Below are 544,264 nucleotides of genomic sequence, written 5' to 3'. Positions count from 1 at the left end.
ATTATATGTTTATAATCTAACAGTAGGGCCTACCCACACTCACAGTAATAAAGTTTATTTGTATATATTTTTATATTACATCTAACAGTACCAACACTCACAGTAAGACATTTGCGATTCAAATTGCGATCAAAAGTGGTTAATACCTTAACAGTATTGTACAGCATTGCAATACTATTTATGTTTATTCTCCAAGGAGGCCCATAAATCTAAATCTATACCTGTATGGTTAAACCAAATAATTTGGAATGTTCCATTCATCACAAATCAATACATTTGTAAAAACGTATATTAAATGTATCAAAATAGTATTTTTTAAAGAAAATCGGCCTGTCTTCAACATTATGATGCTGTACTCAAACTGTTCAACCGGTTTTCAGCTATTAAAAACAATTATCGTAGGAGGAGATAGAAAAATGCGAAGCCTCCTCGCATTTTTGTGGCGGGTATTTTTCAAGATGGACATCCATTAGACAGTGTATACCACGATCGGAAAACACCCCTATTTGGGGGCAAATCTTTGAACCTAAATTCGTTTTAATCGTCAATAACTAATTATCTAACTTAATTTAATTAGTAAACAGGGTTACATCAGGTGGTTAAAATCAGTACCGAAAGTACGAACCAACTTTACATACCATCGAGTAAAAATTCTAAAAGTAAGGCGCGATTTACCGAATTTTGCCCTTACGTAAATTTATATATAGATACGTTTAATTTCTTAGTTTTAACTTTAATTTTGTTTTTGTAAAATAATATTAATAATATAACCAGAGGCTGAAATACGTAAGACTTCTTACAGAACAAACCCAAACAATTATGTACAATTAAACATTAGTAAAATATAATATAAATATAAAATGGTTTAGCTAAAAAAAGTATCATTTAGAATCAACAAGTTAACCATAACATTTTGGTTCGTGAAAAGTTATTTAGCATTGCGCAGTTTTCTATAAATTTAGGTACCAATTCCGGAAGACCGCAAAAAAAACCCCCTTAAGGCCCATTTACACTAGGGCGATAACGATCGACGATAAATAGATAAACACACAGTTTTCGTTCTAGAACTATAGGATAATCATTTATGCTGTATTTGATAAAAAAAATATTTAAAAAAAATCTAATCAAATGACGTCATGATCAATAAAAACAATAAAATCGTATTATCACGATATAATTGCTCTTACTAATCATGACGTCATTTAATTGGACGTGTGGAAATATTATTTTCATCAAAGGCAGCATAGATGATAATCCTATAGTTCTAGGATTAAAACTTTAAATTCTTTTGTTTTAGGTCTTTTTATCGCCGATCGTTATCGCCCTAGTGTAAATGGGCCTTTAACAACACCTAAAATTATTCTACATGCGTGTATTGTTTTATTCTTATTTATAAGGAGCATAACCAATTAAATGCTTCTGAATGTCAACAAAATTTAAATGTACAAGGTCATCTACTGTAATAGGAGACCTACCAGATAGTGTTTAGCAATCCTGTCTTTGCCTGGTTTTGTGTGTTGTTTTTTTTTGTCCTTGTTTTGTAAATTGTATTTTTATGGAGACAAAATAAATGAAATGAAATGAAAGTGTATTATCTTGACGTTAGTAAGCGGTAGGCTATATAAGAAACGTTTTGTTTTATAGGAAATCGTTTAACAATTACTATTGATTAGATTACTATCGTTTGTATTATTAACACATCGGTTGTGATGCTCACTATGCTGGTCGGTCGGTTGGTAAACACTAACTCAAATTTGAGCACGTGACTGCAGCCATGTATATGGCCTTGTTTATTTGATGTTTCAACATTTAGTAATTGTATACTTTCACATTTTTCCCTCCTGAATTTACAACTGCTAATCTTCTTGGTCTTTTTGAGATTACAGTGATTGAACTTGGAAGATCAATAGCATCCTTAGTTTCATCAATTCGTCTTAAGAAACCACCATCTTTGTCAAATAGTTGTAGTTTATTTCTACTGGATACTATTATATTGTCATCGTCGTCTATTACAATTCCACAGGGATCTTCAACTTGTCCATCGCCCTCGCCTTTATCAGCAATTGTTTTCAGGTACTTCCCGTGTAGGCCTACTACATCAAACATTTGAACTCTATGATTACCGAAGTCGGTAACCACGATACGATCTCTCCCTAATAAAGCAACATCCTTTGGATTGTACATTTGACCTTCTTTGCTACCATGTTCACCTATCGTACCAATCAGGCTCCCGTCATCGATATTGAATTTGAAGACACAGTGAGCTGATTGATCTACAACATACATGAATCGTGTGTCATTACTTACTATCAAGCCAGATGGCGAGTCCAATTCGTTATCATCAAATTTAAATGTAGTTATTTTGTTCAATGTATCATCACACTTTACAATACTGTTTTTTTCAATGTAAATAATGTAACCATTACTTTGATGCAACCTTTTTACTATTTTCTTACATTTTGTATTGATAACACACTCTCCTGAGTTATCGAATTTGAAAAATGCACAGTTGGTTGATACTAACATGCTACCTTCCGTATCTAACAATACGACGTCTGTGACACGCTGGCCTCTTGGTATTTTGTTGAATACAGTAATAGTCGTGTCATTCACAATTCCCATTGGTACTGCTGTGATATTTACTGGAGATCCTTTGATGTAGTATTTGTCAGGAGTCATAACCTCCATCCTCCACTTGCCTTCCTCATTACATTTGTCTGTTATTCTAAATTTCCCATGTTTCTTGTCTTCCACCACAGCAAGAGGTTTTTCTTCCCCTGATGATTGACATATCAGTCTAGCATCTAAAGACATCGGTGATAAAAATGTATCGCTCTTCTGTCTTGCTACATTCACTGTAAATGGTTGTCCCTTTGTTACTGAAAATGAACTATCCTTATTATCAATAATAAAGTCCCAGTCAACAATTTTTAATCTTAAAATTGGATATGGTATTACAACTTCGATGATTGTTGGCTTATGGTGTTCTTTATCAAATAAAAAGGTCTCTGCTGAATATCGTTTGATTTCTTCCTCCACTTTTTGCAACTTAATATTCCCCGTCTTCTTTGGGTTTTTGATACTGTCACTGATCACATCCTTCAAAGCAGTCTGCTGTGATTGAAGATGTCTTTCTTGCTTCGCAAATGTTGCATTTTTTTCTTTGCGTATTTTGTCAAGGACATGTATATCTTCAGAAAGAATTTTACTAATGCTGTCAATTTGAGATTGCTTGTGTTTCTCTATTTCTGTTTCACATGTTGTTACACGGTTTTGAAATTTCTGTTTACCTATATTAACACAATCAATGTTCTCTTCTATTTGTTTTTTGATGATCTCCGCTTTATTGATAACTTCATCGTTTCCTTCCATGCTTTGTGTATCTAGTGTTTTTTCTTTTCTTTCCTTAAAAATAATTAATCAATTATATTATGTTTCGAAATATTGCTTGAGGAAAAAACAATTTATTAAATAACGAAATCTTTTTTTGGTAAGAAGAAATATTGGGTTATTAATTTTCAAGATCGTGAGGATGATGAAAAGCAGAAAGCTAAATTACAAAATAAAAAGTGTGTTTAATCGTCTCTACTATGATGTCTTAATAGCTATATAATATTCTTTCCGTAGTATAGTACCTTATTAAAACTATGTGCTATTGTGTGTAATGCCTTATCAGTTAGTCTTTGGTTTGTTTTTACCTTTCCATTTAATGTTGACGGTTCCCCATTATCAACAACACTGAAGCCTATAATAGATAATAATAATAATAAGATTTATTCCATATTCGAGGCTCAAAATGAAAATTTACATGATAGCGTTATGCAGACTAATAAGAAATAGGCCTGTATATTTTGATGTTGGATTTGTTTTACAAAAAGTATTACCTTCTTGTCCACTGCGTTCGTTTTCAGGCATGGATACAGGTTCTGTAGATGTAATTGGTAGCGACGACTCACCTGTTAACATTTAATTATAATGATAATGATATTATTTTAGTTTTATCTATTTTATTTTATTTCAACTACATCTAACAGCGAAAAATCGCAAATTATAGGAAGACTTAAAATATTTGGATATAAATATATACCTAAAAACACAGAAAATACAATATGAAACATTATACAAAACTTGGCAAAATTAAAAAGCTTTAAAAACTTTATATCTAAAAATTGACAAACTTTTAACAAAATATAGATAGTCTTATATCAGGGAAGAGTTAAACTCTTCCCTGCTTATATAAATAAATATATAAATAAATAAATTGAGTTGTAAAGCTTGGATAATCTTTGAATAAAACCATTGTTAGTTACGCTAATTCGACAACGGGCAAGAGAAAAAATATCAGTGTTGCAAGTGTTAGGACGATTCATTTTAAGAGAGAAAAATCACAACAAATTACAATTACAAAGAGAGTTAACTATGCTTTAAGAGAAAAAACCATTTTGAAAAAAAATCCGATTATAAAGCGGAGGAAGATTGATAAGAAGACCTGAATTTTTGTGGTTAATCAAATAAATAAATATGGATTGAACATGTTGTATACGGTGTGATTAAGAGATCGAAATAATAATAATAATAATAGTCTGTTCTTATATAGCGCATATCGTTATTATAACGCCCACATACAGTGGTCACATTAATTAGAATACATAATATTACTCTTATTATTACTAAATTATCATTGTTTACTCGTTTTGTTTGTTAGGCGAGTAGGCTTGTTGCATTTGTAAAATTATTGCTGGCGTATGTATAACTCTGTTACTTTTTTTACTAATAAATGCAGTGTAGGCCTAGTATGATTAAAAAACATGCAGTACATACCTAGAAGTATCTTCTTTGCCTTCCCGTCGAGGAGGTTTGCAAATCTTTGCTTAGAAGCCTCGGTCAAGCAATCTTCCCTTTCCAGCTTGAACACAAAATCCCAAATATCATCAAATATTTCGCCTTTTAGTTCATCGTCGTAGCTTGCATGCATTTGTTTTACGGGCTTACTATTTGTCTTTACAGCCTCAAAAAGGTTTTTGCGAAATGTTGATATTTGTTTGTCCTTGTATTTGGACTTGTAGTTGGCATCGGTGTTTGGATACTTCTCTTTGAAATTTTTTACTAATTGTACAACCGAAGCCTGATCTGTTACCGTACCAATATCTAACAGAATCTCGACATCTGTATGATCACGAAAAATGTAATGCTGATCTTTGAGGTCATTAAAGAGATCGAGACCTGTCATTTCATTTACAGGCTTACTTAACAGATATCCTGAACAGTGGTCATTTAATAGAAGTCTTAAAAATTTTTGTTTACCACTATATGCATTACTTATGTCTTCAAGTAATTTTCTGAATTCTTCGTGACTTGCTGTTTTCTGTAACGGTAAACAAAATATGTCAATTGAACAGATATCCTGATGTATCAGTAATGAATGAATAATCAGCGTGCAATTATCTGCCATGTAAATATGCAGTAGGCCTGTACTTGCATTAATAATAATGATAATTAATAATACTGTCGGATAGGACTGTCGCCAAGAGTCACGGTAGTCCTACGACATCAAATGGCACATCTTTGTTTTATAATTGCCCCCCCCCCCCACACTAGATGCAACAAATTCATTTGCATTTCCATGGCTTCACCGCCGTCAAAGAAATTATCTCTTCAAACAGATTACAATGGATAGTTTATAGACTGTACACCATAGTTATTAGTACCAGATACTACGAAGTAAAAACTTTCGAAATCGTATACTTACGGTAGATAATTTACTCCCCTGTTTTGCCGACATTTTGAAGGTCAAGGCGCAGCCTTATTTACAATTTATGTCGATCGGATAATGATATGCATAAGGCCTATCCTCCATAGCCTAATGTATTCGATACCAAAACGATTGTATGGATGAATGAGCAAATGTTTGTATTACGACATTGAGTAATCCAATGGTGGAAACATTGGAATTAGAAGCCTATATCAAATTAATTGCAACATTTGTAATTTAGTCTCATCTCCTCTATTAATTAGTTAGTTATTATTAGTTATATTTCAGAAATAAGTTCTTGAATGATTAAAATGAAGATACTATTTGTCTATTTTGAGTGGTTGGCGTCGTCGATTACTGTTGCACTGAACCATAAGGTTATTGATATTATAATAGGTTTTGTTGCTGGCGTGTGTTGCTAGCGTCCATCTTTGATATGTATTAGGTTCATTGTGTTTATTACTTTTTACTACTTTCATTATACATGCAGTGTATTCCATCATAATCATTTTGTCTGCTAGGTTTTACTATAAATGACATTGGCATAATTTACTTTTACAGTTACTCTCGATAACGTCAACAAATAAGAAAATGATATTCATCTTTTCTTAATTTAAATTACTATTTTACATAATCTGCGTTCTATATTTCCATCTGCCCCTTTTCTACCTCTAACTGCCTCAGTTATATTTAACATCAAGAATCTGTAGTAGATGTTCATCTAATCCAAACGTGGATGGTGGTTTTATAATATCTTAATTTTTATTTTAAATTTGTAATCATTAAGATATTGATTGTTCTATATCACTTAGCCAGACAGATTTATGTGATTTTAGCAACCAATGTGGTGTAAGGCCATGGCTATTTCGATCCAAGAAAAGATTTGCAACTACAGTACAACAACTCAACAACTATTTTATTCTATGATTTATTACACAAAAGACTACCGTATACGACATAAAAGCTTGAACTATAAATAAACTATTGTGGTTACTGTGTAAATTGTGAATATAAATTAATTAAAATATACTACACTACATTTTGCATCCACATAGTCTATATATAAGCATTTTATATATAGACATTTGTAGGCATTAGAAAGTTTAGAAAAATAATCACTTGCACCTTTTACACGTAATTTCGGAAACAAATGTTGTATTCTATTTCTTGGCTTGCGCGATTATCCTGGTATCCCTTCATCTTTTGAAAATGGACAAAAACAGCAATAATCATACCAAGACATCGTACGGTAATTTAATGTAGGCCTACTATCCGCAAAATTATGATGGTACATGTAGGCCTGTTATTTACTAATTTACTAGGTATAATTTACTATTATAAGGCCTAGTTAACTTTTTAGTTTTTAGTTACGAGAAATGTTAAGCAAATGTTATTTACTAAGAACTAGGTCAATAACGCCAAGCACTGAAATTATAGTAACGATTGCAGCAATGCATTCGATAAATACTTTATATTTTTTACCAAATTTGTATGACAATACAGCAAAAATGACAACTAGTAATATGAAAATTATAAGAAAAGTTATATATCCCGCTTTAATTGAAGTAACATAAAATATTATTTCCAATATAAAACACGGTATCAATAGAATCCCACAAACGCACCAACATTGTTGAAATCGATTTTCTCTTTCTGAAATAAATAAATAAATAGAAAACACTTTCAAAGTATTGGGAATAAAAAATGCTAGCTTTAGTTAATTATTATTAATAAATTAAGTCTTACTGGAAAAAGATTCAGTAGGAAGAGGCTTATGTAAATATTTATAGTTTACAACTGCCATTCATGATTGTGTGGAGTATAATTACGGAGTGATGGAGCTGCTAATTTATTTTATGTAAATGATTATAGGCCTAATAGTTCTTACCAACAATTTTAGACTCGGAGCATAAAACCTGATGATTGAAAATATATTTTTATCTCCTTCATGAAACAGTCTGTTGTGTGTAATTCAACGTTTAACTTCGGTCATTTTTATCTACATTGTTATGTAGGTGTATATATCAATTTACATTATATTTACGTTAAGATTTTGTCTTAAATTAATAATTACCTTCGATAAAATTCTGAATCCTCTTCAGTATTAAGCTAATTAAAACAATATAATAAAACACATAACCATAATAGCCAAATAATAATTATGTTGGACTATTCTAAACCTTCAGTATTCTATTTTCAAATCCTCTTAGTATATTTTCAAAAAACTATTGAATTCCGCAAATGTGAAGTCACTCTTTTTGGTCAAACTTAAAAAGGGAACGCAGATCCAGTTTTAAGAACGCAGATCCGTTTTTAAGGAGTTAGTGAGTGGTGATACCTCTGGATAGTTGTTCTGTAAACTTCGCCATTGTTTTGGATTATTTTGTTCCATAAATTTCAGGCAACCTCGTTGGGTTTCGCTTTGTGAAGGGAGATCTTACGTAATAGTTAAACAGTTAAATGTTTACTATTCGTGTGATACAATAATTGTTTACCGGAATAATTAGCTAATATTATGTTATTATACCTAGAGGTCATTTACCATGTGTCTCCATCATGCACAACTGAAAAGAAAAAAGAAATGTTTTCATTTTCACTACGGTGTTTGTTTTCCGAGATCAAACAATTGTTATTGGTTTTTGAAACTCATATTTTCAAAAACATATGCCTACTATTTTTCAAGGTATTACATTCAGTAGGGCAATTATCATATTTTATTTTAAAAACAATACTGTCAATTTTGTATTACGGTAACAAAGACAATTTTGTTTTAATTTTCTATTATTTATAAATTTTACTATTGTGCCAGTAGGCCATACGGTATGCATGGTATAGTTGCTGCCTGTCCTGCTCAATTTATCATTTCGAATTACTGTTTTTATATTTTGTAGATTTGAATATTAACCTAAATTGATTTAATGAATAACAATTGTTATTTCATTTTAGTTAATAAAAAATTGAACATTACAGAAGTCCATTTTGTCAGTTGTATTATCATCACACTATCTCATTTTGTTACTTTTGGCTAGTGAATGCAATATTGGTATTTTCCATCAACTGTAATATGTAACAATTTTTTTCTCATTTCACTGTACATGTTAATTTTAGTAGCAGGACTGATATGTACCTTCTTCCGTGGAATCAGTCTCGGATGTGGAAGGTTCTTCAATCATCTGTACAATTTCTTCTTCTTCTTCTTCTTCTTCTTCTTCTTCTTCTTCTTTTTCTTCGTCTTCTGTGTCAAAATATTCACATAAAAAGTTATCTTTATTCTGTACATTCTTTCTTGCAAACATGGCACACGAGAACCGGAATTAGCTACACTTTATTTGGAGTTGTTTAGACTTCAGTTTTCAGTTTTATTTCACACAACATAGTATAAGTACATTTTTACTGATAAATATTGAAAAATTCTACATTTGGTTGTGTGTGGAGATTTAAAAAAGTCATAATGGCTTTATGTCTGAATCTCCAGATAAAACAAACAATAACTTTGATGATGACTGAAGTAAACAAGAAAAACAATACATGATATGCACTCGTCACTAGAATAAGTTATTTATAATATGGGATGAGAGTTTTCTTCTTTGAACATTATGAAGGGTTATAGTTATCCTATCAAATTTAAATCATGGAAATTTATATCTTCATCGTCATGATAAATTTTCAAAATTGGTGGAAATTATTTTGATAATAAATAACATTACCTTGTCCTCTGGCCAACTCGGGTGTGGATTCCACAGAACCTTCTTGTTCAACTAAACGAGAAGATTCATCTTTGAAAATTAAGATTAGATATGTTATATCTATAAAACATATATTAAATATTGTTATTCAGTGACAGAAAAGCAAGAATGTTTCTTGTTTTCTGCCACATCATAAGGTTTTGAAGTCTGAACAATTTTCTCATAATACGGAAAAACAAGGCATTTTATTACGATTAATTATGAATGTGATATTTAATATGACCTTCTTCTATCGGATCAGTCTGGGATGTGGAAGGTTCTTCAATCATCCGTTTATTTTCTTCTTCTCCTGTGTGATGATATTCACCTGAAAAAGTCAACCTAAAATTTATTCTGTACATTCTTTCTTTCAAACATGGTACACGAGAATCGGAATATTAGCTACACTTTATTGGCAGTCTCGTTAAAGGCCAGGTGCGGGCAAAACATTTCTATTGATCATACATTCCAATAATTATCGATCTATAGTTTCCCCTATGTTTCATAATTTTTGGAATTTTATTTGTTTTTTGAAAATTAGCACTTTCATATCAGTGTGGGGATAGTTCAAATTACACAGTAAAATCTATTCTTTTGTACACAAATTTTGAAAATAGAGAGGCATTTTAAAAAGCTATGAAAAATAAACGGTGTGGTAAAAAATATTATCAGATGACTAAATATAGGCAATATAACTTGAATTTTACATTTCTGGTATTTTTATTCAACTTCAGAATTTTATTTTCATGCTATAGCAAAAATTATCCACCGTATATCCACCATCTTTTTTCACCTTCTAGGGAGTCACCAGACATGTTATTACATTATGTTAACTACCTAACTACTGAAAAAAAGTCTTCCTGGTTTTTGTATTTGACCATATTAGGGGAAATTCATGGTTTTTCATCTTGATTTCTGTTACACATATTTGATTTATGTACAATTAACCAGATATTATATTTAAAATTCATGCCTGTACCTGAGCTTTAAGATTTTGTGAAATCAGGCTAATGGATACTACAAAAACAAAACGTATGTTGTAAGGTCATCGCTACTTCGATCCAACAACTCCACAATTATTTATGATTTATTAAAAGTAGACTACTGTATGATACAAGTAAAAAAGGGAATTATTTTGCTTACTGTGTAAATTGTGAATATAAATTAATTAATTTGGGATGAGAATTCTCTTCTTTGAACATTATGGTTAGAGTTACAGTTTTCCAAAACAAAATGAAAATCAACTGTAAGTAATGGAAGTTGATATCTTCATCGTCATGATATATTGTTAAAATTGGTTGAAATTATTTTGATAATAAATAATAATACCTTGTCCTCTGGCCAACTCGGGTGTGTAGGGTGTGTATACCTCAGAAGCTTCTTCTTCAACTATAATACCAGAAGAACAAAAAAGTCAAGAATGTTTCTTATTTTCTATTACATCTTCAGGTTTTAAAGTCTGAACCATATTCAGAAAAAAAAGACATTTTATTACGAATATTATGAATGTGATATTTAATAGGACAGAGAATTAGGTAAACAATTTTTAAATCTAAATTGAAAACGGTCTATTTGACAATTATGTTCATTTTCTAATAGGCCTATGCAAAGCATCATGTTTACTACTCTTTCTTGCATTGCTATTTTAACAGTTTGTATTGGTCATTTTTATACCTATTGTTATTGTAATAATTCAAACGATTTCAAATAGAAGGAATGATTATTACTGCTTATTCACCTTGTGCATTTCCATTCGCTGCATCTAGAAGTATCTTCTTTGCCCTCCCGTCGAGTAGGTTTGCAAATCTTTCCTTAGAAATCTCGGTCAAGCAATCTTCCTTTTCCAGCTTGAACACAAAATCCCAAATATCATCAAACACTTCTCCTTTTAATTCGTCGTTGTAGCTAGCATGCATTTTTTTTACAGGATTACCATTTGACTTTACAGCATTGAAAAGGTTTTTGCGAAATGTTGATATTTTTTTGCATTTGGACTTGTAGTTGGCATCGGTATTTGGATACTTCTCTTTGAAATCTTTTATTAATTCAACAACCGAGGCCTGCTTTGTTACCGTACCAATATCTAACAGAATCTCGACATCTGTAGGATCAGGAAAAATGTAATGCTGATCTTTGAGGTCATTAAACAGATCGAGCCCTGTCATGCCATCTACAGGCTTACTTAACATACCTCCTGAACAGTGGTCATTTAATAAAAGTCTTAACCAAAAATATCTTTTTTTACCACTATATGCATTACTTATGTCTTCAAGTAATTTTCTGAATGTATCGGGACTTGCTGTTGTCTGTAACGGTAAACAAAATATGAAATTGAAAAAAATATCCTGATGTATCAGTAATGAATGAATAATCAGCGTGCAATTATCATCTATGTAAATATACAGTAGGCCTGTACTTGCAGTATAATACTGTCGGATATGACTGTCGCCCAGAGGCACGGTAGTCCTATCAAATGGCAAATCTTTGTTTTGTAATTACCCCTCACTAGAAGCAACTAATTCAAATTCATTTGCATTCACCGCCGTCAAAGAAATTATCTCTTCAAACAGATTACAATGGATAGTTTATAGACTTTACACCATAGTTATTAGTACCAGATACTACTAAGTAAAAACCTTCGAAATCGTATACTTACGGTAGATAATTTACTCCCCTGTTTTGCCGACATTTTGAAGGTCAATGCGCAGCCTGATTTACAATTTATGTCGATCGGATAATGATATGTATAAGGCCTAATGTATTCGATACAAAACGATTGTATGGATGAATGAGCATGTTTGTATTACGACATTGAGTAATCCAATGGTGGAAACATTGGAATTAGAAGCCTATATCAAATTAATTGCAACATTTGTAATTTAGTCTCATCTTCTCTATTAATTAGTTAGTTATTATTAGTTATATTTCAGTCCTTGAATGATTAAAATGAAGATATTATTTGTCTATGGTTGAGTGGTGGGCGTCATCGATTACTGTTGCACTGAACCGGCCATAAGGTTATTGATATTATAATAGGTTTTGTTGCTGGGTGTTGGTAGCGTCAATCTTTTATATGTTTAGGCGCTAATTTCATTGTAATAATTCCAATTCTTCAGGGCCCTGTCCTGTATTATTCTGTATCTTGAAACTATATAATAGCCTAGTTAATCAAATCAAACGTTCTTTTTAACAAGGCCAACAGCCATAAGTCCTGTGCTAAAACGCATAGTGATACCGGACCGACAGACAGACCGACTGACCGACATAATGAACTATAGAGTCGCGTCCACTCGACTAAAAAATTGAATCCTCTTTCCTTTTCTCTTTTATGCTCTAAATGCTCTATTACTTACCACACGCGTGTCGTATGTACCTTCCATACCCAGACTGTACTACAATAGTTCGTTAGCATTGTAGTTAATTTGACAGTAAGATTTAACACTAAATAAAAGATGCATTATTTCTATTATATTGGCCTATATGAAAACTTCATAAATTCTATATTTACTTGTTTTTAATTCATTTTTTTGTCAAAATTATCAGTAGTATTTACGTTTAAGGTTAATATGTTTCATGGTTTTCACAAGCGCCTTTGAGCTTTAGTGGATGTGTGCGCTGTATAAATCTTATTATTATTATTATTTAGATAATTTACTCCCTTGTTTTGCCAACAAAATTAATGTTTAAAGGATCTAAATTGTACATTTATGCCGGTAGGGGCAAGAGTGCCAAGCTTTACAATTATTCTTTCTTATTAGTTTTTGTGAAAGAATAATTGTAAAGCTTGGCACTCTTGCCCCTACCGGCATAAATGTACAATTTAGATCCTTTAAACATTAATTTTGCCAGAGACATTCACATATTAACAATTATTTACACTTGAAGCTTTTGTCTTTGTTTTAAATGTCCTGCTTTATAAGCAACCATTCCTGCTTTGTACACCATAGCTTTTGGAGGCGTGCCTTTATAACTATGCCTTTTGTTTGTTAACATCTTTGATTGGTTGATTTGTTTTATTATGTAATTTTGTGACTTATATATATATGTATATATATATATATATGTATATATATATTCATTACCTTTCACTACTTTTAAGTTTCAGTATTTTACATCAATAAGCTATTTCTAGTTTCTTTAAGTTCCTTTTTTTAAAGTACAATATTATTTATTAGTTTGTGAAAAGTATAACCTTAATCAACCCACGTTGAACACATATTTCAATATAATCTCATTAAAAACCACCATAAGAATCAAAAGAGCTGGTTAGGGTAAGAAGTTTTATTGTTATGATTAGCCTTATTTTATTACCCTTTGTAGAAGTTATATGTCCACTGCTACTGGCAACTGAGTTGATTCTTGAAAGCATGTATTTTGTAGTATAATAAATAAATACACAAGCGAGCTGATTTATTATTACTATTACAAGCATTTAATTATTAACAAAACAGTGAGGCAAAAAACTACAAAACGCACTAAACTAAATGAATTTTACCATTATTTACTTTAAGCAAAATAAACATATCACAAAAAGATAATCAGCAAGCATAGCAATCACTATTGCAAGAGATTTTTTGAACAAATAAGCCAATCCAACCATTATTGTTGATAGTTTATAGAATGTCCAGTGACTTGCATTAATATTGTGTTTATGTTGTGTTTATGTTGCTGTAGACCCTCTATTTCTATAAATTGCTATCTATCTGTATAGTACCTTATTTAGTTCGAAACATTTGAGTTACGACAAACATTAAGAATGTTATTTAACCACTTCAAATAAAAGCAGTTGTTTCATTAGACATCGACGGTAACTGTGTTGTTATAATATCTTCATTACTGTTATCTCCTATCTTTTCAATCGCCCAGAAATAAAGTATGACAAAAAATGGAATTGAAGTCCCGATTATTGCAATTGCAGTAATACATTTTTCAAACTTTTCTCCAAAACAGATTGACAAGAAAATAGAGATTGCAAGTAATATTATAGAAATTATAAAAACAACTAAAAATCCCGTTATTGAAGAAGTACAAAAAATGATTACGAATTCCGAGCCAATACATAGGAGCAATAGTGTCCATATAATAATAAACACACACAGCTTTTTATTTTCTGAAATAAAAATAAATAAATTTATTTATATAAAAATATATTTTATGATGATGAATATATATATATATATATAAGTTTATATTAGTCATGCTCATAACGCAATGTCATTTTTGATTGTTATTCAGTCTAAAGATCGAATATAAATATTGTCAGTTGATAATTACTTTTTGTAAAATTCTGTATCCTCTTCAGTCTGCTTGTTTCAGTGTTCCTAATCGAAATAAACAATATAAACCATTGTCATTAACCATGTAATCAGGCAACAATTGTTTAAGCTCAATGCTAACCTCAATTACTCTTTGGATCCACCAAATGACTATGGACCGTACATCAGGAAGGCGAAATTCTATGTTGATTCAATTGCGCAAATGTTATAAAGTAGTTCCTATAGTATAACACTTGGTTACGATGTATAGATCCATTTTGAAAATTAGAGGGTGGGAAATGGTAAAATTATTATATGGCTCAACTGGATATGAAAATACTATGTAGTAATTTCACTTTCGGACAACTTAGGTTTTACAAACCATAGCGCGTATTGTAGGTCTCCCCCTAAATAATGATTTATTTAATTAATATAATAATTTGTATAACCTCCTGTAAATAAGTGCAACATAAGTAACATATAACGGTTTAGTTGTGTGGGATTACCCTAATAATTGTTTACTATAGCATAATGCTATGTTAGTTATACCTATCGTGTATTACCATAGGTGTAGTACTTGTGGCAACAGCTGCGTTATCAGGCTCATCTGAAATGACAAATGAAATTTATTTTAATGGTGAGGGTGTAATTATATACACTGTCTTAAAGAAAGTAATTTTGAAAAAATCAGACGATTGTGTAATACTGAAGAAATCACTAGATATTCTGAGGCTGAATTAATTATTTCGAATAATTTAATTGAACTAATTGGGGCCTAAATAAATCACAATAAAATTACAGTAGGCCTAATAGGAATGACGTTTTTAATATTATCAAGATCATAGTTTTCAAATGATCTCCTTGTTTTCCACATTATCGATAAGATTGAAGCAATGGTCAACTATTCCATGTATTATTGTTGGTAATTGTTTCAGGTAGCGTTTATATAAATAAATTCGCTTGAACTTGTTAAAGAAAGATTGTCTGATAAATATTAAGGACCCGATAAGAGCAGGTTGGATTATTGACTGAAAACTATAGTAGTATTCGAATGTTACCTTCTTCTCCGCCACGTACGTTCTGAGACGGAGAAGAGAATTAATTTTTTTAAATAAAATTAATTTATTTAAGTAAATAAAGAAATTACAGCAATATGAAAGTTTGAAGAAATTATTTTAAAAGGCAATTATTGTGTAAAACATTTGAAGGTAATTCAAGGTAATTTGACACTTTTTATTTTTACCTTCTACGCCTCTGTCTCTAGTAGTATTTGGAGATTCCGTAGACGTAGGCCTACCTGGCTGCGATGTACCCGACTGCGATGTACCTGACTGCGATGTAGCTGGCTCCGATGTACCTGAATCAATAAGTTTAACTATTGTATACACTTGCATCAAATGCATGTTTTTAGTCGCGTGGACGCGACTCTATAGTTTACTATGTCGGTCGGTCGGTCGGTCTGTCTGTCGGTCCGGTATCACTATGCATTCTAGCACGCGACTTAATGGCTGTTGGCCTTGTTTTTTAAAAAGATTCCTATAATAATGCAATCCCACGATATTATGGTTATTCTATTGAATTAATCATATGAATTATAATTATCACAAAATAACAAGGAAATGATTTTTCTAATTTCAGTATTGGGTAATATAGCTACCGGTTCTTTTCAGTATCCAATTCTACTTGTTGTTCATTCTGGTTATGCCAACTCTCTATATCAATTTCAATTCCATACCTAAATGCCATAAGTTTTTATTACTCTATTTTTGTATTATTGTTCTCTTACTTGTCATTAAATAATATTTACCGAGAAGTATTTTTGAAGCATTTTCTGACAGACATTTTGCAAACTTTGTTATTGTGTCTGGGTTCTCCTCCTCCAGTTCACAACCTTGCTCAAGTTTAAAAATGAAATCAAAAATATTGTCAAATTTTATATTTTGGAGCTTCTTGTAGGCAGGAGACATAAGTTGTACATCCCTCTGGTTTGCTTTTGCAGCTTTTAGAAGTCTTTTCCGAAATGGTGTGATTGGTAGGCCCTTCGTAACGTTTTCCTTCTTGTTTGGATGTTTTTTTATATAATCGTCTATTAAGGATACGGCGTCAGTCACTTCTGTTTCGTTAGCAACGACAACAGAATTTCTACATCTGTAGGTTCCTTAGAAATATAACCTTTGGCTTCGAGTTCACGAAACCAATTCAGTGCTCCGTTGCGTTTTTCAGCTAACGTCGCTCCATCACAGCGCTTATTCAGTAGAAGTCTTAGCTCGTTCAATTTGTATCCTTCGTATATACGGCTTACATCAAAAAGCAAGTCATCAAAGTTGTTCTGGAATAGTGAATTAAAGATATACTTTAGCAATTACACCGAGATCGTTTTTAGGAATTATTTTCTTATCATGAATAATTAATTAGGAAATAAGTTTAGTGATCTTCCCATCTGAGTACCGCGCAATATTGACAATGGTATTGGCCTAGTATAGAAAACATTGCTATCAAAACAAAAATCAACTCAATTCAATAGTTTTTAATTATGTTTTTCTTTATTTTGTCTATTTAAATCTTATTTTCTTTTGAAGAAATTATCGACATATCTGTAGTATGCAATGTTGTTATGATCTTTTCACCAGGAGAAGTTAAATAACAGGAAAGAGGTCGACAGCAAAAAAATGAAGAATGGAACCAACGCGCCCAAGATACGTGCCCCACCCAAATTTCAAATGAATAATTTATGTGAGGGCCTAATCCGAATTTCCTCAGTTTCCAGTTAAGCTTGAGGACAAATATGAATACCTTTACCTTTACCTTTACCTTTATATTTTTGTTTTGTAGATTAATCTATACACCAAATATAATTAGTAGGCCCAAATAGTAAATAATAACAAAACTGTATACTTACGGAAGCCGACATTTTGTGCAGTTTGTCTTTATCTACCGATCAATGATATTTGCATACTAGATCGCTACCAAAGTAAGTAATTGTTACGGGTGAATTGATAACGGTTTTGTATGACGACATTTCCACAATTATCCATTATTATTATTCCATTATTATTGTGTAGCACATTGAGGATTATACATTATGCGCTTTATAAGTCCAAATTATTTATTATTATATTATCTAGACTAGGCTATATTATTTTTTTTTTAAACCTAAATCTAAAATATTTTCTAGAAAGAGGATACCGTCCGTTGAATGGCGCTTCATTTTTAGGCCTATATATATTTCAGGAAGTAGTTGATCATTGGTTAACCGTTTACTGTTATTGATATGCATATTATGCATATAATAGAAAGACACGCATTACCCAAGTTTGAACAATTGTGAATACAACAGTACGATAGTGTTGTTGCTTCAGGGGTTTTACATTGTGGATATCGCGTGATCCGTTCTTGATAAAGTCGTATTGCTATTATCATAAATAGGCCTACCATTTCGTGAAGGAGAGGGACTACGCTTATTTGTCTGTTACACTTTCATCTAAGATTTTGTTTTTTTTTAGAAACGTAGTGCAACAGCTTATGTACTTGATGTTGAGCATTCCCTCTTCAATTGTCTGATTATAATAAGAATAATAATCTTAAATAATAATAATAATAATAATAATAATAACGTACTTAATTTTATGAACGAATAATATTGTATTTTATAATATATAGTTATTTTTCAATACTGTTTATAATTGTGCCTCTTTTACTTTATGGCTGGTGTTTTTTATGCACATTAATAGGGCTATATTTGACTAGTATATTATTACCATAAAAACAAGTATGGCGTCTTTGAGGAATTTACTTCACATTTGTTAAAGTTTTTGTTTTTGCCCTTATTATTGACAGTTATCAATGCATGCACAGTACTGCATTGTAAAATCGTAAAATCGTGTCCAAGCCTATTTTGTTGTTCATACTATCATAAAAGCCAATATAACTTTTTGAAATTTAATTAGAAAAGTACTTTTTCTGTTTCCCCATTTTGTATAGACTGATAAGAGATCCTGAAGACAAAATAAGGACAAAGTAAGATTTATTAGACGCCATCTTATTTATTATCTTGTAATCCAATGTGTCTAATTATTAGACTGACTCGTTTCATAACTAGGATACATAAATATGATACCAGGTCCATTCCATTTTATAACCGATATGAATAGAATTTCCTTAATGGTCCAATATTACTTAATCTTTTAATATTTTCAAAACTGTATACAAAAATCATCTTTTATCAAGCTATCAGATGTTTCTATACCATCCCTTTTTTAAAGTGCAATATAAATATTTCTTGCTGAAAGGTATAATTTTAATCCACCCACGCTGGACTAGTAGTTTCGGGGCAGGTTTTAGGTTTTTATCATTATTTTTTATTTTATTACCCTTTGTAGAAGTAATAGACCCACTTCTACTTACAACAGAGTTGATTCGAGAAAGCATTTAGGCCTATTGTAGTCAAAGTTAAAGTACACTGCAAGCTGATATTATTTATTACAAGCCTATAAAAAATAAAAACTACAAAACGCACTAAACTATAAATACATTTTTTATAACATAATTACTTTAAGCATAATGAAATATCACAAAAAGAAATCATGAACAAACAGCAATTACTATTACCAAGAGATATTAAGAACAAATAATGCAATCCAACCATTGTTGTTGATAGTTAGAGTGTGCACAAAGGTGAATGTTATACTTGTGTGCCAGTATCCAGTGACTTACATTACATAAGATCGGTAATTGATTGTTTCTGTAGACCTTCTATCCCTACAAATTACTATCTATTCTTGTATTATATCTTATTTAGTTACATTTGAGTTACGACAAATGTTATGGCTGTTACTTAACCACAGTTGTTTCATTAGACATCGACGGTAAATGTGTTGTTATACCTTCGTTACTATTATTACGTGCTATCTCATTCGCCAAGAAATATAACGCAAAGCAAGTTGGTATTATGGTTACAACTGTTGCAATAAAACCGATACATTTTGCATAATCTCCACCAAGAATGAACGACAAGATAATAAAAACTAAAAATAGTAGTATAGAAATGGTTAAAACAACTATAGGTCCCGCTATTGAAGAAGTACGATAAATGATCACAAATTCTACGACAAATGTAATTATCAACAGGATCCCTGAACCACACCAACATAGTTGAAACCACTGTTTATGATCTGAAATAAAAAGAAAGATTTTTGTCCGAGGTATTTCAAAATGAAGTTGTTGTGAATGTTCATAACGCGTAGTATATTTTTTTCAAACTTTGGTCTTCAATTTTGTGATCATCTATCCATAAAATAATTTATATTGTTATCTATTTTATGGAATATAAACTGAAATTGTGAATACATTTAAAAATGATTCTTAAATTGGAAACGTATTACTTCAGAATAGAATTCCAGAATAATAGATATATGTAGTAATTTTTATCTATATATAAATTTACGTAAGGGCAAAATTCGGTAAATCGCGCCTTACTTCTAGAATTTTCACTCGATGGTATGTAAAGTTGGTTCGTACTTTCGGTACTGATTTTAACCGCCTGATGTAACCCTGTTTACTAATTAAATTGAGTTAGATAATTAGTTATTGACGATTAAAACGAATTTAGGTTCAACGATTTGCCCCAAATAGGGGTGTTTTCCGATCGTGGTATACACTGTCTAATGGATGTCCATCTTGAAAAATACCCGCCAAAAAAATGCGAGGAGGCTTCGCATTTTTCTATCTCCTCCTACGATAATTGTTTTTAATAGCTGAAAACCGGTTGAACGGCTAGAGTACACCATCATAATGTTGAAGACAGGCCGATTTTCTTTAAAAAATACTATTTTGATAGATTTAATATACGATTATACAAATGTATTGATTTGCGATGAATGGAACATCCCAATCTCTCAGTCTGCCAGAGTTTGGTTTAACACAAGTACTGTAGGTAAATTTATGAGCCCTTGGTTTAACACATACGGTAGGTAAATATATGGGCCCTTTGAGAATAAACTTGCAATACTTTGACAATACTGTAAATACCTATTAACTATTTTTCATTTGAATCGAACATTTCTTACTGTGAATGTTCCTACTGTTAGATGTAATATAAAAATATAAACTTTATTACTGAGACTGTGGATAGGCTCTACTGTTAGATATACAAATAAACTTTATACTGACAGTTCCTTCTCAACGTTTGTATTAATTAATAATTACCAAAAATATAAACGTCGTAGTGGTGTATCGTGACATGTACTTTAATATTTCAATCGATTATGACAGTGACAGTTTTAACAAAGTATTAAATCGCAAATGTTTTAGGCCTACTGTATTTAGAGGTATATTATTTATAGGCCTATAAAACATGAACAAAATATTTCGTTACTCAGTGGATAAAGAATATATTTAAAAATTGTTCCTCTTTGTACCTATCCGCTTTCCCATCCCTCAACCCTAATGTTACATAGCGAGGAGGCTTCGCATTTTCCTATCTCCTCCTACGATAATTGTTTTTAATAGCTGAAAACCGGTTGAACAGCTAGAGTACACCATCATAATGTTGAAGACCGGCCGATTTTCTTTAAAAAATACTATTTTGATAGATTGCTAGAGTACACCATCATAATGTTGAAGACAGGCCGATTTTCTTTAAAAAATACTATTTTGATAGATTTAATATACGATTATACAAATGTATTGATTTGCGATGAATGGAACATCCCAATCTCTCAGTCTGCCAGAGTTTGGTTTAACACAAGTACTGTAGGTAAATTTATGAGCCCTTGGTTTAACACATACGGTAGGTAAATATATGGGCCCTTTGAGAATAAACTTGCAATAGGTTCGGAAAATGTTAAAAACCAATTTCTATTATTTGAATCGGTAAACAGTTTCCATTTATTATACATTGATAATGAAACATGAAATATTCCTATTTATGTCCCTCGAGGTTCATTACAATTTATATTTAGTAGTCCCACGGACTTCATCTTAGCCACTCCCCCGAGTGCTAAGGCCAAATTTATGATACCCTACTTTCTATGTAAGTTTAGTTACAGTTAGTTCTTGACGATAATACAACGAATTTAGGTATTACACCCTTCGGCCGCGAAAACGTTTCTGTACAAATATGATACCGATTGGCTTTATTTCATTCAACAGCGACCATAATCTCGCCAATTACAGGATAGATAAACTATTTTATTATTGATGTGCTTATAAATTAAGACTCGTGTAAACAGCTTGATTACATCATTTTACAGACAAACGAAACTTTTTTAAACCTACTGTTTCAATAACTGAGTATAATACTGTATACGTTTTCATAAGTAAGTGCATATACATTTTCGTGTTTTCATTGACGAGATTGTAATAGTAACTTCAGTAACTATTACAGTACTTATTTATTATACGACACAAGACAATTGTATCTGACAGGTACGTACATTATTCTAAAAAATAAGTCTAGATAGATCCCTTAGGCGTCATAAATCACAGGCCAACAAATCAGTACTCATGACAGAAATTCGACCCAGTTTGGTTCACACAAATGTTTACAGGAATTTCAACACCACAACCGATGATTTGCCCTAAATATTTAGGTAGACTACAGTTTAATTTTTCACTGAATAGGAGCTTGAATTTCCGATTTCCATTTCGCAGAATGTCTAGGTCTATTTATTTAGTTTGGTTCTTATAATATATAAATACAATCAACTTTATTACTGCGGTTCCATCACCACCACCACGTGCCGCCCAATTCCCGTACATACATTTCCATTTCTCCCTAATTTCTTTAATCCACATAAATTAATTGTCCTTTATGGAATCCAGTATTGGTTTTGTTGTCTCTATTTCTGAATACCCCAATTAGGGGGACACTTCCGTTTTTGTTTAGTGTCCCAAAAAAGTCCCCGTCCGTGGATTCTACTGTATTCGAGAACCATCTGTGAGCACCCCTAGATGGTACGCGAGCGAAGCGAGCGTGCCATCTAGTTCATATAATTCATATAATTAATGCACTGATGAAGGGCTCTGCTAACTTTTCTGGCTGTTTTACTTTTCGCTTTTTTAGTCGCGTGCAACGCGACTATACAGCTCACTATGTCGGTCGGTTGGTCGGTAAACACTAACTTGAGCACGCGACTTCAGCCATGTATATGGCCTTGTTTTTTGTATCTCCATTGAGATCCAGCCACTGATACCCACAGCATTGTCATTATTTTCTATAATTTGCCTTTGGATTTGTAATATAATGTTTCACATTTACATATATTTTATATTGTGTATTGTTAGTTGAAAATTACCTTCGATCAATTTTTTAATCCCGTTCAGTTGTCTTATTTCAAATGGAGGTTTCCTATTCATAAAATAAAAACCATTAGCATTAAACACGTACTCTGGCAATTTGTTTAAAAACTAATGTTTAACCTTCAAACTCTTCTTTTGATCCCCAGATGGCCATGGAAAAAGACTACAACAGGCAGGCAACATTCTGTCATAAAATTAGTTACATGTTAGTATAACTAAAAATACGGTGCAGATCAATTTTTGGGCAAACTCTTGGGGTTAACAAAAATATATAGGGACGTCTTTCTTTGCCTTCGCCAGTGTTAATGTGTAGTAGACATAATTAGAACACCATGGGAATTATACAAGATCTGATAGTTTTGTGTGGGATTACCTTATTAACTTGTTTAGTATACTTTTTTATCGCAATTTATTATATAAAAACATTGAAGTTAAACATAAAATATCGCATATAGCAAATACGAAACATTGCACTCAAAAGGTAATCAAAGATTAACGAAGTACACATTAACATATACACATTATGTAGCTTTATGCTATGTTATTATACCTATCCGTATCGTTTATTACCATAGGTGTAGTACTTGTTGCAGCACCTGGGTTATCAGTCTCATCTGAAATGACGAATAAATAATTAATTTTCAATGGTGAGTGTTTATGAGGTATCATCATCTACACTGTGTCTATGAATAGTTTTAGCAAGATTGGTTGATTTTGAGAAAAAAACCATTATATAGATATTTGTGATATAGTTAAGCTTCTTATTTTATAGAAATTGAAAAAGCTGAATTAAATTAATTTATTTAAATAAAAAAAGAAATTACAGAAATAGGAAAGTTTGAAGAAATTATTTTAAAAGGCAATTATTGTGTAAAATATGGTAAACATTGACACTTTTTATTTTTACCTTCTTGACTGGCGCCTCTGTCTCTAGTAGTGTTTGGAGATTCCTTAGATGTACCTGAAACAATTGTAGAAGCCAAAAATTGTATATTAATAAATGAATTTTTATACCAATAAATAATAAATATTAAAGTTGTACGTGTATTGATGTGTATTTCTACCTTCTTGACTTGCGCCTCCGTCTCTAGTAGTGTTTGGAGATTCCGTAGATGTACCTGACTGCGATGTACCTGACTGCGATGTACCTGACTGCGATGTACCTGGCTGCGATGTACCTGACTGCGATGCACCTGGCTGCGATGTACCTGACTGCGATGTACCTGACTGCGATGTACCTGGCTGCGATGTACCTGGCTGCGATGTACCTGGCTGCAATGCACCTGGCTGCGATGTACCTGACTGCGATGTACCTGACTGCGATGTACCTGGCTGCGATGTACCTGAAACAATAAGTTTAAATATTGTATACACTTGCATAAAATGTGTTTTTTGAAAAAGATTCCAATAATAATGCAATCCCACCATATTATGGTTAATTAATCCTATCAATAATCATCTGCACAAAATAACAATGAATGATTTTTCTAATTTCAGTATTGGGTAATCACAATGGTTACCGGGTCTTTTCAGTATCCAATTCTACTTGCCACAAGTTATTACTGTATTGTTAAAAATCATGATTACACTGTATGTTGGTAAATATAAATAAACTGAAACTATTCTCTAACTTGTCATTAAATAATGTTTACACGTCACATACCGAGAAGTATTTTTGACGCATTTTCAGACAAACATTTTGCAAATTCTTTCAGTGAGTCTGGTGTGTTAATCAGTTTACAATCCTTCTCAAGTCTGAAAATGAAATCCCATTTACTATCAAACGGAACATGTCCTAGCTTGTAAATGACAGCCATAGATTGTACCCCATTTGTATTTTTCTTTATAACTTTTAGAAGTTTTTTGCGAAATGGTGTTATTTGATTATTCTTTGTATACTCGTAGCCTGTCTCCATGTTTGGATACTTCGTTTTAAAAGCTTTGATTAATTTTGAAGCATCAGCCGTTTCGGTTTCCTCCGCAGTGTCTAGCAAAATCTCTACATCTGTAGGATCATTTGAAATATAACCTTTGGTTTCGAGTTCACGAAACAAATCGAATGCTCCTCCGTGTTTATCAGCCAACGTCGATCCATCACAATGGTCATTCAGCAGAAATCTTAGCTCCTTCAATTTGCTTCCTTCGTATTTACGGCTTACATTATAAAGCAAGTCATTAAAGTCTTTCTGAAATAGTGAATTAAAAGAAATATACCTTGGTAATTACGGTACACTAGCGTCGTTTGTATTTATTTCTTATCATTAGGATGTTGAATAATAAAAACAATAAATTAGTGATCTTCCTATCTAGAAATACCAAACACAAATTAACAACTAAATTAATTAGTTTTTCGATATTGCTCTTTATTTTATCGATTTAAAGTCGTATTTTGTTTTGAAAAACATGGATTGCAGTTGTTTTTTAATGATCTTTCAAAGAGAAAATGTGTATATATACCAAAATATAGAAATAATATAGGACAGCATTATATCAGGTATTCTGGAACAAAGCTATTAAATTATATCACAGATGATTTAAGGTTTCTTAACAAAAAAACACATTTGTTTCTTAATATATTTATTTATTTCTACAAGAGAATTATATATTCGAAGAGAAAGTTTGTTTAAAAAATGTTTTATGTACTGTATAGTAATTGTTAGAAAAATAGCCCTTAAATTATTATTTATTAACTATTTTTTAATGTTAAGGGGTTGAACTTTTCAGCCCTTTCCTTGATATGCTTTATTTACAATCTTATATTTTATATGTGTAAATAAGAGGAAGAAAAAAAAACATGATTAATGCTGTACCATCATCAGGATGAATTCAATTATAGGAGTAAATTTTTTTTAGAACACCATAAACCATAGACCAAAGAAACCGTTCTTTTACCCTCATCATACAGCGCATCGAACGTACGTGCCCCACCCAGATTAATATATAGTATTAATATAATCATTATTAGCAAAGTGATAACTTTATGTGCAAATCATGTTAGTGTAGATTGATCTATACACCAACTAATGCATTAGTAGGCCCGAATGGTAAATACAAAACTGTATACTTACGGAAGCCGACATTTTGTGCAGTTTGTCTTTATCTACCGATCAAGATCGCTGCCAAAGTATCAGTAATTGTTACGGGTGAATTGATAACGGTTTTGTATGACGACATTTCCACAATTATTCCATTATTATTATTTTTGTATTTTAATCTACATATCTTGTTATTTTTAAAAATTATTGTAAGCACATTGAGGATTATACATTATGCGCTGTATGAGTCAAAATTTATTATTATTATTATTATATTTTCTACACTAGACTATATTATATTCTTTTTAAAGCTAAATCTACAATATTTTCTGAAAGAGGATACCATCCGTTGAATGGCGCTTCATTTTTAGGCCTATATATTTCAGGAAGTAGTTGATCATTGGTTAACCGTTTAATATTATTGATATGCATATTATGCATATAATAGAAAGCACGCATGACCCCAGTTTGAATAAATACAACATTACGATATTGTTGTTGCTTCAGGGGTTTTACATTGTGGATATCGCGTCCGTTCTTGATAAAGTCGTATTGCTATTATCATAAATAGGCCTACAATTTCGTGAAGGAGAGGGACTACGCTTATTTGTCTGTTACACTTTTTAATACATTTCATCTAAGATTTTAGAAAGAGGATACTAGGGTTTGTAAAATAATGTGTCTTTGGTGAAGTCGGGTGGGGGTGGAGGGGGGAGTTTGTGTTTGAGGGTTCAGGGGTATATCCTAGATCTTTAAATAGGGGATGGGGGCTCGGACTCGGCAATTTTAGGCAAATGACACATAGATGGTTGGAAATGGTACTTAACTTTCACATACATTTCATGATAAAATGACTCTTGTCTAGTTGGCCCGAAAATGACACCCTACACGAAAAATAAATACAAACATTTCCCGTTGGGGCCATGCAGCAACTCCGTCATAGAAATGGCGCTCAAATTCGAGACCGAAGGGAGTCGGTGACGGTCCAGCAGGATTTCTGATACGGCGGACTAATAATATTAAGGAGGCAGACAGTCTGGCTCTGTTTCGCTCCCTTTGCGCATCATCAGTGTACGGAGGCGTGTCTATTTTTGTTTTTGTATCTAATTTTGACTTTCAAAAATGGTAGCGCAAAGCAATCGCTACTGGATCCGACCGCCGGGATATTTTGATATGATAGAGGTTCAGGGTCGCGAATAATTCCACTAGAAATACGCCTTTTTCACGATGAATGACACAATATGAACAAAGCGTAGCCAAATAATGACCATATTATTTTCAGATGCCAAGTTACTAAAACATTCATAACACATTAACGGAGAACTTTTGCATTAAAATGTTCTAGATTAGCCTATCGTGTAAAGGCTGTTTTTGACACGCATGTTTGTATTGCGAAACGAGCTAAGACTAATGTTGAAAAGAATATCAAAGAAATTTGTGTCATTTTTAGCTTACTTATTTTGGGAGATCAGTTGCTCTCCCTGACCAGCCTCCCCTCTTCCCGACCCGTTTCCGCGCCGCTGTAGGTGATGCTGCATTTGTGTGAGTTTACAATACATGTTCATGATAAACAAGTTTGTAGGAAAGGAAAACTGTAATGCATATTTGGCGTGTCACACTTTAGATCAAACAGCGTACTCTATAGTTTAGACCTAAATTCGTGTGTGTGTGGTTATTTGTTTTCTCCTCTCTTTCGTCGATTGAAAAAAGAAAAGAGCGAATGGCTGAGTTACTTTTGGACTCAAATATTAGAGTTTGGGTTGTTTTGCCCATCGTTTTTATAACATTTTTTGTTGGAATAATACGACATTATGTAAGCATACTACTTCAAAGTCAGAAGAAAGTTGAATTACAGCAAGTGAGCGACGGGTAGGATAATCTAAATTATGTTTTCTAGCTTAGGTCTAGCCTAGTAGGCCTAGCTAGCAATACCATTCATTTCGATCGCCAGCGAGACTGGCTGAGCAGCTATCAGCCGCTCAACAAACTAGTCGAGGCCTAGCCTAGGTTCACTTTTTAGATTGGGGACTGAGAAGAAGCTGACTATTAAATGTAGACATCTAGGCTTTTAATAACCATTTCCTAAAACAATTAAAGTATTATTAATAATGCTGCCCCAATTTTCTAAAATTTTTGAAAAATTATTTAACAACCGTCTTTTGAAATTTATTGACAAATTTAATATTCTATACTCAGGGGCGGATTGCTATAAGCAGTCTATAACCGGTCTTAGCGCTTAGCCGGCTATAATTCGTGACGTAGCAAGTAGTCTTATTTTATAGACCATTGCTATACCGCGGTCTAACCTGTAAACGGTCTCTAAAATTAAAGCCTACTCGAAGGATTCTTAAAACAGTCTTAAACCTTTCTTTTTGTTGCTTTTACGTATTATTTATCGTCAAAGACAACCAATAGAACGAGTTTTAAGTGTTAAATCAAATAATAACGGTGATTTTATTCTTATATAGCCCTAGAATAGATTTTCTTGCGTAGAAATGTACGTACTGTTATGATTGTGAATTTAACAAGCGTGACGAACATTACCTTATTTGGTATTCTACGCGCAAAGTACGCCCTCAATTTGTTACTTTACGCGGTCTTATCTAAGACTGTTTTATAGCAATGGTCTAACAGGGGTGGCTTTAGTAAAACCGTCTATCAGATAAAGCCGTCTTTAATCGGGGAGTTAAGACCATTAGTTAAGACTGTTTTATAGCAATCCGCCCCAGGACAATTTGGTTTTAGGAAAAATATGTCCACTAGCCATGCATTGCTTCACTTTTCCGAGTATATACTTAAAGAGATGGATAGGTCTAACTATACAATCGGAATTTTTATTGACTTAAAAAAGGCGTTTGATACCATCGACCACAATATCCTTATAAAAAAACTTGAAGCTTATGGTATTTGTGGAATTGCCAATAAATGGATCCAAAATTATCTTTCTAACAGAAAACAATTTGTGACAATACGTGGTGATACCACCTCAGAATTAGCAGACATTTTATGTGGCATCCCACAGGGATCTATTTTGGGGCCCACTTTATTCCTTTTATATATTAATGACATTTGTAATGCTTCTTCCCTATTGAAATACACGCTTTATGCTGATGATACAAATATACTTTTTTCTGGTAAGAACCTGCAATGTATCTGTAATATTATTAATGATGAGCTAAAAAAAATTGATACTTGGTTTAAGGTAAATAAATTGACGTTGAATCATAGTAAGACAAAGTATATTGTTTTTAGTCGCAAAAACAATTATGAACCAACCAATTTAGTTATTAGTGGTGTTGCAATTGAACGGGTAAATAAAATAAAGTTTTTAGGAGTTACAGTATTATTGATGGAAAACTAAATTGGAAGTATCATATTGAATATATTCATTCCAAAATTTCTAAAAGTATTGGAATTATTTATAAAGTAAAACATTTACTAAATACATCAGCTTTATTTAAATTATATAATTCATTAGTTTTGCCTTATTTTACATATTGTTGTGAAGTCTGGGGTAATACCTTTAAAACTAATTTAAATTGTTTATACATATTACAAAAAAAGGCACTCAGACTTGTTATGAAAGTCCCATACACCAGTCCAAGTAAACCAATTTTTAATTTTTTTAAAACTCTTGATCTTTATAATTTAATAAAACTATATACCGTTTCTCTAATGCATAAAGCTTTTCATAACTTACTCCCAGTGATTGTTCAAAATAATTTCATTTATGCTCAGCTGTCCACGATAAATACACGCGACAAAAACACCATTTCTACCCACAATTTAAAAGAACCACTCAAAAATCATTAAGTTTAGTTAGTAAAGGGGTTGAACTTTGGCGTGATATACCTGAGACTCTTAAGTTACTTAAGAATCCTATAACTTTTAAAATAAAATACAAAAATAAATTACTTTTGCAATACTCTGATTAGAACAGGTTTTTCTTTTTACAATTACATCTTACTCTCTGAGAAATCTTTTTCTCTTTTTAAGATAAAGAAAAAAACAAGAAACTTTCTTAAAAGTTACATTTTGTTTGCCTATGCCGTTGTGCCTTTTTTTCATATTACTATTTATAAACTGTTTTGTAACAGGGGGTTTCTACTTATAAGCTGTGCTTCAGAGATTCCCCCTTTCCATTCTTTCATTTTTGTAATGAATATTTATGTATGTTAATGGTTTTATTTTGTTGTGAATGGAAATAAAGAAACAAACAAGCCTAGCTAGGTCTAATTAGTTAATTTAGGCCTAGGCTAGAGGGATCGGCTAGTACCGTAGAGGTAGCCTCCTAGCTAGGCTAGGCCTAGGGCCTAGAAAAATTTTAAAATAAAAATAAGTATGGCCTATTTTCTTTTTGATATATACGGTACTGGTAATAATATTATTAAAATAGTATATTTCTTTTTTATTGTTATTTAACAGACAAGCTCTTATAAGAAGTCGATGTCTTCGAGAAAATGGACGATTTATTCCAAAACATGTAATATTTTTGTATTAAATTATTTCCTTTTACATTTTAAAATGTTGTTACTGATTTAGGGTGAAATATAACAAAAACCATGTGATTTTAAGATTAAATTGTTTCTTTGCAAATCATTGTTGAAGAAAATGTGCCTCATTTGATTTGGAAAACTTTGAAATTGAAAATTATCATTTCCACTTTTCTCATATTACTGTAGTCTAGTATAGTAAGATAACATATGAATATATTATAAATTATATAAAAATAAATAAAATAATTGTTTTTGTCTGTTTTAGTCATTCACAATCAGGAAGTATTATTTCAATGATTCTGAAAAAGGATTCTTTAAGGTTGAAAAGAGAGAAGGTGCAGCGATGAAAAACCCAATGACAGGTAAGCTGAAAGCTGCACAAATATCACAGGGACTTTTCCTGTGTCTGTGTATATTTGGCTACATTGTGGGGGCACTACCCTGTCAAGTTCTGCCTCTGGCTATGAAACAAATGCGTTAATCCCTTTTTTTTGCTTGATTGAAACTTTTTCAAATGATGGCATTCCTTTGTCTAATTTACCTTTTCTTGTTTTTGTATTGTATTACTGTTATTTAATTGTTTATTAATATTCTTGTATTATTTGTTCTTCCATTATTGAAGAAATGTTACTAAATTGAATTAAAGGACCACAAGACCTGAACATCATATACAAATATCATTTCAACCTCTAAATGTTATTGTCCAATAACTAACTTGGTTCATTGATCCATCTGATTTTAATTTTTTTTCTATACCAGCTTACATCCTTATTTCAAAAATAAATAAATTTTAAAAAAATATTAATAAATATATTGAATGTAAAGTAAATATAAAATTTTACAAATATATATATTTTTGTTTTAATATTGCATCCTTTTTGTTTCAGATCCTAGTATGATGACTGACATGATGAAAGGTAACCTTACCAACATTCTGCCGATGATTGTTATTGGAGGCTGGATCAACTGGGCATTCTCTGGCTTTGTCATCAGTACGAAAACCTTATAATTTTCAGTATAAAAATGTTTTATAATTTATCAGTGATAGAATATTGTTTAAAGGTTTGTATGGTTACGAAACACTTGGTGAAGTAAAGTTTATTGCGGTGATGACCTTCATAAATCATGTTCCTCGAGTACCGTTTTGATCGTACAATTAATCGGGAAACCACCTAACGACATTACAAACTACATTAAAGTTGAACACTGATAAGTTCCATTGTTATTTCCTTTAAATAAATATAGAACAACCAATTATTTTGTTCTTTTTTTTGATTGACATGAGCAACAATTGTTCTTTATTTTCTTCTTCTAATACAAACAACATTAAAGTCGGACACTCGTCAATAAACTTAAAAGTTCCATTTTGCCTTTAACTAAAAATGGAACAATCTAGTATGTGCCATGAGCAACAATCGTTATTCGTTTCCTTTGTCTGTTTATTACAGCAAAAGTACCGTTTCCGCTTACTCTACGATTTAAACCAATGTTGCAACGAGGTGTTGAACTTGCGTCTCTAGATGCATCTTGGGTCAGCTCGGCTAGCTGGTATTTTCTCAATGTCTTCGGCCTAAGATCAGTGTATTCATTAGTACTTGGAGAAAATAATGGTAAGTTAAAACTACAATTATTTAAACAATTAAAAAGCATTTTGTAATTCACATAAAACCCAATTTTTAAATACTTGCCTATAGTGAAATACATCAGTGGTTATTATCGCCCACAGTGATTAATTAAATCTTTCTTGCAGCTGCCGATCAAGCCCGTATGATGCAACAACAAATGCAGTCACCGATGGGAATGGGTCCAGGCCCTGACATGGGCAAGGCATTCAAGGTAAGGAGAAACACATTAAAGGCCAATTCAGACAGCATCAAACGACGTCATAATTCATACGTGGTCTAGGTTAATAATTTATCTACAGTATTTGATTAGGGGTTAGGCCTCAATAAGGAAGCGCCTGTTTTTGTGGCATTCAGATTTTGGGGCATCTATCTAAGCCTTGGCTAGGCCTAGTGGTAGTAAAGTAGTGTCCACATTAAGGCTAGGCCTGACGCGATCTGTTGCTATTTATTTCGTAATCGTTTTTTTGTTTTCGCGAATAATAACGGCGACTCCCCGGGGGTACAAGGTTAGGCCAAGACCTGACACGATTTGTTGTTATTTATTTTCTTAATTCTTGTTGTTTTCGCTAAAATAACGGCCACCCCCGGGGTATACCCCCGTGGAAGTTTGCCGACTGGCACTCCAAAATGCTGGTGACATCCCTGTTCTAGTATTGCAGAATTGCAGCAAACGTAAAATGTATTTAGGATATTTATCTATACATTTTCTAGGCTGAATGGGAGGCGCTTGAAATTGCTAATCACAAATGGGCGCTTGAAAACGTAGAGGATGAGTTGCTGCAAAGTTACCCTCTACAAGAAGGATATGTTAAAGACAAGTATATTTGAAGATGATGACTCAGCTATCAAACGTCATCAATGTAAGAGCTCAACATCTAGTGTGCTTGCTAGATTATCAGAGCATGTTTTGTCCTTTCTTTCTAGGTTGCTGATATTGATTATGATTGATTATTATTGATATGATTAAGTATCAACGACAACTTTTCAAATAATTTGAAGAATGTTTCATTGAAGATTTTTTCCCCCAAAAACAGTATTTACCAATATTTATCATAAGTTTATAGTTTTATACCAAACATCAGAAGAGACTGCTGCATATTATTTTTGAGAAATGTTCGTCAGTATTATAACTGGTTGCTTGCAGTACAGTTATATTTCTTTATTCTGTCGACCCAGGCCTGAGTGAACTTAGGCCTGAGTAGACCTAAGCCTGAGTGGACCTAGGTCTGAGTGAAACCAGGCCCGAGTGAAACTACACAGTTTTTTACAAGCAATTTGGAAAATATTGAAAACAAGTGAAATGATGCGTAAATTATCATGACATGTTTTTCATGAGTTCAACAGTGAATACTAGCGATTGCCGCCAACAAGAAATTTAAAACATCACTTGCTTATTTGACACATTTATTATGAATTGTATGCTTTTTTTTATCATCAAGATGATGTGACAATATCCAACACCAAAGCGACACTTAAATAATGGTAGTTTCAACAGAAACATATTTACTTTATGAGCATATTATACATGTTTCTTATGTGTGTTTTTTCCCCTCGATAGATAAATATTTCGGCTAGCGATCGATCTGATATAATGTATGTTCTATTAAAATGTTCTACAGCTAACTAATCAAGATGTCTATTGAGTTTTGAAAAAAAAATGAGTCCTTATATTTAATGGAGTACTTATTTTGATAGAGTAATGTTTTACTTCGTGTAAGTATGATGTATGATCAGGAAAGAGAGAGAATCTTCCCTGATATGATGATAGCAGTTTGACGCAGACTGCCCTCATGCGGATGGGGTGTGTTATGTTGATATATTGATTACGTGACTGCGATAAGGAATTAATATTTTAAATGATAACTTGATCGGAAAGATGTTGTCTGTGGCTTAATTATCTGGTTGATTTTTAATTCCTTTTTTTTTCGTCAGAAAGTGTTTTCGTAGTAACGTGTTCATTGTTTCCGTAATTCGCCTCTTCATTTCGAAATAAACAGGGTTTAATATACGCAGTTGCATCTCCTAAATACTGGTGCATGCAAGCGCATTGTAATGCAACCCATCGTGCGATTCAATAAGATAACGTATAAGACGCCTTTTGTACACATACAGTGTATTCATTAAAAATAATAAAAGCACACGTATGTACATTGTCTAACATAACTCTGTATAATCTACTCTGTGTTATTTGCCACAAAGAATGCATAACATTATTTTAGCTTTATGATAATACATTGTAATCGCCATTTTAATTCGTTCTATAATCTTAGTATAAACTCAGGTATAAGCATACTGTATCTTATTAGGTATATTAACAGCATACTGGATGCATGCTTCGAGTGCATTAATTGTTTGATTTCTGGTCATTCAGAAATCATTCGCAAAAGTCTGTCAAACAATTTTTAAAAATCATTTTCTGGTATGCTCGTCTCGTATTATATTTATATAGCGTCCGCTCGTTATCACGCCACTCGACTGGTGCGCAGTTATCGCGAGTCAAAAAGTCACTGCGTACCCCAAAAAACACTTAAGCATGCGCAGAATGTTAGACGCAATAGCAGTTTATTCGCGCGTGGCGCGTCTTCAACACGATTGCTCATTGGTCAAAATCAATTTCAATAACCGTATACAAGAGAAACGCAAGTAATATAAATTCATTTGGTCTAAGACAGACAAAGAGTTGCACCCGACACAATTGCAAGAACGTTTTTAATGATTGTGAGATAAAGGTTTATTAATGAATACATTTATTAGGTCATGATTAGTAGATGCCAGACAGTATAAATTACATGACACAGGGACATTTGTAGTTGTCTTGTATATTATAAGAAGACATTCAGATGTTGGTCAAATGCTTCATTATCACAGTGGATGTTAGTCATGGGTGCATCGTAACATTATTTTCACGTGCCACATACATGACCACATGATGTGTTAAAATCACTCTGCCGCCACACACGTTCCGTTTGTCCGTCCTTTTGTACCCTTTTAGTTTCCATCAATCTAGAAATTACCTTTCTGTCATACCATCTGTAGTGGGGGAGTCTGTGCCATAATTGTTTCTAAATACAATATATTATTATATTAAAAAATACGCCAGCCTGCACCATGCGTCGTCACCAGAGCGTGTCCCGGATGTATTACGCAACAGATATTCAAGCTTTGAGTTTAGCGATTTTCCTAACTTTCGCAGATTTATTTCATCTTTACTCTAATAATTAGAACGACAATCCTAATAACTTTAAAGTGACAATTATCGGAAATAAAAGCGGATGGCAACACTAGAAAATTATCGACAGTTGTATGTCTTGTTTATTATAAATTGTGACATACAGAGAGAGATGTTGCTTCGTCTAGGCTGTGTTGATTAATTGCAACTTGCTCATTTCGCAGGTGGATTTTACCTTCCTAATGCCCTGATGTGTTTAAGCTGCCCTGTATCCTGAAGGTGTAATACGAGAATATTTCTATTGATGTCTCGTCTCTGATAACCCCTCCCCTCCCCGACCCCAAGTATGATACGCGCGATAGAATGTACAAATTAACGTGTATATCAATACAAAAAACAACTATCGATACATTAGTAATTTATGAAAGTGATCTCATTATCGTGACACCACTAGTACGCAGCGCAATATAGTACGCGCAACGCAAGTAAATTGACCAATCATAAGTGACAATTCGAATTGTCCATCGCTTATGATTGGTTATTAAGTGATACATTCAACAACTTGTTTCAGAAGGTCCCAATTTCAACTACTCTAAAAGCGCGTAGTGCAACGTGAAAAAATAATACTGTAATATATATATATATCCAATCTGCAGACAGTACTGTTTCGATCTTATTAGATCTTGTCGTCAGTGCATGACACTTGCTTTCTCATCAAATTATTTACAATCCATTCATTTTATCAAGTTCTCTAATTTGCCATGCGTGTCACTCACCTGTGAAAATATACACAGTAATTTGTAAAATTGTATGTCATGTTGTGAATGATAAACCCGTAAAGTATCTTGTACATTGTTTTTTGATTCTCCGTGAATGGAATGATTGAAATGTACGTATCAATAGCCTGTCAAACACGTACTTTAAATAATCGCGAAGGTGATGATCATTATTACTATTCTTATTATATTTGGCTCTCAAACACTCGCTAAAATAATTGTGGCCAACGGCAAGTATGAGCATTGATATTTAAATGATTTTCTCCTGCACTACGACGCTTTAAATGACAGTGACACATCGAGACAAATTAACTTATACGCATGCGTTCAGCTATTCCTGCTACGCATGCGTAAACTGTTCGTTTTCCTGACGAATATCAGTCTTACTTTGATATGATAGATTTCGGTTCAAACCTATCCTACAAAGCTCAGTGTTCTAGTTTGAATTTTAATTTATATTCGCCCCTGGCAACGCATAGCGAATATGTACGCATGCGCACTTCTGTATTTTGTAGTACACTTAATTGTTTCGGATCGACTCGGTGTCGCGTTTTGATCGCTGGTGACCCTTCCATTAAAACTGGAGAAAAAGATAGTAACTCTGGCGTCGAATGTTAAATTGATTGCATAATTCGTCTTTTAAAATCGAATTTACATGTACTAATGTTTTATTCATGAACTATAGTACTACAAACAATACAAAATGTATTATTAAATCATTTTAGAAGTACTGTATGTATGTTATACTACTGTACTTTAAATTAATGTTACTACTTGTGTTTATTTTAGTTGAAATAAAACATTTGTAAAGGCATTCAGCACTAAATATACTCCAACCATCTAATCAATTTAAATTTTCGAAAGTAAAAAAAAAATTAAAATAGTATATAAGCGAAAGCAGTTGAACAATTATCAAAATTGAAAATATACGTTAATTGAAAATAGAGATTAACAAACGTCCATTAGTGTAGTACGTTATGTCGTAAAATGTACATAATCATACTTCTAATCTTGCTTGCTTTTGATACAGTTATCTATTTTCAATATTAGTAATAAAATACAAAACGGTTTTTAAGTTAAAATCTTATGATGCTTGGTAGGGTAATGTTTGATTTCATCTACCCACATCTCTCTTCAATACACTCCCTATCAAACTCCCATGGTTCATTGTTCTGTCTCCCTCAAACTTCCTTGATGCAGTTTCTGTTTCCATCAAACTCCCTTAATGCATTTTTCTGTCTTCCCTTCAAACCCCCTTTTTTCATCGCCAAGAGTTAAGGTGTGAAATTAGTGATAAACGTATGTGTGTACAGTTTTTTTTATATATATACAGCAGACAAGTAAACGTAAGTCTTCCCTGGTCTACTGTATACCGAGTTAATGGTTTCGTAGTGTTAACCATATTATTTTGTGTAATGCCCATATCAAGTATCTTTTTTAGTCGTCGATTTATTTTTTTATCATCATCTTGGTTATGGATTGTAATGGGACTTAAGAAATTATTTATTTTACGCCTCCTAAACTCGCCTTTACTACATTACAGTGCTTGAATGTCTTACTTCTTGCTTTCGCACAATATGAAAAACCTTAGAAAAAAATAGCAACATAAATTGTGCAGTTTTATAGTGACGGTATTTTAAACTCGACATGCGGAAGAATATTGTCAATATTTAAACACAATCAAGATTTGTACAACTTTAATTTCCTAAGTATGCTGCTACATCTTCATCAAATTAAGAATTGATTTAACAGCTTAGTTGGTGGCATTGTTCTTTATCAGGCTAACGAACCAGACAATGTGCAAACTTGCAATAAATCTTCCTTTAGGCGCAAGTACAACGTATGTTATGTCCATATACAGATAGTGATGGTCTAGTTGTACGCTGTCTAAGGGCGTTTTAGCACGAACTTGAACACCTGTATAAAGCCAATGGCAAAGGGTATACGACGCAAGAAAAGAAACCATTATGAAATATTGAATTCTATGTCAGATGTACGCCCCCCTTTGAGATACACAACTATGACATATTATCGTCACAATTTTTACGCCCGCGTCGTAGAGCATTCGTACCAGTTTCATCAACGTTTGAGCGCGCGCCCCCCGCGCGCGCAGGTCTAATTTTGTGTTTTCAGGATGACATGTTTTACTCATTGTTTTATATAGGAAGAAAATACATTTTTTCAATTCTTATTCTTTTCTACTAGCTCACGCAAAATGGTTTAACGCCCAATTATGCGCACACAAACAATAATGCACCAAAATTAGTGAATCACAACAATAATGTGTCAGGTAAATTGAAAATGCTCACCATATCACTCGTCTTATGTTCTCTGAAAATATAATTTTGATAATTTATCGTAGAAGTTATATATGTATTAAATTTCGTGGCAACGCGAAAGAAAGCTTTATCGGATACTGCAGTTTATGAATTTAATGCATTTTGTAAAATGAATTAGTTGTATCACGATATAAATAAGTTGATATCACTTTTCTTTAAAATGGTAACATAATATTAATACGAGCGTCATTTCATAACAAGTATCTTTCGTTTCTCATTTTTATAGCGCCATTGCCAGTGGCAACAAAACTCTGCGAACAAAAATGTCTGCGTTTGTTGAACGCGCGCATAAACTTGGTATTTTTTAAAACAGTTGGCTGATTGATTGAAAAATAAATAAAAGAGCGGACTAAAGATACTATAAAAATAAAGTTCATGAAAACATGAATAAGACAAAAGTATTAACAGGTAACATTGACCTATAAAATCATTAAACAAACCATCGACATCAGACAAATATTATTTTAGAATCGGAATTGATAGAAATGAAGAAGAATAACTTGCATACATTTATCATCATGAGTTTTTCAATTCCCAAATTAACAGCAGTAAAAATGATGTGCGAAGTCTGCGCTACTAGCAGTATTGTTTTACAATGTATCGGACGACGGTGTAATTTGGTCCTACAATCAAACTGCAGCTGGGCGTCGTAAAGTAATGACAAAAAAATGTTCCTCATAAAACGAACGAGAATAGCATTATACAGATTGTTTTCTATATTCGTTACATGCCAGTCGGAAGAGACGCAAAATTTGAGTCTCGCGTTCAAATATCGATGAAACAAATGTTTCGCCACTGTGAGACGTGGAGGTTATTAAAAGTGTGGGTGGCTTTGTGGGTGGACTTGGCAAGTGGGGTGATATGTGACGTGTCATGACATTGAATATTATTGCCAATGCCAGTTTTAAGCTTCCCAATACAGTACGTATGTACGTAAGCGCACTCCAAGAAATTTGACCAATCACGACGCGATGGATCATCTGTCATCGTGCCGTGATTGGTCAATTTGCGTTTAGGGCCTACGTCCGTCTCCTGGGAACCAAGCAATGTTTTAGGGATGACGTAATGCATTTACATTAGCTTTTGTCAACTGTTCTTGATAAACCTAAAAAAAAATAACTATCACCCGAGAAAACTAGTATACCTACTGATGCAATCCAAATTGATTACATTTTCATAAGAGTAGTAGTATGATTAACTTTAATGAATAGAATATTTATATTTCAAAAGAAAAACTTTTCAATCAATTTAATTAAAATATAATTAACATAAGTCTACTGTAACGTAAATTAAAATATTCATGTTTTATTCATATTTTTCAAACAAATTGTGGCGATATCCATTTCTGAATCAATTACCTCAGTAATTACCTTCTATAGCGACCAGAATACTCTTGGGAATCCAGTTAATCCCATAGACATTATCCAGCTAGACTCTAAACGCCACGTCACAATCATAGCTAGTTCTTATAATAATAATACTATGGAAAAACCATAAATTATATAATAATATGTTATCCATCATAAAGATATTTTACTGAAAAATATCTTTATTGAAATGCTACTTTATGAAGAGCATAAACGCCCGCGTGCAATAATGAACGTTTTTTTAGCGTCGTGAGCGCGTCATAGCTCAATGAGCTGTATTTCTCTAAACGTAGAAGTGGAAGAGTGCAAATCACATTAATATAAGTCAACTATGTTATATCCGGAGTTACGTAAACAAGTGAGTAAACAATGTTGTTTTTCAACGATTATTTTCCTTGTGACGTCATCTGTCACTGACGTTTGACCTTTTAACCTCATCGATAATTTAAAAGATGACCATGTTTATTTTAAAACATTTCATCATAATAACACATTACACAATTATTATTAGAATATTTAACATATCAAATTACCTTTATAAGCATTTTAGGTAGGCCTACTGAGTGTATGACGTAATAACATTTAGGACGTCATCTTGCCTGTATGACGTAATCATTTTTAAAACTCTTACCATATTGATTATAGTTTTGTTTTAGTTTCGCAGCAGTCAACGATGTTAAAAACGGAAAGTGAATTTTTGAATGGACGCAAAGAAAGTATTATGATAATGGTTTGGCCAATTATTATTTTCAAGTGGATGTTATTAAGAAACAAGTAAGTAAGTTTAAATAATTATTTTAGCTTGGACGCAATGACGTACACGTAACGCAACTAATTTGACCAATCACAATAATCGACTGATTATATAATACCATTGATTAATTCTATGACGGCGTATGACTTGAATTGATAAAGGAAGATGAGTCCATATGATCAGCTAATTAGCAACTTAAACCCCTTTTACACCGCCAGCAAAAATGCGGAGTTGATCCGGAATTGTGTAACATGAGTCGTACCCGAAGTATTACGATTATCTGTCTGTTTTCCTTTTCACGACGCGCCACAATACTACGGACGTACCACCTATCGAGTAGTTTGGCGCAAAAACATGTGCCTACATCATGTAGGACATTGAGGTGTAATAGACGTAACCGCACCGTTATGTAACTGTGTGATTGGTCAACGTACTTGCGTTGCGCATACCTCGTCGCGGGAACCTAGATTCTTTAATAATAATTATTCAGTTGCGTATGACGTCAACCAGTTCCTGCCGCCCGCCCGTCCGTCTCATCGCATTCCACCTACGTGTTGTAGTTGCCGTACTCGTTCATTTTATAAAATCAATCATTATTGTTTACTAACCGCTTTATATCACAATTCTCTGAGAATTATTAATACATAATAATGAAATTGAGAATTTAATTTCGGCGTGTTTTTTTTATTATTATTAATTATTACTGGAATGTTGTTTGCACATAAAATAACATAGTTACAAATGACGTCAACTCTTATCAGATGTTTTCCTTCATTTCTTACCAAACTTGAGTAATCTGGATTATTTTGCTCAAAATTATAACCCGAAACAGAAAAAGGGATGGTCTTATTCTGCTATCAAACTTGGTTCCCACTAAAACGCCGCAACGCAAGTAATTGACCAATCACAAGCGAGGGATTATCACAACTGTCGCTTGTCATTGGTTAATTCGCTTGCGTTGCGCGTACGCCCCGCCTCGCGTTGCATATCCTAGCCTAATTAATGCATTGAAACGCTTCCTTACAAAGATTGTTTGTCAATGTTTTTATTTAAAAATAAACAATGCAAAAATCAATTATTTGGCAGTTATGACTTTATTAAAATAAATTTTCGGAAATTTAATACATGGAAAATTTAAATGTTACCATAGCCACGAGTAATAAAACTATATGAATTATTACTAAATTATACAGTATTATGTAATAAAAATTGATCAAGAAATATTAATTGATTCTATTTTAATTAATTTACGGTCAATGAACTCTACTACTTTTGTAATGTATTATAGTTGCCAGCGTGTTATGTCATAGTTTTCATTTTAGTTATTAAATTTAAAATAATGGGGTGTAGATATTTTTCGTAATTTCCTTGTAGATAACAGGAAGTGACGCCGACCACAAGGTTTGTACGTTAAAGAAGAATGCATTGTTTTGTTTCATAAATGTCAGTATTAACATTTTCATTTTGTTGAAATATTTCTCTGAATATAGGGCTAAAATCTAGAACGGTCTATATTTAGTTTTTGGTTTATTATAAACACCAACGCATAAAGCGTGGTTCCCACTAGCGACACAACGCAAGGACGTAACGCAACGCAAGTGAATTGACCAATCACAAGCGATGGCTTATTCGCTTGTGATTGCTAACTGTCTATAATTTCGCTTGTCATTGGTTAAAACGCTTGCGTTGCGTTTACGTCCTTGCGTTACGTTCTAGTGGGAACCAAGCTTAAGAAGCGATTGTATCTATTCAGGTTGTGCATATTATCATTCATGATTGTCTTATTTTCGAACTCAACATCTGTATAGGGAAGATAATTACCGGATTGCGTTCGTTGGAGCGTGTAATACGTAAAATAGTGTTGAATAAGCCTCCAATGATGGAACCGAGAATGAGGGGTTTAATTTCCGAAGAGGAAAAAAAAGTGTCGCGAAACGACACGTTACTGTTCCAAAAGAGCACGCGGAAATTCACTCTTTTCATCTGCTTTACTATTTTTGTGTCGATTAAGTAATTATGCATTTGTTTGACTGTAAATAAAGCTTCGTTCACACTGGAAAAAAAAGTCTTGCCGCAATGTAACGTAACGACACAACGTAATATCAATTTCACATTCTATATCAAAACTGAGCAGAAAATATACCTTTACGTTTTACGTCCTTACGCTGCGTCCTAGTGGGAACCAAACGTAAAGATTCATCGGCCAACTCCGTACGCTCGCGTGTAGATAAGGGAAGTATCGTTAAGACAATAAATATACAAAATTAAAAATATTATTCAAACAATATCGGCGTTTTGCCACGTAAGGTCATCAAAGTCAATAGTGTTCGCTTATTTGAAGGTGAGGTTTCAACATTTTGAAAATGCGAGTAAACAAATGCCAATGTTAAGATTTTCTATTTAGGATTACCCCTAGCGTCTTTAACTGTCAATATTATTTACAACAAGGTTTCTTTTGTGTGGGCCACACTGTAAATACATTAACTAAAAGTAGGTATTATATAGGCCTAAAGGTCAGTAAAAATAGAACATGTAATCTCCAACACTCCTACAGCAAAATGTTTGCCACACGTGATCATCAATGACGTAACGTGATAAGAAAGCGTAACTTTTAATCACGTGGCTATTTTATTTAATAAAGATTGTTTAATAAAGATTGTTAAGAAAAGCGTTCGTAATTTTACGGTCATTGCTGAAACTTCCGGGATATCCACCAATCCACGCTCTAGATTAGCAGGATACCTGATCACGTGACATATTACAATAATGGGATTTAAACGTCGAGTGAAATACATACAAATTCAGTCGTAGATACAATAGCGCTAACACCGGACTTTTATTATTATTCTCGTCCTCCTCCTCCTGTAAATAGTAAAAAGAAGTCGTTTGTGTATAATATTTACTTACTTATTTACTTCTCTTAAAATGGAGGTTAGACATCTAACGTATGTTGTAATTGTTATTTTAGGGATATCAACTTTAAGTACAGGTAAGTTAAATATCAGTTTTTAATTGTGTAAAGTAAAATATCATCACAACAATGAAAGCAATAATGAACGTAGACGGGGATACTGCTCCATATATTTCTTACTCAATTCTTTGATGTCACTATTACAATGCGAAACACGTTATTATAAACGACTTATTTTCAGATCAATAATGATGATAATCATCTGGAAAATGTGTGAAATTAGGAGGGTTGTAAAGTGTAATAACACGTCAAATGAATCGTTTCATTAGCTGAAATTATGACGAGTTTTATTATTACTTATGAAAAAAATATTACATCGGGGACCTTGAATAATAACTAATATCTCGTGTGTTATTAAATAAGTCACCTTGTTATTCAACTATCGTCTGATGAAAATGACAACACGCGAGGTTACCAGTCTATCAATATCTCCATGCTAGCGTACTAGATTATCAATGTTACCACGCGAGCGTACTAGATTATCAATGTTACCACGCGAGCGTACCAGTCTATCAATATCCCCACGCTAGCGTACTAGATTATCAATGTTACCACGCAAGCGTACTAGATTAACAATGTTACCACGCGAGCGTACCAATCTCTCAATATCCCGTTGTGAGCGTACTAGATTATCAATGTTACCACGCGAGCGTACTAGATTATCAATGTTACCACGCGAGCTGCTAGGTTATCAATGTCAATGTCAATACCAGCTATACGCACTCGCGCGTCAACGATTGTGTGCGATTTTCGTTTCATTATCGTCTGCCAATTATATTTAAACCTTCAGCTTGACCCTTTTTTCAGCATGGTAACTTTTCTTCTTTGGAGTATTTAAAAGAACTTAGGACTTCCTATTGTAGTTCTATCACGGGAATTAATTCGCTACTGTTTGCCATATACCTTTCGAAATTTAGGGTAACGGTTTTTTTTTAAATGTTCCGTACTAAAGGTATTTTAACAAATTATATAGGATTATTATTGTTTGAATGCGTGAAGTTATTCACTTGGAAATGATGTAATTGCAGTATGATGTGTTAGCTGTCTCATTTCGTTCGTGATGTGTGAAAATGGTTATTTTTACTTTAATCGAAGTAGAGTATTTCATGAACTTCATTAGATTTAAGTCTTTAGGATCTTAATCGTACGATATTATACAAATATTAACTAAAACAATGTATTTAAAACAAATATATTTAGGCCAAAGTATAGACAGTTTTTTTTAACTGGATTAAATATTGTATCCGCTTGTACAGTAAATTTTCTTTTCGATTTTGTACGGTAAGTTGTCGAACTACAATAGTAATAATAAGTGCCTTTAGGCGTCAAATAAATCAATATAAACGAGATAGTTATTATTAATAATAAGATCGTTCAGGAGGACCGTTGTTTAAACAGTTTGCCATTTATTATCAATGGCAATGTTATCCCTACAGCTTTTAAGTGTCATTATAAATTAGAAAAGACTTTAAATAAGATTATGTTTAATATAAAAAAATTTATTTTTTTTAATTAAGAGTAGGAATGATATTAATAATATGTTCCAACACTCTTTAGGAGTCTTTGTGATATGTGGTATGAAACATTAATACATTAAATAAAGATTTGAATACAACTTTTCCACGTCGATGCAATTATAACGATATTTTTACGCGCGCGTTTTTAATGATGGTAATGTGTATGCGTATTAGAATAATGCAAATACTGTATGTTATGTATATTTGTATTAATGTTTATGTCATTAAGATAGGATCATCTTTGAGATGTTGGTGGCAAGCCAGCGGGGATGTTTCGATTAAATCAAATATTAAACATTCTTACCAGAAACGTTTGCAAGTGCGTACCAAAAAAAGAGAAGAAAATGATCATTCGGTTATGTTACACTTCAGTCAGTGATCTGTCGCTTGTGATTGGCTAAATGACTTGCGTTGCGCGCCGTGTGCGTCCTTGCGTCGCGTCCTAAAGTCGGAAGCAGTCATGGTCTATGGAATGCGTTATTTACCCATGGCCTTTAATGTCGTTTGTTGTTAAGAACATTACTAATGCTGTTATTTACACCCTGCGGCTATAGCGTTTATATTAACATGGATTGAAGAAGAATCAAAAAGCATAATGCAACATTTAAAATAAGATCATAAATGCATTAAAATATGTATTAGAGATTATGTAGCTTGAAGCTAAACTAATTTCCGACCATGCTATTTGATGCGCTCATCATTAAAATCATGTAATCAATAGTTAGACATTTCTCTAAGGAAAACCGGAAGGTATAGTAAAATAAATAAAATGAAACATATAACCTCATACAAACAATACTTGTATTATTGAAGCATTTTGTTTCTATGATCAGCCAGATAAAAACAGAAGAACTAGAAGTACTACCAACCGTACGAACAAGCAGAAGTGGATGATCCACCGCGTCCTGATAGCAGTACGCGCGCGCTCTACTTTCGTTGCGTCGAAATGTGAACTAAGCTTTATTCTATAATTTACAGAGTGTCATTATAATAGGTTTATATACAGTTCTCTTATTAGGAACATGATCTCATAACCGTGTCTATTTTATTGTATTGTTTCATCGAGGGACCTGTAGCATGTTATTACAAATGTCTCTATTCATATTATAATGTGGTCTCAAGTGAAACAGTATTCCTATAACACCTAACACCTTGGTCTTACTGTGTTATATATTCAATCATTTCATTTTTAAATAGTTCAATAATTGTTAACTAGTGGTTATAGAAAAAGTAATCTTATAAATCGAATTTTGCATTCTGATTATTAAACTAAATTTATCTATTTAACATTTTCGAAATGTTTTGATTATCCCTGCAGTCATTTGCCTCGTGGTATTATTACTTGTTTATAACTATTAACATAACTAATGTTGATTAATCCGCAATGTTGTCAAAGTGACAGCAGCATGAAGAACACTTTCGCGTTTTTGTTTGAGCGCGCGCATCAATATTGTGTTGGTTTTTTTTTTCAACCATGTACAAATTGAGAAAGTAGTAATTACAAGCTATAATGTATCTGTGTGTCAGGTAGTAATAACGATGTGTTCTTCTAAAGTTACATGTCCGTTTTACGCTGTCCATTCAGGTACTGTTATATGTGTTAATGGTATCTCTCGGCAATTTTTATATAAAGAATGATAAAAGTAAATTAGATATGGTCAAAGTCGTTTCTTTAAAAACCTGGTGCGTCATGTATGGTTGTTAAAACTAACGATGTCACTCTAAGTATCTATTATCATATCATATTACTACTTCTACGCGTTTTTATTAATAATAGAATTATAGCTACATTGTTATATTTACAGCGAAACACAATAGATTATATTGTTGCCGTCACTTTGATGTTTGATCAGTTCTTCATTAATGAATAATTATGCTACGCAATGATTGTTAGTCGTCGTTTGATGTGTATTATATTGAAAGAAGAACAACAGAGCAAATACAATAACTTCAAATAACAAGGCAGTTGTTGCTAATCTCAAATTTCTCAATGTTTACTGTACCATAGTTTAGTAATAGTACCTTAGAGTTTTTTTTTTCACTAATAACTTACTGATATGATAGGGCTGAAAGTGGGTGGGATGAAAGGTGGGTTGATTTGGGTGAGGTGCGATAACGGTTTCAGTGGCGCACACACCATCATATTGATCAAAATGTATACACACACTGATGGTTAAGGAACTTAAATTTAAATTCTGCAATTGCATGACCCTTTTCTTTTTTTTCTCTCTCTCTTTCGTGGGTTTAGCCCATTTTTATTCATTATTCCATTTATGGAGTCAACAGTTTATACACATATATGGACCAAAATTGTGGAAAGAATTCACTTGTAATGGTGGTAATAAACCGGTTATCTTAAAGAAACAAAATAAATGTATAAAAAAACAGGTCAAAAAATCTTTTTATCACTATATTATGCTGATTAACAACACCTTTGTTTATTTAAGTTCTATATACTTGTTCTTATGTAAAAGGGTCCTACAAAAAAACGAAGCTACAGCTTTTTATGCAGGATCCCTGTTTTCAGTTGTACTGTAATTATGATGTACTGTAATTGATGACTAAATAAATGTGGAATAAATGAAAAAATAAATGAAAATGACAAAAGATATACAAAGATCACATATTTTAAAAATGTGTTTATAAACATGTATGTACAATTATATGGTTAAAAGAGATATCTTTTTAAAAACCCTTTTCTTATTCTATTGAGCATGCGCTGTTAACTTGTTATTATTGGTATTACTTCCACTGTAGGTTGCGTATTGTTTTCACGTAGTAATAGTTGCCATGTATAGCGTTTTACAAAGAATAAGCGCAATGTACATCGAATGCAATTATTCGTAATGTTTGATACCAGCATCAAATGGGATCAATTTCACCAATTTTATCATCAAGCGTTGTTTACGTTCGTGTCAAATGAGTGTAAATGAGTTTTTCTGCGTACTTTCCCTTGTGAATATACTAATAACTTGTGATATATTACACATAATTGGATAATTAAACTAGGTAAACACAAAGTGTGATGTTGTGAGATGACACTTTACTTGTAATGTTTACTTAATACTTAATTTATTTGAGCATGGTCTTATTACGATGATGGCTTTGTGAGTTGTATCTTACCAAGGCACACATACAGCTGTTTTCCTCATCACAATGATGGTAATTGTAGGTTAATAATAAGATATATAGGATAGGCCTACACTTAATAATGGTATAATTACTTTCCCAGTTATCTCATCAAAGGTTTTCATTCGTAATGTTTTATCTCTCATGGCCACGTATCCGAAATTATATTTTTGTTTGTACTATTGTTTCGAAAGTCCGTGACATCACAAAACGAAACATTCATTTACGCGCCCGTTCTGATAAAAACCATTTAGGTTACGCGCACGTTTCATAACTGATGAAAACCATTTAGGCCTACGAGCCCGTTGTGCTGAAAACCATTTAGGCCTACGCGCACGTTCCATAACTGATGAAAACCATTTAGGCCTACGCGCACGTTTCATAACTGATGAAAACCATTTAGGCCTACGCGCACGTTCCATAACTGATGAAAACCATTTAGGCCTACGCGCACGTTTCATAACTGATGAAAACCATTTAGGCCTACGCGCACGTTCCATAACTGATGAAAACCATTTAGTCCTACACGCACGTTTTTGTATGCATGTCATGATGTCAATGACAGTTAACTTGTGTTATGTTGTTTACTTAAACAGAATTGATTGACGCATTATGTTTTAAATCAACATTTCTAATGTCACAATGGCTTTAAATTTTTCTTAAAGAACAATAATAGATGAAAGAGTACTCGGAAATAAAACATTGAAAAAGAATAAAGTAATTAACAGTTGACAAGACGATATTTTTATTTTTCATACAATAATATTTTTTTCTCATTTTCGTTTTTTTTTCTAATCTTTTTTCGGTCATTTACAATTTGATATATAAACATTTAAATCAAAATTTGTAAAATTTTATTTTTCGTACATATATTTTTTTTAGGCATTTTGTTTTTTTTTCTAATATTTTTTCTGTCATTTACAGTTTGATTAACGAATTTTAATCAGTAAAATTACATTATGTAAATTCAAAATGTTCATATTTCTTGGGATATTATTACCAAAGAACACTCTTCCCTGGTATTAATTATCTTTAAAATGTTTAATATTGTAGTATAAAAATAACAATGGATATTGTTCTCTTAAGCGTGGTTCCCACTAGCGACGCAACACAAGGACGTAACGCAACGCAAGTGAATTGACCAAATAAGCCATCGCTTGTGATTGCTAACTGTCTATAACTTGGCTTGTCATTGGTTAAAACGCTTGCGTTGCGTTTACGTCCTTGCGTTACGTTCTAGTGGAAACCAAGCTTCACTGTAGTCCACGTCAATCACATGAAAATAAAGCCATTATTGCTGAATTCAATTCAAGTTGTTCCTTTTCTATCTAACCGATCTACATTCGGTAATTTAAGACTAGCAACTTATTCATTTATTCATACATTTTTTCTTTTGTTTTAGGAAAATATTTTCATATTTAGTAATTGTATAAATCATTTATGGTATATTCATTAATTGTATTACCGTAATTTAAAGTATTAATATCGGGTAATTTATATTTGAAATGTCATATCAATTTTTATTTACAACTACGTTAGGAAAAGTGTATTACAAGATGACCTAAATATTTTCATTTCATTTCAAGAACATTTAGTATTTTCATTTATTTTTTTTCTTTATGTGGGAGCATCCGACTTTTATTTCAAACAAACATCATATATAAACAGTAATATACGTTTATACAATTGCATTTTTGTTATCATCTGTTTGAATTACTAATGATTTTTGTATTTATTTCTATACCTATTATCATTATTCACCATAATTATTTTCTATTTTTTATACATGTCATCATCAATGCATTTCATTTCTTTTATAATCTTATATATTAGTTATACTTATATTCTTTGTACATACATTATCAATTATCAATTTTTTTTTCTTTTTTACTTCTTACTTTTGCTTGAAAATAAATACTTATTAGTTTCACATTTTTACACTAATGATTTTTGTATAAAACAAGAATAAGTGTAAAATGCATTATTTTGTTTAGTAGACTCGCCTTTTCAATCATTCTTCTTAATAATGGTGTTAAAATGGTTTCGCACACATGTTAACGTTAATGCATTTTCTTTCTTTTATAATCTTATATACCTTTCTTTATACCTGCGTTATCAATTAACACATTTTTTTTTTCTCTTTGAACAATTTTTTTCATTTTCATTTATGGCAAATAACAATACATTATGATCTTGTACTAGAAGAAACAAAGTTTCTTGTCACATGCAAGATCCTAGAGAAAAAAATACTGATTGGTTCACCCAGGACGCAACGCAAGCAAGTTAATTACACGCGAGAATTCTGATAATCCATCGCTTGTGATTGGTCAAATAACTTGCGTTCGCGCTTCGTTTATGTATTTATTTTGTCTAAATCATTACGCAATCAAGTTCATTATGTAAATACTACTGCGGTTTTTATACTTTTTATTTCATTATTTCAAAACACAACAAAAGCAACAGCAAAAATGCAAGATTGTGTTGGTGTCTTGTGTCCAATAATCAGTATTAACCTTGATCGGTCGATATTTTATGTTAATACTAATTTCGTTTTTTAAGCACAACATTGTTTAAATTATTTACGTGTATACACAATTTAATATGACAGAAAACTGGACTGGATATTTTTGCTATGATTCATGACGTCATAATCCTGGCAACGCACTGCCTGTTTATATAAGACAATCGGATAAGACGAGGAGGATTATTAATCATTAATGACCAAACTTAATATACGATACGACGATAAAATATGACCATTGTTTTTGTCGTATTTTGTTATATATGGTATTGTATTAAACATGATTTTTTATCTCTTTTCTTGTAGTTGCCTACGCAGGTTGTGCTAATATTTGCATAGAACATAGACTTTCTGGAAGCCAATGTGCAAAGTTATGTGGTAAACCGTTGGGAAAAAGTAAGTATATTTTCCTGAAATTGTTATCCTGTCTTCCAGCAAAACATAGTAGGTTTTAGAGTTGTCAAAATACCTGAAATGTTTTTGTCAAATGACACCAGGAAAAGGCCCACAGAATATACGCAAGAGAAGGAATATTATGAATTAAACTTTTATGATATATTCAATTTCTACTATTACTATTTTTATATTTGTTTGTCCTGGATAGTATGACCTCAAACATAGGCATTTAAATACATTTTGAAGATGTATTAAATCCAATTGACTATTAAATACTATTATTAAAAATATGTAGTTTCAAGTTAAAATTGTATCGGTCATAAAAACAATTAAATGTAAAAAGGTATGTTAAACCGGCTTCCTTTAATATAGATTAGGCTCACGAAAAACGTAATTTTGCACGTGCGTACTACTATGACACGTCCGTTTGAATGATGTTTAATATCCTATGGATTTTGCACGCGCGCGTCGAATTCTTGTTTTATATTTTATTCTTTTACATCATCGGTAACATTAATGCTTATACTGATGGTAATTAGTTCGTAATAACCACATACTATCTAGGTGATCCACTGTTTACACTAGACTATATTTTATTATTACAAGCGAGGTATACTTTAATGTGATGTTGCATTTAATACAGGAATTATAAGTTGAAATAAAACATTTCACCCATTTATTTCTTCCCAATCTAAACTACAATAATGCATAGATTATAATACATTTTCTTCTTCTTTATTAAGGATGAAGTAATTAGTGCTTTGTTTTCATTAAGCGATTTTTAATGAATAATAATTATGCATTTGTCCGTAATTACATTCAAGATAGCGCAACCCGCACAAGCGTTGAAACGTAACGCAATTAGCACGCGGCGCTTATTTGATCGCGCAGTGTTGGTTGAAATAAAAGCAATGCATCATAAGAAACATTAAATTATATAAAGACGAGAGTAGTGAAAGTGTTATTACCGTATAAACTCGTATTAAGATATGGATAAGATGAATTAATGTAGCACTTTCATTTTTTTTCACCTCTTGTATTAGATAATAAAACCATGATGATGGCTCTTATAAACGATTAGTTGTTTGACATGCATAAGACCTGAATAAATGATTGCCCCATCGTCGGAGCTTAAGTGCCAGTTTAGTAGTACGGCCTTCGGCTATCCTATATTCTAAAGAGTCTGATTCACCATTCGCGCACTATATCTCAAATTACATTCCATTTTCAAACAGTTATACGTGGCGTACTTTCAATCGATTGACGGGCGCGTATGACGCAACGAATGACGAAACCGTGTTATCAATTAATGTTGTTATGACCGTTTTAGATACGCGGTGCCATTTTTATGTAACTGATGTGGGAATTTGAAAAACAAGTGGTATTCTCGGAAAACACGATGTATGGATTAAAATTAACACACACACAATTAATTCTTTCTAGTTTATATTTATGAGTTCGTCAAATTTCGTCTATGAATAAAATTTAAATTACTCTTTTAATTCTGTTTAAAGATGTATTGTCCCCCAAAAACATGAAAATAAAGATTAATTAAATCATGCTTTGAATATAGATTATTTTGTATAGTTTAATAAAGTCAATCACTTCTGTAGAAAAAAAAAAGTTTTTACTTAACATAATAAATGGTTAAATTCTACTAATTGAAACTTGAAAAAACTAAAAATCTATTGGCTGGCAGCCAATTTGACAGTTTTTTCAGGTAAATAAATGTTGTTTAGATTAAATTTTTGGTCAATTTAGATAACTATTATGTGACATTAAAATGACATATTGAACCAACAAAATTATAACAATTATTTTTAAGGAGGAAAATACATCTTTAAGTATAAGTACAACCAATTTAATACTATTTAAAAAAAATATTCATTTCACATACAATTTCTGTATGTATATTGTGTATGTAACAAATCTTTTTTATGTACATAAATCATTTTCTAAAAGCTCAAAGAATCTTAATTTAGACTTGGTAATTACTTGTGTAGGTTCCACAGCAGCGCTACCCGATACAATGCCCCCAGCCTATTCTTATGAACCATGATTCCCTTATAAGCGACAGTTTTGGCAGCGAAAGTTGTCATTGTGACTTGTTTACTAATGGAATGTTTTCGGGGTTCTTGTGTGTTTTTATCAATTCCGGATAGATTTGTTATAGTGTTATAGGAGGTGTGGTGTTCATATACGAACTAAAATATGGTTTGTAATGAAAACTTGGTTGAAATATTATTTACTATGTTTGTTTATACTTTCTGAACAATTCCCAACTAATTATAGAAAGCCACAAGCTAAAAACTCTCTGCATTAAAAAACAGAATAAAATATTCTGTTAACTTTCAAACCATCCATCACACAGAACCAGTGTGATCCTTAAGGGCACAAACATTTCATGAAATCGAGCTTATAGTAGGTCTACGTAATCATTAGAAATTCTGAGTCTTTCAACTTAACTTTACAATGATCTGTCTATATCTGAAAGCATATTAATCTATAAATAAATTGTTGAAATACATCTTATTGAGTTATGGACAATGATTGACGTTCTGTATGACGTCAGTAGAAAATTACTTACTGCCACGTGGATTATATTCTGTTATTGAAAGAAAAATAACAAGAAACATATTTAAGGTATAAACTGTACTAATCAAATAGAGGGAAACAATTGCAAGGCATATAGGCCTATATTATTACATTCTGAATTGTACGTCCTTAAATAATAATTGTACCTTGTCATTAGTGATTGAATGTGCGCATTTGTGATGCTGTATCATAATTCGGCTCCAACATTTTCATTTAAATTACACCTAGGCCTGGTCGTTTGTGTTTCGGATAACATGCCAGTGAATATATCGCAATAGCAACTAAACTAATTGATTCACTTGATCGCTGTATCATGTCTTTTCAAGCTGTCAAAGTTGAAGTATTGTTTTCCAAATGTTATGTCAGTTAAAATATAGATAGAATCGTTTTCGATTATAAAGGGTTATTACTACCATATAAGATAATCTTCTAATGATGGTAGATAAGATAAAGTAATTATCTCAATCCCTCTATGATTATATGATTGAATAGTACTGTACTACTAAGATCGCTAAACTAGGTACATAATTCTCTCTTGATGTAAATGACAGCACTGTTCGAATCACGCAATCTCTTATTTCATTTTAAATGCGGAGTAGGTTTATAACTTACTTGGTTGCCTATGGCTACCGTATCTAGGAACATTACATGACCACCGCCGAATCAACATTACATAATCGTCATATTCGGCGTCATCCTCCTTTTTCTTTCCTTCTCATTCACATCAGTAATATCATCTCATCATTCATCATCATCATTATTGAGGAACACGGCAACTCAAGAGATGATTTTGGACAATGTTCTTCATTTCCTCGGATAAACAGATCTGAAATATATTCCTATACAAGACCACAATGATATAATGCATCACTGCATACATTTAAAAAACAAGCAATCTTATGAAAAATATGCAATTCGTCAATGCAGTTCTGCGCTAGTGCATGTGGCATTTTTACCCTACCTTACCTGAGCTCCATCATCCCCAGCTCTCGCCAACATGCCTTTCTCTTTTGGGATGCCGATCTATTCTGATATGATGTCGTCCCTTTACCTGCGTTTTTGTCTTCTTTTTCCGATTCTCTGCTCCCATTCTCTCAATCTTTTGGTCTATAATAGTATGCATGTTTTTCCAATACACGAGATAAAACAGACAGCCATACTTTTAATATTAGAAACACGTGCGGCGTCTAATTGATTATCTTTTGTGATTAAATTAACAGCCTTTTTTAACCTCAACCTTTTGAACATTAACAATGTACAGGAAAGAATGTTATCTTTTTATTTTGACAGGATCCGAAATTAGTGGATTGATGGAAAACCAAGAAAAAATTGATGAGACAGCCTCGTCCTCAATTCAATCGGCGTTAGTTCAACATTTTAATAAACTTCGACCAGAGCTTCAAAGAATTGTACTTGAGGTATAATATTATGTGATGAAAACAAACAATATGTAATTGACTGTAATCCGAAATTCAAGTAGCAAATCCACTGGAAAATGAAATCAAAGGCACATAATCCGCCATTACATATGGGCATGAAAAGTATGATTTATATGATATATTTTATGATTTTAATATTCTCATTTCAGCTAATTGTGGATTTAGAGATAAAAGAGCAAATTGAAGGTTAACTCGTGAAGATGTTTGATGACTTGTACGTGCCGACCAAGTGCCTAGGCCTACTCACCAGCTGAGAATCAAACTGGTCTTTTCACTGCAGTCTGGGTTTTTAGTGAGCAGACAGTAAAACAGGAAACGGTTAATTCTGAATTAAGGCGATTGGAATGTTACTTTTTTCTTTAAATGCTTTAAAACCAACACAAAGCCTATGCACTACTGTCAAGAAAGATTAATTGTGAATGATGAATGTCAATATGGAGGACAATAAGCAAGTTAAATTATTAATATATGGACCTTAATAAAACATTAGTTGCCTCTTTTCTGAAAGCTATAAATAAAATAGGCATTTGATGTAAAGAAAGATCCAGGCAAAACAACAACATGATTTATACTATTAGTTTTAGTATATAAAAATCTTGCTTCTAAATTTTATAAAAAGCTATAAACCCGCTTCTTTAATCCAAATTAGTTTCATCTTTACCAGATACCTCCTATTGCCTCAATGTTTGTGTATCACATTTGTGTGCCATAAGTTTTAGAGAAATATGAGATTTTAAGAGATAGTTTGCCACTATACACTTTTTTAAAAATATAGATTTCTTGCATTTTAAATAAACCGTGGTATTACCACGTCACTGAAAATGTGTATTTGTTTGTTTATCATAATCGTTTTATTAAACATACCTCTCATCAAATTCGACCATTCGTTTTGACGACGCGACACTATTATTATTCTATGCATGCTCAGAAACATTTTAGCATGCCCGTAAATGAATAAAGTTCGCTTTTGACATCTTGAAAAAGTTTGTTGAATGGAGCGAAATGTAAACATTTATAGATATAGACTGGGGACATATAGTACGTTGACTTGATCGACCATAACACCTCAAATGACTTTTTTTTCTGAGTAACATTCTGATACGTCTAATAATGCGAATGTGCAAGCCTACAAAACCCGTTTAATTGTAGCGTATCGTTTTCATTCTCTGTTGTCGGGTAGGCGTAGGTGCTACCCGCGAAGGCCTTTTAAAATCGATAAAAACTGAACATGCCAAGGAACAAGATACAAAGCACCGTGTGTAGTAATACACTTATCATCATCAAAGGAATGTACATACAAGATTCTGTTTAGTTTAATCAAGCTTATATTGAATAAGTTTAATATACGTACGAAAACAGACTACAGGAAATCAGTGACATTTTGTGTTTTACTGTTTTTAATTGTAACTAAACGAACATCAATTACCTTTTCATACTGTTTTTCCAGGACAATATTAACATTGCCTGTTTATACAATACTCTAAAACTTAACTTTGTTTTATTTCCATTTACGTCAATAAGTTTAATATACGTACGAACACAGACTACAGGAAATCAGTGACATCATTTTGTGTTTTACTGTTTTTAATTGTAACTAAACGAACATCAATTACCTTTTCATACTGTTTTTCCAGGACAATATTAACATTGCCTGTTTATACAATACTCTAAAACTTAACTTTGTTTTATTCCTATTTACGTCAATGATCTTTTTTTAGTGCAAAATAAGAGTGAGTAAAGGCCCATTCACACTAGGACGATAACGATCGACGATGACAATAATTTGCATTTTTCATACATAAAATAAAAGAAATATAAAACCTTTTCATTCTAGAACTATAGAATAACCATCTATGCTGCCTTTAATGAAAATAATATTTCCACACGTCCAATCAAATGACGTCATGATTAGTAAGAGCAATAATATCGTTACAATACAACGATTTTATTGTTTTATTGATCATGACGTCATTTGATTGAATTTTCAAAAATATTATTTTTATCAAATACAGCATACATGATTATCCTATAGTCCTAGAACGAAACCCTTTCTAATTTCTTTTGTTTTATATTAAAAAAATGCATGCTTATATATTTATCGTCGATCGTTATCGTCCTAGTGTGAATGGGCCTTAAGGTCGAAATTCAGACGTAACTAAACCAATATTACATTCTTCGCAATGCATTTTGGTCTTGCGTATAGAATATAGATTTATGTAAAAATTGAATAATAATTACGTAACCTAATTACGTAACCTGCCTCCGTATTAACGCAAAACCTGAAATGATAACAGTTTCTACTAGGGTGATAACGTTCGACGATAACTAGATAAATATGTTTTTTTGTTTGTTTGCTAATTAAACAGAAGAAATTTGACAAGTTTTCATATTAGGAGAACTACTATTATGATAACCATTTCTGCTGCCTTTGATGAAAATAATATATTTAAAAGTCCAATCAAATGACGTCATGATTAGTAAAGAACAATAATCATTTAAATGTAAATTTTTTTTTCATTTGATTGAATTAAATTGGTTGACATAAATGGCTATCCTATAATAGTCTAGGATAAAAAACTTTCCTAATTTCTTTTGATTTATATAAGAAAAATGTACGTTCATTTATTTATCGTCGACAGTTACCATCCTAGTTTAAATGAGCCTTTACACTGTGATATCATTTATCATTAACTCGTCTCATATCCTGAATAGAAACATACTGTTTAATAACTTAATAAATATGAATATAAATAATGAAACCTGTAATACTTTATTACAAAACCATCAGCGTGATATTCTGTTAAAAAAAATGACGGTCGTAAATTATTAATAACTAGGCCTATAATGTATAGAATTACTAAGTAATTATGTAATGACGTGTTATCAGCCAGTAACACAAAGATCAATCGAGTGTATTCTTAATAATTATTAATACCAGGCTTTTGAGCTGTGTGAGTACGGACGTTTGGGTGTTTATAATTATTATTAAGTACCAACGTATAAATGTAGCGACATTATTTGTGTTTGTTAAAGCTGATTATGCTTACTTTAGAACATGATAAACCATTACGAGGTGGTGACGTCGGGAGAATTGACTAACTCATCAAATGATTGTTTCAGTAGATACACCAAATGACGCTGCAGATAATCGCCTACATTGAAAGATAATTATGACGATACACCCCTAATTATAAGTCCCCAATCGAATTATAATCAAATGAAGACGCTACAATTACTAATAAACGCCATTACCACCATTAATAGGAAACAATAGTGCAATTATACTCAAGTTCAATAAATTAAAGATGATTTTACTGACGCAAATGATGTTGGTAGTAATAAATGCAGTTTACCTGATAATTTCATTCTGCCTTACTGAACAGACTATCCAGTTTCCACCTATGCCTACCTTTATAACATGCAGTATGTGTTTGTTTGCCATCCTAACACTGTTCATTCATTCATTTATGTATTAAAGTATCTAGGCGATAGAGCTGACTTTGAATGTACTTGCTGTTCATCTATCTATTCATCCACCAATCGGTTTTATATTATCCATTCGTTTACTATTTTCTATATTCATTTGTTTATCTATCCATCTATCAGATGAGGATAGGCCTACTGATCCGCAAAAGGAAAGACAGCATAATTGGACCTTCATTTTCATAAAAGAATTAATTATTCAGTTTTTAAATTGAAATATAGTAATTAAACTATAAATAACTTTCCAAAAAAATAAATAGATAAATAAAAAAAGAAAAAAAAATATGCAAATTAGAAAACATTTTTTAGTTGTTTTTTGTCAATCTTAAATCAATAGGCGGCGCTATTTTTCGATTGTTTATCGATTATCGAAAGAATACAACCAATCAATAACAACGCATCTGAGCTGCGCTGCACGTCTCTCTCGCCCTAGGGTCCTACACACATTGTGGAAGTAAGTATTGTTATGTTATTATCTAGACCCATAATATTATTAAAAACTATGTGTATTTTGCAATAAAATAGGCTAAATGTTATTAGTTTAAGCCTAGGCCTACTAACTAGAGGCTAGGCCTAGCTAGCTGGTTAGTAGGCCTAGCTAGGCCTAGGCCTATAGGCTAGAGTAGCCTAACTAGCTAGGAGGCTAGCAGTAGTCTCTCTGCTAGGAATGACTGACTGAAGGAATGTGGACCGGGAAGTCGACCTGTTGGTGTGTCTAGTCTCTGTAGTTCTAGGCCTAGGTTTACTATTATGCTAATATAATAGCCTAATCTACTTTATATAATATATATATATATATATACATAAATAAAATAACAGCAGAAAACTTGGTTACTTCATTGTTTTAATCACTACAAATTTGTTTCGTACGACCAGCATGTAGCTGGCCGCACTCTTCAGGTGAAATATAAAACATAAGTGACACAGTTGTCTCATAGTGCCTAATAGAAGTGAGTCATCAGGAAGTCGTATACAATAGCCTATTGTTTTAGAAAAAAAAAATATGCAAATTAGAAAAACAAATATTGTATACGACTTCCTGATGACTCACTTCTATTAAGCACTATGAGACAAACAGACAACTGTGTCACTTATGTTTTATATTTCACCTGAAGAGTGCGGCCAGCTACATGCTGGTCGTACGAAACAAATTTGTAGTGATTAAAACAATGAAGTAACCAAGTTTTCTGCTGTTATTTTATTTATTTATGCTCTACCTTGGTATTGAGCACTCTATCCAAACGGTCTGAAAATTTCAACCTGAATATATATATACATATATAATATTCTCTATTATTAGGGCTAGGCCTACATATTTTGCCTTTTTATAATAGCCTAATGGCCCTAATTAATTAATCTACTTTATATAATATATATATATATATAATATTCTCTATTATTATTAGGCCTAGGCCCTAAATATTTTGCCTTTTTGTTGGTAGTTAGTAAGTACCCTGTACTACAGTAGTAGGTCTAGTACCGGTATTTTTATAAATAAATTTACTAGAAATATTAATATGTTGCTAGTATGTTGAATTAATTGTTGATATTCTTGCATGATGAAGCTGACTCTTAAATGTCATTCTATTTCGAAATATGAATGTATAATTCATAGAGGTTAAATGTAAAAATTATGTATGAATCAATGGATAGGGAAGCATCCAATACCATTAAAGCAACTCCACAACATGTTACTGTTGGTCCACTATTCTCTGCATATAATGATTCTGTCAGGATCTTTATTTATTTATTTATTTCCTTAGCACTTTTTGTCCGTCAATTATCTTGATATCAGTTTCATCTAGCTAAGTCAATTTTTCATAGTATATTCCTTATGGCCAGATTATGTTTTCACGGTGTGCAATCAAAAATTAATTAAAGATTCTGAGGAAATCAATCAATATATCTTTTAAAAATCAATTATCTTTATTTAAATCAATGCATATACAGTAACCTATAATTCGCCATAGTGACGAATTAAATCTAGTTTTATTTATATCATTACTGTAAATAATCACTGCAAATAATCATTGTATATATTTTATTTTTAATTTTTTTTTATAAAATTCACTATTCTACACATTATTTAGTATTACTAAAACATTATGATTTGAATAAAGTTCACAAACTAAAGTAGGGTTTGATTTGAGAGGCCTTTTAAATTACCTGTAGTGCCGTTTTTAAACTACAGTATACCTAATTAGCAGATGAAGATGCAGATGATAAAATAGGCCTTGCTCATGACAATGTTTGCTCATTTTGTAGAAAAAACGAACCCCTTTGTAAAAATCCTGGCTACAGGCTTGGTGATTTAAACAAAATGGAGGGTGAACGAAAGAAACCGGATTCTTCAACAAAAAGAAGTGATCAAAAGGTCTGTTTGAAATAGTAATACTTTTTCTTAAATTGTTATAGTTCATATTATACAGACAATATGTAATCATATACATGCAGTAAATTTATTTTATTAATTAATTCATTCATTTTCTTTATTTTGGATTTTACATCCATATACAAATCCTACAAAAATAAAAAGAGAAACAATTTCACCAGGAATTAACAATATAACTTTAAGCAACTTCCACAAAACCGACCTAAAATATCCTAAAATACCAATTTGCACCAACGCTGATGTAGGTTTGATTTTGGAAGTACGTTAACTATGTTTAATGTACCATACATTACTAATCAGTAAAATTGTATTTAAAACATTATGGACATAAAATTCCAAAGGAAGTAGGCCAGAGATTGACTAGTAAACTCGAATTCTAGAACAAAACTTTTTTCAAAATATTATAACCTCTTTTGTTGTTTATAAATTGGATACATTTCAATACAATTGCAATTTCCCCTTTTTTATTCACTGTAGCAGGAAGTAAAAGAAAATGAAAATAGTGTTCCTAAAGGGTAAGCATACAGTACTCTACAGTTGGTTCAATTTTAGATTATAGATATTTTATGTTATTGTTAAATAATAATAATAATAATAATGGTAGTCTTACACAAAATAGAAATAAATAACCTGAAAATAAAATTGTAACCAATAAATTAATAATTATAAAAAAAAAATGAAAACTTTTTTATTTATTTATTTTTTATATTTGTTCAGCACTGGTATTGTCAATGATGAGATGTTTCTCCTCCATAAATGCCCTTTTGGAAGGTAGGTTTTTTCTGTAATAATTATATAAACTTTAATTTTGTTTTCTAATCTTTTTTTTATATAAAATTCTCTGGTTGTTTTAATGCTGTTACTGCTTTTCAAAGAATCAATTAATTTAATCTACAGTACTGTACAGTACTGTAATATACAGTAACATACAAAGAATATACCAGTTAAACTATCCATGCTAAAATAGAAGAAAAACATATTTTTTTTTTCAGTTTAAATGTGATTTTTCATCATTCTTCACTAATCCTTTGTAAATCAATCTATAGTTTCTTTTCATCAATTTTAAAGATTTAAAATTTATAAATAAAGCTTTAAAAATAAGATGATTAAGGTTTGCATGGTCTGAGTATTAAGTAACTGCTAATATTAAAGAGATTAAGTTGTTTGGTGCAATAATTGTTGTTTTTTTAATTAAACTTTGAGAACAATTTTTGATGTTTGGTGAATCTGTGAAAGCATGTTGATAAAACGATGATTTATTGCTAGTATTGCGTAGTCTACTCTATTTATTTATGCATTTGTTGTTTTAACTATAAACAATTATTTGAATACACATACATTAATCTATAAATAATTTTGATTAAACATTTAAGATGCTGACGTTAGTTTTGTGCTTCCTGATACTTTTTTAATGTATTCATTATTTTTCTTTGCAATTTAATCACAACTTTTTTAAATCCTAAAAAAAAAACTATGTAGTTAATCGTTTAGCAGCGTTACACAGGGTTACCTTAAATACTGAGAAGATTTTAAAACGATGAAAGTGTTCCTCTATTTAAATACCACCAGCCCAAAAATTACATTTTTAACATTAGAAACACGAATAATATTAGTGACACTTTCATGTGAACCAATTTAATACTGCCAGCAACCTCTATTCAGAGGAAACATAGAAACTCGATGAAAATGACATAGTCTCAAAGGTATCTTGTACTGTTTTTTTAGTGAGCATGGAAAATTAGAGTGTCCTGAACGTCTTAATGCAATTCAGAAGAAATTGACTGAATATGGCTTACTTGATCGCTGTGTACCACTACAGGTAGGACTTAATCAAACCAGGGAAGAGTAAAAATAATCAAGTGTTTCACTCTTCCCTGCCCAAACCCAATACATGTACTGTAGGAAATCAGACTAACTCAAATCAGGCAAGAGTAAAAATAATCAAGTGTTTCACTCTTCCCTGCCCAAACCCAATACATGTACTGTAGGAAATCAGACTAACTCAAACCAGGGAAGAGTAAAAATAATCAAGTGTTTCACTCTTCCCTGCCCAAACCCAATACATGTACTGTAGGAAATCAGACTAACTCAAACCAGGGAAGAGTAAAAATAATCAAGTATTTCACTCTTCCCTGCCCAAACCCAATACATGTACTGTAGGAAATCAGACTAACTCAAACCAGGGAAGAGTAAAAATAATCAAGTGTTTCACTCTTCCCTGCCCAAACCCAATACATGTACTGTAGGAAATCAGACTAACTCAAACCAGGGAAGAGTAAAAATAATCAAGTGTTTCACTCTTCCCTGCCCAAACCCAATACATGTACTGTAGGAAATTGGACTAACTCAAACCAGGCAAGAGTAAAAATAATCAAGTGTTTCACTCTTCCCTGCCCAAACCCAATACATGTACTTTAGGAAATCAGACTAACTCAAACTAGGGAAGAGTAAAAATAATCAAGTGTTTCACTCTTCCCTGCCCAAACCCAATACATGTACTGTAGGAAATCAGACTAACTCAAACCAGGCAAGAGTAAAAATAATCAAGTGTTTCACTCTTCCCTGCCCAAACCCAATACATGTACTGTAGGAAATCAGACTAACTCAAACCAGGGAAGAGTAAAAATAATCAAGTATTTCACTCTTCCCTGCCCAAACCCAATACATGTACTGTAGGAAATCAGACTAACTCAAACCAGGCAAGAGTAAAAATAATCAAGTGTTTCACTCTTCCCTGCCCAAACCCAATACATGTACTGTAGGAAATTGGACTAACTCAAACCAGGGAAGAGTAAAAATAATCAAGTTTTTCACTCTTCCCTGCCCAAACCCAATACATGTACTTTAGGAAATCAGACTAACTCAAACCAGGCAAGAGTAAAAATAATCAAGTGTTTCACTCTTCCCTGCCCAAACCCAATACATGTACTTTAGGAAATCAGACTAACTCAAACCAGGCAAGAGTAAAAATAATCAAGTGTTTCACTCTTCCCTACCCAAACCCAATACATGTACTGTAGGAAATCAGACTAACTCATACCAGGCAAGAGTAAAAATAATCAAGTATTTCACTCTTCCCTGCCCAAACCCAATACATGTACTGTAGGAAATCAGACTAACTCATACCAGGCAAGAGTAAAAATAATCAAGTGTTTCACTCTTCCCTGTCCAAACCCAATACATGTACTGTAGGAAATCAGACTAACTCATACCAGGCAAGAGTAAAAATAATCAAGTGTTTCACTCTTCCCTGTCCAAACCCAATACATGTACTGTAGGAAATCAGACTAACTCAAACCAGGGAAGAGTTAAAATAATCAAGTGTTTCACTCTTCCCTGCCCAAACCCAATACATGTACTGTAGGAAATCAGACTAACTCAAACCAGGCAAGAGTAAAAATAATCAAGTATTTCACTCTTCCCTGCCCAAACCCAATACATGTACTGTAGGAAATCGGACTAACTCAAACCAGGCAAGAGTAAAAATAATCAAGTGTTTCACTCTTCCCTGCAGCCCAAAAACCCAGAACTTCTTCATATTTCATTTTTTGGCAAATAATGTTTGTTCTGTGTTTGTTTGAGAGGCCATCTGCTTTATCTTTCTGCTTCAGATGACCACAAACATTGGACTAGATTCTTTTTAAATATTAATGTTAAATGTAATTATATTGAAGAGAAATTAACGTTTCCATAAATGACTTAATTTAATATTATTTATCAAAATCCAGATGAATTAGAAATGTTTTTAAGAGAAACTGATTAATTTATGATCATTCATAATATTGAGGTTTTCTCAATAATTAAAAACAAAACCATCAGTATGTAAATATGTGCCTGTCATTACAGTATGTCATATAAATGTCTTATTGTCTGCTAAATGATACAGGAGCTACACAACAGCATTTGTGTACTGAGTATGTGCAGAAGTTTGTTATCAACACATTTTAGTTACTTTGGATCTTTTTAAATATTTGATTCCAATTTGTCAACATTTTGATTGTCTTCTATATGTACTGCCAGTGCTAGTTTTTACTTATAAAAATAAAACATTTTTTTTAAATGTTATGTTTTCTTCTGAAATTTGTCGTTTGGAATACAAGCCTACTAACTAGTAAATATAATCTTAACAATATTCTACAACTATCACTTATTGCTTTTCCCCTGGGCTAACTTTTAGTAGCGAATATTAATTTTCTAAGTTTATAGGAAAATTGTTTCATCGCTCAATTCAAGTTTAATTATTTTCTGCCAGTTTTATTGCTAAGTAATAACTTATCTGTCAGTGAAATTGTGTTTATGTTGATTATTTTTGGAATCCAATAACTTGTATTGTTCAATAAATTTTGTTTTCGTAGCATAAATATAGTATTATTACAGTTTTATATATAAAATAACCAATTTTGTTTTCATACCAGTTTCAGAAAACAGAATAAAGATAACTTGATATTTCTTTGTCTTTTAATTTTCTATGTGTTTTAATTTTTATAGGCAAGACTGGCTACCAATGAAGAGTTACTCATATGCCATAGGTAATTTGATTCCTCTGGTAAAACCCTTTTAAAGTTGTTTTTATGTAGCAGAGATACAAATATTTGTCACTTACCTCCATTTATCAAATACAGAATACAAAATACAGATTTACTTAAGTTGAAAATAAAAGCTAGGGCAGCCGCAGATCGAAAGATTCCACATTATTGGGGTGTAGGTGTAAAAATGGATATAAATGACCATGTTATTAATACTAAAGTACATATCTAAATTGTTTGTAAATTTGATATAGATTTTAAAAATATATGCTCCATCTATATTTGCCACTGAGTGGTTCCATATTTGGAAGGACGTTTGATTTTGTTAGAACTTAAAATTTAACACTACAATATTGATTATTTGTAGTCAAGATTATATATACAAAATACGATCCACTGCTACGATGTCTCAAGAACAATTAAAAGAATACGTAGATGGCTTTGATGATCTGGAATGTGTTTACATTGGCAAGGTATGAGATTATTATGTTAGTCATTATTGTATTACATCTTATTATTTGTATAAATATTATGCTGTACAATTAATACTTAGTTCAGTTGTCTTTGAACCAAAGACAACATCATACAAAATAACTATTTGATTTTGTTTATTGTTTGAAATTTAAATAAATAGTTTTTTTAATTTATAGAATACGTATGAATGTGCTTGTTTGTCAGCAGGATCAGTTATTGATCTAACAACAAAAGTAGTAAAAGGCGAGGTACGTACAAAAGAGTGGAGGTAAGGTCACCGAGTAATCTGCTTACTTAAAAATAATTAGCTAATCTTCTTCAAACATTGTAAAATGTAAATGTATTATGAACTGTTCTCTCGACACCAATCGCTACAGACCCATAGCAGCTCCACCATGATTGGTACACCGTAAAATGATCCCTATTAGTCGTGAGGAAATTTCCAGAATGATCGAAATCTAAATGGTACTGTTGGTCTAATACACACTAACTTTTCTGTGATTCTGTGCAAGGAAAGTTGATGATGTATGATGTTACAAAAAAAAAACCGGTTGGTAATTGAATTGTGGTTGTTTACACCTGTGATTACATTACAATATGAATTACAATGCGATTATTGAGTGCGTCTTTTCAGAAATCTATTACATAAATTTCAGACGAAATGCCAAATTACATTGAAATCTTGTAGACATGTAATCTAGTTGACTTCTTCAAGTTAATATTCATCAATCAGCTTACTGGATGTTGAAACGCTAACATATTCATGAAAAGTGCATTCATTTGCTATAATGGATTATGTATTAAGTTTCATTTGGAATTATGAAATTTATTAAAGGTAGAGATGATCACCATTATCAGTTATAAATGAAATGTGAAATATGATAGGTGATCAAGTGATAATTAACTTAATAATGATAACATGTCCGTGGTTATATTTGGAACATTGTGCCACTTGATTAATTAATGCCTTCCTTTTGGTCATAAGATCAAACTTGTAAAAACAAATTCGTCTCCCTTGTGAAAAGAAGCAACTATTAGACAGTTTTGTAGCACTTCATGTCATTATTAATAGTCCTTATGTTTATTTGAGGTCAAGGTTCACTCTTGCTTCTAGTGGTTTAGTTGATCTATTATACAGACTCTCGTGTCATAATTTGTGGTGTTATTTTACATTGTTTTTTTCACTCTATGTCACACCCCACTCATTCAATTTATTGAATTATTTCCTTTCCACACTATTTATATTTTTTATTTGTGCTAACTCTCACTTAATATATTTTTTTCTTTAGTTGCGAAATGGTATTGCCCTTGTCAGGTATGTACAAACTTTCATTTTTCCTCTGATATGATTCTTGTTTTTGTAATAAAATAAATTAATAACTGAAATATTTCGACACACAAAACTTTGCTTTTTTTAGGCCTCCTGGTCACCATGCACAAGAAAGTGTACCAAATGGCTACTGTATTTTCAACAATATTGCACTTGCTGCACGACAAGTTAAACACAAGTTTAATTTGGAGAGGTACGGTGGCTTAAAATTATTCTAAAGATATTTTTACTTTTTCTGATAAGCATCAGTACTTATTCTATTAGAAGTTTTGATGGTCCGACCTTTCTAAAACTTCTGCAATTTAAAATTAAACTGATTCAAACACTCACTCCATTCTCACTCCTGAGGACGATCAAAGTATATTGATCGAAACGTCGAGAAACTCAACAGTTCTTTTCAGAACTAATACATGTGGTGTACCGCAAACTTTATATTAACATCAAACACTCTACTTTCACAATATGAATCTATACAATGAGACCGTTTTATATTTTATGTATTGTTCAAGCTTGTTTCATGGGTTGTAGTTCATGATGCACTATTGTTGATGCAACTCCTGGGTTTGTTCCATGGGTTGTAGTTCATGGTGCACTATTGTTGATGCAACTCCTGGGTTGTTTGTTGAAATAACATAAATTAAAATTGTTTGTATTTTTCTTGTTGTTTTCTTCATATCTAGAATTTTAATAGTTGATTTTGATGTTCATCATGGACAAGGTCTCCAACAAATGTTTGAAGATGATCCAAGGTAATCTTTATTGAGTTTAAATCGTACATTATGCCACAGTAAGTTTAAAAAAGTTAAAAAAACCTCATACTAGCCATACTAGTTTTTCTATATGAGGTGATGTATTTTCTCAACTATAAATATTTATTTAAATTCAAGTACACAGATTGTATTATCAATTTTTATTTTAAGGGGAAAAATCAGTAATAAATAAACCTTCAAAGAATCAGTTTTTTTTAACTCACAAAATAATATATACAATAAGGATTAGATTTTTCCATAATTAATTATTAGAGAAGTAAAGAGCAACACTATTTGTTATATTTTGATCTTTATCTGTTGTTTTTTATTATTTTTTTAGTGTTTTATATTTTTCTATTCATCAATATGGACATGAGACATCCTGGCCTAACTTAATAGAAAGCAGTTGCAAGTACATAGGTGTAGGAGCAGGACAGGGCTACAATATTAACATCCCCTGGAATGAGGTTAGTAAGTAGTTGCAAGTACATAGGTGTAGGAGCAGGACAGGGCTACAATATTAACATCCCTTGGAATGAGGTTAGTAAGTAGTTGCAAGTACATAGGTGTAGGAGCAGGACAGTGCTACAATATTAACATCCCTTGGAATGAGGTTAGTAAGTAGTTGCAAGTACATAGGTGTAGGAGCAGGACAGGGCTACAATATTAACATCCCTTGGAATGAGGTTAGTAAGTAGTTGCAAGTACATAGGTGTAGGAGCAGGACAGTGCTACAATATTAACATCCCTTGGAATGAGGTTAGTAAGTAGTTGCAAGTACATAGGTGTAGGAGCAGGACAGGGCTACAATATTAACATCCCTTGGAATGAGGTTAGTAAGTAGTTGCAAGTACATAGGTGTAGGAGCAGGACAGTGCTACAATATTAACATCCCCTTGAATGAGGTTAGTATAGTTGCAAGTACATAGGTGTAGGAGCAGGAGAGGGCTACAATATTAACATCCCTTGGAATGAGGTTAGTAAGTAGTTGCAAGTACATAGGTGCAGGAGCAGGAGAGGGCTACAATATTAACATCCCCTGGATTGAGGTTAGTAAGTAGTTCCAAGTACATGGGTGTAGGAGCAGGACAGGGCTACAATATTAACATCCATTGGAATGAGGTTAGTAAACCAACATAATTTGGAAACAGAAGAAGAAGACAATGATTCAGAAGAAATCTGAATAAACATACCTAGGGAGTCCCTTAAGCTCTGTCTACACTATCAATTTAGTTTGACAAAAAAGTGTGATGTGCCCAAATATGGTAGTGATATGCCCAAATATGGTAGTGATATGACATCATCATGTCCATATATGGGCACATCACTATTTTTTATTACACGTTTGATAGTGTAAACAAGGCTTTACTCACTGATATGTTTCTAAACTTGCTTGCTGTGTTTTCTCTTTCTTGCATTATATTATTATTGGTTGTATATTTATTATGTTACTCTGTATTTTGCTCTATTTGTTTGTGCAAAAATGTTATTATTATTACAATCTTTTTATCATAAACAGTATAATAATTGTCTTTGATAGATTGGGTTGGGGGATGCAGAATATCTAGCCGCCTTTCAACAAGTTCTTCTTCCAGTAGCTTATGAGGTGATTATGTTTTAGCAAATTCTTCTTCCAATAGCTTATGAGGTGATGATGTCTTAAACAAATATTAAATAAATAGCAATAGGTTGGATCTAAAGTTAAGTTAAATCAGTTCTTTGATTGCTGTAGTTTTTAAATGACTGTACTGCTGTTCTTAATGACAGTTTTTGGTAATAGTTTTATTGACTTAAGGAATGTCTTGTAATGTATTTAATTTTGCTTGATCTTTTTAGTACAATCCGCAACTGGTTTTAGTAGCGTGTGGAGTGGATGCATCAATTGGCGATCCAGAGGTATGACATTCTAATTTGCCGATTTAAAATTTGTAAAAATTACAGAGCTGTCTAGCTTCTAAAGTTTAAGAAACAATATTGAGAAAAGGTATCTTTAAAATAAAGTAATTATTTTAAGTAATAATAATATTTGGGCACTATTTGGGCACCAATGAATAATAAAGAGTGAGTAAAGCCTGAAGCCGAAACAGATTCTGCACTTACTCCATTTAATATTAGTAGATAGAGATCTGTTTAAATTATATGGACTATTAAGTATTATATTACATGCTTTTTTTTGGTGTAGGGTTTCATGCGAGTTAGCCCAGCATGTTATGCTCATCTGATGAGCATGATAATGGGCCTAGCAGATGGCAAAGTCTGCTGTGCTTTAGAGGTGAGTAACCCTTCAACATTTAGGTCAACCATAAGTTCATCATAAAAGCACTTTTAAGTTTTAAGTTATAGTTGTCCATAAAGACAGAACCTGGGTTCAAATCCACCTTATGTACTCATCTATATATAAATTTACGTAAGGGCAAAATTCGGTAAATCGCGCCTTACTTCTAGAATTTTTACTCGATGGTATATAAAGTTGGTTCGTACTTTCGGTACTGGTTTTAACCACCTGATGTAACCCTGTTTACTAATTAAATTAAGTTAGATAATTAGTTATTGACAATTAAAACGAATTTAGGTTCAACGATTTGCCCCAAATAGGGGTGTTTTCCGATCGTGGTATACACTGTCTAATGGATGTCCATCTTGAAAAATACCCGCCACAAAAATGCGAGGAGGCTTCGCATTTTCCTATCTCCTCCTACGATAATTGTTTTTAATAGCTGAAAACGGTTGAACAGCTAGAGTACACCATCATAATGTTGAAGACAGGCCGATTTTCTTAAAAAAATACTATTTTGATAGATTTAATATATGATTATACAAATGTATTGATTTGCGCTGAATGGAACATCCCAATCTCTCAGTCTGCCAGAGTTTGGTTTAACACAAGTAGGTAAATTTATGAGCCCTTGGTTTAACACATATGTTAGGTAAATATATGGGCCCTTTGAGAATAAAATTGCAATACTTTGACAATACTGTAAATACCTATTAACTATTTTTAGTCCTCATTTGAATCGAACATATCTTACTGTGAATGTTCGTACTGTTAGATGTAATATAAAAATATATACAGATAAACTTTATTACTGAGATTGTGGTTAGGATCTACTGTTAGATATATAAACACATTATTATATACAAATACACTTTATACTGACAGTTCCTTCTCAACGTTTGTATTAATTAATAATTACCAATAAAATAAATGTCGTAGTGGTGTATCGTGACATGTACTTTAATATTTCAATCGATTATGACAGTGACAGTTTTAACAAAGTATTAAATCGCAAATGTTTTACTGTATTTAGAGGTATATTATTTATAGGCCTATAAAACACGAAAAAAATATTTCGTTACTGAGTGGATAAAGAATATATTTAAAAATTGTTCCTCTTTGTACCTATCTGCTTTCCCATCCCTCAACCCTAATGTTACATACAAAACACAAATTGGTTTCTTTAAATGAGTCCAAATCAAAAATTTGGACTCATTTTGATAAGTTTCTCCTTCGGAAGTAATTCCCAGGGTGCTAATTTTAGTTGACTAAATAAATCATCGTGTCTATTTATTCGTTTCTGTAAACGACAATGTATTATAGTCCTGCGGTACGTACATTTGAAATCGCCAGTTTTGCTACGCTGAAATTACTGTGTATTCGAGAACCATCTGTGGGCACGACCTAGATGGTACGCGAGCGAAGCGAGCGTACCATCTAGTAGTTTTAATTGTGCTATATGATTGTGACAAATTTTGTCACAGTACGCAAGAAACCGCTAAGTACCGTTTATTTCCCCTCACCCATAATTTGTTGACACCCATCCCTAGACTAGCTAAATCCCTGTGTAGTTGCTGTGATGATGTTTCTTATCATTAGGGTGGATACTGCTTAGAGAGTTTATCAGAAAGCATTTCAATGGTTGTACGCACTTTACTTGGAGATGTTTGTCCACAGTTACAGCCACAAAAACAAGTTAATAAAAAGTAAGGTCATTTTCTTTTTGTCTTACGTGGGTTCATCCCACTTTTATTCCATTAATACATAATATAATTTTACAGTACAGTTCTTTTTGAGTTCATCTTTTTCATTATTATCTTTTAACACTTAACTTTTTTTGTTTATTTACAGTTAAACATATTATGTTTAGAGTACTGTATTTACATTCTTTCTTTTTTTTAATCCATAATTTATTTTCCAACTAAATACATAATTTATTTTTCAACTAAATACATACTTTTATGTTCAACATACATTTCTACTAATGTTATTCCATTTACATATATTTTATAGCATAAACATAATTACAAATTAAGTAAGGTCATTTTCTATATAATAGTTAGATAACTTATTTTGTTCTGCTTTTATATCAAGCACTTGCATTAAGTCCAACAAGCATTTTATACTGTTTTTTAAGTTAACATACTGCAGACATGGTGTTAGCTGAATTAAACACACAATTATTTTATAGTTTTTTATAGTCATTTGAATGAATGAAATTATATAATGAATACATTCAAAGATTACAAGGATTGAGAAATATTTTTGTTTTCTTTTATAACAGGTCATTTGATAGCATTTTAGAGACAATTGCCAATATCAAACCATTCTGGAAATGTTTCCAACATCAAGGTAAAAAACAAAACATTTACACAAATATAATGTTGAGATAACAAATATTTAAAGTTGTCTAAACTAGATGGTACGCTCGCTTCGCTCGCGTACTATCTACGTCGTGATGGTTGTGAGGTGGTTTCCCGACAGATCGTAAAATCAAAACGGTACTGGGTATGACCAACTAGCGTTCTTGTCACCAACTAGTCATCCATTCATAGAAGTACTGATGTAGTAGCCTATCTGTACGGTGACCATAGAATGTGACCCGAGACATGACTAACTACGACTTTTAGATGATAGAAAGTTGAGAAAATTTGTTACGAGTCGTTGTACGATATGAGGATGTTTATGAAAATATGTTAAAGATGTAAAACATATTAGGCATATAAACAGTAATGTTTGTTAGTATAAATAATTTTATGTTAATTTAGATATAAGGAAGAAAAGCAAAGAGATTATGGAGCGGCTGTACCTGAATATACAACACAAGTATTGTAAGGTTAAAATACTAGAAATGTAGGCAATCTTGTCAAAGATCAAGCGCCTTCAGCCTGCCACGTTTCAATATTCAATATTCATACCCAGTACCGTTTTGATTTTACGATCTTTCGGGAAACCACCTCACAACAAATATTGAAAGTTGTCTAAATGTACAGGTAAGGTTGTTAACACTGTACTTGTTTATGGATTTGTTTTCTAGATACATCTAAGGTGGATGTTAATATTGCAGTGTATACAGATAAAGATGTGAGTGTAAGTAGCGGCTTCAATGAAGACCCTATAAAGACGCTCGCCAACATGATGGCAGAAATTCAGCTTACAGTACCAAAATACAGGTAAGATTTTCGTTAATGTTTGCCCTTGTGTGATCTGTCTGATTATTGTATTTTGATAAAATGTTTTTGTTTTTTCATTCATCAGTGGAGAATTACTTCCCTTTATTGCCATTTGTTGTTAAAGCCTGTTTCCACCAGGTGATTTTATTTGCATAAATTGGAAATCTTTTCATCTACCTTTTGCAATATAAAAACCAATCAGAGCTGAGGAATGTTTGATTTGCCTAGTGGGAAACGGACATTAACAGACATGTCTGTGATGAGACTTAAGTTCCATCAGTTAAATGTTTTTGATAATTTCATGTATATTTATCTAGGTCATCTTATTACATCCTTGACTGAACAATTCTACTTTGATTTATTCCGTTAAGTTCTGTCTTACACTATCAAACATGTGAAAAAATGTGATGTGCTCATATATGGACATGATGATGTCATATCACTACCATATTTGGGCATACCACTATCATATTTGGGCATATCACTACCATATTTGAGCTTGGTGTTCAGTCTATTTTTTGTTAATCTTTCAGGACATGCTTAGTATATGATGATAGAATGAGGTTACATCACACAGTGTTGTAAGTATTTATATATTGTTGTTAATAGTATAATACCGTCTAACTATTACCTATTGAATCAAATATGTATGGATACTTTCAATTATGTTAAAGCTGCAGTAATCAGTGCAGGTACCAGGTACCTATTTGTACACCTGGTGAAGATAGGTAAACTTATAGTAAAGTGTCTTTCCTCAGTATAAAAAAGATGGGACAATCATCTCAAATTCCTAATTCCACAATCAAAAGTATTTCTACTTCTTTCATTTCTTAATTTCTTTTCTTTTTCCAGTAACCATCCAGAACGACCTGAAAGAGTGTCGTGGATATTTGAGAAACATGAAGCACTTGGACTTGTAGAAAGATGCCGCCGTTTGCCAGTATAATACTTTCTATATGTTTTTTTTTTATTTCATCAACACCTACCCTCCCCAAGGATTCTAGAGTTATAGATACACACATTCTTACATGTAGTTCTCAAATTACAGACTTCAGAGAATGCTATGTCTACGTTTAAATGTAATAATACCTAAGTAGGTGATATCACTATGTTTTAATTTTTTATTTTTTTTTTTAAATAATTTAGGCTAGATATGCAGTACACCAAGAAATTGAATTGTGCCACAAGTAAGATATTTAAAATTTAAATTTTCCTGGTAATTAACTTATAATCGAGAATGAACTTTATATACAAATGCAGTAGTAAACTGTCTTAAAGAAATGTTAAGTTTCACAAATAAAGTGTTTTTAAAAATAACATTTGAAATTATTACTTGGAACTGAAGAAACTGATATTGAAGAAGTTGGGAAAGTTTTTGTTGGCATATTCTATTATTAACTTTTGGATGATAATGCATTTCATTAATTTAAATTATTGTCACTTCAGTATTTTAATTTATGTGCATTGAGAGCTTGCTTATATGCGCTATATAAGAATTAACTATTATTATTTTCAGTATTGATTACATAGAAACTATGGAACAGACAAAATCAATGTCTTTTCGAGAATTAGCAAAACAACAAGAAAATTATGAATCAATATATCTTCACCCAGTAAGACTTTTTTTTTATTTATCCCACATTCATTCAAAGATATGTTCATTCCATATTTTGTAATATTCAGATTTTTTTTTCTTTTTTCGATCATTTTGTTAATCAAATGTTATCCATTCAGTTACTAAATTCATGTTATAAATTATGTATTTTTGTTGGCAATTTCTTTGAAGATTTTCACTTCAATAACTAATCTGTAATTTGATATTAATCTTTTTTTCTTGTTATTCTATCAATTATTCATTATCTCAGTTTTTAATTTCGTTGATTAACTGAGAAGTGATTTATTCGTCGTTTTTCTATTCATTGACCGCAAACTCTTTTGCTTTAATTAATTAAATTTACACAATGATACACAACAGTCTGGAGACATATCATCTTCCCAAACCAGACTGGGCCACTCCAGACACCATTGTTCAGTTGTCTCAATTAGCATCATTATCTTTTGAGAGTCCAGTTTTAGAGGATGTAATTTATTATTATATTTTCTGTATTTAAAGTTAATTTGATAATTATTAGTTAATAATTAATAATAGTCTAATTTGTATGTCTTAGGATACCTATGCTTGTGCACGTTTGGCACTTGGTGGCGTCCTAACAATTGTGGATGATGTCCTCACAGGCAAGGTAATAAAATATTTTTAATTTGGCACAAACAAACTATATACTTGAAAGTCATTTTTAAAACCGGATGTGATTATGATCCATCATTTTTATTTGTCGCAGTTGTGTTTGTTTATATATTGTGTTGTTTTTTTACACAACATATTTATTTACAGTATTTATTTACTTGCTTTTTCTCTTTCTCTATTTAACAGTCTGTTAATGGCACCGCAATAGTAAGGTAAGCCACTGTGTTTCCTTAAGGCTAATTTACGCAGGCAAGCGGTAACGGTAAGCGGAATACCACATGCTTGTCCCATGTACAATCTGTATCTATCCTGAGCTGGTTTCCGCTCAACCACCCATCCGCTCCACGTTTTGTGTAAATGGTCATGAAAAATAACATAGATTCTATATTTTTGTTTTCCACTTAACGTCTCCGCTCGTTTTGCTTGTCATAAATATTAATTCATCTGTGTGTACAAAATCTCTTTTCTTAATCTATGGACATTGATCGCTTGCTGTATTTCTCCTTGCTGTAGACCGCCTGGACACCATGCTGAGGAGAAGTTTGCATGTGGTTTTTGCATATTTAACACAGTTGCCGTTGCTGCAAAATACGCCAAACAAATGTATGGTGTCAAAAGGTATGAAAACAATTTATTAATTAATTTAATCTTAATTAATTTAATTTTACATGTCGCTATATTTTGTCCAATACATACTCAGTTAAAATAACAAAAAAAAAGAGGTTTTTGAGACTTTGGATGTGGACTTGTTACATGAAAGAAAGGTGCCAAAACATTTTTTAAAAAACCTATAAAAAGCAAAAAAAAAAAAAAACTAGACCAGCTGGTGAGTATATTAGATTTGTCGTTTGCAACTTAGTTGCATTTTAATGTGTTGAAAGAAAGAAAGAAAGATAAAAACAAAGAAAGAAGGAAAGATAAAACAAAGAAAGAAAGAAGGAAAGATAAAACAAAGAAAGAAGGAAAGATAAAAACAAAGAAAGAAAGATACAAAGAAGGAAGGATAAACAGAAAGAAGGAAAGATAAAAACAAAAAAAGAAAGAAGGAAAGAAAAAACAAAGAAAGAAAGAAGGAAAGATAAAAACAAAGAAAGAAAGAAAAAAGGAAAGATAAAAACAAAGAAAGAAAGAAGGAAAGATAAAACAGAGAAAGAAGGAAAGATAAAACAAAGAAAGAAAGATACAAAGAAGGAAGGATAAAAAGAAAGAAGGAAAGATAAAAACAAAGAAAGAAAGAAGGAAAGATAAAAACAAAGAAAGAAAGAAGGAAAAATAAAACAAAGAAAGAAAGATACAAAGAAGGAAGGATAAAAAGAAAGAAAGAAAGATAAAAACAAAAAAAGAAAGAAGGAAAGATAAAAACAAAGAAAGAAGGAAAGATAAAAACAAAGAAAGAAAGAAGGAAAGATAAAACAAAAAAAGAAAGATACGAAAAAAGAAAGAAGGAAAGATAGAAAGAAGGAAAGATAAAAACAAAAAAAGAAAGAAGGAAAGATAAAACAAAAAAAGAAAGATACGAAGAAAGAAAGAAGGCAAGATAGAAAGAAGGAAAGATAAAAACAAAGAAAGAAAAATACAAAGAAAGAAAGAAGGAAAGATAGAAAGAAGGAAAGATAAAAACAATAACAGAAAAAAGGAAAGATAAAAACAAAGAAAAAAGATACAAAGAAAAAATGAATCAAAGAAAGATACAAACAAACGGCTGAAAAAAGAACCTAGTCTGCTGAAGGTGACCGGCTAAAAACAGTACATTAATATGTCTGTGACAGGCTATTGCTCTTTACATTTTGCAGTTTCTTCCTCAATCTTCTCATTTCACTTATTTACCTCACGTATTCATTTTTTTTTTCATCCTTTCATTGTATTTTATATATTTTAAAGGGTGTTAATTGTTGATTGGGACATTCACCATGGTAACGGTACTCAAAACATGTTTGACAAGGACCCGAGTGTGTTGTATATTTCTCTGCATCGTTATGATGAAGGAGCGTTCTTTCCAGCTTCCAGTAGAGCTGAGCCTGATAAAGTTGGACTAGATAAAGGAGCTGGGTTTAACATTAACATTGCTTGGAATTGGGTAAGACTTTAATATTCGGAAAGCTTTCAATTTGCATTGTGTTTCTTCGCTCCCCACCTCGACAAAGTCCAGGTGACGAGCTGCGGCATCATTTAACCTGACCTAGATAGGCCATAGGTCATCACAAATTGAAAAGCCCCCAATTATTGCGGGTTGGTGCTTATTGAATTCCAGGATATAATTTAAACGTAGTTACATTTTTTGTATCAATATTTTTTAGGCTAAAATGGGAGATGCTGAGTATTTAGCAGCCTTTCAGAAAATCATCATGCCTGTAGCCTATGAGGTAAGCTGTTCATGCCTAGAAAAATACATGTGAACCCCATCCAGTGCTTCGTATACTACCAGAACAAAGTGTAGCACACATTTTGAAATTTCAAAGGTCAACTTGTGTGTATAACGTGTAATAACACAAAAAAATGATTCTGGAAAAGCGTTGCTCATTTTTTATACATATTAATGATATCAAACAACTCGGTAACTAACGAATAACTGTTGGATTCGGTCCCCTGATCACTTGCTTACAGGACAAGTATTATACTATAAGACCACTGTTTATCTGTGTGTATTTCCTCCTTTTCTAGTATGCTCCTGACTTGGTCTTTGTATCTGCAGGCTTTGATGCTGCCTTGGGAGATCCATTGGTAAGTGTGAAAATAAAGTTCTGGGGATTGTTTAATATAAACTGTTCAGTTTGTGACAATGTCCTCAATCAATGTTGTACATTTTGCCCTTTTATAAACAAGCCAGAATGTTTCTAAAGCTCTGTCTACACTATCAAACTTATGAGACAACAAAATATGATGTGCCCAAATATGGTAGTGATATCACAATGTCCACATATGGTCACTTCACATTTTTTGTCACATAAAGTTTAAAAGTGTAGACAGAGCTTCAAATATGTACTAATATTTCTCATTTTTTTCAATATATTTTCCGCTTAGGGTGGATATCTTGTGAACCCTGAATGTTATGGCCAAATGACTCACATGCTAAGCAGCTTAGCCAATGGACATGTTATCGTTGTATTAGAGGTACAATATGTTTGCTATCAATTGTATTACTGAAAATTGAAGGTTTTGGAAAATCTAATATTTTAAAAAAATGAGGGGTAGTGAAGCTTTCAAGGGGACGGCTCTGATACTGTATGATTGCCATAAAACGAGCTTTGTTACTTACACAGGGTAAAGGACATTAAACTAAAAAAGTTTTAGTTGAAATACATTTTTATTTATTTCTTAGGGTGGTTACAACTTATCATCAATTTCCAAATCAATGGCACAATGTACCCAAACATTGTTAGGTGATCCTACCCCTGTACTCACTTCTGCCAAGCCAGCCAACATGCAAGCTGTTGCGTCCATACACAGCACTATTCAGTGCCATAAGCCTTATTGGAAATGTCTTCAGTTTATAAGTAAGTCTTCTCTTACTCTTGTTTAAACAGCACTTTTGTTGCTGTAGATTGTTAACTTGCTGGATTCCTAAATGATCAATGAACAACTATGAAAATAGAGGTTTTAATAAGGAAAGTTTGTTCAAGTAAATTTGTAGAAACATTCTTTATCTTTTAATCGAATTGTTCTTTAATTTTAAACAATGCATTTTTTTTCAGGACCACTGCCAGTAGTCACAAAAGACAGGTAAATATTCATGTTTTGTTATTGGATTGGTTACTGCAGTAACTTAGATTTATAGCAGTAATGTAACGTACTGTAATTGTACTGCAGTATTGAATAAGAAATTCCACTTGTGAATTTGGTTGTGTCATGAGGTATTTCCTGCATAATATTAATCAAAATGGTACTGGGTTTGGTCTACTAGCGTTCCTGCTCCCAACTCGTCATCCATTCATAGAAGCCTTGGTGAAGTAAGCCTACCTGGTGGTGACTATAGAATGGTTCCGAGATAATGACTATACTTCGGATTTCGTACTGTAATTGTACTACAATATTGAATTAGAAACTCCAATCCTCCATGAATTTGGTTGTGTATATACATTTTTTTTTCCCAGCCAATCAGAGAGTGGAGGCAATGGTGATGCTACCGCCAAGCCATCCACCAGAGCATCTGCAGCCAGCAGTACCTCTGTGGATGACCTCATCCAGTCTACATCTGAGATGTCAATCTCATCCAACAGCGCGTGTCCTGATGAAAGTTTCCACTCTTGTTCTTCGGATATACAGTCTCCTGAAGCGGTCAAAGGTCGAGGTTCTGGCAATGTCTTTCACAAGACGCAACCGAATGACAATGTAAAGGTATCGGAAGATGCCATTGGAGCTGTAGGTGGTGTTGCTCAGCAGCCTGGAACCATTGGAGCCATGACGGACATTCTTGGAGAAAATGTGAGTTTTAACAAAATTAGATTTCAAAAGCCAGAATGTACAAATTAGTTTGCTGTAGATCTGTTAGTAGAACATTTAATCCTTTAGTAGAGGATCTCTAAATGTTTATGTATTTCATATTGCAGATGCAGATGTACGCAGTAGTGCCACTAACATGGTGTCCACATCTAGAAGGTGTTACTGCTTTGCCCGAAGGCGGGCTTCACGCTGATGAACCATGTTTTGAATGTGGAGATAGCAAAGAAAATTGGGTGTGTCTGCACTGTTACATGGTATGAAGACTTTTGCATAATATTTTAATATGAAGATGTGTGTACCCTTAACACACTGTTATGCTATACTATCTATACGATAAGAGACAGCTCTTGTACTGTTGTTCAGGCCTGCTTTCTATTGTATTAACTATTGCTCAGTCTAATCCTGATTCTTTCGAAAGCCCTTCTATAATTCCAGGCAACAATCTTGTATTGTCTTTTCTTAGGTTCTTTGTGGACGATATGTTGAGTCTCACATGGTAAAACATGGTGTTGTGAGTGGCCACTGCTTAGTTCTAAGTTATGCAGATCTTTCAGTCTGGTGTTATGAATGCGATTCTTATGTACATAATGGGGTAAGTTACACTCTATTCTCCCAAAAACAGTGGCTGAGCGGTTAAGAAAGTGGAACCATAATTACGTAGGCATAACATCGTCAAGGTTCGAGGCTCACTCGCTTCATGGTTCTGGTGGTAGAACAAGGCTTTTCGGATATGGACTATAAACCATAGGTCCAGTGTACACATCTGGCTTGTGTGCACTTTAAAGACCCTATTACATCTTTCGAAACGAGTAGGGGGTTAGCCACTGATCATAATTGGGCCCTCTGAAAGACCAGTCGTTGACTGAAGAGGTCATCCAGTATAAAAATAAATAAATTCAATAACTATGTAGAGTAATTAGAATCATTTTAACAATTATTTCTTATTTTTTACATTTTTAGATTATAATCCCAATGAAGCGAGCTGCACACATAAGTAAGTTTGGAACTGACATACCAGGTGGTAGCTAACTTGAGTACCAGATGGTAGCGAACTCGAGTACCAGGTGGTACCTAACTTGAGTACCAGATGGTATCTAACTTGCATACCAGGTGGTAGCGAACACGAGTACCAGGTGGTACCTAACTTGAGTACCAGATGGTATCTAACTTGCATACCAGGTGGTAGCGAACACGAGTACCAGGCGGTACCTAACTTGAGTACCAGATGGTAACTAACTTGCGTACCAGGTGGTAGCGAACTCGAGTACCAGGTGGTACCTAACTCGAGTACCAGATGGTAGCTAACTTGAGTACCAGGTGGTAGCTAACTTGCGTACCAGGTGGTAGCGAACTCGAGTACCAGGTGGTACCTAACTTGAGTACCAGATGGTATCTAACTTGCATACCAGGTGGTAGCTAACTTGCGTACCAGGTGGTAGCTAACTTGCGTACTAGTTGGTAGCTATTGCGTACCAGGTGGTAGCTAACTTGCGTACCAGGTGGTAGCTAACTTGCGTACTAGGTGGTAGCTAACTTGTGTACCAGATGGTAGCGAACTCGAGTACCAGGTGGTACCTAACTTGAGTACCAGATGGTATCTAACGTGCATACCAGGTGGTAGCTAACTTGCGTACCAGATGGTAGCTAACTTGCGTACCAGGTGGTAGCTAACTTGCGTACTAGGTGGTAGCTAACTTGTGTACCAGATGGTAGCGAACTCGAGTACCAGGTGGTACCTAACTTGAGTACCAGATGGTATCTAACGTGCATACCAGGTGGTAGCTAACTTGCGTACCAGATGGTAGCTAACTTGCGTACCAGATGTAGCTAACTTGCGTACCAGGTGATAGCTAACTTGAGTACCAGGTGGTATCTAATTAAAGATACCAGATGGTAACTAACTTGCGTACCAGGTGGTAGCTAACTTGCGTACCAGGTGGTAGCTAACTTGCGTACCAGATGGTAGCGAACTCGAGTACCAGGTGGTACCTAACTTGAGTACCAGATGGTATCTAACGTGCATACCAGGTGGTAGCTAACTTGCGTACCAGATGGTAGCTAACTTGCGTACCAGATGTAGCTAACTTGCGTACCAGGTGGTAGCTAACTTGAGTACCAGGTGGTATCTAATTAAAGATACCAGATGGTAACTAACTTGCGTACCATGTGGTAGCTAACTTAAGTACCAGGTGGTAGCAAATTTAAGTACCAGATGGTAGCGAACTTAAGTACAAAGTGGTAACTAACTTGTATACCAGGTGGTATCTAACTTGCGTACCAGGTGGTAACTAACTTGCATACCAAGTGGTACCTAACTAGTTTTTAAGTCATTAGAACTTGCATAATGTAACCAAGATTGCACAAAGAGTTTTTAGGTGAATTCTATATCTATCAATGATTGGTATGCGAAAGTAAAGGTTTTATCAATGACATCTCATTTCAAAATGTCAAATAACAGTACTTCATATATTTTGCATCAATGTGTTTTAATATTTTATTATTTATCTAATTCAGTAGTATTTAATGGTAAACCCTGAAATAGGAGACGCCAAATAATTAAAAAAAAACAGAGAAACCTTATTTATTCTATATATGGTAGATATTATATAATAAAAGAATAATTTAAGAACAAAATAAGATGGTTTTAATCTGAAATAAAATGGAGGTGATAACATTCACAGTGCCTAACAAAACTAGAATACGATTTGTATGGTGTTCAAACCGGCACGAAAGGAATATGTTTTATTGTTATACATACATTTTAATTTAATATACTACAGAATATCTTTTAATTTAATTGAAATATTGAATTTAGTTTAGTTGACAATAAATAGGTGTTTTATAAACTGAATTCTAAACGATAAAGACTAAGCCTTTCGAAGTTTCTTTTGAGTAAACATATATTTATTTTCAAATATTGAATGTTAATATTGACATATTTATCTCTACTTGAAAAATAAATGTCGTTTTTGTATTATAATTCGAAATTGTCTATACAGTATTTGTGTTGGCTGATTTTTTTTTTAAATCGAGTATGGCGCGTCACGGTGTAACAAAGACTTTTTGGTTCACAAATGTGTTCGTTTATGTAGAAAAAAAACATTTCTGTTTGTGAAATACGTTCTTCATATTGGAAATGTTTGTTTGTAAAAACAAAGGTGTGGTTAGCAGCTGGCCTGGTTATTTCCGGTTATCCACCACCCAGGGCCGCGCCTGTGTGTTTTGTGGTGGTAACGCGTACGTATAATATTTTGCGTGTCTCGCGCGTAACGTACGCACGACGTACGATGCGCATTCAATTGCAAGGAAACCACCAGCAGAGAGTCGATCAGAGCGAGCTGAAAACTGTTTTATTTATTTCAGTGGTATAACGTAAGTACACTATTTATTGACAATATGAATTGACAAGATCTTTATATTTATTAATTATGTTCAATTGCACCTACTAGGTAACCACTTTTTTTGGTGTAGCCCATGCCATATAAGCCTATCTTCTTCCGACATCTAGAAAGCTTCTCGCACACCCTGCTGCCGCCGGCGCGCGCGGGTTGGGGGTGAAGTCACAGTGGGTGCGCTTTGTTGGTGGTGGGGGTGTCCCCTAAAAAGTGCATAACATGTAATACGTACACAATCAAACGACGACTCATTTTTCGTTTTATGTATTCTGGTTTGATAGTTTTCTTTATATATAAACTGAGTCAAGTTAGCTTAGGCTCGGCCGGGGGCTCGACTAATAACGACATTATTTAAATTACTGTACGTGTATACAGAACAATACCAATATAGGTACTCAAATTAAAATATAAATAATAATAATTTTAGGATTTTTTGATGATGAATACAAAACCGATTGTTTTACTTTTGCTGATCTCATCGTTAATATTGATGTTATCTCGAAGAGGTAATGCATCAGGGTATATATATATATATAATAATGTTATGATTATTAATCAGAATATTCATTTTAAATACCTTTACAATAAATTAAATAGGCCTAGGCCTATGTGTTTATTATGTAGGCCTAACTAATAATACTACTACTAATAATATTCACTATCTAGCCTATATTGTTGTTTAAAATAAAATATTACAATAATGAAGTAAAACAAAAATATAGACCTAGGCCTAGGCCTACTAGTAGTAGTACTAAAGTTACTTATTAATATTCACACAAAAACATATTAATTCCGTACGTTTTGTGTTTTTAGCCAATGGCATTGTATGTTATTCCTGTGACAGCTTTAGTTACACAGGTTGTGGTAGTAGCAATTTTGATCCTACTGGTAAACCACTGATGACGTGTGAAGATGGCCGAGTATGCTCTGTAAGTATCTGGTTTTGCCCATACAAAATAAAAAAATGCTCTCCCACAAAAAACTAAAAGAAAAGAGAACTAAGAAAATGTTTATCAACGTTCATTTATTGTATATTTATTATAATTACTGTTAATATTAATAATGATAATAAACTACGAAAAAATGGTGAGTTTGAGGCAAGCCATTATTCTATATTTCGAACTTTAACATTAATTTATCTTCAGGAAAATTATTAATCAATAATGCTTTTTACTGTTTTAATGGATTTTTTCGAGAGCTTTTCCAACTTTCGTATAGCAGCAGCTGATATAAACTACTTTACTTAGAAAATTGTATGTAAAACATTCGGCCTTTATCCGAAATGTATAACATTTTTTTTGTATTATCGATGCACCACCTCTGGTTCAACGTTAATGTTCAAAACTTTTCTTTGTCTATAGAAAGCTCGTTTTGGAGGAATGACAGGACGTGGGTGTGGCTATGCTCTTGATACTCCTAATGGCTGTTCAGAGTACGAAGAAATTTTTGCTTGTACGTGTGAAACAGACTTATGTAATGGCGCTTCTGATGCTCATTTCGGTAACCTGAAATTTCCTCTTTTAGTTTGTTTGCTTCTTGCAGTTATTCGTAAATGTATTTTATAAAAATAAATTTGTTCTCAGTTTTAGAAAGCAATTTGTTGTTTGTTTTTTCTTTAGTTTTATTCCAAAATCGGAGATCCCCAAAATCATTGACACAAGATAGAAATATAAACTTTAGCACCAATTAACAAGTACTGTATTATCAACAACCAGAATCGACAAGAAATATTTCTTACAAAAAACGCTGCTCGCTTATTGAAAAATATTTTTTATTTCAAATGTTTTTGAATGTGTCATTTTATTGTCACATAATAGATAGTTATTTTACCTGAAAAAATGTAATTTAAAGCAACAAATACTTAAATTGTCTGTCAGACAATGGTTTTTGGGTTTCTTTTCATTTTTTATGTGAATAAATATTACTTTTTTGTTACAGAAGTGAATACTCAATTTCTGTCACTTTAGTTAATTTTATTGCTAAGGTCAAATCTGGGGGTCACTTCATCACCCTAGATATTTCAATTGTGAAGTATCCTATTACAAACACAAACTTTAATGGACTGTTTCGATAATAATTCAATGAATATCTGACACTGACTGAATATAGGGATTTGTAATTTTAGCATGACATGTCCTAATAGACTCTTTCCCAGCCGTTTTTTGGGTCTACTGTAGCAGCTGGAATCAATAAATCATAGTGGAGTTTCCATTTTCACAAAACTGTCTGTCCTTAGAACTATAACTGCTGCTTGCTTTAGCTTCTGATTGAGTAGTCCTAATGGGACGTAGCGGGCTAGAGCAGCAGCGTGAAAAAAATTTAGTATATAGAAAAATGTTACCATCTAAACACAAGAACTTTTTTACGATTCTTGCGTGTCATACGTGTGGTGGCGCTAGACTGGAGTTTAATTTTGATTGATGTGTGTGCGTAGGTTACGGTATTTTATTTGGTAAAAACCACATAAATTCATTTTTTTTTTCGTTGCAAAGTCTCTGTGCTGAATAATAACAATTAATTTACAGTGTTGATTACCGAAAAATTATTTATAACATAAATAAACTAAGGGTAATGTAGATGTTTTCCTAGGCCAGTCTTATTGAATATTCTCTTCACATCAGTAAAATCGACCACGGCCACGACCGCCAGAATTGACAGTTGATTGCGCTTCAGAGTTGATGTTGTGGGCCTAGCTCAACGAACTTTGTAAAACAAAGTGTTTGTGTTTAAATTTGCGTTCAACCACAACAATATCGTCCGTATGGCTTCCAAAAACAATCTTAATTTGGGCAAAAGCCAAGTATTAAGTTACAAGATCCACAATTGGTCAAGTTATTCTTCACATTATGTACCAGAGTAAGTTGTTTATTTTTGTTAATACATATTATAAGTGACTAGAACCAGTCTACACCACATCTAAATTATACTACAAGTTAAGCGGGCTAACCCTTAAACATTAGTAAACATAGGGCCTGATAAGTAGTAGTAAGGAATACAGTGTAGACTCTAAAGGATTGTCCGGTCAATTTCGTTAGCCAATGTAAATGATTTGTAACGGTACACCTTTTAAGAACCAGAATAGATCAGTTGTCTCTGCACTGTGTCCATAGTCATAGTAATATGACACATAACCTCAAAACTGAAATACTATATAAAATGATTACATTTAAAACATTAAAGAAAACAATGTTCAATTTAATTATAGAAATATACAGACGAATTGTCCAAAGGTACTCTCATCAAGATGGTCATCAGACAGCAATTGTCCTACTCAGGTAACAAGTTATCTTCTTTTTAAAGACTCATATTAAAATGCATATCGAGTATACATGCAAACTGCTGTCCTAAGGCCTTTATAAGGTACAGTAGCCTTTCGATTCAACCAAAGTACGTCATGTTAATTGTCGGTAGTGCGCATACAGGGATGTGGTTGCTTGTGCCCCAACTCAAAAATCTGTCTGACAAACCATGTAATTACAATGATTGAAATAACATTTTTTAAATTCCTTTTTTTTAACAGTTCCTGACACTCCGACTGGAGCCATGCTCAATTGTAGACAGCATTACATTTGGCAAATATGAAAGAACTCATGTATGCAATCTTCGCATGTTTAAGATATATGGAGGACTCTGTGAAGACAATATGGTTGAGCTGTTAAGCAGGTTAGAATATTTATATATATAAATATACTTGTGTTTGGTAGATGATGGGAAACAGTTACAACCTAAATTTATTTTATTTTATTTATCTGTTCATCATGATATTAATTGTTGTTATTTCCACGAAAAAGAAGTTTTGTGTGGAGTGGGAACAAATTATATGACTGAACCTAACAATAATGACATGAGAGGTCACCACGATGAGAGCACTGTAAGTGTATATATGAGACACAGTTGATCACATTGGCTCTCTGATGAATGTAACAGTCATCAGCCTGTGAGCACTGTAAGTGTATGTATGAGACACAGTTGATCACATTGGCTCTCTGATGAATGTAACAGTCATCAGCCTGTGAGCACTGTAAGTGTATGTATGAGACACAGTTGATCACATTGGCTCTCTGATGAATGTAACAATCATTAGCCTGTGAGCACTGTAAGTGTATGTATGAGACACAGTTGATCACATTGGCTCTCTGATGAATGTAACAATCATCAGCCTGTGAGCACTGTAAGTGTATGTATGAGACACAGTTGATCACATTGGCTCTCTGATGAATGTAACAATCATCAGCCTGTGAGCACTGTAAGTGTATGTATGAGACACAGTTGATCACATTGGCTCTCTGATGAATGTGACAATCATCAGCCTGTGAGCACTGTAAGTGTATGTATGAGACACAGTTGATCACATTGGCTCTCTGATGAATGTAACAATCATTAGCCTGTGAGCACTGTAAGTGTATGTATGAGACACAGTTGATCACATTGGCTCTCTGATGAATGTAACAGTCATCAGCCTGTGAGCACTGTAAGTGTATGTATGAGACACAGTTGATCACATTGACTCTCTGATGAATGTAACAATCATTAGCCTGTGAGCACTGTAAGTGTATGTATGAGACACAGTTGATCACATTGGCTTTCTGATGAATGTAACAATCATCAGCCTGTGAGCACTGTAAGTGTATGTTATATAGATGAGACAAAATTGATCACATTGGCTCTCTGAAGAATGTAACATAATACGATTAGACGGGACACCAATCACTTAGTTAATTTTTCTGTTTTATCTAATTTATTGTTTGTGGTTATTTTTAGTGGTTTGAAGAACGACAGTCAGGCAGAAGTGTTCCAAATTACCCATAAAGTAGGAAAATCTCCATTACCGTGTAGATACATCAAAATAGGTGAGTACATCCATTATGTCGGGTTTAGTTATTAATTAATAATAATTTCTGGGGAAATTCAGCCTCTTGGTAGCAACAGCACAGCTTACCTGAAGATGATCCTCTACTCTTTGAAAATAGTGTACCTATAGTTCTTTATTATGCCCATGTACACTGGGCCAACGACTTTATATCCCATTTGAAGGATGAAAGTAAAGATACAAATAAACCCATGCCCCTCTCATGTTAGTCTGATGCCTTACTATTACTACTTTCTACTAAGTTAGATTTATATAATGATTGTTTTCTTTTGTCTTTTATTTAGTTCCATTGATGTCGTGGGGTACTAGTTTCAACTTTAGTATTTGGTACGTGGAAATCCATGGATATGATGACCCTGATGTAGTAAACCCTTGCCTTGTAAAATACAATGAGGTAAGTCTCTTAAAGTTCTGCTATAGTTCCACTTGTGTGTTGCAGTTACCATCACTTTGTGAGTGAGTGGCCAATCGGTTAAGACAGTGGAAACATAATCCAAAGCCTTATGGCAAGGGTTTGAGGCTCGGTCGCTCCATGGTTCTGGTGGTAGAACAAGTCTTCTTGGATAAGGCCTATAAATCGTAGGCCCAGTGTACACAAAATGCTCATGAACCTAGTAATGTAATGTAACTCGACATTTATATAGCGCTATTTCATGAAGATCAGAGCGCTGTGGACTTAAATGTTACACCTTTTCAACAACATTCTTCTCCCCTAAGGGTCACATCGTGTCATCGGCAGCCAACTACGGCGCCATTACGTCTGTCCACAACCGTGTCTGAACTAGTACACCGGGGTAATCTTTTGAGACGAGTCGCTCACACAGCCACTGTCGTAGACTAGACAAAATAGTGCCATAGTTGGCAGCACCGACAGGGCGTGAACTTTAGGGGAGAAGCATGTAATTGGAAAATGTAACATCTAAGTCCACAGCGCATTGAGGCGACAAATATTTGTGGATAATATGTGGACTATTAATGCATTAACTTTGTACGTACGCCAACACATCCTAATTATTCCAATAAAAATCTATATATTTCTGAACAATAATTTGTATGACTTGTAGATTCTTGTTTAGATAATAATCATATTAATCATCAATGGCCGTATATTATTTTTCTTTTAATAGTATCGTGAAAAAGAAGCGATTCGTTTATGTTTGAAGCACTTTCGACAACACAATTATAGCGAAGCGTTTGAAACGTTACAAAAGAAAACCAAGATTTGTTTAGAGCATCCAATGCTAACAGAACTACATACTAGATTGGTAAGTGTATGGGGTAGTGTAGCCTAGCAGGGGTTAAAGGTTAAATAGGACCACCATGGATGGATTTGGAGCCTCCAATGCTAACATAAACTAAAGTACTACTAGATTGGTAAGTGTATGGGGTAATGTAGCCTAGCAGAGGGTAAAGGTTAAATCATGATTTTGAACTCCACTCCCTAAGCCTCAAATGAGACTTCATTTATAAGCATGTCAAAGTAAAATAGTTTATCCATCTTTTAATTGGCGAGTTGCTCGTTGTTGGATGCGTATGACAATTAAAAAAAATAAATTAAAAAATATAATATACTTTACTTAAGTAATAATATACTGAAACTAGTTCAAAATTTTTTGAAGTGAATAAACTAATTGCTATCAATATGTTTTTTAGGTTCTACAGGGTGACTTTGACGTGTGTGAGACTATAATGGAAGAAGCATCAAAATCAAATCTATTTAAATACTATATTAGTAAACAAGAATATTTGCCTGAGTGGAACCCGATATCTATGTTATCAAGCGTTGAGGACGATAAGAGGCCTGGCATGAGAGGTGGCCATCAAATGTGTATTGATGTTGTTACTGGTATGTACTTTTATGGTATTAAGCTCTGTCCACACTATCAGACTCGATGTGACAACAAAATGTGATGTGCCCATAAATGGACATGATGATGTAATATCACTACCATATTTAAGCATATCACTACCTTCAGCATATCACACTTTTTTTGTCAAACTAGTTTGATATTGTAGACAGAGCTTTACATTGAATTAGTTTGAACGTTGAGATCATCCTTGAAAACTCTTTATTTTTTATATATGTATAATTTTATTTTAATCTATTTATGGAAGAAATGCAAACAACATCTTGTGTGAGTGAGTTTCAATCCTTAACTGCTCTTGATGTAAAAAAAGTCTTGAAATTGCCTTGTGATCAGTTGTCCAAAATGAGGGGTTGACATCAAACTAATATTTACATTTTGTATGCATTTGTTGCTTTCAGCCTTCATGGATATATAAAGTTGAACTTGTGAATTGATTGAGAGTTGAGTTTGTCATGAAACTACTGCGTGACCTGAATATATTCTTGGTTTTCTTTTTAGAAACAATTTATTTATATGGAGGCTGGGATGGGTCACAGGATTTGGCTGACTTCTGGGCTTACAAAGTGGCTGATGGAAAGTGGCAATGTTTATCAAGAAACACAACAGAACAGGTAGAATCATTCAATCAGTAATAATCAATCATCATTATATCATCAATAATCAGTATATCGTTAATAATCAATCAATCAATATTTCAGTCATTTCGCTTTATTTTGGATCTCATATCCATGGAATAAACAGTGCACAATCAATGTTACAATCTGACAACATTTAGATTGACTTAACTAACAATAAATAAATGCTCATAACATTATTTGAACTATTATAATCAATCACGATTAGTAATTGATAATCATAAATAATAGGCAAAATTGTTGGAATATCTGCTCAGGTTTGCATCAATTTGCGCATACAGCATTAGTGGCATTTGTTTTCACAATGTGCCACTCGTCTATGTGAATATTGAGTGAAAACATTTGTCAAGGGCTGTTCAGGACCAGAACAGGTGAGAAATATACTTTACACAAATCAACTTAGACATGAGAAAAACAGAAAATATATTTATATTATAACTTGTGTTTTTATTTCAGGGTGGCCCAAGTGCACGTTCTTGCCATAAAATGTGTCTGGATCCAGATCGACGACAAATCTTTATTCTTGGCAGATATCTTGAATCTAACGTCAGAAACATATCACCACTTAAGGTTAGTGTTTATACATTGTGTTTGATTATAGCACAGGAAATAGTGCCTCAAAGCATTGTCTAAAGTAGCACTTAGTGTTTATACATTGTGTTTGATGTAGCACAGGAAATAGTGCCTGAAAGCATTGTCTAAAGTAGCACTTAGTGTTTATACATTGTGTTTGATGTAGCACAGGAAATAGTGCCTCAAAGCATTGTCTAAAGTAGCACTTAGTGTTTATACATTGTGTTTGATGTAGCACAGGAAATAGTGCCTGAAAGCATTGTCTAAAGTAGCACTTAGTGTTTATACATTGTGTTTGATGTAGCACAGGAAATAGTGCCTGAAAGCATTGTCTAAAGTAGCACTTAGTGTTTATACATTGTGTTTGATGTAGCACAGGAAATAGTGCCTCAAAACATTGTCTAAAGTAGCACTTAGTGTTTATACATTGTGTTTGATTATAGCACTGGAAATAGTGCCTCAAAACATTGTCTAAAGTAGCACTTAGTGTTTATACATTGTGTTTGATGTAGCACAGGAAATAGTGCCTCAAAACATTGTCTAAAGTAGCACTTAGTGTTTATACATTGTGTTTGATGTAGCACAGGAAATAGTGCCTGAAAGCATTGTCTAAAGTAGCACTTAGTGTTTATACATTGTGTTTGATGTAGCACAGGAAATAGTGCCTCAAAACATTGTCTAAAGTAGCACTTAGTGTTTATACATTGTGTTTGATGTAGCACAGGAAATAGTGCCTCAAAACATTGTCTAAAGTAGCACTTAGTGTTTATACATTGTGTTTGATGTAGCACTGGAAATAGTGCCTCAAAGCATTGTCTAAAGTAGCACTTAGTGTTTATACATTGTGTTTGATGTAGCACAGGAAATAGTGCCTGAAAGCATTGTCTAAAGTAGCACTTAGTGTTTATACATTGTGTTTGATTATAGCACAGGAAATAGTGCCTGAAAGCATTGTCTAAAGTAGCACTTAGTGTTTATACATTGTGTTTGATGTAGCACAGGAAATAGTGCCTCAAAGCATTGTCTAAAGTAGCACTTAGTGTTTATACATTGTGTTTGATGTAGCACAGGAAATAGTGCCTCAAAACATTGTCTAAAGTAGCACTTAGATAGCAAACAAAATGGCAAATTGTGTTTGATTATAGCACAGGAAATAGTGCCTGAAAGCATTGTCTAAAGTAGCACTTAGTGTTTATACATTGTGTTTGATGTAGCACTGGAAATAGTGCCTCAAAGCATTGTCTAAAGTAGCACTTAGTGTTTATACATTGTGTTTGATGTAGCACTGGAAATAGTGCCTCAAAACATTGTCTAAAGTAGCACTTAGTGTTTATACATTGTGTTTGATGTAGCACTGGAAATAGTGCCTCAAAACATTGTCTAAAGTAGCACTTAGTGTTTATACATTGTGTTTGATGTAGCACAGGAAATAGTGCCTCAAAGCATTGTCTAAAGTAGCACTTAGTGTTTATACATTGTGTTTGATGTAGCACAGGAAATAGTGCCTGAAAGCATTGTCTAAAGTAGCACTTAGTGTTTTTACATTGTGTTTGATGTAGCACTGGAAATAGTGCCTCAAAGCATTGTCTAAAGTAGCACTTAGTGTTTTTACATTTTGTTTGATGTAGCACAGGAAATAGTGCCTGAAAGCATTGTCTAAAGTAGCACTTGGATAGGAAACAAAATGGCAAGTTGCGTTTGTTGTATATTTTGTGCAATTTTGTCAAATATAGTCAGCGATTTTATGTTTACCCTGAATTTGATTTCTTTTTTTTTTTCTTTTTTCTCAGAGTGACTTTTATCTGTATGATATTGAATCAAATACGTGGACGTTGATTTGTGATGACACAGGGTCAGAGGGCGGTCCTAAGCTGATCTTTGATCACCAGATGTGCTTGGATATTGAAAAGTCAACAATATACGTGTTTGGTGGCCGTATACTTACAAGGTATGTGGAGGACATTAATACATTCAATTCTATTTATTTGCATACCTAGAAAATTGTGTTGCTGTGAGATTAACAGCACAATAAACAAGGCCATATAGATGGCTGCAGTCGCGTGCTTAGTGTTTACCAACCGACCGACCGACCAACCTACCAACTGACCAAAATTACTGAACATGTTTAAAAATGTTGAAATGTTTAAAAACAGTTATATTTTTTAAATTTACACGTGCGTAGCCTGTCACTTTTGACGTGCTCGTATAACGTAATTTCGAGTTGAAAAGTAAGTCAAGAAAACAGAAATCAGGCAAAAAGAGTGCGCAATAACATTTAACGCGCAGTGCGCGCGCAAAAATCTGTGCACTCATGGCAATTTTTTAAACGCTTAAAATTTCCTGAAACGTACTCTTATTTCATCGAAAATAAATTTTGAAAATTTCAAGCGCGCGAACGCATGCGTTACATGCGCTACGCCCGTAATTGTATTGCCATATGATGATTTATGCCCTGAAATTTATGAGTACCAAATTTTATTTAATTGTGATTCATGGTTGTGAAGATATGATTACAAACGTGATTTCGTTAAATCGTGCGTAGACCGCGTAATTTTTTATTGCGCACCGTGAAAATATAACCACATCGATTCCTGGCCATAATGAATATACTGTGAAAAATTGACTTAGCTAGATTAAACTGACATCAAGATAAGGTCAGAAAGCGATAAAACGCATAGTGATACCGGACCGACAGACAGACCGACCGACCGACATAGTGAACTATAGAGTCGCTTCCACGCGACTAAAAACAAAACTATTACGAAATATATTGGTATGAGATGTGATTAACCAGAACCTCAATAAAATAGTACATGGGTTGGGTTTAGCATTGTTTTTAATTGATAGTAATAGGTGACATACAGAGCACCTGTATGTTGCAGGGGCGGTCACAGGACTATTTTAAGAGGGTTCCCCAAAGACTCCAACACTGAGTATTTGAGCAAGCAAGTTGTTAAATGACACCTCTAGATGGCCGCAAATGGTACTCTCGCACGTAAAATTCATGATAAATTGCAACTCTAGTTCGCTGGAAATGTCACTCACTCTATAGTGCGCTAGCAAACAGAGGATTGTAGCCTATATTATTCCACCGGTAATAAAACATACGCGACTAACAATATAGGATAACATTTTGTTTCGTTCAATGCAAACGCCACGGGGAAGTCCCAACTAAGGTACTTTTGGTACGGTAATACATTCTAATAACTGTACTCATTTAATGTAAATTAATTATCAATTAATAATTTTAAAAATATATTGAGCAAAACGTTGAATTGTATTATTTTGAATTAAATGCTAAATAAAGTCAGATGTTAAAACCACATTTTCCAAAATTCAATTTTATTTATCCACTATAAACTTTGCAACGGTATTGTTTAAACCACACTCTAAAATAAAACAATGAATTACTACGGAAATTTGGTCTAATATTTACGGACGTACAGAAGTGAAGATAAATAGGGTACTAGTAACTACATGCATCCGAAATACAAAACTATACGGACAATTATGATTTGGCCTAAAAATTAGCCTTAGATTATGGAAAACCACTGGTAAAACGCAATCATTATGGACAAATCGATTATTAGCCTTTGCAATATGCCTAATATTTAAAAGGAATGAATATAGGCTATATTATTTTCGTTTGTCGGTGAATTTTATTTAACGCAAAGTTCATGTGTGAATGCTTGATCCATTAGAGGTAATCTGTTTTGTTGTTGTATTATAACACAAGTTCATTTTGGATTTTCAGTAAATTACTAATGGTTTATTCAAAGTCAAACTGTAACTAATCCCTCACTATTCAATCAAAATGTTATTATACTACTATATTGTTGAAAAATGGATTGCGTGATACGAAAATGGATTGAAAGTAAAACATAACAATGATACGTTCTTGTCTGGTTATTGGGTATTCATGCAGTGATGAAGCGGACGATTATTTTTGTAGCGTTCCATTTAAAATACATTTTGTTACAAAGAAATACTATTAGTTGGCGCCAGCATGACTTCTTTTACCAATTTTAACAATTAAAGATGTATTTTCCCTTTGACTAATTCCAAAAAAAAGTGGGTCATTTTGAAGTATCATAATAGTTATTAACTTTCAGCAAAAATTAGTCAGAAAAAAAATTATTTAACTGAAATACAAAATTCAAAAAATAACTTAACTTCCAGTCAAGGGTTTTTGATCAAAACATATCTCATGCAACGTGCTTGTTTGGCTACTCTGTATGCATAATCATAGAACTTCCTCGCGATCTATGTGACCTTCTCAAGCGTGACGTGTTGTAAACAATCCTAATTAGCATTATACATAATGTATACTCATGGTTTGAAATCTTTGCTAGCGACGATTTTCCAGAGGAAATGTAATAAGATTAATTTACCTGTTAATTACGTAAACTTGTTGTTTTTGGCTCGAATTTTCGACTTAAAGTGAATAACTTTAATATTACTTTGATATGGCCAATTTAAATTTAGAATATTTTGACCTGCATTTTTTCTCGAACACAGTGTGTGTTGGCCTCCTTTCGTACCTCTCATCTAGAAAGAGATACATCTCCCTACTCTCATGACGCGCGCACCACAAGCAACTAGTCAATCAGAAATTCATTCTGCGCATGATCAGAAACTTATCTACACTTATTTGTGCGTGGTATATAGTAGGCCAATTGGTGACTGCCATGCATTCTGCCAATTTACAAATATTCTCTTCCAGACTGGACTTCTATAACGTATAAATATGTATATGATGAAATGGGACTCAATTTTAATTTAGTGGCAGAAACAACGTTTAGTATGAAATTATTGGGGTTGCCCGTGCCACTAGGGCAACACCCCTGGGTTCGCCCCTTTTTGGGTTGGGTTTAGCATTGTTTTTAATTGATAGTAATAGGTGACATACTGTAAAAGTACACCTGTCAAAGTGATCATGTCAAAATAATTCTGCTTCAATTTCTGCATTAACTGCTATTATGTTGGTATATTTAAACTCACTGTTTAGTCTATTACAATGTACAAGTTTATCAGGTATGATTACAAACGTGATTTCGTTAAATCGTGCGTAGACCGCGTAATTTTTTATTGCGCACCGTGAAAATATAACCACATCGATTCCTGGCCATAATGAATATACTGTGAAAAATTGACTTAGCTAGATTAAACTGACATCAAGATAAGGTCAGAAAGCGATAAAACGCATAGTGATACCGGACCGACAGACAGACCGACCGACCGACATAGTGAACTACAGAGTCGCTTCCACGCGACTAAAAACAAAACTATTACGAAATATATTGGTATGAGATGTGATTAACCAGAACCTCAATAAAATAGTACATGGGTTGGGTTTAGCATTGTTTTTAATTGATAGTAATAGGTGACATACAGAGCACCTGTATGTTGCAGGGGCGGTCACAGGACTATTTTAAGAGGGTTCCCCAAAGACTCCAACACTGAGTATTTGAGCAAGCAAGTTGTTAAATGACACCTCTAGATGGCCGCAAATGGTACTCTCGCACGTAAAATTCATGATAAATTGCAACTCTAGTTCGCTGGAAATGTCACTCACTCTATAGTGCGCTAGCAAACAGAGGATTGTAGCCTATATTATTCCACCGGTAATAAAACATACGCGACTAACAATATAGGATAACATTTTGTTTCGTTCAATGCAAACGCCACGGGGAAGTCCCAACTAAGGTACTTTTGGTACGGTAATACATTCTAATAACTGTACTCATTTAATGTAAATTAATTATCAATTAATAATTTTAAAAATATATTGAGCAAAACGTTGAATTGTATTATTTTGAATTAAATGCTAAATAAAGTCAGATGTTAAAACCACATTTTCCAAAATTCAATTTTATTTATCCACTATAAACTTTGCAACGGTATTGTTTAAACCACACTCTAAAATAAAACAATGAATTACTACGGAAATTTGGTCTAATATTTACGGACGTACAGAAGTGAAGATAAATAGGGTACTAGTAACTACATGCATCCGAAATACAAAACTATACGGACAATTATGATTTGGCCTAAAAATTAGCCTTAGATTATGGAAAACCACTGGTAAAACGCAATCATTATGGACAAATCGATTATTAGCCTTTGCAATATGCCTAATATTTAAAAGGAATGAATATAGGCTATATTATTTTCGGTTGTCGGTGAATTTTATTTAACGCAAAGTTCATGTGTGAATGCTTGATCCATTAGAGGTAATCTGTTTTGTTGTTGTATTATAACACAAGTTCATTTTGGATTTTCAGTAAATTACTAATGGTTTATTCAAAGTCAAACTGTAACTAATCCCTCACTATTCAATCAAAATGTTATTATACTACTATATTGTTGAAAAATGGATTGCGTGATACGAAAATGGATTGAAAGTAAAACATAACAATGATACGTTCTTGTCTGGTTATTGGGTATTCATGCAGTGATGAAGCGGACGATTATTTTTGTAGCGTTCCATTTAAAATACATTTTGTTACAAAGAAATACTATTAGTTGGCGCCAGCATGACTTCTTTTACCAATTTTAACAATTAAAGATGTATTTTCCCTTTGACTAATTCCAAAAAAAAGTGGGTCATTTTGAAGTATCATAATAGTTATTAACTTTCAGCAAAAATTAGTCAGAAAAAAAATTATTTAACTGAAATACAAAATTCAAAAAATAACTTAACTTCCAGTCAAGGGTTTTTGATCAAAACATATCTCATGCAACGTGCTTGTTTGGCTACTCTGTATGCATAATCATAGAACTTCCTCGCGATCTATGTGACCTTCTCAAGCGTGACGTGTTGTAAACAATCCTAATTAGCATTATACATAATGTATACTCATGGTTTGAAATCTTTGCTAGCGACGATTTTCCAGAGGAAATGTAATAAGATTAATTTACCTGTTAATTACGTAAACTTGTTGTTTTTGGCTCGAATTTTCGACTTAAAGTGAATAACTTTAATATTACTTTGATATGGCCAATTTAAATTTAGAATATTTTGACCTGCATTTTTTCTCGAACACAGTGTGTGTTGGCCTCCTTTCGTACCTCTCATCTAGAAAGAGATACATCTCCCTACTCTCATGACACGCGCACCACAAGCAACTAGTCAATCAGAAATTCATTCTGCGCATGATCAGAAACTTATCTACACTTATTTGTGCGTGGTATATAGTAGGCCAATTGGTGACTGCCATGCATTCTGCCAATTTACAAATATTCTCTTCCAGACTGGACTTCTATAACGTATAAATATGTATATGATGAAATGGGACTCAATTTTAATTTAGTGGCAGAAACAACGTTTAGTATGAAATTATTGGGGTTGCCCGTGCCACTAGGGCAACACCCCTGGGTTCGCCCCTTTTTGGGTTGGGTTTAGCATTGTTTTTAATTGATAGTAATAGGTGACATACTGTAAAAGTACACCTGTCAAAGTGATCATGTCAAAATAATTCTGCTTCAATTTCTGCATTAACTACTGTTATGTTGGTATATTTAAACTCACTGTTTAGTCTATTACAATGTACAAGTTTATCAGGTAGTGTATGATTTAACCCATGAATAGTTTTCTAAATAATTTCTAAAAGGGCAAACAGAAATGGGGTAGAATAATTTTGACTACAGCTTTCAACATACTATTGTTAAAGTCAATTTATTTTTTCAAATTATTTTATGAAGACTAACTTGTTTGTAATCATTCCTTGTGTTTATTAGTACGGCGAGTACAGAGGAACGGCAAAGTGAAGCCTCTTTTAGTGGTCTTTTTTCATATCATATACCAACGAACACTTGGAAGAAACTCAAAGAGGACTCCACTGGAACAACCCCACCTAATGAAATGAAATCAAGAATTGGACATTCCATGCTCTTTCATTCAGTAAGTGTAAACTTACAGACACAATAGCAACATATTGTATCATTACGTGCCTATAGAGTACACGACAAGTTGCTCAGTATGATTAGCAGACATGTCATGTCGATGATGTCATAATCACCTACCACAATTAGTACACATGTTTATGATGTCATAATCACCTACCACGATTAGTACACATGTCTATGATGTCATAATCGCCTACCATGATTAGTACACATGTATATGATGTCATAATCACCTACCATGATTAGTACACATGTCTATGATGTCATAATCATTTACGTGACATTTGTTAATTATTTCAGAAAAATCACAAGCTGTATATTGTTGCTGGACAACGATCAAAAGATTATCTCAGTGACTTTTTCACGTATGATGTTGTGACCAACGAAATTGACATCATTTCAGATGGCAGTAAAAAAGACGGCACACAAAGTAAGAATTGAATAAAAAATAAATAAAACCTAATAATAAAAAATTATTATAATTCCTCTATCATACCGCATATCGTATGCATCAACCACTATATGCCTTATATTTGAGGTCAGATTTGAACCAATGACATGGCCAACCTACTGTACCACTAAAAGACTATACTTACTTACATTGGTTTAATCACCTTTTTTTGTTTATGTTGTTTTTATTTATTATTTATTTAACCTTACCACTTAGCCCACCCTTGCTATATGAAATAAAGTGTTTATGTGGTTTATTTATTATTTATTTAACCTTACCACTTAGCCCACCCTTGCTATATGAAATAAAGTAAATTTTATTAAACTATATAAACCTTACATATTTTTTTTACAGTGCCTGCTGCTGGGTTTACTCAACGAGCCACTATTGATCCTGAGCTAAACGAACTACATGTCCTTTCTGTGAGTATCTATAGAGAGAGAGAGAGAGAATACTAATAAAATTGGTTTACACACAGTTTGACTTTAAAGGGAATTATTTTTACTGTAGCCCCCTCTAGTGATAAAAAAAAATAGAATTGGGAGGCCTGTTTTTACTTTTCCTCCTGAATATTTTGAAATAGAAAAAATGTCCCGAATGTTTATTAATTATCCCCACTAGGCCCTAGTTTGTTGCCACGTCTAACAATAACATGGTGTATACATTGTTTATTATGGCCCAAGATTGTTTTAAAAAGAGTTATCTATTCATTCTTTTCAATATTTATAGCAAGTGCATGTTTTGCTATAGTGCACTTTGCTGACCTTAAGTTGTGACCTCTGCTAACTAAGTTATATTTTTCTAGGGATTAAGCAAGGACAAAGATAAACGTGAAGAAGATGTTAAGAATTCTTTCTGGGTTTATTATATAGATCAGAATAGATGGTATGTCTGTCACGATATAATATCATTTGTTGTTACCTAACGCTTGGTTCCCACTGGGCACAACACAAGAATGTATTGTAAGCGCGTCAAAAGTAATTTGACAAATCATGAAAAGATGCTTGCTTGTGATTGGTCAACTGTGTGTGTTACTTTGGGTTAGGTTGAATCCACTTAGGAACCAAGCTTAATTTTTATTTATTAATTTCCTCTCAACAATGCAGCACAAGCTGATTTGCACGAGTTATATATATATAAAAAAACTATCAAAACAGAAAAATAAATAAAGGCATGCGAAATTTTAATTTTAACATTGCAAAATCATAATTGCAAATTCAACAGTTTAATTTGCCTCCGGGAGATTAATCACTTCATAGCCTGCTTATAATAGTGTACCTGTAAACCCTAAACAATGCTAGCATCCTGGTTAGCAGAGCACCTGTGTAATAATACCCAAATCTATTGTAGCACTTCAAGGCTAACCAACATAAAGGAGGAATTATACCTATTTTTTCTTGAAAACAAAGTGAAGCTTTTAGGTGTCTGTTGTTTTATTTAGAAGCAGTCAGGCGGCTCAAGCGTGACCTGAAAACCCAATGTTATGTATAAATAATCCTATTAAAGATAAATATGTCGCTGACAATACTTGTTTTTAGAATAAGTAGAATTCTTTGATTTGAAATTCAAATGGAAACTTTGAATGATTGATTTTTCCATAGAATTTCATTTTGTTACCTAAACATTTTTTTCATTATTATTATAATTTTAAGATAATTATTATCCTTAAAATGCATTGCGTATTAAATTATTACTATTGAGTTAATATGCGTCTTTACTACTGCAAACCTGCAGACTAGCATTGTCTTCTTTATTCAGCAAGATCGGGTGAGGCTATGCAATTGGTCTGACACAAGGAAAATGTTCTTAAATACAGATTTTTAACTTTAAAAAGCAAATTATTATTACAAAATTGACAGACTGTCCATTGATAGGTTAACTTTCAAAAGGATATTGTTATTTAGTATCGATTGGAAACCTAACTTTAATAATCATGATGATGATATTGTTGCTAAGGGTAATAGAATGTTGGGTATGCTTGGCATCACTGTAAAAATGTTAATAGTGTTACTAAACTTTATACCTGTCAACCGATTTTTTCAAAAAATTTTCGATCTCTCAATCAAATCGTATCGAGCATGTTCAATCCAAATTTGTTTATTTCATTTAACGCAACAATTCTGGTCCTCTAATCAATCTTCATCCGCATCATAATCAGAGAAGTTTTTTCGATTTGGTTTTTCTCTTCAAAATGTTTTAATGTTTTTAATTGTAATTTGTTGTGATTTTTCTCTCTTAAAATTAATTGTTCTAGCTCTTGCAACACTAACCTTTTTTCCGTTCCGTCGAATCAACGTTAAAAATTATCCAAGCTTTACAATTCAATTTCTATTAATGACAAGACTATCGATATTTTTTTGAACAGTTCGTCAATTTTTTAATCTAAATTCTCAAAGCTATATTTAACTTTGCCATTTTTGTATGTTTCATATTGTATTTTTCTGTGTGTTTATGTAAATATTTAATATAAATATCTTTAATAGGCATCTTATAATTGCTGAATTTTTGCTGTTGGGTGTATTTTAAATAAACTAAAATTCTAAAAAATATTTCAGAAATTAAATTACTATTTTGATTTTTTTTAATCCCCACAGGTCTTGTGTATACAAAAACGATAGTACAAGTCCAGGAAAATCCAACAAACCTACAATAGAGCCTTGTCCTCGCTACGCCCACCAACTTGTCTATGACTACGTGCATAAACGCCACTACCTATTCGGGGGTAATCCAGGCAAACCAAACTCATTATCACCAAAGATACGCTTGGATGATTTTTGGTCATTACAGGTAAGCCAGTAACAGGAAATAAGACTTTAGTTTAACAATCAACCTTTGTCGGCATCAAAACACTTCAAATCAAAACAATTTGTGAAAAATAGCAATTTTTCCAATGATCTTTTTGTTTACTTGTTTTTTATTTTGATCTAAATTATCAACTCAAAAATCATATATAGTATTTTTTTTATATTAGTATATCATATGTAAAAGAATAAATGAAGAAGAGAATAAAGTAAATACTTTTGAATACATTAAAACAAAATTACAATTATGCGCTGTTAGTAGATACTATAAGTATCACCTTTGACCTTTGCCCTTATGTCAAAATCTCAATTTGTCTTTTTTTAGTTGTGTCGTCCTTCTAATGACAGTATTCTGCGACGTTGTCGATATCTAATACGCAAGCATAAATTTCACGAACTGGCAAGTGACAACCAAGTTGATGCTCTGCGATATTTACAAACGGAACTTGCGGAAACCGTAAATCATAAAGATGAAGAAGAAACGCAAGAAGTAAGTCGAACTACAGTAATTTTGATCTGGTGACCTTTTCGTCGCCAGGTTTAAAGCAAAGTAGAAAATGCTGACTGTTCGTAATTAAATTAGGTTGGGTTCAATATTTACACAGTAATTATTTCAGGTGTTTATATAAAGCAATTGTATGATGAATACTTTACTTTTCAGTTTCAACAATTGGCGGCTTCTTTGTTCCGTAACAATGAAGATATAGCAGATCATTTATTGACGGTGGAGAAGGTTAATGGACATCCACACTTCACCAGTAGAACACAGGTGAGAAAATAAAGAGATTAACGCAAACAGATTAAGTACTAAAGTAGTTGCTTTGGTCTACACTATCAAACTTGATGTGACAACAAAATGTGATGTGCCCATATATGGACGTGATGGTGTGATATCGCCTCATTGCCATGAGGCCCCGACAGCCTTGCTACATCCCACGCCCCATTATGAGACCCTGAAATCCTTGCTACATCCCCCGCCCCGTTAGTGAGGCCCTGACAGCCTTGCTACATCCCCCGCCCCATTATGAGGCCCTGAAATCCTTGCTACATCCCCCGCCCCATTAGTGAGGCCCTGACAGCCTTGCTACATCCCCCGCCCCATTATGAGACCCTGACAGCCTTGCTACATCCCCTGCCCATTATGAAGACCTACAAGTACTTTAGCCCTGATTGTGATTCTATTACCACTACTTCTATTTGACCTGGATTTAAATTCGCATGAAGAGAAATCAAAATATAGATATAGGTTTTATGTATTGTGTCCCTGTCAAGTTGTTATTGACACAACAAAAGTAATGGTTTACCTGTTGTCAATTATAAAACCCCTAAGTAGGCCTACATAAGGTATGTAAGGTTCCATTTATCAGTGTGTAGTTTGTGTGGGAGTTGAACACTATCCAACTGGTTTAAGTCTTTGTTTACACATCCTTTTAAAACTGGGGTTGCCATAAGAAAACAACTAGAATAGAATAGCATTCCTTAGTTTCTTTCATTGTACATTCCACATTTCAGGTTTGAACACAATTAAAATACAGTTTTATATTTATATAACTAGAAACTTTGAAGGTTAAATTTAAATTTATTTTGGTTTCAACTCCACTCCCTAAGCCTCAAATGAGACTTAGTTTATAAGCACGATAAATTGTTAAATAGTTTATCCATCCTGTAATTGACGAGTTACTTGCTGTTAGATGTGTATAGAAAAAATTATATAATATATTTTTAACCTCTTTTTTGGGACCACCATATTATAGGGATGTTTTATTTGTATTTAGTGCACAGTGTACAGTCCTTTTCCTTTTACTTCTTTAGTTTTCTCGAAAAATGTTTTCATCTGGTTTAATATTTGCTATCTGTGTACAATTCTTTACAATAAACCAGTAGAGATACGTAGGTGTGCGACGTTTCAACTTGTCAATAAATCTTCATCTAAAACGTCGCACACGTACGTATCTACACTGGTTTGTCGTAAAGAATTGTATACAGATAGATTCTTTAGGTTCCAAATAAATAATCATAATTTTCAACTCCATTGTAAATATTTAATTTCTTCTTTAACACTTAATTGTTTACAATATACTTTATATAACACCTAAATAAATTCCTGTCATTTGATTGGACAATCAATAACTATTGAATGATCATTCAATAGTACCTTTTCTAGCATACAAAAAAAAATTATTATCTATTATTAACTATAAACCGTATTTCAAGTGTAAACACATTGCTTGTGTGTACTTTAAAGAACCTAGTACATTTTTAAGACGAGTAGGGGGTTACCCTGTGTACTAGAATACACACAGCCACTGTGTTGTGGACAGATGAGAACGCCATAAGCCGATTTTCCACTAGGGGAATTTGTTTTTGAAGAGAAAAAAATCGCCTACTCTCTTTCCACTACATGAGCGAATAGCTGCGACTTTCATGTTCCTCGCGTGCTTGCCGAGTTTTTCGATTCGCATGAGTGCTCATGAAAGCGTCATAGCTCATTTCCTGAGCTCTGATTGGTTGCGCAATATTTCACTTCGCAGACAGAAACTCGAATACACATGTGTATAGCATGACGCTTTCGATTTTCTGTCTGCGAAGTGAAATATTGCGCAACCAATCAGAGCTCAGGAAATGAGCTATGACACTTACATGAGCACTCATGCGAATCGAAAAACTCGCCATGCACGCAAGGAACATGAAAGTCGCAGCTATTCCCTCATGTAGTGGAAAGAGAGTAAGCAATTTTTTTCTCTTCGCAACGTTGGATTCGCGCGAACAAATTCGCCTAGTGAAAAATCAGCTTTGTAGTGGCTGCACGGACATGACGTGACCCTACGGGAGAAGCATGTAGTTGAAAAGTGTAAAATCTAGTCCACATCCGTTGTTATTATTATTTCCTTGTTTTTTTAGTTGTTTGATGACTTGGTGAGTTTCTTTCCTGAAGATATGTCGCAGCCAGTTGGTAATTTAGTGGATCTTATACCAGTATGAGACGTACGCTACAGTCATCCAATCTAGGATTAAAGATATCGTGAATGAAATGAGTACCGCGCCGCAGAAACACATACTTTTACCCAACAGAATGTTCTTAATAAAAGAATTAGGAGAAACTGTGTTATTAGTCAACTGAACAACATATTTTAGACTTCTAACTAGTAGTATTAGTTTATAACACTATGGAGAATGGTAATTATTGCGATATAAATGTACTGTTTTAATTATTCACTTTTACTGTAGATGGCAACAAACATAAATGTTATGTTACATGCTATGCCATACTTTTTAATTGACTACAACAAATAACCCCATTTTTTAAAGTACTTATTGTAATTATGTTGTTTGTTTTTAAAAAATAATGTATGATTGAGAGAAATCTTGGTACTCTTTTCACACTAAACTGGTGCTTTATACTTGACCACTTGTAATCAATCAGTTAAAGAATTTAGCTTATTTTATTAAATATTGATATAATTCTAATTAAACCATAATTACAAAAAGCTTTATGTATATTATTTGACTAATTGCAGTGTTTTAAGTGTATTCCCATTTCATTTTTTAATATTCTTTTTTAACAAAAATCCCTGTACAGGGACTTTTTCAAAGAATGGCCCAAATACCAATCTTTGAAAATTGTTATGCAATAATATTGCTAAATATGAGGATATATTGTACATCATCTAATAACATAGTGACCAGTGAGTCAACAAATACGGTCGAAATTTGGCCTTTTTTTTTTAAAAACACCGAAATATAAATATAACTAGAGGGTACTCCGAGAGTACAACCCTCCGCCTACGGTAAAATTCCCCTACATAAAATGTCCCCGGAAAATATATATATATTTTTTAATTTTTTTTAAAATTATTTCTAAGTGTAAATAGGCTAACTGCACACTACAAAGTTGTGGATGAGAGTTTGGTGTAATGGTTATGTATCTAGCCTCTCACAGTTGAGATCGCTGGTTCAAGCCCTGCTGAGGTTTTTCTTTTTAATTATTTTTTTATTTCTTTTTTTTTTTGTGGACCTTGATCTTTGACCCTTACCCTTCAAAATTTAACCACAATTATATGATGAGTCATTGATATGTGGCTAAGTTTGGTGAGAATCGGATAAAAACTGTGGTTTCTAGGCAGTAATATAGTTTTTTGTTAGTTGTGACCTTGACCTATGACCTTTTCCCCTCAAATTCGTACTCGTCCGAGCTTTTGGGGCATAGATCATTGTGGCCAAATTTGGCGATAATCGGATAAAAACTGTGGCCTCCAGGCTGTTCACAGACACACACACACACACCCACCCACACACAAACATACAGGTGAAAACATAACCTCCTTGGCGGAGGTAATAAATAATATAAATAAAATACCTGATATTGGACGTGCGCTACCTGATATTGGACGTGCACTACCTGATATTGGACGTGAGCTACCTGATATTGGACGTGCGCTACCTGATATTGGACGTGCACTACCTGATATTGGACGTGAGCTACCTGATATTGGACGTGCGCTACCTGATATTGGACGTGAGCTACTGATATTGGACGTGAGCTACCTGATATTGGACGTGCGCTACCTGATATTGGACGTGCGCTACCTGATATTGGACGTGAGCTACCTGATATTGGACGTGAGCTACCTGATATTGGACGTGCGCTACCTGATATTGGACGTGCGCTACCTGATATTGGACGTGAGCTACCTGATATTGGACGTGCGCTACCTGATATTGGACGTGAGCTACCTGATATTGGACGTGAGCTACCTGATATTGGACGTGCGCTACCTGATATTATTGGACGTGCGCTACCTGATATTGGACGTGCGCTATCTGATATTGGACGTGAGCTACCTGATATTGGACGTGCGCTACCTGATATTGGACGTGCGCTACCTGATATTGGACGTGCGCTACCTGATATTGGACGTGCGCTACCTGATATTGGACTTGAGCTACCTGATATTGGACGTGAGCTACCTGATATTGGACGTGAGCTACCTGATATTGGACGTGCGCTACCTGATATTGGACGTGCGCTACCTGATATTGGACGTGCGCTACCTGATATTGGACGTGCGCTACCTGATATTGGACGTGAGCTACCTGATATTGGACGTGAGCTACCTGATATTGGACGGACGTGAGCTACCTGATATTGGACGTGAGCTACCTGATATTGGACGTGCGCTACCTGATATTGGACGTGAGCTACTGATATTGGACGTGAGCTACCTGATATTGGACGTGAGCTACCTGATATTGGACGTGAACTACCTGATATTGGACGTGGGCTACCTGATATTGGACGTGAGCTACCTGATATTGGACGTGCGCTACCTGATATTGGACGTGAGCTACCTGATATTGGACCAACCCAGTACATTTAAATTTGTATATAAATTGAGTCAATTACATTGTGGTATAAAGTATCTTAGAATTGGCGGCGATCCATCGAAATCCCAGGTGGCTCAGGTGGTTAAGACCACTGCACTTGGATCTAAACCTTTGACCGTTTAGAAGAGGTTCGAATCCAACCAGGTACCAATATAATTGTATAAATTTATATATGAATTGAGTCAATTACAATGTATAAAGTATCTTAGAATTTGCGGCGATCCATCGAAATCCCAAGTGGCTCAGGTGGTTAAGACCACTGCACTTGGATCTAAACCTTTGCCGGTTTAGAAAGGGTTCGAATCCAACCAGATACATTTTTATTATATTGAATTGAGTCAATTACAATGTATAAAGTATCTTAGAATTTGCGGCGATCCATCAAAATCCCAAGTGGCTCAGGTGGTTAAGACCACTGCACTTGGATCTAAACCTTTGCCCGTTTAGAAGGGGTTCGAATCCAACCCGGTACATTTAAATGTATTTATAAATTGAGTCAACTACAATGTATAAAGTATCTTAGAATTTTCGGCGATCCATCGAAATCCCAAGCGGCTCAGGTGGTTAAGAACACTGCACTTGGATCTAAGCCTTTGCCCGTTTAGAAGGGGTTCGAATCCAACCAGGTACATTTAAATTTATATATAAATTGAGTCAATTACAATGTATAAAATATCTTAGAATTTGCGGCGATCCATCAAAATCCCAAGTGGCTCAGGTGGTTAAGACCACTGCACTTGGATCTAAACCTTTGCCCGTTTAGAAGGGGTTCGAATCCAACCCGGTACATTTAAATTTATATATAAATTGAGTCAATTACAATGTATAAAGTATCTTAGAATTTTCGGCGATCCATCGAAATCCCAAGTGGCTCAGGTGGTTAAGAACACTGCACTTGGATCTAAGCCTTTGCCCGTTTAGAAGGGGTTCGAATCCAACCAGGTACATTTAAATTTATATATAAATTGAGTCAATTACAATGTATAAAGTATCTTAGAATTTGCGGCGATCCATCAAAATCCCAAGTGGCTCAGGTGGTTAAGACCACTGCACTTGGATCTAAACCTTTGCCCGTTTAGAAGGGGTTCGAATCCAACCCGGTATATTTAAATTTATATTTAAATTGAGTCAATTACAATGTATAAAGTATCTTAGAATTTGCGGCGATCCATCGAAATCCCAAGTGGCTCAGGTGGTTAAGACCACTGCACTAGGATCTAAACCTTTTCCAGTTTACAAGGGGTTCGAATCCAACCAGGTACATTTAAATTTATATATAAATTGAGTCAATTACCATGTATAAAGTATCTTAGAATTTTGCGGCGATCCATCGAAATCCCAAGTGGCTCAGGTGGTTAAGGCCGCTGCACTTGGATCTAACCCATTGCCGGTTTAGAAAGGGTTCGAATCCAACCAGGTACATTTTTATTATATTGAATTGAGTCAATTACAATGTATAAAGTATCTTAGAATTTGCGGCGATCCATCGAAATCCAAAGTGGCTCAGGTGGTTAAGACCACTGCACTTGGATCTAAACTTTTGCCCGTTTAGAAGGGGTCCGAATCCAACCTGGTACATTTAAATTTATATTTAAATTGAGTCAATTACAATGTATAAAGTATCTTAAAATTTGCGGCGATCCATCGAAATCCCAAGTGGCTCAGGCGGTTAAGACCACTGCACTTGGATCTAAACCTTTGCCCGTTTAGAAGGGGTTCGAATCCAACCAGGTACATTAAAATTTATATATAAATTGAGTCAATTACAATGTAGGCCTATAAAGTATCTTAGAATTTGCGGCGATCCATCGAAATCCAAAGTGGCTCAGGTGGTTAAGACCACTGCACTTGGATCTAAACCTTTGCCCGTTTAGAAGGGGTTCGAATCCAACCCGGTATATTTAAATTTATATTTAAATTGAGTCAATTACAATGTATAAAGTATCTTAGAATTTGCGGCGATCCATCGAAATCCCAAGTGGCTCAGGTGGTTAAGACCACTGCACTAGGATCTAAACCTTTTCCAGTTTACAAGGGGTTCGAATCCAACCAGGTACATTTAAATTTATATATAAATTGAGTCAATTACCATGTATAAAGCATCTTAGAATTTTGCGGCGATCCATCGAAATCCCAAGTGGCTCAGGTGGTTAAGGCCGCTGCACTTGGATCTAAACCATTGCCGGTTTAGAAAGGGTTCGAATCCAACCAGGTACATTTTTATTATATTGAATTGAGTCAATTACAATGTATAAAGTATCTTAGAATTTGCGGCGATCCATCGAAATCCAAAGTGGCTCAGGTGGTTAAGACCACTGCACTTGGATCTAAACTTTTGCCCGTTTAGAAGGGGTCCGAATCCAACCTGGTACATTTAAATTTATATTTAAATTGAGTCAATTACAATGTATAAAGTATCTTAAAATTTGCGGCGATCCATCGAAATCCCAAGTGGCTCAGGCGGTTAAGACCACTGCACTTGGATCTAAACCTTTGCCCGTTTAGAAGGGGTTCGAATCCAACAAGGTACATTTAAAATTATATATAAATTGAGTCAATTACAATGTATAAAGTATCTTAGAATTTGCGGCGATCCATCGAAATCCAAAGTGGCTCAGGTGGTTAAGACCACTGCACTTGGATCTAAACCTTTGCCAGTTTAGAAGGGGTTCGAATCCAACCCGGTACATTTAAATTTATATATAAATTGAGTCAATTACAATGTATAAAGTATCTTAGAATTTGCGGCGATCCATCGAAATTCAAAGTGGCTCAGGTGGTTAAGACCACTGCACTTGGATGATCTAAAACGTTGCCGGTTTAGAAAGGGTTCGAATCCAAACCAGGTACATTTTTATTATATTGAATTGAATTCAATTAAAAATATAAAAATACTGGGGGTTGAACCAGCAACCCTTTAGTCGTTAGACTAAGGCACTATCCGTTGTGCCACGCAAGTTAACATATAAACTTTAAAAAAAAAAAATTAAGAACCTTTGTATTAATTAAAATGTACAAAATATAAAGTATTTTAGAATCTAGTTGGGCATCACATCCTCAAGTAGCTCGTTGGTGAGTACTAGTGTGATTGGATCTGAACATGTGTGCTTTGGCGAGAGTTCAAATACCACCGAGTTCATTTTTTTTATATAAATTGAATTAAATTTGCAAACAATAAAAGTAGATAGTGTGGCATCACTGGGACTCGAACCAGTGACCCTCCAATCACTATACTGTAGCACTAACCGCTGCGCTACACACGTGAACATATTAACTTTAAAAAAAAAAAAATAAGAACCCTTCGTCTTTCGATTGATGCTTATATAAGTTTATGGCGTACAAATTACCTTACACTTTCAGTAAGTTCCTAGGTAGCTCAGAGGGACAGACGTATGGCTGACGTGGTCGGTGGTTCGAGAGCTGTGCTGGGCGAGACGGACTTGGAGACGGACTTGGAGAGGGACCTGGAGATGCACTTGGAGATGGTTGGAATTGATTCGGACAGGCAATCGATACGGACAGGCAATCGAAAACGGACAGGCAATCGAAAACGGACAGGGAAACGGATAAGGACAGGCAATCGGATACGGACAGGCATCGAAAACGGACAGGGAAACGGATAAGGACAGGCAATCGGATACGGACAGGCATCGGAGACACATCGAAACGGACAGGGAAACGGACAGGGAAACGGACAGGGAAACGGACAGGGAAACGGACAGGGAAACGGACAGGGAAACGGACAGGGAAACGGATAGTGGTGGAAGAGAGTGGAAGAGAGTGGAAGAGAGTGGAGGAGAAATGGGAGAAGATGAGGAGAATATAATTTTATTAATTAAAAATTTTTTTTTTCTTTTTTTTTTTTTTGCCCATTGCGGGAATCGATCCCGCGATCTCTAGATCCATAGGCGGTAGTTTAGCGCGTTAAGCCAAAAATCAACCTGAAAGAACAAAAAAAATTTTCGAAGTCTTAAACCTTCGGTCAAAAATCAGAAATTTTTAAAAAAGTCGGTCCAAACCGCAAGTTTTCCGTGTTTTACCATTTTATGTCGGTCCAAACCGCCAATATTCCATGTTTTACAAAAAAGAGATGGTAAAACATGGAAAATTTACGGTTTGGACCGACATGTAAATGGTAAAACACGGAAATTTGGCGGTCTGGACTGACATGTTTTTAAAATGAGAAAATGGTAAAACACGGATTATTCACGGTTTGGAACGACATATAAATGGTAAAACACAGAAAATGGGCGGTTTAGCCTGACATATTTTCAAAAGTTTTGATTAATCAGGCAAAGACAACGATTTAGACTAACATTTCGACATTAATTTGTATTTAATTTTCAATTTAAATCAAAAAGTATTAAATATATGTATGTCAATTTGTCAATTTATTATTATTATTAAATGTCAATTTCAAATGGAAGGGGGAAAGAGAAATGTTATATGTTAAATGTTAAATTAGTTAGTATAATAGCTTACGTTAACATTTAAATATATTTGAAAATGTGTACTTAAAATATATCTTCTTTAACAAGTCCTAAAAATAAAGTACAAATTAGAAATAAATTTACATGCAATCATAGGAAAAGATAAGCCACAATATGACCAAACAAATAGTCAGTTTTTGTAATTACTAGTGCTTAATTGTAACCTGCACCCTATATAATAGGGGCACATTGTCGCGACAAAACAGATAATAACTTAGTTGCCTGACCTATTTGTAAATTAAGCTGAATAAGGTATAAAGTCACGTATACGTGAACGAATTATTAATATTATTAATTTACAAAACAATAATGATATTAATAATAATATTTAAGTTGCTCTTGCAACTAAAGTAAGCACCTGTACTAATAAAGTTCCGTATAGGCCCTACCCTATAAACCTGTAGGCTACTAATAAAGTTCCTGTAGGCCTATAAATGCGTGTACGAATTATTAATAAGGCCCTATTTACATTCTAAGACACAGCTAGAGCCACAATGCCACAAAACAATAATGATATTAATAATAGTTAAGTTGCTCTTACAACTAAAGTAAGCGATACGTCCGTACTTGTAAAGTTGCGTGTACCCTATAAACCTGTATAAATTCGTGTACGAATTATTATTAGAGTCATATTTACATTCTCAGACACAGCTAGCCACAATGTCACAAAACAATAATGATAATATCGTAATTAGTTGCTTGTACTAACGAAGCCCCTCTAATAAAGTTGCCTGAACTCAATTAGGATCCTATACTAATAAAGTTGCTTGTACCCAATGAAGGTACCTGTACCAAAGCTCCTGTACTAATAAAGTTGCTTGTACCCAACGAAGGTACCTGTACCAAAGCTCCTGTACTAATAAAGTTGCCTAAACTCAGTTAGGATCCTGTACTAATAAAGCTGCTTGTTTCCAATTAAGGTACCTGTACCAAAGCTCTGTACTAATAAAGTTGCTTGTACTCAACGAAGCTACCTGTACCAAAGCTCCTGTACTAATAAAATTGCTTGTACCCAACGAAGGTACCTGTATCAAAGCTCCTGTACTAATAAAGTTGCTTGTATTCAATTAAGATCCTGTACTAATAAAGTTGCTTATACTCAACGAAGCTACCTGTACCAAAGCTCCTGTACTAATAAAGTTGCTTGTACCCAACGAAGGTACCTGTACCAAAGATCCTGTACTAATAAAGTTGCTTGTACCCAACGAAGGTACCTGTACACTAAGCCCTTGTACTAATAAAGTTGCTTGTACCCATCAAAGGTACCTGTACCAAAGCTCCTATACTAATAACGTTGCTTGTACCCAATGAAGGTACCTGTACCAAAGCTCCTGTACTAATAAAGTTGCCTTTACTCAATTAAGATCCTGTACTAACAAAGTTGCCTTTACTCAATTAAGATCCTGTACTAAAAAAGTTGCTTGTACCCAATGAAGGTACCTGTACCAAAGCTCCTGTAGTAATAAAGTTGCCTGAACTCAGTTAGGATCCTGTACTAATAAAGTTGCTTGTTCCCAATTAAGGTACCTGTACCAAAGCTCTGTACTAATAAAGTTGCTTGTACCCAATGAAGGTACCTGTACCAAAACTCCTGTACTAATAAAGTTGCCTGAACTCAATTAGGATCCTGTACTAATAAAGTTGCTTGTACCCAATTAAGGTACCTGTACCAAAACTCCTCTACTAATAAAGTTGCCTGAACTCAATTAGGATCCTGTACTAATAAAGTTGCTTGTACCCAATTAAGGTACCTGTACCAAAACTCCTCTACTAATAAAGTTGCCTGAACTCAATTAGGATCCTGTACTAATAAAGTTGCTTGTACCCAATTAAGGTACCTGTACCAAAACTCCTGTACTAATAAAGTTGCCTGAACTCAATTAAGATCCTGTACTAATGAAGTTGCTTGTACCCAATTAAGGTACCTGTACCAAAACTCCTCTACTAATAAAGTTGCCTGAACTCAATTAGGATACTGTACTAATAAAGTTGCTTGTACCCAATTAAGGTACCTGTACCAAAGCTCTGTACTAATAAAGTTGCTTGTACCCAATGAAGGTACCTGTACCAAAACTCCTCTACTAATAAAGTTAAAGCTACTATCCGTACCAATTAAGCTCCTATATCAAATAATAATAAGCTATACTAATGAAGTTGTATTACAACGTTTACCAATTAATTAAGCTACCTATATATAACGCCAGTATTAATAAAGTTACCCGTATCATATAAAGGTGGTATCACTTAGTGTACGAAATAATAAAAGGGCCCTATTTACACGTAATTCACAATGCTAGCCTCAATGTGACCAAACAATAATGATAATAATAATAGTTTTTCTTAGGTGACCCGTACAACTTAAGCTGCCGATACGTGCTGCCTATTTACCTGTACCGAATAAGTTAACTGTACCAATTAAAAACCATTTAACATTATGAAAATACGAAACTTAAAAATTTGATTGATTTACAAGGCTATTGGTTTTGATTAAATAAACAATTATCGGTTTAATTGAAATACACACATTAAATCTACTCAAAAAACTTAAATAAAAACAGATTGCTAAAGAAGATGTTACTCTAATTAAACAAATATTGAATCTGCAAATAAATCCGTAGTAAGACCAATTTGTTTTACTTGTATCATCTAAAAGAAAAATGACTTGAATACTATACAGAGATCAAGATGAACCTATACCTATTTGTTACCCCAATATTAAACATGTGTTTTGTAGTAATACTAAGCTATATCACCACGTGCTTTATATTGGGAGGAGTTAAGGCTAGTTTGACTCGATGCTAGGCCTAGCCAACTACCGGGCTTTCATTAATAACATCTAAATCTATATTGTTTAAAACTATTGCTTACCTTTAAAAAATCATTGTTTCACGTCCTGAGATTTTACGCTAGCAAACTTCTTTAAATTTCTGATGTCGACGACGTGCAGAGCCAATATTATTCCATGTTTGTTGTTATTGTGTGCAGTGATGCATTGATATTTAAATGAGCTATTCCTATACGTGACGCGGTAATCTTGAATATGCATGTGCTGATACAGAAATACAATACCATTACAATCATCATTTAATATTACCGGTCTAATATTAATGTGATATCGCTTCAATTCCAGCATTGTGCCCCTTGTCGGTCGGTCGGCCGGTCGATTAGGTGACATTACAATTACCTCTTTAAATAATGAAGTATATAGAAAATAAACACACAAATGTAAAACAAACAAAAGATCTTATTTTATCATCGCTACAACATTAATTTTCTTCTAAACATTCGGTAAAAACAGTAAATTATCTCTGCAAAACATTATTTTATTTTCGATGTTATTTGTAACTTATAAATAACAAAATATGTATTGGGTTTTTTTTCATTTTGTATCGGGAGACAAATAAAAGAAATGATGCTTCTTGCATTTCATTTCAAGATGCAAGAAGTACAACATCATATTTAATTTAAGTTATACTTAATTCTAACACTATATTCTTTGAAACATTTTTAAAAGATTTTTTTTTTACAAACTTGAAATTTTCCAAATAGTTTTGATTTAGTATTATGAAAGGCACAATTTGTCAAATAAGGTATTGATTCAGTATTATGGAAGGAAAAATACGTCAAACAAAGTATTGATTCAGTATTATGGAATGCACAATTCGTCCAAAAAAAAGTATTGATTCAGTATTATGGAAGGCAACATTCGTCAAACAAAGTATTGATTCAGTATTATGGAAGGAAAAATTCGTCAAACAAAGTTCAGTAACGATTGATGCTTATGTTTATTGGGTACAAATTAACTTATACTTCCAGTAAGTTGTTATGTGGCTCGGAGAGTCAGACGTACGTAGGTTTGCTGTAGTTAGTGGTTGGTGGTTTGAGAGCTGTGCTGGTACCTGACGAGACGGACTTGGACTTGTTGGTGGTTGAAGCACGCGGAATATAATCGGACAGGCTTCGGAAAAGTACATAGATTTAAATCGCCATGTAAATGGTAACCCACAGAAAAAATAAGAATAAAATTTGGACATATTTAATATTTATCAAACATTTTTTTTAAAATATAACTGGTTAGTAGACTTGTATAAATAAATTATACATTCAGAATTTAATTTTACTGGAATTGATTATATTACACAGAAGGCACGAGAGCGATAATATTTATTTTCACTTTTGAAATAAACATAATAATAAAGCATCGTAACCAGTGATATTTAACTTACTAAATACGAATGTCTTAATATGATAATATTTAATTGTGATCAACTACTGAAGAATGACAAAATTATAGTTGAAGATCACATCATTTAGACATAAATTTAACACTTAAACTCCAACAAAATAATCTGTAAATTTGATTAGAATGACTCAGTGTGAAGACAAAACATGCTTCTGAACTTTTAATTTATGATTATAATATATCTTGATGTTAATTAATTTATATGTGAATATTGGTCGAATATATACAGTAATATTTTGCAATTTTAAGCCACCGTGTTGACCAAAAATATATTATTTGATTGAGTATAATATGGTAAAGCTTAAAGAAAAAAATGACAAAGATACTTATTGAGTTTTCGGTTCCTGCCCTGTTCCAGGCGGCTGAACTGTTGACGAAATTCGTTCAGCACCAAATGTTTTCATTGTACGCATTGATGCATTGATTAAAATTATTTTAATGATGAAACAAAATATAAAAACTTGTCTGCACAATTTAATTCTTATAGCATTTAAAACACATCAATGGAGAATACTGCTCAAGATTTTCTAGAAGATGTTTAGAATTATGTTAGCAAGCGTTTATGAACGAGTTATTAGAATGTATTATTATTTTCTTTTATATTGTAGTTTAATCTTCTATGGCAACAGACCATTTATCTTATCATCTGCTCGTAATAATAATAATAATATCCAGGATTTATATAGCGCCTAATGTTGTGAAACGTCTGAGCGCTGAACATTCTTACCCCAGTCATTTTTGGATCTGCCACAACCAATTAACGATATTTTTTAAAGTCTTAAGCAACATGTTTTTCCTTCTTGTTTTGGTAAGATAGGATACTTTTTGAAGTTGAATACTGTATCGGCGAGCTTCAAAGTGCTCTGCTTTTCTTCCTTTTTGTCGTTATTTTGGGATATTTTATGGATCATTTTTGTGCGTATACTAAACGGGATCTTATATTTTAATTTACTGCTTTTTAGTTTCTGGAATTACTTGTAGAATAGAGATATTATAGTGAACTATAATTTACTATAATATCTCTATGCTTGTAGTAATAAATTTAATATCTCTATTTTACAGGTACATACAATGAAACAAACCGACCTTACAATAATTATGTAGGTCATTTTTATTTTTATTTTATTTTATTTTATTCAATCGAAACCAACAGCGATAATTACCGCCACTAACAGGTTGTCTGAATGATCAATCAATTTTCAAATCTATAAGCAAGTTCACTTTTTAAAATAGGTTCTTTATTTATAATATGAAATCATTTGGGTTCTAAACAAATGGACAACTTTTACCAGTCATTCACACTGGATATTTTTATTAAATAAGTTACAAATATTAAATAACGATAATAATATTGTGATTTTACAACGTTGATTTTATATATTAATTTTTGAGCAAACACTGCAGTCAACATTGTAAACAATTTAATCTCAATTATAAATATATGGAAAAAATATATATATATATATATATATATAAATCCAAAGGCAAATTACTGAAAAAAATGACAATGCTGTGGGTATCAGTGGCTGGATCTCAATGGAGATACAAAAATAAAAAGCGAAAAGCTAAATCAAAACGATAAAGTAAACAGCCAGAAAAGTTAGCAGAGCTTTCGGGCAACACTAGCCCTTCATCATATATATATATATATAATAAATAATTTTAGAATCAATTTTAAATGTATTAATAAATAAAAACAGCAATAGGCATAAAGTATTCATAATGATATTGGATTATATTTATTCATAATAATATCAATCAACAAGTATAAATATATTTATGGTTTTAGTTTTCCTGATTAATAGATATTATAATAGTTATCAATATTACAGAGCTGTTAATATGAAGAAGATATAAAGTGAAATGATAGTAAAATATTAGCTGGTAACACACAAGTTTAAAATGAACAGACATGTAATGGTATATCTCCTACTTTACCTGGACTTACTTACATAGGACTTACATACATGACCTACTTACATACCTGGACTTACTTATATGACCTACTTACATACCTGGACATACTTATATGACCAACTTACATACCTGGACTTACTTACATAGGACTTGCATACCTAAACTTACTTACATAGGACTTACATAGGACTTACATACATGATCTACTTAAACTTGCATACATAGGACTTATTTCCATATCTGACCTACTTACATACCTTACCCACTAGCTAAAAAAGGGGTATATAATATGGAGAGAGGGATGTAAAATAAAAGAGCGATACCATTACATGAAAGTCAACAACAACAAGATGTACAAACGAATTAGTGAATTAGAAAAAATGAAGAAAAATGGTTAAGAAAGTTAGTGTAGTTGTATTGATGAATTATGGACATTTTAAAGTGTTTACTTCGATTCAAATAAGATACATTTTTATTTCATCATAATTGCAAAATTAGAACACAATATATTTGTCATCGTCTGCCTCGTTGACCGTCAATGCTGTCTCGTATTTTGTCCGGTTCTCTTGTCGTGTGTTGTGCGATTCTTGTCGTGCGGTTTTTGTCACGTGTTGTCCGGTTCATGTTGCGCGTTGTTCGGTTCTTGTCGCGCGTTCCCAATCTACAAAATATTTTAAAATACAGCAATTATATGCCTAATTTCTACATTTCCTTTGTGGTCACAAAAACATTAAAAGCAAAATTGTTATTATAAAAATAGACTCTACATTATTGGACATTTACGTGATGTATTTGATACAGTTTTTATACAACGATGGGATACACTACGTTCATTACTCAATCTAGAAAAAATTTTAAATTTTATTTAGTAAGAGGCTTCCGTCACTGTTGAGGTTAGAAATAGGCATATAAACAAATATATAGTATTGGCATACTCTAGATAGTTATACGTATTCTGATCTGTAATCTGTACAAAATAATATTAGAATGCAGAGATTTGTAATTGTTGGTCTTGGGCACACTTACCAATCGAAACAAAACAAAGATTATTACAGTCATTTTATATTGTCTTAGTTTGATACCATATTTTGCAGGATATTAAATGTTTAATACGACATACCTACCTATGATATAATGTATTTACGTGAAAACGTTAAATTCTATTTGTACAAAAAATATCTCCAATCTCTGAAAAAATAAAAAAATACATTTGATTCTTTTAAACGGTTACCGATTATTAAAATAAGGTAACAAATACTCCTAAATGTAAATTTATAATAACGTTTTTATAAGGTATTATTGAAAGATAAAAATAGAAAAACTCCAAAAGTCTGAAAACATAAAAATACATTATTATTATTATCAAATGGATTTAGGTTTACGTCACATGGAAAAAATGTTTATGGTACGAATAAAATGGGTGCTTCTTTTAAATGGTTACCAATTATTAAAATAAATAGGCCTACAACTAAGGTAACCAGTACTAAGTTATTTATTGACAAATATAAAAAGAAAATCTCCAAAACAATATAGAAAAACTCCAATCTCGGAAAAGATAAAAATACATTTGATTAAACTGAAAACAAATATTCTTAGTTGCAAATTATGATAACTGGTTAGTGTTGGAAATTATGAAATATAATTAATCTTATTTGCACCATCATCAAATAGATTTAGGGCTACGTAAATGGAAATAATATATAGCTGGTACAATACAAAATGGGTCCAGTTATGTTTCTTTTAAACGGTTACCGATTATCAAAATAAATAGGCCTACAAGTAAGGTAACCGATACTAAGTTATTTATTTAAGAATATAAAAAGAAAAATAGAAAAACTCCAATCTCTGAAAAGATAAAAATACATTTGATTAACCTGAAAAAGAATAAATATTGTTAGTTGCACATTTATTGGAACTGGTTGGGATTGGAAATTACGACATATAATTCATTTCTACGTAAATGGAAATAATATTTTAATATGTTACAATCAAAATGGGTCCAGTTATGTTTCTTTTAAACGTTACCGTTTATTAAAACAAATAGGCCTACAAGTAAGGTAACCAATAATAGATGACAATTTATAATTGCGTGTTTATAAGTTATTCATTGAAAGAAAAAAAAATAAATAAAAAAAAAAAAAATAGAAAAACTCCAATATCTGAAAAGATAAAAATAATTGTTGTGTTGGAAATTATGGAATAGAATTAATTTTATTTGCACCATCATCAAATAGATTTAGGCCTACGTAGAATATCTACGTAAATGGAAATAATATTTGTTATGGTACAATCAAAATGGGTTCAGTTACGTTTCTTTAAACGGTTTTCGATTATTAAAATAAATAGGTCTACAAGTAAGGTAAAACCAATACTAAATGAGAATTGTAAATTTATAATAGCGTTTTTATAAGTTATTTATTGAAAGAGAAAAAAAAAGAAAATCTTTGAAAGCAATACTTCAATCTCTGAAAAGATAAAAATACATTTGATTAACCTGAAAAAGAATAAATATTGTTAATTGCACATTATGATATTAACTGGGTTGGGTTGGAAATTATGGAATAAAATTGATTTTATTTTTACCATCATCAAATGGATTTAGGCCTACGTAAACGGAAATAATATTTATGGTACAATCAAAATGAGTGTTTCTTTTAAACGGATACCAGTTATTAAATAAATAGGTCTACAAGTAAGGTAACCAATACAAAGTTATTTATTTAAAGGTATAAAAAAACTGAAAAACTCCAATCTCTGAAAAGATAAAAATACATTTGATTAACCTGAAAAACAATATTGTTAGTTGCAAATTATGATAACTGGTTTGTGTTGGAAATTACGAACGAGAATTTTATTTTATTTGCATCATCAAATAGATTTAGGCCTACGTAGAATTTCGTCATTTAATAAAAATTATATTTGTATGGTCCAGATATGTTTATTTTAAACGGTACCAGCTATTAAAACAGGGTCATACACATGGCTGCAGTCGCGTGCTTAAGTTAGTGTTTACCGACCGACCGACATAGTGAGCTGTAGAGTCGCGTTGCACGCGACTAATAAATAGACCTGCAAGTAAGGTAACGAAATACTAAATTTATAAATGCGTTTTTATAATAGTTATTTATCGAAAGGTATTAAAAGAAAATCACGTAAAATCGAAAAAAAACATAAATACCTTATCTCGACATTATCGTGTTTTAGTCTCTGTATCGTTTATGCTGTACAGTATTACGATGGCGTAGACACAAATAAGAATAATATAATCATTCAATGTAGCAGGTTAATATTTTTTTAATTTACGCTAAAAAATGATCATCTATTTATATTGATGGCTTCCGTACCCCTCTGAGTTATAGTTAATAATTAATATTATGTAAAAATGTGAATAAAAAGAATGAACGCGCGCGGTGCACCTCTTCTGCTGAACCTGAAAAACAAACCAACATTACTGTATTAGATGACGTGATGATTGATGAAAGTTAGGCCGGCTATTACTTTGTAGGTTATGGTAACGTTAACTAAATGATTGGAAACTCTAAAAGGGTACGGAAGCCATTCAAGTCACGCTGCGTTTATATTTTCTGGTTTTTTTTAAGTTACAAAGTCTAAATTTACTAAAGAAAAAAAAATATCTTCAATCTCTGAAAAGACAAAAATACATTGATTACCCTTAAAAAGAATATTTATTGTTAGTGTACCGTACATGTGTAACTGTGGCTTAGGAATTAATTAATCATCAAAATAATGGATTTAAATAAAAAAGTAGGCCTAATAAAGTAGAAAAAGTAATTCTCCCTATTTTGGTACGATTACCGGAAATTGATAATTATTCACCTCTTGGATTAAATGGTGGCCAAAATGGCGTCTACATTTTCCATTATTTTATTTGTTATACGACTTTATAATAAGATAGCAAATAACTGGAATTGTATTGGGTTAGGCCGGACATGTTAACGATAACCGCCGACGAAGACGGGAGACCAAACAGAGTGAATTCAAAAACAAACAATAGGCCTACTACTAGTAGTGTATTAGTAATAGAGGTGATTAGAGACTCCAATATATTCTTAATTCGTTGCAGGGAGTGAATATAAACTATTAAAATTTAAAAAGTGGACTATTTAGATTATTATAATTTATCTAAATGTACAAAATGATGTCCTGTTACTTACTGCACTGCAAAACCCGTTCCGCTACATCGGTGAATGACGTACATGTGCACGTCACATTTAATTGTTAACGATTTCATTGGATCCTTCGCTAATATATGCAACTATTTTAAATGTGCGGCATATTTGTTTGCTATGTTTGAGTGTGTTTTATAATAAACGACAGTGTCTTTAACGAACGGCCATTTTGTAGGCCTATGTTATCCATTACTACCCATAACGTATTTGTGATGTTACGTAGCGGTAGACGATACCGGTCCATCACTTCTCGTACTAATAGATTTCGCAACAGCTTCTATCCAGCTGCCATTATGGGCACTGAATACTAGTTGGGAAACCGTACGAGAGTGATGTGATGTTTGGTTGTTTTGTTATTTATATCTGTTTTTTTGTGTCTCAGAGCAAACACAATTTCTATGCATACATTCTGTTTTACTGTATATGCAAATGACAATAAAAGGAAATGATGATTTCCACTAATGAATGAATGAATTACATTTAACTTATGTGTCCAATAATTTTTCCAAGAGCGAGGGGAGGTGAAGAGGTCCCTAATATGACAATCCCATGGCAATGTCTTAATTATCATGCTGGTTCTCGTTAGTATTTTTATTTATCAATTTATTTGTTTGACAAAACAAATAGTACTTTTATTGTGAAAAGGAATGTCAATAATACTCATTCCAAGTTTTACCAAATGATATTTTAAATGAATTTACAAAGTAGAGCCTGTTCAGCGTATATTAAGTATAGATAATGAGTTCATAACAAAGGCATCGGCTGTATTCATAGCAGGGGTCTCGTAGTTTGAGCTTTGTGCCTTAAAAGTCATTGTATAGGCCTAGCTCACTACTAGGCTTTCATAAATATAAAATAATAAATATATGATCACTGTTGTAAACAACAATGTCTTACCTTACCCAGTATAAATATATATTTCAATCAATCAATCAATTATTAAGTTCACAAGTATGTTGTAGAAGACGTACTTGTTCAATAATATTCCATTCCATCCATATTTTGTTGTCATTGTCACGTGCGCATCAATGAGTACCCGACGCGGGATTCTTGAATATCCACGTGCGGTATGAAATACGCCATAGGCCTATTTATTATGTTGTTACGTTAAACACTACTCTTCTTCTTAAAGTATTGAATACATTTAAATGTGTAAATAGGCGTGAGAGTGCGGATGGACGACAACCATTATTTGGCCGGTCGTGATGTATTAAATAATAAACTATATTAAATTGTGGATGCGTCACCTCACTAACAACCATCCACGCATCCAAGTCAAATGTTTTTACTGAAAACCCTGGACACTTTTGGGACTAAAAAAGTGTATCTCGTTCTCGTTCTCTAATTGCCCTGAATAGGAGTATTTCCCAAAAATATGGGTGTCTCCAAAATAGGGGTGTCTTCCGAATAGGGGTATATTGTATTCTGAATGTTTACGCAACTCTGATTATTTATTTCAATCCGGGGAGGGGAGGAACAAACTAATATCACGTGATGAATCAAAACCATCGTCATTATCATTGTCAATTGCATTCACTATCAACCGTTTTCTTTTTCTACTAAATGGTGTTTTTCAGATCAAGTATGACGTGTTTATACTATTCATTAAAAAACAAACAAGCAAACAAACATTTCATGAAATTATTCTAAGATCTAAGAATTTCGGCTGTTTGTTCTTGGCGACACGATACGATCATAACGCAAAATGAAAATACATAATTAAATATGGGTTGACATCCAGTGAGCTGTGAATGAGCTGCATTGGTGCTGCGTTCGTTACCTAATTTGTTATATATAATATAGTATTAATAGTAGTTGAATAAAAAGACAAAATCGCAGGAGACACGCTGTCTTATGTTTTTTTGGCCTTTTATATCGATACAATGTGCCACTGACATTGAATAATAGTAAAAAATAGCGATACTTAGCAAAACAGCCATTAGGCATACGGTGTGTACGGAATGCTTTTTTGTTCGATATACAGTATTTATTATTCTCACCATACAAACCTTCAAACAATATAAGAAATATTTTATATTATTAAACTGAACAAAGAAGGATTAACGGACAAAAAAGAAGTCATTAAGTTTGAAACCCAGCCCACGGTGCGTGACACGTTCTTGTGTATATAAACAGTAGGTAGCGTATTAGTTGCCAGTTAGAAGGAAGTTAGTTACATATTACTACAACTCAAGAATAAGGTAAGTTATGCAGCCTAGGTACACACCCATCTCATGCCTCAATGTGGTGGTATATCCCACTATGGGGGTGATTGCTGCCAGCTTCTGTATGCCTACAATATGCCAAACTATTTCTAAATTACTCTGAATCGTCGAAAAGATAATATAGATTATCGCATTTAGATTGCTGGTGTCCAAATAAAATGTGTATAATTTGTCATTGTTTGTTATATATTGTTTGTAATGACCATCTTAAATAAATGTTTATTGAAACTTTAAAATATTTATACCTGGACTTATTTTGACAGAAAGCCCTGAACTCAATTACCATGTATCGAGCACTGATATTTGCAACCCTCATGTCAATAGCGTTTGCAAGTCTATTTGGTGAGTATTTACTTATTAATTATTACGGTCTTTTTTAATTGCTGGACGACGTAACATCGAAGCTGTATCGAATAATGTACGCCGGGGGCTAGGTTCAACCGCTCCCCCTCCCCCACTTTCCCCTCCCAAACACCATATATTTACAGTATTTATTATTTAAAGATCCATCACCCAACTTAAATCATCCAGTAGATTTGTATTCCCCACGTGGGGTTGATTAAATACTGTGGTTATTTACTTGCCAAAATAACATGTCAAGTGCGGTATTGAATGCCTATCTTGCGTTATTTGCACGATGCTTCAAACAATTAGTTATCGTCCTGAACTTGTGGGCGTTAATATGTACTGTATATACTTACAGAACATGTTAAGGACAATTGATATATGGGTGAATTTACAAAAGCTTATTTAATATTAAAATATCTAAAAATGTTTCAATATGAGATGAAATTTTAAATAGCACGCCCTCTGTCGCTCTGTATTTTGACATGTTCCGCTCATTTTCTAGTAATTGTTTGTTCTTTTTGCTTTTTTTTTATTATAGAGGACGTAAGAGAGCTAAAAGAACTACTGGAATTCGAAGGTATTTTATAAGTATTTTTCTGTTTTCATCTGCAGTTAATTCTAGGTTATTATTAATTAAAAATTGTATCGCACAAGGTGTTCAAATGTAGGCCTACTAGGTTATTGTTGCATATATTTTTCTTTTCTTTTCGCGTGTTTTCATCTTTTTTCTTTCGATTCCAGTGGCGGATTTGAACGCCTCTTTGTGATGAAGTACTCTATGAAATTGCGATCGATCCTATCTTGTCACTGTTTCTAAATAAACAAAACTAGTGTAAAAAATGTATTTACAGTACTTTTGGTTAAATGATTTTATTAAATGTCATAGAAAATTGCTAATACTTGTTCTTAGATACGTACATATATTATTTCTTGTGTAAATGTATGCCTATTGCATAAGGTTTATCGCAAATAGCTTGATTTCGCGAGGGACGTCATGGCTGAGGAAGGGTGGGAGCAAACGTCGCTACGAGTGCCAAATCAACATCAGCCACGTACGCTAGTATTTGCGATAAACCTTATTGAAAATAAATGAACGCATTCTAATCTATGGTACGTCGTTTTGTGATCAATTGTTTTTTTTTTAGAGGAAGAAAGACAGATAGAAGAAACCCAGGGCAAAAAAGAAACACTGTCTAAGAAGGCCAGCCTAAACTATAGTATGTATCGCAATTAACTTTATTTTAATAAGTTGTTAACAATATCTGTGTGTGCGCTCGTTGAGTTTGCCACTCTTTGTGTTCAGTGTATCATGTCCCACATAACTGGCTCAGCCTAAAACTTTATTTCATCATTTTCTTTGTTTCTTTTTTGTAACGACTACAGAGAACAAAATGTTATCATTATTATATTATATTAATCCTTATTGCTACTAAGTTATTTTTTCCCCCAAAAAGTCGATTGTATGACTTTTTACGACAGTTGCAATGGCAACGGCGACTGTGAGGTCTTCAGCCTTTTGAGAAATATCTGGCTATGTCAATGTACTAATGGTTACACGGGACCAACTTGTAATACACAGACTGCGAGTAAGTACAGCTTTATCTACATGATCAACATGAATCAGGAAATTTCACTAACCCATCAATCAAATCTTAACCACCTTATTTATTATTACTTTTACTTCACTCTAAAACTATTTAAAAATCCTGGATTCGCCCCTGTTTTTCGCATTACATTTTGATTTTAAATGTTGTTACATATCTCTCTTTATTGTCATAATGTAAAATAATAATAATACTAATTACACTGTTGAGTCATGAACGTATAAAGTTAATTATATATATTAATAATTATTTAGTTATTTGTTATTTTTGTGTGTAAATCACTAAAATAATTTAAAAAAAACGTTTCAGAGTTGAAAATAAATGAATAACACGTGGCTCATTCTTCCTAAAGCACTGTTGGCCGCCCATAGATACCAATAACTAGCCAACATATAGCTCACTGTTGGCAGCCCATAGATATCAATAACTAGCCAACATATAGCTCATTGATAGCCACATCGCTGTGTCATTAATTAATGTTTTTTGTGTGTTTTCTTTTGTAGAAAAGAATCAGGGGGTAGTATTTGAGGAAGCCAAGAAAGGCAATGGTATGTATTTTCGAGTGGATCGCAATTTCTATTTTTTTTTAAAATCTAAATCCTCATAATCATTTTATATTATTATAATTATTTTTATTATTATTTCTACTATTAGGTTAAAATATTTATTTTGTTTTCAAAAAGGTTGCATTAATAATGAGGCTAGTGTGGCTATCATGTTTATTTGGGTTTATCGCCTGAAACCAATAATGCAATCCAACGAGCACAAACGTATAACATAACGTGTGACTCATACACTAAACCGCGCCAAATAAAAAACAAAACAAAAAATCATTACAATCGCAGTCATCGTGAAAATCGGCTGATAATGTATTTGAGCAGCTTAAAGCGTGGTTCCCACTAGCGACGCAACGCAAGGACGTAACGCAACGCAAGTGAATTGACCAATCACAAGCGATGGCTTATTCGCTTGTGATTGCTAACTGTCTATAACTTCGCTTGTCATTGGTTAAGCGTGGTTCCCACTAGCGCGGCAACACAAGGACGTAACGCAACGCAAGTGAATTGACCAATCACAAGCGATGACGTATTCGCTAATGATTACTTCGTCTCTTCTTATTCATTATTTCTACTTCAATCTAAACTATTTTAAAATCCTGGATTCGCTTCTGTTACATTTTAAATGTTGTTACATATCTCTTTATTGTTAACATTTAAAATAGTAAATAACACTAATTACATTGTTGAGTTATGAACATATAAATTTAATTATAAATATTAATAATTATTTAGTTATTTGTTATTTTTTGTGTAAATCGCTAAAATAATTTTTAAAAAGTTTCACAGTTGAAAATAAATTAATAACACGTGGCTTGTTCTTCCTAAAGCACTGTTGCCCATAAATATCAATAACTAACCAACATTATAGCTCATTAATATGACCACATCACTGTGTAATTAATTTTGTGTGTGTTTCCTTTTGTAGAAAAGAGGGTAGTATTTAATGAAGCCAAGAAAGGCAATGGTATGTATTTTCGAGTGGATCGCAATTTCTATTTTTTTTAAAATCTAAATCCTCATAATCATTTGATATTATTATAATTATATTTATTATTATTTCTACTATTAGGTTAAAATATTTATTTTGTTTTCAAAAAGGTTGCATTAATAATGAGGCTAGTGTGGCTATCATGGCACACTTGTGTTTATTTGGGTTTATCGCCTGAAACCAATAATGCAACCCAACGAGCACAAACGTATAACATAACGTGTGGCTCGTACACTCAACCGCGCCACATAAAAAAAAATCATTACAATCGCAGTCATCGTGAAAATCGGCTGATAATGTATTTGAACAGCTTTAGTAGGCAGGCTAATGATTACTTTGACTCTTCTTATTTATTATTTCTACTTCAATCTAAACGGTTACATTTTAAATGTTGTTACATATCTCTTTATTGTTAAAATTTTAAATAGTAAATAACACTAATTACATTGTTGAGTTATGAACGTATAAATTTAATTATAAATATTAATAATTATTTAGTTATTTGTTATTTTTGTGTAAATCACTAAAATAATTTTTAAAAAGTTTCACAGTTGAAAATAAATTAATAACACGTGGCTTGTTCTTCCTAAAGCACTGTTGCCCATAAATATCAATAACTAACCAACATTATAGCTCATTAATATGACCACATCACTGTGTAATTAATTTTTTGTGTGTTTCCTTTTGTAGAAAAGAGGGTAGTATTTAATGAAGCCAAGAAAAGCTATGGTATGTATTTTCGAGTGGATCGCAATTTCTATTTTTTTTAAATCTAAATCCTCATAATCATTTGATATTATTATAATTATTTTTATTATTATTGCTATATTTATTTTGTTTTCAAAAAGGTTGCATTAATAATGAGGCTAGTGTGGCTATCATGGCACACTTGTGTTTATTTGGGTTCATCCCCTGAAACCAATAATGCAACCCAACGAGCACAAACGTATAACATAACGTGTGGCTCGTACACTCACCCGCCCCATAAAAAAACAAAACAAAAAATCATGACAATCGCAGTCATCGTGCTGATCGGCTGATAATGTATTTCAACAGCTTTAGTAGGCAGGCTAATGATTACTTTGTCTCTTTATAGGAGGGTTGGTACAGAAGTTAAGGGAACTTTTGGAAGAAGAAAACTACTAAAAGAAATTATAATCTAAAAAGGTAATTATTATATTGCCAAACAAGGTTTAAGGCCCATTCACACTAGGGCGATAACGATCGACGATACATATATAAACATACATTTTCATAAAACCAAAGAAATTAGAACAGTTTTCGTTCTAGAACTAGGCCTATAGGATAATCATTTATGCTGTATTTGATAAATACAATTTTTCTTAATCTAATCAAATGATGATCAACAAAAACAATAAATTCGTTCGTGTATTGTCACGATATTATTGCTCTTACTAATAATGACGTCATTTGATTGGACGTGTGGAAATATTATTTTCATCAAAGGCAGCATAGATGATAATCCTATATAATAGCAAAGAACTTATAACACAAGAATCTCCTGTTCGTCCGATGCGCGTAACAATTTCGAAAGGCATTGTGGGATAGAATAGAGCTATGGGTGGCGCCATTGTGAGCCATGGAGTAGGGCGCCCGCATCAAATTAGAAAGTCAAAATCATAGAGGGGATCTGCTAATGCTCTAGGGGGGGGGGGGGGATAGAGTAATTGACTGAGGAGTAGGGCGCCCGCATCAAATTAGAAAGTCAAAATCATAGAGGGGTTCTGCTAATACTCTAGGGGGTAGAGTAATTGACTGAGGAGTAGGGCGCCCGCATCAAATTAGAAAGTCAAAATCATAGAGGGGTTCTGCTAATGCTCTAGGGGGGATAGAGTAATTGACTGAGGAGTAGGGCGCCCGCATCAAATTAGAAAGTCAAAATCATAGAGGGGTTCTGCTAATACTCTAGGGGGTAGAGTAATTGACTTCCTAGTTTGGAGGGGGCGCTGCTCCATGCTGTGAAATGGCGTCGCCCAGTTTGACCTTTTAACCCTGTACTTCCGATACTGTGTTTTGAATGCAAATTGAAGAACAGGAGATTCTTGTGTTATAAGTTCTATATAATAGTTCTAGGATGAAACATTAGATTACGGTTATATGAAATACACACACATCCCTCTAAAGCTTTGTCTACACTATCAAACTTTATGTGACAAACACATGTGATGTGCCCATATATGGAGACGATGACATATGGAGATGTGATCATTATTACTACCATAGGCATATCACTACCATATCTGGGCATGTCATTACCATATTTTGGTACATCACTACCATATTTGGGCATATTATTACCATATTTGGGCATATCACTACCATATTTGGGCCCATCACACTTTTTTTTGTCAACTAGTTTGATAGTGTAGACAGAGTCTAAGACCTGCTTGTTTTCCTTCATAATTTTCTTTTTTATTTTTTTTTACAGCATATGGCCATAGCGTTGCCTCATCATTACCATTACAAGTAGCGTAGTCAATATAATACAAAATAGCCCTAATATAAAGGGAGTTATAAAATACGAGCTCTATAATGCTAATGAATGTTCTTTATCATACAGTATAAATATTATCATGCCATAATAATTATAATTGAGAAATACATATGTTTACAAACGGCAAACAACATAGCATAGTCAACTGTCGCAGCTAGCACACAATGCGTACAAACTGTTATGTAATAAGCTCTAATTTATAGTAACTGCTTAAATAAAGAATAAATAAATCATTATTTTCATTGGTGGATGTTAAGTTGTAATCATTAAAATATTGGTAATCAAAATGTGTCCTTGTTTGTGTTTTTTTAGTTTTTTATGTAATTATATAATACTAAACACGTCTATAGCTCCTAATACTAAACACGTTTATAGCGCCTTTGCAAACATTGCACACACGAGAAGCCATGGTAAACAATCATATCCTAACTAATATCTAAACAGCAACCAAATTAACGCAGAGGAATCAGTTTTGCAGCTGGCCAGATCAAGATATAATACATATATAAATAATAAGTTTATCGTTTTAATACAATCCTGAATATGTGTGCTTCAGAAAATGATTTTTTTGTTGTTTTGGTCGTTAGGAGTACGATAACGATCAACGATAAGTGGATAAACGTGCATTTAAAAAAAAAGAAAATTAGAAAGGTGTTTTATTCTAAAAAACTATAGGATATCCATATTTATGCTGCCATTGATAAATATAAAATGTCATACGTCCAATCAAATGACGTTATGATTAGTATGAGCAATGGTATCGTCGTATCGTCAATAATCATGAAATCATTTGAATGGAAGTGTGAAATATTATTTTCATCAAAAATCATATTAATACAGAAGGGCCTTATTACACGAAATGCCCTCGCCAAATCATGTATGAATGGGACCTTATTACATGAAATGTCCTCGCTAAATCATGTATGAATAGGACCTTATTACATGAAATGCTCTCGCCAAATCATGTATGAATGGGACCTTATTACATGAAATGTCCTCGCTAAATCATGTATGAATGGGACCTTATTACATGAAATGTCCTCGCTAAATCATGTATGAATAGGACCTTATTACATGAAATGCCCTCGCTAAATCATGTATGAATGGGAGCTTTTTACATGATATGCTCTTGCTAAATCATGTATGAATAGGACCTTATTACACGAAATGTCCTCGCTAAATCATGTATGAATAGGACCTTATTACATGAAATGCCCTCGCTAAATCATGTATGAATGGGACCTTATTACATGAAATGCTCTCGCCAAATCATGTATGAATGGGACCTTATTACATGAAATGCCTTCCCTAAATCATGTATGAATGGGACCTTATTACATGAAATGCCCTCGCCAAATCATGTATGAATGGGACCTTATTACATGAAATGCCCTCGCTAAATCATGTATGAATGGGACCTTATTACATGAAATGCCCTCGCTAAATCATATATGAATAGGACCTTATTACATGAAATGCCCTCGCTAAATCATATATGAATAGGACCTATATTACATGAAATGTCCTCGCTAAATCATGTATGAATGGGACCTTATTACATGAAATGCCCTCGCTAAATCATGTATGAATGGGACCTTATTACATGAAATGTCCTCGCTTAATCATATATGAATGGGACCTTATTACATGAAATGCTCTCGCCAAATCATGTATGAATGGGACCTTATTACATGAAATGCTCTCGCCAAATCATGTATGAATGGGACCTTATTACATGAAATGCCCTCGCTAAATCATGTATGAATGGGACCTTATTACATGAAATGCCCTCGCTAAATCATGTATGAATGGGACCTTATTACATGAAATGCCCTCGCTAAATCATGTATGAATGGGACCTTATTACATGAAATGCCCTCGCTAAATCATGTATGAATGGGACCTTATTACATGAAATGCCCTCGCTAAATCATATATGAATAGGACCTTATTACATGAAATGCCCTCGCTAAATCATGTATGAATGGGACCTTATTACATGAAATGCCCTCGCTAAATCATATATGAATAGGACCTTATTACATGAAATGTCCTCGCTAAATCATATATGAATGGGACCTTATTACATGAAATGCTCTCGCCAAATCATGTATGAATGGGACCTTATTACATGAAATGCTCTCGCCAAATCATGTATGAATGGGACCTTATTACATGAAATGCCCTCGCTAAATCATGTATGAATGGGACCTTATTACATGAAATGCCCTCGCTAAATCATGTATGAATGGGACCTTATTACATGAAATGTCCTCGCTAAATCATGTATGAATAGGACCTTATTACATGAAATGCCCTCGTTAAATCATGTATGAATGGGACCTTATTACATGAAATGCCCTCGCTAAATCATGTATGAATGGGACCTTATTACATGAAATGCCCTCGCTAAATCATGTATGAATGGGACCTTATTACATGAAATGCCCTCGCTAAATCATGTATGAATGGGACCTTATTACATGAAATGCCCTCGCTAAATCATGTATGAATAGGACCTTATTACATGAAATGCCCTCGCTAAATCATGTATGAATAGGACCTTATTACATGAAATGCCCTCGCTAAATCATGTATGAATGGGACCTTATTACATGAAATGTCCTCGCTAAATCATGTATGAATAGGACCTTATTACATGAAATGCCCTCGCTAAATCATGTATGAATGGGACCTTATTACATGAAATGCTCTCGCCAAATCGTGTATGAATAGGACCTTATTACATGAAATGCTCTCGCCAAATCATGTATGAATGGGACCTTATTACACGAAATGTCCTCGCTAAATCATGTATGAATGGGACCTTATTACATGAAATGTCCTCGCTAAATCATGTATGAATAGGACCTTATTACATGAAATGTCCTCGCTAAATCATGTATGAATGGGACCTTATTACATGAAATGCCCTCGCTAAATCATGTATGAATAGGACCTTATTACATGAAATGCCCTCGCTAAATCATGTATGAATGGGACCTTATTACATGAAATGCCCTCGCTAAATCATGTATGAATTAGGACCTTATTACATGAAATGTCCTCGCTAAATCATGTATGAATAGGACCTTATTACATGAAATGCCCTCGCTAAATCATGTATGAATGGGACCTTATTACATGAAATGCTCTCGCCAAATCATGTATGAATAGGACCTTATTACATGAAATGTCCTCGCTAAATCATGTATGAATGGGACCTTATTACATGAAATGCTCTCGCCAAATCATGTATGAATGGGACCTTATTACATGAAATGCTCTCGCCAAATCATGTATGAATGGGACCTTATTACATGAAATGCCCTCGCTAAATCATGTATGAATGGGACCTTATTACATGAAATGCCCTCGCTAAATCATGTATGATTGGGACCTTATTACATGAAATGTCCTCGCTAAATCATGTATGAATGGGACCTTATTACATGAAATGCCCTCGCTAAATCATGTATGAATGGGACCTTATTACATGAAATGCCCTCGCTAAATCATGTATGAATGGGACCTTATTACATGAAATGCCCTCGCTAAATCATGTATGAATGGGACCTTATTACATGAAATGCCCTCGCTAAATCATGTATGAATGGGACCTTATTACATGAAATGCCCTCGCTAAATCATGTATGAATAGGACCTTATTACATGAAATGCCCTCGCTAAATCATGTATGAATAGGACCTTATTACATGAAATGCCCTCGCTAAATCATGTATGAATGGGACCTTATTACATGAAATGTCCTCGCTAAATCATGTATGAATAGGACCTTATTACATGAAATGCCCTCGCTAAATCATGTATGAATGGGACCTTATTACATGAAATGCTCTCGCCAAATCGTGTATGAATAGGACCTTATTACATGAAATGCTCTCGCCAAATCATGTATGAATGGGACCTTATTACACGAAATGTCCTCGCTAAATCATGTATGAATGGGACCTTATTACATGAAATGTCCTCGCTAAATCATGTATGAATAGGACCTTATTACATGAAATGTCCTCGCTAAATCATGTATGAATGGGACCTTATTACATGAAATGCCCTCGCTAAATCATGTATGAATAGGACCTTATTACATGAAATGCCCTCGCTAAATCATGTATGAATGGGACCTTATTACATGAAATGCTCTCGCCAAATCATGTATGAATAGGACCTTATTACATGAAATGTCCTCGCTAAATCATGTATGAATGGGACCTTATTACATGAAATGCCCTCGCTAAATCATGTATGAATTAGGACCTTATTACATGAAATGTCCTCGCTAAATCATGTATGAATAGGACCTTATTACATGAAATGCCCTCGCTAAATCATGTATGAATGGGACCTTATTACATGAAATGCTCTCGCCAAATCATGTATGAATAGGACCTTATTACATGAAATGCCCTCGCTAAATCATGTATGAATAGGACCTTATTACATGAAATGCCCTCGCTAAATCATATATGAATAGGACCTTATTACATGAAATGTCCTCGCTAAATCATGTATGAATGGGACCTTTTTACATGAAATGCCCTCGCTAAATCATGTATGAATGGGACCTTATTACATGAAATGCTCTCACCAAATCATGTATGAATAGGACCTTATTACATGAAATGTCCTCGCAAAATCATGTATGAATGGGACCTTATTACATGAAATGTCCTCGCTAAATCATGTATGAATAGGACCTTATTACATGAAATGTCCTCGCTAAATCATGTATGAATAGGACCTTATTACATGAAATGCCCTCGCTAAATCATGTATGAATGGGAGCTTTTTACATAATATGCTCTTGCCAAATCATGTATGAATGGGACCTTATTACACGAAATGCCCTCGCTAAATCATGTATGAATAGGACCTTATTACATGAAATGTCCTCGCTAAATCATGTATGAATGGGACCTTATTACATGAAATGTCCTCGCTAAATCATGTATGAATAGGACCTATATTACATGAAATGCCTTCCCTAAATCATGTATGAATGGGAGCTTTTTACATGATATGCTCTTGCCAAATCATGTATGAATGGGACCTTATTACACGAAATGCCCTCGCTAAATCATGTATGAATAGGACCTTATTACATGAAATGTCCTCGCTAAATCATGTATGAATAGGACCTTATTACATGAAATGCCCTCGCTAAATCATGTATGAATGGGACCTTATTACATGAAATGCCCTCGCTAAATCATGTATGAATGGGACCTTATTACATGAAATGTCCTCGCTAAATCATATATGAATAGGACCTTATTACATGAAATGTCCTCGCCAAATCATGTATGAATGGGACCTTATTACACGAAATGCCCTCGATAAATCATGTATGAATGGGACCTTATTACATGAAATGTCCTCGCTAAATCATGTATGAATAGGACCTTATTACATGAAATGTCCTCGCTAAATCATGTATGAATGGGACCTTATTACACGAAATGCCCTCGATAAATCATGTATGAATGGGACCTTATTACATGAAATGTCCTCGCTAAATCATGTATGAATAGGACCTTATTACATGAAATGCCCTCGCTAAATCATGTATGAATGGGACCTTATTACATGAAATGTCCTCGTCAAATCATATATGAATGGGACCTTATTACATGAAATGCCCTCGCTAAATCATGTATGAATGGGACCTTATTACACGAAATGTCCTCGCTAAATCATGTATGAATAGGACCTTATTACATGAAATGTCCTCGCTAAATCATGTATGAATAGGACCTTATTACATGAAATGTCCTCGCTAAATCATGTATAAATGGGACCTTATTACATGAAATGCCCTCGCTAAATCATGTATGAATAGGACCTTATTACATGAAATGCCCTCGCTAAATCATGTATGAATGGGACCTTATTACATGAAATGTCCTCGTCAAATCATATATGAATGGGACCTTATTACATGAAATGCCCTCGCTAAATCATGTATGAATGGGACCTTATTACATGAAATGTCCTCGTCAAATCATATATGAATAGGACCTTATTACATGAAATGTCCTCGCTAAATCATGTATGAATTAGGACCTTATTACATGAAATGTCCTCGCTAAATCATGTATGAATGGGACCTTATTACATGAAATGCTCAAACTTGTTGTTCGACATTCCCCTTTTATACTTGAATTCAATTTCAAAAGACAAAATCTCAACGAGGTCGCACAAAATGAAAATAAGATAAAAACAATCGACCTTCTTTTGTGCCTTTAATAAGTAAATACTCTGATGCTACTAATCTACTATATAACGAATAGTACTTCACTGGTAAACAATACAAATACGGGAATAACATTAGCATTAAAATGGGTGAGCTTAAGACTTTAAGTAAGTGTTACAATTTGAGCTTCTTTAAGACCGGATTTAAGACGCTCAGTAGGCCTACGGCCAGTACTGGACATCATTTGACTGAAGAAGCTACATACAATACATGCTCTTTACCATCATCTAATACAGGTAAGATTTTGTACTCAAATACTTTAAAATATCAGCATTATTTATCTTGAGAGAAACTATGTTGTACTTTCTGAACTATTTTAAAATCATTCATTTTATTATTTAGGATAACTTAAAGACGGTATCTTCAAGTTATTCTAAATAATATACAAAATTATTTAATATTTTATTATTATTATTCGCGGTACTACGTAGCATTTATTTGTATCAACAGAATATATATACAGTATTTCTTTTACAAAAATATTTCTATAAGTTTAATCTAAATCATAATGAACGGAAAACGTATTTTATACAAAACGGGTATGCAATGAGCCGAACGCATTGATAGAAACTGACATTAAAAGAATATTTAGAGGCCTCCTCCTGTTGGAAACATTGGCCTAGACATTAAACATGGGGGGGGGGGGGCATTAAATGTACCTATAAGTTGGATACACTACATTGTTATATGTCATAACAATGCAAACAATTAAAATCAATATATTTGTTTTATAAATATTTCATAATTGCAGATTTCGTTTTCAACGCATCCTTCTCGACATGATTCGTTTAATCGTCATCTTTACTTTTGTTTCTGCTGCATTTGCCGGATTATTTAGTAAGTTAAAACTAAAAATAAAAACGAACCGTCACTTCTTGTGCTCACACTCCGCTTCACGAACCCGTTTTGTTTTAAATTATGTTCCGTGCGAAATGCAACAAGATAAGTGTTAATGCAGCTTAAAGCATTCTTAAAGTTTGATTCCCACTTGGATGGAATACAAGAAAGTGGCCAAATCACAAGCGACAGAATTATGATCCGTCGCGTTGTGATTCGTCACATCATTTGCAGTTCGCTTACCACTTGATTTAAGAGGGCTACACGAGTCGTGTAAAATTAACTAACTTTCTAAAACTTTATTCAAATTTAAATGGACTCAAACATTATGGTAAAAATAGATTAACCGATATACTCAATCTAACAATTCGGAAATTAGAAAACAAACAGATGTCTGATTTGTTGCTTGTATGCTAGTTATCACAGCAATTTTGATCCACAGGTTTGGAAGCGCGTGATTATAAAGGACGTTGTGAATACGAAACGAACTCATGTAGTGGGAATGGGGAGTGTACAGAAAAAAACAATTATTGGTTTTGCTCCTGTAACGATGGCTACACTGGAAACAACTGCAACGGTAAGACTATTTTTTTTTTTAAACATTCTTTTGTTTTGTAATGATTATTTATGTTTATGTTTTTGTGAATGGAAATAAATAAAGAAAGAAATAATTATAATTAAGATCAAAACTTGTTTGAGCGCAAATGTAGGCCTATGCAAGATTGTTCTTTTTAATCAATAAAAAACATAAAACAATCATTTTAATCATACATTTACGTCTCTAAAAGAATATTTGTTTAAATTTTTTTTATTTACGCTAGAATTGGAAAAACGTGATTATAAAGGACGTTGTGAATACGAGACGAACTCATGCAGTGGGAATGGGGAGTGTACAGAAAAAAACAATTATTGGTTTTGCTCCTGTAACGATGGCTACACTGGAAACAACTGCAACGGTAAGACTATTTTTTTTTAAAAGATTCTTTTGTTTTGTAATTATTATTTATGTTTATGTTTTTGTGAATGGAAATAAATAAAGAAAGAAATAATTATAATTAAGATCAAAACTTGTTTGAGCGCAAATGTAGGCCTATGCAAGATTGTTCTTTTTAATCAATAAAAAACATAAAACAATCATTTTAATCATACATTTACGTCTCTAAAAGAATATTTGTTTAAATTTTTTTAATTTACGCTAGAATTGGAAAAACGTGATTATAAAGGACGTTGTGAATACGAGACGAACTCATGCAGTGGGAATGGGGAGTGTACAGAAAAAAACAATTATTGGTTTTGCTCCTGTAACGATGGCTACACTGGAAACAACTGCAACGGTAAGACTATTTTTTTTTTAAAGATTCTTTTGTTTTGTAATTATTATTTATGTTTATGTTTTTGTGAATGGAAATAAATAAAGAAAGAAATAATTTTAATTAAGATCAAAACTTGTTTGAGCGCAAATGTAGGCCTATGCAAGATTGTTCTTTTTAATTAATAAAAAACATAAAAACAATCATTTTAATCATACATTTACGTCTTTAAAAAATATGTTTACGCTAGAATTGGAAAAACGTGATTATAAAGGACGTTGTGAATACGAGACGAACTCATGCAGTGGGAATGGTGAATGTACAGAAAAAAACAATTATTGGTTTTGCTCCTGTAAAGATGGCTACACTGGAAACAAATGCGATGATAGTAAGTAGTAGTGTGCTTTATCAGAACAACGTCTTTCAACCGTAACTTTAAGTTGTTGTCTCTGTTATATTGTTTTGTTTATTTTCTAGCATCATCGCAGACGCGCGAATTGGATTTGTTGCGACGACTTTTAAGCAAACTCAAATAAACGATAGGTCAAAGGTGAAAGGTCATGTGTCAAAGTAAGTAGGCTCCAATCAAAACAAACTGTAATAATAACAAAAATAAATATAAAATTAGAAAAAATTGACAATAGTAGCCTAATTATGTATATATTATACTGTATATATTTAATTTACAGAACTGGTAAAGGCACTTGTTTTTTTAGACAGATATTAGAAACGACGGCCGTGAATACAAGAGCAGCCCTTTATGCTGCTATATGAAGTAACATGTGTGACGCAACAACAGATATTTTGTTTATTTTTCTAGTAGTTTTTAGATATAAAAATGTGATAAGGAATGTAATAGTTTGAACACACGATCAATCTCCATGCGTGGACAATCTAATTACGTCATCACAATCGGTACATTAACTGTAACGTAACATTTCAATAAATAACTTTCTTTGGCTCAATTGGTTTCGTTTTTTACTGTTCCATTTTATGTCATTTGACTTGTGTTGAACGAAATAAATCAAATCAAAGTTCTGTGAAAGCGACTTTGGGACGTCATTATATTTTGTTAACGTATGTGCAAAAGACAAAAAGTTTCTTCGATGCATACTGTCTGCTATGTTTGCTTTTTTCATTCTCATCGGATTTCGTTTCTAAATATATCAAAAGCTTTAATTCCACTCAATTGGACATAACGCACCGACGTAGGCGCAACGTAAGTGAGTTGACCAATCACAAGCGACAGTTCGGATGATTCATCGCTTGTGATTGGTCAAATAACTCTCAGTAGGTTACGTCTTGCGTTGCGTCCAATTAAGTGTGAATCAAGCTTAGATTATAATATTTTTATATTCAATTTTGTATGAAAATGATGACTCCTAAGGTTCATACGTGTTATTAACTTTTCCGCTAGTTTCATCGAGCCCCTTTTCAACTTTTGTTTGTTTCTTCATTTTTCTATGATAAAACATTCCAAATATAATTCCAGCAATTAGAGCCACGCCTAATATGCTACCAAGAGTGGCCCATAATGCTGTGTGACTGTTTTCCTCTTCTGGAATAGATGCAATATACTCCATGTTTGCTGATACGATGTTTGAAACATCCCCCATGTTACCGCGCTCATCCGCAGCGCGTATAGCAAAAAAGTAGGTCACGTTTTCTCCTTTAGTTGGCACTTTTATTGTGATCTTTTCTGTGAATCCAGCTGAACTTATGTCCGACAAATTTCCCTGTAGTAAGTCGTTGTTCGTCACCAAGAGAGCATTTTCAAAATCTTCAAACAGTTTTGTGTAATTACCGGCCGCCATTAATTCATATTTTGAAGCTGTAAAAAACACATTTGTTGTTTAGTTTTTATTACTGCAGTAATTTGATCGATCGAAAAATGGACAGAGTCTATTGACATTACCAGCCAATGAAGATAATGGGCGTGGCTATCGATTGATATTAATACTTGTTTATTTGCTGGCTTGCATAAACATGACTAAACATACCTGTGCCCTTATCAAAATCGTCACCCACAGCCGTCCATTGTAAAATGACACTTTGTTCAGCGTATGACGTCTGCAGTACGCGGAGGTCAAGTATTCTAGAAGGTGATAGTTTATCCTGATTCTGTTTACTATAACCTTCGACCTCAATGACGCCCCCTGATGCTGTTCGAACAAACATTCCTGTAGGCTCAAAGGCGGGTAATTCCTTATTTATAGTATCTGCAATGGAATTTAAAATCATATTATATACTGGTTCATACAACTCAAGACCATTGCTTAAACATTATTCATATAATTTCATTAAAAAGTTTACTTAATGCACAAAATGCTTGTCATACCAACTTTCTGGCGTACCATAGTATTTAATATTTTACGTATAAAATTATGCAAATAATTACGTTAAATTGTTAACGTTGCTTTTAAAAAAAATATGCGTATAAATGATAATACCTGGTCGTTTTGGTAATGATCCGGTTGCTTTAGCTCTACTAACTACTGCCGTATTAGCCGAGTTCTCAACCTTTATTGCAATACTATAACGACCGTTGTCAGTGAAACTAAAGAAATAGCCGGAGTAGACGCCGTCGTCTATCGTTATGTCTGGCTCAGCACCTTTATCCAAAAGTAATATTTCTTCAATGGCGTCCGGGCCTTCAATGACTGCTACCACCTGCACGTTGAGAACGGGTAGGTAGCCCTTGGTGACGATAGCGTAGATGATGACGACGGGGACGTTGTTAAGGTCGACTGTTGGGTCACTGACTAGCGCTAATACTTCTATTGGATCTTCGTTAGTAGACTGTTTGGACTCCACGTTCACGGTGACAACTTGAGACGGCGATGACTTCAAGGCGTTGGCGATCGTAATTTTCCAATATCCAGTCTATAACAAATAGAAGAGACATTATGGCTAAGAAATGTTTGTTTTCAAGGATCTAAAGATATAAAAATGCCTACATAAGTGATTGATATAAATCTATGAGTCGACCATGTCCTATGTCAAATGCAGTGCGTGTTCACTAGAATCACTAGTAACATACCGGTGCTGTACCGCCAATCTTGATCGTCATCAACTTGGTCTGTGTATCTATATTGTATAGAGACTCGTCGACCAAACTTCCGTCAGGTTTTTCTAACACCACTTCAATTAAAGCTCCAATCCAAGAAAAGCTAAAAACAGTGTCCAGTCCCACTCCAGCGTCGATGAACACCAACACTGTGACGTTGCCATTGCGTGGTACAGTTTGTGACCCACTGTATAACTGAAACATGAAATAAGATAATATTTATTGGTCCATCTTAAAATATGTTGGAAATTCATTTTCCAAACGGCGTACATACAATGAAAGAGTTAAGAATAAACATTGCCATTATCATCATCGTTTTTGTCATGATCTACTTACCGTTATAGGAAGTGACTGAGAGCTGAGGTCAGGTCGCGTTGTGATAGTAGCCGAAAACGCATTGTTAAGCGTCGATATGTCCGCATCTCCCGCAAAAAAGAACGCAAGGCCACCTGACGCGTCGCTTAAGTCTCTTAACTCGTTGTCAGCAGCGTCAGTGAACGCAATAGTGTCTACGATGACGCCAGCAGTATCGATGTCATCTAATACGTCAGGAATACCAGGGTAATTGGTATTATCACCGTCACTGATAACTAGAAGGTAGCCGCCTGCTGGCTTGTCCCCACCACGTGACAGAACCTATAAAAAAACACAATTCAAAAACGTAAACATTACATAATGTGTAGGCTGCATACATAATGCCTAACGTGAATTGGAGTGATTTACCTTCCACGCAGAACGAGGAGTGATGACGTTAAATTATGCTCGCGCTACGTCGTAGTGCAACTTCTTAGAAATAGGCTAAATTATGTATAATTAGGATGTCAGTTAAGTTCCGTCTCTTAACGCCTGATAGGCACCACTGCTAACTTTTGGACAATCCTCCTCCATCGGTCTCTGTCCTTTCTGCTTTTTACGATTGATAGCAGGTCTTTGTATGGTCCAATTGCTCTCTTGATCCTGTTGCTGACTTTCTCATTCGTGACATGGTCTTTTTATGAGATGTTCAAGATCGATAGCATCTCATTTCTAGGGCTTTTATCCGTCTCTGTAGATCAGTTGTGAGTGCCCAGGACTCACATGCGTACAAGAATATGGAGATGGCCAGAGTGCGCATGAGCCTAATCTTTGACGCGAGGGTGATGTTGTAGGATGTCTAGTCACCGGGGCTCAATAGCATAATACTATCACATTTCTACTTACATCAATTCCCATCAACACTCCAGATCCAATACTAGTTCCACCAGAGGCTACTTTTGGTAATGCTGCTACCAAGGTGTCACGTGATGATGTCTCGTTAGTAATAAGCACCAGCTCTGACAAAACGTTGCCTTTGACGTCAAAGTGAACGATTCCTACGTAACTACCCTCATCAACGGTATAACGTAGATAGTGCGTTGATGCCTGCAGGAGTATCTCTATGTTATCGCCCTACAGATTAAACAAAGTCATACAAAGTAGGAAAAGAGGAAGTAGTAATTCTTTGATCATGGCCATTAATCGCCACGTTCTTAATGTGTCAAGAATGCACATACAATGGAATTGACTTATAATTTATTTTTTTGTTTTGTTCTATGAGCTCTTAGATTAAGATTTTTTTTCTCTCTTTTGCTATGGATATATTATGTCACCATGATATTCCAAAATAAAAAGATGAATGAATGATATACACGCACAACAGGTGATTTGACCAATAGCAAGCACAGATCACCGACTGCTGTCGCTTGTGATTGGTCATATTAGTTGCGTTGCTGATTACAATCATTGATTGCCTTACCCCCATACTGCCAGAGGTATCTAGGACCAACACTATTCTTCTATCACCAGGCTGGACAATACGGAAGTTTGGCGTAGTATCTGTATCGCCCGCAATCGGTGGGTTGTTGTTGTTTTTAAAGTCATCGGTTTCTAGCATTACATCCCAACAGCTTTTACTCTGACACATAATGTTGTGTTTGTGAGGAGCTTCAACGTCGTGGAGTGTCAATGGATCTGATCGATCGCTGTTACAAAAAGTTTTCACCTAGAAGGAGGAAAAAAGAAGCTTTAAGTGTTCCACTAGGGAAGCAAGCGATGACGTAAGTGCAATGTAATGCTTGGTTTCCACTAGGACGCAACGCAATGACGTAGCGGCAACGTACGTAAAGCTTGGTTCTCACTAGGACGCAACGCAATGACGTAGCGGCAACGTACGTAAAGCTTGGTTTCCACTAGGACGCAACGAAATGACGTAGCGGCAACGTACGTAAAGCTTGGTTCTCACTAGGACGCAACGCAATGACGTAAGCGCAATGTAAGTGATTGACCAATCACAAGCGATAAAGTCGCTTGTCATTGGTCAACTCGCTTGTGTCTCTAGTGGAAAACCACGATTTGGAATGAAATTACGTACGTTTAGTTTTATCATAATGGTCCAACAACTTATATATATATATATATGGGAGGCAACTTAAAGGCAGAACAGTAGCATAGTTAGGCTTACGTCTATCTACTTACCGAGTCAAGGAATTGGCCATACATTATAGACGCCGTTGCCACTTGACCCTCCAAGATTGGAAAGAAAACACATTCAGGTTGGTACACTCCAGTAGCTGGGTCAAGATAACATTGTTTCAATGTGAAGATGTTCACATATTCTCCTTTGATAGCTAGTGAACATCGAGTTGCTTCTACAACATGATCTGACGTTGCGTAGAACGCCGCAGAACCCGCATCGCTTGTGGTGTACTCGTCAAAGAGACCCCATCTAAGATGACCCCATTCATGAACCAGTAACTTATCTGGAAAAATGTATTTTTGACACACAATGAAGTTTTAAAAATGAATTTTATATTTGTTTTTCTTCATTTTTTTGTTGCTGCCGTCCGTGTCCTTTAAACTATTTTGCCCGCCTGCACCTCCTTTCAGTTTAGTTACAGTGTTTCTATTATGTAACGTATGTGGAGGTTGAAATCTATTTTGGACTCACTCACCTACAGGTCCCCAAATAAACTCGCTTTGTTGTTTATCCAGTAAATAATTTGGCGTGAGATGGATGTACTCTCCTGCTTCGCCACATCCACCAAGCTGGTGCGTGTACGGGTTGTCATCCCAACGAGGGTTCGGACTGTCTATGATAACGTTCGCCCTATCAAAGCTTTCTGACGTCACTGGTTCATATTCTGGTTTTGGTGTCCATGATTTGGGAACCAAGATGGTAATGGTCTTCCAGTAAGTCCTGTTATAAGTTGCCTCAAACAGTTTGCTGGACCCGCCGGTGAATGCACTCTAAATAACCAAGATTTAACAAACATAAACTTCAGCTTTTCCGGGTTATTTATATGTTTTAGTTATCTTTACTTACTTTGACATGACCCAATTAAATTAAACTAACAGTAGGCCTATCTCGCTTGAAATAATATCTAAGCTAATAGTTGTAAGTAAATTCATCAGGACTTTCCCAGAAAACATGGAAAATCCATTTTCAAATTAACTGCTTTTATCGGAAATTCTAAATAAAAACAGAGTTATTTGACTTACTTTGATTTCGTCAATGAGTTCATCATTTTCCGGAATATCTTTATTTATAGCCACGAGTAAGTTCCGATATTTACCGTTCTTTAGCGTTATCTGATTGCGTTGCCACGAGCACCAACCAGTGCAGATCAACGATAGTAATACGACGACCACGAATAACGCTTTCATTTTAGAAATACGTAGAATAAAATCTCAACAAATATTTATGAGATCTTTTTTAGAAAGTTAATGCTAAAGTCAGATATCAATCAAACCAGTAACAACTTTAGAATTAACAAAAGCAGAATTTCTTAAGATCTCAAGTAAATGATTACACAATGACAAACACCACCGAACTAAATCAGTCACAAGAAACATGTGTATATATAAAACAGAATCACTTAGATACAAGAATGTTGATGGTACGTCATTATAATTGTAATTTAACATGGACTTTGCGCCAACAGGCTGATAATGCCAGATGTGTAGGCGGCGATAGAATTGATTGGTCCAAACACACCCAAACAGATATAGGCCTAGTAAAAAATATCAGATATAAGTGCTAAATATTCTATCTTTAAGATAGTAGTCATGTTTGACACGGGTTTTAGGATCTAAATGTACAATAAGAACAACAAATATTGAGTACAGTATTTGTAATAAATCGCTTAAGCTCGGTTCCCACTAGGACGAAACGCAAGGATGTTAGAGCAACGCAAGACATTTGGCCAATCAGGGCGCGTGGGATAGGTCAAAGTCTTAGTGGGAACCAAGCTTAATTTTCGACACTTTCGTTAGTAAACTTCAGTATTCTCTTGGGCAATATCAGTTTCAAAAACTTCAAAAATATGATTTGTCAATATTGAATCACGTAATAACTTTCGGTTGCCAGGCCTAATGTGTTTTTATCTTTTGTTAGGCTTACAAACTTTATTGTCGCCAGTCTACAAATGCTATATTGACATGACATGGAGCCGTTATTTACTTACATAGAAATCATCATGATTACATTTCGCAACAATGTTAATCATAATCTATAATTATAATAGTTCCCACTCTCTGTGACGCACAGAAAGTAATTTGACCAATCACAAGCGACGGATCTCAACTGCTCATTGTGTTTAGTAGTATGTCAAACATCAAATTTTTATTTTTTTATGAATATTGGACAATAAAAGTTTTTGAATTTTTTTGAATTTTGTAAAAATTTTGATTTGCGGATTTTTAAATGCATGAATATTGTTAATTGTTCCATTTACGGACATGTTCTTATTCTTCTTATTGTACTACGTGACACAACGCAAGCGAGTTGATCAATCACAAGCGAGAGTTTGTATGATTTATCGCGTCGTGATTTGTCAAATTATTTACGGCGCGCTTACGTCACTTAAATAATTGTCGTAGTCAGTCATTGCATAAAAGTAAAGCATAAGTTTTCGTAAACGGAGAACTGTTTAGTAAGATTCACCGACTCTACTATCGCATACGGTATGACTATATATAGACCTATCATTATCCCCACTCAGGTCAGAGCCTATCTTGAACAAACAAGTCTAACAAATGATTGATAAATGCCAACAAGATTACACCTCCAAGTTATGTCAATCGAAACTCAGTTGAACCAATAAAAGAAATGGACAAATAAATAAATAAATAAATAAAACCAAGCCCAAGATGGATTGATAAAAGAGTCCAAAGACCCAGTCTATTTCCTCTTATCTTCATTGAAAGTTAAGATGCTAATACTTCCTTATGCATGTCACCATACATTTTAATACATAAATTATTTTTTGATTTCGGACATTTTAAAGTGACTGTATTCAAAACACAACAGTTCTTTCGGCATCTTTTCTGTCAGTGATGTGTTGCAGTTCCTTTAATGCTTCATACACCAGTTTTATATTAGCTTTAATTTTCGCAGAGTCTTTGGTGAGTTGGTCACATGTTCTGAAGAGAAAAATTACCTTGTGCAGATATTGCACTACAACGTGTTTGTATCTATCTACTACGAGAATAGGATGCGAGAAACTTTTTTACATTTTTTCTTTCAAACTGTAGGTTAGTTTCGATATAAGAAGGCCTCGTTTGAAATATCTAACACACCGTTTTAATATATGTAGTGGTTATTATTATTATTATATCGAGTTGCCTTCTGCGGTGTATATCGAGGGGACTTCTTTTTCTGGGAGCTTATATGGTACAGTATATCCAGGGGCTTATATGGTATATTCAGGAAACTTCTATAATAATTATATCAAGGGACCTTCTATAACATATCCAGGGACCTTCTATAACATATCCAGGGACCTTCTATAACATATCCAGGGACCTTCTATAATATATCCAGGAACCTTCTATAACATATCCAGGAACCTTCTATAACATATCCAGGGACCTTCTATAACATATCCAGGGACCTTCTATAACATATCCAGGAACCTTCTAGAATATACCCAGGGTTATGGTAGGCCTACTGATGGTGATTACTCAATATTGGCTTACTTGTTAAGTTGGTTAACTTTTTCCTCAATAAATGTCAATGCTTCTTGATGAGTGAACTCCACAAAGAATCCAAACCCAACATTAACAAAGATCTTTGAAGCATCAGGTCTGTAGTTAACAATATACACATTACACAGTGTATACTATGATAGCATTATTTAGTACCATAGGCAAATTCCGTGATACAGCATCACATAAGATAAACATGTGGTGCTGTATCATGGAACTGTAGATACAGAGGTTAGGAGAAATAGTATGGCGTACAATGCACATTCCATTTCATAACATTCTATATTATTAGGTCTATAGAGTGGCTGGTGCGTTGAGTGTAAGGGTACAGTTTTAGCCCAATATTGAACATGAAAATTGTACAAAAATAATAATTGACACAGAAAAAAAACTTACACTTTAGCTTGAACATAAAAATTGCATCCTAAATCCACCTGGGTTTTTAAGTCAGAATCAGACACATTGTCCTGAAAAAAAACAGAATAAGGACTGAATTGTTGTTAAAATACCTCCTTTTAGTACCGATATAAAATGTACAACTTGCAGCTTCTTTTTGGTTTGAATTTACCTTGATTTTTTCAATGACCGTCTTCAGTTGTAGATACTGGGCTACTTGAGTAAACAGGCCTTCCCTATTTTCCAATACTTTTCTGTGAATTGTTGAAAAACGATTTAATAATTACATAGAACATAATTCTTGAATAAGTTAAGAATCTATATTTATTTATTTCAAAAACCGCTCGAGGTAGAAGCATAATGATATTTCACACATTTAAAATACAAATGTTAAAAATGCAATAAAGTCTACATGTTTTCAACATCGTCGTAAACCTAAAAAAAACTATCTATCGCCTCTCCCAAATTCCAAAATGTCAACCAATCCATTATTACAGTTACTTACTGTAGATCTTTCCTCAACACTTCATTCACAAAGTGTTCGTACTCAAAAACTTTCTGTGACACTGCTGGCATTGCTGACGACGCATCGCCCTCATCTGCCATCATTGATTATTCCTACATTTTAAAAGTGAATTCTATAAAATCTTATGCTTATGTTATGTCCGAATATGCAAAGTCTTACTGTAGCATACCTTTGTGTAGGCTGCTGAAACACACACATTACGACAGTGTCTGCCAAATTTAGGCCTGCTGTAGTATCAAAACCGTAAATAGCCAGGCACACATGCATCATCGTGCCAGGTCTATATTCCTATTATTGACTTTTGAGGGCCTAGCCTCTAGAAACTGAATGTTATTTCGGCTCGCTGCAGTAGAGCCTAGTTTAACGAGAAGGAGTATCAAACAATAATACGCGGATATTGTGGCAAAGAAGTTGTTCATAATTGACTGTACTTAAATTATGGTATTATTGACAAATTACAATAAATTAATCTTACCGATTGTTTACTTCGTCGTCACACGAGGGTGAAAGGGAAATTCCCCTTTCATCTTTGTAACTTGGGGGCGCACTTTCAAATAATATGGGACGCCAGTTTCGACATAAAATAAATACAGCTATGAATACTATTTTCTCTTTAAAAATAATTTAAAAACTACAGATTGGATTTTGTTTAAGTAAAACGGATTGAGAGTGCATTCAGGAGAGGCAGCATTCGTTTCTGAGTATTGTGGGATCAACTTTATACGTATTGGGTATCTAAATTACTTATTTAATGTGAATTTTGTGATAAAGAGATTTGAAAAAAGTATCTAATCTCATATGATAGTGATGCACACTAAAAAGAAACGATATGAATTGAATGACATGAGTGTGCAAATAACTTCAGTTTTATTTTAATTACAAACTAAATACACATATGATAATACACATATGATATAATACACATGGACAAAAGCTTATGAATGTGAACTTTGTGGAAAGAAATTGAATATCGATAAAACAGGTGGCCATTTGACAGAACACAGAGGAGGAACAAAATATCATAGAATACAATCTTAAAATGAACAAAGTATAATTTAAATATTAATAACAACAATTAATTATGAATGAAACCATTTTATAGACCAAAAAATATGTATATTATACAAATTTCTTTCATTAAAAATAATTTATTTTAGATGATATATATTTCAGATAAGAATGATAAAATATTTTTCCGATCGGAATAATATTATTAAATATATATTTGTCCGTGTCACTTTCTGTTCACTCCACTTTGTAGGATCATTTTGTTATTCCATTAGACGTATTCTGTTCTTCATTTTTCTAATCCTCATGCAAATAGGCCTCCTGTGAAAATAGCAAGTAAATGTTACAAACAAAGCTTATTATATTAGAGAGGTACAATAAGGTTTATCGCAAATAGCTTGCACAATGCATGATGGGAAGGATTTGGGAGCAAACGTCACAACGCGTACGTACGTGATTTGTTGTTTGCACGTACGCGTCGTGACGTTTGCTCCCAAACCCTTCCCATCATGCATTGTGCAAGCTATTTGCGATAAACCTTATGAAGGTACATGCACACACAATACTGTATATCTGCTCCCTTGCATATTTGGTTATAGTATCAATACTGACCTGTTACTTCAATAGTTGTGCCTGTAATATAACTACTCTGGTTTGATGCTAAGAAGAGGCAGGCCTCCGCAACCTCTTCGGGTTCTCCCGCTCGACCAGCTGGTATCAACTTTTTCATCTGTTAAAACAAAGTACAAGTGTTATACGTATATACTGTATACGGTGTAGCAGAAAGACATACTGACTGAATCTGAAAAATGAAACCAGTGCTGGGTTTGGCCTAATAGCGTTCCTACTCATAAACCAAATTCATAGAAGCACTCATGAAAAAAGCCTATTTAGTTAGTGGTGACAATAGAATGGCCTCAAGACCTTGCTTTAATAGTTAATTGAATATTGTGAGCTGTGTACTAGGTGGTCCATGCACCTTAAATTCAACTGTTAAACGTAATACATTTGTGGAGTTTTTTTTACACAGTTTATAGCCTAAATATATGAATACATAGAGATGATGCTGACCATTGATATCACTTTTTCTGGTACGGTTTCCGTCATTGGTGTACGTATAAACCCAGGTAGAACTGTATTACAACGAATTCCATGCCTGCAGAGATGAAAATATAAAAATAATACCGAAATAATAATAATAATAAAAATACTAGTATTATAGTATAACTAGTAATATAAGTATTATTTTAAAGAAAAAATTAGAAATTTATTTTATTAGTGAAGGGATAAAGTATTACATTGCAAGTTCCTTGGCCGCTGTTTTTGTAAGTCCTTCAACTCCGGCCTTTGATGCGGCGTAATTACACTGTCCTATATTGCCAACCTTCCCTGCGATACTGCCAAGGTTTATTATTGATCCGTTCTGAATGCCGTCATCTAACATTGCGTAGCTGATTGCTTGGGTTACAAGATACGTGCCCTGAAAAAAAGCAAGTATAATAAATTATATACTATGATACAGTAGTTACGAGTTTCCTACTATAGGTATTATAGTACTTTAGGCTACATGTGACATAGAGCCCGTTCGGACGGAACAAATTTACAGTGTAATGGTCGCGTGTGGTGTACATTTTGAGATAAACTTGCTGTTTCAAAAATCCACCTTATGAGGTGGATTTACACCTTAAACCACAAGCGGATTAACTGCAAGATAAAGAGAAATTCCACCCTAATAATGTAAAGAGATGGGGTTTTTTGTTGTTGTTAGTTTACACGTGTAAATTGTTCATCGTCCGAACGATCACTGATTACACATGTAAAGTGTAACTGATTTTACGTGCGAACACAGCCATAGAACCATAGGCCTCTACTTCTATCTACAGGCGCCATAGAACAATTGAGACATTTAAAACAAAATAAACTTGTAGTTTCCATATCATAAATATACAACCACCCTGTTTTCTTTTATTTCAAACCTTAACTATCTCATTGATGTTTTCACTTTATGAAATTATAGTTGGCCCATCATACCTTTAGGTTTACCCTTATGACATCATCAAAGCTAGACTCCTCCATAGCCACCATAAAGCCATCCTTGGTGATTCCAGCTGAGTTAACTGCAATACAAGGTGCACGGCTGTATAATTCTCTAGCCTCTTTCACCATTTGTTTTACAGAATTTGCATCACCAACATCTACTTTGTAACTGTGATGCTTGATGTCTTTTCCTGAATCTGTTGCCAGGTTATTGGCTACACTTGAAGCGTTATCAATACTGATGTCTGCCACTACAACGCTTGCCCCATTTCTGGCAAATAGTTCACAAATTGATTTGCCTATTCCTCTACCACCACCTGCAAAGCAAATGAGAATAAATTTAGCAATTGCAATTGTTTATTGTAGCAACCAGTGGTCCATACAGAACACGTCACTGGAAGTTGATTTTATCACGACCAAAAAAAAAATAAAATGCGAAATACTAATAAATAGGCCCTATAGGCTATTAAGTATTATTAGTATTGAATTTGTAATTTAATTTATTACAATCTTAATAAATAATTAATTGTTGTACAATTTAGTTAGACCAAAGTGTATGCTAAGCGAGAGCTAACGATCTACTATCTAACCTACAATACTGGTGGTAGCTAGCTAGGGAGGGGCCTACCCTGGTGTTAGCCTGCCTAGTAGCATACTAACTAGGCCTAGGGCCTAGGCATAGAGCTAGGAAACCTCGCGTGACCACCACCAGGCCTGCTGCTGGCCTGGAGCATTTTTATTTTAGCCTAGCCTTACCTTCCTTTTTATATTATTATAATAATGTGCAAATGTTTTTCATGATCCTTCATTGTTAACTAACTAACTAATGCATTGTTGCTTACCAGTAACAAGGGCCAATCTACCGGCAAGTTGTTGACTAACGGCCATTTTTGTGTAGTGCGCAAAAACAGTGTGAACAACACAGCAGCAGCGTCAACACGTGGGAAAAAAACGTCGCATCACAATAACAGCGCCAAACCAGAGAGGGCGCTAAACTAAAACATTTGAAAACGCCCTCTCTTATCTGGGGGAATCTTTATTAAATGTTATGCTGTTTTTTGTTGTTATTATACTGTTTTTAGAGTGTTTTTAAATGTAACCACTTTTTTAATTGTTTCTAAAACATGCTTTCCGTGAAAATTGTGTCAACATTAGCAACATTTTTAGGACTCAGTTTAAACAATGATTGAAAACAATATAACTATTTTATTAAACTTTTGCTATACATGGCGAACACATTCAAGGTAAACAGAACAAATACATTGCTTAATATCTTTTTTTGGAAATTGAAAAATACTAAAGTGATTTTTTTTTTCATTCATTTTTAGCACACACGTACATACAGTATTAAAATTGTTTGTCCAATACTCCATTTATAAGTTCTTTTTTTTAATGTGTCTAAAACATGCAGGTGACATCAAGTAAGTTTTACAGGATACATTAAGCTTTGGAAACTACTTCAACAAATGAACCAACTCATAGTTCTTGAACAAAAAATAGAAAATACTGTATTATTTTTATAGATAAACCAACTGACCAACTGCCAGTAAGAAACTGAAACTGAAAATATTTTTTAAAATAAATTCTTTCAAACTTTTTTTAAACTTCCAAAAGGACAACACCACATAAACAAACATTTTAGGGATTGCATCACTGTGTAATGTTTAATCTTTATCACACATATAGAACGAGACTCATGAGAGATGGGCGTCTCATTATTCAAGATATATCATTCACCCAGAGCAGAGGAGGTGGGCCGTCGTCATCTTCTAACTCCAGATCAATTAGCGGAGGTGGCCCATCATCATCATGCAAGCAAAAATCTTTAGGTACGTTTTCTCTTTCTGTAACCAAACATTCCCAATCTGGCATATCATCGTTTTCAATTGGTACTGTTGTTTCCTCTTTTATCAGTTCAATGAATTGTTTTCTTGAACATGCCTCCTCAACCTCTCTTCCACCAAATAAAGGTGTATTCGTTGATAACTGGTTATTTTGTTCATCTATGTAAAGGTGATCATTCTTATCGGACAATCTTCTCATGTCAGAGTTTGGCCAAACAGCACCACAAACAAAGGAACTTGGAGGGAATAACGAGCATTCTATGCTGTTACTGGTGTTAGTTTCAGAGGTGCTACAAGATGTCTCAACACTTAGTTGGAGATCACCAACAGCGGTTGAGATCTCTTCGATCTGTTGTTGGGAAGAAGAAGAATCGGTATATTGGATGTCAGACAACTGTAAGCTAGAATCATAACTGCAAGCATTACAGGATTGGTCTAAATCACAAATTACATCAACTGCACTTCCATTGACATTGTTTTCTGAATCAAATCCAAGCAAATTTTCTGTACATTTTGGAAAAAGCGGTGTGGAAGTAAAGTAGGTAAGAAGTTTTAAATCTTCCTTCACACAACTTTCAGATGGTTCTTTGTTGTTGCCAAGGTAAATACTACCAGAATCATCAGTTGAACAAAGATTAATTTTGCTGGAACTTTCATCAGATTTATCATCGGTAATCCAATTTTGAATTGAAGTATCGCTGCAAATTCTGACATCAGAAGATCGGTCATCTAACTGAGGAATTTGAATTAATGGAACCAAAAGAGGGTCAACAGAAACTAAAAGAGGGTCAACAGAAACCTGATGATGGTCAACAGAACTTCCATCCATGTCACCTATGATGCTTTTTAGATTAGTGACTGGCACAGCTTCAGTAGATACATTTTCAAAAGTTATCAAGTCCCTTGTCTCAACATGATTGTCTGCAGCAGGTGCGATGATGTCTGCATTATTTGCAAAAGACATTAAATCTCTTGTCTGCGCATGAAGTGTCGTAGTCATATACTCCTTGATCTGTTGTTCAGCTTCAACATGTTCAGTGGTTATCGGAGCATCATGTACTTTCTGGTGGTTAAGTTTTACAGATTTACTATCATAAGCTTCTTCATTATCACCATAAATTTTCGTCACCGGCCTTCCAACTTGCTTGCCTACTGCATCAAAACCATCAGTCCTGCAACAAGCCAAACTATCGGACTCCTCTTTGACTTTCTTCCAGCCCTGAACATCGACATCCTATTAAAGAATGAAGAAGAAGTTATTTGCCTTGTGTAAATATTTGTTGTTCTGTTAGAAATAATGGCAGACAAGTCATTAAAAGCAATATTTATTAAAATAGTGCAACTTTCAATTTGCAAAGAACTACCGTACATTATTATTGTGTTGTTGCCTAGTCTCCATGAAGCATGTCCTGATGTCCGAGCATTTGCAAAATAAATAATAACGTATTTCCTTGTAGGTTGTCGCAAATTGTATTAGCTCCCTATTATTGTTAGAGTTAATAGAACAAGTAAAATACGATGTCTGTTAGTGTTGTTAGTCAATGATGTGAAAACAAACCATTCATTATTAGATTCCTCATGAACCAACCTCCAGCTTAAAACCTTGAACTTTTGATGCAGACTTTGGTGACATTTGGCTGTTTTCATCTACTGTCACCATTTCCTTGTGTTGTCCATTTATCTGACCTTCTGAAGCAACAACATCTCTAGCAACTTTCTGATCTGATACATTAATGGGACCAACAAAAAGAACATCAGATTGCTTTTCTTTCTCGTTATCAAGTTCATTTGAAGTGTTGGAAGAGCTTGGTTCTGAATTAAGGTGGTGGTGCTTTTCAGAATCACTATCTTTTATATTATTCTTTGTAGTATTATTTTGCAATGTTTTTCCAGTATCAATATCAATCGAAGTTTCAGTAACAGTAGTAGATTCAGAACTGTTCTCAATTATTCCTAAATCCTTCAAAAAGTTTGACAAACTCTTATGTGAATTTTTGATATCATCTTCTTCATTTTCTGACATTTTACTTTCTGATTGTGTCAAATCCCCATTGGTTTGTGACATTTCTGCATTCAACTGACCAACTTCAAGTATTCCATCACTTTTCTCCACCTTTTCTAGTTTCGCTACTGATTTCTCTGGTTGCGGCACAAGTATTCCATCACTTTTCTCCACTTTTTCTAGTTTTGCTACTGATTCCTCTGGTTGCGGCACAAGTATTCCATCACTTTTCTCCACTTTTTCTAGTTTTGCTACTGATTCCTCTGGTTGCGGAACAAGTATTCCATCACTTTTCTCCACTTTTTCTAGTTTCACTACTGATTCCTCTGGTTGCAGAACAAGTTTTCCATCACTTTTCTCCATCTCTTCTCGTTTCTCTACTGATTCCTCTGGTTGCGGAATGTCATAAAAAGATTGTTCAAGTTTGATAAGTTCCATTTCATCTCGTCTTTCAAGATCTGGTAGCTGACATCCAACATAAGCATCGTTCTTAATGCAATAAGTCAACATTGCCAACCACTTTGGATCCTAGTAACAAAACATAATTACATTCAAATTGTTTAAAAATAGAAACATTCTGTAAATTATCAATTGTGTTGTTTACAAAGTCTAAATTATTTATTCCTAAATCAATTTCTATAGTTAAGAAAAGCTTGAAAATGACAGGACCTTCGCCAAGACGTGTGGATTCCCTACTATAACCAAAAGAGCTTGGGCACGGGTCACAGAGACATTGAAACGCTTTGGGTTGCTAAGAAAACCAAGCTTGTGTCGAAGGTCAAATCCAATATAATCTTCACCAGATCGAACCTAATAAAAAAAAAACAAATGCTTATAACAATACAGTATTTCTAAAATCCAATATTCATAAAATGATTCAAATCAATTAATTCTTATTATTTGGATATTACTTTATTAATACAAAATGTCAACTTACAGTTGAAATGATAATGACAGGTTTCTCTTGTCCTTGGAACTCCTCCACAGAGCCTACTTTGATGTCATCAATTCCTACACTTGTTAGTAAAAGTCTTATTTTTTCAACCTGAAGGAAAGGAAGAGTTGCCAATACAGTATACAGATATAGAGGAGCAAATCCTCAATTATTTTAAGAAAAACACTTTACTGTACATTCCAAAAATCCCAGGAATCTGTATAGAAGTCACTAGTAGTGACAAATTCGACAAAATTATCTCCAATTAATAAGCCACTCTTCCAATGCCTCTTTGTCAGACTTAAGGACCACCAATTTCTAAGTAAAAAAATAACTTGTTCTCACCTGTTTCCTGTATGGTGTAATGATGCCACAGTCCTGTGCTTCAACCATCTGCTCAGAGTGATGTAATAAGGCTTGTACATACTTGAGGGTTTGAACTGCTTCTGCAGCATTGAACCACGATGGGCTGTTGCCCTCTTGAAGTTCTTCACCCTACAGAAATTGAAGGCAATATAGAAAAAAGTTATGCAGACAAACGGTTTGGCATTGTTTTCTTAAACTCACAAGAGACATTTTTAAATGCTGTACAGCTGTTCTCTTCAATAGCTCTCTAAAAGACTCTCTTGTTACGGCAAGCTCCTTAAGAATACAGTCAACTCTCACAATACCAGACACTTTGAAAACTGGAAACTGTTCCAAAATTAGACTTTTCTAAGTCCAAAAGGTCCCAAATACATTTTACCATTAAAAACACATCCAAATACCAGATTTTCCATAAAACCAGACATATTTGGCCAGCCCAAAGGTGTCCGGTATTGGGGGATTTGACTGTATTGTTTTCTCTATTAGCTCTGTCTATACTATCAAACTAGTTTGAAGAAAAAACTTTAACTATCAAGCTTTAAGTGACAAAATAGTGTGATGTGCCCAAATATGGTAGTGATATGTTCAAATATAGTAGTGATATGTTCAAATATAGTAGTGATATGAGAACATCAATTTTTTTTTGTCACTTAAAGTTTGATAGTGTAGACAGAGCTTAAGGGAAGATTTGTCAAATTTACCTGAATTCCATGAAAGATTATTGGAAAGTTGTGCTTGCTTGGCAGTTGGTCCCACGACTTGAATCTATTGCGGATCGACTCATCAGCTTTCACAACAAGCTCGTTATGATAGAACAGATGTGACGGTATGTGCAGTACACACTCATGTGATCGGTAATTGTCAACAAGCTTTGTAACCTGAGATATAAAATAATATTAAGGAAATCTTATATTGTGCCGGTTTCCATTCATCTACACATAATCAAACATCGTATACTCTATCTCTAACAATTTTTTCAATCTTCTATCGACTAAAGCCGAAGTATAGTCATTATCTCAGAACCGTTCTATGGTTACCACCAGGTAGGCTTACTTAATTAAAGCTTCTATGAATGGATGTACTAGTTGGGAGCAGGAACGCTAGTAGACCAAACCCAGTACCGTTTTGATTACGATCAATCGGGAAATTACCTCACGACATTGAGAGAACAATGCAATGAATGAAATCATGTAGTAAAGTCAACGCCAAGTTGATGGTAAAGGTCTTAACCTTAAGGAGTTCAATGAATACAGATTTAACATGATTGGGAAGTTGGTTCCAAAGGAATGGAGCTGCAAAAGTAAATGATCGATTACCCCATAATAATAATATAACAACTTTATTTAAAAACGGATGCAACACTTGAATCACCATATTGGTGTTTTTCACAAGGCCGTTACTTACTACAAAACTATTTATACTATTACACAAGTTATCAATTACAGTACAAAAAAAAAAAAAAAAAAAAAAAAAAAAAAAGATTTCATGAAAAAATATAGAGTTTCAAGTATATTTTATCTTTGGTCATTTATCATTTTTTTAAATATATGTATATTAGGAGCTGTAATTGCATTTGAGTTTATAGTTTGTAATTATTCATTAATGTCTAAACTTTTCAATCAACACTTTTTGCAATTTATTTGTCATCACGTTTTCAATCAGCTAATGATTGCAATCTCAACGTATGCAACTTTTACAGATATAAAAAAATCTTATTTTACCAAAAGTGGATCGTAGCTACCATGGTCACGAAATTTCTTCTCGTCACGCAAGTATACTGGTCGTTTCATTAAGCGTTCCAATAATGATTGGTTCAATCCTAGCTTAAGTGACTGCCTACTTTGCAGCACAGGTCCAAGCTGCATAGGATCTCCAGCAAGAATGATCTATTACACAAAACCAAGTGATTTTTTACTAATATTTACCAATTTTTAAGAAGAATTTCTATTGTTGTTCACTTATGATAATTCAGTATTTCAATGATATTAAACAATAAATAAATATATCTATAAAATACAAATGATATAAAAGATTCTAAACTTTCTGTGTTTATGTTTCTGCTTTTGTGGTAAAACTAGAGTTTTTCTATAAATCGTTATAAACACTAAAAAATTAATTTATAAAAACAAATTTTTTAAGAATTCAACAGAAATTGTGAAAAAATCTAAATACTTGTGAGTCATCTCCTGTTGCCAAGGCAACTGGTATTAGACATTCAGGCTCCATAGCTTGTCCCGCTTCATCAACGTAAATATGAGTAAAATGGCCTGGACGTAATTTAAGTTGGAAGAACATGCCGGCAGACGAGCACGTGCAGACAATGATTCGGTGGTGAGCAACGACTTCAAGTTGCTGGCCATCAGTACAGTAAGATCTGATGTCATCATCGATATTCTGGAGTTTTAAGAAATATAAAACACATCCTCACCAACGACTTAATTTTTGTATTTATTTATTTAACCAAACTCTTGTTTACAAGACCAGCCAATTCTGGCATAGTAGTGATCAAAAATATAACATAGCAATCAAAATAGACACAGATAAAAACATCAAACAAAATAACAAGTTTTAACAGTCTTACAACCAAATAAATGACGACCAAACAAGCAAAGAGCTAATTTTTTTTTTTTATGCAGCCCACTGTGTGTTACATTGACTTCTGAAACATTGTGAAATTCATCATGACAAATTCAAGCAAGTTTCCAAATAAAAGTGCTAAACAAGTTTTCCAAAAACCACAAGGTCCACTACTCAACTTCAACTGTATAATACACACTCCAAGAGATAAGGTGTCATACAATGGCAGATTTTGAAATAAGTTGGGGTGGGTTGTAATTGTGCCGAGTGATCCCCCCATATTGTTACAGGTAGCAAAGTTACACAGAGTAGAAAGGGAAGGTTTGTAATAATAAATGAAAGCCTCCGTTGAACAACGTTGATTAAATTGAAGAAGGTAAGCTACTTACATCTTCCAGTCTTCTAAATGAGTTCAACCTTACTAAGTCATTCTGCTTAACTCTGCCACTCCCTGCAAGTCGACTTGTCTGTTATAAAGAAAGGTGCTTCATTCAATAAAGCTCTGTCTACACTATCAAACTTTATGTTATGTAAATATATGGACATAATGACATATCACCATACGAGGTACACTTACCACAATGTCATGAAAAAGATTATAGATGTACGTTTACTTTTAAAACACTTTATAGGTTGTAATAGTGTTTGTATGATTTAATATAAAAAGTATGACCCATGACCTATGAGTATGTACTCACCAGAAGGTCTGCAGCGCTATTGGACGGTGTACACGCTAGGATTCGACTACTGCGCACATGTTTATGTACTTGTAAGATAGACTCCACAACTGTTACAGTTTTACCAGTTCCTACAATAAAGCATTTTATAGTATACAAATATTACTGCCTAGGTTAAAGGTCAAGGGTCAAAATATAACCCAAGCTGTATGCAAACTATACACATCCCTTGGTTCAGTGAAAACTAATACTAGATATACAGCTATATATGGCTCTTTTGTTGATTGATGAACTACTGTAAATATGAACTCTGACCTGGTGGTCCAAATAAAATGTAAGGTGTGGGTCGGGCTTGTCCTTGCAGAATTCTGAAGACTGCAATCTTCTGTCTTGAATTTAGTTTCTTGTCAAAATATTCACCAACGATCTAAACATAAACAAATAATATATACATTACTTTACATTGACACATTGCATTGATGTCTCAGAGCAACAAGTCCAGGAATTTTACAACATAAGGACAACAATGATGAAGAAAACAATTCAAATAAATTGTTTTAAGCTCTGTCTACACTATCAAACTTTATGTGACAACAAATATACCCATATATGGACATGATGATGTCATATCACTACTATATTTGGACATATCATTACCATATTCAGGCACAACTTTATGTGACAACAATATATGGACATGATGATGTCACTACTAAATTTGGACATATCATTACCATTCAGGCTCAACTTTATGTGACAACAATATATGGACATGATGATGTCATATCACTACTATATTTGGACATATCATTACCATATTCAGGCACAACTTTATGTGACAACAATATATGGACATGATGATGTCACTACTATATTTGGACATATCATTACCATTCAGGCACAACTTTATGTGACAACAATATATGGACATGATGATGTCATATCACTACTATATTTGGACATATCATTACCATATTCAGGCACAACTTTATGTGACAACAATATATGGACATGATGATGTCATATCACTACTATATTTGGACATATCATTACCATATTCAGGCACAACTTTATGTGACAACAATATATGGACATGATGATGTCATATCACTACTATATTTGGACATATCACTATCATATTTGGGCACATCACACTTTTTTTGTCAAACTAGTTTGATAGTGAATACAGAGCTTTAGAAAACCCAATTACTTTTTCTCCCTTCTGTTTGCTCCTAGGTGGTGAACTTGTAGAAAACTTTGGAATAACAAATTGGCAACCAGCAGATGACGAGTGTCTGGGCAGGTAACTCTGATTAGACGTTACTCCTCTCCTCCTAGGCCTAGCTGCTGGAGATGCAACACGTGTCGCAACCACTGGTTGTCTGAAAGTTGCTTTAACCGGCTGTCTTGACTCTGGGAATGTTATGCTAACTTGTGGAGGTTTCACTTCAATGTTCTTCCAAGATGGAAAAAGAACTGAAATATTAAGAGATATAATGTTAGGAGAAGATAAATAATATAGCATTTTGTGGTCAATCATGTCCTAACAAATAAATGGTGTTTTCTGAAGGATTTCTTTGTGACATATTTTTTATTTTAGTTGTAATTTAGGATTTTGTTTATTTATTTACTTTATTTTTCTCCAAGATCCAGTACCAGTTCTACACATTGTTATTTTATAACTCATATTGAGATATAAGTCGTTTTTTTATTTAAGTATTTTTTAAACTTACTTCTATTACCAATATTTTCAGCCATGTCCGCTGCTTGGTGACATCTTTGAAGCACTGTTCTGTAAAAATTAATAAAATAAACAATATTGTTTGTTTGTTTTATTACATTTTCCACACACATCAAATAATACAGTTGTACATTCTAATAAAACATAAATTAATTTGAAATTAGATTAAAAGAAACACAAGTGTGGATGGAGGTCAAGAACTTTAAGGCATTTCAAACATTATACATACATTATAATTATAATTATGTGATAAAAAAGATTAACCAAACGAATATAATTTGCACTAGAATCAATCAATATGTCTATTTGTCTATTTTACCACTATAAAAAAGGGTGAGTAACGCATATGAACCAAGAATTCAAACAAGCAGGGTAAGTGCCATGACCATCAAACCACATTTGTAATTCAACTTACTTGCTAAATGTAAAGGTCACATGGTATTCTTCAGCTGTATACTCTTCATGAAAAGACGGATGGAATTTCAATAGTACCTCCTCTCCATGAACCTAAACACACAAACAGAGGTCATGTATTAACTTATTTTACCATCCTGAAAAACATGATACTTGTTGGTAGAAAGAAATAAAGGTATATGAACTGATAGTAAGTTATATGAGTCAATTCGAACACCCATCATCCTGTACGTGGTAAGGTTGAGTTGGCTTGGAAAATAAATGTTAAATAAAGGGCCCCTTAAAATCAGCTTCCGCTGACTGGGTCACCCTCGTGAAATATGGTTGAATAAATAAATAAATGTATTAATTCTTAGTCCTCAACAACTGAAAACCGAGGAAATTTGGATTAGGCCCTCCACGGATCTACGGCAGCCAGCAGTAAATATATAAACATATGGGATAGATCTGTACCTTATTGGTTTCTTTATTTCTTTTATTTACCCATAAATATAAATTATAAACATTGTAACATACAAAAAAAAAATTATATCAAGGTCAGGTGGTACCTGATGAACAAATCCCTCGTACGTGATAGTGTGCGGTAGTGCATCAAGCGGCGTCAGAATGATTTTGTCTCCAACAAGAACAGATGGTCGTCCTTCTGCCAGACCGTTCACATCCAAAGATAAATATTCTCCATGTTTTCTTAAGCTTTCCTAAAAAAACAATATAACTGTAGTACAGTGTTGCTGTGTTTATAGATATACATATTGAGAGTCACCTTTCCAAATACAAAACTTTCTGAAACTTTTCTACGTCTGAAATGGTATTTGGAAAACCACATTTTTAGGCCAGCAGATAAAAAATGAGACAAAGAATACATATAAAGCCTCATATCATAAAGGGAGCTACTCTGCTTAGTTACTGCATGGAAATATCCATGGTTACTGTAAACAACTGTGGAACAACTATTGCTGACGACGGTTTGCAGCAGATTTAAACTACTAACCCTTTCCAGATCATATTTTCTAATGTCTATTTCCATCTGAATTTCTTCTAAATGAAGCAAAGCTGAGAATCTTGTAAAATAATTCTTGATGCACAAAGACTAAAAATAGTAAATAAAATAACATATTGAGGATTGATTATTCATGTCCATTTATCAGCAAACATCCAATAAAATCCATAACAAGTTTTTTATTTACAGGACTAGAACCAATCCCTAAGGAGACAAAGGTATTGGTTCTGTTCTACACCACAAGAATAATCTTGATACTGTAGTTTTTTTTAACAAATATTAAAACTCTGAATCATCTGGTCATATTCATCAATCACAAATAAGTGAGATATCTAACTCAAGTACCAAGTGTTTCACCTAAGTCATTGATAATTTAAAAATAAGTGATACAGTATTCATTTAACTAGGAGAATTTATATTACTAGATGGCACGCTCGCTTCGCTCGCGTACCATCTAGGGGTGCTCACAGATGGTTCTCGAATACAGTAGAATCCACGGACGGGGACTTTTTTGGGACACTAAACAAAAACGGAAGTGTCCCTCTAATTGGGGTATTCAGAAATAGAGACAACAAAACCAATACTGGATTCCATAAAGGACAATTAATTTATGTGGATTAAAGAAATTAGGGAGAAATGGAAATGTATGTACGGGAATTGGGCGGCGGCACGTGGTGGTGGTGATGGAACCGCAGTAATAAAGTTGATTGTATTTATATATTATAAGAACCAAACTAAATAAATAGACCTAGACATTCTGCGAAATGGAAATCGGAAATTCAAGCTCCTATTCAGTGAAAAATTAAACTGTAGTCTACCTAAATATTTAGGGCAAATCATTGGTTGTGGTGTTGAACTTCCTGTAAACATTTGTGTGAACCAAACTGGGTCGAATTTCTGTCATGAGTACTGATTTGTTGGCCTGTGATTTATGACGCCTAAGGGATCTATCTAGACTTATTTTTTAGAATAATGTACGTACCTGTCAGATACAATTGTCTTGTGTCGTATAATAAATAAGTACTGTAATAGTTACTGAAGTTACTATTACAATCTCGTCAATGAAAACACGAAAATGTATATGCACTTACTTATGAAAACGTATACAGTATTATACTCAGTTATTGAAACAGTAGGTTTAAAAAAGTTTCGTTTGTCTGTAAAATGATGTAATCAAGCTGTTTACATGAGTCTTAATTTATAAGCACATCAATAATAAAATAGTTTATCTATCCTGTAATTGGCGAGATTATGGTCGCTGTTGAATGAAATAAAGCCAATCGGTATCATATTTGTACAGAAACGTTTTCGCGGCCGAAGGGTGTAACCTAAATTCGTTGTATTATCGTCAAGAACTAACTGTAACTAAACTTACATAGAAAGTAGGGTATCATAAATTTGGCCTTAGCACTCGGGGGAGTGGCTAAGATGAAGTCCGTGGGACTACTAAATATAAATTGTAATGAACCTCGAGGGACATAAATAGGAATATTTCATGTTTCATTATCAATGTATAATAAATGGAAACTGTTTACCGATTCAAATAATAGAAATTGGTTTTTAACATTTTCCGAACCTATTGCAAGTTTATTCTCAAAGGGCCCATATATTTACCTACCGTATGTGTTAAACCAAGGGCTCATAAATTTACCTACAGTACTTGTGTTAAACCAAACTGGATGTTCCATTCATCGCAAATCAATACATTTGTATAATCGTATATTAAATCTATCAAAATAGTATTTTTTAAAGAAAATCAGCCTGTCTTCAACATTATGATGGTGTACTCTAGCAATCTATCAAAATAGTATTTTTTAAAGAAAATCGGCCTGTCTTCAACATTATGATGGTGTACTCTAGCTGTTCAACCGGTTTTCAGCTATTAAAAACAATTATCGTAGGAGGAGATAGGAAAATGCGAAGCCTCCTCGCTATGTAACATTAGGGTTGAGGGATGGGAAAGCGGATAGGTACAAAGAGGAACAATTTTTAAATATATTCTTTATCCACTGAGTAACGAAATATTTTGTTCATGTTTTATAGGCCTATAAATAATATACCTCTAAATACAGTAGGCCTAAAACATTTGCGATTTAATACTTTGTTAAAACTGTCACTGTCATAATCGATTGAAATATTAAAGTACATGTCACGATACACCACTACGACGTTTATATTTTTGGTAATTATTAATTAATACAAACGTTGAGAAGAAACTGTCGGTATAAAGTTTATTTGTATATCTAACAGTAGAGCCTATCCACAGTCTCAGTAATAAAGTTTATTTGTATATATTTTTATATTACATCTAACAGTACGAACATTCACAGTAAGAAATGTTCGATTCAAATGAAAAATAGTTAATAGGTATTTACAGTATTGTCAAAGTATTGCAAGTTTATTCTCAAAGGGCCCATATATTTACCTACCGTATGTGTTAAACCAAGGGCTCATAAATTTACCTACAGTACTTGTGTTAAACCAAACTCTGGCAGACTGAGAGATTGGGATGTTCCATTCATCGCAAATCAATACATTTGTATAATCGTATATTAAATCTATCAAAATAGTATTTTTTAAAGAAAATCGGCCTGTCTTCAACATTATGATGGTGTACTCTAGCTGTTCAACCGGTTTTCAGCTATTAAAAACAATTATCGTAGGAGGAGATAGAAAAATGCGAAGCCTCCTCGCATTTTTTTGGCGGGTATTTTTCAAGATGGACATCCATTAGACAGTGTATACCACGATCGGAAAACACCCCTATTTGGGGAAAATCTTTGAACCTAAATTCGTTTTAATCGTCAATAACTAATTATCTAACTCAATTTAATTAGTAAACAGGGTTACATCAGGCGGTTAAAATCAGTACCGAAAGTACGAACCAACTTTACATACCATCGAGTGAAAATTCTAGAAGTAAGGCGCGATTTACCGAATTTTGCCCTTACGTAAATTTATATATAGATAAGTTAAAGTTTGAATGGTGAATAAGTTGAGCTGAAGTGTTTAAACACAAACTATCAATCATGTATACAGAAAATAATGAAATCATTACCTGTTGAAGCTGTGGGATCAGAGATTCAACTTCTCTCTTCTCCAGCACACACTGGACGAGCTCTGCTGGAACAGGATGTCTCTTCAGTTTAACAGGTGTGTTCCAGTTAAAATTTCTATAAAAAAAAGGAGTTTGATAATATATCAAACATATACATAAACCTCTGTCTACACTATCAAACTAGTTTGACAAAAAAGTGTGATGTGCCCAAATATGGCAGGGAATAATTTCGCCAGTGTAGCATAGCAAAAAGCTATACAAAACAACCTTATTGCTATACATTTCTAAAATTGCTTAGCAAAAAATACAATAGAAAACTATGTTTCTTGACTCAAAAATCAGTTTAATTAGCAATAATGCTAAACAAAATTTTAAAATGAAATTTTTCTCTGTATGGTAGTGATATGACATCATAATCGTGTCCATATATGGTCACATCACATTTTTTTGACACATAAAGTTTGATAGTGTGGACAGAGCTTAAGAAAACAAGTAGTAACGCAGAATAATTGCAATAACTTAAACCATGGAGAAATAAGTCCTAACTTATTTCTCCATGCTTAAACACTTAAGCTTGGTTCCCACGTAACACAAAAGCGTAGGTGTAAAACAAGCGAGTTGGCCAATCACAAGTGGCAGTTTGGGTGATTCATACATCACATGTCTTGCGTTGCATCGAAGTGGGAATCAAGCTTTAGTTTACACTGAACTAAAGAAAAATACACAAAGAAAACCAACCTGGTGGGCTGAACTCCATAGATGGCTGAAGTTGTCTGCGAATTAAAATATCTGTCTTTAAACTTCTGTAATGAATTTCCTTTGCTTCTGTTACCACCATGTGATCTTATCAGTTTCATATTCTCATCTTCTACTTCCATGTAAATGTAACGGCCAATTTGAAAACTACCGAAGTCAAAGGTCACCAGTTCACGAAACCTACCTAAATTTCTATGACAACAGTAATAATAGTTTAATGTTAGGAATCTTTTATTAAATTGTTTTCAAATGATGCCTCTAAAGTGAGAAGAAAACAATAAAATCACAAAAAAAAGAAACAAAACAATTTTTGTTCTAAGTAAAAGAATTATACAGTTAATGATCGTTAATGACATCCTAGACACTAAAATCTATTATTGTGTTTCGGGCCAATGCTTTGAAATACTAAATTTATTTATATAGTGATTAATTTTTTGATGTTGTACTGCTGTTTCTTTTTATTATTATTGTAATTATTTTTTTTATTTATTCGATATTTGATTTATTGTCTCATTTACTTTATCTGTTTACTTGGTTAATTATATTATTTTAGTTTGAAAAAGGTTCTTAAATTGTATCATGTTGTGACAATGAGGCACAACAAGGACATTCATGTATACTCATTTAATAGCGTAACAGTCGTCGTGAACAAGATGCAGAACAGCATGGTCTATATGACCTTTGGCCTCAAATGGGCCGCCATACGTGCCTTATCATAATGGTCACGTAACATACATGACAAGAATAATTTATTCTTCCAGTATAGATCCTCAATATGACTCTAGTTGCTTTGTTGTCTATTATGAAAACTTTTTCTGTATTCATGTCATATTGCAATAAAAATAGCAGCTGACGTAAAAAAAAAAGTGTTAGGTCTTTTTACAATATTGATTATTTATAATATAATTTGAGAAACAGATGTTGTTTGACTTGTGCTGTATTTCATAATTACTTTACTGCCATTGGACGTACAATAACAATTCATTAGAAAGTCCTAAGTAAAACACTTATACAGTTATGATTGTTATTTTAAGTGTATGGCTTTTACAATATTGATTATTTATGATATAAGTTGACAAACAGACGTTGTTTTTCATAATAATTTAATATTGACTTGAAAACGAATTGATTGATTTACCATAATACAATAGTTAGTGCATGAAAAAAGTACATCCCTACAAAACTTTTTCTTTTTTTATTCAGTTCACAACCAACAGCGATGAAACCGCCACTAACAGGTTTAATTTAGTTAGACTCTTAGATGATTTGAACACTTACTGTGGTTTTATGGTTATAGTGCCCTGTATTGCCCGTCCTGGTAGAATCCATATTTGTTTTGATGGTGTTTGTTCCTCCTTAATTTCTTCTTTTTTTCCCTCTTTCTTGTCTTCCTTCTTTTCTCCTTCTGTTTTGTCTTTTCCATTATTTCTTATTTCAGGAAAGTCAATAGTGACCTCTGAATGCAGGTTGCAAATGGTGAAACCTTTCAAAACTTGTAATCCAATCCCAACATTTCTAAAACAAAAAAAATTGCTTTCTTAAACACCAAAATATATGATAGAGTTGTGATGTCATCTCCATGGAACAAGAGTTATTTTGTGATTTCCATGAATCCTGCAAATCTTAAACATTGGGTTGAAGAGTTTGACAAACTAAACATCATAAATATTTTAATAGTTAAAACTGCTAAAAATAAGCACTTACCGAATCCAGAAGTAAATTTGTTTAGTTTTGCCATTTGCAATTAAAGCAAAGTCCAACTTGTCAGTGATGATTATGCCACATTTATCTTTGATTAAATCTGTCTTGATTGACTGCAATGGACCAGTTATAAGATCTTCAGGTCTAGGAATAAGCACAACAAAATGATTGTAATATATATATATATATAGTTCTCTTATTTACAGGTATCAAAAACATAATAGGGTCAACTCTCCCAATACCGGACAATCTTGGGCTAGCCGAATATGTCTGGATTTCCGGAAAGTCTGGTATTCCGAATGTTTCTTAATGGTAAAAATGAATTTGGGACATTTTGAGAAAAGTCTCGTTTTGGAAGAGTTTACGGTTTTCAGAGAGTCTGGGAGAGTTGACTGTATACAAAAAGGGTGATAAATGGGCGTTACTGTTTGTTTACCTTGGTAACTGTTTTTCTCGTTTTAATTCAACACTGACTGCTCTCCAATTACCTCGTTTCTGCTTTGCTTCAATGCACAGCGCTATCACGTTGTCACCTTTCTCTGGTACATACCCACACTGACAAGCCGAAAACGCAAAATAAGTTCTATAATCGATAAACCCATAACCAACATATATGTGCGAGATGGTACCATATATCTTCTGTTCTCGTAGCGGACGCACATCTTTTACCAAAGTGTTGCCAGTCTCCAGATCTTTATGCGTAGATGCTTGAATCCAGTCTCCAGGATGAGGTCGATAACCCTGAACAATTGAGTCGTGAGTGCATTGAAGTACGTCGTTGATAACAGTTTCTATTCTCGTGGCTTTTGTTATAATACCAACCATATCCTCTGGAAAGTCTGCATAACCCCAATCTCTTTCTTCTAATGTTACTCGCTTTGCCCGCCATCCAGACGTTTTTTTATCACGGTAAATGATAGCGTAGACAGAGTCTCCCACACTCGGTCTGTATTCACCAGCAACTGTATCAAACGAGAAATAGACATCGCCATTTATGAGTCCATACCCACTTAGCAGTTTGGTGACCTTGCCATCAATGTTTTTTACTTCAACATCTGCTTCAAATTCACTACTGCTGTCAGTGTACGAGCACTGCGACGATGGATAAGAAGGCAGGTCCGAGTCGCTACGGCTGTCAGTGTCCTCTCTATCGGGTAAAGGCGAATCGGACGATAAAGCATTTTGAACCGTGTTGTAAATTGCAGTAAACATGGTTAGGTTTTCGTAGGCTTACAAAAATGATGATCTTTTCAACATATCAAAATGCCTGTAAAATAAATACAAATAATTTCAATGAAAACAGAAGTAGTAGTAGTACTGTATATTAATAGGCCTATACCACAAATCCCATGATCATATAATTTATTTTTAAAGTTTATACCTCAAACTAAAATATGTAGTCTACTATTGTAATAGTAGTAAGTAGGCTACATATTTTAGCTTAATTTAATTTAAGGTATAACTATAAACTTTAAAAATTATTATATGATCATGAGATACTAATTAATATAATAAACAATAACAATTTGAGTCATCCACTTAGGCCTAATACAGTACTCACTCTAAGTAGTACCTCATCCCACGCAGCAATCTAATCTACACACTACACTAACCTAGGGCACGCACCCGGCCCGACAATCCTACCCGCCCTCCCTTTAGGGCCTTACTACACTCACTTGTAAACTTACTTCACTACACTAGCTAGCGGATAGCCTACTACTACTAGCCTAATAAGGCCTAGGCCTAGCTAAACTTTAAATTAAAATTCCTAAATGACTCCCACATAACCAGCTTAAATGCTAATATAGTACTAGTATTTTACATTACATTAATTATGACTTTCTATTTAATATTTGCATTCTTTTAAATGCAAAATAACGAAAAAGCTGAAATTTTACTTTGGCTTGGCGCGAGCAACATAAACACGTTGTTTTTAACTTATTTTGTTTACCTTTGACCTCTTAGTGATGATGTCATGATTTAAATGGCAACAGGAAGTAAACAAACGCACGTGGTCTTGAAAGAGACAAGGACTTTGTGTGTGTGTGTGATGGTGTGATGCACGCTTCCCTTGTATTTGTAATCACTTTTTGATACGATGGACAAATGTAATAATTTAAAATCTGGCGACATTGCAAGAAGTAATATTAATATCGTTGAAGATTTATTCAAATCAAAAAAAGTTGTGAAAATCTGTGCTCCAATGGTGAGATATTCCAAGTAAGTTAGCAAATTATCCGCACCGCAGAACAAATCAATCAAGGCTGACTCTATACTAACTAAAACCAAGAAGAGTTACTTACAATAATAATTTGTTTGTTTTCTTTCCTTTTCAGGTTAGCTTTTAGGACTTTAATAAGACGGTAAGGCATCATCTTTATTATCATGCAGCATCTTATTAAGTAAATTTCAGTGCAAACTGACCTTTGACCTTTGGCCAATTGTTTATTTGTAGGTATGAATGTGACGTGGCATTTACTCCGATGATTGTCTCAAACTCATTTGTGAAATCTGTTAAAGCAAGGGACAGTGAGTTTACAACAAATTCAAGTATGTATCGGCATTGTTTATTTAATCATTCCATCGTCTTTTATAGTTAAAAATCGGTACACAACTGAAGGACTAGTAGATATGTTTGTTTTCATGCCACAAAAAAAATGTATTCAATGAGTAAAATAAAGGGAAGAATAGAACAGAAAAAATAAATAAATAAATATAAAACATTATTAGGATCTATTATTAATATTGAATTTTCTGGAAGATGATCATCCGTTGGTTGTCCAGTTTGCTGCCAGCAATTCAAAGGACTTAGCAGATGCAACCGAAATAATCTCACCGTAAGTCACACTCACAATTCCTCAAATCTTCAATTTGCACTCTCAACATTAATTTGTTGATTGTTCAGCGCTTAGAGTCGCCTGCATTTTGCGCTATATTAAATTGAACATTATTATTATTATTTATTAAAACTACCATATTTATCTCAATAATTATTAAACAAGTGATTACTTTTTTGTGCAACTTGGTGTGAAGTAATGATATTTAACAAACTTTTTTTTTCTTCAGATATGCAAATGGAGTCGATTTGAACTGTGGGTGCCCTCAGAGGTCAGAAATTGAATTGCATACAAAAACAAAATTATCACAACATTATGTTCATTCAGTTGAGAGAAATCATTAATGATAACATTATATGTTGTTTATTCAGATGGGCCATGGCGGAGGGGTATGGTGCCCACCTTATCAAGAAACCAGAGTTAATCAGGGATATGGTTCGACAGACACAGAGTCGTATTAACCAAAAAGATTTTTCAATTTCAATCAAAATTAGACTACATAAAAACATAAGGCAAGTTGCGTTTAGTTTTAAAATAATGAATTCTACTGCAATTACTGCTAATTGATAAATAGTGTAAAAATATTAGCAACTTTTGCATCACATCATTTTCATTACAGAGAAACTGTAGACCTTTGTCAGAAAGCAGAGCATGCTGGTATATCATGGGTCACAGTTCATGGACGTACCGTCCAACAGAGAACGGAGCCTGTAGACTATGATGCAATCAAGACAATCAATGATAGTTTATCAATACCAGTGGTTGCTAATGGTGACATTAAGTTCCTTGAAGACGTTGAGAAGGTTCATGCAAATACAGGGGTTAAAGGTCAGTATAACTGTTTCCATAGTGAAATAAACACATTATTGCTATAACACCACTACTAGTAGAACTTTTCACATGCTTGCTAAAATTGTTCAGACTGGCGAACACAAGCAAGATGCGCAATGTCTAGCGACGATTAGCGTTTAATGCAGAAGAAAAAAAGAAATTAAGTTGATAATTATAAAATGTTTTATATTAAGGTGTCATGGCGGCAAGAGGAATGCTGCAAAATCCTGCAATGTATGCTGGGTATGAAAATACACCCTTACAGTGTGTTCAAGATTGGGTGAGTTCACAAAACAAAATATGTTACACCTAGACCATGTTTATGTTTTAATAATTCATCATTAATAAAACAGGCCTACCTATAGTGGCCCATTCCTGTCAAGACAGACAAAAAACTGAGAGACTGGAATATTAAACATGCTTTAATTTCATGTAGGTTGATCTTGCCATCGGACTTGGAACACCGTTCCCCTGTTTCCACTATCACCTTATTGCGATGATGGAACGTGTAGCATCAAAACCAGAAAAGAAGGTCTTTAATACGCTTAATTCAACATCAGCTGTCTTGGACTTCCTAAAGGAGTACTATAATGTCAAGTATAATGGTCAACAACAGGCCAAAATAACTGAATCATTGGCAGACCATTTATGTGGCCTTAATCTTGACCAACCAGATATACAAAGTTGATGGTCAGCATAAGTTCAAAATAACAACTAAATAAAAGTTCTGAAATTATTGTTATTGTAATAATTTATTACAAAAATTTAAAATAATAGACTGTACAGTGATTATAAACTTTTGTTTTCTTTTTTTATAAAAAAAAATTGAAGTTTGAAGTTGGGTTGTTTAAAATTTTAAAAACAAATAATTTCCGAAATGAAATTGGTGCTTTATTCCTAAAAAGTTTCTTCTCATGCTTATTCAAGAACAAAATCATTTAAAAGGAATGTTTGGAGGAAAAAGTTCATGTTTTCTACTTTATAGAGGTATTCACATAGCGCCCTCTACTTTCTGGATACTGCTAAGGTATTCACATAGCGCCCTCTACTTTCTGGATACTGTTAAGGTATTCACATAGCGCCCTCTACTTTATCGATACTATTAAGGTATTCACATAGCGCCTGCTCGTAGTGGTGGTGATACTAAGATCACACCATCGCCCCTCACAAACAACATGGAAATATTCCGTTTGGTTGACTAAAAGAAAATGAAAAAAAACAAGTTATATTATATATTACTGTAATTATTTTTAGCTTTTTCAATATTTATTGTGTACTGTCAGTGTCCAGGCAGTATGATATTATACCTTGTAAATCTCTTCGTAAGTTTCTTCATCAATTTCTACTGTTGTAACCGTCTCCTCAGCTTCCCCAAGAATCATGTTCAAATGTTGATCATATGCCTGTGGGAAAAACATTAAACATAACATTTATTACATTCAAACTCTTAGTCTATAGTTGTGTTTATATAACAGTTTTATTATGGTTTCACATAAATGGCATTCTGAGTGGGAGAGGTAATAAAGAGGAGGAGTGTACAGTGCCAGTAGTAGAGCCTTTTTTAATTTGTTGATGTTGTTTGTTAAACCTACATGTAAACGCCCTCTCAGTTCACGGTCATTCCTCATTTTGACATAGATTCTTTCGTCAAGACTGAGTCGAACCAGATCCAATGGCTCTTCTACCGCATTTGTTGGAGCTTGCTGCAACATAAAAATTTATCAAATATAAACAATTTATTTTATAGAATATAAACAATAAAATTTAATATTGTTTATTTTTTTTTTTAATAGATTAGTTAGGAGGAAAATATGCTAGGTATTTAACTATTAGGCCTGGTAGGTAGGCCAGGATAGAACTAAGAAAACAAACTTCAATTCATCGAATCAAATATGGAAACATCGATTTTACATTGTCGTAAATCCGATGGGTCGAAACGACTTCTATTATGAAATCCTTGGCTTCACGACTCAACAAACGCTTTCTGCAGCTGTGTGTTATTGCTGGTCGATAGGGCCTAACTATTTATCTGCTTAATCAGTGGCAATTGGTAATCTTATGCTAGGCTAGAATACATTACAATCTTGTTTATTACCATAACCTACTGTTTAAATATTTATAAATACATATAAATTAGTAAGTAATGTGTATAAAGCAAGTGAAAAAAATTACCGTTTCAATTTCATCGGCCATGTTTCGTAGATTTAGATCACGTGCTTCCTATTATGTCAGAACCTTTGACATAACCTTTGACATAGGTGTTTACATAACAGCAATTAAACAAAACACGCTGCACACGCGTCTATTTCGATCCTGGTATGCGTGTTTTAAAGACGGTTTTTACAGAATTTTGTTGCTTGATCGTAGAATAAATATAATAAACTGTCAGCAGACATTACTGTTATAAGTATTTTTGTTTAAATATAGTTTTAAAATTGGAAGAAATATAAAAAAACACGTTTCAAAGAAAGGGGTTGTGCTGCAATCTTCAGAAGCCGGCGAAGGTGAAGTGTTGGTAGCAGGGGATAGCCAACTTCTGTCGGGTAGACCCATGGATACAGATACCAGGCGTAATCCTAAGAACTTAAGGAGAAGTAGGAGGTGTAATGCGCCTGATGGAAACAGACAGGGAGAAATGACATCAACTGTTACAGAAACAAAATCGGTTGAAAATAAAAGCGGAAAACAAACAACAGAGAAGAGAAAGAGAATCGCATCCATAGAGGAGAAGAATGTTGTACCAAAAAAGAAACAAAAATCCAACGTAAACAAATCAGAAAATACAGGCACAAGAAAGAGGACGAAAGAAGAAGACAAAAATGAACCAGCAGAAAAACAAAACAAAGATCATAAAAAGATAAAGGAAAAAACAATAAAAGAAAAAACGATCAAAGAAAAAACAATTAAAGAAAAAACAATCAAAGGAAAAGTATTGCTGAAAAGCGAATTGCAACCCGGCATGAGTAACAAATATAAAGAAGAAAAAAATGAACCAGCAGAAAAACAAGAGAAAAATCATAAAAAGATGAAAGAAAAACTTACAATCAAAGAAAAAAGAATCAAGGGAAAAAATATCAAAGAAAAATCAATAAAAGAAAAACCAGTCAAAGAAAAAATAATCACAGAAAGAAAGTTACTGAAAAGTGACTTGCAACGCAGCATGATGAACGAAAAAATAGAAAAGAAGAAAGAAAACGAAAGCAGTGATGATGACGACGAAAGTGATGAAGATGATTGGGAAGAAGTGGAGGGTAAAGTATTGACAATGTTGATATTACTACAGTTACTGCAGTAAACAACAAGTTGTTATTTTTATTTATTTATATATTTTATTTTCTTTTTTTTTCAGAACTAGAAGGTGTAATAGAAAGTCCTGTAGAGATGGCCACAGAAGACAAGAAGAACAAAGTGATTGAGATTACAATGGATTCACCAATAAACACCAAGAAAAAGAAGTAGGATTCTACTTTAGTACTGCTGTTGTTATTCCTCTCATGCTTTCTGATACTGGCAACCACACAAGAACACAAAAACATTAACAAAGGCTATTGTTTTAACAACAATAGGTTCTTTGCTCCCTTGGTGTATTGTATGTACAGCAAGGATATGGTTAATAGGAACAGTAATAGTGAACATTTGTCATATTCGATTTAGACTTTCACCGTTGAGTACAGTTTTTCCGTTGAGTACTTCTTTAACGGAGTATTTTGAGCGTTGAGATTGTTCTTAACGAAAAAGGTTTCGTTGTCAATGTTTTCTATTCGAATGACTTTCTGTTGAGCACAAATTTACAATTCGAATACAAAAAGTACTCAACGAATCTTTACGTTGACAACGAAAGTTCCCAATCGAATACGACAATTGTTATGTGTTATTACATATTATACAATATACCATAAGCAACTGAACTACTATAAAAATATAATATGTTGTTTTTCTTTTATTCTTCCTCTAGAAGAGAAGAGCTCTGGGAGGACTATTTTAGAAGAGAAATCAATCGACACAATAAGGAGCAGCAAATAGCTGTTCACAAGGTTTCTGTTTTTATGTGTTGACAGAGTAGCAATACTACAACTGCAGTAGATTACCAATACAACTGCAGTAGGCTCTATGGAGCTATACAATCTAATTTTATAGCTCCATGGTTACACATTTATATACCTCCAAATTGACATCAACAATTTTCCCTTGATGCAATTCATTTCGTTTTTCTTTATTTCGGACTTAACAAAAATAAAATGAGATTAAATTAACAAAAGTTACTAAACAATCAAGCCATCAATAGATTGACTTAACTAAAAAACCAAAAGCTCATTCCATTTTTCTGACATTGGTTATATAGGCCGAGAAAAAAAGATGTGATAAATTAATCAATATTTAATTGTTACTTTGTAGGCACATCTGCTTTGTCTTCTAGCCTTAGGACGATATCGCATGAGGGTGTGTGTCACTGCCACTCTGCAGGCTCTCAGTATGTCTGTTATTCCTAATAAATTCACTGACACTCAGAACATTAATGTTGCCTTTTTGGTCAGGTTTGTTCGTTGGTAAGTATGTGCTACAAACATTAATTAATGTGTCCTCTTTAGCAAGTAAGTAAAGGAAAGTCTGCTAGGGTTTAGTTTAAGTTGTACACCGTAATGATAATATTTTGGCGTTTCATACCTGAGCTCACTATTATAGTATTCAAACAAATTCTCACTCCTGAGGACGATCAAAGCATATTGATCGAAAAAATCAACCGTTCTTTTCAGAACTAAAATACTGTACGTCGTGTACCGCAAACCTTATATTAACAAACAAAAATCAAAACTCTGACAATTTTAATTCTACAAAGCAATAACTACAGACTTTGGGAAAGTATAGCTAGGGTGGTGGGCAAGTCTAGCTAGGGTGGTGGGCAAGTCTAGCTAGGGTGGTGGGCAAGTCTAGCTAGGGTGGTGGGCAAGTCTAGCTAGGGTGGTGGGCAAGTCTAGCTCTAGGGTGGTGGGAAAGTCTAGCTAGGGTGGTGGGTAACACACTTTACTGTACTTCATTGTTTTTTTTACAGGTTCCAGTCACAATTTAAAATAAGTTCTACGATAGAAGAAGAAAGTAAACAAAACTTTGATGAAGTACTTTGTAGTCGTTTTGAAGACTTAGAAGTTGCAAGTGAAACAGAATTTGTCTATGTATGCTAACAGTTTTCTTTTTAAATTGCTCAATATAATATTTCCTTTTCTATAAGACTGTTGCTTTTGATAATTCTTTTACTCCATTTTTTGTTAGATTTTTGCAAGTTTTTTACATCATCTGCATCTGAATGTACGAACAATTTTCTCTCTTCAGCCAATCTCGTTAAAAACAGAAAATATAATCAAGGTAATTTAGTCAAAATGCATTTCTACTACTACAATTTTGGTTCCCTCCTTGTGTCATTTCTTCCAGTTATTTTTTATTATTCCATTGTTTAATTTGACATTCAATAATTTCATTTCAGAAGCCAAATCAAAAATCCCCCAAAGATGGAGAATTATCGAAGCCATCTGATAAAAAACAAATCAAAGATAAATCCACAAGCAAAGTCATTAAAACAAAAAATTTGAAAACTAAAAACAAGTCAAGAAGACAATATGCTTCTAAAGTAGAACGGTCAAAAGATGGTTCTGATTGTGACATGATCAGTGACCCAGAATCGGATGAAGACTGGATGGAAGATAAAAGCACTTCAAAATGTCCAAAATCAAGTGCCACAAAAAGGTCAAAGATTACAGCGTCTGAATCAAAGGAGGGTAAAGAAAAAAAGAAAGTCATATCAGGTAGGTACAAAGTATTGAATCATGATTGTGTTTATATTCCCAAAGAAACACAGAAAAAAGAAACTTTTTCTTTTTTATTTTTTTTTGATAGTTGGAACTGATGTTTGGGTTGAAGTTTACCTGGAGTCTCTTCAGAAGTGGGTTTCAATAGATTGCCTAAGAGGAGTCATCAACCATCCTGAGAAATGTGAAAGCTATGCAACACAGCCTGTTATCTACATCATGTCTTTCTCTACAGGTGAACATTTTTTGTTTTTAACATCTACATTCTGCCATTTTTAATAGATTTTATTTTTAGTACCAGTGTGCCAAACTAAATAAATTAATTAATCCAAAGCATGGATTCTAATTACGGTGGTGGTGGTGGTCCAAATCTTTAATCTTTTCTTTTAAAATATTTCTATTTAAGATGGAAGTATCAAAGATTTGACCAAAAAGTATGCATCAAAGTGGATGACACAGACCAGGAAACTAAGAATTGATAACATCAAACCAAAATGGTGGCTAGCTACACTGAAACCATTCAAGACAGAAAACGGTGATAAGAACGAAACAGAAGACCAGCTGTTAAATGGTAAATTATAATGCAACAAATTATGAGTGTGTAAAGTATCTGTTCAATCCATGAGGCGGTTTAATATGACTCGTAACTGTAACTGTATGTATTTATTTTTTCAGCAAACCTGTTGAACAAACCAATGCCTACATCTGTTAGTGAATTCAAGAACCACCCGCTGTAAGTATCATTAAAACTTGGTATGATAAATTATAGGTCCATGATTAAACTATACAAATGTATTGAAATTTAAATGCAACTAGCGGTTTACTTGTCCAATGGACGGCCACTATCTAATTCATACAGGTCGTAGAGAATAATGCCAAGAATCGGTAAACATGTAATTTGACCATCGCAACAAATAAAAGCCGAATGGCTAAAAAAGTACCCAAGCTTTAACAGCTTGAGTAACGGTCGTGCGGTTTAAGCGGAGATAGAGGACAAAGCTCTGAGTTATTGCAATTAAATGTTAAATTATCATCGTATGGTTTTCATTTGCAGGTATGCCCTCAAGAGACATCTGTTGAAATTTGAAGCGATTTATCCAAAAACGGCGGAAATACTTGGTTATTGTCGTGGTGAAGCTATATATTCACGTGACTGTGTCCATGAGGTACGTGCAGTTTTTCCATTGTTCTTTCAAAAACAAATATTACTGTACTTTCATTTCATATATAAGAAAAAAATAAATCAATATTAATTGTGGTACATCACATTAAAATGCAAGAGAATCTCCAAGAGTACAACCTTAATTTTTTAATTATTTCTAGCTTCACGCAAAAGAGACATGGATAAAAGAAGCACGGGCCGTACGTATTGGAGAGGAACCTTATAAGTTTGTAAAAGCTAGACCGAAACCGGTAAGCTATAAGAGAATTCTTTGTGAAAACTTATAAAGTTTTTTGGTTCGATATATAAGTATTAATTGATTTTTTTTAATAGCATCACAAAAAGACAGGCGAGACACCACCACCAGTAGCAGTCTATGGTCATTGGCAGACTGAGAAGTTTATGGCGCCCCCAGCGGTTGACGGCAAGGTACCTCGCAATGAGCATGGTAATGTGGAGCTTTACAAACCCGAAATGCTTCCCCCAGGAACCGTCCATCTTCAAAGTAAGAATTAATGTTTTGATTAATAACATAACATCAAAGTTTTATTGCACCCTCTGATTTGTACATTGTGTTTTTTAATAATATTGATTTTTATTTTCTTATGGTTATTAGTTCCAGGCCTGAACAAAGTAGCACGGAAGTTGGACATAGATTGTGCACAAGCAATGGTGGGTTGGGATTTCCACTGCGGATACAGCCATCCGGTGTAAGTAGAGAAATTGGACATGCAATCATACACAATAGCAAATAACATGTATGCTTCATGAAAAAACGTTCATAATATGGTACTAATTCTGAAAATTATGGGGGACAAAATGAAAACGATGATTTGTTATTGAATCACCATCGTACCACAATGGGAAGGTTTTTGATTTGCGATGCTCTAGGTGAATTAGTGTCATGTTAATTAATTGTGCACATGCATGGACGTTGGGACATCCTTCCTCACTAGACTCTAGGTACAGACAACGACACAACTTGCATAGGTCGTAGGTCATTGCAAATTGAAAAGTCCCCATTATGAAAATTGTTGATAGGAAAGTTACCTATGTATAAATTGGTATAGGAGTCTAAAAGGATACACTGTGTATCATAAGAATGTATAATTGAGATATTATTATTAGACTGGTGTATAGTAAAAAATAAATAAATGTGTTTATAGTTTTGATGGAGTTGTCGTCTGTGAGGAATTCCAGGAAATCTTGTTAGATGCGTGGCAAAAAGAACAGTTAGAGACAGAAAGAAAGAACGATGAGGTAAACACAATTAAAATGAAATCACATCTGGACATACTTAACCAATCAATGATAATACTGGATGTTATTCTTATAAGCGCTTAATGCTTAAAGAATTACCAGGAAAGAATCACCTTGGTCATAGAACAAACACATGTGGACAGCCCCCCCATAATTATGCAGCTAGTAATCAGCGCAATTGTGTTTGACCCTACCAGGTCACACATGGGTAGAGAGAGTTCCTAAGGACACAAGCAATTCCATAGGCAATTTCACGCTGCTTCACACATTCTTCCTTTATTACTAATTTTATATTATGATTTTATTTAGAAACGTGAATTAAGAGCTCTAAAGAATTGGCGCCAACTCACCAAAGGGTTACTAATTCGAGAGAGGTTAAACAGACGATTTCAAAGTAGTTACGAAGATATACCGCCCAATCAGGATGAGAGTGTCAGTGATGTCACCATGGCATTTCCTCTAAACAGGGATATGAAACATTCCAAAGACAGTACACATTTATTTCCATTTGAAAAGTTGTAATTGTGGCTGACATACCTTTGAGAGAATTTTATCAAACCCATATTGGTATTATTAGTTTATACATATCAGTATTAAATTTCTACATTTTTCCTGAAGTAAATTTGAGTGTTTTGTACATTTTTTACCACAGTCACTTATCAAGGAACCCCACTTCCTGTTTAAAACCATCCCGGTTATAAAAAAATTAAATTCTTTCCCACCAGGCTTCTCCAAGAAAAGGGTTTCCATGGTTCACCATATTAAATTTGTTGAATATCAAACCATAATTTATCATCTCAAATTCAAGATTTAAACATCAACTTAAAAATTACAAAAAAGCTTTCAGTTTTGTACTTTTTTTTATTCAATCAGGGAACACGGAGATTCAATAACATTACTGTCGCTCCTAATTGCTTATTTCAGTTTCAACAAAATGATTATAGTCTAAAAGAAAGAAGTGTTTCTCAGGTCAACTGAGTCTAACTACAGATCATTTTAAGAAAACAAAATAAAACCCAAAATTAAATTATTAACAGGAGAGGGTATCCATTTGAAACCTAATAAATACAATTTTCTACATAATTTGTTAATCGTTTTCCCTTGTAAAGCAATATTGTACTTGATGTAGTTAGCGTGCCATTATAATAATTTATGCCCTTTAAATTAAAGCCTTGCGCAGATTAAATATAAACAAATGACGTCGATGCAGATCCAGACGATTTGGTCATTCATTACAGTAAGATATCTATTAACACAGCATCTTGACAAGTGAGTGAAACGAAGGATCAAGTGAAAATGCTGATGTAAGCTAAATGTTGTTTAATAAAAAATAATCAAGTGTCATGTTATTCAAATTAAAAACCATTCTTCCTCATCTCCACCAGGAAGCTCGTTAAAAGTGTCACTAACATCATCATTGTCAAATTTTGATGCGTTAAAACTATCACAAAAAACGCTTTCATCACTTTCCTCGCTAAAATCTTGCGGAATATACAAATTATCCGGCCCAACATCCAACGTATATCTAGGTTGTTTTAATTTAACTTTTCTAAACGCCATATAATGTAAATGCGTATCTTTCACGTATGTGCAACGCTTGAACCCAAGCGCCTCGATGCCCTCCTTCCAACTTGTTACCATTTTCGCATGTTTATTTTGATGTGAAGAGTCCGGGGTGACGATCAATAACAGACCGTTCAGCTGCAGCAACTCGTGCGCTTTTTGACAGCATATCCAGCGTTGATACGGAGAAGGAAAGTACGATAACAAAAGCGAAAACACAACAACGTGAAAACTTTCTTTCGGTAGTCGCTCGACTGGGTTTTTTAATGTCCTCATGTAAGTTTCCACGGTATCTGGCGCAACTTGTAGCGGTTCTTGGATTTGTAGATTAAGAAAATCGCATCTGTATACGGTCTAGAAAGCAAGTCATAAGAAAGTGTGTGAATCAAATCATTATGCTACCCCATGGTTTAAGTTATTCGCTAATTTACAAAAGTGTCATGCAAAATTGTGTCGTATTGTGAATTGAATTATGAAATAATTGACGCTATGGTTTGCATTAATCATTTAATACATGTAAATTTAGTTAATGTGAATATGAATATTACGTTTCCTACGCTGGTGAGGTTTTTATATTCAATCATTGTAATCTAATTTATTACAAGATATTTTGGTAAAGGTCAGAAATACAGTATGTTTACTTTTCCTTTGAGGTTTCTATAATATTCAATTATTAAATTTAAATCAAATCTATTTCCATTGAGTCAGAAGAGCTTAATTTTCTGATTTTATTTAGATAATGTTTTTTTAACCGAAGTCTGAAATGTGTTTGATAGCCGAAATTGTTAATTATTCTTTTCATATTGCGTTGTGAGACTCCAGTAAAGAGTGCTTTATAAATGTTCGATATTATTAATTATTATCCCTCTTTACATCCCATCTGAAGCACAATGCACGATGATAATTATTTTGATCCCAAGCTTTTCCAATCCAACGCACTCAGTGATTTCATTTGGAATATTAATTTTTATAGTTGTAACTAAATTACTGAAATTTTTTTTTCGCATGCAATTATTTTACCTCAACTGCAGGTGATAGATCAATCCCAACTGATAAAAATTCTTTGTATTCTAAAAAAGGATTAAAACAGCTGCCCACGTCCAGTAACCTCAACTGACCGGTAACTGGTAATGATCTGGAAAACAAATATTAATTGATTGAATTTTGTTGTGGTACACTTGTCAGCTGGACTGTCTGTCCATTGCCAAAATTAAAAAAGAAAAGTATTGGTTAACGTTTTTCTTTTTGTTTGATCAATAAATATCTCTAATGCTAATTTTAATTAGTTGAAGATAACTAACGAATGACTCATGTCCATACTGCTGGTAACCATCTTTTGCTAAATATAACTTTTTTTTTTTCATCTGTATTTTCAAATTTAGTAATTAAATTTTGTTTGGTATGAAATTGTCATTTATTCAGAGAGTTTTATTAAATTACAAGGTAAAAACCAATGGGGAATACAATAGCTACTGGGTCCTGATATGTTACTTGCAAGAAATAAATTACAGTTGTAACCATTGCTAGCCAGAAGCACAGGTAATACTCAAAGGAGAGACTGTCGCCAGAATTATGCGCTCTGTAACTGTTTGCTAAATATATTTATGGATCATTTTAAAGCAAAATTAGAATAGTTTGACATGATTTGAGGGAAAGAAAGTGAGGGACTGAAATGAAAGCTTGCGGCACAATCTTGATAATTACTACATTATAGACACAATGTCTGAAAACACAGCCTTTTCAAATGATGTTTTTAATTTGAGCTTGCCAATATGCTAATAAGATACAGTAAGTTAGATCGAGCTCAAACGCTAACAAAGCCCTAACAATGATGTGACACTTTGGGTTTAGCTATGTGTTAACAAATACATTTCCCCCTTATTTGTTTCAGAGGAAAGCGTAAGGGGGACCCTCTGAATAACAAGGTTTGGCACTAGTCGTAAAATATTTATTTCCCCTTATTGTTTCACAGGAAAGTGTATAGAACCCTCTGAATAATAAGAGTTGCCACTTCTAGTCGTAAAACATAAATTTTCCCTTCACAGGAAAATGTACCATTCAAAGAGGGGTCCACAGAATAGGAGTGTCCCAAGGAATTGGTAAAAAAATTACTGAAATGGGAATGATTTATCATTGAAGTATTAAATTGTACGATTGTCTTTTGAAACATTTCGACCTTGGTGCAGACACTGATTGTAATAATTTCCGTAAGCATTTCATTAAATGCGTGAATAACGAACAAATCCACAAAACGACAGATAAAATCAGGACACGGTCAAGGCTGAACACTAAGGATAAATTAATTTGCTTAGATAAATTATTATTTCCCAAATTCCTAAAAACTAATAACTAAAATATAAACACAAAACACACAGGTTTTCTAATGCATAGGATAGAGTAGGAGAAATAAATAAAAATAATAAATATTATAAGGTCTTCCAATTCCTGTAAAGAAACCTCCGGGACCTGAAGTACCGGTTTAGACACCCTGCACCCCTATGCTTCTGTTGCTACATACATCCCTGGACAATCTTTTTTTTTTGGCGAAAAGTTTAACCATGTCAGACAGACTGCACACAAAGAAACTAACCAGAAATAATCCTCTATCAAATATCTTTATATTAAACTAAATTCAATTGTGGAGATCAATTATTCAAATGAGCGTGATAAAAATAAAAATTATTCCTTTGCTAAAAGACCTTTAAATAATAATTGAGATATTATTGCGAGTAAAAATAGATGACATTGAAAAACTTGACATCTCTGTGAACAACAAACTTTGAACGAAGACTAAAATGTTTGACGGCAGACAAGTCGAGGGAGCCCTGCGAGATTTAAAAGGTCATGAGAGGTTTATGACGTGTGAAATTATGACAAACAGGATTAGGTCATAGTTGATCCAAAAATTAAGAATAAAAGATTTATAAAATAAAACCACAGTGGAACACTAAATGATTCATTTTTAATGAGCTTAATGTTAAGGTTAGTCATTCTGGAACTTTCTTATTAGTTCTCAAAGCGTGGGCAGTCATTCCATATGTACATTCTCAGTAGCTCGTGGGCAATGATTTCATGTACAATACTTTTTAAGTAGCATGGGCAACCCACTCCAATTTCTTGCCAACATATTCTCTTTCCATCCAGATTTTACAGGAAAGGAACTCAAGAAACAACAAGATAATAAGTTGTATGTAGTAAAGGAAGCAGATTGTAACATTTTGTAGGATACTAATGTCGTGCTAAGATTCTAAAAGTTGTTGTTGTTGTTTATTGATTGATTCCACAAATAATACAAATATTATAAATCATTAAGTATAAATACTTGTTTTGAAAATTATCAGGAAAGAAAATATTATTTTAAATCTAAAAAATTCAATATAATAGAATGAAAGAAAATTTGTTTCCATAGAATAAAAGTAGAGCTTAGACATTGAAAAGTAGACTATATCAACAGAACTAATTAAGAATAAAGGTAGAATTTATGAAGTGCAAAAAACATAGACATTTTAATTAGGTTATCGTTAAAATTAACAACTAGACATTGCAGCTCAAGTTTGAGACGAAAAACAGACTTAAAAGATTTAGAACTTTTTAAGTTTAAAAAAAATAGGGGATTTTTTTCGACATAGGAACCTGTTTAACATGTGTTAAAAGGATGTGTTGACAATTAGGTACGAAGTGCAAAAATAAGACACCTTAAATTAGTTGAGCTACTGTATTCATTAATTTTAAATGTGAGAGGACACGACTTCTTTATTTTTAATACATGTTTTAATAAGACAGGAGGAGTGAATCTAATTGATAAATTGGTAAAGGAAGCAACCACGATCAGCTCAGGAAGAGTCAAAGTCAGCAGCCTCATATCGCAATATACTGTATTATGCAGTTTGGTTTAAGAATTCTATTTAGGGGTTACAAGGGTCAGACTGCATATACACAGGATCCCCCTCCCCCACCCTGCATGCTGAAACTTAAAGGCTTGCCAATAAGTTCTAGTGTAACTTTTTTACATGCATTAATGTTCTTCAGAATGTTTCATTCTAATGTTTGCTATTCAACTCGCAGCGGACAGTAATTTCAGATGAATAAAATATGCGTAAATTTGTTTGTACGTGCAAAAACTTCAACAATTTTCTGTTCCAATCTATCAACATTTTCCAAAACAAAGAAAATGACGGCAGACAAACAACACAATCAGAAACGTTGACAAAGTAAAACACATGTTTCCCCTTGTTGATTACTTTAGTATCTATAGACTGGCCTACAGTTTTATGTTATGACTAAATCTTTCCATTCTTCTGACCTGGATGGATTTGTTTGGCCGATGCAATGATGTTATCAAGCAAGCCACAGAAATTAATAAGGTAGTCTGCAAAAAAATCAAGGCCAATTTGAGTTAAGCTTGGTAGGTTGTTATGATGTGTTGTTGTTGTTGCTAACGTTTTCCGTCTTCCGACATTACGCTTTCCACAATTTGTTTCCATTTTTTTCTGTTTATGGCAGGATGGTTTGTTATTTTGTTAGTGTCTACTAGTCCTTGTATGTCTTTCTTTATTTGATTCATCCAGTTATTTCTTGGTCTTCCTACGGGTCGTTTTACTTTCCTGTTAGTTTCCTTAATTGTTTGTTTGATTGGGGTATCATCCGGTAATCTAATTATGTGTCCATACCATTTTAGTCTCCTTCGTTTAATTCTTTTACTCCATTCTTCTTGTTTTGTTATCTCGTATATTTTCGTGTTACACACTCTATCTGTTAATTTAATATCTATCATCTTTCGCAACATTTTCCTGTGATATATATCTATACTCTCTTGTAATTTTTTGTTTAGTACCCAGAGTTCACTGTTATATAAGAAAATACTTGCTATGTATGCGTCAAACAAATGGGATTTCACGTCTATAGACATCGTTTTGTGTTCTAGCGATGACTTCAGCTTGTTATATGCCATAGCTGCTAGTGATTTTCTTCTTTTAATGTCTTTTTCTGTGTCCAAGATACTACCGAGGTATTTGCATTCTTCCCATTTACTATCGGTGTTTCTTCCTATTAGGTATTCTTCTGTTTTACTTTCGTTTATCTTTAGATTGAATTCTGCTAATTTCTCTGTTACATTTTTCTTTATTTTAGTTATGTGTTCTTTTGAGTCGCTAATAAATGAAATGTCATCTGCATACTGCATCTGGATATTAAGCTGTTGTAGGGGTAGTGGTGTTGTGTTTGCTGATTCGAGTGCCTTTGCTAGGTATAGTGTGAACAGTATCGGAGACATACAGTCACCGTTATGATGTAATAACTTTCTATTTGGCGTACTGTATACATTGATGGTCTAGCTCTGTCCCTCATAACTTTGGTGTTAAATATGGACATCTACTGCACTTAGTCTTCTGATGGTTTTTATTGAGTATGAGAAGGAATAGTGACTGCCTTAATTAATAATTGCAATAGATTAATTACATGATTAAGATGTTATGTACGACTATTTGTTAGTTAAGTACAGTAAAAGAATTGGAGTCAGTGACAGGTTTCTACTGGTACCTGACAATGCGAGTTATAAAAAAATAACTATGTGTCAATTAGGGTACAGAGCTCCAGACAGTGATAGCAGCAACAAAAATAGACCACGTACCAGAAATTATATATGACCTAACGTGTCACTTGTAGGAATCATATTTGTGTTTAACTGACGTTTAAAACTAACATGAATCTGGGATATGATGAGGGAAAAAAACTGACAGAATATGGACATTATTAGTGATTGCATCAAATAACATGATTGTTGCACATGCACAACACGGCAACTGAACAGAGCATGCTCACAAACCAAAATGTTTGGTACAGCTTCCTCAGCTACATTCATTTCCTTATTTAGTTAGGCTTGAGAAACTCAAGAGTTCTTTTCAGACCTAATATACGTGGTGTACCGCAAACTTTATATCAACATTTGATTTCGCCATGAAAACCTTCAAACAATGAAGCATGATGTGTAATTTTTTTTCTATGAAGCAAATAAAAACCAGACAAAACCGTTTATCAGGGGCGTTAATAATAATTGTCATTTTTTCTTCCGTAATTCATATTGTTCTTATTAATATCATAACTTATCTGATTTACTTATAGACATTGCGTCTATTATTCAAGTTACTCGTATTGTCTGGAAAAAGAGATAAACCACCTTTTAATAAGAAACAAGAATTAGTGATATCTACAGTAAAATGTAATTTTACATTGGCGTCAAAGAAATTAAATATTGCGTAAAGTTTAGCTTATTCTTAGAATGTATTCAACTTGATAAGTGTGTATATTTAAGATTAGCACTCTTTGTCTAAATAGTATTTTTCATTTATAAAATTTAAGAAAGGTATGGTAACTTAGGAGGTGGACAGCCGAGTGGTTAGGACACTTGACTGTCATACTTGACCCGGGTTAAATTCCCGACAACTCCCAGTCCACTCAGCTGTAAATGAGTACCTAGTTGAAAATACTAGAGAGAAAAAAGGCGGCATGGAAAGGAACTGGCCATCCTACCACATAAAGCCGAGGCTTAGTACAATCAGCTCCTACGTTCAGAGAACATGGGACTCGCCTTTACCTTTTATGAAATTGATTATCAATTACTAATACTATATCACTAGTTTTCGAGAAATTCAGTATAAAAAGTTTATTTATTGCCGAAATGTTTTGACAAAGGGCCAAATAAATCCATATTATGTAAGTGGCTGGTTTTGGCTGACAGTTTGAATAAATAATGCTAGCAAAGTACAATAATAAAAAATCTCAAATAAATGCAAATTTGTTATGTTAACGATCAATGTTTGACCATTTTCAGACAATTCCATGATCTTATTTTAGACAGAAAGTTGTATTAATCATGTTTAACATGGTGATTACGTAAAAAGGAATGTTAAATTTCCTTTTAATCATAAAGGGTCAAGTATTCGAAAGTGAATCTGTTGCGAGACGTTCATTAATGAGTTGATTGAACTTCAAACAGAAGGAAACGCATGAAGAAAACAACTTGAAACTTTTCAAAGCCGATTCGAACATCAGGAAATCAGTTAACAACCTTTATGCGAAATCATAGAATACGAAATGAGCTGCTATATGGCGTGAGATTAAATGAATCTGATTGGTTGAACACTTGCAGACAACAGGGAAAGCTTAACTCTGCATTCGATCAACAATTTTTTATAAGGATTTTGGTAATTTGTTATCTTTTAATTACTTCAATATTGTAGATATTGTTTAAGAAAATTATTGAAGAATTTTTTTTTATAAGTTAAACCCAATATTTATTTCACATTATTACGTTTTACAAAAAAAGAACAGTTCTCACTGATTTTTTGTCAACAGGTTATTTTAATGTATGACCCTGGCGTCCTATGACCTAGTTCCTATAGCACATAAAGAAAACTCATAGATCCCAGTAATATATATATTGACTTAAATAATAAATTATTTATGTTTATAAAGGTTCCTCGATGACACAGAATTGAAGGCATGTGACAAAATAAATTAAAGTTGAACTATCAAAATATTAGCACCATTCAGCTACCCAAAAACAGGATATTTTCCAATGGTAGATCGCTATTAGTAACACATATAATTAATAATATTATTCAAAAATAGAAAAAGTAGTTCATAATTTAATTTTTGATGTTTAGTGTCACCAACTAGCCATCCATTAATAGAAGGATGAGTCTATGTACGGCGACTATAGAATGGACATGATTTACTATGACTTTTACCCGATAGAAGATTGAAATATTTTGTTATGAAAATGTATATATAGTCACTAGATACTTACATGGTATTATACTTATTTGATTGCTCCACTTGACTTAAACTTTTCTGTTCCGTGATTCCATTAGTAAAGTCATGATGTTGACGTCTTCGGTCTTTGGCAAGCGCTTTGTCCATTCCACCATACTTAAAGTAGTCCATACATGTACGATAACACCATTTGATTCGGTCATCTTGGTGCTTGGTGGACCAATGATCGACGGCCAAATGCTGCATGGCATATGCGTATTCACCGAGGCCTGCTTCATCGTGGCAATGCTCAGCCCAAATCTTCTTAAAGTCGCCATCAGCTTTGGGAGAAAAAAAACCAAAATATAACTGTTAATGCACTAAAATGCTTTAATAGAATCAATTTTTTTATTTGTATTTTTTAATTGTTAATATTTAATAATAAATATACTGTAAACAGTTGATGAAACTATAGTACAGTAAATTGATGATGATGATGATGATATTAATGATGACATAATAGTAATCAACTTAAACATTCAGGCATTTAGTATTAAAACAGTAAAATAATAAAAATTACACAAGTTAAATGAAGGAAGAAAAGACTAATCATTTTATCTGATGTCATACAAAATATGATTTCATATTTTACAATTTACATAAATAAATAAATTAAGAACTTAAAAATTAAATTAATAGCTTAAGTCGACCTGAGATGGAAAGAATGCAAATTTTAGAATAAAAAAAAGCGACAATCCTTGAAAATTACTATTTTGATTGAATAAAAGTTTGTTAGTTTAGAAAAAAACAAATAAAAATCATGTTAAGCCATTTGAAACCCGACAATAGACAAACAGACAGACTTACAAGGCACTGGTTGTAACCACCATTCTACGTAACTATCAAGATAGGTTTGTAAGAGACGCACAGAATATTCCATACCGTTCCAGTCCATGTCCTGTTTTTAAACAGCTGATCATAGACTAAATCCATTTTATAGTGTAGTCATTGAAAATAGCAGAAAGCGTTGTGCTCCTCAAGCCTCGCTGGGCGGTCCTTCCTGTTTTGCAGCACTGTCAAGTTTTTCCTGCACGTCGTGCTGTGCAGCTTTTTATTCAATGACCTGGGGAAACCCTGGGGAAACATACATTCAGCTTGTTGTGCTTAGCTCTCCAGCGGGCATGCGTCAATTGTGAAAAAAACTTCCAATTCTTGTCATTATACTGTAGCCCTATTGCATCCAGATTTCTAGGATTTATACTTAACACAGTCATAAAGAAATTTAGCTTTAATCAACAAACAATATTAATTATTTTTATTTGACTAGGAACTTGATAGTTTACTGCAGCAACAAACATTGGCCCAGGTAAAACTACTTGATGCATGTTTATAAATCAATGATTTACTGCAGCAAACACTCATTTGGTAATTTTGATAAAATATCAGCTGATCAAAAATGAAAGTGCCATTTACAATGTGTTATGAGTCAACAACATATAAACTATTTTAGAAACCGTTAGTTACCTGATCATATTGGTAAATTGTTTAAGGATGCTTTCAAAGAGACCCCTGGGGGGCAAAAAACAATTTACCGTAGTTTTAAATTGGTTTCATACTACAATTTTATTAACTGTGCCTTTATCGGATGCTTTGTATTTTTGTGTGTATTATTAGTATTTTTACCAGTTTTTGTTTTTTTAAGATGTACTGTATCTCTATCAATCATTCTTACCAGGGTCCAATAAGTATTTAAAGTGCACGCAAGTACCTGTATGTAACATGTTGAAAATGTTTTGTAATAACAAAATGATAAAAATTTATTTTAGGAAAAGTTTAAAAACATCCCTGGTTCGAAAAAAAGTTATAATAATTTCCTTTTTTAATAAATTCTTTAGAAATGTGGCGACGTTTTGGCAGACTAATGTAAAAACTGTTATTAGAAAGTAGCTAGATAAAATGCAAGCAATGAGGCATTAAGGGTGATGCTTAATTTACAGGTTTTACACTAGCTTTAATACATGTGTTGCATATTTCTACTGATTATCTTGTTTATGTCTGAGCAGGATTTCATGAGTTCATGGTTTATGGTACAAAGGGCATGATGATGATGACGGTAAAATGATAGAGGACTAGAGGATTTGGGGGGGGGGGGGGACACTTGTGGGTGATAATGGTTTATTCTAATTGTACCAGTGTATTATAAATCTGCTCATACATACAATCATATGATATTGAATATCTATTTACAGCAGCTGGCCTCTGAAGTGAGTTTATCTCTCAATTTATCTCGCACAATAATTCATCCCACTCATTCAGTTAATTAATTGACTGTTTTTCTATGAATGCGGAAAAAAGTCTTAAACAATTTTGGAAAATGTATCAAAACATAGTTTTTCAGTAAACAACTTATTTTTGTTGAATACATTGACCACTTCTATCACCAGTCTACAGTCTTCCATCAAACCCCAAGTAACACATACAACCATAATTCTATAGAGCCTTATGATCAATACAAAATTATTGTGTTTTTAGGATAAATCAAAGCATTATTACTCTGGTTTGTACCTCTAACTTCTAATTTTTTGATCTATAATTGTCAATTACAAGCTACAAACCACAAGCTTCCTGTTTTTGCGTAAAAGCTTTTCAAGAACATAAACCGTCTCGTAATTTAAACAATCGATATATTTATATAATATAGTTAAAAGTAAAAGCATTGAAATAATTTATGTACAATATATTTATATATTGTACTTAAGGAAATGCTTAAAGATGTATTGTCCCCCTGAAAAAATAATTCTTCAAAAAAATGTTGCTGAATAAGCCATTTTAATGTCACATATTAATCATCTACTTTGACCAAAAATTGGATTTTTAAAAAAGTATTTACCTGAAAAAATGTAATTTAAAGCAAAAAATGGTCAAATTGGCTGCCAGCCAATGGATTTTTGGTTGAATTTAACCATTTATTTTGTCATTTTATAAGTGAAACATTACTTTTTTTTTCATTTTTCGTTCTATGAAAGTGATTAACTTTATTAAAACTACAAAATAACATATTCAAAGTCTGATTAAATTAATCTTAATTTTTCTTGTTTTTGGGGGACAATACATCTTTAAGTACAATATATTTATATATTGTACTTGCTTAAGTACAATGTTGGAAAAGAAACATAAACTTTCCTGATGTAAATATAACCAAAAAAGAATAAATTACTAATAAGTTTTGACTCGGTTTACATGGTGGTATTCTCCAAAGTATTGTTGGCTCACAAACAAGAACATATTATTTCTAACTTAAACCTTAAGATATTTACAGCAAGTTTTTAGAAATTAGGCCAATGTGCAATTCTCTAAAATTTCTTAACACTTAATGTAAATTTCAATCAAGGTCAAGCCAATTAAATTATGATTGTATGATAGACAGAAAACAACATTAATTGAATCAAATTAACATTATTTCTAAGCCTTGGCCTTGTGGTTTGTCCAGGGTCATTACGCTGGTGAATCCCAAGGTCATTGCAAGCCCTGGAGATCCTGTTTTCCCCAACTGCAGTGGTCACATGACTACATTACATGTCAAAACTGATATGTATATAAAATACAAATGCTGCAACAAATACATATAGAGTGAAGGCTCCATGCATCATCCTCTATTTGTGAAAACATCTTTTTAATCTTATCTAAGGGTATGTTCAGATCTATGGAGTTATGCTTTCGTATCGCAAGCAGTGTCATATTATAATTAACGTCGTAACAGAAAAGTGTTCAGATTTGCCTAACTAACGCTTTCGTTTCAAACTGAAGTGTCACCGATTTGGGCGAACATATGGTATGCAGGAATGATTTTGATTGGTTAGAGGTCAAAATCGTTGATGCATGACTTTCGTATCGTAAGCGGCGTTCACTAATCTTGTACCTTGAGCTGTCATAACGAACAAAAGAGTAGTGTCGTATGAGGTGGCTTACACTAATCTTTTCCTGGTTCAGACCTATGGAGTTGTACGCCGCGTACAATACGAAAGCATAACTCCGTAGGTCTGAACAGGCCCTAAGCCTATATAGACATTTAATATTCTCATTCTGTTTTTGTCCTGAGAATGATGTGCAGTATAATATTTATGTCAAAGGTGTTGGTAGATTTATATGTACTCTTAATATAGTACGTTCACATCTTTTTGTCCAATTCTATGTACTAGTGACAGTGCAGTATATTCCTGTTATTGTAACCATATTTGTGTATGTGTATATGTATTTATATATACTGTATTAACAAATCAGGTAAAGAACATTAATTATAAACTGCCCGGTGATATACTGAAATTTAATTAATTAATTTGAAACGATAAAGATGAGGAAATCTGTGAGAATGAGAAAAAGTCGCCCCAACCGAGACTCGAACTCGGACCGCCTGCTTGATATGCAGATGTCCTAACCATTAGACCACTGGGGCTTTCATGGTATTGTTCGAACTCGATTGGATAGCGACTCTTTAACATTCTCGGCGTGGTACAGCGGAACAGCACTAGTCTTCAGTTGTATATTTGTATATATTTTTTCATTTACCGATGTCAGTACTTATTTCATTTATATTATATCATGAAAATATAGAAATATAATTTTAAATAATTTTGATAAAGAAGATGTTAGTTATGTTATTATTTATACTGTAATTTTTTATCCTCAATTATATAATTATATACTCTAGGTTTATTTTATTTTTTTATTTGAGTAATGTGTTTTGTTTGTGCGAGACAAGTTTTAACTTCTAGAAGGGATCCATGATAATAATGACTACCAATTACTGCTTTATCTATGTTCACTTTAATATCTTTTTCCTATTTTGTATACGTTCATTCATTATTATCTGAATAAATGTTATCTGAATTATCTGAATTAATGCAGACATTAATGTCATTTTTATTCTGTTATTGATAGACCAACAAATAAAAGTTGAAATCATACAATGTCATTTTGAAGGAAATGATATTTTACACAAGAAAGAAATTGTACCTTGATATTGAAAAGTCTAAATAGAGATTACTGCAGAAGGGAAGTAAATCATCGTCTAAAATAATCCACCCTCCTCAGATTATCGAACCATCTGCAGCAGCAGCAGCCCCTGGCAAGCGTTTAGTCATATCCCTACCACCCATCCCCCTACTTCAAAGTGCATTCACCTCACAGTGATGTCAAATAACAGGTCTACATACATTTAAAGCCATTTGATTTCATGGTCATAATTTACAAATTTATTTTTAAAAACTTGACAAACTCGAAAGCCTAAAAAACAACCCTGGCAATAATAACAACTACTGTATTTATCAAGTTGCAGAGACAATAATTCTGGCAAAATGTCAAATTTAAATTACAAACTGGGTCCAGAAATTATGTAGCTAGCTCAACACAAGTTTTTTTATTGAGAATAAACTCCTAAATCCCTGTACTTAGGCATCTAAAGTTTGCATCGAGGGACCGTAAAAAAGGAAAATATTTCACATTTAAAATTGAACATGAACTTTGAGTATTATAGGTCAATATCATTGGCACAATATTTGAGAATTTCACCAACACTTTACTTAGACATATCATTGAGATGTACAGAAATATATAGGGGAGACACATCAGATACAGTACATAGGGGAGATGCATCAGATATACATAGGGAGAAGGACAGCAATAAAGGATAGTAAGCTCTAGTCTACACTATCAAACTAGTTTGACAAAAAAAGTGTGATGTGCCCAAATATGGTAGTGAAAGTTTGATAGTGTAGACAGAGCTTAAAGGATAGTTAGACAACCAAAGTTGATGAAGCAGATGATGAATGTGAGAGAAATCATGAAAGGGAAGTTGGAATTATACAAACAATGCAAACAATAAGTCAATTACAGATTGAATTCAAATCTAATAATACTAATAGTACAAGTACAATTCCAAATTTTAAAAAACCTTAAAATCGGGCCAACTACTGTACTAATACAGTACTATAAATAGGCTATACTAATTAATAAAATGATATCTTTTAGTGTAAGTAGTACTGAATTGAATTGGGAATACAGTAGGTAGTGGGTTCCTAAGTTGGTGACTGACCTGGAGTGTAGCCTACAGTAGGTCACCAGTCTGGGGCGATAAAATCACTTGAAATTGGAAATAAATGCAAGCCTTTCAAGTGTCCCATGGGATGAGGTTGTCATAGACACTTCTGTGAAATGTCTTTATCATGAGACAAGATGTCATATCAAAAGGATTCGTACAGAGTAAATTAATTTACCAGAACTTTAGCTTCCTAAGCCTAGTATTATGATGTAATACACATGACGAGTAAAAGCTAAAGACCAGCAGGGGGATAACTGCACTAGTACACCTCCAAGTTACTTGTTCACAGACCAGCAGGGGGATAAGTGCACTAGTACACCTCCAAGTTACTTGTTCACAGACCAGCAAGGGGGATAAGTGCACTAGTACACCTCCAAGTTACTTGTTCACAGGCCAGCAGGGGGATAAGTGCACTAATACACCTCCAAGTTACTTGTTCACAGACCAGCAGGGGGATAAGTGCACTAGTACACCTCCAAGTTACTTGTTCACAGACCAAAAGGGGGATAAGTGCACTAATACACCTCCAAGTTACTTGTTCACAGACCAGCAGTGGGATAAGTGCACTAGTACACCTCCAAGTTACTTGTTCACAGACCAAAAGGGGGATAAGTGCACTAGTAGTACACCTCTAAGTTACTTTTTCACAGACCAACAGGGGGATAAGTGCACTAGTACACCTCCAAGTTACTTGTTCACAGACCAAAAGGGGGATAAGTGCACTAGTACACCTCCAATTTATTTGTTCACACCAGCAGGGGGAGAAGTGCACTAGTACACCTCCAAGTTACTTGTTCACAGACCAGCAGGGGGATACTGTAAGTGCACTAGTACACCTTCAAGTTACTTGTTCACAGACCAGCAGGGGGATAAGTGCACTAGTACACCTCCAAGTTACTTGTTCACAGACCAGCAGGGGGATAAGTGCACTAGTACACCTCCAAGTTACTTGTTCACAGACCAGCAGGGGGATAAGTGCACTAGTAGTACACCTCCAAGTTACTTGTTCACAGACCAGAAGGGGTATAAGTGCACTAGTACACCTCCAATTTATTTGTTCACACCAGCAGGGAGGATAAGTGCACTAGTACACCTCCAAGTTACTTGTTCACAGACCAGCAGGGGGATACTGTAAGTGCACTAGTACACCTTCAAGTTACTTGTTCACAGACCAGCAGGGGGATAAGTGCACTAGTACACCTCCAAGTTACTTGTTCACAGACCAGCAGGGGGATAAGTGCACTAGTACACCTCCAAGTTACTTGTTCACAGACCAAAAGGGGGATAAGTGCACTAGTAGTACACCTCCAAGTTACTTGTTCACAGACCAGCAGGGGATAAGTGCACTAGTACACCTCCAAGTTACTTGTTCACAGACCAGCAGGGGGATAAGTGCACTAGTACACTCCAAGTTACTTGTTCACAGACCAGCAGGGGGATAAGTGCACTAGTACACCTCCAAGTTACTTGTTCACAGACCAGCAGGGGGATAAGTGCACTAGTAGTACACCTCCAAGTTACTTGTTCACAGACCAGAAGGGGTATAAGTGCACTAGTACACCTCCAAGTTACTTGTTCACAGACCAGCAGGGGGATAAGTGCACTAGTAGTACACCTCCAAGTTACTTGTTCACAGACCAGCAGGGGGATAAGTGCACTAGTACACCTCCAAGTTACTTGTTCACAGACCAGCAGGGGGATAACTGCACTAGTACACCTCCAAGTTACTTGTTCACAGACCAGCAGGGGGATAAGTGCACTAGTACACCTCCAAGTTACTTGTTCACAGACCAGCAAGGGGGATAAGTGCACTAGTACACCTCCAAGTTACTTGTTCACAGGCCAGCAGGGGGATAAGTGCACTAATACACCTCCAAGTTACTTGTTCACAGACCAGCAGGGGGATAAGTGCACTAGTACACCTCCAAGTTACTTGTTCACAGACCAAAAGGGGGATAAGTGCACTAATACACCTCCAAGTTACTTGTTCACAGACCAGCAGTGGGATAAGTGCACTAGTACACCTCCAAGTTACTTGTTCACAGACCAAAAGGGGGATAAGTGCACTAGTAGTACACCTCTAAGTTACTTTTTCACAGACCAACAGGGGGATAAGTGCACTAGTACACCTCCAAGTTACTTGTTCACAGACCAAAAGGGGGATAAGTGCACTAGTACACCTCCAATTTATTTGTTCACACCAGCAGGGGGAGAAGTGCACTAGTACACCTCCAAGTTACTTGTTCACAGACCAGCAGGGGGATACTGTAAGTGCACTAGTACACCTTCAAGTTACTTGTTCACAGACCAGCAGGGGGATAAGTGCACTAGTACACCTCCAAGTTACTTGTTCACAGACCAGCAGGGGGATAAGTGCACTAGTACACCTCCAAGTTACTTGTTCACAGACCAGCAGGGGGATAAGTGCACTAGTAGTACACCTCCAAGTTACTTGTTCACAGACCAGAAGGGGTATAAGTGCACTAGTACACCTCCAATTTATTTGTTCACACCAGCAGGGAGGATAAGTGCACTAGTACACCTCCAAGTTACTTGTTCACAGACCAGCAGGGGGATACTGTAAGTGCACTAGTACACCTTCAAGTTACTTGTTCACAGACCAGCAGGGGGATAAGTGCACTAGTACACCTCCAAGTTACTTGTTCACAGACCAGCAGGGGGATAAGTGCACTAGTACACCTCCAAGTTACTTGTTCACAGACCAGCAGGGGGATAAGTGCACTAGTAGTACACCTCCAAGTTACTTGTTCACAGACCAGCAGGGGATAAGTGCACTAGTACACCTCCAAGTTACTTGTTCACAGACCAGCAGGGGGATAAGTGCACTAGTACACTCCAAGTTACTTGTTCACAGACCAGCAGGGGGATAAGTGCACTAGTACACCTCCAAGTTACTTGTTCACAGACCAGCATGGGGATAAGTGCACTAGTAGTACACCTCCAAGTTACTTGTTCACAGACCAGAAGGGGTATAAGTGCACTAGTACACCTCCAAGTTACTTGTTCACAGACCAGCAGGGGGATAAGTGCACTAGTAGTACACCTCCAAGTTACTTGTTCACAGACCAGCAGGGGGATAAGTGCACTAGTACACCTCCAAGTTACTTGTTCACAGACCAGCAGGGGGATAAGTGCACTAGTACACCTCCAAGTTACTTGTTCACAGACCAGCAGGGGGATAAGTGCACTAGTACACCTCCAAGTTACTTGTTCACAGACCAAAAGGGGGATAAGTGCACTAGTACACCTCCAAGTTACTTGTTCACAGACCAGCAGGGGGATAAGTGCACTAGTACACCTCCAAGTTACTTGTTCACAGACCAGCAGGGGGATAAGTGCACTAGTACACCTCCAAGTTACTTGTTTATGTAGACTAAGCATAACAATAACATACTACCTTAATGAAGGTTATAACTAATTGTTATCAAACATAATAAAATAAATGAAACATGTGGAACACAAAATTTTAAAAAGAAATTTGAAAACTCTGCTTCATAAATGACCAAACCAAATAAAAAAATATACTTGTTAAGCGTCACACCCTCATAAATTTTCAGGGGAGGGGGGGGGGGCGTTTTTTTTTTTTTTTTACTTTTTATGGAGGTATATTTTTGCGCGATGGACGTTTTGGCCCACTATATTTAAAATGCGAAACAGAACAAAATTGACTATGTATGAAATATTATTGCCGATGACAAAATTGAGTTTTGTATTGTTTATATCCAGACGAGCGAAATTGTAGGCCCTAGGCTAACTAATCCGTCCAAGCTGATACCCCCGCCTCACTCATCGGCCATGGTCCGCCGTCTCTCGCTCGACTCATCTATCCAGGAAATTCCCTATTGCGAGAAGCATGATGTTGGTCTCAATAATACTAAATAGTGGGCTGATTTATAGTTTGAAAACAGCTTACGGAATTTCTTAAGTGAATTTTTTGTTCAACGTAAAGTATTCATTCTTCTTTGATGAATCCCTTGCCAATTGCTGTGTAAATCAGTTATTTAAAGTTGTGATGTGAAAAGTGTGTATAATTATTCCACAGGTAAACCAGGCATAAGAAAACCCATCGCCCAACAGGACCTCGTGGTGTGCCGATCTCGAGCGCGAGATCATCGTAAACAAAATTGGTAGAGTCCATTATGTATGGGGTGTTTCCTATTTACGAACCTATAAAAAACGCGCTTCGACCACTGTGTAGGCAAAATATTTATTTCATTAAATCCCTAAATTGATAATCGCGTATTCTGTAATCACGTGACTGATGATGTAATCCTCAGCGACGTACTAAATGCACGTGATTTAATGTGTTGGGGAAAAAGCTTGCTGTTTACCACATTACATGATTCATGGTGCTATTCGCGTTTCCTTGACGTAAATCAATTGTTTTCACCAAATTGCCGTTGTCGACATAGAGCGATCGGCGGCTAGCGTGGCTAAGCTAAAAAGTACGTATTTTCAAAAATTACACTAGTCTAGCAAACATTTGCTAGTTTTGAAATTTTCAACTAGCAATTATGAAGAATCTACTGTACTAGCAAAATGCTAGTTTGCTAGCGTGAATTTCGAGCCCTGCTCTGGAGCTGGGCCGGGCCGCTGAACTTTCCGTTGTATATGGGTAAACAAAAAATAAAAATAAAAAGAGAGGTGGCTGGATAATCAGGAGCGGGCGGTGACGCTTAAAAACTTGTATGTTTTTTTATTTGGCCTGAATATAGTAAGATAATTTTACTAACCTTCCCTGAATTTCTTGCGCAACTTTGCATGAACTCCTTTGACAACTTGACTGGTTTTTTCTTGACATCCTTCCTGGGAGCAGGCACAAGCCATGCTGATGAGTTATTTTATGCTGTGCAGGTCCTGAATCTTATTTGTAAATTAAAATTCCTTGTACCTGAAAGAAAGAACAAATGCATTTATTTATTTATTCAACAATATTTAAAGAGGGTAGGGTGACCCAGCCAGCGTAAGCTGATTTTGAGGGGCCCTCAACAATACAAAATTCAATAAAGTATTATTACAACAATAGTTAAAATTCAATAAAATTTACATTTACAAAGTTTATTGCCTGGTGGGTGGGATGGATATTGAGTGCGACTACATCAATATGCATTGATTTATTATTATAAATAAATATATGTAATTTATTTTACATATTATTCAGTATGCCACATAACAACCAATTTGAGTTAAATTCTCCTGAAGTAACTGTTTAACGGAGGGGGTTGTATGATGACTATGGAAATGTTGAAAAATATTCTTATAATTAAATTATAAATACAATATACTAATATTAATAATAATATTAATTTATTATTAATTAGTTATTATTAACTTTATAAACAAATTCGAAATATGTATGTAATGTTAGTAATGTATATATAAATAATATAGCCTAACTAGGCCTATTGTTATTAACAAATATTAATAAAGCATAACATTTTAAAAATGCCTGGGCATAGTATTTTAGATAGGGGCATGTCCTGTTTGAATGACTGGCCTACTTGGAAGGTTTGTTGTTGATACAGTAGAACAGTAAGAACAAGTCTAGATAGCCTGATTCTCTAGCTAGTAGGCCCCTACTAGACTACTCTCTGCTAGTAGGCTACCTCTAGAGGGCTGCAGTGCTGCTACTACTACCCTCTAGTAGGCTAGTTAGTTTTATTTAGTAGGGCCTAGCTAGCTAGCTAGGCCTCCTACACTAGTTTAGTAATGGCCTCTAGCTAGGAAGCAGTGCACAGACTACATTGGTACCAATAACTTAAAAATATGCACACCTCTTGCATGCAATAATTTGCTAATTTATTGACGAAAAGGCGATAAATAAACGGTTAAAAACAAATTAAATCATTTCGATTGTTTTGACTATATCTGTTATACTGCCCTCTCTTTTTTTGTCTGTTGTGTTCTTTAAATGTTGCTAACGACTAATACGTTGAAAATGTATTAAAACGCGTTTAAATTTGTCATCTGGTGGTTTGTTGACAGCCTCATCCTAGAGGGCGGAATTTAATGTCTCTTTTTTACACCACCCGTTCGGATAGGCTAGATAGACCTACTACTACTAGGGCCTAGGCCTAGGCCTCTATTTATTAATTAATATAAGTTAATTTGTTGTCAAACACGTTTGTTTGGTTTGTATTATTTTATACATATGTAGCTGTGGGCGACGCTGCTTTGATCCTAGTAGTAGCTAGCTAGTAAGTAGTTATTATACTGTAGTAGGCCTCTAGCTAGGCTATTTTTTTAGGCCCTAGCCTAGCCTAGCTAGGCGCGCCTATTAAAAAATAAATGCCAGGGCCAAGCCCAGCAGCATGGTCTTGGTAGTAAGTAGGGTAGACTGGGATGAGGCCTAGGTTAGGAGAGATTATTACTAGCCTCTCTAGACAGGCTAGCTTAAAAAGACCTAACTTTATTAATATTAAATTCATAATAAATAAGTAGAATTATATTATAATAATTATACAATTTTATTTATTCGCAGCAGCAAGCTGGCAGTTTCTGATGTGGTGGCCGATTTATCATATAATACACTAGTAAAACTGAAATCTTAATCAAAATATAATAATAAATAAGACAAACATCTTATTAGTTTAGAAACCATTTTAGCCACCATGCCACTGGAGGAGGATGAGATTGAAAAGGAGGTTGATGCCGGTGAAATATTGACAACAATAACAAAATATGAATCTGAAAACAGTGTAGAGTTAGAAGGAAATTCAAAAAGACATTCAGTTTCAGTTCCAGGATTAAAGGAACATTCAAATGATCAGCAGCCATATGAATGTGAACACTGTGGGATGAAATTTAAACACAATGGAACTTTAAAAGTACATCTTTGGATTCATAGAGTAAAAAAGGCTGAACAATTTGAGTGTGAACACTGTAGGAAAACATTCAGTAAAAAGTCTTATTTAAAAAGACATTTAATGATACATGGTGGAGAGACACCATATAAATGTGAACATTGTGAAAAAATATTTAACAAAATATCAGTATTAAAAAGGCATTTGACAGTACACACAGGTAAACTGCCTTACAAATGTGAATTGTGTGGAAAGGGGTTTAACCAAAAATGTTCATTGAAAGTTCATATGAGAGTACACACGGGAGAAACACCCTTTGAATGTAAACACTGTGGAAAGAAATTTAAACATGGCCATTATTTAAAAATACATGTTAGGCTGCATACAGGGGAGACTCCTTATGAGTGTAACAAATGTGGTATGAGATTTATTCGAAAAGATTATTATAAAAGACACATTGATAATGCAGGATTTGAGTGCGAACATTGTGGTAAAATATTGGCAAGAAAAGACCATTTTAAAAGGCATTTGCAAACACACACGGGGGAGAGGTTATGTATATGTGATCGGTGTGGTAAGCAGTTTCGCCGTAATGAACATTTAAAAAAACATATGGAAATACACTTAAGGCCGTACAAATGTGAAAATTGTGGAAGAAATTTTAGGGATAGTAAAAGTTTAAAAAACCATTTAAAAGTGCATTTGAAGTCCAAAGTTCAGGAAATGAAAAGACCATATAAACGAAGGTGGAAACGCCTTGGAAAGATGGTAATTCCTAATAGTATTGAAAATAAACAAGTCACATATCGTAGAGTAGAAATACCACTGTATGCACAGCCGGGAAGGGAAATATACACCTAATTGTTAGTGCTACATAAAGGCCATTATAGCGTTATAGAATTTTTGTGGTGTTTTTTTTTTTAACTAATAAACTAATATCCAATTGTAAATCTTGTACCTTTTATGTTTTGAGTAGCAATAAAAATACGATATATAAAATTTAGACGGCTGTGGCGTTCCATAAGAAGAGAGAACAAAAAATTTGCTTTTTAAATGTCATAGTTCAGCAATGAACCAATACGATTGGCCCACGCGAAGCATGCGGCTAAGCTAGGTGTCGTCAACTCTCAAGCAATTATCGTAGACAAAGAGTGGAGACCGGTGCGGGTGTACGTGGTGGATGTTAAGAGCTAGGCGGCCTGTCATCCCGACGATTGTTAAGTTCTCAAAAGTCGAAAACGTATGTATTTTTAATGTCTATCTTGTGATACGTGACACTCAAATATTTCACTAATGATTTATTATTAGTCATGATGCCTAGTAAGTTTTAGCCAGGCGTCTAGGGCCTCCTCTAGCTAGTAGGAGAGCCTACGCTTAGTCTTACTTTCTTAGGCCTACTAGATGTCACTAGCCTAGTCGTCTACTACTACTATCCTACTAAGTACTAGTAGTGGTACTAGTAGGGCTGGTATTCGTAGGGCCTAGCCTAGTCTACTAGCCTGGTTAGGCTAGTACTACACAACAAAAAGTGGCCTAGGCCCTAGCTAACTAACTAAGCTAGAGGAGAGGCCCCTAAAGGCTAGGCCGGCCTAAAATTGCAAGACGACCAACCACAACAAGTCAGAGCCGCATATTACATGGTAATTCTATTACATAGACTAGGAATGATTCGTCCACGGTGTTACCTGGGATGTTTTGGCCCAAAATTGAACTACGTTTCACTTAATAAATAGGCTTGTTCAACCATGGAGGTATACCTCCATGGTTCAACCAAATAATAATAATATTGTTAATTATACTAATAATAGGCATTTTGTTTGCAGTATTTTTATTTTAAATCAACCAAGTTTTTAAATATGTTTTTTTAACTTATTATCTTGTCATCTAAAGCCTATACATACTATACTTCTTATTATTATTATTATTATTATTTATTGCCAAAAAAACCAGTTACAAACAAACAAAACACAGAAACTAAGGGAGTAGGCAGGAACCTAAAAGTGAACCTAATCACTATAACAAAAGTTCAGGTTCCGTACTCCCAAAGTAACAACAATGATATAAAATAAACTATATAAAAATATTTAAAAAACAAATAGACGAATCAACAGTGTCAATATAAAATAAACGGATAAAATACAAAATAGTCGATTCAACAAAGTCAATATAAAACATGTGATTTAAGTGAATTTAAAAATATTTGAAAACTGTCTAAAACTAAAGAATTTTTAATCATTTCCGGTAATTCTTCCCACAACCTAGGGAATATATTAATAGCGGAATGATGAAGACAATTGGTTCGAGCATAGTGATGAATGAACTTAAGTGTATCAAGGTGACGGCCATTAACAACTAAAGATTGACGAACACTACTACAATCAACCGTTCCAATAAGTGATTTACAAACAAAGGATAACAGAAGATAATTTCTTCGATTAGATAGTGTAGGCCAATTTAGCTTAGTGAGACGTTCCTCGTATTCAGTAAATATAAACATTTTTTCCCACCAGCATGAACGTCTCGTGGACAAGTCTGACGATTTTAATATTTGTAAGTTTACTTCATCAAAGCAGTTTTGCAGGAAAAAGAAAAGATACCATTAAGAAATGTCAAACTTGCAGAAACATTGTAAATGGTTTTCAAGAGGTTAGTTTCCCTTCTCTTCAAGCTCTTATTTCTAAAAAATGAATAAGACATTGTTTTGAAGTTGAAGTTATTAATTTTAATTTTGTGTTATAATTTGTTTACAGGGCATTACTCGCACTTCAAGGTACAATTTTGGAGGAGGTGATGTGGATTGGGAGGAGAAAAAACTTGGTACCTACCAAACTAGGTAGGAATAAAGTCACTGATGGTATTAAGTGAAGATCAGTGCACTTGATTTGAAAACTTACTATCACTGATCAGTAAATGTCTTGTCTATGCCAAGAAAGTGTCCTTAATATCTGTTGATATTTTCCTAATATGTCTGACTTTTATTGTTGGTTTTTTCTTATTTTTTTCAGTGAAACTAGATTTATAGAAATTACAGATAATATATGTGAATCATCAAAACATGAGGTAAAATCTTTTTGTAAAAGTTTTTAGCCAAAATGACCAGTATCCAATACAGCAGCTAAAATGACCAGCAAACACCACAGCAGCTAAAATGGCCAGTAAACACCAAAACAGCTAAAATGGCCAGTAACCAATATGGTGGTTAAAATAACCAGTAACCAACACAATGGCTACAAAAATAAACAGAATTTAATGGCTTGTATTAACTTTCTACTTTTACAGTGTCATACATTACTAGAAGAAAATGAAGAAATTTTAGAAGAGTGGTGGAAAGAACATCAACAAGATTTTCCAGATCTTTTACAGTGGTTTTGTATAGACTTATTAAAATGTATGTGATTTAAAACATTTTCTACATAATTAAAAAATGATAAAATTGGATCTTACCCCCTCTAGTGGGCCACACTGGTCAAAACAGAACAGTGTCCTTTGTAGGAATATCCACTGTATCAACACTTGTAGAATAACTTTAAAATCATCACACATTAACATTTTGTGCTTTTTTTAGATTGTTGCATTAATGGAACATTTGGTCCTGAATGTCAAGGTAAGTGCTTTGCCCGTATTGTATGCCTAAGAAATTCAGACCTGGACAGATGATTTGTTTCATTTCATCTGGTTGTGCAATAGGTATTATATAAAATTTCTTTTTGAACAACCAAAAACTAATATAAGCGAACTTACAGTACGTTTCGAAACCTATCAGGTTTCATTCTCAACTGGCATTTCATCGTCTAGCGTTGGACCTATTGGTGGCGCTATACCAACTCATCGTCGTCATGGGACTAACAACGCTAGACGATGAAACGCCAGTTGAGAATGAAACCTGATAGGTTTCGAAACGTACTGTAAGTTCGCTTATATTAGTTTTTGGTTGTTCAAAAAGAAATTTTATTTAATGGACAGATGATGTTAATCAGAGTTTATTTTCTATTTGATTTAGAATGTCCTGGAGGTATAGAAAGACCATGTCAAGACAAGGGGGAATGTAAGGTGTGTAACGTACTACTAAACATGTTTTAGTCTTAAATTGGTAGATGTTTTGATGTCATGGAGCTATAGCTTGGTGGTCCAGGGTTCATTACTATTTCTACTCCACCCCTTAAGCCTACAATTTATCTATACTGTAATTAGCAAGTTATTTACAAATCTTTAGCTTTTTTGTAAGAGCATGATTTTGTTTTCTATTTAAGCAGTACTATATAATGTAATCTTTATAAATACCGTAAAACCTCAACAATTTTTAGGACACTTGGGTGAGGCTTAAACGGAAAATAGGATTTTCTGCCATTTACGCCATTGCATTGCAGCTAATTTGAGGTGAATTCTATTTTGTAGGGTAGTGGTACAAGAGCAGGCAGTGGAAAATGTGACTGCAAAGCTGGCTACACTGGCTTGGTATGTGACGAGTGTAAAGATGGACATTATGAAGAGTTTAAAAATGAAACAGATACTCTGTGTACAGGTATGAAGATTGCTGACTCATTAAACTCCAAAATTGTCTAGTTCTTAGGCTCTGTCTACACTATGTGAGAGAAAATTGTGATGTGCCTATATATGGACACAATGATGTCATATCTCTACCATATTTGGGCACATCACATTTTTTTGTCAAACTAGTTTGATAGTGCAGACGCCAGACAGAGCAAACTGCAATACTTTTATCAGTCGAAATAAATGGTTATTAGTATTATAGCTTATAGTATATCTATAGGTTAAAACACTAGTGAATTACTATGGCAGTCCTATACAGTACTCTTACTAACTAGTGCCTATTCAATAATTGCCCATTTTGATATGTATTTTCACGCTGCTGCTCTAGCCCGCTACGTCGCACGAGATGACTAATTTATTAGATGAAATCAAGCAGCAGTTATAGTACTGTACTACACTTTGACATTTTTGCTAAAATGGAAACTAGACTATAATTTATGTGTACCAGCTGCATTTCTGGTATTTATGAGTCCCATGACAATACTGTATTTCGCTGTCAGATAATCATTGAATTATTATCAAAACAGTCCATGAAAGTTTTTGTTTGTAATATGATACTTCACACTTGAAGTATCTAAGTGATGAAGTGACCCCCAGACTTGACCTTAGCAATAAAATAAACTAAATTGAGTCTGTTTCATATCAAAGTTATTCACTTCTGTAACAAAATTCACATTATAAAAAGAGAAAAGAAACGTTTAATTATTATAACTCAAAAACCACATTGTCTGACAGACAATTGAAGTATTTTTTGCTTTTAATTACATTTTTTCAGGTAAAATAACTATTATGTGACAATAAAATGACACATTCAAAAACAAATTTGAAATAAAAAATATTTTTCAGAGGGACAATATATCTTTAAAACTGTTACGTCAATAAAGCGAGCAGCGTTTTTTGTAAGAAATATTTCTTGTTTATTTGTAGAATGCCATAAGTCGTGCCGTTTAAAGTGTAAAGGACCGGAACCAAAAGAGTGTGAAGAATGCAAAGATGGATGGTTATGGAATGATGAGCTTGGTTGCCAAGGTAACTAAAGTCAATATTGTTGGTCATAACTATTAGATAGATTGTATGTATGTATGAAATGCAAAAAGTGCATTTTCAAAAGGATATTCTCATAAAGTATAAAGTGACTGTAATATAATTGACTTGATTTCAGATGTTAATGAATGTGAAGCAGAAGAGCCTCCCTGCAAAGCCACTGAATATTGTGAAAATAACGAAGGATCTTATGATTGTGAATCGTGTCATTCTTCTTGTGATCAATGTCTGGGTAAAGGAAATGATAAATGCGTGAAATGTGGCGATGGTTACATCATGAATGAAGGAATTTGTGAAGGTAAGCAACCAAGCCTCATTTAGGTAATATAAACAAATGGTTTATTGCAGCGAGTCCCTTATAAACTTCCACGTTTAAATAATGTGCGTTCATAAGGTAGAAAATGTAGTTACTGCAGTAACTGGAGAAGAACAATTTTGACATGATCTTAAATGAAGTGTCGTATTTTGTTATCCAAAAACTACAAAACAATTGGCAATCTTGGAAGCAATAAATATTGCGAAGAAAGGCAATTTAGGCTTAAGCTTTGTCTCCACTATCAAAAAGCGTGATGTGTCCAAATATAGTAGTGATATGACACCATTGGGCCCATAATAATAATACGAATTTGTAATGCGCCAATTCCAGCAGTAAGTATGAGAGAGCTCAATTTGAAAGAAATTTAAAGGCGATAGTAGAAGAACATGATCTAATAGAGGCGGGTAGGTCATTCCATAAGCGAGAGGCAGCAGAAGTAAAATATGGGCACATCACATTTTTTTGTCACATAAAGTTTGATAGTGTAGACAGAGCTTAAGGCCTATACTACAAAGTTAGACTTAGTGCTGCTAAGACTAAAAGTTTCAAAACCGATTGACTTGAAAGACATATATAACGGTATATTTTATGTTTTTATAGATATAAATGAATGTGAAGGTGATGACCATGGATGCACAGGCGAACACAAAATGTGCAAGAATGTTCCTGGACGATATCGGTGTGATTGTGAGGATGGCTTTGAATTGATGGGAGGAGAGTGCATTGATAAAAAATTAAGTAAGTATTCTAAGTTATTAAGTAAGTATTTAAACTTATTAAGTAAGTATTCAAACTTATTAAGTAAGTATTCTAACTTATTAAGTAAGTATTCTAACTTATTAAGTAAGTATTCTAACTTATTAAGTAAGTATTTAAACTTATTAAGTAAGTATTCAAACTTATTAAGTAAGTATTCAAACTTATTAAGTACGTATTCTAACTTATTAAGTACGTATTCTAACTTATTAAGTAAGTATTCAAACTTATTAAGTAAGTATTCAAACTTATTAAGTAAGTATTCAAACTTATTAAGTAAGTATTCAAACTTATTAAGTAAGTATTCAAACTTATTAAGTAAGTATTCAAACTTATTAAGTAAGTATTCAAACTTATTAAGTAAGTATTCAAACTTATTAAGTAAGTATTCAAACTTATTAAGTAAGTATTCAAACTTATTAAGTAAGTATTCAAACTTATTAAGTAAGTATTCAAACTTATTAAGTACGTATTCTAACTTATTAAGTATTCTACAATCATTCTTAAGCATTTATTGCGGAGGTGATCATAGTAGTTTTGATTGGTTAGGTCAGAGGTCATAATATTTTGTGGTTTTGTAGTCCTATTTCTCTAGAGTAATATATATCAAATAGGTAACCCTTCTTCTCAAACTTATTTGCTAGGCTTTTATTGATTTTATTTTCTATTTCATTTGATTTATTAGGCCCTTTTTCTTCTTGTCTTCCAGTTTCACAGTTATCACAGAAGAGAACTGAGCTTTCAACCACCGGGGAGATCCTTACCTATGTTTTGTATTTCTTTATACTAATTGGGTCCATAATAGCCAGTCGTAACAGTCCCTTGCTAGCTATGGTATTTGGTCTAGGCCTTGGATTTTGGTATCTGTCGAAAATATTTGATAAGCCTTTGAAATTAGATGGTTGAATTCTAATCTTGCAAACTTGTAATTTCTATCATGAATTTTCTGAAGTTTTTAAATTTCTTCTGAAGTAATAGTACTTAGAAATGTCCATTTGTAGTACATGATTTTATTTATTTGTATTGAATGTGTACATGTACTTAAGTTAAAGTAAGAGAGTGTGGGTTGTTTTTTTAATGAGTTAGTTAAGAAACCAAGATTGAATGTGCTTCTTGGTATCGTCCATTTTTAACACAATTTGCAATAATAGTTTTATTCAATAGTGGATGATACTGATTTGGTCTGGACTTATGCAATACTTACCAAGTTTATACTTGAAATAGTTTGACCTTTGAACCTCCATTTTAAGTGTGCTTAATGCGGTATTAGAATATGTTATTAACATTTTAATAATTTGGTGATTGTTCACCCTTTGAGATATCCTTCCAGGTACAATTATGTTGTTAAGAAAAGGACCTTAATTTATTCAATATACTGAGCTGGCACCTGTATATTCAATTATTTAAACTAAATAAAACCACCTGTATTCAAATCAATGTGTTTTTACCATAGGCTGAATAAGTAATGTTTGGACATTAAGAACCACCTGTATTGAAATTAATTTGTAATTTATTAAAACAATTTTATATGTGTAATGAAAGTGCTGTGTTGTAAGGTTAGATGTGGTATACTATTTATGAAATAAATACTGTATAAGAATTTTTTACATTTGAATTATCTTTTACTTTTATCATTGTAAGGTCCAATTTGGTACTTTTATATGTTCCTATTAAGTCTAGGGACCAATTTGTGTCATTTGTGTTCATATTTGTGTTCATAAGTACTAGTTATTCCAGGTGGCTCACTTTGGAGCTTGGCCTTGAAGATCAGTGACAGTTGTAAAGTGAATACAGTAGATGAGAATAAAAGAATCACAATAACAATGTGCATAACGTTCTTGTGATTTGGCCAGGACTATCATTGTGGTAGAACAAAGAAAAAAATCAGAGATACATTTTTTCTGAAAACCAGAAAAGTAACAGATGCCTGTTTTCATTTTTTTAAGATGAAGAGGACGATGAAGAAATAGTTGATGACACAAACGAAGAAAAAGAAGAAGAAAAAGAAACCAGTAACAATAATGAAACCAACAAACAAAAAGAAACAAATCAAAAAGACGAAGTATTACCAGATAATTTTGAAGGCGATATAGTAAAAGAGGAATTAGATAAATCAGTTATAGACAATTCAAAAACAGAACTTTAATTAATAATAATAAATATTTAATAATAATATTATGATTGATTTTATTTAAAAAATTTAATCTAATTATTTTCTTTCTCTTTCCATTCTCATATTGTTTTCCATGCCTTTTTATATGCTTACAAAAATCTACTTATGATATTGTTTGAACAATGGTATTTTTGGGGGGTGGGTTTTAGGTGAGGGGATTGTAGTAATGATAAGTTTACAACTAAAAACATTTTTTGGTACTTAAAACATGTTAGAAAGTAGTAGACACTAATTCAGATCCAATTGTGATTATTGGCCGAGACTTACGTCAAGGCAGTTCACCCACAGAAGTTATTTTCGATCTAATCCTAGGCCGACGTGATTCGATACTTGTGTTCGCGTATATGTACGAGGCAAATCATTCTCTTCCCTGGTTCTTAGTTCCGTGCTGTGGTAGTACTATAGTAGGATGGCCTAGCTAGGACTTGCAGGTAGGTGATAACGACGTTTAGTTTCATATTTACTTCGTTTGTGTCATGCCTTTCATCATATAGTAGGGCGGCCAATGTGAGCTTTTTCATCATGGGGGGCATTTTCTGTTAATAGCAGGCAACCATGTGGAATATATCCCTTATGGGATGACAAAAAAGATAGGGGTGGATGCCGCTCTCAAATTTCAGGTCAAAGGTCATTTTCAAGGTTATAAGGTCAAATATGGTAAAATAGAGGTTTAAGCTGTTTTCAACAACATATAAGCTAATTAAAAGAAATGTAACCATTGTTGGATCATTATTGACATATTGCTGCAGATGGTGAAGTTCATCAATTTTTCAACTTACAAGTTTAAAGGTCATTTTCAAGGTCATAAGGTCAAATAGAGCACAGACACTGTTAATTATCGGTATTAATAATTGAAATAAATATAATTTTCATGATAGCCTTGGGCTGATGGTTATAGTGTGGTATCAAAAAGATCAGAATTGTACTGGGAAGATTTTAAAATTTTTGAGTCACTCTTGGAAGGTGTTCAAGGAATGGAGAGGCTGAGTCCTAGAGTATCAAAATAACCGAAATTGGAGGCCTACTGGAATGTCTTAAATTTCATTTAAAAACGGTCACAGAGGGTTTGTGGGTTGGGAGTAATGGGCGGCATGGGCACATGCCAATATTCGAAGTTTTTCTGGGATGGAAGGAGGTAACGCTCTGTGGTGGGTATTTCTTCAAGCACTGATATATAATGCCTACTGGCCATCTGGGTAACGGCAAACGATTGAATCACAACCACATATGCATGCTTTCTGTAACAACTTCATCTGGCTCTTTAGTTTACATACACATGTAACAAGTTCCAAACTGACAACTGGGTTAGGGGCTTCCAAACGACCCGATTCATTTAGGCCACAACCTGATCTCTGCTAATAGTTGGCTCGTATGTTTAGGTTCTATGATGTCTGTATTCACCATAGGTGAGTTTTTTTAATTTTAAGTGTTTCCCGAAGTAGAAATACAGGTACTTAAATATTTATTAAGTGAAGTGAAATACTTAATATTTAAGGGAAATATATCACTAGTGTGAATGGTATATGGTCACTGAGTCTAGATGGAGGTAGCACCAAAGAGTAGTCTGTAGTCTATACAGTTATCTGCTGAAGAGTACCATATATTTGGCAATATTAAACTTTAGTGTACACTGTACGTGGAAAGTCTTAATCTTAATCAATTCCATTTACAAGGAGTGGATGCGTTACAAATGATTTCCAGTATGACCTCTTCCCATAATCAGCAAATAATGATGTGCTGCAATGGCATGGAAGCTGGTTAGATTATTCTTAATAGGTTTTCAACCACTTTATTGTTCACTATATATACCAGACATCGTCCATACTTTTGAAGGCTACTGTTACAAAGTGCATATCATTAATTAACATCAACTTTCATGTATAATTGCAAGCTCTTTGTTATTGACATAAAGAATGTCTAAAAACTGTGTGATATTTGTTCTCCTCCAAACCGATGAGTGTGGCCCAAAACACATACGGAAGTACAGATTAGTACATTGGGACTATCCTTTCAATCGTGTCACTGCTTTTATCCACCCCTTTCCAATGTAATGATCAAATACAACAAAATGACGAAATATCTAGGTAACTTGCATAAATACTTGCATAGTCACCAAATGTTTACAGCCATGTTTACTGCATCCTATAGTGCATGACCATCATGTTTTTACTGTAAGTTTTCTTCTGGAACATCTGTGGGTATTTCAACGCCATCCATCAAGATATGTGAAGTCATATTTGGTTAAAGATATTAAAATTGGGTTATGATCATACTCCAATGGTTCATCAGCAGATTTTCTGTCAGTTATATACTTTATCAAAACAGTTGCCTTATAGAAATCCGCAAAGGTTTAGAGCGATGCTTTCTCAGTGGCTCATGTAGTTCTAAGTTCTACTGTTTTTCTTTCTTTCAATAAGTTGTTACTTTAAATATAAGATCTTCCTTATCATCTGTCAGTTCGAAAGAATATTGTGTATTATGTGTGATTCGTGATCAGTCTGACCATGTCATGCAGAACCTATCAATGAAGTACAGCGTTTCTTGTTATACCAATGATTCTATTTTGAATTGATCAATCATCCACTCAGTGTTTAGAATATTGGTTCTGATAGTAAATTTGTTTACCCTTTTGACCTAATTTCTACAACGAATCCAATCGGTTTTTAAATGTGTTGGTGGTTTCAGAAATGACGACTTTGGTTGGCAAACTATTAAAATATATAATTACTAATTTGTGAAAAAGTGGATCTCCTATCAGTCCTTTGTGAAATTTAGGTTTAAAAAGTCTAAGCTGATGTCCTTGTGTATCTCTGCTTGAATGCATCTTATTTGAAGGAAGTCTTCCTTGGCTACACCCTCGAAATCTTTTGAAAATTTTCAATCAAGTCACCATGAATTCGTCCGTCATACAGGGTTGTTCGGCCAAGCCAACTTTAAACGATCTTCATATGAATAAGAATGGGTAGCTGGAATTTGATTTGTCGCATGACGCTGTCCTCTTCAAGTGCATTTACTTTTTGGGAGAAATGGATTTCATACCTGGACACAGTACGTAACGTAAGGTTTGTAAATAACGTTAAAACCGTCTTTATCCATGTGTATAAAGGACTTCTTAATTACTTAAGGAGTTTTATATTTGTTATCACCGTCAGCCATGATAGCATAGATGCGAAGGCCTCAAGAAGAAGTCCCCAATTAACACTCCTTCCAACCTTGATAAAGTCCAATAGTCAGGGTTTTTTAAAACAAAGACTCGATACCCAGGTTTCTCTTTCGAGATTTCTTGAAACAACAAACTTCAATAAAAACTTGTATCATTGAAATAATGAAAAATATGTTTAAATAATTACATTATAGGGGGTCTCTGACCCAAACCAAAACATCTCGACATTAGGTCATATTAGGTCTCTGTTTTCGAAATTTTTCTAAAAACAAATTTCTAAATATTATTACATTATTATAGGTAATATTATTAATTTTTCTAAAAACAAATTTCTAAATATTACTGTATTACATTATTATAGGTAATATTAATATTATAGTAAAAGACCAATCTTTTGGCACATATGGCGTTTCATACATATAACACTTGACCTATTTTTTCCGACAAAAATCAAAACGATGACTGGTGGACAACATAAAAAAGACAAATTTACAACAGACTGGGAAAAGCCTATTAAAAAACTGTGTGTACTTTACAGAAATATGTGAAAATAACATTTTGAGAAAATGACACTTTTATATCTAATTTCCTATGTTTTTATGTGTAAAATTAAATGTTTATCTCATAATTACTATAATATGAAGCATCAGTTGATCTTCAGATATACCTTTTTTGGATAGATCTGATGATGTAGATGATTTTCCGTGAATAAAAAAAAATCCTATATTTTGACCTTGTTTGACCTCTTGACCACATAAACTGACCTTAAAACCCAAAACTGAAGATGGCATCCACCCCTATCGTTTTTGTCACCCCACAAAGGATACATTCAACATGGTTGCCTGCTATTAACAAAAAATGCCCCCCAAACTTTTTATAGAGGACTTTTGTGTATTTGGCCTCTCTACTAATACTAACAACGTAAATTCAGACAATTCTCAATGAATGTATTACTTACCACTTTTATTTTATTTCGCCGTGTCGTCGATATGTCCGTTTGAAGGGCCGCGCCTCGGTGGTGGTGTCGCCTGACGCCTGGTCACGTGTGTGTGGTAGATGGTTGATGTTGCTTCTGATTGGCCAGTAGTTCATAATAAATTTAAATCACATGATGATTACGCATGCGCATACGCGTTGCCATGACTGTAAACGTCAGTTCCACAGAATAATAATCACAGATCTACTTACTAAAATACAAATATAACTTTACTTATCACATTCCTGGTTTGACGATACAGTATAAACAAATAAATTTAATAACAGTTGTGTATTCTGGACGAAGATTTAAGCTTATTAATGTTATTTTATTGTTTTCAAGCTGAATAAAATACTTTCTATTTTGTACAAGTTTGTTTATCGAAATTTATGTAAAGTTGTGTATTTTTTTACCTTTCTACATTATATAGATCAATATATTATCAATTGAAACACGTAGCAAATTAAAATGAATCTCAATTGGCCGCAAGTGAGTTGACCAATCACAAGTGAAACTTGAGTAATCGCTTCGTGATTGGCCAAATTACTTGCAGCCAATTGGGAATCAAGCTTAGACACTCACTCATTTTCTAACGAAATCCCGATCCAACATAAAATGCGTTTACAATAGGTTTCTTATAATCGTTTTATTTTAATTAGTAAATGTCTAGGCCTATTATATGTATTGATGCGGACTAGTTCTGTAGAAGCCTAACCGATGACTGTAAGGCGAAACCACCATATACGTATGGAGTACCACGTGATTTGAATGTTGCCTTTGCCCCTGAATAGTGACCTCTACTTGTTTGACCTGTTCCTACGATGTATGAATTAGGTGCTGGACTTGGCTTTACTGAAATGGCGAAAATAACAGTTAGTAAACGTTTATCAGACAGCAGCTTTTGAAAAACCAACTAAATCTAGTTAAGTACGAACTTACGTTTCATTTTCTGTGGTCGTTTTGTCATGCTATAACTAGGGCCATCATTCGTGTCCACGCGAGGATTGTAAACGTTTGGTCCCGGATTGTCATTCTCTGTTGGCGAAAAAGAATTTGTTAATTTTCTAATTGGCAGAAACAGTGTGTTGCGCGCACATTGTTAAAAATACGCGTAGGCCTACAGATGAGAGTCTATACTGAGTTAAGTCAATACTGAGTTAAGTTTGGCTTACTTATTACTGGTTTTGTACATCGTTTGGCCATTGAGAAACTTGGTGCTGTTTTACCGTCTGGTCGATGTAACACTGTTATATCGTAGTGGTTCGGTCCAGGAACTTCGTCTGCAGAAGAAAATGAAAAATAAAAAGAAAGATAGAAAAAAATAGCACAATAGTTGGTGCATAAAAAAGTAGGCTAGCTTTCTTACTTGTTTTTGATTTTGCGGGTCCCTTCATTGTGTATGCTGGTTTATCGTTATCGGTGAACTTCTTAGATCTGTGATATGCACCTGGACCAGGAGTCGTATTATTCTTAGCTTAAATTTAAGAAAACAAATGTTAAAATATGGCAGGTGCAAACAAAAACAACGTTTGACTTTTAAAAACAGTACAATTAGCTCATTTCACTTTTGTACTACGTCATAGAGATGACGTGTACTGAGAGATGACGTATCTTACCCATATTTGGATATTCTAGGATGTCCGGAAAGCACGGTTTGCAATGTCTGCCACAAGAAAATGCTGCCGCTTTAGGAAGAGTTCTGCTACTGGGTTTGTAGTGGGCAGGACTCGGTTCCGATTTTTCTATAAAAATAATTTTTAAAAATTGAAAAAGTTTGACGTTACGTCACAAGAAGCGCGCGCGTGATAGGTCACCGTACTTACCGTTATTTTCAAATGGTTTGTACGTCATGGTGTAAGCTGGCGCGTACGAATACGTCATAAGATCACGCATCACGTAAGCGTTTGGACTAGGTCCAATGTTTTTTGGGTCTTCATCTAAAAAAAAGAACAAATAAGTTAATGAATGTATTATTTAACATCAAATTTTTAAACAGCATAATATTAAAAAAACAATGCAACATTACCACTCTTTCGCAATGGCTGCCTGCTGTGTATCGACATAGCAACTCCTTTGCCTATGGTTGTCCCTATGTTGTATTTATTTGCAGATGGGCTGTCTGACACTGAAAAGGTAAATGGGATATAAACGTATATTTACTTTTAAATAAATTAAAAACTATAGTTATCAAACTACATTGTTATTAATAATTACAATAACTGTTATTACCTTTTTGCCATTCCGATGGTAGCCTCTTTGATAAACTGTACGCCGGCCCTATTACACTTGTATCTTGAATGGTGTAACCAGCTGGGCCCGGGCCAAGCGTCTCCGCATTAATTCGACGACCACTTCCAAAAGATTTCTTTGGGCCACGAGTGGGGGATTTTGGGCGATAAGCATTTGGCCCGGGTGTTTTGACACCTGTATATAAAATTTAATTGTTTATTTATCAAGTAATAACTAACAATATGGTTTCATTTCAATAAGCGCTTGACGGTCTTGACCATCTTATTGACCGTCCTGATATCGCCTTGACCGTTTTAACGCCCGCGCACAGTACACACAAAGCAAAAGCCGTTGCCAAAACCAGATCCTTGCGGGCACCGGGGTTCTGAAGTACACGATCGAATATTTCTATTCGACAGCGCATACTTATATTGATTGCCGCACCATAAATTCTTGAATATCACATACCGTAGGTGTCTACTGGTTGTACCAACTGGCTCGGATGGCCTGCGTTCACGCCCTCCGCGTGTCGGTACGACATACCAACTCTTGGTGCGTGTTTGCCTGTATCGTTGTACTGTACTGCGTACCCAGCAGGTCCCAGACTGCACGTTAAATGATGATCAGCTATCATATAAAATACAATTAATTCATTTTCTTTATTATTATTATAAACGGCTACGTTTAGTCAGTTCTTGGACGTAACGTCAGGCGCTCGCGCAACTCAAGTAAGTTGACCAATCATGAGCGACAGTTCGGATGATCCATTGCGTTGTTATTAGTCCAAAATGCGATGAGCTACGTCCTTGTGTTGCCGCCAACATTAGATCACAGTCAAAATAATTATATAGATTGCATATTTTGTATACTTACGTTTTAAACCATGTGGACATGTTTTACCCTTAGACTTAAGAGTCACGTGTCTGTCTCTCCATGTCATATCTCCTGTCGTTTTGTAGTCTGCTGGACCCGGATGTTGAGGCACTATAAAATAAAATGCAATACGGTACTATTTAAAGTGCAATACGGACTATTCAAACTTCTATCTTATCAATTGTAAGTGCGATAGGAATCAATTTGTTTAGTATCAATATAATAACTGTCTGTTTGTCTTACATTTTGCAGGTTTTGGTCGGCCAACAATAGAGTATTGTGGTTTCAGAGGTGACGTCAGATATACTTTTGGTTGGTAATCAGCAGGGCCTGGTAACGGAATTGCTTTGATTGAGAAAAAAAGTTTACATTATTATGGAATTTCCTATTGACGCGCGCGTAACATTATCTTTAAATTATGTTAAAGGCCTACAAACAATAACCAACAAAAATGTTTACCTTGTTGAGTGAGAGGAACCTCCCCATTTGGAACAATGTATTCGCCCATTGCACTTCGTCTGATATCTGTAATTTTCAGATGAATAATGATGTATTATTAGCAAAATTCTGTGAAATATGGTACGGTATGATTGGAGCTAATACATTTCTATAGGACGTCATGTCATTATAATTAAACATTATGGAACGCCAACGTCTAAAATATAATTTTAATTAAACAAACTAATTGTTAAAATTTCTGTAATTTCTAAAGCTAGGTTCACACTGAAAACAATCGAGGAATGGGTTTAGTGTTAAGAATAGAAGCGTTCACACTAACCAACACCGGATTCCGTACGGATTTGATCCGGTGTTCTGCTCAGTGTAAACGTAGCTTAACGGACACTGCTAAAGATAAACATTTGATTTCAAAAACCAATCTTACACATCTCGGCGGCGTTGAGGTGGTCATCTTGAATTTGAATTTCTAAAGACAGGAAGTATGAACAGCTGCTGTTGATATAGATGTTTTAATATCAACAAGTAGGCGCCTATACTTTGAAATGTCGCTTTAAAATATTATTGATTTCACGCGAATACTGTATTTAATATAGGCCTACGCTTTTATTATGGCAAAGTAAATATTGTATTGTAAAAGATAGAAATAGAATGACAATAAATCATGAATTAATATAATATTTTAATAACCAACATCCGGCCTAACATCATATCAATAGACATAGGAATAGGCCTATATTAAGTAGCCTAGGGCCTACAAAATACTCTTCTTTATTCATAGTCTAGATGCAAGATAAAATCGTGTATTTAACATTTTCAGAAAAAAAATATCGAGAGGTAGCCTACTGTAGGTATAGGTTGTCAAAAGCAGAAGAAGTTTAAGAAGATTAAATAACTCACCGCGTTTTCTTGTCATACTGGTGTTTGATGTTTCAATACTGGGCAATATAGTAGGCCTACTGTCTCCTGCTCCGGTTCCATCCTTTTCCCTCTCCTGCAATGACTCTGTTAGTTCGCTTATAGTTTCCATTACGAAAAACGTTAACAAGCTAGTAAAGTTTAGCTTTCTTGTTGAGTTGTTGAGTACGTGCAGTTTGTATTGGTGGTTACCTGGGGCGGCGGCGGTGATATCTTTCCGTTAGAGCGTGCGCGTACTGGTTACTATGCGATACATGTAGCGCACTTACGCGGGTCTCACACGTCCTATTGCCACAACACCCCTATTAAAACTACTGATCTATTGTCAGCTTTTGAACGCCTATTTGTTTTCTCAACACATTTCAGAGTGCGTAGAAAATCATGTCAGTCTCGGTACGAGCACATCTCGAAAGGTATTATTGTAAGCGCTACAAGTCTGATTAAAATCTCAGATCCATGGTAACAACCAAACAGATGACTTACGTCAGCTATATAACAATTATAATTATATTAAAAGAAAGGAAATTGCGCAAAGTGTACAAAACTGGCATGTTACTTAATACAAAATCTCAAATGTCTTAAACGCATTATATGAAGTGTATCATGTTTCTTATTGGTTAAAATATAAATCTTATTTAATCGAATGTGCCGACGAAATAATAGAGAAAATGATATACTGTCAAAAAGACAACAGCTCGTAAAAGCAATATCGTAGGCGCAACGCAACGACATATGCGCAACGCAACGACGTATGCGCAAAACGCAAAGATGTACGTAAGCGCAACGCAAATGAATAAATGATAGGGAAATAACCACGTGTTCTCTTATGTGTACAGTATTGTTTATTGAATACAATTGTTCTTGTTAAATAAAACAAAACAAAATCTATCTAAAAAGTTTCTACAAATCAATTTGTTAACTCTAAATATGAAAAAACGAACTATATATAGGCCTTTGATTTTACTATTTCTTATAGCATATAATAAAATACAACATAAAGTACCAATTGCGAAACTAAATATTCTTATTTCTTTTTAAAACAAACTTATCTAGACCATTTGGCTACCGACGCCTCATATTAAAAACAAGTATATTCTACACTTAATTACACCCATTAGAACAAAATTTGTTGTGGACACGGCGGCAGTGTGAGTAGACCCGATTATATACCCTACATTCACTGGGATAAATAACACACAGGTGTACACATGCTGATAATATAATGATAACGTATAGTATGAACTGGAGGAACTGCTCATAAAATATTTAGTTTTAGAATATATACAGCATCCCAAAGAAATTTTATAATTATATAAATGATTGAGAAACATGTTTTAGGAATGTCTGTCTATTTTAATATAGTGTAATGTTTCCAAACATGGTAGTGATATGCTCAAATATGGTAGTGATATGACATCATCATGTCCATATATGGGCATATCACATTTGTTTGTCACATAAAGTTTGATAGTGTGGACAGAGCTTTAGTATCACCACTATTGTTAAAGCAATACAACTTAGTTACTTTTCATCATTGCATCGTGTAAAACCTGACTTGCCCTGAACAAAATATTTATATATACTTTAATATATTTTGCACATTATTAATATCTTGATAATGATGACATGTACTTTTTAAGTCATGATATTATATACTGTACATGAATTTAAACATGTGAAAGAATAAATATTTAAACATAATATACTCTTATATATTTTAACCTGTTGGAGCTGGTTGTTAATGAATAACTTTCTCAAAAAAGAGTGCAGGAGGCAGAAGTAGTAATATATTTTTGTTTGAATATATGTTTGATGGTGACGGTCTCCACATCTCACAAAACAGTAGTTAATTGGCATTTTGCCAGATAAAAACATAGTGCATACCTACTTTTTGGATTTCCATTTAGGCAATCCACCATATGTAATATCGGAGGTTATACTGCACTCTATCGGAGATTATACCGCACTCTATCGGAGATTATACCGCACTTTATCGGAGATTATACCGCACTCCCTTGGAGATTATACCGCACTCTATTTCTATAGCATATTTTAGTAGTTGAAGTTGTGTTACGATCACGGATTTTTTAGATTATTTGCATTAATTGTTCAAATTCAAGAGTTTTGAGTTGCTAGTCATGTTATAGAAAAAACCTTTGAAGTAGAGTTAAACGTCGTTTCTCTGCAACATCCATTTGATTTTCTAAATCCTAAAGAAAAAACAACAATACTATGATTGTAAATAAATACATATAACTTGTAATTTTTATTCTATAATAAAAACATCAGTCAGTAGTTCTAGCCACAGAAAGTAACAATGTTGTTCGGGCAGTACACTAAGGAGAACGGAGCGGTGTAAATGTGACAAAAAAAATGTGATGTGCCCAAATATGAACATGATGATGTCATATCACTACCATATTTCGACATATCACTACCATATTTAGACATTAGACATTTGGGCACATCACACTTTTTTGTCAAACTAGTTTGATAGTGTAGACAGAGCTTTAGGATATTTTATAGATCATTTTTGTATGTAAAGCGCTTAGAAACATTGTATTAGGCGCTATATAAGACTACCATTATTACTATTACTTACCCCTCGATCTGTCGTTTCAACTCTTTCAACTTTCCAGGCAAGATTTTCAATTTCAGCTTCTAACTGCGCTTGTTGGTACTCAAACAAGTCCTTCATTGGTCCAGAATCCAAGTAATACGCATACGGATATGTGTACTGTAACGTGTACCGACACTATCGTAACAAAATCATTATCATTTTAGTATAATTTAACTCCTTTAGTTTTGCTAATTTGAATACAATGCAGGTGTGTTTGTGGATGACGCATTGATCACTTTCTACTCCATAGGAGAATAATTTAAAGTAATTTTGCTTAATTTATCCAGCTAGTGCTTATTCATTTATTCATTCAGTGTTTATTTTGATGTAAGTAAGGAAGGTGATCAATGCGAGTACAGTAGGCCTACTTACAGTGGTAAGTGTAATTTATTTGTAAATGTGGGGGAATAACCTGTGACTTGCAGCCTAACTGAGCTGAATTGCGCACAGGTGTGGACGACACATACAACAACTTTCTTCTCTCCTAAGGGTCCCTTCATTGCAAGTGCTGCCACCAAACGGTACCCGTTTGTCTGTCCCCAACGACAGGGGATGAATGGACCAGTATACCAGGGTAACCACCTACTCTTTGGAAAGATGAACTGAGCTTTTCTTAAAGTAAACACGAGCCAGACTTACTTTTGTAAGCAGGGCTGCCGAGTCCAACAGATAATGCCAATCAATCCAGGTGCCTGTGTTACTCATCACTTTACCGTGAATCTTCTCATTAATTCCATCCAACATTTGTTCCTCTAATTTTAAACTCTTTGAGTGATTCTCCCACTTTAAAGATACAAACATAATTAATTAGTGTTTTATCAAAATTAATACATTCTTCAGTTAATTTATTAGATATAAATACATAGGGGCAGCTTTATTTTCAACCAGCTAACGGAGACAACAATTCATTAGCTCTGTCTACACTATCAAATTAGTTTGACAAAATAAGTGTGATGTGCCCAAATATGAACTCACAAAAGTCGATCATTTAAATTTTTAAAAGAATAAGGGTATCTTATACCATTATTATTTATACAGATATTATTCATGGAACGTTTAATCTGTACATACACCCTGTCCTCTTAAGCGTGGTTCCCACTATTGGTGGCCAATCACAAGCGTTGACTTATTCGCTTGTGATTGCTAACTGTCTATAACTTCGCTTGTCATTGGTTAAAACGCTTGCGTTGCGTTTACGTCCTTGCGTTACGTTCTAGTGGGAACCACGCTTTAAAATGTTGACAATGTACACTTACTCTCTCAAAGTAAAATAGATATTTTTTAAGTGCTTCTCTTGCCTTTACATTAGCACATTCATTTGATATATTAGGATTTTCTTTGTAGCGACTGCACTCGTAATATTCACTGCCGTGGTTCTTCCAGTCTGCAAACAAAATGAAGATTATAAAAATGTACAGTTTATTGCTGTGCACTTATTTCTGACTGTAGTGATTGATTGATTGATTGATTGCAATATATATTTATACTGGGTAACCTCTTCAGTCAACGACTGGTCTTCCAGAGGGCCCAGTTGGTGATCAGTGGCTGTGATGTACTAATACCCCTACTCGTCTCGAAAGATGTACTAGGTTCTTTAAAGTGCACACGAGCTAGATGTGTACACTGGACCTACGGTTTATAGTCCTTATCCAAGAAGACTCGTTCTACCACCAGAACCATGGAGTGAATGAGCCTCGAACCCCTGCCGATGTTATGGCTACGTAATTACAGCTCGGCCACTCACTCACTCAAAAGTAATGTTGTACAAATGTAACAAAAAAATTTCATGAGATTGTATTAACAACCATTATAATAAACAACTTTGTATTGCTTACCTCCCAAACACATCCAACAAAAGTCATGTTTACATTTTGAGCATTGCTGGAAAAATAATATTTACTGTGTTAAAGTAATCCAGTTAGTTTATGACATTTTTTGTGGCCCTTATACCCTTAATACTCTAAACTTGGGTCTTTTCCTATCTTCAATGCTTCACTTACCATATGATTGCATCCCCCATTTTTCTCAATGCAAATATTACACTTAGGACACTGAAAAATAAACATTGGAATATCAACTTAAAGAACATGCATATAGATGCAGACGGCTCATGGCTGTTGGTATCAACACGTATAGGGTTAGTGGCAAGGTAACAGGATAAATTATGATGGACTATTATTGATTCTATGGGTGAGAATCCTGTATGTCTAGATCTATAGATTTTGTATTATTTAAGTAGAATAATAGACAGATTTGATCTGATATCTATCTAGTAACTAGAAGATTTGACATACATCTTTAGTGTGAGCACTAATGTAATTTGCAGTTTCTGAATCATCAGCACATTTAGTTAGCCATCGTTTGATAGTGTCACAGTCTGCGGGTGCGTGGTAATTCCCTGTACATTGAAAACTAGCAAAAGCAATATAACAAAGATATATGTTAAATAAGACAAAATATTGATAACATATTTAGAATATGGTATAGGATTTTGTTATGCTACAATTATAGTATAACTGGAACATCAAGGTATTGTCAACTTTACTTTATTTTCTTTTTGGGTTTATTCACCATGCAAAGTGATAAATCAATATATTGTTTATCAACTATTGTTTTCGTAAGTAAACACTCTGGTGGATTGTAATTAGGTACCAAGAAAAAACTAAAGGATCCTTACCACCAGCTTGTCTGACACTTAGTACAAACGACTTTCTTCGGTTGAGGAGAGTTAGACTTTACAGTGACCTCACAGTCAACACCAGGACACTGTCGTAGATTGTAATGAGTCTGTCACAAATACAAGATGTTTAGTTAGATCTCTACCTTTGTTGTTTAAAAAGGTCGGTTTTTAGTACTACCAAGATTTGCTAATACAATAATCATTATGTATAACCATGGTGTAACCCTTGCCTGCTTGCTGCTAGGCATACTAACCTTTATGTAATCTCGCATACAGAATATCATATATTTATCTTTAAATTTTGGTTTGTTTAGGTGCGGTAAAACAAAGTCTTCTGTTGCAATAATAGAACAATCACTAGCCATACATTGAATATCTAAAAGAAAGACAAAATCGATTATCATCACATATGTCAAAAGAGTGGTTTAACTACAAAGTTTCATTCCTACACTGATATAATATTTCTAGTTATAATGTAAAAGGGCCAGAGGTTTTTATATAAGACAAAATATATGTTCTGTTCCGTTTCTAGAAAAAGGAAGTAACTATACCTGTAGCTACTCCATCTTGCACTTGGAACTCCAGATGCATTGTCCAGCAGGCCTTGCAGAAGAAGTGACCACACGTGAGTGTCTGAAGGCTCCCACTAGGAACACGCTGGACACATACTGGACAAGTATAGTTGCTAGGCACCGCAATGTCCTATAATAACAAATATACCATTATGTTATTCACAATCTTTGTTTTTGTTAGCCAGGGTATTTTTAGTCACTTTTTGTACTCCATACAGAAACTGAATGACAAACCTTTGGAACACTTTGATCAGCTCTTGGTATCACCTTGCAATCTTTTAGTAAATTCAAAATATCTTGTTGGTTCCTGTAAATAAAAAATGCAATATTAATTCAATATTCAAAGCAGCCACATTGGAATTTTAACATTCAATATCCGCAATACATTTTGCCTACCTATTTTCTATTTCCGAAAACATCCAGTTATGGGCCATCAACAAAACTCGGGCAACAGGGGGCGCGACCTACAAAGAAAAATGGTAGTAACGATTGTTACTAATTATTGATAACATTAATTTAGAGAATTTTCAAGTCAGTGGATGTGTGTGTGTGTTGAAATGTGGCTGGATATATGGAATGAGTGTGTGTGCCAGTCAGTGAAGTGTGTTGCAGAGAAAGAAACATGATTCGATATACTTTAAGAATCTTAGCAGCTCTGTCCTTTTCTCCATCAAGTACATCCTTTGCTTGTTCCAATGTGTAGCATTCATATTCAAAATATTCAGGATCTTTTTCTTTATCTGCAGCTGGTTCAAGTTCGTCATCATTATTTTCCCCGTAATAGTCGTCATCATCATCGTCTTCTTCATCGTCATATTCATCATCATATTCTGGTTCGTCCATTTCACAGAGTTCTTTTGGAAGCTGGTTTCTATAAACAATATAAAAATACTGCATTAGCAGTAATTAAAATGAATAATTTTTATTTTTATATAGTTTAATACAGTATTAATAAGTAACAAAGAACAGTACATCAAGAAAAACAGGGGATAAGCAGGTAATCTGTGTTATGACACTATGGTGAATATATTAATATGTGTTTTACATGTATCATCGAAATGTACTCTAGGCCTAGGCTAGGTGACAGGCTGCCACACACAATGTCAACGTGACAAATCGAGTTTCTACCGTGTAGACAAGTCGATCAACATGCATTCACACTAAATCACAGCATGCCTAGCCAACATTTTAAATTTAGAACAAATTCATAGATTAAAACTACATATTTTATAAACTTTTTTCCTTATTGTATTCCTAAACTATAAAACTATTCAACTAGTATTCTATTTAAATAAAATATACCTGTGTTTAATTACGTTTTTGACGGAAACCCACCCTGTTTTTGTTTACCAGCAGGTTTGTTGTGTTCTATATATAGAAATTGTAGGAAGTGACATCATCGCTAATAAGGTCAAATGTAGTGATTTGCTTCCTGTTAGGTCATCCAGGGTCGTCGCCCTTCTTTCATTCGTATCGCAAAATGGAGGCTATTTTACAGATGAACGAAGATGGTTGGTTTATTCAATTAAATTGGAATTTATGTTTTAGTGAATATTAGTTAATGACTTAACATATAATATAGAAAACTGACCAATAGTTGTGGATAATTTTAAGATATATTCACTGAGTTATAGCTATATGAATAAGCTAGGCCGTTCGTAGTTAGTCAGTCAATTCTGCATCATCACGGGGCCCAGTGGCTCCCGCTCCTGCCACGTCATTGCGTAAATGAGACTCATAGCCTAGCGTGTTATCAATCTTTATTTTTGTCATTTTTAAAGTATGCTATACACAGCTATATCCTTTGCACTAACTGTTGCAGTTTTGTTTTATTCTCTATCATACAATATAGGCTAAACCTAATATTAATAATAATTATATATTTATTTAATAAAATTAAAAATGTTCACAAAAAAAGGTTTATTTTTTCTATTTGCTGTTCCCCATCAGGCATGTGGATTTTATTTAAATATTAATAGTAAAATGAAATGATGTACATTAGGATCAATATTATTATCAATGCACAGTGTAGGCTAAATGATATTTAATTTAATAAGTATCTTATATAATTTTTTTTTTAATAGAAACGTTTCGTAACTTTCTCCAAGACGATTTCGATGTAAAGGCGCATACAAACCATGTGATGCAGACTATGGCGATATCGGATCAGTTGTCCAAGCTGACCGAAGGGATAACACTGCTGGACAAGGAGCTCCATTCACAGGTAACTACTAATATATATATATACGCCGTGGCTAAAGATACGGTACCGTATTCTAACTTCTGTTTACTAAAGGTACGGTAAAATTGCATTACGTCATAACCAGCCAATGGGGTGCTGGTACGTGTGTGACGTCATCGTATAAGGACTTTGGATTTTTTTTTCATATCGCGAAAACAGTATCAACCGCATTTTCTTTATGCTTCATTTATCGCTATTATCGCCGTCGTGTGTGACAAAAACTAAATGCAGCCTACGTCTGTTATTATTATTGAAAAGCCAAAACATGTTGATTTTAATTCTAGAATACAGAAAACCGTTTCAAAAGAGGCCTAGGCCTACTTACTACGTACTATAACCTCATTATATGAGTTTGTTTGTGTGTAAGGAAAGCGATGCCAGGCTGGGGCCAGCTGCATGTGTGCGCTGATGATTGACTCAGCCCTGGGGCTACTGTCTAAAAATCATAGTATTTGAGGGCCCCTTTATTGTCCGCATTTGCTTGTTGTTTATGGTCACCATTGTAAACAAAGTTTAATAAAAAATATAGGCCTAAAGGCCATTTGGAATAAAAATAAAACCCTCATCAGCGCACACACATCCATGCAGCCTGGCGCCGCCGACAGGAATTCTCTACATACAACAGACGCGATATGAAAAAAAAATCCTTATATGATGACGTCACACACGTACCAGAACCCCATTGGCTGATTATGACGTAATGCAATTTTACCGTACCTTTAGTAAACAGAAGTTAGAATACGGTACCGTATCTTTAGCCACAGCGATATATATATATGCTAGGTGCTAAGAACCCTCTTTTCCCACTGTATGTTTTCTTGTGTTAATCGGTAAATATATATATACTATACATAAATTTTTTAAAGGTTGTTGTAAAGATTTTATGTTGTAATAAACCGTTCTGTCTCATGGCTTTTTTTTGTATCAAATACCAAAAAATTTTGATAATTAAATTCATATAAGATATTATTCAGTATGCAAGTTTATTTGATATTTTAAATTCTTTTCAGGTTGCCGCACACCACAGTGATTTACTTTCCCAAGCGACTGGAATTGAAACTTTAGATGGCGTGCTTCAAATGATGCATACAAGGATACAGGCTCTGCAGTCTGCTGTTGATAGGTAGAACAAGAACTTTACTTTCTAATATATTGCATCTTTAAGCTCTGTCTACACTATCAAACATAATGTGATGTGCCCAAATATGGTAGTGCTATGATGTCATCGTGTCCATATTCGATAGTTTGATAGTGTAGACAGAGCTTAAGAGGATTGCTAGACATGTTCACACATTTTTTTATTATATAACCTTATACACTATGCCCAACTTCCCAACATAGACTTAAGTTACTTTAATTGCTTAACTCTAGTAATATGCCTAATTTAAGTTGTGATGTGTAAAGCTTTGCCTGTGTCTTAATTTTACATTTTTCCCCTAAAAAGTGTACCTTCTCTGTTCATTAACAGGACATAGGTGATTGACCATAGCAATTGTTCATTGTAGATGTAGTTGTTAGTATGTTAGTAAATTCAAACAATGTATTTATGTTACAGGATAAAGAGTAAACTTGTAGAGCCTTATAGCAAAGTGGTTGCACGTACAGCTCAGCTTAGACGACTACAGGTCAGTTAAACCTATTATTTCTATTATGAATTTCCATGTAGATCATGCAGTAATAATCTGTATTTGACATTTATTGACACATTTACAATAGGCAACCAAAAGAAGCGGTGCTTACCAGTTGTTTTTTTATATACTTTATTTGAAATTTTCATTTGCAGGAAACTTGTGACTTATTGCGTCGTATCATCCGCATCTTGTATCTAAGCAAGCGTCTCCATGGGCAACTACAAGGAGGAGCAAGAGAGATAACCAAGGCAGCTCAAAGTCTCAATGAATTGGGTACATATTGTGTTGGTGACAGTGAATATGATAGTGTTGGTGACAGTGAATATGATAGTGTTGGTGACAGTAAATATGATAGTGTTGGTGACAGTAAATATGATAGTGTTAGTGACATTGTTGGTGACAGTAAATATGATAGTGTTAGTGACATTGTTGGTGACAGTGAATATGATAGTGTTAGTGACAGTGAATATGATTGTGTCGGTGACAATGAATATGATAGTGTTGGTGACAGTGAATATGATAGTGTTAGTGACAGTAAATATGATAGTGTTAGTGACATTGTTGGTGACAGTGAATATGATAGTGTTGGTGACAGTGAATATGATAGTGTTAGTGATGGTGAATATGATAGTGTTGGTGACAGTAAATATGATAGTGTTAGTGACATTGTTGGTGACAGTGAATATGATAGTGTTAGTGACATTGTTGGTGACAGTGAATATGATAGTGTTGGTGACAGTGAATATGATAGTGTTGGTGACAGTGAATATGATAGTGTTAGTGACAGTAAATATGATAGTGTTGGTGACATTTTGATGACAGTGACATTGGTGACTACAGGTGGTGATAAAGCTATGGTATAACAAAATTGTAACCAACTTTCTTTAACCAATTAGATTACCTGTACCATGGTATCGACCTTTCTGGCATCGAGGTCATTGAAGAAGAGACATTGTTTATAAAGAAGGCAAAGAAGAACGTAGAAGGTCAAGCTCAACGGATGTTGGAGCAAGGTATGGAGACCCAGAACCAAACACAAGTGGGGACAGCGCTCCAAGTGTTCCACAATTTAGGATGCCTAAAAGAAACTGTAAACAAAATGATGGCAGGTTGCAAAGAGACATTACAGAAGAACATACAAGATGCTTTGAACGTCAAACCAACACAATCACAAACAAAGTGTACGATCAAACTTATTTTTTTAATGCTTTTTATTTGAAATATTTAATCATAAAATATAGATTTTGTGATTGAAATCTTAATAAACTTTTGATTGATAAAAATAAGAATTTAACAGTTTCGAAGATCTGGTTGGCAAGTCTGATTTTTTGTTATCAATAATTGGTTTTATCTTATGTTTTGTCTTTTAAACTTTGTAACTGTTTGTCTGCATACTGGGCCCTCTGCGAGAACAGTCTTTGACTGAAGAGGTCTCCCAGTATAAGAAGAGATAAAAATAACACTGCCTTGAAAGAACTCGTTTAATTTCAGCTGGTCCAGGACGGGCATCAATGCCGTTGCCTGGCAACACAGCAGCATTCAGAGCAACGTTATGGACCAATCTTGAGAAGCTTATGAATCAGATTTATTCAGCTTGTGGACAGGTTAGGTTGTTGTCTTCTATTTACTTTCATGTTTCTGGTTTATCTTGAGTTCTGTCTACACTATCAAACTTTATGTGACAACAAAATGTGTTGTGTCCATATATGGAGACGATGATGTCATAACACTACCATATTTGGGCAATTAAATATACATATATCAGTCTTCCTCCAACATTGCAGGTTATTTATTTATTTATTTGTTGTTTGAAATATTTAATGACAAAATGTCCAATTATTTTTTAGGTACAACATTTGCAAAAAGTCTTAAGCAAGAAGAGAGACCCTGTCACTCACATATGTTTCATAGAGGAACTACAGAAGGTAACATACTGTTCATTTATATAAAAAAATAAATTCATATTAAAAACTTTATTCTATAATTCATAAAACTTTTGAATTAAAATATGTTATTTATATTGACATTAATGTCACCTTTTATGACTCAAATCATTAATGTGTGTTTCTTTTTTTTTAAGGAAAGTGAGGCGAGTATTTTGCAATCTTTTTGGGAGTCTGCTACTGGGATACTACAGAGAGAATTTGCATTTGCTGCAGAAAGTAGGTTCACAGTAGTATTGTCTAAAAATAATAGCTTAAACAATTATTTTTTGAATGAAAAATCATAAAACCACCAGCTTTTGAAGAGTAATACCCTTAACTGCTATCAGTTGAGTTGCAGCTGGTTGTCTAATATCAAACATGTGACAAAGAAAATGTGATGTGCCCATATGGATATGATGTGCCCATATGGATATGATGATGTCATATCACTGCCATATTTGGGCACATCACATTACACAGTGAAATGAACTAACAGTAAGCTATATCAGATATGTGAATATTACTTAATATTTTATTATTTAATCTTTATATTTTTAGATTCAACTTTCATCCGGCAAGCCTTTGAAGGGGAATACCCTAAGCTACTACGTTTATACAATGATTTATGGAAACGCCTACAGCAATATAGTTCAAACATCGTTACGACACAATCATCTGACGTGATTGGTGACCACAAAGACAAAGGAATGTTTGAGCAGATAAAAGGCAGTGATTATAGGTAATAATACTTCCTTAATTGTTCCCAAATGTTGTCCAATAGGACTATACTAGGTGATAAAGCTATTCACAGAACTCCAATTAACATGCATGCTTTTTAAGTGTGAACAAAATTGGTTTTAATATTTTTCTTTTTTTGCCTTTAATTTTTTTAGTCCAGAAAAAGCTTTTAAGTCGTCTATCAAAACCTTTGAGAACGCATACTTGTCGAGGTCACTGTCTCGACTGTTTGACCCAATTAATTTAGTATTCCCAACCGGCGGAACAACACCGCCCTCACAGGATGAAGTAAATGGAATTTCTAAAACAATATCAAGGTAATTCCACTTATTTTTGTTTTTGTTGATTGATTCAATAAGTTATATAGCCACTTTGGGAATAATTGATTTGTTTATTTTTGTTAGTGAGTTGTCGGTGGCAAGTATAGATCATGGCTTAAGCATAGTGGTTGCAAAGAACGTGGCCAAGACAATTCAGTTATTTGCAGCTAAAAGTGAGCAATTGGTACGTATAAAACAACATGGGTCAATTAAGGGTCATGGGTTACATGATCAGTTATCTTTATTTGCAAGTTCAAAACTTGAAATAATTATTGTTTTTTCCTTATTGTAGCTTTCAACTGATGGTGAAGCCAGTCAGGTTATAGCGCCCCCATCTGTCGGTCAACAGCGTAATATTGCAGTCGTTAACAGTCTTTACAGTTTTCATCAGCTCATCTGCCGATTGGTCGATGGTCTTGTCAATTGTCCAGAGCAAGCCGTAGCAGCCATCCAATCAGCATTGCTTGTAATTTCAATTTAAATTTTTTTTTTTTAAAGACGAGGCATATATAAAATAACATGCACAGATTGCAACACTATGGCTGAGGAGTGACTTGAATCCTCACCATTATTACAGTATGGATGTAGTTTGCGGTACTCTGTCTTAACCATTTGTTTACATGTGTTTTTTTTGCATATTTCAGGATATAGTATCTTTAATGGGGAATGCTATCAAACCACTTTTGGATTCTGTGCTTGATTCGATTGAGGCCATCATACTCACAATGCACAGTGAAGACTTCAAATCGTAAGTTGAATCCCTCCTGTTACCTTCAATGAATTTGTTAAAAATGTTTTAATTGTGTATCATTCCATCATCTTATTTCTATGAATTCGTTATTTGTATTTCAGTTCAGTGGCTGTAAGCAATACACGTGAATCTCCAGAGAACCCATGCTCACTGTACATGAAGGAGTTACAGGGCTTCGTAGCCAGGGTCCAGGCGGAGTACTTAGCGCCATTCCAGTGTACAGATTTTGTCATTCAAACGTAAGTAACAAAGAGTGTATTCTCTCTGTTTATTGAGGAAGCTTTCGCATCATAAACAAAGGTGACAGTAATAACAGAGCATGATGGTCATTTCGATAGTCTGCAGGCCCTGTGTCCCCTATTGTCACTATTCTTACCATATGGGAGCATTTGATTTGGTGACAACCTAAAATCTAGTTACAGTACATCATGTTTATTTATGCATAGAGAGACACTGTGCTTTCTCACTTGATACATTTGGCAGATTCTGGGTCAAGGTCAACAATATGCAGAGGTCATTACAAATACAGTAGAAAGGTCCCTTTCATCAAACTCCAGCCGAATATAATTTGTCATTTTCTGAAATAGTTTTTTTTAAATGTTGTTGTTTCTTTCAGTGTTCATCCAATAGCTTGTCATGCTGTTGAACTGTTTGTTCGTCACGCTTCACTGATTCGACCTTTAGGTGATGGGGGTAAAATGCGACTTGCTGGTGATTTCGCTCAGATGGAGCTGGCTGTCACGCCGCTTTGTAAGAGAGTGTCTGATTTAGGAAAGCCATACAAGTTACTACGTTCTTTCAGACCTTTATTGTTCCAGACACCAGAACACATCGCAAGTAGTCCGGCGTTAGGAGACATAATTCCGCACTCTACGGCACTTCACTTCCTCTTTGCGAGGGCACCCTTGGAAATGAAATCACCGCATGAGGTTAGTACATGAGGTTGTATAGAGCTTTTGTTTAACAATTTGAGGAATCTTGGACAGAAAATGTAAAACAATTGATATTAACATTGTACAGATTAAAGAGTTCATTAAAATGCTTTTATCTTTCTTTCTTTTGTCTTTGTTATTTTATAGCTTGCTGGTTGGTCAGTGTCACGGTATTCACAATGGCTTGATGAGCATACGTCTGAGAATGAGCGTCTTGCTCTTCTAAGGTAATTACTTATAAATGTAAACATGACATGGACGTCCACGTTATGTTCACATAAATAACTTGGATTCATTAAATTTGAAGAGTAACTCTCAAAAAGTGTGGCACATATTTTATTTTAAAAAATCACGCCATTAACTTAATAATAATTCATTCTTATATAGCGCATATGAGCAAGCTCTCAATGTGCTGTACATAAGACCTTTACGGGGAGTAGTTTACTGTCTGCTCAATCCACCTAGGCTGTGTTGAGTTCGAAATAAATTACTTGTTATCTCATAATGTTTCAAATTCTAATTTCATTCAATTGTTTATTAAACATTAAACTTTTAGAGGAACGTTGGAAGCGTATGTACAAGCAGTGAGATCAAGACAAGCCAAGGAATTTGCACCAATCTATCCCATAATGCTTGATATCCTTCAGAAAGGCTCACAGCACATTTAATCATTTGAGAGTGGACTTGGCAAAGAGAAGCCTTTTACCCCGATTATTGAGCTACAGTATTGAGCGCAACAGCTATGAGCGCTCACTGGCTAAACCACTTTAAAATATGTTGAAAAAGGCTGAAAACACCTATGTCTCCAGCGTTGGAGGGGACCCAGTGGCTGTTCACCAATCTGTGTTACGCTGTTAGACTCGTGCCCTGGAGACTCTATCCACCAAACTGTACCCTGGAAATCGAGTGAGAAAGGAAATCACAATTAATTAACCCAGAAACAGGTTTTGATGTTTTGAATCTTTCTATTATATTGCGGATGAAATACAATTTCCTTGGACACTACTTTTAGTAGTAATAGAACTTTATTTGGCTTTTACTACTTCTGGAGAGATATAAAATATGATGTAAAGTTTAATTAATTTTACATTATTTCAGTACATTTTAAAAGTTATTTATTAATAGATCATTTATAGAAACTATAATTTTTGAATAATAAAATCATTTGAAGTATTTTTGCGATTATTTGCTTCTTGTGGCAGGGTTGTGTTTTTAAACATTTTTTTATTTCATTTCTTGAATTTCGATATCATCATCACAGCCTTAGCTGAATTACAAAGATATTTACATATTCTCAATATTAAAATTTGTATAAAAGTATAAAATCAATGGTAATTATATATAAAAAAGGATCAGGGGAAAATTTCATTTTTAAATTTTGTTTAGTCTAGAAACATAGTTTTGTATTGTATTTTTTGCTACACAAATTTAAAAATCTGTAGCAAAGGTTGTTTTGTATAGCTTTTTGCTATGCTACACTGGCGAAATTATTCCCTGAGGATGCAATAGCCCCTCGGTTATTGGTATTAATTTGGTCTACCGCCCTCTATAATATTAATAAAACAGGGATTTAATATGTTTTTTTTATTTATTACTGTAGTAATTTAATTGCATTGCAAATGAATGAAAACCAACAAAATAATAATCAATAATTTATCTTTGTATTAAGTGTTTATTATTTTTAAAATACAAATAGTTGTACATTAGTAAAGTAACATTTCAAAAAACACTACTATTATGAAATACATTTTTTCACTTCTATTTACGAATTAAATTAAAATTGCCATATCGCCACTTCATTAAATTTTTACCCTCAAATAAATATAAACAATTATTACTACTAAACTATATACAGTGAAATAGGGCAATATTAAATTAACAGAGTATTTACACAAACAAAATATTAAATTGAAACGCTTCAAAAGCATTTAACTTTAAAATATTAATAACATAAAAATTAGACAGGACTTGAAGGACGTTTAGTATGAGAGCACTGCACTTTAACTCTAATGTTCTTGTTAAAATATTATCGAAATAACTTACATTACATGAAATACAGCTACATAGAGTAGTGAATCAGTCAGCATGTCAATTTAGTAGTCATAAAAAAAAATGATAAAACATTTGTTGGCAAGAATTTTATCTAAAATCAGCTTGACGTTTGTAAAAGAGCAAATAGGCCCCTTCTCTTGTGGGCAGTGAACTACATTCATAGGTAATGTTCACCTGCGACACAAGTTCATCATCAAATTTATACCATTTACCATCGTCAAGTTGACACAGCGATAAATAATGGCCATACTGCGAATTACCTCCTCCTTCGTGGACACAAACTCCGTACAAATCGTACAGGTAGTCTGTATTACTGCGGCCATTTACGTTTTTCTTATCGTATGATAAACATGATAGATCAAGATTTTGTTCTAGGATATTAACCGGGGAACGAATTTTGCGAACTATATTTTCATCGTGATCAAAACAGAACCGGTTAAGTTGAAGAATTAAGCATTTTGGTGGAAACCGCAAAATGGTTTGATATTGTCCGTCGGTAAATGAATGATTACTCAGCAACGAACTATTTGAAGCGCTTCTTACTTCGTCGCTTCTGTTCAAATTGGTTACGCTATCGTGCAAGCTTTTATCCTCGCTACCGAGTTGATCTAGCGATCCCATAGCTAGTATGCAATCTTGGAGGTGGACGAGTCCGGATATCGTACGGGGATCAACGAGCGGAACCGGCAAAATGTGAAACGCTTGCGTACTAAACGACACTTGATTGGTTATATAGCTTTGTCGAACTTCAGCTAACTGCCCCGCAAACAGTTCGGTGATGACGGTTGCATGATTACGACAATACTTTACCCAGGATACATCTGATAACACAGCGACTGACTGGAAACAAGAAAGCGAGTGCATAGTATCATATTTTTTCAGTTTTGAAGTTTCCTCATTTTTGATTGCTGTTAATTTATTGGTTTCATTGCTTTCGTAGCTGCAAAGCAACTTGTTAACCACTTTATTTCTCCACTTAAAGTTGTTAGCAACGGCTGGTTTCAGCAGTCTACTTCTAGTCTGCGGCCCGTTAGGTTTATTTCCGTTCAAAACAAGTAACTCGTTAGTTTTGTTAAGCAACCAGAGAAGTATCTCTGCGGCATCCTGTTGCTGTTGAGGTCCGTGGCGTGGATTTGACACTAAATGCGGCACTAACATCGAAACGGCATTACAAAACGGCACGTTATCGACTATCTTCTTATCGGACGAACCAGGAGGAACAGAACATTGTTCTAATATTTCTGCGAATTTTTTCAAAAAATGAGTTTCGACATTTAGTGCATGTGAAATAAATTTTACTTCTTTTATGAGTGATTTGACAAGAAGTGGAGTATGGGCTAAACACTGAACAACAGAATTTACATAACAGGTGTTGTTTCCACGGTTTGGTAGTCCAGGTGGTAGATTCACATAAGGATTTATCCCCACCAATGTTTTCAACTTTGACCTTACACTTAAACTTTGATCTGAACAGGGGGTTGACGTTCTAGCGATGTTTTTAGGTGTAAAATTTGCAGGGCTTTCAATACGATTACGAATCGGTGAAATAAAGTTATCAATCGACGTCGGAGACGGTGGCTCTCGACGTAGAGTTGGACGAGCATGCACTCTTGAATTCATGTGTACGGGAGAGTCTTCAGATAATTCTTCTTCGTAATCAAAAGAAAAGTCTAAAAATTTTCGATAACGAAAACGGTTGTGAAAGTTGGATAAAAAATTGTTAATATTGTAAACAAGATCAAAATACTGGAGGATGGCAGAAACAAAAGTGATGGTGGCGAGTATGATGAGGAGGTATGGCAAATGGTGCACAGCGTAAATGATACTTGATAGAAGAAACAATACCATTGCTTCAAATGCCCATATATGGCAATGTTGCCTTTTATCACTGCAAAAAAAAAAGGAAAAATTTAGTGTATAGATTGATTGAACGACTGGTTGTTAAATTACTCTAGTTTTGAATATTGATTGAAATAATCAAGGATTGAATTATTCAAAGATTGAAACATTGATGAATGGTTAATTGATTATTTCAGCTGAAGCTGTAATAAATTCATTTTTAAGAAATTCTGAAAGTCTATAAATAAGCAGGGCTTATGATTCATAAGACATTACTTACTAATATACTAATAGTACAGTACATTAAATACGTTTAACATAAAACAAAATACTATTATCATATATACTGTAATACTTTTGTAAATCTATAAAAAGCTAAATTATTTTATACTCACTTGACAGATTGTAATAAAGCCTTTACAATGTAATCCACCAGAAGAAAAACAGCAAACTCGATTAAACCAAAACCAATCGACGCTAGAAGCATTGATACAAACGCCGCCATCATCATATCAAACAACTTCCTTCGTTGCTGGGCTCTGAATTTTAATAAATATAATAAATAAATAATTATTAATAATTAATATTTATAATAAATTACAATATTTTATTAGTTTGAAAAGTCGCATTTAATACAATAATTATTTGAATAATATAAAGATAAGACGTACTTATAGCTTTTAACAAGTTCAAACAAGATAAATAACGCCATATTTCAGAAACGAAAAAAGGTCCAAATGACTTTTATTACAAACATATGCACGTCTTCCACGGTATGGTATGCCGAAGACTGACCTATCTCTAAGCTAACTTTCAAGTCGGCCGTGGCCTAGCCCTTTATCCTAAACATTTCGATAGGCTTAGAATTTATTAATAAATACATTTTTTTATATATAACTTTAATTATCAAGCTTTAAAAATAACTAAAAATAAACTTTTATAGAGAAGAGGAAAACAATATTTACCTATTAGAGAAAAACAACACAAACCGCGTCAGCAGCAAAGACCGCTTTTTTTAACGTCGCGTTTCAATTAAAAACAAATGTGAATTAGCGCCCTCTATACTTAGAAATAAAGTATTTCCACAAACTACTACAAAAAACAGTATGTGAAAATGAACAGTGCAGTTTTTCGATATTTGATCGGGTTTTAATAAATATTATTATTATACACAAAACAACATACTATTTTTACAATCACAAGAATATACTTTATTTTCAATACTCAACTTAAGGAAAACACACTGCCTGCTTATTTACCAAATATATACAACTGTTATTTAAGGCCTGTTTTTGCTGCATTGTGCAGAATAAACAGTTTATTTTAAAAATATAGTTTTTAGACTGACCATTATTGTTGGTAAATTTGTGGCCAAAAAATCCGACAGTCAAACCTTCAAGTTACTACAGCTGTCAATCAAATAACTGTTATTTTGCATTGAACAGAAATAACTGGTTAAATCATGTTCTAAACTCAAATTGTTTGAGTGTTTCAACCATTACTTTTTCGCAACAGAAACCGGACCCAAGTCACTTATCAAAATGAATTGCCTTAAAGCCGGATACAGCTGCTACATCATGTGTAAGATAACAGATTTATCTCGTAACTATCGTCAACCTAAAACAAATCAAGCTTTGCATCAGTATTGTACAATACTGAGTGTAGTACTTAGATTGAAAGGTTGTATTAACATCTTAGCTATGATAAAAGTGATTTTACTTACTTCATATCTGCCGAGTGATGCGGACGTTTGTTGAGCTTTTACGGTTTCGGTTAGCGCCCACATCCTGTGAAGACCGCCCGATACCTCATCTACTTCTACATTCTATTCAATATACAACAGTATTTAAAACTTTTACTTAACAAGAAGAGGATAATATGAATATTCAACAACCTATTTTCTTTAAAATTTTAAAAACTACTTTATTTTTTTACCTCAATCTTTTTCTTAACCGTAGAGTTTAAGTTGAGATGTTGTTGGAGCCATTTCGAGATCGCTTCTTCTTCGTTTGTCTGAAATTACAAAAAAATAATATATTCATGAAATTGATTAAATAAAGCACCAAATGAATGTGTAGCCCTATGAAGCAACTCGTATTCAGATGACATCTCTATTAAAGCTTGGTTCCTACTATGACGCAATACAAGGATGTAAACCCAACGCGAGATGACCTATGACCAGCGACAGTTCAAATAAATCATAGCTTGTGATTGGCCATATTACTTGTGTCCTAGTGGAAACCAAGGCACTTTCCAGGACAATATTTGAACACTACAGCCAAGACTTATTTATAAGAAATTGCCATTTGAGGACACTTGTACCCGAATATAATAGGGGTTACTATAATTGCTATGAATTACTAATAATAGGTAGTACACCAGTGTAAATATACAGTATTAGTTACATTTTCTGTTGGTGTTTCTATAGACACTTGCTCAATTCCAAATTGATTCCATGCGGATGATGGTTGCTGTAGGATTAGTCGTACACTTACTACATCTTGTGGTACAAACAACATCTGAAAACCAAGAGCAATTATTATTAATAAATTCTCTAATTCTAGTATATTTTGTGCTATAAACAACATCTAAAGAAAAAGGGTGAATTTGCAGATGTTAATAAAGTGCACTCAACATGATTATAATTATCTGAATGAAGTGAGGATGCATTCTGGGATTGCTACAAACCTGTGATGATGGTATTTTGAAATAATCCTGGCTTCCAGATTCATAATGAGGTGATGTCATTAATTGGTAACGATGAAGGCACATCTTCCATTTACCTGAAAAGAAGACGCAGATTTACAACTAATCATTCCCCACTTTTTATCAGCTGCCCATCCCATAAAAAACAAACTGTTTTTATCAACCTTAAAACAAAAAAAATGTGATGTGCCCATATATGGACACGATGACATCTTATCACTACCATATTTGGGCAAATTACTTTGCATATAATTAACTTACCACCAGTACTTGATGAATTCTGTTCACTTTTAACTTTGATTGTCAGAAAGGCTGTGTATGCATTCTTGAATGAAATACTTTCAATCTTTTGGGAAAAAAAGCATATACAGTAACAGTAAGGTTTATATTGCAGAGTAATTTTAACTTGCTTTCTGGAAATAAAACTATATATAATTTAAGTTCAATTTACCACTAGAGCATGTTAATAACATTATGTTTAATAATGTAATAATAATAATAACAACATGTTAGAAGATTATTATAAATAGTAATAGGCCTAGTATTCAGTTTCGGAAAACCTAAACTAGCTCTAGGCCTAACTAGGCCTAACTAATCAATCAGTAAGTATTTTGACAGTTTTTCACATTTAAAATGTATAAAACGTACAATTAAATATCACAACAACATTAAATATAATGTTAGAACGTACTGATAACATTTTATATAATAAGGCCCTACCGCGGGAGATACCGGGCCCTGCCGGGCGGCGATATTTCTTTTCGTACATAAGTTGGGGACCCCTCGTGAAACGTCACAAAATAAACATGAATATTCATTAATCATATCCATAAGGTGTGACGTAAGAATTCAGCTAACTACAATTCGCTAATGCAAACGATTTCTGTCGAGCCGTCTGTGTAGTCGAGTGGATAAGACTATGGACTTTACATGTCGATGTATGGGGTTCGACTCCCATGAGCTACTTCTTTTACTTTATAGTGAGAGAGAGATTATTTAAAGGGTTAGGTTTAGTTATATTTAGGAAGTAGTTCGGCTATCTTTCACATGGGGTCCCCAACTTATGTACGAAAAAAAAAATCGCTGCCGGGCGTAGATTACTATGACGACCGTTGCAGCAGGGACGAAACGACCATGACACAGACCTAGCCTCGTTCCTGCCCGATCCCATACCAACGTATACGTACCTGTTGGATGCCCTTTTCAGAATTATTTGGAAAAGACAAATCAACAATTGATAGCCCACTGCATAAACTTGATTTTGTATCTGATATTTTCACTTCAACGGGCTTCTTAACTGTGCATTTTATAGAACTATTCGAAGACATTTTACTAGAAGTTACAGACTAGGCCTAGGCTCTAGCCGGCCCTAGCGGCGATCAGACGATCAACAATGGAATGACAACGCGCAGCGCCCTCAATTACACAAAGACTGGTATCCATATAAGGAAAACTGTTATCCATATAAGGAAGACTAATCTTTAAAGTTTTTAAAATAATAATAAGCTTTTGAAACAGTGGCACCACACTTCTTAAGTGAATGTGCGTCTAGAATAATTAAAATAAAAGTAAAAACACGATATCACCTGAAGTAAATTTAATTCCAAATGACAACACAGCGCCCTCAATTTAATACACAATTGTTGTTCAATTCATAATACACTGTATAACAATTTAGGGAAGATCGTTATCCATATTAGGAAGACTGGTATCCATATAAGGAAGACTGGTTTCAATATTAGGAAGACAAGTATCCATATAAGGAAGATTGGTATCCATATAAGGAAGACTGGTTTCAATATTAGGAAGACAAGTATCCATATAAGGAAGATTGGTATCCATAAAAGGAAGACTGATAATAAACATACACACATGACAATATTTAAAACTATGTTGGTTCATATCTTCTACAAGTATATTTTAAACATGTGCTTATTATAGAAAATAGTGCACAGCAAAACAAACACACGTCACACCAGCTTTCTGTCGTTTTTGATCAGCTCGTTACCCACAATACCTGATAACACAGTTATCGGTTTTAGGTTTAAATTCTATAACTACTTCAGCTGCAATGTCGCATCTTCTACATGATGCGGTTTAAAGTTTTATTACGTCATTGTTGTTATCATTATTATTATTATTACAACATTTTGATTTTACTGGTTTAACGATATTTTAAGATGTGGCTATCTAGGATGGACAAGCAGGCTTCCGAGAAGGTTTATTCGCGGTAGCTAGCAATGTAATCATGTTTATCGTTTCAAAGTTGGAGAATTTAGTGTTGTGAATTCCGTCTGATTGATTGATTAAGTTCTGACTGAATTTCCTATGCCGAGAACAGTGTTTGCTGATCCAATACCAGATTTAGCAACTGAAAAATAAGACAAAGATATAAGACATATAATTTAGTATAGATCATCGTAACGTAACGTGTGCATATTTACGTTATTAAATTATGTACATCACAATAAAACACAAAGAGTTCTGTATTTATGAATGTTATACTTACAGCTTGTTGGCTTAGGCCGTTCTATATTCCAGTAAGCGAAGCCTTCTTTAGCTTTTGTGTTATAAGAAGTTCGTAGTTTGCTAGATTTATTTGGTTTGCTTCTTTCTTTGTCATATCCTCCGGGCACGGTACCATTCAGTTTGCTTACGAGAATATCGGAAAATGTGTGGTCCTCTAGACGGGACATCGAGCCGTCGGGGTTGTACTGAAATGTAGCAACCCACTGATCTCTTGGTACACTAACAGGAGCTGAACCTGGACAAATCACAATTTCAAAGTAGAGTATATGTAATAATTAGATTAGATCCAAACTAGATAAATAGATACACAGTTATTGTTATAAAGGATGAGAGGGAAATATAGATGGTATGTGTATATTTATATAGCGTGTTCCACAATTAATTACTAACAAAACAAATTTACCTAGACAAAAAAAAAATTCGAAAATGGAAACTCACAAAACATGAAAACATACCTGCATGATTGATCACTTTCCCAGAAGGCATTGCGACCTGGACAGTGGTACACTGAAAGAAAGAAATTAAGTTAAATAATTTTATAAGCAAACGGATATTAAAGAAGGATTATTCTTGACTCACAGTAGGCCTACAAAACTAAAACATTGGAAAATTCAAAACAATGAAATGCAACGAATAAAACGTATCAATCAATAAAAAAAGAATCAAGGTAGCAGATAATTCACTACATTGTGTTACGTTTGTTGAATTCTAGCGTACTGAAAAACTGAAATACTTTGAAATAGCATTTTATAGGTGATTTATTTATTTATTTATTTAGTTTTCTTTCAGTAGGGTAGCCCTCTCAGTAATAAAATAAAACTGCTCTTCTGAGGGGCCCTACGGCACATTTAAACAAAATTTGAAAACAACTTAAACTAAACTTAAACTAAAACTTAAACTAAAACTAAACTTCAATGCATGTTCTCATTATTATTATAACTTTTATACCATATTTAAATATATTTCACTGGAACCATCCTAGACCACCGGCAACAACAAATGATGTAACTTAATGACAAAACATATTTTGGCCTTACCTTTAATTTCATATTCGTCCAGTGGTCAGTATGGCCTTGGGGTAATCGAACGGGGTCATTCTTTGAAAAGAATGTCATACTGACAACAAACATTAATATCATTAGTTTTTAATGAATGACAGAATTTAATGCAATCTTCAATTGAAACTGACTATTTTAAAATTCTTTAAAATGATAATAATGCTAGCTTTGAGACGACAATTGTGCAATGATGTACTCAGTGTTTTCGGGAATGGATCACAACAATCATTATGTAATACACCAATTAATAAAGTACTATACATTTTGAGATCTAAAATTGTATTGTACATCACCTTACGTGGTTAAAGCTACATAATTAGGTACATTACATAACAATACATTAAAAAAAAGGCATTACAATGTATAAATACTATGCTTCATTTTAATTAAATGTTTACTTACGATGATTTCCGTGCGGTGTGTGCCCTGGTATGATTCGCCATTATTCCCCAACGACACCAGCCCAAACAATTAAAACGGGCTAGTGCAGTAGGCCTACGCTTCGCTAACTGAACTCAAGAACTGCTATAAACAACAGAGTTAAGTTAAGCTTCTTTGCTGTCATGGCAACCTATCACAGGGGACCTTTTGAAGGAGAAGGGTGAAGGGTGCAGTGTAGGCAACGAATAAAAGCCTGATTAAGAACTTATTGAATTTATGTTTACACAGCACTGTTTAGACAAGTATTGTGTTTTATTTACGGTGATGACGTCAGGAAACACCGTAACATAACTTTGGCCAAAGTTCTATGATACCGAATAAAAACTCATTATGTTTTACTTTTATACATTTTCATTTTATAATACTTCAGTCCAATTATTTTTATTTATTTTTTTATTGTTTAGTATAAGTACACTGGCAAATTAAATAACAGACACAACAAATTCATAATACAAAATAATATTTCAAAAGGTCACTTATCTAATGTAATATTAAATTAATAGGTGAAGAAACGAATAAATATATGTTGATAATATTAATATTTCGGTTTATATGTGCGTCCACGAATGTGTGCAATTTAGTAGAATATAACACAAAAGGATGTCTAATCTGTTGAAATAAAAAAAATATATACAAAGAAGATGTATTTTGTTTTGTATGTACGTTTTGTCTGTGTACGTCTGACACCTTGCAGTCAACAATGGTAATATGCGCGCATTTCTATTCTTTTGTCTCAAGAATTAACAAGTTGTTCCAGTCTTTACCTACGTTTGTCAACATTAATTGTCACTTAAGAAATCACGGTACATAATCTTTCTTACTTAAACGTTAAATAACTTAATTATCCATTGTTAATTATATCGTTAGTTATCCTAATTGGCGCACTTACAATGGTAGTAAAAACATTAATTTAAAAAAAAACAAAATGGGTCATGTTCGACGTTTGACTGTAACACGAGCTGTTTGTATGTTTGCATTTCTTGTGTTTAGTTCGCATTCTTTCATCAAAGCACTTTCCTGTTTTTCATTGGAAGAAATTATGCATTTTATTTGCTTTTCATCCATCACCAAGTGACGTATGTAAGGCAATCGCTGAGTTATGACCAATACTGGTGGTGAACTAAAGGGATACACGAATTATTAGAGTAAAGCCGAAGTTTGATAGCAACGGCAATTTGTATCATGTGTTGTCAATTAGTCAATTTTGTTATGGAATGTTACGGAATATAGTCAATTTAATTTTGCACACGTGATGCGCTAACTATAATTGACGGATGAATTAGTTCAATACTTTTACCAAAGTTTGATCAATCTGTGGGATGTGCAGATTAGTTCGCAAGGCATGACAAGGAATACGACGTCGAACTTCAAAATTCATTGTTTCGATAATTGCAGATTCTATCATTTTTAAGATCTTTCTATTTAAAAATGTAAATTTTCTGTAGGGTTTTTCTATTGATGATGTATATAAGAGTATGCGGAAATCATGAAATCATATCATTCATCTCAAGCTAAAGTGAATAGGCAGATGATGGTAAATGAATTCAACCTTTCTGCCACCGATAAATTAAGCAGCGAACACAGACGAGAGAGCATGCTAAAATCACTTCGATTGATGAGAGGGGATGCAGGGGTAAGTAACGCTCAACGGACTTCGTTCCATTCGTCCCCTGAATCACGAAAGAGAATGAGTCTTCGTAAAGGAAGTCTTGCTTTTTCCAACGGATTTTCTGACATAAAAGAAGAAACAGCGACTGAAAAGAACAGTTTAGAATCACCGCAGCAGGGATTACGAGATGTCAGAGTTTATAATACTAACAATAACGTGACGTCCAGTACAATAGCACGAACGAAAACGATGTTGCCGATAAGTGATGATGCATTATTAATCTCCGAAACAAATGAGCTTGTCACTAAAGATAGACGCACAAAAGGATCAGTTTTAATTAAAATCGACGAATTTCTAGGAGTTGAATCAAAATCGTCAAATGGAGAAGTCCACCGACAGCAGCCAGTGGTCACAGCGGCACGAAGAGGATCTTTAATGCATAAACTAAGAGATAGTTTACAATCTCAGACTACTGATGATAAACCTAAATCTAGGAATGGACGGCGAGGTTCAACGTTATCTCGTTTACAGGATGTAGTGTTTGATGTACGGGGAGGGGTAACAGGGCCGAGGAGGGGGTCAACTAAGACTAACGGTACAGGTTTCTTAGCAACTGGACTGGGCGTTGCGCAGAGCTCATTCAAGTTGCATTTTCAACTCAAAAAACTACGTCAACGAAATAGAGTAAGTGTGACTTTATTAATATTTATATTTTGCGGTGTTTTAAACAGTTAAATGTTGGTATTTTATGGTCACTAAAACTGAGGCAACAAGTTCAATTTAAAATGTAAATGTTCTTTCCATCACTCATACCTAAGATAACTCAAAATTTGGTTGCTCAAAATAATGTATAAATCATCTATTCACTCTTTCCTGGCCGAATATGATACTACTTTATAAGTATATTTTTCTAAAAAAGAAGAATTCTTCGTTACCGAATTGCAATACTCAATTTAATGCACTTTCATTAACATAGTTCTTTATTTAAATATTGATTTTCAGAAAGTTATTGTTCACTAAACAAACATTTTTCATTTTATAAATATTTGTGGTCAGTGCTTAGACTCACATCATTAGATTCCCAAAATCATCTTATGTTCAAACATGCCTCTATATGTTTTAAACTTTACCAAACACAAACCTCTTTCAATCGCGATGATAGACTGTAAACTATGGCCCTACACTCGGTTTCTGTTGTTTCATGCGTGCTTTCCAATGGGTTTGCACGCACTAAGATTACTTTCAAAAGAAATACAAATATATTTAGTAATGTTATGGTGTTTGATTTCATATCGAATTTCAAGTAATGACCGTACTTAAAAAGTGAGATCGTTCTTAACTACATTTACTTAGCCAAGTGGTTTGCTGTGGATTTTTCAGAGGCTCATTGCGTATCTAGGAGAAGGATGTTTGGTCCTCGTGTGTAGTCCCACTGGGCTCTATACAACCATATAATAATATATAACAAATAATTATACATTTTCAATGCTTTTAAAACTATTCCACTTGTTTCATTTATCTAATTCTTATTCCATTCTTGATTCTTAATTTCATGTTTGAAATAAAAACTTTAAAACTTCTTTGCATAACCACCATCACCTTGTGTAACATTTTGACTGTAGTGTTTGTTCTCCAACTTTTCACCTCACGTAATCTTAGAATTAAATTTGACAACAATAACATTGATTTCGTCTCTAATTAACCAATAAACAAGGCATTGATCGTTCTCCTAAGTCAATATAGCTTTATTCATTGTAATCAATCTTCCTCGGTAACCATGAACAAAGGGGGTAAACAAAGGGCGTTGACTTGATCCCCATTTTACAAAGTAAATAGTAGCCTTGTCGGTGCCACCTTTCAGTCTTGATATTTAAAATAGATAATGGGATGAGCGTTGATGACACATTACATTTTGCTATTAAAAAAATATCTTTTTTGAAAAAGATTGTGTTTTGCCTATTAATTGATTGTTACAAATCTATACAGTAGGCCTACAGTATATCGATTTTTTCCTCTGGAAAAGAATTATTTTGTAATAGATTATTGAATATGAACTCGAATTCTGATAATTTTAATTGTTTTTGAGTGTCCTAGCAACAACAGAAGGTAACGCGCTTGTTCTTGTTAAAAAATAAATTGATTTACTAGAACCATGAACGAATGCTTACCTTTGATATTCATTTCTGTGGTTCATTGCCAGGTTTTTTCCATTGGGAATGATAGTATTACCCTCAGTCTGTGTCTCTATGGAGCTCAGGTATAATTCAATAAAAGTATATACTGTTAACCATCCGTCTGATAAACGTGTTGTCCAATGAGACGATTTCATGCACCTTTTATAGCTTTGTGGTAATTTTTTAAATAAATAGTAAAATTAAACAATCACCACAACGAAACCATATGGTTTAGCAGTTTTCCTTTTTGAAATACCATGATTTTCACTTAATGCTTTCTTTACATTATTCGTTTTCTTACTATTTTATCATAATATTTCCGCCCATTTAATGAAGATGGGTTGTTGTACATGTTAAATTCAACAATAGTAACAAATAGTAGTAATACTAACACTTTTACTTTACGATATTTAAAAGATAAATAGTACAATGATTACGAAACCATATGGTTTAACAGTTAACATGATGTTTACTTACTGTTTCTATTTTTCGTTTGCCTATTTATTTTATCATAATAATATTTCCATTTATCATTTCCACACATTAATGAAGAGTTGATACTAAATTCAACAATATTTGCAATATACTTATGAAGAGAAAGAGAGAGTATCAGTAATTTACATAGAACGTAATATTTCAAACATGGCGGATGTTTGCCATACATCATTCCATTCATTTCGTTAATGTTGTTCTTTTGACAGGAGAAACGATTGCGCAAGTTTCGTTCGTCTGCCAAGATTATAATATTTTTGTATCGACTCTGCAAAACTCATTATCTCAGGTAAATGTGTCATTTAGTGTGTTAAAACAGCTGGTTTATTATTGGACTATTAAACGAAGACAATGATATGTTTTATCGTTCAATTTTAAGAACATAATTGGAACATTTGTGGCATGTTCTTGAATCCAGAATTTTGAATAAATTGATAAATTACAAATTACCACACAGCATATTTACACATTAAATCATGAACGAGCAAATTCTAAAATATAATATTTTAAAACTGTTGTTGTTAATGTTACAGTGCTAATGATAGAGGAACCGCAACACGAGGACTTGTTGTAGATGACGAACAGAAAGAACTTCTATTTGACGTAACTTATTTTAAAGCAAACAGAAAAGTAAGTGTTTTATCTGTTAGTTCTAAATATACATTGAAGACATTCTTATAAGTGTAATATAATGACATATTATATTTGTTTCTCAAATTAGGCTGGTATTTCAAGTGACGCAAAGAGGATTTTGACTACAAGTGCGCATGAGCGAACTGACAAAGAAAAATACCACGTATGAAACTCTTGTTCTTATTCTATATGACATATCCCATGATACATTGCAGTTATATAACCTTTTTTCACGCTTCGTCGCATTTTCAGTTTCTTTCGCAATCAACCAACAATTGTCTGTCTGTTCATATCTCATCTCATATACATTAATCTTTTATTTCAGTGTTTGATATCACTAAGAAATTACAAGACATTTTCTGAGTATCCGTTAGCCATGCAACAAGCCATCGTTCAATGCGCATGGTACGAAACATATTCGGCAAAACGGGTCATCTTACGCCAGGGTCATCAGCCGCATAATTTCTACTTTATTCTGTCTGGATCAGGTAAGCCCAAATCATTATCCAATTAGAAACCAGGATTTCAAAATAAATGTGACGTATATAGGCTACATCTGAAAGTTTGAAATCTACCAAAAATTGATGATAACTGTCTGTTTTTACTTTAGTACTTGTAAACGTTTTAGAACAAGGAAGTTTGTACGCAAAGACCGTAGTTTATTTACATAAAGGAGAGACATTTGGGGTACGTATCATTTATCTGTCTGAATAGTTTTACAATGACATAAAAGCGCGCCTCAAGTTATTTGACCAATCACGACCCGATTGATCATGTGAACTCGTTTGTGATTCGTCAACTCACTTTTTCCGTTGGGCCTACGTCATTGCATTGCGTCAAAGTGTGAACAAGCTTTATTGGAGAGCAAACGCACTTGTTTAAAAATAACAGAATAACGAATTAGATATCTGAAATTTACGAAAACAATATAAAAAGTATGAAATTAGTAAGTAAAAATTAATACATGCTGTTTACTATTTTGTTTCCGTTTAATAGGAACTTGCGATTGTAAATAAAGCACAGAGGCAGTCAACGATCATCGCCCGTGAAGGAATTGAACTTCTTTGCATAGATGCTGATGTGAGTATCAATCAATAACAACCGATAAAACCCGATAAAAACCGATAACATACTTAAATTAATAAAGGAAAATTATTTAAAGTATTCTGTCAATTAATAATGACCCACTTTTTTGTATCATTTTTATTTAAAAAAACAGAATTACGTTCAGATTTTCATGGCTGGTGGAATCTCATCTTTGTTCGATTCAGAAAACGATTTTGTAAAGTAAGTTAAACTAAATATTTCGATTATTGCTTATTATTGATTATCGATTATTGCTGAACTAAACTAGGCAAGTGAAATACGAATGATTATATTAATTCTGTGTATCATAAACGTGATGATAATTATTCATTTTCAGAAACTTGAAATTTCTAGATGGATGGCCATTACACTTATTAGTCGGAAACAGAAAGAAATGTGTATTTTCTTACTTTATGTGAGTATCAACTATTGACCCAGGCCTAAGAAATTGTTATGAGTAGAGAGAATTAATATGGGACGCTATTAAGCATTTCTGCGTATCAATGGTTGCTTTTATCATGACGCTTAATTTATTTTCAGGAGGGGTGACGTATTGATAAAGAACAGCAAAACCACTGACTGGATTCTTATTGTAAAATCGGTAAGCAATTCATTCATCTCTCAGTCTCACACTCTCACACTAATGCAACCGAGATATTTTCTATTGTATTAATTTTAATTTATATGTGCGGTAATGCTTATATTTTATATAGGGAAGCTGTTCAGTAATGAAACGTTTGAAAGAGGTAAAACAAACACAGAGTTATACGCGGCGGGTTTCAATCTCAGGTCAGTATGATCACACATTTTATTCATCATAATCAATATTTATTTCTTCTTAATTTTTTGGTAATTATATACCAGTCGGGATTAACATAATATTAACCATAATGTTGATAATTCAATAAGGTTATTTGATCTTTACTAGATGGTAAGGGGTTCCCCGATCATATGAGGAGGCGGAAACGTCTGTCATTATTCCCTGGTATGGAGAAAGTTGCAGGCAGGAGCTTCGAGAATTTTGAGCAACGAAAAAGACGTGAAGAGTTTGAAAACTTCTTGAACGATCTAAACACAAACGAACTTTATGCAAATAACAGAAAACGAGTGTTAGGAGGAGTAAATAAAAACGACAGTAAGAGGGTTTCATTTCAACAAGGAGAAGCAGAGAAGGAGGAAGGAACTGATAGAAGACGAAGTAGTGGAATACATAATGCTGCGACAAAAACATATAAAAACAGACGGTCGTCAACACTTCCATTAAGTGTTAAGAAAGTAGGCTAGATCATTGATATTAAACACACTGTAAAATAGTAACTGTAAACTAACTCAGACAAACTAATGCAGATTTAACGGTAGCAATATCAAGCACATGGTTGTCTATAATTGTTGATTTAATGTAATTAATGATTAATTATGGTAAGCTATTATAATTCTAGCCTCATTTGGAAAGACGACGCGCAAACCAACAATCCATAGAAGAAGGCGAGGCAGCAGACGACGAAGAGGATAACACGTCAGAAGCAGACGATGAGGAGGCTGCGGATGACAATGACCCGCTGAAACGGTTCTACCAGATTACAGGTAAGCCGAGGAAAACATTTTAAACAAAACACAAATACGGGAGCTTTAAACTACAGAAAATGATATAAAACAAATCAAATTCATTTTTTACCAGGTGACGCGAAAGTTACAACGAACAGTAGCCAGCCAAGTGGGAAACGAAAGACAATGGTGGACGAAGTTATCGACACCAATCTTGACCAGGTGGGTACAAAGACAGTATTTACTTTTAGGTATTTGATACAAACAAATTACCCATCATCCTTTTCATCTCGTTACGTAGTATTAATGCTTACTATTTCAATCTATTACAAATGTTTTAACTTCGTTTACAGGAAAATGCAGAAGATGGAGTAAAACATATATGGGTTACAGTTCAAACCCTTACGAAAGGATCGGTCTTTGTAAGTATTTAAAACAATTGTAATTACACGTGTAATTACAACTGTATGTTGTGAAACCTCTAAGCGCTGTACAACATAAACTAATACGATAAAATGAATTCCAACCAAGCCAATAATTGTAATTGTTCGATGTTCTTCTAACAATGTGTATAATTATTTGTATTGGTAGGGTCTAGCTGAGCTAGCCTTCGGACTCCAGCCGAGTTTTGCAGTTGTAAGTAATGGTGCAGAGTGCATTTTACTTTCTAAGAAGTTGTACTTGGAGCACGTGGACTCGCATATGATGACGAAACTAAGGACAGAGGTGTGTAACAAATAATCTTATTTGAAAATTAAAGAACAGTCTTTATTAATCTGTGCATAAAGCTTGGTTTCCAATAGGACGCAACGCAGGGACGTACTAGCGCAACGTAAATAACCAATCACAAGCGATGGATTATCCGAATTTCGCTTGTCATTGGTCAATTCGGTTGCGTCCTAGTAGAAACCAATCTTCATTCTTACTTCTGCTGCCTTTTTCCATTCCATACGTCTGTCAGCCATTATGCTATTTATCCTTAGGAATATCCATATCCAACGGATGAAGAAATGCAGGCCCAGTTAGAAGTGGAGATGAAATGGGAGGAGTTTAGAATCGGAACATTAAAGAAAACAGTTAACATAAAGAATGCAGAAAAATCATCTAAAAGATCCTTAGTTGACGTGGGTGTTTAGTCGGATCTATCGACACGACAGTGGATTATATACGACAATGGATTATCTATATACACGTCAACGGATTATCTATATAAACGGCAATGGATTATCTATATGAACGACAATAGATTATCTATTGATAGAACACAAAATTCATTGTTAGACAAGATGTGCAATAGTAAATAGCCCGGATGCGATGTGATCAAAAATGTTTTAAACAATAGAAATACAGATTATAATTATTTTGTGCTACAACTACAATCAATGCTTTATATTGCTTGAAATAAATCAGAGGTTTACGAGTAGATGTGGTAAAGTTTGTTTATTTACAAAATATCAAGACAGTTCAACCAGGGAAGAGTTAAATTACTGTAAATTTAACTCTTCCCTAGTTCTTGGATAAGGACTATAAACCGTAGGTCCAGTGTACACATCTAGCTCGTGTGAACTTTAGAGAACCTAGTACATCTTTCGAGACGAGTAGGGGGTTACCCCGGTGTACTAGTACATCACAGCCACTGATCACCAACTTGGCCCTCTGGGAGACCAGTCTTTGACTGAAGAGGTTACCAAGTATAAATATATTTTTCAATTCAATTCAAAAGCGTTATGAAATACATAAACGTATATAATGTACAATACAAGTTCATTATTCAAATTCCCAAACAAGTCGGATTTGAAATATCTTAAAGGGAAACACTTTCTTGCAGCTGAACATGTTGATCCTGGAGGAGAGGGTTGGGGGTATTGGGGGTCATGGGTTTGTTTCTTTATTTCCATTCACAATAAAAAACATAAATATTCATTACAAAAATGAAAGAATGGGTAACTGGTTCATGGTCTGATCTGCGTCCGAAGACTGATATTCCTCCTGAAGTTGCTAACAACATCTTGCATAGTTAGGTCACGTTTTTTCCTCCAGTTTAACTTTTCTTTGAGATCTCGTCGGGAAGTTTCGTCATTTGGGTACGGCCGCATCTGAAAAATTAACAAATTCTCTGTGGGATTCTGTGGCGGCTACATTACAATACAATGACCAAATTTGGAATTGGACGCGGTCAAAAGAAGAACAAATCATGAACATACGTGTTCCGAGATGTCCTTCATGGTTTCTTCATTGCAATGTTGAGTAAAGAATTTCTTTGAAATCAAAACGCATTCTGCACCATTGCTGACTAGGCTTAGCTTTGACTGCTCTCCGAATACCAGATCCAGAACTCCCTAGAATGTAAAGAAACAGAAATTTTTTTTAGGCGTTCCCTTTTGATCGTTTCAAAGTATTCTAAATTTCTTTTCCATTGTCATTCATACGAATTCTTATACTAATTTCTCCGTCTTCTTAAACTATATATACTTACAAAAACATTTCCCTTTTCCAGTGTATCTATCTTCAGGTAATTAATCTGTCTATCTTTACTAACACTACGTTTAGCAGTCAGTCCTTCAAGTTCAGCTTCTATGTTTAGTTTCTGTTCGCCATCAGATGCCACTTTATGTGTTAAGAACGGACCCTAAGGTGAAATAGTTTAACTCATTTTAAGCATTGTCATTGGTTTCAAATGATATCACATGTATTCTTGAATACAATCCTACTTTTGTAAAGTGTATCGTTTTTTCTATTATTACGTGTATCATAGTGTATGCATATTAATGTTAATCTATTCTTACTTTTGTAAAGTTGATTGCTTTTTCTATTCTACCATTTTCTATGTCATCTGTGTTTTCCAGTTTCCTCCTATCTTTGTGCATTTTCTTCCTTTCGCATTCTTTCTTTGATTCTTCTCTGTCCTCCTCTTCTTCCGTTGTCATGTCTCTTTCATTATCATATTTAACATGCGTATCATCTCTGACTTTAACTTGTATCATGTTCGTTGGTCGTTCTGCTGGTCGAATCCACTTTCCTTTCAATTGTTCTGCTCTGTTTTTGAAGAACGCTCGACTTCTTTGCTTTATTACGTTCTCATGGTATCCAAATGGATGTTCATGTAATCTTAATTTTTGCTTAGCTAAAGGGGAGAAGAATGTTGTTGAAAAAGTGCTCTGATCTTCATGACAGCGCTATATAAATGTTGCATTACATTACAATATGTATTAAAAGTTGACTGTGTGTAATAGCTAGCCAATTAAAAGCACAGTATATTTAAATGTCAAACATTATTAATGAATTTGTTTGTTTTCAAACTTGTCTACTTACTCAGAATTTCTGATTGAACTGGTTCAACAACTTCTCTTATTTTATACTGCAAGATTTTCATAACAGCACAGCTACCCTGCATGCCAACAAATAAAGCTAACAAGAGTTACAAAACTGCTAAATAATTTTAATTTTTAAAAATGTGTGCAGTTATGTTTCACCTCTATTTATACATTTAATTTCAATATTACGATTGATTGAATAAAGTTCACAATAAACATTATATAGTAGTAAGCCTGTATACTGAATACTAAAATTTCCAAGTAACGCAATATTTCTCGATTAAGAATAAAGTATATACTTAATCTACAGACTTACCGATTTAATGAGATATACCCAGTCTGACGTCCTACTATCTTCCACGATAATTGCCTTTGGTCTAATTAGTAAACAAATAACATTTCATTACCTTAAACATGATGAAATAACTCATACATTTGCTTAATCATGTTGGATTGAACAATTGTTGATTGATGAAAATATTAACAACATGGAGATAATGTGTATAAACAAGCCTTACTTGTAAAATTCAAATGTGCATTTGTCTGGATTTGACATCAATAGATGAATAGGCCAGGAATCAAATATACGTATAGACCTTTAGAAAAAGAAGATAGTATTAGTAAAATCAAGGTAATGTTAGTAATGTGGACATAATAGACAATCTTGTAAGAACATTGCATTGAACATTGAAAAAATCGAGTTGGTTCGTAAGGACTTTAGAAAAAACTTTAAAAAAAAAACATTAGTAAAACCAAGATAATATTGGTAGTGATGGACATGATGGACAATCTTGAAATAATAATTACCTCAAAAAAATATCGAGTTGGTTCGTAAGGTTCACAATCGAGACCCTTTTCTTTGGCTGTTGAGTTTTGATTTCACAGTTCGAGTGTTCACTGTCGACAGAATTACGACATATAAAAACATGACATTTAAATTTTCAAGTAATTTAAATATTCATTAGGTAATATAAATATTCATTAAGTAATTAACATTTTCAGAAATTAACTTCTTACCTACGATCTTCACTGTTACTTAAATGTTTTATACCAGTCGCTAAGAAAATATCTATATAATCCTAGAAATAAAATAGAAATAGACTTAAGGAATAATATGATGGGTGAATTTAAAAGAAATTTATTGAAGAAAATAAACTTACGTCAACTGAAAGACACATCAGTTCGATTCGTTCCTTTGATATTACAGTTATTTTATGATGACGTCTATCAGTTATTGCTTTCTCCTACAGAAAAATAATTAAATGATAAAATTCATAAATTTTAAACTAAGTAGTTTATCGTAGTTGACGGGTTTGATTTGATATAGAAACGTTGTTTTATATCAATTAAATCCCGCAATGTACATTAAAGAACACGGGAAGAAAATTGGCAACTTACACCGAATGTTCCTCCTGGATTAATAGGTATAACTTCACGACCAATATCTGACGGATCTCCCTCTAAAATGACAGCTAATAAAATAATACGTTGGTATTTTTAAAGTAAATATAATAGCTAAAAAAATCATAATATGCATTGATGTTTCTTATAAGTCGAAAACGTTGATTAAAATCACTGAGGTGTCGTCGAATAAGATAGAAATTACTTGGTCGATGGGTGATTAGGTGGTTATTAAGCGAGAAAGGACTGTAATCTTAATCGACCCACAACCGGAAATGAACCAATTGATGGTGCAGCTGAAACAGTTAACCATTCTTTTATTTAATAAAGATGCTATTCCCATAATGTCACCATGAAAACAAATATTAGTTGTATTCTACCTGAACCGGAAAGTATGACATAAAACGTCCACGGACGGCGACCATAGCGTATCAAAACACGGTGCTGTTCATAGGATTCAAACCAAGCATTTCTGATTAAATCTTTCTGCATTTCAATAGGAAATCTTCCTAAATGTTTCAACCTCTGCAATTCAACTTGAACCTACATTTAAATATTATTATATAAATGTAAAAGTGTACATGCACAGCTGTTCCGAACTAGTTGTAGAAAGGAATTAGTGCAATACGGTATACTAGTTTAGTTCATTTTGTGTGTGCGTCTGTTATGGGATAATAAACTTAATTTCGAATCGATATCAGACTGTTAAAATTGAATAAAGATAGAAAACAACACCTACATGGTATATATCCACATCCGTGCGTTGTTCGGTCGGGAGATTTAAAACGCGTTTCGTTTCCATAGAAACGCGCCTCTGCAAAATAATAAACAATTTTATTTTAATGCATCTCTTAGAAAATACAAAACAAAACACTCTGTCACATTGAGTATAAAAAAATACTACGTTTATGTTTTACCTTTTTACTGGCTTTAAATTTCGTGATATCGAAGACTAAGTCGTTCTGTATTTTATAGCTATCAGCCGCCTGTGCAGCATCTAGTGCCGTGTAGAGATTCAACAACTTTCGATCACTCTCACTACAAGAAGATTACGAAGATTTTTAAATTTCACAACCGGTTAATATATCATTTATAAATGTTATTAGTATTATTCAAAGAAACGCAGTATGCATTTTACTTACCTAAATATATATGTTTTAGCCATCCGAAGTAATAGGATGATTAAAGTAACTCTAGAAAAGAACTTTCTCTTTTGACTTTTCTGAAATGATGATTTTAAATGCTTTTAAACGAATTCAGTGATCGACAACAAAGTTGAAAACGAACCATTTATTTCATAGAGAGTATTCAATGTTTATTTATCATTAAGTAAGGTCGTAACGCAAAGATGAAGCGCAATGCAAGCGAGTTGACCAATGACAAGCGACAGTGCGGATAATTCATCGTGTCGTGATTGGTCAAATTACTTTCGTTGCGCTTCTTAAATTCAAGCTTAAACGCAAGGACGTCAATTTGACCAATCACGACACAATACTAATCATCAGAATTGTCACTTGTGATTGGTCAACTCATTTGCGTTGCGCGTACGTCCTTGTGCGCCGACAAGACTTAATAATAACGAACTCACTTCTGCTGTACTGTGTTTGTTTTTGTCTGTGTTGTCCGTCTTCTTGTCAACCTGCATCATCATGTCCTTATACGTAGTTCTCATTTTGTTATCAGGGATGGCGAGACGTCTTCTTCTCTCGTTTTTGTAGGCTTCAGTAGCTTCAAAATCACTCATAGAACCACCGTACTTCAAGTTAAACTGCTCCGCCTCATGTCGTCTCCGTTTATGACGTCTTCGTTGTCTGCCCATCATTTCAAGCACGGATCCTAAATGTTGTTTTCTGCGCTGCGCGTTCATAAATTCACGTTGAGATGATCTTGACGTTAGCCCGCCAAAAGATAGCTGGTCATCATTAACAACGTGCGACTTTTCTTGACGCTGTTTCCAAAGAATCTCATAAGAAATTTTACCAGGAATTCCCTTATTGAGATGGTATGTTCTAGTAGACCTGTGCACTGGTATATGCTTATTCATATTGCAAAACATGTCTTTATCATATCGCACGATATTCATAATAAAAAGATGCGTTCTATCTTGTTTGTCTTAGATCTTCTATCTGATTGGCTGTCTCCTTGGAACATTACGTCTGTTTCTCTTAATTAACCAATCAAAATCGTACTTATACCAGCTTTCTGACATCCGAGTTTACCTTGTACAATTTATTCACCTGTTGTATATTATCGGAAAATTCAATGTTTGCTTTTCCACAGATTACACATCACATATCAATAATCTTATAAAGTAGTGCGGTACTTAAATATATACGTTGATTGACGGGGCTTGACGAAGATGTGCACCTGTCGCGAGATCATATTTTTCTGAAAATTAGACGGGTAAAAGTTGTATTACTCCAGTTCAAACTTAACTGAAGTAAGATTTGTGTTTAAATACGATTGGGAGTTTTGAAAGAAGTTTAAGCTTTTAATATATCGTAATAAATCAATATAAAGTAACATTTTTTATTTGGCTCATTAAAGATATTGTATTGAATATACACTTTAGGCCTATAAAGTTATAGATTAAAGTTAATCAGTTCTTCTGTCGCATTCAATACACCTTTTACAACTCACTAGTGTATTAACCACTGCAGTTGAAAACACACTAGTGAGTGTTTGTAGAAAGTGTATTGAATTCAAAGCAGAAGTTCAAACTTGAATAATTACCAATCTAGGCCTAGAACTATAGACCCAACATATTTAATGTTGATGTAGGCCTATCTATATCACGAGTAATCAAAAAGTCGCTAACCTACCTTATAATGTAGTTAGTTTTTTATCATCTAGAATCAGAATTTTTTTTAAAGCAGATTAGTAATATGGGCCTATTGTACCAATCTGCTACCATGGACTTTTACGACGTTTGGGTGGTAGATTCTCTTACAACTACAGCCCTGGTTTGGTAGTAAACAAACTATAACTAAAGTTACCTGGCATTGATTACGATACTAAAATGGCTAAATTCTCTCATTTCCTCAAATTCATTTCTTTTGTTGTCGTCATGGCTACGGTTCAACTAATACTTACAAAAGACAAGCTAAAACATTGTTATTTGCTATGGAAACCGTAAAAATACTATAAAGAGTGTTTTATTATGTCTATTAAGCCCTTTTAAATAACCTCAGCACTTGGTAGTAATTGTGAATCTTTCAAATGAGAGAACGATAATGGCTTTTCGATACATGAGTGTAAGGTATGCTTATACTTAATACTTGAATGATTTATCTATTGAATCTGACTTGAATCTGATGAGAAACCTATTAAAGCAAAAACTGGAATAAGTGACCATCACCTCATCCAACTGGCGGGAAAATGACCATGAATATTTTGTGTATAATGTTTCAGTATGGGTCAGTTCATAAATGGACAAGAGATTTTGCCAATTGATTTTTATTTTAATACTAGTTTCTTTATTTATATAATCTAACCTTAAATTGATCATTGTGTATGACTCGATATACAGTATATCGCTTTGTAAACTAGTATTTATATTTGGTAGTAGGGTGTTGATTTCGATCGTAATGCGTATTATTCCACGAGACGTACACAGACTGTGCTAAATGATTCCACATACAAAAAGCATATTTAACTATAACTACTTTTATTTCTTGTAACTCAGTATTTTTACTATTAATACAATGCAACATGCAAATTAGGGGCTTGAGAGGAGGATAAAATGTTCCCTCCAAAGTTTCCCACCAAAATTATACCATTATGATTGGCTTATAAATTTAGCAGACCTAGTCTAAAACATCCTTTATCTAACCACAGGAAATCAGAAACATGACACTAGCCCAAACCAAAGTGAAGATTTTCATCTCATTATCATTCCGACTGGCGACTGAGTAAGCATCTATATTTTATCTCTCTTAATTTTAAATTTTTTTTGGCTTTTAATAAGTATGTTAATTGTGTTACCTAAACAATGATATTAAGCCTCACTAATTACTACCATGCATATAGGTAGAGTACCTATACAAATAATATAAATTAGAAGTAATTAATTTCTTAATAAACTTGCATGTGACGAATTTAGCATTCGTATTGCAATGAATAAAAAATAAACTTATGTCAAATAACTTACCTTAAAATCGTGAAATTACATTCTAACAAATAATAGCGATAATCTGGCGACCTGCATACGTAACTATTAACGATGTGCTGAACTGTTTTACCGTATCCACAATCACTTTATCCTCCTACTTCCGTCACCTTGGTTACGGAGGACGCTAAGGAGCAGCAGTAGTATACACGTGACTTTCCATTATCTTCGGCAATTTAAACAAAACGTTCTCGCGTTACAAATTGACATCATCCTCAACAGATTATAAAACGCGATTATCAGTCTACTTCATTATGAACATGTATTTAAAATTCATGAATATGTATAAGATGATCATACATATTCATGAACGGATTTTTCTAGTAGCCGCTATCTAAACAAAATACATCACTTGAGTCATAAAGTTGTATGTATTTTATCCTTTAATACGAATCATTTTATGTGTTCATATTTGTGACTAAAATAAAAATTAAAAACTCCATTTAAAAACCTCAAAATACTGCACTATAAATATTGAATCACACAACAAATGAAAGAAACCATGGATTAAAAGAATTTAAAAAGAAATAATGAAACATTATCCGGCAACAAATAAAAAAAACATTCTACTTGTCAAACATGAATAAAAAAAGACAAAAATAAACACAAAACGCTAGACACTCAAAACAGACTGCATAAAACACTTCAATTAACTATATATATTCCAAACGACCAACAAATAAAAGAAAAATAAATACATATGATAAAAGAATTAACCTCCTTCCCTTCTAAAAATAGAGTAATATATGTAATCTATAAAAAGAAATCTTACAATTCAATATGATATATAAACTATTGTAAAATACCAAATATACAGTTTTTGTCTTTACGACTAATACAAGTTTAAAAATCTTTGGCAAAAATTTAAAAGGTTCAATATTATTGTATTAAAATTTAATAACTAAAACATGAGAGAATACAAGATTTATGTAAACTATTTAAAAAATGTATATAAATTCAGTACATTCAACTAGAGAATTCACTTAAAATTCACAAGTTGGGAGGGCTGATACAGATAGATACAGATTGACGTCCAATCAGAAACTATTAGGGGAATCGGGTACTGTTATGCACGTGGAAGACTTAACACAGTACTGTATGTAAGTAATGTATGATTTGATGACAAGTGTTAGTTCATTACAGTAGTTGTTAGTCACCCTCTGTAGTGTAACTTTGGGTTCCACTAGCAACGTAACGCAAGGACGCGTACACCCAATGCAAGTGAGTTGACCAATCACAAGCAACAGTTTGTATGAATCATCGTGTCATGATTGGTCAAATTATTTGTGGTGCGCTTACATCCATGCATGGGAACCAATGAGAGACTTACTAAACTTAACACAAATTGATGACAATTCCATGTAATTTGATTGCTTCGTCAATTTAGATCTTTTTGATATCTATATATCTAGATGATATTTTCTCCGTCAGACACTCTGAAATGTAAACAAAAATAATTTACTTAATACTAGAATTGCGTACAAATGTATACATTTCATTTAGGAAAACAACCTATTCCTATGTCAGATGCAAGAGCTTGGGATATTGTACAACTATACTCACACTAGAGGCATGGCGCTTTCTACAACTATACTCACACTAGAGGCATGGCGCTTTCTACAACTATACTCACACTAGAGGCATGGCGCTTTCTACAACTATACTCACACTAGAGGCATGGCGCTTTCTACAACTATACTCACACTAGAGGCACGGCGCTTTCTACAACTATACTCACACTAGAGGCATGGCGCTTTCTACAACTATACTCACACTAGAGGCATGGCGCTCTCTACAACTATACTCACACTAGAGGCATGGCGCTTTCTACAACTATACTCACACTAGAGGCACGGCGCTTTCTACAACTATACTCACACTAGAGGCATGGCGCTTTCTACAACTATACTCACACTAGAGGCATGGCGCTCTCTACAACCATACTCACACTAGAGGCATGGCGCTTTCTACAACTATACTCACACTAGAGGCATGGCGCTTTCTACAACTATACTCACACTAGAGGCATGGCGCTCTCTACAACCATACTCACACTAGAGGCATGGCGCTTTCTACAACTATACTCACACTAGAGGCATGGCGCTTTCTACAACTATACTCACACTAGAGGCATGGCGCTTTCTACAACTATACTCACACTAGAGGCATGGCGCTTTCTACAACTATACTCACACTAGAGGCATGGCGCTTTCTACAACTATACTCACACTAGAGGCATGGCGCTTTCTACAACTATACTCACACTAGAGGCATGGCGCTTTCTACAACTATACTCACACTAGAGGCATGGCGCTTTCTACAACTATACTCACACTAGAGGCATGGCGCTTTCTACAACTATACTCACACTAGAGGCATGGCGCTCTCTACAACCATACTCACACTAGAGGCAGGGCGCTTTCTACAACTATACTCACACTAGAGGCATGGCGCTTTCTACAACTATACTCACACTAGAGGCATGGCGCTTTCTACAACTATACTCACACTAGAGGCATGGCGCTTTCTACAACTATACTCACACTAGAGGCATGGCGCTTTCTACAACTATACTCACACTAGAGGCATGGCGCTTTCTACAACTATACTCACACTAGAGGCATGGCGCTTTCTACAACTATACTCACACTAGAGGCATGGCGCTTTCTACAACTATACTCACACTAGAGGCATGGCGCTTTCTACAACTATACTCACACTAGAGGCATGGCGCTCTCTACAACCATACTCACACTAGAGGCAGGGCGCTTTCTACAACTATACTCACACTAGAGGCATGGCGCTTTCTACAACTATACTCACACTAGAGGCATGGCGCTTTCTACAACTATACTCACACTAGAGGCATGGCGCTTTCTACAACTATACTCACACTAGAGGCATGGCGCTTTCTACAACTATACTCACACTAGAGGCATGGCGCTTTCTACAACTATACTCACACTAGAGGCATGGCGCTTTCTACAACTATACTCACACTAGAGGCATGGCGCTTTCTACAACTATACTCACACTAGAGGCATGGCGCTTTCTACAACTATACTCACACTAGAGGCATGGCGCTTTCTACAACTATACTCACACTAGAGGCAGGGCGCTCTCTACAACTATACTCACACTAGAGGCATGGTGCTTTCTACAACTATACTCACACTAGAGGCATGGCGCTTTCTACAACTATACTCACACTAGAGGCATGGTGCTTTCTACAACTATACTCACACTAGAGGCATGGCGCTTTCTACAACTATACTCACACTAGAGGCAGGGCGCTTTCTGCAACTATACTCACACTAGAGGCAGGGCGCTTTCTACAACTATACTCACACTAGAGGCATGGCGCTTTCTACAACTATACTCACACTAGAGGCAGGGCGCTTTCTACAACTATACTCACACTAGAGGCATGGCGCTTTCTACAACTATACTCACACTAGAGGCATGGCACTTTCTACAACTATACTCACACAAGAGGCTTGGCGCTTTCTACAACCATACTCACATTAGAGGCATGGCGCTTTCTACAACTATACTCACATTAGAGGCATGGCGCTTTCTACAACCATACTCACATTAGAGGCATGGCGCTTTCTAAAACTATACTCACACTAGAGGCATGGCGCTTCCTCTTCCAGCAGTCAGGGTGATGTTTCTTGTGTTCGTCTGCCAGTGTCTTCGCTTCTTCTGCGTATACCTTTCTTTGCTCATCGTTCAGTTTCTTCCATTCATCACCTAGTACGACACTGATGGCCCTGTAACAAACATCAACGTTATTGTTCTATCTCAATTGACTGTTCACCACCAATCATATATTTCATTATTATAAACGCCTCATTACCTGTTATCTCTACCTGGGTACATCTGCGTATACTCCAGTCTAAACTTCTTAGCAAATAACATAAACGCATTCATTGGCCTTTTAAAACCACGGTTCGGATCTAATTTGCGTATTTTTTTAATCGGCGACGGTGGTGCACTCCTAGGCTGGTTTGATTCCATATCACGTCGGTGACGAGCTAGGCTGCTCAGTGCCAATACTGTTGAAGTGTCTAGAGGCGTCAGGTCAAAACTGAATAAAAAAAACATCAAATTACATAACTAGGCATTTAACAGGTTTAAGCCCACCACAAAATAACTTAGCAGGTAAAAGCCCACTACAGTACAAAGTGATAAATTACCTCTTGAAATTTTCAAAAACATTTGATTCTTTAAAGCTGATAGCGTCAGGATGAGAGGGCGGTATACAAATGTCACCGGTTTCTAGCTCACTGCATGGTATGCCATATTTTTCAACCGTTAGCAGAGGGTTGTAGGAAGACCAACCTATATTATAAAGAAGCAATTGTGATTTTATAACAGACAAATTATCAAAGAATATACAGTGGTACATATAATATGCTCATAATATAGTCCAAAGGCAAATTACTGAAAAAATGACAGTGCTGTGGGTATCAGTGGCTGGATCTCAATGGAGATACAAACAAAAAAAGCGGAAAGCTAAAACAAAACGATAAGTAAAACAGTCAGAAAAGTTCGCAGAGCTTTCGGGCAAAACACTAGTCCTTCATCAGTGCAAGTGCAATGCTCATAATATAGTTACTTGTTGGGCTATGGAAATTGTGTATTTTTTGTTACCTTTGTCTTTAACAAAAAATGGATGATCGATAGGACACCGTGCCTGCAACATTTTCTGTTCAGGTTCGAATGGATTAAATGTCAGCCTTATCTTCTCAGCTGGTTTGATGTCCTCTATACGTTCTAACATTAGACCGTTAGGTGCATAATGTCTTGATGCTGATTGGTTAGCTGATGAAGGATCTGTAATTTGATAGACTGCTTTTGAAGCTAACATCTCTATTCTACCAATCTCTTCAGCTGATTGCCATTCTGATGTCTGGTTTGAAATAAATTGTATAAGGGTGCCTAAAGAAATTTACAATATAAACATAAATAGTTGAATTTATAATCATGGATTTTGTTTGTAAACCTTTAACAAAGCTAAGCTCAATATCATACATTTGAACTATAAATTAATTATGTAAGTATTATGTAAATATTATGTAAGTAATATGTAAGTATTACCTTTCATAAAGCACTGCCATACTGCTGCAGGCCATGTGTGTGACCAGCTGCCATGACAAGATTCTACATCTTCAGGGGAGGTGGGGAACGGGGATGAAGATGACACCCTGTTATCACTTTCTGGTTCCACTTTGCTCAATGACGTCAGTACGCTTGAATGAAACTCAGAATCAGAGAACGTTGAAGGCGCTTCAGGAGATTTTGGTGGCTTAGCATATGTATGCATTAAATTACTAAATGCTACTGCTGGGTTTCTGAAAGAAGTTTTTTTTTATTAATAATTTTCGAAAAGATGTTTTATTGTTTTTAATAACAATATGCGTAAGAATGTTACCTTTTTTGGCTACTTGTTTGTAGAAGCGGACTTTGTGGTCCTGTTGCAATGTTAGCTAACTGTGTCAACCAATCAGACGAATCTACCATTGTTTGTGGAGGTGTGATAGGTCCACTAAAGCTTTGTTTTTGACCATCATCTTGCGGGTCTATTGTTAGTAATCGATTCCGAGATTCTGTAAAGTAATATTGACCATATAAAAGGTTAATGATGCGTTCACAGTATGCATGTCACACAGTATGCATATATGATGTCACACAGTATGCATACTGCTGCATGATATCACACAGTATGCATAAGATGTCACACAGTATGCATAAGATGTCACAAAGTATGCATATGATGTCACACAGTTCAGTATGCATACTGTATATCAAACAGTATTATATGATGTCAATATTTACCCTGGAATATAAATTTACTAGCATTTGTTTGATTCAAAGGTACATTAAATTGTTGACAGTCACTGACCTTTGACCTCTAGTACTGGTTTCAGAGGTGTGTTGCAGTTTCCCACATGATTTCGTAGACCATTAGTACTATGATATAATGGAAAATAACATTAAAATCATAAATTATTATTGTAAATAAAGAGTAATTTTTAATTTAAAAAATAACAAACATTCGAAAAAGAAAATAGCGTGATATACCTTTTGAATGACCGACAACAGTTGGCACAGATGTGTGATTTCTGCAACTGACTATTGTTGTTGTCACTAATTTTGTTGTCACTTTCATCATGACAACTTTCCATTGTATTTGCCTCTAAATAAACTGTAAAAAAACAGGCAGTACAATAACAATTAAATCATCGTATTCATACATTATGGAGGTAACTACCATGTTAGGCTTGTAGTATTTACATACATATTTCAAACAGTGATGTTGCTTATTCAATTTTAGGTCGAAACGACTCGATAGTGAAGTAACTACCGGCGAAAAGAAGAACCGAACGTCTATCTCACGCGGACGGCGGCCTTCTCTTGTTTGGGAGCTATCCTAAATTACTAATTCGATAATACTTACAGCAATAAAACCATCAGTCTATTTAATCTAATATTTAAATTTTGAACTGTGAGTTTAGTAATATATAAATATTCAATTTAAAGCTACATTTTGCAACTTTTCTCATGTTGTTTACTCGGTGTGTGGAGCGCTAGGGACGCCATACTTGTTTTGATTGTCGACTTTCTGGTACGACAGATTTGATTGGCTATTCGATTAACGCATGCGTAGAAGCCGTTTGACGTGCTGCCACCAACGTTTAGAAATGTCTGTAACTTTTTGATGATGACCAAAATTGTCTGCTTTTTAATTTAGAAAACTGTATTTAATTTATCTATTGGCTAAACAATGAGCCAGCTATAGAAGTATTAGTAAGTTGTAAGTAAAAGGTTACTAGTCCTATGTATTATTAATGTAATACGTTGTAGGGCTAGGCTAGGCCCTTTTGGCTATCATATCAAGCCTCAAAACGGCCCAGCAGAGTAGGGCCTACTAGCCTAGAGGCTAGGCCTAGGCCCTACTACTAGGCCTAGCCTCTCAGGGAAAAATTTCATTTTTAAATTCTGTTTAGCAATATTGCTAATCAAACTGATTTTTGAGTCGAGAAACATAGTTTTGTATAGTATTTTTTGCTACATAATTTTAAAAATGTGTAGAAAAAAGGTTGTTTTGTATAGATAGGCCCTACTATTTCTAGCCTATATATAGCTTTTTGCTATGCTACACTGGCGAAATTATTCCCTGAGCCTAGGCCTACTCATCAGGTAAGGCTAGCTTGGACCTGGTTGGACCAAGTAGGCTAGGCATAGCTAGGTATATTATTATAATTTTATGCTAAACTTATGCTCAGGCCTATTAAAAGTACATACATATGCAATTACATCAACTTTTCACTTCTTTTCTCCACCAGCAGTCTAAACTAAAGCTAGGACATATAGCTACATGCTAGAGTAGTATCTGGATGATGGAGTCCCTTTCAACATTAAGATCAGTGAATGAGACAACTCCTGTGTGTAGTCCAAAGTATGCAGGAATACATGGTAAAGAAAGTATTAAACAATATCAACAAACATATTCATTTGGTTCTTTAATTTACCATGTAACATATATCATTTTTGGTTTGTTTCAGAAATGAAAATGGAGCTAAGTCTCTTATTAGAGTCATTGAAATTTCATATGAACTGCCCAGATTCTCAAAAAACTGCTTTGTCAGGTCTTGCTACAATTCTTCTACATTCAGGTATATATTCAGATATAGATAGGCCTACATGTATTTCAAATTTACGTTTTTATTGTATTTATTTTATTTTATGTCTTTAGGCACTGTGGCCAAGGATTACCAATAGTGAATTAATCACTGTCCTATCAGATAGGTGGTAATCCCCCTGATACAGAGGCTATTGTGTGAACCAGTTCACCGGGGTAACCCCCTACTCTTTTTCGAATAATGAACTGGGTTCTTTAAAGTACACACAGGTTATAACTGTGTACACTGGACCTACGGTTTATAGTCCTTATCCGAGAAGACTTGTTCCACCACCAGAACTAGGAGCGAGTCGGCCTCGAACCCTTGCCGATGTTGTTGTTGGCTCTTTAGGTACGATAAACGGCGCCCCTGCCTTAACCGCTCGGCCATATGACGTTGTTTTGATATAATAAAACACACTTAATTTTATTCCAGATGAAGCTAAGGAAATATTTAGAAAGTGTGGTGGCTTACTTTTTGTAAGGACTTTGCTAACATCAGTTGACAGTGAACAAGTAAAGGTAGCGGCTATTTACACTCTTGTATGTGCTATAGAACATTCCAGTGAGTATGCATGTTACCATAACAACAATCATTCAACTGTATCATTTGTAACATTTTAACTTTGAAAAGTTCATCTTTTCCTGATTTATATTTATTATGTTATTATGTCACTTTAAAAAGTCATGGAGGAAAATATAGTTTTATGTAAAGACTTTAAAGCTCTGTCCACACTATCAAACCAGTTTGACAAAAAAAGTGATGTGCCCAAATATGGTAGTGTTATGACATCATCGTTTCCATATATGGGCACATCATATTTTTTGTCACATAAAGTTTGATAGTGTAGACAGAGCTTATAAATACTCTTATGACAGAATTTTTAGTAGGTGGTTAATACATGAGTACTGTATTATACTCAGTCATATTCATTCATTCATCCAATCGTCATGCAGTACACACCAATCGTCATGCAGTACACACCAATCGTCATGCAGTACACACCAATCGTCATGCAGTACACACCAATCGTCATGCAGTACACACCAATCGTCATGCAGTACACACCAATCGTCATGCAGTACACACCAATCGTCATGCAGTACACACCAATCGTCATGCAGTACACACCAATCGTCATGCAGTACACACCAAACATCATGCCATTGGAGGAGGCGTTCCATAGTATCCAGTGTAAAATTTTATAACTTTTATAAAAGAATTCAATTCAAGCAAACATTTATTTCTTTCAAAATGAGAATAACAATAACAAACATTTCTTTCACTTTAGAAATAAATTATGAGACTAAAACATTTAAAAGAAAGAAGTGTCTATAAAAAAATGCTAATAAATTTCCTTAGGTTATAAAAGTGGCAAAGTCCCAAAAAGTACAATCAAATGGTAAAACCAAGAGAAACTTGTTTGGAAAAGCCATAAGTAAAGTTACTAATATTTCTAACATTCGGTTACACAACAAAAACAAACAAGACATACACAGACAGAACACACGACGAAAACAAAAAGGGTCAAAACATCAAACTATATAAGTAGAGGTATATGTTTATTTTATTTTTACTTTATTCAATCGCAACCAACAGCGATATTTACCGCCACTAACATTATCTGCATTTATATTTGGCTATTTTTGCAGTGTTGTCCAAGAAGCAGCTTTGCGACATGTCAATGTTTCGCTTTCTTTATTCACAACTCGTAAGCGAGGAATCGAGGAAACAACTTAAGATATTTTCTTCTTTTGTTATACTGTGTTTGGTTACCAACAATAGTAAGTAAAATCTGTACAGCTTCTAGCAACATAATTATAAGTGAAAATACTTAATTGAATATAATTGTGTTTGTTTTGTTGCTACTTAGTAGGAAAAATCATGTAATAATAAAAATTGTCTTGTGTATAGCACCTAACCAAAATTTTCTCTAAAGAGCTACGACCACAAGGCTCAAACTAGGTAGAAATTTTGTCATATGCTATGCGAAGGATACAGATATAAGTGGTATAAACAGAGCACAACTTTGCTCACCACTTCTGCAGTTTCCTGTAGTGCAGTTTTAATAAATATCATGGTTGTTTCAATAACCTACAACTAGTACTATTTCAGCCTTTAAATTATCATTAGATGTCCATGTTTTGTATTCCTTTAATTTTATGTTGATTTAGGTGAAGGACAGATGCTTGTCAGAACATCTCATTGTTTGGATGTACTCGTCAATATGTTCAGGTTAGTCTTCATTGAGAGACAGTTAGTGGCTGCCCCTGGTAAATAAGACTGATCTGTCTTCAGGCTTAGCTATCAGGGCAAGTTGGTATCATGGCACAGTTCACTAACACTGTGATAACCAAAGTACCCAAGTAAATAACTAACCCAATGACAGAAAATCATTTAATTAAGTTCCAACTTTTTTTCAGGAGCAATGACTTTAAAAACTCACTTCTACAACCGGAAGATAGTCATTTATTAGATGAGATTAAAGAGGAGGAAAGCAGTTTAAAACTGTGGAAGGGAATAGCAAGTTGTCTCTGTGGATGTGTCAATAACCCACAAAGTGGTAAACATACAACTAATACAATTCACAGTACATACCACCTAATTTCTAGCATACTTTTTATAAAAATTTCAGCTCTTCCAATAATGGAATCTCAGATTTCTTCTGAATGTTATCTTTTGCTTTACTCATTGTTTTTTTTTTGTTATCAATAGTTGACAACCAGATGATCTGTGCGTCTGCATTTCCTGCTGCTCTCTCCATCATTGAGAAGACATGTGACCAAGATATCATAAGACTAATTTTATCTTTCATCAGTTTAACAGTTGCTAACAATGGTAATTTTTTTGGGTATTTTTTATCTAAAACTCTGTCTACACTATCAAACTTTATGTGACACAAAATGTGATGTGACCATATATGGAAATGATGATATCATACAACTACTGTACCATATTTGAGCCCATCACAGTTTTTTTGTCAACCTAGTTTTGATAGTGTAGAAAAAAACTTCAAAACTTAAAAATATACTCCAGAATAAAGAATGTGTTTAAATTGTTTACGAGTCCTGATTACATTTGGTCTTTATGTCACTTGTTTACACATGTTTCTCAAAATAAATACAACTAGCAATTAATTAGAGGTGACAAAAGTGGTCTTAAATTGATGGTAAATGTTATATATTTATAGAAAACAACCAAGAGAGAATTGGATTGATTGGAGGTTTGAACGTATTGCTACAGGTGTTCCACAACCAAGTGAAGCTCTTGGAGGTGCATCCTAGCAGAGACGCTATGCAAATGATGAAACATATAGCAAGTACTATTGTATCCTGTATTGAAGACAATGGTAATTCATCATTCTCTATCTAGTTATTGAGTTAATGTTATTTATAAGCGGTTATCAGAGTTAATTAGTTAAGTAGAGGAACATGTTATTATAATAATAGAAAATAATCAGTAAAAGCTCTGTTTACAATATCAAACTTTGTGTGGCAAGAAAATGATGTGCCCATATATGGACATGATGATGTCATATCACTACCATATTTGAGCATATCACTACCATATTTGAGCACATCAAAGACAGATTTAGTCACATTTATAACTACCTCTAAAAATTAGTCATTTTCATTTATGCACTTAAATTGCACAATATGTTCTAGTTTTTTTAATATATTTAAAATGTATTTTGCATATTCCAGAGGATAACAAACTGTTGATAGCTGATTTGCATATCACCCACCTGCTTTTACACGCACTGTCGTTAGATTCAGTTGACACCAGCACAAAGTCACAACTTGTTAATGCACTTGTACTCTGCACAGAATCATGTGGTGAGATTTATTTATTATTGAACCAAATCAAAACTAATTTACTGCAGTAAAATGTTGTTTACTCATTATTTACTTCTATCTATAATAATAACTTTATTTGAAAACGAAAAACTTGCTTACTTAATATAGTGTTTTTAACAAGGCCATTTCAATGAACAAACTTTAAGTGATAAGATGTGCCCATATGTGGACACGATATCACTTTTCATCACTTCAAATTAGTTTGATAGTGTAGAGAGACCTTTAAGTGGCACTAGTATAAAACCCTTTCTTGCACTAAGAAACCTCCATTACATTATACAAAAACCCAAATGGTATCCTTTCTTTTTTGTGTAGAGAAAAGCCAAAAAGAATTTATCGAGCATAATGGTGTACCTTCATTAGTTCAGCTTATGGCAAACATCCAAGAGGAGGAGTTTTCTAAGTCTGCTACTTATCTCTTACACATGTGCCTAGGTAAGTGAGCCAACCAAAGTCTAGTCTGAGATTTTACTAGCCCATCTGTACCATATGTAAAGCTCTGTCTTCACTATCAAAATAGTTTGACAAAATAAGTGTGATTGGCCCAAATATCATCATTCATATAATGGGCACATCACGTTTTTTGTTCACATAATAATAATAATATAAAGTTTGATATTGTAGACAGAGAAAGCTGGGGCCAGGCTTGTGGTTAGCTGTTTTCTGGGCTCCTTTTATATTTTGTTGTTGTACAATAAACTTTAGTATAACATAATAATAATAGTTATGTTTTTTTATGTTATAAAGATTCACAAAAATCTAATTCCACTTGGATGACGCCAGAAACGTTCAATGATAAACAGGCCGTCGAAAAAACAACAAAACAGCCGTACGAAAACGTGATGAGTCCGGTAAACTATTTTGGTTTTGTATTTTGATTCGCAAAAAAATATAATTGCATGTAAAATTTCAGATGACGTACTTTTGATATTGATATAGGCAAATCATTTATTTTGCCATTTTTAGTAAGTCTGTAAGTTGTGTTTGTTGGTTTAATAGTTATATCCTATGCTATCCTTTAAAGTATTTCACCACTCAGCCTAATCTAACACAGTGTTTACACATCCTCCAGTTCATCCCTATTTGGAGTCATACCGCTGACATCATATAACAGTTTACTGCTTTTATGTGCATTTCAGGTTTTTACACCAAGTTTACACAACATGGTACAGACAATGATGGGGATGTTAAAGGATACGATGAACACTTCAAAATGTCACGGGCATGACGATGATTCATTTGTGGAGGCTTGTGACGTGGCTACACAAACTCCTACCAACAAGAAGAACCTTAGGTATGTGAATAAAGAGAATGCAAAGACAAAACAAGAAATCTGTGATTCTACATTAGCATTACAGCACGCAATTTCAAGCCATGTGTACGCAAGCACGAAAATCAGTACAACAGAGCAAAATGATTTCTTTAAAAAACCAGAATTGCCAGAAAAAAAGAAGCCAGTTAACACATCAAATAAAAAGAAACTGTACAATATCAACAACAGCTTGTGTCAAAGTAACAGTGAAATTACCTCTACACATGCATCATATGTTGACAGAAGTCTATCACAAGTTGACAAAAGTGTATCACAAGTTGGCAGAAGTGTATCACAAGTTGACAAAAGTGTATTACAAGTGGACAGAAGTGTTTCACAAGTTGACAGAAGTTTATCACAAGTTGGCAGAAGTGTATCACAAGTTGACAGAAGTGTATCACAAGTTGACAGAAGTGTATCACAAGTTGGCAGAAGTGTTTCACAAGTTGACAGAAGTGTATCACAAGTTGACAGAAGTGTATCACAAGTCGACAGAAGTGTATCACAAGTTGGCAGAAGTGTTTCACAAGTTGACAGAAGTGTATCACAAGTTGGCAGAAGTGTATCACAAGTTGACAGAAGTGTATCACAAGTTGACAGAAGTGTATCACAAGTTGGCAGAAGTGTATCACAAGTTGGCAGAAGTGTATCACAAGTTGACAGAAGTGTATCACAAGTTGACAGAAGTTTATCACAAGTTGACAGAAGTGTATCACAAGTTGACAGAAGTGTATCACAAGTTGACAGAAGTGTATCACAAGTTGACAGAAGTGTATTACATGTTGGCAGAAGTGTATCGCAAGTTGGCAGAAGATTTTCTGGTAATGACTTTTACACTGATTCTGATGTGGAGAGTGTCATCTCAGAGTTGTCACACATCCCTTCTGTAATAAAAAGCTACCAGAAGAAGCATAAACAAAAGTATGTTACAGATACATCAAGTTCTATTAAGAATTCTTCTGAAATTTATAAAACCAAGAAAAAATCTGCAAAAAGGTCGTATAAAGTGAAGTTGGTAAAAGATAGTGGAAAGCGTTTGGTGGGAAAGAAGTTGGTGCATACATCTTGTAAGGTACAACAATCAAGAAGATTTGCTATTTATCATGATAGACCTGCCAAAGGTTTGTGTACCCTTTGTTTATTGAACTTATAAAATGTTTTGTTTGAAGGTTTGCATGGCGAAATCAAATGTTGATATAAAGTTTGCTGTACACCACATGTATTAGTTCTGAAAAGAACTGTTGAGTTTCTCGACGTTTCGATCAATATACTTTGATCGTCCTCAGGAGTGAGAACAGTTCTTTTCAGAACTAATACACGTGGTGTACCGCAAACTTTATATCAACATTATACAATGTTAAATTACACTTTAAATTTCTATAATTTCTTTTACATTTAAATTCATTAGCTTTATGCTCACATGAATCACAGTGCTCTTTATTTATTAAGCTCTGTCTACACTATCAAACTAGTTTGACAGAAAAGTGTGATGTGCCTAAATATGATAGTGATATGCCCAAATATGGTAGTGATGACATCACCATGTCCATATATGGGCACAATACATTTTTTTGTCACATATTTGATAGTGTAGACAGAGCTTAAGAATTTGTTGATATTTCTTTTGAATTATGTTTAGATGAAATTGTTGAAAGCAGCACAGTAATAGCAAGGATGTATCAAGACTGCCCTGGTATGTACAGTCACCTATACTTGTATTATAAGCTAAAGCTAGAGCAATTTTCAGAGTAACATCCAACCCAAAATACTAAAATTTGAACTTGGTCAATACCAGATTTTTATCAAGGTCCAAAATCTTTTATTACTGTTAAAAACACATTTCAAACGCCAGATTTTGCAGAAAACTAGGTAGCCCACTAGCCCAAAGGTGTCCGGTATTGGGAAAGCTGACTGTATATTTACTGCAGTATATTTACTGCAGTATATTTACTGCAGTATAAAAAAAAACACATAAAGAACTGTATTGTTGAGTAACCTTAGAAACATAATTGGTAAATGTTTTATTAATTATTGTTTAGGCTGCGTACCACCAGTTAATCTGCCATTGCTAAACAGCATTAACTACAGGAAGATTTTACAAAAGTGTGATCGCACATGTGACAAACACAAGAGCAATAGTGGTATGTTAGAAGATCATAGACAACATATTGGCAAAGAAATCGCATGTAAGACTGTGTGTGGTGAAGAAGAGATGGAATGCATACCTAAAAAACACAAAGAAAGTCAATTAATTCAAGTCAAAAGCATGAAAGACAAGAAGACAGTCCTTGGCGAAATACATAACACACTACACAAGAAGACTAGTACCATAGAGCCACATCACACAGCTAGAAAAGAACATCAATGGATGATGTCAGGCCTTGGTGAAAAACAACACACACTACACAAGAAGACTAGTACCATAGAGCCACATCACACAGCTAGAAAAGAAGATCTATGGATGACGTCAGGCCTTGGTGAAAAACAACATACACTACACAAGAAGACTAGTACCATAGAGCCACATCACACAGCTAGAAAAGAAGATCTATGGATGACGTCAGGCCTTGGTGAAAAACAACACACACTACACAAGGAGACTAGTACCATAGAACCACATGACACAACTAGAAAAGAACATCAACGGATGATGTCAGGCCTTGGTGAAAAACAACACACACTACACAAGACTAGTACCATAGAGCCACATCACACAGCTAGAAAAGAAGATCAATGGATGATGTCAGGCCTTGGTGAAAAACAACACACACTACACAAGGAGACTAGTACCATAGAGCCACATCACACAGCTAGAAAAGAAGATCTATGGATGACGTCAGGCCTTGGTGAAAAACAACATACACTACACAAGAAGACTAGTACCATAGAGCCACATCACACAGCTAGAAAAGAAGATCAATGGATGACGTCAGACCTTGGGGAAAAACAACACACACTACACAAGAAGACAGGTACTGTAAAACCATATCACACAATTGGACAACAATTTAAAAGTACATCTTCTATTGTCCACACTGGGGATGAAAATAGTACACCAGAGAGTACTGGGGACCTGGAAGAAAAAACAGCAAGCAACCTGAAAAAACAACCAAAAAAGGTTTGTGTGATTCAATTTATTGTTAGTAAGTCTACAGAGTAGGCCAAGTAAAAAAAAAGTTTTTACATCCCAGATTTGAATGATAGTTTAAAAATCCAGTTGAAATTTACACATCTTGAAATTGAAACACCTTGATCTTTCAATTTTTTGCAAATAGTAAAACAAAATGTTGTACGGTTTTAAAATTTGATGAGTGAAGGGAGATGATCCAACAGTTATTTGTAATTTGACAACTAGCTACAGATTTATTATATCTTTCAGATATTTTGTTATACGTTTCCTTCATCAAGTAAGAGAAGAAAAAGGAAAGAATACACAGAAGAGGAAGTGAAGAACTTGCTGGATGGCGTAAGGAAAAAAGGACCAAACTGGAACAACATTCTTTACAGTTACACCTTCCAACCAGGAAGAACAAATGTAGACCTGAAAGATAAATATAAGAATATGAAAAAGAAATTCAGATTATTGTAGCTACCTCATAAACATTGAGTCTTGAAATGGAAGTCTACATTAAGAAATAAGAGAAGAAGTAACAAAATAGATTTTTTTCTCAAATTTTTGTTATTTAGTTTTAGTAATTATATAGCATGAGTTTTTTTACATTTCTGCTTCTTCGTAAACATTGAGCCTTGAAATGGAAGTCTACCTTAAGAAATAAGAGAAGAAGTAACAAATTAGATTTTTTTTCCACATTTTAGTTAGTTTTAGTAATTATATAGCATGAGTTTTTTTTAATTTCTGCTTCTTCGTAAACATTGAGCCTTGAAATGGAAGTCTACCTTAAGAAATTAGAGTAAAGACGAAGTACCAAAATAGATTTTTTTTCCAAATTTTAGTTAGTTTTAGTAATTATATAGCATGAATTTTTTTTATGATTTCTGCTTCTTCGTAAACATTGAGCCTTGAAATGGAAGTCTACCTTAAGAAATAAGAGTAAAGACGAAGTACCAAAATATATTTTTTCCCAAATTTTAGTTAGTTTTAGTAATTATAAAGCATGAATTTTTTTTATGATTTCTGCTTCTTCGTAAACATTGAGCCTTGAAATGGAAGTCTACCTTAAGAAATAAGAGTAAAGACGAAGTACCAAAATATATTTTTTCCCAAATTTTAGTTAGTTTTAGTAATTATAAAGCATGAGTTTTTTTTTATTTCTGCTTCTTCGTAAACATTGAGCCTTGAAATGGAAGTCTACCTTAAGAAATAAGAGTAAAGACGAAGTACCAAAATATATTTTTCTCCCAAATTTTAGTTAGTTTTAGTAATTACTGTATATAGCATGAGTTTTTTTAAATTTCTGCAAGACCTTTATACTAAAAGCATGGATTTGCATAAATTACCAACAAATACAGATTTTGATTTTGTTGTAATCCAAAAAATAAACACATTAACTAAATGGTTTTAAATGTACTGATGATGTCACGCTTGAATGATTCCTATTTGTCTATTGTTATGATCCTTTCTCTGTGAAATATTTGTTATTGAGTTTTAGTAATTATATAGCATGAGTTTTTTTGTAATTTCTGCTTCTTCGTAAACATTGAGCCTTAAAATGGAAGTCTACCTTAAGAAATAAGAGTAAAGACGAAGTACCAAAATATATTTTTTCCCAAATTTTAGTTAGTTTTAATAATTACTGTATATAGCATGAGTTTTTTTGAATTTCTGCAAGAACTTTATACTAAAAGCCCCTTTGTGCATAGATTTGCATAAATAACCAAAAAATACAGATTTTGGTTTGGTTTATTCCCAAAAATAAACACATTAACTAAATGGTTTTAAATGTACTGATGATGTCACGCTTGAATGATTCCTATTTGTCTATAACATTGGTTATGAACCTTTTTCTGTGAAACATTAAAATTTTTAAATAAGACCTTTTACTTTAAAAAAAAAATGTTTACTTAAAAAAAAAAGACATTTTCTTGTATATCTCCTCCTTATACTTTAATTACTTTGTCAATCGTTTTAAAAGTTATTTGAAATCATTTCAACCATATTGTTCACATTATTATTTCTTTGGTTGCTTTAGGCCGTTTCTATCCTCTTGTAACCTAAGGTAATACAGTACTAATTAAAAACTTGTTGAAATCTAATATGTATACATGTCTCAACCCTATGCCATCATAGGTATGTCCTAGTAGATTCAAAAATCAAAATATGTATATACAAAATTTTTTAATATTAACAAAAATAGTACATAGAAAAATTATATAGAAAAATTAAATTATTTATAAATATAAAGAAAGTTCTATCGGCAAAACATAAAAATGTAGTATTTATTATTAAAGTTTAACCTGAAACTAAAATGGATGGATGATCTATTGTTTATTTGATTATTATAAAACATTAAGATCGTACAAGCCTAAAGCCATGACCAGTATTCACGATCTTTGGTGGCAGCCATTTCATCTTGATTTTACGACAACATTCTAAACACCAACAACGAGAATCGCATTCCATAGAACTTACAACTTGCAATATTTTAATCAACGAATGCGTTATCCGTGGAAAATTTTGATTCCAATAAACCTCAATATCATCCTCGGTCGGTTTATGAAAGCTAAAATCAACCCAGTTTTTAGAAATACAATAAACAGCTTTAGTTTTGCTACCTTGTTCTCCCCACGTGACATCCGCATCCTTGGTCGTGTTAAACGCCACCCATTCCATCGTGAAGTCACCAATGTTCGCTACGATCCCAGTTTCAGGATCAGATTTACCAAACGAACATGTTTGAATCGCGATATAATCTTCAGAATTTCTTGTAACTTGTTTCAACCACCCAGCATGATGTTTCGTGTCTAAGACGATGATCAAACGTGATCCGGATTCTGCGTCAGCCTCGCGCCACCATGTTAACAACGTTTCAAATTTCAAAATACCATCATCTAAAAATAAAACAATTTTTAAAGTTGTTAAACACTGCACGCCAGTTTTGGCAAAAGGATGAAATTTGGCAGATTGAGGAATTTATGAAGGTTCTGATAACGTATTTTACAGAAACCAGATAAATTAGAGAGGTAAAACACATACCTGCTAGAGCCCAGTCACCATTTGTATGCACATGTCCACTGTAGTAAATGAGATAGGTATCAAACCGTGGCCCGTCATTAGTCCTTCGTGCCAAAAAACCCTTCATTTTCGTCTGTAAAGAATCTATGGCAATGCCACCACTGGAGAAGTCGCAACTGAAAACATCAATCATGTGGTGGACGAGAAACCGCTGAATGCTGTTCAAGATGTTCACGGACCGACGACTCTGTTCTTCTATGGCATTGCTTGGTAACAAGACGGGCATTCGATCAGCTCTGAAGAAAAACATGTAATTTTTATATCAACCAAAAGCAAATTGGAAATGGTGCGGAGGAACCATAAACACCAATCTCCAGTACTTTGAAGCTCCCACATAGCAGCCTGCCGGAACAGAATTCAGAGGAACTCAAGTGAAAGTGGCGTCTGACTATCCTATCCTAACTATGGCAAAGAACATAAATAAATTAAAGTTATTATAAAATTAATTTTAAATGTACATTAGAAAGATAAAGTGTACCTGCAAAAACCAGATGGTCCAATGACTGCGTAGCTAGTGCAGGTGCCACCGAGCAATCCACCTAACTCTTGTAATATACCGTGAAACATTGCCTCCAGCGGTAAAACAGTCAGGATACTAGCCATGAAATGCGTGTTTGTCGCTTGCCACGATGCAGCACCTAGCAGCAAAGTACTTAAAAACACGCTTAAAATGATGTACTTTGAGACGAGCGCAAAGTACCTCAATCCTTTGGACGCCATCACAGTTGATAAATTGGTGTTCGTTTCTTGATTCGTTTTCAACACACTATTGCACTCGCTTAGTTTATTACAAAAAGTCCAAAACGTAAGAACAAATATTACATGTAAACACATCCATATTACACCAGACAGACAGAACAGAGGTATAGACAGATACCACTCCTCATTGGATACAATAACGTACCCAGCTGATTGGAAAAAGTATATTTCAAAGGCTATAACGCACAAAATTAAAAACCTGTGTTGATAACGCGGAAGGCTAGAAAAACACTGCCACCTCTCGAGCGCAGATAACCCATTGTAGTACAAATCGAAGAAAGGGTCGCATAAAAGTCTACCAGTGAAGCACAGCAACGCCCAATGACTTAACTTGGCCGGTATTGCTTTAAAGAAAAACAAAGTACTTATTGCGTAGAAGAGTATAACGCACGGTATAGCGAATGATACTTTAAACCGCAGCATGATTATCATTAACATGTTTGCGATGACCAATAGCCACATGCTTGTCATGTAATCTGAACTAAGAACACAAGCCACACCAAATCCAAGAAATTCAAACTTCTCAGCTTGCGTTAGTACTCGAGATTTATAAACCGCACTTCCACACGCTCGTTGCATAAACGACCAAATTATTTTCACACCAAGGCTCGTTATTAATAATATATTTGTCACCATCGTCGGTTTGTCCTCGTCGAAGCTACTGTCGTTGAAAAAAGCGATCATTCCTAGAAGACATCCGAACCACAAATGACTAAAACTTGCGCTTATGTCCTGTAGGTTGAAATAATAATAGAATATACTACTGAAAGCAAAGATGAGAACACCAAATATGATGATAACAAAGATGAGGAGGCTGTTTGTGTGGTACCAGCTGGAATAGAGACCTGAACACACCGCTACAAGAAGCACAAATATGTCCACAACTCCAAGGAGATTTACGTTACATTTAAATTTGGTTTTCATTCTGTTAATGCCCTCAACCGGAATTACAAGGAGATGACTTGTGAAATAACGAAGTGAATGCATCGGAACTTAGTAGAATACCAGCATGCACTTGCTAGTGGTGTACAACATTTAACATAATAATTAACGCTTTCCTTTACAACGTCATTGTAATTCCCATAAAATGTGCTCTGAAAAAAAAAGTATATTATTATTAGATTAGATTTTGAAAATCCAATGGCAAATTATATACTGTATGTTACTAGTGTAATAGTCATGGATTTTTCCAATACTTCACTGGCCAGTTCCTTGGGGTTTTCCCCAATGAATAATATTGGGAAAATCCACTATAAAACCAAAATAAAAAATAAATTTAAACTGTATACAACATGTTTAAATGCAATATTACCAGGGAGTCATGAATATTCGTTATTTATTGATTGCTAGGCCTAGCATCATAGCACCATGTTTATGATGCCTCTACAGCAGCGGCTAAGCATGTGGCACAGGCGAGCGTTTTACAGTCTAAATATGTTTTTATAGGGAGCCGGCCTAGCCCTAGTAGTAGTACTTACACCAAAAGGCCAGCATTTGCTAAATTATAACGCCAATTACCATTTTAACGTAATCAGAATGTCTTTTATAAACATATACGTCAATGTGGTATACTTACAACAATAAGAACATTTAAATAAACTAGAGTTTTAATGACAAAATTGTAATTGTTTGTGTCGGATTTTTGTTTTGTTTTGGATTTTTGCCAATAATCGATATGGTGCGCCAAAAGAGAAATAATATGAGGTCAAAGTGCGCATGCCCACTAAACTATGACATCATCATTTATAAAAGATGATCAAGTGCGACACGACTACAGTTATTGCATAAAAATGTTTCGTGTTATTTCTTGACGAAAACTAACAAAAGAATCAAGAATTTTGTGAGAGCAGTTGCAAACTAAAATGACTTCTTATCCACACCATCTGGAATCCGATGATTCGTTCGATTTCTTGTTCAAAATCGTATTAATCGGCGACGCTGGTGTAGGCAAAACTTGTGTTGTTCAGCGGTTCAAGTCCGGGGCATTCCTCGAGAAACAGCATGCAACAATCGGGGTAGATTTTACTATGAAAACATTAAATATTGACGGAGCTAGAGTAAAGGTTTGTACCGTTTGTATATTAATATGGCACCTTTTGAACTAAAATATGTTAATTATACAATCTAAAACAGACTTAGGTAGTAGAGTAATAGTTTATAGTTATTTCAATTTTAAGAAGAATTTTAACTACTAAACTACGGCTCCCCTAAAATAAAGCTAGCTAGGCCCTAGTAGTAGTAGGGCTGATCTAGGATAATATTGTTCTAGCCCCCTCTATTTTGACAAATGGGGAAAATATTTTGTTGGTGCATTTTTTTACATTGGTTAACATTTTTTAAAGGATAATCATATATCCAATCATATAGTCATCCATCCATCCATAAAAGATATCGCCGTTGCTAAACATACGGTACCGTATCCATGCTTTTAAAAACTAAAGATACGGTAATTTTAGAGGGCGCTTCCGTTTGCTAAAAGTACGGTAAAATTGCATTCCTAAAACTCGTACCTAAATGTAAACTCGTTCCTAAATATAAAACTCCTTCCTAAATATTAAACTCCTTCCTAAATATTAAAAACCTAACCCTCTAAATAATTTCTCTTAAATTAAAAACTAAAAAAAAAAAATTAAAAAAGTATATAATTTTTTTTAGAAAATTTACAAAACAGATTAAACATTTAGATACACTGTAAATTCATTATTAGTATTACTACACGTATAGAAAGCAAATGTTGATAATTTTCATTTTCTCTTCAGCTTCAAGTTTGGGACACCGCAGGACAGGAAAGGTTTCGAACAATAACACAGAGTTACTATAGAAGTGCAAATGGTGTAGTATTAGCGTATGACATCACTAAAAAAGAATCATTTAATAACATACCACGTTGGATAGAAGATGTACAGAAGTATGCTGGCAACAACGTACTTCAGGTTCTTATAGGTAAGCAAGTGGTGTGTCTACAAAAACATGTGCCCATATGGATAAGATCATGTCATCACTACCATTTAAAAATATCACTACCATATTTGGGCACATCACAATTTGTTATGTCAAACTAGTTTGATAATGTAGACAGAGCTTTAAGCATAGATCAACTATGTAATGGACGTAATTGGATGATGTCTGTGTGTGTAGTTTAACGCCATTGCCTCTAGCATATCTTGTTGGGCTAATTCGTTTAATAGACAGACGAATGAGTATGGCTTTTTGGTATGACACAAAAGGGAAGATGAAAGTAATGTATATGTGTTGTCCACATGCAATTCAGTATTTAACCTTTTTTCCTGTTTAATAGTCTGTTATTTATAGTGTCATGTGACATTTACAGTCGGATGCATGTCGTACAGTGAAAGTGCCATTTTGATCTAATTAATTCAACATGTATAATTATATTCTTATCATTCCATATCCAAAGTACATTCACTTAAGAACCAGACTTAAGCTATTTGATCTTATCATTAAATTTGTGCATGTTTCATTGGTTTTTGAAAGACACTTGAATTAGTTGAACTTTACCAATGATTGTTGTGTATCTAATTGCCAACTGGCCTTCAAAGGCATTGTAATTTACCTATTATTCAGATCTAGTTAATTGTATTTAAGATGTTTCTTTTAAGAAATTAATTAACTGTAACTGCACTTTTAAGCTCTGTCTACACTATCAAACTAGTTTGACAAAAAATGTGTGATGTGCAAAATATGGTAGTGATATGACATCATCATATGGGAACATCATATGTTTTTGTCACATAAAGTTTGATAGTGTGGACAGAGCTCAATACTAGGATCTACAATTAGATAGATAGATCAGCTTTTTATTCTTAAGCTCTGTTTACACTATTAAGCTAGTTTGACAAAAAGTGTGATGTGCCTAAACATAGTAGTGATATTACTAAATATGTTAGTGAGTATTTTTCTGCCCCATCCCTATTTATTTATTTCCATCTTTTTAATAGTTTTATATTTTATTTTTTTACAGGGAATAAAAAAGATTTAGAAGCGTCAAGGGAAGTCAAATTGACAGACGCTGAGGCGTTGGCTAACCATCACGGTATGCTGATGTGCACGGAGACATCCGCAAAAGATTCTACGAACGTGGACGACACATTCTACCAATTAGCAACCATTTTGAAGAAGAGGCACGGAGGTGGGCCAGCGCTTGAAGCTGGCGGAGGCGACACCATAAACATGGATACGAAACGATTAGACGGTTGGGGATGCTGTGGTGTTTAAGTTAGCACTGTTCTCTACTGTATTTAGCCCTAATGTTAATCTCAAACAATATAGCTTACTGTAGTCACACATGTGCTAATTCATTCCTGCAAAATTCCCTAATTGTAATTCATAAATATACTCTTTATAATAGATGACAAAATTTCTTTTTTTTAATAAGCTAATTTGATTATGGAGTTAAACTTGGACCGTTTCGGTCTCTATCAGAGATCTTCATGAATGTTGTCATCTATAAAATTTAGAAGCTATTTTGTTAAAATTCATACAAAGATGTACTCTTTATACTAGTCACTATTGATTTGTAATACTTTTTGCAGTGCTCATATGTGAACGAATTCAGTAAGGATGGTTCACACCAAGTCTGAAAATAGCGGAGAATAGAGGAGCCATTCCAGTTGAGTGTGAACCCAGTACGTAAGTGGTAGGTTTGGTAGAGTATTTTTAACCGAGTGTTTGTGAGCTTCCAGTAAGTGTATGAAAACAAGATGTAAATATAATGCAATTGTTTCTACTATAGTAATTGTTATATTCATATTTCTGAATATCTTCTCATTAATGTAACATATGATGCACTTAAATGAAGTAAACAGAAGGGAACATTATTCAAATTTCAAGTCAAGGTGAAAGAAACATATTTTTAGGATCATTAATGATATTTTTTATTAAAATAGAAATAAGAAGAAAAAAAGTATAATTTCTACAAACGAATGGTTCACAATTTTGAAAATGTGAGTTTTGTGAATTTATAGTTGGTTACTGCAGTATTTTATAGTTGCTACAGTATCTTCATTTCTGTTAAACTTGATAGTCTGTTTCACCTACGGATTACTGCAGTAACTGCAGTAGCATGATTGCTAGGTGTGTGTCGAGGCTGATCTTATCAATTTAGTCTTTCCAAAGCTTCTTCGCATTGCAATATCAGCGTTTATATTAATTATTATATTTGCACTTTGATTATTGAAAATATACAAATCATTTAATTATATGTTCTTTTGCATGTTAACCATACCATCAGTGGCGTAACGGCTATGAACGCTCACTGGCTAAACCAGGGACCTCAGGTCTCTATGTTACGCCACTGCATACCATAGTTCCATTTTTTACAGTATTAAGGCCCATTTACACTAGGGCGATAACGATCGACGATAAAAAGATAAATATGCATTTTTCGTACCTAAAACAAAAGAATTTTAAAAAGTTTTCATCCTAGAACTAGAGGATTATCATCTATGCTGCCTTTGATGAAAATAATATTTCCACACGTCCAATCAAATGACGTCATGATTAGTAAGAGCAATAATATTGTTACAATACAACGATTTTATTGCTTTCATTGATCATGACGTCATTTGATTGGTTTTTCAAAAATAATATTTTTATTAAATACAGCATATATGATTATCCTATAGTTCTAGAATGAAAAATGTTCTAATTTCTTTTGTTTTAGCAAACAAAAATCTATGATTGTTTATCTATTTATCGTCGATCGTTATCGCCCTAGTGTAAATGGGCCTTTACAAAGACAGAATGTTTGTTTATGTATTTTCTTTGTACTTAATACAATAGTAGTACTGTATATTTTAGATGCATTCCATTTTTTGCTCAATTTATTTGTTTGTACTTATTAAGCATTCATTAATTCCTAGATAGTTAGTGACCAAATAAATCTTTATTCAAATTTATTTATTCAAATCCTGAAAGAAAAATCTGTTAATATTCCATTCCAAAAAAAAATCAAAATTCTCCCAAAACCATACTTTTTGTAACCAAATTCTTTCTTTTTTTTTTTTTAAATTTAAATGGTGCAAAAAGGGAAAATATATTTTCGTAATTAAAAGGTGAAATAATACTGTAATTTGATACAATTTTAACTGATTTTGTTAACATTATTATTATATATTTATTAGGCATTTATTCAAGTGGTGAGTGTCTGTTTATTATTTTCACATGCATTGTTTTACTAACACTTTTTTATGCTAAATTTATATGGTGAAGGGAAAAAAGGGGTAGTTTAAAAAACAAATAATATTCTTGCCGATAACATAAAGCTTAAATAATTAGTTACTAAATTTGCAACACGACACTATATTTGCACTACAAGTTTCTTTATGTGTTACAAGTTCAATTAAATTCAGAAATTGATTTATAATTTATTTTATTTAAAATGTTTAGCGTTTCAAGTTTTAACAGTGTGTGTTGTTTTATTTATCATGTTTTGAATTTTGTTCAACTGAGCAGTCATTGTGTTTACAATTAGAGAATCTTCATTGTTAAGAGGGGTGGATGTGAATTTTCAGATGTTTTTAATCAGTTTTGATAGCTCCTGCAAATTGAAATTGGGCGTGGGGGAGTGGAGTTGGGTGTTCTTGTTAACATTGTTGCACTTTGTATAGTTGGAAGTTAAGAGGGTGTTAATTGTAAAGCACTTCAATAGATTAAAATGTTGTTGTTTCTACTTCCATAATATCAAATAAGATGCAATTACTGCAGCATATTGATTAATTTCTGCAGTAAAAGTTATTTATACCTCTGTAGCACGTTTATTGTTATCACATATTGCAAGTTGTTTTCGTGTTAATTCTAATAAAGATTGTAATATTTTTATTTAATAATGTTATTTAAGTATTTTATTATTTAAATAAATCTGATTAATTTAATAATGTGTGTGGCCCCTATTTTGATTCATGCATTGAGATGTTGAAGTTGTTTACTTGTATGTATGATCTAAAAGCTTTGTACTTGTATAAATAATGTTCGTCAAAAACATGAATAAGGCCTTGAGATAAGGGGCGGATCCAGCATTGTGTATAAGAGGGGAACATGAATGCACCCTCTCTAAAGGGGCTTTCACACCTGTTCCGGCGCCGGAAAATCCAATCGAACGTCAATGTTTCGTTTTCACGCGGCTACGCGCATATCGATTGGTGCATAGCGAAACATTGATGTTCGATTCGCCGGACCGGAACCGTGCCGGAACAGGTGTGAAAGACACTTAATTGTTGCACTGACAACAAATCAAATTCAACCGTATTATTACCAATTTTTATTTATTGTAAATGTTAAATAATTTTAAACAAGTTACATTTAAAAGTAGGCAACAAATTTATAAGAATGATATTACACAGTGTAGTACTGATATCATACTATGTCATAAATTACTAATGAGTTTGAAAATGCACTCGGTTAAATATAATTTACCATATGGCAAGAAATAACGAAATTAAAAAAAAACCAATTTTAACATTAATTAAAAATTGGTAATTGTTCGTCCATCCACCATGGTCTATGTGCTATATAGCAACTAAATAATTTCCATTTTTACATATGAAATAATGTTTGAAAAATGCATTTGCAGAGGATATTATCGGAACCCCTCCCGTATAAATTCACATGACCTCCGACTCATCAAGGCAAGTCATGAAATGTTTTAAAAATGCATTTGCAGTGGATAATATCCGAACCTCTCCCTTATAAATTCACATGACCTCCGACTCATCAAGGCAGGTCATCTATTTCCAGTAGGTCTGTCTGTCCCTGGCTACCTGTTGCCATTTATGGAATACCTTATATGGAATGGATGGTGTTACAACATATTAGTAATTCAACACTTAAAAAGAGGTGAAATAGAATGCACTGCATTAACAGGTAAGATAGTTATTATAGTTAATTAAACCAGATTAAAAGGGGGTTTGCCCGATGCCAACAAGTGTTTATACATTTATATTTCAATGGAGTACAATATTAATATAGTATTGCCTCACTTACTTATCCACTAGTATTGCATTTAAATATGTAAAAAGTGTTTGAATATATTTAAAATACTTATATAAATATAATCTCTGTTGATAAAAACTGTCAATTTACTCTTTCAATTTTAATAGAAAAAGTGTACAGCAACAATTACATTCATATTACTGGAATCATTTCGTTAAAAATAAATCATTTAACCCGATTATTTGTTGACAGTTTTTAGATGTTTCTTAGCATTTTACTTTGAATAAAATTAAGTTAGATAAGTGAAAAAAGACACCAAAAATATATCACCACTTCCCAATTAGAAGGTTGTTTAAAATCTATTAAAATTATTATTAAAAGATTCCAGTTTTTATTTTTACTAACATGATTTGAAAAATTGAAGACACAGACTGCAAAAAAGAAAGTTCCTAAAAGCGGTTACATAAAAGTTTCAATATTGCAAATATTGAATAAATACATCATATTTTTGCACGGTTACAAACATTGCACCAGGGGCAAATGTTCTCAGAAAGAGAGCAATTTTAGAGTTTGATGTTGGTTTTACCTAAAGAGCAACTTTCCCTCTCAATATCTCCATATATATAATATATATATGTTACTACCTAGTAGCATATTTCAAACTACGCACACATGCCCCGTTAGCTGCCATATTTATGCGAACTTTGACCTAATTCATTTAAAATTCTCTCGTTTAAAAATCTCTTCTATAGCTTCTTTTACACAATGAACTTCGATGGACGGTGTAGCTAATTTGGGAACAAAATGAAAGTCTCTATGACCATGGTCTACTGGGTCCTTTTCCAGTACCTCCAGGCTGGTTTTCTTGGAATAGATTCCGGTACAAACGAGTACCGATTCCATGATTTCGGCACAATTATGCTCCATGCTTTCAACTTCGCTCGAATCAAGGATGTCGCTTGTGCTGCCCCCTATTGCTACAGACTTTGCTTGGCTCATTTGTTGTAACAACTTTGAGCCTATATATTCATTATACAAGTTCGCTCCATAGATATCGGTAGCTGGATTATCTCTATAAGAAAAAATGAGGAATAAGTTGTGGCGTAGTAATAAGCAGTTATGGGTTGTCAAAGGCCTCTGTGAAAAAGTGGTCAGGTTGAAACCATACCAATCGTACTGGTGGCTACATCCCTGAATAAGGCGCATGTGTACAATGAAATAACTACAATAGATCGAATCTAGGGGCTAACTGGGTTAAGTACTTAAATAAGACAATTATAACACTCACCCTATTGCATATAAAGTCCTAATAGGTGTCTTCAACCCCATTTTGCGTACTTGTTGTATAAGTACCGTCTCAGCATAGTGATAGGTTATTTCGCTAGGTTTTCCAGTCAGTACAGTGTATTGTAATTTGTGCCCAGTTATTTTCTAAAATGTAAACAAATAAATTCAATTCAATAAAACTTTATTATCTCAAATCCGGGGAAATTCATTTGGTTGTGGTATATAAAGATTCATAAAAACGTTTAAAAAGCAAACACAGCCACAACAATCATAATCAATTTCTAAAAAATGTTAAAATACACAGAGAGAAACAGATAGCACACAAATAACAAAAAAATAAAGGTCGATTCTTTATGCAAAGTGTCATTAGCTTATTTGTTGATAGACACGATGCATATGTGCTGGTTGCGTATCTACCATTTAAAGTGTAGAGGCATACTACCATATATGGAGTATGTTTTATGTCGTATTGTTGAGGGCCCCTTAAAATCAGCTTCCGCTGGCTGGGTCACCCTCGTGAAATATGGTTGAATAAATAAATAAATAATTATGATATTTTGAGACTACTGAGTGGTTTGTACTCTAGCTTTCAGTTTCGTCAGACAAAATGATAATAATGGGTTTGTTTTTTTCTTCATTTAATTCATAGAAGTCACTCATATTCTAACCAGCCTGTTGGTTGGAATGAAATAACCAAAAGTAAACATACCTGATATAATGCTTCTAGACATAGTAAAAATGACCCGTGTCCAATCCTAAAATTCAAGTTTGAAAACGTTATTTTAAAAATCATCTTTATACGTTATTAGTAGGGGTTTGGCTGAGATGAAACATAATGTAACCCAGGCTACAAAAGTAGGCCAGTCAAAGAAGATGAAGGGTAACCCAGGCCACAAAAGTGTGCCAGTCTAAGAAGATGAAGGGTAACCCAGGCTACAAAAGTAGGCCAGTCAAAGAAGATGAAGGGTAACCCAGGCTACAAAAGTAGGCCAGTCAAAGAAGATGAAGGGTAACCCAGGCCACAAAAGTGTGCCAGTCAAAGAAGATGAAGGGTAACCCAGGCCACAAAAGTGTGCCAGTCTAAGAAGATGAAGGGTAACCCAGGCCACAAAAGTAGGCCAGTCAAAGAAGATGAAGGGTAACCCAGGCCACAAAAGTGTGCCAGTCCAAGGAAATTGCAACATTTACACATTCCTACTTCCTTACAAACAAAGAAAGTACTGACCAACATACTTTAAGTATGAGCTAATTATTTTAAGGATAAACTATTAGCTGATCAAACTCCAAATAAGGAAATAGGGCCACCATCATCTACCATTAGATAATGGTCCAGGAATGTATTTCGGAACAACAGGGTGGGGCCAAGACATATAAAAAAGACTGCAGAGTTGGGAAAAATCACAACTCAACTCTAAATCTATTGAGAGCAGTCAGGTCCTCCCTGATACTTTTTGTACGTTCTGAAAGAAGTTGTATTTACACTTATTCCTTGCTCAACAAATTCAGGTAAGATAACCAACATAAACTTATTATTTTGTAGCGTAAGTAACATAGCTAAGTCCTTTAGTTGTACTTGTTAACTACATATAGGATACTACTTTTATGTTTATCATTGCTCGTTGTCCAGCAATGAATTTATTATCTTAGATACAACTTGATATATTGTAAATATGTACTATATGTTTGACCACCTTATATCGTATTGATTGTATGTTTATATGTAAGTTAGAGTGTAGTAATAAGACCCTGTCATTATATACTCACTAGGCTATGATTTATTAGCTAATCCTAAATTATCCTTGAATGAAGCCTGTATAGAGAATTCTGTAGTTATAGGAATTAAATACAAAAAGGCTACCGTAGTACACAACTCAACTCTAAATCTATTGAGAGCAGTCAGGTCCTCCCTGATACTTTTTGTACGTTCTGAAAGAAGTTGTATTTACACTTATTCCTTGCTCAACAAATTCAGGTTGAGGGAAGATTGCCCAAGTTGGATTCTGTGTGTAAAGTCCACAGCCAGACGAGGGAATCGGTGGAGTGTATAAGCATCAAACTTCGAACGGGTTTATCACACCAAAAAGGGGACAAGCTCGACCACTGCCAGTTGTCAACAAACTTAAGTTTGACTTGTTATCTAAATCTTTAAGCATACTTAATTATAAGTCGCATATTGTATAAATTGTATTACGATTTAGAATAATAACACATCTACTATAAGCCAACTATTGTGTACTCTTTTATTTATTATCTATGTGTGTCTAGTGCCGCTGCCCCAATCAACTCGAACCCCGCTCACCTCAACCCTAAGTCGATAATCTTTTGTGTTGTGTGTAGAGCGGTTACATAAAAACTGGCGCCCAATGTGGGGCTTGAAAAGGCACTAGTTAGATAATAAATTTATAATTATATACTATATTGCATATTTTTATCATTGTATTATATTTCATGCTTTTCAATTTTACTTTATAATATTTTTGTACCCTTATATATCTAATCATTGTTTTATAATTTGTAATATTTGATCGTAATTTCACTTATTTTAATTTACAATTGTAACTTCTTATTTTGTATACCATGGATATATATGACTGGTGTATTAAACACAAGGTCGATCCTAGTCATGCTATTGCATTAAGGGGTGTATTGAAGGCCAATTATAGTCACGATAGAATACCTAATGCATTCAAAGAAATAGATCGATCCCAGGTTGTTGAAGTTATAGATGAAACAGATATCACTTTTCAATTACTACTTTCGTTTTCCAAACCTGTAGTAGATCTAAATATCCCCACAACCATTGACCACACAGATAACGAAACCTGGACTATTATAAAATGGGATGGGAAGACCCCAGAACAGGACACCCATATCCTACCCACAGATTTCCAGGGACAACTACAAAAATTTCTCTTAGAACATGGGAAAACCCTGAACGATCTTAGGCTAGACTCCATCCCCTCCGACACCAAAGAAGTAGTAGTAAAACACCTAATAGGCAACAACGTGCCCCGTACGGCCGGTGTTCGTCGGTTACGACAGTTTTCGGGACGGGTGCCAATCCCTTCAAATGAGGTAGACTTTGAGACTTGGTCTCAACTAGTCCAACAACTTTTAAGGGATGATAGCTTATCACAGGCTGAACAAAAGAGCATCTTAAGTCAAAGTCTCTTTCCTCCAGCACTTAATATCCTAAATAAAGTGACTGATAAATCAACTGCTAGGGAATGCCATGATGTACTTAATGAGGTCTATGGTTTGGCAGTGGATGCAGATGACCTCTATACTCTATTTAGGGAGACATATCAGTCGGAAGGGGAACTGCCCTCTAAATTTTTAATGCGCCTAGATGAAAATCTAACTAGGGCAACAAAGGCAGGGGCAGTTGGGGTAGCAAAGGCTGACCATATGAGACTAGCTCAATTTGTCCGTGGGCTAGTATATGACGAGATGCTATCATCTACATTAAACCTGAAACAACGCAAATCAAATCCCCCTACTTATTTAACACTGATTAAAGAAGTTAGAAGTGAGGAAATTAATAGTAGGGCTAGGGCAGAAAAGCGAACACCTAAGGCAGTTAGTGCCAAGGCTGCGTTATGTAGCTATGAAGCCCTTAGCCATGAGGTAGAAGTTCTTAGAACTGAGCTACATCACCTCAAATCAACACCAAGCCCACCAGAGTCCACCCCTAACCCAAAAACGCGTTCTTCACCTGCGCCAAACACTAGGCCTAAAATATGTTATAATTGTGGCGAGGATGGGCACCACATGAGGGGTTGTCCCAACCCAACTAATGCCACATTAGTACAGCAGAAATTGGTCAAACGGTTTAATCAGGCGGGAAACGGCAGAGGGCATCCGGGAAGAAGGGACAACGGTCTGCCCCATCAGTAAAAAGGTCCCAACAAAAGAGAAAGGGAAACACTGGAACAAAAACATCCAATAATTTACTCCATAGTGCAATATCACAAACTAATAATCTTATAGGCGACCCTAGTGTCGTAACAATAATTGTTGACGGTCATATATGTAATGCAATGTTAGATACAGGCTCGCAAGTTACATGTATCAGTGAAGACTTTTATAAAGATAAATTAAGGGATAAGCCTATATACCCATTAACCGATTTAATAGTAACTGGTGCCGGCGGTCAGAACGTACCTTATCTAGGTTATATAGAGGTCAATTTAACGTTTCCTAAAGTCCAGACGGGCTATACTAAACAATTCCCAACATTAGCTTTAGTGTGCCCCAAATTAGGGAAGGGACTGTCTATGTTAATGGGCACCAACACCAGTATAGTTCGGGATCTGGCCACTGGCTGGACAAATACTAAGAAAAAGGGAAGGAAAGTAGGCCCCATACACTCTGCTTGGGCTGAAGTGTATAAAGAGGATAAGGCTAAGAAAGATAAACTAGGCCCCGTTAAAATATGTTCTCCTATGACAATACCTAGAGGAAAAATAGTAGAGGTAGAATGTGTTATAAAGAACACAGTACACCCTAACTTAGATGTGTTAATTGAAGCATCCCCGGATACCCCACTTCCTGGAGGGCTTTTAATCACACCCTTAATAGTCAAGTTAGAACATATGGGCCCAGTTAAACTTAGAGTTCCTTTGTCAAATTCTAGTAAAGAAATTAGGCTAAATAGAAACTTTAAGATTGCCACTGCTTTCATCCCCCAGTCTATAACGCATCACAGTCCGGAAGTTCACTGTAACTCAAGTACGGCCTCAAACAATTTTAATTTTGATAGCTCGCCAATTTCACATATAGATAAGGCGAAATTTATTAATTTACTTAATAATCATCCGAATGTTTTTTCAAAGAATGATTTAGATATAGGGAGAACTTCGGCTGTAAAACATAAAATACACCTAACTAATGACACCCCATTCCGTCAACCTTGTAGGAGGATACCCCCATCTGATTTCAATGATGCTAGGGACCACATTCAAGATTTATTAAGGAAGAATATCATTAGAGAGTCCGAAAGCCAGTATAGTTCTCCTATAGTATTAGTCAGGAAAAAGAAGACTAACGAAATTCGATTATGTATAGATTACAGACTTCTAAATTCTAGGACGGTTAGGGACCAATACAACGTCCCCAACATTGAAGATGCCCTTACAACCTTACGTGGTGCCAAATGGTTCTCATGTCTTGACCTCAAATCAGGCTATTACCAAATTGAAATGGCTGAGGAGGATAAAGCAAAAACTGCATTTTGGTGCCCATTGGGATTCTATGAATTTAACCGAATGCCCCAAGGGATCACTAATGCCCCCGCCACCTTCCAGCGACTAATGGAGAAGTGCATGGGGGAGTTAACATTTTCCGACGTTCTAGTTTATTTAGATGACTTACTAGTTTTTTCAACCACACTAGACGAACACCTAGCTAAGTTAGACAAAGTATTATCTAGGCTTGAAGAGTATGGCTTGAAACTAAATCCAGACAAGTGCAATTTTGCCCAAACTTCCATTAAGTGCTTGGGCCATGTCATTTCAGAGGATGGGGTAAGCACTGACCCAGATAAGGTAGAGGCTGTCAAATCTTGGCCCCGCCCCTCAAATGTAAAAGAATTGAAATCATTTCTAGGTTTTGCTGGTTATTATCGACGATTTATACAGCATTATAGCCATATTGCCAAACCATTAAACCAACTTATGACTAAGTATGACCCAATACGTAAACGAGGTAAAACGTTCAAAAAACCTAAATCCAATACTCCCTCAGACAGGCGCCCTAGTCCTAATACCCCATTTGGTACTAACTGGTCCGAATCATGTCAGGTGGCATTTGATTTACTAATAGATAAATTGTCTTCAGCCCCTATATTAGGATTCGCAGACTACAATTCACCATTTATTCTACATACCGACGCTAGTACAAGCGGGTTAGGTGCAGCCCTATATCAAGAGATAAATGGGATAAAGAGGGTAATTGCCTATGCTAGTCGTGGGTTATCCAAAAGTGAAGCCAATTATCCTGCTCATAAATTAGAATTTCTTGCCCTAAAATGGGCTGTGACTGAGAAATTTACTGACTATCTTTATGGTCAACGATTTGTAATTTACACCGATAATAACCCCTTAACGTACGTGTTGACGACAGCTAAGCTTGACGCTACAGGTCAAAGGTGGCTTGCCGCCCTGGTCAATTACAACTTTGATATTAAATACAAAGCAGGTAGAAACAATCAAGATGCAGACGGTCTTAGTCGTCGCCCACATGACCCCCCTTCCAATGACTTTGAATACGAACAATATCAAGAGAAAGCTGACGAAGTGTTAGGTAGAGTAAAATTTTCATCCTGTTCGTTCACAGCAGTCTGTAATGCTAAAATAGTTAATAAGTCTACTATACCTAATGATACAACACCCTTAGTTGAGTCAGTTAGTGATTCTCCTGATGCAATCCCCGCCATCTATGATAACCCTATTAGGCCTATAGATGGGCAGTCAACCTTGCCTAATGTTACTGCAGCGGAGTGGGTAGAGCATCAACAACAAGACCCTAATATAAAACCTATTTTTAAATTTGTATATAACAAACGGAAACCTACACAAGATGAACTCACAAAATTACCCGAGGAAACTAGGCTACTCCTGAGACAGTTTGATAAATTATTGGTAAAAGATAATATTCTATACCGCCAATTTGTAAATAATATCGGAGCTATGCAATTGCAATTAGTACTTCCAACCGCTTATAGAGATAAAGCATTTACTGGCTTACATGATGACATTGGTCACCCTGGGATGGAACGGACCTTGGATCTTGCCCGATCCAGATTTTATTGGCCTCGTATGTCCTCCCAAATTGAAGATAAATGTAGGTGTTGTGAACGATGTGTCCGAAGAAAGGCCCGTGCTACCAAAGCAGCCCCCCTAGTTAGTGTCAGAACCACCATGCCTATGGAATTAATGTGTATTGACTTTCTGTCTATAGAACCTGATTCTAAGGATACTAGAAATGTATTAGTTGTGACTGACCATTTCACTAGATATGCTATTGCTATCCCAACTAAGGACCAAAAAGCCCCCACAGTAGCAAAAGCTCTGTGGAATAATGTCTTTCAACATTATGGCTTTCCAAAACAATTACATTCAGATCAAGGCAGAGATTTCGAATCAAAAGTTATCCAAGATTTATGTAAATATTTAGGAGTAAGAAAATCTCGTACAACCCCATACCATCCCCAGGGTAATGGTCAGGTAGAACGGTTTAACCAAACCCTGCTTAAAATGCTAGGCACTCTAGAAAACCAAAAGAAAGAACATTGGCGAGACCATGTTGCACCCTTAGTGCATGCATACAATTGTACTAAGAATGATGCTACGGGAATGTCCCCATATTATTTAATGTTTGGTAGAGAAGCCCGCCTCCCAATTGACATCCAACTAGGTATTGACCCAAATCAAAATGGTTCACTTTCTCCAAGGGGATATGCCGACAAATTACGACATCGCCTAGAAACAGCACACAAATTAGCCCAGGAAATGGCAACCAAGAAAGCTAATGCCAATAAAGCCCGATATGATAGTAAAGTGCGTGAATGCACTATTTGCAAGGGTGATAGGGTACTAGTAAAAAATGTGCGCTTAAGGGGTAAACATAAACTTGCTGATAGGTGGGAAGAAACTATTTATGTGGTTTTGGAACAAATAGGGGACAACCCTGTGTACAAGATAGAACCTGAAGATAGTGATGGTCCTACTAGAACATTGCATAGAAATATGCTACTCCCATGTAGGTTTGCTACAGCAAAGGAAACTCCCCCTAAAAGTGGTACTAAAGAAAAACAAAGACAGAGAAAGCCTGTCACTCGACAAGGGCACAAAACGCCTAAGTCAACTGTCCCACAGCCAGAACTATCTGGACATGAAACAAGTGATAGTGATTTAGATTATTACATTCCAAATTCAGTTCGCACACTTCAACAACCAACAGATCCATCTATACCTCCTAATCTGGGTAATGACCAAAACGTGGCTCAAACTATTATTGACACCCCAATTGTTAACGAAATAGAACCTCAGATCAATGAGGAAGATGTAATAGTTAACCATGATATTAATGATATCGAAGATGCTGTTATTCATAATTTAGACAACAATGATAATGTTAATATTGATAATGCTAATAATGGGCCTGATATTCAACCTGATGTCCACGAACCACAGGCTAATACAGATGATACCTTACGTCCTAAACGGCTAAGAACACAGCCAGAAAGGTTAGGTTATTTTGCTCCCGGCCAACAAGTTACATCAACTTCTAATATGGTGGTCCAAGTCATTGGGATGCAAAACCAAATGTTTGCTGATATGATGCAATCTCAATTATCACTTTTAAGAGGCTCTAAGCCGAATTAATTTTATAATGTTATTTTTACTATATGTTTATATATACACGCCAATTTTGATTCCTTTTCAATGTAATATTTTTTTTCACTGTATATTTTATGTATTAAGACAGGTGAATTACGATCAAAAACTAAATGGTGACGTAGTTAAGCACTATTTTTAATGTAAATGTTGGTTACCATTGAGTTTGTTGAGCGTCGTCCGGGGACGGACGAATATTTTGGCAGGGTGAGTGTAACCCAGGCTACAAAAGTAGGCCAGTCAAAGAAGATGAAGGGTAACCCAGGCCACAAAAGTGTGCCAGTCTAAGAAGATGAAGGGTAACCCAGGCTACAAAAGTAGGCCAGTCAAAGAAGATGAAGGGTAACCCAGGCTACAAAAGTAGGCCAGTCAAAGAAGATGAAGGGTAACCCAGGCCACAAAAGTGTGCCAGTCTAAGAAGATGAAGGGTAACCCAGGCTACAAAAGTAGGCCAGTCAAAGAAGATGAAGGGTAACCCAGGCCACAAAAGTGTGCCAGTCAAAGAAGATGAAGGGTAACCCAGGCCACAAAAGTGTGCCAGTCCAAGGAAATTGCAACATTTACACATTCCTACTTCCTTACAAACAAAGAAAGTACTGACCAACATACTTTAAGTATGAGCTAATTATTTTAAGGATAAACTATTAGCTGATCAAACTCCAAATAAGGAAATAGGGCCACCATCATCTACCATTAGATAATGGTCCAGGAATGTATTTCGGAACAACAGGGTGGGGCCAAGACATATAAAAAAGACTGCAGAGTTGGGAAAAATCACAACTCAACTCTAAATCTATTGAGAGCAGTCAGGTCCTCCCTGATACTTTTTGTACGTTCTGAAAGAAGTTGTATTTACACTTATTCCTTGCTCAACAAATTCAGGTAAGATAACCAACATAAACTTATTATTTTGTAGCGTAAGTAACATAGCTAAGTCCTTTAGTTGTACTTGTTAACTACATATAGGATACTACTTTTATGTTTATCATTGCTCGTTGTCCAGCAATGAATTTATTATCTTAGATACAACTTGATATATTGTAAATATGTACTATATGTTTGACCACCTTATATCGTATTGATTGTATGTTTATATGTAAGTTAGAGTGTAGTAATAAGACCCTGTCATTATATACTCACTAGGCTATGATTTATTAGCTAATCCTAAATTATCCTTGAATGAAGCCTGTATAGAGAATTCTGTAGTTATAGGAATTAAATACAAAAAGGCTACCGTAGTACACAACTCAACTCTAAATCTATTGAGAGCAGTCAGGTCCTCCCTGATACTTTTTGTACGTTCTGAAAGAAGTTGTATTTACACTTATTCCTTGCTCAACAAATTCAGGTTGAGGGAAGATTGCCCAAGTTGGATTCTGTGTGTAAAGTCCACAGCCAGACGAGGGAATCGGTGGAGTGTATAAGCATCAAACTTCGAACGGGTTTATCACACCAAAAAGGGGACAAGCTCGACCACTGCCAGTTGTCAACAAACTTAAGTTTGACTTGTTATCTAAATCTTTAAGCATACTTAATTATAAGTCGCATATTGTATAAATTGTATTACGATTTAGAATAATAACACATCTACTATAAGCCAACTATTGTGTACTCTTTTATTTATTATCTATGTGTGTCTAGTGCCGCTGCCCCAATCAACTCGAACCCCGCTCACCTCAACCCTAAGTCGATAATCTTTTGTGTTGTGTGTAGAGCGGTTACATAAAAACTGGCGCCCAATGTGGGGCTTGAAAAGGCACTAGTTAGATAATAAATTTATAATTATATACTATATTGCATATTTTTATCATTGTATTATATTTCATGCTTTTCAATTTTACTTTATAATATTTTTGTACCCTTATATATCTAATCATTGTTTTATAATTTGTAATATTTGATCGTAATTTCACTTATTTTAATTTACAATTGTAACTTCTTATTTTGTATACCATGGATATATATGACTGGTGTATTAAACACAAGGTCGATCCTAGTCATGCTATTGCATTAAGGGGTGTATTGAAGGCCAATTATAGTCACGATAGAATACCTAATGCATTCAAAGAAATAGATCGATCCCAGGTTGTTGAAGTTATAGATGAAACAGATATCACTTTTCAATTACTACTTTCGTTTTCCAAACCTGTAGTAGATCTAAATATCCCCACAACCATTGACCACACAGATAACGAAACCTGGACTATTATAAAATGGGATGGGAAGACCCCAGAACAGGACACCCATATCCTACCCACAGATTTCCAGGGACAACTACAAAAATTTCTCTTAGAACATGGGAAAACCCTGAACGATCTTAGGCTAGACTCCATCCCCTCCGACACCAAAGAAGTAGTAGTAAAACACCTAATAGGCAACAACGTGCCCCGTACGGCCGGTGTTCGTCGGTTACGACAGTTTTCGGGACGGGTGCCAATCCCTTCAAATGAGGTAGACTTTGAGACTTGGTCTCAACTAGTCCAACAACTTTTAAGGGATGATAGCTTATCACAGGCTGAACAAAAGAGCATCTTAAGTCAAAGTCTCTTTCCTCCAGCACTTAATATCCTAAATAAAGTGACTGATAAATCAACTGCTAGGGAATGCCATGATGTACTTAATGAGGTCTATGGTTTGGCAGTGGATGCAGATGACCTCTATACTCTATTTAGGGAGACATATCAGTCGGAAGGGGAACTGCCCTCTAAATTTTTAATGCGCCTAGATGAAAATCTAACTAGGGCAACAAAGGCAGGGGCAGTTGGGGTAGCAAAGGCTGACCATATGAGACTAGCTCAATTTGTCCGTGGGCTAGTATATGACGAGATGCTATCATCTACATTAAACCTGAAACAACGCAAATCAAATCCCCCTACTTATTTAACACTGATTAAAGAAGTTAGAAGTGAGGAAATTAATAGTAGGGCTAGGGCAGAAAAGCGAACACCTAAGGCAGTTAGTGCCAAGGCTGCGTTATGTAGCTATGAAGCCCTTAGCCATGAGGTAGAAGTTCTTAGAACTGAGCTACATCACCTCAAATCAACACCAAGCCCACCAGAGTCCACCCCTAACCCAAAAACGCGTTCTTCACCTGCGCCAAACACTAGGCCTAAAATATGTTATAATTGTGGCGAGGATGGGCACCACATGAGGGGTTGTCCCAACCCAACTAATGCCACATTAGTACAGCAGAAATTGGTCAAACGGTTTAATCAGGCGGGAAACGGCAGAGGGCATCCGGGAAGAAGGGACAACGGTCTGCCCCATCAGTAAAAAGGTCCCAACAAAAGAGAAAGGGAAACACTGGAACAAAAACATCCAATAATTTACTCCATAGTGCAATATCACAAACTAATAATCTTATAGGCGACCCTAGTGTCGTAACAATAATTGTTGACGGTCATATATGTAATGCAATGTTAGATACAGGCTCGCAAGTTACATGTATCAGTGAAGACTTTTATAAAGATAAATTAAGGGATAAGCCTATATACCCATTAACCGATTTAATAGTAACTGGTGCCGGCGGTCAGAACGTACCTTATCTAGGTTATATAGAGGTCAATTTAACGTTTCCTAAAGTCCAGACGGGCTATACTAAACAATTCCCAACATTAGCTTTAGTGTGCCCCAAATTAGGGAAGGGACTGTCTATGTTAATGGGCACCAACACCAGTATAGTTCGGGATCTGGCCACTGGCTGGACAAATACTAAGAAAAAGGGAAGGAAAGTAGGCCCCATACACTCTGCTTGGGCTGAAGTGTATAAAGAGGATAAGGCTAAGAAAGATAAACTAGGCCCCGTTAAAATATGTTCTCCTATGACAATACCTAGAGGAAAAATAGTAGAGGTAGAATGTGTTATAAAGAACACAGTACACCCTAACTTAGATGTGTTAATTGAAGCATCCCCGGATACCCCACTTCCTGGAGGGCTTTTAATCACACCCTTAATAGTCAAGTTAGAACATATGGGCCCAGTTAAACTTAGAGTTCCTTTGTCAAATTCTAGTAAAGAAATTAGGCTAAATAGAAACTTTAAGATTGCCACTGCTTTCATCCCCCAGTCTATAACGCATCACAGTCCGGAAGTTCACTGTAACTCAAGTACGGCCTCAAACAATTTTAATTTTGATAGCTCGCCAATTTCACATATAGATAAGGCGAAATTTATTAATTTACTTAATAATCATCCGAATGTTTTTTCAAAGAATGATTTAGATATAGGGAGAACTTCGGCTGTAAAACATAAAATACACCTAACTAATGACACCCCATTCCGTCAACCTTGTAGGAGGATACCCCCATCTGATTTCAATGATGCTAGGGACCACATTCAAGATTTATTAAGGAAGAATATCATTAGAGAGTCCGAAAGCCAGTATAGTTCTCCTATAGTATTAGTCAGGAAAAAGAAGACTAACGAAATTCGATTATGTATAGATTACAGACTTCTAAATTCTAGGACGGTTAGGGACCAATACAACGTCCCCAACATTGAAGATGCCCTTACAACCTTACGTGGTGCCAAATGGTTCTCATGTCTTGACCTCAAATCAGGCTATTACCAAATTGAAATGGCTGAGGAGGATAAAGCAAAAACTGCATTTTGGTGCCCATTGGGATTCTATGAATTTAACCGAATGCCCCAAGGGATCACTAATGCCCCCGCCACCTTCCAGCGACTAATGGAGAAGTGCATGGGGGAGTTAACATTTTCCGACGTTCTAGTTTATTTAGATGACTTACTAGTTTTTTCAACCACACTAGACGAACACCTAGCTAAGTTAGACAAAGTATTATCTAGGCTTGAAGAGTATGGCTTGAAACTAAATCCAGACAAGTGCAATTTTGCCCAAACTTCCATTAAGTGCTTGGGCCATGTCATTTCAGAGGATGGGGTAAGCACTGACCCAGATAAGGTAGAGGCTGTCAAATCTTGGCCCCGCCCCTCAAATGTAAAAGAATTGAAATCATTTCTAGGTTTTGCTGGTTATTATCGACGATTTATACAGCATTATAGCCATATTGCCAAACCATTAAACCAACTTATGACTAAGTATGACCCAATACGTAAACGAGGTAAAACGTTCAAAAAACCTAAATCCAATACTCCCTCAGACAGGCGCCCTAGTCCTAATACCCCATTTGGTACTAACTGGTCCGAATCATGTCAGGTGGCATTTGATTTACTAATAGATAAATTGTCTTCAGCCCCTATATTAGGATTCGCAGACTACAATTCACCATTTATTCTACATACCGACGCTAGTACAAGCGGGTTAGGTGCAGCCCTATATCAAGAGATAAATGGGATAAAGAGGGTAATTGCCTATGCTAGTCGTGGGTTATCCAAAAGTGAAGCCAATTATCCTGCTCATAAATTAGAATTTCTTGCCCTAAAATGGGCTGTGACTGAGAAATTTACTGACTATCTTTATGGTCAACGATTTGTAATTTACACCGATAATAACCCCTTAACGTACGTGTTGACGACAGCTAAGCTTGACGCTACAGGTCAAAGGTGGCTTGCCGCCCTGGTCAATTACAACTTTGATATTAAATACAAAGCAGGTAGAAACAATCAAGATGCAGACGGTCTTAGTCGTCGCCCACATGACCCCCCTTCCAATGACTTTGAATACGAACAATATCAAGAGAAAGCTGACGAAGTGTTAGGTAGAGTAAAATTTTCATCCTGTTCGTTCACAGCAGTCTGTAATGCTAAAATAGTTAATAAGTCTACTATACCTAATGATACAACACCCTTAGTTGAGTCAGTTAGTGATTCTCCTGATGCAATCCCCGCCATCTATGATAACCCTATTAGGCCTATAGATGGGCAGTCAACCTTGCCTAATGTTACTGCAGCGGAGTGGGTAGAGCATCAACAACAAGACCCTAATATAAAACCTATTTTTAAATTTGTATATAACAAACGGAAACCTACACAAGATGAACTCACAAAATTACCCGAGGAAACTAGGCTACTCCTGAGACAGTTTGATAAATTATTGGTAAAAGATAATATTCTATACCGCCAATTTGTAAATAATATCGGAGCTATGCAATTGCAATTAGTACTTCCAACCGCTTATAGAGATAAAGCATTTACTGGCTTACATGATGACATTGGTCACCCTGGGATGGAACGGACCTTGGATCTTGCCCGATCCAGATTTTATTGGCCTCGTATGTCCTCCCAAATTGAAGATAAATGTAGGTGTTGTGAACGATGTGTCCGAAGAAAGGCCCGTGCTACCAAAGCAGCCCCCCTAGTTAGTGTCAGAACCACCATGCCTATGGAATTAATGTGTATTGACTTTCTGTCTATAGAACCTGATTCTAAGGATACTAGAAATGTATTAGTTGTGACTGACCATTTCACTAGATATGCTATTGCTATCCCAACTAAGGACCAAAAAGCCCCCACAGTAGCAAAAGCTCTGTGGAATAATGTCTTTCAACATTATGGCTTTCCAAAACAATTACATTCAGATCAAGGCAGAGATTTCGAATCAAAAGTTATCCAAGATTTATGTAAATATTTAGGAGTAAGAAAATCTCGTACAACCCCATACCATCCCCAGGGTAATGGTCAGGTAGAACGGTTTAACCAAACCCTGCTTAAAATGCTAGGCACTCTAGAAAACCAAAAGAAAGAACATTGGCGAGACCATGTTGCACCCTTAGTGCATGCATACAATTGTACTAAGAATGATGCTACGGGAATGTCCCCATATTATTTAATGTTTGGTAGAGAAGCCCGCCTCCCAATTGACATCCAACTAGGTATTGACCCAAATCAAAATGGTTCACTTTCTCCAAGGGGATATGCCGACAAATTACGACATCGCCTAGAAACAGCACACAAATTAGCCCAGGAAATGGCAACCAAGAAAGCTAATGCCAATAAAGCCCGATATGATAGTAAAGTGCGTGAATGCACTATTTGCAAGGGTGATAGGGTACTAGTAAAAAATGTGCGCTTAAGGGGTAAACATAAACTTGCTGATAGGTGGGAAGAAACTATTTATGTGGTTTTGGAACAAATAGGGGACAACCCTGTGTACAAGATAGAACCTGAAGATAGTGATGGTCCTACTAGAACATTGCATAGAAATATGCTACTCCCATGTAGGTTTGCTACAGCAAAGGAAACTCCCCCTAAAAGTGGTACTAAAGAAAAACAAAGACAGAGAAAGCCTGTCACTCGACAAGGGCACAAAACGCCTAAGTCAACTGTCCCACAGCCAGAACTATCTGGACATGAAACAAGTGATAGTGATTTAGATTATTACATTCCAAATTCAGTTCGCACACTTCAACAACCAACAGATCCATCTATACCTCCTAATCTGGGTAATGACCAAAACGTGGCTCAAACTATTATTGACACCCCAATTGTTAACGAAATAGAACCTCAGATCAATGAGGAAGATGTAATAGTTAACCATGATATTAATGATATCGAAGATGCTGTTATTCATAATTTAGACAACAATGATAATGTTAATATTGATAATGCTAATAATGGGCCTGATATTCAACCTGATGTCCACGAACCACAGGCTAATACAGATGATACCTTACGTCCTAAACGGCTAAGAACACAGCCAGAAAGGTTAGGTTATTTTGCTCCCGGCCAACAAGTTACATCAACTTCTAATATGGTGGTCCAAGTCATTGGGATGCAAAACCAAATGTTTGCTGATATGATGCAATCTCAATTATCACTTTTAAGAGGCTCTAAGCCGAATTAATTTTATAATGTTATTTTTACTATATGTTTATATATACACGCCAATTTTGATTCCTTTTCAATGTAATATTTTTTTTCACTGTATATTTTATGTATTAAGACAGGTGAATTACGATCAAAAACTAAATGGTGACGTAGTTAAGCACTATTTTTAATGTAAATGTTGGTTACCATTGAGTTTGTTGAGCGTCGTCCGGGGACGGACGAATATTTTGGCAGGGTGAGTGTAACCCAGGCTACAAAAGTAGGCCAGTCAAAGAAGATGAAGGGTAACCCAGGCCACAAAAGTGTGCCAGTCTAAGAAGATGAAGGGTAACCCAGGCTACAAAAGTAGGCCAGTCAAAGAAGATGAAGGGTAACCCAGGCTACAAAAGTAGGCCAGTCAAAGAAGATGAAGGGTAACCCAGGCCACAAAAGTGTGCCAGTCTAAGAAGATGAAGGGTAACCCAGGCTACAAAAGTAGGCCAGTCAAAGAAGATGAAGGGTAACCCAGGCTACAAAAGTAGGCCAGTCAAAGAAGATGAAGGGTAACCCAGGCTACAAAAGTAGGCCAGTCAAAGAAGATGAAGGGTAACCCAGGCCACAAAAGTGTGCCAGTCTAAGAAGATGAAGGGTAACCCAGGCTACAAAAGTAGGCCAGTCAAAGAAGATGAAGGGTAACCCAGGCTACAAAAGTAGGCCAGTCAAAGAAGATGAAGGGTAACCCAGGCCACAAAAGTGTGCCAGTCTAAGAAGATGAAGGGTAACCCAGGCTACAAAAGTAGGCCAGTCAAAGAAGATGAAGGGTAACCCAGGCTACAAAAGTAGGCCAGTCAAAGAAGATGAAGGGTAACCCAGGCTACAAAAGTAGGCCAGTCAAAGAAGATGAAGGGTAACCCAGGCCACAAAAGTGTGCCAGTCTAAGAAGATGAAGGGTAACCCAGGCTACAAAAGTAGGCCAGTCAAAGAAGATGAAGGGTAACCCAGGCTACAAAAGTAGGCCAGTCAAAGAAGATGAAGGGTAACCCAGGCCACAAAAGTGTGCCAGTCTAAGAAGATGAAGGGTAACCCAGGCTACAAAAGTAGGCCAGTCAAAGAAGATGAAGGGTAACCCAGGCTACAAAAGTAGGCCAGTCAAAGAAGATGAAGGGTAACCCAGGCCACAAAAGTGTGCCAGTCAAAGAAGATGAAGGGTAACCCAGGCCACAAAAGTGTGCCAGTCTAAGAAGATGAAGGGTAACCCAGGCTACAAAAGTAGGCCAGTCAAAGAAGATGAAGGGTAACCCAGGCTACAAAAGTAGGCCAGTCAAAGAAGATGAAGGGTAACCCAGGCCACAAAAGTGTGCCAGTCTAAGAAGATGAAGGGTAACCCAGGCTACAAAAGTAGGCCAGTCAAAGAAGATGAAGGGTAACCCAGGCTACAAAAGTAGGCCAGTCAAAGAAGATGAAGGGTAACCCAGGCCACAAAAGTGTGCCAGTCAAAGAAGATGAAGGGTAACCCAGGCCACAAAAGTGTGCCAGTCTAAGAAGATGAAGGGTAACCCAGGCCACAAAAGTAGGCCAGTCAAAGAAGATGAAGGGTAACCCAGGCCACAAAAGTGTGCCAGTCCAAGGAAATTGCAACATTTACACATTCCTACTTCCTTACAAACAAAGAAAGTACTGACCAACATACTTTAAGTATGAGCTAATTATTTTAAGGATAAACTATTAGCTGATCAAACTCCAAATAAGGAAATAGGGCCACCATCATCTACCATTAGATAATGGTCCAGGAATGTATTTCGGAACAACAGGGTGGGGCCAAGACATATAAAAAAGACTGCAGAGTTGGGAAAAATCACAACTCAACTCTAAATCTATTGAGAGCAGTCAGGTCCTCCCTGATACTTTTTGTACGTTCTGAAAGAAGTTGTATTTACACTTATTCCTTGCTCAACAAATTCAGGTAAGATAACCAACATAAACTTATTATTTTGTAGCGTAAGTAACATAGCTAAGTCCTTTAGTTGTACTTGTTAACTACATATAGGATACTACTTTTATGTTTATCATTGCTCGTTGTCCAGCAATGAATTTATTATCTTAGATACAACTTGATATATTGTAAATATGTACTATATGTTTGACCACCTTATATCGTATTGATTGTATGTTTATATGTAAGTTAGAGTGTAGTAATAAGACCCTGTCATTATATACTCACTAGGCTATGATTTATTAGCTAATCCTAAATTATCCTTGAATGAAGCCTGTATAGAGAATTCTGTAGTTATAGGAATTAAATACAAAAAGGCTACCGTAGTACACAACTCAACTCTAAATCTATTGAGAGCAGTCAGGTCCTCCCTGATACTTTTTGTACGTTCTGAAAGAAGTTGTATTTACACTTATTCCTTGCTCAACAAATTCAGGTTGAGGGAAGATTGCCCAAGTTGGATTCTGTGTGTAAAGTCCACAGCCAGACGAGGGAATCGGTGGAGTGTATAAGCATCAAACTTCGAACGGGTTTATCACACCAAAAAGGGGACAAGCTCGACCACTGCCAGTTGTCAACAAACTTAAGTTTGACTTGTTATCTAAATCTTTAAGCATACTTAATTATAAGTCGCATATTGTATAAATTGTATTACGATTTAGAATAATAACACATCTACTATAAGCCAACTATTGTGTACTCTTTTATTTATTATCTATGTGTGTCTAGTGCCGCTGCCCCAATCAACTCGAACCCCGCTCACCTCAACCCTAAGTCGATAATCTTTTGTGTTGTGTGTAGAGCGGTTACATAAAAACTGGCGCCCAATGTGGGGCTTGAAAAGGCACTAGTTAGATAATAAATTTATAATTATATACTATATTGCATATTTTTATCATTGTATTATATTTCATGCTTTTCAATTTTACTTTATAATATTTTTGTACCCTTATATATCTAATCATTGTTTTATAATTTGTAATATTTGATCGTAATTTCACTTATTTTAATTTACAATTGTAACTTCTTATTTTGTATACCATGGATATATATGACTGGTGTATTAAACACAAGGTCGATCCTAGTCATGCTATTGCATTAAGGGGTGTATTGAAGGCCAATTATAGTCACGATAGAATACCTAATGCATTCAAAGAAATAGATCGATCCCAGGTTGTTGAAGTTATAGATGAAACAGATATCACTTTTCAATTACTACTTTCGTTTTCCAAACCTGTAGTAGATCTAAATATCCCCACAACCATTGACCACACAGATAACGAAACCTGGACTATTATAAAATGGGATGGGAAGACCCCAGAACAGGACACCCATATCCTACCCACAGATTTCCAGGGACAACTACAAAAATTTCTCTTAGAACATGGGAAAACCCTGAACGATCTTAGGCTAGACTCCATCCCCTCCGACACCAAAGAAGTAGTAGTAAAACACCTAATAGGCAACAACGTGCCCCGTACGGCCGGTGTTCGTCGGTTACGACAGTTTTCGGGACGGGTGCCAATCCCTTCAAATGAGGTAGACTTTGAGACTTGGTCTCAACTAGTCCAACAACTTTTAAGGGATGATAGCTTATCACAGGCTGAACAAAAGAGCATCTTAAGTCAAAGTCTCTTTCCTCCAGCACTTAATATCCTAAATAAAGTGACTGATAAATCAACTGCTAGGGAATGCCATGATGTACTTAATGAGGTCTATGGTTTGGCAGTGGATGCAGATGACCTCTATACTCTATTTAGGGAGACATATCAGTCGGAAGGGGAACTGCCCTCTAAATTTTTAATGCGCCTAGATGAAAATCTAACTAGGGCAACAAAGGCAGGGGCAGTTGGGGTAGCAAAGGCTGACCATATGAGACTAGCTCAATTTGTCCGTGGGCTAGTATATGACGAGATGCTATCATCTACATTAAACCTGAAACAACGCAAATCAAATCCCCCTACTTATTTAACACTGATTAAAGAAGTTAGAAGTGAGGAAATTAATAGTAGGGCTAGGGCAGAAAAGCGAACACCTAAGGCAGTTAGTGCCAAGGCTGCGTTATGTAGCTATGAAGCCCTTAGCCATGAGGTAGAAGTTCTTAGAACTGAGCTACATCACCTCAAATCAACACCAAGCCCACCAGAGTCCACCCCTAACCCAAAAACGCGTTCTTCACCTGCGCCAAACACTAGGCCTAAAATATGTTATAATTGTGGCGAGGATGGGCACCACATGAGGGGTTGTCCCAACCCAACTAATGCCACATTAGTACAGCAGAAATTGGTCAAACGGTTTAATCAGGCGGGAAACGGCAGAGGGCATCCGGGAAGAAGGGACAACGGTCTGCCCCATCAGTAAAAAGGTCCCAACAAAAGAGAAAGGGAAACACTGGAACAAAAACATCCAATAATTTACTCCATAGTGCAATATCACAAACTAATAATCTTATAGGCGACCCTAGTGTCGTAACAATAATTGTTGACGGTCATATATGTAATGCAATGTTAGATACAGGCTCGCAAGTTACATGTATCAGTGAAGACTTTTATAAAGATAAATTAAGGGATAAGCCTATATACCCATTAACCGATTTAATAGTAACTGGTGCCGGCGGTCAGAACGTACCTTATCTAGGTTATATAGAGGTCAATTTAACGTTTCCTAAAGTCCAGACGGGCTATACTAAACAATTCCCAACATTAGCTTTAGTGTGCCCCAAATTAGGGAAGGGACTGTCTATGTTAATGGGCACCAACACCAGTATAGTTCGGGATCTGGCCACTGGCTGGACAAATACTAAGAAAAAGGGAAGGAAAGTAGGCCCCATACACTCTGCTTGGGCTGAAGTGTATAAAGAGGATAAGGCTAAGAAAGATAAACTAGGCCCCGTTAAAATATGTTCTCCTATGACAATACCTAGAGGAAAAATAGTAGAGGTAGAATGTGTTATAAAGAACACAGTACACCCTAACTTAGATGTGTTAATTGAAGCATCCCCGGATACCCCACTTCCTGGAGGGCTTTTAATCACACCCTTAATAGTCAAGTTAGAACATATGGGCCCAGTTAAACTTAGAGTTCCTTTGTCAAATTCTAGTAAAGAAATTAGGCTAAATAGAAACTTTAAGATTGCCACTGCTTTCATCCCCCAGTCTATAACGCATCACAGTCCGGAAGTTCACTGTAACTCAAGTACGGCCTCAAACAATTTTAATTTTGATAGCTCGCCAATTTCACATATAGATAAGGCGAAATTTATTAATTTACTTAATAATCATCCGAATGTTTTTTCAAAGAATGATTTAGATATAGGGAGAACTTCGGCTGTAAAACATAAAATACACCTAACTAATGACACCCCATTCCGTCAACCTTGTAGGAGGATACCCCCATCTGATTTCAATGATGCTAGGGACCACATTCAAGATTTATTAAGGAAGAATATCATTAGAGAGTCCGAAAGCCAGTATAGTTCTCCTATAGTATTAGTCAGGAAAAAGAAGACTAACGAAATTCGATTATGTATAGATTACAGACTTCTAAATTCTAGGACGGTTAGGGACCAATACAACGTCCCCAACATTGAAGATGCCCTTACAACCTTACGTGGTGCCAAATGGTTCTCATGTCTTGACCTCAAATCAGGCTATTACCAAATTGAAATGGCTGAGGAGGATAAAGCAAAAACTGCATTTTGGTGCCCATTGGGATTCTATGAATTTAACCGAATGCCCCAAGGGATCACTAATGCCCCCGCCACCTTCCAGCGACTAATGGAGAAGTGCATGGGGGAGTTAACATTTTCCGACGTTCTAGTTTATTTAGATGACTTACTAGTTTTTTCAACCACACTAGACGAACACCTAGCTAAGTTAGACAAAGTATTATCTAGGCTTGAAGAGTATGGCTTGAAACTAAATCCAGACAAGTGCAATTTTGCCCAAACTTCCATTAAGTGCTTGGGCCATGTCATTTCAGAGGATGGGGTAAGCACTGACCCAGATAAGGTAGAGGCTGTCAAATCTTGGCCCCGCCCCTCAAATGTAAAAGAATTGAAATCATTTCTAGGTTTTGCTGGTTATTATCGACGATTTATACAGCATTATAGCCATATTGCCAAACCATTAAACCAACTTATGACTAAGTATGACCCAATACGTAAACGAGGTAAAACGTTCAAAAAACCTAAATCCAATACTCCCTCAGACAGGCGCCCTAGTCCTAATACCCCATTTGGTACTAACTGGTCCGAATCATGTCAGGTGGCATTTGATTTACTAATAGATAAATTGTCTTCAGCCCCTATATTAGGATTCGCAGACTACAATTCACCATTTATTCTACATACCGACGCTAGTACAAGCGGGTTAGGTGCAGCCCTATATCAAGAGATAAATGGGATAAAGAGGGTAATTGCCTATGCTAGTCGTGGGTTATCCAAAAGTGAAGCCAATTATCCTGCTCATAAATTAGAATTTCTTGCCCTAAAATGGGCTGTGACTGAGAAATTTACTGACTATCTTTATGGTCAACGATTTGTAATTTACACCGATAATAACCCCTTAACGTACGTGTTGACGACAGCTAAGCTTGACGCTACAGGTCAAAGGTGGCTTGCCGCCCTGGTCAATTACAACTTTGATATTAAATACAAAGCAGGTAGAAACAATCAAGATGCAGACGGTCTTAGTCGTCGCCCACATGACCCCCCTTCCAATGACTTTGAATACGAACAATATCAAGAGAAAGCTGACGAAGTGTTAGGTAGAGTAAAATTTTCATCCTGTTCGTTCACAGCAGTCTGTAATGCTAAAATAGTTAATAAGTCTACTATACCTAATGATACAACACCCTTAGTTGAGTCAGTTAGTGATTCTCCTGATGCAATCCCCGCCATCTATGATAACCCTATTAGGCCTATAGATGGGCAGTCAACCTTGCCTAATGTTACTGCAGCGGAGTGGGTAGAGCATCAACAACAAGACCCTAATATAAAACCTATTTTTAAATTTGTATATAACAAACGGAAACCTACACAAGATGAACTCACAAAATTACCCGAGGAAACTAGGCTACTCCTGAGACAGTTTGATAAATTATTGGTAAAAGATAATATTCTATACCGCCAATTTGTAAATAATATCGGAGCTATGCAATTGCAATTAGTACTTCCAACCGCTTATAGAGATAAAGCATTTACTGGCTTACATGATGACATTGGTCACCCTGGGATGGAACGGACCTTGGATCTTGCCCGATCCAGATTTTATTGGCCTCGTATGTCCTCCCAAATTGAAGATAAATGTAGGTGTTGTGAACGATGTGTCCGAAGAAAGGCCCGTGCTACCAAAGCAGCCCCCCTAGTTAGTGTCAGAACCACCATGCCTATGGAATTAATGTGTATTGACTTTCTGTCTATAGAACCTGATTCTAAGGATACTAGAAATGTATTAGTTGTGACTGACCATTTCACTAGATATGCTATTGCTATCCCAACTAAGGACCAAAAAGCCCCCACAGTAGCAAAAGCTCTGTGGAATAATGTCTTTCAACATTATGGCTTTCCAAAACAATTACATTCAGATCAAGGCAGAGATTTCGAATCAAAAGTTATCCAAGATTTATGTAAATATTTAGGAGTAAGAAAATCTCGTACAACCCCATACCATCCCCAGGGTAATGGTCAGGTAGAACGGTTTAACCAAACCCTGCTTAAAATGCTAGGCACTCTAGAAAACCAAAAGAAAGAACATTGGCGAGACCATGTTGCACCCTTAGTGCATGCATACAATTGTACTAAGAATGATGCTACGGGAATGTCCCCATATTATTTAATGTTTGGTAGAGAAGCCCGCCTCCCAATTGACATCCAACTAGGTATTGACCCAAATCAAAATGGTTCACTTTCTCCAAGGGGATATGCCGACAAATTACGACATCGCCTAGAAACAGCACACAAATTAGCCCAGGAAATGGCAACCAAGAAAGCTAATGCCAATAAAGCCCGATATGATAGTAAAGTGCGTGAATGCACTATTTGCAAGGGTGATAGGGTACTAGTAAAAAATGTGCGCTTAAGGGGTAAACATAAACTTGCTGATAGGTGGGAAGAAACTATTTATGTGGTTTTGGAACAAATAGGGGACAACCCTGTGTACAAGATAGAACCTGAAGATAGTGATGGTCCTACTAGAACATTGCATAGAAATATGCTACTCCCATGTAGGTTTGCTACAGCAAAGGAAACTCCCCCTAAAAGTGGTACTAAAGAAAAACAAAGACAGAGAAAGCCTGTCACTCGACAAGGGCACAAAACGCCTAAGTCAACTGTCCCACAGCCAGAACTATCTGGACATGAAACAAGTGATAGTGATTTAGATTATTACATTCCAAATTCAGTTCGCACACTTCAACAACCAACAGATCCATCTATACCTCCTAATCTGGGTAATGACCAAAACGTGGCTCAAACTATTATTGACACCCCAATTGTTAACGAAATAGAACCTCAGATCAATGAGGAAGATGTAATAGTTAACCATGATATTAATGATATCGAAGATGCTGTTATTCATAATTTAGACAACAATGATAATGTTAATATTGATAATGCTAATAATGGGCCTGATATTCAACCTGATGTCCACGAACCACAGGCTAATACAGATGATACCTTACGTCCTAAACGGCTAAGAACACAGCCAGAAAGGTTAGGTTATTTTGCTCCCGGCCAACAAGTTACATCAACTTCTAATATGGTGGTCCAAGTCATTGGGATGCAAAACCAAATGTTTGCTGATATGATGCAATCTCAATTATCACTTTTAAGAGGCTCTAAGCCGAATTAATTTTATAATGTTATTTTTACTATATGTTTATATATACACGCCAATTTTGATTCCTTTTCAATGTAATATTTTTTTTCACTGTATATTTTATGTATTAAGACAGGTGAATTACGATCAAAAACTAAATGGTGACGTAGTTAAGCACTATTTTTAATGTAAATGTTGGTTACCATTGAGTTTGTTGAGCGTCGTCCGGGGACGGACGAATATTTTGGCAGGGTGAGTGTAACCCAGGCTACAAAAGTAGGCCAGTCAAAGAAGATGAAGGGTAACCCAGGCCACAAAAGTGTGCCAGTCTAAGAAGATGAAGGGTAACCCAGGCTACAAAAGTAGGCCAGTCAAAGAAGATGAAGGGTAACCCAGGCTACAAAAGTAGGCCAGTCAAAGAAGATGAAGGGTAACCCAGGCCACAAAAGTGTGCCAGTCTAAGAAGATGAAGGGTAACCCAGGCTACAAAAGTAGGCCAGTCAAAGAAGATGAAGGGTAACCCAGGCCACAAAAGTGTGCCAGTCTAAGAAGATGAAGGGTAACCCAGGCCACAAAAGTGTGCCAGTCCAAGGAAATTGCAACATTTACACATTCCTACTTCCTTACAAACAAAGAAAGTACTGACCAACATACTTTAAGTATGAGCTAATTATTTTAAGGATAAACTATTAGCTGATCAAACTCCAAATAAGGAAATAGGGCCACCATCATCTACCATTAGATAATGGTCCAGGAATGTATTTCGGAACAACAGGGTGGGGCCAAGACATATAAAAAAGACTGCAGAGTTGGGAAAAATCACAACTCAACTCTAAATCTATTGAGAGCAGTCAGGTCCTCCCTGATACTTTTTGTACGTTCTGAAAGAAGTTGTATTTACACTTATTCCTTGCTCAACAAATTCAGGTAAGATAACCAACATAAACTTATTATTTTGTAGCGTAAGTAACATAGCTAAGTCCTTTAGTTGTACTTGTTAACTACATATAGGATACTACTTTTATGTTTATCATTGCTCGTTGTCCAGCAATGAATTTATTATCTTAGATACAACTTGATATATTGTAAATATGTACTATATGTTTGACCACCTTATATCGTATTGATTGTATGTTTATATGTAAGTTAGAGTGTAGTAATAAGACCCTGTCATTATATACTCACTAGGCTATGATTTATTAGCTAATCCTAAATTATCCTTGAATGAAGCCTGTATAGAGAATTCTGTAGTTATAGGAATTAAATACAAAAAGGCTACCGTAGTACACAACTCAACTCTAAATCTATTGAGAGCAGTCAGGTCCTCCCTGATACTTTTTGTACGTTCTGAAAGAAGTTGTATTTACACTTATTCCTTGCTCAACAAATTCAGGTTGAGGGAAGATTGCCCAAGTTGGATTCTGTGTGTAAAGTCCACAGCCAGACGAGGGAATCGGTGGAGTGTATAAGCATCAAACTTCGAACGGGTTTATCACACCAAAAAGGGGACAAGCTCGACCACTGCCAGTTGTCAACAAACTTAAGTTTGACTTGTTATCTAAATCTTTAAGCATACTTAATTATAAGTCGCATATTGTATAAATTGTATTACGATTTAGAATAATAACACATCTACTATAAGCCAACTATTGTGTACTCTTTTATTTATTATCTATGTGTGTCTAGTGCCGCTGCCCCAATCAACTCGAACCCCGCTCACCTCAACCCTAAGTCGATAATCTTTTGTGTTGTGTGTAGAGCGGTTACATAAAAACTGGCGCCCAATGTGGGGCTTGAAAAGGCACTAGTTAGATAATAAATTTATAATTATATACTATATTGCATATTTTTATCATTGTATTATATTTCATGCTTTTCAATTTTACTTTATAATATTTTTGTACCCTTATATATCTAATCATTGTTTTATAATTTGTAATATTTGATCGTAATTTCACTTATTTTAATTTACAATTGTAACTTCTTATTTTGTATACCATGGATATATATGACTGGTGTATTAAACACAAGGTCGATCCTAGTCATGCTATTGCATTAAGGGGTGTATTGAAGGCCAATTATAGTCACGATAGAATACCTAATGCATTCAAAGAAATAGATCGATCCCAGGTTGTTGAAGTTATAGATGAAACAGATATCACTTTTCAATTACTACTTTCGTTTTCCAAACCTGTAGTAGATCTAAATATCCCCACAACCATTGACCACACAGATAACGAAACCTGGACTATTATAAAATGGGATGGGAAGACCCCAGAACAGGACACCCATATCCTACCCACAGATTTCCAGGGACAACTACAAAAATTTCTCTTAGAACATGGGAAAACCCTGAACGATCTTAGGCTAGACTCCATCCCCTCCGACACCAAAGAAGTAGTAGTAAAACACCTAATAGGCAACAACGTGCCCCGTACGGCCGGTGTTCGTCGGTTACGACAGTTTTCGGGACGGGTGCCAATCCCTTCAAATGAGGTAGACTTTGAGACTTGGTCTCAACTAGTCCAACAACTTTTAAGGGATGATAGCTTATCACAGGCTGAACAAAAGAGCATCTTAAGTCAAAGTCTCTTTCCTCCAGCACTTAATATCCTAAATAAAGTGACTGATAAATCAACTGCTAGGGAATGCCATGATGTACTTAATGAGGTCTATGGTTTGGCAGTGGATGCAGATGACCTCTATACTCTATTTAGGGAGACATATCAGTCGGAAGGGGAACTGCCCTCTAAATTTTTAATGCGCCTAGATGAAAATCTAACTAGGGCAACAAAGGCAGGGGCAGTTGGGGTAGCAAAGGCTGACCATATGAGACTAGCTCAATTTGTCCGTGGGCTAGTATATGACGAGATGCTATCATCTACATTAAACCTGAAACAACGCAAATCAAATCCCCCTACTTATTTAACACTGATTAAAGAAGTTAGAAGTGAGGAAATTAATAGTAGGGCTAGGGCAGAAAAGCGAACACCTAAGGCAGTTAGTGCCAAGGCTGCGTTATGTAGCTATGAAGCCCTTAGCCATGAGGTAGAAGTTCTTAGAACTGAGCTACATCACCTCAAATCAACACCAAGCCCACCAGAGTCCACCCCTAACCCAAAAACGCGTTCTTCACCTGCGCCAAACACTAGGCCTAAAATATGTTATAATTGTGGCGAGGATGGGCACCACATGAGGGGTTGTCCCAACCCAACTAATGCCACATTAGTACAGCAGAAATTGGTCAAACGGTTTAATCAGGCGGGAAACGGCAGAGGGCATCCGGGAAGAAGGGACAACGGTCTGCCCCATCAGTAAAAAGGTCCCAACAAAAGAGAAAGGGAAACACTGGAACAAAAACATCCAATAATTTACTCCATAGTGCAATATCACAAACTAATAATCTTATAGGCGACCCTAGTGTCGTAACAATAATTGTTGACGGTCATATATGTAATGCAATGTTAGATACAGGCTCGCAAGTTACATGTATCAGTGAAGACTTTTATAAAGATAAATTAAGGGATAAGCCTATATACCCATTAACCGATTTAATAGTAACTGGTGCCGGCGGTCAGAACGTACCTTATCTAGGTTATATAGAGGTCAATTTAACGTTTCCTAAAGTCCAGACGGGCTATACTAAACAATTCCCAACATTAGCTTTAGTGTGCCCCAAATTAGGGAAGGGACTGTCTATGTTAATGGGCACCAACACCAGTATAGTTCGGGATCTGGCCACTGGCTGGACAAATACTAAGAAAAAGGGAAGGAAAGTAGGCCCCATACACTCTGCTTGGGCTGAAGTGTATAAAGAGGATAAGGCTAAGAAAGATAAACTAGGCCCCGTTAAAATATGTTCTCCTATGACAATACCTAGAGGAAAAATAGTAGAGGTAGAATGTGTTATAAAGAACACAGTACACCCTAACTTAGATGTGTTAATTGAAGCATCCCCGGATACCCCACTTCCTGGAGGGCTTTTAATCACACCCTTAATAGTCAAGTTAGAACATATGGGCCCAGTTAAACTTAGAGTTCCTTTGTCAAATTCTAGTAAAGAAATTAGGCTAAATAGAAACTTTAAGATTGCCACTGCTTTCATCCCCCAGTCTATAACGCATCACAGTCCGGAAGTTCACTGTAACTCAAGTACGGCCTCAAACAATTTTAATTTTGATAGCTCGCCAATTTCACATATAGATAAGGCGAAATTTATTAATTTACTTAATAATCATCCGAATGTTTTTTCAAAGAATGATTTAGATATAGGGAGAACTTCGGCTGTAAAACATAAAATACACCTAACTAATGACACCCCATTCCGTCAACCTTGTAGGAGGATACCCCCATCTGATTTCAATGATGCTAGGGACCACATTCAAGATTTATTAAGGAAGAATATCATTAGAGAGTCCGAAAGCCAGTATAGTTCTCCTATAGTATTAGTCAGGAAAAAGAAGACTAACGAAATTCGATTATGTATAGATTACAGACTTCTAAATTCTAGGACGGTTAGGGACCAATACAACGTCCCCAACATTGAAGATGCCCTTACAACCTTACGTGGTGCCAAATGGTTCTCATGTCTTGACCTCAAATCAGGCTATTACCAAATTGAAATGGCTGAGGAGGATAAAGCAAAAACTGCATTTTGGTGCCCATTGGGATTCTATGAATTTAACCGAATGCCCCAAGGGATCACTAATGCCCCCGCCACCTTCCAGCGACTAATGGAGAAGTGCATGGGGGAGTTAACATTTTCCGACGTTCTAGTTTATTTAGATGACTTACTAGTTTTTTCAACCACACTAGACGAACACCTAGCTAAGTTAGACAAAGTATTATCTAGGCTTGAAGAGTATGGCTTGAAACTAAATCCAGACAAGTGCAATTTTGCCCAAACTTCCATTAAGTGCTTGGGCCATGTCATTTCAGAGGATGGGGTAAGCACTGACCCAGATAAGGTAGAGGCTGTCAAATCTTGGCCCCGCCCCTCAAATGTAAAAGAATTGAAATCATTTCTAGGTTTTGCTGGTTATTATCGACGATTTATACAGCATTATAGCCATATTGCCAAACCATTAAACCAACTTATGACTAAGTATGACCCAATACGTAAACGAGGTAAAACGTTCAAAAAACCTAAATCCAATACTCCCTCAGACAGGCGCCCTAGTCCTAATACCCCATTTGGTACTAACTGGTCCGAATCATGTCAGGTGGCATTTGATTTACTAATAGATAAATTGTCTTCAGCCCCTATATTAGGATTCGCAGACTACAATTCACCATTTATTCTACATACCGACGCTAGTACAAGCGGGTTAGGTGCAGCCCTATATCAAGAGATAAATGGGATAAAGAGGGTAATTGCCTATGCTAGTCGTGGGTTATCCAAAAGTGAAGCCAATTATCCTGCTCATAAATTAGAATTTCTTGCCCTAAAATGGGCTGTGACTGAGAAATTTACTGACTATCTTTATGGTCAACGATTTGTAATTTACACCGATAATAACCCCTTAACGTACGTGTTGACGACAGCTAAGCTTGACGCTACAGGTCAAAGGTGGCTTGCCGCCCTGGTCAATTACAACTTTGATATTAAATACAAAGCAGGTAGAAACAATCAAGATGCAGACGGTCTTAGTCGTCGCCCACATGACCCCCCTTCCAATGACTTTGAATACGAACAATATCAAGAGAAAGCTGACGAAGTGTTAGGTAGAGTAAAATTTTCATCCTGTTCGTTCACAGCAGTCTGTAATGCTAAAATAGTTAATAAGTCTACTATACCTAATGATACAACACCCTTAGTTGAGTCAGTTAGTGATTCTCCTGATGCAATCCCCGCCATCTATGATAACCCTATTAGGCCTATAGATGGGCAGTCAACCTTGCCTAATGTTACTGCAGCGGAGTGGGTAGAGCATCAACAACAAGACCCTAATATAAAACCTATTTTTAAATTTGTATATAACAAACGGAAACCTACACAAGATGAACTCACAAAATTACCCGAGGAAACTAGGCTACTCCTGAGACAGTTTGATAAATTATTGGTAAAAGATAATATTCTATACCGCCAATTTGTAAATAATATCGGAGCTATGCAATTGCAATTAGTACTTCCAACCGCTTATAGAGATAAAGCATTTACTGGCTTACATGATGACATTGGTCACCCTGGGATGGAACGGACCTTGGATCTTGCCCGATCCAGATTTTATTGGCCTCGTATGTCCTCCCAAATTGAAGATAAATGTAGGTGTTGTGAACGATGTGTCCGAAGAAAGGCCCGTGCTACCAAAGCAGCCCCCCTAGTTAGTGTCAGAACCACCATGCCTATGGAATTAATGTGTATTGACTTTCTGTCTATAGAACCTGATTCTAAGGATACTAGAAATGTATTAGTTGTGACTGACCATTTCACTAGATATGCTATTGCTATCCCAACTAAGGACCAAAAAGCCCCCACAGTAGCAAAAGCTCTGTGGAATAATGTCTTTCAACATTATGGCTTTCCAAAACAATTACATTCAGATCAAGGCAGAGATTTCGAATCAAAAGTTATCCAAGATTTATGTAAATATTTAGGAGTAAGAAAATCTCGTACAACCCCATACCATCCCCAGGGTAATGGTCAGGTAGAACGGTTTAACCAAACCCTGCTTAAAATGCTAGGCACTCTAGAAAACCAAAAGAAAGAACATTGGCGAGACCATGTTGCACCCTTAGTGCATGCATACAATTGTACTAAGAATGATGCTACGGGAATGTCCCCATATTATTTAATGTTTGGTAGAGAAGCCCGCCTCCCAATTGACATCCAACTAGGTATTGACCCAAATCAAAATGGTTCACTTTCTCCAAGGGGATATGCCGACAAATTACGACATCGCCTAGAAACAGCACACAAATTAGCCCAGGAAATGGCAACCAAGAAAGCTAATGCCAATAAAGCCCGATATGATAGTAAAGTGCGTGAATGCACTATTTGCAAGGGTGATAGGGTACTAGTAAAAAATGTGCGCTTAAGGGGTAAACATAAACTTGCTGATAGGTGGGAAGAAACTATTTATGTGGTTTTGGAACAAATAGGGGACAACCCTGTGTACAAGATAGAACCTGAAGATAGTGATGGTCCTACTAGAACATTGCATAGAAATATGCTACTCCCATGTAGGTTTGCTACAGCAAAGGAAACTCCCCCTAAAAGTGGTACTAAAGAAAAACAAAGACAGAGAAAGCCTGTCACTCGACAAGGGCACAAAACGCCTAAGTCAACTGTCCCACAGCCAGAACTATCTGGACATGAAACAAGTGATAGTGATTTAGATTATTACATTCCAAATTCAGTTCGCACACTTCAACAACCAACAGATCCATCTATACCTCCTAATCTGGGTAATGACCAAAACGTGGCTCAAACTATTATTGACACCCCAATTGTTAACGAAATAGAACCTCAGATCAATGAGGAAGATGTAATAGTTAACCATGATATTAATGATATCGAAGATGCTGTTATTCATAATTTAGACAACAATGATAATGTTAATATTGATAATGCTAATAATGGGCCTGATATTCAACCTGATGTCCACGAACCACAGGCTAATACAGATGATACCTTACGTCCTAAACGGCTAAGAACACAGCCAGAAAGGTTAGGTTATTTTGCTCCCGGCCAACAAGTTACATCAACTTCTAATATGGTGGTCCAAGTCATTGGGATGCAAAACCAAATGTTTGCTGATATGATGCAATCTCAATTATCACTTTTAAGAGGCTCTAAGCCGAATTAATTTTATAATGTTATTTTTACTATATGTTTATATATACACGCCAATTTTGATTCCTTTTCAATGTAATATTTTTTTTCACTGTATATTTTATGTATTAAGACAGGTGAATTACGATCAAAAACTAAATGGTGACGTAGTTAAGCACTATTTTTAATGTAAATGTTGGTTACCATTGAGTTTGTTGAGCGTCGTCCGGGGACGGACGAATATTTTGGCAGGGTGAGTGTAACCCAGGCTACAAAAGTAGGCCAGTCAAAGAAGATGAAGGGTAACCCAGGCCACAAAAGTGTGCCAGTCTAAGAAGATGAAGGGTAACCCAGGCTACAAAAGTAGGCCAGTCAAAGAAGATGAAGGGTAACCCAGGCTACAAAAGTAGGCCAGTCAAAGAAGATGAAGGGTAACCCAGGCCACAAAAGTGTGCCAGTCTAAGAAGATGAAGGGTAACCCAGGCTACAAAAGTAGGCCAGTCAAAGAAGATGAAGGGTAACCCAGGCTACAAAAGTAGGCCAGTCAAAGAAGATGAAGGGTAACCCAGGCTACAAAAGTAGGCCAGTCAAAGAAGATGAAGGGTAACCCAGGCCACAAAAGTGTGCCAGTCTAAGAAGATGAAGGGTAACCCAGGCTACAAAAGTAGGCCAGTCAAAGAAGATGAAGGGTAACCCAGGCTACAAAAGTAGGCCAGTCAAAGAAGATGAAGGGTAACCCAGGCCACAAAAGTGTGCCAGTCTAAGAAGATGAAGGGTAACCCAGGCTACAAAAGTAGGCCAGTCAAAGAAGATGAAGGGTAACCCAGGCTACAAAAGTAGGCCAGTCAAAGAAGATGAAGGGTAACCCAGGCTACAAAAGTAGGCCAGTCAAAGAAGATGAAGGGTAACCCAGGCCACAAAAGTGTGCCAGTCTAAGAAGATGAAGGGTAACCCAGGCTACAAAAGTAGGCCAGTCAAAGAAGATGAAGGGTAACCCAGGCTACAAAAGTAGGCCAGTCAAAGAAGATGAAGGGTAACCCAGGCCACAAAAGTGTGCCAGTCTAAGAAGATGAAGGGTAACCCAGGCCACAAAAGTGTGCCAGTCTAAGAAGATGAAGGGTAACCCAGGCCACAAAAGTGTGCCAGTCCAAGGAAATTGCAACATTTACACATTCCTACTTCCTTACAAACAAAGAAAGTACTGACCAACATACTTTAAGTATGAGCTAATTATTTTAAGGATAAACTATTAGCTGATCAAACTCCAAATAAGGAAATAGGGCCACCATCATCTACCATTAGATAATGGTCCAGGAATGTATTTCGGAACAACAGGGTGGGGCCAAGACATATAAAAAAGACTGCAGAGTTGGGAAAAATCACAACTCAACTCTAAATCTATTGAGAGCAGTCAGGTCCTCCCTGATACTTTTTGTACGTTCTGAAAGAAGTTGTATTTACACTTATTCCTTGCTCAACAAATTCAGGTAAGATAACCAACATAAACTTATTATTTTGTAGCGTAAGTAACATAGCTAAGTCCTTTAGTTGTACTTGTTAACTACATATAGGATACTACTTTTATGTTTATCATTGCTCGTTGTCCAGCAATGAATTTATTATCTTAGATACAACTTGATATATTGTAAATATGTACTATATGTTTGACCACCTTATATCGTATTGATTGTATGTTTATATGTAAGTTAGAGTGTAGTAATAAGACCCTGTCATTATATACTCACTAGGCTATGATTTATTAGCTAATCCTAAATTATCCTTGAATGAAGCCTGTATAGAGAATTCTGTAGTTATAGGAATTAAATACAAAAAGGCTACCGTAGTACACAACTCAACTCTAAATCTATTGAGAGCAGTCAGGTCCTCCCTGATACTTTTTGTACGTTCTGAAAGAAGTTGTATTTACACTTATTCCTTGCTCAACAAATTCAGGTTGAGGGAAGATTGCCCAAGTTGGATTCTGTGTGTAAAGTCCACAGCCAGACGAGGGAATCGGTGGAGTGTATAAGCATCAAACTTCGAACGGGTTTATCACACCAAAAAGGGGACAAGCTCGACCACTGCCAGTTGTCAACAAACTTAAGTTTGACTTGTTATCTAAATCTTTAAGCATACTTAATTATAAGTCGCATATTGTATAAATTGTATTACGATTTAGAATAATAACACATCTACTATAAGCCAACTATTGTGTACTCTTTTATTTATTATCTATGTGTGTCTAGTGCCGCTGCCCCAATCAACTCGAACCCCGCTCACCTCAACCCTAAGTCGATAATCTTTTGTGTTGTGTGTAGAGCGGTTACAATAAGTAAAAATCTGTCTACACTATCAAACTTTATGTGACAACAAAGTGTGATGTGCCCATATATGGTAGTGATATGCTTATAATATGGTAGTGATATGACATCATCATGTCCATGTATGGGCAAATCACATTCTTTTGTCACATAAAGTTTGATAGTGGACAGAGCTTTAGATACTAAAAATTACCTTGGTAAATGTGCTTCTGCCATCCACAACAAGTCCACATTGCATGCAATAACTGGTAGATGTCTCTTAGGCACTTGGTAAGGCTTGCTGTTGAGGTCACCATTCGTTAACACTGTGTCAATCACAAGCTGTAGGCTACGCTCCCACTTCACTGGTTCTCCAAATAATACAACAGCATCGATTTGAGGGTGATCAATTTGTTTTTCTTTTATATGCTATAAAATCACATTTGAACAAATTTTAATTTTAAAATTTAATAATTTTACTACGTTCAATGCCCGCAGTCAACATAGATTAAGTAAAAATGAGCTTAAAGCTCTATCCACACTATCAAACTAGTTTGACAAAAAAGTGTGATTTGCCCAATTATGGTATTGATATGCCTAAATATGGTAATGATATGCTCAAATATGGTAATGATATGCTCAAATATGGTAGTGATATGACATCATCATGTCCATATATGGGCACATCACATTTTTTGTCACATAAACTTTGATAGTGTAGACAGAGCGTTAATGGATATAGAGGCTTGGTTTGTGCCACTGTTATTTCAAATAAGGTTATTATTATTATTCAAATGAGTTGTTACCTTCTGCAGCATTCTCCGCCTGGAATGGTCAACGCAATCAAGATGTGGGTACAAGTCACGTAGTTCATCAACTGTTGTAATCTTATGGAAACCAAGTCTAAAGAAAAGTAAGAATATGCTTAATGCACTATCTATGTTATTACTGCTGTATATTATAAAAATAATGAATGTTTATGAGTGCAATGGTACAAATAATGGCACGAGGTGAATGATGAAAGGTTATATCAACGAGGCAAAGCCGAGTTGATATAACCTTTCATCATTCACCAAGTGCCATTATTTGTACCATTACACGAATACAAAACATTCATTATTTGTTTTATATAACATCTAGACGTTTTTTTTTCGTACACAAAAATGTTTCAAAAAGTACTATTTAGCGATCGTTGAATAGTGCGTACTATTGCACGCCATGTGACCCACATTCGTCCAATCAAATGACAGGAATTTATATAGGTGTTATATAAAAATATCTATGGTTTAAATAGTTATTGCACGCTAAGTTAATTCAAGCAGTCTAACTCATTGCCATATTCTTCATCTGTACCTTTCTCTCACTGTTCCTTAAGTACTAACTTAATGTTAACTTTGTTCAATTGGTATAAACCTTACACCTTGGCTATATCTCTCACTGGTCCTTAAGTACTAACTTAATATTAACTTTGTTCAATTGGTATAAACCTTACACCTTTGCTATATCTCTCACTGGTCCTTAAGTACTAACTTAATGTTAACTTTGTTCAATTGGTATAGACCTTACCCCTTTGCTATATCTCTCACTGGTCCTTGACCAGAAACAAGTATATGCTTATCATGTAAATGACGACACATCTTTAAAGGACTATGGGACATGACAACTTGATCTGAAGATATCTGAAATGTAAACCACAACAAGTATTTAAGTAAAATGAATTAATATATGATCATAACAATACTGTAGTACATATGGGGTACAGAAAGTAAATCAATGCATGGAGGTATGTTGTTATGCTGGGTGCAGGGAGGCGTGAACACCCATAGAATTCAACCAATCTGAAACTATTGTTTATTTTTTCCCAACCTACCCTCAACTTTTTAAAACTTTTCTAGCCAAATCCACTGGTTGTATCTCATAATAAATTAATTTAAAAACGCCGCATAATTGCTTTTGATCATCAAATCAAATACATATTTCTTTATCTTTAAATTCTCTAAACCTGGATTACCTGTGAGTCATATATTAAGCACCCATTCAGACATGCAAATCCCACAGTGTAAATAACAGTACACTATTTATTTTCGTTTCCTCATCTCTCTTTAATATTAATTTATTCACTATCTCAATTGACATTCTAAATCAGTTTCTCTTTGTTAATGTTCTATAGTCCTTTTCAAGTGGACACTACAATCTGTTGTATGTCATGGGTACATGATAATGTTTACAACCAAATCTACAATCTTGTTCTAGATTATTTATTTATTTTCACTATTTTATTGGGTTTTTTTAGGAAAAAGGGGATATAAATATCAGTAAAGGAAAAATTTTTATTCTTATTTATTCCCACCGCCCCACACTAATAACAAGAGGCACATATCTTTGATAATAATACCTTAAACTGAAGCATATCTGACAGCTGTTCGGCTTTGGTCTGCCTCAGACAATTCCCTGCATTCGTCACAAATACGACGGGTACGCGTAGTTTGCCGTGACGATCTCGCAGCTTTTTGAAAGCGCTGGTCGCTTCTGGTAGAACTTGTTGACCGCGGCATAGCACCCCGTCAATGTCAAACAGAAGCCCAAATGAAGGCTCATGCTGGAATCAGAAAAAAAATAAATAAAAAATATTATTAAATCAAATAACTATTAATTATTATATTATAAAAGATATTTTGTATAAATGTATTTACTATTTAATTTAAGATTTAAGTTATATTTATATTATTATATTATGTTAATTTAGCAATTAATTACAGTATATACTACACAGAACATTACTGTATAGATAGCGAATTATAATATCAAAAGAATTCATTTATTTCCTCTTTGCTTATGCTCTTTTAAATGGTGTTTAATATTCCTTTCAAAAAATTTCAAGTATAAAAATTATATAAATATTATTTATTTTTAATAATATCTGAAGATATGATAAAAACCACTTTAAACATAAATAAATCAACATTGATTTGATGTACAACCATAAACGTAACAAAATGCGGACAAAATACCATACATGATAATGATTGATAGTTTAAGCATGGAGGTATAACGGTTTAAGCACCGGTGCTAAGCAGCCTAACACCAATCACACAGTACGAAAACGTGAGTCGACCGAGTGTACTACCGGGTTGACATCGCTAAGTAAGCGGCTAACAGGTTAGCGAATGTTACTTTACGAAATAAGCACAGATACTAACCCGCCTTTCGAAATTCCCATTGAAACATGTTCTGCTATGGTTACTTCCAACTACTGTGCAATTTACCGGTCGTAACAACTTGTTTAGGCCTTTCACAAGGAGGTTTTCTAGAGCGGTTGCCATCACCAACACCTCAGCATTGCTTCGCACATCGATCTTGCTCAGCTGTAAGTCTTTTTTCATGAAAATTTATGACGTCAAGGTAGGTGTGACCAATAGGAACGCGCGTGACAAAACATGTGATTAACAGCAGTTCTCATCAATGGGTACGTTTATCCATCACGGAACTTGTATGATTGTAAACAAAGCATGATAGGTAATTTTTGGTAGTTAGTTAATAAACGATAACCAGGATTATACTAAAATTCATGGAATGATTAAGCATATATATATATATATTTATATAAAAGTTTCAATAAGGTCAGGAAATATTGTGAGCAATGTAAACAACTTGGTAACACATGACAAACAAATCTCATGACCAAACTACACTTTTGTTTTCACTAATAGTTGTAACAATGACAAGCGTTATTTTAAGTATGTATGTATTAACAATAAACGTACCCTCATTCGTAATGACAATGTTGATTCTAAATATATACATATTTTCCAAATGTATTTACAAAATAGTAAATACTATGCTAGGTGAAATTCAGGGCTAGCTAGCTAAGGTAAACAATAAAAATAAACACTAATTTTGTTATCAAAAATCATTTAATAATAAATCAATATACAGTATATTACTACTATATATCATTCGATGGATACAAAATATATAGAAAACAGGCATTGTAAGCAACACTAATGGGACATTGCTATTATCTATTACAGTCCTATAATAACTCCTTGCCTTATTCAATGGTCAAATACAGTATCTATTTCACGATATGTAATTACCATTATATTGTATATTAAAAGGAATCTATCTGCATGATGGCCTTTACTGGTAGATCAAGAGATTTAGAGGTTAATCCGGATACGCAATAAAAGTAATCTACTAATTTTATAGACATTGAGGGCAGTGTTGTAGTATTCTATGATATTCACTTGTACTGTACAATTTATTCCTGTTTTCCTATGATGATACAACTTGTTGACTGCTATCTGTCAGTCACTACATTGATTGTTATCTTTCCAACGCCTTCTAGCTAACAAACAGGTGCAGTATGTGGAATGTATATACATACAGTGGATCCAATTATTATATTCGATAATTCAGTACAGTACTGTAATGCTGTTTAATCAGTACACAGTATGTCTTCAAATGGATCCATCCTTTGTATCAATCTTCTATTATTGTTTTAATACAGTGTTATCTGGTACTTATAGAATGTCTTTCTCAAACTCTGTTACTATTGTTCGTGACATATCGTCCTCTTCATGTCAGACCCATTAACGCCTTTGCTTCGTCACTCTGTGCCATCAATGTTTCACTTGTGTATCGTTCAAACAACTCTTGTTTTCTTCGCCTTAACAAGGCTTCTTCAACCTGTATTGGAAGATAGGAATCACACACATGAAATATGAGACTGGGATAAAAGATAGGATAGGAATCACACACACTTTCTCTACAGTAATGTTGATGGCCGATTTCTATTACTTACATCTTTCTGTGATGGGACCGGCACATGAGCAACGTATCTAGGCTGCTCTTCATCTGTGGCCGCCTGTTCCGATTCCATTTTCTCATCATCTGACTTTAAATAAGATATAGAATAGAAAGTAATATTAAGATTAAACTAAAACAGATTGTACAGCGATAATAATGATTTTGACATTGAAATTGAATAGATTATGATGTCACTGATACCCACGTTCTCTTCAGGAGCAACTGCATAAATATCATCCTCTTCATTTGCAATGTTGCCTAGGAGACCTGCCTCTTTCTTGGAAGTCCATTCAGAGACGGCTGCCTCAATTACTAAAGCAAAATTCAAACAATTAAAATGGTATTAGAATTCATATTTTGACGACAGTTTCCAAATATGGTGGTGATATGCCCAAATATGGTAGTGATATGCCAAACTGTGGTAGTGATATGTCATCATCATGTCCATATATCATCACACATTTTTTGCCACATAACTACTTAACTACTTAAGATGTTTACTTACTTGCTTTTTCGTGCTCCAACTCTAGTGGTACCAAAACACCATCATCTTCATCTCGGTAACCATAGTAATCAGCATTGATGTATTTCATGATTTCTGATCTCGTTTTTCTTGGTGCTACTGGCGCTATTTCAGAAAGTAAATTCAATTTGTTTATTTTTATTTAAAATTTTTATTCTAATAATCAAGTTTTGTGTGTTTTTGAATTCTTAGTTTTCTTAAATAAATATAGCTTTCTTGTATTTCTGTGGTTTCTATATATTAATTCTGTACTAGTGGATAGCTAGTTACCTGCTTGTTCAAACAGCTCCCTCACACCTGGCAAATCTCTGGCTGCTCCAAAATATTTATAGCCTCTGTTTCCAGGCACCTCTTTCCCCTCATGATCCAGCATTTTTGGTCCTACTTTCTAAAAAATGAAAATAAAACAAGTAAAAGAATGTTTTAAAATTATTCATTAAAAAAAGTATTTCTATAGAACGAGTTAAAATCAATATTAATACCTTATAATCTGGTCCTCCAAGCTCCACAATTCTGACCTCCCAATGACCTTTCTCACGCAGTAACTTGTTAATTTCATCATTCATGTCTCGAATCTTAAATTCTCCAAGACCAGCTGAAAAATTTATTAAACAAAAAATTGGTTTTTGTTAGTTTAAAACAAATCAAAATAAGCATTTCCACAAATTGACTGCCTGCCATTTGGACGCATGTGTCGTGATTTACCATTTTGTATTTGTGCCACTTTTCTTGAAACTTCTCCGATTATTTGCCTCCTCCATTTCTCCGCCATGTGAAGATCATCGCATTCTGTTGCAAGGTACGGTCGTCGCTCTTTCACTGCAACTTCTCCTAGATTTGCAGCACGCCACCTAGCCAGGGTGGTCCTAAAACATAAGCAAATAAAAATAAAATGTTCAATCTAAAATCATATTTGTTGTATTTTATTAACGTAGTCGTATACTTTTCTTGTTTTTTTCAATTCAAATTATTTAATTTTTTTTTTAAACATTTAATGATTTATACTTACATAGCCTTTTCGGAATTTCTAGCCTGAAAAGTAAAAACATATTAATTTAATTAGTATAGGCCTACAAATAATACTTTGATCTCCATTTTACCTATGTGATTGCACCCGCAGAGAACCCTCTCGAGTCCACCTTTATCAATTCAAATCACTCGTTGTCTAGCCTACACACGGAAGGCCTAGACAAAACCATTCAATTTATTGGGTTTAAATTACATTTTTCATTTTCATAAAATTGGGAAAGCTTATTAAAGTAAAAAGTATTATGCTTACCATCTTTGTTTAATAAACAGTCAACTAATTTTCAAAGAAAATGTATTTAGAAGCGGACGACGTTAAACGAACGTCGAGTAACTGGTCTCCATTTTGTTTTATGTACTCATCAAATTAATCTGCAACGACAATTTTCATTGGCTAATTTTTGAAGAGGTTAGCGATAGAACCAATAGGAAACGTCGTCAATAGACAGGGAATAAACGAGACTTAACACATGTTGTTACTTTTGTTGTTTACTTTAGACACGAAATACATTGATTTGCAAATATTTTTACGAGTTCAAAATCATGGTTGGTATATGTTTACACTTGCTTCTTATGCCGAAAATATTTTGAGTAATAAACGTTCTAAAATTACCTAGGGGGCCTAGGCTAGGCCTATTCCTAGCTAGCCCTAACTAGCTAGGCCCGGGATATATACAGTACAGTATAAATATAATCTAAGCCTGGGCCTAGGCCTAGTAGTGTAGTAGTAGCAGTGGTAGACGGTCATACTAAATCTACGCCCGGTAGTGCCCGGCGGGCCACGGTATCGCCTGATAGGGTTTTTGGATATAAAATGATGTACTTGTTAATTAGCATGCTTTATTGTTAAGTCGAAAAATGTTTATTTAATACTAATAATAGAATAATAGTAATACTTTTTAAAACATTATTTATTTAAATTGATAGATTTTTGATAACAAATTTTTATTTATGTGTCACTTTTTCTAGACCTGAATTATTATCTTTCAGTTGCGACGACAGGCCAGGCTAAGAAGAGAGTATTTATATCGTAAAAATCAAGAAGAACAGAGCCGTGTCATCAGTGAAAGAAAACGCAAGATCAAGGAAGCACTTGATGGTACCATTTACTTAATTATCAAAATGATAATTTGTAATTGTTTTAAATATTTTAATCTGAAAGTTATTAACATTCATTCTTTTTTTTTTTCAGAAAATAAACAAATTCCTACAGAATTACAAAAAGATGCTCTCAGTTTGAAAAAAGCCTTGGATTTTGATGATGAAGGAGCCTCTGGTACGGAAAATCTACTTTTTTGTCAAATTTGCAAAAGACTGACAGTTTAAAATATAACCGACAGTTTAAAACAGTTCTAAATTTGATACCATTTTGTTTTATTATAGATCTGAATCATATAGATGATGAGTACCGCTGGGCAGGGGTAGAGGACCCCAAAATAATGTTGACAACATCCAGGGACCCAAGCTCAAAGCTTAAGCAGTTTGTAAAGGTATGTATCTCATACTTAATGCCATTCTGTATTCCAGAAGTAGTAGATTTTAGATTTTCCAGACTAGTCTTTCAACATACATGTTAGTTATACATACATTGTATAAGTTATTTTATTATTTCCTAATGTTCTGTTATAATTTATTATAAACTATTTTCATTTACAGGAGTTGAAGTTAATATTTCCAAATTCTCAGAGGTTGAACAGAGGAAACTATGAGATTGGTCAACTTGTGAATGCGTGTCGGGCTAATGAGGTCACTGACCTTATGATCGTTCATGAACACCGAGGTGTACCAGGTAAGACATCTCATGTATATTCATTATTTTCCATAAGCCCTTACACACCGCTTACACGATACACAAACACTGATGCAGTGTATATGAGCCTTCAGTACCAGACTTTATATTATCATCTCAAACTTTAAAAAAAAAAATAATAATATATTTAATTTCAGATGGTCTCCAAATATGTCACTTACCGTACGGCCCAACCGCATTTTTCAATTTGTCCAACGTGGTTATGAGGCACGACATACCAAATGTAGGCACTATGTCAGAGGCCTATCCTCATCTTATATTCAATAACTTTAAATCCAAGCTAGGTGAAAGGGTAAGTTTAAATGATTTTGGCACATCTAGTTTACTATTATAAGCCTTTAAAATTCTGACTTCTTTGCAAGAATTGTTATGTAATAGTAATGATTTTTCAAAAGTAATCTTGTTTGTCAGTAACTAAATTGTTTAAATAATTAAATTGTTAAATGTTTTACATATGTAACTGATAGTTTTTAATTTATTTAGGTTCAGAATATTCTAAAGTATTTGTTTCCGGTTCCTAAAGAAGAAAGTAAAAGAGTGATGACATTTGCCAATGATTCTGACTACATATCGTACAGGTAAGCTAAGTTATACATATCGTACAGGTAAGCTAAGTTATACATATCGTACAGGTAAGCTAAGTTATACATATCGTACAGGTAAGCTAAGTTATACATATCGTACAGGTAAGCTAAGTTATACATATCGTACAGGTAAGAAAAGCTATACATATCGTACAGGTAAGCTAAGTTATACATATCGTACAGGTAAGCTAAGTTATACATATCGTACAGGTAAGCTAAGTTATACATATCGTACAGGTAAGCTAAGTTATACATATCGTACAGGTAAGCTAAGTTATACATATCGTACAGGTAAGCTAAGTTATACATATCGTACAGGTAAGCTAAGTTATACATATCGTACAGGTAAGCTAAGTTATACATATCGTACAGGTAAGCTAAGTTATACATATCGTACAGGTAAGCTAAGTTATACATATCGTACAGGTAAGAAAAGCTATACATATCGTACAGGTAAGCTAAGTTATACATATCGTACAGGTAAGCTAAGTTATACATATCGTACAGGTAAGCTAAGTTATACATATCGTACAGGTAAGCTAAGTTATACATATCGTACAGGTAAGCTAAGTTATACATATCGTACAGGTAAGCTAAGTTATACATATCGTACAGGTAAGCTAAGTTATACATATCGTACAGGTAAGAAAAGTTATACATATCGTACAGGTAAGCTAAGTTATACATATCGTACAGGTAAGCTAAGTTATACATATCGTACAGGTAAGAAAAGTTATACATATCGTACAGGTAAGCTAAGTTATACATATCGTACAGGTAAGCTAAGTTATACATATCGTACAGGTAAGAAAAGTTATACATATCGTATAGGTAAGCTAAGTTATACATATCGTACAGGTAAGCTAAGTTATACATATCGTACAGGTAAGAAAAGTTATACATATCGTACAGGTAAGAAAAGTTATTCTGTAATTTATAATGTAGCGATACTCTAAAAGCAGTATTATTATCTTATTGTATTTAAGTTCATATTTACTTAGTAGCTTGTATATCCTCAATGATCATATCTTAGTTTGATTTTACACATTCCAATCTCTGAATTAATTAAGACTGTACCTCCTTTATCTAGGTTTCCATAACAACTGGTCCATTTTGTGGGTTTTGTGGTGGGGAATAAGAAAGTTTTATAGCCTGTGTTATCTAGGAATACTGTGAAATTGGATAGATGAGTCAGATCTGTGTAGTTAGTATTGAGTTTTAAAAGTAAGCAGTTGTGTTATAATTAATAAAAGCATTTTCTATTGGAATTCTGTGTTTCATCGATTTTGTAGCTGAAATTGAGAACCTGGGTTTAAGTTATTATTGTTATTATTTAGTGAAGAGCTACAATAATACTAGACATTACTCTTTATCTGTTAAGTTTATATGTATTATTGTATATCATATTGATTGTTCTTGCAGACACCATGTGTATAAGAAAATTGACCACAAAAACATTGATTTGCACGAAGTGGGACCGAGGTTTGAAATGAAATGTAAGCTTAATCTTATATAACTCTATTCTGTACCTACCAAACAAACCATGACATATTGTTAACTTTTCTTGCATGATGAGAACAATCTGTTGGGTTCTGCCATAGTTGCTACAGGTTCTGCCATAGCTGCTACTGGTTCTGCCATAGCTGCTACGGGTTCTGCCATAGCTGCTACTGGTTCTGCCATAGCTGTTACGGGTTCTGCCATAGCTGCTACGGGTTCTGCCATAGCTGCTACAGGTTCTGCCATAGCTGCTACGGGTTCTGCCATAGTTGCTACAGGCTCTGCTATAGCTGCTACAGGTTCTGCCATAGCTGGTAAGGGTTCGGCTGTAGTTGTTTGGGTCTGTTATGTTTGCCATAATTATGGCAGAACTATGGTAAGACCTTATTAGGTACTGTTTTAGTTTAGTATTAAGTATTCAATCCAACTACAATATCCACTATTTACGTTTTGTATCTATGTTCTCATCAAACTTTCTTTGATCTTGCAGTATATGAAATTCGCTCTGGAACCCTAGAACAAGGAAAGGCAGCAGAAATTGAATGGGTTGCCCGTCCTCACATGAATACAGCTAAGAAGCGAAAGCATTTGAGCGAGGGATGAAAGAGCCTTAAACTTACATATTATGAGGAAAGAAAGAAGTATTCCAGCAGATCGTAATCTTTGCAAGCATTACCAATGGTTTTAAATAATGGAATCTAGATGACTAATTTAATTATTGGTCAGAGAAATAGCTATCTTGTGACACCGATAGAGGTCAAACCCCATGACAGGCTCCCTGTACAACACCAGAATTCAACCCAAAATGTGTGAAAATTAATAAATAAACATATTTTTTAACTAATACTGTAATTTGATCTTTATTTTCTGTAGGTTTTCAATATTTAGTTTTATTTATCAAAAGTAGTTAAAGCTTAGCCTCCAATACAAGCATAATACAAGTATGGTTGAACACATTTTAATCTTTTATAAAATATTGTTCATAAAGTAAACTAAAAATTAAATATAGAATATATATACTGTATAATATTTTACAAGCAGCCTGTTATTAATAGCACACAAGTAATAATGGGTTATATAGCTATAACTAACCCTCATTAAAAAGACCACTTGTATGCAAATAGTCTAGTAAGATACTAATTGATTTTTAATTGGAGGTATTCTAGAATAGCAATTATGTACTGCATCTTCATACATAGGGTTCATGCCAGAGTTATCTATAGACTCCTGAATGCGGTCATGCGTGTATACAATTGATTTGTGGTAATTTGATGATGTACATAATTAATTTGTTCAGAGTTATTCCCTCGTTAAAATTCTTTAATAAATAATGTTTAATAATGGATGACATAATTATAATATAATGCATGTTTTTGACGTCGTTGCAGATGTCTGCTGTCTGTTAACCGACGTTTGCGGTGGCTGCGTACTTGGCTGCGGCAGAGTGTCGCCATTTGGCGCGCTTGAACGTCGCCGTTGACGCATCTCGTGAATTTTTAATAATGATGATTGATCAACAAGTTTTTCCATTTCTTGTACCTCCGTGTTGATGTCTTGAAGTTCTTGTTCCATTCTTGCTATCCTTTCATCTTTGGCCTGGTCGTCTTTGGTAAACCTCTTTAACCTCAACTGCAAATCTTTGTTTTTTCTTTCCAGTTCCTCCTTTTCTTCAAGAGTTTCTGTGAGTTTTTCTCGAAGGAATGCTTCGGTATTTTGTTGTTGAGATAGTTCTCGCGCTAGATAATCAGCTTGGAATGCGAGACCGTCGTGCTGCTTGGCTTTCTCGCGTGCTTCTGTACCGCTCATGGATTCTTCGCTCTTCTTTCTGCTTTCACTCAATTTATTAACTTTTTGTTGAAGCTCTGTTTTTTTATCATGAGACGTATCTAGTTCATTTTGTAGAGTATCACATTTTAATCTGTATTCATTTAATTTTACTTTTAATTCATCAACATCCATTTCATCAATATTCTCTTTTTCGTTTGTATTTTGTACCTGAGATTCATCTGTCTCAATGTTTTCACTTTTGTTCATTTTTTCATCCTCTTCTTTCTCAGATTTCCCCTCATTTTCCACATTGTGTTCATCAACTTTATCATTATCAACACTTTTCATTTCCTCAACATTTTCTAACTTTTGATCTTTGGCTTCATTTTTTTCAATATTTTCTTTGTTTTCAGCATTTTCTTCATTTTTCTCATCAGCTGTATTTGTATTGTCTTCATCAATTTTTTGTACATCTTCTTTCATCTCTGAGTTGTCTACCTTCTCTTCTTCTACACCATTGTTCTTGACATCTTCCTCCTTTGACTTATTAGCATCCACATTGTTGTTATCATTGGCAGCAGGTGCTGTATCGGTCATTCTTTCTGGAATAAAACAAAAAATCAAATATTAAATTTCTTTTACTTTTGATGTAATGCCCATAGAGTGCAAATACATTAAATGACATTACAAAATGTTGTGTCATTCATAAGAGAGTACTAAAATGGGCTAACAATACATTTGTGCTTATAAGTCACTTACCAATATGTATACTGCAATAAAATAATTTGTGATACGCAAGTACAGTACTGTCAAAATGCTAGTCCAGAGTAGAATGTGAAAATTGACACTAACCTTTGCCATGCAGCCTAGTAATATCCCTATCAAGTTTAGTTGCTATGGAAACGAGAGTAACGGTAACCATAACAAAAATGTTTGTTGATAAACCACCCAGTATTGGATGTCAGTATTGGAGAAACTTGGAGAGTTTGGTAATTATTGACACAGTTTAGAGTCAATAAGAACTTGTGTTCTATGAGGCAGATCGTGTACAGATTTGGTAGTTATATCTTGGACACATTTTTGTGAAAGTACTCCCTTGATTTTACTGTATATTTTAATAGTGTTTGTTTAGATATAAAGTGTCCAAATTTATCAGTTAAACCCAACAAAGGTCAAAGGTTTTGCCTCTTTATGTTCAATATATCAGATAAATCACAGTACTGTACATGGTAATTGTCTGGACAATCTGGTTAGTCCCAAGAGTAATAGGTTACACGTGTAATTGTGTTTAAAGTCTGAACATAACCTTTATCACTGTTGCAATTTGTTTGATGATAAACAAACATATACAGGTATAATCCATTAATTACCCTTTATTTGTTACCAACGAATTAGGAAGGATCCGGGTGTCAAATGATTTTATCCTCATGGACACTTTTTTAAAGTATTTTCTACACATAGGAGGGTCCTGAGGTGTGCGTAATCGATTGATTATTTTACACTTTTTCAATATAATAATTACTATATTATATAATCCTTATATTGTATGACAAGTTGCCGGCCACGTGTTTATAACGTTGTGTTGCCATGGATACAAGATATATGGTATAGCAGCAGCACCCGGTCTCACTTTGTTTGCTGGTTTGTGTAAAGACGTACTACAGAATACATAATTTTAGTCTCTAAATAACAGGCCTATATTAAAATACAATAGTGAAAATGTTCAAATAAAGCAAATATATCTAGGAATCAATATCCAACTAACCTGTTTTAAATTATTACGCACGTGACGTGATAATCGTTAATTTACGTCAGCTTGCTGAAATGTGATTGCACCCATACAATCATCTTACTTAACTGTATATGAAATCAAGTAAGGACCCAACTCGGCACTAAATACAAAATGCTGACCACTATAAACTCTCTATAACTGTGTCTACCGATTGACTGATCGTGCATAGCCTCGCTCAAACAATAGAACGCTGTTTTCTATTATGAGTTTTAAGAGGTGTTGTGTACGCTTGTTGCTAGGTAACTGTACTTTGCATAATTCCCAGGAAAGTGGTTGAGGCCTGGATGGTATTGAATTCGCCTTCGTACTTGTAATATTATCTGATTATTTATTGATTTATTGTATTATTATACCCTTTTTTTTTCTTTTCAGAAACCAAGTTTTATTAATCAAAACTCAACACTTATTAACCGTATTATATTTGTTTACTTGTCTTAGTTGAATTTTTTGAGTGAAAATATTAATCAAATTTATATTTATTTGAAAATAGCTTTTTTATAATACTTTTTTAATATTTTTTCCGTTCAAAGAGAGTGCCTTAAAATTGTAAGTAATAAAAAAAACACGAATTTATGATATTAAGTAAAACTAGTTGAGCGCCCTCTTTTTGGGTAATCCATGCACGTTGGTATCCTAGCAATGTTAAACGCGGCTGTACTGCGTGTGCGTGTACAGAGGTAGGTGCGTTGCTGCCGCACACGTTCTCCTCTTTGTCTTCGTCGCGCGCTCTCGTCGTCGACGCGTCGTGTGTTCCAACAACCGTTTTCATAATTTTTGTGATGGGATGTTCAGTTAGCAGTAACAAAAGTAAATTGATAAATGTAAAACCTTGTAATAAAATACAGAACTTTTCAGGTACTGTAACTAGGCAACAACTCGAGCCCTCTGTTGTTTGTCTCTCACGTCAAAAGGAGGACTGTCCAAGACGTAAGATCCGAGGAGGAGGAACAAGAGCAGCAACAGTAGCATCGTCGGCGGTCGACCCTGTCGCTGGTGGTAGGCCCTACAGTACCGCTACTAGGCCAAGGAATGATAGTGGTAGTGTGCAAAGTTTGAATTCAAGTCAAAAGGATTCCAATAAAATTATCGATAGAGAGAACAGTTGGGCCAGTCGGACTCTTCATGATAGTACACCTTGGATTCCCACACCTTCAAGTTTAACCCCTCATAAACAGACAAGACAGTTTGCAAGTCAAGGTCATCTGCAAATTTTTAGATATTCAACATTTGAATCTCGGCCTCGTTCATTTGAAGATCGATTCATAACTATAGAGCTACAACTTGATTCGGAATTGTTAGAAAATACGCCGTTAAGCTGTTCGTCCCCATCATCACACAGAAATGATGATCTTGCAAGCTTGAGTTACAAAGGATCCACTAAAACAGAAGATTTAGAGAAGTTAGACTATGTCCTGCCTAAACATGAATTTGATCCTCGATTTTTTCATTCTTTAGAAGATAATAAGATGGATTCTCGTTCTAAAAACATCATTACAAACTATGAAGATAAAATATCTGTAAAAAATGAACAGAAAGATGAAGATGACATTTTGTTTGAGCAAACAAATTTAGAAAAAGATTCAACTGATAAATCTACTTGCCAAAATGAGGTTGATTCCAAAGAGAATAAGCAGGTAGGTCTGATGACTTTAGAAAAAGAAACAGATAAACAAGAAGCTTGTGACAGAGAAGAAAAATCTCAAGAAAGCCCAGAAGTCTGCAAACCCTTGGAAAACATGGTGATCCACCAGAACTCTGACATCAATATTGACTTGGGTGCTTCTAGAGAGAACGAGAGTGTTTCTTCAGCAGCAAATGCAGATGGGTTTAACCCAGTTGGAAGAGATGTCACAATAACCAGTTCTCCAGAAGCAAATGGATGTATGATGGAAGAATGTGATCCCAGTACAAGACTTACTGCCCTAGATGACAATACCAGTACTTCAATTGCCATTTCTAACCAAGATTACACAGAACCTGCATATCTACAGAACAGCCATCAATTAGTTCTTCCACTTAGAAACACTAGACCTACTGATGATGAGGAGTCAGAAAGTGATGGAGATTCTGCTTACAGTTATGAATCAGATTACTTCCCTCTTGATGAGGTTGATCTGCAGCCTGTAAAGGCAGTTCACCATCAGATGTCTTTTGACAAACTTCCTCTTTTGGATGTAAATAGTGTCCCTCTTTTAGGTGCCAACAGTGGTCCTTTTGCGAATATTGTCTTCAGTGGCAAATCCCAGGAGAGTGGGTCATCACTTCAGAATGACCTCATGACTGGTGTTATGCTGCAGCGAGATGTCCAGCTTGTGGAGAGTTTGTCCTCCAGAGAGGGTGATCATGCTGCCACGTCTAATGAATGTTTTATTGTGTCCTCTTGGGGTGCTGATGATTACAAATTGGAAAGGAGTCACAAAAACAGAAGTGTCAGAGGTAGTTTATCAACGGTTGGGGGCGCTTGTCAGATGAGAAAAGATGACTCAACTAATAGTTTATCTTCGCAGCGCTCTCAAGATTTAAAATGGCCTGTACACCATGTGCATATGGATTTTTTTAATGGTATGTTTTAATATAATCCACCCAACTCCTCCCTAAATATCAATCAATTTGGCATCATCTGATATATCTCCTTCATCATTGTACATTTTTTTAAAGAGTGTTCCTTTTATTACCACAATAGATTTTGGTGACTGTTTTGATGAAGAAGGTGATTTTGGTCGGACATAGTCAAGAAAGGAGGAAAAGATTTTTTTCTTTTTTACAATTCTAATGCAAATGCTCTCAGTGTGCAATATTAAAGCAGTATTAAGTTTATTAAAAATAAATATTTATTTAATAGTAACTTATTTTATAATAAGTAAATTAACTGAAGGCTGTCTTTGTATATTGATTGGTTTTTTTTGTGCTGCCATTAGAAGTGCTAGCCTAGATAGAATATTAGTGTAAATTTTCAATTATTTTTAAAGAATTAATTTTATGCTTAAAATTAAAAAAATAAATAGTATTTATTTGTTAATACTTTTATGTTGTAAATAAAGATTGAATTGAGTGTATTTTAGTTTCATTATAAAATAAATGTTTACATATTCTTTGTAATATACTTGTTTCGATACGGTATTATAAATGAAAACTCAAAATATTAATCATCAAAAGCGCGCGAATTCTTCCACAAAAATGTAAACATTGTAGTAAGTGTAGCCACGCCCACTCATCTATAAAGTGTCAGTCAATTATTTCTTGTTTAGTGTCGTGAGCAGAGATGTTTACGTTTCCACGATGTTTTGCATCGATACGGAGATACTTTCTCATTCAGCATGATGTGTTCTCTGCAAGTGAGTTTAATTATAGATGTCCATACAGCAAAATGGTATTTTAAAGATATAAAATGCAAGTTTTTGATAATTATTACCCCAACTCTAAAACAGAGGAACCGTGTGCAAAAATATGTTTATAGAGTGCCGTGTGGATAACACGTGCCAATAGAGCGCGTCAGTTTTTCTGTTAAGTCTGTTAGAAAGCTGAGAATTCAAGTCAAATCCACCCAAAAAAACAGGGGATAGAGGTCAGTTTCTATTATATATTTAGTAACATGGATTTCATATCATATCAGTAATGTTTATAGTACTAATTTTATTTTCGAAATGATTATCTGCGAGTCGCAATGATTCATTTTATAGCTACTAGTTTAGGCTGTCGTTAACAAATTCTTCATGATTGACGATAGTGATTTACACACAGTGTGCTACTACTACTAGGCGTGTGGTGGAACTACCGATGCTGTGGCCATGCTTGGCCTGCCTTTAGCAACCATATGCTTGTACATTGCGAAAGTTTAAAGCCTAATAAAGGGTGGGCAGGCCTAAAAATAATACACACACATTTAATAATAAATAATAAAGTTTGTTTTAGATGGAAGCTAGCTTACTAACTAAAAGGCCTGGCTGGTATTATATTAATTATTAGGAATTATTTAAGTATTTTAGTACTATTATTATTAGTAGGCTGATAAATTCAGCCTCCCCCACCCCACCCCACACAAATTTACAATGCAAAAGACATTCAGCACATTTAATTCTCCAACACTTAATTATATTAATGCGCGTCATACGTTCTTTTCCCCAACCCCTTCCCCATATTTAAAAATCCTGGAGCCGCAATAATAATGTGGTGATACAGTGCACTTTCGCACCACAATCTCTCGAGCTTATCCAATTTTAAAACATTTTACCTGCTGCATGTCGGTGATTGTGAGTGACTGTAAGTCTTATTATGCCCAGTGTTGGATCCCAGTTTTATTTAGGTGCGAAACTGCAGTAGCGCCAATAACGCTACTTTACTATAAAATGTATGGACACTATTACTAATTTTAAATTTCCTATTCTATGAAATGTCATGCAATTCAGACGTGTCCTTTTTTCAGGGAGTGTGTGCTGTAGAGGTGTTAATGATTCAGAATGAATGGTAGCAGAGGAAACAAGTGTTATAGTTGCGGAAAGCAAGGCCATATGCAACGCGATTGTAACAATCCAAGGCAAAATTTTTCCAAAGGTGAGTTCATGAAGGTCGAATGATGTCATCCCAAAAAATGTGCAGAACCTGACTTGATATAAATCCTTCAATTTATATACACAGTAGCACATTTCTGAGAGTGTACATAACAATTTCTAAAGCTCTGTCTACACGATCAAACTAGTTTGATAAAAAAAAAGGTGATATGCCCAAATACGGTAGTGATTTGACATCATCATGTCCATATGGGCACATCACATTTGTTGTCATGTAAAATCTAAACCTCTGTACATAAAAAAAACAAATGTTAGTAAAACAGAACTTATTCAGCACAAGTACCTCCTCCAGTTGTTTGCTACAGCATCATTGCTTGTTTTTATTTAGGTGGAAACCGGCCGAGAGGTCGTAGCACTAACATTCAGTCAGGTAAGGTGTGTGGTAGCAGCAGTACCTGTAGCTCTGATTGATGTAATCCCTTCCTACCTACTGTATAATCCTGTCGCTTTGCATGCTTTTCTGTCTGTTGTGGTGAATGTTATTACTCTTAATCAATCTTTTTCAATTTTATTCAAGTACATAATATTATTTATTGGTTATCCGCACTTGGCGGATAACCCTTTGTTATTGTCAGGATCTTTTTTTTTTTCTTTTTTTTTTTCTATGTTCTTCTTTCTTTCCACGATTTTTGTTCGCAGCGTATCTCTAATTCTGGCCAACATATGATTGTATAACTTTGTCAAAAGATTGCTCTGTTGCTGTAGATGTGCAAGAAACTTTTTTTTTTAAATTTCGAGTCGCGCAGCGTAAGTTACGGGCGATTTTATGAATTTCAATGATTGATCATAGATTAAAAACCAAAAGTCATTTTTTATTGAAACTTGGTGAAAATTTAAGTTATATCATGCGCAAACTTTCTATGGATTAAAAATGGCATGTTTCAATAAAATTACGCGCGCACGCGCGTTCAAAATTTCAAAATGCGCTAAATTTATTTCTAATCAACTTTCTACGCGTTTCATGTCATTTTGAGCATTTCAAAAATTCCGACGCGTGGGCAATATTTTTACGCGCGCGTGCGCACGCAGCGCAAAAACATATTTTTTTTGCTTGATTTTTGTTTTTTCAGCCTTTTCTAGTAATTTTACCAACTTTCAAACAATTTCAACTTAAAATCACGTCATACGAGCACGTAAAATTAAACAATTTGCGCGCGTTTTTGAAAAAAAATTTCAAAATTGTGTCAAAATTATACCTTTTTTTGAACAGTCATAGATTTTAAACTACATGGTGAATTTTATTTTTTTTTACATATTCTGAAAGAAAATGAGTTGTAGATATAGAATCATGCATCGATTAAGCTAACCGGACATTTTGACGTCATCGTATGGCCACTCGAATATCAAATATAGGATTTTTGTCTCTTTCGTCATAGCTCATCATATTTAATAGAGCGCATCTCCACTTATCCGTATTTCATTTCCCTCCATTTCTCTATATTGTCTAGGTCAATCAATTATCTTTCGCATGATTCACAATTTTAAAAATTGTTATTACGTCATCATGTGCTAAATCGTCAATAACTTTGGTCAATTATTTTCACCTATTCTGAACTGTATGTAGTACGTATACAGTATATAGCGTATACCGTATACACTTTGACGTGACGCAAAATAGAGAGCGCACTAAGATTTTTTTCAATGGCATAATCGTTTTTCTGCGCGCAATATTTTAACGTATGACGTGCACGTGGCTTTTGCGCTGCGGATAACCTAACTCGTCCGTAGTGACGAGTTCAAATCTAGTATTTATTTCTTTCTTTACACACTTCTCTCCCATTTTTTGTTGGCAGCGTATCTCTAATTCTGGCCAACATATGATTGTATAAATTTGTCAAAAGATTGCCCTGTAGCTGTAGATGTGCAAGACCCTTTTTTTTATGAATTTTGAGTCGCGCAGCGTAATTTACATGCGATTTTATGAATTTCAATGATTGATCATAGAATAAAAAATATATGTTATTTTGTATTGAAACTTGGTGAAAATTTAAGTCATATCATGCGCTAACTTTTTATTGAGAGAAAATGGCATGTTTTACAAAAAGTTACGCGCGCACGCGCGTTTAAAATTTCAAAATGCGAAAAATCAATTTCTAATCAACTTTCTACGCGTTTCATGTCATTTTGAGCATTTCAAAAATTCCCACGCGTGCGCACTTTTTTTACGCGCGCGTGCGCACGTAACAGAAAAACATAATTTTTTTGCTTGATTTTTGTTTTTCCTGTCTTTTTTTGTAAATTTACCAATTTTCAAACAATTTCGACTTAAAATCACGTCATACGAGCACGTACAATTAAACAATTTACGCGCATTTTTGATGAAAAAGTTCAAAAATTTGCCAAAATTATGCTTTTTTTTAAACAGTCATAGATTCTAAACTACGTGGTGAACATTTTTATTATTACATATTCTGGTAGTAGATGAGTTGCAGATATCAAATCATGCATCAATATTGCTAACCGGACATTGTGACGTCATTGTATGGCCACTCGAATATAAAATATAGGATTTTTGTCTCTTTCGTCATAGCTCGTCAAATTTAATAGAGCGCATCTCTACTTATCCGTATTCCATTTCACTCAATTTTTTTATATTGTCTAGATCAATCGATTATCTTTCGCATGATTCACCATTTTTAAAATTGTGATGACGTCATCATGTTCAAATGCGTCAATAACTTTGGTCACTTTTTTTCACCTATTCTGCACTGTACGTAGTACGTATACAGTATATAGTGTTATACCGTATATACTTAGACGTGACGCAAAATAGAGAGCGCACTAACATTTTTTCAATGGCATAATCGTTTTTTTGCGCGCAATATTCTAACGTATGACGTGCACGTGGCTTTTGCGCTGCGGATAACCTAACTCGTCAGTAGTGACGAGTTCAAATCTAGTTAACTTAAGAATTGCATAATTTACAGAGTGATTGCTTGGTTTTGTTATTTTTTTATGCCACTTTACATTAATTTGTTTATTTTTATAATTTATAAATAAAATCGTACGAATGATGAACAGTACACAGTTGTTAACATCGTTTGATGAAATTTAGATTCGCTGGCCAATAGCCAAACTTGTAACATTACTGTAACACTTCTATTCCCAGTAACCTTTTCTCACAGTGAGATACTTTACAGTACTGTACCCTGGCCGCCTTTAAATTTTAAACAAGTTTTGCATACCCCTTGTTACTATGCAGGTCATAGGTCAATTGGTAGCAACTGTTGTACTGCAGTAATGCTTGGTTGTTGTGATGTAATGGATGATTAGTCTACTAAAATCAACTCAATCAAAACAATGATTCACTTAATTCGTTATTCGTATATTATTGTTTATTATTATTATTTGTTTAGCTTTCTAAGTTTTTGATACAATGTGGCCCAGCTCAAGTACGTTCTATTTTTAGGAAGTTGATGACATAATATTTACTGTTGTCTGGTAGCTAGCATGTTTATAGTATGGATAATACTGTTTGCTAATGTTTTTCCTTCACTAAAGCCTTCCCTAATTAAACACCACTGTTTTAGATACACTGGTTATCTTATTTATGTTTTTAAAAGTCGTGTACAATTTCTGGTGTTGTGGTTTGTTGTTTGCAGGGGTTTCATTTTCAATTGGAATACTAATAGCCAGAGATAATTATAATTATATCCTTATAAAAAAAAGGGGGAAGAAAAATTTGGTAAAACTGCTGATTATGGCTGCTCCCTCCCCTCATGTTCATATTTTTATTTATACTATATAATAGTAGATCATGTTTTGTTGCTAAGCGATGCTAGGCTATGTTGCTAGGCGATGTAAAAAGAATGTTATTTTTCAGCTGTGAATTTTGTGCATTTACTATCGAATCTAACCATTTCATTTTGTATAATGATAAAAACTAAAATAAAAGTTAATTTTGGTTGTTTTTTTTTTTCAGTGAGATGTTACAAATGCAATGAAACCGGGCATTATGCCAAGGATTGCGTAGATGAGGGTAAGTCATTTTGTTTTATGGAAATAAAATAATATTGATACCATAAAATATGCTATTTTTTGTGCGATTTAGGAGATATAGTAGAGTACAGTAAGACATTTTTGGTTAGTGTTATTATAATATAGATATGTTTGTTTACAGATCGTTGTTACCGTTGCAACAAGACTGGGCATTATGCCAAGGATTGTCCAAATGTGAAGGAGGATCAAGGTATGGTATAACCCCATGGTTTTCACAAATACATTACCCAATTTTAATAGAATTTAGTTTACATAATGTTAATTCATTGTGGGCATGCCAGTACTTTAGGACATGCTTCCTCACTCAAATCCTAGGCCCAATTTTGGTGGATTGTTGGTCTGGATGATGAACAATAATTTAATATGATAACACACATTTATATGAAAAGGGTCCTGGGTCATTGCAAACCCTATTTATTAACTGGTAATTCTGTTTAAATTATTTTATGACTTTTACTTTTGGTTAAAATCTTTCTAATATTTTATGAACCTTCAGCTGTGTGCTACCTATGCAATGCAGTTGGCCATCGTCAGAAAGAATGCCCCAACAAAGTTGAGAAGTGTTACAACTGTCAAGAGACAGGACACATCCAACGAGACTGCCCGAGTAAGGGTAACTCAAACAACTGTTACAATTGTAACAAGCCAGGCCACATCTCATCTGATTGCAATGAGCCAGCCCGCGAGGGCGGCAGAGGTGGCGGACGTGCCTGTTATCAATGCGGTCGGCCAGGTCATATCTCCACCGACTGCCCGAAGATTAAGTGTTATCGGTAAGTACTACTTTGTTTCCAGTAAAAGGTTTTGATATTCTGTCACGCATGATTAACTTCAGTATAGGAGCGTTATCTTTGCTAACATTTGTTATCTTTGTTTTATTTAGTTGTGAGAAGCCAGGTCACATGGCTCGTAATTGCCCAAACAATGCAAATCGCGACAGGGACAACGAATGTTACACGTGTGGAGTTACCGGTCACATAGCTCGTGACTGTCCCGAGTAAATCAGCAATCGTGAAGAGCGGCACGCAATTTGGCTTGGGCTGACGTACAACATTTGACGAACCAGCCGTAGAGGTCAACAAAAAATGTTTTCCCATTTTGAATTGATTGTTTAGTTGAGGATAAGAGGTGGGATCTGTAAAAGTGTGGCGCCGCAGCGAGAGACGCACTACAAAGTGATCCGTATGCTCTCAATTTTCTGGTGTTATTTAGTTAAGTAATAAAACACATATCCCATATTGCATCATGTTATAATATACTCATTAGTTAAATGGTACTAGTGTAATTTGCATGTCTAGTCATCAATCCAGAGATTATTAATAAATACGAAAAAAAAACTTTTTTTGTTGAATTGGGAGCTGTAACATCACATGGGGAAAAAGTGTGGATGTGATTGGCCCCCTGCCTAGGGTCGTGAACCTAGTAAAAGATGGAATCATTAATGTGCGTTAGTTGGTTATATACGCATTCAGAAATATGATCTTAAAAGGAGAAAATCAATATCGTAGAATTAAATTGATTTGAGTTTTAAAGAGAATTGCTGATGAATTAAGTGATATTACTATGTACTTAATTGTTTATATTTTACGCCATTTATCATCCGTTGGCTACACAAATGGTGGAGTTTGAACAATAATATCAACATTTATTTTTCATATTTATGGTAAGGGAGTTTCCATATTAACTTTATGGAATTTTCATGTCCATATATAGTGCCCATAATTTATATCACATCTATATATGGGCATGTAAGGTTTTTGTGTGAATTGTAATTTCATAGTCTGCTTTTTGGATTGTAAAAATGGTGAATTATACCAAATGCTGCAAGCTATTACAGATTTTCCTAATTTGTACATTTTTTTATTTACAGTACAAGTTTTCATTAAATGCCTATTGATCTTTTATTTCCGCGACATGTTTTCAGATTTTTTTAAATCACCTTAAAAAAATATTTTTTTTTTTTTTTTGTGATTTGATGTTTGATTCCTTTTATGCACTAGAGAGGACGAATGCATCAAAATAAATGATAAAATTAGCTACCAAAAGAAAAGCCAGCCAACTGTTTTAGATTTATTTTACTTTAGAATTCATTATAGGTGTTGTTTAATTTAGTTATAATTTATTTTTTTTACAATTTTAACAGAATTATTGTTCTTCCGAAAGCCAAGCAACATAAATTGTGATTAGTAAAAGTACTTCTTTTCAAACATATCCTATTTTAAGCATTAGATTTATAGACCACCAATTAGATATGTACATATCCCTGTAAGCCATCTCGCATATTTAACTGTTTAATGATCTAGGTTACAAGATTTGATTGGTCTACATGCGTCACATGACCAAAATTTGTACGTAAAACATGTGATTAAAAAATATCCAGGTTCATCTTTGGACTGGATTATTTTTTGTTTAGTTAGGCCTACAAACGTATACACAGAAAACCATATATATTATGTATTGCATTACAAATTAGCATCATCGATAAAAATATCGGAAAAATATGGAATAGGCAAACAGCATCCAGTTATTAGATTCAATGCTGTATGTCGATTCCTTGTGAGCTGGCTTATGGGTTTTAGATTGAAGTTTGTGAAAAAGAAGTAAATTCTTAAGAGATTTGTATTCCGTTAAATAATACAATTAGTCAGTTTTAACCTTTGACCTCAGAAAAAATGGTTAAAGTTGAAGCAAATGGTCAAATGTATACTACTGCAGTAAGTGTAGTACAGTAGATTGAAAACATGCATGTATTTATAGTTAAAATTGCATGAATTCTGATTTTAACAAATTACTGCAGCAATAACTTAATTTACTGCAGTAGTCTTTTTTGACGTGATTTATGTGAAAATGTTGATTAGAGGCAGTGTATAGTTTCCACTATAAGAAAGAAATGGGATGATAATAAACTTCTGTACAGTAATGAATGACGCTTATTTTGAAACTTTTAAAATCTTGCCTCTTCGACAAACAACATTGTAATTAATCGCCATTCTTTTGATTTTTTGGACGATATAACGTTCGTTCTTCCACTTCATATCGCGTTATTCGTTTTTGGTGTCGTAGAACAAAATTATCAAAATATAGACTAGTTGAAATCTTCACAAAAACAAATATTAATGACGCAACCATTTTTTTCCATTACCATTCATGCATATTTATAAATACAGTAATATTTGTCTGTAACATTTTAAATATAATCTATTATACTTACTAACTGTAATACTGTATATATGAAAAAGTACAGAGGCCTACATAACCCACAGTTGAACTATATATATATTTGAAACTTTGGTCTCCAAAAATATTTCAAAATGGTTGAAAGATATTCAGGAACATCACAATGTTTAAAAATGTAAAATTTATTTAAAAATTATATTATGTCATTTCTTCTCTTCTGAAATCCAGTGCTGTTGCCAATATGATCACCACGTCTTAATTTTTCTGGCCATAGTCAGTGATTTTATAATAGGCTGCAAACATAGTTTGCCAAAGCCTTGATATACTGAACCACAGTGCTACAGTATAGGACTGCCAAGTTGATAAATCTGGAAAAAAAAACAACCTAAAAATTATAATGTTCTAAGTGATGTGTATGTGATGAAAAAAATGTGATGTGCCCATATATTTAACGATGATGTCATATCACTACCATATTTGGGCACATCACACTTTTTTGGCAAACTAGTTTGATAGTGTAGACCCTAGTTTTACAATCCAGAGTTCCTTCATGGGTTTATTATTATACAAATAATATTTGTTATGAGACTTTCTAATTTGTATCGCATAAATGTAATTGTTCACCTTATTGAAAGGTGCAAAATAAGAAATTGACATAATAATTTAACAAGAAAAATAAAATTTAGTGCGAGTAATCATGCATGCAAGCTAAAACACTTAATTTCATGCTAATTAAATGCAAATTATGTTTTAAACTGGTAATTAACTAACCATGAAATGGGCCAATCAGCGCATCACTGAATAAGCTGAATGATGAAAAAAGCAATCTTGTGAAAAAATGTTGAGGATACCATTGGGAAGGGTAGTATACAGTAACTATGTAACCTAATCCCCATGCAAAATCTATAATTGTTATGTTGACCGGGTAAAAATTAGTTTATTCTGCACCCCTTAATGAAAGCATTGGAACCTAAGCTTACTGGTATAACCGTACCTGAATTGTTTCGCACAAGAACAAGATAAGCACACAGGCCAACCATTGCGACGCTACCAAGCTGACTCCAGTAGGTCTTTGGAATCCAACGACAGACAAACCGACTCACTTTAGACGCCATCAGAAACAACACATTTCCTACAAAGCAGGTAAATTAATTATTTAATATACAAACATGTTGATATATTTCCATCACTTTTAAATGTTTTTCCAATTTTATAAACCTTGACCTTATCAACACACCTGACAACCTGTTGTGACCTCGGTGACCTTCTGATTGGCTTTCAACAGCATCTTCTACAGCATTGCTCTTATCATCACCAGCAACACCACTCTCGCATTTTTGATATTTTTCTTTTTCCCTAAGTATTTTTAATAAAGCTAACTTTTTATCAGTTTTTAATATTTGATCAGTTTCAATTATTTTCACTGCTTCTGTCCATTTTTCTTGCGGAAACAAAACATGTGCAAAGAGCAATTCAATAAAATGAGTATGTTGCTCCGACGATAACTTGCGAGCTGATTGGTTGGAATATTGCTTGTAAATTTCTTGAGCTTGTTTGTGGTTGTCTACGTGAACATTGAGAACCATACTAGAATTTAAAACAGATTCATTTTAAAAAATTATTAAAAGTAAATATTGTATATTACAATGAATTTTAAAAAGATGTAATTATCAGCCAGTTAAGAACAAAACTGAACTTCCATTTTTATTGTGCACTACACTACATACAGATCATCATCACCATTGACTATGGGGGAGAGTGTGATTTTGACCCGGTGGCATCGTCTTTTACCCCAGCTATCTGTACATATGTATTGTCTGCATACCATAATTGCACTAATTTTGGAGGAAACTGTTGAACTGGACCATACTGGGTTTGAAGAAACGGCAGAACATCCTGCCAACGACTCATCTCTGCTAAAGCTTGTACACCAATTATGCATAGACATTCCTTCATCACATCCCTAAATATAAAAAAATATATACATTTTAATTTTATATAAACAGTTTTGTATTTTTTTTTTGTATATTTATTATTTACATTAAATATTAGCAAATAGGCCTAATTAATTATCAATATAATGCATGATATAGTTGTATTTAAATGTGTTGATATTAATACGAAGACACCTTACGAAAAAGTTATTTTCTTGTGTCGATGTTTCCTCTTTTCAGTAAGAGCATGTCTAGGGGCCTCATCGAAACAGGGGATTTCCCTCTCATCATCCCCAAGATGGGCGTTCCCACCGGCAGAGGCAGCGATCGCATTCTTGTTTTCTGACTCTGCAAACCTGGCTAGCCCTTTCTGACATAATTTATATACTTCATCAAATTTTCCCAATATAAGAAGACCTGTCGCCAATTCTACCAAATTGACTTTACCGCCCGATTGCATACTAGATTCTTCAGAGGTCATTATAAAAGCAAAATCATCAACAAATTAGCGGTGGTAACTTATTTTGCCTTTGCCGAAGGAGGCAGCCATTTTGTATTTCACAAATAATACATTATTGTACTTTACTACTACAGAAATCTTTCAACAGCAGAGAGTTATTTATAAGTTTAATAATTATTGTATAAGTTTATATATTTAGTTTTATTTGCGAAGTTTAGATTAAACATAAGTATGCTGTCAAAAATTATTGTATAAAAATAATTTAGGTTGAAGAGCCTACAGAAAACTATTAAAAATAATTGGTGGCGCTGTTTATATTCCCATAATCCTTGTTTTCAAGGCGTGTGTCAGAAACCAACTTATACACAAAAACTTCCAATTAAACAGGCTTAGCAATGGCGAATGTCTATTCAATTTCAGATGAAGAAAAGGTAAGCTTGCTTTCATATCTGTTTCTTATATAATTTTAGTTTGTGGTTATGTTTCTTTTAATGTTAATAATAATCGTTGAATGTGTGAATTAAATAAAACTCAACGACGAACTGAGCAAAGTGTAGGCCCCGGTTATTCACTTCCTGTTTCTCATCGGGACGAGAATGCACACAGGAGGACCTGGAGCCCGCTGATGACCGGACATTCTATGAGCCTTGCTTCTCAACGAAATGTGGCCCAAATAATGACAATGCATCCCAAACATGGGTGCGCAACCATGTTTTTAGGTTTATTTGAATCAATCTAGGCACATTGCTTGTTTGTTTTTGTAATGTAAAATTATTAAATATTAGAAAAAAAATTGTGTTTTAGTTTACTTTTTTTTTATAGTTTTTAGCACTCACTCGATCACCCTATACTAAAATAAAATGTAAACCGATATTTTTTTTGTGTGTATTTGTTTCAGACTCGAATTTTAAAAAACTTCATCAAGTATGCACCACCTGGTGAATTTAATGAGGTTTTTAATGGTAAGTTTTAAAATGTCAAATTTAATTAGATTTGTCGTCAAGTGTCTGTTTCCTGAAAGTTTACTTTCATTATTTACCCACCATCATCATAAAATGATATTTACCATGTTTGGTAATATTCAATTTCAATCGTATATAATTAAGTGAACATCAAATGTTTGTATTATTATAATATATATCTAAAGTAAAATCAAACTTTTTTTTACCTGTATAATCGTTCTACAAGTTTTATTTAGGAACACATGACATGTTTTAAAAAAATACTTAAACATCAATATTTTTTCTTTTTTAGATGTAAGGATCTTATTGGACAATGATGCATTACTCAAAAAGAATGGAGCAGAGTAAGTGATGTTTACAGTGCTTGTTGGATCAACAAATTCGCTTTAATTTAAATATAAACCATTGCCCCCTGCAAGATCTTGTTTTGTTTGTAAAATAAATTGATGAATTTTGTTTTGTTTTTTCAGAGCATTTGCACTCCTCAACAAGGAACAATTCACCCCTTGCAAATTAGACGGCCAGGAACACGAGGTCAGGTCATAGGTCATTGTTTACAAAGTTTGAATATTTTAGTCACTTTAAATTTGTAACTGTATTGCATCTTGGTTATTTATTGTTTTTTAATTAAAAATGTATTATTTACTATCTACTTATATTTTAATATAAATTGTTTTGTTGTTGATTATAGGTGTTGATTACACAGTATGGTGATATGAAGCAAAACACGTTTTTCGATCCTTCTTCTAAAACAACTTTCCAATATGACCATCTGCGAAAAGAAGCATCAAATATACAACCGGCGTCGAATGTTGATCAGACCGCAGAGAAATGGCGTAGTGCTCTGGAGACTGCATTGAGGGACTATATACAAGCTCACTATGGCAATGGTGTTTGTACTGTAAGTCATTTGCTATTGTAATTTGGCCTTTGACCTTATACCATTTTTAGTTTTTAACTGTCATCATTGCATAGTTATGTACTGTAGTTATAGCTTGCTCATTGAAAAGGTCATTGTAAGGTCAATTGTAGGATATGATCTTGGTCATTGTTTAAATTTGGAATATATAGCACTAATTTGCATAACTGTTTGTTTGTAAAGCACTGTCTACACTATCAAACTTTATGTGACAAAAAAATGTGATGTGCCCATAGATGGACATGATGATGTCATGTCACTACCATATTGAGGTATATCACTACCATATTTGGACTTTTTTTGTCATACTAGTTTGATAGTGTAGACATAGCTTAATGATTGTTGTGTATATTATAGTATTTAAGATTTGCAACATATTTATGTTTATTTACAGGTATATGGAACAAGTACAGGAAGTGACATCACTCTTACTGTATGTCTAGAACATCATTTGTTCCAACCACATAACTTTTGGTAAGCTTAACTTATTTTGCAGTTTGACACGCCTTCCAATCATCAGCCTATCAGCTCAAAACATAATTTATATTTAATATTTAAATTTAAGTGAAATATAAAGGGAAATAAAAGAATAAACAACATTTTCCATTAACTCCTTAAGGAACCACTCAAAGTAAAGCTTGTTTGTGCAAGAGGTTGTGGTGATGTACAGAAACCACAAACACATTTATTTCCTACAAAATGTATTAATGATATTGATTTTCAGGAACGGCAAATGGAGATCTCAATGGTCAGTTACGTTTAACCCAAGTAGAGGGTCAGCCGAGGCTAAAGGTCTTTTCAAGGCACAAGTTCACTACTATGAGGATGGTAATGTCCAGTTGGTCAGCCATAAAGAGGTCAAAAAAGAACTAATAGTCACAGTAAGTAAACATTCTTAATTTGTGTACTTATTTTGAGTATACTTTATTTATGTACTTATTCTGAGCATTTACTCAATTTTGAGTACTTACTCAATTTTGAGTACTTACTCAATTCAGAATACTTATTCAATTCCAAGTACTTACTTAATTCCGAGTACTTACTTAATTCCGAGTACTTACTCAATTCTGAGTACTTACTCAATTACTTAAGTCAACCTGATCATATACATTACATTATTTTTCGCAGGATCCAACAGGCACCTCCAAAGAATTTGTGAAAATCATTGAAAACGAAGAGACATCGTACCAAAAAGCATTAAGTGAGAACTATACACAGATGTCGGACACAACATTCAAGGCACTCCGGCGGCAACTACCGGTCACGAGGACAAAAATTGACTGGAATAAAATCGCAGGCTATAAGATCGGTCAAGCTTTGAAGAACGATGGAGTTTAGTATAATATAATGATTAAAGCATGTTGTCATTACATTCTTTATAATATCTTTATTTTCAGCCATCCAACACAGATTATTACTAATTAGAAATTTTCCGATGGAATAATATATAATTTTAACAATAAATACTGGAACGTTATTTCAGAGACCAATACCATGTCAATTATAAAGTAGTGGTGGTTTAATGTCGTGGTCACCTTCTAATCTAAGGTCTTTGGTTCGGGTCATATTCATTTCTTTTTTCTCACAACTGATCCGTTAATGCTGAAATTGTTTTGTTTTTGTTGTTTGTGAAATAAACACGGCGATAATAACAAATTTAAAAATGATAAACAAACTGATGATGATTCTTGTATTATGTTTATCATATTATTGTGTAAAGAACTTTCTCAATATTTTATTAATAGTTACTAAGAAATAAGTAAAAAAGATTTTTTTAAATAAAATCTAGAATTGGCTGCCCACTCTTTGCAGGTTTATAGACAAATTGGTAATATTCATGTTTAAAGTACAGGAGATAAAAGCAATCGATTTTATTTATTTTTTTTTTGTTTTTTGCTGCTTATTTTGATTAGATAACTTGTATAGAAATATAAGATCCTGTTGATAAAGGGAGGCTACTTGTAATATCTTGTTATTTTAGTTAATGTCTCTGTTGTGATATGCAACAGCAGTATATAGTCACTTGTTTGGTTTCTGATAAGCCCAATTCCCACTTGGACGTAGGCGCATAGCAAGCGACTGTCTGGATGATCCATCGCAGTGCGCAAGCGGGATCCAAACTTGTGTTTTTGCCAGCAGTGTGCATCACGATTGTGCTCAGCGCAATTGCATTCAATATGCTTGTTGGGAACCAATCCTTGTGAAGATCATAGGACTGTTTATGCTTCAGTGATTTTGTTTACATTTGTTGATCAATAGTGTGGCCTTAAGGTTGGGTTTCCACTACTATAGCTAATCAGCAACAAGCTTAGTGGGAATTAGTATTTAATCAACATTGCTGTTGTGTAAACAGACCTACTACTAATCGAAATAAAGTTGAATAAATTTTTATAACACTATACACTTTAATGTTTCACTTGGCTGTATTTATTCATTTTGATGTAACTTTTCTTATTCTTAATCTACATTTTTTCCATAATAAAACTAAAAGATTGTATACCATACATACTATACCATTTATGAATACAGTACCACCAATTACATGAATTTGAATAATAAAAAAAAGTACAAGAAAATATATGTACAGTATTGTAACAAGATTGCATTTTACAGTATTATCAGTATAGTAGGCGCACGTGTAAGTGCTTGTAGTTGTTTCAAAGATTATATAGCGCCGCTACGCGGCGCAAGATAGGTAACTGTTGTCAAGCTCCTATCTTATAACACTACGCGCCCAGTAAATCCATGGACGCCATTCGGGCGGACAGGTTATTATTGGCCCTGTTTCTGCTGCCAACTAAATACCGTATATTATACGGTATTTTTTGAATACCGTATATATACGGTAAATTTTTGGCAGCAGAAACTGCGCTCATAAAAAATATACCGTATTTTGTATACCGTATTTTCCCCACAAAATTTGTGGATAAAATACGGTATTTACAAATTTATACCGTATTTTTTGTACCCGTTTCTGCTGCCAATAAAAAATACCGTATTTTTTTTTTACATGACAAAAGGTCACCATTCGTGTTTTTATTTTCTGTCGCTGTTAGCTGCTTTACACACATGTATAGATATATTCGGCGAAAATGTGGAGCGAATACGTCACAGTTTTACTAAATAAATGTGTGTGGGGAAGCTAAAATGTCTGACCAACTAAAAGGTAATAAAAGGGACAACCACTTTATAAAGACATTTCTAAAAAAATAAAGCAGGAGTATGGAATAAACTTGTCTCCAAAGCAAGTAAACTCAAAGCTGAAGAGCCTGCGAAAACAGTACAACATTGCAAAATACAATAACTCGGGGAGGGAACGAATTAATTGTCCCCATTACGATGTTTTCTGTGCTCTCAACATCTCTATCACTAGGGCTAGGCTGTTGAAAGTGAGACGTAAAACTTCCTTTATTGCGACTTTTAATTATCGATCAAATAAATGAATGGCAATTTGGGTAAAAAAGATGAAATTTAACACGACCACCCAAGAAGTATTGTTAGCAGAAACGGGGTACTAAAAAATACGGTATAAAAAATACCGTATTTTATACCGTATTTTTATACCGTATTTTGAGCAGTTGCAGCAGAAACAGGCCCATTGTGATTTAAATGTAAATGGTTTAAATTTTGCGGTCCGCCTCGAAGTATCTGTGGTTAACCATCCTTATGATTGATACATGGAAAAGGGAAGAAATTATGTAAACAAAGTAAAATAAAAGTTTCTTTGGGATCTGGACACTTTACGATTAATTCTGTGTGTTTACATTTATATGTTTGGTTAGACAACTTCATTCTTTAACCGAAACATCGTGGATATTGCCTTGACAACGACTTTATTCCGGTTCAAACTTGTCCGCCGGAATGGCGTCCATGGATTACAAAGGTCTCACCCAAGTTACCTATCTTGCGCCGCGTAGCGGCGCTATACAATCTTTGGTTGTTTGACCCAATTCCCACGCCCAGCAGCCAGGCATTGCGGTATTTTCAAAAGAATGCGACATCCTTTGTGTTTACCGCCGACACGCGCGCGAGTCGAGTACCATTGATCATCAGCAGCAGCAGTGCGTAGGCGCGCGTACTGGAAGTGCTTAGTACGCGTAGGAAGAAAAAAATGTGTCGAGTTCTATTGCCGTTGAGGGAGCTATTTTGTCACCATCTGTCAAAGTCGAATGATTTTTTTAGAATAATTTATGGTTAAAAATCGGGTCGTAAAACGCCGTAAAATGGCAAAAGATGTACAAAGACGAGATGCTATACGTATACAGGTTATTGTAAGTACATTTGTAAATTGTATGTTCTTATTCAAATGATATTTTATGGTATAAATCTGTTGCCAGTCTGTGCTAAGCCGCGTTAGGCCTGTCTGACGGAAAGTGATGGATGGTTTGTTCGGGCAATAAACCGGGCTTCTAGGTGTATGTATACCCACATTAATTGGGGCTACGATTTGATATGCATTTACTCTTATATAGTTGAATAAATCAATTAATTAAAAGGTGAGGACATGTTTGTAAGCATTTATGCTAGGCCTAGGTAGTAGGCTAGCCTAGCTTTTAAATTATTATTTATTATTACAACAAGTATTGATATTTAAAAAAAAATTATTATTTTGAATGATACTGAATCTGATGTTCAGATGATGTTTATGAGATGTTAAGTTGTCAATTACCATGTCTGGGAAACATTTATAAAACACTACCTAGAAAGGAACAAACATGGATGCGGCAGGGAGGTATAAAAATAAGTACCTCCCTGGATGAGGTGTGTGTGTCTTTTACGCAATTTTCAACAATTTGGACTACTTAGATTTGTTTGTGAAATTTACAAGTTGCACAAGACTTATTGCCCAATTTCAAATCGATGAATAAACAGTTTTTATTATTATTAAAATACCTTGCAAATTAGGCATATCATGTGCACATCCATAAGTTTACATTCTAATCTGACCTTCAGTTGATAGAATACACTGACCATCTCACTAACTGACCAGGTACAATCACAAGTTTTCAATGCATTTATATAAATTCAAGGAGATGCCTTCATTTGTTATTCACTTGCCTGTTATCATAAATCAGTATAAGTATCTCAGCACACCATATGACTTTGTTTGGTTTGTGAGATAAAGCTAGATGTAGATAGAAGAAGAAATCAAAACATTCTTGAGAAATTATTACATTTTTTTAAAAACAACATTCTTACAATTTTTATTTAATTATTCAATTACCATATTTTTGGTAAAAGTATCACTGAAACTTAAAAACTATTTTCATAAAACAATTTAAAAACTGACCGGATATGGTAACTGACTGGATATGGTAACTGACTGAAACATAAAAATAAAGCAGACTATTTTAGATTATGACGTAGGTTTCATTCTTTAATTTATGCTCGTTTTGTTTTAGTATTTTGTTTGTTATTTTGTTAAAATGTGTTTTAATTTGTAATAGAGTTTGTTGAGAGGGTTCATTGTAGGAAATGTGTACTTATTTTCTTTGTATCTGACTACATTACTTCCTTTTAAAGCTATAACATATTGTTTAGTACAAATGACGGAAGGTGTGTCACGTACTAACTTAAGTTCTTCAGGATGTATCTAGCTACTGTGTGAACTTAAAAACAAAACATAATGAGTCCATTATACTTCAAGGCTGTAGCCACCTGTACGGCTGGTAAGGTTTCAACCTGACCACTTTTTCACAAAGGCCTTTGACAACCCAGTGGCTTGAACAGAGATTGTTCTCTTTTTTTACAAAAACCGTACCACTTATTTCTTGAAAGGAGAGGGGAAGAGAAATTAGTCCATAAATTCAGTTTTCAAGTTTCAACCAGGAATTTTCCTTTACAACCTCTGGATGGTAGAAGAAGAATTTGGTCAACACTCTTGGGTTTTCCTTATTTTGGGAATAACTTAACTCAACCCATTTCCTGAAAGCCTAGCTGTTTATATATTAATACTTTCCTCCTGTTTTGATCATGAATAATTCCCAATTTGTTTTAAAATCATTCTGTAATTATCATTTGATCTCTATGTATGCAAATTAATTCTAGGTAAACTTTGTAATTTATTGGAACATTTTTATTGCATACAGATTAATTCAGTAGGTTGCACCTGTTGGTTGGTTGACACAGCTGTAAAATAATAACAATATATATAGGGAAAGTACTAAAGTCAGTGAATGTACTAGTACCGTACTGTACATGCCTGTAGATTTATACTAGCTGATAGTACCCATCCAGTGAACATGTTTCTTCAAGCTCTCTGTGACTAAACTGTAGGCGTATGACCTGTAAGTGTAAAGATGAGAATTATAAAAGACTTTTTAGAAATCGCTGTTGATAAACTAATTTTGAGACATGCTGTGGCATAAAAGGTGAGAGTGTCATCAGCCCTGTGCTTTAGTTAGGAGAAGGCAGATGTTTTGTGCGATCCTGATACACATCCCTGATACATCCCATCATGCCATTATTTGTCCGATTGCTTTTCCAATGACTACATAACAGGGAAATCTTGCCAGTGATTATTCTTTGAAGGAATGGATATAAATGATATCTAACGGATTTAAAAAAAAAAAATTATGTTTTCCGGCATGGATATCCTTCTCCGCTTCCCTGTGTATTTATATGAGCAAATGACAAACTAAAATAGGTTTAGATGTCCATAAGATAAATTCTTTGAACTAGCAGCTGGGGTGTTTACTGTACATGGGAAATGCTGCAGCAGTGTACACATTGCCTCTAGCTAGTTTGAGGCATAAGTCACAGAATACAGTAGCAAGTATTATACAGTAATATTGCTCACTGTACAGACAAATGAACTACTGTAAAGCTCTGTCTATACCATCAAACCTTTTGTGATAAAAAATGGGATGTGCCCATATATGGACATGATTAAGTCATATCACTACTATATCTGGACATTACTACCATATTTGGGCACATCACACTTTTTTGTCAAACTAGTTTGATTATGTGTGTAGAGCTTAATAACATATTGACTGACACATTTTGAAATACAGATATTATTTTTGAAAAAAAAAACAGTGATTTCTCAAATCCTTAAATAGTTTATCAGGTTATGCTAGATAGTTGACTCCCTGCCTTAGTTGCTCAGTATTAATATTACATCAGTGTTGATTAATATAATTTAGAATCTGTTTTTCTTTTACTCCTTAAAAATTTCATTAGAATCAAATAGTGTACAGCCTACAGGCCTTTATTCATACTGTATATCATTATATATTATTCATATTTTATACTATACCTGGGCTTTTGTATTTGAACTATCTTAAATTATGTATGCAAGCTAAGTAGCCTGCTACAGAGGTGATGATGACGACAATAATAACGTATAGAATAACGAGCAGGAGGAGGTGGAGCGATATGCAAGGGAGCTCATGCAAAATATACAAGACGATGACTCATACAATCCATTAGAATACTGGAATGAAAAGACTAGCAAATCAAAAAGTAGAAAAGCTGTCTGTCTTAAAGGCTTGTCAGCCAGCAGACAAACATACTAGATTTCATGTTTTGTTGACGAGATTCAGACAATGGGTGTGTTTTAGGTAAGGACAATTAAATACCTTGTTGTTTTTGCATATTTTTTTATTTATTTACTGTAGAATCACGTTGAATCTGCTAGATGTGATAATAGAATAAGATTTGAGTTCGCAACTTAAAAACAAGAAGAATTTCTATTTGTTTATGAATTTATAATTGTGTGCATAACAGTTAATTAACTGAATGATTCTACTATTATAATAAGTTAGTTTATCCATCATTTTCCTCTCTAGAAAGCTATATACATATCTTTTACATTTTTAAATTTAAATTTATGTACTGCTTAATTTGTAATTATTATGTGACTGCATTTTGTTATGTTTTTTTAATTTCATAAAATATTATTTTTGTTATATTTTAGATAAATTGATATGTTTATCACTGTAAAACAGATTCAATCATAAAATGTCAAAAGTATATTATTTTTTTGCATTTGATGAAAATTGACTGCTAACGATATGAGTATCACTTACAAAAATACTGACAATAATAGTTTTACCTGCTGAATACTTGCCATATTAAACAATCAATCAAAACTGATATTAGATAACATGCATAATACTTAGGTGTCTTAAATGACAGGTATATTTGATGTATAATAGGGTGACAGTGTATTGACTGTATATATTATCATTTACCTCGCTGAAAAAAACTCCATATACAGTATACTATATTTTGAAGCTATTTAGGTTTGTTCGATTGGTCTGTTTTGAGAAGATCTAGGTTCCCGGACTCCGCTTTGTTTCTATCCGATGTTGTGAGGTGGTTTCCCAAATGATCGTAAAATCAAAACGGTACTGGGTATGACCAACTAGCGTTCTTGTCACCAACTAGTCATCCATTCATAGAAGTACTGATGTAGTAGCCTATCTGTACAGTGACCATAGAATAATAATAATAATAATAAACAGTATTTATATAGCGTGTGACCCGAGACATGACTAATTACGACTTTTAGTTGATAGAAGATTGAAAACATTGCAGAACAACTTATCTTTGATACCAGTTTAGTGCTCTGTCTACACTATCAAATTAGTTTGACAAAGTGTGATGTGCCCAAATATAGTAGTGATATTCCCAAATATGGTATTTGAACACATCTCATTGTTTTGTCACATAAAGTTTACAATATTTATTTAAACAGTTCCATGGTTATCTAGTATTCACATGATCTAATTTCTATTTATAGATCTTTTGTCATTTTGATTAGCTACTTATCTATTGTTTTTCAATCAATTCATGAATTATTATAATTTATTCATGAATATCTATCGCATGTAGATACAATAATCTATCCTTTAAACAATTTAAACTATGTTATTTCTTAGTAATGGTTTCAAATTACCTACAATTACCATTTTGCATAGATTATGTTTCTAGTAGCACACTTGTATTGGCCAATCAAATTCAATGATTAATCTTTTAATCACATTAAAATCCTGTATTTTTTCTAGTATTTCTCAATTTTCCCTAAAAAGAGATATCTGACCAAGTTAGACAATTCATTTCATTTATTCGACCACCATTTTTGTTTACCCTTTAATTACTTGTATCTTATTAAAGTACCTCTGTCAAGGAGGTTATGCGATATTTATTTGTTCGTTTGTTTATATGTCTGTTAGCAGGATAACAGCAAAACTAAAAGATGGATCTTTACCAAATTTGAACCACAGATAGACATAATTATACTCACGGAAGAGTCCATTAAATTTTGGAGACAATCCGGACCAGGATCCCAATTCTGGACGACTATTTGTGACTGGTTTTATTTTGTTGTATTTTGTAGAAATGTGCAGGCTTATATCAACCTGAATACAAGACGTTTAGTGTTGATCCTGAAATCACTAACTTTCCTATGTTACACAATCTGTTAAGTCAAGCATTCCAACTACAAGGGTAAGTATCAAAGAACTTATAACACAAGAATCTCCTGTTCGTCCGAAGCGCGTAACAATTTCGAAAGCCATTGTGGGATAGAATAGAGCTATGGGTGGCGCCATTGTGAGCCATGGAGTAGGGCGCCCGCATCAAATTAGAAAGTCAAAATCATAGAGGGGATCTGCTAATGCTCTAGGGGGGATAGAGTAATTGACTGAGGAGTAGGGCGCCCGCATCAAATTAGAAAGTCAAAATCATAGAGGGAATCTGCAAATACTCTAGGGGGGTAGAGTAATTGACTTCCTAGTTTGGAGGGGGCGCTGCTCTATGCTGTGAAATGGCGTCGCCCAGTTTGACCTTTTAACCCTGTACTTCTGATACTGTGTTTTGAATGCAAATTGAAGAACAGGAGATTCTTGTGTTATAAGTTCTTTGGTAAGTATACACTCTGCTTAAAGTTAGTCTTACAGTAAGTTGCTTTTACACTTGATGATGCCACAATCACATTAATGTCTGTCGTCTTTTTTGTGAATTTAACTTTAAGTTGCGGCTTAACTCAAGCACTCTACACGTGTGTGTGTACAGTACTTAAATCACTCTCAGTCTTATACATATAAATTATTATAAATACAATTACTAAGTACAGTACCATTTTGTTCATTCCACAGTGACTTTACGATTAGCTATCTATCTCGTGATGAGAAGGGTGTTGAAGTGTACCTATCCTTACTGTCTGACTGGGATTTAGATGCTGCGTTCCTATCAGCGTCTGATCCTGTACTCAAGTTAAAGGTGGATGCTAGACCCTTTGAGGGACCAGGTAAAGAATATTAAATTAAGAAATATGGCAATAATAAAGATGATAAAAATCAAACTTTGAGTAGCCCATTCTGTAGATTTAATAGTTATTCACTTTCAGCGAAAACTAAAATGAAAAAATAATGATTTTGCATATAAAAAATAAACGAACTGTTACATTTAACCAGGCTTCCGGTTGACTATTGTTTTTCAATAATTCACTGGGTATATTGGTATATTTTTTTATCCAGTTTTTGGTACATAATATTGTAAAAACATTGTATTTGTATATTTTGCACAGCCCCAGAGAAGAACAAACATGTTGATCTGGGCCTCCATGGTTAAATAATGTTGAATTGACATTACATTCATTTTTAAAGAAAACAATATGTTTTTTAAATGTTTACATTGTATGTTTACAGGTCTAGATGACTGGGATGTCATCAGTATGAAAGACACAAGTCACCGCCACCACGAACGCTCAATGTCAATGCCGTTTGTCGGAACGTTTATGGATTCTGTCGGCCGAACGTTCAACCGTGTTCAGAAAATATTCCAAGGTGAAAACAACGACGATAATGTGTATGAGCTCCCTTTAAAACCGTTAGATGACAACGAATTCTTGACGTATTTGGACGAGGGCGGTCGTCTTGTAAATAAGGAAGGACTCATGCTGCGTGTTTTTCAAGGAGGAGTTGAGCCATCGTTACGTAAAACAGTCTGGCGCCATCTGTTGAACATCTTCCCGCCAAGTATGTCGGGGGAAGAACGATGGGCGTACTTAAAACGTAAAGATATTGAGTACCATGCTTTGAAAGATCGATTACTTAACAACCCACGTGAAGATTTTAAGAATATAATGAATATGGTACGCAAAGACGTCCTGCGTACGGATCGCTTGGAAAGCTTTTATTCCAGTGGTGCTGACGAGAATCCTAACGGGAAAAAACTGTTTAATATTTTAACGACATACGCATTATCACATCCTGCTATCTCGTACTGCCAAGGCATGAGCGACCTTGCTTCGCCGATTCTTTACGTCATGCAGGACGAGGCACAGGCATATCTATGTTTTGTAGGATTAATGAAGCGTCTCCATGGCAACTTCTTAATGGATGGAAAAACAATGTCTGTAAAATTTCTCCACCTCACAGAACTAATAAAAGTAACAGACCCGGAGTTCTACAATTATTTACGGCAGGAGAACGCTGACGACTTGTATTTTTGTTATCGTTGGCTGCTTTTAGAACTAAAACGTGAATTTTCATTCCAAGATGCTCTTCGTATGTTAGAGGTCATGTGGAGTGCGGTACCACCAAGCAATCCACCGCTGGAAGGAATAAAACTATCAGGGCCGCCAACCAATATGTCACCAACTGCGTTTGCAACAGATAAAATGCGGTTTAAATTTGCGAGAGAACGTTCAAATTCGAGGAGAAGGAGCGGAAGTCTTAGCAGAATGCGTGCGAGCTCTGTTGAAAGTGATGACGGCCTGCGTCTTTCACAGAAGGAATTTGCATCAGCTCATGAGGATCTAGAAGTATTCAAAGAAGAGACTGATAAAAGGTTGGCCAATTCTGAACGAAAATTATTAAAACTTAATAACAACAAAACATCACATCAAAAAAATACTGATGAAATAATCAGTATTGATACGAAACTAAAACGACAAACAGATACTTTGGAAAATGATAAAAACAAGGAAAATGCAGAAATCTCTGGTGAAATTAAGGCAAGTGAAGAGCACATGGTAGCATCTCCATCATCTCCGTCGAGGCGTACCCTTCCAAAAATACCAAACGAATGCAGCACTTCACTACCATCCGTGAAATCAACTAAAAAGACAAATCTTAGAATAAACTGCAATGGAAACGGCGTCATAATGTCTCCTAACAGTAATTGCGCAACTGATGGCGCCTTCATTCCTGAGACATCACGTTTGATGTCATTGAGTCGTGACGACTCTGGAGTTGATATGGTGACTACCTCTGAATCATCTAATGGTGAAATGTCTGTGACATCAAGTGGAGAGATTCTATCAGGACAAGATATTGCTTCTAGTGAAGTGATGTCAGAAAAATCGTGTCAAGAGGTGTCAGTGACATCAAATGGAGAGTTATCAGATTCAGCTGGTGGAGATAAGTTACATACCTCAACTAAAGAAATACCACTGGAGTTAAGGGATGGCGTGGAAAAGTCTTTGGTTACTAAAGGACATTTAACGGCAGATGTTGTGAAATCTCTTTCGGTTACTGAGAAACCTTCATCGACACAAAATCATTCCACGTTAACAAAAACTGATACTGGTAATCCATCAGACATGTCAAAGAACATTCCTTCCAAAGAACATACATCTTCCCCATCATTGCCAGAGAAGAAGACGTCTACATCTTCTAATACTCAGTCATCCAAAACAGCATCCAAAATACCTTTTGTTTTAAGTACTTTAGAAAAGAAAATAGCCGAACTTACAATCACTTCAAAGCCAACGAATCTTCCAGTAAGTTCTCAGTCGTCACAAGGGGGCAGCAAATCAACTAAATCGTCGCCAATGAGCCCTGTGAGGCGACCCTACAGGGGACTCCCGACACCCAAAGATTTTGGAATGGGTAATCCGTTCATGATGTTTCTATGCCTAACGTTATTGTTGGAACAGCGAGAGTACATTATGGCGTTAAAAATGGATTATAATGATATGGCCATGTTGTTTGATCGCATGGTTCGCAAGCATGACTTGAACCGTATGCTCTGCAAAGCACGAGACATGTACATCGATTACTTAAAAGCAGAGATTAGCTTTGGGTATTGGGAGGACGACCACATTCACAAAGAGGGCAGCAGTTTGCCCGAGTCACACAAAACAAATGATCGGGTTACTACAAGTGCACAAGTTTGATGTCATACCAAATTATTATCTATACATTATATATATAACCATCATAATAAGATATATTTGCTTCCATATAGTGATATCAATATTCTTTATATACAATACAATATATATATATTACTGTGGTTAATATTGAGTGTACACTGGTATCTAGTAAGGTGTACTGTATTAACTTATTAAAACATAGTGAACTCCACTTGCTGATTGGCTGGCATGAGTGCTTGCGACTTTCTCTTGTGCAAGTTTACTGCAAGATTACTGCAGTAATCTTAGATAAATTTCTCAGTTTAACAAGTCCATTTATAATTAAATCAGGGTTGACTGACACTACTGTATATTACATTATATAATACAAAAGTGTATATTATTATCATATTTTTTTTATATTTAAAATATTTAATTCTAGTTATTTTAAATTATATAAAATTAATCTGATATTGTTTCAATATCATCAGAGATAGGCCACCTAACAATATTTGGCTAATTTTGTTTTGTTAATTAGTTCTATTTTAATTTATTTAATGACATTAAATTATACGTTGTTATTTTGTTGTTAGTGCGTAAAATTATAATTATAAAAATGTACATTTTTAAAAAGATGTCAATATATAATTTAATTGAAAACGTTATTTGTTATTGATCTTCTGTAAATTTTGTTAATGAGATTTTTTTTATTCTTACATTGATAATTTATGTAATTAACGTTATGACTAACAATTGATTTTTATTATTTTTCACACACCCATATTGTGCCATGTTTAAAAAGCATTCCGGATTTTATTTTAAATAGAACTTCAAACCAAGACTAAAAATGTATGTAATGTTATTTTTTAATGTTTTTTTCCATACATTGTAATTTTATGTTACAAAAGCATTCCAGTGTTTTTAACTATATTCCATGATATGTATATGTTATATGTTATTTATACAGACTAAATTTGGCATTTTTTCCAAACACTAAACATTCCACTGAGACCGATAATTCACAGGTGACCGCATTTTGCTGTTTCCCCTTTAATTCCATGTTAAAGTTATTCCCATGTTATTTTATACTGAAATTAAAGCTGAGAAATGTCTAGGTAATACAGGTAATTATTATAAGATTTAATCATTATAATATATTATAAACAGCACAACAACATTCCAGTAAACCATAAAATTAAATAAAATTCAAATTTAATTTTCAGACAAAAACTAATACATTTTAAATACTGAGCACTTTACATGCAAATCAGGTGTTATGTTAGAATGTCAACATGACACAAAATGTCTTATGGCAAAGTTTTGATATTAGAAATGGTAACTGTGTGTGAACATATGCTTAGTATGCAAATGAGGAAATTCATTCTTAAAGAAATTTATATTATGATCATTGAAACTATGCAGAGGCAGATCCAGATGACCAAACTGGCTCTGTTCTGCACCCAACTTTTTCGATGATGAAAAAGGGGATGTCTTCTACCTAGTTTTTGCTGGGGAGGGGGAATACACTTTTTCATCACCCATACACTTATAATTTCTACTTTTTTCTACTGTATTAATAATTTATAATTGTTATTTTTTTTTATTATTAAAATATAGATGTTGATGTGCATTGTTTGATCAGATCAGTCACTGGTACTGTGTCATGAATTACAATTATAAACAGTTAAATTGATACCATATTACGGAGGTCAAATGGTATATTATTGTATTCAAACAATGCATCCAATTATATATATATATGTAATATTTTATTTGTGGAATTTTATTTAAGTTTACATGGCAATTTTTTTGTCAGTGCAATAAAAGAAAAACAACAAATTAAATTGTTATTCTATTTGAATGCTAAAATTATTGTGCACTTCGACTAGATAAGGGATAAGGTCATCAAAGTTGGTGCAATGATGTCATCAAAGTTGGTGCAATGATGTCATCATTGCAACATAACTATGGTACCTTACAAAAACATTATCAAATGGTGAATGTTTTTACAATTAACGTGACGTACAATCTCACTTAATTTATATAACCAAGGGTTCAATTAAGTACAATTTGCTTTCTTACTAAATGAACGTCTAACAACTACATTACCTCTAAAATTGTAGCAATTTTCATGTAACATTATTGCAAAAATAGATAATAAAATGAACGAATGAATGAATGTACACATTAAAATACAAAACATTTAAAATTGATATTGCTACAGTAATGTGTAATTATTACTATTAATAGCTTATTCTTTCAATATTTATTCAACATACTGTATGTATTTTAAACGTTAATAGAAAAATGGTTATTTCATTCCTGCTGGTAAAAGATGTTCAATTTGCTAAGGGCGCCATTTCAAACTTTTGACTTGTCCGTCGACGTGTTTAAACCATGATTTCTGTACATGCCACATGTCCCCAAGTGCTAAAGAAACAAAAACATAAATTAGATCATCTGGGTGCCTTTCATTTGCATAAACCACCTGTAATATTAGAATACCATTTAAATTATTAAAAGCCAAATTGTACTTCAATTGGATGACTAAACCAGAGCTTTTGTTTTAGAAAAAAAACATTTTTTCATAAAGGTTGAAAATTGTTCTTACCACTGAAAACTGTTGGGATCGTGCATGGAAGCTGTTGGGCATGTGATGTACTGTGGGTGACCTGCTTCCAATCTCCATACTCGTCGTTCTGTACATAGGGTTCTGTGATTTAGTGTTATAGCCCTGAAAACATTCTGCAAAAAACCAATGTATAATTATTATAGGTTTATCGCAGATAGCTTGATATTGCAAAGACCATCATTGCACAGCAATGCATGGTGGGAATGAATTGGAGGCAAAAACGTAAACAACAATCCCTTAATAAATAATATTTACTTGCATAATATTCATTAATTATGTTAATACAGTACTTCCATTCCGGTCTACGGAGAACAATTTGTTATAAAACAATTTTGTTATCTCTTGTTTTCTTACCTGGATGTTCAAACCTATCTGGTAGATTATGTGTTCGGTAAAAATCTGATGTTGCATGTTTCTGTGAAGTTGAAGTCGGCAGAGAAGCTTCAGTTTGCGGAGATTGAAGACCGCCATCCTAATTTAAAACAAACATACCATGGTGTACCGTTAGTTTAAATTAGCCTCTAGGCCTAAGTATTTTTTGTAACTGGGTGATTCTTCAGTAAGTGTCTAATTTCAGGTTAATAAAAAATCGTTTTTTAAACTTGAATTTTTTAAATTGTTAAAGTTTATTCAGATAAATGAACATGTATTACATGGCAAGCGTATGTTTGTCGCGATCTTTATTATATAGGCCGTCATCTCCGTCACAACGAAACATTGGGAAATGTGACGGAGCTAACCGTGACGGAGATGATGTATTTAGCTTAGAACAGCCCAGGCATGTCTGACAGCGGAGACGGAGTACATACTTCTAGATACCGTGAATAAATTGTACTTCCAGTTGAAAAAAAAATCAGAAATTATAATTATTTAATGAGTTCTATACCGTTCGGAAATGACATTCAATAAAGGTACGCAACTGTAATTTTTCTAAAACCTCGTTTTATTAGCTTTTTTCCTCTTTTATTCTTTTTTTTTTCAAGTTTTACTTCAATATCTTCGTATGTTTACAACGCACAATCAATTTTTTTCCCCGCCGTTCATTAAACTGTAGACGGCACATTTAAATTATGTGACGGATATGACACAAAAGTGCGGGACAAGCTTTTTCCAAACAAAAACTTAAAAGTTTGAGATTTAATGTATGCAGAGATGTATTTTGAAGAATAAAATCGCATGATATCATGATTAACTAACTTTTTACTATATTTTCAATAACAAAAGTCAGGTTATGAAATATACGATTGGGACATGAGGTTTTAGGGGGTTGCCTGAAACATTTTTATAAAAATTAACAATATCAATGTTATTATCTTTGGTTTATGTAATTAATTATATGAACAATAATGATGATTATGATATAGCCTAGGCCCTAAGTCAAGAATTTTTATTTTTGAATGATGAATTTTCAGTCTCTATCCCACCAAAGTATCGCGACACAATTTTAGACACTTTGACCCAACTCTTTCCTCCTCTCCTATCTATGTTGGCACACCACACCACCACCAGTCCCATCCCTCTCTCTCTCTCATCATCAGTCTGCTGTGTGTAAACGCAAGCAATCAATTCTGGGTAGCCTAACCTAACACTGGCTAGCCTAGCTAGGCCTACCTAGCCTACTCTAGCTAGTAGTAGGCTAGGCCCTAGCTAGCTAGCTAGGTAGGCGGCCCGGCGGCGGCCCTACTAATAAGCTAGGCCTAGACTATTAACAAAATTGTTCTACCTGATTTGGGAGTGTCACTTTGTTTTCTGCTGCTGCCATGACTGATATTTTAAAGAAATTACGGATCCGAAATTACCACTGTTGAGGCTTCGTTTTACGTCTGCTGTTGTTGTTGGACAACGAATGATCGATCCTCTGCGGAGAAAAAAAAGCAATCAATTTACTGCGTATAAATAGTTGGTTGCCAAGCAACAACTAACATTATAGGTGGCGCTGTTTGCTCTCCATTTTTTCAACGTTGGGGGTGTCCTCCAGATTATTTCGTTCGTCGCCGTACGTCAAATGTGGACGTTGATTACCAGCTAAAATGACGGAATATAGAGGAGGAATGAGGGAAGATGGGCGTTTGAGGCAGCTCCAAAAGAGAAGGGAAAAGCAAAAGGAAGAAATTGAAAAGAAAAAACTTAAAATTGAGACTGTAAGTTAAAAATTGTTTATGTTTAATCCTAGCTAGGCCACACTGGTAGAATGTATTGTCATAATAGAAGATTTACACGCACACAACCCACTTTCCAGGCGTTGATGTTTCTATAATATTGTTATGGCCTGAACACCCGGCCTAGCCTTAAATTATGTCGCGATTTGAACGAGTATAACAATACACTCATCTTTGTTAGTATTTATAACATAAATCAGTATATTTTGTAAATTAAACTTTTTTTTATCTATAGACTAACTATTAAAACTTGTATTTAATGATTTATTTATATTAATTAATATTATAATTTATATACTGAAAGAATGATTATCAAATAACAATACATTACAATGAATAATTAATTATTATTTACATTTATTTTTTTTCTATTATTTTATTAAAACAGGAAAGTAAATTTGCGTCAATTGGTACAAAATTCTCTTCTCACTACGATGCAGTTGAGCAGCAACTTAAATGCAGTACTGTTGGTAATTAGTGTATACTTATCTGGTCCAACGAATTACCACATCAAACCACACCCCAATGATGAACCACACCAAACCCCAATGATCCGCATCTTACGGCAAGTGGTGCTTACGATGATCACCCTCTCCGAACTTCTCCCTACCTCTCCCTCTGAAAAGATGATCAGTAAATATGTTCATTGGGGTTCGGTGTGGTTCAAGTAATTCATAGTCGGACTCTTCTTATGTAATGTGTCACTTGGACGTGTGTATCATTCTGTATGTTTTCTTCCCAGGGTTAATGACACTTGATGAAATGAAGGCAAAACGAGAAGATCTCATCAAAGAACGTGAAAAGGAGCTTGCCAAAGCAGAACCAAAAAAGTAAGTTTATTCAAAATGGTCAGCAGAGAGAAAAATAAGAAGAAGAAGAGGTAGTTCTGTTCTCAAAATGTGATGGATATTTTCATCAACTGTATCATAAAATTAAAATTATCTCAATAGTACAAAACTAAAATTGTCTACTTCAGGTTCGGAGAGGGCAGTAAGAAGGATAAGAAAAGGAAAAAAAATAAAATAAAAAGCAGTGTAACTCTATCATTTGCAATGGATGACGAAGAAAACGAGGAGGAGGAAGAAGAAGAAGAAAAAGGTGAGATTAAAATAATATTTGTGCTTAAGTAATAATGTTTATTTGTTACGAAAGCATCTTCTTTGCATTGGAAAGAGTTTTTTTTTCATTTTACTCAATTACATTTCATGTTTTTGCAGTTGAAGTAAAGAAAAAGGGCGTTGGAAAGAACCCAGATGTTGACACTAGTTTTCTTCCGGACAGAGAACGCGAGGTAACGAAACGTAACTCGACTTCCTTTTCTTGTAGACTGAGATCAAAATGCTGTATCAGACGTTTTATTATGACAAGTTGTTTGTTTTGCAGGAAGAAGAGAACAAAATGCGAGAGGAATTGCGACAAGAATGGGAAACCAAACAGGAAGGGATTAAACGTTAGTTGAATTTATTCTTTTATGCAAGTAAAATTAAATTTATTTAGGTGTTATATAATATAAACAAATCAGGCAAAGAACATTAATTCTAAACCGCCCGGTGATATACTGAAATTTAATTAATTAATTTGAAACGATAAAGATGAGGAAATCTGTGAGAATGAGAAAAAGTCGCCCCAACCGAGACTCGAACTCGGACCGCCTGCTTGATATGCAGATGTCCTAACCATTAGACCACTGGGGCTTTCATGGTATTGTTCGAACTCGATTGGATAGCGACTCTTTGTTATATAATATACAAATAATGAATGTGGAGTGTGTATTTTTTACATATCAGCTTGTTTTCCCTTGTGTATTTACAGCACATGATTTCGACACACATTGAATTATTATTTTCTTTTATATTTTATAGAAGAGGAAATTGAAATTACTTACAGCTATTGGGATGGATCTGGACACAGAAGACAGACAAAGGTAATTAATCTTTCAAATTATTCATCTTTCTTTCTCATCTCTCTATTGTTTTCAACCTTCCTAGTCGTCATGGCAATAACACAATTGTATTAATTTTTACAGATGAAAAAGGGTGACACTATGCAGAGGTTTTTGATAAAATGTTTGGAGAATTTAAAGAAAGAATTTAGTGAATTGAAGTAAGTGCCCTTTAATGATTGTCTTAAATGTCATTTTGACTATTTCATTTATTCACAGTTGTTAGGCTCACAAAAAAAAATAACCTGCCTCTTTTTTCAGAGCATGTACGGTAGAAGCTCTTATGTATGTCAAGGAAGACTTGATTCTACCACACGTGAGTTATCCTCATCTTATTTAAATGTAGTACAGTCTAAACTTTGATAAGAATACAGTATTGTTTTCCACCAATCGTTATAATTATTTATTGACTGGTATATCTTTATTCAAAAATGAAAACAACAAATTTACAAAAACAAAATTCATAAAATATAGCAGCATATAGGGACGCATGCGTCCCAAGCTGAATTGCATTTCATGATAACAATAAAATAAGTGATTACAATTAAAAAAAAAAAAAAAAAAAAAGGATCGAAGGGCGCAACTCACAAATTAAATTCGTTGCTTAAGTTAATCAAATAAGGTAGAGGACTGTTACTATGACGCACTGTATTACAATTGACGTTGCGAATCCTGTCGGCATTGCGGGTGTTGTATTTGTGCACAACATTACATCATTTCGATTTCTATCATTTTTCCCAGCATGCAACATTTTACGATTTTATCGTTACCAAAGCAAGAGGCAAAAGTGGTGAGTCATAAATTCATTTTTCAATCAAATACAGTCTGACATTGTGAAATTTTACATGCAATGTCTGGCTGTATGAGCTAGTTGGATAACCCCTAATTGTCTGGCTGTATGAGCTAGTTGGATAACCCCTAATTGTCTATAGGACCATACACAAGCAAAGTGTTTAGTAGTTGTGATCACAGTATATTTATATATACTTTTGTACAAGGAGACTAATGGTTGTAAAAGCCTTGGCACCATACCATCTAATGTATTGTTCATACTTCTCATTTCAGGTCCACTGTTTAATTTTGATGTTCACGATGACATAAGGCTTGTGTCGGATTCAAGAGTTGAAAAAGATGAGGTACGTTAAAAACTGAATGTACAAATCCACTGCTTCTTCACACAATAACTGTTTTTTTTACAAACAAAAGTACTAAAACTAATCATACATACATAGCTTTTTAAGATATAAACTGAAACTAAATGTTTTCTTTTCAGTCTCATGCAGGGAAAGTTGTTTTACGGAGTTGGTATGAGCGCAACAAGCATATATTTCCAGCGAGTCGATGGGAAATATATGATCCAGAAAAAAAATGGGATAAATACACTGTAAGTTATCTTGACATACTCTTTGATTTGATGTAGAAGATAAGTCAATATTTTAGGATCAATGATTAACATAAGTTGAATTTTTTATGTACAGTGCTTAAAAGGTTTTACAACTTCAGGCTTTATAAATCCGGGATAATATTATTATCATCATTGACATAAAATCAAATAATATTTTGTTCTTTTTAGATTAAATGAACTGCTTGTGTACAAGGAAGAATGAGTATTTTACAGTACAGTGTTTTATCGTCTACATTTCTTGCATTTAAGTACAGGCCGAGTGATCTTGTAAATCATGCTATTTATCATCATCTTTGTTAATCCTTTGAATTTTGTAAATAAATACATTTTTGTAAACAAACTTTGAAGTGTGGAATCTTTATTGCAACGAGTCAGACATCTTACAGCAACACATGTATATCTTGTATTTGAACCTGTTTGATTAAATTATTGAAGAGTTTTGAGACACACAGTAAATACCATACAAATTGGACTACAGTACATTGTATAAAATCATCATTTGTTTTCCATAATTTTAATTAATAATAATTTCATTAATTTCATACAGTTTGTCACCATATTATAAAAAAATAAATTATACATTATCAGTAATATTTAAACCTATTTTATTAAATTATTGAAGAGTTTTAGTTGAATACAATAACAGCTACAGTACCAAAGAGTAAGTTTTACTTATTTCATGATTATAATTGATGCACTATAATTTGTCGCCATTGAACAATACAGTGCCATAGATATCGTGACGTCTGTGTTCCCACACTGGCATCCTCTTTCGAACCTGCTGTATGTAGTCGTGGTCAACATTGGCTACGCACACATCAGCGCCCTCTCGGCAACAAGCCAGTATTGTCCCCCATGGGTCCACAATCTGCAAAACACAAGTAAGATTAGGTAACGCATTTAAAGAACGATGAACTGTAACTTTATTTGATCACTTTTGTATGTAAAGCGCTTAGAAACATTAAATTAGACGCTATATAAAACTACCATTATTATTATTTTGTAAACCACACTCCTGTATAAATATGATGATGTAACCATTTATTTATAATTGAACTGACCATAGCGTGACCATAAGACGTTCTTTTCTCGTTGTGCTTTCCAGTCTGAGCGGCTGCTGCAACATAACATTGGTTTTCAATGGCACGACTACGAAGAAGAACCTAAACAAACAGTTGGTATGCTACTTTAAAATTCTAAAAATGATGAAAATAATTTTTTATTTAGGATTTTATTAGCATTTATATGCTTAGTGGTTGACATTCTTGCCTTCCAATCCCAGGGTCTTTGGTACAAATCCTGGAACTGTGAACAGTTCCAGGATTTTTCTAACGGCCAATAGAGTGCCATCTACCTAACCTCATTTAAAAAGGTTTCCCAGTTTACCATCCTGTAATTGGTGAGTTGTGCTCTTGCTATTGGAGTGAAATTGAATGAATCTGCTCACCTCCCAGTGTGCCATTCCTGTCGTCTGTGTGAATGCTGATGGGAAGGTCAATATGTCCGCTCCTCTTTTTGTGAGAGCAATTGAGAGCTCAGGGAAACGCATATCATAACACTGGTGGTAAATTATTTAAGAAAACATCTAAACCATTTTTATTTGTTTTATACAAATTCTTCTTTAACAATAAAAAAGTTTCACTACTGGTACATTCTATAAATAAGTAATACTATAATTTATTAAATGTCAAAAGATACAATTGCCATGCCCACGCTTCCAACTGGTGACCTCACTGGTGAAATCAACCTCGTTCCTGGAATGGTTTGGTCCGTTTCTTTCAGTCTAACAACATTTGGTATATCAACATCAAACAGATGTGTTTTTTTATATACAGCGATAATCTTACCAAAGTTGTCGATCAAAATGTGCGCATTACTAAGCATGTTTCCATCCTCCTGTTAAAATATTATTTATAAATAATTAAATAAAAAATGTATTAGTTTACGACCACCCCAATTTAAAATGGTTTGACCCTGCTTTACCTTTAGATGTACTCCACCTAACGATAGCCACTGATCGTATTTCATTGCTAAATTTTTATAGCGCGACATAAGCTCTCCATCTAATGATATTGCCATGGCAACTGCTTCTTCTTTGGTCTTACTTATAAAATCGCAACCTTCTGGTAAGAACGTCATCTAGAAAAGTAAAAAATGACAGTTTTACAACACGACAACAGGAAAAAATGCGAGGGATCCTGACATTGTATTTATTTTAATTTAATTTTTATTGTTACATGTTTATGTCTCGTCATGTTGTATTTTTGTGAGGGTTCCTAATGATCAGCTTCAGCTTAATAGACCACCCTCATAAAATATTGTTGAAATAAATAAATAAGGGAAGGATTTGCATTTCAAAACTATGGCATGGCAGCAGTAAAAACTAACATACTTCAGCTCCCATTTGCGAGGCTCTGTGCACAAGTTGTTCACACGTCTTGTAGTTGGCTTCTATATCGCTCGTGGATGTCATCTGGCAAACGGCAATCAGATTCAAATTGCTCCTACTCATCATATTGGCTTTTGGTAAGTTTGACGAACTTTGTTCAAACATAGTGCGGACACAGATAAATAAAAATCTAAAAAACAAAGAAAAACTACAGTTCTTTATAGTTATTATTTTTTTTCAATAGCAGTATAGTATTATCGTGGATTTTAAATAAAAGAAAAAATGTATTATTAAACCTAACAAATTTCTAGGCCTATCCTGGCTTTCAGTGCACTGCCTCCTGCCCAACAGGACCATCCGGTGTCCTGGAGTAAAGATGACAGGAGGACCTTCTTGTGGGCCTGGCCTAAACAACCGACGGCAACCAATAAAACAATCAAGTTAGGAATGAAAACATACACCTACTTAAGGAACTAATGTTTTTCTACAACTAGGTATACATAATAACTTTCTAGCTTCTATAAAACATCATATTTAATCATTTTTAGTTTTGTGAAAATTGATTCTGACGTCTATCTTTTTTAACATGTCGCCCTCTATAATTTTATTCTGATGTTTAACTTTTTTTAACATGCCGCCCTCTATAATTCATATTTTTATTTGCTGAGGAGAAAACAAAAAAGAAATCTTCAAACAAACTTATTAGAATTAAAAAACGGAAGCTCGTCGCAACCAGGGACGCTTTCAATGTTTAGAAAAAAGGTAGTATTTAAAAAATAGATTATAATGCTTTGATATGAAGAAAATATTTAAAACAAAAAGTTCTAAGAAGTCTGCAAGTACTGCTAGTCTCGATGCAGCAAATACTGCTGAAATCAATGGATATGAGTTGAAAGAAAAGGATTTGCCGAAGTTGCATAAGGCAGCCTGGCTCGGAGATGTTAACAAGGTGAAACAGCTGGCGAAGAAGGCAGCAGACTACAATCAATTAGACAAGGAAAATAGGTTCGTTCTTGTGTAAATTAATCCGTTAAATTACTATATAATGATCCATGTCAACATTGCTTACTTAGGGAATCCCCTTTTACAATACACCTTCTATCTATTTTCTTTGTTTAAGATAAGTTTGAACTTTTTAAAGATTTGCACGCCCATCTTTAAAAAAAAAAATGTCAACAGCACATTTTAAAAGAATAGCCTAGGCACTAGTAGGCCTAGCTAGTCCAGAAAAAGTACTAGCTTTATTCATAAAATCTAGCTGTATGGATAAACATACCAGCTTATTTACCGCTGAGGGTTGTCATTAAATTATTATGGAGATAAGTTTTTAAGAATTACATATTAATAACATTTTTTCAGAAGATAATAATTTGTTATATTTGTAATGTCTTACTGTCTGTTTTAATATTACTGTTTTTTTTACAGAACCCCTTTGCATCTAGCTTGCAGCCAAGGTCATAAAGATGTTGTTGAGTTTTTTATGTCAAATAAAGCCAAACTAAACTTATGTGATAATCATAACAGGTCACCGTTGATGAAGGTACAGTTCACCAAATTTCAATGATTTATAAAAATATAATAATTATAACTCTAGGCCTATATAAAACCTAACCATTTTCTTCTTTTTTTCCAATAGGCTGTTCAAGCTAACAGTGAAGAAGTCGTCGTTCTGTTATTAAAAAACAAAGCTGATCCTAATCTTGTTGATAAAGATAGTAATACCGCCCTCCATCTAACGAGCAAGGCAGGCTACATGGGCATCGCAGCTCTTTTACTGGATAGTGGAGCTCTAACGAATGCATCTAACAAAGTGAGAATCCATCGGGCTGGTCGATCCAGGAAGAGCGTGGCTCTTTGACAGCTAGAAATTATAAACTACTTGACAGACTATTAATATTACATGTTAACGTTAAAAATCCATTCCTGGGTTTTTTCTCCCCTGTCCATTTTCAATCCATCATATCTTGACATGATTGAACTGATTACAAGTGTATCATCATCTATACCATGAGTTTCTTCTGACTTTCTTCTACTTGATTTCTGTAGGATGGCAGTTCACCGCTTCATCTTGCAACAGAAGAAAAACATGACGATGTTGTGGAACTCCTGCTCAATCGAAACGCGGACGTGAATGCCGTAGACAACCAGAACAGGTAGTGTACTTTTACTTTATATGATACCAGGTGTTTATATACCAGGTGTTTATATACCAGGTGTTAATATACCAGGTGTACATATGTAAATTACAATGTCAGTATTTTGCATACTGTTTGTTACCTAATTAACATTTTTTTTCCATCTTTCATAGAACTGGTTTGATGTTCGCTTGTCTTACGGATCAGATTGGCATGGTCAAGCTATTCTTAGAACACAAGGCTAATACAGACATCAAAGACCACAAAGGCTGGACTGCTAATGACCATGCCATAATGGGTGGTTTTCATGGGTAAGACTAACCAAGAATGGATAAGGAATTGTAAATTGGAACAGAATTAGCAAGATGGTTGTTGTGGTGATGCAGTTGTTTGGCAGCTGGCATGGCAGTCTCCTGCCACATACACTTACCATTATTTTTCATTCATAGGAAAGGTTACTTTTATATGAACTCTTTCACTTATTTTTTGATAGTTGTTCTCATTTGATTGATGAGTACCATGCGTCAAACCGACCGCGATCACGTGGTACCAGTCGTCCCAGCACCGGCATGTTCAGCTCTTCTGTGGACTCTGACGGATTTGGCTACACATACGGTGAGCCTGCGATAGACTCAGCAGGTAAATTTAATTCACATGCATTTCATACACATCCTACACGCCTATTACAGGCTGGATAAACTATATCATGATTATCATATTGTCTCATTTGAGGCTTAGCAGTAGATTGGAATTTAGGATTGGAAGGCAAGCACACTTTCATGCAAGTTACACAGTTAGTGAGATTGTTTTAGAAAATAACTTTTTAATTAATATTTTCATTTGTTTCTAGATGACGAGGAGGATGAAATATCAGGAGATAAGTAAGTAATTTGTTACATGTTATTACGATATATTTTCATAAAAACTGATAAATTAATTTTCTCATAATTAAATACTTAAATTAATAGATTAACTTTTTTAACTGTCTCATAAAATAATTACTGTATTTTCAAAACTTGATATTTGAGCATCATTTTTTTTATTTTCTAGAATGTCTAATGGTGATGATTCTTGGGGCGCGTCTGCCTCAGAGACTGAGCATCTTCCTAAGCCAGTACTTAAGGTAAACAAACAAGAGTGTGTAAGACAAATTTATAGCCAATCACCCGCTGTTATAACTTACTCCCACAATGCATTGCAAATATTAATATTTTTGTTCATTCATACATTGTGTTTTGTCATTCATTACATTTATTATGTTCAAGTAAAATTATATCATTTTAGATATTATATATCGGTATATTTATTCAAAATTCACATACAAATTACATACATGGCAGCACATGGCTGAATTGCATATGTATTACATATATAAAAACGAATAAATTAGACTGCAGTTACCTCAAATAATACAAGCCAAAAAAATAACAAAGTTACAGTTTGTTCAAAAGTTCAACCATAAAAGGGACAGGACTAGTTTGGAAACGTTTTGTTTTGTAACTATAGTTTTCCACTTTACGATTATGTCTAAGGGTCATGCAGGATCTATACTGAGGGGCAGGGAACCAGGTGGAGAATTGACCAGAGGCGTATGCTTTAGAGGCAAAAACCTTACAAGAGTGCCATCTTCTAGTGTGGAGTGGTTGAAGATTTAAAATGACAAGAGAATTTGAGTATGTTGTATACTCTTTGCCCAACACAATCTTGCAGACACGCTTCTGAATCTTTTCCACCTGATTCATCTGTCCCTGCGTAAGACCTGCATGCCACAAAGGGGCTGCATACTCATACTCATATACTGTATTTATTTCATTTATTTAATTCTTTATAACAATTATTTCAAATAAATAATTTATACCCCCCTTAACAGGAAATGGAAGATGCCAATCAAAATAACATAGAGGTTTGCTTGTATTCTGTTAGTGTAGTCATACAGTACTTTGCTTATTTTTCCTAGACACTAATTAGTATACAAATGTGCACTTTAAAAGTAATAATTAAAATAATTTAATGATCATAAAAATCCGTCAACTCCAGGACACCAAAGAATATGTCCTATATGACAATAACTGGGTGTAAAAAAGAAATATTTTGATGTAAAATCTTGTTCAGATGATAATGATATATATTTTCAAAATTATCTATTCTAATAATCACAATTATTATCAGTATGTTAATTATTTTGAACTTTATCACCATTCTTGCCTTTTGAATCACCTTCCCATCATCCCAAGATATCCCCTCCCAAATTGCATGCCAAAGCAATATCATTGTTGCATTTTATATCATTCTGTATTCAATCTTTCTTTGTTTCTTATTCATGTTTGCTTGCTATTTTATATTATCTGCTCCCCTCCTTCCCCAATGCTCCTCCTTCCCACATTGCTCTCCTCCTTCCCACATTGCTCTCCTCCTTCCCACAATGCTCTCCTCCTCCAATGCTCTCCTTCCCCAATACTCTCCTCCTTCTCACAATGCTCTCCTCCTTTCCACAATGCTCCCCTCCTTCCCACAATGTTCCCCTCCTTCCCACAATGTTCCCCTCCTTCCTACACTGCTTCCGTCAATGCTCCCCTCCTTCTCCCTAACACTCTTTGTAGTGTAAAGTCAATTTGTGATGTACTTAGATGATTGAGTAATGAATGTACTGTCAATGTTAATGTGTACTTTTTCTTTCCATTTATTACTTGAATGTAATTCAATGGTGTAACTGTTACTCTCTCCTTTAATTAAGCTTCTGTCTTGATATACATATCATAACATCAATGTAATTTAAAATCATCAGCATTAAATATCTCATATTACAGTATTATCATTATTTTCAGAAAAGTGCGATTCCAAAGCTAACAAAGTTTGTGCCTGATTCGGATACAGAATCTGTGAACAGTCTAGGTAAGATGGAAATAGAATCCGTGCTTAAACATGAGTCTGACAATATTTAACTTGTGCCAAGAATTTGTATACAATAATAATAATGTATTTATTTTGGTCTTAGGAGTTGGCGGTAAGATTGCTTCGCAGTCTCGCATCCCACGTGCTGTATCACGTGAGAGCAGCATCAGAAGTGTGACGTCTAATAAGAATGACAAACAAAGCTCTAAGATTCCTCGACGCGTGTCCACGAGTCCTGACAACGTCCCTAAATCCGGCAAAAAGTCGCAAAAGATCACTAAAGACTCCAAACAACATGTTCCTAAGTCAGGATTTGGGTACGGGCCTACGAGTGATCAGATCACACCCATGTCAACACCCAGGGGAAGTATGACATCATTGGGAGATGTAAGTACAACTGATAAGATTCTAAGAGTACAGTTCTTTAAGAATTTAATCTTTTAATCAAATGTAATAGTTTTAATTGTAAAAATATAAGCTTTGGTATTTAAAAATAATTTTTCAGAGTGAATGGGATGATGAGGATGTATTAGCTGCACTAGAGGGCATTCCGCCTCAAAAAGATATGAGGGTGAGTTTTATTCTATACTTGCATTACAAAGTTGATAGTTATTAATTATGTTGCTAGAGCTAGTTTGACAGAAAAGGTGTGCCCAAATATGGTAGTGATATGACACCATCATGTCCATATATTGGCACATCACATTTTTTTGTCACATAAAGTTTGATAGTGTAGACAGAGCTTTAGGATTACCATTTAAGACCAATGTGGACACAAATCTTTGCTAAGTCAGTTGTTAATGTATAATAGTATAACTAACATATTGTATTCATTTATATATTTCAGACACCAATTGCAGAAGAAGAAGAGGATGATTCTGGTAAATATATCATATAATAAACTATATACAAGTTTACCATACATATTAAGGCAATCTTTGGCAATGTGCCTAAAATTGAGAATGGTAATAAGTTAAATATCTTAGTAATGTCATTTAAAGAATTTACATATTTTGCTCATTCATTTTATAGTTACTCCAACATTTCCCTCCAAACGAACACCGCCCTCTAAGCAAAATGTAGGAAAACTAACGGACAGCGACAAAAAGATGAGAAAAGGTAAATTAAATTACATTTCATTTGTCTCTTAATTTTGTAAAACATATTTAATGTAATATAAAATAAATGATATTCTTTATATTTATAGATGTTTTGAATAAACTAGGTATGAGTGATGTAGATGATGACGAAGAATCTGATCATTTCAGTGAAACAGCGCCCTCAATCAAACCAAAAGGATCTACGAAAAAACAAAAACCTGTACGTTCTATTAATTTATATCTTTAAGTTAATCATTATTTTATGGTTCATTATGTAATTTACCTCCGCCATGGAGGTATATGTAATCGATCGCGTGTGTTTGTCTGTTTGTTTGTTTGTTTGTTAGCAGGATTACTCAAAAAGTAATTACAAGATCTTTACCAAAATGAATATACAGATAGATATGTGGTCAAGGACCATTCCATTAAATTTTGGGACCATGGTCCCAATTTTAGTATACTTTTCAGACCTGCTAGATAGGACAGAATTTTTTAAAAGCCGGCGAGCAGTCTTAAAGTATTAGGTATACTGAAATTGCATTTTCTCGAGAACTACTTGTCCAAAAAACTTCATTTTTGTACAAGAGGCAAGAGTTATAATTGGTGATTTGTAATTTTACAACATAATTGGATTTAATGTGCACCTTTTTTGATGCGAGTAGTTTAAAAAACCTATTTCTTTACAAATTCACTCGTTTGATTTTCGCGTTGCTGTTCTATTGTTAGTCAACTGAAGCTATTGTTAATTGAAAGGCTTGTTACATAACCATTACATCAAACTCGCATACACATGCTTGTAGTGAAATTAGCCGAAATCACAAACAGCATTAAGACACACACAAATATATATATTTTTTTCCGGAGAAATCTTATGTAGGAGAATTTTACAGTAGGCGGAGGTATGCACTCTCAGTGGCTTTCTAGTTTTCAAAGTAATGTTTTAATCATTTTTTATAGGAATCTGTTACCAAGGCAACCAATCATGCTACCCCTAGATCAGTAAAGGATGATATTTTTGATGATGGTAAGGAAAAAAAAACGACAAATCTAAACCAAATATTTCTTACATTTTTTACTTTTAAAACAATAAAGTACTACTGTTATTGTTCTTTGTCTTCTTTCAGATTGGGACTCGGCTGACGTAAGTAATGGTTATCATTATGATAGCAGCGTCTCTACTAGGTTGTAAAAAAGGGCTAAAGTAGTATGACATGTTTAATTGATTGTTAATAAGTATATAGTGTTTGATCCTTTTTGTTAAGATTGACTGTGTTCATGTGTGCATGTTCCGCACATTAACCTCATTGTATAAACGCACTATCAATGTGCGTGTTCCGCACATTAACCTCATTGTGTAAACGCAGTATCAGTGTGCAACAAATTTTACCGTAGGATATTGTTGTTAAATAAAGCGTATCAATACATTGTTACACAGTACATCCTTCTTGTATCCGCTGTGTAGTCAGCCATGCTTCTTACATTCCACTTGATTAAGCACGTTCCACTTGAGTGAACACATTCAATATCCTTCTTTTATGAATAATATATTATGATATAAAAATTCATCTTTTCGAAAAACAACTAAACATCAAAATGATCCTTAAATAACTTATGAATGTGAGCATAATATGACTTATGATTTGTTTGTTTGATAAATAATTTGTTTCTTACCTCCAAGGATGATATGCTGCCATCACATGCCTCTAACAACAAAGGTAAGTAGACATCATTATACAAAAGCGTTCATTGATTAGTTTATACTATATCGACCTATGCAAACATGGAGAAGAATACTAAAAGACGGCGAGTGCGAGCTCTTGGCGTATTTCATAAAATAAATGGTAAACTGAATCAAAATATTGGTAATTTAATCATGATTTATTTTAGTCTAAATCTACTGATTAGAAATTGTAATTGTAAGCTATAGTGATGTTTGTTGCTATGCTTTTGATATTTGAAATACATTTTGGTCTGTGGAATTATTAACAATCCAATAGACCCTTTGATGTTACTTTCTTTATCTTTTAGTTCGTGGTCCAACAATAATATCACCGAAAGACAATGTTGGAAAACAGCAAGGATCTGGTGATGGGAGGAACGGCAATGATGATGAAGAGGAAGATTGGGACTCTGAAGATCAAGAAGAAGAAGAAAGTGAATGGGAAATAGAAAAAAGAAGAAAAGACGTAAGTCTGCATTTCTTTGTGAGTATTTAAATATCAATGAAAAATATAAATGAAAAATAAAAAATTTGTTTTGTATCGTTTGATTTCTATACCTTAAGTTAATTTGTTAATTTTAGGCAAAGAAAAAGAAAGATGAAGATGATGAATTACTCCGACAAAATAAATGGGATCAAGATATGAGGGAACGAGAAGAAAGAATGAAGAGAGATGCAGATGAAGAAATGCAAAGAGAACGCGATGAACAAGAACGACAAAGAAAAGAAGATGAACTTTTAAGAAAGAAAGAAGAGAGAAAAGCTAAACAGAAACAACAAGATGAGGAAAAGAAGAGATTAGAACAACAAAGAGTTGAAGTTGAATTAAAGAAGGAAAGACAAAGAATGGATGAGGAGAAACAAATGAAGGAAGAAAGGAGGCAGCAAGAAGAAAGGGAAGAGTATGAAAAACAACAAGAAATTATCAAAAGAGATCGAGAAAGAGTTTTGCAAGAGGAAGAAAATGCTAAACAACGTATTCATGAATTGGAGATAGCTGCAGAAAATAAAAGGAAAGAAGAATTAGAGAAGCAAAAACAACTAGATAAAGCTGCAAAAGAGAAGCGGAAAGAAGAAGAAAAAAGACTTCTTGAAATTAAATCGGAGTTTGAGAAACAACAGATTGAAGAACAAAAGAAATTAGAGAAAATGAAGAAAAAAGAACAAGAAAAATTAGAAGCTATGAAAAATGCAGAAGAAGAGAAAAGAATTCAGGAAGAAAAGAAATTAGAAGAACTAAAAAAGAAACTAGAACATGACCATCAATTAAAGGAAAAAGAGAGAAAAGATGAACTTAAGCAACTGGAAATCGAGAGAAAGAAGTTAGAAGAAGACAGAAAACGACAAGAGATGGAATGGAAGAAACAGGAAGATGAAAGAAAAGCACTAGCTAAGAAAATGGAGGAGGAAGCAAATGAGAAAGAACATCAAAGAAGAACTGAAGAAGAAAGGAAGTTGAAGGCTGAAAAGAAACGACAAGAAGAGCAGCAACAACTATTGGAAAGTGAAAAGAAAAAGCTTGAAAATGAAAAAGAGGAAATTAAGAGAAACAAAGAGGAAGAAACTAGAGCTTTAAGAGTTGAATTCGAACGTGAGAAAAGAAAACTTGAAGAAGAGAAGTTGGCAATGGAGAGAGAACTTCAGAAGGAAAAAGAAACGTTCATGAACGAAGTGACATCCGGTAAAATGACTGAAGATAAATTTATGGAAGAAGAAAAGCAAAAATTTGAAGAAGAAAGAAAGAAACTGGAGGAGCAGCGAAGAGAAATGGAAAGAAAACAAATTGAGAACATGAAAAAGGAAGAAGCGTTACGAAAAGAAGCTGATGATCTTCAAAAGAAGGAAGAAGAAAGAATTAAAGCAGAGAAAAAGAAGTTAGAGGAAGAGAGAAGGCAAATCGAGAAAGAAAAATTGGAATTGGAAAACCTGAAAATAGCTGGAGAAGGTGATGCCAGGTCCAGCGAACGGAATTTAATCCGCTATCAGCGAAGTTTGGAAGAACAACTAGCGTACGAAGATGACGGAAATGCGGTGAACCGTGCAATGAATGTATCAAACAATAGGCCTACACGGCAGCCAGGTGCCGTGGAAGAAAACAAAGATTTCGATGAAATGCTAGGACAACTTGAAGATGAAGCGGAGATGATGTTAAGAAATCAAACTCACTCTTCTACCTCTCCTGATCAAAGACAAGGCATCAAACATTCAACTGTTAACAGGTATGCATGATTATTAAAGTACTTCCTCTTTCCATTTTTCCTGCTACATTCTGTATTCTACATTAATTTGATATAAATAAGTGCGACTTCCCTAATTGTCCTGAATTCTATAGATGTTGTTATTCATGATATATTCAATTAAGTATCCTCTTCTGTTATCTATAGATCATAGGATAAAACTTATTCCAAATAATGCAGAAAGTCATGTTATCATTTATATGTTTGTCATCATTTTTCAATAATTTTTGTTAGTCCTGGAAATCTTGAAGGTGCCGCAATTCCCTACAAGCCTGAGAATTCAACATATAGCATGGATCCATACAGCTCCATGATAATCCACCCCACAGTAGTGGTAAGTGTATGCTTACATTCAGATGTATGATCATAAAAAAGTCAAAATCATAATGGAACATTTGTTAGATGTTAGGTCCTGACAAAGAATTAAATTATCTTATTGGACACTTCAATGTTAACTTTTCTTTTCCAGGGGAATTCCTTTGTTCCAGCTTGGAAAGCAGTTCTTGATGATAATGATGGTCTTTCGTTTACGTCAAGCGAGGGTGGCGACAGTTTGGATGACGCTACTGAGTTTCGTCCATCATACTTGCAACCAAGCCCGCACCTACAGTTAAATACCAGCGGAAATGCTGACACTGGACATGGTAAGCAAAACATAATTGCTGAATTTTAATTTCTAAAAACATTCAAAATGTGTGGAATTGTTCACTTTTTCCTGTTTTTCATCCTTTTATATTTACAACTCTCTTATAAAAATATTCTTTTTTGCGAATCTCTATTTTTTAGACGGTGCTTTCCGAATGCATGTAGCTCTTCGGGAAAATAAACGAATGGCAGAACAGGAAAGATCGGCAAGAGTGAATGCTGAAAACAGGTGTAAAGCATTGCAAGCGGAAAACAAAGAGTTACACAGGTTTGAAACTTTCTATATAAATTAAAAATGTTTACTGTACCATTAAGATTATATTAACTTTGTGCAGTGTTACACTAGATTAAGTATCAAATGTATATGGAACGTTATTTGTCGTTAACTTTTGCATTTGTTTTTTGTTTTTTTCAGGCAAAAATCTGAGGTGATGAAATCTAAGAATGACTTGGAGCAAGAGTTTGTGGAGCTTGAGTCTAAGATACGAGACCTTGAGTAAGTCACCTTAATACTGATTATGATTTAGTGTTTTGAGTTTAATTGTTTAGTAATCAATGGTTAAAAACAACATTGAAAATGGTGATTGCAGAAAAAGAACAGGCCTTGATACCCAGAAAAGGTAAACACTTTAAAAATGATATTCTTATTTGTTTCTTTAATAACTTGTTTCCCTTCAGGTTTCATCTTGGTCTTGAGGTAGAAAAACGGAACAACTCACAAATTATTTTAGAGAAAACGAGAGAGCAATTGGCACGTAAAGAAGAACTGTATAGTCTGTGAGTATTTAGTTGGTCAGATCATCGTTTAAGTTTTGCAATATTTTAAACATTAAAAAAATTATACATTGAGTTTTGTTATTTATAGTGAGATTGATGCACGACAGAAAACAGAATTGAATTCACGTAACGCTATGCTGGAACTAAGAACAGTACAGAATAACCTTAAGCAGGTAAGCATTTACTCAGGGTGGTGTCAGGTACCAGTAATGCTGTACCCCACTTCACCGTGCTACTTCAAAATTCTGGATTTGTCACTAAAAATTGTTGAAAGTTGTTCTATCTTTAGATGTTGTTAGTGAATCTTCTTTCTTCATTCTAAGAAGCTCCATTGAAAATACTCTTCTTTTTAATTCACCATTTTGTAAATATTCAGGTAATATATTGTTACGAAATATTTCTGTTTTTGATAGTTGGAAGAGGAATGTGAGGAGTTACGAAAGCAGCTTGTTCAAGAACGTAATACTCGGGTCCGTCATGAGGAATTTAGCGAAGGCATTGTAAAGAAACATGAATTCCTTCAAGAGGTTGGTACCTTAAATAGTACAGGTTTAATCGATCATATCAGACATTTCTATGATTACACTGGATTCCCTTTGAAACATTGTCACATGTGACATCATATCATTATCACATATGTATATGAATTTGAAAAGTATAAAATAATGCAATCCCTATGCCATTCATTTTCAACTTATATTTCTTTCATGTGACATAACTTACTAATTCATTCCTCTTCATCATTTTCTGTTTCATCACATCTCTCTCGTTTTGTTTCAATGCGTTAATTTTTATCGATCTTTTTGCTTAGCTTAAAGAAGTTGATGAGGATGATGAAAAGGTAGATCATCATGTTTGATGTGCATTTATTAATGAGATTTGATTATCTTAAGTAACTGTGCTTAAGTGATTTTCTTCTTCTGTATTCTTTATTTCATGTCTTAATTTATTGTGCTTGTACTTTAGGAAGTAAACAAGACAATCTTAGAGAAGGTAAAGTTTGTGAATAGACAGACTTTTACTAATAACTTAACTATTAGAAGAAACTTTTGGCTTAGTACTTGGCACAATTAAGCTATTTGTTTTGTTTGCCAAACTTATTAAATTAAAACTCTTAGTACAAACTAACAATAAAATGTAGTATTAGGTAAATGCTGCTAATAGCAACATAAATTTATCTTGTGGATGTCTTATTTTATCAATACTATATTACTTTATTAATATTATATAGTTATTTTATATTAATAATTTAATATTTTCTTCAGTATGTTTAAATATTGCATTAATTTAACTACACACTGTTTTTGTAATTTATTATACTACACTTTGATATTTATATTTAATGTGTTGCTTTCAAACTAGTAGCTACACTTCAGCCACATCCAATATTTTAATAATTTATTGATGTGTTTTGTTTCATTTAATATAATTTTCTTATTGCCTTTTAATATAATAAACAATATATAGTTTGAAGGTTTGCATGGCAAAATCAAATGTTGATATAAAGTTTTCAGTACACGACGTAATGAAACGTTGAGAAACTCAACAGTTCTTTTAAGAAATATAAATATGTTGTGTACCGAAAACTTTATACCAAAATCAATATACATTTTGTATAACTAGTTCTATCGTTTTATTAATCTTTATCTAAACATATTTTCATATTTCGATCTCAATATAATCAATTTTGATATTGAATATGAAATATTTCTTTTCCAGGCTGAAATAATAAACCGACTTGAACTTGCAGATGAGAATAGAAAAACAGCGATATCAACAAACGATAAACTCAAAGATCAACTCTACATGCTCAAGGTGGCTGTCGAAGCTTTATTTAGACTATTATAAAAAATATTCTCTAAACAAACATTAGCACTGCAGGCAGTTCATGTCTCGTTGTTATCATATCTTTCTAACTTTATGTTAAATAAAACTTGTGGAGAATGTTATTCAAATGATTTTGTTATCATTTTTTAAAGGTCGAATATGAACGACAGAAACTGAAGTTCAAGGACAGTCACGGCTTGCTTGCATCGGAGAACGAAGAACTCTCTCACAAAATAGATCAACTTAAAAATGACATTGTAAGTATTAACTTAAAAATTAAAATGACTATTGATTGTATTGCTGATAATGATATAGTTCATGTCTAACTTATCGTCTTCTTTTTTGTCGTAGCATGTGAATGAAGAAGCATTAGCTCACGCTACTTTCACGTTCAACACGCAATTAGCAGCTGTGAAAACCGAAAACGCAAGGCTGCATTCTGAAATAGAAAGGGACCAAAGTGAGAAAGAGAAACTCCTGTCAGAGGTTTGTTTATATACACACTTTTGTGTTTAATTGTACATTATATACAGGGCTACGCATCTTTTGAGCCTTAAGCCTAGTTCCCACTGTAGACAAAATGCAAGCGTGTTGCCAATTTCCAATAATCCGAAGCTTGTGATTGGTGAACTCGCTTACCTTGCGTTTATGTCCTTGCGTTGCGTTCTAGTGGGAGCCATAGCTTTACAGTTACTCTATGCATACTCTTGTATTTCTGAAAGCAAAGTTTCATATGCAATAATTTGTTGTCATTTCTTAATTTTTTGCTGCCTATAAACTCAATCTGTTTGTTCTTATTATGTTTAACATTTTGTTTAAGCTACACTCAATCAACAACCGACTTGACACCACATTACAAGAACTTGAGAAATCTCAACAAGCACGCAGTGAACTTGAAAGGTAACATGTTGATGTATTAGAATACTGCAAATTTGATGCAATAACGCAACGTAAGATAAATTGGATGATACTATTTAGTTATTATCTAGTTGTCATGACAGCGTTTTGTTTTTAATTTAAGGGCTTTACATCGAGAGCGAGATGAGACGCGGCAAATACGACTGAGAACCGATCAGGATATAATAGCAAGTAAAGACGCCACACAGGTATGTGTCACGTTGTTCATTTACTCACAAATAAAAGTGTTTGTCTCGTAAAGAAGTGTTCTTATAATGTTTATGCAATGCTTTTTACTTCATTTATGTGTTGATTAATTGTTGATTTAGGCAAACGCTGTACGACTTGGCTCGGCTGAAACGAGAGTGATCAGTCTGGAAAATGAGGTAACTGATAACATGATGATATAAATACAGATAATTTTGCCAAACAAGAGTTCCCAAAAGCTGGAAAACAATCACAAATAATTTTCAAACCTTTTCTGTTTCAGATTCATGTGACGCAGTCATCATTGATGGAACGCAACAATCAGTTGATGACGTTGCAACGGGAACTTGACCAACGAACAAACAAAGTACATATGCAGGAATCTGTACTACAACGAGAAAAGGTCAACATCATTTTTATTGTTCTTTTGATCAGTCACAAAATCAGCACTGTGGTCATGTTACAAAACAATATAGATTATCTAATAAAACTCCTAGAAAGTAGTAACATAATGTTTTTAATCCATCTCATTTTTGTAGGAAGAAAATGTTCGCCTGGCTGCCAGATTGGAAACAACAAAAGAGAGGTAAAAACCCATTGAAGATCTCATTATTTCAAATCAAAATAAGAAAACAATATTCACATTTTAAATATTTATTTTAAATTTATGTTTTACAATTGAAATATTAAAGTAAAACATAATATACAGATTGAAGATGAGGGAAAAAATTAAATTACATTCAAGATAGAAAAAAAAAATATCCACTGACTCTTTTCTTGTTTTGTAGACTTACTGATGCACAGAATGAAATTCAAGGACTTAAGAAATCTTTGGAAACATCGCAGAGTGAGAAGCAAGTCACAGACAGAGAAGCTTTTGATGTCACGGTAAGAATAACTGCTTATTTGTCATTTATTTTATCTCCCTAAATAATCAAGATTTGATGTAAGGATGAGATTGATTAATATCCTCTCAAAAGCATAGCTAAGAAATTCTTTGAAATATAAGTATTTTTGTTGTAACAATTTTCAGGATAAACTAAATGTGACCCTTAATACATTACGTGCTGACAAGGAAAGGGTAGGTTGACAAACTGTAATCATACATACTCAACATTTTCTAACATTTAATAAACTAACATTTATTCATATCATGGTTTGTTTGTTAAATTAATTGTAGTCTTAACACTAGATTAACAATGATCCAACTTTTAGGTAGGTAGTGACAATGGTTTCAGAATAAAAATTCCATATATACAACAAACAATAAAAAATTACACTCAAAAAGGATTTTCTTCCATTTAGTGAAGGGATTTGAGGATTGTAACAAATAGTTTGCCGTACACCTAACCAGATCATTTCACTATTCCAAAACTCTTATTCTAAAACCATAGATGCCGCACTTGCGGACATTCTCGTAAAAAGAGGGAATTATCCTCGTGGCAAACATGTTACTTGCACTTCATTTCATTTTTTTCATTTCATTTCATTTATTTCAATATCATCATCGCAGCCTTAGCTGAATTACAAAGATATTTACATTCATATGATGATATGTATCTTTTATATAATAACATTACTGAAATGTTTTTGTGTTTATAACAGATTGTTTTTATTATCATGTTTTTACTGCTTTCTATAGATTTACTTCCTCTTTTTTACTTATTAGGGAATATTTTATATATTATTTTTAAAAATATTCCTTGTTTCATTATCATTAACATAGTATCTATTTACTAACCTTATTACTAACACAGTGTGATTCATATTTAACTAGAGGATACTCCGAGAGTACAAACCTCCGCCTACTGTAAAATGGTTATGTATCCAGCCTCTCACAGTTGAGATCGCTGGTTCAAGTCCCACTGAGGTTTTTTTTTTTTTTTTATTTCTTTTTTTTAAACTTTTTGTGGACCTTGATCTTTGACCCTGACCCTTCAAAATTTAACCACAATTATATGATGTGTCATTGATCATTGTGGCTAAGTTTGGTGAGAATCGGATAAAAACTGTGGTCTCTAGGCAGTAAAATAGTTTTTTGTTAGTTGTGACCTTGACCTATGACCTTTCCCCATCAAATTCGAACTCGTTCGAGCTTTTGGGGCATAGATCATTGTTGCCAAATTTGGTGAGAATCAGATAAAAACTGTGGCCTCCAGGCTGTTCACAGACACACACACACACAAACACACAAACATACAAACATACAAACATACAGGGGTGAAAATATAACCTCCTTGGCGGAGGTAATTATTAATGTTATAAGTAAAAGTTTGGAATATGAAGACTGAAGAAAACCACTGTTTATAATTTTAAAAAGCTCTGTTTCCGAACGAGTTTTTGTCATTAATCAATGAACCCACGGCTGTCAGCAGCGCATTACCTTCCCAGATCAGCACACCGGTAGACAATATCCTACTCTTTTTTACTTGTCTACCAAGGTCTTCAATTGTATGTACACAAGACAGAATTACGTCCAATTCCATAATAAATACATATACTAACAGATGTTAGTTTTTGTCTCCTATTTTATTGGAAATCACTATTATTGTTGTTGCATCCATATAGGCCCAAGTATTGCTAGAAGAAAAGAATGAAAATTTGTCGGCAACTATTTCTCAGTTGAGGAATGAAATACAACAGAGAGACCAAACCGGTAGTTTGAAAGACCAGGATGTTAAAACTCTTCAAAAGGTACGCTGATCTAAAATGTTTAATTTAGAATTTGATAATAACACCTTCTTCTGGAATAGATAGGTGTCATTGATTTTCTGTTGACATTAGTAATACACTTGTGTTTTACTTTTAAAAGTGTACCATCAACTTGTTCCTTTAATCGTTTGTTTTCTTTTAATAAATCCTTGATTACATCATTAACTCTAATCTTTTGTTATTCAGAATTTGATGGATACAACAAGCAAGCTGTCTGTTGCAGAGGCACATCTCCAGCATGCAGCTAATGTAAGTAACAAACAAATGTGTGTTTGGTGAATTACTAGACTTACCAGACAGGAAGAAAGGGTTATAATCTGAGACTGTGAAGTTACCTACTTAGCTTACGTAGACTTACGCCTGTCAAACCTCAATAGAGCAAACTTATTCCAGTGTCTTCTGTTTCTAGACAAGTCAAGTCTTGAAAGACAAGTCTTGTAATATGTATCCCAGTTGTGTCCAATCTTCTTCCCATGTCAGACACCAATGCCTTCCCTGGTTTCTCTTCCCCAGTAGTTTCTTTAATAATAGTTAGCTTAGAATGTTTGGATGTTAATAACATGATACGTTTTGTTTTTTCAGACCCATGAAGCGTTCTTAAGAGAAAAGAATCTGATTATAAAACAACATGAGCAAATGGAAGAAAAAGTATGAACATGCCTATATGTTATCTATTAAGGGGACACCTTTATGGCTCAACATAGGGTCCCTATAATAAAGACATTGTGTTAAACTTACCTTGTACCTTCCACATTAAAGTGTCCTCTCAAAAAGGGCTTCTTTCGAATAAGTGTGTCTTAAAATAAAAACTTTATTTCACACTATTTCATACAATAATCTCATGATGCTATGCTCATATACTATCCTCCTTCTTTTAATAGTTAATGTTATTTTCTGTGTTTGTAGTTGGTTTTATCTGGACATAATCAAGATAATTTAATTGGAAAGATTCACCGATTGGAAGAGAAGCTAGGCCAAGCAGAGACTGCTAAAATTGAAGCAAAGGAGCAGCTATCTACTGCCAAAGATGCCGTCCAACGAAAGGTAGGTGATGACGTGTAAGGCTAGAGCTAATCAGTTGAAAAACATTTTAATTATATGCATAGATATATAATATTGCTTATAGTCGAACAGTTTAAAATTTGAGACAGTTTTGCATTAAATCATAAGCTTTTTTTCTAAATATCTAATTGATTTGTTCTGTATAGATTGAGATGGATGATCATTTAAGAGAAGTTGAAACAAAGAACGCCAAACTAGAAGTGATGCTAAAACAAGAAAGTGCTCGCTGTGAGACTCTAGAAAAGAACCTACAAGAAGCACATAAGGTAAAAAATAATACTAACTTGTTATTGGTGGTTGAGCTGATGTGTGAACTGGGCACATGTACACACATCCTCATTCATTCTCTACGCTAGCTTGATGTTTCAATACAGGTGTTTCCTAAATACAGTTGTCCTATCAATACAGGTGTCCTATCAATACAGGTGTCCTCTCAATACAGTTGTCCTCTCAATACAGGTGTCGCCTAAATACATGTGTCGCCTAAATACATGTTTCCTCTATCAATACAGGTGTCCTCTATCAATACAGGTGTCCTATCAATACAATTGTCCTATCAATAGAGTTGTCCTCTCAATACAGGTGTCCTCTCAATACAGGTGGTGTTGCCTAAATACATGTGTCCTCATTACAGGTGTCCTATCAATACAGGTGTCCTCTCAATACAGGTGTCCTCTCAATACAGGTGTCCTCTCAATACAGGTGTCCTCTCAATACAGGTGTCCTCTCAATACAGGTGTCCTCTCATTACAGGTGTCCTCTCATTACAGGTGTCCTCTCAATACAGGTGTCCTCTCAATACAGGTGTCGCCTATCAATACAGGTGTCGCCTATCAATACAGGTGTCGCCTATCAATACAGGTGTCGCCTATCAATACAGGTGTCGCCTATCAATACAGGTGTCGCCTATCAATACAGGTGTCGCCTATCAATACAGGTGTCGCCTATCAATACAGGTGTCGCCTATCAATACAGGTGTCGCCTATCAATACAGGTGTCCTCTATCAATACAGGTGTCCTATCAATACAGTTGTCCTCTCAATACAGGTGTTGCCTAAATACATGTGTCCTCTCATTACAGGTGTCCTCTCAATACAGGTGTCCTCTCAATACAGGTGTCCTCTCAATACAGGTGTCCTCTCAATACAGGTGTCCTCTCAATACAGGTGTCCTCTCAATACAGGTGTCCTCTCAATACAGGTTTCCTCTCAATACAGGTTTCCTCTCAATACAGGTGTCGCCTAAATAAATGTGTCCTCTATCAATACAGGTGTCCTATCAATACAGGTGTCCTCTCAATACAGGTGTCCTCTCAATACAGGTGTCCTCTCAATACAGGTGTCCTCTCAATACAGGTGTCCTCTCAATACAGGTGTCCTCTCAATACAGGTGTCCCCTAAATACAGGTGTTGCCTAAATACTGACTAAGTAATGATTGCTTTTATTCTCAGATGCGTGAAGGAATGGAAGCAATCGTGAACAACTTGAATTCTACAAACATTCACATGGAAGGAAGGCTTAGTGTGAGTCTACACCGTTTTTTTTTTACCAATTTGCATCTATTTTATCATTTATTTTTTGTTTTTCTGCAACAAATTTCTGCCTTCATCTATAAAAGGAGAAATTCATTTTTTCTTTGGAATTTAGGATGAAACTGCTGCAAGAAGTTTGTTTGCAAAAGAAGCTGAAGAACACAAAGACTTATGGGAAACAGAGGTCAAATCAAGGTCAAGGCTTGGTGTAAAAGTAAGTTACCATGGAAAATGGTAATAAGGATTGCACAGCTCATATATTTGATAATTGAGTAATATTTATTATTTTTGTTTTCAACAAATAGATGGCTCAGTTGGAAAGGTCAAGGGCTGGAGTGATGGGACAAGTTGAAGATGTAAGAATCAAATATTTAAATTTTTATATTTTTATATTAAGTATTATTAATATAAGAATTAAGAATATGTGTCAGTCATACTCAATAATTGATTTACATTTTAGGAAAAAAGAAAAACAAGAAAAATGGCCGAGCTGAAGCGATCTGTAGAATCTAAACTTGAGAATGAAATTCAAAGGTATGAATTATTTATCGTAATTTGTTGTATATATGTTCTTCATTAACTTCTGAGTACAGTATAGTTTTGATACATATATTTTTTGTTTTATACAGAAATCGTCAAAAAGATGAAGAATTAAACACTTACAAAATGAAACTAAAATTGGCCAAGAAAAAATTAAAGGTTAGTAATTAAGTTTTCAATTTCATAATTTGTATTAGTAATAGATTAGTGATTATTTGATAAAAATTGACTTTTGAATGTATATGTTGTAAACTTTGCAGGATCTAGAGATGCCTGAAATGCGTATCAACAGTTTGAAGTCTGACTTTGAACGAGAAAGAATAAACATGGACGCAACCGTATCAGCATTGCGACGACAGGTAAGTGCTATTATTTGACCTCTGACTTTTTTGTGGCCATACTTTGTCTTTCTCTTATTGGTTTTATATAGATGCATGGAGAAACATTGACAGGCAAACGTTTGATAAATGTTCTATTTCAGCTTGAAGACGTTAATCAACAATTGGAACAAGAAAACAAACTGAGGTCAGAGATTGAAATGATAAACAGGCAATTACAAAGAGGTAACGATTAAATGCAAAAAGTTGAAGCGAAGTTTAAATCAATTAATGCTATTTGCAAAGTTTAAATTATTTTGTGTGTTTTTCAGATGCATCGTCCGTGAAGATAATAGGAAAGGTGTGTATTCTGATTTTTTTTTATGATGATCAATTTTCAAGTTAATACACAATATTTTGAGAAGTTAAGCACAAATTAAAATGATGTTTGTTATCTAATTTGTTTTCAACGGAATTTTAAAAATTTATTTTAGGGAAAAGAAAAATTAGAAAAGTCAAAGCGGAAACTGGAGGATGAACTAAAGGTTTTAAAGGTAACTTACAATATTTTGATTGGATTAGATTTCTCGGCTGCTTCTGTTTACATTTATTAAAGTTGGTTGTTTGTTTTTTTAGGGTGCACTTAATCAAGATTTTATCGAAAAAGGTGAATTGGAAAGATACAAGCAGGAATTGGATGCAAAGGTTAGTGAAATATGTTAATTAAATCATTATCATTTTCTTTGTGATTGTTATTTATCTCATTTATAATTAGTACCATCATTATCAAGTATATTTATTTAAAATCCTCTTCGTATGTAATCTTTTTAGGCCCGTATTGAGATAAACGAGAAGCTGGATCAGGTAAACGCGTACTTGGAAGAGCAGTCACAAGCACGTGAAAAACTAGAACAACTAAGAAACTCAAATGAAGAAGATATGAAGAAAGAACTGGAGAATGCTATTACAAGTCAAAAGGTAACAGAGACTTAAGATCAGTCTACACTATCAAACTAGTTTGACAAAAAAGTGTGATGTGTCCAAATCTGGTAGTGATATGCCTAAATATGGTAGTTATTTATTTATTCAACCATATTTCAAGAGGGTGACCCAGCCAGCAGGAGCTGATTTTGAGGGGCCCTCAACAATACGACATAAACACCTTACAAGTAAAAAATATATTACAATAGTTAAAATTCAATAAAGAATAAATATAAAAATGTCAATGATGATGTGATATGACATCATCATGTCTATGTATGGTGCACATCACATTTTTTTGCCATATGAAATTTGATAGTGTAGACAGACGTTTAGATAATGACCATAAAGAATAATAAGAAAGAGTTTTGGGTAGATGTAATTGTCGTCTATGTAGTAACTTGTGAGGTAGGAATTTTGTTTTGATTTTTGTTTGTGTTTTTATTTCAGGCTGATATAGTAAAATTAAGAACATCTTATCATGATGTTATGGCACAGAAAGACACACTACAAACTGAAGCTGCAAGATTCAAGGTAAAATAATATTTTCTCTGCAATATTTGTTCATGTTGGCCTAAAAAACAATTGTTTAAAAAAACAAAAATAATCTATTTTCAGGAGTTGTATGAACGTGAATTAAAATCAAAAGAGAAAGTGACAATGGATCTTGAAAATACCAGAGATAGGTTATCAAACTATGAAAGCAAACTTAAGTAAGTGCTTATGATGAAGAGCTAAGTAATCTATTGATTCAACCCAAAATTAAGTTATATGGCATAAGCATCTTGACTGAAACCGTTTAATGTTTTCATTTCAGCTTTGAACGACAGCGCAACCAACATTTAAAAGAGGCTAGCGTATCGCCTACTTCACCAATTCTCAAACGCAGAACAAGAAATGATACAGAAATTGATTCCATTACCGAAAAAGTACACAATATTTGTTGTTGATTTCACTATTATTTTTTCAATTTTAAAGTTTATTTTAAATATTGTTAGTCTGTTTTTATCTGATAATTTTGATTTAATAATTACAGGTGTGGAGTGAATTGGATAAAAGCATATCAAGGCACTTAAGATCGGGTAAGATCTTCTAACAAAACAAAAAAAAATACAAATATTTATTAATCTTGCACAAGTTTCGCAGTTAAATGTTTTTATTTTGTTTCCTCAGCTTCCATGGAGGTTGGTCCAAATGTAGGTGACATACGTGATAATCTAGCCAATGGTTTTGATCGTTCAAGACTTTCCACTTCGCATCAACAAAACAATCACTATATGGACACGCTTCGACGTAACTACTTTGTGTGAATATTTCTTTTTGGTCAATACTGTGCAATAGTATGATGATATGGTACTTGACTGGAACCAGGCTCGAACCAAGGCCATTGGATGGACAGGCAAACCAATAAACCACTTTTACAACATGTTACTTGTATTTTACTTAATTATTTCTTAAATAACCATTAATGTAGTTTGATTTGTGAATGCGGTGTATGTTTAGAAATTATATAATATTGTAAATATAAAGTTGTACAAATAACTATAATTTTAGTAGAAATCTCTATATAAGATAGTAACTTTGCTTGATTTAACTACCTTGAGTGTAAACATATTTATTCTAATTTAATTATAAATAGTTTCATAATATCTAACTTTTGTGGAGTGTTTTTATTTTTAACTAAAAAAGTTTGAAATGTATTTTACAATATAAATTCCAGTAGTGTTGTGTGTTATAATATTGTGTATATGTAATCGTATCCCACAATTCATTGCAAGCATAACAGTAATCGTTCTCATCGTCGTGTAGCAATCGATAAACATTGTCGGCAAATTGTACTAATTGCAACATTATTCAGCTTTCCGTTAAATATTTTGCAATTTTTGTTGCAAAGTACATCTTTGGTGCTAAACAAACAAATGCAGGGTTTGGATGCAAATGAACTATTAGTTTCTAATGCTTTTGTTTATTAATTTTCAAACATAATAATTTATCTTACAAGGTCTAATAATGCTAGTACATTTTATGTGCAATCATTACAAGTTCCGTCCATTTATAAAATAATTTTATAATTTGTTATTTTTTGTTTTATAACAAAATGAGTTTTTAAAACATTTTTAGAATATTACAATGTAAAGATAAAATGAAACTTACATTTTTGCTAATCAATGATTGGACTTTTTTAGCCTTTTCTTTTGAATTTGCGCATTTGACGTTGAAGTTATCCGACGGGGAACAATGAGTTTCATAAAATATTAATGTAACATTGTACACCTATATTAATGCAAATTATTAATTCGTATGCAAAGTGCATGTTATTGCGCACATTAATTACAAAATTAATCAATTTTCTTGCATATTCATATTGCTCTATGCATATTCATATTGTTTTAATGCATATTCATATTGTCTATGCATATTAATGAGTTATTTTATACAGTTGATTCAGTTTGTATACATGTATTAATTTTGTAAACTTGTTTATTTTTTTGCAGTATATTTATGTTTTGAAAGCATACCATACCATTGTTGATTTAATACAGTATATAAACCTTGTTATTAAAAGCCTTGATTAATTAATTAATATATATTTAATGTTTGTGAAATAAATAAGATAAACGGTGTTCTCAAAACAACTTTCTTTAATAAGTACTGCCTACAAATGAAATATGATATTTGTACAACATCAAGTTTCAATGTTTCTTTTGTTTCACTTTCCATGGAGGTTGGTTGGTTATACAAAATAATCTGGCCAAACGGTTTTCTTAAACAACTTATTTTTAAATAGAGTACTTTTTAAGTACATTTTGTACAATGTCAAAACAAAATATAGTAATAGTAAAGCACTATAAACAAATGATCCATCCTCTATCCTATCACACAAGTTGTGTAGTATTTATTATCTTTCACAACACAACTTTGTTTACACGATATCAACTTTCACTTTCGATACTCTTGATGCCATGATCTTTGTTTTGTTTCATTTAAAACCCTCGTCATCTGCTGCTCCATCTCCACTTTCCTCCATGTTGTCGTCTGCTCCATCTCCACTTTCCTCCATGTTGTCGTCTGCTACATCTCCACTCTCCTCCATTGGTGTGTTTTCAGAACTATCTTCATGGTTTAACTTGTCCTTGCATCTTTGGAGTAAATATACACAAGCAGACATACCTCCCATGTTTATAAAAAGTTGAGTTTTTTTACGCCACATTGTAGTAAACTGATACAAAGTCTGAAGAAGGCGAAAAAAAACCGATATAAAAATATGTTTTAACGGATGAATAGCAACACAAGAGTTTAAAAATTATGTTTTTTTTATTACCTTCTGCATGCATTTCTTGTCTTGCGTAAGCAACACCGCCCTCCCTGTCGTTGGTCGGCATACTCTAGCCATCTCTCGCAGACCCTGTTCATACAACTGCCAGTTTCTATATTTTGAGCCCATTCTATAATTTAAACAGAGCAGTTTAACTAATAATTGAATTCATTAACTGAATAAAATGTTGCATTAATTCCTTTAAAAGTATAGTTACAAGTTTAAATATAAATCCAAAGACAAATTACTGAAAAAAATGCAGTGGGTGGATCTCAATGGAGATACAAAAAAAAAAGCGAAAAGCTAAATCAAAACAATAAAGTAAAACAGCCAGAAAGGTTAGCAGAGCTTTCAGGCAACACTAGCTCAGTGCAAGTTTATATATATATATAAACACATTAGGCAATGAACATTAGTTCGAAACCGCCCGGTGATATACTGAAATTTAATTAATTAATTTGAAACGATAAAGATGAGGAAATCTGTGAGAATGAGAAAAAGTCTCCCAAACAGAGACTCTAACTCGGACCGCCTGCTTGATATGCAGATGTCCTAACCATTAGACCACTAGGGCTTTTATATATCCAATCTGTACAATCTGTAATCTGGACAGTACTGTTTCGATCTTATTAGATCTCGTCAGTGCAGCTCAGGTTTCGAAATGAAATGTACCGCAGAACTGGCACAATATATAGGCTAAGCCAGGTATGCGGGACATGGTACACTGATTATACCTACCTCTTTCCAAAAGGCTGATGTTGGTGCAGTAGCGTTCATTAAAAAAGAGATAAAAACAAAAAATAGTGTTAATATTCCTAGAATTATTTATTCTATTACTGCTTTTGATTACAGAAAAAAAGAAATTATTGCTAGAGATATGTTCTTTTTTGTCTCACCATATCTGAGATAAAAACATCCACAGAATTGGTTTTCAAAGGCAATTTGCACACATCCCATCTCAACACATCATTCATAAGAGCACCTCTGAAAAAAAGAAGACAAAGTTGATTACTAGTAAATGATGGGTAACTGGCTTGGTGATAATTAATCTGCAATGTTTAAAATGTTAGCAATGATCTTTTCATCATGACAAAGAAAACTTGTCGTAACTGTCACACTCACTTTCCTTGCTCTATCTTGCGAGAGGCTGCCATATCTGTTAAGTTTCCCACTGCACGCTCAGTTCCAACTTTATTGATGTCTGCTGCCACAAAATAGTTTGACGCCCATGAACATGCACCCTAGGAAAACATCACAATGTTATAATTAATATCAAATGTCTTGGATGTGTGTAGTAAGTTGTAGATTGTAATGATTGATACCTCTATTGTGACGGATCCTCCTCCACACATTGGGTCACACACCACCTCTCCAGGTTTTGGATTTGCCAACCTACAATGGACAAAAAAAATGTCACAATTTAATTTACAGACCTTTTTTTTATGCATGTTAATATGCAAGAATCCTGAGGAGGAATGGCAATTTATCATGAACTTAAAAGGATGTCAACAGGGGGTACCTTAGCATTCCATATGCCACGGTGGGTCGCAGAGTGGTTGGCCCAAAGTGTGTAATATTTCTTCTATGAAGACTTGCTCTAGTCAAAGCAATTCCAAAGATAACGCTATCATCCGTTATATCAACCATAATATCCAAGTCCGAGTTCTTCATCTTGACGGGCCAATGGTACATATCGTTTATTTTACCACCAATGTGACAAGCTCCATCTGGTGAACCAAACTTGTGTCTCTGACCCGACCTTGTGCAGGTGACACGGAATGATGGAAGGTTACGTTGTTCGCTGCTGTTGTTTGGGTCAGGGAGAGTGAGGTCAAAGTTTGTTCCAGTAAATGATTGCCAGGCATTAAGAGCAGGCAACCAGTTGAATCCTTCAGTAAAGTTAACAAGAAACTTAATTGCTGCTTCCTAGGGAAAACAAAGAAAACAATAAATGTATAAAATATGAAATATTCAACAATTATGTACCTGTTTACATTCCTAGTTAATGAAATAGTAAAAGACATTAATTATTGCAACTTACTTTTTCATCTAATAGTCTTTCATCTTTAACAATCTCCTTTGCAACGATGAAAACATTATCGACTCCTCTTAATGTGATAACCTATGATAGACAAATTATTGTAATTAATAAAAAGGATGACATACAACAAAAGAAACGTCATCAGTTCTTGATGATGGTTTCTAGGGCCGCTCATTTAAAAGGAGGCACTAATCAGTTCCCTCCCTCAGTGAATCATATTGGTATTTAATATTACAAACAACCTTGTGCAAATCTTCAAATTTAATTGGAAAATAAACTTTTCCTCTGCGACACTGTGCTTCGTTCTCCAGTTTTTCTTTGCATTCTTCTTTAATTAGGTACTCAAAACCAGTTGGCACAGTTGCACCTATTTCTACTATACTGTCTCCAGTTTCCATTTTCGTTAAAATGTTAATATTTAAGTTGTAAACCCAGTTTTTATGCTTCAAAATGCAGCAGCTAGTGTGCAGCACCACATAAAATTTAAAACCCACTGAATGCCATGTGTGTATGTAACCTTTGACATTTAATTCAAAACAAACATGGCGACCTCCATGAGTGATGATAGGCCTTGACAATTATTTTTTACAAAATGAAGTGTTCGTTGACTATATTTGGAGGAATTATCATCCTTGTGTATTGTTTCTTTAGTCTGTACAGTTTGTATGCGTTATATGATCAAAGATATGGCGAAACTGGTGAGTAATAGGTACCTGAATTTCTAGGCTGGGCCAATAGGACGGCTCGTCCTGCAACAAAGTTAGCCGATCGCTTCGGGCAGGCGAGTGAGTGTGTGAAATGTTAGGCCTAGAAAATATTTATTATTTTGGAATTTATTTTAATTAATATGTACGTGGCTTACGTGATCCCCTGATCCCTAGACTGTTTTTCTTGCACATCTTTTACCCCATTCTACCCCCAAACCCTCACTCCCTACTACTAAAATATTTTGTGTTTATTTATATGTATAATATGAATGATTTTCTTCAGATAAAGATTTAAAGCAAAATCTTCTCTCATTGAAGAAGACTACCAGTCCCCGGTCTAAACTGTTTGGCAAAAGAATCAATCACATATCAAACAACTTCTCTAGCAGAAATGAAACAAGTTCTATAAGAACAAAGAACGTGGAAATATGGGGGAAAGCTGCTATAAGTAAGTTTACTTAATTTACTTACTTTGTAAGTACTTACAATCCTTTTAAAGATGTTGGCCATTGCATTAATAAGTTACACTGCAATGTTGGTATAAAACCTTTAAAGACTGTATACACTTTCTTTACAATTGACACAACAGAATCCTCCATTTTTTTTTTTATATGTTAAAAATGCAAATTTTTCACCTTTTTTAGGTCTTTACTTGTGGGAACATATATTAAAGGGTGAACTAGAAAGCGAGTTAGGAGGACTCTCAATGTATGGTACATTCACTCAAGATGAGTTGAAATTCCAGTAAGTATTTTCTGCTAAGTATTTCTCTATTATACAAGTGGGTTTTTTTCGGTAAAATTCATCAAATTAATTTGCTTAAATTTGTAATTTCCTTTGTAGATTTCGTACAGGACCCGGTGTGGTGCAGTCAACTGTACCCCAAGATGTTGAAAACCTTGTTTTGGTTTTAAACGGGAGAACGCAAGAAAAAATAGACTTTGCGAGGTCATGGCTTGACTACCTTCCACATTATTCTAATTTAAAGAACATAGCTGTGGTTCTTTTAGGGAATGAACAGTGTAACAATGAATGGATACTTCAGTACCTAACAACACATGGCGGACTTGTCAAGGCTTTGTTTATCACGTATGACACGCAAATTGTCAATGATGACAACATCTTTCAATGGCCACTTGGTGTTGCAACGTATGTTTACCTTTCAGTGTGTTCTGTATTAACCATTCTGTCCTCAAATCTATGCAAATTGATGTGAACAATCTTATCTTTTATCCTGCAGGTATAGAGGCTTCCCAGTTGTACAGGAAGAAGCAATCAGAATAAATATATCCAGACCATATGTATGCAATTTTTTAGGAACAATTTACCCAGGTTCATCACGAGAGAAGTTGATGAATAGTTTAGAGGGAGCTGGACTTGACGACAAATGTTTCATAAAAACTCGAACAAGGTATTCAAGAATCTCTTCAGTTACTAAACTACTGTGCAATAATTTAGCCCTCTATAAGGTCATCTTAAACTTTGTCTACACTATTAAACTTTATGTGACAAAATGATGTGCCAATGTATGGACACATCACTACCATATTTGAGCATATCGCTACTATATTTGGGCACATTACACTTTTTTGATAGTATAGACAGAGCTTTATACATTTTTTTTCTCTATTAGCTGGGAACCACTCGAGTCAAAGGAGAGTTTAGATGTTTATAAGAGAGGTCTGGCTACAAGTGATTTCACACTCAATCCTGTTGGTGTCAACACGGAATGCTATAGATTATACGAAGCGATGTCGTACGGCTCAATACCAATCGTTGAGGACGCTGTCACAGAAGGTGAATGCGATAGAAATGGGAATAGTCCATTACGACTTCTTCGTAAGATGAATGCGCCGTTCATTTATATTAAAGACTGGAATCAGCTTCCAGATATTTTAAAGAATTTGGATGCAAACGCAAACGATGTTGTACAAAAAAGACAAGAAATTGTGAAGTGGTACCGATGGTTTAAGCAAGAAACAAATCAACATTTCTTGTCTGTATTAAGAGACAAATTTGCTTGGACTAAAATTATGTGACCGTCTATTTAAATAAGTTAAAATGTATTTTTACATTAGATGTATATTTGTAGTTAGATGTTGTATAAATATGTATCCACCTTGACTGTGTTGGCAGTTCCGACCCTAAAAGTTCACAAGCAATAAAGATAAATAAAATAGCTTGCCAGATTTTATTTAATGTTCTAAAATTATATACATTTTCACTGTTTAAAATAGTTGTAAAATTGTTTTTAATTTTAATTTTCTTATATACCATCATCCCAAATTTGACAAATACAGTAAGGAAACAAATAAGTTTTCTGTTTGAAATAAATGGATGGATTTAATTGTAGCTAACGACATATTGCATGTGGGATCATGTTTTTTAGCCATATTATAAATATCCTTAGGTTATTTTATTTTTTTTAATAATATATTAATTTTTTACTATCCAAAATAGGTACACTGCTGCTAAAATGGAGATTAAAACATTATATTAAATATTTTGTCTTTCATGTTTTTTTTTCGTAACTAGATTCCAGTTCCAGTATAGGAGTGACATGCCATGCCAAATGTTTCTCTATTCACAAATATTTTCATGAATTGCTAGAATGAACCGAGATTAATTTACTGTATCTAGAGTTGTGTCTGTGAATTCATTGCAGTATTTTTTCACCTACAGCATTCAATGTCATCAATCCAGTCTAAAAAAGAGTCTGGTATCAGGGTGGATTCTTCTACCGCTGGTAAATGTTCCCACTCTAAATGATTTAATTCTATAATAAGCAAAAAAAAAATATTTTATTTATTTATTATGAATAGATGAACACAGTTAAACATCATTTCGCACAAGTAATATTGTTGATACATTTTTTTTATTACTGATAAGATGCATTTATTATACTGTAGTATATGTATTATAAGGTGTTTTCACACTTACCTTTATCCAGTCTTTCAAATGGCCAGGTTGCTTCGCTATAGAACATCCATGTATGACCATTGTTACATGCTTTCAGACACGATATACATGGTACTACAACATGGTACCCTACAAGATTACCACTAGGTGGAAAATAAATGATGAAATATTAGTGCCTTTAATTAAAGATTTTAAATTAGACATGTCACTGGCAATCGTAAACAATATTATATAACGTTACAATAAGTTACTCACCATGATGTACAGCCTGCTTCTTTAATTTTACAATCACAAGTTGATGTTGAAAAATGTTTTCCCATAACATCCACTCTCCTATAAAAAAGAAGACAATATTGAATATTTATTTTAAGTGAAAACAAAATAAACTAGCCTAGGCTAGACCTACTACTAGCATTCTGCACTAGGGTAGGCCCTGCTAGCCTAGCTAGGCACGAGTGGGCTAATATTCTTTCAAAAATATAAATGTTAAAGAATACAATATACTGTATTAAAGTACTGTACTTACCCGAGAGGAGGCATATCGGTTGAGTACAAATGTACGTTTGTATCTGACAGTAAAACTGCTCTCATTCCACGAGTGCAAATGCAAGAATCACAAAACTTACACAGCAGTTTCATCACTCGTTTATTTTTAAAACTAGGATGCATTTTAAAATGTTAAACCAAGTATAATATTGAATTCAAGTGGAGTTTTCTAGCTAGCTCTCTCGCGTTGTTGCGGTCGGTTTCTTATTTATTTTTAAATCAACCGCACGTGCATATTAATGTGAGATTCTTGAACAGGAACTGATCTGATTGGCTAATTGTTTAAAATGGCTTGATTGATTGGTCTAGGTAGACAAAAGTAACCAATGAACGTCATACGTTTATCCCTTTAAATTTACCCATAATGCAAACCCGGAAGTTTCTATTCATTTAATAAAATGGCGACCTTTAGAGCGGACTAGCGCAGCACCATCGAGTAGTCCCTGTCTGTGTCACTGGAGTTATTTATATCGTTTATAAGGCCTACATCTTCATAAACTTTTATTTTGTGCAGAAGGTGATAGATATAAATGGATAGAAAACAAGAAAAAGAGATTTTACAAGATTTTGATGGAAATACGCGTGGTGAGTATTAATTAAAATAGAAAGTCGTTTTGCAGCCCGTCCTCCCGGTATGAGGTAGGGTGGTGATACCTTTGACAGAAAATTGATTGGGCTGTGATTGCTCGGTGTCAATTCCACTGCCCTTCTTGGTCAATTCGACCCTGACCCTTTTGTGCAATCCTGGAGAGTCCTGGATGTTATTGAATATTTATAATATGTATTTGTTTTTATTTATATAATACTAATAATAGACTGAAAAAAATGTTATTTCACTCAGTGAAGTGGTAGGCCTAGATTTATTATATATTATTCAGGCAGCCTAATTACTAGGCTAGACATCATCCACTTATTATTATACTATGTGTATCCCACTAGGGGCCTATGTATTTTCGTTTTTAAATCTAGGCCTTTGCATTTTATTTAGTATAATTGAATACAGGAAGGATGAACCGAATACAATACTGTAGTTTGATTGTTTTTTCTCGTTATTAAATAAAAGAAAGAAAAAGTTTGCTGTTGAAGGTCATTGTGATACTGAAGACAGCATTAAGTTTACTTTCTGTTTCTAGTTTCAGTCAAACACTCTTTTCTATTGTCTTACTGTATAGAAAGTAATCTAGTAAAGTAATTGCTACAGTGTATGTATAATGTTGTATTCTCAACCAATTGCTATGCATTTTAAAAGTCCCTGTAACTATTATCAAGTTTTGCTAACTACTGTAGCACGATTCCAACCAAGTACTCCAGGACATTTTCAATCTTAAATATTATTAAACGACGTTATTATTATCTCAACATTAGCAGTTTAAAACTCTGCTCACATCTCACAGACTGACTACATTTATTAATGACACATTTTATAGCTTAAACTTCCAGAAGGGTATTATCTTTGTTTTTATTTGAGAAATAAAATTTATTATTGATTGATTGATTATGATTCCACATCAGCTTCCAATACAATACAATTTTAATGGAATCACTTGAGTAACAGTGGCACACGTTAGACAATACCTAACGGTGCATCCGAAGTAAAATTAAAAAGAAAAAGCAAAATAACATGACGAATAAGAGATCTAGTCTAGTCTTACATAATAATAAAGTTGGTACAAATTAAAAGAAATTAAATACAAAAACAACAAAAAACAATTCAAACATTATTTGCAGGGTTATTTAAAATTTCAGTTCGTTTTTTTCCAAGAATCTTTTAAATATAAGAATCCAAATAAAGTATTATTATAAGTAAAACTGTAATACAACCTACAGTAGAAAAGAATGATGTTTCTTTTTTGTTGATCCAATAGATTGAAAGTACTAAAAATTGTACTTACTATGACATTTCACAAAGTACACTATTGATCTTGGTTAAATAGTCTGGTGTTTTGAGAGCGCTGTGTTTTTTCACTGTGACATTGACGTCAGTTCCCCCGCTTGTTTCCCTGCGACACAGGATCAACAAAACAGAAAAATTCTCTTAATAATAATTATGATTCAAATGAATTTATATCAAAGATGTACAGTAGTAAAGAACAGGCAATATACTGCAGGAGTGAGCAGTAGTAAATTATTATTCATTGATAAATTGAATTGTCAAAAACTGTCTGTAACCTTTATGCTGCAGGAACTGTGAACTCTTGTTATTCATATCAAGTTAGGAGAAATGATTCATAATATAAAGTTATATTTAGTTACTTTGTCTGCTAAAAAGATCGACATGGTTTTTACTAAGCTAAACTGAGAAAGTAAAAGAAAACGTAAATCATAGAATCAACAGAATTTATAGTAAATTGCATTTGTTTTGAGTAATTAAGTAATTTAACTAAAAACGCAATCCATTAAGTTATATAATAAATTGCTACACTTGTACGTTGTAAAATAAAACCTTTCATTTAATTTTTTTTCGTACATTTTTAAAACAATATCTATTTAATTTTTATTTATTGTGTTAAATTGAATTGGAAAGTTTTAAATAGAATGTATCTCAATAATTCTAAATCACATAAGACTATTAAAAACCATATTCTGTTGTTAAAAGACATTTATTTTACATGTAAAAGATAATTATGATAATTTCAAATATTTTTATTTTGCTAAATGGAGGACGTTAGTCCAATCCATTGCATTATGAATACTAGATTTGAATAATTGACAGCCTGACAAAAAGATGAAGCTCATTAAGAAGAAGAGGGCTGAGGTCACATTGTGATCAATGAGAGAGAAGAATCACTGGTGACTAGATTCCTGCTGCATCTCTCACTAATTAATGACCATGTCATATTACTAATCTTTGTTTAATATTGGTTTGCAAAATGTGCATCATTTTTAAATTAGTTTTACAGAATACAAACTAAAAAGACAGATGTTGACAAGTTGGTTTAAAAGGAAAATGGGGGTTGAGGATGAGCCTGGGTTGTGACTTGGAAATATGATACAGGGTTTGTGACTAGCCCTTGTGTCCATTGATGTAGAGGAATTGAAGGTGTTTCACAGTTATTTAATCAAATTTACTCAAGTGTTCACCAATCAACGTTTAGTCTCTCCAAAAGGGTGTGTCTGTACAGTTTATATTGTAATATGCTAGAAGACACTGGTTACTGATAGAAAGAAATAATGTAATTATTACATTAGGCATACAGCAGTATTGTAGTACAGTAGTGCTTGTGCCAGTTGTTTCCAATCTGTCTTATATAATTTCTCAGAATAAATCGAAACTTGGATTGAAACAAAACATCTGGTTTTTGACAAGTTCTGTAGTGATTACAAAATCTAATGTATAAATGAGTATGTCTTCATCAAATTACAGTAGAAATTGGTTTTTTTTTTAGAAATATTGTAATAATGTAATAAATATGTATTCTTTTTTTCCAGAATAAAAGATGAAATGAATAATGATTAGAACTGAAGAATTAGCCAAAATGTTTTCTTATTTTATTATCAGATTGTCTGGTTAAAGTAAAAATAGAGAACTCATTTGTTGTCCTTGACTACATACTCTAAAAATATATCCATAAATTTAATAATATTGTATAATACTTGTAACTACTCAAACATCGGGATAAAAATAACTTGTGTAAAGTAGTATTTCCGTCTAGTTAACTTTGACCTACCAAGAGTACATTTACCCCAGTTTTATGTCTGACAAGAAGTACCTAAAAACATAGTGAAGTGAAGGCAAACATGATTGCCATTTCCTTCATTTGCATACTGTGTGATTCAGCTCATTTCAATGCTGTTGCCTAACTTGTTGAACACTATCTTCTTAGCAAAGTTTTGATAGATGATTGGTCCGACAGGAAGGAAACCTACTGTAACATGGAATATCCTGAGTTATTCGTCTCTACCGAGTGAAGGTACGATGATAGCGAGCTTTGGGGTCAGCTGCTGGACATAATGTACTCACTGTTGTGAATTGTAATGAAAAACATATGAGATTAAGTCAAGCAAGCTGGCTTAGCCCCAAGCAGGGGTACAAGGCGTCTAGGCTCTTAAAACCTACTGAGATGCAAGACTGAACAGCAGTGTGTGGCTCTGGTATAAATAGGAATATTTGCGGGCTTGCCTCATTTGGAAAAAAGTCTTAAATAACTTCTTTGAACATACAATACTAAATAAAGACAGCCAAGAATTCAGCAATACACAGCAAATTAATTGAGAATTAATTGTGCAGAAACATCATAGCAATACTGTACCTGTACACGCTGGTTTTGTTTTATTGTGAATTTCAACATGTTATGACTTTTGATAATTAATCTATGGATGTTTAGCTGAAGGTCAAATATAAGCCGATTTGTTGGGAATAATACTTACTGTACCAAGTTTTTTTTTTAGATTGATTTTGCAAAATCTGGTTTGTTTATGTCATGACCTGAGCCTGTTTGTATGAATACAGGTCATAGGTCATCAAGATTTTCAATATTTTTACAATAAGAAAATCATTTTAATTTTTTAAAATTGTTGAGGTTTTTTTTTTTAATTCGTCCTGGAATCCGTCAGAATAAAATAAATACACAAGAATGGAAAGTTTACAGAATGTGCGTCAGCGTTGTCAGTCGATGGTGTCGCTTCTACCAACAAACGCAAATCAAGGACGTAATATCAGACACGGTAAGAGATCTCATAACTGCATGTAGGCATGGATTAAACTCGATGCGTGCCGATGAAGAGCTTCAATCGTCTTCAGATTCCGGTGTTTTCTTCCAATGTTTTATTAACCTTTGTTATTGTTAGTTTCTCCGTTGTAGTGTTGTCCTTTTTTTCCAGTTACAAATGTTTAGTGCATGGTTTTTAATTGTAGTGTTTGTATCAAATCATTTCTGCTTTTAACTCATTTTTCCAGTTATTAATTCCATTCACTGCAGTATAGTCTTGCACTTAAAACTGAACTTTAAACTGTGTCAATATTGTACTGCAGTACTAGTTACGTACTGCAGTAAATCTCCTACTGCAGTTGGTAATGTTTAGAAAGTTATCAGAAAAACATTGAAAATTAAGTTGCACTTGCAGGCCACATCTGCAGTACATGTTGACACAGTTCTTAAGATAGTCACTAAATTTGTCCAACCACAATTAGTGCAAGTTACCGTTTGTTGTTGTTATTATTGAAGAAGACTTTAAATGTATTGTTTAAAATACAAGTTGTACAGAATATAATCTTTTTACTTCAATTGTCACACTTGAGTGAGTATTACTCATTCAAGTATGACACGCCAATAGTCAAATGACTTGAATGACAACAATATTAATTATTAATTTCATAAAATAACAATTAATTTCTGATCGTTGCAAATGGTGCTATGTATTGTCGTTATTTTATTCCTCTGATTTTGTTTATAATGTTGTCATTTTTGGTGACCTGTACCTTTAAGTTACTACAATACCTTAATTTATATTTTATTTATATTTATTGATTCAAGTTTTTGTTATCTTGGTATCTTTTGCACGCCTACTATTTTTTAATAAAGATAAATTGACTAACTTTTTGCATGTTAAATTTGTTTTTTATATGTTTTCAAAGTTTATTTGATCATATTTCTATTTTGTTATTTTTGGTTAAATTATATCTTTTGTCTAAATTTTATTCAATTTAATATTATATCAACAGTCAGTTCAATAATGATTAAAAAAAATTGGATATTTGTTTTACCAATTTCTATAAGAAAATATTACTTAGTTTCATAAATGAAAGATTATTTCAGGTAATCTTTAAATAAGACGATTTGTAGTAGACTATGTCATCAATTGGTTGCGTGCACCATTTTGTCTGTACTATTTAGTTTGCAAGAGAAAGTTGATAACTGCCGATCTGCTGCTGTTGTTATTGTATGACAAATTCTGCCCTAGGCTCTCGTCTTGTCGTCCAAAATAGAATAATACCTTTCCACTCTATTGCCTACGTCTACTCTCCACGGGTTTGAATAAACTTAAGATTTTAATTAGCACAAATTTGTAAATTCAACGCAGCCATTGAATCATGGAGGCGTAGCGATCTGCTGCAATGGAACACATTTTCCAATACATTAGGTCTCATACACAAGCTGTCCTTGAATTCTATAGCCTGTACAATTCTTTCTAGATTGGAAATCTTAAAGAGAAATCTTCAAATGATCTTTTAGTCCTACTTTACTAAACTGCCAGATATGTCTTTCTGTATGTTGTTGTTAGGAATTTTCCTATTTTTAATCAAGAATTTAATAAAAACATGTTATAAATCTTTTTTTTGCATCATACTGGTCAGTCACAAAAACCTTGCTGCAGTGGTCTATAGTACTTCTACTGTTTGTATATAAACAGTGAGGAGTTTGAGAGCCAGATCTGCTGATTATCTGCTGAATACAGCCCAGTCGAATACAGTACGCCCCTAATGTGCTTGTAAAGTCCAGCGCCAGCACCGTACAGTACAAATTTTATGATTGAATTACAGTATTCGTTGAAATTTAGCACTTATTAAAATCATTGTAGTGAAGTAAAGAGACGAAAACATTCACTTAAGATATTAACAAAGCCCTTGCATGTAAAGAGCTGTATACTTTGAACAGATTTTGTTTTGTGTCTGACAATACCAACAATTAATGGCCCAAGGATGTAGTATCTCACCATAATACATGCTTATTTTACTATTGTTAGCTTTGAAGGTTTTGTATTTGTAGACCGTGTGTTCAAGTTAAATTTAGTTTATTGTGACTCATAACACTAAACAGGAATCTTCAATCTTTTTAGATTCTGGTCATTTTAGTTTTAGTCATAGAGTAAGTATGTACTAACAAAAATTGATATCAGCAGGAAATAATGTCGTTTTTAAAACCAGAGATTTTAAGTAAGTACAGTATTAATCTCAAGTTGAAATGATTAGTTTATACAGTATAGAGCTGGTTTAATCTGTGATCTATAATATGTAAGGTAGTCACATAGATGTTGTTTGTTTATGATATCTTCTCTATCATCAACCTGTTGTATACTGAATTCATGAGCGGATTTCAAGGAGTAGATACTAGTACTAACTAACAGGAAATGATTCGGTAATATATTGTACTAAGTACACTGTACAACTGACTTTCTTTATCAAACATGTAAAGTTTGCAGTGATCCGAAGTTGTGATACACTTAGATGCAGAATTTTTACTTCGTTTATTGTACAATTACTTTTACAGTAGAATTGTTTGTTAGGACATTGGGCCTAATAAAGTAAACTCAATGAATGGGCGTTGACCTTTGTTAAAATCATTGAAACTTAAAGTGTTTCTTTTATTTTACAGTAAATGTATAAATAAATATTTTATATTATTTTCTATTTTGCTTTTACTTTGACACCTTAATCCAAAGCCTGTAATTTGTGAATTGACACCAGACTGTGAAATGAACTATGTTTGAACCATTGGTCGTCTCTGATTTGAGCGTCTAAAATTGTTTTAGTTATGGAAGTTTGACGACATAGTCTTCCTTGCCAGCAGCAGGAGGCTAAAGAAAGTAAATAGTTTTAATTGTAACCACTTGTAACCAGCTCTATTGGTACGCAATCAGTCTGTGTTATACAATTACGAACAATCAAATTTTATCTCCAAAAGTTCCTTTTCAAAACTTTAAAGGGAAAGTTTGTAAATTGTGTTGAAGATAATCATCTGCTTTCTATGGTACTTAATATTTGATTGACTTGAATTTTTTTTTGTACAGTTTTGTAAAAGTTATAAAACCAATTTTCTTTCCAGATTTTTTTAACGGCAAATAAGACCTTCAGTCACCCACGGCGACTCGGCGAACGGCTAGCTGCGTAGCATAAGATGAAATTAAGCAAAATGTAATAATATTTTCTGTTAATTTCTTTTTTCAGAAATCCGTCAAAGATTAACAGAACAGTTAAAATGTCTGGATACACGCCACGAATCGCAGCTAGGTTTAATCGCCGACTTCCAGGAATATTTCAAACGAAGGTCGGAGATTGAATTTGACTACGCTCGAGCACTAGAACGTCTATATGATAAGTTTACTGGCAAACAAAAACCAAGTCACACGTAAGTTTCCAATTTATTTATTAGACATGTTGGATGCGTCCACTTGATGATGATGATGTGTCATACATCTCTACAACAGTCCAATACACTCTTCCTTCCACGTAACTTTCTGCTTAACTTTCAACTTAAATTGATCAAATTAAGTACTGTAATTATTGACAAATTCAACTGTATTTTTGCTTCTGATCATGCGAGTGAACTTGTATATTGTTGATTGTAGGATGAACTAGGTTAAAAGCATTAACAATAATGAAACCAAATCTATGGATCTTAATTGTCCAATTTCATTAATTAACTAATGCCATTGTCTTTATTATGATGTATCGTGTCCGACATAAATCTATTAGTAATTACTGCATTGTTAATCATGTATGTGCACAATAAAGTTATACTCCGCTCTGAATTCACTTGTACAAGAACCATGTCAAAGTAACACTGTACTAGGTACAGTAATTGCTGCAGTACCGTACAGTAATTTCTGCAGTACTGTACAGTATTTGTTGCACTACAGTATAGTACACTAGTAGATTGATATGATATCCAATATTATAGTCTTTGTTCTGTTTTACAACTGTATTTCAAACAGCAACAAAACAAAATATTTTTGTTTGACCGGTACATAAATTAAAGCTTACTTCAATATTACTGCAGTGAATCAATTACTGCAGCAGAAAAGTTATTCTTTAGAGAGGGAGAGTTGAAGGAAATGGCCAATAACACTAAGCTACCTTTCAAACAATGACAGATTTCTACGAATAATAAATGACATCGCCTTAAAACAATGGTTTGAATAATTCCCAGTGTGGAGCGTTAAACTTTCTATGACATATTTATTCATGAATTTTAGATTAATTTTTCATTTGATATAATCCACACCTTCTGGGCGTTTTTTTTTTTCTGTCAGATACTGTAACATGATCTCTTCTTACTGTATTTTAAGAGTAGATCTGCATTTGAAATTAAGTGCATTTACTTGTTGTATGGTGTATACAGTAGCTACTTCATTATAGATTGCTACAATTTCAACTTATTTAATAATGTACAAAAAATAAAATACCACGCCAATTTGTCTAGTGTATAATCCCTGGCATTAAATCTTAAATGCAAAGGCATAGAGAATTTCAAGAAAAAAGATGTAATAGAGTATACAGGATGATTTATATAGATGTACATATGCAGAAAACTAACGAATTATAAAGGCCGGTTTAGGGTATTAGTAAACTGGTCAAAGCTATCATGAAGTTAGCTTAGAACGCAAAATAAACCAAACATTTGTGAAAAATTTGGATGGATAAAATGATATAATTTATAACTGATCCAAGGCAATTATAGTAGTATTGATACCAACGTTGACCGAACATAGCATACAGTACTTTGGAATTGGCAAAGTTGGTTAGTGTTAATAAGTCACGTGATAACCCTTGCATTCTGCTAAGTCATCATTAATTTAACGTTGACCTTCAAGGCTCGTTAATGTAATTAGTACGTTAAGTGGAAAGATAATCACGAGGTGTTGTGACTATTATCGCTAACTCTCAACTACGTGACTATTCTACAAGTTTCATATTTCTTTGACCTTTGTTTTGTGACAATAAGAAACATTGTATGATTGTTTTAATGTTTTAAAAACCAATAATGTTTCAGGATGTTTGTGACGAATAATAGTTGCCATCATAAAATTTAATTGTGACAATTTTATTTTCAAACTCAAAGATTTAAAGAGAAACTCCGTAATTCAACTTACTGTACATTTACACAAGAATTTGCTAAACAATAGAATAGATATTCGCAGTATTATGTGCTGGGGTTTTTTTTGTATGTGCAGTTTACTGACCTTCTGTAAACTTGAGTGGATCAGTGTTAAGCTGCCTAGCATCTGTTATCACTGATGCCATGTGCTATCCATCAGGCTTTGCAAGATTCCTACTGCATGAATCTTCAATATGATTTATTGGGCAACATCAACCCACACCTCTCACTTGCCTTATTAGTTAATTTGTATGGACATAAAAAATTAGTAATTTATTTTGGAAGAGAAGAGATGTCATTTAAAACTACATACAAAAGGATGGTTGTGTGCTTACTGTACTGTAGGTACTGAATTGCGAACACTTTACTTTAGTATGTACAGTAAGTGATAATGGTAACCAACAGCGCAGATCCTTATTGGGGAGGGGAAGACGAGGGGGACATATCCTCTTCCACCTATTTATTACTTTAGAAAGCCATTATGGTAACTTTGTTGCTATATCTTTTACCTAAACATATTTACCACTTTAGCAAGTCATTATGGTATTACACTCTGTTGTTCTATATCTTTTACTTGAATATCTTGCCCAAACGTTTTGAAAATGTGTAGTTAGCTTTAAAGCATAACAAAGAATAAGTTTTACTTTCAATATTACCAATGAATGCTCAGGTCGTATTCAATTTCAATGCAACCGAGTACAGTACTGTAATTGCACACCAGATGGCCTCTCTTTTCTTTCATTCCCTGTGGATTTTACAGAATAACTTTTAGTTTAAGATGCTGACTTCAGATGATTCTAAAATTACGTTGCAATTTTAAATATAATTTTCCGACTAAAGGTACATACAGTAGTATAGTTAGTTCTATTTTAATCTTGACATTTTCAGAACATACAGTAGATGGACTGTTGATTGTGAATTCATATTCAATATTGTAATTTGTATGTGTCAATATTTGACTGATGCAGTCTTTAATATTTGTCCATTTTAGGTATGATAGTGTCTTACTCTACTGTAGGGTCTAATATTGATTTCTTAGCAGTTTACATAGACCCACTTAAACGAATTAAACTGCCTAGCTAATGAGTACTTTAATTGTACGTATTGAAAACTGAGAGCACACCATGGTCTTTGTTATACAGCAAATTAAGACACAAACTAATCACTGTACTGTAGCTAAGAGAGTGATAAACATGACTATTGTATGGTTGCAAGGTCATCTAAAGTTGTTTTGAATAATTTATTTTGATGGTCAGGTGATAACAAATATTAATGCAACTTATTTTATTTCATTCCACCTTGCTGATGACTCTTCTTACATAATGCAAAAAGAAATAAGTCCTAACTTATTTCTTCTTACAATTCATAATGCAAAAAGAAATAAGTCCTAGCTTATTTATTCTTATATAAATAAAATATATAAATAAAATAACAATGCAAGGAGAAATAAATCCTAACTTATTTCTTCATACATAATGCAAGGAGAAATAAGTCCTAACTTATTTCTTCTTTACATAATGCAAGGAGAAATCAGTTCTAACTTATTTCTTCTTACATAATGCAAGGAGAAATAAGTCCTAACTTATTTCTTCTTACATAATGCAAGGAGAAATAAGTCCTAACTTATTTCTTCTTACATAATGCAAGGAGAAATAAGTCCTAACTTATTTCTTCTTTACATAATGCAAGGAGAAATAAGTCCTAACTTATTTCTTCTTTACATAATGCAAGGAGAAATAAGTTATAACTTATTTATTCTTACATAATTCAGATAATTCAGATAATATTTATTTAGATAATAATGAATGAATATATACAAAATAGAAAAAAGATATTAAAGTGAACATAGATAAAGCAGTAATTGGTAGTCATTATTTTCATGCAAGGAGAAATAAGTCCTAACTTATTTCTCCTTGCATTATGACATAGGGTCTGTTTCTGCTGAAAAAATAAAAATAATCGATTTTTTCCAGTCACCGCAAACCACAAAAATAATCGCGTTGCAATTGAAAATTGCTACGACTTTAATCGGTTATTCAGGTAATCGGTTTTTAAAATCAAGTCATCATTCCCCCACAGCGCAGTTCAAGTTATGAAAGGCCGATGAGAGTTGGTTTGTTTACATCCTATCGCTGCCTAAAACTCTCACATGTAGACCTACGATTAAAAATTACTCTTACGTAAAGCTATATTATTTGTAAAATAAACATCTAGGCCTACTACCGTACCACATACAACAGAATAATGATGTTATATTAATAAGGACACGTCGGCGAAAAAAGTTCGTTTCGCCGTTCGTTGGTTCTACCTTCGGCCTGCTAGGGCCTAGCCTAGAGGCTATATATTTCTACCGAAACAAGTCAACAGACAACAGGCCTAACAAATGACATGTAAAACATCGTTAGCCTGAACTGGTGGTATGTAACGGGTGTACTTGTAACACAGAATCCCGGAGTCTCTCGGTATAATTCTCCCCCACAAAATAATAAAAATCAAATGTTTAACATTTGATTGTTATTCGGTCTACCCTACATCGCGATCGTGGTTTTGCTGATCGTCGTCGATATCGCGCAAATAAACAGCATGCTTTGTGACGTGAATAAGTTTGTCATACTCTAGAGGTCAAAGTGAGGTCAATAATCGCTATTTGTGTTGCAGCTCAAAACTGCTCCGCAATAATCGGTTAAAACAAGAAATAATCGATTAAAACACGCAATGGATTGAGTGTTTTTAATCGGTTATTTTTAATCGGTTATTTTATTTTGCGTCGTTTCTGCTGCCCAAAAATAATCGATTAAAAAAATAAACGGTTAATAATCGATTATTTCTGCTCAGCAGAAACAGGCCCATAAACACAGGTAGTACATGACCACACCAAGATTGTTATCAGTTATGAAAACAGTAGCATATGGCGTTACATACCTGTAAATCTTAACACATTGTATTCAAGCGTACTGTGTATCATGACAGGTCGTTGTGCACTCAAGCATGGCATTCAGGTCGGTGCTCGTTCAAGCATGATAGATGGATATTGTTCATTCGGGCATTAACTGTAGAATAACACTCCTTTAGCCAAGTGTCAATACATCTTGTATGTTTATTTCATTGGTAAATAGCTTGACCTGCTTTGAGTTATTTCAACCCAGATTGTTGAAACAGAAAATAAGAAATAAACATTCTACATTTGGTACACAGTCATTTCTAATTCCAGAACATCAATCAATGTGGACAAATTAAAAATACTTTAGTGGATATATTACAACCATCCTACTGTAGTCTTTGAATAAATCTGTAGTGTACAGTATGTCTGAAATGATTTTATCTCTTAATATTTTAAAAATGATTTATGATTGTTTAACCACCAAGTGGACCTGGTGCTTGGAGCTGGCGTTTAATTTCCATTAGCCCATTGGGTTGGGTTCAAGTCTTTTTTTTGACAATAACAGTTATCTGTACTATACTATGTAATAATCTAGTTTTATAACATGAAAACCATACATAATAATATAAGATCCTAGAGTTGGCATCTGTTCGTTAAAGTAATTGATCACCTTTGTTAATCACCTATTATAATTAATGTATTTTGAGAGCATACCTTATTTTGTCTCGTGCGGACATATCTCTGTCTGGAATGCTAATTAGTAAGGAACACACTGAACATAATTTATCAAGATTTATTAACGTGACCTGATTATGAAATAATTATAAATTTATTGATGAAGACAGATTAGGTTACAAGGAACCAAGATCATATGAAGAATTCGTCTGTGAAATCGACAATAAACAAAAATTAAAGTGTACAACAACATGAAATCTGAAAGTACTTTTCTGATTCTGATAAATATATAAACTTATTTTAATTATCATAAATGTGCAATATTGAATAATTAGTTAGTAATTTTTAATCTTTTAGCCATTTTTATCAGAGAATTAAGTTGTTTTGATGATGGTGTAGTGCTTTTCTGTGTTGGTGCAATTTTTTTATTTATTATAATTTTATAATGATATGCCAGTTTTTTCAAAACAAATTTCTGTTAATTTTTAAAAGAAGAAATTTAGAAAAGATGCTACAGTATGATTGATTGTTTTTCTTGTTCTGTACATAATTTACTGAGCACAAATTTGAGCGGAGTATAGTGGCTCTCTAATGTCTAATTCACGTTGGTTACTGGATTTAATAACATTGTTGAAGCTTGTGTCATTTCTCGTGTGCCTCATTCATCACAAACACATGTTCACATGACATCTGGTAACATGAACCTTTGTCATGTATCATGTACTCGTACTTGGTCATGTCCATTACATCTTTTATAACGCCAATAAAATCGATCACGAAAAGCCAAATTATAATATAACCCCTAAATAATAAACTTACTTAAGCCCTAGATAAACTATTACAATCTAAGTAACCATTAATCAAAAGATTTCGCCTGCGACTCTAAACGATGGTGGATATATCAGTAAATTTTTAGGGACCATTTTGCAGTTGATTATTGGAAGGAAGGGAATTTTACAAGAAATGCACTTTATAATATATATTTACAACGTTGAAACACCGGTTCTCGTCAGATCACCGAAGTTAAGCGATGTTGGGCCTGGTTAGAGCTTGGATGGTGGAGACCATCTGGGAATAACGGGTGCTGTATACGGAGCTGGGGTCCTGTTAGGCATTTGAAATCAGCACTGCTGACTCTTATGGCAGCCCCTGCATCTAGTAGTATCTGTCTCAGACCTCTGGTCAAGGTGGGCACTGGACGAGAGAAGCCCTTGATCAATGTTAGGACCAATCAAGGTGCTTTAAACAGTCCTGGCTTTGTTTGTATCAAACCTGTTAGTGGCGGTAATTATAGCTGTTGGTTTCGATTAAATAAAATTTAAAAAAATAAAAATAAAATAAAATAATAAATTAATTATTGCAGTTAATTCTACAACTTTAATATCATTTTTTTAATGTAATACTGTAGTAACATTATTGTTATATTTTTTTTAATGGCTTTTTAAAGATCTATACTGTAATACCATTTATTATTCTTTTGCAGTGTAAATTAAATGACATTATTTTATCAATTTACATTTTTACCTTTATTGTTTTAGAAAAGACATACAAGGGCCGTCGCCACAAGCCTGTTGGAATACCCTTCTACAGTTAACAAGGTCCCAGTACAGACAACACACCATCGTCAGTCAGGTTTATGGCAGTAACATTGTAAATAGCTTCACCACAGCCCAAGAAGAGTTGCAGAAAATCTTTAAAAAGGTAAGTTAAGAGATCTTAATCTCACCACTTTAATATTTGATTGTTTCAAGTGGCTGACTTAATTGAAGAAGTTTTAAATTGTGGGAATGAAATTTAAATCGAAAGAAGTTACAGATAGGAAAGAACAATAGGACTAAGATCATTATATCAATGTCTAACAGATGTCAACGTTTCGCCAGTATTCATGTCACTGACTTTTCTAGTTTCCTCTTTCTCCAAAATTTAAACAATTGGCAGATTATGTTTGGTTTTCCACCTTGTAACCAAATACTGTTTTTGTACAGTCATGTATTTTAATTTGTGACAGCGCAGCCTGATGCAGTCCTTCAAATTATAGGGTTGTGGTTCAAGTCTGGTCCAGTATTAACTGAGTTGTCATCACAAGCAACTTTACTAAAAATCAGTAGCAAAATTGGAATATTATTGGTTAAAATGCAAGATTCTAAGAAAAGTTCATAAACCACAAACCACATTAGGATATCTTGTTAGAATTCACAGGGAAGAACATCATTTGAACAAGGAAATGTTTTTCCAATAAACATTGTTGAATTATTTCCTCCTTTTCTCTTGATTAGTTTTTTTTGCAAACACCTCAAATGTGCTACTAAAGGTTGCTATGTTTTGTCACTATTATCGACATCAACAGCTTCCTGTACTGTACAATACAAAAACACTTGTTTACAGAAATTTTACCTCAATTGATGTATTACAAGATACTACAGTATAGTTCTTGTAAAGTGAGTTCTTTCACATAGTAATAAATTGGATTTATTCCAATTGAGTCGTATTTCACTACTTTCTGTTTTTATCATAAAAAGTCTAGACTTTCGAATGGAAATTTTGCTGGTCAGTTTTACTTTTTGGATTTAAAAGAGGTTTTAGAGATGTTTAGGAATTTATTGATAATTGATTTTACACCAATTGATTTACTGTAAGTCTAGTTTCTTTAAACTAAATCAAATAAGAGATAAATTTATGATTATGAATCAATCAATCAATCAATCAATCGTTCGATTTATGCTCGCCATTCCAACATTCATTGCTCATGGCGCTGTAGAAAAAATCAGAAAAGTTTTGAGTAGTGACTTAAAGTGACTCAATAATGATGTGTGTTTAATGTTCAAGGGTAGGTGGTTCCAGAGCCTAGGTCCAGCAACACTGAAAGTCCGATCTCCCCAACTATGTTTGCTCCTCGGAATGTCCAGTAGCACCTGATGGCTAGATCTTAGTTCTCTCTTTCCCTTGACTGTCAACAATCCTATCATCTTCAGTACATTACCACCATCAATTATAATCGATGTTAATTGTTATGTCATTATTTTTCTTTTCAAATTCATTACTTTCAACTTACAATGCCACAATCAGTATGCTACTTATCATTAAAATATATTAAATACAATAATTTATTCTTAATATTCCACAATTCCAAGTCCTTTGTGTGCTAATGACCCATGGGATATTCTCCTGCAATACATCGCTCACTTTGAATTATTGTCAAACACAGTGTAAGCTATAAAAACACAGAAAGATATTGCATCAATAAGTACTTCATTGCCTTTTATGGTTTTATAACCTCCTTTTCCAGTACCTGGATGTAAAATGATAGGTTTTTTTTCTGAGTTGTCATAATTTACAATCTATACATGAATGATGATACTAAATTAATAGAAATGAGACAGAATTCTGATATAAATATTATATAAATATACTGTTTTTTATTCATATAATAAGAATATGTTTATTCATCGCCTTTATTTGCGGCATATTAATAGGTCATAGGTCGTCATCAGCAATGTTATCATGCCTATTTGCAGCACATTATTAATAGGTCATAGGTCATCATCAGCAATGTTATCATCGCCTATTTGCAGCACATTATTAATAGGTCATAGGTCATCATCAGCAATGTTATCATCGCCTATTTGCAGCACATTATCAGGTGGCTGTTCTTTCATCTGCTGATATATCTTATCTAGATTAATTTATTGAGAGTTTATTTATCTTTATTGGGAGTAATAAAAATACCCAGTGGTACTACTACTAGGTTGAATAAATACTATAAATTGAGTGTCATTTTAACATTTCTTGGTATCAAATAGCTTACTGAATCTGAAGCTAAATATACAGTACACATTCTTATGTGTGTCTAGCAAGACTACAGTATATTGTTAAGAATCTATTGTTTTATAATTTAAAAATTATGTCGGGAAAATGTGTTTGATTATGTTTGTTTGAAGTACTGTAAATAAACCACAAACAATACTTAAAAGTAAAATTTAACAACAAAAATCTTTAATAATATTTTCAAGATTTCATTCAATTGAAGTCACATTAATGTCAGCATATTGAGCTAAAAATATATTACAAAACAGACTCAACTGCCTTATTGTAACAAGAAAATGCATCTTGTACGAAATTGAAACTTAACGAAACATCAGAGCGCATACCCTGCAGACGTAATCACTTTACGAACAATAGAAAAGTTATGTTGGCATCGATCTGAGCTTGTGTGTTGTCGTACAGCTAGTGATTAGGTTGAGTAATGATCAATCTAAAGCTAAAGATTGACAGCAGAATTATTATCGTAGAATTCATGTTTTGCAGTTGCCGTCAATAATGAAATGAACTCCTTAGGACAAGTTCTTTCAGAGTATTTTTAGTTTTGTTTTCAGATTACAGTATAAGTCAATATGCCCAAGTTTTACTGTAGTTTTTGACGTTTTGCACACAATTATTTTGATATTACTTTCTTTTGTTTTCCTAATTTCTAAGTGTTTCATTGTTTATGGAATATTATTGGAAAACACCTAAAGTAGCAAATACATGTCCCTAAAGCTTATAATAATACTGTAGTTTCAATATCAATTTTCTATTATTCCTTGTCACTTTCATGTCGTTGTTTAGTATTGCAGTCTTTTATTTCTTCTTTTAGTTTATCATCACTTTGATTTAAGCTGATCTTTCTTTCATCTTCTTTTATTTCTTCTAGTTTATCATCACTTTGATTCAAGCTGATCGTTCTTTCATGTACTTTTACTTCTTTTTTTAGTTTATCATCAGAGCTGATCCTTCTTTCAACTTCTTTTATTTCTTCTTTTTAGTTTATCATCACTTTGATTCAAGCTTATCGTTCTTTCATGTTCTTTTATTCCTTCAGAAGTAGTTCATCCATCTTCTTCAATATTTTAGTATTCATAATGTCTATTTGTAGAATTCATCTACAATGTATCAATGTCAGTTTTTATATCTTCTTCTAGTTTGCATGACACGATTCATTTCATACATACTAGGTTATTGCCTCCAGTAACTGCTGTAAAATACCTTTGTCGGGACTTCTTGTACATTTAATATGAAATTCATATGTAATTATTAGATGAATATGTTTCTTACCATAGATAAATTTGGACATATTGTAGCTTATGATTTACCAGTTGATGCTTGTTTTTAATCGACTTTTACCCTTCCAATTTAACCTTTTACCTTTGATGATGCGTGGGATTTCTAAATTAAGCGCGCTAAATGAAAATGTGTTTCATATACCGAACTCCTTTTAGCCTTTAAATTCTTTTAACATGTATTCATGCTCTGATGTTCACATTTCATGCAATTATAATATACTTAAATGACATTTAAATAACATTCAATCAACATTAGAAATACAGTAATTACTATAAGATGGCCTTGGACATATGAGGGAACAATTTAGTCTACCTAATGGCATTTTTTCCTGGTTGAAACTGAGTATCATTTTAAGTATTGTTGTAATTGTTGTTGAATGTTTCCTGAATTAAATTGATTGATATAAGCTTTTTTTGTATTTTGTAGAGTAAAGAACTGGCGATAGGAGTTCACGAGGAACTATTGAAAGTGATGTCACAACTACAAAAGGTAAATTAAAAGGATATGTTCATACTGAAAAGTTGAGCTTTCAACAGTAAAATAGAACCTTATTGTAGACACCTGCTTAATAGCAATGTGTTGACCGTAGTGTTAAAACTAATACTCCGATTGTTTCAAGGGAAAGTTTTCTTCCTCATATTGCTCTTTTTGTTTAATTCTGTATATTTTGTATAATGTATTTAACTACTCAGTTCGCAATTCAGTTAATACTGCCATGAATTGTTTTATGTATATACTTTTTGATGAATAAAAGATACCGAAATATATTTTCCCCCAATTTAGAAGTCTTAAGTAATGACTTTCCCGTTTGAGAATGAACTTGTACTCGTACATAGCTTGTCACAAACACTACCAGTGTTGGTTTTATGTAATTTAATTTACACAAATACAAGATATAAACTTGTGAACTGGTTACAACAAAAGTACCAAGAACCCAGCTTCCAAGTACCAAGTTCTGTAAATGGTATTATAATACATACATTTGTCACATGATGCTAGCTGTGTACAATGTCTTAGCATTGTTTACCCTTTGTACATTGTTAGTTACTACAAAGAAGGATTTGAAATGACTACCAGGAATGTGAGTTCCTATTATAGTCAGTGACGGTGAGATTCCTGAATGAAATCAAAGAGACTATATAATCCAACAATTGCTGGTTTGTGGTTATTGATTTCCGTTATTAAATGTAATCTATTTCCTTATTATAAAACTCAAAAAGAAATTTCCTATAATGAAATTATTCTTTAATTGTGTCTATTATATTATAATTTTTAATAATTTAATATTTCCATGACAATGTACTTTAACTTTAATAACTTGGCATGTCATGGTTTCTGCAGTAGCTGCAGTAGTTTAATGCTAATAAGACTTATTATTGTAACATTATTTTGACAGCTATTTGTTAGTGTAATTACATTGTATTAAGCCATGGCGTTACCTCTGTGGCTTAGTGTGTAAGGATATCGATATTAAACCAACATGTAGGATTAATGTTCGGATATCTTGGATTAAAACAAACATTTAGGGATTCTAATAGGATGTCTAGATTACAATAAAACTGCGATATTCAACACTTACTGTATCACTGAACGTTAAGAGGAACCAAATGCACATAATACTAGTAAAAACTTACAACCTAATTGGCGAATCGTATTCAGAATTTATATACTAAATATTAAGCCGTGTCATTACCACATTTAGGCCTATACAGAGATACATTAACAATCCTATTCCAAACAAAAAGATCATATTGCTCATTTTTTTAGTGTAAACAATATTTAAACAATGGCAAATATTTAGATTATATTATATAGGAATATAGCATAGTGTTACAGTTTTGTATTTAGTTTGTTTATTACCTTTGGCATTTATTACACTCAGCCTATCACCTCTTAGATCCATTTATGATTTTTTTAGAAATTACAATATTATTTAAAAATTTAAAATATGTTTACAAGAGGAAGTTGTTAATAATAATAATGGAATTTACTAACTATAAATAATGATGTAAGCATTTAGATTACTGAAGTAAAGAACAATACTATAGGAAAACATTTAATTCAGTAATTTAGATTACTGCAGTAATGAACAACAGTATAAAGAAAAATTTAATTTAGCAATTTAGATTACTGCAGTAACACTATAGGAAAACATTTAATTCAGCAATTTTAATTATATTGGAGTAGTAGGAAAACAATTTAAAATTTACCAAAGGATCGACAGTAGATTTAAATGTCTATTTTGTTGAGTTATTAAATAAATATTTGCATATGTTGCAAACGGCATTTAAAATGAAATGTTGAAGCAGATAAAGGTATTAAATGTCATTTATACAAAGCACTTTACTACACTAAGCATGCCACAACTCATAAAACTCAAAGAAGACTTGGTTTTTTGTTTATAATATTCTCATAAAAGATAATTATAAAGCAGGCATACTATATACATGGTAGTATACAGTTTATTTATAGGACTTTGGATTTTTAGCAACATGCAATATAAAATATTACTTACATATCTTATAGATTTGTATGAATTCCTAAACAAATATGTTATTTGATTTTTGAAAATATGTAACAATTTTATTTTTTTTTTCATGCTAACTTTTTCTTTGTTTTTTTCCTCTTTTTTCTTTTATTTCTTTCTAAATTCAACTCATTATTTAAAGAGGCAATGTTATTTTAATAATTAGTTTGTAAATATTTTCTTTTAAATTAAGTACTGTAGTAATGACAATCACTTGAATAGTCGACCAGCCATATATCAAATTATGTATTTTCATCACTTTAAATTATGAATAGCCTGTAGGCTATCAAATGTAATTTTAAATTCGATATCTAATCTTGTTTTAGTTGTAATTTGATATTAAAGTTCCTAAAAAATATAAAAAAATGAAGTAGCAAATTTTAATTAACCAAGTTTACAATCAAAAGTTTTTATGTATTTTTCTTTAAAGGACATCAAGACATATCATACGTGGCATGCGGAAAGCAAAGCCGCTGAAAGTCGACTACGAAAGACAGAAGCGGACAAACAACGACAAGAAGAAAAACGATCAAAAAGCAAAACATTGGAAAAACAACGTGACAAGGTTTAATTATTTTATTCAATTATTATAACTGAGCTTGCATGATCAGTTGTCCTTGGTGACAGGGAAACCAAAAAAGTGTCCGTCCCGATGGGCAACCAAGTAAAATTCACAACAAGATTACAACAATGTATTGCATCGGTTATGGAATACGCCAATATTGATAGGACAATGAAATCTCAGAATGTTAAGACCATGTTAACCTTCGACATGTACATGTACCAGATTTTAGAAATTGTTGTTATTGTAATTACCAAAATCACAATTCAAAGTAATATACTATTTTGAGAGCATTACCTCACCTTATGGTTTGTGTGTGGTGGTATTATTAAAATAAGTTAATGCTTAAGAATGTTTAAGTATTTCCTGAAGAAAAGTAGTGCTAACATCCTTTCTTTATGATGTTGTCGTTGGGTTATCGTCCTTATCGTCCTAGCTGGTTGGGTTATCGCCCTCGTCGTCGTCCTCGTTGCTGCTTCCCCAGGGAAACACCAACCAGCTACAGGATGTACACAGCCTGCTCATCATTATCATTATGCAGTCAAGTGAAAAACATTAAATTGATAATCATATTAAATTATTTGATGGGTTAGTCTTGTGATTGTATATCAGCGAATACTTATTTGTTCACTGTAAAGATTTTTAAATATAGGTCAGTTGTAGGATTGAGTTAAAACAAGAATTAAAGAATTACTCGCAGTAAAATTATCACATTATCTCTTGTTAGATGCCAAAAACTAAAACCTGCACCAAATATATTAAATTACTATCTATTGGGTTTTTCTGCATTTATTTAATTTCTATATATAATTATAAGTCTATTTTGTGCCTAGCTTTCCTGGATAAACCAACAATAGCCCTTTCTCCTTGAAACACGAGATATAACTCGAAAAGTAGAAGATGGTGGTTTTTGGGGAGTCTCCCACCTGAAAGCATAGTTCATGGACTCTACCATTTATATCTTGCTCTTCGAGAAAAAAAGGGCTATTGTTGGTTTATCCAGGTAAGCTAGCACTCATAGATAGGGAGACTTGCATGGTTGGCTGTTCTACTGTAAACATGTATTAATTTTAAATCCAAAATAATTAATTGTATTGTTTGGTTACAGCATTTACAGAGGTACCAAGAGAGGAAGATAGAAGCCACAAAAGCAAGGAATGACTATATCCTATCAATAGCAGCATCTAACTCGGCACTTAGGAAATATTTTGAAAATGATGTCACAGAACTTATCGATGTGAGTATCATCTTTCAGCCTACTTCTAGGAAATTCAACTAGTAATTTAAAAAGTACTATTAGTTCATCAACAAAAAATGAGCAGAGAAAGGCAAAACCTTACTAAAGCAATGTCTACACTATCAAACTTATTTGACAAATAAAGTGTGATGTGCCCGAATATGGTAGTGATATGCTCAAATATGGTAATGATATAACATCATCATGTCCATATATGTACATTTTTTTGTCACATAAAGTTCGATAGTGTAGACATGGCTTAAAGAGGATTGGGGGACTCCCCTAACATCCTCCCCTATAAAACATGTAGATAGAATTGCCGTAACCTCAATTAGTAACCTAACTGACTTCGTTATTATACTCTAACATTACATGCAATTACACTATAATTTTCAATTAACATGCCAAGTGTGCCTCACATGACCATTATTTAATCACAACTCTTTTGTTTTTGAACTCAATTAACAATTTAATCATCTGTGATGTTCGCTCTCATTTTCTGAAGTAACGACCTACAATAGCTTGCGGCCTGATGCTGTGGCGTGTGGATAAATTAAAATGCTATTGCATTTTGCTTCTGTAATTGTTTTATTATTTGATTTGATATCTGCTTTTTACATTTATTATTGTTGGTGTTTTCCTTTGAGCACGGTCTTACTGAAAAACAACTTTTAGTTGAGTTAAGTATCCGTGATTAAATAAAGCTTATTGTTATTATTATTATCAATGCGTTGCAATTAAATAGGAGACACCTAATTCATGATTGTGATATCTCTCTGTACATCAGCTTTAAAGCAGATTTTTCTGTGTACAAACGAATTTGTTTTTATCTTCTTAAATTTGAAACATTAATCTGTAGCATTACATTTTCAAATTTAAAATTAAAACTAAAAAATAGAAAACAATGTGGCGTGGTAAATAACAACACAATTAAACACAAGGCAGTAATATACCATATTGTGCAAACACGGAAATTATGCAAAACGACAATAACAAACTCACAAATGTTTGTTTACAATATCCACTGTTTATACAGGATACAATTATATTATTGTAATTTTTATTAACATAATATGGTAACAAAAGCACAACTCTACTTTATATTTATTTAGAAAAAAAAATTATTTTATAAAAACTAGAAACTAAAAGTGTAAATAACATATACACAATTAAAACTCACAATACTAAAGAGGTTTCGCAATCTTATAAATACGATAACGAAAACGGATACGTCACGCACACGTATTTGTTTTCGTAAGCCATAAAAAAATCTGTTTCGCATGGCAACGAAATATTGAGGCGCGTTACTTTAGTAAATTACTTTCAATAAATCTATAATTATATTATAATCATGAATCATTCCTGATTCAAATGCAAAATGTGCAAAATAGATCAAAAACTATACTCGTTTTGTAGTTACGAATATGACTGGTGATATTCGTCAACACGAATACGCTTTACGAATATGAAATGGGGATCAGCTCAAAAGTTTCACAAATGTATGACGTATCCGTTTTCGTTACCGTATTCGTAAGGTTGCGAAACTCCCTAATACCATACCATATGTAGTATTATTAAAACATATTATGAAAGCTATGAGGAAATTATACAAACTCATAATGTGTTTTGATTACAACTATTCGCAATATCTACATGTTACATTTATATTAGGGATCATGTCAAAATTATTATACTGATGAGTATAGTTTGTTTCAATGTACTATACATTTATGAGGTTGTCCCTGCAATGAACAACGTATATGATTATATAGATACCAAAAAAATAGATAATTGTATAACCAGTTAAAGAGTACATAATTGCAGTAACTGCAGTAACTGACATGGTCAAATAAGTTGCTTGATGTCGACTCTTATTTTAGATTTTACATGAGATTTGTGAATGTAAATTTAAGCCAATTTGCTATCTATATAAGGATGTTTATACTGTATTACTAGGTTTGTTACAATCTCAATTAGTGACTATTTTATTGACATTTCCTACGTTACTTCCCTTTGTCGTTCTTGTCAATCAACAAAGGCACTAGTACTACTATCACACATTAACCATATTATATCCTTTTAAAGTGTTCAACCTCTACAACTCCTGTTATACTGTACACACACAATAATATAACCATATTATGTCCTTTTATGCATACAAATCCTACGCATACAACCTATACTAACACAATAATATAACCATATTATGTCCTTGTATATATACAATCCTACGCAACAATACTATTTACACAATAATATAACAATTAATATGGCGGTATGTTCAACATCATGTGGGATTTGTGGTCTGAAATATACCTGAAAAGTTCAAGGGGAAAATGGCAAAATCAGCACTGTGGTCATCTTACAAGAGTTGTCAAAACAATATAGATTATCTGATAAAACTCCTAGAGAGTGATTAGAAGCCTTTTGCCATGTTTCCTCTGACTAAAACAAGAAATATTTCTTACAAAAAACGCTGCTCGCTTATTGATTACAGATTTAAAGATATTGTCCCTCTGAAAAATATTTTTTATTTCAAATTTGTTTTTGAATGTGTCATTTTATTGTCACATTATAGTTATTCAACCTGAAAAAAATGTAATTAAAAACAAAAAATACTTCAATTGTCTGTCAGACAATGGTTTTTGAGTTATAATTAAACGTTTCTTTTCTCTTTTTAATGTGAATTTTGTTACAGAAGTGAATAGATACTTCAAGTTTGAAGTATCATATTACAAACAAAAACTTTCATGGACTGTTTTGATAATAATTCAATGATTATCTGACAGCGAAATACAGTATTGTCATGAGACTCATAAATACCAGAAATGCAGCTGGTACCTATAAATTATAGTCGAGTTTCCATTTTAGCAAAAATGTCAAAGTGTAGTACTATAACTGCTGCTTGATTTCATCTAATAAATGAGTCATCTCGTGTGATGTAACGGGCTAGAGCAGCAGCGTGAAAATAAAACCGTACTTATTCTATAGTTGCCCTTTGATGTTTAAATGTACTGGGACTACCAAAGCTTTTCAAGACTCCTCGAGTCCTATGTTTAAAAAAATAGCATCCTTCGTACATAAAACATGCCAATCGCTTTCTCTGTGCCTTTTGCATGTTGTTAAGGATCAAGGGACAAATTAACCTCCAAGTGAACTTGATGTATGAGAACCTTTCAAATCTCCTTCAGCATTTCTAATTTAATAGAAGGTTTCGAGTTTCATTTAGGCAATTATTTTTTATATCATTGATCTTTTAACCTTTGGAAATAAATGATTTGAGCGGCAAGAGCAAAGTTCAAACAGATATTTATTTGGAGTAGATATCATAATTATAGATGGATCTTCAGCAATTTGCAAAGTTATTAGGGAGTGTTGGTTGGTATGCTTCAAATCCTGGTGTTTTTATTTCAGTATTGTCATAAAAGCATCTAAAAAATGTAGTTTAATATGCACAATCTGGAGTAAATTAAATTGGACATTAAAAACCACAATATAGTAAAATATATATAGTCTTATCAGTTGAAATGCATCATTGCTGTTTATATCTGATTATTTCTTTTGTCATCACATTTCAGTGCTTGGACCTTGGTTATGTCCGGTCAACGCGGAAAACCTTCGGGGCATTTCTGACCGCTGAAACACAAATGAAGGAGATGAGAGAGGACGGTATTAACAAGTTGACGGATTGCGTCAACAACCTGAATGCTTTGAACGATAAGCAACTGTTCATGGAAACGAATTGTTCAGCTTTTGTGCCTCCCCAGACATTCCATTATCAACCACATGGGGGCGACGAGGTATGAAAATATACTGTATAGGATTGAATATAATCCCATGCCCAAGTACTGTATAACCCCAATCCTGTATTTAAATTCAGTCTTATGATAAATAGGTTTTAATCTAATCCCAACATAAGCCCAATTTAATCCCACCCGCCTGTGCTAATTTTCCGAATCCAGGCCCAACTTGGACTAAAACTGGTGATAAGCTATAGGTAAAGCTCTGTCTACACTATCAGACTAGTTTGACAAAAGTGTGATGTGCCCAAATATGGTAGTGATATGACATAATCATGTCCATATTTGGGCACAACTCATCTTTTGTCACATACGGTAGTTAGATATTTTGTTTTCCATCCAGTAAGGCCTTCTGTACATATGTATGTAGCCTGGTTTTTCTAATGAAAATTGATAACAAATATTAAATTTTGTCTAAATGTTGACAGATTCATGAAGTGAGTGCACAAGATCCATTACATAAGGACTTAAGTGAACGTTTCCAACGCCAAGCAGGTCGCTTAAAAGAAGTCAAAGCAGAGAGTGAAGAGGTCAGGCAGTCAATACTAAAGGAATATAATAGTAATTACGTGAGGCTATTTATCAGTTTCAGAATTGTTTCTGCATCTTTTAAATGATAATATTTTATTTCAGATCCTAAAGACGTTGAATGAACTGAAGAAAAACTGGGAGACGGACGAGAGCCATTTCAAAGAGGATGAAGTGAGAGCGGCATTCAAGACCGCGCAAGATATGGAAATACCGATCGAGTTCAAGCGTACACCATCAATCCGGCGACCAAGCAAACCAACCGATACAGAGAATTACTACTTGGATGTATGACCTTTGACCTATTTAAAAATACCTACCTACTACTTTATCCATTATATAAGAGTTGATAATGATATATTAAAATGAGTCTATTATATCAAGAGTTTATAATACATATTGATATGTCTATTATGCAAAAAATTGATATATTAATATGTCTATACAAAGAGTTGATATATTACTATGTCTATACAAAGAGTTGATATATTATATTTTTATTATGAAAAAAGTTGATATACTAATATGGCTATTACATAAACAGTACAATGACTACTACTACTACTTAATACATTATGAGTATAGATAACATTTCAGTAGTTAGAGGAAGTTGTTGTTTATATTAGCAGAGTGGGTTAATAGTTGCTAAGTATTACAATAAGTCACTTCACTGCCGATCTATTTGTCTACCGTCTCCCCTCTTCTGCCTTTAATAGTTCCTAATTTATTGAACTTTTCCTGCTAAAGGAAGTCAATCTGTCATGTGATCTTGTTTTCTTCAGTTTTTCTGTGAAAAGTGTGCCAGTTAAGTCTTAAATCCACCTTCAGAGTATAATAGATAGATAATAAATAAACTGTATTCTATTAATATAAAAGCCATATTAAAAAAAATAACAGCACATCAACAAAATATATTGAATCAATGCAAGCAGAAAACTAAACATGTAGAAAATCCTTTAATATTTAAAATTATACCGACAGTTTTACTAGTACAGTAAATACAAATACAATTATATTCCTAAAATATTCAAATAAAACTACACAAAATGCATATTGTGTTTTCAAAACATTGATGTAGATTTCTTTAATATTTTATTTATATTTATTTATAATTATATTTCTGAATTGTTTGATTTTATTGCAGAAATATAAAGAGTTTTTGAGGAACACAAACATAGAAACACGATTACAAGCTCGTTACGACTTGATAAGCAAAGCACTTGGTCACAGTAAGTAACTCAGGGGAAGCTTGGGAATTGCAATGACCTTTGACCTGATGTATCATTATTGTCAGGACCTAGAAACAATGTGTCGAGAAAGGACGTCCAAACTTTGCCTGTATGCGCACAATGGATTAACTTGACCTAACTGTTCCTAGGTCATCGGCAGTTGCAAATCAAAAGCTAATCATTTTCTCATTTCATCGCTATTATTGTCAATAAACAAATTCACATTATGTAGGTGCTGATAAATGTCCACAAACCATCAACTGAAAGGACACCCTGATTAGATGTGAACCCAGGACTCTGATAGCAAGCAATAGAGCTACAGTGCCATATTTCTCCCAAACGTTTATATTATAGCTTTATAATATTTTGAAATATGATTTTGGTTGTTGTTTCAGACTCTGATGGACCAATTCCCTACATCCCACCAAAACCTGTACGCAAGCCACGCCCGGTATCAAGGTGTGGCGCTCCTTTATTTAAAGGTGACCTCCAAAAATATATAGCGGTAAGTATAGTGGAACAAAATTAACTCTTTTTTGACAAATATTGATTAATAAATAAATTATTAGTAAATTAATTATTGATTGATAAAATATTTGTTTTGTTATTTGTAGGCAAGTGGGCAGGACATACCGGTGGTGGTATTGAGTTGTATTGAACATATTCGTTATTTTGGTAAGAAAATTACGAGCTTTTAGAATTTATTTTTTAACTCTTAAATCATGTTTCTAGATTGAAATCTCATGAGGCCACTTTAGTTATTACTGCAAACGATAACCATTTAAAAATAGATTTTTACTTTTGTCTCTGTCTAGCTTTTAAGCTTATTTTATTTTAGTAATTTAAAAATACAATTTGTTTTTATTCTTTATTATTTTGTTGCGGCGTTACTGTTACTTTTAACTGTGTCCGCTTCTGACAGTAAGGGTGGTTTTACAAGTGTCATGTCCATATTTGGTAATGCATGATATCTCTCTGTTATTATGAGTCATCTTTTAGCATTAATATCTTTATTGCTTATGATGATTTTGAGGCTCATAACCTGAGATTGTAATGAACAAAATGTGTTATAATTGGCAATACTGAGCTGGCCAATGCCACGCTTCAATCTAGTACATCAATCGGGTTTTTAAATTTGCAAAAATTGGAAGCATAAAGAGAATATAATTTGAATATTAAAGTCTGTATTTTTTGTTCATAAAAATTTGAAAATGATAATTATGCCTATGTAATTAATGTATATGTAGAGCACATTGAAATACCTGCTCGTATTAACTAATGAAGCATAGATATCAAACTGTATGTTGCTGAATTTTAAATGTGTTTGTTTGAATTGTTGTAAATAAATTTACATAAATTCTATTCAAATACACTTTATTAATTCAAATTCAAATGTCAAACAAGCAGTAACAGAAACTATTATCTTTTAGCAAACACACAAAGGCCTACAAACAAAGGAGAAACAGACACTTAAAAAATACGATTTTAAATATTGGTAATAGATGATTATTATTTATTATTTATACAATAATAATTTATTTTAAAAATTGAAAACATTTTTTCCTAACTAGGTCTTCATCATCAAGGTATATTCCGGGTGGGCGGATCTCAGTCAGAAATAAATGATATTAAATCTGCATTTGAAAAAGGTAAGAAAAAAACACACATTTCATTACAATTTGAATGTTGTATATTTTGGGTATCTGAAACAGAATATCTATAGTATTTTATTTTACAATTATAATAACATTAATGTATATTGTGATTAATGTGACACATGATTGTTGCAGGTGAAGATCCGTTACCGGAACGAGGAGAGACGGCTGATATTAATTCTGTTGCTAGTGTACTCAAGTGTTACTTCAGAGAACTTCCAGAACCTCTTTTTCCAACGTTTATGTTTAAACAGTTTATGGAATGTATGGACTCAGGTAGGTAGTCTATTCATGACAGTCTGACTTAAGTATAGTTGGATGGACCAATCACAAGCAATAGTTTGACTGATGCATTGCATTGCGTCTTAGTAGCAACCAAGTTTGAGGACAGTTAAGTTTCTACAGTGAGCGTATTATTCTAGCTTTCTGTTAATTATGTTATTGGTTCATCATGATTTTTTTCAATATTATAGGGACAACAGCACCCTCAGATAGGATAGCGATGGTAAAGAACCTAATTGAACAGCTTCCAGATGACATCATGATTGTGATGCGGTATCTATTTGCCTTCCTTAAACAGTAAGTTTAAACAAAAATTTATCTTAAAGTTAATCTTAAAATGTTGTTTTTACCTATTTAACTTTGTCTTACTTTTCAGTAATTGAAAAAATTGCCACTAAATCCTTTTTCTTTTTGACCTGGGTCATGCAATATGCAAACTATAAACTGCAATCATATATTTTCTTTTAGTTTATCTCAGTACAGTGATGAAAACATGATGGACTCTCATAACTTAGCAATATGTTTTGGTCCGACGCTTATGCCGACTCCAGTCAATGTGGAAAACCTTTGTTACCAAGGACCCATCAACGAACTTATCGGAACAATCATTCGATATCAAGAGAGTATCTTTCCACGCGACTCAGGACGTATGTATGAAGAAATTGGTCTAAATGAAGCTGATATAAGGCAAGTGTTGACATATTGTGACCCTTTCGATGTAGTGTTTTTGTTGTAATTAATTATGAGACGATCATGAGGCTGTTTTGTCATGGTTAGGTGGTAAAAGTGACACATTTTAAATGATGCTGTGTTTTGTTCTTTCAGTCCGTCGCCTAGTCTAGATACGATCACGGATATAGGCAGTGAGTTTGGGGATGACGTCAGTGGTAAGCTTCTAATCAGTTGTCTAAAGCTCTGTCTACACTATCAAACTTTATGCGACAAAAAAATGTGATGTGCCCATATATGGACATGATGATGTCATATCGCTACCATATTTGGGTATATCACTACCGTATTTGAGCAAACTTTTTTGATAGTGTAGACAGATCTTTATGCTTAAATGGCTCCTTCGCAAAAAATTGCTAACCATTTTTAATATAGAAATATAGTATAGAAGCTAAGGCAAAGCTGACTACCCTTAAATAGATCTAAAAATGTATAGATGCAGTCAGTTGTTAATTTAATTATTACACATTCATAGATGAACGACTACAGGGATCGCCTCTCATTTGCATAAATGATGACGAGATACAGTTATTGATGGGAGAGCATAGAGCTTAAAATGCCTCCCCCCGCCGCTGCCACCGACTTGGTATTTACATTCTTCAGCACGTATGCACCATTCAATCTGACCTTTTAAACCCTGAACATGCATATTTGACTTTGATAACCTTGTGCCCTGAATAGGCATACTTTCTGTAGAACATTTGCATAATGTGAATAATTTAATATACAAACTTCTCTTATTGGCTGATTAAAATGTGCTGTTTTCTAATTGGCTCAATTTTTCTGCTATAAAAATTCTGAACGCTTTGCATTGCAATTTAATTACATCACTTAATTTTTTTTTTTCCATTTCCAAAGAAAGTTTTATTGATAATTATTCTGCAACTAACTTGCTAATATTGACAAAAGTCGACTCCTTTCACATTCCCTGCCACATTATTTCTCTAGTCAATGTTGGTTATTAAAGTTGGCATCGTGAAGGATGAAACAACTCGCCCCTTTTCTAATTAAATTTGCTATTGTTGTTGCATGATGGGATTGTCATTTTTCCATACAACCTAAATCTAATGGCAGTGAATGTGAAAATGCATAAAAATGTGTAACTCTTCTTCAAGACATGATGGTTTGTGTTCAAATTGTACATGCAAAAAAATATCTATTCTATTTGAAAAATAACCATTATGCACTATGGTGCAGCACATCTATAGCTGTTTGCTTAGCATATAGCGCATCATATACAATAACACGTTGTTTCATCCTATTCTTCTAGTACGACATTTTGACATACACAACAATTTGAATGATCTGAGCCGCCCTATTGTCAATAACCCTCACCAGCTCAAGGCGGCAACAGATGGCGACCAAGTGGGCGACCAAGAGCAAGACGCCTCGCCTTGGTTGCCCAGAAGACCCGAAGATGCCCCGTAAGTCAACATTTATTTGACAATCTTCACTTGCCCAGCCGACAACCAATAATTAACAAACCTTATTTTAGAATAATTTAATCAACAATAACCCTTTTTTTCCATATCTTTTAAATTATTTCATCTTCATAATTTCTTGTATAAATGCAGCTGTTTAAAAAGAAATCTATCTTAACATGAATTTCTCACTTCAAAACCGATGTTTTGCACGTAAAGCATGCCGCCTCTTTAAGACCCTGGTGGTGAACAATGCTAACAAAGTACTATAGACACATTTCAGTCAAAATCGAGATTCTTTGTCTCACAAAATAAAATTGTAATAGTTTTTATCAACAAGATTTAACAGTATTAACAAATTAAAACAAATTGGAAGTACAATGAAGGGTGCTGAGTAATCTTAAAGAAGATCAGGGAAAAATTTCATTTGAAAATTTTGTTTAGCAAAATTGCTAATCAAACTGATTTTTTAGTCAAGAAACATATTTTTGTATTGTATTTTTTGCTACAAAATTGTAGAAATGTGTAGCAAAAAGGTTGTTTTGTATAGCTTTTTGCTATGCTACACTGGCGAAATTATTCCCTGAAGATACTTACAGCCATCACTGGTAGTAAGTAGTTTAATTTTATCTCATTTCTTTCCCTTGTCCAATGCTATACAGTAAGATGCATTCTGTGAATGGGATGGCTTAGATCAGCTTTAAAAACACGTAAGAAATACACCTCACACAAACTTGCAACCTATCGCAAGCGCAGAGTGGCCAATATTTATTTTCAGCAATGTTTAGTAATCTGCATTTATACGTTGTTTTATATTTTTGTAGATAGTCATAACTTTGAGTGCAGTGTTTTCATTTCATTTGTATGCAGTAACTTATTACAGTTACTGCAGCTACTGTGATTTACTGCAGTAACTGCATTGATTATGTATGATAGATTTAAATATTAATTTTCATAAATATTTTCTATTTCAGCTTTATCTGTATATAGATATATTTTTGTTACTAACAATCTGCTCCAATGTTTAGTATTGGCTGAAAGTTATTGACTATAAACAACTATTTTACTGATTTTTGCTTTATTTTGTGTGTAGGAACGTCTTTATATTTATTTTGTATTTTGCTGTATTTTTCTTTAGTATTTTGAATTATTTTTTAAAAACTAACATTGAATGTTAAATAGGAAATTGGTGAATCAAGCTATCATCCTAAAAGAAATAATAATTTTTAATTGAAATGCAAAAATTGAAAAGACTTAAAATTAATCTATTTCAGTTTGTGTTGCAAACAATGTAGAAGTTTCAATATCGAATATTAATGTAGAAAATAGATGCTCAGTTCTGCAAAATACAAAAATATTGAAGATTAGATATTGAAACTTTTGTTGAATATGATTGTTAGTATTGACGCATGTTAATTAGCAAAAGTTTTTAGTTCAAACTGATTTCATCCATTGTTTGATCTTAATCTTTGTACAACTGCAGTTTCATTTGCCTTTGCTATCTTCGCTTGTAGTTGTATGAAGTATAACAAATTTGTTTTCTTATTTTATGTCGTGCAGTCGAAGTTTAAGTGAGTCATCGAACACATTGGATGTGGTTATAGAAGAACCAAAGACTGACCAATCACCTCAATCCAACGAGAACTCGTACAAACACATGGTCCGTGAGATTGATAACACAATGGCAAACAACCTCAAAGAACTCGACCAGATTCCAGACACACCATCACCATCTCTTACACCAGACATCGTACGCGACGTCATGTTCCCAGCTCACACAACCCCGACTACACCTACAACGCCAACAGCACCTAAGCCTGCAGTGAGGCCGAAGCCTGTCAGACCCCTACCCAATCAGTCTTCATCGTTAAGTCGCCACAGGCCTACATCTGCCGGCCCTAACAAGTCTATGACATTATAAGTGATACTATTGTAAATGGTGGAAGGAATGCTTACTTTAAGACAGTACTTTATCAAGAAACTTAGTCACCCATCATGTGTCGACCTAATATGTCATATTTTTAAAAATTGATTTTTGGATGTTTTGCAAAGCTTAAATTTAATATGCGATGCCCATGCATGCACCAACATAATATGTAAAAGCAAAATACCAAGTTTTAACTTATTTTTGTAAAAATATTTTTAAAGAATTATTTGTTGACGGCAAATAATGCAAATTAAGTCTTTCAAGTTCTGTAGTTATGCAGATGATTTATATTATTTTTATAAAATTGAGTTTGTAATTTTTTGATAAAATTTATCACAATTTGCTTAATTTCAAATTGAATTAATTTTTTTTATTGATATTGGATTAATTTTATATGACTAGGATTACAACAATACTGGGCAAATTTAATATATTTTTTTTTTATATTTCACAAATATAACAGAATCCAAAAATATGCAAATAATTTCTATTTTAAATTTTGATTTACATTACTTAAATGTAATTAAGTAAAAGAGTATGGTATTCCTAACGCCATGTCACAGACTTGTTAGTTAGAAAAATGCAAAATATTCGCAAACTATAGAGGGCGATGCTGCATGTACATAATAAAAGGAACTAAAATGCAAATAATTATTTTAGTCCAAAAAAAAAAAATGAAAAACTAATTTTAGACCAAAAAATGTATTTTGCTTATATGTTGCTGTGTGTAATAATTTTAGAATGTTGTGGATGGTGTTTTGTTGGGAAAAAAAAGATTTTTATTACACAAGGAAAAATAATGCTATTTGTATACTTTATATTAAAATAGTTAGCCAGATTTAGATACCACCTTTCAGAATAATGGAACAACCCTATGCATTAGTTTACGGCGCCGGTATCCATGACTTTTGCTGGCCGAAAAAATTCTCAGCAAGATGCATGATGTACACCAAGAAATTCAGATTTAGGACAATAGTAGTAGTATTCAATTTATGTTAATTTGTAAATATATATTTAGAAAGTTGAAAGGTCAACAAATTCTGACCTTTGACCTCATTAGTGTGCAAACTACGATACATAAATAGTTTGTATTCATTTTTGTTTTTAAATTATATTTCAGGATCTCTGTTCTGTTTAGTAAACATTAAAGTTTACAGAATTTTAACAGATAAGTTTACAAAACATAACAGAATAAGTTTACTTAACTTAACTGATAAGGTTACAGAACATAACAGAAAAGTTTACAGAACTTAACAGATAAGTTTACAGAACTTGAAAATGAATAATAATAATAGGAAATGTTATTTAATAATTTTCTAGTTTTGGTAATTAACCAATGTTCCTACATAAAATACATTTATTCTGTAAAATAATTAGTTTTTTATTTTGTAAATTTTCTTTTTTCTATATATAAATTTCTGAATGTGTTTATGTGTATATGGTACAGTGATCTTATATTATAATTACATTAATTTGTTTATATTATTACATTAATGTTTTGTTCTATTCTGTTATAAAGATAATGGTATTGAACGGTATTAGCAATAGAATATTCTATTATACTTTTTGTTATATTTGTCGACCTTCATAAATTTAATCGGATTACAAATGTAGCCCCCAAGATGTAATTTAAGATATTATGGCTGTATTATAATCGCCCATCACAATTAGGCTAAGCAAAACGCACTAAACATTCTCCTAAGTGAATACAAACAGTAAAATACTCAGTATTTAATATTTTTCGCTTAATTTTATTTAAAATTTTTAAAACCATAACTTTATGTGTTTTTTTTTTAAATCTTCCAGTAATATGACATCCCAAAGAATTGAATGTGCTTCACAATGTTATATCCATAGTAACATTTTAAAGAACTTAATGATACATTACTGCAGTAAATAACTGTTTGCTGCAGTATTTTTACTAAGTAGTTATTTTAAATGATTTAATTACACAGATACATAGTACAGGTAGTACACTTTATATTATGGCTCAAACATTTACTGTCCAGCGATTGGTTGAAAGAGCATCACATGATGACTTCGCCTGGGATTTTGAGTTCACTTAAAGCTCTGTCTACACTATCAAACTTTATGTGACAAAAAATGTGATGTTCCCATATATGGACATGATGATGTCATATCACTACCATATTTGGGCATATCACTACCATATTTGGCCATATCACTACCATATTTGGCCATATCACTACCATATTTGGGCACATCACACTTTTTTTTGTCAAACTAGTTTGATAATGTAGACAGAGATTTAGAACAGTAGTTGTGATCAAGTGTTTAATTCATAAAATAAAACAAAAATATACCTATTTTGATTTCTGGTTAAAACTAAATTATAGGCATACTATTTCAGGCACCGCAGGCTGCCCATAGTTGTGACCAGAAACTCAAATTTGTATACTTGTATATTACATGTTTTTATTTTCTGGTAGGTGCTAACAAGCGACTTAAGATATTATACTAAGTTAAACCATTAGTACTACATTTAATTAGGTACATGTTTCTCCACATCAATGTTAAACTCCCAAGGTAACTTCCATTAATTTTAAATACTCAAGATGACTATAAATATCTTACAATTTTATATATATTATTATTGTATGCTTTTTGTCTTCCTATACCTCGCATCTTAAGTTTAATCTCAATCCAAAGCTTATTTTTTATAAACTTAATATTTAGTTTAGAATTGATACTTGTATGAGACATGTAGTGTCTATATATTATAGATTTGCTATATGGACTGGTATAAACTCAGCTTGGAGTTAAGTTCCTATACCATGTTTGAATATGTAAGAAAGTGCTTAGCTTATACATGTACAATATCCATTTAATGTAAGTTAAACGCGTTCTTTACAAAATGTTTAAATTAGTAGAAGACCGGACAAACAGACAGACTGATAATTAGATAATTAATATTATTTTATCATAATTAGTGGTAGCTTGATCGCAAACCTGATTGGTTGCATCTCTTGGTGACGGGTAATGTCATAATATACCACAATAAAAAGGCTTAACTCCTTCTGTAAAGTAATTGTTTTTGACTTCTTTTTGATATGTCAATGATATTTGTCAAACTACAACCGTATGTGTGTAATACTTTTTTAATATTTGAAATGGTAAATTGTTAAATTTGTATGCTCAAAGGTGCTTTTTTCAATCCAATACTATACAGTGAATAATATAACTAATGCAAGGTAGTGCAGTCACATGCAATGCTCTCAAAACACTTTAACTAACTCAACAGATACACTATAACGTAAATTCTTCATCGAATTTAGCAGCAATTGATGTCCTTTACTCCTCCGACTCTGAAGCGCCTAAATCTGATAGATACTGTTTTTTTAATGTTGCCAGATATTCCTTTAAACTGTCCTCATCCAGACGTGAGTTACGAGCCACTTGGATCAGTCTGTTGGCAAGGTGGAAATCTGCTCTTTGCTTTCGTAATTCCATTGTGTCTTCTTCATTTGTCTAGATAAAATTAAATTGAGTGATTTGTTATTTGCACAAAGTATCAAGAAAATTGTGAGATACAAAAACAAATGATGATGTAAGGCAGCAAGTTGTGTTGGTTTGCGTTTATGATGTATATGGCGCCCTTGTGAATAAACTTGTGAAGCTGCTTTACGTAATTTTAGACTTTAAATGTTACACTTTTTAACTACATGTTTCTTCTCTAACAGCCATATCAGTGCAGCCAACTACAGCACTCTGTTCATGACAGTGGCTGAACGTGAACTAGCACAATGAGGTATCCCGCTACCCGTCTCGCAAACATGTGTACAACGGGGCTACGCTTTGTAGTCCTTATTAGAGAAAACTGGTTCTTCCACCAGAACTATGGAGTGAGTCGGCTTGGAACTCTTGCCGATATTATAGTTACCTTTTTTTGTGCCTTCAAAGTTTCTGAGATCTTCTTTGCCTCTGCTATGATAGACGGGGGAAGAGTGGAAACTTCCGCCAGTTTGATTCCTAAAACATAATTTAAAGTCTTTTATTTCATGTTCTTTTTAGGGTAACTGTTTAAAAGTATGTAATATAATAATTTACGATATAATATTTAATTTTAATAATTTTAAGTGTTCAAGAGTATGTTATGTAATTGTAACGTACATAAATATTATTCAAACATAATTTACCGTAGTTTTTCTCTTGTGTCCTCCCTCGTGACAGGGTATGTGTGTAGAAAACCTTTTGAAACTTGTCTTTACCTACGGCATGATGCTCAACTTCAAAATGGTAACTACATTGGGTTACAAAAATGAATTCATGTTTATTAAATGTGAGAATATTGATGTCATGTGAGAATAATGTCATGTGAGAATGATGTTGATGAGAATGATGTTGATGTTGATGAGAATGATGTCATGTGAGAATGAAGTCATGTGAGAATGAAGTCATGTGAGAATGATGTTGATGAGAATGATGGGGTGTGAGAATGATGTCATGTGAGAATGATGTTGATGAGAATGATGTCATGTGAGAATGATGTCATGTGAGAATGATGTTGATGTCATACAATATATATCATGTTTATTTTATAATCGATAAAAATTTACTTTTCAACATTAGGATAGAGGGCGTCCAAGTTAGTAATCTGCTGATAGTGCGTAGCGAAAAATGTGAACGCATTAAAACTGAGTAAGAATTCACAGATTGCGTGACAGATACCAACGCCCTCCTCACTACTGGTTCCTGAAATAAATAAGAGATAGTGTCCAATTAATAAGCCACTTCCCAGGGCCTCTTTGTCAGACTTCCTTGTGGAGCATTCAAGAGGACAATTAACCACCAGGTACTAATAAGTACCAAGTAATACATGCAGTAAAGATGTATTGTTCCATTTACTAATTCCAAAAACATTTTTAACAAATTATTTCGAAAAAAAGTGGGTCGTTTTGAAGTATTATAATAGTTATTAACTTTCACCAAAAATTACTCCAAAGAAAATCCATTTAATTGAAATACAGACGTTTTTTGTTCAAAAAATAACTTTGACTTCCAGTCAAAGTTTTCGATCAAAACATATATCATAATGCAACGCACTTCTTTGTCTACTCTGTATGCATAATCATAAACTTAAATAACTAAATCTGTGTGAAAACACCTTCTCAACCGTGACGAGTTGTAAACAATTCTAATTAGCATCATGCATGCATACTCGTTTGAAATCTTTGTTTACTTTCGCTTGCGACGATTTCCTAGAAGAAATGTGATCAAATTCATTTACCTGTTAATTACGTAAACTTGTTGTTTTTGGCTCAAATTTTCGACTTAAAGTAAATAACTTTAATATTACTTTGATATGGCCAATTTAAATTTAGAATATTTGACCTTCATTTTTGGTGTTTAAAGGGAAAATACATCTTTAAGAGTTGAGTAAGGCTAGGGTGCTTAGCTTATGACCAGGGGGAGGTCACGGCTAAAATTACATTAAATATTTTTTGATATCTCTTATTTTATTTTTTTATTTTATTTTATTCAATTTCCAGGTAACATACAAAAATCATAAACAAGGTACGGCATCATTCAACAAAACAGAACAAAAGTACTATCAGCACCTGCGGGTAACCAAAAGTGGATCAGTTCAAAAGAACTGCACTGTCGAGTGGCTTTCCCAACTAATAGTACGAAAAACGCAAAAGACGTTTTTTGATTTATTAACGCCCTTACCTCTTCCTAATTCATCGATGATGATCAATGACTTGTCGGTTGCATTTCGTATGATGTAGTTAGTTTCTCGCATCTTGCAAGAAAGAAGAACAAGGAAATAAAGAATTCTACATTTAAAATATTGTATACATATAATAATTAGATGATTTAGGATAAATTAAAAACTTAAGCAAATCTATTGTTAATCCAATCCAAGTATAAATCCCACCAACTAATTTCATAGCCAGGGGCTGTTTGCGATCGTTTACATACAAAACAAGTTTTGTTTTGATAGTTGTGATACTGTCGTAGTTGTATTTCTTTCATACGGCCTCATGGAAGAGCACATTTTGCTGTGTGAACCAGCGCCCTGTTTCAAGATAAAGATTTTATTATTTATTATTATTATTATTATAACTACCTCCAACATGAATGTTGAGGCGTTTGTTTCAATATCGTCATCACAACTTATTCTTGAAAATATCTGATCGGCAATCCTGAACGATGCGATCTCTGCCGGCACAAAGCAACCCAGCTGAGACATGATCTGCACTAGCGCTATCTGCTTCAAATACGTAGACTTGCCACTCTAAAATAACAAAAACAATTTGCATTTTAATAGATCTTAATGAATTTACCAAGTTAAGCAAAGGGGTTCGTTTCCAAATCGTTAACTTAATCATTATTGGTTCTTTTTATAATGATAGTAGTTTTATAGTAGAAGTATATTAAGAGGACACCTTCAGTTCAGGAGCCTACAAAGTGCCTCTTTTGGATGTGTCCCTGAATAGGGATTGGCTGTAGTGTTAAAACATATTGCATCTCGTATTCATTAAAAGGGAGATTATCCCTTTAATAAGGTGTCCTTTAAATATGGGGTGTGTCTAATGAGGAGCTCTATTGTATACAAAATAAAAGATTTTACCATATTTGGTCCAGTAATGACAATGAAATTACTTTCTGCAGATGCATACTACAAAATAAATAGCATATAATAACATTACAAAGTTATAAACAGTCACTTGATAATATATAACGCTTTTTAACATCTTAACTACGTTACTAAACATTAAAAGGTAACTTTTCACATCAATTATTAATGTTATTTTTATGATGACTTACAGTGTTGTTTGCGACTGGCTGCTCACTTGCAATCCGATTTAGAATGGGGTGGCGTCCGTTCTTGATGGCTAACGTATCGGTAAAATCTGGTCTTACTGCAGTAAAAGTGTAAATCGCATTTGAAATAGGAAGTGAACAATGGAGCAAAAAAGATTGTGCTTAATGAGTGGACTTGTGAGCTGGAGCACATGTGAGCTGGAGCACATGAGCTGGAGCATGTGTGAGCTGGAGCACATGAGTTGGAACATGTGAGCTGAACATGTGAGCTGGAGCATGTGGGCTAGAATACATGAGCTGGAGCATGTGAGCTAGAACACATGAGTTGGAGCACATGAGCTGGAACATGTGAGCTGGAACACATGAGCTGGAGCACATGAGCTAGAGCACATGAGCTGGAACATGTGGGCTAGCACATGAGCTGGAGCATGTGAGCTAGAACACATGAGTTGGAGCACATGAGCTGGAACATGTGAGCTGGAACACATGAGCTGGAGCACATGAGCTGGAACATGTGGGCTAGACTACACATGAGTTGGAGCACATGAGCTAGAGCACATGAGTTGGAGCACATGAGCTGGAACATGTGAGCTGAAACACATACAAACTAGAACATGTGAGCTAGAACACATGAGCTGGAGAACATGAGCTAGAGCATGTGAGCTAGAACACATGGGGTGGAGCAGGTGAGCTGTAACACAAACTACAAATTAAAACACTCACCATAGCCTCCAAGTGTACATAAATGAGCAAATGATGTGAGCATGTCCAGCATTGATACACATTCTGTGAGTTGATATAGGCAGCCAATTTGCTCACGAATGTCATTTATCAGTTCACTCAGCACACTAGTAACAAAATATCAATAATTAGTAATATTTCTGCTGATTTTGAAAATAGAATTTCATTTTACGAGGAATTAAACAATTTGTGTCTCTACTTACATGTTAGTCATCAGGTATATTTCATTTAAGGATTCTCGGATACGATCTAGGAAAAGTAATTAATTATTTAATAATCCTTATGCGTTTTAAGTAGGCAATCATCTGACCAATTACTTGAGGTTATAGTTTATATCATAAGTGAATGTAAACTTACCATTCAGTTTGATCTGAAAAAGAAACAATAATTCTAGGCTAGTTTACAACATTTTAAAAAATATCTGTCTTCTTTACTGGATAGTATTCTTTAATATTGTTGGAAAATACAAATACATTTTCATAAATATTATTTTTAAGTTGTTAATATTAAAGTATCTTACCAAGTCTGAAGTTGTAAAGCTTGCCATGTTCCTGGACTTAACTACTTTGACAAACGTTGACGGTAAAGCATCGAGGGCGACGTCTGAATTAGCTGCACAGCTCAACTGAATGTAGAAGCCTCTTGTGGCATTATAACTGGTCTTTAATGGTAAGTGGTGCTCCTCTGCAAGTTGCTTGATTAACTCTTTAAAAGAAAGTCATAATCTGCCATTTGTAATTGTTTGTTTAAAGATGGAGATTTCAAAACATGGATCCGCCAATTTCCTTAAACTCTGTCTATACACAGTCAAACTAGTTTGAAAAAAAAGTGTGATGCATTTACCCAAATAATGGTAGTGATATGACCAAATATGGTACTGACATCATAGTGTCCATATATGGGCACATCACATTTTGTTGTCACATAGAGTTTGATAGTGTGACAGGGTCTTTTTTAACTGTAAATATTACCTGATATGTCATCCACAATTTCTGTGTATGTTCTTCTAGCCACATCTAATAAACCTACAGTATAGTGGGGGAAAAAAATGTAAATATATTATTTTTTTCAATAATTTATTTATTGATCTTTGTAAAATTGACATCTTACCGTTAAGTTCCGGTTTAACCGCAAAGCATCTTTGCGTTCTCATGTTGAGTGCACCCTTCTGGTAACTAGTTTCATCATGTATAACAGTTTTTATCTTTTCTAAGATCAACGCAAACCTGTTATCACTTAACGTCTATAAATAGAATAGAAATGGTAAAGATGAATTACCAAATACACATTTAAATGTTCTTTTTACAAGATTAACTATAAATCCATTTTTAGAGAGTGGTCCATCCAGCTGAAGCTGATCGTTAGGAACCCTCACAAAAATACAATGTGACGATACCTTATGATATGCTTGTAACAACTTGTTCTCGGATCCCTCTATAGTATTCATCAACGGCGTCACCAGTTCCAACGTATGCTTTAACAGGATAACCGTTGTTATCTTCTGTTCGGCTGTTTTCACTGTTTCGGCCTTTGGTATCTGGACACACTGAGACAACAGATGGTCAGTATCCAGGAATCTAGCCAACACTGAAACACACCAAATATGGTAAATGGAGCAGTACAAGAGAACCAATTAGGTACATACTCCATTGAAGTCTGTATTCACCCTAAATTGTGTTTTAAAAAAGTTGCGTGATTATACCAGCAGCACGTCACCAGCTGTCCTTACCTGACTGTAAGTTATAAAATAGCTCCTCATTCTCTGTAAGTTCACTCACAACTTCCAGACGCATCTGTATTGTATCAAGATCTGCAAAAATAAAATGAGTTGTACTTGCAGGCCTTCTTTTATAGCTTTATCATCATTTTCATTACCATCATTGTCATCATATTGTCATCGTCATAATCATTGTCATCATCATTGTCATCATCATCATTGTCATCATCATCATTTTCATTATCATCATTGTCATCATCATCACTGACATCATCATCATCGGCATCATCATTGTCATCATCATCATCATCATCATCATTGTCATCATCTATCTCGTCCATGTATTGTCTCTATATTGAAATAAGTTTATTTCATACTTACCACACAAAGGCTGCAGCACATTTGATCTCAAAAGCCGAGCTAAACAGAAGATATTAAAAAAATGTTGAATATATCATTTACATTTTACATTTGTATGAGTCGATGTTAAATGTGTACAACTCACCTCCACCAACCGTTTTCGTGTTATTAAGAACACCATATAGAGTATGTTCGCTCCGAGCATCTAGCAAATTTTGAACAAGCTCTAAATTTGTGGCTGTAGACGCATCTTAAGAAATAAAAAAAAGTAATACCCATCATATTGTAAAACTCTCTCTCACTATCAAATGTGATGTGACTGTATATAGACATGATGATGTTATATCATTACGATGTTACACTTTTTTGTCAAACTAGTTTGATATATAGACAAAGCTTTAGAATTCACATATTGTGCACAATTTAATTCCAGGATTAAACACTAATTAACACTATACCTAATAGAGCTCGCTGTTGGGTATACTACAATATGGTTTTTTGCAAACTTGAGTAACTCACCAATCATCGCTGTCTGCTCGCTGCCTTTGAACACGATCTTCAATGATTTTGGAGCATACACAAGGTTTTGAATAAACTCTACATATTTCAACAAGGCAGCTGATGCGGCCAAACAGTAGTATCTAATTTAAAGCAATATGTATAATTTATATTACGGCATTTGTGCGTCTCGGGTTTGAACATTAGAGTGCAGGTTAAGTACTCACTTTGACATGACCTCAATCTCAACTGTACTGTATTCTGCTAAACATAGCTGTTTGATATATTGTAGCCCTGTAATTGAGTTTATATTATAAAGCATTAATACTTAACATTTATTTCTTCCTTCAAGAAAATGAGGTAAACATAATAAATTCCAGTAAAATTTATAACAAGGCAATTGATGATAAAAAAAAGTATACATTAATCAATAAGACGAAGTAGGCAGTGCCCAAGAAGATAGAAATCTTGTGGCTGGCCAGCCTATTTACAGACACAGGTAAAGCGGACTAAAATTCACGAAAATAGGATTCAAAATACAGGACGTAAGGACAGGGACATAACAAGACAGCAAAAGGAGGAAAAAAAACAACGATCAACAGAAAGACAGCTAATCAAATTCTGACCAAGAACTGACAAATGATACTCATAAAAATGTATTAATCACTCATTTTCTCTTTCTTATCTCCTCATTAATTCCTTTATCTATTATTAATCTACCCCCTATATTTCCATCTACAGTACTTAAACATTCACTTTCTATTGATCCATTTAATTAACATTATTTAATTAACTAACTCTACTACAGTAGAACATTATGGAACACCTTCAGGACCTAGAACTGTGTCCCTATAATAGGGCCATAGATTCAACACATGTTTGGCCCTCATTGTGTCTACTAAAGCTCTGTCTACATTATCAAAAATGTGATGTCCTTCATTATGTTGTCATACCACTACCATATTTAAGCATATCATCTTTTTTTTTGTCAAACTAGTTTCATAGTGTAGACAGAGCTTAATAAGGGTGCCTATAATAGGAGACCCCACCCCATTAAGGAGACAAACCTATTATTAGGGGTGTCTCCTAAGAGATAGGGATTTGTTCTGCTAAATGTGAATTGCTGATTTACCTTTGGTTTCATTGAAGTACCTCCTATGTACAGTTGATGTACTGGTTTCTTGATAGTGTTCTGTGATGAGTTTAAACAGTTTTGTCTCTGAGGCTGTACCTGGCATTATAATCTACACAAATGAAGCAAGCACTCACTATCACTGTTACAAGGACAAATAAAAGTACTGTACCTACAATTTTACAACTTACGGTACTTCTCAATCCATTGTATTTCTATTGTATAATGTTGGTGATTTTTATAGTTTTATTAATATGTTTTTAAATGTTGTTTATATGTTATTTAAACATTATTTCAACATAACAATATATCTGTACCTTATATATAAATAAATAAATAAGTTTTTAAAGTTGTTCTTGTACTATTAGCTAATTATGTCACATCATTTACTAACCTCCAGTGGTTGTAGGATTGCAAGCTTTGTCATCACCTTTACATAAGTTTGACTATCAGAGAATTGTGATAGCATCAGGTGAGATTGTTTCAGATCAATACTGGCCATGCCTATTTCACCCTGAGCTAGACCACGCCCTTCTACAATAGCTAGAAGTAAATAAGGTAAAAATCACTAGGTTGTACACTTTTAAATATACCAAAAAGGAACTCAGGAACTAAACATGCACATCCTTCTTACCTATAATGACAGTTTTGTGGTTAGGTACTACCGGTGTTGTTGAGCTTGATGTAGTCTGTCTTGGAGTTGATCGACTGCTTTGCATGGATGAGGCAGTACCTGGTGTTGTCAACCTGAAGATATTCATGTTAGTATTATTGCTTGTTAATATTGTTAAGGATATTTTTGTTATGATCACATTTCATTTTGAAGATTTATCCTTTTTTTAATCAAATTATGTGTTTCTTTTTAAGCTTTGTACTATTTAGCTTGGACCACTTTAAATTTTATTCTGTAGGCCTACCATGCCTGCTATACTTACCTGGAGTAGCCTGGAGTGTGGTTGTTAGCGGAAGAAAACTGTCCTAATGATGTTGGATTGTTTGAGGAACTATTTCTCCTACTAGAACTTGATGACATCATACTAGAACCTGAAGATGTCCTTTTTTGGGTACTGCTACTGTTATTGGGTGTTTCCATTAGTCCATAATCTGTAGTGAAGAAGAAGGGATTTAAAAAGCTAATCTTTTTATTGCATTTTCTTATTTATTTAAATTAGGCCTAGGCCTATATGGCAGCCTAGTATAGAATTATTTTATAAGTGAATTTTTAGTTGACATAGGCCTACAACAAGCCATCTATTTATAGGGCCTAAGGTACTAGTCTATAGGCCTAGGCCCTAGGCCTATATGGCAGCCTAGTATAGAATTATTTTATAAGTGAATTTTTAGTTGACCTAGGCCTACTACAAGCCATCTATTCATAGGGCCTAAGGTACTAGTCTATAGGCCTACTACTAGCTGTATACTATATTCCTAGCCTAGGCCTAGGCTTCCGACTGCCTGCGCGCCTGCTCGCCTGGCCCCTCCCTGGCTGAGCCTAGAGCAGCTATATGCTAGGCCTAGCATAGGACTAGGCCTTACCTCTCTTGGGCTTCGAGGTTCTTCGGTTCATTTTATATGTTTGTCATTCTTATCAGCCAATGATATTCTACTTACAGTACCGTGGCTTTCCAATATTAGACATAATTATTTTATAGAAAACTGTTTTTTAAAGGAACCACACTTCCTTCCTTCTTGCACACAGCACACAAAAAAAGTTTCCCAAAACTTTTTTAAAGTTTCTGATTGGTTGTTTAGCAGTGGCCTTTGACCGATACCACTAGAGGGCGGAACATTTTTCAAGATGGCGGCGCCCATGGAAGAAGTTGTGTTGTTACATTCTAAAGCAAGTAAGAGTATTATGGATAGATTAACGCAGAATATAGAGAATCACTTTAATTTATTTGCTTCAAATAAACCATGGATTGATATAAAGTACAATAAACGTATTATTAGGCGTAATCAATTCAGAAATAATGAGAGTTTAAGCCAAGGCCTATTAGCGAACCGTCGTTGTGATGTGTATGTTCCAGGCGGTGTTCTACGTGCAGCAGGTTTTACAGTTGCTGACCAAACTTGCAAGGGTGATGAAACTATAGAGGTACGTATACATTTATATTTAGTATATACTACCAGGGAAGAGTTAAATTATGTAATTTAATGTAATTGAAATCTTCCCTGATACTATTACTATGATTTAAAGTTTTAATATATGCCTATCATATTATCATATCACAATAATAAATAACAGAAATTACTTTAATATTAATTATACAAATTATATAAATGTATTAATTGGGCATATTAATTATCATTATAATTAATAAGCCTATAACTGTACTTATTGTAAAGTAATAACTAATGTAATTAAATCGTAAAAGAACATATTTATCAGTTATTGATCAATATAAAATATTTAATCAATTTAATATGATCAGTTATTAATCATCAATATGCAAACTTGTTTTCTTTAGTTGATTAATATGATGTCGTCGATGCAAGAAGAAAGCAAAAATTGGATTTTACCTTTAGATTCTTGCTGTTTGTCGCCCTCAGGATCTCTAAACATTTCAATTAGCAGACGACAAACATTTGAGAAGGTGTTAAAAATGGTACAAGATGAAGGTGATCGCTATGGTTACAAGACATTGAGTATGAATCAAGATGTGCTACTCCATTGTGCTGTTGGACCAACCAATCAAGAATCGGATATGACGCTAACACAATTGAGGGCGCTACTTCTTCGTGATCATATGGAGATAATGCTGAAATCTGTGAAGTCTGTTTAGTTTCCTTATTTCAGAAATTTAATAATACTTTTATATATACTTTTAATTATTTATTACCATTTACATCTTTTTATCTAATATAATAATAAATCAAGTAAATCCACTGTACATGTAAATATTCTCTAATTCCACCGATTTCTTATTTGTTTTTAGGCTTCCTGTACACAATGCTGGGCAACCAAACATCCCAATTTGGATTAGTGAAGTATTTCTTATATCTAGACATGAGAAACTTCCAACCGTTGAACATTGCACAAAGAAGCTACAAACCTCACTAGAAGAAAGCGAATTCCGTGTTCCAACAGAAAGCATGACTGAAGAAAACAGGTTGCAAGCCTCAAATGCTTGTAATGTTTTACTTAATGTTAGTGGTTATGTTGAAGAGCAAAGGACAATTGGGAAGAATTATAGTAAAAATATTAAAACAATATCGGGTAAGATTATTTACTTGTTGAATTATAATTCTCATTTTAGGCTCTCAGAAATTCTTTAAAACAAATTTGAGATAATAATCCTAAAGCTCTGTTTACATCATCAAACTAGTTTCACAAAAAAAAGTGTGATGTGCCCAAATATGGTAGTGGTATCCCAAATATGGTAGTGGTATCCCCAAATATGGTAGTGATATGACATCATCATGTCCATATATGGGCACATCACATAAAGTTTGATAGTGCAGACAGAGCTTAAGAACTTGTGTGCACTGGCTATGAGTCCTTAAGAAGTTGAATGTAATCAATAGTATTTTCTTGTCTTAGTGAATGAAACGGGAACAGAATCAGTAAACTTACTTGAGGAGTTGTCTATGATAGAGTTTGTTCTTGATTCTCTTAAGAAAACGGTAAGTAAAATCACAGTTTTTAGAGAAATAACACAACTATAATCTATAAAATTGGTAAACACATGCATGATTTTACCATATTATGTTAAATTACAGTAATTTTTTTTTTTTCAGGTTGATATTTTTGTGTTACATATCACAAGTCATGATAGAGAGTACAAACAACAGTGCTTAGACATCTTACAAAGAATTTGTTCACAACACAAGTGTCAGCATGTCCACCTAGTACATGGCCATGTGCAAGTTGAAAGTAGTATGCCACCTGGTCATATGCAAATTAGTGCTCATGAATTCTTTAAAGTAAGGAGTAAGCAGATGAGAAAGGCCTCTGAGATGAAACATGGCGAAACTATTCAAGGTATTTTATCAACCATTGTAATGCAACCATGGTAACAATCAATGTTTCTATTATTAACTTTGGCATGAAAATATTAATTTTTTTATTGTTTTATTTTAGGTGAAATGTGGGATGCAAGAATAGCCAGGCTTACATCTGCTGCCCTCAAGTTTGAGCTCCTAGGTACTTCACCCCATAATAACGTATGTATGTTTATGTTATTATATAACTTTTTAGATTTAGATAATTAATGGGAACACGAACGCTAGTTGATCATACCCAGTACCGTTTGATCGTACGATTAATCGGGAAACTACCATACGACTTTACACAGTATATTTAGCTCATTTCATGTTCTACACCTACAGATTAAACTTAACTTGGGAGAGGAAGCCGAGAGCAGAGATGGTGTTTTTGTTATGTATAACTACGCTAGGTTATCAACATTGTTCAACAAACTTGAGCAGAGAGTTCACGCACAATATTACCCACCTCTACCCGACATCAAAGACATTGACTTTAGTTTTTTGAAAGAAGAGGCTGAATGGTACATTCTCTTCCAATATATCTTGCCATTCCCTGATATTGTGGCTGAGCTGTTGCAGCCTATTTTCAATTCTATCGGGCCTAGAATCCAACTGCAAACACACAAGGTATTGTTGAATATGTTTGTATTCACCTTTGACCTTAGGTAGTTTTCGATTTTTGATAGGCGACCGGGTAAATTAATTGTGCACAATAACAGATGTTTGTATTTTTTTTATCGCAACAGATTTGTGCTTTTTTGATGAATTTAAGTAAAGATCTTAGCACCTACTACAGCAGAACACATGTTTTAGGGGTAAGAACCATTTTTAGTCGCGTCCAAAGCGACTCTACAGCTCACTATGTTAGTCGTTAGATCGGTAAACACTAACTTGAGCACGCGACTGCAGCAATGTATATGGCCTTGTTTAAACTCTTCCTTGTCGACCTAGAGATTGATTTCATTTTTTATTTTGGTATATAAAGCAACAAACACATAACACCAAGTCAAAATTCTAAAAGATTTCACATATATAAAGATGAAAACGATACCATAATGATAGAATGTATATTGTTTGTTTTGCAGGAACCAAGACAACATCTATTACCAGTAATGTTTGCACGTTTACACTTATTGAAAGCTGTTCAACGAGTCATGCTAAATTCACTTTCACTACTTAATATTCAACCATTACAGCAAATGTGATACTTTGTTTGAATATAATGATCTCTAAATTTTAGTGAAATGAACTTACATTACTTTACTTTCAACCATTATTTAACTATAAAAGAATTATTTGTAAAAGAAATTGAACTTTAAAAAAGTGCAATAAAGATTAAACAGTAAGTGATTTCGGCAGTAGGTTTTATTGTTTACAATTCACTTTTTACTTTTTTAACAACCTTTCTTTTTGCTTTTCTTGGTTTTTTTAAGAACCGTATCATTCTAGCTCTTTCAGACAATTGTTTATTGTATTCTACATATTGATGTGGAATTTGAAATAAGGAAAATCGAAAAGCTGGCGTGAAATTTAGTATTGATATTCCGCCGTTGATTTCCATCTTCTGTAGTTTGATAAGTTCATCATCATGCTTCCTCCATATTTCACTGACAGATTCAAAAACGCTTTCCTGAGATGATGTTGCAGATACTGTTGACATAGATACTGGACTGCTCATATAACCTTTGACCTGTGGGTGTTCGATAGGTATCTCGGTTACCACCTTTGGTTCTTCGACAACTTCCAGTTGCTTGTCGTCAAATCCAAACATTTCTGAATCGCCAGTTGAGTTTATTTTTTGGTTACTGATGGTAGCAAGTTTGATTAGTTTGGGCAGTTCACCAAATGTACTGGGAAGTGTGGAGTATGTCATTCTGTGGGATGGAGTACTACTGCTACTGGTGGTGGTGTCCTGAAGCTTTGGTAGTAAATCACCCTGAAACATTATATTGATGTCAGATGACAGCATGCTGCCTGGTTGCTCATCTCTCAATTGTTCCTCTTTCATTTCTTGATCATCATCTTTCGCGATATCTTTAACATCACTAGTGTCTGTGTTGCTTTTTGTCGTCATCGCCGCTTTACCAACTGTTTTTCTTTTACTCTTTGCAGCTTTCTTTACAATATTTTTTGGCTTTCGTTTTGTGGTTTCATATTCATTACCTTGCTTCGTTGAGATACCAGGCAGTGCTGGCAATGTGTCTTTTCTCTTTTCTGTAAGAGAACTTGATATACGATCTTTCATAACAATGTCAGACTCGGGTTTCTCTGGTTTGAACGCTGGCAGTTGACCTTCTGGTCGTTTATCCAATGTCCTCTTCAATTCACTCCCTGGAATCTTTGTAGGAAATTTATTGACGTCACTGGTAATGTTCGTTGGTGAGGCATCACGACTTTCACTTATAACTGGTATATTTCCACCAGCAGGTGTTTTATAAGCAGCAGAATGATTAACTAGTTTGGTGCCTTTCTTTTTTCCGGATGCACCAAGCACAGCACTAGTCTTTGCCAAGGATTCTTCTGGGGTAGCGAACATGTGTTTCTGTAAATATCCTGGCTTTGTGTCTGGTTTGCCAGTGACATTCTTCACAGCTTTGTTCTTGATAACCGACTTTTTAATTTCTTTATCCTTGTTTCGACCGCTTGACAGACTTTCCTTCGAATCCGTAGCAGCTGTTTTGTCTTTTACTCCCATATAATTGAATGTACTATCTCTGCGTTGTTTTTGACGCGCGGTGACGCTCTGCTCCGCGATTACGCTACTCTGTTTTGTCCTATCATGTGAGGACGTATGCCTATTTTCTACAGGAATTGTTGCATCTTCTCCAAGATATTCTTGATGCTTACGTTCTGTAATAGAATCTTCTTGATCAATCAGACTGTGAAATGATTCATCACTGTACGTGTAATGACTTCCCTCGTTCATTTTGACATTATCGTCTTTTAAATCTAAAACCTCGTTTTCTTTATCTCTTTTGATCTCAGGAGTATTGGGTAAATCTTCGTCAATTTGTTTTGTTTTATTTATAATCGATGACATATTGTCGGTTTTCTTAGATGGTTCGTTGGCGCTGTACTTCCTTCCCTCGTATGTACTATTGTTCTGTATTGTCTGGTCTTTACTGTTTGTTAATACGTCATTTTTACATTTGCGATCATCGTCTACTTTGTATTCTTCATTACTATCTCCGTCAGTTTTATCGTTTTGTTTAAAAACATTTTTAATAAATCGTGAGTCTTTCCAGTTTTCAGCTTGCATATTGTGAGTAGGCTTATTTATATAGTCAACAAGATCGGTTGGTTTTGGTTGTCTCGAAATAATTTCTTTGGTTTTATCAAAATTATGATGACGTAGATTACTCAATTCTCTTATTTCGTCAAAATGTTGACCAATTGTAACATTCGCATCCGCCACGTGTTCTATAGATTGTAAATTATTCTGCTGAATTTGGTTCGCGTTCAAAAATACAAATCCGATATCATAAACCGGACTACTTTTGCGCGCATTTAACCTGCCATCTTTGCCGTAATACGCATGCGCGTAAAATCTTCCGTCTGGTCCTAGTAATCCGCTTTGACGTCGACCGTCTGTGGTGGTTCTAGCCGTTGGGATAAACTTGCCGTCCTGAGAGTATATTCCAGTGTAGTATGTGCCGTCAGGAGCGAACTGAACACCCGTAATCGCCGTGTCTGGTTGTTGTTCATCAACCAAGCCCGTTGCAATTTCATCTGAATCTGAATTGAGATATAAATGAAATATAGTTTTATGAGCATTTTAATTAGCAAACGTCGGTAATTATGACAATAGTATGAAGCTGGTGAATTAATTTCAACCAATCGATTGACCTTACAAAACAAGTGCACTGTACGGTGTTCTGATTGGTTGAATCTTCTGTCCAGATGTTTTTCATGGGCAATGATAACCATTATGTGATAATGTTTACATCAACAATATTTTCAATTGGTTTATTAAATGCATTTATCACAAGCTGCGCAAAAGACGCCCGCTTTTTACACGCGCTAACCGGACGCGTACTAACGCTGATAATAACGCTACTGCTGGTAAGAGTATAAACAGGAGGTAACTCTATACTAACCGTATACAATAGTTGTTAGACTGTTATCTTTTCTGCCGATCACGATGCTCATGTTGTCTTCGTTTTCCCGGTGTCCAATACTAGTGTTAGGCCGATCATCTGCATCCATCAATTCAGTAACACCTTGTTTACCACCGCCGTTCACATTGCCCATCGCGCTGTTAATTTGTCGTTTATGCACACGGATGATAAAAGTAGGCCCTACAATGCAAAATAGATGTGTACTATTGTTTATTGTTATCAAGGCAATCAACATCATCAACTGTAATAAATTACCATTCCCTAACATATAGAGTAACATAGTATTTACATGAACATTCTAGAATAAGATGTTTTGATTTAATAAACCATGTATAATTAATAAGAACAATCTAGAACATTCCAGAAGTGCTATTAATAGAAACTGTAATCATGTAATAATGAGAAGTATAAAGAATGATCTAGAAGGATAGGAGCATCTTGTATATAAAGGGATGTAAACTATTGTAAGGTTGTTGGATTAGAGGTTGGATATTATATTGTAAAGTTATTGTGAAACTGTTGTTTAAAGTGCTTACTGGATTGTTGAAAGTTGAAGTTGATTGAAATTAAAGCTTTGTTTTTGAGTTATTTTACAACTTTGTGGATTTTGTGTGTATACTTTTATGTCACAAGGGAGTTCCTAAAGTATTTTCAACCGCTCGGAAACATACGTGAGAGGAGTTCGTGACATAATTTGGTGGCAGCGGTTATTTCGATCTACTGTTCGACTTAACTGTGTATTTATCTACAGTACTGTTGTGATATTTTGTGGTAGCAGTTTGATCTACTGTATTTTGCCATAGATTGGTGGCTGTTTAGGATCAACTGTACTTTTATTGATATTTTGAGGAAGTGGTACTTACGATACTGAGATATTTTACGGAAGCCGTGGTGCTACGTTTTGTTTAATCGTAAGTACACAAACATTGTTTTAAGAACAGTACATTATTTATTTGGAACAGTAGACTTGTGAACGTCTCGGTAACTACGATTAACTAGTAACAAGACCCTCATCCAGATTTAAAAAATGGCTGATAAACAATCAACAACAAGATCCGGTAGAGAATACAGCGGCGGCGATGAAACTGATTCGGATGTAGAATCAGTTCAATCAATTCAACCTGAACAACAGGCAGAAGAGTCTGGACCAACCAGTGGACATAACCCTACAGGGGCTGACTCATTTTCAAAAGACTTTTTGTTGTTGATGCAGCAGCAAATGCAACAGCAGAATATTATGATGCAGCAGATGATGAAACAACAAGAACGTTCACGTCAAGAAGATAATGAAAGACGTCGGGAAGATATAGAGAAACAAGAACGTTTACGCAAGGAAGATATAGAGAAACAAGAACGTTTACGCAAAGAAGATATGGAAAGACAAGAACGTTTACGTAGGGAAGATATGGAGAAACAGCAAGCATTAGTAATGGCGTTAATGGACAAGCAAAAGGACAGTGAGGAGAAACGATTAAAAGACATAATGAGATTGAAGGAAGTTCAGATTGCAAAGCTTTCTGATAGTGATGATATTGAAAATTATCTCACTACGTTTGAACGTATTGCTAACACCTATGAGTGGCGAAAAGAACACTGGGTAGTAAAACTAATACCTCATTTGACAGGCAAAGCAAGAGCAGCCTATGCATCACTACCAGTGACAGAAAGTAACCAGTACGACATAGTGAAGAAAGCAATATTACAAAGGTATGACATAACTGAAGAGACATATAGGCAAAGGTTTAGGTCAATTAAAAAGAAAAGTGAAGAAAGTTATAGAGAAATGTATGTTAGGTTAAAAGATTTATTTACTAAGTGGGCTAGGCCTGCTGATAAAAGCAAAGATGATTTAGCTGAAATTGTTATTTTAGAGCAATTGATAGATATTATGCCCACAGGGGTACAAATTTGGGTTAAAGAACATAAACCAGATTCGGGATTAAATGCTGCGGAATTAGCAGATAATTATTTTCAAGCTAGAAAAGGTATCGATTTTGAGAAAAAGTTTCAAAATAGAAAACACGAAAATAGAAACAACCAGGAGAAAACAGTGAAAGGCACTCCTGAAGTTGACAGTAAGGGTAATAATAATCCCCCTGATAACTTTCATAAATCACAATCTGACGCTAGACAACCTCTCGTTTGTAGACGGTGCAAAAAAGTAGGCCACATAGAACGATTTTGTCGAAGTAAGGATGGCTTTTTGTCGACAAAGACAGATACTGTTTCAAAACCATGTACACCTTACATTTGTAGAGGCCTAGTTGAAGGATGTGATTGTGAAATTTTGATAGACTCTGGATGTGATATGACACTTGTTCATTCTGATTTAGTAGCGGCTAAGAAAATTAATCGCGCGGAGCAAGCTAAAATTACATGCAGGTGCGTCCATGACCATGTCCAAGCCTATCCTACTGCATTCGTCAATATTAAGATTAATAACGAAGACCATAATTTGTTGGTTGGCGTTTGCAGCGATTTACCAAGAGATGTAATTCTTGGTAGGGACTTTCCTAAATTTGGAGACTTATTAGGAAAGAGGGATAAGAATCATGATAGGCATAGTTTTGTTGCCACTAGAGATCATGCTAGAAAAGAAAAACTAAGAGAGGAAAACGAATTAAAGTCGGAAAAAGCTTCTGGGGTTATTTCACATCAGTTAGATGATGTGGTTAATTTTCAAGAAGAATTTGGACATTTAGATGGCCAACTACTCAGTAACAACCCTCCCAAGGAAAAAGTTCATAAAACCAGAAGTGAGAAACGAAAAGTTAGGAAAGAGTTTGCAAAAACAAAGGAAGCTCAATCTAGCCAAGATAGTGAATTAGACATTTTAGATATTGGCAGAGATAAAATTAAGGATTATCAGGTTAAGGATAGAACTTTAATTTCACTTCGAGAACAGATGTTAGTACAGAAGGATGATGACACTATAAAGATAGTCTGTAAGGATGGAATTTTATTTAGGCAGGTTTTCACTAAACACCAGACAGAACCAATAGAGCAATTAGTAGTTCCATACCCTTGCCGTAATAGTGTATTGAAAGTCTCACATGATATTCCTTTGGCAGGTCATTTAGGTAGGAAAAAGACATTAGATAGGATAAAGCAGAGATTCTTTTGGCCTGGTATTAGAAAGGATGTGACCGAATATTGTAACACTTGTGAAAATTGTCAGAAAACTTCAAAGTATAAAACTAAATTGAAGGCTCCGATGATTCTTTTGCCAATAATCAGTGAACCATTCCGCCGAATCGCTATGGACATTGTTGGTCCACTAGCACGGAGTAAGACAGGAAATAAATATGTCTTGGTTATATGTGATTATGCAACTCGATATCCGGAGGCTATCCCACTGAGAAGTATTGAAGCTCCAAAGATAGCGGATGAGTTGATTAAATTATTTTCCAGGGTAGGGGTACCAACAGAAATTTTAACCGATCAAGGCTCTAACTTTACCTCTAAGTTGTTGAGTCAAATTTATAAGTTACTTTCAATTAAGGGCTTGACTACTTCTCCCTACCATCCACAAACCGATGGATTAGTGGAAAGATTTAATGGCACCCTCAAGGCTATGATTAGAAAATTTGTTCAGGATGATCCCCGAGAATGGGATAAATTGCTTCCGTACCTATTATTTGCTTATAGGGAGGTACCGCAGGAGTCAACTGGGTTCTCTCCATTTGAATTATTGTATGGTTGGAAGGTACGAGGTCCACTTGATATAATGAAAGAAATGTGGACAGGCACGGTGACAGGTCCTCAAAGTGTGGTTTCACACGTTGTTAAAATGAGAGATAGGTTAACTTCAATGAAAGATCTAGTCCAGGAAAACATTGAACTATCCCAAACAAGGCAAAAACAAAAATATGATCAGAAATCTGTTTGTAGAGAATTTAGTCCAGGTGATGAAGTCCTATTACTCTTACCATCTAGTAACGATGCATTAGAGGCAAAATGGCAAGGTCCTTACAAGGTTTTAAGGAAACTAGGTCCAGTAAACTATGAGGTGGAAACTAATGATAAACGGAAAAAGTCAAAAGTCTACCACATAAATCTTTTAAAACAATTTCATCGTAGAACTATTGAGGTTATGCTGGCTATAAATGATGTAACTGGACAAGACGAGGGTCAGGATAAGGACATTTCTTGGTCAAATATTTCTAGTTCCAATTTAACCTTAGATTCTGGTGAAGGATTAGATGAATCTCAGCTTTCAGATTTAGCGGAGGTGTTTTCTGAATTTGACTCAGTGTTACAGGACAAGCCAGGGAAAACTACTGTAATAAAGCATGATATTGAAATGAACCTAGGGGTACACCCAGTTAGATTAAGAGCTTATCCAATTCCTCAGGCTAAGTTAGGCAAAGTAAAAGAAGAGATAGAATCTATGTTGGAACTTGGGGTAATAGAAGAGTCTCACAGTCCCTGGTCCTCTCCTTATATCATGGTACCAAAGCCGGACGGTACAGCTCGCTTTTGCGTAAATTACAAAAAAGTGAATAGCTTGAGCAAGTTTGATGCATATCCAATGCCTCGAATAGATGAAATAATAGGCAGGGTTGGTCCTGCTAAATTTATAACAAAGTTAGATTTATGTAAAGGTTACTGGCAGGTTCCATTAACTGAACGGTCAAAACCATATACAGCTTTTTCAACACCAATGGGTTTGTACCAATTTAAGTATTTACCATTTGGCTTGCATGGGGCTCCTGCAACGTTTCAAAGAATGATGGATCAACTGTTGCGCAAGAAAGAATCTTATGCAGCAGCTTATATGGATGATCTGGTAATATTTAGTCCAGACTGGGAAAGTCATATCCATCATCTTAGGGACATTTTTCAGACCCTCAAGCAAGCTAATCTGACAGTCAAACCTGCAAAATGTAGTTTCGCACATAGTAAAGTGCATTATTTAGGGTATGTAGTTGGAGAGGGAATGATACGTCCTCAAAAGACTAAGGTAGAAGCGGTAGTACAATGGGAAAAACCTAAAACTAAGAAGGATGTTAAATCTTTTCTTGGCCTGACAGGATACTACCGAAAGTTTATTCCTAATTATGCTGACATCGCAGCACCTCTAACTGATCTGACGGGGAAAAAACATCCAGATAAAATCAAATGGACGCCTGAGTGCGAAGATGCACTTGTAAAGTTAAAACAGGCGTTATGTTCAGACCCTGTGTTACGAAACCCAGATTTTAATGCAGAGTTTATACTGCAAACAGATGCGTCAGATCGAGGGTTAGGTGCAGTACTTAGTCAACTAGGTCCTGATGGTACTGACCATCCAGTATTGTATCTTAGTCGTAAGATGTTCCCAAGAGAACAGAATTATGCAACTATAGAGAAAGAGTGTTTAGCTATAAAATGGGCTGTCGAAAGTCTGCGATATTATCTACTAGGCAGAAAATTTAAGATAGTTACTGACCATCAACCACTCAAATGGTTGGTTGAAATGAAAGAGACAAACAAAAGACTAACTAGATGGAGTCTTGATTTACAACCTTATTGCTTTACTGTTGTACATAGAAGGGGTATTTCTAATGGTAATGCTGACGGATTGTCACGAAAACCATTAACTTAAGGGTTACTTTACAAATAGACAAAATAGGTTTTAATGTTTATAAGTTACTTGTTTCTTACATTTTGTTTGTAATGAGAATTTGGTTTTCACGTAATGTAGTTTGAATTTATATTCATATATTAAACAGGGTTTCTAGGTCGGAAATGTTATATTTTGCCACGTCCGTGTATACTTTCCCCTCAAAACTCCAAGAAAGAGTTTTGAGCTCAGAAAGAGGGGGGAGTGTAATAAATTACCATTCCCTAACATATAGAGTAACATAGTATTTACATGAACATTCTAGAATAAGATGTTTTGATTTAATAAACCATGTATAATTAATAAGAACAATCTAGAACATTCCAGAAGTGCTATTAATAGAAACTGTAATCATGTAATAATGAGAAGTATAAAGAATGATCTAGAAGGATAGGAGCATCTTGTATATAAAGGGATGTAAACTATTGTAAGGTTGTTGGATTAGAGGTTGGATATTATATTGTAAAGTTATTGTGAAACTGTTGTTTAAAGTGCTTACTGGATTGTTGAAAGTTGAAGTTGATTGAAATTAAAGCTTTGTTTTTGAGTTATTTTACAACTTTGTGGATTTTGTGTGTATACTTTTATGTCACAAGGGAGTTCCTAAAGTATTTTCAACCGCTCGGAAACATACGTGAGAGGAGTTCGTGACATCAACATCAACTGGTCTTTCGGGATTTTCATGCAAATTTATTTTCATAAAATTACACTGCTCTACAGTCATCATGACAAGAAAGAGTTTTTCACATTTTTGATTCACCTGCACCCAATCGCAGAATAGCTTAATGAGCTGCAAAGTATCAAGTACCAATGTACCAGGTACCAATATAGCCTTTCTATTGATAGCGAACTTACGTTGTTCAAATGGTGGTTCGCATAGTCTGGTTGGTACCTCAGACGTCATTATCGAATTTTTGTGACCTCTGCTCTCCTGCATGTCAGCAGCATCTGCTGGAGAGATTGTGTCTGTACTTGTTTTTGATGTTGGTATTAGTTCAGCCTGCCTCCCGTGTAGAGTATTACTACTTCTCTTACTCATTGCGATTGTGACGTAATCAACGCTAGGTACATGAATGATGCCCTTTGAATCTGGTTCGATGGCGATGATCGTGTCGAGGAATTTGCTTTGGTGCTCTTTCGGCATCGATTGGAACGTCTGAATGACAAATATATATTAAAATAACCGATATTCGATAATATCAATTTGTTGACTTTTATTGATCTCGTAAAATCATACTTGTTCTCGTCTGATTATACCTAGGTAGGGTATACCAACCAACCTTTAGTATAGAGTGTCCGGTGTTTGTGATAAAGAATGATGGTCCCTTGGTTGGTCTCTCAGTCTGCCTGCACCCATTTGGCGTCACATTGTACATAGTCCAATGTTTAAGGCATCTTGGACAGTGAAATACTGGAGTGGCGATGTTCCCGGATGCTTGGTATTTGCTCTGTTCAAGAAATAATGTCGAAAAAATGTTCTGATTTGGGCGTAGAGTGTATAATTAAGGTCTAGTATTATTAATTTGAATCACAGTCGTATTCCAGCCTACGTCACACAAAAAGAGTATAACATACGCGTACAATACATGATTTTAAATGGGGCATATCATGAACATTTTGGCAATACGCGTACGTCGTATCACCGCGTCACAACACGTATGCGATGTAGGTTGCCCAATTGCCTGTTAAATACGACATACCGTACGCGTACACGCACTTTTAATTAACATTGTCCCGTTTTCGTATTGATATTTCTTCCATTAGAACATTGGTTTAACTTGCCTCTATGTGTACACCCAATGATGTACATAACAGTAGTTTCCGAATGTTTTCTTGGAACGCCAGCACGCCACCACCGTGTTGAAGATCGCCGCTACTGCCACTGCGTGCTCGCTTTAAATGTGTCGGTATTTTACGAGGTTTCTATGAAGTAGATAGAAATAATAAATAGTTAGAATGTGCTTAAAGCTCGGTTCCAACTATAAGTTATGGATTATTCGAACTATCACTTGTGAGTGGTCATTTCTCTTGCGTTCTGGCATCCAACTTCTTTGCGTTTCGTCCTAGTGGGAACCAAGCTTTAAAGAAGACAAGTATATTTGAAACCACATTGGAATTAGAAAACTTTTCTTATAATCTTATCTTTGTTATAAAAATGTGTAGGCCTACCTTTGTTGTGTCCTGCTTCCTGCTCTCTGTTGGTGTACGGGGAGGAGGGAGTCGGATGTCCTGGCCCATAATTGCTAACTCTATGTTTAGCCTGGTTCCAGATTTGCTTGGAGTCGGTGGCGGTTCTGGAAATAGGCTTGAAGTAGTGAACTAAAAACCAACGAACAATTCATTCATTATTGATTGCCATCATCGTCGTCGTCATCGTCATCGTCATCTCCGTCGTCGTCATCTACGTCATCGTCCTCGTCGTGAGGTAATTTCCCGCATGATTACAATAAAAAACGGTATTACTGGGTTTGGTCATCGTCCTCGTCGTCAATAGCATCGTCGCCGTCGTCATGTTTTCATCCATCATCACAATTATCTGTCTTACACCCTCTAACCCGTCCATTTCTCATAAACAGTTTTGCTTACCCTATGCTTAGATCTGTGTGTATGAGGCGCCACCCAGGGTGACGGTTTAACCACCACATCCTCATCTATCTTTGGAAGAAGAAGATTCTTGTCACGTGGTATTCCACTCAACGCCAGATCTACCGTTGAGTTTGCCTTTGTGAGATTTGTAGGAGCATCTGCTACCGTTTTGGGAGGTCTTGTGATTTGGCACTGCAAATAATACAATTATTTTTTAAAATCGAATTTATATTTTTTCTAGGCCTAGAGATAACTAACAAACATACACAAGAAATGTCTTACTTTCCCAACTCGTTTAATTAGTGTTGGTGTGACAGACGAGTGTCCAGAGCTGTACCGTTGAATCTTATGTTGACTACTGGTTGCCGCCGAGGTATCATTGTCTAGGTTGTTGGTAGGAACACCGCCAAACTCTGCTAGCCTGGGTAGAACTACACGAGTTACTGACATTGTGTTGGCATCCTACACCTACATAAACAAATTACAATTTGATTTAACATTTGATATAAACAATAAAATAATTTAGAAAGTATAACAAGCACAAGTAGGCAACTTACATTGTTCCTTTTTTAATATTGGTACATTATATTGAAGTAAAAGTGTAATAAATCGTGTTGTATCCAAAGGAGATGGGGTGTATCACGGCAACCAAGTCCGCTCAGTAGAATGGCTTGGCGCGCGCGTTTGAAACGGCAGTGGGCGTCCGTAGACGAATGATGACATTATTTTCTCCATAGGTAGTGAATGGTTTTGTGAAATGTGTAGTTTTAAATAACTGTTACTACCTCATAGTAACATAGCAAAAACGTTTGTCTATGGTAAAAGTAACAATTATCATCGGTATGTAATTAAATAATGTAATTAACTGATTACTAACTATAATAATACTTCTGCAGATATATCAATATTTACCATAATATGTGCGCGGTGTACTTATAGCTGTTATATTATAACAGCTATAAGTACACCGCGCACAGCGTTATTATTGGACAACACAATCAGTGATGTGATTGGCCAAGATAATAGTAGCGATGTGATTGGCCAAGATTACCAGCAGTATGATTGGTCGGGGCAATAGCAACGATATGATTGGCCCAGAGGTAGTTATTTATTCATTAATTGAGGGCGCTATTACCACAACAACAAACAAACATTTTTAGGTTGCATAATTATAAAACACAAACTGTAGGTTAAAATTCTGTAAATTGATAGTAGAAACATAAATAAATAACATTATATAGTATGTATGTTGTAGTTTTTAATATTGGTATTGGGTAGGTATATAGGCCTAGGCGGTGGCTAGTACTATAGCCTATCTGAGCCGCCCTAAAACCTAGGCCTAGCAGAGTATGTAACAAATTACTGTGTGTGTGTGTAGGGGGTGTGTAGGTAAGGTAGAAAGAAGGAGGAGGTTCTCTACTGATCATACTCTAGGCCTACTAGGTACCCTGCAGGCAGGTCAAACAGAGATTAGACTATATTCCCTAAATAGTATTTTTATAGCGTATGTGCATGGATGTTTGATAGCCAACATCTGTGTAGATTTCCATCATCCAAAGCAAAGGGCCAAAAGAAAATGTTTACAATTATTATTTTTCAGATGAAGTTGCCATCCATGTGAGTGTTGCAGAATAAGAATGTAAATCATAATTACTTGTCCTGAAATGGAACAGTACAATATTTTGGAACGTATTGGTGAAGGCGCACATGGTATTGTGTTTAAAGCAAAACACATTGAGGTATGTTATTATCATTGCATCACATTCATCAAACTAGTTTGACAAAAAAGTTTAATGTACCCAAATATAGTAGTGATATGCCCAAATATGGTAGTGATATGCCCAAATATGGTAGTGATATGATGTCACCGTGTCCATATTTGAGCATATCACATTTTTTTGTCACATATAAAGTGTGATTGTGTAGACAGAGCTTAAATCTGTCATTGTAATTAATTATCAACCGTCATCATCATCATTATTATCTTCTTTGATTAAAATAAAAATAAACTTTGTATTGATTTTTATTAGACTGGCGCTGTGGTGGCGTTGAAGAAGGTTCCTTTGCGGAAGTGGGAAGACGGAATTCCTAACACAGCTCTTCGGTTTGTATACTTATTTTAAATGTTTACTTTTATTTTGTTTCAAGACTAGATCATGTTATATATATAATTAGCTAATTAACCAATTTCATTGTAATTCTATGTTACTTGTTTTTCTTTTTTAGTGAAATTAAAGCTTTACAAGAAATAGAAGAAAACCAACATGTAAGAATAATCATATTTTATTTTTTTAATTAACACCATCATCCCACAATAAATAGAATAGGGTGCTGCCATATATTGGCCATAAAAAATATCCTGTTACCAAGCCACATTTCCAGTAATTACCTTTTCCATACACCTATAAATAATACAATTAAATAAAAATAAATATAATATATAGTTTTCAATTTCTTTGTATTCTAGGTAGTGAAGTTAAGAGAGGTGTTCCCGCATGGAACTGGTTTTGTGTTGGTCTTTGAGTACATGTTGTCGGACTTATCAGAAGTCGTTCGCAACTCAGAGGAACCATTGACAGAAGCCCAGGTCAAAAGCTATATGCTTATGTTGCTAAAAGGTGTGGCATATTGCCATGACAACTCAATCATGCACAGGGTAAGCCAATTGTGATTGGTCAATTTAAATGAATATTTATTTCTTAGTATTTAGATTTTGAGAGTACAAAATGATGTTTTTGGTAAACAACATATGTGTTTCTGAATAAACTTTTGAGTTTTTTGACATTTTGATGCTTCAATTAAAATAACTTTAACTCTTCTTTAAAACAGGATTTAAAACCAGCCAATCTGTTGATAAGTGAGACGGGTCATTTGAAGATTGCCGACTTTGGATTGGCAAGAGTTTTTAGCAACGAGGAAGGTCGCCAATATAGTCATCAAGTTGCTACAAGGTAAGTCCATACCCATTTTAAAGTGAACCAACACAATTTCTAGAATCTTGAACGAGATGATTGTTGAAAGTTTTTGGACTTATCTGCAATTCCATTCCATCAGTGTCCTCTGTGATTCCATTCCATCAGTGTCCTCTGTGATTCCATTCCTCTATGGTGCAAATATTTTAATCCTCTTTTTTTCAGATGGTATCGAGCACCTGAATTACTTTATGGCGCCAGAAAATATGATGAAGGTGTTGACTTATGGTGAGACATACTCTAGGTTGTCAACTTTATGTTGGTAACAATTTTGACATATTATGTCTTTCATTAATTAATTCGAAATCCATATTTGCATACCAACCCACCCCTTTTACCCAAATATGGCATGTTAAACTGTATCATTTTTATCTGATGTTTGTTTACTTACTTTAGATGTAGTGTAGTGACATTTTCAAATTGTGTTTCTTTATCAGGGCTGTTGGATGTATATTCGGCGAGCTTTTAAATAATTCACCATTGTTTCCTGGAGAGAATGACATTGAGCAACTCTGTTGTGTTCTGCGTGTATTGGGAACACCAACTGAAGAAACATGGCCGGTAAATAAAATGTTTTTTAAGGGGCAACTAACTCTTTATGATTTATAGTAATTGTTTTGCTTTAGTTTCACCTGACCATTCTGCTTTGTTTCTGTTCTGTATCTGTTTATTGGTCGACTAAATAAATGAAATAAGGTAACAGTGTTTATACAATTTCAATAATAGTAACAGTTTTTGGTGCCTGATGTTGTTACTTGATGTATACCATATTTTATAGATAGGTTTGGTGATTAACTGATGGAAGAGTTAGGAGTAGATGCGGCACCATAAACAAGGTTGTGCTGTTTTTGTGTTGGTGTTGTTGGGGGTTAGAATTTAATAAGATGTAATAAACACACATTAATATATACCTTTGTTTTGCATTCCCAGGGAATGAAAGATCTTCCCGACTATAACAAGATAACGTTTCCAGAAAATGCACCGATTCCTTTGGAAGAGATCGTTCCTGATGCATCACCAGAAGCACTGGATCTTTTAAAAAGGTTTCTTGTGTATCCTTCAAAACAAAGGATCTCAGCTGCAGAGGTAACATTCTTTTCTAAAGCGTGGTTCCCACTAGCGACGTAACACAATGAAGCGCAGCGACGTATCAATGCAAAGTGCTGTATTGCGTAATCACAAGTGCGAACCGACGACGCAACGGTGCTGCAAATATCGCAGGTTTGATTTCACACAGGCGGGGGCAAACACACTTATTTGAAGGGCATTTTCTTTCATTGCTAATGGCAACCACGCTTTATTGCTAATGGCAACCACACTTTATTGCTAATGGCAACCACGCTTTAAACAAGCTCACTACAAGTTTCAGTGCTTATTATTCATTGTTTTTCTTATCAATTGAAAGAATAAATGTTTAGTTGAAAAGTTATTAGCATATTTGTGACTCAGTTATAAATCATAAATTCTCTCTTTTTTTAACAGGGTCTCATCCATCCATACTTCTTCACCGAACCCTTACCAGCTCATCACTCAGAATTACCGATACCTCAGCGTAGTAGACGCATGCGCCACAGAACGCAGCACACCAAAGAGTTTGATGTAGACTGCCCTCTAGAGCAGTCTTTAGTAAATCCTGAATGGATCGCTCCACATGTGCGATGAATTAAAAAAAATGATTTATTCATTAAAGTATAACATACACTCATAAAAACATGGAAAAAAGCAACTTATTTTAACTAAATGAAACACCTTAAACAATGAGGGAATAATTTTATAAAATGAAAACATTTTATTCCACTGTAAATACATATTTAAAACAAGCAGGAGGTTGACATACTATAAATATTATAATGAAAAAAAAACCAATTGTATTTTGTATGCTTTCAACGTATTCCTCGTATTGGTTATAATATCACCTTGACTTTTGCAGATGATGACATCATTTATATTTTATGTGATATCACAATAGAGCTTTTGTAATTGAGAGGTATTTAGTAATGTAAATGTGTTTATTCTCATTGCATTTTGTTCCTTGTAACTATAGTAGTAGTTGGTACAAATAAAATCAAAATAATTCTTGAGTTTGTTGTGTGGAGTTTTTTTGCATCTTAAGTTACTTTAGTATAAAATTTTAAGAAATAAAAACAAAATTACCCAGCTAGCGTCTAAAACATCCAGATTTACCAATAGCCCTATACCCTACTTCATCAAATTACTGAATTCTTAATTTTCTCCCCTGCTAGTTTGCGACTGCTCTCCCCTTCTTTGTTGTTTTTTTTTTTCATATTTTTTATATATATTTATATTTTTGATATGACATGTATTTTACACGCAATTTGGCTCTTAGCCACGAGTTGTAATTTTGGTCAATTTTTTGATATTTGAAATAAAAGTGAATAATAATAAAAAAAACAACCGAAACTATAAACATTTATTCAAACAGCATTGATGAGTTGTAACCCAGTATCAAAATATAAAGAAATATATTTATTTTGGCCATTTAGATAGATTAAATAGAATTAAATGTCAATATTGCGTTTTATAGCTCGTTACTGACGCAAAGACAGTCGTATTGACGGATTTACCGTTAAAAACAAATAACTTTACATCACGTGAGAAAAGGAAACGCTGCCTCTGGGGATCGGAAGTGCAGCAAAATGTCAGAATATGAAGCTTATTCCGGCTGGGAATTCGACAAATTTGATGATGGTTCATTAAGTATGATATTATTTTAACGTTTAAAATTATTACTTGATTATTATGATACTAAAATAAAAGCCTAGGCCTAGCTACGCTGCTACTCATCATATAGCTAGCTAGACTAGCTAGGGCCAGGCCCTCTCTAACTAACTAGCTAGGACTAGGTAGGCCTGTGACGTACTAAGTCTAGGGAAGGCTTTGGCTATGTGTTAGTGGCTAATTGGTTAGGTGGGACTGTCACGCCAAAATTGGTCCGATTTTGGTCGTAATCAAGGGCCAAAACTGGTCCGGTTGGATCGATTTGGAAGGCCGGACCAGTTTTAGCCTAGCCGGACCTCTTTTAGCGGCTGTTGCAATGCCAAAATCGATCCGACCGGACCAGTTTTGGCCCCGGAACAAATTTCGCGTTACAGGACAACATCCATAGTGATGTGTAGCCTAGCCTGTGTCTGTCCCAATACAATCGCAATTAATTTTGAGGTTTTATTATCGTTTTTCATAGAAATTGTAGGAGAAGTGCAACTTCGTAAGTATGGCAAATTCCTTGAAGATTATGCCGCACAGTTAAAGGGAATTGAGGACGCTCTAGATGACAGTATTGGTGACGCTTGGGATTTCACCCTTGACCCCATTAAACTCCAGGTGATTATTGCAGTATTACTTTGGAAATACATAAAAAATCGCAAAATTATTAAATATTATTTGATATTAAATTTATAGGAAACCCCAGACAAATCACAATTATTTTACAGAGAAATCAACCACCACAAATCAAAACACAATCTACTGTAGTGCCTTTTCGTTTTCATGACGCATCATGCAACTACAACAATGATCATTCTACACACGCTCAGAAACGTGTAAACTGGCGCAAAATGATTATTTGACATTATGCGAAAATTAATTACTGAATTTAACTGTATGCAGTTGGCATTATTATTGTTATATTATTATAACTTATAACTATTTTCTTATAGTATTGTCCTTATGAACAAACCAGTCTGTTGGAACTGATAAAAACAGACAACAAGGTACGTAAGCATGCATAAATTGTGTTAAAATAACCAAAATCAGACTTCTTTGTAAGTAATATTTTAACAATTTTGTTCTTTTTCTTCTTCAGGTTTTCAATAAAGTTATTACTGTGTTTGCTTCATTATGTTGTGAGATGGGAGTTTTGAAACATGAGGTAAAGGCTTTAGAAATTTGATTTCATCACTCAAAAATGAAATAACTGAATGAATTTGAAATCAATAATTTGGTTTTACCAATGACTTAAAAAAAAAAGAAAGCTTGAGACATTATCATTTTTTACTCTTGACTTTTTCTTTCATTTATAATTTGTAATTGTTGAGCATCTTCCTTTTGATGGAAACCAGTGCATTTCTTGTTATTGATTAAAAAAATTATTTTTTTTCTAGGCTGAAACCAAGTATTATCATTCTTTGATGTTCTATGGCGAAGGAGGTAAGTATTAAAAAAAACCATTGTATTTAAAAAATGAATATGAATATTTACCAGTTTATTCAAACACCCACTGTGAAGTAATTTTATTTCTACATCGCAAAAAAAATATTAAATTAATCATTTAAAAAAATCTTGCAAGAGTATGTAAATGTATTTTTTCTTCTGTATTTTGTCGTCAGAACCAAAGACTGGTTTACAAGAGGGAGACGCTCAAGTAATGATGGGACACTTTATGTCCTTCATGCAAGTAAGTCAACTCTCATTTAGCTTAAGATATTTTAGACTGCTTAAAGCTCTGTCTACACTATCAAACTTTATGTGATGTGCCCATATATGGATATGATGATATCATATCACTACCAAATTTGGGCACATCACACTTTACATGTCACCAACTATTTATGTGATTCATGTACTCTGCAAGTTCACTTTGATATAAAATGTTCTTCTAGGAGTTGTCATGTTTTGTTGCTCGTTGTCATGAGGTCGTCAAGAACGTCATCCATCAACTCTCAAGTTTGTTCAATAATGCCAAGTAAGATTTTAAATATTGCGTTTTAGTATCAAATTTGGAATTAATAACAAATTGAAGGAATGGTTTTTGTTTTGTTTTTTTTTCAGTTATTGACATTTTTCATTTTTATTTGTATTGTTTTGTTTTTTCAGAGGTGCTCCTAGAGTTATTGACATTTCTCATGTTCACTTCACGGTAAGTTTTTTTTGTCTTTTGTCGGCTCATCCCACTTTTATTTGAAGAATGTCAATTTTGTTTATCCCATGTGCATACTGCTCAAGAACTTAAAAAGAGTAGGAGATCGTCTCCTGGTGTGCTGATCTGGGTAGACACTGCACTGTTTGCCAAATATCCTCAGCTCCAGCTAAACTTGAGTATGAGAATAGATATGTTTACCTTTATTTAAAAGTTCAGATCATGCAATTTTGTTAGCAGACATTGAAAATATAATTGTTTATTCCTGGCCACATGACACGATAACAGTTGGTTAAATAAGAAATAAAATAAATGAATAGATGATAGTATTAGATTATTATTTATATTTTGTGTACTTTTGCAGTCTGTCTTTGAACATCTTGGGCAACTACTATCTGTTCTGATAACAATGGATGAGATTGTATCCAATCAGCACACACTGAAGGAACACTGGACACTTTACAAGAGGTATAATATAGAAGTGAATTGAGCACATATATTTATTTATAATGGTATATAAAAAATATTGCATTACAAAAGAGTCAGCATTGCGCCAATGTCATACAAACTGAGTTAGTCTGATTAAATTTACTTTACTGTGTTTTTGGGAATCAGATATTTTTCCTTAATAAAATATTGCATTGAAAATTAATGTTTTCTTATAGAATGTTGAAATCGGTTCATCACAACCCTGCAAGGTTCAACGTAGATCCTGCCAAGCTACGACCATTTGAAAAGCTGCTGATGAAATTGCAAGGTCAGCTCTTAGATGGAATGATAATGCAGGTAAGAAATAAATCGTGTTTTAAAAAGAAATAAAACAGATTACTAATTTTAACCCTCTATCATTTATACTTCATACATCATAACTCATAATTTGTACTTTCATTGTAACTCATAATTTGTGCTTTCATTGTAACTCATAATTTGTACTTTCATTGTAACTCATAATTTGTACTTTCATTGTAACTCATAATTTGTGCTTTCATTGTAACTCATAATTTGTACTTTCATTGTAACTCATAATTTGTACTTTCATTGTAACTCATAATTTGTACTTTCATTGTAACTCATAATTTGTGCTTTCATTGTAACTCATAATTTGTGCTTTCATTGTAACTCATAATTTGTACTTTCATTGTAACTCATAATTTGTACTTTCATTGTAACTCATAATTTGTACTTTCATTGTAACTCATAATTTGTACTTTCATTGTAACTCATAATTTGTACTTTCATTGTAACTCATAATTTGTACTTTCATTGTAACTCATAATTTGTACTTTCATTGTAACTCATAATTTGTACTTTCATTGTAACTCATAATTTGTACTTTCATTGTAACTCATAATTTGTACTTTCATTGTAACTCATAATTTGTACTTTCATTGTAACTCATAATTTGTACTTTCATTGTAACTCATAATTTGTACTTTCATTGTAACTCATAATTTGTACTTTCATTGTAACTCATAATTTGTACTTTCATTGTAACTCATAATTTGTACTTTCATTGTAACTCATAATTTGTACTTTCATTGTAACTCATAGTTTGTGCTTTCATTGTAACTCATAGTTTGTGCTTTCATTGTAACTCATAATTTGCGCTTTTTTTAAAACCCAGAGTTGTGTTGAGCAGCTGTTTGATGAGCACCAAATGTATGTGACTAAGAATGCGTACTTTGCGGAAGAGTTTGCTTATAACATCCGTGTTCTATTTGCGCAGATTGAGCCAAAGATAGGTAAGAATTGACATGACATTGATACTTTAACCTTTGACTTTCAGCCGACCCATTAGAATTACTTCTGTTTCATTGTAGTATTTTTGCGAGCTTTAGCTTTGGGACAGTAATTGAAAGGAGACTATAATTTATACAAAAGAATAATTTGCATCAATATGTACACATAACATGAAAGGTTGACATGACATTGATACTTTAACCTTTGACCTCCAGCTGAGCCATTATACACTGGTTTGTTTATCAGAATAGTGTTTGACTACTTTCCCAAAACAAAAGATCACTGATTTTAATTACACTTCATAATGTAATTTTTGTACACATAACATGAAAGATTAACAGAGCTTTGATATTTTACCTTTGACCTTCAGGTGACCCGAGTGAGATGGACCACCGTCTACAATACGTTGGCATTTGTGGCCTGTATGTCCTACATTTTCAAATATTCCGCGTCATTGATAAGAAAGTCTTCAAACAACTTTGGGATGTTTATAAGAAAGTAAGTTAAAATTGAAATTTAAAATTCTTCTGTATTTATAAATATTATTTATCTACAACATTTAAATGTTTAATGTTGGTTTTTATTTCTAGATTCCTACTATTACCTTAACTGGTAACATCATGTGGTCACCAAACCAGTTTCTTTTGCGAAGTTTGTCTCCGCATATCTCCAAGATTCTGGATAAACGTTCGCAGGGAAATGTTGCCAACTTTACCCAAACGTACTTGCAGAACAAGGTGCAAACTGTCATTAGGTAGGATGTTTAAACAAAATCTCTTAAGCTCTGTCTACACTATCAAACTTTATGTGATGTGCCCATATATGGACATGATGATGTCATATCAGTACCATATTTGGGCATATCACTATCATATTTGGGCATAATTTACAGAGAGGTTCAACAGTATTATGTACAAGTGTGTTCCTGGATGATCCGTATGGAGTCTGGAATCGGAGCTGCCAACAGCGTTGTTGATGATCTCACCAGCAAATGCTCATTGTTCATTCAGGTAGGTCTATTTATATACTATGATGTCATTTGCTATTAATAGCTCAATGAATATTCATGTAGTACTGCATATTCTAGTGTTACATTAAATGATTTGTCTTATATTACAGGGTTTGCTGTGGGCCCACAACATTAGTCATCTTGTGAAGACAGTCATGAATATTCATGCTTATGCAAATAAACCTTTAACCAAGACGGCTGTACTGGCTCTGTGTCGTCTTATTGAGCTACTTAAGGCAAGATTGTATTATATAATTGTTAAATAAAATATTAAGTCTGCACGCTCTGTCTAAGATATCTTTTATTTCCATCTTAACGGTTGAAGATTGATATTAATGACTTTCTTCAACCATTTTTTCTTCAGTCAATTGAAGCTACATTTCACCGTCGCACCATGGTGATCGCTGAGTCTATCACTCACATTGTGCAACATTTGCAGTTCATGGCAATGTCTGCAGTCAACACAGCTAAGGTAAAAACACAGCGAGGTTTAACAACAAATGTTTATGTTAAGCAATTGTAAAATGTGTAGCCTGTGAGAAACAAACTATTAATGTTATTACAAAAACCCTCTTTTAATCTTTTTACAGAAACGAATTATCTCTGATAAGAAATACAGTGATAAGAGATTGGTGAGTACTTTATTTATTGTGTCTGTTCAGAGATTTGGTCTGGGCAAAGATTTGTAAAATGTCTATATTTTGAAAAAATAACATGAATTATGATGAGATAAATGTTGTTGTCTGAAGATCAAGGTACTGTATATTAAACAAATATTAAATGTAATGTTTGATTTTGTAGGATGTACTATCAGCGTTGGTTTTGGTTGAGAATGCAATAAGTGGCCCACCAACAAAGGAAAGGATCCTGATCGCAAAACTAGCAATGGCTATCGGATCACAAATGGTAAATACTGTCATCTTAACTAAATATGTCGATATATTTCATATTTCTCATCGGATCTGGCATTTGTTTATAATTAATAATGTGTCAACTGTGAAGTTACAAAAAAAGGTTAATATTCTTCCTTTATCATTTTCTGAATGTTTTTCAATTCTCAATGTTTTTTGTATAGAAAGCTTTCCGTGAAGACGAACTTGCAAACTTCAGAAATATCCTCATGAAAATGGAGGTGATGAGTGACCTGAGAGGAAAGTAAGTGATAATTTTTTTTATTATTTCAAAGTAACATTTATTTCATAAGTTCATAGGTAATAATAATAAATTTTTCAAAGTAACATTTATTTCATAAGTTCATAGGTCATAATAATAAATTAATAATAATAAACTAAGAGGGACAAAATTTAAAAAAATGTAAGCTTTTGTGAGGCAGCCCACTGAAAAAGAAAAACAGGACAACACAGGAACTGGAAACAGGACAAAATCTGTAGTAAAGACTTGTGAAGAAGTAAAATATAAAAACTGTTATAAGTGAAAGGATGATTATACATAACATAATGAGAGATTTATTTTCAATTTAAAAGAGGACTGTCAACATTATTTCACATGATGATTTATTGTTTGTATTTTTGATAGATTGAAGAAGGCTTGCGATTGCAGTTTTGTATATTGGCATAGAGTGATCTTTCCAACGTACGTTGCGGACCGTTATGAACACGCTGTTGACGCTCATCGTCTGCATGTAAGTTTGTCACAAGTGAAATGAACATATAAGGGAGTCATTCATGCGTGGCAGTCTGTGATTGGTCGGTGTGTTGTGTTATAAAGTGTGTGCAGGACGGAGTGAGATTGCTTTTGTTTATAAATATATGCTTTTTTTTTACCATTTTACCTATTTGTAATTTGTTTATTATTAAAATGTGTTCTATGATCTGTTATTTTTAGTACATGTTTGCTGCCCTCGCTGATTGCGTCACACCAATGAGGAATTCTCGTCATCTGGAATCGAATGAAGATCTTTTAATCGCTTTTTATCATGAAATTGAGGACAATTTTGATGAGGTAAATTTACATAATCGTAGTGACAATAAAATGTGGTGTGCCCAAATATGGACATGATGATGTCATATCACTACCATATTTGGGTACATCACTACTATATTTGGGCACATCACACTTTATTGTCAAACTAGTTTTATAGTGTAGACAGAGCCTTACATTTAATACACAAGAACTAAATATATGTCTTATTTCTTTTCAGCATCTTCTGTCCCCATTGTGCCGTAGCGTTGAGACCAACCTTCGTCTGTCCATCCACCAGCATCTACAAGTTGGTGAGATGAATCCATTCAAATCATCTATGAAGGACCAAACACATTTCTTGAAGATGAAACCCATACGAATCTTCCACCGCTACATCAATGTCAAAGGTTATTACACAACTCATTGTCTACAAAGCAGTTAAGGCTATAATAATCTTGCATGCTCACAATCAAATGTTTTGATATGACCATATAGATAGATATACACTTGTAGTGTGTTTATAGATTCTGTGTTTAAATAAAGTTTGTGGAACACCACGTATATGTAGTTGCAAAAATAATTGCTAAGTTTCTCAAGATTGATACTTTGATCGTCTTTAGTAGTATAATAATCGAAACGTCGAGGAACTCTACAGTTCTTTTCAGAACTAACAAAATAATTTATAATATTTAGAGATTCTCTTATTTTATCAAATATATGATGGAAATTTTCGTTTGTTTTATGTATTTCAGAGCATGTGACTCATTACTTGGATAAAACGTTCTATAAGCTGACCACTGTAGCATTGCATGACTGGAAGACGTACGCTGAAATGCGTAACCTGGCTGCTCAAAAGTACGGACTAGAAATGACCGAAGGTCACCTACCAACTCAAACCCTAGAACAGGTAACATTTGATAATGTAATCATGGTTTTCGATGTTTTTTAATGTTTTTGACTGCAAATTAAGCTTTGTGGTTATGATGCTTCAAGAATCCTGTGTTGAAATCTGCACTCCCAAAATACTTTGGTTGTGTGGGGCAAATCTTGTGTGTGTGAAATGGAGACTTACTTCGCTATTGGCAATCTTTTGAAGTGTGCTTAAAGAAATAAACAAAAAGAATGTTTTACATTTTTATTTTTAACAGGGATTAGATGTTCTTGAAATTATGAGAAACATCCACATCTTTGTGTCCAAGTATCTGTACAATGTCAACAATCAGGTAGGTGGTGTAACAAGAAACGAACAACAAAAGAAATCAAAATCTATTTGTGAATTTCACATGTATTCACAATCGACTATTCCAATTCCAAACCAGATACAAAATGTCCCCAGTTCTTTTTCACCATTCAAACCACATTCTAAATACCAGCATTTCTGGAAAAACAGACCAATATTATTAATAGAGTTGGACCATAGAACTACCTGCATGTGATTTTAAATACCGTTTACTTTTTAGATTTTTGTGGAGCGATCAAGTGCAAACAAACATCTGAACACCATCAACATCCGGCACATTGCGAACTCAATCCGCACTCACGGTACTGGAATCATGAACACAACGGTGAACTTTACCTATCAGTTCTTGCGCAAGAAGTTCTTTATCTTTTCGCAGTTTATGTACGACGAACATATCAAGTCGAGGCTGATAAAGGTATTGCTCAGTTATTGTTGTTTAGTTAACTTTTTACCGTCAGAATTTAGCTTGGTTCCCACTAGAAACAAAATGCAATGATGTAGATGCAATGGAAGCAAATTGACCAATCACAATCAATGGATTATCCAAACTGTCGCTTGTCATTGGTCAACTCGCTTGTGTTGCGTTTGCGTCCTTGTGTTGCATCCTACTGGGAACCAATATTTTATTATTGGCCTACTTATTAAAAAAAATATCGGATATCATTTTATCAAGTTTTCTTTTTTTCAGGATTCTCGTTATTTCAAAGAAGTGAAAGATGAAAACAATCAGATGTATCCATTTGACCGTGCTGACCGATTCAATAAAGGAATCCGCAAGCTGGGTCTGACACCAGAGGGCGACAGTTATCTTGATCAATTCCGCAACCTTATCAGTCAGATAGGTATGTTTTGATGTTTTCTTACCTGGGTATTTAGTTCATTTAAAAATTTTAATATGCAAGAAAAGGAAGCTGAATATACAACTAATAAATCGTACTTAATTTGCATACATGTGGTTATCTTGTAGGCAATGCAATGGGTTACATTCGTATGATCAGATCTGGTGGCCTACGGTGCTGTAGTAACGCTATAAGGTAAGACAATATTTTAATTTCCTTTGTTAGTAAAACATATTTGGTTTTAGAAGACTACTGATGATTATAGCATCAATAATTATAATGTATTTTGGTTTTTATTTATAGATTTGTACCTGATGTTGATGACATCATCAATTTCCAGGAACTTTGTGTTGAAGAAAATTTATCTGAAGAAACGCAAAACGCTGCAAGGTTTGTTTCCAAATTTATACATTTTGAAAAAGAAATTATAAATAGTATTTATGTTAAAATTGGCAACAAACTAAATTTAATGTAAAATCTTGTGAATCTAAATGATAACATCATCTCATTGTTACAAACTTTTTTTGTTACTTTTACAGCAACCTGGATAATGTCTTGGGGAATTTGGCCAAGAACTTTGCCGAAGGCACAGAGTACTTCAAGGTCAGAGTTCAAATATAGAATATAATCTTACAAAATTCACCATTACGTTTGTAAGGAATCATTACAGTAACAACAGATTTTATTTATATTGACTGTTTATTTTTTAATCATAGATGTTGGTTGAGGTATTCTCTCCTGAATTTAGAACCTCCAAAAACATGCATCTTAGAAACTTCTACATGATCCTACCACCACTTGTAAGTACATTGTTGATGTCAATTTAAGTACATTCTTAATGTCAATTTACTTAAGTACATTCTTAATGTCAATTTACTTAAGTACATTCTTAATGTCAATTTTAAAGGTATTTTGCTACATTGTTTAGTTTATTCAGTATCAACCCAAACTCAGTTGTACTAAAACCTGACATGTTCTTATAGAGCCTAAACTTTGTGGAGTATTCTATTGGATGCAAAGAAAAACTAAACAAGAAAAACAAAGTGGGAGCCGCCTTCACAGATGATGGCTTTGCCATGGGTAAGCTTTGAAACCAATATATATATATATATATATTTAAAAGTAAACTTGTTTTGTTTAAAGAGTTAAAGATAAACTTAAGTTATGTTTACTTGTTTACAGGTGTTGCATATATTTTGAAACTTCTCGACCAATACCAAGAGTTTGATTCGCTTCATTGGTTCCGCTCCGTCCGGAAGAAGTACAAAGAGGAGAAAGATAGTGTTAGACGTGCACAAGCGGAAGATGAGAAGTTGGTGCAGACAGGAAGTTTGACTATCAAACGACTGGAAACTTACCAGAGGGTAATGATAACTATTTAATTTATGCTAAGTCTGAAACTAAGTATGCACCTAAGTTTACAAGCACAGCAATATACAAAATGTAATTCAAAGAGCTGATATAATGAATTTTAATTTAAGTTAAGACATAGCCTTGCATGACTTTGGTTAAAAGGCCTAGTAAGATTATTCTCTATGTAAATATATTGATCTTTTGATGTATTTGTGTAGGAGTTTGATCTGCTCTACTACAGTCTAAGCAGCGCTAGAATTTTCTTCAGGGCTGACAAAACAGCCGCCGAAGAGCAAGAGGAAAAGAAGGAGAAAGCAGGTATGCTAAACACTTGTATATATTTTTATTTTCTATTTTAATTCAACACGCTATTCAATCTACGATGGGAAACAAACCCATGATTTCTAAACTAATTTTAAAAGTGTATGACTGCAGTTTGCAATCAAACCCATTTCCTGAAACTAAGTATTGTTTAAGGCTGTTTTTTCCTTGAAAACACATGTAATCAATTGGCCTAGTCTCTGTTAGTTTGGCCATGTGTCTCATAATAAACATGGATTGTTTGTCATAATGTTCACAATGTTTTTAATGGGTTTTAGGCACATCAAAAGCAAAGGCTGTCAAAAGGTATTGTCTTGTTATTCAATGTTGGTTGGCTTCACTTTTTAAAATGGAAATTGGTTTTTTTAACCGTATTTATTTTATTTTATTCCTTGCTTTTTCCTTGTGTTTTTTTTTTTATTGGAAGTGCAGTATTAATTGTTTTCTTACATTTGAAGGTGTTGCTTCTTGTACATTAGAAATAATTGCGTTTTCTCATTGGCTTTTGTTTCTAATTTCACAATTTGATTAAAGATTAAAGAAAGCTAATTTTAATTTTACTAACCGGGGAATTTAATAATTTGCTATTTGCTATTTCTTATCTCATCATAATAGTGAAATGCTACTTCAGTTTTTTATTAAGCTCTGTCTGCGCTATCAAACTAGTTTGACAAAAAAAGTGTGATGTGCCAAAATATGGTAGTGATATGACATCGCCCTGTCCATATATGGGCACATCACATTTTATTATCACATGGAGTTTGATAGCGTAGACAGAGCTTTCGGAACATATTGTTTTTATCCAGTAAAATATACAGCTTTTTGTTTCTTAGCAACATGTGTACTTTAGGAATGTGTAACTTACTGTAGCTGTAGCCAAAACTGTGTTGTTATAGTAATAGTGAATTGGTTTGTGTGTGTTTTAATGTTAAAGTACTGTTTTAGTTGTCAATTATTCAGTAGTGCTTGAAATCATTGTTTATTTATTTACCTTCCAAAAGTATACACTGTCTAAACGCTTGTTGTCTAGGACTCAGTATTTACCTTTAGTTAACGCTATATACTATATAGAGAAATAACAGTACTTTGGCGACAATTTACAAACAAGCTACGCGTAAATGCAACTCGTTTTAGAACAGGCTTTTTTTTGTTTATCATTCAGCAAATGATACGGATGAAAGTGAGCTTATATCGACGCCACAAGAAGTGCCAAGTAAGTGCTGCATTTGTTCTATTGATGATACAGAGGGACATTTACCAGCCAGTGTCTCTGTCGTCCTAGGCTTCAACTGCAAAAGTTGTTGTTTGTATCTACAGTACTATGAAGTCAACCATAATAAGAATAATAATAGGACCCTTACATCTTAGTCCACAGCGCTTTTGATCACTTGTTGCTGGAATTGGCGCTTTACAAATTCGTATATTTAATTATATTATATTATTACCGCTGTAGACATTATTTCTTACTTATTTTTCATACTTGTCTTGCATTTTTCTTGTTTTCACTTGGTTCCTATTTTATTTCAGGTAATGTACCAGCCATCCAGGCGCCACCGCCGACAAAGAATTTACCAGCAATCACTGCCTAGGCTGTCAATCATAGAGCATGGCCAGTGTCTGTGTGTCAGCCTAGGCTTGTCAATCAAAGAACATAGCCAGTGTCTCTGTGTCGGCCTAGGCTTGTCAATGAAAGGGCATAGCCAGTGTCTGTGTCAATGTTGGCAGACACTAAGCTTTTGACTGCGACTGTATCTACAGTACTATGAAGTCTACCACCAGAATATACCAATTATTAGATATATTACTTGAAATTGATTGTAGATAAACCCAATTTCAAAGCAATTGATAAGTATGTTTGTTCTAAAGCGTGGTTCCCACTAGCGACGCAACGTAAGCAACTGTCCTAATAATTGTGTTTGCCCTCGCCTGCGTGAAATCAAACTTGCGACGTTTGTAGCACTATTGCGTCGTCAGTTCCCACTTGTGATTACGCATTACAGTATTTTGCGTCGATACATCGCTGCGTTCTAGTGGGAACCACGCTTTACAGATGGCATTCTGCTGCAGTATTCGGGAGCTTTGGACTTGTGATGACCAAGTTATGTCATATGACGTGCACATTCAGTTGGGATGTGCTTACGCGCTCAAATCCTTGACATATTTTTGGTGGTTTTGAGTTCCAGATGATGACTGACACACAAATTGAAAGCTCCCTCTTATTGCATTATACCAATTATTCTCTGAATATTATATAAAAAGAATATATTTAGACTGCATGTATGAAAATGATTATTAATACATATATATTATATAAGAGACTTAGTCCTCGAAATTCTGGTCACATTTGGTAATGAACCAATTATTATGATGCAATATGTAAGAGTATGCGAGACGTTCTAAAAATAGATGATTGATGGGCTAGTTCATTGTCCTGCTAGCTAGAAACGATTGTAAACATAGAATTATAACGAATCATGATCTATAATAAATATTTATTCGAGACTATAGACTATTTACTGGTGTCTTTTACAGTATCTTGTATGTGTGCTTGTACATACGTTTTGCAATGTTTTAACAGTCATTAATGAAATGGTGTTATTCACAGACAAGCAGTAACGGTAAGCAGAAAACCGTGTAGCTTTTCCCACGTAGAATCTGTATGTATCCTGAGCAGAAACCGACTGTCCGCTCCATGTTTTGTGTAAATGGTCAGAAGAAATAACAAAGATTCCCATATTTTACCGCTTGCCTATGTTAACGTACAACTGTGTTGCAATCATGCCGTGCAATATGTAAAGCGCCCTCTGTAATGACGACACCAAATTATTTCTATGCATAAATTATTTCTGCTGATATTCATAATCAATTTTAATATAAAGCTTTTTAGTATTTTACAGATTCTTTTATAAAATAGTCTGCAATGACTAGAAGCATTGTCATGTTTTTAGCACAGACTTGTTGGATGGATCACGTTGACACGGCGTTCTCCAATACTGTTCACGATCTGGATAATAAAATTCTGTTTTGATGGAAGCGGGACGGATTCCTGGTGGAGGATGACGGAAGCACTCGTTTCCAGCACGTTGACTTTTGGTTCTTAACGCTTCTGGTGGAAGTGTTCGGAACAAATTAGTGTTTCTCTCTTCTTTTGAAAGCATTTGAATTTGAGGTTTAAAGGTGGCACTTCGTTCTTTGTGGTATAATCTAAAAGAAAAAGTTTTGAAATTATTATTCCAACTTTTGTTTGTAACTGTATTCACCTAACATTTTGTAAATATGATTCCAATTAACTCGTCATTTACCGTATATTCTCAAGTATAATCCCACCACCAAATCCTCCAAATTTATATTTTCTTTTAGACAATATCTTTCAATACCTGAGTATTCTCAGGCCAAGTTCATATCCTGGCCCCCTACTATGTAGACTGACACCTACTTGAAATCATGTCCTTTCATTTCTTCAAATTTACTGTGTTCCATATCACGAATCGGGATCCTGTTTGCTGAAACATTCCAACTGCGATCATCAAACGGTCCTGGCATATCGCCACAATATTTGTCTTTCTCGTTATCCACAATTGCTGGCAGGAGTCCATTCTCTCTTGCGTGTGTATCGACGCTGACATAGTTTACAACCGATAGAGCAGGGATGTTGTTGGCATTCGATCCAAGAAGACCATACTTCTTAGGCTTGTCTTTAAGTAGTCCTTGTAATCTATCGATTTGATTGCTTGATAAAAGACCTTTGTATGTTAGTTCCGTCTCGGTGGCGCACCGATGAAACTTCATTTGCGGGTCATCAACAATCAGACGCTCTCTCCACATGTCATCTTCTGCATCATGTGCCGTTCTCTTTTCTTTGTCAAGTGTGTCACCAGCTAAATGGATTGTTGCTGGTGGATGGATGCCAAAGTCTTTATGTGGCTTCCGGTAAAGGTCAATGTCCTCATTCCTTAAGGACCATGTGTAGCGATCGCGATCTAAAGTTGGTTTTAATATATTTGCATGCAGAATATTCTCTTCCCATGGCTGCAAAATAAAAAGACAATTTTGTTGTCAGTGAAGGCAAAATTTTAATGTTAAAAGGTTAAAAAGTTTGATCACTTAATTTGTACAGGATGGTAGGCCTACACCACACATATTAGTTCTAAAAAGAACTGTTGAGTTTCTTTACGTTTCAATCAATATACTTTGATCGTACTCAGGAGTGAGAATTTGATAACTTAAATCGTACATGATGATTGTAAATACCTGCATGTTTTCAGTGACTCTAGCTTCGTCAGGCTTTCTAGGATGTTCGTTGCTTAAGAGGGAACTCTTTACTCCAGGATAAACAAATCCATTGCTACTCAGGTACTTGGCCTTTGACCTTTCAGTTTCTTCTTTTTGTAAAGCGTTTAAGTCGACAGGAACTACAGACGCAGAGTTGTAGTCGCTGCAGTATGTGAACCGATGGTTTGGCTCCTGACAACAACAAAAACAAAAGAAGAATTTTACATAAATCATTTTAAAAACCTCTAGTGTACATTCATTTTTAATAGAAACTTCCAATTGGTAGTGTGTTAGCTGAGGTGTTTCAGTGCCGTTACCTTAGCCAGTAGTTGACGTAAACTTTCCCTGGCCTGCTCTGTGCTGTTCAACGTCTGTGTACTGTAGTTGTGTGATGTACCGTTTGGCTGGGTCACGTGTATTGTTTCTGGCCGAACACGATTTATACTGTTTATATGACTTATTTCACCAACGCTATCCTTTAAAGAAAGTTAAAAATGTTGTTAGATTGTGAAGATGAATGGTTAAACATGGTATAGACATGGTTTTGTCAAGAAAAAAAGTATTCTGTCTTTCCAAATCTATGTTTGTGAAAGAAAACCATTTTTGTGTCTAAAAATAAATAAACATGTTTTGTAAGATTTTTTACGTACTATATTTTCTTGGAGGAAATTATGAATTGGAGTGTTTTGTTGTTGTCGCATGATGATCATGTCATAGTAGTCTTCGTTGTAATTGTCCAGTGGCGTCCACTCTCTCCGTTTAGTAACTGATATTTCTGGCATGGTTTGTGATCGTCTGCTTTCCGCTATCATTTCAACTTTTTTAGTTAACTTAAGCTCTGTCGGTAAGAAAAGAAATTACAATTACAATTTTTTTTTTCCTAATTTTCAATATCTGTCCGCTTGTCTACTTCATTTGTCAAAATAATAGAGAAAACATTTTAACCAAATATAATATTACTACATAAAATTGTTCACATCGACAATAAGCACTTTTTGAATTGTGACTTAAAAATCAGCAACAATAAAATAAGCAAAATACAGAGAATAAAAAGCATACATTTTTACATATATTATCTTAAGCTCTGTCTACACTATCAAACTTTATGTGACAAAAAAATGTAATGTGCATATGCATGGACATGATGATGTCAAATCACTACCATATTTGGGCACATAACACTTTTGTAACTAGTTTGATAGTGTGGACAGAGCTTAACAACATGAATGTTATCTCACATAAAAAAGCATAGAAATAAAAGCTTGCACATAAATACTTACAATACATTATTATGTGATTGGTTATTCTTGAATAAAAATAACAGTATGAAGTTTTAAATTAACATAATTTATTATTATTTTTGATTAGCGTTTGGGTATTTATTTTATTTCAGTTATCTGCAAAGTTAATTTTTTTTTTTAGATTACCATCACAAGTTTCTAAATTACAAACACGATGACAAAAATTTATGTATGTATGTGATTATATTATTATGATAAAGATAAATAGTAATAAATTAATCAAATTAAATTTGGGCGGAGGGATGAAATTTAAAATGCTCACCTTCAAAATCTGTCGTCGTCAGAGGGATTCCAAACTCGCGACTTAAAGACAAGATCATTTTCGCAGATGGAAACAAATCATTCTTGGTTAGTTCTCGTAATTGTGTACACGTCAAAAGCTGAAACGAAACCGAATACAAAATATTTATTATGCATGGCATTGTTCTTTACATTACAAGCAGTCTGAATTCTGTCGTCTTTTGCAAATGCAATGCGTAAACGTCAAATGCTATACTGACCTTATCAAGTCTAATGATAGCCTCCAGGCACAGACGTGGCACCATATCACGAATGTAAAGCAGCGGCTGTTGGACAATGATACTGAGTGGTTCATGAAGTCTAATTCGACATAGGTCAACGTCGAGGGCAGCATACACCCGTTCACTGAACATAAGGTTAGAGTTATACATGGCTTCAAATATTGTATCTTCTGTAATGAAAATAGATTTTATCAGTTTTTAAAGTTTTAACACTTTTAAATGTTTGTTTAAACTTTGCAGATAAAATGTTAAAGACCCCTTCCCTGCAATTTTGGACGTTTTTTGGAAAATAATACATATATATCACTTTAAAAACATTAAACCATGTCATTCCTTGTCTTAAATGTACGTTTTATGGTAAATTATGATAAAAAGTGAGAAACAATGCACTACCTAAGTAGCTCGCGGCGATCGACCTCTCGTGGACGGTCTTAGGCCTAGCCTAGCTAGGCTTAGTTTTGTAGGCCTAGCTGGTAAACATCGGTAACGTACGAACATCGTACGCTACCTATATACCTAGCCTGACGTTGTATAGTTGCTGCATTAATTGTCTTTCTATTTTTGCCAGACTCCGTTGATACAAATTGGGGAAAACCCGGTATTTTCGCTGAAAAGTTAGGAGTCTTCCATTTGTTTTGGCCTCACGATCGATCGAAAAGTGGGCGAATTACAGGTGAAAAACAAAAATATCAATCCGCGCGCAATGCATTTTGGGATTTATAGCGGGCCGCTATAATTATTAGAATCGACTTATTTTTCACATTTTTAACCGTTTAAAGACGAAAAAAGTTATAGCAATAGGACCATATAGTATTATTTTTACATTAAATATAGTTTGTGATCTTAAATTAGATCTAAAAAACGTAGGGAATGGGGCTTTAACGTTTTGTTTACCATGGTTTTTCTGTCTTGGTAAAGTTTCCCACATTTTCTTAATAGCATGATCACGTAATCCTTCCAGAATAAATATATGTTGTTCACCATCTAATATCTGAAATCCTGTGACTATGTCAAGTGATGTACTTGACTGTTGATCACTGTAAACAAATTAAATAATTGAGAAATTAACAGCATCCACAAAATGTTATTCAAATAAAACATGTCGAAATACTGTTGTATATATATACTATGAAACGAATACTAACTATGATAGTTTGTAAGTAGAGAGGGCAGCTTTGATGACGTGCTCTGGCATGGCGTCTAGTCGGAGGGCGCTCGCATTGATTTCAGTTATTAACTTCTCCAGTGAATGTAGAAAGCAAGTGTTTTTGTAATCAAAGACATAAACCAATCTGGAAAATGGGCACTGGAACCAAAATGAAACAAACATGTTACTTAAGAAAGTGACCAAAATGCATTCTAGACAAGCACTTAATAGTCTAAATTGCCAACAGAATTTAGTAACATTGAATTAAAATATTTTATTTATACTGGGCGACCTCTTCAGTCGAAGACTGGTCTCTCAGAAGGCCCAGTTATGATCTACGGCTGTGGTGTACTAGTACACCGGGGTAACCCCTAATGCATTATGTAATGTTAGGTTCATATTTTGGTTATTGAGTTTTCAAATTAGACAAAGTAGATGTTATGTTGTTACCTCTTCAGGAGTTGGCAGTACTGGTTTGTCTTTGACTTCTTGTGACGTGGTGAGTGGATAAGCAATCTCGATCCGAACCTTTAGTTGTGAGTTCACATCCAGGTAATGTCCAACAGGTAGCGGCTCATCCTCTGTACAAATACAATTAATAGTTGATAAAATACTTTGTGAGGTGTTTTCCCGGTTAATAGTACGATCACAGCGGTACTAGGTGTGATCAACTGGCATTCATTCATTCATTCATTCAACCTGTTTTATACAAAGCGATTCATTCATATGAATCAGAAGCGTCGGCTTATATGCTATTCTCATCTTTAATATCCCTTTGTACGACAAATTCTAGTTCATTTTGGTTAACGACATAGTAGTTTTGATACTTACTAGGCCCATCAACAGCATTTGTCACTCCAAGCAGTTTATCCTGCACATTCCTACCAATGATGTCTGGTATAGGACAGCAATGAATGGGTGAGGTCATGTACAGGGTCTTCTCTCCTAGCAATAACTGAGAAAGGTCGAACTTGGCAACACCGTATGGATCCCACGGACGACCACGCTCTTTGAACGGATTGTGGAGTGTGCGCTTCCCTGTACAAAATGTGATCGAATTTAGAAATGATGTATTAGTACCGTAATTTTTATTTATTTTTATGTTATCTTTATCGTAGGAATAAACAAGAGTATATTGTTTACCTGTTACCATGCCAACATTTCCTATTTTATCGTCCTCCATATCTTCGCCAAATAAGGTAGGTTTCAACTTAGCTTCTTTGAATTTCCTGTCTCGATCATGAACTTCAATCTTTAATGGCGGACCGTTGAGATATTCTCGCAGTTTTCCACGTTCCATCGTACCTGAAAATTTATAGCCATTTCCCTATTTATTAACAAACTGAAACATTGGACATTCTCTACCCATTAGTGTGGTTCCAACTAGAATGCAACTTAAGACAATGCCCTTCCAATAATTGTGTTTGCCCTGCCTGCGTGTAATCAAACCTGCTTGTTGTGCGTCAATGTTAGTTGCCGTAGACTTTGATCTGGTTCACCCTGCGTACTTGTGCGCTATATTATCTTTTTCAATGTTCTTTTGCCTTGCGTCGTTGCGGAAATCAAACTGATTCGATTTTTCCCTTCTTTTGATTATGTAATACAGCACTTTGCGTCGATACGTTTGCTGTATTGCGTTCTAGTGGAACCACGCTTAAGCAACACATTGCCAAACATTAGATATTCTTAAGCAACACCTTGTCACATATTATACATTTCTTTACACATTAAGCAACACCTTGTCAAAACATGCATACAATGAAAAAATCAAAATAAACACACAAATTACCTAATAACACCACATTAGTGTCTTCCCAATATGCGCTTTTGCCGTGTTCTTTGCCACTTGTAATGTGAGGCATCTCTCCCATGAATTTATACATGCAAAAAACAGGAAGACACTTGTCTTCTAGCTGGTCATACGGCAGTGGAGTACTCGGAAGGTTTGTTGCCGACGCTATCTTGATGACTAGTGGGTTCAATTCTTTACGTAGGGTCTCGGACATCAAAGGACCGTCAAGTGAGACTGTAATAAACACGTCCTCTATACCATGAACAGGACGGTCCAGTCTGTTAGTTATTGAACGAACGCCTAGAGTAGAATGAAATAGTCGCATAATTTTAGGACTGTCCAAATTTTCATTAAATGCCTTATTATTTTATATTGATTTTCACCCATAATTTTGGTGGTATTATGTATATATTGTATATTATTATTATTATTTTGTCCTCAGTGAAATAGAAATTATTGTTAACTTGTTAAAAAACTGTGTCAAAATTGTTACCGCTAATCATTTTACTGCAGTTACTGCAGTATCACAATCTCATTCTTATTTTACAAAACTACATCGCAATGGCACTGTTGGAGAGTTCATAATCTGTTGTATAGATTTGAAGGATCTGTACATTATGCTACAGGTTATTTTGAGATAGTAACTTACCTGGAAACAACAGTTTTAACTTGACCGGGATGCGTATGTTTCCATGTTGCTTGATGTATGCTTGCAGCGCCGCTGCGGCTTGCTCAGACTTGCGAGACTTTCGCCTAGCTTCTCGTTGCTGCGGAGAATCTTTTAAACCTCTTCTCCCTGTGAGTGATAAATTAGATTTTTATTTAATAGCATTAATAATAATTACCACATTTCTATAGCACCCTTTTCATGAATAATCATGCTCAAAGGCGCTTTACGTAGCACATTATTACCCCGGTCATTTTTTTGGATTAAACGCATATCGCAAAACATACTCCCATATTAATGCAGCTATTAATCAGCGCAAAGTTTTGTCTTGTTCTAACCGGTTACCCTTTTATACACCTGGGTGGAGAGAGGCAAGTGTAAGATAATGACCCTATTTTTCTCTGATCAAATAATAACTCGCTTAAGAACAAATTAAAATTATTAAGCCGTACCACTTGGTGTTGTCGTTGAGCGTCCACTGTCATCTCCTAATCTCTCCTCTTCTTTTCTCCTCTCTTCTTCTTCATTTTGTTGTTTTAATTCTCTTTTAATTTGTTTTAGCTCATCTGGTGGGATTGTTCCAGCTAGTTGGCCCAATTTCTTATATGACCTTTGGAATTTGAAAAACTAAATCAATTAGTTAGCAGGGAGCTTTCGGTTTGCCAAATTACAGAGGAGGTATCTACGACTAAATTAAGTACTGTATAGGCAAATTGAAAGGAACTTACTTCATAGACTCTGGTGAGACCTGTTTTGCCACTTGAGTAACTGGTTCTGGTGTTGCCTTCCTCTGTTTGTGTACTTGAGTTACTGATTTGTTTTCAGGAGTTCTAGCTCGCTTATCAAACTTAATTGATTCATTAGTTTTCATGGATTCTTTACTCGTCTTTTCTACTATTTGTCTACCTTTACTATCTAAAAAGCAAGGATAACAAACTAACTGTGAATACTGCATTATGTTGATTATTGTTTTATATCTTTTGGAAATAATTATTGTAACAATGATAAAATAAAAAAAGTAATAGAGTAGAAACAATTTGAATATAGAACCCCTATTTAAAGGAACATCTTTGGGACCCAAAAAGTGTCTCCTGTTGTATTACCTTTTCTATTATAGTTTTTAATTTCCTTGAGTTCTGGTGGAAGACTCTGTGGCAGAGGTCGGTCCACGAGCGACTTCTTCGGTTGTAATGCAATGTAACTCTGTGATTGCTTCATTACTAAAGAGCGTACACCTCCAACATCCTCAAAATCTTCACCTGGTTTTGCTTGTGGTAAACGGAAGACTTTAGGCCGGTCAAACCTAGCTCTCGCTGACACCTTCTCTCGGGACTCCCAAATGCGCAGTTGAAGCGTATGATCAAATAGCTTCAGAAGGAGGTCTTTGGTGACGTTTATCTTTTGACTAAAAATAAAAACAATAACTCAAGTTGAAAATTGAAGTGATTGAGGATTTGAAAAAGTTTAAGGTAGAGGGAAATATTTTCTTACCTGTGACTCCATGCCACCCACGTTTGATGTCCCTCCTGCCACGTTTTTATCACCTTTGAATCATGGTCCGTGTAAATCTTGGCCGCCATTCCAAAAGTAACCACATCTGTTTTGACGGGTTCGGTATCATCGGGCAGTAAGTAATAAGAACAATGATAATAGTTCTGCGCTTTTGGCGCTTCCATTAACCGCTTCTTTTTCCGTACCATATCTTCTAACTTGGGACCATCTTCTTCATCTGAAAAGTTCAACCATTATTTAAAATATTTTTTATCAAAACAATTTTGAAAAGAAAACTTTTGAATATAGAACAATGTAAAGTAAATCATCTATATTTTAGAACAGGATTTTATTTTATAACATTTGTTCAAACAGGTTTCTCTTACTTGTGGGAATTGCTGCAGCAATAGTCACTGTCATTGTCACTCGATGACCATGACCACCTTTCTTATTCTTCTTTCGGGGTCTATGCCTAACTTCACCAGTTTCTTCATTTATACATTTCTTTTTTTCTAGGCATTTATTTTTATCCTCTTTTTCCTTTTCTTCATGGTTGCATTCCATATCTTTCTTATCTTCTTCATGATGGTTAACCTCCACATCTTTTTCTTCACTATGGTTGACCTCCAAATTTTGTCCTTTATCTACATCTTTCTGTTCATCAACATTTGCATATGTGCCATTTGCCAAGTCATTATTTTCTTCAGTTAATTCGTCTTTATTTTCCTTGGTTGATTCAACTTTATTTTCTTCAGTTAATTTGTCTTTAATTTCCTCCTCTTCTGTATCCTCTTTCTGTTCCACATGAGTCTCTTCTACCCTGCTTCGTTCTTCTTCTTCTTGTTCCAGCAACGGGCTTGTTGGTAATGTTTTTTCATTTTCTTCTGACATAGTAGTAAATGATTAGAAACGGTCTAATAAACAAAATGAATTACATATGAATGTCATTTACAGTTTAGCCTCCTACTACTACTGTGGCCTAGGCATCACACACAGAGAAACCTGTACAAAAAAGACAGTAGATAAGTACTATCCTACTTTAGAATAGATAATCGGATAGGATCATGTTGCGAGTTACATGTGCAGCCAAGCTAGGCCTAGCTAATTAAACCCATTAATCGTGGTAGTTTGAGGGTAACATTTATATTATGTTTAACTGTTTAAATAATTTACAAAAACTTACGATTTGACATTCTAAACTAGGCCCTAGGTGTTTTTAAGTTAATGTAAAATTGTAAACAAACACCGGCCGTGTGCCAGCCCCCAACAAGTGTTTTTTGTTGCTAGGTGATATAGGGTCGATATGTCCAGACGTTGTTTCTGATTTTTAACTTTGACTATCAAAGAACGTCTCCTTCTAGAGACTACTAAATTTGCAACTACCCCCTCTATAGTTTTTCAACATCACAACAACAACACAAGGCTGAGAGAAAGGTTTTTGAGGAAGAAGAAAAAAGTTGTCTTAAAGTTACACCAATGGTTTGGCAATTGACATTGAACTAGGGAAGCAGATTCTTCAGTAAGTATTTAAAATGTTAGTGCTAATAAAATTTCAAAATGTAATGATTTGGTGAGTGAATGGCAGGACGGATTTCCTTCCTTTCCTAGCCTAGCCGGCCCAACTAACTAAGTACCCAACACTGTCTATATGGATGATTATGATTGGTTGGACAGAAAGACTTAGTACTGTACTCACTCTGATATAGATCAGTAGAAAGACCATGGAGGTATTAGATAGAGTGAATTGGTTTGGTTTGTTATTTCTATTACCAGGAAAAGTTGGCGCTACTGCAGTTTCGCACCACACTGTTATATCTTCGATTTCTCGCTTAATTTTTTTCTCACACCAACACCATACAATTTTGGGCCATTATGTAACATGTTCCCATGATTTAGCCACCGTTAATTACCTTTATCATAACAAAAAATGCCTTTCAAAACAGCTCCTTTTTTCGCGAATACTTCGATCGAACTGTGGCCATTTTAGAATCAGAAAATTGCCAGAAATCAATGTATGTTTTATTTTCTGTTTTTATTTTTAAACTGCAAAGAGTGGTTTTTATAAAGAACCAGCTGTACATATCAAAAGGGCGACGATATGAGTCCGTACATAAAACATTGATAGGAACCATTAATATAAATATTAATAATAATAATGAAATATTAATTTAACATTTATTATTTCGCCAGCTGAAAACATTTCTTGCTTTTCAAAACTAATAGGCCTATATGTGTAATCGGATTTTATAACACTGCCCTCTATAGTTTCTACAATTTTTGGGGTAAAATGAAGCATAAATTCTGGCAATTAAGTGATAAATATGGCGAACATTTCGCAGTGTGTTGACAGCGAGTTCAGTATTGTTTAAAATGTTTTGAAAAGTATTGTTATTTTAAAAAAATTACTTAGTAAGTGGTCGAATCGTATAAACATGTTACATAATATTATGTTGTGAGTGTAAAAAACGAAGATATCGAAGATATAACAGTGTGGTGCGAAACTGCAGTAGCGCCGAAAAGTTGCTTGCCCGATTACTCTTCTAGTAGTGTCTAAAATCGTGTCCCGATACTTTGGTGGGATGGAGACTGAAAATTCATTATTAAAATATAAAAATTCTTGACTTAAATCATAATCAACATTGTTGTAAATATAATTAATTACATAAAACAAAGATAATTACATTGATATTGTTAATTTTTATAAAAATGTTTCAGGCAACCCCCTAAAATCATATGTCCCGATCGTACATCTTCAATTTTATGATCGCCGTATATATTTGATAACAGGACTTTTGTTATCGAAAATATTGTAAAAAGTTAGTTAATCATGATTTCATGCGATTATATTCTTCGAAATACATCTCTACATACATTAAATCTCAAACTTTAAAGTTTTTGTTTGGAAAAAGCTTGTCCCGCAGTTTTGTGTCATTTCCGTCACATAATTTAAATGTGCCGTCTACAGTTTAATGAACGGCGGGGAAAAAAATTGACTGTGCGTTGTAAACATGCGAAGATATTGAAATAAAACTAGAAAAAAAAAAGAGGAAAAAAAGCTAATAAAACGAGGTTTTAGAAAAATTACAGTTGCGTACCTTTATTGAATGTCATATCCGAACGGTATAGAACTCATTAAATAATTATAATTTCTGGTTTTTTCAACTGGAAGTACAAGTTATTCATGGTATCTAGAAGTATGCAATCCGTCTCCGCTGTCAGACATGCCTACAATGTGATCCTAGGCTGTCCAATGCTAAATACATCATCTCCGTCACGGTCAGCTTCGTCACATTTCCCAATGTTTCGTTGTGACGGAGATGATGGCCAGTGACCGATATGACTTTTTGTTATTGCCAGGGCCTTTTTTTGTTGTACATTTTGTTTTGTATATCTTTATTATGTTATTACATTGTATATCTATGTGACTGTGGTCAATAAACATAATCAAATCATATCTTACAGTCATCTCCGTCACATGATTTTTTAAGTTCGTCATATCCGTCACGGTTTCATCTCCATCACATGGATATTTTATCCTTTTAAATCCTAAAATATTTAAGTAATGAACGCAATTATGTGGTATATTGAAATATAAACAATATTCTTCTACTATGTCAATGGATAGTAATATTAGTTCAACAGAATTTTGTAAAACATCAGTGACAGTCATACTATTTTCTGAAAATTATTATTTTTTGGAATAATAAATGGTTTTGAACGTATAACATCGTACTAATAAATGTTAAAACAATCATTTTTTGATGAATAGAGACAAAAATAATATATAGTATCAAAGAATTAATAATGGAAATAATTTCATAATTCCTAAACCGTTATTTTTTCTATCTTTTTATATTCCATAAATGTGACGGAAATGACAGTAACATAGAACCATGTATTTATAAATACGAATAAAATACGAAATACATAATAAAGATTGCGCCAAACATACGCTTGCCACGTAATACATGTTCATTTATCTGAATAAACTTTTAAAATTTAAAAAATGCAAATTTTAAAATCGATTTTTTATAAACCTGAAATTAGACACTTACTGAAGAATGACCCAACTGCATACACCATCATTTTGATGCTTTATATAATCTAATAATTGTGATTTTTTTTTTCAGTTATCTTCCTGAATCAAGCCAAGATGAGCTGCTGTACCATCTCTCCACTCATCATCTTATTTGCCAGCATTTCTAGCCTCTTAGCTGCTCACGCTTCTTGCATAACCAATGATTGTACATTACCGGTATGTTCCATTTGTTATTTTTTTAACCAAGTTCTGTATATTAATTACTGATTTGTCTGTGATTTTCTAAATTATAATATTTTTTATAAATAAAAAAAAAATGAATAATTTATATATTGTTACCAATGCTTTGGATTTTAAATAACAACAAAAAATCTTCAACCTATAAATTTTTTTTTTTAAAGGAAAATATAGGACTTAATATGAACATAAGTTTTTTTTGTAGGCATTATAATATTAATACTAAAGGACATATTATCATTGATATATCTATTGTTACTCCCAATAATAAATACAGGAAGGAAGGGTTTCGCAATACACATTCTAGTTTTGGTTTCAGTTCATTGCATTTGATTATAGAATAGCTTTCAATTTGATGCTATCTAATAAGGAACTAGTTGCGTCATGGCCCAGGGTCTAAACACTTTAAAAGTATAAAGTTTACATACTCTGCAACCTTTTGGCTAAGTAAATAATAATAATTTACTTGAATATACACTTTTGTAACAGTCTCACACTTTGATATGAAGGTGCGTTCTGCATCAACATGTACTAAAACCACATTACAATGCTATCTATACAATGTATTATAATAATGAAAATCAAACGGTCATTAATTTTGTATCCCTCATAGTCCTATTGTTTCTACAGTACTATGTTCCTCTCCTCTATATACAGTATGTCCATGATAACTCTCTTAAGAACATAGTTAATACAACCCAGAGCATAAACTCAATAGCCTATCAAATTGTTTGAATTATAAAGTCTTTCATGCTCTAGGATTGTTAGTTTGCCATCTTCTTAAGCTCTGTTTACACTATCACACTTCATGTGACAAAAAATGAAATGTACCCATATATGGTAGTGATTTTTTTTTTGATTTTTTTTTTTTTTTCATTTCATTTATTTCACCATCATCATCGCAGCCTTAGCTGAATTACAAAGATATTTACATTTTCTCAATATTAAAATTTGTATAAAAGTATAAAACCAATGATAATTATATATAAAAAAGGATACAATTTACAAAAGATATGCCCAAATATAGTAGTGATATGACATCATGTCCATATATAGGCACATCACATGTTTGTGATAGTGTACAGAGATGTAGAAGTTTGATCAATTCAAAGACGTGAAAAATATGGTAATTATTGTTAAATAGAGTCATTGTCTACACTTCCTTTTTTTTATGGTTTAAACATGAATGAATTATGACGACAACACATTATACATAATAAGATTGCCATCTTCTAGGAACTATCTTGATGACTCATCAATTAACATGAATAAACATATTAAATGTGGGCTTGATATAAGTTTGCGGTACACCACGTATATTAGTTCTGAAAAGAACTGTTAAGTTTCTCAATGTTTCGATCAATATGCTCGTCCTCAGGAGCTTGGTGTTTGACTTGCTGTTCATTATATTGTTGAACATTTTTTTGTGTTTTTATTAAAATTCAATAATTAGATTTGTTTAGGAGTTGATCACTCAAGTACATTGTCCAATTGAACAGGATACATTTGTATGCCTAGTGTGTAAACATTATTGACATAATTTCATAAACATCTTCATGTCGTACAACTACTCGTAACATTTTTCTCAACTTTCTATCATCTAAAAGTCGTAGTTAGTCATGCCTCGGGTCACATTCTATGGTCACCGTACAGGTAGGCTACTACATCAGTACTTCTATGAATGGATGACTAGCCGGTGACAATAACGCTAGTTGGTCATACCCAGTACCGTTTTGATTTTACGATCATTCGGGAAACCACCTCACGACAATTTGATTCATAGAAATAAGTTGAAATGCATTATAAGGTAGCAAAGGAACTTCTTGCTTAACTGGAAACTTCATAATTGAAATTGACAATTGAAATGTGAGGGAAAGTACCGTATATTTTTTAGTTTGGTTGCCAAGTTCAAATTCAATTACAGTTGGCATGATAACAGTGCTTTACTTTATATACTATAGTAACACTATACAAAATAAACAAATATGCAGTTTGTTTTTCCATGGAGTATTCTTTACTCCATGGTTTTTCATAATAATTGTATCAAAATGAATGGTTGACTGAACACTGATACTGTATGACAATTGAAAATGATTGTTGGCGTTTTGGCTCATTCAAACAAAGTCTTTTTATTACAGGTTTAAACATTGTATCATAACCAGGAAATTATTTAAATATTAATTTCAGTTGACTGGTATTCTATGAAGTAATAACATTATATTGGCTTGGGATTAATGGTTTTATTTATTAAACATATGGCATTTTATGTCTAGTATCATAAAACATTCTGTAATACACTGTCACGTGTATCACATGTGACGTCTGTATTACCTTAACTTTTCAAATACAGTACTGTATGTTCATATTAGATTTATATGAAAATATATAATCTTATTTTTTAATTAATATTTTTCAGGCAACTGAGTATAGAGGTCAAATTAACTGTACATTAGGTGACCCAGGAGACTGTAAGTGACGTTCCTTTTTAAAATTTTGTAAGATGATAAAATAATTAATTTATGTGTAGTATACTATATACCAAACTGACGCAAAGATAATCTCTGCAAAAGTATGGTGATGTATCATGATCATTGTTTTTACAGGGTGTTCACCGTTACCATCTGCGGGTCGAGATCTACCGCCCCCAACACCTGTCAACCTTCAAGTCAGTCGGTACAGATCAAATGATAAATCAAACAAGTTTGAGTTTAACATAACATGGCAACTTGGATCTAATGGTAAACACTTTGAAATATCTTTTATTTAAATTTACAAAAAACAAATTTTAACTAGCTATTATATTCAAAACTGGAAATAAATGAATTTATAGTAAAGAAATTACAAACAGACAGTAATATTTATCACCTTGTGAACGCAACTTAATATCTGCTTTCAAGCATAGTAGCTTGATGAGCGTCCGCATTGATTTATTTTTGATTAATCTGTTTTAGCTATTGAACATTTTATCAACTTATCCGCTTTAATATGAGGCTATTTTGTAACATTTATAAAACAACAAACTTGACTGTTATTTGTCTGATGCAGGTAATATTGAAAATTTAAAAGGATACCGTATTGAGATTAAATCAGAAGACGGTAATGCATATGAGGCTTGTAATTTGATGACATTCACAAACACCTTGAAAGATCAGGTACAGTAAAGCACAAATAAGTCTTTCTTCTTTCAGGATAATTACAAAAAATAAAAACTTTTCAATTATAAAAGAAAGCACACTCAAATCATTTAAATTATTTTTTTTATTTCAGGATCGAAACGTAACATTTTATTACGATTGCTCGTCTGGGTTCAATGGCGGAATTCAAATGAATGTAGATTATTATCTGACAGTAACCAGCTTCCCAGTTGGCCCTGATACAAGAATCGATAAAAGTATAAGGTTTTACAAAGGTAAACCATTCTATTCATTTATGACAATTAGTTAGTACAGTAAATGATTTCAGTTTAAAGTCTGGCCTGATATTTTACGTCTGAGGATTTTAAAATTTGTCTGTCTTATCCTTTAGATTGTGAATCTTCAATTTCGGTACCACATGGAAATGCTATTGATCTAGTTCATGACTTCTACATAATTGGTGAAACGGTGAAAATTGTTTGCAATGCTGGGTACACACTAGTTGGAGCCGAGTACGTCACTTGTTTGTCCAATGGTTGGACTGAATACCCACAATGCAAGAGTAGGTTGAGTTTATCATTATTCTGTTTATTTTTCGCTATAATAATTTTTGCTTCATGTATCTAGTCAAATAAATAAAGTGTTATTATTTTACACAGAATTTTTTCAAGGGTCTTTGTTAAATACTGAATTAAACTTAATTGAAGATAAATATTGTGTTATATTATAATAACATCTCCATATATGCTGCAATGCATTTATATAAAATAGTCATCTTTCTACTTTACTTATTTAATATTTTAAACTTGCTCAGCCTTATTGCTGAAAGTAGTTTTGTCAAATAATATAATATGTTTCTACATAGTTCTATATACATGTTCTTATCTTAGAATCTGGTGTATATGCTGAGGTTTTTGCCAACTATTCAGTACTAGTGGGATATGAATTGTTGCCGATTCATTCACCATACAGAGTCTGTTTAAGAAGTGACGAGGATGCAAGAATAAAGTGGGTTAAAGAAAATGTTGCGCAGGTAACAATATTTACTATTAATCCTGGATAATGAAGTTGGTAACGCAATGTTCAGGAGAGAGGATTGTAGTTGAACTTCTGACCTCTTCTTATCAGTCTCCGGCCCACGTCTATGAAACAAAATAGTATTTCTCTTCATACTTTCGGCAAGAACATTAGGAAACACTAAATGTCTTTATTTTCCTCTGTAATTGTACTGTATTTGTCTTGTCTGTGTTATTTACAAAAAAAATGTTTGTTTATTAAAATTGTCTGAAAACGTTGCCTATTACAATTTTTTGTTTGTTCTTCCTTACAGACATTTGTTATCTATGAAAACGTCACAGTAGGAATATGGAGGGCATTTGTAAGTAAAGAATTACATCACTTTTCAAAGTAGCAAATAAATAGGTCACTTTATTAATTTAAGATAGAAAATATATGTGCTGGTGTAATTGTAAATTACATCGTGTATCAGAGATTCTGCATCGTTCAATATGTTGTGAACTTCTCAGTCATGTGTGACAATGTTTTCTTTTGTTTATGTTGATTATCATTACAGTCAATCAATGCTACAGTGAAATTATTTATATGTTTTGTAGGTGAGATGTGAGGAGTGTGAAAATACGCATGAATATCCTTCACAATACTTCATTATAGCAGGTAAGATTATATGTATATGTTTGCTCCCAACCCCCACTTCCCAAAAATAAAAAACATTTTTGACTTTAGAAAGGCAGAACACACTTGAGGACAACTTGAACTTATTTCAACAAATATTCCCCAGTGATTAAATCACATACATGAACACTGCTAATAAACTTTAGTATGATTTGATGATTTGAACGCAGTACCCCCAAGGTTTGTAAGAAAGCTTAGCTACAATACCACTACAATATTATCTTGAGGTTTGATAAATTCATATCAAGTATTTTCACATCCAATTTTTGCTATATTGTACATTATTGAAGTTGTAGTTTTTATCTTAATAAACTAATTGATTATTTGACACCCTCAGATCCCACTACACCAGGATCACACAGGATTACACTAGGATCACACAGGACTACACTAATGACAACAAGCTTACCAATTGGTATTAATAATACATCTGCCACCAAATCTATACTTACAATGACTTTTGTAGGCGTCATTGGCGGTCTTTGTCTTATAACATTAATGTATTTGATACGTAAACGAAGGAACAATAAAGTAGAAGAGGATAAATTATCGATCATGGATGGTATGATTCAACTTTGTTTTTGTTGATATAACTGTTTGTCTTTAAGCGATTAAGTAGATAGTTTTAAAAACACATACTTATCTGTAATATTTTTAACTGTACATCAATTTCGCTTCAATTTGAGTCACTTTGCGGGCAAATATGTGATTATTTTGGGAAAAATAAACATTCAAATCAAATCAATCTCTTTATTCATCTCATCAAAAACAATACATATAACAAAAAGGAGTAAATTTAAAGAAGATGAAAGGGACCTCAAGGAAACCCCAAAGTTGTGAGGCCCACTCAAAACCAGTTACATTATGATAATAAATAAATACATTTTGAAAAAGCCTGTATAGACAAATAGACTATGACATGATCAACAGGAATACTATTGACATGACAACCTGATTGATTGATCTTTATTTTTTATTTTTTTGTAGATGTAGACCCGCAATCATCAATTGAAGACGTGTATATTCATGAACAGACATTTCCAAATCCTGACATTGTCACCATCGCAACGTATGATATTGAGAATACAGAAAACATAGTAACAAAACCGTCGGGCGAATTTTAACAGTCCAGCATAAGCACATCATTATAGTGGATTGTGGTAAGTGACTTTTCCACTGGTGTTCAACTTTTCCACTGCTGTTCAACTTTTCCACTGGTGTTTAACTATTTTACTGGTGTTCAACTATTTTACCGGTGTTCAACTATTCCACCAGTGTTCATCTATTCCACTGGTGTTCAACTATTCTACTGGTGTTCAACTATTCCACTGGTGTTTAACTATTCTACTGATGTTCAACTGTTCCACCGGTGTTCAACTATTCCACCGGTGTTCAACTATTCGACAGGTGTTCAACTATTCCACCGGTGTTCAACTATTCCACCGGTGTTCAACTATTCCACCGGTGTTCAACTATTCCAACGGTGTTCAACTATTCCACCGGTGTTCAATTTTTCCACCGCTGTTCAATTTTTCCACTGCTGTTCAATTTTTTCACCGGTGTTCAATTTTTTTACCGGTGTTCAACTATTCCACCGGTGTTCAACTATTCCACCGGTGTTCAACTATTCCACTGGTGTTCAACTATTCCACTGGTGTTCAACTATTCCACTGGTGTTTAACTATTCCACTGGTGTTCAACTATTCCACTGGTGTTCAACTATTCCACTGGTGTTCAACTATTCCACTGGTGTTCAACTATTCCACTGGTGTTCAACTTTTCCACTGGTGTTCAACTTTTCCACTGCTGTTGAACTATTCTACAGGTGTTCAACTATTCCACTGGTGTTCAACTATTGCACCGGTGTTCAACTATTCCACCGGTGTTCAACTATTGCACCGGTGTTCAACTATTCCACTGGTGTTCAACTATTGCACCGGTGTTCAACTATTCTACAGGTGTTCAACTATTCCACTGCTGTTGAACTATTCTACAGGTGTTCAACTTTTCCACTGCTGTTGAACTATTCTACAGGTGTTCAACTATTCCACTGGTGTTCAACTATTGTACTAACAACAGGGTTTGTTTGAACATACATGCTGACATGTCTGCTTATTCAATGATTGATGTCATTATTTTAATAGAGGTTGAATTTCCAATAACTTTACCTTCATTTTTTGAAGATAAACTTGTATGTCTGTAAATATACTGTAGTATGTATGTTTGTATGTGGTGTTCAATGTTATGTGTTATGGAGAAGTTATATTTTTATATTTTCGTAAATAATTATTATGATAAAGCGGACTATTTGTTACACAGATGTTATTTTTATTTATAGTTAGTTTGTATTAAGTACGTAGGTTATTAGTTTGCAATAGGATAGTAATAACTGTATGATAATTATACACAGAAACTTGTGTTAACTATTAAACAACATTGTTATTGGTTAAACTATGGCAGATCCAGTGCTTAACAATTGTAAACAATCGAAGACTAATCAACTTCACGGAGATATGAACACTTTTAATAAACAAACCAAAATAATATCAATTGACAATAGGCCTACTAGAACCAACTAACACATGGCAACAACAATGTCGCTCGGTAGGGCGCAAGGAGGCGCACTGCAACAACAACACACGAGGGCGTGCGAGTGTGATGGCGCTGAGCCTATTGTTCTATTCTATAGAATAAGCCCTGGATTGCGGAGTCATGTCTGGGATTTTGAGAGAAAGGTTCACATTCAAAGGAAAGAAGGAATGTGTGTGCAATTTTCGAGCGTTTGTACATTTCATTGAAACAATATGATATGCAATATTCATGAAACTAAAATGTATACTACAGTATTATATCTATTAGAGGCTGTTGACACGCGCACGCATCAATTGGCCCTACGGTACACAGGCCCTACGGTACACAGGCCCTACAATATTAAAGAGGTTATTATAACGGAAGCGTCGAATAAATTCGCGGATTGTGTTTGACTTTTATATTAATTTGTTTAATTATTTATTACTCAGATTTTTGGTGTTTTTTGTTCGTAAATCTTACCATAAGATCAAAATCCTCGGTTCAATCATGCGACGTGGTTTATATATAGTGTATGATTATGACGTCAGCATCACGATAAATGCTCAAATATGTGTATATATGTAGCTTTTAGAATTTAAAAAAAAAATATAGAAAACCACACAAGCAGAGAGATAGGCGTCGTCGCATGTCAACGATTTTGTAATTGTAAAGCCTGTTTTCTACAAGTCGAACCTGACCTCTGATTGGTTGCGCGTTTTGTGCGTCACCATACGTGAATGGATGGAAATACACGATATGCGCATCCATTGATTGGCGCGTGAATAAATTCGCCTAGTGGAATATAGGCTTCAGTAAAAGATTTAACCAATTAATTATGTTATTTTTTTGCAAATAAAGAAACAGTTGTATATCTTCCGCGCACTTTTGCCGTTTTGTATTTTTTTACTTTAAATGACCATGTTTTGACTTTCAATGATGTTAGGCATAGAAATTAGGGTATCTTAGCAACCCCATTGTTTCTGATAATAATAAGTATTTTTAATTGAATCGTGCACCGAGATCACACTAGCGTTCCGCAAACTGCAAATGTATATTATTCATTTGAAATTTATAAATTTCTTAGTGTTTGTTAGATAATAATTTGCTGTTTCTGACTATTGATTTTAAACATCGATCTTGAGCTCAGCTGTGACCACGTTTAATGACTGACAAATATAATTTAGCAACAACAATCGTGCGATGACAATAACATGCTACTCGGCCTCATAGTAATAACGTATTGATCTTGCCTATAACCATTGTAATTACTATCAACTTCCAATACATAATATCCACTCGTATATTTCAAGATATTAACATTTTTCTTTTAATTCAACGGTTATCATTATACGATATCATGCATAGCGTCTGTCGAAGACCTTGGGAACGACGATCGTGCATCATACAACCTATTTATTAAAACGTTTTATTAAACAATTTTCGTTCACGCCGGAAAGTGGATAGGCCTAAGCTATCGGTTATTTTAAAAGGTACATCATCGGTGGTGATGGTACAATGCTTAACAGACGGCAATATAAGTCGCGATCCCAGCAGAGGAGGCCTTCGGCCAGCTTGACCTACGTTAGTCCTGCAATTAAGGCCTGGAGAAATAAAACGTACATGCGAAAGGAAGAGAATAGCAAATCACCATACCCAATTGTAAGGTTTATTAGAATGATAAACGAAGGTAAGATTTTGTACAAATATTAATGGATAGGGATGAGTAACGGCGGCGATTTGTGTATTTAGGAGGTATATCACGCACATGTCCAGTCAATATATGTATTATAAGTACGTAGGCCTATGCACTATCACGCATTAGGCATATCACGCACAGTTAATATATGTATTATAAGCACGTATGCACTATCACGCATTAGGCATATCACGCACAGTTAATATATGTATTATAAGTACGTATGCACTATCACGCATTAGGCATATCACGCACAGTCAATATATGTATTATAAGTATATATGCACTATCACGCATTAGGCATATCACGCACAGTCAATATATGTATTTTAAGTACGTATGCACTATCACGCACTAGGCATATCACGCACAGTCAATATATGTATTTTAAGTACGTATGTACTATCACGCATTAGGCATATCACGCACATGTCCAGTCAATATATGTATTATAAGTACGTATGCACTATCACGCATTAGGCATATCACACACATGTCCAGTCAATACATGTATTATAAGTACGTATGCACTATCACGCATTAGGCATATCACGCACATGTCCAGTCAATATATAGTACGTATGCACTATCACCTCCGTGCAACGCAAGACACAAGCGACATTTATAATAATCTCCATTTCTTGTGATTGGTCATATTACTTGTATTGCGCTACACTACGTTGCGTCCTGCTGGTAACCAAACTTAGTGCCTACCATTCCTCCTATAATAGTAAACTTAGTATAATAAACCATATAATTATCATTGCACGCCATTGTCTCTGTTAATGGCGGGAGAAGTAGGTGTATTCATTTGATATGCGTATTGAGTGTCAGCAGTAGGCTAGTTATTTAATTGAAATTAAATTTTGAATATCTAAATCATGTTTTCAATATAGGTGCGATATCATATGTTTTTCATCCTGTCTAAATATGTTTCTAAATAAATATATACGGTAGACTTCTCTGCGTTGCACCCTAGCGTCGTGTCTCTCTAGAGCGTTGTTCCCACTAGAACGCAACGCAGTTACATCGACGCAAAGTGCTGCATTGCGTAATCACAATTGGAAACCGACGACGCAATAGTGCTGCAAACTGGTTTGATTTCACGCAGGCGGAGCAAACACAATTATTAGAAGGTCATTTGCTTACGTTGCGTAGATTGTGTCGCTAGTGGGAAACACGCTTAAATGGCCGGGCATAGTAAGTTCACGACGTCGATTTCCATTCAAAGCTCGGTCACTTGCAAGCGACGCACGACGGTACACAAGTAATTTAACTAATCACGGATCGATCTAGAGCGTTGCGCTATCTCTTTGCTACGTTGTTGCATCCAATCGTAAAATAAACTTTATTACCCCCGTCTCCGCTCACAATCATCAGATCAAATTTCAAGGCGTTCAATATACTGTAATATAATTAATTCATAATTTGTGACATTTAATTGTCATTGTGTTTGCTCCTCGTAAACAATATTTACTGCGTATATATTGACATGTTTCATCCGATTATAATAATTTGGTTTCTATGGTGATAACCGCGCGCCATGATTGATTGAATTATGGAATTAAAAAAGGCATCATCGAAGTAGGCCACAGTGTATTGCTTGTTTCTTCCGTAAAATGCTGCAATTTGTCATCAAGGATTAATCAATCTTGCTGTAGAATTTATGTTCGTGTTTTTAATGAATCATTACGTACCAATAATATTACGTAATCATAAATGCTGAATTTTACCGTCTGCTTCTGACGTCATTGTTTCGTTAATAGAAGACCTTATTTTTTAAAAGTTTGCATTTCATTTTTTAATAATTTTTATTTCATTGATTGTAACATAAAATTATATTATTCAATTGGTATTATTAACATAACAGAGATGTCATGACGTCATTGAACTATTGTTAAACCTGTAATTGTATGTGGTATGAATAATATAATTATTGTCTCATATATATGGAAGGCAAAAATTGACTAAATAATAGTATTTAATATACAGTATATGATTTAAACAATGAGGTATATTGTTTGTATTCAGGGAATGTCAATTACGGTAGTTCGATGTATCTACTGGGTGTCTTGCAATCAAAACTATTATTACACATTCTAGCAAAACACCACTTTTGGAAACAGATTCATTTTTTGACCACGTCAGCCTTTCATATTTATTTTCAAATATCGATTTAATTTAAAGTTATTGCTTTTATTAATTCTAAAATTGGACAACCAATCATCATACACTTGTGCCTTCATCAGAGGTTGATGACTGTGAACTTTGACCTACGTCTTTATTTTTTTCAACTGCGTCAACATTTGCTAAAGGGTCTAGATCATTTGTATTGTCTTTGTCATCATCATCCTCATTTGTAGGGTATAATGAGGGGTACTTTATCATGCATTCTTGCATTTCACGGAATGGTTGAAGACATTCTGACCCTTTTGGTTCAGAGTTACTGTAGTGGAAACATGAGAAAGCTTCTCGAAACTCTACTCCGCATGGACCGGTAGCCATACCTCCCAGACAAGGACAGTTCCAGTTTATATCGCCATTCGGAAGAATCAAACCTGGAGAAAAAAAATTAAAGAGTTTAGTTTATTTGGTCTTGGTGAAATCATTTTGTTTAACGAAAACAAAACAATCCTTAAAAAACCATAACATTAAAAATTCGAAATTTAGGACTAGGTTTGCCTACCTTCACCTTCTTCTTCTATCTCTCCAAAGTCAATCTTACTTGGCGTCTCATGATCTTCTTTAGTTGCAAAAATTATCTTGTCTTTACCTGAGCATATGAAAAAAATACTCACTCACTTGTCTTTATCAAGGCCTATAGGCTGGCCTAGAATAGGCTAAATTATATAATTAACAGTTAGTAATCAATTGTTGATTGTCTAGGCGTAGGTCTTCAGCTAGTCGGTCAAGTCGGGCACCGCCATTCCCGCCGACTGAACTTGATAAATCTTGCTTGGTTTGGTGTGGGGGTGGGCCTAGCCTACAGTCACTGTCGTACACTTACCTAAATAACTAAAATATTTAATACTTACCTTCTTGTCTACAGTAGGACATTCTGAACACCTTGGAAATAAAATTAGTTTTTAAAAAGCCCGAAATGTCGGTAATCTTATGATTATAAATCGGATCAAAATGTACACATGTTTTTGTTTCAAAGTGATATAGGCTCCAACCCAGTCGCTAATTTAAAATGTACGTAACGCTTGAATTATTTTCCAAACGAAGACTAATGATCACAATACAAAAGTATTAACGTTGGTGGGGCTATTTATTTTTATACAGACGTCAAGTTGTTTTTAGCCACGTTACAGGTGGCAATGTTTGTGCTGTAAATTCCAAATAAATGAGGAGAAAATACAGAAATGACAAATTCAGAAAAAGGAAGCGATACTGCAATTAAAATGTCTTCATTTGATACCATGTCAGGTAATATTTTCGATGTATGTTCGATTGAAACTACTACTACTAAACCTAGCCTAGCCTACTAGCTAGAGTAGGCCCAGCTGTCTGGCTAAAAAAGCCCCACTTCAGCCGGCGATCTGGCAGAGATGATTGAAATATATATATTTATACTGGGTAACCTGTTCAGTCAAAGACTTGTCTCCCAGAGGGCCCAGTTGGTGATCAGTGGCTGTGACGTACTAATACACCGGGGTAACCCCCTACTCGTCTCGAAAGATGTACTATAGGCCTAGTAGGTTCTTTAAAGTGCACACGAGCTAGAGACCTAGGCTACGGTTTATAGTCCTTATCCGAGAAGACTCGCTCTACCACCAGAACCATGATGAATGAATTGAAGCGAGTGTCAAACTTGACAGTGCTGTCAATAGTGTATTGATTGGTGGCGTCAAATCCTATAGTTTTCCATTGTTCTTAGGTGTCAGCCCTCCGTCAGCTTGTTATCTAATTCTAATTTACTAATACTAGGCCTATACTATTATTACTTACTGGATTATTTATTATTAATATTATAATATATTGATTATTAAGAGAAATAGGGCCTAGATTACTAACTAATATTAAATAGTAATAATACTAATTTATCTTACCTTGAATCTCAAACATTACAGCATCCTCTTCCGACTTATACGGGCAGAACTTTAAATGGTGGCCAGACCAGACCTTCTCAATGCCCGCTTTAAACTTATTGACAGAACCCTGACAAACAACAACAATTTACAACTAGGCCTAATATTAATAATTAATACTATAATATTGATTAGTTTTTTCTTTATTTTCATTCATCATACACAATCCATACATAAAGCATAGTACAAAGACAAAAAAAAATGATAATTACATTTCGAAGGTTGTGTGAAACTTGTTTAATAATAATATATAACTTATTGATTTAATATTTATTTTACTTTAAAAATTAGAGTACATCACTGTATGCTTAAAAAAAAAATTGTATAAGCAGATAATATTTTCTAGTGCCTCTGACAAAATAAATAAAAAATAACTATTAAAGTAGGTACCGTAAATCTTCTAATTGTAAGCTAGAGGGTGGGTTACTATTAGAAGGAGGGTTACTATTAAAGTAGTGTGTTACTATAACTAATCTTAAATTAGGCATTTAAAAATAGTAACCCACCCCAACTATTCCAGTCAGCAAATCATACATACTGTTGTAGCAAAATAATAAAACAGTCTGAATAAACAAACTTTATTTTATAAACTCAAAAATACTCAATCCTCTCCCACTCCCGAGATCAACATGCATTATCTCCTCATTTTCAAAATTCGGCTGCATCATAAACGACCAGTCTTCATGTTATTTTGTCAATAGTTTTTGTGACTCTAATATTAACCCCATGGGTTACTACTGTATTAGAGTAGTGGGTTATTAATAGATTGATTTATAAGGTAGGTTACTATTAGAAGAAGGGTTACTAGTATTAAAAGATTTACGGTACCACTGTTAATTGCTTGCATCATATTTGATTTATTTTCACCTAAAAAGAATGATAAATGTAGAGCTACTACTAATACATTGAAAATGCCTAAAACTTTTAGAATTTACATCCATAGAATTAACATATTTAGGTCTTTGTAGATCGTATCCGAATGTTTTTGGTCATGGATAAAATCCTCAAGAAAAAATAATAATAACATACCTTCGGAACTACAATTTCATAATCAATCAGCTTACACTGTAAAAAACAAAGCCAACTTACTTAATACATTTTTTATTCTGTTTTTAGCCCTGATAATAACGATTTAGATATTTCTAATCTTTTATAAACTTGAGTTTCATCAGGAGGTATAGAAAAGCACATTAATGGAATTGATTCTCATAAGGCCTCAGGTAATGATGGTCTAAGTAATATTGTTTTGTCTTTAGCTGCCAAACTTCTTTCTTCTTTCTGTCAAATTTTATTTGAAAGATGTATTTCTAAAGAACGTTTTCCGTTAAAATGGAAGCAATCCAACGTGTGCCCTATTTTTAAACTGGTTCTAAATCTGATGTACAGTACGCAATTATTGACCAGTTTCGTTGTTGCCTACTACTGTATTCTTTTGTCTGTATTGTACAGTACATGACCAAATTTGTAATCATATCGCCAGTTATTAGTGACCATCAACACAGATTTTACCCAGGAAGGTCTTGTGAAACCAATTTGTCTGTTCTGTTGTCACATGCGTATGATACAATAAATGCAAAGGGTCAATGCGAAGTTGATACATGTACAGCAGGGGCTGTCGCAGGACTATTTTAAGAGGGTAGCCCAAAGAGTCCCAGGCTGTAGACACTGAATATTTGAGCCATAGGACCCCAATCGTAGGGCCTGTGGCGAAGCAAATGGTTAAATGACACCCCTAGATGACTGCTGTATTCATGATAAATTGCACCTCTACAGTAGTTCGCCGGAAATGTCACTCACTCTATAGTGCGCTAGCAAACAAAGGATTGTAGCCTATATTATTCCACCGGTAATAAAACATATGGATAACATTAGGATAAATTTTGTTTTCATTCAATGCAAACGTCACGAGAAAGTCCCCGATGAAGGTACTTCTGGTATGGTAATAAATTCTAATAACTGTAATCAATTAATGCAAATTAATTATCAATAATTTTAAAAAGTTATACAAAAATATGAAGCTGCTGCTATAAATATATTGAGCAAAACGTCAAATTGTACAGTAGGCCTATTATTTTGAATTAAATGCTAAATTTTTATTTATCCACTATAGACGGTAAAAAAGTGTTGTTTAAAATCAGTCCAATGGTACAATTTATAATAATAGCATATGGCAGCCATATTGGATTCCAAGATGACCGCCATTAAAAACGTATATAATGTATGCATTTATGTATTTAATCATCAAATTATGGTTGCCATGCTATTTATTTTCGTACATGATTTACAATAGGAGCTACTATCAGTTTTGAGTAAAAAATTTGGGCCATTTTGAAATCTAAGATGGCAGCCAAAATAGGGTCTGGAAAAATTGGCCCCCAGTTGCAATGAATTCTACTAGTCCTAAGGATTCCAAAACTTCCAAGAACTCAACTTGAGCATTAAAATCTCACGGAATTTGAAACATTACAGTAGGTTCACCACTAGTGGTGAACCTAATAATTTTCATAATGTATGCATTCTGCCAAGTCTGGACTTCTATAACGTATAAATATAGATATTGTATACGGTGAAATGGGACTCAATTTTATTTAATGGCAGAAACATTTAGTATGAATTTAAGGGTGTTGCCCGGGCCCGGGCAACACCCTGGGTCCGCCCCTGTACAGATACAGTATGGCAAAAGCCTTTGACAGGGTCTCCCATAAGTTGCTCTTTTTAAAACTCCAATAATTTGGCTTAAATCATTATCTTATTTTATGTTGTACAAGTTATTTATCGAGCAGGTTTCAGAGAGTAACTTTTGATGGCAACACGTCTGAATGGCTTCCAGTTTTATCTGCCGTACCTGTCTATTTTGGGGCTTCTTTTGTTTTATTTTTATCAATGATTTTTCTTTTGTTCCTCGTCATTCTAATGTTCTTATGTTTGCTGACACGTATTAAATTATTTAAGTCTGTACAAACCTTAAATGATATGTTGTTACAAGACTCATTCACTGGTGCGACACTTGGAATACATAAATATGTCAGTCAATGCCTCTAAATGCAAATCAATGTCTTTTACTCTTAAGAAAAAACTCATCTATTTTGACTTTTTATTAATAATATTTTACTTGAAAGAGTGTTTTGTTCACAAAGATTTTGGTATTTTTTTAGATAGTTCATTAAATTTTTGTAAACATATTGATTTTATAGTCTCTAAATGCAATAGACTTTTGGGTTTCCTTTTATAAACATAAAAACACTCAAAAACAAGCAATATTAATGATAAAAAGCCTTTAGTTATTTTATACAAATCTTCAGTTAGGTCGAATCTTGAATTCTGCAGTTTTATTTTCAACTCTATTTCTCTTGCCCAGTTTTCTATTCTAGGTTAAGTGTGCAACTTTTGCAATTTGTCCATTTTACACATGTAAATTTGGTTTTATTTATTAATTTAGTGGATAGGCGTAAGTTATTTGATTTAATTTTTCCTTTTGAACTCAATTTTTCATGATAATTTTGAAGTGTACTTTCCTATTTTTGTTTCATCAATTGCGTAATCCGGTTTTATTTTCCAAATCAAGGGGGAGGGTAAATATTACTAAAAAAAAATGATTTTGTTAATCGTTTGCCTAAGTTATACCACTCACTATGTAAAGTTGATGGATCTGTTGATATTTTTTTTGGTTCGCTTGCTTGTTTCCATCATAAGGTTTTGTTTAATGTCACTAATACTGTATCTAAATTTTGTCTTGATATCTGTTGATTTTTATAGTATACAAATTTAATCTGACTCTAAGTGTTCTAGATGACATATAATAAATAGTGCCGATTCAAAATAAGCTGGCCTTCGAGTTGTTAATGAAGGCTTGTCTGACCATTCCAACATTATCAAGAACTTGTTTGAATAACTTGAATAGTTTTTTTTTTTTTCGATTTTTGCTTGTACATTATATTATATTTTGTGTCTTTCAACCCTGTTAATGGTGATGTATGGTCACTGTAGGCTGATGATGAAATAAAATAAATAAAAATATTGTACTTAAATATATAAACTACAGTGTTATTTTTAGTCGCGTGGAAGCGACTCAATAGTTCACTATGTCGGTCGGTCGGTCTGTCGGTCCGGTATCACTATGCGTTTTATCGCTTTCTGACCTTATCTTGATATCAGTTTAATCTAGCTAAGTCAATTTTTCACAGTATATTCCTTATGGCCAGGATGTGGTTATGTTTTCACGGTGCGCAATAAAAAATTACGCGGTCTACGCACGATTTAACGAAATCACGTTTGTAATCATATCTTCACAACCATGAATCACAATTAAATAAAATTTGGTACTCATAAATTTCAGGGCATAAATCATCATATGGCAATACAGTGCGTAGCGCATGTAACGCATGCGTACGCGCGCTTAAAATTTTCCAAATTTATTTTCGATGAAATAAGAGTACGTTTCAGGCAATTTTAAGCGTTTACAAAATTGCCATGAGTGTGCAGATTTTTGCGCGCGCACTGCGCGTTAAATGTTTTGCGCACTCTTTTTGCTGATGATGAAATAAAATAAATAAAAATATTGTACTTAAATATATAAACTACAGTGTTATTTTTAGTCGCGTGGAAGCGACTCAATAGTTCACTATGTCGGTCGGTCGGTCTGTCGGTCCGGTATCACTATGCGTTTTATCGCTTTCTGACCTTATCTTGATATCAGTTTAATCTAGCTAAGTCAATTTTTCACAGTATATTCCTTATGGCCAGGATGTGGTTATGTTTTCACGGTGCGCAATAAAAAATTACGCGGTCTACGCACGATTTAACGAAATCACGTTTGTAATCATATCTTCACAACCATGAATCACAATTAAATAAAATTTGGTACTCATAAATTTCAGGGCATAAATCATCATATGGCAATACAGTGCGTAGCGCATGTAACGCATGCGTACGCGCGCTTAAAATTTTCCAAATTTATTTTCGATGAAATAAGAGTACGTTTCAGGCAATTTTAAGCGTTTACAAAATTGCCATGAGTGTGCAGATTTTTGCGCGCGCACTGCGCGTTAAATGTTTTGCGCACTCTTTTTGCTGATGATGAAATAAAATAAATAAAAATATTGTACTTAAATATATAAACTACAGTGTTATTTTTAGTCGCGTGGAAGCGACTCAATAGTTCACTATGTCGGTCGGTCGGTCTGTCGGTCCGGTATCACTATGCGTTTTATCGCTTTCTGACCTTATCTTGATATCAGTTTAATCTAGCTAAGTCAATTTTTCACAGTATATTCCTTATGGCCAGGATGTGGTTATGTTTTCACGGTGCGCAATAAAAAATTACGCGGTCTACGCACGATTTAACGAAATCACGTTTGTAATCATATCTTCACAACCATGAATCACAATTAAATAAAATTTGGTACTCATAAATTTCAGGGCATAAATCATCATATGGCAATACAGTGCGTAGCGCATGTAACGCATGCGTACGCGCGCTTAAAATTTTCCAAATTTATTTTCGATGAAATAAGAGTACGTTTCAGGCAATTTTAAGCGTTTACAAAATTGCCATGAGTGTGCAGATTTTTGCGCGCGCACTGCGCGTTAAATGTTTTGCGCACTCTTTTTGCCCGATTTCTGTTTTCTTGACTTACTTTTCAACTCGAAATTACGTTATACGAGCACGTCAAAAGTGACAGGCTACGCACATGTAAATTAAAAAAATATAACTGTTTTTAAACATTTCAACATTTTTAAACATGTTCAGTAATTTCGGTCAGTTGGTTGGTAGGTTGGTCGGTCGGTCGATAAACACTAAGCACACGACTGCAGTCATCAATATGGCCTTGTTTATCATTATATAATATCACAGAACAGTTTATAAATTCTTTTTTTTAAATGTTTTATTATCATATTTATATTATTTTTCTTCAGGCAATTCAGCTTGGTTTAACATGAAGTACGTCAGTCTGGTTCTACTCGTCTTTCAGAACTGTCTCTTAATTTTAACAATGCGATACACACGTAACCTACCAGGTGATATGTACTTCTCAACAACTGCGGTCGTCGTCACAGAAGCCGTTAAAATGACTACGTGTCTCATTATCTTGCTTGTGGAGCATAAATTCAGGCCTGTGGAGCTTGGACGTTATCTTAAACAAAACATTATAGACCAACCATTGGATACTTTAAAAGTAGCTGTCCCAGCATTTATTTATATGCTTCAGAATAACTTGCTCTTTGTCGCTGTATCTAATCTAAGTGCTGCAACATTTCAGGTAAGGTTTGAAAGACAATGAATTATATAAGACCCTGGAGAAAAGGCCCTTGGAAAAGACCCTGGAGAAGAGATCCTGGGGAAAGACCCTGGAGAAGAGACCCTGGAGAAACGTCCCTATGGAAAAATCCCTATCGAAACGTCCCTGGGGAAATGTCCATGGGGAGAAAAGACAGTACAGTAATGCACTTGTCAATTGTATGACCCACTATATGACCCATGGGAGAGGTGCGTCATTTGTCCGATGTGTGTCATACCTTATGAATAACGCACCCATGCATAAAAAATGTGACTTATCATTAGGTGACTTTGACGCACTGTGACCATATTGATTATGATATGGGGGGTTGTAAAGTGACGGACATTGACACACCTTGTTTATTGATGTGACTTACCATCTAGGTTTTTTGACTCACCCCTGCGTCAGTAATTTAATATTTGTAAATGACGCACCTCTCCCGGGGTCGTATAGTGGGTGATATATTGACAAGTTTATAAAGTTGTATAAATTGCACTCCTTAATACATTCAGGGATGCTGTAAAGTGTGCCGTTTGTATTTGGGTGTGTAGAAGTTTATGAAATTTAAGCGTGTTGTAAATCGCACTCCTCAAGGGCAGTTTAGGAGTGTGTTAGGTGAGTGATCGCACTCGCTCACCTCAAGGGCAGTTTAGGAGTGTGTTAGGTGAGTGATTGCACTCGCTCACCTCAAGGGCAGTTTAGGAGTGTGTTAGGTGAGTGATTGCACTCGCTCACCTCAAGGGCAGTTTAGGAGTGTGTTAGGTGAGTGATCGCACTCGCTCACCTCAAGGGCAGTTTAGGAGTGTGTTAGGTGAGTGATCGCACTCGCTCACCTCAAGGGCAGTTTAGGAGTGTGTTAGGTGAGTGATTGCACTCGCTCACCTCAAGGGCAGTTTAGGAGTGTGTTAGGTGAGTGATTGCACTCGCTCACATCAAGGGCAGTTTAGGAGTGTGTTAGGTGAGTGATCGCACTCGCTCACCTCAAGGGCAGTTTAGGAGTGTGTTAGGTGAGTGATCGCACTCGCTCACCTCAAGGGCAGTTTAGGAGTGTGTTAGGTGAGTGATTGCACTCGCTCACCTCAAGGGCAGTTTAGGAGTGTGTTAGGTGAGTGATTGCACTCGCTCACCTCAAGGGCAGTTTAGGAGTGTGTTAGGTGAGTGATCGCACTCGCTCACCTCAAGGGCAGTTTAGGAGTGTGTTAGGTGAGTGATTGCACTCGCTCACCTCAAGGGCAGTTTAGGAGTGTGTTAGGTGAGTGATCGCACTCGCTCACCTCAAGGGCAGTTTAGGAGTGTGTTAGGTGAGTGATTGCACTCGCTCACCTCAAAGGCAGTTTAGGAGTGTGTTAGGTGAGTGATTGCACTTGCTCACCTCAAGGGCAGTTTAGGAGTGTGTTAGGTGAGTGATTGCACTCGCTCACCTCAAGGGCAGTTTAGGAGTGTGTTAGGTGAGTGATTGCACTCGCTCACCTCCAGGGCAGTTTAGGAGTGTGTTACTGTTAGGTGAGTGATTGCACTCGCTCACCTCAAGGGCAGTTTAGGAGTGTGTTAGGTGAGTGATTGCACTCGCTCACATCAAGGGCAGTTTAGGAGTGTGTTAGGTGAGTGATCGCACTCGCTCACCTCAAGGGCAGTTTAGGAGTGTGTTAGGTGAGTGATTGCACTCGCTCACCTCAAGGGCAGTTTAGGAGTGTGTTAGGTGAGTGATTGCACTCGCTCACCTCAAGGGCAGTTTAGGAGTGTGTTAGGTGAGTGATTGCACTCGCTCACCTCAAGGGCAGTTTAGGAGTGTGTTAGGTGAGTGATTGCACTCGCTCACCTCAAGGGCAGTTTAGGAGTGTATTAGGTGAGTGATTGCACTCGCTCACCTCAAGGGCAGTTTAGGAGTGTGTTAGGTGAGTGATTGCACTCGCTCACCTCAAGGGCATTTTAGGAGTGTGTTAGGCGAGTGATTGCACTCGCTCACCTCAAAAGAAAAGGCATGTCTACAGTACAGTATGTCAATGTTGGGAAATTTGTATCTGTATGTTTAATGTTTTTTGTTGGGATGTGGCCAACTCGTGCAGGAAGTTGGTATCCCATACTGCACTGCTGTAACTTCCTGTTAAATATTAAGAGATTTCCTGTCTGTTATAAAAGATTTAATTATTTTAATTTTCAATTAAACTAAGCACAATCATTGTTCTTTAAAGTTATTATAATTTTTTTGTCAAATTTATTAATTGTCTGTACAATAAATGTTTATTACCATAAACAACAATAAACAAGTTAAACAGAAAATACTCGTTTATGCAAGTTAGATGCAAATCAGTTGTGTCCTATTCACTGTCAAAATTAATAAAATATTTGTTAAAACAAAGTGTTTTAAAGGGGTTTGTAAATAACAGTTGACCAAATGACCTTCTGCTAACATAATAATAATAATAATACAATCTGCGGTAAAAAAAATGGATTGACCGCTTAATATAAAACAAAATTGATACATAATTTATTATTCAAATATTCCAACCATGTATATTATTTTATTTTCAGGTTTCATATCAACTGAAGATTTTAACAACAGCGTTATTTTCCGTACTTATGCTTAAACGTTCTTTAGTATGGGGTCAATGGTTCGCTTTGTTGCTTCTTTTTATCGGAGTCGCAATCGTACAAGTTCAACCTACGGACCCAAGCAAGCGTGCTGGAGAGGCTATACACACCGAACAAAGTCCACTCCTGGGTTTACTCGCTGTTATAGCCTCTTGTATTTCTTCAGGCTTCGCAGGAGTTTATTTTGAAAAAATCTTGAAGGGATCGCAAACATCTCTCTGGCTACGAAATATTCAACTAGGCCTACTAGGAGCTATTCTTGGTTTAGGAGCAATGTGGTTGAAAGATGGTAGTGCTATTGAGGAGAAAGGCTTCTTTTATGGCTATACCCACTATGTTTGGTTAGTGATCGGTCTGCAAGCTCTCGGTGGACTTCTCGTGGCCGTAGTTGTTAAATACGCTGATAATATATTGAAAGGTTTTGCGACATCTTTTAGTATTATTTTATCTACGTTGGCGTCCGTTTATTTTTTCAACTTCACCTTAAACCTGCAGTTTTCAATTGGAGCTAGTTTGGTTATGTTAGCAATATATTTATATGGCCGAGCCAACTCAACTCAATCTAAGTAAAGACAGTATTCTATTGTACATTTATCTTTAGTGACATTCTAGTATTTTTAAAAAGGTATTTATAGAATATAAAAATGTATTTTTTAGTCATTTTATCATCTTAAAGTTGTATATCTTAAATCTAAACATTCTAATTACAATTAATACTGTATCTTTACTTAATTACTGCAGCCTTAACATAGACACGTAACACTACTTGTTACTGTCCTAACTTAATGCACTTTTCTACATAAGGATTTTTTTTAGCGTCGACAATCATTAGTTAGATTTTATTTAGAAGTTAATTACTTAAGTATTGTTATTCACATTTTTAAATAATCTTTATGGAAGTGAACGCATCATGTTTTAATGTTGCTTTGAATTGCCAAGATTTTATGCAAAATTTATATGGAGGCTAAATGTGACATGACATAATTTTATAAAACTATTGTATGAACTTAATAAATATCCAGAAATAAATTGGTTTTAAAATTAAATTTGGTTTTTAAAAATGTTTATACTAGACAATTCATATTTTGCATTAGCTTGCGTCCACGTATAGTAGCATCCAAGTACAAGTAGACTGTAGACAAGTAGCCTGTCGACGGTTATGGGTTAAAGGTCAGAGGTCACTTGCAATAACTTTGACCCCTAACCTTTCGCAGGTTACTTGTTTATGATCATATTTTGTGTTAGTATCCAGTCACGTCAACAAATAAAAGGGTCGAAATTTAGCTATTCTACTTGTTTTATTTAAGAATAATTTTTATACACTAGTTGTTGGGACCATCTTATACAGTATACACAAATGTTATTGAATAATATTATTTGTTTATATGTTCATTAGGTTCTTGACGTTTCGATCAATATGCTTTGATTGTCCTCATGCCCAAAATCAATTTCGCTATGCAAACGTTCATATAGTCGTAGGTAAATTGTTATCTTTTGTAAAAGCTTCCAAAGTATGAATGATGATCGAAGAACAGCAACTTAGTGGAATATTTTTGCTGTGTTGTTCAGTTTAAAGTCTCTAGTTGTCTTTAAGATGCAAAACAATGTTTGTTTTCTTGTGGCGCAAGAAAGTATATATAATTCTAGATTCATCCTCCTTGTTTGTATCTCCTTGTAGGCCTACACCCCTGAAAAGAAATGACACAAAACGAACATTTAAAAATCAACAAAATTAAAACATAACGTTAGCATCAAGTACATAATATTTCATATCAGTATTAGAAGCCCCTCTTAGTCAGACATATACATTGGCCTAATAATGCCGCATTATTGCCTATATGTAGCAGCTTCAGGAACAGTAAGTAACATAACCTAGCCTAGTGTTATTGGAGGGGGAGAACGAGAATGATTTGAGGACGAACGACCTAATGATGAACGACTTAAAGACGAACGACTGAAGAACGTACGACTTGAGGACGAACGACTTGATGATGAACGACTTGGGAACAATTGACTTGAGGACGAACGACTTAATGATGAACGACTTAAAGACGAACGACTTAAAGACGAACGACTTAAAGACGAACGACTTAAAGACGAACGACTTAAGAACGTACGACTTGAGGACGAACGACTTGATGATGAACGACTTGGGGACAATTGACTTGAGGACGAACGACTTAATGACGAACGACTTGAGATTGAACGACTTTAAGATAAACGACTTGAAAAATGAACGACTTAATGATGAACGACTTGAGGACGAACAACTGGATGATGAATGACTTGAGAACGCACGACTTGAGGATGAACGACTTGAAGTGATCTGCATTTCAATTAAAGCTGGAAGGCATAAATGGCTTATCCTCACCACCATTATTCTGTTACTATCAATTTTAACTTCCACACCAGTCATCCTAAGAACTCTGTCTTGCGCAAGTTTCTGCAACACTCAATGGGTGATTGCGAACACCTTATCCACTTAATCTCGCTAGTGTGCATTTATGGAGAACGATGACGTGAACTCATCCTGGGATGGCTTCTTAGATATTGTGGACGCCGCAGTAAGAGATAGCATCCCGAGTATCTCTCGTAAAGCACAGGCCCGTAGCCAGGGGGGGGTTTTATGGTTCGGGCGAACCCCCCTTTACAGCGACCCCCCCCCCCCCCTTAACCGACTGCGAACCCCTATCCCCGACATCGCCAATACCTCACCACACCCTCATCTCTGAAAATCCTCCAAATACGTGTGCCCCACAATACAAAAGGTTGATTGTAAATTGAAAAATTCGTAAACTCGTTCGTGAATAACTCATACCTTATTGTTAAACAAATGAATTGGTTGCCGATTTTAAACTGAAAAATAATACGAATGTTTGGTCCCAGGATGTAAAGCCCGGCGCACACTAGAGCTTCCGGCTGAGCCAACTGGCACGAGTAACACTTGCCTCAAGTGTGCGCCGGGGATTTCGTGAGGAATCGGCCACGCATGCCGCTGAGGAAAATATCTATCGTGTTTAATATTTTTTGGCACGCGTGCCATTTTCCTCAAGTGTGCGCCGAACTTGAGCTTCCTGCTCACTAAAAAATTCCACTGCGCATGACATGTTCTGATTTATTATGATATTTCAGCGCGTGCTGTATAGCGCAGTAAGTAATTATCCAATCAGAAAATCGCGTAGTGAAGGCGTTTAGTGTGCGTCCGATAGAACGCGATCACAATTTGCGGCAAATTTTTTAGTGAGCCAAGTGTTACTCGTGCCCAGTTGGCTCAGCCGAAAGCTCTAGTGTGCGCCGGGCTTAACATGATATTGACGCGAGCTTGGGCGCCGCACGAACGAATCGTACAAAGAACACCGCTAGACAACCGCGTACCTATTGTTTCCATCACTGGCAGTCAGCATGCATAAAGTATATAGCCTTCCGACGTACATCAAAAAATGGAACGCTGCGGTTACCTACAATATTTATGTGTGGCTATGAAGTATAGTGTATCATCATCATAGAGGATTATAGTGAATTTAATATATTACACTATAATATCTATGGTATCATGTACTGTAGTTTACATTAGGCCTATGGCATTCGATTATTTTTGTCTAGACCACCAGCCGATACGTAGGCCTACTCAACTGTATCAATACCACCTATTTACATTGATATATTTAGTTTCCTCAACAAATTGCTGTAAATAAATATAGATAGAGCTATCAGGGGCGGTCGCAGGACTATTTTAAGAGGGTTGCCCAAAGACTCCAGGGCTGTAGACACTGAGTATTTGAGCAAGCAAATTGTTAAATTTATGATAAATTTTTTTTCGTTCAATGCAAACGTCACGGGGAAGTCTCCGATTAAGGTACTTTTGGTACGGTAATACATTCTAATAACTGTACTCAATTAATGTAAATTAATTATCAATTAATAATTTTAAAAAGTTGTACAAAAAATATGAAGCTGTTGCTATAAATATATTGAGCAAAAGGTTAAATTGTATAATTTGGAATTTTAATTCATTTAAAAATGCTAAATAAAGTCAGATGTTAAAACCACATTTTCCAAAAATTCATTTTTATTTATCCACTATAAACTTTACAAAAGGGTTGTTTTAAACCACACTCCAAATAAAACAAAGAAAATAATGATAGGAAATTTGCAGAAAGAAGCAAACTTTGCTCTGTTACCGGTATAACACGGTTCAAATTTTGGAACGTCTATAAATTACTATGGAAATTCGGCCTATTTACGAACGTACGGAAATGAAGATAAATAGGGTACAGTACTACAAGCATCGGAAATACAACACTATACGCACAATTATGATTTGGCCTAAAAATTGGCCTTAGATTATGGAAAACCCCCGGCAAAACGCAATAATTATGGACAAATCGATTATTAGCCTTGGCAATATGCCTAATATTTAAAAGGAATGAATATAGGCTATATTTCGTTTGTCGATGAATTTTTGAATTCATGTGTGAATGATTGATCCATTAGAGGTAATCTGTGATGGCTCTAGTAACACTGATATGCGTAGGTAATTTGTGAATAACGTAGTATGCTACATACACGAGCCTAGATAGGGATGATCTGTATACTGTCGTTCATTGCGAGAGGAGGGGGAAGTCCGGTAATGTGTCATGAAAAATGTAACAAGCCAGAGATGAAATAAAATTACTAACATTTAGCTGATTGTCGTTGTTTTAGTCGTCGTCAGAAGTTTATCGACCGACATCTATTTCTCATGTGTAGTAGAGCGTTTTTTTGATTGAATTTTTTTTTTGTATTATAACACAAGTTCATTTTGGATTTTCAGTAAATTACCAATGGTTTATTCAAAGTCAAACTGTAACTAACCCCTCACTATTCAATCAAAATGTTATTATACTACTATATTGTTGAAAAATGGATTGCGTGACATGAAAATAGATTGATAGTAAAATTTAATAAAGATACGTTCCTGTCTGGTTATTAGGTATGCATGCTCTGATAAAGCAGAGGATTATTTTTGTAGCGTTCCATTTAAAATAGATTTTATTACAAAGAAATATTTTGGTTGTGAAGGTCGTTTTAACAATTAGGCTAATATCAAAACATTCAACAATGATAAAATGCCCTCCAACTCTGTAACTACTTTATGACCAAGCCTATCAAGTTCCGTGTCCGGATGGTATACGATGAAATGGAACTCAATTTCAATTTAGTGACAGAAACAACATTTAGTATGAAATTAAGGCTGTTGCCCGGGCCACAAGGAAAACACCCCTGGTTTTAATAAGCATTGAATTTGCCTTCTCACCCAAATTGTGCTTTTTGGGGGGTGGAGGGTGGGGGCTTGTAACTTGAATGCAAAACAAAATACCGATCTTGAATGATCAAACAATCGTTTTGTTCAATGGTAGCATGCTGCATGAGAGTGTTTTTTCCGGCCAATTAGAAGTGCCATTTATCATGAATGTTATGTGCGAGAGTATCATTTCCGGCCATCAAGGGGTGTCATTTAACAAAATTCGCCTCAGACCACATCGGGTGGGGGGGGGGGGGGTGGCTTGGGACAGTGACCCAAATACTTAGTGTCCGAACCCCCCTTGACAGATCCTGGCTACGGGCCTGAAGCACGTAAGCATTTCAGTCCTTGGATCTCCATTGACATTAAAAAATTAATCTAAAAGAAAAACAAACTTTCGTAGAGCTCGGTTAAATAATTTACCTGAATCATGGGACAAATATCAAGTAATACGAAACAAAGTCAAATACCTAGTTAAGAAGTCATACGTATGTAAATGATTTATTCTGTTCTAACGATAACAAAAAACGATTCTGGGCTTTTGTTAAAGCTAACAGGGCCACTACTAGTAAATCTACCTTATTCACGACATGTGATGGTAGAAAACTTACATCTGATATTTCAAACGGGTTTAACAACTATTTTACCTCTGTTTTTAACCAGCCTGGTCCTTTACCTGTTGGTGCGCTTCCTTGTCCTTTCAGTTCAACTGATTTCCCCCCACTTGAACGCATAGATATTACACCCCACGATGTGTTTAAAGTTATTAACTCCTTTTCAGCCACTAAGTCCCCTGGGCGAGATAACTTATCCTCTCAGGTTACTGCAAGCGATATCTCCTGTAATTATTGCCTACCCTCTCTGCTTCCTTTTTAAATGTTCTATAAGTTTGGGGCAGTTACCTAATGGAAGCATTCCGTTATCGTCCCTGTTCTAAAATCTGGTAATTCCTTTGCCCATAGCATTAACTTCAATAATGTGTAAATCTATGGAAAAAATTGTCTCTAATTCCCTTAATCTCCACTTAACTAAGCTTTGACTGATGTCTTTTATTAAATGAAAATCATGTGTTACCCAGCTTACTAATGTTGTTACCACTGGAACCAAATTCTGGATCAACGACGGTCTCCAATTATTGATGCTATTTTTCTAGATATGTCTAAAGCGTTTGACCGCCTCCTTCTTAATAAATTGTCATCTCAATACAATATCCAAGGCCCAGTTTGGAATTGGATATGTTCGTTCCTTACAAATAGATTTCAATCTGTTCAATTTGGAGGTACGTACTCTCTGAGCCTGCCCGTTACATTTTTTTCCCTCTTTCATGTCAATTTAACAATTTGCCTTGATATGATTATTAATACTGTCATTGACTTGATTTTCATAATTCATGTATAATAGGGTTTTATAAAGTGTTTTTTAGGGGAGGCGTTTCTTGGGTGTAATATAGTACCAAGTATAATCAAATAAATACTCCCTAGATATTAAATGAAAAATATAACATTTATATTCAAGTAAATACGGTCTGACAAATAAAATACTTGTAACCAATCAAAAACGCGAATTCATGGCTACAACGAATCAAAAACGCGGAATCAATCCACGGTTACAACAACCAATCACAAACGACTTGCTCCTGAGGCTAACATTTTGACCAAATTGGACTCGCTCAGTTGTTCGTAACAAACATTCACATTGAGATTCTTGATTATGTTACAGTATGCATGTTTAAATGAGAATATGCCTACATGAATAGAAGATAAAATATGACATCGTTACATAAACTAATAGTAAGGACAATAATGATGATTCTGATGAATAACTGCCATTTCAACTGTACCGTTTCTTTCTATCTCGAACAAACAATCAGAAAAGACTAGACTGAGGGGTTTCTGTTTTCGACATTTTCTCCTTCTATTCTGCATTATGTTTACAGCAAATGCTAGTTGATATTTTCCGAATTTCGTATACCATATATAAACTTGTCTTTCCTATGGAACTCCAAACCCGATCAAAAAGGTAAAATATTAATGAAGAGGAGGCCCCGACAATCCCATTTGGGTATACCTGAATGTTCCATAGATGGCGCTACAAATACGAGATCTCATGGTAACAATTCCAAGACACAAAGACTCACTCACTCATGATTAAGCTGCGTCGTTGAACCAGCGAAACTAGAGTAAAAGTTTCACGGTTTTCTTCCCTTTGGATTATCCAAAAGAAGAAATTATTTGCATACTATACAGAGATCCAGATGAACCTTTTTATTAAAGAAATACTAAAAGGTAGTATTAATATTATGCCAAACTTTAAGGCAAGATGCTCAAATGGTTGACAAAATCGTTCAATGATAAAACTGCACCCTGGAAAAAACACCGTTACTACTTAAACTCCAAACATGTTATAAATGCTGTCACTGTTTTCTAAAGAAGTAAAACTTGGTAGTGAACAGCAGGAAGTCTGTATTATTATTCACACAAACCGTTAAAGCTTGGTTCCCACTAGAACGTAACGCAAGGACGTAAACGCAACGCAAGCAACCAATGACAAGCGAGTTATAGAGAGTCGGGTTGGTGAACATCAGTCCAAAATACGCAGAATTTTTTCCAAAATACGTCAAGTTGAGGGCGCTATACTAATCCAAAATACGCGAGTCTCTCCAAAATACGTCGACTTGAGGGCGCTATTCATTTTCCAAAATACGCGAATTGTCCAAAATACGTCAAGTTGAGGGCGCTATAAATTATCCCAAATACATGAATGGTCCAAAATACGTCAAATTGAGGGCGCTATTTATTTCCAAAATACGCGATTTGTCCAAAATACGTCAATTTGCAATTTGGGACCGCTAGTAATTTTCCAAAATACGTCAACTTGAGGGCGGCAAACTTTTTTTCCAAAATACGAGAGCCTTTCCAAATGTATCATATTGAGAGTGTAAGGTAAAATTACAGTTTAATGTATTAAAAAAAAGTTTCTTGGAATAAAACAAACAAGTACATTTTAGTTATAAATGAAAGTATTAGAAGGCATAATTTTTTGTAAATAAAATGTCATAGAGTAGCCAATTATTATTTTTCAATGTAATCATTTATTACTGAAAAACAACAAATATATGCCAACATCAGTCAATAGACAGTGCCTATAATATACGTTAATAATGTCTGAACGATGTACGATTGCGTTGCCAGACGTAGCTAGTTTAAATGCGGCATAAACCGGCTACAAAACCAGCATGTACGTATATAGTATTTAAGTATAGTCATAGGTATGTGTTATATATTTGGTGATCTACAAAATCGATATTTTTCCCGAGCTCGACAGACCAACATCGCTTTCAATTTAATGTACAGTACTTATGGTCTAATAAGTTACCTAATCTGAAATCTAACATAATAATTATTTCATATAATATATAATAATAAAAAGCATGGTATATTGTGATTAAAATAATATCAATAATTAATTGGTTAGAAGAAGTAAAGGAGTTATTTAAATTGCGTATTTTGGAAAATGAATAGCGCTCTCAAGTTGACGTATTTTGGAAAATTACAAGGGGTTCCAAATTGACGTATTTTGGACAAATCGCGTATTTTGGAAAATGACTAGCGCCCTCAACTTGACGTATTTTGGACAATTCGCGTATTTTGGAAAATGAATAGCGCCCCCAAGTCGACGTATTTTGGAAAGACTCGCGTATTTTGGATTAGTATAGCGCCCACAACTTGACGTATTTTGGAAAAAATTCTGCGTATTTTGGACTGAATTTCACCAACCCTATTGGTTATAGACGGTTAGCAATCGCAAGCGAATAAGCCATCGCTTGTGATTGGTCAATTCGCTTGCGTTGCGTTTACGTCCTTGCGTTACGTTCTAGTGGGAACCAAGCTTAATATAAAGTTTGCGGTATAGAGTTCTGAAAAGAACTGTTGAGCTTCTCGACGTTTCGTTCAAAATGCTTTGTGAGACGGTATACGCAAACTTCAACATTTCTGCAAACCTTCAAATATAATAATACAGTTTATTTTGTATAATGTGTTTATGTAGGCCTATCTGACAGTGTACCAACACAAACAGTAACACATCCTGAGCTTTAGTAAAACTAAAATGCAAGTTTCTAGAATGTTTTTGCACATTACCTACAGTTTCACTTATGTAAGTACCAAATAAGGATGACTGAAGTTGCTATGATGTCATCTACAACTTCTAAAAAGCCCAAATATTGTATTTATTAAATTATTTATTTATTACGGAAGAGAATACGCCTGGAAGAGAGATTGAATGTTCCATTTATCATCAATTCAACAAGTTTTGATAAAGGTAGGCCTAGTATAGTAAACCTCAATTAGACGTAGAATTGTGTACGGACGCTCGTGGCCTAAAATAAAAACATAACTTACTTTACTTTATTGCACCAGATAATTTGATGACTTTCCCTCGTCTGCTTTGCTTATATCTCGGATTGCTTTCCTCCAGTCCTGTCTGCTTTCGGCTATTCTCCGAATCGTTTCTATATCTTTTATGACCCTAGTGATGATTGTTCGATAGAGTTAACTGTAGTGTGGATCATGGTCGTCCTCTATACTTTTGTTGCTTACAGTTTTCAAAATAATAGTTTATTGCTTTATTGGCTGGAACTTCCTTTTGCAATCTGAGGACGTGTCCGAATAGCCGCCATATCGATTCCAAAATGTCCAATGCGATTGGTCTTGCCTTAGGCCTACACCTATTATATTATAGTGTAATGTTATGTTTTTGGTTTTATGTTGATAGCTGATTTCTAATATTTTTCTTAGATGCTTCCGATGAAATGTATCGAGTTTTCGTTCTTCTTCCTTTGTTAATCCCATGTTGCCGAGTTATACAATAGTATTTGGTTTAACTAAGGCATTTTATAACTTTAGTCGGACTTTTTTTCTTTAAATTCTTTAATAAAAACATATGGTTATAGTAATTATATGACGTAGTAAATTTGACATAATATTATAAATTATTATAAATATATATTTAAATCATTCAAGTGTGATAAGATGGGCCGTGAACACAAAACTCATTCAATGCTCATCGACATACAAAGCGAACATTTATTTGCACAAAGTGCAGGAAACTAATTAAGGTATCACACATGTCATTTAGTGATTGTGAACTTCGTGTTTGTGAATTATTCTATGGTGGTGTTTGTCTTACAGCATTGTAATAAAAGTATAATTAAATTGCATACATTCAATGTGTGGTATCTTGTCTATAAACAATAAATCGTATCATCATAAAAGCATTGCCATACAATTTGTTTACTACTACACCTTACACACAGTTACTACTCAAGAAACTTGTTCAACCACGAGGGCGCTTTTGTACATAGAGCGTTACGGACGTCACACATTTTTGTTGTATGCCGCACGTGTTATGTTTACAATCTTTGATGGATATTTAATTGTGATTCAACGATTAGATCTTTTTTATTGGATCATCATAACGTGTGCGTTATGGTTCACTAATTTTCGTTGCTATATAAATGAGTGTTCAAAACCGCCGCGTCTTCTTCTGATAGGCCTACTGATACTAATAGTTGATTCAAAAGCTAAAGGTAATCAAATAAATAAATAAATAGAAACTTAAACAAGAAGAAAAGATGAATCGAAGACTTCGATTGTGAGTAACAGTACTAACACGCACCTTCTTTGTTTTTTTACATTTTTTAGTTAAAAAGTCAGCCTAGGCTAATTATTCATTAATTGTTTCAATCAAATTGTTTTAACACGTAAAAACAACAGTTTAATCACTAGCCGGCCCTAAAACCGATGGATTGGCCCAAGTCGACCCCGGGTCAAGTCAGCTCCTCGTTTAAACGCGGCTCAAGTGAACTCGGTATTGATTTCTTTTTAATTCGGGACGATTCGGCCCACTTTTACTTTATTTTACTCAAATCAAAACCAAAGATTGTTAATAATAATATTCATTTTTTGGGTATTTATCAAATTTTTAAAGGTTTTTGAACTAGGGCCTAGGCCTAGCCCTAGTTAGGGTATAGCCTAGGCCTAGCCTATACCAGGTAGGCCTAGACCTAGGCTAGGCCTAGGCCTACCTACATATACTTTATTAATATTGGCAATCTATGGATGGTAATATAGTAGAATTCAGTATCAAATGGCGATATTTCTGTATTTTTTTAATCAATTGTTTGCTTGCGATCATATAAGGTATGGTTTAAAGATCTAGACTTTGGCCATGTTTGGCTTCGGGATGTTATACCACACTTAGGCCTAGGCTAGGCTAGGCTATAGGGGTCGTCGGTTTCGTGTTGGGGTCGTCCAATTCGAGGTCGTCGCTTTCTACACACCCATTTGTTCTGATACAATTTTGAAGTTATGGTGTTGTACTTTCAGACTATATGTTGTTTTCAAAAAATAATGTTTAGTGATTGGAACTCATGAATTTACATTTAATATACCCTATTCTGGCAAAAAAACTACAAATTCTTGTGTGAAATTTACGATTTTCAGATGATTTTGGTTTAAAAAATTAAATCATAACTTTGAACAGCGTCCTCGTACGACTTAGTTCTTGTAACATAGTAGTCTCATAATAAAAGTGGCTTTCTACCATGTAAACATTTTTCGCTTTGTTCAGGGTAAATATTTGATTACTGAAAACCATATTTTGGGGAATTTCGTGCGAAGTTGTTATAAGTCTGTGTTTGATGCCAAAATATGATTATATTTTTCTTATTTACATTAATATTCCATTACAATTCACTATTAATCTTATAGTTAAAATAATATGAAATAATTTTATGTTGCCAAAACAACAAAATAATATTCCTAAATAGTTGGATTGGTGATGGGTTATTCCATTATTTCATGGGGTTTCTAAAATATTGTTGTACAGTATATCAATACAGTTTCATTTACATTGATATTATTTCTGGAAACAATTCTGGTAACCAATAATTGAATTATAAATACTGTTGATTACTTACTGCAAATTTGATCCCACATGAAGTTTAATGAATTTGTAAAAGCCCAAACAGATTCCGCACTTAATGCAATATAAACAGTTATTAAAGGGGTACAGTGTATTCCACAGTATTTTTGTCACAAACATCACACTTTAGAAAGTTTGAATTGCTATATCTAGCAAAGGAATCTATGAAAACATTTCATTTTTTGGTGAATTATTGCTTATATTACATTTAAATAGGTATCTATAAGTGTAACAAATATTTTAATGTGACTGTGTAAATGCCGAATATGTTCGCGCCACGGATCGCGACTTTTGACAGCGTAAATTTAAGTTCTGTGCTGTTTCTACAATTTATTTAGATAGTATCCTAAAAAAAATTTTTTTGTTATTGATATTTTATTGTATAAGCGATTATCTGTGTCACAGAGTATACATTTATAAACATCAGGGACATTACAATTGGACCCCAAAAAACAACTATAAAACCGTACATAAAAACCAACAAAAAAGTCCAGCTAACCTCGAATTCATAAGCCTATGTTTAAAATTAGTTTAGTTGGTAATTAAACAATGGCAAAATCCCTAAAATTAAGATTAACATTTTTGGAATCCAATTTTTGGAATCGTAGGTTCAGGATTCAAGTTATCACTTTTAATACTTGATTTACAACAGAAAACGCACTATAAGTATAACTATATACCGGTAAGCTGCTTTTGAAAATGTTAATGATGGGTACCTGGTATGCCTGTGCATAATGGCTGCCAACGGTCATGACATCGTACAACTTCTTATGTTTACTATGATACCAACATGAATTATTTTTTCTATCAAAAACCTTAAAAGCTTCTAAGAACAATTAATATTTTGTTTGAAGGTTTGCATGTCGAAATCAAATGTTGATAAAGTTTGCGGTACACCACGTATTGATTCTGAAAAGAAGTTTCTTTTTTTTTGACAATTAAGTTAAGTTAAGTTGAACTATAAAAAAAAAACAACAAAAACAGAATGTACTAAAAATGTCATGGACTTGCAATTAAGATTTAAGGCAGGATTTATGAAATTAATAAATTCAGAAAATGTTCTAAAAAAACCCATCAAAAATCATAAAAGTACATTTAATAAATAATAATAATAATATTTATTTGTAAAATCTGTGACATAATGTAGCTGTCCGTGACAACATTTTATTCAGTGAAAATTATTAATGATAATGTTTATTTTTTTAAATTATTTTAAGGTTTTGGTATATAAATTAAGAGGATATGCAGTTTGACAATTTTGTTTCCACTAGAACTACTGTATATATAAAAAAAAAATGTACTAAAAATGCCACAGAATTACAATTAGAACTAGATTTAATTCGTCACTATGACGAATTATAGGTTATATGCATTGATTTAAATAAAGATAATTGATTTTTTAAAGATATATTGATTTATTGTTTTTCTCAGAACCTTTAATTATTTATAATATATGATAGGACCTTGCTAATGCGAATACAATAGCTGGTATCACAATCCGATCAAAGATCCCTCTGCGTATAATGTCATAACCCACATTTGTTGTTACATATATTAATAAAGACATAAGTTACTTTTTATCTAGATTTTATTATAAATCATGTGTATAATCTATACAATAAGAAATAAGTTTGAACAAACAATACAGATAATAAAAAAAAAATCTTATTTCGTTTCCCAAGGTGAGACTCGATCTCGGTACCTTGAATACCATAGACACGAGCACAGACCATCGAGCCATACACAACTGACTAAAGTTATGGAAAGATTCCTCCGTGTATTTACTATGCAGTAACCACTTTGGTGCAGATAGATTATTACATACCGCAATGAATTATAATGTTTTACTATGATGACATCTTTAAAAATTTAAAAAAAATGATGCACTGTCAAACTATATACTTTTAACTTTAATATATGAACTTCTTAAGGAAGAAAGTTAATGTTAAGTTTATTATTTCGGCCTAAGAAAATGTTATAATTTAATTGATTGTCATAATTAATTTTTTAAAATTTAATATGCCATTAATTTTAAAATTTAGCATATTTTCACCATTTTGTTAACTTACACGTGCGTAGACTGTCACTTTAGACGTGCTCGTATAACGCTGTTTTGCGTTGAAAAATGAATAAAATATGATATTATTAAAGAAAGGTTATACAACAGTAATCTGACAAAAAAAGTGCGCAATAACGTTTGACGCGCAGTGCGCGTGCAAAAATCTGCGCACTCATGGTAATTTTTTAAACGCTTAAAATTGCCTGAAACGTACTCTAATTTCATCGAAAATAAATTCTGACAATTTTGAACATTTTAAGCGCGCGTACGCATGCGTTATATGCACTACGCACGTAATACCAAATTTTGTTTAAAAATGATTCATGCTTGTGAAGATATGATTACAAACGTGATTTCATTAAATCGCGCGTAGACCACGTAATGTTTGATTGCGCACCGTGAAAACATAACCACATCGATTCCTGGCCATAAGGAATATACTCTCAAAAATTGACTTAGCTAGATGAAACTGATATCAAGATAATTCACGGACAATACATATACTGTATATATACAGTAGATAATATAGGTACTGTGTAATATAGGTACTGTGTAATATAGGTACTGTGTAATATAGGTACTGTGTAATATAGGTACTGTGTAATATAGGTTTTTAATATAGGTATATTCAAATGTCATATCCGTGAAAAAATCTGCATTTTCAGTCTTTGACATAAAATATTTTGAAGTCTCAATTTTCTTTTAATTCATATACAGATATACTCACTGTATACTTATTAATAATAGGCAGTAAGCGTATGCATCAGGCCATAGGATGGCATAAATCAGGAGGCCCTTACCCCACCCCCTCCCCACCCATTAAAAGATAGGAAATTAAATTAAGCTCAGCTCAGCACTCAAAATCCTGGATCCGCCACACAATCACTGGACAATCACTGGTCAAGTGTCAAATACTGTATATTCAATATTTAGGAAAATGTATTTGTGAAAAATGTATAAATGAAACTGTATCCACAGCCAATTGCACACAATCATTACATTTTTTTTACCTTTCATGCGTGTGTACAGTACATGCCTACTGTATCATACTTTTATTGAAATTTGATAGGAAGGATATTGATATGTGACGCATGTTAATAGGATCTGGACCTATTTCATATTTATAATGGGCCATATTGATTAAGGTTTAATTTGTTTCACTCATTTATTATAATCTGTTTATATTTGTAACAGATTGCAGACAGAGGCCCTCAATTTCATTGAGGGCGGGGTATACCGGCCCAACAGTAGAGCTGTACGGATAGATGAGGAAGTAGCAGTCGGACAACGTGGTTGTCGCCGGTTTCATCCTTATGGCCGAAATGCAAGAGTTCGTTATCGCTCCCCACTACGTGTTCCAATACAACCACTACCACCTCCACCACGAAGACGAAGAGTACAGCATCATGCACCACCACAACCACAACATCATTCACCACCCAGACCACAAATACCACCAAACAGACAGTTAAGACGCACGAGACAACAACAAGCACGTGAACGGCAACAAAGAGTACGCAGACAACAACAATCCCCACCAAGACAACAGCATTCACCGCCACAACATCATACACCGCCTCAGCGACGAAGACGTACACGACAATGCACCACTCCACCATCTTCACCTACATCATCAATTTCTTGTTCATCGCCTGATTGTTTGTTTCGCACACCTGATCGCTCTCCTTACAATGCAGAGACGGAACGACGAAGGGCAGCAGCGAATTGGCATCAGATGTGCATGGCAGGTGGGCACTTTGATATGCTGGGCAATGCTAGTCCAAGATCCGATGATGGTGGGCCTGCAGTTGCTGCGGTGGCTGTGCCAGTGGTGGTGCTGGATATGCCAGTGGTGGTGTTGGATATGCCGGTTTTGGTGCCGGAACTGCATGTCCAGGCTGTGCCGGATCCGCCGGCTGTGCCGGATCCGCCGGCTGTGCATGTGGTGGATGTGCCTGCTGTGGCAGCTGGCGTGTACAGAACTCGATCGGGAAGAATAAGTCGGCCACCGGTAAGATATTCACCATGTTAGTTTTTTTGTTTTCTTTTTATTTTATTATTTTTATTTTATTTTTATGATGCACACTCCAATTTTTAATAATTTATGAACTGTGGTACATTTGCTAATAGTATTATTAAAGAAAAAAAATACACACACATTTTAAATTTTTCTTATCATAAATAAATGGAATTAGCTCTTTTGAATAAATTGCGAAAACACACTCAACCACATTAGTTGATTCTTGACAATAATAATAAAAACCCAGTTGAATCTTGGTTGGTTTAACATAAAATTAGATTACAACAATTATTATAATTATCAAGAAAGAAGAGAATGCATAAAAACAATTTTCTGAAAACACTGTTCACGTTTTATATACCATACTGTACTATGAAGGATCATCCTTCTATCGAAGTAATTAACAATGTTCAAAGAGTATATAATGTTTGGTTGTACGGTTGTGGCACAGTCATTTTTTTTATAAAAAAAAGCAGTGGGCTATACATTTTTTCTTTTGATTCTTTTGACTCAATGACACAACTGTATGCTGGTGGACTATCCACACTTTTTGATAAGAATATTATTTTTCTTCCATTTTACCTCCGACTTAAATACACGGATTCAAAATTCCTTCTTAAATTGTTTGCCTCGGATTGCAGTGTGCAGTCGAGCCTAACCATCTGGACAGTATTTATTTACATTTTTTATTAATTTTTCTCTGCCTGTATTTCAAACTATAGTTTATGGTTCTTTCGATATTTGTTTCCCTTTCTGTTATATACGTGTTTCCCGTTTGCCTAACTCTATTTACGGTGATCCCAAAAAGCATCAAGGGGGCAAAAAT

General features: G+C 34.2%; 59 protein-coding genes and 2 long non-coding RNA genes across 88 annotated transcripts; 31 read left to right on the top strand and 30 right to left on the bottom strand.

Moving 5' to 3' along the window:
* Positions 1–3,288: 3,288 nt before the first annotated feature.
* Positions 3,289–3,947, bottom strand: LOC140058367 (uncharacterized). The gene is made up of 3 exons (XR_011846998.1): positions 3,885–3,947; positions 3,699–3,745; positions 3,289–3,405 (listed from the first exon to the last, which is right to left on the bottom strand). It is a non-coding gene; the product is annotated as an uncharacterized lncRNA (long non-coding RNA).
* A 2,732-nt stretch (positions 3,948–6,679) lies between these two features.
* Positions 6,680–12,208, bottom strand: LOC140059271 (uncharacterized). The gene is made up of 9 exons (XM_072105138.1): positions 12,134–12,208; positions 11,216–11,783; positions 10,807–10,866; positions 9,722–9,805; positions 9,460–9,510; positions 8,880–8,987; positions 8,295–8,316; positions 7,827–7,861; positions 6,680–7,405 (listed from the first exon to the last, which is right to left on the bottom strand). Exons 1-9 carry the CDS (start codon positions 12,164–12,166, stop codon positions 7,143–7,145), a joined length of 1,224 nt encoding a protein of 407 aa, XP_071961239.1. The 5' UTR covers positions 12,167–12,208; the 3' UTR covers positions 6,680–7,142.
* Positions 12,209–14,105: 1,897 nt separating this feature from the next.
* LOC140059421 (uncharacterized) lies at positions 14,106–17,685 on the bottom strand. Of its 2 annotated transcripts, XM_072105325.1 has the most exons (6): positions 17,632–17,685; positions 16,540–17,061; positions 15,976–16,089; positions 15,296–15,339; positions 14,752–14,798; positions 14,106–14,587 (listed from the first exon to the last, which is right to left on the bottom strand). In XM_072105325.1, the coding sequence occupies exons 2-5, from the start codon at positions 16,697–16,699 to the stop codon at positions 14,790–14,792; spliced, it is 327 nt and encodes a 108-aa protein (XP_071961426.1). In that variant the 5' UTR covers positions 16,700–17,061; positions 17,632–17,685; the 3' UTR covers positions 14,106–14,587; positions 14,752–14,789. The 2 variants fall into 2 exon arrangements, with proteins under 2 accessions (XP_071961426.1, XP_071961425.1); XM_072105324.1 differs by lacking the exons at positions 14,106–14,587; positions 14,752–14,798 and having other exon boundaries at positions 14,803–15,339.
* A 977-nt stretch (positions 17,686–18,662) lies between these two features.
* LOC140059169 (uncharacterized) lies at positions 18,663–26,201 on the bottom strand. 3 transcript variants are annotated; one of them, XM_072105021.1, is made up of 7 exons: positions 26,099–26,201; positions 24,694–25,216; positions 24,095–24,373; positions 23,938–23,991; positions 23,581–23,644; positions 23,027–23,079; positions 18,663–19,903 (listed from the first exon to the last, which is right to left on the bottom strand). In XM_072105021.1, the coding sequence occupies exons 1-7, from the start codon at positions 26,108–26,110 to the stop codon at positions 19,563–19,565; spliced, it is 1,326 nt and encodes a 441-aa protein (XP_071961122.1). In that variant the 5' UTR covers positions 26,111–26,201; the 3' UTR covers positions 18,663–19,562. The 3 variants fall into 3 exon arrangements, with proteins under 3 accessions (XP_071961122.1, XP_071961124.1, XP_071961123.1); XM_072105023.1 differs by having other exon boundaries at positions 19,792–19,903; positions 23,601–23,644; XM_072105022.1 differs by lacking the exons at positions 18,663–19,903; positions 23,027–23,079 and adding an exon at positions 23,119–23,214 and having other exon boundaries at positions 23,601–23,644.
* A 1,540-nt stretch (positions 26,202–27,741) lies between these two features.
* Positions 27,742–33,813, top strand: LOC140058508 (ER membrane protein complex subunit 3-like). The gene is made up of 7 exons (XM_072104145.1): positions 27,742–27,934; positions 30,491–30,548; positions 30,827–30,923; positions 31,449–31,553; positions 32,010–32,171; positions 32,312–32,397; positions 32,898–33,813. The coding sequence occupies exons 1-7, from the start codon at positions 27,786–27,788 to the stop codon at positions 33,012–33,014; spliced, it is 774 nt and encodes a 257-aa protein (XP_071960246.1). The 5' UTR covers positions 27,742–27,785; the 3' UTR covers positions 33,015–33,813.
* A 9,570-nt stretch (positions 33,814–43,383) lies between these two features.
* On the top strand, positions 43,384–55,981 carry LOC140058562 (uncharacterized). The gene is made up of 4 exons (XM_072104230.1): positions 43,384–43,580; positions 51,036–51,125; positions 55,011–55,138; positions 55,309–55,981. The coding sequence occupies exons 1-4, from the start codon at positions 43,517–43,519 to the stop codon at positions 55,348–55,350; spliced, it is 324 nt and encodes a 107-aa protein (XP_071960331.1). The 5' UTR covers positions 43,384–43,516; the 3' UTR covers positions 55,351–55,981.
* Positions 55,982–59,021: 3,040 nt separating this feature from the next.
* On the top strand, positions 59,022–83,159 carry LOC140058470 (histone deacetylase 6-like). The gene is made up of 35 exons (XM_072104089.1): positions 59,022–59,096; positions 60,908–61,016; positions 61,512–61,549; positions 61,752–61,805; positions 62,760–62,853; positions 65,523–65,563; positions 65,928–66,033; positions 66,211–66,282; positions 67,324–67,349; positions 67,453–67,557; positions 68,045–68,113; positions 68,454–68,580; positions 69,654–69,719; positions 69,950–70,009; positions 70,296–70,385; positions 71,988–72,094; positions 72,673–72,740; positions 73,426–73,561; positions 74,095–74,142; positions 74,414–74,501; positions 74,708–74,748; positions 75,078–75,174; positions 75,730–75,801; positions 75,993–76,018; positions 76,320–76,424; positions 77,688–77,883; positions 78,104–78,169; positions 78,468–78,527; positions 78,828–78,917; positions 79,126–79,300; positions 79,499–79,526; positions 79,898–80,228; positions 80,354–80,500; positions 80,710–80,838; positions 81,207–83,159. Exons 2-35 carry the CDS (start codon positions 60,963–60,965, stop codon positions 81,273–81,275), a joined length of 3,081 nt encoding a protein of 1,026 aa, XP_071960190.1. The 5' UTR covers positions 59,022–59,096; positions 60,908–60,962; the 3' UTR covers positions 81,276–83,159.
* A 400-nt stretch (positions 83,160–83,559) lies between these two features.
* On the top strand, positions 83,560–85,270 carry LOC140059617 (uncharacterized). The gene is made up of 4 exons (XR_011847236.1): positions 83,560–83,618; positions 84,069–84,147; positions 84,455–84,570; positions 85,003–85,270. It is a non-coding gene; the product is annotated as an uncharacterized lncRNA (long non-coding RNA).
* A 766-nt stretch (positions 85,271–86,036) lies between these two features.
* On the top strand, positions 86,037–106,175 carry LOC140058832 (muskelin-like). The gene is made up of 18 exons (XM_072104584.1): positions 86,037–86,497; positions 86,847–86,916; positions 87,162–87,304; positions 88,403–88,491; positions 88,796–88,905; positions 89,639–89,776; positions 90,165–90,357; positions 90,878–90,990; positions 91,471–91,584; positions 93,378–93,535; positions 99,328–99,490; positions 99,796–99,925; positions 100,301–100,368; positions 100,752–100,831; positions 102,541–102,733; positions 103,073–103,237; positions 103,409–103,516; positions 105,649–106,175. Exons 1-18 carry the CDS (start codon positions 86,403–86,405, stop codon positions 105,727–105,729), a joined length of 2,211 nt encoding a protein of 736 aa, XP_071960685.1. The 5' UTR covers positions 86,037–86,402; the 3' UTR covers positions 105,730–106,175.
* Positions 106,176–125,064: 18,889 nt separating this feature from the next.
* On the top strand, positions 125,065–131,499 carry LOC140058820 (uncharacterized). 2 transcript variants are annotated; one of them, XM_072104565.1, is made up of 10 exons: positions 125,066–125,173; positions 125,461–125,539; positions 126,084–126,122; positions 126,691–126,762; positions 127,000–127,131; positions 127,653–127,697; positions 128,635–128,673; positions 129,388–129,426; positions 129,794–129,864; positions 131,147–131,499. In XM_072104565.1, the coding sequence occupies exons 2-9, from the start codon at positions 125,482–125,484 to the stop codon at positions 129,841–129,843; spliced, it is 474 nt and encodes a 157-aa protein (XP_071960666.1). In that variant the 5' UTR covers positions 125,066–125,173; positions 125,461–125,481; the 3' UTR covers positions 129,844–129,864; positions 131,147–131,499. The 2 variants fall into 2 exon arrangements, with proteins under 2 accessions (XP_071960667.1, XP_071960666.1); XM_072104566.1 differs by lacking the exon at positions 128,635–128,673 and having other exon boundaries at positions 125,065–125,173.
* A 6,759-nt stretch (positions 131,500–138,258) lies between these two features.
* On the top strand, positions 138,259–140,411 carry LOC140058818 (uncharacterized). The gene is made up of 7 exons (XM_072104561.1): positions 138,259–138,326; positions 138,769–138,903; positions 139,148–139,282; positions 139,526–139,660; positions 139,887–140,024; positions 140,114–140,206; positions 140,326–140,411. The coding sequence occupies exons 1-6, from the start codon at positions 138,269–138,271 to the stop codon at positions 140,170–140,172; spliced, it is 660 nt and encodes a 219-aa protein (XP_071960662.1). The 5' UTR covers positions 138,259–138,268; the 3' UTR covers positions 140,173–140,206; positions 140,326–140,411.
* LOC140059383 (calcium-activated chloride channel regulator 4-like) lies at positions 140,343–146,438 on the bottom strand. The gene is made up of 10 exons (XM_072105268.1): positions 146,220–146,438; positions 145,673–145,967; positions 145,197–145,480; positions 144,478–144,723; positions 143,904–144,131; positions 143,040–143,339; positions 142,677–142,898; positions 142,087–142,519; positions 141,637–141,855; positions 140,343–141,467 (listed from the first exon to the last, which is right to left on the bottom strand). Exons 1-10 carry the CDS (start codon positions 146,382–146,384, stop codon positions 141,019–141,021), a joined length of 2,841 nt encoding a protein of 946 aa, XP_071961369.1. The 5' UTR covers positions 146,385–146,438; the 3' UTR covers positions 140,343–141,018.
* Positions 146,439–146,521: 83 nt separating this feature from the next.
* On the bottom strand, positions 146,522–150,170 carry LOC140058819 (protein UXT-like). 2 transcript variants are annotated; one of them, XM_072104562.1, is made up of 6 exons: positions 150,104–150,170; positions 149,608–149,720; positions 149,275–149,356; positions 149,103–149,173; positions 148,698–148,805; positions 146,530–148,142 (listed from the first exon to the last, which is right to left on the bottom strand). In XM_072104562.1, exons 2-6 carry the CDS (start codon positions 149,709–149,711, stop codon positions 148,016–148,018), a joined length of 492 nt encoding a protein of 163 aa, XP_071960663.1. In that variant the 5' UTR covers positions 149,712–149,720; positions 150,104–150,170; the 3' UTR covers positions 146,530–148,015. The 2 variants fall into 2 exon arrangements, with proteins under 2 accessions (XP_071960664.1, XP_071960663.1); XM_072104563.1 differs by lacking the exons at positions 149,608–149,720; positions 150,104–150,170 and adding an exon at positions 149,798–150,088 and having other exon boundaries at positions 146,522–148,142.
* A 403-nt stretch (positions 150,171–150,573) lies between these two features.
* Positions 150,574–153,624, bottom strand: LOC140058816 (estradiol 17-beta-dehydrogenase 8-like). The gene is made up of 6 exons (XM_072104560.1): positions 153,516–153,624; positions 152,668–152,990; positions 151,935–152,116; positions 151,708–151,792; positions 151,249–151,366; positions 150,574–150,957 (listed from the first exon to the last, which is right to left on the bottom strand). The coding sequence occupies exons 1-6, from the start codon at positions 153,559–153,561 to the stop codon at positions 150,941–150,943; spliced, it is 771 nt and encodes a 256-aa protein (XP_071960661.1). The 5' UTR covers positions 153,562–153,624; the 3' UTR covers positions 150,574–150,940.
* Positions 153,625–153,881: 257 nt separating this feature from the next.
* On the bottom strand, positions 153,882–171,669 carry LOC140058815 (RNA helicase Mov10l1-like). Its single transcript, XM_072104559.1, has 22 exons — positions 171,642–171,669; positions 170,180–171,010; positions 169,747–169,887; positions 169,321–169,557; positions 168,025–168,234; positions 167,287–167,401; positions 164,220–164,318; positions 163,777–163,926; positions 163,230–163,321; positions 162,807–162,865; positions 162,284–162,549; positions 161,389–161,500; positions 161,095–161,204; positions 160,786–160,863; positions 159,992–160,213; positions 159,541–159,705; positions 158,521–158,697; positions 157,799–157,948; positions 157,457–157,564; positions 157,189–157,329; positions 156,106–157,047; positions 153,882–155,751 (listed from the first exon to the last, which is right to left on the bottom strand). The coding sequence occupies exons 2-22, from the start codon at positions 170,953–170,955 to the stop codon at positions 154,393–154,395; spliced, it is 5,709 nt and encodes a 1,902-aa protein (XP_071960660.1). The 5' UTR covers positions 170,956–171,010; positions 171,642–171,669; the 3' UTR covers positions 153,882–154,392.
* Positions 171,670–171,782: 113 nt separating this feature from the next.
* On the top strand, positions 171,783–174,183 carry LOC140058480 (tRNA-dihydrouridine(20a/20b) synthase [NAD(P)+]-like). Its single transcript, XM_072104105.1, has 9 exons — positions 171,783–171,963; positions 172,080–172,106; positions 172,199–172,293; positions 172,505–172,580; positions 172,810–172,851; positions 172,952–173,092; positions 173,200–173,408; positions 173,606–173,691; positions 173,848–174,183. Exons 1-9 carry the CDS (start codon positions 171,842–171,844, stop codon positions 174,097–174,099), a joined length of 1,050 nt encoding a protein of 349 aa, XP_071960206.1. The 5' UTR covers positions 171,783–171,841; the 3' UTR covers positions 174,100–174,183.
* Positions 174,184–174,230: 47 nt separating this feature from the next.
* On the bottom strand, positions 174,231–175,629 carry LOC140058481 (U6 snRNA-associated Sm-like protein LSm3). The gene is made up of 4 exons (XM_072104106.1): positions 175,584–175,629; positions 175,004–175,114; positions 174,719–174,814; positions 174,231–174,609 (listed from the first exon to the last, which is right to left on the bottom strand). The coding sequence occupies exons 1-4, from the start codon at positions 175,602–175,604 to the stop codon at positions 174,523–174,525; spliced, it is 315 nt and encodes a 104-aa protein (XP_071960207.1). The 5' UTR covers positions 175,605–175,629; the 3' UTR covers positions 174,231–174,522.
* A 71-nt stretch (positions 175,630–175,700) lies between these two features.
* LOC140059548 (DNA repair protein complementing XP-C cells homolog) lies at positions 175,701–182,321 on the top strand. 2 transcript variants are annotated; one of them, XM_072105489.1, is made up of 16 exons: positions 175,701–176,662; positions 176,761–176,866; positions 177,367–177,445; positions 177,807–177,958; positions 178,462–178,582; positions 178,680–178,772; positions 178,891–179,209; positions 179,301–179,447; positions 179,619–179,783; positions 179,888–179,945; positions 180,267–180,378; positions 180,536–180,625; positions 180,708–180,879; positions 180,991–181,084; positions 181,541–181,634; positions 181,944–182,321. In XM_072105489.1, the coding sequence occupies exons 1-16, from the start codon at positions 175,963–175,965 to the stop codon at positions 182,154–182,156; spliced, it is 2,715 nt and encodes a 904-aa protein (XP_071961590.1). In that variant the 5' UTR covers positions 175,701–175,962; the 3' UTR covers positions 182,157–182,321. The 2 variants fall into 2 exon arrangements, with proteins under 2 accessions (XP_071961590.1, XP_071961591.1); XM_072105490.1 differs by having other exon boundaries at positions 176,637–176,667.
* A 154-nt stretch (positions 182,322–182,475) lies between these two features.
* Positions 182,476–202,941, bottom strand: LOC140059552 (S-adenosylmethionine sensor upstream of mTORC1-like). Of its 2 annotated transcripts, XM_072105494.1 has the most exons (5): positions 202,842–202,941; positions 201,801–201,958; positions 191,005–191,290; positions 184,218–184,332; positions 182,476–183,551 (listed from the first exon to the last, which is right to left on the bottom strand). In XM_072105494.1, exons 2-5 carry the CDS (start codon positions 201,892–201,894, stop codon positions 182,985–182,987), a joined length of 1,062 nt encoding a protein of 353 aa, XP_071961595.1. In that variant the 5' UTR covers positions 201,895–201,958; positions 202,842–202,941; the 3' UTR covers positions 182,476–182,984. The 2 variants fall into 2 exon arrangements, with proteins under 2 accessions (XP_071961595.1, XP_071961596.1); XM_072105495.1 differs by lacking the exons at positions 201,801–201,958; positions 202,842–202,941 and adding an exon at positions 191,817–192,225.
* A 168-nt stretch (positions 202,942–203,109) lies between these two features.
* Positions 203,110–204,820, top strand: LOC140058797 (uncharacterized). 2 transcript variants are annotated; one of them, XM_072104539.1, is made up of 2 exons: positions 203,110–203,264; positions 203,552–204,820. In XM_072104539.1, exon 2 carries the CDS (start codon positions 203,679–203,681, stop codon positions 204,729–204,731), a length of 1,053 nt encoding a protein of 350 aa, XP_071960640.1. In that variant the 5' UTR covers positions 203,110–203,264; positions 203,552–203,678; the 3' UTR covers positions 204,732–204,820. The 2 variants fall into 2 exon arrangements, with proteins under 2 accessions (XP_071960640.1, XP_071960639.1); XM_072104538.1 differs by having other exon boundaries at positions 203,549–204,820.
* Positions 204,821–205,021: 201 nt separating this feature from the next.
* On the top strand, positions 205,022–213,575 carry LOC140059148 (protein disulfide isomerase Creld2-like). 4 transcript variants are annotated; one of them, XM_072104987.1, is made up of 13 exons: positions 205,068–205,110; positions 206,133–206,205; positions 206,381–206,516; positions 206,621–206,703; positions 206,876–206,930; positions 207,150–207,258; positions 207,436–207,474; positions 207,871–207,920; positions 208,266–208,392; positions 209,349–209,450; positions 209,584–209,763; positions 210,382–210,519; positions 212,484–213,575. In XM_072104987.1, exons 2-13 carry the CDS (start codon positions 206,186–206,188, stop codon positions 212,681–212,683), a joined length of 1,239 nt encoding a protein of 412 aa, XP_071961088.1. In that variant the 5' UTR covers positions 205,068–205,110; positions 206,133–206,185; the 3' UTR covers positions 212,684–213,575. The 4 variants fall into 4 exon arrangements, with proteins under 4 accessions (XP_071961090.1, XP_071961088.1, XP_071961089.1 ...); XM_072104988.1 differs by lacking the exon at positions 212,484–213,575 and adding an exon at positions 211,247–212,475; XM_072104989.1 differs by lacking the exon at positions 206,133–206,205 and having other exon boundaries at positions 205,022–205,110; positions 212,484–213,573.
* Positions 213,576–217,050: 3,475 nt separating this feature from the next.
* LOC140058852 (uncharacterized) lies at positions 217,051–221,647 on the bottom strand. The gene is made up of 13 exons (XM_072104609.1): positions 221,308–221,647; positions 220,411–220,476; positions 220,195–220,296; positions 219,952–220,062; positions 219,547–219,705; positions 219,079–219,273; positions 218,876–218,974; positions 218,673–218,786; positions 218,466–218,591; positions 218,216–218,323; positions 218,022–218,129; positions 217,789–217,884; positions 217,051–217,701 (listed from the first exon to the last, which is right to left on the bottom strand). Exons 1-13 carry the CDS (start codon positions 221,435–221,437, stop codon positions 217,544–217,546), a joined length of 1,572 nt encoding a protein of 523 aa, XP_071960710.1. The 5' UTR covers positions 221,438–221,647; the 3' UTR covers positions 217,051–217,543.
* A 497-nt stretch (positions 221,648–222,144) lies between these two features.
* LOC140058456 (potential E3 ubiquitin-protein ligase ariadne-2-like) lies at positions 222,145–228,601 on the bottom strand. Of its 4 annotated transcripts, none has more exons than XM_072104074.1 (14): positions 228,514–228,601; positions 227,834–228,088; positions 227,594–227,661; positions 227,432–227,504; positions 227,177–227,327; positions 226,880–227,001; positions 226,623–226,732; positions 226,240–226,357; positions 225,946–225,996; positions 225,781–225,826; positions 225,202–225,329; positions 224,585–224,728; positions 223,928–224,080; positions 222,145–223,535 (listed from the first exon to the last, which is right to left on the bottom strand). In XM_072104074.1, exons 2-14 carry the CDS (start codon positions 228,038–228,040, stop codon positions 223,467–223,469), a joined length of 1,440 nt encoding a protein of 479 aa, XP_071960175.1. In that variant the 5' UTR covers positions 228,041–228,088; positions 228,514–228,601; the 3' UTR covers positions 222,145–223,466. The 4 variants fall into 4 exon arrangements, with proteins under 4 accessions (XP_071960175.1, XP_071960174.1, XP_071960172.1 ...); XM_072104073.1 differs by having other exon boundaries at positions 227,834–228,068; positions 228,533–228,601; XM_072104071.1 differs by having other exon boundaries at positions 227,834–228,068; positions 228,500–228,600.
* A 55-nt stretch (positions 228,602–228,656) lies between these two features.
* LOC140058455 (conserved oligomeric Golgi complex subunit 5-like) lies at positions 228,657–236,809 on the top strand. The gene is made up of 18 exons (XM_072104070.1): positions 228,657–228,708; positions 229,282–229,421; positions 230,450–230,562; positions 230,995–231,064; positions 231,223–231,343; positions 231,967–232,251; positions 232,562–232,674; positions 232,918–232,995; positions 233,151–233,232; positions 233,554–233,734; positions 233,889–234,050; positions 234,138–234,237; positions 234,346–234,519; positions 234,698–234,801; positions 234,906–235,043; positions 235,421–235,733; positions 235,884–235,963; positions 236,293–236,809. The coding sequence occupies exons 1-18, from the start codon at positions 228,678–228,680 to the stop codon at positions 236,402–236,404; spliced, it is 2,397 nt and encodes a 798-aa protein (XP_071960171.1). The 5' UTR covers positions 228,657–228,677; the 3' UTR covers positions 236,405–236,809.
* Positions 236,810–237,497: 688 nt separating this feature from the next.
* On the bottom strand, positions 237,498–240,752 carry LOC140059082 (ubiquitin carboxyl-terminal hydrolase 8-like). Its single transcript, XM_072104909.1, has 3 exons — positions 240,593–240,752; positions 240,023–240,166; positions 237,498–239,676 (listed from the first exon to the last, which is right to left on the bottom strand). The coding sequence occupies exons 2-3, from the start codon at positions 240,136–240,138 to the stop codon at positions 237,876–237,878; spliced, it is 1,917 nt and encodes a 638-aa protein (XP_071961010.1). The 5' UTR covers positions 240,139–240,166; positions 240,593–240,752; the 3' UTR covers positions 237,498–237,875.
* Positions 240,753–240,864: 112 nt separating this feature from the next.
* On the bottom strand, positions 240,865–243,713 carry LOC140059083 (nicolin-1-like). 2 transcript variants are annotated; one of them, XM_072104911.1, is made up of 7 exons: positions 243,521–243,713; positions 242,598–242,679; positions 242,316–242,410; positions 242,033–242,146; positions 241,563–241,640; positions 241,351–241,452; positions 240,865–241,244 (listed from the first exon to the last, which is right to left on the bottom strand). In XM_072104911.1, the coding sequence occupies exons 1-7, from the start codon at positions 243,659–243,661 to the stop codon at positions 241,203–241,205; spliced, it is 654 nt and encodes a 217-aa protein (XP_071961012.1). In that variant the 5' UTR covers positions 243,662–243,713; the 3' UTR covers positions 240,865–241,202. The 2 variants fall into 2 exon arrangements, with proteins under 2 accessions (XP_071961012.1, XP_071961011.1); XM_072104910.1 differs by having other exon boundaries at positions 240,869–241,244; positions 242,595–242,679.
* A 202-nt stretch (positions 243,714–243,915) lies between these two features.
* On the bottom strand, positions 243,916–246,512 carry LOC140058791 (uncharacterized). The gene is made up of 5 exons (XM_072104533.1): positions 246,323–246,512; positions 245,900–245,978; positions 245,318–245,369; positions 244,843–245,097; positions 243,916–244,704 (listed from the first exon to the last, which is right to left on the bottom strand). The coding sequence occupies exons 1-5, from the start codon at positions 246,361–246,363 to the stop codon at positions 244,640–244,642; spliced, it is 492 nt and encodes a 163-aa protein (XP_071960634.1). The 5' UTR covers positions 246,364–246,512; the 3' UTR covers positions 243,916–244,639.
* Positions 246,513–247,803: 1,291 nt separating this feature from the next.
* Positions 247,804–255,323, top strand: LOC140059550 (uncharacterized). The gene is made up of 17 exons (XM_072105491.1): positions 247,804–248,654; positions 250,846–250,925; positions 251,170–251,266; positions 251,358–251,432; positions 251,595–251,757; positions 251,880–251,956; positions 252,266–252,349; positions 252,489–252,556; positions 252,693–252,770; positions 252,896–252,956; positions 253,069–253,144; positions 253,284–253,630; positions 253,795–253,939; positions 254,034–254,122; positions 254,254–254,322; positions 254,492–254,626; positions 254,884–255,323. The coding sequence occupies exons 1-17, from the start codon at positions 247,848–247,850 to the stop codon at positions 255,034–255,036; spliced, it is 2,604 nt and encodes an 867-aa protein (XP_071961592.1). The 5' UTR covers positions 247,804–247,847; the 3' UTR covers positions 255,037–255,323.
* LOC140059551 (uncharacterized) lies at positions 255,324–261,032 on the bottom strand. Its single transcript, XM_072105492.1, has 16 exons — positions 260,204–261,032; positions 259,758–259,837; positions 259,533–259,653; positions 259,355–259,429; positions 258,996–259,158; positions 258,613–258,686; positions 258,375–258,458; positions 258,232–258,293; positions 258,022–258,111; positions 257,733–257,810; positions 257,531–257,591; positions 257,213–257,288; positions 256,687–257,024; positions 256,377–256,529; positions 256,105–256,239; positions 255,324–255,996 (listed from the first exon to the last, which is right to left on the bottom strand). The coding sequence occupies exons 1-16, from the start codon at positions 260,696–260,698 to the stop codon at positions 255,853–255,855; spliced, it is 2,229 nt and encodes a 742-aa protein (XP_071961593.1). The 5' UTR covers positions 260,699–261,032; the 3' UTR covers positions 255,324–255,852.
* A 2,128-nt stretch (positions 261,033–263,160) lies between these two features.
* LOC140058752 (HMG box-containing protein 1-like) lies at positions 263,161–269,381 on the bottom strand. The gene is made up of 10 exons (XM_072104485.1): positions 269,247–269,381; positions 268,871–268,994; positions 268,692–268,759; positions 268,221–268,395; positions 267,887–268,140; positions 267,440–267,727; positions 266,983–267,127; positions 266,643–266,873; positions 266,412–266,556; positions 263,161–264,219 (listed from the first exon to the last, which is right to left on the bottom strand). The coding sequence occupies exons 2-10, from the start codon at positions 268,972–268,974 to the stop codon at positions 264,211–264,213; spliced, it is 1,419 nt and encodes a 472-aa protein (XP_071960586.1). The 5' UTR covers positions 268,975–268,994; positions 269,247–269,381; the 3' UTR covers positions 263,161–264,210.
* An 808-nt stretch (positions 269,382–270,189) lies between these two features.
* Positions 270,190–275,368, top strand: LOC140059382 (telomere repeats-binding bouquet formation protein 1-like). Its single transcript, XM_072105267.1, has 11 exons — positions 270,190–270,265; positions 270,355–270,465; positions 270,907–271,035; positions 272,124–272,255; positions 272,646–272,706; positions 272,895–273,034; positions 273,187–273,309; positions 273,662–273,820; positions 274,176–274,307; positions 274,644–274,763; positions 275,076–275,368. The coding sequence occupies exons 1-11, from the start codon at positions 270,190–270,192 to the stop codon at positions 275,204–275,206; spliced, it is 1,314 nt and encodes a 437-aa protein (XP_071961368.1). The 3' UTR covers positions 275,207–275,368.
* A 123-nt stretch (positions 275,369–275,491) lies between these two features.
* On the top strand, positions 275,492–280,641 carry LOC140059381 (uncharacterized). The gene is made up of 4 exons (XM_072105265.1): positions 275,492–276,761; positions 277,280–277,333; positions 277,680–278,758; positions 279,020–280,641. Exons 1-4 carry the CDS (start codon positions 275,492–275,494, stop codon positions 279,227–279,229), a joined length of 2,613 nt encoding a protein of 870 aa, XP_071961366.1. The 3' UTR covers positions 279,230–280,641.
* LOC140059105 (transmembrane protein 168-like) lies at positions 280,555–284,255 on the bottom strand. The gene is made up of 4 exons (XM_072104948.1): positions 284,169–284,255; positions 282,312–283,686; positions 281,795–282,069; positions 280,555–281,649 (listed from the first exon to the last, which is right to left on the bottom strand). Exons 2-4 carry the CDS (start codon positions 283,577–283,579, stop codon positions 281,108–281,110), a joined length of 2,085 nt encoding a protein of 694 aa, XP_071961049.1. The 5' UTR covers positions 283,580–283,686; positions 284,169–284,255; the 3' UTR covers positions 280,555–281,107.
* A 96-nt stretch (positions 284,256–284,351) lies between these two features.
* LOC140058465 (ras-related protein Rab-43-like) lies at positions 284,352–289,760 on the top strand. The gene is made up of 4 exons (XM_072104086.1): positions 284,352–284,655; positions 285,352–285,535; positions 286,575–286,828; positions 287,146–289,760. Exons 1-3 carry the CDS (start codon positions 284,455–284,457, stop codon positions 286,826–286,828), a joined length of 639 nt encoding a protein of 212 aa, XP_071960187.1. The 5' UTR covers positions 284,352–284,454; the 3' UTR covers positions 287,146–289,760.
* Positions 289,761–290,063: 303 nt separating this feature from the next.
* On the bottom strand, positions 290,064–330,190 carry LOC140058464 (haloacid dehalogenase-like hydrolase domain-containing 5). The gene is made up of 8 exons (XM_072104085.1): positions 330,040–330,190; positions 329,235–329,438; positions 328,406–328,518; positions 327,646–327,742; positions 327,054–327,268; positions 292,539–292,584; positions 291,831–291,973; positions 290,064–291,614 (listed from the first exon to the last, which is right to left on the bottom strand). Exons 1-8 carry the CDS (start codon positions 330,160–330,162, stop codon positions 291,257–291,259), a joined length of 1,299 nt encoding a protein of 432 aa, XP_071960186.1. The 5' UTR covers positions 330,163–330,190; the 3' UTR covers positions 290,064–291,256.
* Positions 318,764–320,234, top strand: LOC140059270 (paraneoplastic antigen Ma2 homolog). The gene has a single exon (XM_072105137.1). It carries the CDS (start codon positions 318,764–318,766, stop codon positions 320,081–320,083), a length of 1,320 nt encoding a protein of 439 aa, XP_071961238.1. The 3' UTR covers positions 320,084–320,234.
* Positions 330,191–330,704: 514 nt separating the features above from the next.
* LOC140058668 (pre-mRNA-splicing factor ISY1 homolog) lies at positions 330,705–333,543 on the bottom strand. Its single transcript, XM_072104361.1, has 9 exons — positions 333,451–333,543; positions 333,181–333,203; positions 332,877–333,037; positions 332,654–332,766; positions 332,442–332,559; positions 332,154–332,276; positions 331,854–331,960; positions 331,644–331,736; positions 330,705–331,528 (listed from the first exon to the last, which is right to left on the bottom strand). The coding sequence occupies exons 1-9, from the start codon at positions 333,451–333,453 to the stop codon at positions 331,418–331,420; spliced, it is 852 nt and encodes a 283-aa protein (XP_071960462.1). The 5' UTR covers positions 333,454–333,543; the 3' UTR covers positions 330,705–331,417.
* Positions 333,544–333,643: 100 nt separating this feature from the next.
* LOC140059046 (U3 small nucleolar ribonucleoprotein protein IMP4-like) lies at positions 333,644–337,935 on the top strand. Its single transcript, XM_072104863.1, has 9 exons — positions 333,644–333,743; positions 334,188–334,296; positions 334,390–334,473; positions 334,581–334,687; positions 334,854–334,986; positions 335,145–335,299; positions 335,491–335,585; positions 337,014–337,087; positions 337,582–337,935. The coding sequence occupies exons 1-9, from the start codon at positions 333,741–333,743 to the stop codon at positions 337,692–337,694; spliced, it is 873 nt and encodes a 290-aa protein (XP_071960964.1). The 5' UTR covers positions 333,644–333,740; the 3' UTR covers positions 337,695–337,935.
* Positions 337,936–337,947: 12 nt separating this feature from the next.
* LOC140059045 (uncharacterized) lies at positions 337,948–340,840 on the bottom strand. Of its 2 annotated transcripts, none has more exons than XM_072104862.1 (2): positions 340,624–340,840; positions 337,948–339,460 (listed from the first exon to the last, which is right to left on the bottom strand). In XM_072104862.1, the coding sequence occupies exon 2, from the start codon at positions 339,453–339,455 to the stop codon at positions 338,445–338,447; it is 1,011 nt and encodes a 336-aa protein (XP_071960963.1). In that variant the 5' UTR covers positions 339,456–339,460; positions 340,624–340,840; the 3' UTR covers positions 337,948–338,444. The 2 variants fall into 2 exon arrangements, with proteins under 2 accessions (XP_071960963.1, XP_071960962.1); XM_072104861.1 differs by lacking the exon at positions 340,624–340,840 and adding an exon at positions 339,618–339,723.
* Positions 340,841–341,397: 557 nt separating this feature from the next.
* On the top strand, positions 341,398–343,699 carry LOC140058486 (uncharacterized). The gene is made up of 2 exons (XM_072104110.1): positions 341,398–343,212; positions 343,334–343,699. Exons 1-2 carry the CDS (start codon positions 341,430–341,432, stop codon positions 343,378–343,380), a joined length of 1,830 nt encoding a protein of 609 aa, XP_071960211.1. The 5' UTR covers positions 341,398–341,429; the 3' UTR covers positions 343,381–343,699.
* Positions 343,700–344,115: 416 nt separating this feature from the next.
* Positions 344,116–352,141, top strand: LOC140058488 (uncharacterized). 2 transcript variants are annotated; one of them, XM_072104113.1, is made up of 7 exons: positions 344,116–344,215; positions 345,074–345,201; positions 345,547–345,588; positions 349,141–349,197; positions 349,339–349,407; positions 349,714–349,990; positions 350,101–352,141. In XM_072104113.1, the coding sequence occupies exons 2-7, from the start codon at positions 345,108–345,110 to the stop codon at positions 350,216–350,218; spliced, it is 657 nt and encodes a 218-aa protein (XP_071960214.1). In that variant the 5' UTR covers positions 344,116–344,215; positions 345,074–345,107; the 3' UTR covers positions 350,219–352,141. The 2 variants fall into 2 exon arrangements, with proteins under 2 accessions (XP_071960214.1, XP_071960215.1); XM_072104114.1 differs by lacking the exon at positions 345,547–345,588.
* A 210-nt stretch (positions 352,142–352,351) lies between these two features.
* LOC140058487 (uncharacterized) lies at positions 352,352–354,873 on the bottom strand. Its single transcript, XM_072104112.1, has 5 exons — positions 354,529–354,873; positions 354,220–354,357; positions 353,632–353,981; positions 353,389–353,526; positions 352,352–352,762 (listed from the first exon to the last, which is right to left on the bottom strand). Exons 1-5 carry the CDS (start codon positions 354,807–354,809, stop codon positions 352,650–352,652), a joined length of 1,020 nt encoding a protein of 339 aa, XP_071960213.1. The 5' UTR covers positions 354,810–354,873; the 3' UTR covers positions 352,352–352,649.
* A 251-nt stretch (positions 354,874–355,124) lies between these two features.
* Positions 355,125–359,070, top strand: LOC140059000 (F-actin-capping protein subunit alpha-1-like). The gene is made up of 8 exons (XM_072104805.1): positions 355,125–355,219; positions 355,687–355,750; positions 356,043–356,094; positions 356,221–356,284; positions 356,442–356,651; positions 357,064–357,143; positions 357,394–357,550; positions 357,798–359,070. The coding sequence occupies exons 1-8, from the start codon at positions 355,184–355,186 to the stop codon at positions 358,005–358,007; spliced, it is 873 nt and encodes a 290-aa protein (XP_071960906.1). The 5' UTR covers positions 355,125–355,183; the 3' UTR covers positions 358,008–359,070.
* Positions 359,071–360,814: 1,744 nt separating this feature from the next.
* On the top strand, positions 360,815–370,124 carry LOC140059161 (uncharacterized). The gene is made up of 4 exons (XM_072105007.1): positions 360,815–360,940; positions 366,016–366,125; positions 366,776–366,927; positions 367,328–370,124. Exons 1-4 carry the CDS (start codon positions 360,860–360,862, stop codon positions 369,799–369,801), a joined length of 2,817 nt encoding a protein of 938 aa, XP_071961108.1. The 5' UTR covers positions 360,815–360,859; the 3' UTR covers positions 369,802–370,124.
* Positions 370,125–370,954: 830 nt separating this feature from the next.
* On the bottom strand, positions 370,955–374,255 carry LOC140058617 (piercer of microtubule wall 1 protein-like). Its single transcript, XM_072104300.1, has 4 exons — positions 374,115–374,255; positions 372,746–372,863; positions 372,371–372,504; positions 370,955–372,189 (listed from the first exon to the last, which is right to left on the bottom strand). Exons 1-4 carry the CDS (start codon positions 374,151–374,153, stop codon positions 372,121–372,123), a joined length of 360 nt encoding a protein of 119 aa, XP_071960401.1. The 5' UTR covers positions 374,154–374,255; the 3' UTR covers positions 370,955–372,120.
* Positions 374,256–374,388: 133 nt separating this feature from the next.
* Positions 374,389–378,230, top strand: LOC140059005 (protein FAM50A-A-like). Its single transcript, XM_072104813.1, has 13 exons — positions 374,389–374,532; positions 374,939–375,020; positions 375,293–375,380; positions 375,527–375,648; positions 375,768–375,841; positions 375,934–376,000; positions 376,413–376,474; positions 376,577–376,653; positions 376,754–376,808; positions 377,234–377,282; positions 377,558–377,628; positions 377,766–377,876; positions 378,066–378,230. Exons 1-13 carry the CDS (start codon positions 374,422–374,424, stop codon positions 378,072–378,074), a joined length of 978 nt encoding a protein of 325 aa, XP_071960914.1. The 5' UTR covers positions 374,389–374,421; the 3' UTR covers positions 378,075–378,230.
* A 13-nt stretch (positions 378,231–378,243) lies between these two features.
* On the bottom strand, positions 378,244–380,881 carry LOC140059006 (deaminated glutathione amidase-like). 2 transcript variants are annotated; one of them, XM_072104814.1, is made up of 7 exons: positions 380,752–380,881; positions 380,290–380,476; positions 379,881–380,036; positions 379,596–379,793; positions 379,345–379,455; positions 378,959–379,060; positions 378,244–378,765 (listed from the first exon to the last, which is right to left on the bottom strand). In XM_072104814.1, exons 2-7 carry the CDS (start codon positions 380,449–380,451, stop codon positions 378,595–378,597), a joined length of 900 nt encoding a protein of 299 aa, XP_071960915.1. In that variant the 5' UTR covers positions 380,452–380,476; positions 380,752–380,881; the 3' UTR covers positions 378,244–378,594. The 2 variants fall into 2 exon arrangements, with proteins under 2 accessions (XP_071960915.1, XP_071960916.1); XM_072104815.1 differs by lacking the exon at positions 379,596–379,793.
* Positions 380,882–381,029: 148 nt separating this feature from the next.
* Positions 381,030–404,440, top strand: LOC140059586 (uncharacterized). Of its 4 annotated transcripts, XM_072105546.1 has the most exons (59): positions 381,030–381,291; positions 381,712–381,826; positions 381,923–382,096; positions 382,333–382,439; positions 382,595–382,732; positions 382,915–383,060; positions 383,272–383,302; positions 383,472–383,544; positions 385,247–385,313; positions 385,417–385,700; positions 385,819–385,884; positions 386,161–386,194; positions 386,346–386,432; positions 386,521–386,633; positions 387,371–387,437; positions 387,538–387,554; positions 388,092–388,128; positions 388,442–388,599; positions 388,716–390,352; positions 390,605–390,704; positions 390,840–391,014; positions 391,157–391,283; positions 391,431–391,511; positions 391,694–391,792; positions 391,881–391,965; positions 392,206–392,319; positions 392,604–392,633; positions 392,759–392,785; positions 393,512–393,607; positions 393,772–393,876; positions 393,971–394,105; positions 394,440–394,519; positions 394,641–394,725; positions 394,846–394,902; positions 395,007–395,126; positions 395,263–395,309; positions 395,512–395,611; positions 395,757–395,804; positions 397,292–397,417; positions 397,622–397,684; positions 398,018–398,083; positions 398,342–398,479; positions 398,644–398,763; positions 399,949–400,020; positions 400,145–400,243; positions 400,335–400,385; positions 400,490–400,563; positions 400,659–400,728; positions 400,830–400,928; positions 401,051–401,132; positions 401,219–401,247; positions 401,381–401,440; positions 401,523–401,591; positions 401,718–401,864; positions 402,318–402,401; positions 402,486–402,580; positions 402,685–402,796; positions 402,904–402,949; positions 403,041–404,440. In XM_072105546.1, exons 1-59 carry the CDS (start codon positions 381,083–381,085, stop codon positions 403,175–403,177), a joined length of 7,110 nt encoding a protein of 2,369 aa, XP_071961647.1. In that variant the 5' UTR covers positions 381,030–381,082; the 3' UTR covers positions 403,178–404,440. The 4 variants fall into 4 exon arrangements, with proteins under 4 accessions (XP_071961647.1, XP_071961649.1, XP_071961648.1 ...); XM_072105548.1 differs by lacking the exon at positions 392,604–392,633; XM_072105547.1 differs by lacking the exon at positions 392,759–392,785.
* Positions 404,441–404,497: 57 nt separating this feature from the next.
* LOC140059588 (tRNA (guanine(6)-N(2))-methyltransferase THUMP3-like) lies at positions 404,498–407,722 on the bottom strand. Its single transcript, XM_072105553.1, has 9 exons — positions 407,467–407,722; positions 407,225–407,305; positions 406,703–407,109; positions 406,506–406,575; positions 406,306–406,424; positions 406,080–406,167; positions 405,922–405,935; positions 405,190–405,313; positions 404,498–405,099 (listed from the first exon to the last, which is right to left on the bottom strand). The coding sequence occupies exons 1-9, from the start codon at positions 407,620–407,622 to the stop codon at positions 404,848–404,850; spliced, it is 1,311 nt and encodes a 436-aa protein (XP_071961654.1). The 5' UTR covers positions 407,623–407,722; the 3' UTR covers positions 404,498–404,847.
* A 28-nt stretch (positions 407,723–407,750) lies between these two features.
* LOC140059589 (ribitol-5-phosphate xylosyltransferase 1-like) lies at positions 407,751–410,319 on the top strand. The gene is made up of 6 exons (XM_072105554.1): positions 407,751–407,922; positions 408,215–408,379; positions 408,576–408,675; positions 408,775–409,080; positions 409,172–409,342; positions 409,565–410,319. The coding sequence occupies exons 1-6, from the start codon at positions 407,817–407,819 to the stop codon at positions 409,968–409,970; spliced, it is 1,254 nt and encodes a 417-aa protein (XP_071961655.1). The 5' UTR covers positions 407,751–407,816; the 3' UTR covers positions 409,971–410,319.
* Positions 410,120–411,593, bottom strand: LOC140059590 (protein FAM72A-like). Its single transcript, XM_072105555.1, has 4 exons — positions 411,377–411,593; positions 411,106–411,183; positions 410,872–410,993; positions 410,120–410,707 (listed from the first exon to the last, which is right to left on the bottom strand). The coding sequence occupies exons 1-4, from the start codon at positions 411,517–411,519 to the stop codon at positions 410,604–410,606; spliced, it is 447 nt and encodes a 148-aa protein (XP_071961656.1). The 5' UTR covers positions 411,520–411,593; the 3' UTR covers positions 410,120–410,603.
* Positions 411,594–411,809: 216 nt separating this feature from the next.
* Positions 411,810–447,521, top strand: LOC140059587 (SLIT-ROBO Rho GTPase-activating protein 3-like). 2 transcript variants are annotated; one of them, XM_072105551.1, is made up of 20 exons: positions 411,898–411,981; positions 415,951–416,061; positions 419,282–419,462; positions 426,306–426,468; positions 430,294–430,356; positions 432,825–432,959; positions 434,065–434,193; positions 437,772–437,993; positions 438,422–438,523; positions 438,627–438,809; positions 439,666–439,750; positions 440,146–440,255; positions 440,365–440,425; positions 441,322–441,399; positions 441,541–441,681; positions 441,879–441,984; positions 442,156–442,374; positions 442,513–442,574; positions 443,687–443,840; positions 445,398–447,521. In XM_072105551.1, exons 2-20 carry the CDS (start codon positions 415,971–415,973, stop codon positions 445,756–445,758), a joined length of 2,646 nt encoding a protein of 881 aa, XP_071961652.1. In that variant the 5' UTR covers positions 411,898–411,981; positions 415,951–415,970; the 3' UTR covers positions 445,759–447,521. The 2 variants fall into 2 exon arrangements, with proteins under 2 accessions (XP_071961653.1, XP_071961652.1); XM_072105552.1 differs by lacking the exon at positions 415,951–416,061 and having other exon boundaries at positions 411,810–411,981.
* A 1,277-nt stretch (positions 447,522–448,798) lies between these two features.
* LOC140059380 (mutS protein homolog 4-like) lies at positions 448,799–458,568 on the bottom strand. The gene is made up of 25 exons (XM_072105264.1): positions 458,538–458,568; positions 457,937–458,105; positions 457,636–457,748; positions 457,396–457,544; positions 457,002–457,113; positions 456,097–456,163; positions 455,891–456,012; positions 455,517–455,621; positions 455,393–455,431; positions 455,024–455,104; positions 454,691–454,881; positions 454,405–454,537; positions 454,266–454,319; positions 453,815–453,999; positions 453,652–453,664; positions 453,498–453,543; positions 453,277–453,401; positions 452,557–452,651; positions 452,360–452,407; positions 451,856–452,023; positions 451,456–451,528; positions 450,342–450,477; positions 449,922–450,025; positions 449,666–449,754; positions 448,799–449,253 (listed from the first exon to the last, which is right to left on the bottom strand). The coding sequence occupies exons 1-25, from the start codon at positions 458,566–458,568 to the stop codon at positions 449,077–449,079; spliced, it is 2,625 nt and encodes an 874-aa protein (XP_071961365.1). The 3' UTR covers positions 448,799–449,076.
* A 251-nt stretch (positions 458,569–458,819) lies between these two features.
* Positions 458,820–462,268, top strand: LOC140059020 (DALR anticodon-binding domain-containing protein 3-like). Its single transcript, XM_072104833.1, has 9 exons — positions 458,820–459,096; positions 459,470–459,774; positions 459,938–460,218; positions 460,543–460,625; positions 460,740–460,983; positions 461,083–461,165; positions 461,331–461,615; positions 461,735–461,803; positions 462,074–462,268. The coding sequence occupies exons 1-9, from the start codon at positions 458,857–458,859 to the stop codon at positions 462,191–462,193; spliced, it is 1,710 nt and encodes a 569-aa protein (XP_071960934.1). The 5' UTR covers positions 458,820–458,856; the 3' UTR covers positions 462,194–462,268.
* Positions 462,269–462,346: 78 nt separating this feature from the next.
* On the bottom strand, positions 462,347–473,747 carry LOC140059379 (uncharacterized). The gene is made up of 8 exons (XM_072105263.1): positions 473,580–473,747; positions 473,298–473,489; positions 472,881–473,030; positions 472,494–472,634; positions 471,992–472,159; positions 471,567–471,867; positions 465,086–465,286; positions 462,347–464,723 (listed from the first exon to the last, which is right to left on the bottom strand). The coding sequence occupies exons 1-8, from the start codon at positions 473,745–473,747 to the stop codon at positions 462,361–462,363; spliced, it is 3,684 nt and encodes a 1,227-aa protein (XP_071961364.1). The 3' UTR covers positions 462,347–462,360.
* A 676-nt stretch (positions 473,748–474,423) lies between these two features.
* LOC140058715 (cyclin-dependent kinase 20-like) lies at positions 474,424–478,280 on the top strand. The gene is made up of 10 exons (XM_072104430.1): positions 474,424–474,482; positions 474,898–475,036; positions 475,328–475,401; positions 475,524–475,563; positions 475,765–475,953; positions 476,127–476,248; positions 476,435–476,497; positions 476,707–476,830; positions 477,200–477,355; positions 477,752–478,280. Exons 2-10 carry the CDS (start codon positions 474,962–474,964, stop codon positions 477,929–477,931), a joined length of 1,023 nt encoding a protein of 340 aa, XP_071960531.1. The 5' UTR covers positions 474,424–474,482; positions 474,898–474,961; the 3' UTR covers positions 477,932–478,280.
* A 616-nt stretch (positions 478,281–478,896) lies between these two features.
* Positions 478,897–492,066, top strand: LOC140059569 (WASH complex subunit 4-like). 2 transcript variants are annotated; one of them, XM_072105520.1, is made up of 36 exons: positions 478,897–478,987; positions 479,472–479,611; positions 479,947–480,000; positions 480,093–480,158; positions 480,391–480,436; positions 480,616–480,683; positions 480,889–480,971; positions 481,103–481,145; positions 481,510–481,613; positions 481,811–481,931; positions 482,770–482,887; positions 483,256–483,383; positions 483,476–483,639; positions 483,778–483,895; positions 484,005–484,130; positions 484,259–484,366; positions 484,485–484,526; positions 484,696–484,800; positions 484,970–485,049; positions 485,431–485,536; positions 485,740–485,856; positions 486,056–486,224; positions 486,570–486,724; positions 486,966–487,040; positions 487,278–487,472; positions 487,746–487,899; positions 488,025–488,091; positions 488,200–488,286; positions 488,436–488,499; positions 488,613–488,696; positions 488,880–488,976; positions 489,079–489,260; positions 489,468–489,567; positions 489,849–489,876; positions 490,733–490,783; positions 491,098–492,066. In XM_072105520.1, exons 1-35 carry the CDS (start codon positions 478,927–478,929, stop codon positions 490,737–490,739), a joined length of 3,462 nt encoding a protein of 1,153 aa, XP_071961621.1. In that variant the 5' UTR covers positions 478,897–478,926; the 3' UTR covers positions 490,740–490,783; positions 491,098–492,066. The 2 variants fall into 2 exon arrangements, with proteins under 2 accessions (XP_071961621.1, XP_071961620.1); XM_072105519.1 differs by lacking the exon at positions 489,849–489,876.
* LOC140059568 (uncharacterized) lies at positions 492,043–501,988 on the bottom strand. Its single transcript, XM_072105518.1, has 20 exons — positions 501,945–501,988; positions 501,148–501,675; positions 500,762–500,999; positions 500,374–500,675; positions 499,999–500,185; positions 499,723–499,880; positions 499,253–499,399; positions 498,601–498,903; positions 497,955–498,116; positions 497,643–497,849; positions 497,262–497,392; positions 496,810–496,970; positions 496,559–496,701; positions 495,644–495,834; positions 495,406–495,523; positions 494,493–494,680; positions 494,160–494,318; positions 493,822–494,034; positions 493,007–493,599; positions 492,043–492,774 (listed from the first exon to the last, which is right to left on the bottom strand). The coding sequence occupies exons 2-20, from the start codon at positions 501,650–501,652 to the stop codon at positions 492,507–492,509; spliced, it is 4,374 nt and encodes a 1,457-aa protein (XP_071961619.1). The 5' UTR covers positions 501,653–501,675; positions 501,945–501,988; the 3' UTR covers positions 492,043–492,506.
* Positions 501,989–502,158: 170 nt separating this feature from the next.
* LOC140058391 (uncharacterized) lies at positions 502,159–513,314 on the top strand. Of its 3 annotated transcripts, none has more exons than XR_011847002.1 (13): positions 502,159–502,280; positions 504,892–505,016; positions 507,454–507,505; positions 507,641–507,775; positions 508,083–508,189; positions 508,305–508,446; positions 508,563–508,733; positions 509,062–509,204; positions 509,502–509,549; positions 509,785–509,845; positions 510,201–510,425; positions 510,851–511,783; positions 511,898–513,314. XR_011847002.1 is itself a non-coding variant. In XM_072103966.1 (12 exons), the coding sequence occupies exons 2-12, from the start codon at positions 504,915–504,917 to the stop codon at positions 510,985–510,987; spliced, it is 1,323 nt and encodes a 440-aa protein (XP_071960067.1). In that variant the 5' UTR covers positions 502,159–502,280; positions 504,892–504,914; the 3' UTR covers positions 510,988–513,314. The 3 variants fall into 3 exon arrangements, 1 of the variants encoding a protein (XP_071960067.1); XR_011847001.1 differs by having other exon boundaries at positions 511,860–513,314; XM_072103966.1 differs by having other exon boundaries at positions 510,851–513,314.
* A 131-nt stretch (positions 513,315–513,445) lies between these two features.
* LOC140058392 (UDP-galactose translocator-like) lies at positions 513,446–528,374 on the top strand. 2 transcript variants are annotated; one of them, XM_072103967.1, is made up of 3 exons: positions 513,446–514,121; positions 524,138–524,481; positions 527,032–528,374. In XM_072103967.1, exons 1-3 carry the CDS (start codon positions 513,950–513,952, stop codon positions 527,659–527,661), a joined length of 1,146 nt encoding a protein of 381 aa, XP_071960068.1. In that variant the 5' UTR covers positions 513,446–513,949; the 3' UTR covers positions 527,662–528,374. The 2 variants fall into 2 exon arrangements, with proteins under 2 accessions (XP_071960068.1, XP_071960069.1); XM_072103968.1 differs by lacking the exon at positions 513,446–514,121 and adding an exon at positions 517,423–517,559.
* Positions 515,829–517,292, bottom strand: LOC140058902 (mitochondrial intermembrane space import and assembly protein 40-B-like). 2 transcript variants are annotated; one of them, XM_072104688.1, is made up of 3 exons: positions 517,166–517,292; positions 516,823–516,903; positions 515,829–516,688 (listed from the first exon to the last, which is right to left on the bottom strand). In XM_072104688.1, the coding sequence occupies exons 1-3, from the start codon at positions 517,185–517,187 to the stop codon at positions 516,357–516,359; spliced, it is 435 nt and encodes a 144-aa protein (XP_071960789.1). In that variant the 5' UTR covers positions 517,188–517,292; the 3' UTR covers positions 515,829–516,356. The 2 variants fall into 2 exon arrangements, with proteins under 2 accessions (XP_071960789.1, XP_071960788.1); XM_072104687.1 differs by having other exon boundaries at positions 515,993–516,688; positions 516,817–516,903.
* Positions 528,375–544,264: the final 15,890 nt, after the last annotated feature.

This window comes from Antedon mediterranea, chromosome 9 (genome assembly GCF_964355755.1).
Source record: "Antedon mediterranea chromosome 9, ecAntMedi1.1, whole genome shotgun sequence".
Taxonomy (NCBI): Eukaryota; Metazoa; Echinodermata; class Crinoidea; order Comatulida; family Antedonidae; genus Antedon; species Antedon mediterranea.
This window is presented reverse-complemented; position numbering and strand designations above follow the sequence as displayed.

What these genes read in the sequence shown, in the direction of transcription:
- LOC140059271 (XM_072105138.1), bottom strand. Translation starts at nt 12,166, where the DNA reads ATGTCGGCAAAACAGGGGAGTAAATTATCTACC. An exon ending in CGAGTTGGCCAGAGGACAAG is followed by an intron (nt 9,806 to 10,806) that starts GTATTATTATTT and finishes TGACTTTTTCAG; the next exon opens with GTGAATATCATCACACAGGA. An exon ending in GACTGATTCCACGGAAGAAG is followed by an intron (nt 8,317 to 8,879) that starts GTACATATCAGT and finishes TTTTCTTTTCAG; the next exon opens with TTGTGCATGATGGAGACACA.
- LOC140059421 (XM_072105324.1), bottom strand. Translation starts at nt 16,699, where the DNA reads ATGTCTCCTGCCTACAAGAAGCTCCAAAATATAAAATTTGACAATATT. An exon ending in TGCTTCAAAAATACTTCTCG is followed by an intron (nt 16,090 to 16,539) that starts GTAAATATTATT and finishes TTATTGATTCAG; the next exon opens with GTACATCGGAGCCAGCTACA. An exon ending in TAGAGACAGAGGCGTAGAAG is followed by an intron (nt 15,340 to 15,975) that starts GTAAAAATAAAA and finishes TTGTCATTTCAG; the next exon opens with ATGAGCCTGATAACGCAGCT.
- LOC140059169 (XM_072105021.1), bottom strand. An exon ending in CAGAGGCGCCAGTCAAGAAG is followed by an intron (nt 23,645 to 23,937) that starts GTAAAAATAAAA and finishes TCGTCATTTCAG; the next exon opens with ATGAGACTGATAACCCAGGT. An exon ending in GTAATAAACGATACGGATAG is followed by an intron (nt 23,080 to 23,580) that starts GTATAATAACAT and finishes TTTTATGAATAG; the next exon opens with GAAACCTCCATTTGAAATAA.
- LOC140058508 (XM_072104145.1), top strand. Translation starts at nt 27,786, where the DNA reads ATGGCTGAGTTACTTTTGGACTCAAATATTAGAGTTTGGGTTGTTTTG. An exon ending in GACGATTTATTCCAAAACAT is followed by an intron (nt 30,549 to 30,826) that starts GTAATATTTTTG and finishes TGTCTGTTTTAG; the next exon opens with TCATTCACAATCAGGAAGTA. An exon ending in ACATGGGCAAGGCATTCAAG is followed by an intron (nt 32,398 to 32,897) that starts GTAAGGAGAAAC and finishes TACATTTTCTAG; the next exon opens with GCTGAATGGGAGGCGCTTGA.
- LOC140058562 (XM_072104230.1), top strand. Translation starts at nt 43,517, where the DNA reads ATGGAGGTTAGACATCTAACGTATGTTGTAATTGTTATTTTAGGGATA. An exon ending in GATATCAACTTTAAGTACAG is followed by an intron (nt 43,581 to 51,035) that starts GTAAGTTAAATA and finishes CTTTTCTTGTAG; the next exon opens with TTGCCTACGCAGGTTGTGCT. An exon ending in TTCAAAGAATTGTACTTGAG is followed by an intron (nt 55,139 to 55,308) that starts GTATAATATTAT and finishes TTCTCATTTCAG; the next exon opens with CTAATTGTGGATTTAGAGAT.
- LOC140058470 (XM_072104089.1), top strand. Translation starts at nt 60,963, where the DNA reads ATGGAGGGTGAACGAAAGAAACCGGATTCTTCAACAAAAAGAAGTGAT. An exon ending in TTCTTCCAGTAGCTTATGAG is followed by an intron (nt 69,720 to 69,949) that starts GTGATTATGTTT and finishes TGATCTTTTTAG; the next exon opens with TACAATCCGCAACTGGTTTT. An exon ending in ATTCTTATGTACATAATGGG is followed by an intron (nt 80,839 to 81,206) that starts GTAAGTTACACT and finishes TTACATTTTTAG; the next exon opens with ATTATAATCCCAATGAAGCG.
- LOC140058832 (XM_072104584.1), top strand. Translation starts at nt 86,403, where the DNA reads ATGGCTTCCAAAAACAATCTTAATTTGGGCAAAAGCCAAGTATTAAGT. An exon ending in GTGTATTGATGTTGTTACTG is followed by an intron (nt 90,358 to 90,877) that starts GTATGTACTTTT and finishes TTTTCTTTTTAG; the next exon opens with AAACAATTTATTTATATGGA. An exon ending in TAAAAAAGACGGCACACAAA is followed by an intron (nt 99,926 to 100,300) that starts GTAAGAATTGAA and finishes TTTTTTTTACAG; the next exon opens with TGCCTGCTGCTGGGTTTACT.
- LOC140058820 (XM_072104565.1), top strand. Translation starts at nt 125,482, where the DNA reads ATGTATCGAGCACTGATATTTGCAACCCTCATGTCAATAGCGTTTGCA. An exon ending in GAAGGCCAGCCTAAACTATA is followed by an intron (nt 126,763 to 126,999) that starts GTATGTATCGCA and finishes TCCCCCAAAAAG; the next exon opens with TCGATTGTATGACTTTTTAC. An exon ending in TTGTAATACACAGACTGCGA is followed by an intron (nt 127,132 to 127,652) that starts GTAAGTACAGCT and finishes TTTCTTTTGTAG; the next exon opens with AAAAGAATCAGGGGGTAGTA.
- LOC140058818 (XM_072104561.1), top strand. Translation starts at nt 138,269, where the DNA reads ATGATTCGTTTAATCGTCATCTTTACTTTTGTTTCTGCTGCATTTGCC. An exon ending in CACTGGAAACAACTGCAACG is followed by an intron (nt 138,904 to 139,147) that starts GTAAGACTATTT and finishes TATTTACGCTAG; the next exon opens with AATTGGAAAAACGTGATTAT. An exon ending in TGGAAACAAATGCGATGATA is followed by an intron (nt 140,025 to 140,113) that starts GTAAGTAGTAGT and finishes TTTATTTTCTAG; the next exon opens with CATCATCGCAGACGCGCGAA.
- LOC140059383 (XM_072105268.1), bottom strand. Translation starts at nt 146,384, where the DNA reads ATGAAAGCGTTATTCGTGGTCGTCGTATTACTATCGTTGATCTGCACT. An exon ending in ATGGCCAATTCCTTGACTCG is followed by an intron (nt 144,724 to 145,196) that starts GTAAGTAGATAG and finishes TCCTCCTTCTAG; the next exon opens with GTGAAAACTTTTTGTAACAG. An exon ending in ATACCTCTGGCAGTATGGGG is followed by an intron (nt 144,132 to 144,477) that starts GTAAGGCAATCA and finishes TTTAATCTGTAG; the next exon opens with GGCGATAACATAGAGATACT.
- LOC140058819 (XM_072104562.1), bottom strand. Translation starts at nt 149,711, where the DNA reads ATGATGGCAGATGAGGGCGATGCGTCGTCAGCAATGCCAGCAGTGTCA. An exon ending in GTGTTGAGGAAAGATCTACA is followed by an intron (nt 149,357 to 149,607) that starts GTAAGTAACTGT and finishes AACAATTCACAG; the next exon opens with AAAAGTATTGGAAAATAGGG. An exon ending in TTTTATGTTCAAGCTAAAGT is followed by an intron (nt 148,806 to 149,102) that starts GTAAGTTTTTTT and finishes TGTTAACTACAG; the next exon opens with ACCTGATGCTTCAAAGATCT.
- LOC140058816 (XM_072104560.1), bottom strand. Translation starts at nt 153,561, where the DNA reads ATGGCCGTTAGTCAACAACTTGCCGGTAGATTGGCCCTTGTTACTG. An exon ending in TCATAAGGGTAAACCTAAAG is followed by an intron (nt 152,117 to 152,667) that starts GTATGATGGGCC and finishes GCTTTTTTTCAG; the next exon opens with GGCACGTATCTTGTAACCCA. An exon ending in GCGGCCAAGGAACTTGCAAT is followed by an intron (nt 151,793 to 151,934) that starts GTAATACTTTAT and finishes TCATCTCTGCAG; the next exon opens with GCATGGAATTCGTTGTAATA.
- LOC140058815 (XM_072104559.1), bottom strand. Translation starts at nt 170,955, where the DNA reads ATGTTTACTGCAATTTACAACACGGTTCAAAATGCTTTATCGTCCGAT. An exon ending in TGAAAATATTGGTAATAGAA is followed by an intron (nt 162,550 to 162,806) that starts GTAAGTTTAAAA and finishes TTAATATTTCAG; the next exon opens with TTCTTTTTCCATCTTGGAAG. An exon ending in CAACAGGAGATGACTCACAA is followed by an intron (nt 159,706 to 159,991) that starts GTATTTAGATTT and finishes TTTGTGTAATAG; the next exon opens with ATCATTCTTGCTGGAGATCC.
- LOC140058480 (XM_072104105.1), top strand. Translation starts at nt 171,842, where the DNA reads ATGGACAAATGTAATAATTTAAAATCTGGCGACATTGCAAGAAGTAAT. An exon ending in TGCAAATACAGGGGTTAAAG is followed by an intron (nt 173,409 to 173,605) that starts GTCAGTATAACT and finishes TTTTATATTAAG; the next exon opens with GTGTCATGGCGGCAAGAGGA. An exon ending in TACAGTGTGTTCAAGATTGG is followed by an intron (nt 173,692 to 173,847) that starts GTGAGTTCACAA and finishes AATTTCATGTAG; the next exon opens with GTTGATCTTGCCATCGGACT.
- LOC140058481 (XM_072104106.1), bottom strand. Translation starts at nt 175,604, where the DNA reads ATGGCCGATGAAATTGAAACG. An exon ending in TGGCCGATGAAATTGAAACG is followed by an intron (nt 175,115 to 175,583) that starts GTAATTTTTTTC and finishes TTTATGTTGCAG; the next exon opens with CAAGCTCCAACAAATGCGGT. An exon ending in CTTACGAAGAGATTTACAAG is followed by an intron (nt 174,610 to 174,718) that starts GTATAATATCAT and finishes ATTTTCTTTTAG; the next exon opens with TCAACCAAACGGAATATTTC.
- LOC140059548 (XM_072105489.1), top strand. Translation starts at nt 175,963, where the DNA reads ATGGATACAGATACCAGGCGTAATCCTAAGAACTTAAGGAGAAGTAGG. An exon ending in CATCATGTCTTTCTCTACAG is followed by an intron (nt 179,448 to 179,618) that starts GTGAACATTTTT and finishes TTTCTATTTAAG; the next exon opens with ATGGAAGTATCAAAGATTTG. An exon ending in CAGAAAGAAAGAACGATGAG is followed by an intron (nt 181,635 to 181,943) that starts GTAAACACAATT and finishes GATTTTATTTAG; the next exon opens with AAACGTGAATTAAGAGCTCT.
- LOC140059552 (XM_072105494.1), bottom strand. Translation starts at nt 201,894, where the DNA reads ATGGCTTGTGCCTGCTCCCAGGAAGGATGTCAAGAAAAAACCAGTCAA. An exon ending in GCGCAAGAAATTCAGGGAAG is followed by an intron (nt 191,291 to 201,800) that starts GTTAGTAAAATT and finishes TTTCTCCCAAAG; the next exon opens with CTGATGGCGACTTTAAGAAG. An exon ending in ATCTATCACCTGCAGTTGAG is followed by an intron (nt 183,552 to 184,217) that starts GTAAAATAATTG and finishes CTTGCTTTCTAG; the next exon opens with ACCGTATACAGATGCGATTT.
- LOC140058797 (XM_072104539.1), top strand. Translation starts at nt 203,679, where the DNA reads ATGCCACTGGAGGAGGATGAGATTGAAAAGGAGGTTGATGCCGGTGAA.
- LOC140059148 (XM_072104987.1), top strand. Translation starts at nt 206,186, where the DNA reads ATGAACTTAAGTGTATCAAG. An exon ending in GTGAATCATCAAAACATGAG is followed by an intron (nt 206,931 to 207,149) that starts GTAAAATCTTTT and finishes CTACTTTTACAG; the next exon opens with TGTCATACATTACTAGAAGA. An exon ending in TGATGAGCTTGGTTGCCAAG is followed by an intron (nt 209,451 to 209,583) that starts GTAACTAAAGTC and finishes ACTTGATTTCAG; the next exon opens with ATGTTAATGAATGTGAAGCA.
- LOC140058852 (XM_072104609.1), bottom strand. Translation starts at nt 221,437, where the DNA reads ATGGAAACTATAAGCGAACTAACAGAGTCATTGCAGGAGAGGGAAAAG. An exon ending in CCGACCAAAACCTGCAAAAT is followed by an intron (nt 220,063 to 220,194) that starts GTAAGACAAACA and finishes TTTATTTTATAG; the next exon opens with TGCCTCAACATCCGGGTCCA. An exon ending in ATGTCCACATGGTTTAAAAC is followed by an intron (nt 219,706 to 219,951) that starts GTAAGTATACAA and finishes TTTATATGATAG; the next exon opens with CTGATCATCATTTAACGTGC.
- LOC140058456 (XM_072104074.1), bottom strand. Translation starts at nt 228,040, where the DNA reads ATGGACGAACCAGAATATGATGATGAATATGACGATGAAGAAGACGAT. An exon ending in TTGTTGGATGTGTTTGGGAG is followed by an intron (nt 225,330 to 225,780) that starts GTAAGCAATACA and finishes TTTTGTTTGCAG; the next exon opens with ACTGGAAGAACCACGGCAGT. An exon ending in CGGCAGCCCTGCTTACAAAA is followed by an intron (nt 224,081 to 224,584) that starts GTAAGTCTGGCT and finishes TTGTTACGATAG; the next exon opens with TGTCGGTACACGTTACAGTA.
- LOC140058455 (XM_072104070.1), top strand. Translation starts at nt 228,678, where the DNA reads ATGGAGGCTATTTTACAGATGAACGAAGATG. An exon ending in TCATAGAGGAACTACAGAAG is followed by an intron (nt 232,996 to 233,150) that starts GTAACATACTGT and finishes TTTTTTTTTAAG; the next exon opens with GAAAGTGAGGCGAGTATTTT. An exon ending in ATTTCTAAAACAATATCAAG is followed by an intron (nt 234,051 to 234,137) that starts GTAATTCCACTT and finishes TATTTTTGTTAG; the next exon opens with TGAGTTGTCGGTGGCAAGTA.
- LOC140059082 (XM_072104909.1), bottom strand. Translation starts at nt 240,138, where the DNA reads ATGATGATGGCGGCGTTTGTATCAATGCTTCTAGCGTCGATTGGTTTT. An exon ending in GCTTTATTACAATCTGTCAA is followed by an intron (nt 239,677 to 240,022) that starts GTGAGTATAAAA and finishes TTTTTTTTGCAG; the next exon opens with TGATAAAAGGCAACATTGCC.
- LOC140059083 (XM_072104910.1), bottom strand. Translation starts at nt 243,661, where the DNA reads ATGTCTTCGAATAGTTCTATAAAATGCACAGTTAAGAAGCCCGTTGAA. An exon ending in TCAAAATACCATCATCACAG is followed by an intron (nt 242,147 to 242,315) that starts GTTTGTAGCAAT and finishes CTTGGTTTTCAG; the next exon opens with ATGTTGTTTGTACCACAAGA. An exon ending in CATCACTCGGCAGATATGAA is followed by an intron (nt 241,245 to 241,350) that starts GTAAGTAAAATC and finishes GATTTGTTTTAG; the next exon opens with GTTGACGATAGTTACGAGAT.
- LOC140058791 (XM_072104533.1), bottom strand. Translation starts at nt 246,363, where the DNA reads ATGGCGAATCATACCAGGGCACACACCGCACGGAAATCATC. An exon ending in CACACCGCACGGAAATCATC is followed by an intron (nt 245,979 to 246,322) that starts GTAAGTAAACAT and finishes GTTTGTTGTCAG; the next exon opens with TATGACATTCTTTTCAAAGA. An exon ending in GAAAGTGATCAATCATGCAG is followed by an intron (nt 245,098 to 245,317) that starts GTATGTTTTCAT and finishes TGATTTGTCCAG; the next exon opens with GTTCAGCTCCTGTTAGTGTA.
- LOC140059550 (XM_072105491.1), top strand. Translation starts at nt 247,848, where the DNA reads ATGAAATCATATCATTCATCTCAAGCTAAAGTGAATAGGCAGATGATG. An exon ending in CTTTATTCTGTCTGGATCAG is followed by an intron (nt 251,758 to 251,879) that starts GTAAGCCCAAAT and finishes TTTTTACTTTAG; the next exon opens with TACTTGTAAACGTTTTAGAA. An exon ending in GCGGCGGGTTTCAATCTCAG is followed by an intron (nt 253,145 to 253,283) that starts GTCAGTATGATC and finishes GATCTTTACTAG; the next exon opens with ATGGTAAGGGGTTCCCCGAT.
- LOC140059551 (XM_072105492.1), bottom strand. Translation starts at nt 260,698, where the DNA reads ATGAATATCGTGCGATATGATAAAGACATGTTTTGCAATATGAATAAG. An exon ending in GCTAAAACATATATATTTAG is followed by an intron (nt 259,654 to 259,757) that starts GTAAGTAAAATG and finishes ATCTTCTTGTAG; the next exon opens with TGAGAGTGATCGAAAGTTGT. An exon ending in TGTCATACTTTCCGGTTCAG is followed by an intron (nt 258,687 to 258,995) that starts GTAGAATACAAC and finishes TTATTTTATTAG; the next exon opens with CTGTCATTTTAGAGGGAGAT.
- LOC140058752 (XM_072104485.1), bottom strand. Translation starts at nt 268,974, where the DNA reads ATGGAAAGTTGTCATGATGAAAGTGACAACAAAATTAGTGACAACAAC. An exon ending in CAAACAAGTAGCCAAAAAAG is followed by an intron (nt 268,141 to 268,220) that starts GTAACATTCTTA and finishes AACTTCTTTCAG; the next exon opens with AAACCCAGCAGTAGCATTTA. An exon ending in TACCCAGGTAGAGATAACAG is followed by an intron (nt 266,557 to 266,642) that starts GTAATGAGGCGT and finishes TGTTTGTTACAG; the next exon opens with GGCCATCAGTGTCGTACTAG.
- LOC140059382 (XM_072105267.1), top strand. Translation starts at nt 270,190, where the DNA reads ATGGAGTCCCTTTCAACATTAAGATCAGTGAATGAGACAACTCCTGTG. An exon ending in TGTCAATAACCCACAAAGTG is followed by an intron (nt 273,035 to 273,186) that starts GTAAACATACAA and finishes TGTTATCAATAG; the next exon opens with TTGACAACCAGATGATCTGT. An exon ending in ACTCTGCACAGAATCATGTG is followed by an intron (nt 274,308 to 274,643) that starts GTGAGATTTATT and finishes TTTTTTGTGTAG; the next exon opens with AGAAAAGCCAAAAAGAATTT.
- LOC140059381 (XM_072105265.1), top strand. Translation starts at nt 275,492, where the DNA reads ATGGTACAGACAATGATGGGGATGTTAAAGGATACGATGAACACTTCA. An exon ending in GATGTATCAAGACTGCCCTG is followed by an intron (nt 277,334 to 277,679) that starts GTATGTACAGTC and finishes ATTATTGTTTAG; the next exon opens with GCTGCGTACCACCAGTTAAT. An exon ending in TGAAAAAACAACCAAAAAAG is followed by an intron (nt 278,759 to 279,019) that starts GTTTGTGTGATT and finishes TATATCTTTCAG; the next exon opens with ATATTTTGTTATACGTTTCC.
- LOC140059105 (XM_072104948.1), bottom strand. Translation starts at nt 283,579, where the DNA reads ATGCATTCACTTCGTTATTTCACAAGTCATCTCCTTGTAATTCCGGTT. An exon ending in GGACCATCTGGTTTTTGCAG is followed by an intron (nt 282,070 to 282,311) that starts GTACACTTTATC and finishes GTTTTTCTTCAG; the next exon opens with AGCTGATCGAATGCCCGTCT. An exon ending in TGGTGACTGGGCTCTAGCAG is followed by an intron (nt 281,650 to 281,794) that starts GTATGTGTTTTA and finishes TTTTATTTTTAG; the next exon opens with ATGATGGTATTTTGAAATTT.
- LOC140058465 (XM_072104086.1), top strand. Translation starts at nt 284,455, where the DNA reads ATGACTTCTTATCCACACCATCTGGAATCCGATGATTCGTTCGATTTC. An exon ending in TTGACGGAGCTAGAGTAAAG is followed by an intron (nt 284,656 to 285,351) that starts GTTTGTACCGTT and finishes TTTTCTCTTCAG; the next exon opens with CTTCAAGTTTGGGACACCGC. An exon ending in CGTACTTCAGGTTCTTATAG is followed by an intron (nt 285,536 to 286,574) that starts GTAAGCAAGTGG and finishes ATTTTTTTACAG; the next exon opens with GGAATAAAAAAGATTTAGAA.
- LOC140059270 (XM_072105137.1), top strand. Translation starts at nt 318,764, where the DNA reads ATGGATATATATGACTGGTGTATTAAACACAAGGTCGATCCTAGTCAT.
- LOC140058464 (XM_072104085.1), bottom strand. Translation starts at nt 330,162, where the DNA reads ATGGCAACCGCTCTAGAAAACCTCCTTGTGAAAGGCCTAAACAAGTTG. An exon ending in GTGAGAGATATAGCAAAGGG is followed by an intron (nt 327,743 to 328,405) that starts GTAAGGTCTATA and finishes ACTTTTCTTTAG; the next exon opens with ACTTGGTTTCCATAAGATTA. An exon ending in GTCTAGAAGCATTATATCAG is followed by an intron (nt 291,974 to 292,538) that starts GTATGTTTACTT and finishes TTTACATTTTAG; the next exon opens with AAAATAACTGGGCACAAATT.
- LOC140058668 (XM_072104361.1), bottom strand. An exon ending in TTGGAGGACCAGATTATAAG is followed by an intron (nt 332,560 to 332,653) that starts GTATTAATATTG and finishes TTCATTTTTTAG; the next exon opens with AAAGTAGGACCAAAAATGCT. An exon ending in CAGTTGCTCCTGAAGAGAAC is followed by an intron (nt 331,737 to 331,853) that starts GTGGGTATCAGT and finishes TCTTATTTAAAG; the next exon opens with TCAGATGATGAGAAAATGGA.
- LOC140059046 (XM_072104863.1), top strand. An exon ending in GATCAAGGAAGCACTTGATG is followed by an intron (nt 334,297 to 334,389) that starts GTACCATTTACT and finishes TTTTTTTTTCAG; the next exon opens with AAAATAAACAAATTCCTACA. An exon ending in TGAACACCGAGGTGTACCAG is followed by an intron (nt 334,987 to 335,144) that starts GTAAGACATCTC and finishes ATTTAATTTCAG; the next exon opens with ATGGTCTCCAAATATGTCAC.
- LOC140059045 (XM_072104862.1), bottom strand. Translation starts at nt 339,455, where the DNA reads ATGACCGATACAGCACCTGCTGCCAATGATAACAACAATGTGGATGCT.
- LOC140058486 (XM_072104110.1), top strand. Translation starts at nt 341,430, where the DNA reads ATGGGATGTTCAGTTAGCAGTAACAAAAGTAAATTGATAAATGTAAAA. An exon ending in GCATATGGATTTTTTTAATG is followed by an intron (nt 343,213 to 343,333) that starts GTATGTTTTAAT and finishes TTACCACAATAG; the next exon opens with ATTTTGGTGACTGTTTTGAT.
- LOC140058488 (XM_072104113.1), top strand. Translation starts at nt 345,108, where the DNA reads ATGAATGGTAGCAGAGGAAACAAGTGTTATAGTTGCGGAAAGCAAGGC. An exon ending in TAGCACTAACATTCAGTCAG is followed by an intron (nt 345,589 to 349,140) that starts GTAAGGTGTGTG and finishes TTTTTTTTTCAG; the next exon opens with TGAGATGTTACAAATGCAAT. An exon ending in CAAGGATTGCGTAGATGAGG is followed by an intron (nt 349,198 to 349,338) that starts GTAAGTCATTTT and finishes GTTTGTTTACAG; the next exon opens with ATCGTTGTTACCGTTGCAAC.
- LOC140058487 (XM_072104112.1), bottom strand. Translation starts at nt 354,809, where the DNA reads ATGACCTCTGAAGAATCTAGTATGCAATCGGGCGGTAAAGTCAATTTG. An exon ending in CACAAGAAAATAACTTTTTC is followed by an intron (nt 354,358 to 354,528) that starts GTAAGGTGTCTT and finishes TTTTATATTTAG; the next exon opens with GGATGTGATGAAGGAATGTC. An exon ending in TCTTGTGCGAAACAATTCAG is followed by an intron (nt 352,763 to 353,388) that starts GTACGGTTATAC and finishes TTTTTTTTCCAG; the next exon opens with ATTTATCAACTTGGCAGTCC.
- LOC140059000 (XM_072104805.1), top strand. Translation starts at nt 355,184, where the DNA reads ATGGCGAATGTCTATTCAATTTCAGATGAAGAAAAG. An exon ending in ATTTAATGAGGTTTTTAATG is followed by an intron (nt 355,751 to 356,042) that starts GTAAGTTTTAAA and finishes TTTCTTTTTTAG; the next exon opens with ATGTAAGGATCTTATTGGAC. An exon ending in CTCAAAAAGAATGGAGCAGA is followed by an intron (nt 356,095 to 356,220) that starts GTAAGTGATGTT and finishes TTGTTTTTTCAG; the next exon opens with AGCATTTGCACTCCTCAACA.
- LOC140059161 (XM_072105007.1), top strand. Translation starts at nt 360,860, where the DNA reads ATGGTTAAAAATCGGGTCGTAAAACGCCGTAAAATGGCAAAAGATGTA. An exon ending in CAAGCATTCCAACTACAAGG is followed by an intron (nt 366,126 to 366,775) that starts GTAAGTATCAAA and finishes TTCATTCCACAG; the next exon opens with TGACTTTACGATTAGCTATC. An exon ending in TAGACCCTTTGAGGGACCAG is followed by an intron (nt 366,928 to 367,327) that starts GTAAAGAATATT and finishes GTATGTTTACAG; the next exon opens with GTCTAGATGACTGGGATGTC.
- LOC140058617 (XM_072104300.1), bottom strand. Translation starts at nt 374,153, where the DNA reads ATGGCAGCAGCAGAAAACAAAGTGACACTCCCAAATCAG. An exon ending in AAGTGACACTCCCAAATCAG is followed by an intron (nt 372,864 to 374,114) that starts GTAGAACAATTT and finishes GTTTTAAATTAG; the next exon opens with GATGGCGGTCTTCAATCTCC. An exon ending in GATCCCAACAGTTTTCAGTG is followed by an intron (nt 372,190 to 372,370) that starts GTAAGAACAATT and finishes TTGTTTCTTTAG; the next exon opens with CACTTGGGGACATGTGGCAT.
- LOC140059005 (XM_072104813.1), top strand. Translation starts at nt 374,422, where the DNA reads ATGACGGAATATAGAGGAGGAATGAGGGAAGATGGGCGTTTGAGGCAG. An exon ending in TTCCGGACAGAGAACGCGAG is followed by an intron (nt 375,842 to 375,933) that starts GTAACGAAACGT and finishes TTTGTTTTGCAG; the next exon opens with GAAGAAGAGAACAAAATGCG. An exon ending in GACACAGAAGACAGACAAAG is followed by an intron (nt 376,475 to 376,576) that starts GTAATTAATCTT and finishes TAATTTTTACAG; the next exon opens with ATGAAAAAGGGTGACACTAT.
- LOC140059006 (XM_072104814.1), bottom strand. Translation starts at nt 380,451, where the DNA reads ATGTTTGAACAAAGTTCGTCAAACTTACCAAAAGCCAATATGATGAGT. An exon ending in GAAGCGTGGGCATGGCAATT is followed by an intron (nt 379,456 to 379,595) that starts GTATCTTTTGAC and finishes ATTTACCACCAG; the next exon opens with TGTTATGATATGCGTTTCCC. An exon ending in CGTCTTATGGTCACGCTATG is followed by an intron (nt 378,766 to 378,958) that starts GTCAGTTCAATT and finishes TGTGTTTTGCAG; the next exon opens with ATTGTGGACCCATGGGGGAC.
- LOC140059586 (XM_072105546.1), top strand. Translation starts at nt 381,083, where the DNA reads ATGAAGAAAATATTTAAAACAAAAAGTTCTAAGAAGTCTGCAAGTACT. An exon ending in TACGTGCTGACAAGGAAAGG is followed by an intron (nt 395,805 to 397,291) that starts GTAGGTTGACAA and finishes GCATCCATATAG; the next exon opens with GCCCAAGTATTGCTAGAAGA. An exon ending in TGATGGGACAAGTTGAAGAT is followed by an intron (nt 400,386 to 400,489) that starts GTAAGAATCAAA and finishes TTTACATTTTAG; the next exon opens with GAAAAAAGAAAAACAAGAAA.
- LOC140059588 (XM_072105553.1), bottom strand. Translation starts at nt 407,622, where the DNA reads ATGGAAACTGGAGACAGTATAGTAGAAATAGGTGCAACTGTGCCAACT. An exon ending in GAGGATCCGTCACAATAGAG is followed by an intron (nt 406,425 to 406,505) that starts GTATCAATCATT and finishes ATGTTTTCCTAG; the next exon opens with GGTGCATGTTCATGGGCGTC. An exon ending in CGCAAGATAGAGCAAGGAAA is followed by an intron (nt 406,168 to 406,305) that starts GTGAGTGTGACA and finishes TCTTTTTTTCAG; the next exon opens with AGGTGCTCTTATGAATGATG.
- LOC140059589 (XM_072105554.1), top strand. Translation starts at nt 407,817, where the DNA reads ATGAAGTGTTCGTTGACTATATTTGGAGGAATTATCATCCTTGTGTAT. An exon ending in TGGCCACTTGGTGTTGCAAC is followed by an intron (nt 409,081 to 409,171) that starts GTATGTTTACCT and finishes TTTATCCTGCAG; the next exon opens with GTATAGAGGCTTCCCAGTTG. An exon ending in TTCATAAAAACTCGAACAAG is followed by an intron (nt 409,343 to 409,564) that starts GTATTCAAGAAT and finishes TTTCTCTATTAG; the next exon opens with CTGGGAACCACTCGAGTCAA.
- LOC140059590 (XM_072105555.1), bottom strand. Translation starts at nt 411,519, where the DNA reads ATGCATCCTAGTTTTAAAAATAAACGAGTGATGAAACTGCTGTGTAAG. An exon ending in ACCGATATGCCTCCTCTCGG is followed by an intron (nt 411,184 to 411,376) that starts GTAAGTACAGTA and finishes TCTTTTTTATAG; the next exon opens with GAGAGTGGATGTTATGGGAA. An exon ending in GAAGCAGGCTGTACATCATG is followed by an intron (nt 410,994 to 411,105) that starts GTGAGTAACTTA and finishes TTTTCCACCTAG; the next exon opens with TGGTAATCTTGTAGGGTACC.
- LOC140059587 (XM_072105551.1), top strand. Translation starts at nt 415,971, where the DNA reads ATGGAAAGTTTACAGAATGTGCGTCAGCGTTGTCAGTCGATGGTGTCG. An exon ending in AGGACGTAATATCAGACACG is followed by an intron (nt 416,062 to 419,281) that starts GTAAGAGATCTC and finishes TTCTTTTTTCAG; the next exon opens with AAATCCGTCAAAGATTAACA. An exon ending in TGAACATATTCGTTATTTTG is followed by an intron (nt 440,426 to 441,321) that starts GTAAGAAAATTA and finishes TTTCCTAACTAG; the next exon opens with GTCTTCATCATCAAGGTATA.
- LOC140059380 (XM_072105264.1), bottom strand. Translation starts at nt 458,568, where the DNA reads ATGAACCGAAGAACCTCGAAGCCCAAGAGAG. An exon ending in AGCCAGTCGCAAACAACACT is followed by an intron (nt 452,408 to 452,556) that starts GTAAGTCATCAT and finishes TTTATTTTGTAG; the next exon opens with TATGCATCTGCAGAAAGTAA. An exon ending in CTTTGAAGGCACAAAAAAAG is followed by an intron (nt 449,254 to 449,665) that starts GTAACTATAATA and finishes AATTTTATCTAG; the next exon opens with ACAAATGAAGAAGACACAAT.
- LOC140059020 (XM_072104833.1), top strand. Translation starts at nt 458,857, where the DNA reads ATGGATAGATTAACGCAGAATATAGAGAATCACTTTAATTTATTTGCT. An exon ending in GTACTTCACCCCATAATAAC is followed by an intron (nt 461,166 to 461,330) that starts GTATGTATGTTT and finishes CTACACCTACAG; the next exon opens with ATTAAACTTAACTTGGGAGA. An exon ending in GCAGAACACATGTTTTAGGG is followed by an intron (nt 461,804 to 462,073) that starts GTAAGAACCATT and finishes TTTGTTTTGCAG; the next exon opens with GAACCAAGACAACATCTATT.
- LOC140059379 (XM_072105263.1), bottom strand. Translation starts at nt 473,747, where the DNA reads ATGTCAGTAACTCGTGTAGTTCTACCCAGGCTAGCAGAGTTTGGCGGT. An exon ending in TAATTAAACGAGTTGGGAAA is followed by an intron (nt 473,490 to 473,579) that starts GTAAGACATTTC and finishes TATTATTTGCAG; the next exon opens with TGCCAAATCACAAGACCTCC. An exon ending in CCGGACACTCTATACTAAAG is followed by an intron (nt 471,868 to 471,991) that starts GTTGGTTGGTAT and finishes TTTGTCATTCAG; the next exon opens with ACGTTCCAATCGATGCCGAA.
- LOC140058715 (XM_072104430.1), top strand. Translation starts at nt 474,962, where the DNA reads ATGGAACAGTACAATATTTTGGAACGTATTGGTGAAGGCGCACATGGT. An exon ending in AAATAGAAGAAAACCAACAT is followed by an intron (nt 475,564 to 475,764) that starts GTAAGAATAATC and finishes TTTGTATTCTAG; the next exon opens with GTAGTGAAGTTAAGAGAGGT. An exon ending in ACAACTCAATCATGCACAGG is followed by an intron (nt 475,954 to 476,126) that starts GTAAGCCAATTG and finishes TCTTTAAAACAG; the next exon opens with GATTTAAAACCAGCCAATCT.
- LOC140059569 (XM_072105519.1), top strand. Translation starts at nt 478,927, where the DNA reads ATGTCAGAATATGAAGCTTATTCCGGCTGGGAATTCGACAAATTTGAT. An exon ending in ATTTGATGATGGTTCATTAA is followed by an intron (nt 478,988 to 479,471) that starts GTATGATATTAT and finishes CGTTTTTCATAG; the next exon opens with AAATTGTAGGAGAAGTGCAA. An exon ending in TGGGAGTTTTGAAACATGAG is followed by an intron (nt 480,159 to 480,390) that starts GTAAAGGCTTTA and finishes TTTTTTTTCTAG; the next exon opens with GCTGAAACCAAGTATTATCA.
- LOC140059568 (XM_072105518.1), bottom strand. Translation starts at nt 501,652, where the DNA reads ATGTCAGAAGAAAATGAAAAAACATTACCAACAAGCCCGTTGCTGGAA. An exon ending in TGCTGCAGCAATTCCCACAA is followed by an intron (nt 501,000 to 501,147) that starts GTAAGAGAAACC and finishes TGAACTTTTCAG; the next exon opens with ATGAAGAAGATGGTCCCAAG. An exon ending in GTCTCACCAGAGTCTATGAA is followed by an intron (nt 499,881 to 499,998) that starts GTAAGTTCCTTT and finishes CAAATTCCAAAG; the next exon opens with GTCATATAAGAAATTGGGCC.
- LOC140058391 (XM_072103966.1), top strand. Translation starts at nt 504,915, where the DNA reads ATGAGCTGCTGTACCATCTCTCCACTCATCATCTTATTTGCCAGCATT. An exon ending in TGAATACCCACAATGCAAGA is followed by an intron (nt 508,734 to 509,061) that starts GTAGGTTGAGTT and finishes TTCTTATCTTAG; the next exon opens with AATCTGGTGTATATGCTGAG. An exon ending in TAAATTATCGATCATGGATG is followed by an intron (nt 510,426 to 510,850) that starts GTATGATTCAAC and finishes ATTTTTTTGTAG; the next exon opens with ATGTAGACCCGCAATCATCA.
- LOC140058392 (XM_072103967.1), top strand. Translation starts at nt 513,950, where the DNA reads ATGCTTAACAGACGGCAATATAAGTCGCGATCCCAGCAGAGGAGGCCT. An exon ending in TATTAGAATGATAAACGAAG is followed by an intron (nt 514,122 to 524,137) that starts GTAAGATTTTGT and finishes ATTTTTCTTCAG; the next exon opens with GCAATTCAGCTTGGTTTAAC. An exon ending in TAAGTGCTGCAACATTTCAG is followed by an intron (nt 524,482 to 527,031) that starts GTAAGGTTTGAA and finishes TTTTATTTTCAG; the next exon opens with GTTTCATATCAACTGAAGAT.
- LOC140058902 (XM_072104687.1), bottom strand. Translation starts at nt 517,187, where the DNA reads ATGTCCTACTGTAGACAAGAAG. An exon ending in GTCCTACTGTAGACAAGAAG is followed by an intron (nt 516,904 to 517,165) that starts GTAAGTATTAAA and finishes TCATATGCTCAG; the next exon opens with GTAAAGACAAGATAATTTTT. An exon ending in GATAGAAGAAGAAGGTGAAG is followed by an intron (nt 516,689 to 516,816) that starts GTAGGCAAACCT and finishes TTTTTTCTCCAG; the next exon opens with GTTTGATTCTTCCGAATGGC.